This window comes from Lithobates pipiens, unplaced genomic scaffold (genome assembly GCF_037356315.1).
Source record: "Lithobates pipiens isolate NorthernLeopardFrog02 unplaced genomic scaffold, aLitPip1_a1.2 Scaffold_18, whole genome shotgun sequence".
Lineage (NCBI taxonomy): Eukaryota > Metazoa > Chordata > Amphibia > Anura > Ranidae > Lithobates > Lithobates pipiens.
In genome coordinates this window covers 629,679,137-630,161,242 of record NW_027507758.1, presented here as the reverse complement: position 1 = coordinate 630,161,242, position 482,106 = coordinate 629,679,137, and the positions used below count along the sequence as shown (strand labels likewise).

Here is a 482,106-nt window from a genome sequence, read left to right as displayed (position 1 = left end):
ACCTTTGCCTATGGACACATTTGTTGCTTGCCCCCTGACAGTATCAAAGGAACGTCTGCCTCTCCTTGTTGTCCTCCCAGACATTATTGGGAGGAAGGGGGTGGTACTTATAAGCAAATGTAAAGAAGAAGTGGATGCACGTAGATGCACTTTAATCAATGTAAAGTGTTTGGTGCACTTTAATTTGAGTACTCACACTACACAGACACACTCCACAAGTACACTATAATATACTGCAATATAATGCACCAAACGTACAGTGACGCATAGAACTATATAGCGTTAAACTGTCAGTAACGCACACACAAAACTATATGACATTAAACTAGCAGTAACACACACAGAACTATGTGGCGTTAAACTAGCAGTAATGCACACAAAACTATATGGGTTAAACTGGCAGTAATGCACACAGAAGCAAATGGTGTTAAATTGGCAGTAATGCACACAGAACTATATGGTGTTAAACTGTCAGTAACACACAAAAAACAATATGGCGTTAAACTGGCAGTAACGCACACAGACATAAATGGTGGTAAACTGGCACACAGAAGTAAATGGCGGTAAACTGGCAGCAACACAATCAAATAGACGTTGTTCAACCGTCACTACACTGACGCCGTCTTAACTGTACAAAAAGAGGGACTAAAAAGAATTTCCCAAATAATTCTTCAAAGAGGAAATAACTGGTATTAAATGTAAAAAATAATTTTTATTTAGAAAACCTCACATAACACTAGTAATTGATAAATATAATAATACTCCTAATCGCCACCATGTACATCTAAAAAATAGACAATTGCCTAAAAGGACACAGGTGGCCACCACAATCAGACATACAGGCCTCACAGACACAGCACACAGTTAATTTTTCAAAGTTGGATCCTATAAATTAATAAGAAAGAAGACTCGACTCCGCCGGACTTTCCAAATGAACGGACTTGCCCACACACGGATTAAAGTCCATTCATTTTGAACGTGACCTCAGGTACGACGGGACTAGAGAAGGAATTCAATGTCGCTGCCTCCATCGGCGAGATTGACACCTTGCGAGCCCTGTTGCCTGGTATGGGTTTTAAGGGTAACCCCTATGCCGAAAAACAGCGTGGGGGTTCCCCCAGAGTACATACCACACCCTTATCCAAGCATGCAGCCCGGGCAGTCAGGAAAGGGGGTGGGGACTAGTGAGCGCTCCCCCCTCCTGGACCGTACCAGGCGCCCCACTTCCCCAAAGCACCCACCTCCCAATGTTGAGGGCATGCGGCCTGATATGGTTCAGGAGGGGGCAGGGGGCGCTCGCTCCTCCCCACCCCCTTTCCTGACTGGCCGGGCTGCGTGCTCAGATAAGGGTCTGGTATGGAATTTGGGGGGACCCCCACGCCATTTTACCCTTAAAACCCATACCAGGCGACAGGGCTCACAAAGCGTCAATCTCACCGATGGAGGAGGCGACATTGACTTCCTTCTCTAGTCCCATCGTATCTGAAGTCACGTTCAAAATTAACGGACTTTAGTCCGTGCGTGGGCAAGTGCGTTAATTTGGAAAGTCCGGCGAATTGTCAACCAAAAGTCCGGCGGATTGTCCGCCAAAAAGTCAGTTCGTGTGTGGTCGTGTGTGTGCATGTCCGCTCATTTGGAAAGTCCGGCGGACCTCTGCTGCAAAGTCCGGCGGATTGTCCGATCGTGTGTACGCGGCAATAGTCCGTTCATATGGCCTCCAAGTTAGACTTGCAGAGTTAATGATACCCACTTGACAACACAGAGTGCATGAAGTTCATCCAGGGTTAAATTCACATGTATTAAATATTCATTAACCACTTTCCGCCCGCCCTATTACAAATTGACGGCGGCAAAGTGGTTTCATTATCCTAACCGGACGTCATATGACGTGATTAGGATTATGACCCGCTGCGCGCCCCCGGGGGCGCGCATCGCGGCGATCGTTGTTGCGGGGTGTCAGTCTGACACCCGGCAACTACGATCTCGGTAAAGAGTCTCCGACGGAGACTCTTTACCATGTGATCAGCCGTGTCCAATCACGGCTGATGACAGTGTAAATGGGAAGAGCCGGTGATCGGCTTTCCCTCACTCGCGTCTGTCAGACGCGAGTAGAGGAGAGCCGATCGGCTGCTCCTCTGACAGGGGGGGGTCTGTGCTGATCGATTATCAGCACAGCCCCCCCGAGGATGCCCACACTGGACCACCAGGGACACCACTAGACCACCAGGGAAAAGGTAATAAAAATCCATAATCCTCCCTAGACCACCAGGGTGCCAGTCAGCACAATGGGTGCCAATCAGTGCCCATAATGGATGCCAATCAGTGGCCACAATGGGCATCACTGATTGGCATGCATTATTGTTTGGCACTGATTGGCATCCATTACTATAACACCGATGCCGCCTATGAGTGCCCACCTGTGCCGCCTATGAGTGCCCACCTGTGCCGCCTATGAGTACCCACCTGTGCCGCCTGAGTGCCCACCTGTGCCGCCTATGAGTGCCCACCTGTGCCGCCTATCCATGCCCACCTGTGCCGCCTATCCATGCCCACCTGTGCCGCCTATCCATGCCCACCTGTGCCGCCTATCCATGCCCATCCGTGCCGCCCATCCGTGCCAGCTATCAGTGCCAATTTGTGCCACCTATCAGTGTCCGTCCGTGTCGCCCATCCGTGTCGCCCATCCGTGTCGCCCATCAGTGCCGCCTATCAGTGCCACTTCATTGGTGCCACATTGGTGCCCATCAGTGCCACCTTATCAGTGCCCATCAGTGTAGCCCCATCAGTGCCCATCAGTGAAGGAGAAAACTTACTTATTTACAAAGTTTTGAAACTGAAACAAAAAAAAACATTTTTTTTTTCAAAATTTTCGGTATTTTTTTATTTGTAGCGCAAAAAATAAAAACCGTAGAGGTGATCAAATACCACCAAAAGAAAGCTCTATTTGTGGGAAAAAAATGATAAAAATTTCATTTGGGTACAGTGTAGCATGACCGCGCAATTGTCATTCAAAGTGCGACAGCGCTGAAAGCTCAAAATTGGTCTGGGCAGGAAGGTGTTTAAGTGCCCTGTATTGAAGTGGTTAAGAGCGGGACAATTGCCTTTAAGAGATGACAGGCAATGTGTGTAGTCCTAAAGGTGCAATGAAATAAAAACAACATTTTAGCTTGCACATGATTGGATGATAAAATCAGCAGAGCTTCCACTCATTTCAGATCTACCCCTTAGATTTAGAGCGACTGCACTTTCAAGTACACTTGCAGTGAAAAGTGGATTTGCCTTTCATAAATAACCCCCTATTGTGTTACTCCACAGAGGGAACCAGTGTTTATTGAGTGTCCTGTTTTCCTGAATTTAATCCCGGGAGAAATCTTTGCACCTTTAGGACTATACACATTGCCTGTCATCTTTTAAAGGGAATTATCCCGCTCTCAAAGAATATTTAATACATATGAATTTAACCTTGGATGAACGTCATGCACTCTGTGCTGTCAAGTGGGTATCATTAACCCCATGCAAGCCTCCTAACTTAGAGGCCATATGTACGGACTATGTGCATTCTATTATAGTCAGTTTTAACTGTTTCGTGAAACTGCCGCGCTACTATCATCTCCTTTATTAATAGGATCCAACTTTGAGAAATGAACTGGGTGTTGTGTCTGTGAGGCCTGTATGTCTGATTGTGGTGTCCAAAGAAAATATCAAAGTGCTCACCGCTTAAGTATAAGATAAAATTTTTGTGTTCAAACACAAAACTACTCACATAAAGATGATAAAAACACAGCATGTAAAGCCGACAATCGTGTTAGTTCCGTAGGGCAGCAGCAGGTGGTGTCATGCGTAGCTCCTCCCCCGTACGTGTTACATTCAATCAGAAACTTCAACGTCACTGGACTCCTCCCCCCTTATCTTCGTTAGCAGACGGAGGCACTTGGGGAAGGGGGGAGGAGTCCGGTGACGTCACCGGATCTCCGGCGGAACTCCCTGAAGACCCAGGAAGTTGGCAGAGAGGTGAGGACCGGTCAAAAAAATTTTGATCGATCAAAAAAATTTACGATTAATCGAAGAATTAATCTTTAATTTTCACAGCCGTAATTTATACAGTAATCAATGCATTTTTATAGCACTGATCGCTGTATAAATGACAACGGTCCCAAAAATGTGTCAAAATTGTGCGATGTGTCCGCCATAATGTCACAGTCACAAAAATCGCGGATCACCGCCATTACTAGTAAAAAAAATATATAATAAAAATGCTATAAATCTATCCTGTATTTTATAGACGCTATAACTTTTGCGAAAACCAATCACTAAATGCTTATTGCGATTTTTTTTTACCAAAAATATGTAGATGAATACATATCTGCCTAAACTAAGAAAAAAAAGTTTACTTTAAAAAAAAAAAAAGAAAAAAGGGGGAAATTTTTTTATAGAAAAAAAGTACAAAATATCGTTTTTCTTTTCAAAATTGTGGCCATTTTTGTTTATAGTGCAAAAAATAAAAAACGCAGAGGTGATCAAATACCACCAAAAGAAAGCTCTATTTGTGGAAAAAATTTTGTTTGGGTGCAACGTCACACGACCTCGCAATGGTGAAACAAAATCCCCTGGTGGTGGACTTTTAAAGGCACAAAAGTTATAAAGGAAAAATGATCGAATATGAAAAAAAAAAATCATTTATATATATATATATATATATATATATATATATATATGAAAAATACAAAACATGTGTAAAAAGCACATAACAATGTGTTAGAACTGAATTTTACAGTGTTGTCATCAAAAACATAATACAAATAATAAGCAAATATTTCTTGCACCCAACGCGTTTCAGAGTGAATATGTAGTTCTTCTTCAGGGGCATGGTTTGAGCAAGAAAATGTAGTATTATATAATGGAATGACAACTGTTTCCGATTAAAAACATAAGAGTACACAGAAAGCTGCTTGCAAATTGCTTGAGCCAGAGAGTTCAACACAAAGGCGTACCTCAAAAACAAGGAGGTGCCTGGCCCAAAATTGCTGATCCAGCTCCCCCCACACACACACACAGCACCAACCCGAGAGGGAAAATCCAGGGGACCAACTGAGGCCAAAAGAAGGAAGGACCCTGCAAACAGTGCGTGGAAATTGCTTGACTGCACAAGGGTGGTATTTTATATTGTAGAAAGACCACAGGCACCACGACTGAGGAAAAACTTGTGACCGCTCGCTCCAACATCCATCCCAAGACCGTGCAATTGTCAGTTAAAGTGAAGCAGTGCCGAATCGCAAAAAGTGGCCTGGTCATTGAGCAGCCAAATCTCCTGGGGCTAAAGAAGCTCGCAAGTTTTATATATTTTTATATTGCTCGTCAACATCTATTTGTGAAATATTCACTGTTTTAATATGGACTTTTTTTTGCACTTTATTGTATAGACATTTAATTATGCACTTTATATGTTGTTTGATTCAATGATTTTTTTTTATATTTGTTTATATTTCATGATTCAGCGCTGCTCTCTTATATATTGATTTTTGTGCACATGCATATGGGGATGTGATCAGTGCTAGCAGCTGGTGTTTGAATACCTTTCTCTCACACACACTGTGTTTCTAGTTCATATATAGTAAGTTTTGTTTTTTGCAAGACTATCACATATACACATTTTTAAATAGACCTCTAAATGTTTGTGAAAGCTTACACCACAAAATGTACTCAGCCAATGAAAGGTAATGACTCCATTTTTATTGTTCTACTGCTATCAATGGCCAACACGGTACAACACTTCATCCATGTCTTTGGTGATCTCTGATCTCCTTATCAACTGTTTCTTCCATGATGAAGATCAGCCATGGAGTATATCTGAGGTGTATATCAGGGTGTGCTTCTTCCCCACATGAGAGCTGTGATGTCCAGCAACATTCATATAGAAGACATTTCCCGCACTCAAGGCACCAATACACCTCAAGGGTTGTGTGGGATCCCCGATGTACAGGAAGACAGGACTTCACTGAGGAACAATTCCCTCACTCAGGACAGGAATACGGCTTTTTTCAGTGTGAGATCTCTGATGTGCGTAAAGATTGGACCTCTGTGAAAAGCATTTCCCGCACTCAGAACAGGAATACGGCTTCTCCCCTGTGTGAGATCTCTGATGTAAAACAAGGTATGATTTCTGTGCAAAACATGTCCCACACTCTGAACAGGAAAATGGCTTCTCTCCTGTGTGTAATCTCGTATGTGCGTAAAGATTGGACCTTTTTGAAAAACATTTCCCGCACTCTGGACATGAATACGGCTTCTCTCCTGTGTGAGATCTTTTATGCACATCAAGATTGCATTTAAAATCGAAACATTTCCCGCACTCAGGACAGGAATGCGGCTTCTCACCCGTATGAGATTTTTTATGAGCAATAAATCTGCATTTATAACGGAAACACTTCCCGCACTCAGTACAGGAAAAGCTCTTCTCTGTTGGAAGGACGGCACCGTCCCGCACAGTCTGAGGTTCCTCAGGATAAGAGGAATACGATGGTCCATCTACACTGTGTGGTGCCGGATGGACATTTGAGGTAGTCGGGTTTTCTCCTGGACTATACTGTGTGATGTCCTCATCTTCTACTTTACAGTCTGGAGACAAAGTGAGACAATCCTCTGAGGTTTTCCTCATCTCCCGTCCATCTACTAAAATAGAAATACAAAGATTATTACTAGACATGAGCTGATTGGTTCCCCTAAACCAGGACTCCGCCCACATCAGGCAGCTTTGTCTCTGATGCCGCGTACACACGGGCGGACTGTATGGCGTACTTAGTCCGTCGAAACACATTTCAGCGGACAGTCCGCTCGTGTGTGGGCTTCAGCTGACTTTTTCAGCGTGCAGTCTGGCGTACTAAGTATTTCGGATTTTTCGAAATTCTGTCCGTCGTACTTTGGTTTCAGCGGACAATCCGCTCGTCAGTAGGCTAGTTCGACGGACTAAGAATGGCGCATGCCCAGAAAGGATTTACACGGTGGAAGGTTGCATTGCTGTGTATTGGACTTCCTATTTCTAGTCCCGTCGTACGTGCTGTACACGTCATCGCGCAAGCTTTCGACGGACTGTTTGTGCATCCGTGTGTGATCAAGTCCGTTCATTCGAAAGTATGACGGACTGTCCGTCAGATTGTATGACGGACTGTCCGTCGGATTGTATGACGGACTAAGTAGGCCATACAGTCCGCCCGTGTGTACGCGGCTTTAGGATCTTACAATTCCCCCCTCAAGGTAACTAGTAAATGACTCCTCTGATCTCCTACCAGATCATTTCTTTATTCATGGACCTTAGTCAGAGAGTGAGGAAACAACGAGAACTGTCTTTTATAGGAGTGACAGTGATGAGGGGTGTCAGGGATGCTATACACAGACATTCAATACAGGTGATCAGATCGTTGGGCTGCATCAAGGAATCAGGGACAAACGAGTAAATGAAAAAGTATGCTTATTAAAGATAAGGACACATGTGCAAACCATAAACAAGAAGGTGCAAGACAAACCCCCAAAACGCCTATCTAACTAACATATATACAGTGCCTTGCGAAAGTATTCGGCCCCCTTGAACTTTTCAACCTTTTGCCACATTTCAGGCTTCAAACATAAAGATATACAATTTTTATTTTTTGTGAAGAATCACCAACAAGTGGGACACAATTGTGAAGTGGAACGAAATCTATTGGATTTTTGAAACTTTTTTAATTAATAAAAAAATTAAAAGTGGGGCGTGCAAAATTATTCGGCCCCCTTGCGTTAATACTTTGTAGAGCCACCTTTTGCTGCGATTACAGCTGCAAGTCGCTTGGGGTATGTCTCTATCAGTTTTGCACATCGAGAGACTGAAATTCTTTCCCATTCTTCCTTGCAAAACAGCTCGAGCTCAGTGAGGTTGGATGGAGAGTGTTTGTGAACAGCAGTTTTCAGCTCTTTCCACAGATTCTCGATTGGATTCAGGTCTGGACTTTGACTTGGCCATTCTAACACCTGGATACGTTTATTTGTGAACCATTCCTTTGTAGATTTTGCTGTATGTTTGGGATCATTGTCTTGTTGGAAGATAAATCTCCGTCCCAGTTTCAGGTCTTTTGCAGACTCCAACAGGTTTTCATCCAGAATGGTCCTGTATTTGGCTGCATCCATCTTCCCCTCAATTTTAACCATCTTCCCTGTCCCTGCTGAAGAAAAGCAGGCCCAAACCATGATGCTGCCACCACCATGTTTGACAGTGGGGATGGTGTGTTGAGGGTGATGAGCTGTGTTACTTTTACGCCAAACATATCATTTTGCATTGTGGGCAAAAAGTTTGATTTTGGTTTCATCTGACCAGAGCACCTTCTTCCACATGTTTGGTGTGTCTCCCAGGTGGCTTGTGGCAAACATAGACAAGACTATTTATGGATATCTTTGAGAAATGGCTTTCTTCTTGCCACTCTTCCATAAAGGCCAGATTTGTGCAGTGTACGACTGATTGTTGTCCTATGGTCAGACTCTCCCACCTCAGCTGTAGTTCTCTGCAGTTCATCCAGAGTGATCATGGGCCTCTTGGCTGCATCTCTGATCAGTCTTCTCCTTGTCTGAGCTGAAAGTTTAGAGGGATGGCCAGGTCTTGGTAGATTTGCAGTGGTCTGATACTCCTTCCATTTCAAAATGATAGCTTGCACAGTGCTCATTGGGATGTTTAAAGCTTGGGAAATCTTTTGTATCCAAATCTGGCTTTAAACTTCTCCACAACAGTATTACGGACCTGCCTGGTGTGTTCCTTGGTCTTCATGATGCTCTCTGCGCTTTCAACAGAACCCTGAGACTATCACAGAGCAGGTGCATTTATACAGAGACTTGATTACACACAGGTGGATTCTATTTATCACCATCAGTCATTTAGGACAACATTGGATCATTCAGAGATCCTCGTTGAACTTCTGGAGTGAGTTTGCTGCACTGAAAGTAAAGGGGCCGAATAATTTTGCACGCACCACTTTTCAGTTTTTTATTTGCTAAAAAAGTTTAAATTATCCAATAGATTTCGTTCCACTTCACAATTGTGTCCCACTTGTTGGTGATTCTTCACAAAAAATTAAAATGTTATATCTTTATGTTTGAAGCCTGAAATGTGGCAAAAGGTTGAAAAGTTCAAGGGGGCAAATACTTTCGCAAGGCACTATATATATATATATATATACACATACATACATACATACATATACACACACATACACACACACACACACACACACACAGGAACAAATATGAAATAAACAAGGCAGAGACAAAAGAAAAAAGGGGAACAGAAGCCAGGTATAAGGAAGCAGACTGTAAAGGGAGCAGGTGTCAGGGAACAGGTCTCAAGGACAGGAAACACGGAACAGGGTCTAAGCAGGAACAAAGCAGGTTCAGGCAGGGACCAGGCTAGCAGAGGGAATTCTGAAGCATTTGAGCTTTGGTTCAGGGCGGGTTTATATAGACCAGCGGACCCACAACAGGTGTGCTTGAAAGGTGGTTGATAGTCCAGGCAGGGAGACAACTGCTGGTGGCCACCAGAATTACACCCTTTGGTGCTGAGCGTAACAGTGCCACCAGCAGGTGAAACCAGTAATGATGCTGTGCCTGACAAGTGGATTATAGGATGAGTGTCCCCACCCCCTCTATCACTCATTGCCATCTTCCCAACACAAGAAGTCCTGCACTTCCTTATTCGGTCCATGATTTAGTCATGAATAACAGCGGGGCTGAGCCCCACCAGAGGTCAGAGAGTGAGGATGGGGGGAGAAAAACCAAGATGAAGACTGGACTGATCCTGAAGACCCCCATCATTGGGTTATTGACTCCTCCCTCATTATCACTTTCTGTTTAAGGTTCCAAAGTTTGAGGATGTTTTCACATTATTATCAACATGTAAAAGTCTGTGCTCCAATCAGATCATCAGATAGAAAATGTCCAGATGGTAAAAAAATGGATGCACAAAAAGTAAAGTCTATGTAATGTACAACTTCTTATATGGGATCCAAAAGTTAGGGCTATAAAGTGTCAGAATGATGTAATGTACCACAGAGAGTATATAGTGCAGGGGTCAGGAGTTTGTAATGTACAATATAAATTGCGTAAGGGTTAGGACTCATAATATTGATATTCAGCAAATCAGTGGATTAAATGTTAATGTTAATTTAAATGTTTAAAAACTTGAGATAAAAACCCTGTACGAGCTCAACCAAAACCAGCAAGTCAAAATAAAAAATAAATTAAAAAAAGGGGAAGAAAGCCAAAGCTCACTGTACTAAAGCTGAATCAAAGTTTATTAAATATCAAAGCACACATATATGGAACAGCCAATAGCCAATAGCTATAAAACTTTAATCATACAAAAACGTGACAATCATTCAGTGTTTAAAATTCAACGTCCACTATTCATTCCCCTCATCCAGTGACCATAATAGCTGAAGCAAAACTATATAAATGCACATTGGCATGCTCAGTGCTAGGCAATAACAATGCAATAAATGAAACAGCATGTAAATGGATTGGGTCACACAGGACTGCACTCCTCTGATGTAGCCGGCGGGGACCGGTGAAACCAGTTAGCCCTTGTGCACACGATCGGAGATTCCGACAACCAAACCCGTCGGATTTTGTCCGAAACTGTTGCATACACACGGTCGGATGAAGTTGTCGGAAAATCCGATCGTTCAGAACGTGATGACGTTATTTCGTTACGACGGGACTACGTTCAGGCTAGTAGTCAATAGCTTTGATGTAGGAATTTGATCTGAGCATGCGTGGCACTTTGTCCGATCGGAATTCTCTACACATGATCGGAGTATGTCCGATCGGAGCATTTTGTCGGAAAATATTTCCGGCAAGTTGGAAAACTTGGTCCGATGGATATTCCGACGGAAACAGTCCGATGCAGACCACACACAGTCGGAATATCCGACAAAACGATCCGATCGGACACATTTCGTCGGAATCTACGATCGTGTGTACAAGGGCTTAGGCGTCGTCTCTCTGTCCACCTTGCCCATGACTGGAAACTACAAACCCTCTATTTGGCTTGACAGGCCCCGCTGGGAATTGCCACTTTACTGGCAGGAACATCCCCTTACTTGAGGAACATCCCTCCATCCATCATACGAGAAGTACAATTGCACTTTATCTTTGTTTTGCGACTTCATTTCTGAATTGCACTTGGTCCACCACAGACCGGGACTGGCTTCTTGCATGCAAGTTTGTGCCATCAACTTGAGCCATGCAACAGTGACAGGGAGGTTTCAGGACATGGGTCAATCTCAACCCTCAACACTCCCATTTCTTGTTGTAAAGGAAATGTGTAAGTTCTGTATAGAATTGTATTCTATTTTATATGTATTGCACACTGGCCTCACTATGCAAACAGCACTAATAATGTAATAAATTAAAAAAAAATAATATGTATATAATGGGGGAAGAGCATGAAACAGAAGCAAAACAAACGAATATATCCCAAATTACATGACTGTTATTATAGTATTCACCTCCTGTTAATATACTGAGAAGCCTCATTTCACACTTTTATACATTCTACTTAACTATAAATCTATTGTATGACTCTTTTTATTGCATTATATTCAATAAAATATTTGAAAAGGAAACAGAAGCAAAACGACATTTCCAATCATTTGAAGGCTTGGATGTGTGCGGGATATGTCAATGAGAGGACAGGTTAGAAGCACCTATTTATTTGGAGTTTGAAGTAGAAGTATTAATGAGTATTAGAATCGATTTTTATAAGAACTGAAAGATAAATAGATTAGACAAAGAAACAGGAATAATAACCAAAACAATCAAAATCATAAATAGGTGGAGATTCTATCCGATGTGGGATATACAAAAAGAAGTGTCAGGAATGTGAGAGTCATGCGGGGAATTTAGAGAAATGGTTTGTACGATTGGGCCTCATTAATGCCAGGAGCATGTGTGGCACTGAGGTGCTCAATCCAGATAGTCTCCCTCTGGAGAATAAATTTGCCCCATTCTCCCCCCGGGATCTTTAGGGATCAGGGCAATGCAAGATACCAAGGACACGTCAAATTTATGGTAAAGGTCCAGGTGTCTACTCACAGCAGTTAACATTTCTACCATTTGCTGAGTAGTAGACGTGATCCTTGGTTCTTAAAACGGAAATGCCTGGCTGTTTTCCCCCACATAAAAGGCACCACATTTACAGGACATGAGATATACAACCCCCTGTGTGTCGAAATCCACATGAAAATTGGGAGAAAATCTTTCTCCATTAGTAAGCATGAATTGGGTCCCTACAGAGACCCAGGAGCAAAAAGCAATTTTACAACATCTTGTGCTAGCACTCATTTCTTCACCTTTCTCTGCATCTACTTTCAGCCCCATACCTCCTCCTATTTGTGAACAGTGGTCGTGTTTACAACTAATCTCTATCCTTTGATGGGATTTTCTGACAGCTTGGTAGCCGCTCTGTAATTTGTCTGCATCGTTTTTAGCTGTGAGCCTGTGTTTTATAGTTAATTTTACTCAAATTCTCCTGAAGAAGCACAAGGCGTGTAACATGTAGCGCAAGATATTACTTCACTGCAATACAACCGTATTCTTGGATTCACTGTTACTATACAGCAAATGTATTTGTTGTCAGATTCCATGTAGCGATAAGTCAGTTATATTTAGCTATATATTTTCCTCATTGGTTCATACTGGGCGGGACTGCGAGCGGAGCTGAGTCGAATACACAGTACAGTCGGCTCGGTCTTTTTCGGCAGCGCTCGCTCCAGAAACAGCAGGGAGGCAGGACTACGAGCGAAGCCGAGCAGTCGGCTCGGTCTTTTTCGTTGGCGCTCGGTCTTTTCCGGCGGCGCTCGCTCGGTCTGTCTCGGCGGCTGGAAATTTAAACATGGGCAAGGCTGCAAACGGCGCTGGGCAAGCTGCAAATGACACTGGCAAGCTGCAAATGACACTCTGCAAGGCTGCAAATGATGCTGGGCAAGCTGCAAATTGATGCTGGGCAAGCTGCAAATGACACTGATCATTCTGCAATGATGGACAAGGCTGCAGATGCACACTGATAAGGCTGCATTGACGGGCATTTAAATGTACGTTTTTTTTTCCTTAAACTTCCCTCCTAAAACTTTTTTCCTTAAAATGCCCTCCTAAACTTGGGGTGCGTGTTATACACCGGTGCGTGTTATACCCCGATAAATACGGTAGCTTGGGAAAATGTGTTGACTAAATGCAGTATAGCCCTAATGAAACTACTGATTATTCAGTACCAATCTCCGTAGTTTCATCGTTTCATAGTTAGTTAGGTTGAATAAAGACATCAGTCCATTCAGTTCAACCTGAGTGAGTGTCTACAATTGTCCCTATCCCTGTACATTGCACACTCACATTGGTCCCTACCCTCAAGGCGCCCACAATCCAAGGTCCCCATTCATATAGTAGGGCCAATATTGGACAGAAGCCAATTAACCCTACCTGCATTTCTTTGGATTGTAGGAAGAAACCAGCGTACACGGAGGAAACCCATGCAGGCACAGGGAGAACATGTAAACTCCAGGCAGGTAGTGTCGTGGTTGGGATTTGAACCAGCGACCTTCTTACTGCTAGGTGAGAATGCTAACCACTACACCACTGTGCTGCCCTAAAGTAGTCTAGTCTTGATCAAGACATACTAATGCTGCAATTAACAAACGACAATATTAAAAATCATACTCAATATATATAACGGTGGCAGGAAATTAAAGACTATGTAACAAGAATTACCAAAGATAATATTTTTAAGAAACAGAATAAACTATCGAAGGATAGACTAGCCTTTTTGGAGGGCTTTGCCTACCGGAGGTAGAACCCTAGCCAAGGTATAGGCCCTGGAAATAACCATTGAACGTTTCGTACTAAAGCAAATGATCAATTTGTGACCAATGACGATACTAAATCTGACTCTTCTACCTTCTCTTCACAGTCAGTCTCTCGTAAAGGCATCACGGCTGTCCCTGACAGTAACCAAGGAGCATATAAGAGGGATTATGGTGGTGAGTCTTTTACACCCTATTCAAAGAAACGTCCCCCCACTCAGGACACTATTTTGACACATCAGAACCAATCACTTGGTAATCTTCAGATTAATGGTGCTGGGTATCAATCACACACTAAATATCTAAGTGCTGCAGCTCTCCAAGCTGTAAACATTCTTCTAAACACTCATTCACAGATCCACAACCCCTCTCAATTACTTTCAACTCACAATAAGACATTAGCAGAGTGCAGTACACCTGTTTCTTCTCTTGCTACACAGCCTGATAATCTGCAATCATTACCAAAAAAGAATATTTTATGGTGGGACTTTAAATGAAGCATAGCTGCACAGTAGGTATGCAAGGACATGTCCGAAATTCATTGGTTGAGTTACAAAATTCAGAAAGTATAAAATAATAACATCATAAACAATGATATCAATAGGTTATATTTCATATAAGTATATATACAAGCGCATATTGCAACATGATTTACAGTAGTAATCAAGATCTCAATACAATTCATGATTATAAAAAGAGCACAAATAGGTTTCAATTGATTGAAGCATAAAGCATTGTAGATAAAGTAGGGGGGGGGGGAATTTCAGACATATGCTTGCAGATGGTAGCATAAAAGCGCTCTACGCGTTTCGTGGAGTTCATCCACTCATCAGGAGCGATTCCAGGGGTTAAAATTATCTACAAAGAGATAAGTAAACGCATGAGGATCAAACAGGAACAGCACAAAAGGGGCAGAGGAACAGAAGGAGGGGAGAAACTCAGCTCCCCCAAACACTCTTACCTACAATTAAACTGTAACTTGAGGAGACAAAACCATTAACAAGTAAGGACGCTGTGAAAACAAATCTTTTCCGGAGCTGAGGCAGAAATCTCAAAGACCACAAGGCACCATAGATAATCGAGGGTGACAAGCTCAGAGACACTGTCATTCCAGAGTAGCCATGTAGGGGAATTCCGAAAGACCTCTATAGAGGGGTAAATTAAATAAGTATGTAAATGTATCTAAACAGAAATACGTAAATCGGAAATTACAGTGCAGAGAGTGATAAAATCAATGAGTGAAGTGAGTAGAATGAGGGGAGGCATATATCCCAACCCGATAGGTTAAATACACTTAAGCCGCGTACACACGGGCGGACTGTCTGGTCAACTTAGTCCGTCGAAACACATTTCAGCGGACAGTCCGCTCGTGTGTGGGCTTCAGCGGACTTTTTCAGCGTGCAGTCTGGCGGACTAAGTATTTCGGAATTTCCGAAATACTGTCCGTCATACTTTGGTTTCAGCGGTTAATCCGCTCGTCAGTAGGCTAGTTCGACGGACTAAGTATGGCGCATGCTCAGAAAGGATTTACACGGTGGAAGGTTGCATTGCTGTGTATTGGACTTCCTATTTCTAGTCCCGTCGTATGTGCTGTACACGTCATCTCGCAAGCTTTCGACGGACTGTTTGTGCATCCGTGTGTGGTCAAGTCCGTTCATTCGAAAGTAGGACAGACTGTCCGTCGGATTGTCTGACGGACTAAGTTGGCCATACAGTCCGCCCGTGTGTACGTGGCTTAAGAGTGAAAAACGAAAATTAAAATAAAACCAAACAGCCCATAGTTACCAATGGCTAAAGCAAATGAGTGTAAAACAGGATACAAAGAGGTTGTGAGGGAGACAGCTCAAACGGCGTGTATCAACTGGTGGTGCGATATAGCCTCAAAGACCACCTACGTCATGCTGCAAGATCTAAGGAGGAGGCGGCGTCGGCATTCGAACAGCTGAGAGCGTTCGGCGGCCGACAATCACACCTACCCCATGTTTATAGCAGATGGACACTCGCCAAGCCAACCGCCTGGTGCCAACAAATGACATCAAGCGCATGGCGTGCGGGGCGTGGTGTTGATGCGATGAGGGACCTGCCCACGATCCTACGACCACAAGGGTGGAGAGAAGAGGAAGGGACCCTAGGCACATCACAGCTCCGGAAATAGAAATGCACACTAGGCTATATCGCACCACCAGTTGATACACGCCGTTTGAGCTGTCTCCCACACAACCTCTTTGTATCCTGTTTTACACTCATTTGCTTTAGCCATTGGTAACTATGGGCTGTTTGGTTTTATTTTAATTTTAGTTTTTCACTGTCCACACTAGTCTATTTTTTACTCTTAGTGTATTTAACCTATCGGGTTGGGCTATATGCCTCCCCTCATTCTACTCACTTCACTCATTGATTTTATCACTCTCTGCACTGTAATTCCGATTTACGTATTTCTGTTTAGATACATTTACATACTTATTTAATTTACCCCTCTATAGAGGTCTTTCCGAATTCCCCTACATGGCTACTCTGGAATGACAGTGTCTCTGAGCTCGTCACCCTCGATTATCTATGGTGCCTTGTGGTCTTTGAGATTTCTGCCTCAGCTCCGGAAAAGATTTGTTTTCACAGCGTCCTTACTTGTTAATGGTTTTGTCTCCTCAAGTTACAGTTTCATTGTAGGTAAGAGTGTTTGGGGGAGCTGAGTTTCTCCCCTCCCTCTGTTCCTCTGCCCCTTTTGTGCTGTTCCTGTTTGATCCTCATGCGTTTACTTATCTCTTTGTAGATAATTTTAACCCCTGGAATTGCTCCTGATGAGTGGATGAACTCCACGAAACGCGTAGAGCGCTTTTATGCTACCATCTGCAAGCATATGTCTGAAATTTTTCCCCCTCTACTTTATCTACAATGCTTTATGCTTCAATCAATTGAAACCTATTTGTGCTCTTTTTATAATCATGAATTGTATTGAGATCTTGATTACTACTGTAAATCATGTTGCAATATGCGCTTGTATATATACTTATATGAAATATAACCTATTGATATCATTGTTTATGATGTTATTATTTTATACTTTCTGAATTTTGTAACTCAACCAATGAATTTCGGACATGTCCTTGCATACCTACTGTGCAGCTATGCTTCATTTAAAGTCCCACCATAAAATATTCTTTTTTCATATTGAATCAGGGATGGAGGTAGATGAATTGATATATTCAATGCCTCACATAAAGTCCCAACTCTCCCCCTCCCCCTCTTTTTTTGTCTAATGCAATCATTACCACTTAATAAATCTTTGAATATACCACCTGTAGCACAATTACAAATGTTTACCAAACAGAGCACATAGGACTCACATATTACCCAACCAGGCACTCCACAGTCAAATTTTCAGTTGCCTCTTTCCAATTAATGTCAGGTCTAGAGGTTATCAATCTCACTCCCTACCACTTTACAAGTCAGGAGTTGGATGTCTTAAAATTTGGGCTCAGTTTTTGACCTTGAGATCAAGACAGCTGATGAAGGGGGGGGGGGGAACGCTGTCCTAATGACTAAGGCCAACTATGAAAAAATGTGCATCTCTGTGAATCATACTGTGAATTTCAAGTCAGAATATTTATCCATCATTAATTCTGCTTATCAGAAGGACCAGGATTTCTACAATTACTGTAATACAAAGACTCCTAGGGAGGCTACATTCTATGCGCTACCAAAAATACACAAGAATCCATTATTGCCCCCTGGGAGACCGATTGTGTTGGGTATTGGCTCATTAACGGAGAACGCAAGTCGTTTGGTTGATTCGATTCTCATGCCACATGTAATGGGCTTACCATCCTATACCAGAGACATGCTAGACCTTCTTAAACATATTGAGGGGATGGTCGTGCCTCCCGATGCCCTGCTCGTGACTTTGGATGTTGAGGCATTATACTCCAACATCCCCCATGAGCAGGACATCGGGACAGTTCGTACCTTCCGATGACAGCAGGACCATTACAAATGAGATTACTGTGAGTTTATTTTTGATCTTCTTTGCTTTATCTTGACAGGGAACTGGTTTGGATTGAAAGAGTCCCACTCCCTCCAGGTGCAGGGAGTGGCCATGGGCACTTGCTGTGCACCTGCTTACACCAACCTGTACCCGGGGGGGGGGGAGTGGCCTTTTCTCTGATGATTCATTATCATCTTTCACCAACCATGCATTATGTTGGATGCGTTATATCGATGACATTTTCATTATTTGGACGGGCACCCCTGGTTTATTGGTCACCTTCGTTGACACCATGAATCAAAACCAGTTAAATCTAAAATTCACAGTTTGCAGTGACCTTCGACAAATTACCTTTTTGGATCTCACCATTTTCAAGGATAAAGATAATTGTTTAGCCTCAACACTCTTTAGAATACAGACAGCTGGGAATACACCGTTACACGCCGATAGTGCTCACCCGAAAGCCCTCATCAAAAGTATGCCCTATGCTCATTATCTGATGTTACGTCGCAACTGTACCCAATCTTCTTTGTACTCACCTCCAATCAAGAGGCTATAGTAAATCATTACTATGCAGTGCTTTTAACAAAGCACTGCGTCAGTCTCGTAATTCCCTCCTGTATAAGACCAAGACTGTCTCTCTTAAATATACAGTCAAATATATTACTAGATACTCTCAACAACATAGTGAGTTACGTAATATATTATCAAATCACTGGTCACTCCTACAAGAGGACCCTATCCCTGAAGGATAAACTAACATCAAGTCATTACTCCGCCAATCCCAGTTGTAGACATCATCAACATGGTATAACAAGATGTGTTAAATGTGCTTTTTTCTCTAAGATCTCTGTAGAGACCCAATTCGTGCTTACTAATGGAGAAAGATTTTCTCCCAATTTCCATGCGGATTGCGACACACAGGGGGTTGTATATCTCATGTCCTGTAAATGTGGAGCCTTTTATGTGGAGGAAAACAGCCAGGCGTTTCCGCTTTTTAAGAATCAAGGATCACGTCTACTACTTAGCAAATGGTAAAATATGAACTGCTGTGAGTAGACACCTGGACCTTCACCATAAATTTGACGTGTCCTTGGTATCTTTAATGGCCCTGGCTGTGATCCCTAAAGATCCCGGGGGGGACAATGGGACAAATTCGTTCTCTAGACGGAGACTATCTGGATTGAGCACCTCAATGCCACACAAGTTCCTGGAATTAATGAGGCCCAATCGTACAAACCGTTTCTCTAAATTCCCTGCATGACTCTCACCTTCTTGACACTTTTTGTATATCCCACATCGGATAGAATCTCCACCTATTTACGATTTTAATCGTTTTGCTTATTATTCCTGTTTCCTCGTTTAATTCATTTATCTTTCAGTTCATATAATCTTTGGTTCTAATACTCATTAATACTTACTTCTAATTCAAACTCCAAATAAATAGGTGCTTCTGACCTGACCTCTCATTGACATATCCCGCACACATACAAGCCCTCAAAAGATTGGAAATTTAGTTTTGCCTCCGTTTCATGCTCTTCCCCATTATATACATATTCTTTATTCATTTAGAGTATTGTTAAAGTATCTTATGAGTGAATTACATTAGACTGTCACTCATGCATTGGACATTTTAAGCGTTTTATTTTATGTTTATAGTTACCGATTATTACCATCATTATTCTTATTTGTGACCTCTATTGATTGTTATTGGTCTTCCGTTTTTGTCTCTCCCTCCCTCCATTTGGTGGTTGCTCCTCGTTGACCTTCACAGGCATTTTTTGGGTCTATCCCAGCACTATGCGGCTGCTCATCACCATATCCTGCATATACATTTGCAGTGTGCAGCGCACAGAGGACCAGTTGGGAGGCAGTGTCCTCACTCCTGGCCCCCTTTACGTCACTGCCTGCCGGCCACACGCGTCCCGCGCTGTCTTTCATCCACTGCACGGGCGCGTCTATGTGGACTGGGTGCATGCGCAGTTGACGTTCTACGGCCGGTCTGGATGACGTCACCTCGGCTCTCATTCCGATTGGTTGATCACAGATGGGATGTGCATACATAGGCACGCTGGCTCGTGCCTCATTGAGTCACACACACTTGTTGTGTTACTACACATGTGGCTGCACGTTTTTTGAGGGATCTTCCTGGCAAAGGCATTTCATCTCCCTGCATCAAGTCTGGTCCTTTTCCTATCATTTTTCTAACCTGGCTTAAACAATCCCTCTTTTTATTCTTAGACTATCTGGCATTATACTCAGCAGCGTTTACCTTTTTGGGGGGAGTCTGCGATCAATTACCTTGTGTGAATTGGTGCCAATGTTTACTATGAGGGGGAATTGCGCTAGCGCTCATTTCTTCTTCACCTTTCTCTGACACTTCACTGCATCTACTTTCAGCCCCATACCTCCTCCTATTTGTGAACAGTGGTCGTGATTACAACGGGCGAGTCTGCCGTGTTTTTGCTGCGACACATCTAGATATGATTATTTTGCCATCTTTTGACCTTCTTGGCATTGTCTGTCATCGATCTCTATCCTTTGGTGGGATTTTCTGACCCCTCAGCAGCCGCTCTGTAAATTGCCCGCATCGCTTTTAGCTGTGAGCCTGTGTTTTATAGTTCATTGTAAATACTGGGTGTATACCCAATTTATTTACTTTATGCACCAAAGTATATCTATGCGCTATACATTATATTATATATAGAATATTTTTATGCTTATTATCGTGTTATGCACGCCCCCATAGTTGTTTAGTTTGCCTTCGTGGTCTGTGTGGTCGCCTTGTGGGCTATCCACCCCATGGGGGGGATGGGGGAAATGGAAAAGTATATTAATTGTTAAATGTTTGTATTCATTATATGTTGCTTACGCAATTTCTTTCTTTATATTTAAATAGTTACCCAAATCCTTCTGAAGAAGCGTAAGGTACGTAACATGTAGAGCAAGATATGACTTCACTGCAATATAACCGTACTCCTTGGATTCACCGTTACTATACAGCAAGTTTATTTGTTGTCAGATTCCATTTAGCGATAAGTCGGTTATATTTAGCTAAATATTCTTATCATTGGTACATTTTATCAGTGAGATTTTATATATGTTTGGTCATTTTTTCTAAATAAATTTATATTTTTGTAACCTTTGTGTTGTTGTGCCTAAAAAGTCAGAGCTCTCTATCGAATTTCTCCCAATCTCAATGGGACGTGGCACCTTATATCTATGTAGTGTCCACAGTAACAAGCTGTGCAGATACAATAACCTTTTTTCAAACGGGTTTTTATCTCAAGTCTGATTATGGCTTACCGAGAACTCCCACTCTTTTTCCTCTTGTTGCCCCAGTGCATATAGGGGCAATTATATATATATATATATATATATATATATATATATATATACATACATATACACACACACACACACACACACATATATTTACACCATAGATAGCACAAGCAGGGATCTACACCTTGATGGATCCTCTTTTTTTAGTTTTCAAGCTTAAATGTTTACTTAATAGAAGTTGCAGAGGTCCCACACCGCTCCTCCCATCTCCTGAGACTGCACTCAGTGACTTGGGTCTGAGACTATACAGACATATCCCTCCACCCGACACAACCAGCAGATAACAGAGCAAGTAACCCTGGGAGAATTGTTCTGTCGGAGATCATACTAGACCCGGGTATGGGGAAGAAGACTCAAGGTACATTCCCCAGGTAAATAGGTTGAGTAACGCTTATGGTGAAAGCTACATTTTGCTGCCAGCTGAACCGGAGAATGCAGCACAGACAGGGAAGATTATCTGAGAGAAATACAGGAATACAGGATAGGGAACAAATCTCTAGACCAATCAGTGAGCAGTATGGGTGGAGGAATGTACAGTGTTTATGTACAGTACAGTATTTTTTTGTTAATGACCCACCTGTGCTGATCTCTGTAGGAGTGTCCTCCTCTATAAATGTCCCCGTTATTCCATCCTCCTCCATAGACTGCTGATCATCCCTCACATACTTCTCTTCTTCTTCTGATTTCACCTCAAATTCTATATCGATTGGATCTCCACTCTAAATCAACAAAAATGAGAGAGAAAAAAAAAAAAATCATATGTAAAATATGAGCTCACATAAAAAATACACACATCATCTCTACGAGTTCATGTTCTAGATGCTCTGTCCAACCAACCTTGTAACAGTGGGGGGTGGTGGAATCCCGGGAATACAGAGGACGGGGACATCTCTCTGGTGGGTTCCTGGTATTTGGTGGCTCCATCACATCCTTGTGTCCTTCTGAAAACTTCTCCAGCACTCCATACTCCTCATCCTCCTCTTTATATTCTTCTTTAACATCAATATTATCATCCCCGAGGTTTCCACTCTGAATATTCATAAGATATTCATTGTAACAAATATAATAATAATAATAACAATAATAATAATAAATTTTATTTATAATGCACTTTCCATCAAAAGACCTCAAAGTGCTACATAATTACAATAAAAACAAACAAACCGCTTAATTTACAAAACATTTGCTAAAAAGAAAAGTCTTCAACCCCTTTTTAAAATTTTCAGTAGACTGAGAAACCCTCAAACTATCAGGCAAAGCATTCCACAGACGTGGGGCAGCAGCACAAAAGGCCCTATCTCCCATGGTTTTCAACCTAGTTTTTGGAACCTCTAAACAATTCAAATTAGTTGAGCGAAGGAAACGCGGTAGATTTTGCAATCTAAGAAGTTCCTTAAGATAAAGTGGAGCTTGTCCATGTATGCATTGATGGACAAGAAGAGAGACCTTATACTCAATCCTTGTAGAGACCGGCAGCCAATGAAGAGATTTTAAAATTGGAGTGATATGCTCATGCTTCCGCACTCTCATTAGGATCCTCGCTGCAGAGTTTTGAACGTATTGCAACCTCTGCATGCTCTTTCTCGGAATCCCAATGAGAAGTGCGTTGCAATAATCCAGCCTGGAGGAGACAAAGGCATGAATCAACCATTCAGCATCGGAAAAAGAAAGGATAGGACGAAGTTTAGCGATATTACGAAGGTGGTAGAAAGAAGTCTTGCATACTTGATTTATATGAGCTTCAAAAGTGAGTTGGGAATCCATTTTTACACCAAGATTAGTGACAACAGACGAAACTGGAATTTTAGAGCCTGAAAAGGCAATACTTGTTATCAGTGATGATTTAATCTGGTGAGATGTTCCAATCATAATAAACTCTGTTTTGGAGCTATTTAGTTGCAAGAAATGTTGTTCCATCCACTCCTTTATCTCCTCCAGACAGGCGGTAAGGACTGATAGGGGTGACTGCACTGAAGGAGTTTCAGCTGCAGCTTTTACATAAAGCTGTGTATCGTCAGCATAACAATGGAAAGAAATATTATAACGATTTATAATATGGCCCAAGGGAGTAAGATATAGAATAAATAAAATCGGGCCAAGCACTGACCCTTGGGGAACTCCGCAGGTAACCATATGCGGTTTAGATTTAAAATGACCCAATGTAGTTTGTTCAATCCTATCTGTAAGATATGACTCGAACCAACTGAAGGCTAAATTTTTTAGTCCAACATTATAACGAAGACTATCTAAAAGAATGCCATGATCGACAGTGTCGAACGCAGCTGACAAATCCAACATAATAAGTAAAGACGGAGAACCGGCATCAGATGACATAAGAAGATCATTTGTAACCCGAACAAGAGCGGTCTCCGTACTATGAGCAAAACGAAAGCCTGATTGAAATTTTTCAAAAAGGCTGTTATGCTTGAGATGATCCTGAAGATGACTTGCAACTGCTTTCTCAAGTACCTTAGATAAAAAGGGAAGATTAGAAATAGGCCTATAATTAGAAAGGACTTCCGGATCAAAAGTGGATTTTTTAAGCAGTGGTCTAATAACAGCACTTTTTAAAATGGAAGGAACATGGCCAGTTGGAAAAGAGTAATTAACAACAGCAGTAATCAATGGACTTAAAACTGAAACATACGTTTTTACCAGTGGAGTTGGAAAAGGATCCAAGGAACAGGTTGTGGGCTTCATTTGCTTAACAATACCCTGTACCTCTTCCAACGACACCTCTGGTAAATGATCCATTTGTCGGGGCACAAAACAGTTTAAATGGACAGTTTGAGCCAAAGGACCAGACAGAGAGGAACGGATATGATCAATCTTGGATCTAAAAAAATCCATAAATTCATTACACCGCTCTTCCGAAATAGCAGTAGTCGATGGCGAATTTGGCTTAAGCAATTGATTTATAGTTGAAAAGAGCTGCTTAGAATTTCCTGAACTATTTTCTATAACTTTAGAATAGAACTGCGACCTAGCCTCCTTAAGGGCCTGTGCATATAGATGTTGATGCTCCCGGTAAATTTGTTTATGGACAGTGAAGCCAGAGGCTCGAAAACGCAGTTCAAGAACCCGTCCCACTGCCTTCATCTTACGAAGCTCATCTGTATACCACGGGGCTGAGTGAATAAAAGTAACAGCTCTTGTTTTAAGTGGGGCATAAAAGTCCAACAGACTGCTAAGCTGGCTATTATAATAAGCCACTGCATCATCAACAGAGCAAAATTGTGTAGATAGATGCTGAAAATCCATTGCCAGAAGTTCAGGATTTATATTTTTTAAGTTTCTAAAACAAATGTCCCGCTTGGGCTTATAACAACTGGATGATGATATCAAATCCATTGAAATAGCCATATGGTCTGACACACCTAGGTCATACACCTGCAAATTAGTCAAAGGAGCAAAATTTGTAATGACCAGATCCAAGGTATGCCCCCTAGTATGTGTGGGGACATCAACGAGTTGTTTTAAATTAAAACAATCCAGCAGCTGAAGAAATTCCGCTGCGGGATGGCACGAAGGGGTATCAACATGAATATTTAAATCTCCTAAAATAATAACATTTACATTTGATATACAAAAGGTTGTTAAAAGATTTGACAACTCAGCAGTAAATGATGAGCTAATTTTCGGTGGCCTATAAACAAGAATGAACAACACAGGGAAAGGAATTTTACATTTAAAAGCAAGACATTCAAATGACACTAAATCTGGTACTAATTGCAAAGATAGCTCCAAATGGCTGCGGTAGATAACTAACAGACCCCCACCTCGCCCTGTGCTACGGGCTATTTCAAGATAACTATACCCTTTAGGACAGCTCTCGTTTAAAGAAGAAAAAATATTTGGCTGATGCCAAGTCTCTGTAACGAACATAAAATCCAAACATTTATCCAGAATATGATCATGAATAAAACACGATTTGTTTGTAATAGATTGTGCATTTAAAAGTTCAATTTTGCTACTTGAAAACGCAACACATCTTCGCACCGGTCGCAACAGACTAAAATCCACCCCACGTTTCTCCTTCAACTCAGCAAGCGATGTTGCCATAGAAATGTTTAAACCACATAACTGATGATCACCAGCACTCCGCTGACGCATGCGTGAAGTAACAGTTCGTTTTGCTGACCAAAGAGTCGGGATGGTATGATTAGTCTGTGAACAAACAAACTTTCGCCGAGAGCTTCTATGGATATAACGTGGGCGGCGGAGTAGTCCCAGCTGTTTAATCACCGCAATACATGGTGGAGCCAAAAAACTGGTATAATTCATCAGCTGTTTAACTGAAACTCAGACGTAATAATGGTACCAATGGCAGCATTTTAAAAGCACAAAATAAATATCCGTAGCACTAAAGTGCAATGCACGAAATGTCTATGAAGGAATACAAATAAAATACAATCAGGGTTATATTAATCTATACCCTGGATAGCTACCACATAGTGCAGGAGTTCATTTTAGGCCAAATACACTGTAGTCCTTCCAGAATTGCACTGTTCCCAGTTTATGTGAAAAATTGCAAAATACAGTAAGGAAAATGCAGAATTAAAAAAATATAATCCAAGTCCCCGCACCTGCTTACCAGCTTCCAAGTTCAAACAAGAGCAACAAAACTGTGTAGCTTAAGGGAGAGGACCTGCTCAGCCATTCAAACACTCTGCTACTCAGTTTCTCTGCCAGTGATAGTATTCAGCTGTTCCTCGTCACTCCATTTTCCTTCCACATCTCCAGATAGCTGATTTCAGCCGCTCGGCTGTTTGAATACTCGGCCGCTCGGCTCTTTGAATACTTGGCCGCTAAGCTGTTTGGGCACTCGGCCGTTCGGCTGCCCGCCTAATCGATGGCTCTGGAATCGACTGGCCGGCCGCTCAGCTGGCAACAGATGTCATAGGGCTCCTCCTTCCTCGTCCTCCCCTCGTCCCCTCCTCGTCTCCAGCCCGACACAGGACACACAAGTGGAACACACAAGCGCCGGCTGGAACCCGCCCACCAAAGCGGAGAAACAACAGGGAGCGGAGAAGCGGCGAACAAGCAACAGGCCACGCCAGCGTCCTCTCCTTCCCTCTTCACCTCCAGGAGGTAACAGTGTAAATATGCTTGTATATAAATCAGAACTACCAATAATTGTCAATCATCTACCTGATGATGGTGGGGGATGGTGTGATCTTCCTGTGTGGAATCCCGGGAATACAGAGGACGGGGACATCTCTCTGGTGGGTTTCTGTAGCTGGATGACTCCACCATGGTGTCCTGGTACAGATCTTTGTGTTCTTTTAGAAACTCCTCCATCACCCCATCCTCATCATCCTCCTCTTTTATCTCTTCTAAAACGACAACTTTACAATCTCTCAGGGTTCCACTCTGAATATATAATAAAAATTACATCAATGGTAACAATGCAGATAATGTACAGATCCTAATGATATGATCAGTGATTGTTCCTCATCTACCTGATGATGGTGAGGGATGGTGACATCCTGACACCTTATAGGAACCTGACACACACAATGATACAGTCACCATCCAGACACATCCCTTGTCTGTTACTGGATAATGTCCCAGAATTCCCAGAATCCTCCTCACCTCTCCTGTCAGCAGCTCCATCATCTTCTTGGTGACTTCTAGAATCTTCTCCATGTTGTGTCTCTCAGGTTTTAGGGAGTCACATGGAGGCACTGTGATGGTCATATGATCACCTGACTTCATAGGAGGAAATCTCTGTATTGAGGAAGCAATAGGAATATCATGTTAGGATCCCAGAATCCTCCTCACCTCTCTGGTCAGGTCTGTGTTTTATTAATAGAGATAAGAGTGATGTCATGTGACCTCCCAGCATCCTCCTCTCCTCTCCGGTCAGGTCTGTGTTTTATTAATAGAGATACAGTATCTCACAAAAGTGAGTACACCCCTCACATTTCTGTAAATATTTTATTCTCTCTTTTAATGTGACAACACTGAAGAAATGACACTTTGCTACAATGTAAAGTAGTGATTGTACAGCTTGTATAACAGTGTACATTTGCTGTCCCCTCAAAATAACTCAACACACAGCCAATAATGTCTAAACTGCTGGCAACTAAAGTGAGTACACCCTTAAGTGAAAATGTTGAAATTGGGCCCAATTAGTAATTTTTTGACCCCGGTGTCATGTGACTCGTTAGTGTTACAAAGTCTCAGGTGTGAATGGGGAGCTGGAGTGCTAAATTTGGTGTTATCGCTCTCACTCTCTCATACTGGTCACTGGAAGTTCAACATGGCACCTCATGGCAAAGAACTCTCCGAGGATCTGAAAAAAAGAATTGTTGCTCTACATAAAGATGTATAAAAAAGAAGGTAAGGTAAGAGCGCTAAAATAACACAAAGAAAAAACACTAGCAGCTGGCACAGTTCACTGATCATCAAACTTAAAAATATAGTCCAAGGTGCAGCGCTTATACAAGTTCCATCATTGCAGAAACCAATGTGAAGAATACTTTATAATAGTGAGGAGACCTCCACCCTTTCCAAGGAGTGCAGGAAAGATCACACAACACCCATGTGTATCAAATCTGCTTACCAGATCACAACTAGAGAAGAGCATCAAAAAATATCAGCACAGCTTCCACTTTTTCTCAGATAGAAAGATGATCACTAGGATGTGGTCTACTCCAATTGATGTCAATCCTCCTCAATCACCATACATTGATCGAAAAAAGCAGCAAATCAAAACCCTTCAGGCTCCAAAATTCCAGATAGTTTACACATACCATGCAAGGCAAGAGGTGAAGCAACAAAACATACACATAATCTATTCAAAAATATATATTTTTACATTATGTGTATGGATTTGCTATGCACTTATATATTTTTTATTTACAAATGATTTTTAGGATTATAAAAAGGTCATAGGTTAGTACAAATATGTAACCAAAACATAGGTACATCCGCTATATCATGTATGTACTCAATATGAGGTGAATGGTACATCTAAGAAGAAGATAGCAATACAATATAAGAACAATAATGGTTCAATCGATGTACATTTCCTATTAGGTTATATAATTTTAAATATTTTATATAGTGTTTGAGTGTTTTTTTTGAACAAGCGCACTATTACTCAATTAATTAACATGTACTGTGACATACTGAAGCAGAGCATGATCCCCTCTCTTCAGAGACTGGGCCGCAGGGCAGTATTCCAACATGATAACGGCTCCAAATACACCTCCAAGATGACCACTGCCTTGCTAAAGAAGCTGAGGGTAAAGGTGATGGAATGACCAAGCATGTCTCCAGATCTAAACCCTATTGATCATCTGTGGGGCATCCTCAAACAGAAGGAGGAGGAGCGCAAGGTCTCCAACATCCACCAGCTCTGTGATGTCATCATGGAGGAGGGGAAGAGGACTCCAGTGGCAACCTGTGAAACTCTGGTAAACTCCATGCCCAAGAGGGTTAAGGCAGTGCTGGAAAATAATCGGGGGGGGGGGGGGGGGCACAGAAAATATTGACACTTTGGGCCCAATTTGGACATTTTCAATTTGGGGTGTACTCACTTTTGTTGCCAGCGGTTTAGACATTACTGGCTGTTTGTTGAGGTATTTTGAGGGGACAACAAATGTACACTGTTATACAAGCTGCACACTCACTACTTTACATTGTAGCAAAGTGTCATTTCTTCAGTGTTGTCACATGAAAAGATAGAATATTTACAAAAATGTGAGGGGTGTACTCACTTTTATGAGATACTGTAAGAGTGATGTCATGTGACCTCCCAGAATCCTCCTTACCTCTCCGGTCAGCAGGTAGATGATCTCCAGGGTGAGGTTTAGTATCTTCTCAGTCATGTGACTCCGGTCCTCCTCCATCCTCATTGGTGCCATCATTTGATCTATACAGGTCTCCTTGTAGATGAGTAACTTTTGGAAATGAAAGTAAGAATTATTTGGATGGTTTTGGTCACATAATAATAGGATGAGGATGTGAGGGGGGCAATGGGAGGGTTTCTGTACATTTAACCACCTTAATACAGGATAATTTTACCCCCTTCCTTCCTGCCCAGGCCAATTTTCAGCGCTCTTATTTTGAATAACAATTACTCAGTCACGCAACACTGTACCCAAATTAAATGTATTTTATTTTCTTCAGACAGACAGAGCTTTCTTTTGGTGGTATTTAATCCCCGGGTGTTTATTTTTCTGCTATATACTTTAACCACTTAAGCCCCGGACCAATTTGCAGCCAAAAGGACCAGGCCCCTTTTTGCGATTCGGCACTGCGTCGCTTTAACTGACAATTGCACGGTTGTGCGACGTGGCTTCCAAACAAAATTTGCGTCCTTTTTTTTCCCCACAAATAGAGCTTTCTTTTGGTGGTATTTGATCACCTCTGCGGTTTTTATTTTTTGCGCTATAAACAAAAATAGAGTGACAGTTTTGAAAAAAATGAAATATTTTTTACATTTTACTATAATAAATATCCCCAAAAAATATATAAAAAAATGACCAGTTACACTTACCGGTAACGTCTTTTCTAGGAAATCTTCCAGGACGGCACACCTGAGAGATGACTGGTCCACCTGACAGGAAACACAATCAACAACAAATTTAAAAGTCCCCACCCCTCCCTCAGACCCTCAGTTATGGTAAAGAAAATCCCACACCAGTGTCAGAGGGAACATTCTGTGAAGAATTAATACATCACACCAATAAAACAAGGGTAGGGAGTAGGCCTGCCGTCCTGGAAGATTTCCTAGAAAAGACGTTACCGGTAAGTGTAACTGGTCATTTTCTCCAGTCATCTTCCAGGACGGCACACCTGAGAGGATAAGCAAGAAGTTCAGGCCTACCTTTAGGGCGGGACAACCGCTTGTAGGACCTTCCTGCCAAATGCCAAATCCTGAGGGGACAACAGCTCCACTCTGTAGTGCCTCAGAAATGTTCTATGGCTCGTCCATGTTGCTGCTTTGCAGATCTGGTCGATTGAGGCGCCTGCCCTCTCTGCCCAGGAGGTCGCTAGGGATCTGGCTGAATGCGCCTTAAGGCGGGTTGGTACTGGTTTACCTGCCTGTCTATAAGCTATGGATATGGTTTGTCTAACCCATCTAGCTATCGTAGACTTAGATGCTTGAAGACCCTTTTTCTTCCCTGAAAAAGTGACCAATAAATGACTGGATCTCCTAAAGTCTTTCACCCTTTCTAAATAGACTAGGAGACAACGCCTGACATCTAAGAAATGAAATCTTTCCTCTTCCTTATTCTTAGGGTTCTGGCAAAAAGACGGGAGAATAATCTCCTGTGTTCTGTGAAATAATGAAGCCACCTTTGGCAAATAAAGAGGATCCTGAGTGAGGATTACCCTATCCTCTAGGATGCGCAAAAACGGCTCTTTAATCGACAGAGCCTGTATATCACTCACCCTCCTGGCCGTAGTGATAGCCAGGAGGAAGGCCAACTTAAATGACAAGAGTTTAACCGAAATTTGAGCCACCGGCTCAAAAGGCCCCCTTGTTAGGGCATCTAAAACCAGGGACAGATCCCATGGAGGGCAACTAACCGACCTAACTGGAACTACCCTTTCCCTGGCTGACAAAAATCTTTTTATTAGCGGCACCTGTCCTAGCTTCCTATCAAAAAACACGGACAGGGCTGCCACCTGGACCTTTAGGGTGCTAACTGCCAAACCCTGGTCCACCCCCTCCTGAAGGAAGTCTAGGATGGTAGGTATCATCTGGAGAGCCCCCTCCTTAGACTGTAGCCAGTGGGAGAAGACTTTCCAGACCTTTGCATAAATTTTTCTGGTGACGCCTTTCCTACTGAGGAGAAGAGTATCTATCACTTTTTCCGAACAGCCCCTGTCTCGGAGTATTTCCCTCTCAATAGCCATGCTGTCAGAGAGAGACGACCCGGGTCGGGGTGAAGGATTGGACCCTGACTGAGTAGGTCTCGTTGCACCGGCAGACGCAGTGGGGGAGCTATCGCGAGACTCTGAATGGTGGGAAACCAAACTCTCTTGGGCCACCAGGGTGCTATCAGTATCAGGTCTGACTCTGAGTAGGTTAATTTCTGTAGGACTCTGGGAAGGAGAACCAATGGGGGAAAGGCATAAGCCAGCCTGAAATCCCACACTTGTACAAGAGCGTCTATCCCTTCTGCTTCTTGATCCTTGTAAAGGGAGAAAAACCTGAGAACCTTCGTATTCTCCCGGGAAGCGAACAAATCTATTTCTGGTTTGCCAAAATTTCTGCACACCAGGAAGAAGATCTCTTTGTTCAATCCCCATTCCCCTTGAAGGATGGGCTGTCTGCTTAGAAAATCTGCTTGCAGATTGAGTGAGCCCTTTATATGAATCGCTGACAGTGAAAGTACCCTCTTTTCTGCTTTCACAAGGATCTGTTGTGCTAACCGTCTTAGCTTGTCTGACCTTGTCCCCCCTTGGTGGTTTAGGTATGCCACCGTAACCAGGTTGTCCGAGAGGACCTGAACCTCCTTGTCCTGCAGTTCCTCTCGGAAATAGTCTAGGGCTTTGCCTACTGCCAGAAGCTCCCTGAAGTTGGAAGACTCCCTGGCTTGGCTGTGGTTCCAGGACCCCTGGGTATATCGGTCTCCCAGATGAGCCCCCCAACCCCAAGCGCTGGCGTCCGTGGTTAAGACCAAAGGGTTTACCTGAGACCAGGGGCGACCATTCAACAAATTCTGTGGGTCGAGCCACCACCGCAGAGAACGAGATACCTCCTCTGTGATGGCTACTCTGTTCTCTAATGTTTCTCTTTTTCCTCCCCATGAGGCAAGTAGAAAAGCCTGAAGCTCCCGAGAATGGAGTTGTGCCCAAGTTACTGCCGGAATGCAGGCCGTCATGAGACCCAGCAGTCTCATTATACATCTCAGAGAGGCTTCTCCTCTTTCGAGAAGGGTGACAACCGCATTCTGGACCTTCGTTACCTTCTCTGTTGGTAAGAATACCTTCTGTGCCTGCGAGTCTAACAGGTAACCTAGGTATAGTTTGGACTGAGATGGAGTCAGTGAGGACTTCTCCCGACTGACCATCCAGCCCAAAGTCTCCAGAGTTTCTAACACGATGTCTCTGTCTATTACTGCTTGCCTCTGGTCCACACTGTAGATCAGCAAGTCGTCCAGATAGGGTATTAACCCTATCCCCTGCAGGTGTAGGTATGCTACTACTTCGGCTAACACCTTTGTGAATATCCTTGGACTTGCCGCCAGCCCAAAGGGAAGAGCCCTGAACTGCCAGTGTTGTATCCTCTGCTGTATGCAAACTGCGAAGCGTAGGTACTTCTGGTGTTCGGGAGCAATGGGTACGTGTAGATAAGCGTCTTTTAGGTCCAGGGTGACCATAAAGACTCCTCTCTGCAGATGCTTTCTTACTGAGTATATACTCTCCATCCTGAATCTTTTGTGAAGCAGGTAACGGTTGAGTCTTCTCAAATTTATTATCAACCGAAATTTTCCTGAGGGTTTTGGAACCACAAATACGTGTGAGTAAAAACCCTGGGTAAGCTGATTGGTTGGTACTGGAGTAATAACCCTTTGCTCTGCTAGCTCCTTTAGATTTTTCAGTAACCCTTCTGCCTTGGTTGGGTCCCTGGGAGGAAAAGTAACCAGAAATTCCTGTGGGGGATGAGTCTGAAATTCCAGTCTGTACCCCACTTCTAAAAGGTTTAAAATGTACGGACTCTGCGTAATCCTTTCCCACTGTGGAAGGAAATCGCTGAGTCTTGCGCCTACCTTTACGGTGGCGTCATTTGCCTTCTTTCTGAGAGGCTCCGGAGCTGGAGAAAAGAATTGCACTTTTTTCTTTTCCTTTTCCCAAGTTCCATTTCCTCCTTTGTTCAGCTTTCCCCTTATGATGGGTCTTTGAATAGGGGCCTCGAAAAAATTTCTTACCCCTTTCCTTCTTGGGCCTTACAGGAAATTTCTTGCCTTTCTCCGTAGATCGAGACAAAACCTGATCTAGGCCTGAACCAAACAGCAAGGAACCTTCAAAGGGGATGCCGCATAGGCGAGACTTGGAAGTAAAATCCCCATCCCAGGTCTTGACCCATAGAGCTCTCCTGGCAGAGTTCAAAAGTGCTGCTGCTTTAGCTGTGGTCCTAACAGTCTCTACTGCTGCATCTGCCACATATGCTACTGCTCGACTGATTACCTCCAGCGAGTCTACGATCTCTTTAGCCTCCCTACAGCGGGAAACATGATCCATTAATTTGCCAAGCCAGGTATCAGCATTTCTGGCTACACAGGCGGAAGCTAGGGCAGGCGCCATTGCTGCCGCATTCGCCTCCCAGGCTCTTTTGAGTAAAGTTTCCGACTTTCTATCCATCTGATCCTGGATATTTCCGGAATCTTCAAAGGATAAATCGGACCTCTTAGATACCTGCGCTAAGGCTGCATCCAAGCGAGGAGCTTTAAAAATTTTTTCCTCCTCCTCATCTTTAAAGGGACACCTCCTTTTCCAAGCTTTCAGTTTGAGAAGCTTGCGTTCAGGTTCCTTCCATTCTCTGAGGATTATCTCCTTCAGAGACTGGTGGATGGGAAAGGTTCTGGACTGTAACCTTCCTAAACCTCTATATACTCTATCCTGAGCTGAGACTTGAGCAGAGGGAACCTGAATATCTTCTGAGGTGTAAATGGCTTTTAATAAACCTTCCATGTCCTCACTCGAGAACAAAAAACCCCCAAGCTTAGCCTCCCCCTGGCTATCTTGGTCTGAATCTTCCTCTCCAGAACTACAATCTGGGACCTGGCCTTCCTCCACCTCCGATAATAGGGAAACTTGGCCCTGGGAACTTTCCGCATAAGATGTGGAAAAGTTTTCCCGTAACTGAGGAGTCTCTCTCTCTGATGGTACTTCCTCCAAACCCTTCACAAGGGTGGATTGAAAAGATTGAAGGGTAGCCAACATTTCTGCTTGTAAGGCCCTACATTCTTTCACGACCTGAGCGGTCTCCTTGCCTGCGAGTTTGATGATACAACGATCGCAGAAAGGTTTGGAGTGGTCTGGTGCTAACTTAGAGTTACAATAACCACAACGTCTGGACTTTGAAGTAACCTTCCCCTTAGACCTAGCAGCTGACCCCTGGGCAGAGCTTTCGGTCCCTGGGAATAGTCAAAAAATAGACAATTTAGCTACACAAGTCCTAAAAGGGGCACAGGAGCTCTTCCCAGAGAACCCTGCCCCTAAATAAAGTTGGATCACTCACCCCCAGTGGCGACCTCAACGACTGTCTGCTCAGACGGACCTTCCTCTTCCATGGCGATTTGCTGCCCTGCAGGATCGCTGGATCAGGTCTCGAGCGTCCCCTTGTTGTCTCTTTTTTCCAAGTGCCGGAAAAGCGTCTTGCCGTGCGAGGAGACAGGGTGTATCACAGCACCCCCGTTCTATTTGAAAAACGCGCCGATCGCCGCCATCTTAAGGAGGTCCGCCGCCCGGAAATGACGTACGGCCTCTTCCGGTCCTGCGCACTGAGGGTGGAACGCACGCCGGTGCGTCCAGCTGTCCCACTCCGGAACTCGATACCCGGAAGCGACGCCCCTGGACTTCCGGACATGCGCTGTGGCGTTGGAACGCACGCCAACCGCGTTCCGCATAGGGAAAAGGCATCACCTCACCACTCCACCAACGAAAGTGCAGGTAAGCCAAGACAACAGGGGAATAGCCTACTGGGACAACTCCCCTGTCCCACGAGGCTCATACAAGGCTCCCTAAGGAGACCTTGAGTGAGGAATACCCCCCAAGATTTCTCCTGGGGGTATACAAGGGAGCACCACAGACCCTGTCTGTTTAAGTCCCAGGAAAGGAACCTCACGAGAAAAACACGGGGTCCCAGACCCCAAAGAAAAAACTTTAGAAAGAAACTTGGTTTCGCTGCCATCCTGTGGGAAACACAATCAAGAACTGAGGGTCTGAGGGAGGGGTGGGGACTTTTAAATTTGTTGTTGATTGTGTTTCCTGTCAGGTGGACCAGTCATCTCTCAGGTGTGCCGTCCTGGAAGATGACTGGAGAAAACATTTTCTTTCCTCAGTTTAGGCCGATACGTATTCTTCTACATATTTTTGGTTAAAAAAAAAAACGCAATTAGCGATTATTGATTGGTTTGTGCAAAAGTTATAGCGTTTACAAAATAGGGGATAGTTTTATAGCATTTTTATTAATATATTTTTTTTTTTACTAGTAATGGCGGCGATCAGCAATTTTTATTGTGACCGCGACATTATGGCGGACACATCAGACTTTTTCGACACATTTTTGGGACCATTGTCATCTATACAGCAATCACTGCTATTTAAAGAGGAAGTAAACTTTCCCACTCTGATGCTTCTTTTCATTTAGTCCATTATAATAAGTAATTATCAGACTATAGCCACTGTAATCCAGCCCAAATCGCATATTACTTACTGTTTAAAGAAACCTAAAAAAACTTGTTTCCAGGGGATAGGCAGCGCCATCTTAAGTATTGTTTTCTGAGTCCACAGTGGAGTCTATTTCCGCCCTTACATTGACCACTTCCTGTACTGTTAACCAAGCCTCCCTCGTTTCTATGGCAACCCTGCTTCCCTGTCCATAGCTTACTTGTTTATGGTATAGTATTTACTTGTGCCGATGTCTAATGTTTCCCTTTGTCAGACTTATCAGCTTCAGCTAATAAGACTGCAGTAATGGCCAAGTTTAGACTGTATGTGAGGTCACATGGTCACATGGTGTGTAGGAGGAAGCTCTGAGTAATTAGCAGAGTTCAGTGTTGTGCCGTAGGAAGTCCTGATAACAGATAGATAAGACATAGAGAGTGTGCCTTAAATCAGGGGAGATCTGGGCATGCTCAGTGACTTCATTCTACAGAACAACAAGGATTACAACAATACTAAGCAAGTAAGGAGATATCTACAAGCAGTGTTCATTAGGGTTTTTTATGCTGATTTACATGGGACAAAGTTGTGGGGGAGGGTTTACAACCACTTTAAATGCACGGATTCCTGTGTAAATGACACTGGCAGTGAAGGAGTTAACCACTAGGGGGCGGTGTAGGTGTTATGTATGACATTATGTGTTTTTTTTTTTATTGTAGGGGGGCGTGGCCTGGCATGTGACGTCACTGATCGTCCTTCCCTATAAAAGGGAACAGACCATCGGTGACAGCCACACAGGGAAGCACGGGGAGAGGTTTGTTTACACAGACCTCTCCTCGTTCTTCAGCTCTGTGACCCGTTCGCGGGACACCAGCGGCGATCGGGTCCGCTGGTCCCGCGGCCACGGAGTTCAGGACCGGGTCTGTATTCTGATACATTTCTTTGGTAAAAATAACGTACTTATGTGTTCCACACATCAGTGTATATTATTTAGTCTGTAAGAAAGTTATAGAGTCTACAAGCTATGGGATATATCTGAAAACCGATCAATCCTGATGTGTATGATTCTGTCCGCCTACAACTCTAGAAGAAAGCGCTAGCTCTCGAGCAGCACCACCAGAGAAGAAGTCTCCCCTCCATCCAGGTAAGGTACTGGTATGGAGTGCAAATGCTGTTATTGGGGGAACAACCAAAGCAGGAGTGGACAGCTGAGTCTGGGCAGAGATGCACTGGGATGAGAGCTACAGAGCCCTCCGGTGATATGTAGACCAAGTGTGCCCATGGACAGAAGATGACAGCCCCAAGGAAGGCTTTGACTACGGTGGCTGGTCTGGGACTGTTGTACTGGAGGCTGTCCAAGGACCCTGACTTTGGGAATGATCTGGAGTGGCGTTTGGAGGAAATAATGGAATATAGAGAGCGGAGACTGAATGTCTTGGAAATGCTCTGGGCACAGGAAGATTTGGAGTTTCTGGTTGCTCAGGAATGGGAGCTGGAGATCGCCTACAGACAGCTGGCAGACTCCACTCAGCAGCAGGGCCTGGTACTATGCAGACGTGCCAGCCGACAGGCCCGAAATCACGGCGGAAGTATCGGCAACGGGGCAGAGTAACAGTGTGCGTCGCTCACCTCCACCTCCAGCTATGGAAGCAGAGCTCTTATGGCGGATGCATCAAGTTTTAACTCATCTGGATGAACCTGTTTCTGCACAAGATGAGGTTGGATGGAGGAATGTGCCTGTCCGGCAGCATGCCAGAGAATGGGCAGTGGAAACTCCGGAGATTGCCGTCCCCAAATCTGAAGTGCCGACAACAGGGCAGAGCCCTGCCAACCTTTGCCCAGCACCAATAGCATGTTCTGGGTTCCACGGACAGGAGATGGTGAACCTCTATCCCCAGACACCAGTTCCAGAGACTGGTAATTTAACAGACTTGACTGCTGAGGAACAACAACCTAGTAAACCTCCAGCAGAAGATACACAATATTTAGAGGTGGCAGGCAGGGGCAACACTGCAACTGGTATCGAGGTGATCGGGGGACACAATAACTGGTGTCGAGGTGATCGGGGGACACGATAACTGGTGTCGAGGTGATCGGGGGACACGATAAATGGTGTCGAGTCGATCGGGGGGACGCGATAACTGGTGTGGAGGCGATTGGGGGGACACGATAATTGGTGTGGAGGTGATCGGGGGGGACACGATAACTGGTGTGGAGGTGATCGGGGGGGACACGATAACTGGTGTGGAGGTGATCGGGGGACACAATAACTGGTGTGCAGGTGATCGGGGGACACAATAACTGGTGTCGAGGTGATCGGGGGACACGATAACTGGTGTGTTTATAGCCCAGAATAAATAAAACATCTTCTATATCATCATATATCACTAAATTCATACCAAACTTTATTTATAATCATCAATAACTAGTAAAACAACATAAAAATACTATAAAGATGCATAAAACAGATGAATCAAAAGCAAACAGCTCAATATAAATATTCTGTCCAGCGGGAGCAACTGTATTCAGCTGAAAAATCCTTTTTGATTCCCATCTGGACATCTCTTTTGATAAAATTCCCCTCGTGGTACAGATCATAAATCCCCTCATTGTAATATACGGGGATATTCTACATTTCCACACTATATATGTGTGTATCATCATCTGCTGGAGATAAAAGACATCACAGTGACTATGGAGGAAGAGGACGGACATGACGGGGGGTTACTGGGTGTAAATAGAAAATAAGATCTTATTACCTCCTCTGCTGCCATTTTCTAGCAATAGCTCCTCTCTGCTGCCTCAGGAACATCCTTTGTCCTCTCTGTAGCTGACATCACTTCCTGTCTGTCTCCCATAGAGACTTCCTGTCTGGTTAGAGGTGAGATCACCACCTTGTGGAGCTCAGAGGAACTGCAACTCCAAGAAACATCTCATAGAGTGAACACAGCCTTGTGCTGTGTGTGTATGTTAGGGATGGGCTTTATGTTCGAGTCGAACATGAGTTCGACTTGAACATTGGCTGTTCTCCTGTTCGCCGAACAGCAAACAATTTTGGGTGTTCGCGGCAAATTCATAAGTCTATGGGAGAAATCAAAAGTGATCATTTTAAAGGCTTATATGCATGGTATTGTCATAAAAAGGTTTTTGGGGACCCGGGTCCTGCCCCAGGGGACATGTATCAGTGCAAAAAAAAGTTTTAAAAACGTCAGTTTTTGAGGGTAATGTTGAGGGCATGTGACCTGGTACGGTTCAGGAGGGGGGCATTCTCTTGTTCCCCCCTCTTTTCCTGCAGCCTGCCAGGTTGCGTGCTTGGATAAGGGTCTGGTATGGACTTTTGGGGGGACGCCACGCCATTTTTTTTTTTTTATTTTGGTTCGGGGTTCCCCGGTGGGGAAATCCCATGTTGTTTTTATCAATGAACTTTTGTGTGTATTGTCGGACTGAAAATTCATTATAGCCACAAGTAGTTTTAAATTACTTTTTTTCCTTTAGAAATTTCATTTTGTTGTCAGACTGTTCTAAACGCGGGAAACATGCTCCCCTTTACAGGCATGCTATAGACACCCCCCAGGTATGAAGTCTAAAGGAATATTTGACTTTTTTTTCCCTTTAAGCATTATTAAAATCACTGCTCCCGAAAAAAAACTTTTTCTTGCACTGACACATGTCCCCTGGGGTAGGTCCCGGCTCCCCAAACACTTTTTATGACAATACCATGCATATAAGCCTTTAAAATGAACACTTTTGATTATTCATGTTCGTGTCCCATAGACTTTAATGGTGTTCACATTCACATTCACAAAGAGCCCCAGCCGAGAGTAAAGGGTGGAAATGGCTCCTGATCCCCAGATTTGGGCAATTATGTCACCAATATAAATAGAATAAAACCCGCGCTATGTGTAACAACTCAAATACCTACAGAAACAACTTATACCGGACTGCTGCTGTAACAAAGGTAAGTGTTCCCTTTATCAACTAGAAGAGCATTATGTGTCACAGCGCTGCCCTATTGTGTGTGCACATAAATCATCACAAATACACTACAATATGTGGAGACATTCATATATAAAGTGCTAGGGGCTCAAATAATATTCTCTGCGGATCTACTGCTTCCACTTTACAACTACTTCACTGATCTTATGGTTTTTATCAATAAATGAAGTAAACTGAGCCATGTGCAAATTCATATACAACATTGGGGGGTTTGTTTACTAAAGGCAAATCCACTTTGCACTAAAGGGCACTTGGAAGTGCAGTAGATCTGTAGATCCAAGGGGGACATGCAAGGAAAATAAAAAAAACAGCATTTTTGCTTGTACATAATTGGATGATAAAAACAGCAGAGCTTCCCCCGATTATAGATTTTCCCATTAGATTTACAGTGACTGCACTTCCAAGTAGACTTTCAAGTGCACTTGTAGTGCAGAGTGGATTTGCCTTTTCCTGCAGGTCCACTGCTTCCACTTTACAACTACTTCTCTCATAATATGTGCTGCTATATTAAATAAACTTAAAATCTGTGCAAATTCATGTAACCATATAATATTTTATTCTCAATATAGTCTTCTCTGCAAGTCCACTGCTTCCACTTTGCATCTACTTCAACAAACTTTTTGTGGTCAAAAAAATCCACCAACCAATGAAAAGTTGATAAGGTGTAAAGTTCTCGGAGCTCCAATCTGTGGCAGCTGTAGTGTAGCCACGCCTTCTTCCTCCTTTTACACACGTGATGGTGAGGGCGCCCCCTTAGTGGTGCTTCCCCACTCACCAGAGCAATATGACTCCCAGCTTTTCATCTACCAGAGTCACCAATAGTGATGGACGAACTTCTGACGGGACGTTTTGCGAACGCGGACCGCGAACGCGGCCGATAGTTTGCGAACCGGAAAGTTCACGGCGGGCCCTATTGACTTCAATGGGAGGCGAACTTCGCAAACCTACAGGTCAAATTTGCAGCCACAAAATAATTACTAGCTGTGCAAACATAGTCCCACCACATGGCCAATGACATAACACATGTATGAGGTGAATCTGGGATCGACAACTACAAGCATTCTTTTTTTATATGGGAAATTGTTGTGACAATTCAGGACTGTGGAGCGCATGAAGGCAATGGAGGAGAGGGAAGGTCAGGGACCAGGGTAGGCAAAGAAGAGGGTGCAGGAGATGATCACCAGCAGCGTGACATACAGCAATGACACCTGCAACGTGATAGAGTCATCTGACAACAGCCCCGTGATAGAGAGCACTGACATCAGCAGCCTGACATAAAGCGCTCACACCAGCACCATGATATACAGCACTGACAGCAGCACTGTGATAGAGAGCACTGACATCAGCAGCTTCACATAAAGCACTCACACCAGCACCGTGATATACAGCACTGACAGCAGCACCGTGATAGAGAGCACTGACATCAGCACCGTGACATAAAGCACTCACATCAGCACCGTGATATACAGCACTGACAGCAGCACCGTGATAGAGAGCACTGACATCAGCACCGTGATATACAGCACTGACACCTGCACCGTAAGCAGCCCCAGGAGGAAGTCAGCATAGCACAGGGATGGTGGGAGCTCCTCATAATAAGCAGCCCCAGGAGGATGTCAGCATAGCACAGGGATGGTGGGAGCCCCTCATAATAAGCAGCCCCAGGAGGATGTCAGCATAGCACAGGGATGGTGGGAGCCCCTCATAATAAGCAGCCCCAGGAGTAAGTCAGCACAGCACAGGGATGGTGGGAGCCCCTCATAATAAGCAGCCCCAGGAGTAAGTCAGCACAGCACAGGGATGGTGGGAGCCCCTCATAATGAGCATAGCACAGGGATGGTGGGAGCACCTCAAAATATGCACAGCAGAGGTACAGCCCCAGGAGGAAGTCAGCACAGCACAGGGATGGTGGGAGCCCCTCATAATATGCACAGCAGAGGAACAGCCCCAGGAGGATGTCAGCACAGCACAGGGATGGTGGGAGCCCCTCATAATATGCACAGCAGAGGAACAGCCCCAGGAGGATGTCAGCACAGCACAGGGATGGTGGGAGCCCCTCATAATAAGCAGCCCCAGTAGAAATATGACACCGCTCAACCTCTTCAAAGAGGAGGATACGGGCATATAGTACGGTGTGCTTTTTTTGGACAAGGAAGTGAGCCAAATGAAGAAAGAAGGTCTCTGTGCTTGATTAAAAAAATTGTTTATAGACATATACATGGTCTACTGGTCACATGTGTTGAATTCCTCCGAGATCCATGCCTCATTCATTTTTAGAAATGTGAGGTAGTTAACACTGTCGTGAGCTAGGCGAGTACGCTTATCGGTCACGATCCCCCCTGCTGCGCTGAACGTCCTTTCGGACAGGACACTGGATGAGGGGCAAGCCAACAGTTCGATTGCAAATTGGGCAAGCTCTGGCCAGAGGTCAAGCCTGCCCACCCAGTAGTCCCGGGGTTCATCACTCCTCAGAGCGTCCACATCGGCCGTTAACTTGATGTAGTCGGACACCTGACGGTCTAGGCGTTCCCTGATGCTGGATCCCGATGACACCTGTCGATGGGTCGGGTGAAAGAATGACCTCATATCCGAAGTCACCAACACATCTTCAAACCGGCCTCTTCTTGCAGGCGCTGTTGGATTGGTACCCGCAACTCCTTCTCTGGGAGTGGGAATTGCTCCTCTGCCAGCGCACGCAAAAGCAGAATGCAGCATTTCTCGAAGCAAGGCCTGGAAGTGCTGCATTTTGACAGCCCTCTGTGACGGCGGTAGCATTTCCGCCATTTTGTGTTTGTACCGGGGGTCTAAGTACGTTGCCACCCAGTACTGGTCCTTGACCCTTATGCTTTTTATACGGGGGTCCCTATTAAAACACTGGAGCATGAAGGCCCCCATTTGCACTAAAGTGGAAGCGGTGTGGTGGCCTGGCTCCTGCTCATCATCCAGGATAATGTCGTCCTCTTCATTCTCCTCTCCCCATCCACGCACAACAGGGATCCCAGAAAGGTTTAAAGCATGCTCTTCTTGCTCCTCCTCATCCGCCCCGGCACCATCCTCCTCTGACTCCTCTTCAGACTCCTGCTGTTCACTTGTCTCAGATAGAGTAGCCCCCCCTGGGAATTCATCCAGCATTGCGACTTCATCATCTTCCCGCTCCTGCTACTCCACAGCTTGATCAATGACACGACGTAATGCACACTCCATAAAGAAGGCATAAGGTACCATGTCACTGATGGCGCCGTGGCTGCGATTGACCAGTTTGGTGATCTCCTCAAATGGGCGCAGAAGTCTGCATGTGTCGCACATAAACAGGCACTGGCGCGGTGAAAAAAAACCCAGCTCCCCAGAACCGGTTCTGCCGCAGAGTTCATACAGGTAGACGTTAACTGCACATTTCTGCTGGAGCAGCCTATCAAGCATATAGAAGGTTGAGCTCCATCGCGTCGGGCAATCGCAAATAAGACATCTGACCGGCAGATTGTGTCGCCGCTGAATGTCAGCAAGGCGAGCCATGGCCGTGTAAGATCTTCTGAAATGGGCCGAGATTTTCCTTGCCTGCCGCAAGATGTCCTGGACCCCAGGGTATTTGACAAGGAATCGCTGCACGACCAAGTTTAAGACGTGTGCCATGCATGGCACGTGCGTGATTTTGCCTTATTTCAATACGCTAAGCAGATTGGCACCGTTGTCACACACCACTTTACCAACTGTCAAATTGAGCGGTGTTAGCCACTGATCTGCCTATGAACGCAAAGCTGAAAGGAGTGCCGGGCCAGTGTGGCTCTTGGCTTCCAGGTACAACAGACGCAGCACGGCATGGCAACGTCTCACCTGGCATGTCAAATAGGTTTTGGGGAGCTTGGGCGGCGCAGCGGAAGAGACGCTAGCAGCGGAAAAGGAGGAGTCAGCTGAGGAGGAGAGGGAGGAGGATGGAGTAGGAGGAGGAGGAGAAGAAGAGTCAGGCCTGCATGCAATCCGTGGCGGTAAAACCAAATCTACACGGGTGCCACGGGTTACATGCTTGACGGCCGTCAGAAGGTTCACCCAGTGGGCAGTAAAAGTGATATACCTTCCCTGCCCCTGTTTGCTAGACCACGTGTCTGTGGTCAGATGTATCTTGGCACCGACACTGTGTGCCAGAGATACATTCACTTGCCGCTGAACATACTTCCTTCCTGGGACCTTCCATTGTGGTGTTCCAATGGCCACGAATTTGCGAAAGGCCTCCGAGTCCACCAGTTTATATGGCAGTAGTTGGCGGGCTATCAGTTCTGACAAGCCAGCCGTCAACCGTTGGACAAGAGGGTTATCCGGCGTCATCATTTTTTTACGCTCGAACATTAGGCCCACGGAAGCCTGCCTTTTTGCAGAAAACCGTGAGCTTGGCGTGATGGAAGGTGGAGTGGAGGACAATTGTGAGGAGAGAGGAGAAGGGGAATTAGAAGACGAGGCTGGACGGTGAGAGCCTGGAGTGTGGCTTTATGTGTTCCGTTGCTCCCACTGGGCTCGGTGATGGCTGCTCATGTGCCTTCTTAAGGCGGTCGTCCCTAGGTGAGTGTTGGGCTTACCACGACTAATGCATTGACTGCAAAGGTTGCAAATGGCAACACTATTGTCAGCAGTGGACACGTTAAAAAAAGCCCACACTGCGGAGCCATGTGCCTGTTTCCTGGGAGCGCCAGATGTGACCGTACATGGTCGATGACTCGTTCCTGATACATTTGCAGTCTGCTTTGTCCCTCCTGTGCAATGTAAGTTATTCCTGCTTCTCCTCCCTATCTCCCTCTGAACTCCCCTCCTCTTCCTCTCTTGTGGGCACCCACGTGACATCACTAGACACGTCATCATCAACGTCACCTTCCCCACCGCTATAAGTAGAGATCTCGGAGTAGGCAGCAACACCGGGGACCAACCTCCTCCTTGGGCTGATCTGGGTACTGTCGTCAGACTGCTGAGTAGCGGTTGTTGCTGCCTCCTCTTCCTGATCCAATACCAAGAGTGGCTGCGCATCAGAAATGTCTTGATATGGATCGGAAAATAATTCCTGTGACTCAAGCGGAAGGTATGTGGTGGTGGTGGTGTTGTTGGTGGTAGTGTCTTTGGGGGTGCACATAGCAGAGAGTGAAGAAGAGGGTGCAGATCGAGAGGATGATGAGGGTGCAGAAGAGTGAGGCTGAGCAAGCCACTCAACCAAGTCTGGTGCGTCCTTTAAAGTAATTGAACGCACCTTCTGCAACTTCCCACTTTGGCTCAAGCCTGTTGCTCCTGCCCTACCCCTACCACCCCTGCGGAAGGGCCTGCCTCTTCCTCTGCCTGTCATTTTTTAAATGACCCTGTGACAAAACTCTCAGTCCCTATACCGATGAAGGACTGCTGCAGTATAGGGCAGCGGTCAGCAGTAGTGCACCTCAACCCTATGTATTGTGGACCGATACCAGTCCTTATAGAATGGCAGACTGTACCTCACTCAACCCTATGTACCCTATACCTTACCAGTCCTTATAAGGACCTTTGTGGACCAAGTAGGTTGTGTGTGAGTGATTAGCAGACTGTACGTCAGTCCCTATACCGATGAAGGACTGCTGCAGTATAGGGCAGCGTTCAGCAGTAGTGCACCTCAACCCTACGTATTGTGGACCAATACCAGTCCTTATAGAATGGCAGACTGTACCTCACTCAACCCTATGTACTGTAGCACCCTAGACAGACCAAGTTACCGGTCCTTATAAGGACTTTTGTGGACCAAGTAGGTTGTGTGTGAGTGATTAGCAGACTGTACGTCAGTCCCTATAACGATGAAGGACTGCTGCAGTATAGGGCAGCGGTCAGCAGTAGTGCGCCACAACCATATGTATTGTGAACCAATACCAGTCCTTATAGAATAGCAGACTGTACCTCACTCAACCCTATGTACTGTAGTACCCTAGACAGACCAAGTTACCAGTCCTTATAAGGACTTTTGTGGACCAAGTAGGTTGTGTGTGAGTGATTAGCAGACTGTACGTCAGTCCCTATAACGATGAAGGACTGCTGCAGTATAGGGCAGCGGTCAGCAGTAGTGCACCTCAACCCTATGTATTGTGGGCCGATACCAGTCCTTATAGAATAGCAGACTGTACCTCACTCAACCCTATGTACTGTAGTACCCTAGACAGACCAAGTTACCAGTCCTTATAAGGACTTTTGTGGACCAAGTAGGTTGTGTGTGAGTGATTAGCAGACTGTACGTCAGTCCCTATACCGATGAAGGACTGCTGCAGTATAGGGCAGCGGTCAGCAGTAGTGCACCTCAACCCTATGTATTGTGGACCGATACCAGTCCTTATAGAATAGCAGACTGTACCTCACTCAACCCTATGTACTGTAGCACCCTAGACAGACCAAGTTACCAGTCCTTATAAGGAGCTTTGTGGAACAAGTGGGTTGTGAATGATTAGCAGACTGCAGCAGAAGGGCAGCAGTCAAGTATAATATTCTTTCTATATTTGGAAGAAAGAATATTATACGTGTATAAGCCTATTACCATACCACTGATACCAGTCCTGAAAAGAACCTTTGTGGAACTAATAGTAACAGCTACTGATTAAACTGACCCTCACTGCCTGACACACTGCTTCCTGCCTGTCCCTATATAAACTGACAAAACAGAGGCTACTGGAACAATAACTGGAATAGCACTTTTGTGGACCTGATAGTAACAGCTAATGACTAAACTGACTGTCCCTACAGCAGACACACCGTCCTGTCCCTTTCTCTAAACTGACAAAAGACACTCAGGCTGCTGCAACAATCAGTAGCACAGCAAACCTATATACACCTAACACCTATACCAGTCCTGAAAAGAACTTTTGTGTACCAAATAGCTAGCGATTTATCGCTCCCTGCTCCACACAGCAACCTCTCCCTATAGTGACAGAAGAAAGAATGTAAAATGGCCGCCGGATCGGGTGTATTTATAAGTTAGGGGGAATGTCCAAGTGTCCATGTGCTGTAATGTCTCAATTGGCTGTCCTGTACCCCATGATGGATGTGTCATCATAGGTCAAAGTTCTTTTACACAGTAAACGCGGAAGTCCGCCGGGCGAATGGCGCCAATAGTCCGCCGAACGAGCGGACCGCGAACAGCTGAAATTCGCTGCGAAACGACCGCCGGGCGAACCGTTCGGTCATCACTAGTCACCAACACCCTTCACACTCTCCTCACCTCCGATGGCAACCGAATCCTCCTCGCTCACTCCTGCAAGTCTGCTGCGCTTTCTGTCATCTCCCTCCTAGACTCCTCCGACCGCTGTTCCTGCAGGAGCTCCTCCTCTTCACACACACTCAGAGCTCCTCCTCTTCATACACGCTCAGAGCTCCGCCTCTTCATACACACTCAGAGCTCCGGCTCTTCATACACACTCAGAGCTCCTCCTCTTCATACACACTCAGAGCTCCACCTCTTCATACACACGCAGAGCTCTGCCACTTCATACATGCTCAGAGCTCCTCCTCTTCATACACACTAAGAGCTCCTCCTCTTCATTCACACTCAGAGCTCCGCCTCTTCATACACATGCAGAGCTCTGCCACTTCATACATGCTCAGAGCTCCTCCTCTTCATACACACTAAGAGCTCCTCCTCTTCATACACACTCAGAGCTCCGCCTCTTCATACACACTCAGAGCTCCTCCTCTTCATACACACTCAGGGAGGAGAGAAAGGGGACGGATATACAGTACATACACACAGCACAAGGCCGTGTTCACACTATGAGATGTTTCTTGGAGTTGCAGTTCCTCTGAGCTCCACAAGGTGGTGATCTCACCTCTACCCAGACAGGAAGTCTCTATGGAATACAGACAGGAAGTGATGTCAGATATAGAGAGGACGTCCCATTTGGAAGGACGTAGAGAGAAGACACTGTAGGATCTGGCGGCAGAGGAGGTAATATGTAGATTAACCCCTTCAGGAGGATTAGTTGATGATGAATATATCTTCCTTCCAAATCTGGCCATACATGGTTCAGTTTTATCGTTCATCCAGCGGGATGAGAGGAAAAAACTGAAGTGATTCCCCCTTCCGCATATTGGAGGGCGATGGGGAATCCTCCCCGCTGCACTATTGTATTCTGACAATGGGGGGCGCTCCTCGACTCTCAGAATACACAGATCAGTGATGAAGCTATTGGCTGCAGCCACTGATGGAGTGACTTTTATCCGGCAGTGACCACACATGGATGGAAATGTGACCGATCCCTGCTGAACCCGCTGTATTTCCATGTCTCTATGGTCACCATAAATGACTTCCTCCCCCCCCCCTCATCTCCTCCATTTATGTAAGTCATGCTGAGATCTTCTCCCATTGGCTGAGCAATATTCTCATTTGTCTCTTGCTATTCCTCGTCCTGCAGGCACTATATACTCTGAACAGAAATATATATACTATACCGCTTGCCCTATGTACTCTGCAAAAAATTGGGTTTTAAGTGTTGGTGGTGTAAGGGATCTTCCAGGGGTAGGGTGAGTTTGGACACAGTTCACAGCAGACTTGGAATTTATAAAGCAGACCTTGGCGTTTATTCGTGGTATAAACAGTCCAACAAACAAAAACATACGGCAACACCGTGCTTTTTAAGTACAACAGAAATAAAAGAAAACCTAGCCCGGCTGGGCGCTTACTAACAGGTTCTTCTCACCTATCTGACACTTATAAACACAGCGTCTTTCGCCTGGATATCGCAGGGAGGGTTTTAGCTCCAGCAGTGGCTGCGTTCGCAGCTTCCTTCAACACACAGATTGTTCATTCCCTGGTTGAGAGCGATCACCTGCAGGCCCAGCAGAGCCTTTACCTTCCCAGGCTAATTAGGATCAAAGCTCACCTGATCCAAAACCCAGAACTGGATCGGGGGGTGTGGAATGACAGGTCCCTCTACCAAACCTACCTGCCATTCCATATAAACCCAGGCCCGGCAAGATTAAATAACAACTCAGCAGCATATCGCTGCTGAGAAACTGATCCATCCTGGACTTACCATCTCACACTGTGTAGCAACCTAAGTGAGATGTACACCCCCTCGATCACTTCTCCAGTGACATGTCTACAGTGGTACCAGAACACTGTAAGCCCTCACAGTTACTCTTGGTGGGCGCAGGAATGAGCCCTGCTGTGAAATATTAGATCAAGAATTGTACATGAAATTTACACGCCCCTGTTAAACGGGGGCAGAAAAATTGGTCCTTAGGTGGTGGTGGTGGTGCCACAACACTGTAACCCCTCACAGATACTCTTGTTGGGCGCAGGAACAGGACCTGCTCTGAAATATTACATCGAGAATTGTAATTACAATACAGTTCAGCCATCATGCAGTTGCTACTACACTTCTGGCAGCACAGTGGTGTAGTGGTTAGCACTTTCACCTAGCAGCAATAGGGTCGTTGGTTCAAATCCCGACCACGACTCTATCTGCCTGGAGTATGCATGTTCTCCCAGTGCCTGCGTGGGTTTCCTCCGAGTACTCCGGTTTCCTCCCACACTCCAAAGACATGCAGGTAGGTTAATTACCTACTTGTCTAAAAAAAAAAAAAAAAAATTGGCCTTAATATGTGTATGTGTATGTCAATGTTGTATGTGTTTGTAAGCATGTCAGGACCTTACGGGGTAAAGGACCACACAAGCCGCAGATGGACTCTGGTGGCAAGAAAGCGCCCTGAGGCGATTCAGTTCGCATAGGTAGCGCTATACAAGTCACTAACTCACTTCTGCTGGTGTACACAGTACACAATGTAGTGCAGTTCCTACTACTTTTCTGTTGTAAACTTTACACAATACAGTGCAGCCGTAGTGCAGTTGCTACTACACTTCGAGTGGTGTACACAGTATCTTATACAGTGTGGTTTGGTGTTGCAAAACAAAATATACATAATGTCCGGAAGGCCACCAAGGAGAGGTAGACGCTCACAGGCCACTAAAAGAGGGCAAGCAGGCTCTGTGTGTACAGTCAACAGTGCTGGTCATGGGCACGGTGTATCCTCTGCAGGTGGCCGTGGGGCACGCTTGTCCTTTTTTTCTGCTACTAGCCGTGTTATTGAGCCAGAAGATGCAGAAGAGTTGGTGGAGTGGATAACAAAGCTGTCCTCATCCTCTGTTACCCAGGTTCAGAGTAGTTTGCCTTCCTATATAGCTGTCAAAGCAGCCTATTCCACCGGCTCCTTGTCCACAGTCACTCCTTCCGTAGCCCCACCATAATGCACGTAGTCCCCCGAACTATTCAACCTCAGTGTCGGGTACATGCTGCTGGAGGATGCATAGCGATCTGAAGGCTCCGATGTTGGTTCCCAGGTTGAAGAAAGGAGTAACATGAGCCTAGAGAGAGGGTGCCCAAGAAGGACAAGAAACTGGCAGTCATGTTCCCCCAGCATCAGCATACTGCCAAGTTTGCTCCAGTGACGTGGAGGGAGGGGATGATGAGGTCACTGACTCTACTTGGATGCCTGATAGAAGAGAGGAGGAGGAGGCGACACAACTTCAAGGAGGCAGGATGTCCAGAGGGCAGCCACCCTACTGCATCACACTGCAGAACTCCACAGGTGCAGAGCACTGCTGACTCCCTGCTGATTTTTGAAAAGTTCCTTGGTGTGGGCCTTTTTTGACACGTGTGCAGCAGATTGCACCATTGCTGTTTGCAACCAATGTGTGAAGCGGATCAAGTGTCCAGAACAGCAGCTGCTTGGGCACCACATGCTTGACCAGATATATGATGACCTCCCATGCAGACCATAGGCAACAGCACTTGAAAGACCCACATCAAAGAAAAAGGTCGACTCTTCTCCTTGATCATACCTCCAGTTCTCTCAAAAAACTGCACTGAGGAATGAAGGTATAGCAATAGGTGTCCCAAGTACTTGCAGCCAATCTGCTATCAGTACACCACCATCTGATTTTAGCATACAAATTTCCCTACCCCTGTTGCTAAACCGTAAAAAGAAATTCGGTCCCAGCCATCCACATGCTCAGCATCTACATGCTAACTTCGCCAAATTTCAGCTGGTAGACTCTGCCCCCTTTTGTGAATTTGTGGAATGTGCTGCACCTCAGTGGCAGGTTCCAAAACGCCATTTATTTTCATGGAAGGCCATTCCAGCTCTCTACTGGCATGTGGAAGGCAATGTTAAGGCCCCGTTGGACAGGGCGGTCAGCAGTAAGGTGCATATTACTTATCACTCATGGTCTAGCAGGCATGGGCAGGGACGTTACCTTTCCTTCACAGCACACTGGGTAACTCTGCACGGTGCACTGGCAGCTGGGAAGAATGCAGGACAGGGTTCAGTATTGTTGGCGCTTGTTCCTCCACCAGGCCTCCAAACTGCTAGTGGTGATTCTGCCACAGCTCTCTCCTCCACCCCCTCCTCTTCTTCTTCCTCTATGGCCTCTTCTGCAAATTTGTCCTCTAAACCAGTGGTACTCCATAAGCGTTCAAGGCAAAAATATGCCATGCCGTGCTTGAGTTGGTCTGCTTAAGGGACAGGAGCCACACTGGGGCAGAGATTCTGTCAGCTCTGCAGGGGCAGGCTCAGAGGTGGTTGACGCCATGCCAGGTTCAGCAAGGAATGGTTGTATGCGACAATGGCACCAACTTTCTCTCCACGCTCCAACAGGGCACTTGACCCATGTTCCATGTTTGGCACGCGTCCTGAATTTGGTGGTTCAGCAGTTCTTGAGCAAGTACCCAGGCCTTCAGGATCTCCTAAGGCAGGCCAGAAAAGTTTGTGGTCAATTCCACCGGTCATACAATGCCAGTGCTCACCTGACTGACAAAGGGAATGCCATCTGCCCACCAACCACCTCATTTGTGACATGCCTACCAGGTGGAACTCAATGTTGGCAATGCTGCAGCAGCTGCACAAGCAGCAGAGGGCCATTAATGAGTACCTGTGTGCGTATGGCACAAGGACAGGGTCAGGGGAGCTTGGCTTCTTTTCGCCATGTCAGTGGCTACTGATCAAGGACTCATGCACTGTCCTGTCAGGCCACGAGGATGGTGAGCAGAGACGATGCATGCACCAGTGATACTGTCCCTCTGCTCTTCCTGTGGGAGCACATGCTACGTGGAATAATGGACAGGATATTTGAGGCAGAACAGCGGGAGGAAGAGGAGGACTTCCTTACCTCTCAAGGCCCCCTTTATCCAGATAGTATTCCTGTGGGCCCGCCAAACACACGGGAAGAAGAGGATGAGGAGGATTGTGTCAGCATGGATGTGGAGGATTACACTCAGCAGCAGTCTTCAAGGTATGTTTTTCAGTCCCCAGAAACTCAAGAAGTTATACGTGGCTGGAAGGAGGTTGTTATGGATCATGTGATCCTTAGTGACCCAGAGGACTCAGAATCCAATGTCTCTGCAAACTTACGCTGCATGACCTCCCTGTTTCTACAAAGCCTGCAAAAGGACCCAAGGATTCATGGTATCAAGGAGAGGGATTATTACTGGCTGGCAACCCTTCTTGATCCTTGTTACACGGGTAAGGTTGCAGAACTCATCCTGCCTTCGCAGAGGGAGCAAAGAATGAAATATCTTCAGGCAGCCTTGAAGAAAGTTTTGTGCAATGCATTCTCAGACCCTAGGACGGTGATGGCGAACCTTGGCACTCCAGATGTTCTGGAACTAAATTTCCCATGATGCTCAACTACACTGCAGAGTGCTTGAACATCATGGGAAATGTAGTTCCAAAACATCTGGAGTGCCAAGGTTCGCCATCACTGCCCTAGGAGTTTACAATTTCCTTGTGCTGGACAATGTGTTGCTGAGGCTTCATTCAGTCAGAGGAAGAGCGGTAGAGACGGTGGCCATCTGACCAATGCCTTTAGACAATTTTTCAGTCCTCAGTGCCAAGGTCTGATCAGCTCAAGCAACCACAGTCAGTGTCTGCATTACATGGTGCAGGAATATCTAGGGGCAAGAGCAGACTTGGCGACCTTTCCAACAGAGCATCCACTAGGTTACTGGGTCTTGAGGATGGACCACTGGCCAGAACTTGCTCAATATGCAATTAAGCTACTGGCCTGTCCTGTATTCAGCATTCTTTCTAAACACACATTCAATGCTGCTGGAGGGTTTGTAATGGATCACAGAGTGCGCCTGTCCACAGACTCCGTTGATAGGCTCACATTTATAAAAATGAATCAGTCTTGGATCAGCAGCTATCAAGCAACCGATGCTGAGGTAACTGATTTTTCTATGGATGTGGGATCCCTTGAAGACTGCCTATGCTGAGTGAGTATCCTATTCCTCCTATGATGATGCTAGCTTCCAACAATATTTTGGTTTAGGGGGCAACCACCACTGCCTAAGGCCTAATTTTTCTGTCCCTGTTTAACATTACATTTTTTTTTATCTAATATTTTACAGCAGGGCCCGTTCCTGCACCCAACAACAGTATCTTTGAGTGGTTACAGTGTTGTGGCACCACCACCAAAGGCCCAATTTTTCTGCCCCTGACCCAGCAGCAGAAAAAAGGACAAGCATGGCCCACTGGCACCTGGAGAGAATGCACCATGTCCATTAACAGCACTTTAGACACAGAAGCTGCTTTCCTTTTTCCCTATTTTAGTGGCCTTTGAGTGACTGCCTCTTTTTGGTGGTCCTTCCGAACATGTGTATTGGGTTTTGCAGCACCACACTACACTGTACTGTGTACATCACCAGAAAAGTAGTAGCAACTGCAGTATTGCTGCACTGTATTGTGTACTGTGTACACCACCAGAAAAGTAGTAGCAACTGCACTACGGCTGCACTGTATTGTATACTGTGTACACCACCAAAAAAGTAGTAGCAACTGTACTATGGCTGTACTGTATTGTATACTGTGTACACCACCAAAAAAGTAGTAGCAACTGTACTATGGCTGTACTGTATTGTATACTGTGTACACCACCAAAAAAGTAGTAGCAACTGTACTATGGCTGTACTGTATTGTGTACTGTGTACACTACCAGAAAAATAGTAGCAACTGCACTATGTACTGTGTACGCCACCAGAAGTGTAGTAGAAACAGTACCCACGGAATGCACCGTAGATATAGGCTACACTGGATGCAGAGTGTGTGTGTGTGTGTGTATATATATATATATACATACACACTAGATTGACTGTATCTATATATCAAATGCACTGCCACTAATTGAATAACCTGCCTGCTTAATCTAAATCACGCTATCTCTCCATCCACACCAACAACACTACACAGGGCCACAATGGAGGCAGCCTTATATAGTGTGGGGAGTGGACTTAGTCCCCCTGAGCCATGATTGGCCAAAGGCACCCTGCCTTTGGCCAATTATGGCTCTCTTAGCAGAGGGCGCTGAGATTGGCCAAAGCATGCAGGTCAGGTGCATGCTTTGACCAATCATACAGCAATGGACTGCGATCTCACAGTGCATTATGGGGCATTCTGCAGCATTTGAATGTGCCACGAACGCCCCATAATGTTCGGTCTTCGGCGAACGGGTGAACACCTGATGTTCGAATCGAACTTATGTTTGATCCGAACATCGAGCTCATCCCTATTCATAACTAATATCCTCCAGACCCTTTATTAGCTTAGTTGCCCTTCTTTGTACTCACTCCAGTTCTAATATATCCTTCCTGAGGACTGGTGCCCAGAACTGGACAGCATACTCCAGGTTTGGCCGGACCAGAGTCTTGTAGAGCAGGAGAGTTATCGTTTTATCTCTGGAGTTGATCCCCTTTTTAATGCCAATATTTTGTTTGCTTTGTTAGCAATAGCTTGGCATTGCATGCCATTTCTGAGCCTATCGTCGACTACGACCTCCAGGTCTTTTTCCATCCTAGATTCCCCCAGAGTTTCACTCCCTAGTGAGTAGATTGCAAAATATATTCTGGGGATATATATATTTTTTTATTATTTTACTATTTGTATTCAAATCTAGAGTTTTCCTTCTGTGAAGTCTGGAGATCATATGACCATCACATTGCCTCCACCTCCCTCCCTGATAGAATAGAGAAATACAAAGAAGATTCTAGAAGTCACCAGAGAGATGATGGAGGAGAGGTGAGGAGGATTCTGGGAATTCTGGGACATTATCCAGTAACAGACAAGGGATGTGTCTGGATGGTGACTGTATCATTGTGTGTGTCAGGTTCCTATAAGGTGTCAGGATGTCACTGTCTATTTCTCTATGGAGGAGTGGGAGTATTTAGAAGGACACAAGGATCTCTACAAGGACGTCATGATGGACAATCAGCCGCCCCTCACATCACCGGGTAAGAGGAGACTTTATTGTAAAGGAGAGAGCAGTACGGAGGCTCCACCTAGATCCCCCATCATCTGATAAACACATAGAAACAATGTATTCAGTCAGTGTGTGTGTTTCCTACAGATGGATCCAGTAATGGGAACCCACCAGAGAGATGTCCCCATCCTCTGTATTGCCGGGATTCCACACAGGAAGATCACACCATCCCCCACCATCATCAGGTAGATGATTGACAGTTATTGGTAGTTCTGATTTATACACAGCATGTTTGTTACAATGAATGTTTTATGATATCTTTCAGAGTGGAAACCTTGGGGATTACAATATTGTTGTTAAAGAAGAGTATAAAGAGGAGGATGAGGAGTATGGAGTGATGGAGGAGTTTTCAGAAAGACACAAGTATATGAAAGAACCACCTAATAACAGAAACCCAGCAGAGAGATGTCCTTATCCTTTGTATTCCCGGGATTCCACACAGGAAGGTCACACCATCCCCCACCATCATCAGGTAGATGAGGAACAATCACTGATAGTATCATTAGGATCTGTACATTATCTGCATTGTTACCATTGATGTCATTTTTATTATATATTCAGAGTGGAAACCTGAGAGATTCTAAAGTTGAAATTAAAGAAGAGATAAAAGAGGAGGATGATGAGGATGGGGTGATGGAGGAGTCAGAGTATCTAAAAGAACACAAAGATCTGTACCAGGACACCATGGTGAAGTCTTTCAGGTACAGAAACTCACCAGAGGGATGTCCCCGTCCTCTGTATTCCCGGGATTCCACAGAAGAAGGTCACACCATCCCTCACCATTACAAGGTTGGTGGCACGGAGCATCTAAAACACGGACAATGGAGATGTGTGGATTTGTATGTGAGCTTATAATTTACAGATGATATTCTCTCTAATTTTCTTGATGTAGAGTGGAGATCCAATCGATAAAGAATTTGAGGTTAAAGCAGAAGAAGAAGAGAGGTATGTGAGGGATGATCAGCAGTCTATGGAGGAGGATGGAATAACGGGGACATTTATAGAGGAGGACACTCCTACAGAGATGAGCACAGGTGGGTCATTAACACTAAATACATTCATCCACCCATACTGCTCACTGATTGGTCCAGAGTAGGGCGGGGGCTGGGTGATATCAGCCTGTAATCCCCTGGTCACTTTCCTGAGCTGTGTTCTCTATCCTGTATTTCTCTCCGATAATCTTCCTTCTCTGTGCCGTGGACAAAATTTATGTCTCTAGACTGGATTTATGGAGATTCTGGGGTTCAGCTGGCAGCAAAATGTTGATTTTTACCATAGTTGCTACTAGACCTAGGCACCTGGGGTATGTCATGTGGGTCTTCTGCTCCATACCCGGGTATGGCAAGATCTTTGACAGAACAATTCTTCCAGGGTTACTTGCTCTGTTGTCTGCTGGCTGTGCCGGGTGGAGGGATATATCTGTATAGTCTCAGACTCAAGTCACTGAGTGCAGTCTCAGGAGATGGGAGGCCGCGGTGTGGGACCTCTGCAACTTGTCTCATGTAAACATTTAATCTTCCACTGATTACTGAATACCAATATTATGAGTCCAGACCCTTACTCTATATTATTTTTATTGTATATTACATAATCCTTGTATGTTGTGTTCACTAAGATGCAAGTCGAAGAGTATCTTAAAACTATCAATACTCCCCACTGACACCATTAAGAGAGTTCCACATACTTATCGCCCTGACGGTAGAAAACCCCCTATGCAGCTTAAGCTTAAATTGTTTCTCGTCCAATCTCATTGTGTGGCCCCCGTGTCCTCTTGCACACCCTAAGACTAAATAGTTTCCTACCTATGCTGGGACCACCACTGAGATATTTGTAAATCGCTATCATATCTCCTCTCAAGCGTCTCTTCTCCAGCGAGAATACATTTAGTGTGGTTGTAGTCGTTCCTCATAATTGAGGTCCTCCAGTCCCCTTTAAATTTTGTTGCCCTTCTCTAGACCCTTTCTAGTATATCCTTCCTGAGGACTGGAGTCCAGAACTGGAAGGAATACTTCAGATGTGGTCGAACCAGAGTATTATAAAGTGGCAGGGTTATTGTTTTATCTCTGGAGTAAATTCCCGTTTTTATGCATGCCAATATTCTGCCGGCTTTGCGTGCTGCAACCTGACATTGCATGCTATTACTCAGTTTGTCTTCTACTAGGACCCCCAGATCTTTCTCTATCCTGGATCCCCCCCAGAGGTTCACCCCCTAGTGAGTAATTTGCATTTCCCAAGTGTTCTTCCAGGACAGCCCTTGAGAGATGGAGCTCCTCCCATCGACACAGGAAACACATTGCCACAGTTCAAAAGGCGGTCCCTCAGGTCCCTGGCCAGTCATTTGTGTTTCCTCCATCGGAGGAACATGTTGCCAGGAACCTGGAGGCCCCTCTCAGGGGCTGCCTGAGAACCTGTAAGCCATAAGGGACCGGTCCTGTTTTTTGGCCGCAGTTGGGTCCATACCTTTTTTCTTGTGGCTCGGTTACCGTCCAGCTGAATCAGAGCAGACCCGTTACCCTCCTCCTTCCAGTGCCGAGGTGGCCAGGGGCAGAATGACGCTGGTTTCCCCCAGGAGCGGTGAGTGGAACCTTCCATCTCTGCTCCTTGTTGCGGTGGGGTCGGAGACGCTGAGCTTCATTTCCGGCGGAACCGCGTCATCACTGTGTGCCGAGACTTCCGGTTCCGGGTCTCTAGGGTATAAGGAGGAGAGGGAGAGCCAGCGCTGTGCCTGTGCAGTCCTGACCAGCGTCCAGCAATACCGGACTAGCGGCGGGATCCAGAGCGGCAGAGGGGGACCATGGAGGCTATTCCCCAGGACACTCCGGCGGAGACAGGCACCAGCCAATCCCAGGTAGGCTGCTGGGCATGCTATTACTCTGGTGGAGTGGTGGTGTTTGTAGGCTGGGTTCTGTAGTGCCCCACGGTGGTGGTTAACTCACAGTTAAGGATGTATGCAGTTGGGTGATTCTAAGGAGGGACATGGAGCTGACGCAAAAAAATTATTTGTCTTCTTATTTTCAGGCTAAAGAGCTACCAAAGGAAGACAAGGCAGGCCGCAAAAAGTGCCCTAATTGTGGGAATAGGTTTTCCTCTGGCTCTAACAAAGCCCTATGCAAGCAATGCATTGCAAGCTTGCTTAAATCTGAGGCAGATTCCCCCTTAGCAAAATTTTTGGGCTCCTTTAAAGAGGAAATGGCGTCGACCTTTAAATCCCTCTGGGAGTTAATCACTGACGTAGGGTCAGCTGCCTCCACGAGTAAAACAACTGCAATCTCCTCCTCACCATGCTTTACAACACCCAGCTCAGGGGAGCCCCGTATGGTCAGGGAGCCTAGCCCCACGTTGATTAGCCCTGATTCCTCTGACACAGACTCTGATCAGGAAGAGGAGCAAGCAACATCTAAAGCCTCAAAGTATAGATTATCTCTTGAGGAAGTTGATGAGCTAATGGGTGCTATCTATGATACGCTGGAAATTGAGGAGGAAGAAACTCAGTTATCCAGACATGATCAAATGTATGAGGCTCCGGGGAAAAAGAAAGCAAGGGTTTTCTCCTGCCTGTGCAGTGTCCCTTTTACAGGAGACTTAGTCTTCGGGCCTGAATTAGATTCCGCCTTAGAAAGGACGGCGGATAAAAAGAAAACCTTTCCCGCAAAAAAGAAAAATTTCCAAAGAAAAATTTTTCATCCCTTTAAGAGACCCTCTAAATCAGAGAAGAGTTCAACCCCCAAAAAACATTGGTCGGGACATAAAGGGAAAGGGGGCATACTGTTTAGCCGCCCCAATCAGGATCCCAAACCCCAGTGACGTCAGGGTTCCTGTGGGAGGAAGATTAAGCAAATTTCTTCCACAATGGGAAGAGACAACCTCGAACGAGTTTGTCTTAAATATAATAAAAAGGGGTCATGTGCTGGAATTCCACAGCAGCCCTCCCTCAAAGTTTTTGGTGACAAAGCTCCCAAGTCACTCAGAAAAGGCCAGGGCCTTACCTTTACTGATAGGGAAAATGGTGGATCAAGAGGTATTGACACCAGTCCCTATTCAGGAACAAGGAGACGGTTTTTACTCGCACATTTTCGTGGTAAAAAAGCCGTCAGGGAGGTTCAGACTAATTATGAACCTCCGACCACTGAATCGCTCCATCCATTACAAGAGATTTCGGATGGAGTCCATTTATTCCATAAAGAACCTTCTCCAGAAAGAGATATTTATGGCCACCCTGGATCTAAGGGATGCTTATCTGTATATTCCAATAAGGGAGGAATGCCAGAAATTCCTTCGGATGGCAGTGCAGATAGACACAAAAGTTTACCACTTTCAGTGCAGAGCGCTCCCCTTCGGTCTGTCATCCTCCCAGAGGATCTTTACCAAGGTTCTCGGAGAGGCTTTAGTTCCACTGAGGCTTCAATCCGTCTCAATTATTCCCTATCTAGACGACCTGCTCCTAACAGCACACTCGGAGAGTCGTCTTTCTCAGGATCTGGAGTTGACTCAACTCAGTCTGAATCGATTAGGGTGGATTGTCAGTCAGGAGAAATCCAAGACAACCCCAACACAGGAGATCCTGTATGTGGGTTACTGGATCAAGTCTGTAGATCAGAAAATTATACTGCCGGAAGAAAAGATTTTGAATCTGTGGCAGAGAACATCTTTTCTTCAATGCAGCCCCAAATGTATGGTGAGGGAAGTAATGTCGGTCTTAGGTCTTATGACGGCAGCCATTCCAGCCGTACAATGGGCCAGGTTCCACCAAAGAGACCTTCAGGGATTTCTGTTAGAACAATTAAAGGGCAGAGATCTGGAGGAGGAGGTATCGATCCCCTCAAAGATAAAACGCTCCCTCTGGTGGTGGAAGGACAGGGGGAACCTAAACAAAGGGGTTCATTGGGTCCTTCCTATCACTTCAACACTGACAACGGATGCGAACAGCTGGGGCTGGGGAGCCCACCTCGGCTCAAGCTGGGTACAGGACAAGTGGACCCCGGAAGAGAAATGTTTCTCTTCCAATTGGAAGGAGCTAACAGCGATCCTAAGAGCTGTTTTAGCTTTCCACCCCGCAATACAGGGTCACCATCTACAAGTCCGTTCAGACAATATGACGGCTGTAGCATACATAAACAAACAAGGAGGTACCAGAAGTCCTCGTTTGATGTTGGTAGCCAGACGCATTTTTCAGTGGGCAGAAGCCAATCTGGAATCCATTTCTGCAGTTCACCTGAAAGGGGAGCTGAACAGCACGGCGGACTTCTTGAGTCGACAAAAAGTTTCGAACCAAGAGTGGTCCTTACACCCAGAGGCATTCAATCTCATAACAACTCACTGGGGAAAACCAGAAGTAGACCTTTTTGCGAGCAAAGAGAATGCAAAGGTTCCCAATTTTTGCTCGCTAAACCCAGGAGATCAGCCCCTGCCTGTAGATGCCTTGCAAACTCCATGGACTTTCAGTCTGGCGTATGCATTTCCCCCTCTTCATCTCATTCCGAGGGTCCTAGCAAGATTCCTCACGGAAAAAACCTGTTTGATTCTAGTAGCACCATTCTGGCCCAGGAGACCATGGTTCACAACGTTGCTACAATTAACAGACTGTCCGCCTCTAAGGCTTCCCTGCAGACAGGACCTCCTGTCGCAGGGACCTCTTTATCATCCACAGGTGGCCACGCTGAAGCTTTCAGCGTGGTTACTGAGGAGGAAATCTTAAGGAGTAAGGGCCTGACAGATGAGGTAATTGCGACCTTACTACAGAGTCGCAAACCAGTCACGAGGGCTATTTACAGAAAAGTCTGGAAAAAATTAAATAGCTGGCTGAATAGCCGTGACATAAATACGGCTAATATTCTACAGTTTTTACAGGAAGGTGTAAACAAAGGATTAACCCTAAGTACTATTAAGGTTCAGATAGCTGCCTTAAGTGTGTACCTAGATGAACGCTTACAGGAAAATCCTTTTGTCGCTAGATTCTGTAAGGCAGTCGCTAGATGTAAGCCGGTCAGAGTCAGCAAAGTCCCATCCTGGGATTTAGCAGTTGTACTAAAAGCTTTCTTGGGGTCACCCTTTGAGCCTATCTCAGAGGCTTCCCTAAGGCTTATTACATTTAAGACAGTACTCCTGGTGGCAATCACTTCAGCCCGTAGGGTCAGTGAAATCCAAGCCCTTTCCATCAGGGAACCATTTCTACAGATCCTAGAAGACAGAGTCATACTAAAGACAGACCCTGGGTTCTTACCAAAGGTAGCTTCTAGCTTCCATAGGTCCCAAGATATTGTTCTCCCCTCATTTTGTCAAAATGCAGCAAATGAGAAAGAAGAACGTTTTCATTTATTGGATGTGAGGAGGTGTATTCTAGAATATCTTAAAGTAACAAATCCTTTCAGAATCTCTGACTCCCTTTTTGTCCTTTTTTCCGGGCAGCGTAGGGGGCAAAAAGCTTCAAAAGTAACCATAGCTAGATGGATTAGGCTAGCTATAGCAGAGGGGTATAAGGCCTTTGAATAGAGATCCTCCTGAGGGTGTTAAAGCTCACTCAACAAGAGCGTTGTCTGCATCCTGGGCAGAAAGAGCTGGTGCCACCCCGGAGCAGGTATGTAAAGCAGCCACATGGTCAAGCTTTTCCACCTTTACAAGGCATTACCGACTGGACCTAATGTCTAGTCAGGATCAGGCCTTTGGGAGGAAAGTCCTCCAGGCCGTGGTCCCCCCCTAATCTGGTAAGTACTTGGGGATCCTCTCAAGGGCTGTCCTGGAAGAACACTTGGGAAAACTGGAGTTAGTACTTACCGGTAACTCCTTTTCCGGTGGTCTTCCAGGACAGCACGATCCCACCCTTTATTTGATTATAGTGATGTACTAATGTTATTACCTGTTATGGTTTATATGTTTTTCAGTTCCATCCTTCGGTTCTTGGTGAATGACTGACCAGGGACCTGAGGGACCGCCTTTTGAACTGTGGCAATGTGTTTCCTGTGTCGATGGGAGGAGCTCCATCTCTCAAGGGCTGTCCTGGAAGACCACCCGAAAAGGAGTTACCGGTAAGTACTAACTCCAGTTTTTATATTCATAGCCCCCAAGTGCATCACTTTACATTTCTCCACATTAAACCTCGTTTGCCATCTAGTAGCCCAACCCATTATTTCATTCAGGTCTTCTTGTAATGTTTCTATATCGTGATGTGAAGTTATTGCCCTGCATATTTTTTAGATTAAGCTATTTATACCAACCTCTATATCATTTATGAATAAATTGAACAGAATTGGTCCCAGGACAGAGCCTTGGGGTACCCCACTTAATACTCCAGACCACTCTGAGTACATGTTATTTATCACCACTCTTTTGATGCATCCCTGTAACCAGTTTTCCATCCATGAACATAATCTATGGTCCTTGCCTACAGACCACAGTTTGTAGATTAAGCGTTTATGGGGAACTGTATCGGATGCTTTTGCAAAATCAAGATATACCACATCTACATGCTTTCCTTTATCTAGATGGCAGCTCACTTCCTCGTAGAATGTTAGCAGGTTGGTCTGGCAGGAACATCCCTTCATAAACCCATGCTGGTTACTACTAACGATACTATTTCCATCAGCAAATTCTTGGATATAGTCCCTTATCATCCACTCCTATAGTTTACATACTATCGATGTTAGACTGACTGGCCTGTAGTTTGCAGGTATATGTCTCTTCCTTTTTTGACTATTGGTGCCACATTGGCTTTTCTCCAATTAGCTGGCACCATTTCCTGTCAATATGCTGTCTATAAAGGTTAGAAATAAGGGTCTGGATATAACCTGACTGAGTTCTTTGAGGACTCTTGGGTGTAATCCATCTGGTCCTGCTGATTTATTTTAGTTAAGCTTTTATTCATCTTTTCTGGACACTGGTCTGTTAGCCATAATAGTGCCTCCTGTGATGTGTTACCAACTGTATAGTCATGGTTGTTATATCCCTCCTTTTCCTGTGTAAAAACTGAGCAGAAGAAAGCGTTTAGTACAGTTAGTTGCCTTCTACTTGTCATTTGTAAACATCCTCCCTTCATGGTCCTTTATGTGGCCAATATACACTGATGTTGTTTTTTTTTTTTTTACTGTTAATATATTTTAAAAAGTTCTTGATATTTTTTTTACTCTTCTCTGCTATTTGTTTGTCGTTGTCTTTTTGAGTCACCCTGATTGCATTCTTACATTTCTTATTGCATTCCTTGTAGTGTTGGAATTCTGACAATGACCCCACCGCTTTGTATTTTTTTAAAGGCCATTTTTTCTCTTTAATGTAACTTTTTTACATTATGGTTTAGCCACCCAGGTTTAACCTTCGCTATTGTATATTTATTGCCCATTGGAATGCACTGGGTGATAAGTTTTATTTAAAAGCATTCCAATTTTTCTTCAGTGTAAAATGTTTCTAAGCTTTGGTCCCATTTAATATCTTGTAGTATTGAGCGCAGGTTAGAAAAGTTTGCTCGTTTGAAATTTAGTGTTCTTGTACTACCCTCATGCCTCCTTTTCCTATGATTTATGCTGCAGGGGATCATCCTATGATTGCTAGATCCCAAGTGGGACTAAGGTCCATGAATAAAGAAATGAACTGGTAGGAGATCAGAGGACCCATTTACTAGTTACCTTGAGGGGGGAATTGTAAGATCCTCAGAGACAAAGCTGCCTGATGTGGGCGGAGTCCTGGTTTAGGGGAACCAATCAGCTCATGTCTAGTAATAATCTTTTTATTTCTATTTTAGTAGATGGACGGGAGATGAGGAAAACCTCAGAGGATTGTCTCACTTTGTCTCCAGACTGTAAAGTAGAAGATGAGGACATCACACAGTATAGTCCAGGAGAAAACCCGACTACCTCAAATGTCCATCCGGCACCACACAGTGTAGATGGACCATCGTATTCCTCTTATCCTGAGGAACCTCAGACTGTGAGGGACAGTGCCACAAATAAGAGATTTTCCTGTAGTGAGTGCGGGAAGTGTTTCCATTTTAAATCTGAACTTAATGTCCATAAAAGATCTCACACAGGGAAGAAGACCTATGCCTGTCCTGAGTGCGGAAAGTGTTTTTCAGATAAGTCCAATCTTTACAGACATCAGAGATCACATACGGGGGAAAAACTGTATTCCTGTTCTGACTGTGATAAATGTTTTGCACGAAAATCAGCACTTGTCACACATCAGACATCTCACACGGGGGAGAAGCCGTATTCTTGTCCTGAGTGTGGGAAATGTTTTTCACAGATGTCCGGTCTTTACAAACACCAGAGAGCTCATACAGGTGAGAAGCCATATTCCTGTCCTGAGTGTGGAAAATGTTTTTCACAAAAGTCCAGTCTTAAAATACATCAAAGTCTTCACACAGGTGAGAAGCCATATTCCTGTCCTGAGTGCGGGAAATGCTTTTCAGAGAAGTCTAGCCTTTACAGGCATCAGAGATTGCACACAGGGGAGAAACCATATTCCTGTTCTGATTGCGGGAAATGTTTTGTTCACAAATCAGAGCTAGTTGCACATCAGATATCTCACAAGGGGGTGAAGTCGTATTCCTGTCCTGAGTGTGGGAAATGTTTTGCAAGAAAATCAGAACTTGTCACACATCAGATGTATCACGCAGGTGAAAAGCCACACTCCTGTCCCACGTGCGGAAAATGTTTTGTGCAAAAATCAGTACTTGTCACACATCAAAGGTCTCACACGGGGGAGAAGCCTTATTCCTGTCCTGAGTGCGGAAAATGTTTTTCAATGAAGTCCCATCTTTGCAGACATCTGAGATCTCACACGGGGGAGAAGCCATATTTCTGCCCTGAGTGTGGGAAATGTTTTGTAGAAAAATCAGAGCTTGTCACACATCAGAGATCTCACACGGGTGAGAAGCCGTATTCCTGTCCTGAGTGCGGGAAATGTTTTTCGCAGAAGACCAATCTATACACACATCAGAGATCTCACACGGGGGAGAAGCCGTATTCCTGTCCTGAGTGCGGAAAATATTTTTCAGTGAAGTCCAATCTTACCAGACATCTGAGATTGCACATGGGGGGGAAGACACTTTCCTGTCCTGAGTGAGGGAATTGTTCCTCACTGAAGTCCTGTCTTCCTGTACATCAGGGATCCCACACAACCCTCGAGGTGTATTAGAGCCTTGAGTGCGGGAAATGTCTTCTATATGAATGTTGCTGGACATCACAGCTCTCATGTGGGGAAGAAGCACACCCTGATATACACCTCAGATATACTCCATGGCTGATCTTCATCATGTAAGAAACAGTTGATAAGGAGATCAGAGATCACCAAAGACATGGATGAAGTGTTGTACCGTGTTGGCCATTGATAGCAGTAGAAAAATAAAAATGGATTCATTACCTCTCATTGGCTACATTTTGTGATATAGAGATTTAGAGGTCTACTTTAAAAAAAGATAAGTTTAACCAAAACTGAGTTCCTATAATTGTAATTTTTATCTAGTGGTCATAATGTGGTATTGTGTTATTTTTCCTGATTTAATTTTTTTAAGAAAAATACCCTATCGTGGCCACTAGATGGAGCTGCAATCAAGGGAAATGTTGATTTAAAGTGGTTGTAAACCCTTACAAACCACTTTGACCTACAGGTAAGCCTAGATTAAGGCTTACCTGTAGGTCCAAGAAATATCTCCTAAACCTATACGGTTTAGGAGATATTTTCCTGAAGACAGCCACCGCTGTCTACGGCGCATGCGCCGTAGACAGCGCCGCGCAGGCGCACTGAGCGCGGCATTTCCAACAATGGATCTGCCGCGCGTGTCGGCTCCCGTGCGCATGCGCGGGAGTGACGTCATCGCGGCTCCGCCGAATGACAGCGGCGGAGCTGTGAGACGCCACCAGCAAGATGGATGCGGCGGACTACAGGGGACAGCGGCGACTTCGCTGGCTCCTGTGTCAGGTAAGTGACACATAATGGACTACTATGCGATGCATAGTAGTCCATTATGCTTTACCTTTGCAGGGAATGAAAGAGGAAGTAAACTCATCAGGGTTTACTTCCTCTTTAACCACTTTCAGACCGGACCATTTTGCTGGTAAATGACCAGAGGTCTTTTTACACTTTGGCACTGCGCTGCTTTAACTGGTAATTGCGCGGTCATGCAATGTTGTACCCAAACAAAATTTGCGTCCTTTTCTTCCCACAAATAGAGCTTTCTTTTGATGGTATTTGATTGCCTCTGCGATTTTTATTTTTTGCGATATAAACGTAAAAAGACCGCAAATTTTGAAAAAAAATGATATTTTCTACTTTTTGTTATTAGAAAAATCCAATAAACTCAATTTTAGTCATACATTTAGGCCAAAATGTATTCAGCCACATGTCTTTGGTAAAAAAAAAGTCAATAATTGTATATTTATTGGTTTGCGCAAAAGTTGTCACATCTACAAACTAAGGTACGTTTTCTGGAATTTACGCAGCTTTTAGTTTACGACTGCCTATCTCATTTCTTGAGGTGCTAAAATGACAGGGCAGTACAAAACCCCCCCAAATGACCCCATTTTGGAAAGTAGACCCCCTAAGGAAATTGATAAGTGGCATGTTGAGCCCATTGAATATTTTATTTTTTTGCCTCAAGCGATTGAATAATGACAAAAAAAAAATTTTTTTTTTTTTTTTACACAAAGTTGTCACTAAATGATATATTGCTCACACATGCTATGGGCGTATGTGAAATGACACCCCAAAATAAATTCTGCTGCTTCTCCTGAGTACGGGGATACCACATATGTGGGACTTTTTGGGAGCCTAGCCGCGTACAGGGCCCCGAAAACCAAGCACCGCCTTCAGGCTTTCTAAGGGCGTAAATTTTTGATTTCACGCCTCACTACCTATTACAGTTTTGAAGGCCATAAAATGCCAAGATGGCACAAAACCCCCACAAATGACCCCATTTTAGAAAGTAGACACCCCAAGCTATTTGCTGAGAGGCATGTTGAGTCCATGGAATATTTTATATTTTGCCACAAGTTGCGGGAAAATTACAAACTTTTTTTTTTTTTTTTTTTTTTTCACAAAGTTGTCACTAAATGATATATTGCTCATGCATGCCATGGGCATATGTGAAATGACACCCCAAAATAAATTCTGCTGCTTCTCCTGAGTACGGGGATACCACATATGTGGGACTTTTTGGGAGCCTAGCCGCGTACGGGGCCCCGAAAACCAAGCACCGCCTTCAGGCTTTCTAAGGGCGTAATTTTTTGAGTTCACTTCTCACTACCTATTACAGTTTTGAAGGCCATAAAATGCCAAGATGGCACAAAACCCCCACAAATGACCCCATTTTAGAAAGTAGACACCCCAAGCTATTTGCTGAGAGGCATGTTGAGTCCATGGAATATTTTATATTTTGCCACAAGTTGCGGGAAAATTACAAACTTTTTTTTTTTTCACAAAGTTGTCACTAAATGATATATTGCTCACGCATGCCATGGGCATATGTGAAATGACACCCCAAAATAAATTCTGCTGCTTCTCCTGAGTACGGGGATACCACATATGTGGGACTTTTTGGGAGCCTAGCCGCGTACGGGGCCCCAAAAACCAAGCACCGCCTTCAGGCTTTCTAAGGGCGTTACAGTTTTGAAGGCCATAAAATGCCAAGATGGCACAAACCCCCCCCCCCAAATGACCCCATTTTAGAAAGTAGACACCCCTAAATTTAGGGGTACACTAGTGAGACTAGGTAATAAATGGCGGGTGCCCTGAAACTATAAAAAAATAACTAACCAACCAGCGTCACCTGTAACAGTTATATGGTGATCACTGGTGAAAGGGTTAACTAGGGGGCAATCAGGGGGCTTTATGCGGTAGTATATGGGGGTCCCTGGCGCTATAAAAAGCTGCGGCGAACCTAAATACCTACCTGCCTAACTAGCGTCACCTGTGACACTAATACAGCGATCAGAAAAACGATCGCTTATTAGGCTGGGTTCACACTGGAGCGATGCGGGAACGCCACGAATGCGCGGCGGGTTCCCGCATCGCATGCCTCCCGGCGGCAGTTCACACTGCCCTATGCGAACTGCTGGGAGTGTCAGTGAAATGTTAATGACACCCCCAGATCAGTTCGCATATCGCAGTGCGATCTGCAAACTTGGATCGCATGGTGTGAACACCCATGCGATCCGATTCTGCTGCGGACCAAAAAAAGGGTCCCGTGCGAGTTTGCGGCGGGTGCGGCGGGTGCGACACGAATTCAGCCATACTATCTGTATAGCTGAACTCGAATCGCACAGAGATCGGATGTGATTTGCACTGCAGTGCGGTGCGAATCACATCCGTTCTCATAAACCGCTGCAATGTGAACCCAGCCTTAGTGACACTGGCGACGGGGGGTGATCACGGGGTTAAACCTTTATTGGGGGGGTTAGGGGGGTACCTTAGAACTAAAGGGGGCTAACCCTAACTGCCCTAACAGTTATTAGTCACAAATGACACCTGCCGGGTGATCAGGGGGTTAAACCTTTATTAGGTAATAAATGGCGGGTGCCCTGAAACTATAAAAAAATAACTAACCAACCAGCGTCACCTGTAACAGTTATATGGTGATCACTGGTGAAAGGGTTAACTAGGGGGCAATCAGGGGGCTTTATGCGGTAGTATATGGGGGTCCCTAGCGCTATAAAAAGCTGCGGCGAACCTAAATACCTACCTGCCTAACTAGCGTCACCTGTGACACTAATACGGCGATCAGAAAAATGATCGCTTATTAGGCTGGGTTCACACTGGAGCGATGCGGAAACGCCGCGAATCCGCGGCGGGTTCCCGCATCGCATGCCTCCCGGCGGCAGTTCACACTGCCCTATGCGAACTGCTGGGAGTGTCAGTGAAATGTTACTGACACCCCCAGATCAGTTCGCATATCGCAGTGCGATCTGCAAACTCGGATCGCATGGTGTGAACACCCATGCGATCCGATTCTGCTGCGGGCCAAAAAAAGGGTCCCGTGCGAATTTGCGGCGGGTGCGGCGGGTGTGGCGGGTGCGGCGGGTGCGGCGAATGGCTGAACTCGAATCGCACAGAGATCGGATGTGATTTGCACTGCAGTGCGGTGCGAATCACATTCGTTCTCATAAACCGCTGCAATGTGAACCCAGCCTTAGTGACACTGGCGACGGGGGGTGATCACGGGGTTAAACCTTTATTGGGGGGGTTAGGGGGGTACATTAGAACTAAAGGGGGCTAACCCTAACTGCCCTAACAGTTATTACAGTCACAAATGACACCAATGCAAAAAAAAAAAAAAAAAAAAAAAAAATGACATTGGTGTCACTGTGACTGGGGGGGCAGGGGTAATTGGGGGGGTGATCGGGGGGTAAAGGGGGGGTGTGAGTGTGCCTGGCATGTTCTACTGTGTGTGGGATGTGTTGGTGCAACTCACTGATCCGCTCTCCTCCGTGTCGGAACGAAAAATACCGACACGGAGGAGAGAATACATCACTTCCTCTCCTGTGTTTACATTACAGGAGAGGAAGTGATGTCACCGGGGATTTCCATTCGTCGGGAGCGATCGCGAGGGGGTGGCCATGAATGAATGGCCGTCCCCTCGTCCGGGATCGCTCCCGAACGAAAACCGACCGCCGCAGGCACCGGGCGGGGGCCCGATCGGGCCCCCGACCCGCGGGAGGCAAATCACGTACATGTACGTGCTTATGCCTGCCCGTGCCATTCTGCCGACGTACATCGGCGTGAGGCGGTCGGCAAGTGGTTAAACTACTGGCAGAATTTATCACGACTGAGTTCCTTGTTACATTCGTCCTACAATTTTTTATATATTTTTTTGTTTTGTTTTTTTATCAACCCATAAGTTTTCTTTATCAAAAGTGTTTTTTAAGCAATAACTGAGATTTTTTTTATTTTTATTTCGAGCATGTAAAAATTAAAAACATACATAGTAAAAGAAGTAATTATTCAGTAGTAGACAATCACAAAAAAAACTAGATACAAAAGAAGACAAAAAAAGAACTATAAAAAATAATTTTAGTTTACATATCCAAAATGGAATGGGAAAAGTACAAACGTTTTCTAATCCCGTCCCTTCTCCATAATTAATAATAAACGATTCAATGTCCCATCACTACAAAGTCATACAATAATTCAACTATTCTGTAATAGATTAATTACCAATAATCTTAACTACAAAATCATATACATATATGGATACATACATACATACATGCATGCACATACACACCCAAACAAAACTAACAAAAAAATAAAAAAAAATTAATAAACACTCAATAAAAATTCAAACACCTTGAAAAAATAATTTCTTTACACCTCTTCTTAAACTGGTTTACGCTTAGACATTTCTTGAGCTCCACGTTGAAACTGTTCCACAGTTAATCTCCACAAATAGAAATTCAGCAGCTTTTCCTAGTTGTCTCAACATTAAATATTCCCCTTAGATTATAACTTCCGCCCCTTGCAATAAATAGTTTTTGTATTTTTCCTGATAATAAATCGTTTTTTGCTTTAAATATTATTTGTGTAATTACACCACATGCTGGAATTTTAGGAGAGCTGGAAGAACTATTGAACAATATAAAATATGGAGTGATTTATAATTCAGGAGGACATGTCTTACTTTATTTAAATCCGATATGCTTTTGGATACTTTGGATTGCACATGCCTAATATGTGATTTCCAACAGATTTGATCATCTATTATCACCCCGAGAAATTTAATTTCAGAATTTTTTTTTTCAATATTAACCACTTGCTGCCCGCCTATAACAGAAACACGGCGGCAAAGTGGTTTCAAAATCCTGACCGGACGTCACATGACATGATCAGGATTTTGAGCCGCTACGCGCCCCTGGGGGCGTGCATCGCAGCGATCGTTGTTGTGGGGTGTCAGTCTGACACCCCGCAAACAATGATTTTGGTAAAGAGTCTCCGACGGAGACTCTTTACCACGTGATCAGCCGTGTCCAATCATGGCTGATCACAGTGTAAATAGGCAGAGCCGGTGATCGGCTTTTCCCCACTCGCGTCTGTCAGACGTGAGTAGAGGAGAGCCGATCGGCTGCTCCTCTGACAGGGGGGGTCTGTGCTGATTGATTATCAGAGCAGCCCCCCCCCCCGAGGATGCCCACACTGGACCACCAGGGATGCCACCAGACCACCAGGGATGCCCAGCACAAGGTATGCCACCCTAGACCACCAGGGATTACAGTCAGTGCCCACAATGGATGCCAATCAGTGCCCACAATGGGCATCACTGATTAGCATGCATTATTGTACAATAAAATACAATGCCACCTATCAGTGCCAATCTTTGCCGCCTATCAGTGCCCATCCATGCCCATCTGTACCACCTATCCATGCCCATCTGTACCACCTATCCATGCCAATCCGTGCCAGCTATTAGTGCCCATCCGTGTCGCCCATCAATGCCACCTATCAGTGCCAATCTTTGCCGCCTATTCATGCCCATCCATGCCACCTATCCATGCCCATCTGTGCCACCTATCCATGCCCATCTGTACCGCCTATCCATGCCCATCTGTACCGCCTATCCATGCCAATCAGTGCCACATATCAGTGTCCATCAATGCCACCTCATCAGTACCACTTCATTGGTGCCCATCAGTACCGCCTTATCAGTGCCCGTCAGTGTAGCCCCATCAGTAAAGGAGAAAACTTACTTATTTACAAAGTTTTTAAACTGAAACAAAAAAAAACATTTTTTTTTCAACATTTTCAGACTTTTTTTTTATTTGTTGAGCAAAAAATAAAAATCAAATACCACCAAAAGAAAGCTCTATTTGTGGGAAAAATATGATAAAAATTTCATTTGGGTACAGTGTAGTATGACCGCGCAATTGTCATTCAAAGTGCGACAGCGCTGAAAGCTCAAACTTGGTCTGGACAGGAAGGTGTTTAAGTGCCCTGTATTGAGATGGTTAACATCTGAATATCTATGAATATCTATGTGTGTGTGTGTTAATTCTGCAGTTCCCAAAAGGTATTACTCTTGTTCGGATTTAATGATAATTTATTTCTATCAAACCATAATTTCAAATTTCCTCAATTTCTTATTATTTACCTGTATTAGAGACTGTAAATCCATGCCTGAACAAAAAATATTAGTATCATTAGCAAATGTCGTGCCTTGAAAAAGTATTCATACCCCTCAAAGTTTTTTCCACATTTTGTCATGTTACAACCAAAAACATACATTATTATTATTATTATTATTATTATTACAGTATTTTATTTGGATTTCATGTGATAGACCAACACAAAGTGGCACATGATTGTGAAGTGGAAGGAAAATGATGAATGGTTTTCAACAATTTTTACAAATTAATATGTGGAAAGTGTAGCATGCATTTGTATGGCGCCCCCCTGAGTCAGTAGTTTGTAGAACCACCTTTCACTGCAATTACAGCTGCAAGTCTTTTTGGGGATGTCTCTACCAGCTTTGCACATCTAGAGAGGGACATTTCTGCCCATTCTTCTTTGCAAAATAGAAAAAGCTCTGTCAGATTGGATGGAGATTGTCTGTGAACAGCAATTTTCAAGTCTTGCCACAGATTCTCAATTGGATTTAGGTCTAGACATTCTAACACATGAATATGCTTTGATCTAAACCATTCCATTGTAGCTCTGGCTGTATGTTTCGGGTCGCTGTCCTGCTGGAAGGTGAACTTCCAACCCAGTCTCAAGTCTTTTGCAGACTCTAAGCCCTTGTACACACGGTCGGACATTCCGAGGGAAAATGTCCGATCGGACCATGTTGTCGGATAATCCGACCGTGTGTGGGCTCCATCGGACCTTTTCCGTCGGAATATCCGACCAACAAAGTTTTAGAGCTGGGCTATTTTACGACAACGTGATCCGATCGGGCTTTGTCCAATCGTTTGTAGAGAATTCCGATCGGACAAAGTGCCACACATGCTCAGATCAAATTCCTAGACCAAAGCTATTGGGTACTAGCCTGAACGTAGTCCCGTCGTAACGAACAAACGTCATCACGTTCGGAACGATCTGATTTTCCGACAACTTTGTCCGACCGTGTGTATGCAACACCAGTTTCGGACAAAATCCGACGGATTTTGTTGTCGGAATGTCCGACCGTGTGTACAAGGGCTTACAGGTTTTCCTCTAAGATTGCCCTGTATTTGGCTCCATCCATCTTCCTATCAACTCTGACCAGCTTCCCTGTCCCTGCTGAAGAAAAGCATGCCCACCACATGATGCTGCCACCACCATGTTTCACGGTGGGGATGGTGTGTTCAGGGTGATGTGCGGTGTTAGTTTCCCGCCACACACAGCATTTTGCTTTTAGTATAAAAAGTTCAATTTTGGTCCCTTCTGACCAGAGCACCTTCTTCCACATGTTTGCTGTGTTCCCCACTGCAAATAGGACCTCTAATGGCATTCTTACAACAATATCTTTCTTATTGCCACTCTTACATAAAAGGCCAGATTTGTGGAGTGCATACACACGATCAGAAATTCGGCCAGCAAAAGTCAGATGTGAGCTTTTGATCAGAAATTTCAACCATGTGTACGCTCCATCTGACTTTTGCTGGCAGAATTCCAACCAGAAAAAGAATGAGAGCAGGTTCTCTATTTTTTCGGTCGGAAAAAGTTCAGATTGTCTGTACAAGTTCTGACGCGCAAAATTCCTACGCAGGCTCGGAAACAATTCGGCGCATGCTCTGAACCATTGAACTTCATTTTCTCGGCTCGTCGTAGTGTTGTAGGTCACCGCATTCTTGGCGGTCGAAAGTTCAGAGAACTTTTGTGTGACCGTGTGTATGCAAGACAAGCTTGAGCGGAATTCCGTCGGAAAAACCATCCAAGTTTTTTCTGACGAAAAATCCGCTCGTGTGTACGGGACATAATATTTGTCCTGTGGACAGATTCTCCCACCTGAGCTGTGGATCTCTGCAGCTCCTCCAGAGTTACCATGGACCTCTTGGCTTCTTCTCTGATGAATGCTCTCCTTGCCCGGCCGGTCAGTTTAGGTGGATGGCCATGTCTTGGTAGGTTTGCAGTTGTGCCACACTCGTTTCATTTTCCGATGATGGATTGACCAGTGCTCTGTGAGATGTTCAAAGCTTAAGATTTTTTTTATAACCTAACCCTGCTTTAAACTTCTCCACAACTTTATCCCTGACCTGTCTGGTGTATTCCTTGGCCTTCATGATGCCGTCTGTTCACTAAAGTTCTCTAACAAACCCCTGAGGGCTTCACAGAACAGCTGTATTTATACTGAGATTAAATTACACACAGGTGGACTCTATTTACTAATGAGGTAACTGCTAAAGGCAAATTGCACCACTAGATCTTAGTTAGGGGTATCAGAGTAAAGGGGGCTGAATACAAATGCCCCCCGCACTTTTCACATATTTATTTGTATTATTTATCATCTTCCTTCCACTTCACAATTATGTGCGGCTTTGTTAGTCTATCACATAAAATCCCAATAAAATACATTTAAGTTTTTGGTTGTAACATGACAAAAATTTGAAACATTTCCAGGGGTATGAATACTTTTTCAAACCACTGCAGCACCATCTTCAATACTTTTAACACCATGAATAAATCATTGCTATAAAGAATAAACAATTTAGGGCCCAACACTGACCCCTGGGGGATGCCACAAGGAATGTCCAAACATGATAAACAAAAATCACCCAACCGCCAACTCCAACCCAACCATTTATAAGTGAAGTAGACAGTAAAAGACATAAGCCAGGGGTGTCCAAACTTTTTTCAAAGAGGGCCAGATTTGATGAAGTGAACATGTGTGAGGGCCGACCATTTTGCCTGACATTCTTTGAACCATTAAAATTTGGTCTAAGTGTGTTCGTTCGAACACTAATATACGGCCCAACAAGAATTCTCTTGACTTTGTGGCTTTGTGTGTTGAAGAGATGAACTCGGGCGTGTTATTTGGATATACCGTATTTTAGCACGCACCTTCACTTTAAGAGGGAAGTTTCAGGAAAAAAACTTAAAATTTTTAATAAAGTACTGTGAAGCTAAATAAGGGTCCGTGCCCATCTGCGCGCCCACCATTGCCAGGAATGCAGCACCCACCATTGCCAGGAATGCAGCCACCATTAGCCAGGAATGTACCTACCATTGCCAGGAATGCACCCACCATTGCCAGGAATGCAGCCACCATTGCCAGGAATGCAGCCACCATTAGCCAGGATTTCACTCACTATTGCCAGGAATGTAGCCACCATTGCCAGGATTTCACTCACTATTGCCAGGAATGCAGCCACCATTGCCAGGATTTCACTCACTATTGCCAGGAATGCAGCGACCATTGCCAGGATTTTACTCACTATTGCCAGGAATGCAGCCACCATTGCCAGGAATGCAGCCACCATTAGCCAGGATTTCACCCACTATTGCCAGGAATGCAGCCACCATTATCCAGGAATGCAGCCACCATTGCCAGGAATGCAGCCACCATTAGCCAGGAATGCAGCCACCATTGCCAGGATTTCACTCACTATTAGCCAGGCATGCACCCACCATTAGCCAGGAATGTACTCACCATTGCCATCAGTGCAGCCTTGGAGGGGGCACGGCGCTCGTACCGCCTCCCATATCCGAGGCAGCCAGACTGAGACTATACAGGTCCTTCTCAAAAAATTAGCATATTGTGATAAAGTTCATTATTTTCTGTAATGTACTGATAAACATTAGACTTTCATATATTTTAGATTCATTACACACAACTGAAGTAGTTCAAGCCTTTTCTTGTTTTAATATTGATGATTTTGGCATACAGCTCCTGAAAACCCAAAAATCCTATCTCAAAAAATTAGCATATTTCATCCGACCAATAAAAGAAAAGTGTTTTTAATACAAAAAAAGTCAACCTTCAAATAATTATGTTCAGTTATGCACTCAATACTTGGTCGGGAATCCTTTTGCAGAAATGACTGCTTCAATGCGGCGTGGCATGGAGGCAACCAGCCTGTGGCACTGCTGAGGTGTTATGGAGGCCCAGGATGCTTCGATAGCGGCCTTAAGCTCATCCAGAGTGTTGGGTCTTGCGTCTCTCAACTTTCTCTTCCCAATATCCCACAGATTCTCTATGGGGTTCAGGTCAGGAGAGTTGGCAGGCCAATTGAGCACAGTAATACCATGGTCAGTAAACCATTTACCAGTGGTTTTGGCACTGTGAGCAGGTGCCAGGTCGTGCTGAAAAATGAAATCTTCATCTCCATAAAGCTTTTCAGCAGATGGAAGCATGAAGTGATCCAAAATCTCCTGATAGCTAGCTGCATTGACCCTGCCCTTGATAAAACACAGAGGACCAACACCAGCAGCTGACATGGCACCCCAGACCATCACTGACTGTGGGTACTTGACACTGGACCTCAGGAATTTTGGCATTTCCCTCTCCCCAGTCTTCCTCCAGACTCTGGCACCTTGATTTCCGAATGACATGCAAAATTTGCTTTCATCTGAAAAAAGTACTTTGGACCACTGAGCAACAGTCCAGTGCTGCTTCTCTGTAGCCCAGGTCAGGCGCTTCTGCCGCTGTTTCTGGTTCAAAAGTGGCTTGACCTGGGGAATGCGGCACCTATAGCCCATTTCCTGCACACGCCTGTTCACGGTGGCTCTGGATGTTTCTACTCCAGACTCAGTCCACTGCTTCCGCAGGTCCTCCAAGATCTGGAATCGGTCCTTCTCCACAATCTTCTTCAGGGTCCGGTCACCTCTTCTCGTTGTGCAGCGTTTTCTGCCACACTTTTTCCTTCCCACAGACTTCCCACTGAGGTGCCTTGATACAGCACTCTGGGAACAGCCTATTCGTTCAGAAATTTCTTTCTGTGTCTTACCCTCTTGCTTGAGGGTGTCAATGATGGCCTTCTGGACAGCAGTCAGGTCGGCAGTCTTACCCATGATTGCGGTTTTGAGTAATGAACCAGGCTGGGAGTTTTTAAAAGCCTCAGGAATCTTTTGCAGGTGTTTAGAGTTAATTAGTTGATTCAGATGATTAGGTTAATAGCTTGTTTAGAGAACCTTTTCATGATATGCTAATTTTTTGAGATAGGAATTTTGGGTTTTCAGGAGCTGTATGCCAAAATCATCAATATTAAAACAAGAAAAGGCTTGAACTACTTCAGTTGTGTGTAATGAATCTAAAATATATGAAAGTCTAATGTTTATCAGTACATTACAGAAAATAATGAACTTTATCACAATATGCTAATTTTTGGAGAAGGACCTGTATATCTTTTGGGGGCCACAAAAGATATATATGTTTAGATAACCAGGTGGGCTGTTCAACACCGGGCCGCGATTGGCCCACGGGCCGGACTTTGGACATGCCTGACATAAGCTAACCACTTCCTGCTCGGCCTAGAGCAAAATGGCGCCCGGGCGGTGGTTTCATTCCTGACAGTGTGCGTGAGTAGATGAGAGCCGATAAGCGGCATTCCTCACAGGGGGGATCTGCACTGATAATCAGTGCAGTGATTGTCAGTGCAGTACCATCAGTGATGCCTGCCAATGCCTACCAGTGATGCCAATGAGTGCCCTTCGATGATGCCTGTCAGTGCCTCCTATCAGGGCTGCCTATCAGTGTTGCATATCAGTGCCATCTATCATTACCCATCATTGTTACATATTAGTACCTCTTCATCAGTGTCGCCTCATCAGCGCACATCAGTGAAGAAGAATTACTTATTTAAAAAAAAAAATAACAAACAAAGAAAAACATTTTTTTTTCAAAAAAAATTCGGTCTTTTTTTTTTCATTTGTTTAGCAAAAAATAAAAACTCGGTGGTGATTAAATACCACCAAAAGAAAGCTCTATCTGTCTCAAAAAAAATGATAAAATTTAATTTGGGTACAGCATTGCATGGCCGCGCAATTGTCATTCAAAATGTGACAGCGCTGAAAGCTGAAAATTGGCCTGGGCAGGAAGGGGGTGAAAGTGCTGAAGCTGTTAGTCAACCCACCCATTGATTTAAAACAACAAAATACCAAATTTTGCTATGAAATGGCCACAAAGTATCAATGGGGTTAGCACCATCTAGCGGTCCAATGTGGTATTTACAATATTAAACCAATGGACAACATTCAGCCAGCAGGAAGCCTAATGCCATTCATGTTCATCCCCATTCACACAGAAGGGATGTACATACATTGTCACCGGGCAGATTGCTATGTAAATTATTTATAAATAAACCCCTAAATATAAGTTGACGTTTATATCAAGATGGGAAGTATGTAGCAGATAAATGAATAGACCTCCTAGCAATGTTATTACCAGGCTGCAGCTAGGGGGAGCTGTAATGATTAGAGTGTGACTACAGCAGACTGATCCCATCTAGCTCACATTAACCCTTTCACTGCCAGAGCTGGTTTTCCATTATTTTTTCACACATGTTAAAATGCAGATTTTGGGCCTGAAGATTAGATAAAACCCCCAAACCTATATTTTGTGAAAGCAGAGGCCCTGGAGAATAAAATGGTGGTAATTGTTAAGGTGTTCCCCGTACACAAATGTCACCTTCATATCCGGGTTTATTTTCTACTCTCCCCCCCCCCCCCCCATTTTCTATGGTGTGATCTTTTTTACAATATTTTGTTATAATAATGTAACACGTTGTGTATTGTACACAAATTAATAACGACTCCGCCTCCACATTCCCGACAAGTCCTTTTCCTGACCAATTGGATTTCTTCCTTTTACTATTCCCTGATTTTATGACTGCAATCTTGTTAAAAGTAAAATTACAATAAAAAATATATTGGACAAAAAAAAAAAAGAAAGAAAAAAAAATGTGTTTTGGTGCAATGATGACAAACTTCGACATCCAAAAACTTTGCTCATAGGTGACACTTTAACCACTTCAGCCCCGGACCATTTTGCTGGCTTAAGACCAGACCACTTTTTGCGATTCGGCACTGCGTCGTTTTAACTGACAATTGCGCGGTCGTGCGACGTGGCTCCCAAACAAAATTGACGTCCTTTTTTTCCCACAAATAGAGCTTTCTTTTGGTGGTATTTGATCACCTCTGAGGTTTTTATTTTATGCGCTATAAACAAAAATAGAGCGACAATTTTGAAAAAAGTGCATTATTTTTTACTTTTTGTTATAATAAATATCCCCCAAAAATATATATAAAAAAATTTTTTTCCCTCAGTTTAGGCCGATACATATTCTTCTACATATTTTTGGTAAAAAAAAAAATCACAATAAGCGATTATTGATTGGTTTGCGCAAAAGTTATAGCGTTTACAAAATAGGGGATAGTTTTATGGCATTTTTATTAATTTTTTTTTTTTTTTACTAGTAATGGTGGCGATCAGCGATTTTTATTGTGACTGCGACATTATGACGGACACATCGGACATTTTTGACACATTTTTGGGATCATTGTCATTTATACAGCAATCACTGATTCCTGTGTAAATGACACTGGCAGTGAAGGGGTTAACCAGTGGGTGGCAGTGTAGGGGTTAAGTGTTCCTAGGGGTGTGTTACTAACTGTTGGGGGCTGGGCGTTGTTTTAGTGAACACTGATCTCTGCTCCAATCACATGGAGCAGAGATCAGCGTCACTTGTTGCTAGGCTGAACGGGAAGCTGCTGTTTACAACAGCATCTCCCAGTTCAGCTGCCCCGTGAGATGATCGCGGCGATCGAGTCTGCGGGACCCGCGACCGGACTCACGTGGGTCCCGACTGGCGTGCGAGCACGCCGCATTCGGCACACTCGCGATGGCAGGGCGGCATTTAAGATTGGATGTACCTGTACGCTAATATGCCTGCCCGTGCCATTCTGCCGACGTACATCGACGTGCGTCGGTCGGGAAGTGGTTAAGTTCAAATCATTTTTATTAAGTATTTGAGAGCTTACAAAAAGTAGATGAAACATACAAATTTCACATTATACCAAATAGCAAATGAAAAGGGTGTAAGCCCTTGTACACACGGTCGGACATTCCGACTTTAGGGTGGACCTCCGCTTTAACACCTTTTGCTAGGAGGGACACCACTTTGTTCCCTAGGGTGCAAAATTTTGCCTTTGATTTTTTCATATTGAGATCATTATGCTACTGTACTTTAAAAGAGAAGGGAGTTTGTTCCTATCTGAGAGAAAAGAGGAGGATAGGTTAGGTGAGGGGGATTGTTTGTTCAGCTCTTCTTTACATTTAATTGAGGATAAAATCTCTTTGTCGCGTTCTCTGGCTTTTGACAGACACTTGTATTTTTTTAAGGATGCCACTCATATAGGCTTTGTAGGTAGACCACAATATCGGTATGGGGTCTTTTTGTCATGTTGCTGAAGCCTCAGCAACACGTTGTCCAGGACCAAGAATTTGTAACCTCCCAGTCTCTGGGAACGCATGGCACAGACCTTTCTGCAAGGCCTCCCGAAAATGTTTCATCCTCTGCGATGGCAAGATAAGGTCCGCAACCAGTAATGGTCCCTCTCCTTGATCCGACGAATACGAGGATCCTTCTGCAGGCTTTGCAGGATCAGGGAGGCCATGCAGCGTAGATTAGCTGAGGCATTTGGTCCGGAGTCCTCTGGGTCACTAAGGATGACATGATCCGCAGCTACCTCCTCCCAGCCACATACAAGTCCACGGGTTTCTTGGGACTGTAAATCATTCCTTAAAGACTGCTGCTGAGGCTGAGTGACAGGCTCCACCTCCTTGCTGATACAATCCTCCTCCTCCTCCTCTTCCTGTGTGATCGGCGGGCCAGCAGGAACACTGTCTGGATAAAGGGGGCCTTGAGAGGTAAGGAAGTCCTCCTCTTCCTGCCTCTGTTCTGCCTCAAGTGCCCTGTCCATTATTCCACGCAGCTTGTGCTCCAACAGGTAGACAAGAGGGACAGTGTCACTGATGCATGCACTGTCACTGCTCACCATCCTCATGACCTCCGCAGGACAGTGCATGCATCCCTGAACAAGCTCCCCATGACACTGTCCTGGTGCTATAGTCACACAAGTACTCATTGATGGTCCTCTGCTGCGTGTGCAGCTGCTGCAGCATGGCCAGAGTTGAGTTTCACCTTGTGGTCATGTCACAGATTAGGCGGTTCTTGGGCAGGTTAAATTCCTTTTGGAGGTCAGCCAGCCGAGCACTGGCATTATATAACTGGCAAAAATGCATACAGACGTTCCTGGCCTGCCTCAGGACATCCTGTAATACCGGGTACCTGCCCAAGAACCACTGCACCACCAAGTTAAAGGGTCACTAAAGGAATTTTTTTTTTAAATAACAAACATGCTATACTTACCTCCATTGTGCAGCTCGAGTGGCCCGAACCTGGTCTTCTGGGGTCCCTCGGTGGCTGTCTCGGCTCCCTCCCGCAAGGACTCCACAACTTCATGCAAGCTTCCTCACATGATGTGGAGTGCTTGCGGACGCGCTCCCGTGATACAGCTGGTGGTCGTAACTGCTCACTGTATCACTCGGCCCCGCCCCCAGCGCGCCGCATCATTGGATGTGATTGACAGCAGCGTGAGCCAATGGCTGCGCTACTTTCAATCCATCCACTCTAGCCAATCAATGGCCAGGGTGAGCGGTGAAGAGGACGTCGGGGGCGAGCGCGGGACTTTTGAGGGGTCAGGTAAGTAAAATGAGGGGGGGCCGGCACTGTCGAATGTTTTTTCACCTTAATATATAGAATGCCTTAAGGTGAAAAAACTTTTACCTTTACAACCCCTTTAAGGACGTGAGCCAAACAGGGCACATGGGTCAGTTGTCCCTGGCGGAGAACGGAGAGGAGGTTGGTGCCATTGTCGCAAACCACCATTCCTGGCTTAAGCTGGCATGGCGTCAACCACCTCTCAGCCTGCCCCTGCAGAGCTGACAGAATCTCTGACCCAGTGTGGCTTCTGTCCCCCAAACACACCAGCGTAAGCACCACATGGCATTTTTTTGCCTGCGTACTTGCATAGCCCCTTGAATGCCTACGCAGCACTGCTGAAGTGCCCGGAAACCCTCTAGTTAGAGTGGATTGAATGGCTTGGTTTAGACGTGGTGCAGGGCCCACACTGTTCTTCTGCTTCTGTCCCTGGTTGCCCCAGATGACCGGAAAATTCTGCCAGGGAGTTGGGGACTACTTTCTTGAGCAAGATTGACACCTGCTGACTCTCATACTCCTGGTCTCTGGCAAGCTGCCTGAAGCAGTTGCTGCAAAGTAGACATGTGCAGAGTAAAATATTTCGTTTCGGAATTTCGTTTTCGTCTGAAAACTTAATTTATTTAGTTACTCCCGAAATTCGTTTTTATTTATTTCATTTTTCGTTCAAAAATTGCATTCGTCCGAAAATCCACATGAATCACGGTCGAATCTGTCTTTGAAGGCTTATGGTGTCTGTCGAATGTATAAAGAAGATTCGACGGAGCTAGTATATAGCATACTTTAGAACCCTATTAAAGTCTATGGGACTCCAACGTTCAAAATCTAAAGTGCTCATTTTAAAGGCTAATTTGCAAGTTACTGTCCTAAAAAGTGTTTGGGGACCTGGGTCCTGCCCCAGGGGACATGGATCAATGCAAAAAAAAGTTTTAAAAACGGCCGTTTTTTCGGGAGCAGTGATTTTAATAATGATTAAAGTGAAACAATAAAAGTGTAATATTCCTTTAAATTTCGTAGGGGGGGGTTGTCTATAGTATGCCTGTGAAGGGGCGCATGTTTCCCGTGCTTAGAATTGTCCCTGCACAAAGTGTCATTTATGCAGGAAAAAAAGTCCTTTAAAATCACTCGCAGCTATTATGAATTGTCGGCTCCCGTAATACAGAGAACAGTCATTGAAAGTCATTGATAAATAAATAAATAAATAAATAAATAAAAAAAGCGTGGGGGTCCCCCAAATTCAATTACCAGGCCCTTCAGGTCTAGTATGGATATTAAGGGGAACCCTGCCTCAAATTTAAGAAAAAATTTGACGTGGGGTTCCCCCTAAATATCCATAACCAGACCCTTCAGGTCTGGTATGGATATTAAGGGGAACCCCGCGTCAAATTTTAAAAAAAATTGACGTGGGAATCCCCCTAAAAATCCATACCAGACCCTTTATCCGAGCACGCAACCTGGCAGGCCGCAGGAAAAGAGGGGGGGACGAGAGAGCGGCCCCCCCTCCCTCCTGAACCGTACCAGGCCACATGCCCTCAACATTGGGAGGATGCTTTGGGGGTCTGTGACCCCTCAAAGCACCTTGTCCCCATGTTGATGAGGACAAGGGCCTCATCCCCACAACCCTGGCCGGTGGTTGTGGAGGTCTGCGGGCGGGGGGCTTATCAGAATCTGGAAGCCCCCTTTAATAAGGGGACCCCCAGATCCCGGCCCCCCCCTGTTTGAAATGGTAAGGGGGTACAAAAGTACCCCTACCATTTCACAAAGAAAGTGTAAAAAATGTTTAAATAAAACAAACACACTTTTGAAAAATTCCTTTATTAAAAATAAAAAAAAGATTCCAGCGGCGGTAATCCACTCTTGCTATCCATCGACGGACGGTCATATCTCCAGCGATGTCTCATGTCATCCAGCGCAGCGCAGCATCCTTCTTCTGTCTCCGTGGAGGAGACACTACAGACATTCCGGCGGCTGACGTTTGTTATATACGGAGGGCGGGGCCACCCGTCACCTGACCCCGCCCCCCTCTGACGCAAGGGGAAACCCGGGGTTCCCCGTGACGTAGGGGTGACCCCGCCCCCCTCTGATGTAACGGAAACCTGCCTGTGTTACATCAGAGGGGTGCGGGTCACCCCTACGTCACAGGGAACCCCGGGTTTCCCCTTGCGTCAGAGGGGGGCGGGGTCAAGTGACGGGTGGCCCCGCCCTCCGTATATAACAAACGTCAGCCGCCGGAATGCCTGTAGTGTCTCCTCCACGGAGACAGAAGAAGGATGCTGCGCTGCGCTGGATGATATTAGACATCGCTGGAGAGATGACCGTCCGTCGATGGATAGCAAGAGTGGATTACCGCCGCTGGAATCTTTTTTTTATTTTTTTATTTTTAATAAAGGAATTTTTCAAAAGTGTGTTTGTTTTATTTAAACATTTTTTACACTTTCTTTGTGAAATGGTAGGGGTACTTTTGTACCCCCTTACCATTTCAAACAGGGGGGGGGCCGGGATCTGGGGGTCCCCTTATTAAAGGGGGCTTCCAGATTCTGATAAGCCCCCCGCTCGCAGACCTCCACAACCACCGGCCAGGGTTGTGGGGATGAGGCCCTTGTCCTCATCAACATGGGGACAAGGTGCTTTGAGGGGTCACAGACCCCCAAAGCATCCTCCCAATGTTGAGGGCATGTGGCCTGGTACGGTTCAGGAGGGAGGGGGGGCCGCTCTCTCGTCCCCCCCTCTTTTCCTGCGGCCTGCCAGGTTGCGTGCTCGGATAAAGGGTCTGGTATGGATTTTTAGGGGGAACCCCACGTCAATTTTTTTTTTAATTTGACGCGGGGTTCCCCTTAATATCCATACCAGACCTGAAGGGTCTGGTTATGGATATTTAGGGGGAACCCCACGTCAAATTTTTTCTTAAATTTGAGGCAGGGTTCCCCTTAATATCCATACCAGACCTGAAGGGCCTGGTAATTGAATTTGGGGGACCCCCACGCTTTTTTTTATTTATTTATTTATTTTTTTATCAATGACTTTCAATGAGTGTTCTCTGTATTACGGAGCCGACAATTCATTATAGCTGCGAGTGATTTTAAAGGACTTTTTTTCCTGCATAAATGACACTTTGTGCAGGGACAATTCTAAGCACGGGAAACATGCGCCCCTTCACAGGCATACTATAGACAACCCCCCCCCTACGAAATTTAAAGGAATATTACACTTTTATTGTTTCACTTTAATCATTATTAAAATCACTGCTCCCGAAAAAACGGCCGTTTTTAAAACTTTTTTTTGCATTGATCCATGTCCCCTGGGGCAGGACCCGGGTCCCCAAACACTTTTTAGGACAGTATCTTGCAGAATCTTTTCTCTCTGTCAAATCTTTTTTCTCTGTCGAATATTTTCTCTATATAATCTTGGACTAATAGAGGTAAGGTTAGGCACATTCGAACACAGGTTCTATAGACACAGATTGTTGTCAGAGTCATGTCGAATCTCCTATTCTATATCGAACTGTTGTAACAATGAAAACGAAAATAAAGCATTTATTTATGTCGGATCTTTCGTTTTTCGGATTTTGTGCTTTCGTTATCGTTTGTCAAAACGAAAACGAAAATAGCTGAAATTCGGACGAAAATGCATTCGGACGAAAACGAATGCACATGTCTACTGCAAAGTAGCTTTGCAGGCATAGGGTCATCTCCACATGACCAACATTTGCCTTTTCGGGCGCTCGGGAGGAGAAGCTGTGTGCGTTCTCTTAAGTGTACATTTGCATCCTTTGTACTGGGTCTGCCAGGAGTGGAGGAGTCACTTTCTGCCCTGCAATAATCCTGACGATCTAGGGGGCCTCTGGACCTCCTAGAGCGGGAGTGTGAGTGGCCGAGACTGCAATAGACAGGAAGACACGCTTCTCAGGGCAGAACACACTCTTTTTCATGTATCTTCTTACTTACCCAAAGTTGGCCCTTACCTGGTATTGCGGTGGTCTTGGTTATATGGTGTTAGGCTCATGCTAGCGGAAGAACCAAAAGGTGCAAGGGGGACTTGCATGGCAACAGAGAGAAATAAGGGAAGCGAGAGGGAGAGAGAGAAAAAAAATACATATATATATATATATATACCCCCTTTTTTTTGGCAAAGAGAAACAAATTTAAATAAAAGAAATCTGGGCAAACCCCCCATCCTCTAGTAATACATCCCCCCCTTCTATCCCCTTTACTAGGTACTAGGATAGCAAAACTTACCTGTCATTGACTGTTCCTCATAATGAGATGATGCCTGAATAGGAGAGAGAGAGAGAAAGGGGAGAGAGAGGGGCGAGATAGAGCGAGAGAAAGGAGAGAGAGAGAGGGGAGAGAGGAGAAAGGAGAGAGGGGAGAGAGGAGAAAGGAGAGAGGGGAGAGAGGAGAAAGGAGAGAGAGAGGGGGAGATAGGAGAAAGGAGAGAGAGAGGGGGAGAGAGGAGAAAGGAGAGAGAGCGAGAGAGAGAGAGAAAGGAGAGAGCGAGAGAGAGAAGGGAGAGAGAGAGAAAGGGAGAGAGAGAAGGGAGAGAGAGAGAGAGAGAGAGAGAGAGAAAGGGGAGAGAGAGGGGCGAGATAGAGCGAGAAAAAGGAGAGAGAGAGGAGAGAGAGGGGGAGGGAGAGAGGGGGGAGAGAGGAGAAAGGAGAGAGAGAGGAGAAAGGAGAGAGAGAGGGGGGAGAGAGGAGAAAGGAGAGGGGGAGAGAGAGAGAGAGAAAGGAGAGAGAGAGGGGCGAGATAGAGCGAGAGAAAGGAGAGAGAACGGAGAGAGAGAGAGAGAGAAAGGAGAGAGCGAGAGAGAGAGAAAGAGAAAGGAGAGAGAAAGAGAGAGAGAGAGAAAGGAGAGAAGGAGAGAGAGAGAGAGAAAGGAGAGAGAGCGAGAGCGAGACAGATATCATACATTCTTCTGCAGATTTTTTCCCTCAGATTTACCAAAACCACTCAACATGAGGTCAAACCTTAAAGGGGTTGTAAAGGTAAATGTTTTCTATGCATTAAGGTGAAAAAACATCTGACAGTCCCGGCACCCCCAGCCCCCCCGTTTTACTTACCTCACCCTTCAAAAGTCCCGCGCTCGTCCCCCGACGTCCTTTCCACCGTTCAGCCTGGCCGCTGATTGGCTGGAGTGGATGGATGGAAAGCAGCGCAGCCATTGGCTCACGCTGCTGTCAATCACATCCACTGACGCGGAGCGCCGGGGGAGGGGCCGTGTGATACAGCGAGCGGCTATAGCCGCCGGCTGTATCACGGGGGCGCGCCCGCAGATGCTTCTCACCATGCGAGCTCCCTCGCATGAACGTGAGAAGCACTTGCAGGAGGAAGCCGAGACAGCCGCCGAGGGACCCCAGAAGAGCACAGTGTGTATGGGGTCTTTAGAGATACGAGAGCAAGAAAACACGTTTTATAGAAACTGACAGACCTGGAAAGAGTTCCATAGGAAAGAAGACATCATGCAGTCCCAGCTGCTGGATCCAGATCCCACAGCAGGCATGCCACAAGAGGATTGTCGTCTCTGATTAGAGAACACCTTGACCCCAAAAGACCACCATAAGGGGTTCCCCACTTTGTTGGTGCGTTTAGCAGCCTAAGATGTGGGACTGCATGCTGGGAGAGGCTTGAACCCAGACGGACTCAGACATAGTGGGCAGGTAAGAGCTTATCCTGAGTTTAACGGTCTGTAGGCGTTGATCTTTGAGGACAAAAAGGAGAATGGGGGAGGTAGCTCTCAGTCAGACTTTTATAGAGCTAAACAGGTCCTGTGGTGGATATAGGTGCGGAGCTATATCATATGTATGCTGCCATGTTTGGCATCAGGAAATGCAAGTTCACCCAATGTAGAGACGGAAATTCAAAGTGGGTACACCTGTTAAGGATGTCCTTAAATTACTAACCCAAAAAACACGCTCTCTGAATTTGCCCAGAAAAATCCAAAAAAACACCAAAAAAACAAAGACCCTGAGCATGCCCAGACCAACCCAAATGCATTTTACACACCAAAAGCCACAGAAAAAAAAACAAAGTCCCTGAGCATGCCCAAAACAACTCAAATGCAGCTAGCACAAAATAAGCCACTCCCTGTTCACAATTAAGCACTTCATCCAGCCTGCTACAAAATTAGAGATGGAAAAAACACTCCCCGGTCCAGGGGGGGAAACAAAGAGCCTAACTTGGGCAAAAGTTATACAACTAATACCATTGCAGTCTATGGGAACTGACTTGTTCATTTTTCTAGTCCGCACTTGGCTGGCTTATATTCTAGATATTGGCCTTAAAATGGGTGTGGGGGCCACCCTGAGGGACATATATTAATGTCACCAATTTGGATAACACCAAAAACTAAACAAGAAGAAGGGGGAGGGGGGTTACTCTGCCTGTAAAGTGGTGCATCTGTAGCATGTATACAAAATGCTGCTTCAAAGATGTACGGCTTTAGAGAAAGCTTACAAATCTGCAAGATTTTAACCCAAAACAAAAAATAGCATGCCCCCCCAATACATACAAGGCCAGTTGGGTCTGTTAAGGCTCAAAATGAGAACCCCCATGTGAAAAATACCACTCCAAACTTAGAAAATATTGTGCCCCTCCCAAACACCAACAAACCCCTAGCCAAACACAGCAAGTCAGCCCATGAAAGGGGGGTATATGCTTGGGGGTAGGAGGGGCTCAGGCACTCCAAAATTCAACCACCTTCTTCCCATATTCAGGGGGACGAGGTCCCCTTCCACATAACCCTAGGCTGGGGTTGTGGGGGGCTGCAGACAGTGGGCTCTATGGAATGTGAAAAGCCCCTTTAAACTAGTGGGTACAAGGTGCTTTATAGTTGGTATTGGGCTGAGCCCAACATGCCCCAAAGGCAGCCAGCTATGTTGAGTGGATGTGGCCTTGTATGGTTCAGGAGGGGGTTGGGCGATCGCTCTTCTTGCCCCTTTCCTAGCTGGCCCTGTTGTTTGCTCTGAAAAAAGGATGTGGTTTGGATTGGTGAAGGCAGCTCAAAGCCTTTTGGGAATGGAGTGGATTTGTGGAGTTCCCCTTTAAAAGCAAAAGCAAGCCTAAGGAAATCATAAGCATTCGAGGGGGAAGGGTAAATGCCCTTTTAGGAGGAGCTAGAGGAGCGAGAGTCTTTTTACATAATTTTAACAAGGTGCATTTCACATGTTGGCAACGTAACACGCTAATATAACCTGTTTGCAAATCTTAGAAAAATACATAAAGGTGAACCGCGTAAAAAAAAAAAAATGTAAAGTTTAGCGTTGTGCCTGTTCAACCCACGCAATTGCATGTACATTGCTTAAAGCGGGGTTCCACCCTAAAGTGGAACCTCCGCTGATCGGAACCCTCCCCCCCTCCGGTGTCACAATTGGCACCTTTCAGGGGGAAGGGGGGTGGAGATACCTGTCAAAGACAGGTATTTACACCCACTTCCGGGCATAGACTCCCGTGGGAGTCTACGCCATTTCCTGTCCTGCCGCGCTGTCTGCTGGGACACACACGGGTCTCAGAGACAGCGCGGAGAATTCCTATTGCGCTGCGCGACTCGCGCATGCGCAGTAGGGAACCGGGAAGTGAAGCCAATTCGCTTCACTTCCTGATTCCCTCACCTAGAATGGTGGCGGCAGCAGCCGAGAGCCGAGCGATCGATCGGCCTCGGCTGCCGGCATCGCTGGACCCCGAGACAGGTGAGTGTCCATTTATTAAAAGTCAGCAGCTGTAGTATTTATAGCTGCTGGCTTTTCATGTTTTTTTTTTGGTGGAATCCCTCTTTAACATTCACTAAGATTTTGGCTGCGTATTGAACAAACTCATGTGAACGAGCGCAAGAGCCGCTTGCGCATGCGCAGTGCTTTCATTGAGTTCTACACATACTTGCAGGCACAGCAGGCTTTCTCTGAAAAAGTTACGGAGGTGGAGCTCTGACTGTGTATGAAGAGGAGGAGCTCTGAGTGTGTATGAAGAGGCGGAGCTCTGAGTGTGTATGAAGAGGCGGAGCTCTGAGCGTGTATGAAGAGGCGGAGCTCTGGGCGTGTATGAAGAGGCGGAGCTCTGAGCGTGTATGAAGAGGAGGAGCTCTGAGCGTGTATGAAGAGGTGGAGCTCTGAGCGTGTATGAAGAGGAGGAGCTCTGAGCGTGTATGAAGAGGAGGAGCTCTGAGCGTTATGAAGAGGCGGAGCTCTGAGCGTGTATGAAGAGGCGGAGCTCTGAGCGTGTATGAAGAGGCGGAGCTCTGAGTGTGTATGAAGAGGCGGAGCTCTGAGCGTATATGAAGAGGCGGAGCTCTGAGCGTGTATGAAGAGGCGGAGCTCTGAGCGTGTATGGAGAGGAGGAGCTCTGAGCGTGTATGGAGAGGAGGAGCTCTGAGCGTGTATGGAGAGGCGGAGCTCTGAGCGTGTATGAAGAGGCGGAGCTCTGAGCGTGTATGAAGAGGCGGAGCCCTGAGCGTGTATGAAGAGGCGGAGCCCTGAGCGTGTATGAAGAGGCGGAGCTCTGAGCGTGTATGAAGAGGCGGAGCTCTGAGCGTGTATGAAGAGGCGGAGCTCTGAGTGTGTATGAAGAGACGGAGCTCTGAGTGTGTATGAAGAGGGCGGAGCTCTGTGTATGAAGAGGCGGAGCTCCTGCTGGAACAGCAGTCGGAGGAGGAGGAGTCTAGGAGGGAGATGACAGAAAGCACAGCAGACTCTCAGGAGTGAGTGAGGAGGATCCGATTCCTTTGCCATCGGAGGTGAGGAGAGTGTGAAGAATGTTGGTGACTCTGGTAGATGAAAAGCTGGGAGTCATATTGCTCTGGTGAGTGGGGAAGCACCACTAAGGGGGCGCCCTCACCAACACGTGTGTAAGAGGAGGAAGAAGGCGTGGCTACACTACAGCTGGCACTGTTTGGAGCTCCGAGAACTTTACACCTTATCAATTTTTCATTGGTTGGTGGAATTTCTTCTAGCAAAATAAATTCATTGAAGTATATGTAAAGTGGAAGCAGTGGACTTGCATAAAACAATATATTGAGTACAAAATATTGATTATTGAATATGATTACATGAATTTGCACAGATTTAAGTTTATTTAATATAGCAGCAAATATCATTAGAATAATGAAGTAGGTGTAAAGTGAAAGCAGTGGATCTGCAGGGAACAGCTACTTGAGCACAAAACACTTTATGTTATATATGAATTTGCACATGGATCAGTTTACTTAATTTATTGATAAACACCATAAGATCAATGAAGTAGGTGTAAAGTGGAAGCAGTAGATCTGCAGATAATATTATTTGAGCCCCTAGCACTTTATATATGAATGTCTCCACATATTGTAGTGTATTTGTGATGATTTATGTGCACACACAATAGGACAGCGCTGTGACACATAATGCTCTTCTAGTTGATAAAGGGAACACTTACCTTTGTTACAGCAGCAGTCCGGTATAAGTTATTTCTGTAGGTATTTGAGTTGTTACACATAGCGCAGGTTTTATTCTATTTATATTGGGGACATAATTGCCCAATCTGGGGATCAGGAGCCATTTCCACCCTTTACTCTCGGCTGGGGCTCTTTGTATCCATATAACAGATGTTCTACATGACTAAATCTGACATCAATTTTACTGCAAAATCAAAGGGGCCAAAATGTCTCCCCCCCCCGAGCAGTAATATATTTCTATCCCCCTTGGTGGGAGTGGAGATGACCCATCTATAAGGATATACAGTACACACACACAGCACAAGGCTGGGTTCACAAGATGTTTCTCTGAGCTGCAGTTCCTCTGAGCTCCACAAGATGGTGATCTCACCTCTACCCCGAGAGGAAGTTTCTATGGAATACAGACAGGAAGTGATGTCAGATACAGACAGGAAGTGATGTCAGGTACAGACAGGAAGTGATGTCAGATTCTGGCATGAAGTTGCATTTGCGGACGTAGTCGTAAAGAGAAGACACTGCAGGATCTGGCTACAGAGGAGGTAATATGTAGATTAACCCCTTCAGGGAGATCAGTTGATGATGAATATATCTTCCTTCCAAATCTGGCCATACATGGTTCAGTTTTATCGTTCATCCAGCGGGATGAGAGGAAAAAACTGAAGTGATTCCTCCATCCACACATTGGAGGGGGATGGGTGAATCCTCCCCGCTGCACTATTGTATTCTGACAATGGGGGGGCGCTCCTCCACTTTCAGAATACACAGATCAGTGATGAAGCTATTGGCTGCAGCCACTGATGGAGTGACTTTTATCCGGCAGTGACCTCACATGGATGGAAATGTGACCGATCCCTGCTGAACCAGCGGAATTTCCATGTCTCTATGGTCACCATAAATCAGGGCTCAACAAATCCAAGGTTACCATGGTGACTAGAAATGGTGTCCTGGCCCCTGGGCTCTTGTCAGTCCATTCTCACTGTTGGTCTGAATGATGTTTCTGCCTGAAACTCGGACACATTATTCAGACAGGAATGTGGCTCAGACAGGGCCAGGCGGGAGGGTGAGGGGGGAGGAGTAGATGATGGCACCCGACCTGTGAAGTCAGGGGTGGACTGGGCAGGACAGCGGCATGAGAGGACTCATCTCACTGAGCTCCCGCTGCCGATCTTTCTCCTTTCCGCGGCCGCATTACTGTCACCATCGGCTCCTGCTTCCACCCACAGCTGCCTGTGTCCCTGCAGAGCCCTCAAGGAGAGGACCGAATCTTCAACATGGCGCCACCTCGGCACTGCCTCAAAGATCCCCACAAGGTGCTGAGAAACAGGACTACAGGGTCCTTACAGGAGGAACCAGGACAAGCCTGCAAAGCAGCCAGCTAAGAGACCAGCCAGGGAGGGACATGCTGCTTTATGTACACAAGATGTCCTCTCCATCCACTCTGCTCTCACACACTGCTGGGGGAGATGTACAGGACATGTAGGAGGACACAGGGGGAGGGGGGATTGGATTACTGTCCTACACCGTATGTCCTTTGTTCTGTACCCCGTGTCCTGCATCCTGCACCCTGAACCCGATGTTCTTCACTCTTCTGCACCCCCTGTCCTGCAGTGACCTGTACCCCATGTTTTGCATCCTGCACCACATGTCCTGCGTTCTGCACTTCATGTCCTGCGCCCCATGTCCCCCCATCCTATTAACGCTACCCTTCTCCTGTACCCCATGTCCTGCTGTGACCTCCACCCTTCACCCCATGTTCTGCACCCTGCATGCCATGTCCTGTGTTCTGCACCACATGTTCTTCTGTCTGCACCCCGAACCCCATGTCCTTCACCCCATGTCCTGCACACTGCAACCCATGTCCTGCACCCTTTGTTCTGTGGTCTGCACCAAATGTCCTGCACCCTGTGTTCTGCATTCTTCACACTGTACCCTTCCCCTGCACCCCATGTTCCGCTCCCTTCTCCAGTACCCTGTACCCCATGTCCTGTGTTCTGCACCACATGCCATGCATCCATCTCCTGCACACATTGTCCTAAGTTCTGCACCTCACAGATTACTCACAAATTACTTGCCCAGCCCCGGGCGATGACAACCCACACTGCCCTAAAAAAAAAAAAAGCAAATTTATCAAGCCCTGCCTTATGTGACTTCCTTTCCAGCCCCTCATCTCCTTCATTATGTAAGTCATGCTGAGATCATCTCCCATTGGCTGAGCAATATTCTCATTTGTCTCTGAGCTCCTTCTATGTGCTATGACATCACACTGAGCTCACAGCTCCTCCTCCCAAAGTCCCTTCATCCAGAGTCTATATGTCCTATGACATCACACTGACCTCACAGCTCCTCTTCCTAATGTCCATCCATCTGGCTTTTTTTCTGATGATCTTAGGATGTGGGCGGACCTTTGGCATCCTCACTAGCAAAGTGGGACTGTTGGTCCTGCGTTGTATATAATGAACCCATAATGTCTACAACAAGCTGTAAACCTGCTGGGGTCCTGTGTGGGTAAAAAAATTATACCTCAGCCTGAACAGGGGCTTTAATAAAATGGAGACCTGAATGGTGAGGTGAGGAGGATTCTGGGAATATCATTTGATTTTACTATTTGTGTTCAGATCTAGAGTTTTCCTCCTGTGAAGTCTGGAGATCATATGAACATCACATTGCCTCCACCTCCCTCCCTGATAGAATAGAGAAATACAAAGAAGATTCTAGAAGTCACCAGAGAGATGATGGAGGAGAGGTGAGCGGTGCTGGGAATTCTGGGACATTATCCAGTAACAGACAAGGGATGTGTCTGGATGGTGACTGTATCATTGTGTGTGTCAGGTTCCTATAAGGTGTCAGGATGTCACTGTCTATTTCTCCATGGAGGAGTGGGAGTATTTAGAAGGACACAAGGATCTCTACAAGGACGTCATGATGGACAATCAGCCGCCCCTCACATCACCGGGTAAGAGGAGACTTTATTGTAAAGGAGAGAGCAGTACGGAGGCTCCACCTAGATCCCCCATCATCTGATAAACACATAGAAACAATGTATTCAGTCAGTGTGTGTGTTTCCTACAGATGGATCCAGTAATGGGAACCCACCAGAGAGATGTCCCCGTCCTCTGTATTCCCGGGATTCCACACAGGAAGATCACACCATCCCTCACCATCATCAGGTAGATGAGGAACAATCACTGATAGTATCATTAGGATCTGTACATTATCTGCATTGTTACCATTGATGTCATTTTTATTATATATTCAGAGTGGAAACCTGAGAGATTCTAAAGTTGAAGTTAAAGAAGAGATAAAAGAGGAGGATGATGAGGATGGGGTGATGGAGGAGTCAGAGATTCTAAAAGAACACAAAGATCTGTACCAGGACACCATGGTGGAGTCATCCAGCTACAGAAACCCACCAGAGAGATGTCCCCGTCCTCTGTATTCCGGGGATTCCACACAGGAAGATCACACCATCCCTCATCATCATCAGGTAGATGATTGACAATTATTGGTAGTTCTGATTTATACACAGCATGTTTGTTACAATTAATGTTTTATTATATATTCAGAGTGGAAACCTCGAGGATGATAATGTTGTTAAAGAAGAGTATAAAGAGGAGGATGAGGAGTATGGAGTGATGGAGGAGTTTTCAGAAGGACACAAGGATATGATGGAACCACCTAATACCAGGAACCCACCAGAGAGATGTCCCCGTCCTCTGTATTCCCGGGATTCCACACAGGAAGATCACACCATCCCCCACTGTTTCAAGGTTGGTGGGATGGAGCATCTAGAACATGGACTTGTGGAGACAATGTGTGGATTTTTTTTATGCAAGTTTATATCTTACAGATGATATTTTCTCTCATTTTCTTGATTCAGAGTGGAGATCCAATCGATATAGAATTTGAGGTGAAATCAGAAGAAGAAGAGAGGTATGTGAGGGATGATCAGCAGTCTATGGAGGAGGATGGAATAACGGGGACATTTATAGAGGAGGACACTCCTACAGAGATCAGCACAGGTGGGTCATTAACACTAAATACATTCCTCCACCCATACTGCTCACTGATTGGTCCAGAGTAGGGGGCGGGGACTGGGTGATAATCTTCCTTCTCTGTGCTGCAGACACAATTTATGTCTGTAGATTGGATTTATGGAGATTCTGGGGTTCAGCTGGCAGTAAAATATTTATTTTCACCATAGATGTTATTCGATCTGGGCAGTACTGGGACAAGGTCACCCAGAGCCCAGGGCGAACATGCCAAATTGCACCTCCACCCCCCTCAAAGATATAAGAGCATTATGCTTCAGCGAAAATCCCCACCCCAAAAAAAACACTAATCTGTGTGCTCACCCCCCTAAGCCGTACATACCCACCCTGGGTGAATTTCACTCTCCCAGCCTAAATCTTTGCCCCCCCAGCTCAAATCCTCTCTCTCTACATATTCCCCCAGCACAACTCCACAAAAAATCCCCTTCCTCCCCCATCCTCTCTCATCACTCCAAATCCCCCTCTTCCAGCACAAATTCCCCCCAATAATCTCTACTATCACAATCCCCCCGCCCCAAATAAAAAAAATAAATATATATATATATATATCTATATATATATATATATATATATAGTGGTGTGAAAAAGTGTTTGCCCCCTTCCTCATTTCCTGTTCCTTTGCATGTTTGTCACACTTAAGTGTTTCGGAACATCAAACCAATTTAAACAATAGTCAAGGACAACACAAGTAAACACAAAATGCAATTTGTAAATGAAGGTGTTTATTATTAATGGTGAAAAAAAAATCCAAACCATCATGGCCCTGTGTGAAAAAGTGATTGCCCCCTAAACCTAATAACTGGTTGGGCCACCCTTAGCAGCAACAACTGCAACCAAGCGTTTGCGATAACGTGCAATGAGGCTTTTACAGCGTCCTGGAGGAATTTTGGCCCACTCATCTTTGCAGAATTGTCCTAATTCAGTTACATTAGAGGGTTTTCGAGCATGAACGGCCTTTTTAAGGTCATACCACAACATCTCAATAGGATTCAGGTCAGGACTTTGGCTAGGCCACTCCAAAGTCTTCATTTTGTTTTTCTTCAGCCATTCGGTGGTGGACTTGCTGGTGTGTTTAGGATCATTGTCCTGCTGCAGAACCCAAGTTCGTTTCAGCTTGAGTACACGAACAGATGGTCGGACATTCTCCTTCAGGATCTCTTGGTAGACAGCAGAATTCATAGTTCCTTTTATCACGGCAAGTCTTCCAGGTCCTGAAGCAGCAAAACAGCCCCAGACCATCACACTACCACCACCATATTTTACTGTTGGTATAATGTTCTTTTTATGAAATGCAGTGTTCCTTCTACGCCAGATATACTTGGACACACACCTTCCAAAGAGTTCCACTTTTGTCTCATCGGTCCACAGAATGTTGTCCCAAAAGTCTTGGGGATCATCAAGATGTGTTGTGGAGAAATTGAGACGAGCTTTGATGTTCTTTTTGCTCAGCAGTGGTTTTCTCCTTGGAACTCTGCCATGCAGGCCATTTTTGCCCAGTCTTTTCCTGATGGTGGAGGCATGAACGCTGACCTTAACCGAGGCAAGTGAGGCCTGCAGTTCCTTGGACGTTGTTGTGGGGTCTTTTGTGACCTCTTGGATGAGTCGTCGCTGTGCTCTTGGGGTAATTTTGGGCGGCCGGCCACTCCTGGGAAGGTTCACCACTGTTCTATGTCTTCGCCATTTGTGGATAATGGCTCTCACTGTGGTTCGCTGGATTCCCAAAGCTTTGGAAATGGCTTTATAACCCTTTCCAGACTGATAGATCTCAATTACTTTCTTTCTCAATTGTTCCTGAATTTCTTTGGGTCTCGGCATGATGTGTAGCTTTTAAGGATCTTCTGGTGGACCTTACTGTGTCAAGCAGCTCCTATTTAAGTGATGCCTTGATTGTGAACAGGTGTGGCAATAATCAGGCCTGGGTGTGGCTATAGAAATTGAACTCAGGTGTGGACAACCACAGTTATAGTATGTTTTAACAAGGGGGGCAATCACTTTTTCACACAGGGCCATGATGGTTTGGATTTTTTTTCACCTTTAATAATAAACACCTTCATTTACAAATTGCATTTTGTGTTTACTTGTGTTGTCCTTGACTATTGTTTAAATTGGTTTGATGTTCCGAAACACTTAAGTGTGACAAACATGCAAAGGAACAGGAAATGAGGAAGGGGGCAAACACTTTTTCACACCACTGTATATTATAATATAATTTATTTAATTTTTTTATGGTATCTACCATATTTTTCCTGACAGACTCCATGGCAGCAACGTGTGGGTTAAGTCCTGCCTCCACTACCCTATAGGACACTACTCCCATAAATCTTTGCTCCCTGCCCATGGCCGTGTTCTTTTTTTTTTTTTTTTTTGTCCTCCTCCGTAGGACCCATTACGGTCTTTCTACCTGAAGATAGCTCCCACAGGGTTCCATTATTGGTTTGGCCGAATAGCGACTGTAGACGAGATTGTCGCATGACTCCGCTAAGCCCTAGCTACTAGCGGGGTATGGAGTGGGCATTGGATATAAGTGCTGGAGGAAGCCAGGAACCTAGCCATTGGCAGGCAGGCTGCGCATTTGGTTGGAAAGCCCTGCTAAATAGCAGGTGACCTATTTTGCCCTGAGAAGTCCGGTGTGTTTTCCTTACCTTCGGCCTGGAGACGATCGTGTGGGAGCGGTAAGATTGTTCCTCTTTTTCATGGCAGCAGTTTGTGTTTGTTCCTTGCTTGTCACCTTTTTTTCCATTCATTTCTCCTGTGTATATGTTTGTAGTTACAGGCATGGCGGCTGGGTTAGCCTGCGTTCCAGCCGCCGATTACTTCCTGTTTTTTTTTCGTTCGTACGATCGTTCTGCGCATGCGCGAGTGCGGCGCGAGAACGAGGCTTGGTTCGCGCATGAGCGATAGCGGCAAAATGACGCTATTCGCGCATGCGCAGTAGCGCCGCGCACAACGCTGTGATGACGTCACTAAGGCGCCTTATTTAAACATGGGGAATAGCCTGCAGGCTCTGGAAATGCTTGCAGGCTTTTACGCGACTTCCTCTTGTCCAGGACTTTTTCTGTGGAGGTAGGTGGCCTTCTGGGAAGAGGGGGGTGGGCGTGTGTGTGTCTGCTGCTCTCAGCCTTACTTGTATATCTTTGCAGCATTTATGGAAACCCCTAGAGATATGGACTCTCTTCCGCCTGTATGTGGCCAGCCCTCTCATAATAGGTACTGTCTGGGGGGGAGTGGGGGGGGGATCCAGTCTTAGTCAGTCTGTTATCTTTCCTTATCTTTATGTCTCTTCTATCTCTGTCTTGCACTAGCCCATCTAGGTCAGAACAGCAACGCAGCTCAACGCACAGAGGAAGCAATTCTTCAAAGTCTTACCACCGGCATTCATATTCTAAATCGAAACATCACGGATCACCCTCAAGATCTGAGCGCCGTAGCGAGGAACGATCTCGCTCCTCCAGGGCTCATTCCAGCCGTTCAGTTGTCAGTACCTGCTGGGGATGCAGGTCGCAAGTTCCTACTGGTAAATCCCTGTGAGACCTCTGCTTTTCCAAGCCTCTAGTGAGAGAGGGGGTACGGACCAGCAACTAAGATCCCTTGTTGAAAAGGTGGTGAAAGAATCCCTCAAAGGGACCAGGGCCAGTCAGACCCCTGTGCTTCAGTCAGAGTCACCTCAGTGACCAGTGAGGGAGCCGCAAGTTCAAGAGATCTGGGAGTCCTCTCTACAAAGCCACCCTTCAGCTGCTGTATCAGACAGTGAATCTGAAGAAGATAGTCCCTGTGTGGGGTTTGACTTTGCCTTACTCTCCCCCTTGGTGAAGGCTATCGGAGAGGCTTTGAACTGGGAAGAGGAGGTGGCTAATCCTTCCAAACAAAGGAAGTATTTTAAGCAACTTAAAAGGGAGCGTCTCAACTTTCCATTCCTGTCTGAACTTGGTGAGGTCATTACGGATGAATGGAGTAAAGTTGAGAAAAAGAATAGTATGCTTTCAAAAGTCTTAAAGTTATATCCCTTTAAGGAAGATGAGGTCAAGTATCTGGAATCGGCTCTACTAGTGGATGCAGCGGTGATGAGACTAGTAAAGCATGTGACTCTTCCACTGGAAGATACAGTTTCATTCAAGGATGCGTTAGATAGGCGGATTGATTCCGATTTAAAGAGAATTTATCTCACTGCTGGTATGGCATGCAAGCCAGCGTTGGCTTTAGCAGCAATGTCCAAGGCCATGGAAGTATGGACGGACAGTGTGGATGATACCCTCAGGAACATTTCGGATGAAGTCGCAAAAAGCTCTCCTATCCAGGAGTTACGGCTTGCATCGGCTTTTCTGGGGGAGGCTTTGATTGACATCATCCGCTTAGTGTCTCGGGTTATGCTTTCAGCTGTCACCGCCAAACGGGCTCTTTGGCTCCGTCCCTGGCTGGCTGATCCAACGTCTAAACAGATATGGTGCCGTATCCCTTTTGAGGGTTCTTCCCTTTTTGGTAATAAATTGGATAATGCCATAACCCGGGCCACTGGCGGGAAGTCGGGGTTTCTTCCTTGGGATAGACGCCTAAAAAGCCAGAGAAGATTTTTTCTTAAGAAACAATATCAGGAGCAGGCCAGGGAGGCCCGTAGCTATAGACCGGGTCGGGAATATTCCAAGTCAAGGCAGTCTTCCTTTAAGAAATCCGCCAAGAGCAGTGCGACAGGAGAGAGGGAACCAACTAAATCTTTTTGAGATTGGGCCCGCTCAGATAGGCCAGGTGGGGGCTCGTCTTCTACGTTTTCGGCATGTCTGGGCGGCCTCAATCCAGGACTTCTGGACCATCAGAACGGTCTATTCAGGCCATTCTTGGACCTTCAGCAGGTCCCCAGGACTCAGGTATGTTCCCACCTCCCTTCTGGGCCTCAGAAGAAAAAAGGCAGATCCTGTTAGCCTACGTGAAATCTTTATTGGCTCAAGGTGCTGCCTTTCCCGTGCCAGACGATCAACGAGGGTGGGGAATTTATTCTCCTCTCTTTATGGTCCAAAAGAAAAAGGGATCTTGGAGGCCAGTCATAGACCTTACACATCTGAATCGTTTTTTTTTTTTGTTTGTTTCAATGAGTTTTATTAAAGAAGGTAGAGTAACGTACATATTGTTATACATGTCAAACTTTTAACATAAACCAATGTTGTAATCTGCATTATAGATTTCTGAGTACTTTCAGTAGGAATTACATAACATGTAAAAATAATAAGTAACAGAGAACACAAACAGGACTATACAGTTTGTATTGGCCTGGTATTTAACGTAGTAGTGATGTGCTCAGGTCTACCAATGTCCAGGTAAGGCATGGGTACTGTTCAAGATGGGTTTGCAAAGAGACAAGTTGGAGGCCATTTGCACTGTCAATAGTGTTCTAGCTGTATATTTCATCTATTAATGGTGTAGCTTCACGGCAAGCATGAGAGAAGCCATCCAACTGTCAATGTCACCAAGTTAGGCATGCATCTGAACAAAATTAAAACCCTAGACCGCGTTCCCCATGCCTATACCCGGTCTATGGCATACACTGTATAGTCCAGGTTAGCTAGGTTGCAGTATTGGGATCAGTAGAGTAGTACGGTGGAGAAAAGGTGGGGGAGAGCATAATCTAATGCCGAGGTTGTGCTCTATTACGCACATTTTGGAAAGGAGAAAGGGAGAACAGGAGGGGAAGAGAAAGGGAGGAAGGAAGATAGGGGCTGGTGGGGGCAGGAGGGGGAGAGGGGAGGTGCAAGTTGTAGCAATCAGTTAGACTCCGTCTAGTCAGCTGTGGGTTAATCTGGAGTATGAGGGGTCATAGTTAATTGGCTAGGGCCTAAGCAAGGTATGACCAATTTACATAGATTCAAAGGTCTGAGCGGTTCAGTGAGTTTATTATTGGAGGTGGAATCCGGGTCTAAGAATGTGCCTGAAGTGTCACATTAGCCTTTTCGTTTTGAGGGGTGGGCGCAAGGTTTTACGATCGGTCAGAATGTCGAAGGATGTTGGGATAATCGGGAGCGGACTTGAATTGTATCCAGCAAGCCCATCTGTGGCTAAATTTCTGTGGGGTGTCCCTGGAGATGTGAATTAATTCCTCCATGTCTGCTATCCTTTGAATTCTGTGAAACCATTCTTTGGTAGATGGGCAGGATTGGGATTTCCAGTGGAGCGGGATACACTGTTTAGCTGCGTTAACTAGATGAATGAGTAAAGATTTACGATACGAGGCTATGTTGTGCGTGGTATGATGGAGTAGGAACTGGGCCGGAGTAAAAGGTAAGTCGTCTGACGTGATTTTCCGTATCAATCTGTGAACTTCTTTCCAGTATTTTTGAATGGCAGGGCATTCCCACCAAATATGTAGCAGCGTGCCCGGAGCCTGAAGGCATCTCCAGCACGTGTCGGGGGTTAGTGAATTCCATTTGTGTAAAAGGACAGGTGTCCTGTACCAGCGAGTTTGGATTTTGTACCCATTCTCTTGGGTTGAAATGTTTAAAGAACCTTTGTGTATGTTTAGGAAGATAGTTTCCCATTCTTCAGATGTAAGTGTAACTCCTAAAATCCTGTTCCCAAGTAGTACAGGCTTTTGATGCATTAGGTTCCTGGTTTTGGAATAGTAGAGAGTGGGTCTGAGAGATAAGATGGGTCTGAGGAGTTGTGAATGCGCACAGCGATTTAAAGGGTGTCAGTTGTCTTGAGCAATCCCTAATTTTTCCTGTAGCTCTAATAAAATGGGTGATTTGTTGGAAGGTCCATGCTGGTATGGGGGGTTTCTGCTGTTGCATGGCTAGTTGTGTGGCTGTCATCAATTTTCTCTTAGTATAGAAATGTTTCAGCAGGATCTGTTCTTGTGACCAGTTCCCATGAATGAAGTTTTTCTGCATCCCTGGGGGAAAGTCTGGGTTAAAGATAAGTGGTGTGAGCGGTCCGGGGACAGAAGAGATGGAAGAGCGCATGCATGCATTGCGGAAGCACTGCAGTGTTGGTGCGATAAGTGGGTGTGGGTCTGTGATTTTACGGTAATGTGAATGACTTAGCCATGGTAGAGATCTTAGAGGGAAGTAGGTGAATGAGGATTCCAAGTCAACCCAATCTTTAGTCTGTGCGTGGAGATTCCTGTCCACAATTCTGGACAGATGAGTGGCGGTATAGTAATTGTAAAGGTCTGGCAGTCCTATGCCTCCTAACCGTTTGGGGAGAGTGAGTTGGGAATATTTAATTCTAGGCCTACGGGTACCCCAAAGAAATTCTGTGCATATTTTCTTGTATGAGTTAAAGAAAGTCTGGGGAAGGTGTATCGGGACCGTCTGAAGTACATAGAGAATGCGTGGCAGGACATTCATTTTAAGTATGGCCGCTCTGCCGAACCAAGAGAAGGACGACTTGTTCCATTGTTTCAAGTCGTCAGATATTCTCCTGAGGATGTCCGGGTAGTTTTTTATAAATAAATCTTTTAATTTGCTAGTGATCTTTATACCTAGGTACGTAATGTCATCATCTCTCCACTGGAACGGGAAGTTGGTTTTACACTGGGTCACAGATTCCGGTGTGAGGGAGATATTAAGTGCATAAGATTTTGTAAAGTTTATTTTGAGGTTAGAGAGTGAAGAGAACGTATGGAATTCTTTCAAGAGAATCGGTATGGTGGTATGGGGGTTAGAGAGAAACATCAGAATATCGTCCGCAAAGGCGGCGAGTTTGTATTCCTTAGTTCGTGCCTGGACGCCTTTAATGTCAGGGTTTTGCCTAAGATTGTTTAGGAAGGGTTCAAGGGTTAAAATAAACAGAATAGGGGACAATGGGCAGCCCTGTCTGGTCCCGTTTCTTATGGAGAAGGCAGCCGACAGGGTGTTATTAACTCTAATTTTCGCGGATGGGTTGTGGTACAGGGACTGAATAAAGGTGAGTAGATGGGGTCCTAGAACGATGGTGTGTAAAACTGCCTGCATATAGTCCCATGCAACCCTGTCAAATGCCTTCTCCGCGTCAAGGGACAGGAAGAAGCATTTTTGTTTGGTTACCTTAATGAGATGGTGTATATTGAGAGCTTTCAAGGTGTTGTCCCTGGCCTCCCTGCCCGGGACAAAGCCTACTTGATCATGCGATATGATCATAGGGAGGATGGACAAGAGTCTATTAGCAAGAATTTTGGAAAAAATGTTGACATCTACGTTAAGTAGGGAGATCGGTCTATAATTAGCGGTTTGTGTTGGATCCTTATCTCCTTTGGGTATTACTACAACGTGGGCTTCTAACATCTCAGGATTAATATGAGTATTGTCAGTTAAGGAGTTGAAGGCCTTCAGAAATGGTGTACGTAAGATTTCCGTAAAAGTTTTATAATAAGCCGCGGGGAGCCCGTCAGGTCCTGGACTTTTTTCAACTTTAGTCTGTTTAAGGGCGTTATCCCATTCCAGTGGAGAGATGGGACCCTCAAGGTCATTAATGAGATCAGGTTTGTTCAATTTGGGGCAGTACTTTGCTAAGAACTCTTGGATCGATCGTGACGTTTGGGAGTGGGTGGAGGTGCCTAAACCATCCAAATTGTATAGTGTGGTGTAGAAGTTTTCAAACTCCTTCGCAATAGCCTTATTTCCAGTGATGCGTGCCCCGTGGGAGAATGTAAACAGTGGACATTATTTTTATATTTTTTTGGATTGAAGGGCTTGGGCCAATAGATGGCCGCTTTTGTTTCCAAACTCCTAGAACTGTTTCTGAGAGAGTAAGAAATTTCTCTGAACCCTCTTGCCCAATTCCATTTGTATGGTCGTTTGGACTTCTTGGAGTTCTGAAAGGGTTTGAGAAGCTAGGGTCTGCTTATGAGCGGATTCTAGGCCTCTGAGTTTGCTAAAAAGATTTGCGAGATATGTTTTCCTGTCCTTAGCTATTTTGGCCACAATTGAAATCAGCTTCCCCCCGCACAACACATTTGTGAGCCGCCCATTGAGTCATGTATGAAATGTCGGCGGTATCGTTGGTGGTGAAGTAGTCAGTCAGGCATTTTTCGATGTCAGCGGTATGTAGAGGGTCGGTCAGAATATGTGGGTTCATTCTCCAGATATTTGCGTACTCTTGTGTTTCAGGAAATGTTAGTGTGATCGATACTGGGTGATGATCCGATAAAGTCATTGATTCTATATCTGCTGCGGTTAGGCGGGGAAGGTCTGCTTGAGTAATGAAAATATAATTGAGCCTGGAATATCTATTGTGGGGGCAGAGAAGAAGGTGAAATCCTTATCCGTGGGATGTAAAGTGCGCCATGTGTCATGTAGCATGAGTTTTTGTAAGGACAGTTTTATTTGGCGGAGGGCTCTGTATGGTAAATGAGAGGTGCCTGAGGATGTGTCAACAATCGGCTCTAGCGGGGCATTGAAATCACCGCCCAAGAGCAGCATTCCAGACTGGAAAGCTGTGAGTTGAGCAGTTATTTTGCGGAAGAATGTGACTTGTGATGTATTTGGGCTGTATATGTTAGCTAATGTTAGGGGTCTGTCACGCCATGTTCCTTTCAAGAAGATATATCTGCCATGGGTATCTATCAATGTGTCTGTGATCTTTATGGGTACGTGCTTGGATATCAGGATGGATACCCCTTTCGTTTTGGAGTTTGGCGTTGTCGCATGAAAGCCATAGGGGTAGTGTCCATTGGAGAGTTTCGGAGTTGCTTGAGAACTGAAATGGGTCTCCTGCAAGAAAACCACGTCAGCTCTCATACTTTTCAGGCTAGATAGCAAACGAGATCGTTTTTCAGGGAGATTCAATCCCTTCGCATTCAGGGAGATAAGTTTGAATTTGAAGGGCGAAGTCTTGGGTTTCGGGAAGGTCATGGTGGGCATCAATCTCGTGTGACAGGTGAGTAAAGAGTCCCAAATATATATATGCTGAGTGTATCGGTAATGAATGGGAAGGGGGTGGGGGTGTGGAGGGGAAGGGAAGAGAGAAGGAGGTGAGGGAAAGTTTCTAGAGAGGAGAGTTGGGGAGGGAGAGTATGGGTATTAGATGACTACCAAATGAATAACTCATCAGAGAGTCAGAAGTCAAGAAGGGAAAGGGGTATGTGGTCTACTGGGGTCGGTCGGAGAGACCAGTCTCGCCCGACGACTTGGTCCAGTGGGGGTCAGGAAGATCTCCTTCGGATCCCCTGTGTGTGAGGGTGATTGGCGTCTGAGCAAGGATGGAGGCATCCCTATAGTCCTGTGAGGTCTGTAAGGCATAGTGTTAAGACAATCCTTTGGCAGGAATTGTCTAAATTGTAGGGGAGCTAGTACACTGGGGTGTGATCTATTGTTCGTCTGAGAAGAGTGGTGTGTTTCTCCAATGATGAGGTGTAGGGAGGAAAAACTATTTATGTGTATTTTTCACCTTATTTTATTTATTTATTTTTATTTTTTTATTTCTTCTGATTCCGGATTTGTCCAGTTCGAGAGTATTCAGCTAAGCTTTGAGTTACACGGTAAGAATGTATAGTGATCTGCACTCTAATGTTGGTGACCATTTAAGGTATTTGAATGCAGTAAAGCGTAGGCAGGGGCAATTTCCTTATAGCGTACTCGGTCTGCAGAACTGTCATTATGAGTAACGATGTAACAACGAAAAATACAGTAAAAGCATATAACAGCATTAGAATAGAAACTTGGTACAACCTTAAAACCAGAACATATCGAAATAACTCATTTCTTCCATCGTTCCAAGGGTACATGAAATGTACATTGCACTTCGCTATTCTCGGTCTGCCAACAGATAACAGACTATTCATGCCCCGCTCTAAGATCAGCGTGTGAGCGCTAATGTGTAATAAAATTCTATGCGCCTTGGAAGAAGCGTGTCCGACTGATGAAACGGCAGTCAGACAGGATGAGGCATAGCCTTGGAGGGTAGCTATAATTTATGATGTGTAAGGGAGCCAGATCACCGGGCAATACGTAGTCTGCCACCTCTCGGCTTTGTCCCCCACCGATATGCTGATGGTTAGCGGGAGTCCAGTAGGAGCACATTCGAGGGTCGGGGTGAAAGGAACCTAAGTTAGTTTCAAGTCCAAGCATGTACTGAGTTATAGCAACTTAGGGATAGATATAACTGTGGGGAATAATATCAGACATCCAGTTCGTCAATTCACAAGTATACGATCTGCATACTCACATATTCCTCCGACAAGGCTAGATTAGTGAGGTTCGTTACTAAGATCGTTTGACGAGAAACATGCTGTTCTATCTCAGATGTAGGTCAGTGACATGTCAGTAGAATGTGGGACAAAATAGCTACGTCCGTCTAAAATAGCATATTATGGGAGACCTCATTACATGCTCTGAGTTAGTATGGCAACTGCCTTGTTTGGTGAAATCCGTGCGAGGATTTGTCAATGCAGGTTAAAGCATATCCAACCCGGAGGCAAGTAAAGAACGAGTTGGTGTGTGCGTCAGCTTCTTGCCCTGGATGATAGTGTCAATGGATCATATCTGGTAAGTAATGTAATTTAAGTAAGCATCTCTGGGCCCAGGGATGGTTTACTGTAAATCAGTGACTGAGGAGAGGGGGCCTAAAGATTGTTCTCAGTCGGTCAATAAATGGTGATGAAGTAAAAGTCACGTATCGGCAGGTGTTACTTAGGTGCTTTGGAAGTCAGGTAGGTGATCAATGTGCAGTACATTATGCTCTTCTCTGTCGTCTATGGTCCAGAGAGGCAGTAGGGCTCAGGTTCCTCAGGGTTCCAGCTGCCCGTGGAGGAGAAGGTGGATGTTGTTGTCTGCGACGGCGGCTCAGGCTGAAGTTTCCCGCTTCGGCAGTGCCTTCCATGGAATCCGCCCTGCTCATCGGAGGGAGGCGAAAGTCGCTGTACCAATCTGGGACATCTATCAGTGGGATGTGGAGGGTATTGCAGAAATGTTCCAAATCTTCTGGAACTTTAAGATTGACGGTTTGACCGTTAGCAGTAGCTGACAGACAAAAAGGAAACTTCCACCGGTACTGGATTGCTCTAGCTCTCAGAACGTCCAATAGAGGCTTGAGTTCTCTCCTCCTCTGCAAAGTAATAGTAGACAGGTCTTGAAATATCTTTATTTCCGAGCCATGGTGCAATAGTCTCCCTTTGTTCCTCGCTTTCCTCATAATTTCCTCTTTAACTAAGAAATCGGTGAGGCAGCAGATCACATCTCTGGGTGGTTCTAGCTCTCTCCCTCTGGGGCGCAGGGCTCTGTGCATGCGCTCCATGGCGATCGGGGTCTCAGGGGGTCTCTCAAGCAGCCCATTGAAGATTGCTGTAATCTCGCTAGAGAGGTGCTGGAGGTCGACAGATTCCGGGAGGCCTCTTACCCTTAAGTTGCGCCGCCTGCCGTGGTTGTCGAGGTCCTCCATATGTCGATTAATGTCCCTCAGATGTATGGCATGAGACTCTGAGATCTGCTGGACTTGGCATAGGGCCGCATCATGGCGGGTCTGTGTCTCCTCCACCTCCTCTACTCGCAGGGCCATATTGTGAAAATCCGCTCGTAGTTCTGATATAGCCGCCGATAAAGTAGACTTTATGTCTGCTGCCACTGCTCTAAGGTCGGCCAGACTCAGGGCATGATGTGTGTCAGAGGCTGGGGTTTGTGGGCTGTGGTTTCTAGATCGCGGCTTAGATCTGGCCTGTGAGGGCGCCTCATGTGCTGCGGCCTGTGCGTCCTGAGACGCGCCTCTTGGTCTCGCCCTGAAGATGTCTGGTATGTGCTGGCTGAGCGGGGGATCCGAGCCCCGCTGTGACTTGGAGTGTGTCGCAGGTGCGTTCGGCGGTGTGCTCCCCATTATTGCCGGCTGTATGGACGTCTTACGAACGATTGCTAGACCTCGCGGACCGGGAGATCTTAATCAGGCATCCATCTTCTCACGGCGCCAAGCCACGCCCCTCCCAAGCCACGCCCCTCATCTGAATCGTTTTATCAAAAGGAAGAGGTTCAAGATGGAAACGTTGTGAACAATACAACAATCAGTCCAGTCAGGCGATTGGATGATTTCAATAGATCTAAAGGACGCTTATTTTCATGTCCCTGTGGCAGAAGATTTTCAACAGTTTCTGCGATTTTCCGTGGGCAAACTACATCTTCAGTTCGTATGTCTCCCGTTCGGGCTTTCAACATCCCCCCGAGTCTTCTCAAAGGTGTTGTTAGCTGTAGTGGCTCTATTGAGAACCAAAGGAATTCGTCTTCACCACTATTTGGACGATCTTCTGCTGCTAGCCCAGGACAAAGACCGTCTGTTATTACACAAGGGTCAGGTTATCTCCACTCTTCAAGAATTCGGTTGGATCCTGAATCTAGAGAAGAGTCAGTTAATTCCTTCTCAGTCTCTTGTATTCCTAGGAGCACTCTTCAACACATTAAAGGGTACCATCTCATTACCCGAAGAGAAGGTTTTCCGTAATTCGGAAAAAAGAATTCGTCCGGCTCTCTCAGCCTCCCATCTCCAGGCTCTTCAGTGTCTGAGGATTATCGCCACTATGGTGGCCACGATTCCAATGGTGAAGTGGGCCCAATGGAAGATGAGACCTTTCCAAAAAGGGTTTCTTCACCAATGGCTAGGCGACAAAAATCAGCTTATCCGGATCACATCCTCAATGAGAAGCTCTCTGCCCTGGTGGCTTCAGAAGGAGAATCTGTTCAATTGTCATTCCATTCTCTCCATCTCATGGATAGCAATAACTTCGGATGCCAGCAACAGGGGCTGGGGCGCCCACTGTTTTGACGGAAGTAGCGCAAGGCACCTGGGACTTCCCTTCCAGGAGGATGGTGTCGAACATTCTAGAATTAAGGGCAGCTTTCCGGGCGCTCCTAGCTTTTCGTCATCTGATCTTCCGAACCTCGGTTATACTCAGGCTAGACAACACGACAGCAGTGGCATATATAAGGAGACAAGGAGGTACTCGGAGTCTGTCCTTACCTCAGGAGGTAGAGCCAATTATGTCTTGGACTCAGAAGAACCTGGTCAACATTACAGCAACTTATGTTCCAGGAACGCAGAATGTTCAGGCGGACTTCCTGTCTCGAGTCAGTCTGGACAAAGACAAATGGTCCCTTCACGAGGAAGTTTTCAGTTGGATTCTAACGTTGGGGTTCTCCCCAGAGGTCGAGCTGTTTGCCTCCCCTTGCAACAAGAAACTGGCAAGGTATTATTCCATGTTTCGGGATCCTCAGGCTTACGGGGTGGATGCACTAACGGAACGATGGTGGTTCAACAGAGCTTACGCCTTTCCTCCAACTCCTATTATTCTACAGTTCCTGTGGAGACTCAGATCAGAAGCAGTAGAAGTGATAGCTGTAGTAATTTATTGGCCCAACAGGCCATGGTTTCCACTACTAATGCTCCTCAGTGTCAGAGACCCGATTCCCTTACCTCTCAGGCCCGATCTTCTATCCCAGGGCTTGAAGCTACATCCCTGTCTGGCCCATCTATGTCTGAGGGTCTGGTTTTTGAGAGGGGAAGGTTAGAGGCTCTGGGTTGCCCCAAGGAGGTCATTCCTACTCTCATGAGTGCAAGAAGGAAAAGTACCAACCAGGTGTATGAGAGGATTTGGTCTAGATTCACAAGACACATGTCCTCCAGGTCTAGCTCTGACAGTAATCTGACGGTTCAGGATGTTTTGGGTTTCTTACAGTCCGGATTAGACATCTCCTTATCTGTCAGCGCTCTTCGTGTACAAGTCTCGCCAATTTCGGCTTTTTCTGGAGTTTCTTGGGCTAAACATCCCTTGGTTCAGCAATTCTTTAAAGGAGCAATTAGACTTAGACCACAGAGGAAACCTAGATTCCCCAAGTGGGATTTACCGCTGGTTCTTGACTTCTTCTCACAACTGGACAAACCACTTTCAATCAAAGAATTGTCCTTAATGACATCTTTTTTGGTAGCCATATCTTCGGCAAAGAGAGTCTCTGAGATACAGTCTCTAGGGTCAAAGGAACCTTTCCTCACTTTTTTCCCTGACAGAGTGGTCCTAGTGCCAATGCTGGGGTCGAATCCCAAGGTTACTTCAGTCTTCCACGAAAATCAGGATATTACTCTTCCTACCTTTTAATTCTGCTGGGAGTCAGGATCTCCATCCTCTTGACATGGGAATTATTCTGAAACGATACTTGGAGGCGACAGCTTCTTTCCGGCAATCTTATCTTTTTGTTCTTTTCCACTGTAAAAGCAAAGGCCTTAGGGCTTCAGTTAGATCCATCTCCACGTGGGTGGTTCAGGCGATCCAGTGGGCTTATAAAGAGAAGGGCTTGGCTCCTCCTGAGGCGGTTACGGCACATTCCACGAGAAGTCTCTCTACTTCTTGGGCAGCTTCACGTCATGTGGCTCCTGAGGTTATCTGCAAGGCTGCCTCTTGGTCATCCATTCATACATTTATGGCTCACTATTGTGTCGAACCTGCCAGTTTATCTTCTGTTGATTTTGGTTTAAAGGTGCTGTCGGTCGACAGTGTTAAATAAATCTTTGTTCAGCATTTTTGCCCACCCGAGTGTGTTTGGCGAGTTATTTCCCACACGTTGCTGCCATGGAGTCTGTCAGGAAAACTGAAAATTCCTATCAAAATACTTACCGTAATTTTCCTTTCCTGATGGACTCCATGGCAACAGGAGTTCCCTCCCAAAATGGCTGGAGTAGGCTAGTTACCGAACACGGCCATGGGCAGGGAGCAAAGATGTATGGGAGTAGTGTCCTATAGGGTAGTTGCTGCCATGGAGTCCATCACGAAAGGAAAATTACGGTAAGTATTTTGATAGGAATTTTCCATTATTTCATAGCACAATTCCCCCCCAGCACAAATCCTCTTCCCCCTCCCAACACACATGCGCACACATACCCAAATTGTCCTCCTAGAACAATTATTTTTATTTTTTTTTTATCCCTGCCACCCCCCAAATTCACCTTCTCAACACAAAATCCCTCCCTTCCAATCTCCTTATGGTGCCCCTCCACCTCACTTGATACCACAGTGCCCAGGACAGCCACCCCTTCTCCCAGCCCTGCATCCGGGGTATGTGCTTTGGGTCTTCTGTCCCATGCCTGAGTCTAGTAAGACTCAGAGTTACTTGTTCTGTTGTCTGCTGGCTGTGTCAGGTGGAGGGATATGTCTGTATAGTGTCAGACCCAAGTCACTGAGTGCAGTCTCAGGAGATGGGAGGCAGCGGTGTGGGATCTCTGCAACTTGTCTCATGTGAATATTGAATCTTCCACTGATTACTGAATACCAATATTATCAGTCCTGACCCTTACTTTATATTGTACATTACATACTCCTGACTTCTGCTCTCTCCCCTCTACCCACTGCTATACATACACATAATATGTATTCTCTTTTATTACACCCATTTCCTACCAGCTGGACTGTTATGCCGCGTACACACGAGCGGACTTTTCAACATCCAAAGTCCGACGGACTGATTCCGTCAGACTATTCGATCGTGTGTGGGCTGCAACGGAGTTTTGATTCGCCAAAGTCTGACGGACTTTAGAATATGGAACATGCTTCAAATTTTTCCGACGGAACTCCGCCGGACCCGGTCCCTTCTAAAAATCCGCTCGTGTGTATGCTATTCCGACGGACTAAAACCGACGCTAGGGCAGCTATTGGCTATGAACTTCCTTATTCGAGTCCAGTCGTACGTCATCACGTTCGAATCCGTCGGAGTTTAGTGTGATTGTGTGTGGCCAAGTCCGCTCAGTCGAAAAGTCTGTCAGAACTCTGTCGGAACTCCGGCAGAACTCCTTCGGAAGTCTGTCAGACATAAGTCCTCTCGTGTGTACGGGGCTTTAGAAGTTAATTAATATTTTAAGTGATGAAAGTTTCTGAAAATATATGTAAGTTATATATACAGTAATAAGTATGGTTTCTGAAGGTCACAGAACAACAGAGAGTACAGGGAGGAGGGGTTTTGCTGAGTAGGTACTTCTATTTTTGAGTTACTATGTCAGGACAATGGGTGGAGTTATGCTACTTATCTTTAGACTGAACCATATTAGGTATGTATGCAAATATGGTTGTTATTAGGATATGCTGACATAACATCATGAAAGAGTATAAGAATGGAGTTGGATTATTGTGAGTTTAGGATCGGTGGGAAGAGAAAGAACTCTACACTTTCGAGAATGTAGATCAGATGTCCCTTTCCTCCTTCTGAGGGTATCACCATGCCATATGTTACCAGATGCCAATCTTGTCTTTGCTTATCTTCCTGAACAATAAAACATCTATTGTTGAAGATTTGAACGAACAAAGGATTCTTAAATTTCTACTCCTGAAAATACTTTGCAAATGCGGCTTTGGATGAAGACATATATATCTCCGCTACACACCCTTTAGGAGACGGGATACTGATTCCACATATTACACAAAGACTTTGCTATTCATTAAGAAACACCCCTTGTGTGCACATTTCCTATCCCACAATCTAACTAAACTTTCTTTCATGGACATTTTATATCTGATGATGTGATTGGAGCACAGACTTTTACATGGTGATAATAATGTGATAACATCCTCAGACTTTGGAACCTTAAACAGAAAGTGATAATGATGGAGGAGTCAATAACCCAATGATGGGGGTCTTCAGGATCAGTCCAGTCTTCATCTTGGTTGTTCTGCCCCCATCCTCACTCTCTGACCTCTGGTGGGGCTCAGCCCCGCTGTTATTCATGACTAAATCATGGACTAAATAAGGAAGTGCAGGACTTCTTGTGTTGGGAAGATGGCAATGAGTGAAAGAGGGGGAGGGGACACTCGTCCTATAATCCCCTCATCACTGTCACTCCTATAAAAGACAGTTCTCGTTGTTTCCTCACTCTCTGACTAAGGTCCATGAATAAAGAAATGATCTGGTAGGAGATCAGAGGACCCATTTACTAGTTACCTTGAGGGGGGAATTGTAAGATCCTCAGAGACAAAGCTGCCTGATGTGGGCGGAGTCCTGGTTTAGGGGAACCAATCAGCTCATGTCTAGTAATAATCTTTGTATTTCTATTTTAGTAGATGGACGGGAGATGAGGAAAACCTCAGAGGATTGTCTCACTTTGTCTCCAGACTGTAAAGTAGAAGATGAGGACATCACACAGTATAGTCCAGGAGAAAACCCGACTACCTCAAATGTCCATCCGGCACCACACAGTGTAGATGGACCATCATATTCCTCTTATCCTGAGGAACCTCAGACTGTGAGGGACGGGGCCGTCCTTCCAACAGAGAAGAGCTTTTCCTGTACTGAGTGCGGGAAGTGTTTCCGTTTTAAATCTAAACTTAACGTGCATATAAGATCTCACACAGGAGAGAAGCCGTATTCCTGTCCTGAGTGCGGGAAGTGTTTTACACAGAAGTCAAGCCTTTACACACATCAGAGATTGCATACAGGGCAAAAGCTGTATTCTTGTTCTGAGTGCGGAAAATGTTTTTCACAGAAGTCCAATCTTTACTCACATCAGAGATATCACACGGGGGAGAAGCCGTATTCCTGTCCTGAGTGCGGGAAATGTTTTTCAGACAAGTCCAATCTTTACACACATCAGAGATTTCACACAGGTGAGAAGTCGTATTCTTGTCCAGAGTGTGGGAAATGTTTCCATTTTAAATCTGAACTATATGTCCATAAAAGATCTCACACGGGTGAGAAGCCGTATTCTTGTCCAGAGTGTGGGAGATGTTTTTCAGTGAAGTCCAGTCTTCACAGACATCAGCGATCTCACACCGGGGAGAAGCCATATTCTTGTCCTGAGTGCGGGAAATGTTTTTCAGTGAAATCCAGTCTTTCCACACATCAGAGATCTCACACGGGGAAGAAACCGTATTCCTGTTCTGAGTGCGGGAAATGTTTTTCAGACAGGACCATTCTTTACACACATCAAAGATCTCACACTGGTGAGAAACCGTATTCTTGTCCTGAGTGCGGGAAATGTTTTTCAGGCAAGTCTAGTCTTTACACACATCAGAGATCTCATATGGGGGAAAAGCCATATTCCTGTCCTGAGTGTGGGAAATGTTTTTTCCAGAAGTCCAGTCTTTACAGACATCAGAGAGCTCACACAGGAGAGAAGCCGTATTCATGTCCTGAGTGCGGGAGATGTTTTTCACAGAAGTCCCATCTTTACAGACATCAGAGCTCTCACATGGGGGAGAAGCCGTTTTCCTGTCCTGAGTGCGGGAAATGTTTTTCACAGAAGTCCCATCTTTACAAACATCAGAGATCTCACACAGGGGAGAAGCCGTATTCTTGTCCTGAGTGCGGGAAATTTTTTTCAGTGAAGTCCCATCTTTCCAGACATCAGAGATCTCACACGGGGGAGAAGCCGTATTCCTGTCCTGAGTGCGGGAAATCTTTTTCAGACAAGTCCAGTCTTTACAAACATCAGAGATTTCACACGGGGGAAAAGCCACTTTCCTGTCCTGAGTGAGGGAATTGTTCCTCGCTGAAGTCCTGTCTTCCTGTACATCAGGGATCCCACACAACCCTTGAGGTGTATTAGTGCCTTGAGTGCGGGAAATGTCTTCTATATGAATGTTGCTGGACATCACAGCTCTCATGTGGGGAAGAAGCACACCCTGATATACACCTCAGATATACTCCATGGCTGATCTTCATCATGTAAGAAACAGTTGATAAGGAGATCAGAGATCACCAAAGACATGGATGAAGTGTTGTACCGTGTTGGTCATTGATAGCAGTAGAAAAATAAAAATGGAGTCATTACCTTTCATTGGCTGAGTACATTTTGTGGTGTAAACTTTCATAAACACTTTAGATGTATTTAGTTGAATGAGTGTGACCGGCATTCACCCAGCCATGGTGAATATTGGATTTCATGCACTGATTTCCTTGGCTCTATCTAGTGGTAATAATGCAGTATTGCGTTACGAGGGGCATTCAAGTCAAGGGGACTTTTAATGTTACAGGTATAATAAGGGATGGAAGCGTGCCAGTACTACATAGTAGTAAGCAGTAAGTGTGTCCTATTACTGATGGGCGGCGCACATGTTGCAGCGAGTCCAGAGACCGTTAATCGAGATGACAGATAACAGTGTTGGTGCGTGTGTGGAAAAGCGTGTGGTGATGATGTTTCTTGTGAACGAAGGCGTAAAAACCCAAAGATATCTACAAAAGACTTCAAGCACAGTACAGTGATGAGGGGCTCAGCCGCAGGAAGAGATTTGAATGGTGTAAACATTACAAGTGATGATCCCGTCCGTGGTGGTTCCCAGCCCACAGCAGTAATTCCTGTCATCATTCAGCATGTGGAATGTCTGATCCTGGATAATCACATAACCTGTCCTGACATTGTACAAGAGAAGAATCTTTCTGTGGGTACGTCTGATCCTGGTGTAGCAAAGAGCAGACGTTAGGGAGATCTGACATTCTTCAGTGTAGAGTGGTTTACAAGACATGGTGGGTGTAATGCAAGATGGACATATGGGCGCCAGACACTTTTTGAATGCAAAGAGATTTATTGACTCTTAAACAGAACTGTGGGAGAGAGGGTTAGGGCCAGGACACCCTTAGGTAGATGCAAAGATAATTGGCAGATTCCAAGACTTATATAGTTAGACAGCTATACCGGTGAAGACCTCTAGACGGACACCATTTCTGTATAGGTAGGACCGCTGTCTCCTATGGCAACAATCTTGTAGCTGTTACTTGCGGTAAGGGTATTCAATTATCTGCAACACGAACAGTTCTTTTTACCCCACACTCACTCACTGTGGGTCTTCACTTAATGAGCACCTGGTCTCTCACACTAGACTTCAGATCCACTAGCCACTGGATCCCTTGAGCTCTTTCACTGTAGCACTCAGTATCTTCCTCAAACATCAACCCCGCTTCACTGCTGGGTCCCTGGCTTGGCTCTAACAGATACACTTCAAGCTTCACCCCTGTTGACACATTAGGTCCCTGGGTTGGCACTTCACAAGCGTCACCTCTGCTGTCTCTCTGGTTCCCTGACTTGGCACTTGCTGAAATTTTCCCACTTCTTCACCGACCCTGGCTGGCGTCTGCTCTGGTACTGCCCTAAGCTTACTGACAGTGACCTCCGGGAGCAAGGTGGATGGTCCCTTGGGCTCAATTCACATCTATGCATGTTATAATATAAATAAGGTACTAGTGCGCACTACTCCAAATCAACAAACCTAAACTAAACTAACTAACATAAATAATGATCTCCACACTATCTAGTATTCAGCATGGACGTGAAGGATAACACTCAGCAGCATTCTTCAAGGGATGGTTTTCAGTCCCCAGAAACCCAAGGAGTTGTACGTGGTTGGGTGGAGGTTGCTATGGATCATGTGATCCTTCGTAACCCAGAGGACTCAGGATCGAATGCCTCTGTAAACTTTTGCAGAATCAGGGATGCAATGCAGCGTAATGACCCTAGGATTCGTGGTATCAAAGAGAAGGAATCATTACTTGCTGCCAACCCTTCTTGATCCACATTACAAGGGTAAGGTTGCAGAACTCATCCTGCCTTCGCAGAGGGAGCAGAGGATGAAACATCTTCAGGAGGCCTTGAAGAAAGGTTTGTGCAATGCATTTCCAGACCCTGTGAGGTTACAATTTCCTGGTTCTGGACAACGTGTTGCTGAGGCTTCTGTCAGGTCACCTGAAGACAGGTGACAGATGCACACCGTTGGGGTCAGGAGTGCACCTGACTGCTGCGGATGGGAGTCTAGGTGGTTAAGGAAGGCAGGTACGCTGGAACACCAACACAGATCCCATAGGAGCTAGAGCGTAAGATTCCCCAGGGCGTGGAGTCTAAGAGCCAGCAGGTGTTCACTAGAGCCTTTAGTGGTGTGGATGGACTGGGCTGCAACTGGCTCCAGGTCGCGACCCCAAGGGTCTACCAGCTCACGCCCACAGTAGGCTACAGGAGGACAGAGATAGTAAAGAAAAAAAGCCAAAGGTTAGGGCAACTAGCAGACAAGGATAAACATAGAACACGCCAAAGGTCAGGGTCACAAGCAGGCAGGGATAGTCGAGAACAAGCCAAGATCGGTAACTGGAATCAGACAGAGAAGACACTGCAAGATGCACACTGAAGCTAAACACACAAGGGTTGATCAGCAAGGCAGGCTTACAGTGCTTTTTTTTACAGTGAGATTATTTAAGTAGCCAGGTGATAGTGGCTGGACTCTAAAGGTGAACACATGGAGGAGAGGTAGGCTGACAGACAAAGATTACTGCATAATCATGACAGCTTCGTTCAGTCAGAGGAAGAGCAGTGGAGAAGGTGGCTGGCTGACCAATGCCTTTATACAATTTTTCAGTCCTCAGCGCCAAGGTCTGATCGGTTCAAGCAACCATCGCCAGCATCTGCATTACATGGTGCAGGAATATTTAGGGGCAAGAGCAGATTTGGAGACCTTTCCAATAGAGCATCCACTGGGTCTTGAGGATGGACCATTGGCCAGAACTAGCTCAATATGCAATTGGTCTACTGGCCTGTCCTGCATCCAGCGTTCTTTCTGAACGCACATTCAGTGCTGCTGGAGGGTTTGTAATGGATCATAGCGTGGGTCTGTCCACAGGCTCCCCTGATAAAAATGAATCAGTCTTGGATCAGCAGCAGCTATCAAGCACCTGATGCTGATGTAAGTGATTGATTTTTCTATGGATGTGGGATCCCTTGAAAACTGCCTATGTTCAGTGACTATCCTATTCCTCCTCAATCTGGATGATGCTAGCTTCCAACAATATTTTTGGTTTAGGGCACCACCACCACTGCCTAAGACCCAATTTTTCTGTTCTGTTTAACGGGCATGTAATTACAATTTCTGATCTAATATTTCACAGCAGGGCCCGTTCCTGTGCCCAACAAGAGTATCTGTGAGGGGTTACAGTGTTGTGGCACCACCAAAGGCCCAATTTTTCTGCCCCTGTCCCAGCAGCAGAAAAAAAGGAAAAGCGTGCCCCACGGCCACCTACAGAATATGCACCATGTCCATGATCAGCACTGTAGACACAGAGCCTGCTTGCCCTCTTTTAGTGGCCTGTGAGTGTCTGCCTCTCCTTGGTGGCCTTCTGGACATGATGGGGATTTTGTTTTGCAACACCACACTACACTGTATTGTGTACTGTGTACACCACCAGAAAAGTAGTAGCAACTGCACTATGGGGGGTGCAAGGTATTGTGTACACCACCAGAAGTCTAATAGCAACTATGGGTGCACTGTATGTATTGTGTACTGTGTACACCACCAGAAAAGTAATAGCAACTGCAACATGGGTGCACAGTACTGTGTACTGTGTACACCGCCTGAAGTATATTAGAAACAGTACACCAGGAACAGCCTGCAGTGAGATATATACATGTATATATACGAGGCATATATGTGTATATATATATATATATATATATATATATATATATATACATATATATCAAACACACTGCAGCTAACTGAATCGCCTGCCTGCCAGTAGTATATTAGAAACACTACACCAGGAACGGCCTGCCGTGAGATATAGCTAAGCTGTATGCAGTGGATATATATATATATATATATATATATATATATATATATATATATATATATATATATATATATATATATATATATATATTAAATACACTGCTGCTAACTGAATCACCTGCCTGCCAGAAGTATATTAGAAACAGTACACCAGGAGTGGCCCGCAGTGAGGTATAGCTAAACTGGAGTGGAGATATATATATATTAAATATACTGCAGCTAACTGAATCACCTGCCTGCCAGAAGTTAGGAACAGTACACCAGGAATGGCCTGCAATGAGGTATAATCAAGCTGTATGCATTGGATATATATATATATATATGAGACTGTATGTATATATATATATATATATATATATATATATATATATATATATATATATATATATTAAATACACTGCAGCTAACTGAATCACCTGCCTGTCAGAAGTATATTAGAAACAGTACACCAGGAACGGCCTGCAGAGAGATATAGCTAAACTATGCAGTGGATATATATTATATATATATATATATATATATATATATATATATATATATATATATGAGACTATCTGTATATATATATATATATATTAAATACACTGCAGCTAACTGAATCGCCTGCCTGCCAGAAGTATATTAGAAACAGTACACCAGGAACGGCCTGCAGTGAGCTATAGCTAAACTGTATGAAATGGATATATATATATATATATATATATATATATATATATATATATACCCAAGACCATCTGTATATATATATATATATATATATATACACCAGGAATGGCCTGCAGTGAGATATAGCTAAACTGTATGCAGTGGATATATATATATATATATATATATATATATATATATATATATATATATATATATATATATATATGAGACTATCTGTATATATATTAAATACACTGCAGCTAACTGAATCACCTGCCTGCCAGAAGTATATTAGAAACAGTACACCAGGAACCACCTGCAGAGAGATATAGCTAAACTATGCAGTGGATATATATTTATATATATATATATATATATATATATATATATATATATATATGAGACTATCTGTATGTGTATATATATATATATATATATATATATATATATATATATATATATATATATATATATATATTAAATACACTGCAGCTAACTGAATCGCCTGCCTGCCAGAAGTATATTAGAAACAGTACACCAGGAACGGCCTGCAGTGAGCTATAGCTAAACTGTATGAAATGAATATATATTTTATATATATATATATATATATACACAAGACCATCTGTGTATATATATATATATATATATATATATATATATATATATATATATATTAAATACACTACAGCTAACTGATTCACCTGCCTTCCTGAAGTATATTAGAAATAGTACACCAGGAAGGGCCTGCAGTGAGATATAGCTAAACTGTATGCAGTGGATATATATATATATATATATATATATATATATATATATATTTATGAGACTATCTGTATATATATTAAATACACTGCAGCTAACTGAATCACCTGCCTGCCAGAAATATATTAGAAACAGTACACCAGGAACAGCCTGCAGTGAGATATCGCTAAACAACTGTATGCAGTGTATATATATATATATATATATATATATATATATTTATGGTGTGGAGCCCTCTGACCGATACGGATAAGGATGACAAACAAGGTTAACATAAACTCGCTTACTTGAAATGGACCTGAAAGTGTGCCCTGGTCTGACGTACGGTATACCAAAATAAGGGGGCATACCTTAGATAGAAAGTGGGTGATAAATGAAATGAATATGAATGAAGTGAAATGAGTACTCTCATGAGGAGTATGATGCTTGAGAAATGCCCTGAAAAAGGGGATGGGTGGGTGGGTATCGCGCACCGGAACCGACGAGGAAGATAGGCGAACGGGCTGGTTATATACTCCACCGGGCTCCTCCCATAATTTCAGGCCACCATACTGGCCTTTCTATTTATGGTGTGGAGCCCTCTGACCGATACGGATAAGGATGACAAACAAGGTTAACATAAACTCGCTTACTTGAAATGGACCTGAAAGTGTGCCCTGGTCTGACGTACGGTATACCAAAATAAGGGGGCAAAAACATTCAGGTAGGGGTTGCATTTTATTGATCCAAGTTTGTTACTGGGTGAGCTCGACAAAGGCCTGGGTCATCTCCGCTTGCGGATTGGGTATGTAGCGGGCGAAACAGGTGGACCTCCATCTGCCCAACTTCTTGATAATGTGAGTAGGACAGAGGTGAAAGATACCCGGGAGTATCCTGACACGTTCCACCGGGCAGCGTTCAGAGGTTTAGTGAGAAATGGCAGAAGAGGACTAATTCCTGGTTGATCAGCCAAAAGGGTCAACAGGCGCGTAAGAATGGCGACCGGGTACCAGCGGTTGTTGGACTTATAGAAGTGTATGTCCGAACCCGAGCCAAGCTGCTGCGTCTTGGAGACTGCTAAATGTAAGACGAAATGGTCTTCGTATCGGACCAGGTGGTGCTTGCACAGCATGCGTGCTGTGAGGCTACAACAAGTAAACTCGCTTGGCCGTAAGAAGCCGTAGAAGGCCAGGTGTATGGCTGCTTGTAAATGACACTAATGTGGAGACCGAAAAGGTGAAGTGGCCAGGATATCTGACATATTTCTAAACGTCTCCTGTGATAGGCAGCCGTTTTGGTGCCGGCCATCGGCTGGCGCTTCTGGATACCGCGCATAACAGCCCGAACGGCGTGGTAAGAAAATAGGAAGGGTACGGTAGGGTCCTGGAGGGACGTGAAATGTTGTACACCGGTCAGGTATAGCCGGATCGTATTAAAGGATAACGCCAACTGCGAGTGGCAGCAGGAAATGAAGGCTATGACTTGCTTGACACGGGACGTCTCTGTACCGTGATACGTGATGAAGTTGGTTAAAGGCCCTCCAGGCTGATTGATAGGCCTTGAGGGTATTGCGGGAAAGGGAGTGATCAAATGAGTTGGGTAGCCGCTAGGAGGTGAGGGGCTAATCCAGGGTCAGTTGAGACCAGTCCGGGATAGCTGCTGATGTTGGTCCGGCTCCGGGTACCTGAACGAAAACGAGACAAGGTTAAAAGCGGGAGAGGGCGTCCGCTGCCTGATTGAATTTACCGGGGATAAAGGAAGAATGGATGTTGAACTGAAACAACAACAAGAGCTGGACCAGTCGACGTAGGAAGGACATAACCAACAGAGAGGACGCCTTGGCGCAGCCAGGAATTGCCAGTAACTGGGGAGGCCAGGGAGCTGCGAGCCAGAGGTGGCCAAAAAACAGCCGCAAGCCCGTGGAGGCCGCTGCGTCGGTCATTACCTGGGGAGAAAGGGAAGACACGGAGGGAATGAACAGGGAGACGTCATTCCCAGACGATAGGAATTCCTCCCGCATAGCCAGGACTGCTATTGCCGCGGGAACCCGGCTGAGGACTTGCTCTGGATCCTGTGAGAGGGACAGTAAGACCAATAGGCGTGACACAAAGGCGCGACCCCTGAGGGATGATGTGCATAGCGACGCTCGACATGCCGTGAAGGGACTGTAGGTGTCTTTTGGATGACTAACCTGGGGAATATGCGAGGATATTATATGCCCGTAAAGATGGCAGTTGTAATGGGCGAGCATTGGCCGATAGCTATGGGCTGATGCCTCTGAACGCCTCGTAGTGGGGATCTTGCTGTATGGGCCGTAACAACAGATGGCTCTCCGAGCATTGTAAGGATAAGAAATGTTGAACGCTGGCTAGAAATAGCCTGGGCGTGCTACAGGAAGAAGCCAGTCGCGTGTGTCAACATGATCCTGGTGCGGACGGAAGTTGAACTCAACTGTCCCAAGGAAGAGACGGACAGACAGGCAACAGTGAGAGGCTTGTAAGAAAAGCCACAGGAGACGAGTGGCCAATTAAGTGCTGCTGAAAATGACGTGTAGCCAGTTAGCGTGCCACTGAGAACGTGCTTGCAACGAATGATTGCAAGAAGTTATGCTAAGTCGCGAGCCTTGGCATGACTAAAGGTTGTGTTTGAACGTGTGCTTGCGACAATTGCCCGGGAGTTTGTCACAGGAGATGTGTACGTGGTGACTGTGAGCAATTCGTGTTACCGCATGTGCACTGCGAAGACTGCGGGAGTTGTGCTTGCATGTATGTTTGGACGCGTGCTTGCGATGGTTGCAAGATGTTACCCAGGATGCGTGCTTGCCATGATTGCAAGATGTTATGCTAGGACGCGTGCCTGCAACGATTGCAAGGAATTACAGTAGGCTTCATGGGTAGCCAGGCCGGAAAAGACAGAAGTCCATCCGGTCCAACCACAAATCAAAATAATAAGGTATCACACCACCCGACACACCCAATTCTACGCCCGCAGCTGATCCAGAGGAAGGCAAAAAACCCCAACAGAGCATAGCCCAATTTGCTACAGTAGGGGAAAAAATTCCTTCCTGACCCCTCGAGAGGCAATCGGATTTTCCCTGGATCAACTATGCCTATAAGTATAAGTACCCTGTAATACAACGAACATTTAGGAAGGTATCCAGGCTTTCCCCAAAGCAATCTATTGAGCAGCCAGAAGTGCCTGCCAGCAATGACTGCCATAAGTTGTGCCTGGACATCAGTTTGCAATGATTGCAAGAGGTCTATGCTTGAATGCGTGCTTGCCATGATTGCAAGAGGTCTATGCTCGAATGTGTGCTTGCAATGATCGCTAGAGGTCTATGCTCGAATGCGTGCTTGCAATGATCGCTAGAGGTCTATGCTCGAATGCGTGCTTGCAACGATTGAAAGAGGTCTATGCTCGAATGCGTGCTTGCAATGATTGCAAGAGGTTTATGCTCGAATGCGTGCTTGCAACGACTGCAAGAGGTCTATGCTCGAACGCGTGCTTGTAATGAGTGCAAGAGGTCTATGCTCGAATGCGTGCTTGTAACGAGTGCAAGAGGTCTAGGCTCGAATGCGTGCTTGCAACGACTGCAAGAGGTCTACGCTCGAATGCGTGCTTGCAATGAGTGCGAGAGGTCTACAATGATTGCGATTTAGTCTATATCTGGATGCGTGCTTGCAACGATTGCAAGAAGTCTACGCTTGGATGTGTATTTACGACGATTGCACGAAGTCTACGCTTGTATGTGGAGAAAAACAACGAGACACGCCTAAACGAAGCTGTGTTCTTCCCTTTTGAGGCAACTTTATAATGAAATGAGGCCGAGGAGCAAGGCCCCCTGGTAGGCATCCAAACCTTAAAAAATCAAGTGGACCCAAACCGGGGAGCGGCATGTGACAGTGAAATGAGAGAACCTGCCATGACAGAGATCCGGATCGCCATGCCACAACTTGCGACTGAGCACGAAACGGATTCTGGAGCATGTACTGAAATGAGGCCGTTCCTGGGGCACGCCGAGACGAATTTGGTACACCGATGTGACTATTCGTACCGGAACGTGATAGGTGAAATGAAATGAAAACCCATGACAAAGACAAGAATCAGAGGACGAGCCCTTGAACCAAACAGATGAATCCTGTCCTTGGAGCATGTACTGAAATGAGGCCATTCCTGGGGCACGCCGGGATGAATTTGGTACACAGATGTGACTATTCGTACCGGAACGTGATAGGTGAAATGAAATGAAACCCATGACAAAGACAAGAATCAGAGGACGAGCCCTTGAACCAAACAGATGAATCCTGTCCTTGGAGCATGTACTGAAATGAGGCGTAACAGCTGGGCGCACCGGAACGAATCGGTGCATAAATAAATGCAACAGGATTCGAATCGGAGCGTAATAAGTGACCGAAATGATATGCCATGACAGAGATAAGATTCAACGACTGGACTGATGGTTACAACAAAGAATCCGACTCTGGAGCATGTACTGAAATGAGGCGTAGCAGCTGGGCACACCAGAACGAATCGGTGCATAAAAGAATGCGACAGGATTCGAATTGGAGCGTAATAAGTGACAGAAATGATATCCCATGACAGAGACAAGATTCAACGACTGGACTGATGGTAACAATAAAGAATCCGTCTCTGGAGCATGTACTGAAATGAGGCGTAGCAGCTGGGCACACCAGAACGAATCGGTGCATAAAAGAATGCGACAGGATTCGAATTGGAGTGTAATAAGTGACAGAAATGATATCCCATGACAGAGACAGGATTCAACGACTGGACTGTAGGTTACAAAGAATCTGTCTCTGGAGCATGTACCGAAATGAGGCGTAGCAGCTGGGCACACCAGGACGAATCGGTGCATAGAAGAATGCGACAGGATTCGAATTGGAGCGTAATAAGTGACAGAAATGGTATGCCATGACAAAGACAAGAATCAGGGACCGTGCGTGAACCTGCGAGTGATTCAGTCTCTGGAGCATGTACAGAAATTAGGCCAAACCCTGGGGCACTTCAAAGCGAATCGGTGCACCAGAGGTGCGACAGGATTCACGCCGGAGCGCGACTAGTGACAGAAATGATTCGAAACGGAAGAAATGACTGGGACTGAAATGACTTGGAATGAGATGAAATGAAATACATAACATAACTGCATGAATGAAGAGATATATTCGAATTGAAGCAGACCAAGCGAAACGTGCGGACTGCTTGCCTTGTCGTAACAAGCAGTCGGCTGTGAGTCGAACGATTCGACCGATACTAATAGAAATGCTCGGGCAGTCGAACGGTTTCGAATGCCGTACCTGCGAATGAATCGCCTGACGTGGCGTAATCGAACGTGTCGAAAGGTGATAACGACAACATCGAAAGTAGAAAACAGTGACATGCGTACGAGGGCCACAGAAAACATTCGATTTGAAAGCAGCGAGCGGCTCGTGAGCACAGGGAATGTTGACGGTACATCGAAATACATGAATTGAAAAGGGGGTGCCGAAGCCCTACCTGCGACAGCCGGCCCGACGTGCAACGACAAATTTGATGGGTACGACGACACTCCGACGGCAAAACCGACGGACGCTGATGAACGAGAAGACGAGTTGTCAAGACTGAGACGAAAAATGCGGGAACTGACGAACAGGCTCACTGCGTCTGGTCTGGATAGTCGGCCCTTGATATCTGACGTATCAGGTATCGCGCACCGGAACCGACGAGGAAGATAGGCGAACGGGCTGGTTATATACTCCACCGGGCTCCTCCCATAATTTCAGGCCACCATACTGGCCTTTCTATATATATTCATATTCATAAAATACACTGCAGCTAACTGAATCACCTGATTACCTGAAGCATATTAGAAACAGTACACCAGGAACGGACTGCAGTCAGATCTAGCTAAACTGGATACAATGGATATATATATATATATATATATATATATATATATATGTACACAAGACTATCTGTATATACATATATATTAAATACACTGCAGCTAACTGAATAATCTGTCTGCCTGCTCAATCTAAATGAGACTCTTTCTCTGTCCACGCCAACAACGCACTACACGAGGCTGACATGCAGGCGGCCTTATATAGTGTGGGGCGTGGACTTAGTCCCCCTGAGCCATTTTTGGCGAAAGGCACCCTGCCTTTGGCCAATTATGGCTCTCTCAGCTGAGGGCTCTGTGACTGATTGGCCAAAGCATGCAGGTCATGGTGCATGCTCTGGCCAATCATCATACAGCAATGCACTGCGCTCCTGCAGTACATTATGGGCCGTTATGCGCCGCTCGAATTTGGCGCGAACAGCCCATAATGTTTGGTTTTTGATGAACGGGTGAACAGCCAATGTTCAAGTCAAACTCATGTTCGACCCGAACAGAAAGCTCATCCCTACTAGCCAGCATGATTCAAGTGAACACTCCATGTATCTGCCGGTAGCATTCAGTCCAGAATAGTCTCAGCAATACAGCCAACAGGGATGTTCTCCACAGCGCCTAGAGGCGATTCAGTTCGCATTGTGCGCTATACAAGTATTTCATTCATTCATTCATTCATTCCACTAGCAACAGGTGGAGTGGCTTTTCAGCATAGAGTCTTATCTCCACAAAGTACATATTTGTAATCCACATGGTGTCAGTGAAACACAATTCAACATCTTCTACCAGTAATATCTGGGATCAGGTAACTTCAAGGCCTCTCCTTTGGCATTTACTGTAGTGATGAAGTGTTTAATGTCCTTCTTGTTTGGCCTACGGATGATTACCCAATCTAAGTTGATTTTGTGGCCATAGCCCCAGGTGTTCAACACTGAAATATATCTCTCAGCTATCTTGGGTGACAGCTTTAGAAAGTCCACCTGCAAAGGGATTCGGAGGAAACTTCGCACAGCTTCATCTACCTATTGGGTTTCTTTATCCAGGATTTCTTCTTCTAGATGAGCCGGTATATAAGGATATAGATATCCGTATTCTTCAGCCACTCTCTTAATGATAATACTCTGTACCTTGGACAACCTGGGCAGGGTCTTAGGGTCTCCATATCCAGACAGAACCTGCGTGTCTGGAGCACGCCGAACCGGGTACCCTGCAACAGTATCGGGTTTGCAATCAAACTTAGTTGCTTCTATCGGTTTGGTAGGAATGACTTTAGAGACTCAATGCTCCAAGCAATCCTCCTCAAAGGATTTAGTAACACACAGTTGGGACAGTGTTAGTAGACAGTTCAATCTTAACACTTGTATAAGGCCCCAGAGAAACCTCATCCTCATACAAATCACACAACTACTCCTCTTCACTCTGACTCCACTTTCCAGTCCAAGACAAAGTGTCCAAAAATAGTTTGGAAATCCCGTCAGAGGGGATGTCCGAGTTGGAAATGGTGGAGCATTCTTCAGCAGGGAGATAGCTACGTGTGGAGCTGGCTTTAATTGGCACAACCATATTGTTTCCCTTAATGGCCACAGGTATCACCTCCCCCACTGGCACACCACATTCACCATTTATGGGCTTACCCGACTCAAACACCCTGGTCCTTGTTGACTCTGACATCAAGGAGAGCAGGTGGGCCTGAGCCCTGTCTCGAGGGGCGATCGGAGCGCTGGGTCTCCTGGAGCACCTGCCAAGACAGGAGGAGCAGCTTCTCGCACAAGCCAGGTGATGGCAGTTGGGCTCTTAATATCACTCCTAGCTGGGATAGTAACAATCTTGTCCCAGTCTGCTTGCAGTATCTGTGGAGGTTGGGCTGGCAAGACTACCTCGAGCAGGTGTTCCCCGCAACGTCCACAGACAATCCAAGGCATCAGATGCGTGGCCAAACTGGAACACTTCCCGCAGATCAATCCCAAGACCTCACAGCCTCCAGCCGTGTACAGGTCAAGACTACCCTTAGGTGTATACCGCACTCCGATGTCAGTCAGAATGCTTTTTGACTTACTCAGACCAAAGCCACCACCCAGAGCATACATCTTACAATCCGCCATAGTACTTCCAAACTGTGCCATCTTCTCCAACCCATAACCAGGCACACGTGGTAGCACTTCCTTATCCTCCCCTGCAGAGCCGGGGCCACTCCCCCTGCCAACGGATTGGCCAGGACACCCTTTAGTAGATGCAATGTTAATTGGCAGACTCCGAGACTTTTATAGGTAGACAGCCATGCAGGGAAAGGCATCCAGTTAGACTCCACATCTGCATGAGTAGGACCGCTGTCTCCTATGGCAACAAGCTTGTAACAGTTTCTAAAAAAGGTTGCAATGAACTCCTTAACTTCCTCTAAAATATTCTATTGTAGAACTGAGCTCCCAGTCTTTCACTTAGTATCTTCCTCAAGTGTCACCCCTGCGTCCCTGCTGGGTCCCTAGCTTGGCACTCACAGATACTCCTCAGGCGTCACTCCACTGGCCTGCTTGGTCCCTGGCTTGGCACACAATAATGTTCTGCAAGCGTCACCTCCACTGACTGGGTACCTGGCTTGGCACTTGATGAAGTTTTCCAATTCTTCAACGTGGTGAGAACACTGCTCTGGTACTTGCTTCAGCTACTCACAACAGTGGTCCCCGGTAACAAGGTGGATGGTCCCTTAGTGGCGACAGCTTCCCACTACCTCTGACCACGACAGGTTCTCCGGCCAGCAGAACCATTACTTATGTTTGGACTGCAGTCCCAGCCCTATGCTGCTCTCTTGCTTCTGGACAGGCCCTCAGACAGCCTAGCAGCCAGATGTCTCCGGGATAGGCCTTAGGCTTCTGACCTAGCAGCCTGGGGCAGCACAACACACCCAGACAGCCATCCAGGTGGCACAGAAACCCCGATCACCTTACTCCACCCAAATAGGTTCTCCCAGCAGGCCAAGGGATTCAAGAAAACCCCTGCCCATTGGCTGAGACACCCCATCTATTCCTAATCTGTTCTTGCATTGCCATTGTCTTATCTAATGTCACCAGATACCCGGGCACCTAATGACAGAAGAGAGAAGTGCAGCAATTCCAGAATTAGGGTGACGTCAATTGACCTCCTAGCAATTGCCCAGGCAAATACATTTAATAGCAACCCTGCCTAAACACCAGGGTGCTACATGGCTATAGACTTTATTTAGAGCAATCAGAAGAATGATTAGTGGGGTCTTGCCTTGTTAGATCTGCTCATAAATTCTCCAACCAGATTGTTTGTACTTCCCGACAATAAAGAGACCTGAAAATAGTTCTAGAAAGGAGAGTCCAATCACAGAAGGTTCTGGAAGATAAAACCCGGAACCACGGCACCAAGAGAGTCCAACTTCTACTGTATGAAGATCGAATGTGTGAATAAAAAGTTAATCTGAACTTACAATGATTTCCTAATGCAGGAAGAGGATGAGGGGGAGGGGTATTTTTTCTGCCTTCAATCACTTCTTACGCAACTCATTACTTGTTGCATCCAACTTCCTCTTTATATACAGAGATCACAACAAGTCTAAACCTTCCTCAGGCTGGGTGTATGGGGGGTGTAAATTTGGAGCAATAGGGTCGGAGGATTTCTGAAGCCCCGTACACACGATCAAACAATCCGGTGGAAAAGTCCGGCGGACTCAAGTCTGCCCGACAATCTGCCCATGTGTGGGCTCCGGCGGACTTTTTTTACCCAAAAGTCCGGCGGACTAAGAAAGTAGTTTTGCACATCAATCTGTCCGCCGGACTCGCATTTCGGCGGACAATATGGCCGTGTGTGTGCTAGTCCACCGTACTTTTGAAATGAACTGACTTTTCCCGCCCGGAGAAAAGTCCACTCATTTTGAGCGCGTTTTTAGCGTGGCTCCAGGTAGCCGGGACCAGCGAAAAACGGTGTGGGGGTCCCCCCAAGGTCCATATCAGAACCTTATCCGAGCACGCTACCCGACCGGCCAGGAAAGGGGGTGGGGACGAGCGAGCGCCCCCCCCTCCTGAGCCATACTAGGCCGCGTGCCCCAAAGCACCTTGTCCCCATGTTGATGAGGACAAGTGCCTCTTCCCGACAACTCTGCCCGTTGGTTGTCGGGGTCTGCGGGCGGGGGGCTTATCGGAATCCGTGAGCCCCCTTTAATAAGGGGGCCCCCGGATCCCGGCCCCCCACCCTATGTGAATGAGTATGGGGTACAATGTACCCCTACCCATTCACCTGTAAAAAAAAAAAAGTAAAAAGAAAAACACAACACACAAGGGTTAAAATAGTTTATTGCACAGCTCCGGGGGTCTTCCGTCTTCGGGGGTCTTCTCGCCGGACTCCTCCGCCATCTTCTGCTAGCTCTTTTACTAGCGGAGGAGCCCGGCTTTCTTCCTCGCCGCCACCTTCTTCTTCCGACTTCAGGGGTCTTGTCCCCCTCTTCGGTTCTTCTTGCCGGGCCACCGCGCCTTCTTCTAGCTCTTTTACAAGCGGTGGCCCGGTCTTCTGTCGCCGCTGTCTTCTGGCCTTCTGTTCTTCTCTTCTTCTCTTCTTGAGCTGTTGCCTCGTCGCTGTCTCCGGTCACAATGACAGGGACGTGGCGTGCGGCGACTTATATAGGGACATCGCCGGATGATGTCCCCGCCCATTATGATGTCACAGTCCCAGCATCCGGCGATGTCCCTATATAAGTCTTTAGTGATATATAATGTTATAATTTGTTTAATAACGTTTGTTATAATTTAGTTAATGCCTGCACCGTCAAAATCTATTTTTCCCTTCCTAGTTCTTGATTAATTATTTATATATATATATTTTTTCAAACACCCTAGAGAATAAAATGGTGGTTGTTGCAATACTTTGTCAACAGTAAAGTTAGCCCAATCTTGTTTTTATATTGTCAAAGATGATGTTACGCCAAGTAAATTGATGCCCAACATGTCACACTTCAAAATTGTGCCCGCTCATGGAATGGCGACAAACTTTTACCCTTAAAAAAAATCTCCATTGGCGATGTTTAAAAATTTCTACAGATTACCAATTTTAAGTTACAGAGGAGGTCTAGGGCTAGACAGGTCAGTGACCGATTATTAAAAGCCAGCAGCTACAGTATATGTAACTGCTGTCTTTTCATTTTTTTTTTTTTGGGTGGACCTCTGCTTAATGTGAGATTTGGGGTCAAAAAGACCTCAGATCTCACATTTACACTTAAATGAAAAAAATACATAAAATAAATTTCCCCTATAAGACCATTGGGCGGAAGTGATGCAAATTCACCGCTGAGACCACTTTTATTCTAAAGCCGACCGCCTGCCATTGAAAAATATACCTATCTACTGCCATAACCCCAGTATTCTGCATCAAAGTAGCAACGTATTACGACGGCAGGCGGTCGGTAAGTGATTAAAGAAGTAGGTGCAAAATGCAAGCAGTGGTTTTGCAGGGAACAGCATCTTGAGCACAAAGCACTTTATGTTGTATATGAATTTGCACATGGATCAGTTTACTTCATTTATTGATAAACACCATAAGATCAGTGAAGTAGGTGTAAAGTGGAAGCAGTGGATCTGCAGAGAATATTATTTGAGCCCCTAGCACTTTATATATGAATGTCTCCACATATTTTAGTGTATTTGTGATGATTTATGTGCACACACAATAGGACAGCGCTGTGACACATAATGCTCTTCTAGTTGATAAAGGGAACACTTACCTTTGTTACAGCAGCAGTCCGGTATAAGTTATTTCTGTAGGTATTTGAGTTGTTACACATAGCGCAGGTTTTATTCTATTTATATTGGGGACATAATTGGCCAAATCTGGGGATCAGGAGCCATTTACACCCTTTACTCTCGGCTGGGGTTCTTTGTATCCATATAACAGATGTTCTACATGACTAAATCTGACATCAATTTTACTGCAAAATCAAAGGGGCCAAAATGTCCCCCCCCCCCCCACCCCGAGCAGTAATATATTTCTATCCTCCTTGGTGGGAGTGGAGATGACCCATCTATAAGGATATACAGTACATACACACACAGCACAAGGCCGTGTTCACACTATGAGATGGTTCTCTTGGGCTGCAGTTCCTCTGATCTCCACAAGGTGGTGATCTCACTTCTACCCAGACAGGAAGTCTCTATGGAAGACAGGAAGTGATGTCAGGTACACACGGGACGTTCCATAGGAAGTAGAGAGAATACACTGCTGGATCTGGTGGCAGAGGAGGTAATACGTGGATTAACCCCTTCAGGGGGATCAGTTGATGATTAATATATTTTGCTTCCAAAGCTGACCATACATGGTTCAGTTTTATCATTCAGCCAGTGGGCTGAGTGAAAAGTCAGGGTTGGACTGGGCAAGACAGCGGCATGAGAGGACTCATCTCACTCCCGCTGCCGACCTTTCTCCCTTCCGCAGCCGCATTACTGTCACCATTGGCTCCTGCTTCCACCCACAGCTGCCTCTGTCCCTGCAGAGCTCTCCGGCAGAACAGAGAGGAAGGAACAGGACCGAATCTCCAACATGGCGCCACCTCGGCACTGCCACAAAGATCCCCACAAGGTGCTGAGAAACAGGACTACAGAGTCCTTACAGGAGGAACCAGGACAAGACTGCAAAGCAGCCAGCTGAGAGACCAGCCAGGGAGGGACATGCTGCTTTATGTACACAAGATGTCCTCTCCATCCACTCTGCTCTCACACACTGCTGGGGGAGATGTACAGGACATGCAGGAGGACACAGGGGGAGGAGGGATTGGATTACTGTCCTGTATTCTGCACCCCATGTCCTGCACCTTGCACCCGATGTTCTACTGTATGTTCTGCACCCCATGTCCTTCATTCTGCACCCTTCTCCTGCATCCCATGTTCTGTACACTGTTCCTTTCCCCTGCACCCCTTTTCCCGTGTATTGCTCCCCTTGGCCTGCGGTGACCAACACCCTTTTCTGGTACCCTGAACCCCAAGTGCTGCATTCTGCACCCTTTTTCCCTATATTCTGCACACTGTACCTTTCCTCTGGATCCCATGTCCTGCAGTGACCTGCACCCCTCTCTGGTACCCTGCACCCCATGTTCGCCATTAGTTGCACCGAACACCCAATAAGAGAATAGTATGTGACCGGTCTAAACTATGTGGCATGTTCACCAATGCCAGGAGCCTGGAAGACAAGATGGGTGAACTAGAGATACTGTTGTACCAGGAGGATTTGGATTTTTGGAGAATTTCGGAGACCTGGTTCAACAGCTCTCATGATTGGCTGGCAACCATTCAAGGGTATACTTTTTATTGCAAGGCTAGAGAGGGTAGAAAAGGGGGAGGGGTATGCCTATATATCAAGAATAATGTACAAGTGAATGTGAGTGATGACATCACTAAAGGGGCTAGGGAGGTGGAATCCTTATGGGAGTATGGGGGGGCAAATATTACTGGGAGTATGCTATAGACTCCCTAACCTGAGGGAGGAGGGGAGATGGATCAGTCTATCACAAGTTAGATTAGCAGCAAGGATGGGAAGTGTTATCATAATAGGGGATTATAATTATCCAGACATTGACTGGGTGGAGGGGACCATGCATTCATCCAAGGCTCGCCAGTTCCTAAATGTCTTGCAGGACAACTTCATGGTCCAGATGGTAGACACACCAACTAGAAATAAAGAGTTACTGGATATACTGTTTTACCAACAATACAGACCTGATCACAGATGTGGAAATATGGGGCAATTTAGGGAACAGCGACCACAGGTCAATTGGCTTTTGTATAAATCAATCAAATAGGAATTTTTCAAATTTGAATTTCAAAGGAGCCAACTTCCCTAAACTACGAACCTTGTTAGAAGGCATGAATTGGGATAAAATCTTAGGAACAAAGAACATGGAGGATAGATGGGATTGTTTTAAAAGAATATTAAATAAGAGCATTAGCCAATGCATCCCATTGGGTAATAAATTTAAAAGAGCGAACAAAAGTTTTGGATGGCTTAACCCCAAAGTCAAAATGCATATAATAGCAAAGGAGAAGGCCTTAAAAAATACAAGGTTGAGGGATCATCATCAGCATTCAGACTTTATAAAGAATGTAACCAGAAATGTAAGGGTGCAATAAGGATGGCTAAGATAGAAAACGAAAGACACATAGCGGAGGAGAGCAAAAAAATTCCCAAGAAATTCTTTAAGTGTATAAACAGTAAAAAAGGCAGGACAGACCATTTTGGCTCCTTAAAGAATGGGGAAGGACATCTGGTTACAAAGGATGGGAAGATGGCGAAGGTATTGAATGTATTCTTCTCCTCAGTCTTCACAAGGGAATCGGGGGGCTTCAGTAACCAAAACTGCAGTGTTTATCCTCATGACACATCACAGGAAGCACCTCCGTGGTTAACAGAGGACAGAATTTAAAATTAGACTTGGGAAACTTAACATTAATAAATCACTGAGACCAGATGGCTCGCATCCAAGGGTACTTAGGGAACTCAGTCAAGTAATTGCCAGACCATTGTTCCTAATTTTTACTGACAGTCTACTGACTGGAATGGTACCAGCTGATTGGAGAAAAGTCAATGTAGCACCAATGTTTAAAAAGGGCCTAAAATACATCTCTGGGAACTGCAGACCAGTTAGCATAACATCAATAGTATGCAAGCTCTTGGAAGGGATGATAAGGGACTAAATACAAGAGTTTAGTAATGAAAACTGTATTGTTAGCGGTAATCAGTATGGATTCATGAAGAATCGTTCTTGCCAAACCAATCTATTAACCTTCTATGAGGAGGTGAGTTGCCATCTAGATAAAGCATTTCACACAGTTCCCCATAAATGTTTACTGTACAAAATAAGGTCCCTTGGCATGGACCATAGGGTAAGTACATTGAAAACTCGCTACAAGAGCAAGTTCAGAGGGTGGTGATAAATGGGGAGCACTCTGAATGGTCGGGGGGGGGTAGTGGGGTCCTCCAGGGTTCTGTGCTGGGACCCAGACTAATTATTTTGTTCATAAATGACCTGGAGGATGGGGTAAACAGTTCAATCTCTGTATTTGCGGACGATACTGAGCTAAGTAGGGCAATAACTTCTCTGCAGGATGCGGAAACCTTGCAAAAACATCTGAACAAATTAATGGGGTGGGCAACTACGTGGCCAATGAGGTTTAATGTAGAAAAATGTAAAATAATGCATCTGGGTGGCAAAAATCTGAATGCAATCTATACACTGTCGGGGAGAACCTCTGGGGGAATCTAGGATGGAAAAGGACCTGGGGGGTCCTAATAGATGATAGGCTCAGCAATGGCATGCAATGCCAAGCTGCTGCTAACAAAGCAAACAGAATATTGGCATTAAAAAGGGGATCAACTCCAGAGATAAAACGATAATTCTCCCACTCTACAGGACTCTGGTCTGGCCGCACCTGGAGTATGCTGTCCAGTTCTGAACACCAGTCCTCAGGAAGGATGTACTGGAAATGGAGCGAGTACAAAGGTCAACAAAGCTTATAAAGGGTCTGGAGGATGTTAGTTATGATGAAAAGTTGCAAGCACTGAACTTATTCTCTCTGGAGAAGAGACGCTTGAGAGGGGATATGATTTCAATATACAAATACCGTACTGGTGACCCCACAATAGGGATAAAACTTTTTCACAGAAGGGAGTTTAACAAGACTCGTGGCCACTCATTAAAATTAGAACAAAAGAGGTTTAACCTTAAACTATGTAGAGGGTTCTTTACTGTAAGAGCGGCAAGGATGTGGAATTCCCTTCCACAAGCGGTGGTCTCAGCGGGGGGCATTGATAGATTCAAAATCTATTAGATGAGCACCTGAACGATCACAACATACAGGGATATACAATGTAATACTGACATATAATCACACACTTAGTTTGGACTTGTGTCTTTTTTCAACCTCACTTACTATGTAACTATGTCCTGCACCTTGCACCCAATGTTCTATACTCTGCAGTGTTGCCAACCGTCAGTATTTTTACTGGCAGCCAGTAATAAAGGGCCACTTTTCTCCTGCCAGTAAGAGGAAAAGGTTACCAGTAAAAAAATATGACTGTGATGCTTGGCTCGGAACTGGGCATATGGAGCCAGCCAGGACCATCCAAGTGCCTGCTACAATGTGCTCAGGTGGTACCGCCGGGGGGCGAGTCTGGCGGAGATGGTGCCTGAGCATGTCGTGTGATGTCATGGTGCAAGGGAGCCGAGCGGAGCGACCAGGGCCTCATGTGCGGGACGGGAGGAAGGCAAGCCGGGAGCGGGACTGTCAGTGATGGTTGGAGTAGAGAGGACTGAGAGGACCACCTGGCATGGAGAGAGAGTGTCGCTGTGACTCAGGATGGGACGTGTCAGTGATCTGTGCTGCTGCACACTGCTGTGAGTGACACTGTGAGAGTCCATTTCATGGGCGTGTCGCCCATTCAAATTTCCTGCCCCTGAGCCACTTACTTACTATATTGATAATAAAATAAGAGAACTGCTTTTTGCCTTAATATCTACCTTAAATCACATTGCTAATTGTATATTGTACTTATTTGTAGCCTAAATACTGAAATTTGCACTTACAACTGTAATTTTGTAACTTTTGGAAAAGCCAATAAAAACGTGGCTTTGCCAGTAAATTTTGGATGTCGTGTCAGTAAATTTCAATCTAGTAGGTTGGCAACACTGACATTCTGCTCCCTGAACCCCATGTCCTGCATTCTGCACAGTGTACCTTTCCCCTGCACCCCATGACCTGTGTATTGCACCCTTTGCCCTGCGGTGACCTACACCCTTTTCTGTACCCTGTACCCCATGTGCTGTGTTCTGCACCCTCTTCTCTATGTCCTGCATTCTGCACACTGTACCTTTCCCCTGCACCCCATGTCCTGCATCCTGCACCCCTTGCCTGCATCCCATGTCCTGCAGTGACCTGTACACTTCTCTGGTACCCTTCACCCCATGTCCCACATTCTGCACCCCTCAACCCATGTCTTGCATTGTGCACACTATACCCTTCCTCTGCACCCCATTTCCTGTGTTTTACACCGTTCTGCATCCCATGTGTTGTGGTGACCTACACCCTTCTCCTGCACCTTGCACCCCAAGTCCTGTGTTCTGCACCCCACAAATTACTTGCCCTGCCCCGAGTGCTGATAAAACCCACACTTCCCTTTAAAAAAACGGTCTCCTAGCTTCTTTAGCTGGCTCTTAGATTCAAAGCAAATTTGTCAAGCCCTGCCTCATGTGACCTCCTCCCCTCCCCCTCATCTCCTTCATTATGTAAGTCATGCTGAGATCATCTCCCATTGGCTGAGCAATATTCTCATTTGTCTTTGAGCTCCTTCTTGCTATTCCTCGTCCTGCCTGTTGTTTCCTTGGATTGATTTTCTGTGTAGTGACCCCGGCTTCATCTCTTGGATGCGCTCGTCTGTTGTTTGTCCTGACCTTTATCCTGATTCCTGGATCTCCTCCTCATCTCTCCTCCATATCCTCTTACACAGCTTTTCTCCACACCTGCAGTGATCCTGGGGGGTGGAAACTTGGCACCAGCACTCAGCAAAATCCATGCCCACCATTAGGAGCTCTGGAGAAAATTGTCTGCTATTTACACTCCGTTCCTCCGCACGTCACCTGATCACATGAGAGCTTACTTTCACACATTTCTGACAGATTTCTGTATGGTAAAGGTCAAAGTTCACTCTTCAGTTTAGGAGAGGAAGGACACACCCAGGAACAATGATTTGGTTTACACAGGAGACTGATATAGAGGACCCCTTACGGTTCTTCCTCCCAATGTCTCTCCATCTGGCTTTTTTTTTTTCAATGCTCTTAGGATGTGGGCGGACCCTTGACATCCTCACTAGCAAAGTGGGACTGTTGGTCTTTCACGTATGTAATGTCAGAATACCTGCAACAAGTCGTTAACCTGCATAGTGCGGGGGTCCTGTGTGGGTAAATTATACCTCAGTCTGATGTGGGGCTTTAATAAAATGGAGATCTGAATGGTGAGGTGAGGAGGATTCTCGGAATGTCATCTGATTTTATTATTTGTGTTCAGATCTAGAGTTTTCCTCCTGTGACGTCTGGAGATCATATGACCATCACATTGCCTCCACCTCCCTCCCTGATAGAATAGAGAAATACAAAGAAGATTCTAGAAGTCACCAGAGAGATGATGGAGGAGAGGTGAGGAGGATTCTGGGAATTCTGGGACATTATCCAGTAACAGACAAGGGATGTGTCTGGATGGTGACTGTATCATTGTGTGTGTCAGGTTCCTATAAGGTGTCAGGATGTCACTGTCTATTTCTCCATGGAGGAGTGGGAGTATTTAGAAGGACACAAGGATCTCTACAAGGACGTCATGATGGACAATCAGCCGCCCCTCACATCACCGGGTAAGAGGAGACTTTATTGTAAAGGAGAGAGCAGTACGGAGGCTCCACCTAGATCCCCCATCATCTAATAAACACATAGAAACAATGTATTCAGTCAGTGTGTGTGTTTCCTACAGATGGATCCAGTAATGGGAACCCCCCAGAGAGATGTCCCCGTCCTCTGTATTCCCGGGATTCCACACAGAAAGGTCACACCATCCCTCACCATCATCAGGTAGATGAGGAACAATCACTGATAGTATCATTAGGATCTGTACATTATCTGCATTGTTACCTTTGATGTCATTTTTATTATATATTCAGAGTGGAAAGCTGAGAGATTCTAAAGTTGAGGTTAAAGAAGAGATAAAAGAGGAGGATGATGAGGATGGGGTGATGGAGGAGTCAGAGTCTCTAAAAGAACACAAAGATCTGTACCAGGACACCATGGTGGAGTCATCCAGCTACAGAAACCCACCAGAGAGATGTCCCCGTCCTCTGTATTCCCGGGATACCACACAGGAAGGTCACACCATCCCCCACCATCATCAGGTAGATGATTGACAATTATTGGTAGTTCTGATTTATACACAGCATGTTTGTTACAATTAATGTTTTTTTATATATTCAGAGTGGAAACCTGGGGGGTGATCATATTATTGTTAAAGAAGAGTATAAAGAGGAGGATGAGGAGTATGGAGAGATGGAGATTTCAGAAGGACACAAGGATATAATGGAGCCACCTAATACCAGGAACCCACCAGAGAGATGTCCCCGTCCTCTGTATTCCCGGGATTCCACACAGGAAGATCACACCATCCCTCACTGTTACAAGGTTGGTGGGACAGAGCTTATCCCTTTTATGCCTAAGCCTATTTCTGACATTTGTTGCTTACAAGTTAAAATCCGTATTTGTTGCTAGAAAATTACTTAGAACCCCCAAAATATGTTTTATATATATAGTTGTTATCATTAAAGTGCCAAGCGCCCGCTCTAAAAAATGGTATGGTAGTGATGCCTGCAGCTGAAGGCATCATCCCGGGATAACCCATTTTAAGCCATGACCGCAAATTTGCGTACGGTTGGCATGAAGGGGATTTACAAAACACAAACTCATGGAGACAATGTGTGGATTTTTATGTGATGTCACAATAATAAAGCTTATATTTTACAGATGATATTTTCTCTCATTTTCTTGCTTTAGAGTGGAGATCCAATCGATATAGAATTTGAGGTTAAAGCAGAAGAAGACTCGAGTTATGTGAGGGATGATCAGCAGTCTATGGAGGAGGATGGAATAACGGGGACATTTATAGAGGAGGACACTTCTACAGAGATCAGCACAGGTGGGTCATTAACACTAAATACATTCCTCCACTAGGGATGAGCTCGGTGTTCGAGTCAAACGCATGTTCGACTCGAACATCGGCCGTTCATCTGTTCGGCGAAATCAGGACTTTGTGGACGTATGTTCGCACCATAATCGTGTGGCGCAAACGGTCCACAATGCACTACGCCATCGCAGTGCATTGCTGGCTCATGATTGGCCAAGCATGCACTGTGACCCTGCATGCTTGGCCAATCATAGCGCCGGCAGCAAGGAGAGCCATAATTGGCCACAGGCATGTCTCAAGGGTATCTCGTGTGGCCAAAACATCAGCCGCTTGGGCACCACATGCTTGACCAGACATATCAAGAGGGGAGAGCGAACAATGGGGTGGGACTTTAAATGAAGCACAAGGTTACGGTAGATTAGTTTGGTGATCATAATAAGGATTTATTGGTTGCCAAGGTATACAAACAAAGTATGAAATGTACATATACGTTCAAATAATGCATGGGTAAGACAATACATCTTGAATACAAGCTTGTGTATACACATAATGGCAAGACAATCATGTTCCGAAGTACACCAAAAACATGTTTAAGGTAAAACCATAATAAGAGGTAATGCCTGCAAAGCCTCTGGCCTCTTGGATCCTTGTGTGAAATAATAAGGTTAGCTGGCAAAGCTATCTGGGTATCAAGGTATCAAATAGTATGGCAGCTCTATGCATTTCGTGGCTAGAAGGCCACTCGTCAGGAGCCAGCACTTGATGGATCTAAAGATAGAAATATTAATATTGGTATAATTTTTGAAAATGAAATAATCATACATAAGGGCAGGGGTAGGATAAGACACCCCCATACCAAATGCAGGTCAACTTACTCGAGTTTGTGCAGTGATAGTGGGGTGCCAAGCAGCATTAGCCATCTAACAGTGTCTCCCACCGGAAGCTGCGGCAGGCAATCAAAGGGAGGCATCCCAACGGGCCCCACTCAGGGCGGGCATGAGACCAGGGCAACCTATGTGTAAAATAAAAAATGAGGTGACCCAAAAATTCCAACACCAGAAGGTGACTGATTAATGAAAAAGAAAAAGAAAAAACCAGTGCTGAGAACTGAGGAAGTGATAAGGGCTGATGCCTAAGAAAAGGTAGAAGGAGGAGAGTTGAAAGAAGCAGGTTGACGTCAGTGAAGTGAAAATGTGACAGATGCCACAGAAAACAGTAGTGTAGTTACCTGAATATCTAGATGGAATTTTGCGATTAAGTGAAGAGGAAAAAGATCCTGATCTAAGCTAAAGCCAGTGTAGAGTGAAGCCCTGTGTGTCATAGCCCGCCCGGAGGACGCCCATATAGACGCCAAACCAGGACCGCCCACCGACGTCACGCCGCGTAACATGGAAAGGGGAGGGGCCAGGCGGGTCGGGTATCAAGGCCATACCTTCATCTAAAGTCCCTAACTCCAGTCCTCTTTTTGACCAGACATATGTTGACCTGCCATGCAGCTCGTTGGCAAGCGTACCTTAACGACCCACACCAAAGAACAAAGCGGACCTCTCCTTGCTCCTCATCAGCTGGGATCTCCAACCCCACTAGACCTTCAGTCCTCTCTGAAACCTGCACTGAGAGGAATGAATGTGTAGAATTAGGTGTGTCACAGCCAAGTACTTGCGGGCACTCTGCTAGCAGTACACTCACGTCCGATTGTACCAGGCAAATTTCCCTGCCCCAGCTGCTGGGCTGTCAAAAGAAGTTCACTCCCAGCCATCCACATGCCCAGCAGTTGAATGCTAGCTTGGCTAAATTGCTATCACTTCAGCTGCTGCCTTTTCAGTTGGTAGACTCGGCCCCCTTCCGTGAGTTTGTGGAATGTGCGGTTCCTCAGTGGCAGGTCCCCAAACGTCACTTTTTCTCACGGAAGGCGATTCCGGCATGTGGAAGGCAATGTCCATGCCTCGATTGACAGGGCGGTCAGCGGTAAGGTGCATATTACCGCTGACTCATGGTCCAGCGGGCATGGACAGGGACGTTACCTATCTTTCACGGCCCATTGGGTCACTCTTCTGTCAGCTAGGAAGGATGCAGGACAAGGTGCAGTAGTATTGGAGGCTGTTCCGCCACCACACCTCCAAAATGCTACTACTGGTTGAGACACACCCCTCCTCTTCTTCCTCCATGGCCTCTTCCAGTGCTCTGTCCTTGGAACCAGTGGTGCTCCGTAGGCATTCAAGGGGCTATGCAAGTACGCAGGCAAAAAGATGCCATGCCGTGCTTGCGCTGGTTTGTTTGGGGGACAGGAGCCATACTGGGGCAGATATTTTTTCAGCTCTGCAGGGGCAGGCCGAGAGGTGGTTGACGCCACGCCAGCTTAAGCCAGGAATGGTGGTTTGCGACAATGGCACCAACCTCCTCGCCGCCCTCCGACAGGGACAACTGACCCATGTGCCCTGTGTGGCTCATGTCCTTAACCTGGTGGTGCAGCGGTTCTTGGGCAGGTACCCAGGCTTACAGGATATCCTGAGGCAGGCCAGGAAAGTCTGTGTGCATTTCCGCTGATTGTTTAATGCCAGTGCTCAGCTGGCTGAGTTCCAAAAGGAGTTGAACCTGCCCAAGAACCACCTTATATGTGACATGCCCACCAGGTTGAACTCAACGTTGGCCATGCTGCAGCGGCTGCACACACAGCAGAGGGCCATCAATGAGTACCTGTGCGACTATGGCACCAGGACAGGGTCAGGGGAGCTCGTTTTTTTTTCACCATGCCAGTGGGGCATGATCAGGGATGCATGCACTGTCCTGTCACCATTTGAGGAGGCCACGAGGATGGTGAGCAGTGACAGTGCATGCATCAGTGACACTGTAACTCTTGTTGGAGCATACACTGCGTGGAATAATCGACAGGGCACTTGAAGCAGAACAGAGACAGGAAGAGGAGGACTTCCTTGCTTCTCAAGGCCCCCTTTATCCAGACAGTGTTCCTGCTGTCCCACCCATCACACAGGAAGAGGAGGAACCTGGCACTCAGCAGCAGCAGTCTTTTAGGGATGATTTACAGTCCCAAGAAACCCGTGGACTTGTACGTGGCTGGGAGGAGGTGGCTGAGGATCATGTCGTCCTTAGTGACCCAGAGGACTCTGGACCGAATGCCTCGGCTAACCTACGCTGCATGGCCTCCCTGATCCTGCAAAGCCTGCGGAAGGATCCTCATATTCTTCGGATCAAGGAGAGGGACCATTACTGTCTGGCCACTCTCCTTGATCCACGGTACAAGGGTAAGGTTGCGGACCTTATCTTGCTGTCGCAGAGGGAGCAGAGGATGAGATATCTCCGGGAGGCCTTGCAGAAAGGTCTGTGCAACACGTTCCCAGAGAATGGGAGGTTACAAACTTCTGGTCCTGGACAACGTGTTGCTGAGGCTTCGGTCAGTCACAGAAGGAGCAGTGGAGAGGGTGGCTGTCTGACCAATGCATTCAAACTATTTTTTAGTCCGCAGCTCCAAGGTATGATTGGTTACAGCAACCATCGCCAGCGTCTGATTTACATGGTGCAGGAATACCTAGGGGCAGGGTCAGACTTGGACACCTTTCCCACTGAAAATCCTCTGGCTTACTGGGTCTTGAGGATGGATCACTGGCCAGAGCTTGCACAGTATGCAATTGAGCTACTGGCCTGTCCTGCATCCAGCGTTCTTTCATAACGCACCTTCAGTGCTGCTGGAGGCTTTGTAACCGATCACAGGGTGCGCCTGTCCACCGACTCGGTTGATTGACTGACCTTCATAAAGATGAATCAGTCTTGGATCACCACCAGCTACCAAGCACCTGAAGCTGATGTAACCAAATAATCTTTTTTGAAATGTCACATCCCTTCAAGACTGCCTATGCTGAGTGACTGTCCTGTTATGTTGACTGACTATCCTCTTCCTCCTCAATGATCCTGCTGATAGCTTGGAAGAACATTTTTAGTTCTGGGTGACACCACCAGTGGCTAAGGCCCAATTTTTCAGCCCCTGTTTAACAGGAGCATGTAATTACAATTTTTAGTGCAATGCTTTGCAGCAGGGCTCATTCCTGCACTCCAACTAGAGTATCTGTGAGAGGTTGTAGTGTCGTAGCACCAGTGGCTAATAGACATGTGCGATTAGTTTCGTCCGAATCTCAAATTCGTACGAATTTCCCAAAATTCGTACGTTCGGGAGGATCCGAAATACGAATTGCCATGCGTCCGAATTTTGTACGCAATACGAACTTTTGTTTATGAATTTTGGATTTCGGATCAGTTGTCGTCGCAACGACGACTCAGTCATTATGCTTATTATGAGGGGCTCCCACCATCCCTGTGCTATGCTGACTTCCTCCTGGGGCTGTACCTCTGCTGTGCTCATTATGAGAGGCTCCCACCATCCCTGTGCTGTGCAGACTTCCTCCTGGGGCTGTACCTCTGCTGTGCTCATTATGAGGGGCTCCCACCATCCCTGTGTTATGCTGACTTCCTCCTGGGGCTGCTTATTATGAGGGGCTCCCCATCCCTGTGCTGTGCTGACTTCCTCCTGGGGCTGTACCTCTGCTGTGCATATTATGAGGGGCTCCCACCATCCCTGTGCTGTGCTGACTTCCTCCTGGGGCTGTACCTCTGCTGTGCTCATTATGAGGGGCTCCCAACATCCCTGTGCTATGCTGACTTCCTCCTGGGGCTATACCTCTGCTGTGCTCATTATAAGGGGCTCCCACCATCCCTGTGCTATGCTGAATTCCTCCTGGGGCTGCTTATTATGAGGGGCTCCCACCATCCCTGTGCTATGCTGACTTCCTCCTGGGGCTGTACCTCTGCTGTGCTCATTATGAGGGGCTCCCACCATCCCTGTGCTGTGCTGATTTCCTTCTGGGGCTGTACCTCTGCTGTGCTCATTATGAGGGGCTCCCACCATCCCTGTGCTGTGCTGACTTCCTCCTGGGGCTGCTTATTATGAGGGGCTCCCACCATCCCTGTGCTGTGCTGACTTCCTCCTGGGGCTCTACCTCTGCTGTGCATATTATGAGGGGCTCCCACCATCCCTGTGCTGTGCTGACTTCCTCCTGGAGCTGTACCTCTGCTGTGCATATTATGAGGGGCTCCCACCATCTCTGTGCTGTGCTGACTTCCTCCAGGGGCTGTACCTCTGCTGTGCTAATTATGAGGGGCTCCCAACATCCCTGTGCTATGCTGACTTCCTCCTGGGGCTATACCTCTGCTGTGCTCATTATGAGGGGCTCCCACCATCCCTGTGCTATGCTGACTTCCTCCTGGGGCTGCTTATTATGAGGGGCTCCCACCATCCCTGTGCTATGCTGACTTCCTCCTGGGGCTGCGTATTATGAGGGGCTCCCACCATCCCTGTGCTATGCTGACTTCCTCCTGGGGCTGTACCTCTGCTCTGCATATTATGAGGGGCTCCCACCATCCCTGTGCTGTGCTGACTTCCTCCTGGGGCTGTACCTCTGCTGTGCTCATTATGAGGGGCTCCCACCATCCCTGTGCTATGCTGACTTCCTCCTGGGGCTGCTTATTATGAGGGGCTCCCACCATCCCTGTGCTGTGCTGACTTCCTCCTGGGGCTGTACCTCTGCTGTGCTCATTATGAGGGGCTCCCAACATCCCTGTGCTATGCTGACTTCCTCCTGGGGCTATACCTCTGCTGTGCTCATTATGAGGGGCTCCCACCATCCCTGTGCTATGCTGAATTCCTCCTGGGGCTGCTTATTATGAGGGGCTCCCACCATCCCTGTGCTATGCTGACTTCCTCCTGGGGCTGTACCTCTGCTGTGCTCATTATGAGGGGATCCCACCATCCCTGTGCTGTGCTGACTTCCTTCTGGGGCTGTACCTCTGCTGTGCTTATTATGAGGGGCTCCCACCATCCCTGTGCTGTGCTGACTTCCTCCTGGGGCTGTACCTCTGCTGTGCTCATTATGAGGGGCTCCCACCATCCCTGTGCTGTGCTGACTTCCTCCTGGGGCTGTACCTCTGCTGTGCATATTATGAGGGGCTCCCACCATCCCTGTGCTGTGCTGACTTCCTCCTGGGGCTGTACCTCTGCTGTGCTCATTATGAGGGGCTCCCAACATCCCTGTGCTATGCTGACTTCCTCCTGGGGCTATACCTCTGCTGTGCTCATTATGAGGGGCTCCCACCATCCCTGTGCTATGCTGAATTCCTCCTGGGGCTGCTTATTATGAGGGGCTCCCACCATCCCTGTGCTATGCTGACTTCCTCCTGGGGCTGTACCTCTGCTGTGCTCATTATGAGGGGCTCCCACCATCCCTGTGCTGTGCTGATTTCCTTCTGGGGCTGTACCTCTGCTGTGCTCATTATGAGGGGCTCCCACCATCCCTGTGCTGTGCTGACTTCCTCCTGGGGCTGCTTATTATGAGGGGCTCCCACCATCCCTGTGCTGTGCTGACTTCCTCCTGGGGCTCTACCTCTGCTGTGCATATTATGAGGGGCTCCCACCATCCCTGTGCTGACTTCCTCCTGGAGCTGTACCTCTGCTGTGCATATTATGAGGGGCTCCCACCATCTCTGTGCTGTGCTGACTTCCTCCTGGGGCTGTACCTCTGCTGTGCTAATTATGAGGGGCTCCCAACATCCCTGTGCTATGCTGACTTCCTCCTGGGGCTATACCTCTGCTGTGCTCATTATGAGGGGCTCCCACCATCCCTGTGTTATGCTGACTTCCTCCTGGGGCTGCTTATTATGAGGGGCTCCCACCATCCCTGTGCTATGCTGACTTCCTCCTGGGGCTGCTTATTATGAGGGACTCCCACCATCCCTGTGCTATGCTGACTTCCTCCTGGGGCTGTACCTCTGCTCTGCATATTATGAGGGGCTCCCACCATCCCTGTGCTGTGCTGACTTCCTCCTGGGGCTGTACCTCTGCTGTGCTCATTATGAGGGGCTCCCACCATCCCTGTGCTATGCTGACTTCCTACTGGGGCTGCTTATTATGAGGGGCTCCCACCATCCCTGTGCTGTGCTGACTTCCTCCTGGGGCTGTACCTCTGCTGTGCTCATTATGAGGGGCTCCCAACATCCCTGTGCTATGCTGACTTCCTCCTGGGGCTATACCTCTGCTGTGCTCATTATGAGGGGCTCCCACCATCCCTGTGCTATGCTGAATTCCTCCTGGGGCTGCTTAATATGAGGGGCTCCCACCATCCCTGTGCTATGCTGACTTCCTCCTGGGGCTGTACCTCTGTTGTGCTCATTATGAGGGGATCCCACCATCCCTGTGCTGTGCTGACTTCCTTCTGGGGCTGTACCTCTGCTGTGCTTATTATGAGGGGCTCCCACCATCCCTGTGCTGTGCTGACTTCCTCCTGGGGCTGTACCTCTGCTGTGCTCATTATGAGGGGCTCCCACCATCCCTGTGCTGTGCTGATTTCCTTCTGGGGCTGTACCTCTGCTGTGCTCATTATGAGGGGCTCCCACCATCCCTGTGCTGTGCTGACTTCCTCCTGGGGCTGCTTATTATGAGGGGCTCCCACCATCCCTGTGCTGTGCTGACTTCCTCCTGGGGCTCTACCTCTGCTGTGCATATTATGAGGGGCTCCCACCATCCCTGTGCTGTGCTGACTTCCTCCTGGAGCTGTACCTCTGCTGTGCATATTATGAGGGGCTCCCACCATCTCTGTGCTGTGCTGACTTCCTCCTGGGGCTGTACCTCTGCTGTGCTAATTATGAGGGGCTCCCAACATCCCTGTGCTATGCTGACTTCCTCCTGGGGCTATACCTCTGCTGTGCTCATTATGAGGGGCTCCCACCATCCCTGTGCTATGCTGACTTCCTCCTGGGGCTGCTTATTATGAGGGGCTCCCACCATCCCTGTGCTATGCTGACTTCCTCCTGGGGCTGCTTATTATGAGGGGCTCCCACCATCCCTGTGCTATGCTGACTTCCTCCTGGGGCTGTACCTCTGCTCTGCATAGTATGAGGGGCTCCCACCATCCCTGTGCTGTGCTGACTTCCTCCTGGGGCTGTACCTCTGCTGTGCTCATTATGAGGGGCTCCCACCATCCCTTTGCTGTGCTGACTTCCTTCTGGGGCTGTACCTCTGCTGTGCTCATTATGAGGGGCTCCCACCATCCCTGTGCTGTGCTGTCTTCCTCCTGGGGCTGTACCTCTGCTGTGCTCATTATGAGGGGCTCCCACCATCACTTTGCTGTGCTGACTTCCTTCTGGGGCTGTACCTCTGCTGTGCTCATTATGAGGGGCTCCCACCATCCCTGTGCTGTGCTGTCTTCCTCCTGGGGCTGTACCTCTGCTGTGCTCATTTTGAGGGGCTCCCACCATCCCTGTGCTATGCTGAATTCCTCCTGGGGCTGCTTATTATGAGGGGCTCCCACCATCCCTGTGCTATGCTGACTTCCTCCTGGGGCTGTACCTCTGCTGTGCTCATTATGAGGGGCTCCCACCATCCCTGTGCTGTGCTGATTTCCTTCTGGGGCTGTACCTCTGCTGTGCTCATTATGAGGGGCTCCCACCATCCCTGTGCTGTGCTGACTTCCTCCTGGGGCTGCTTATGAGGGGCTCCCACCATCCCTGTGCTGTGCTGACTTCCTCCTGGGGCTCTACCTCTGCTGTGCATATTATGAGGGGCTCCCACCATCCCTGTGCTGTGCTGACTTCCTCCTGGAGCTGTACCTCTGCTGTGCATATTATGAGGGGCTCCCACCATCTCTGTGCTGTGCTGACTTCCTCCTGGGGCTGTACCTCTGCTGTGCTAATTATGAGGGGCTCCCAACATCCCTGTGCTATGCTGACTTCCTCCTGGAGCTATACCTCTGCTGTGCTCATTATGAGGGGCTCCCACCATCCCTGTGCTATGCTGACTTCCTCCTGGAGCTGCTTATTATGAGGGGCTCCCACCATCCCTGTGCTATGCTGACTTCCTCCTGGGGCTGTACCTCTGCTCTGCATATTATGAGGGGGCTCCCACCATCCCTGTGCTGTGCTGACTTCCTCCTGGGGCTGTACCTCTGCTGTGCTCATTATGAGGGGCTCACACCATCCCTGTGTTATGCTGACTTCCTCCTGGGGCTGCTTATTATGAGGGGCTCCCACCACCCCTGTGCTGTGCTGACTTCCTCCTGGGGCTGTACCTCTGCTGTGCATATTATGAGGGGCTCCCACCATCCCTGTGCTGTGCTGACTTCCTCCTGGGGCTGCTTATTATGAGGGGCTCCCACCATCCCTGTGCTGTGCTGACTTCCTCCTGGGGCTGTACCCACCATCCCTGTGCTATGCTGACTTCCTCCTGGGGCTGTACCTCTGCTGTGCTCATTATGAGGGGCTCCCACCATCCCTTTGCTGTGCTGACTTCCTTCTGGGGCTGTACCTCTGCTGTGCTCATTATGAGGGGCTCCCACCATCCCTGTGCTGTGCTGTCTTCCTCCTGGGGCTGTACCTCTGCTGTGCTCATTATGAGGGGCTCCCACCATGCCTGTGCTGTGCTGACTTCCTCCTTGGGCTGCTTATTATGAGGGGCTCCCACCATCCCTGTGCTATGCTGACTTCCTCCTGGGGCTGTACCTCTGCTGTGCTCATTATGAGGGGCTCCCACCATCCCTGTGCTATGCTGACTTCCTCCTGGGGCTGCTTATTATGAGGGGCTCCCACCATCCCTGTGCTATGCTGACATCCTCCTGGGGCTGCTCATTATGAGGGGCTCCCACCATCCCTGTGCTGTGCTGTCTTCCTCCTGGGGCTGTACCTCTGCTGTGCTCATTATGAGGGGCTCCCACCATGCCTGTGCTGTGCTGACTTCCTCCTTGGGCTGCTTATTATGAGGGGCTCCCACCATCCCTGTGCTATGCTGACTTCCTCCTGGGGCTGTACCTCTGCTGTGATCATTATGAGGGGCTCCCACCATCCCTGTGCTATGCTGACTTCCTCCTGGGGCTGCTTATTATGAGGGGCTCCCACCATCCCTGTGCTATGCTGACTTCCTCCTGGGGCTGCTTATTATGAGGGGCTCCCACCATCCCTGTGCTATGCTGACTTCCTCCTGGGGCTGTACCTCTGCTCTGCATATTATGAGGGGCTCCCACCATCCCTGTGCTGTGCTGACTTCCTCCTGGGGCTGTACCTCTGCTGTGCTCATTATCAGGGGCTCCCACTATCCCTGTGCTATGCTGACTTCCTCCTGGGGCTGCTTATTATGAGGGGCTCCTACCATCCCTGTGCTGTGCTGACTTCCTCCTGGGGCTGTACCTCTGCTGTGCTCATTATGAGGGGCTCCCAACATCCCTGTGCTATGCTGACTTCCTCCTGGGGCTATACCTCTGCTTTGCTCATTATGAGGGGCTCCCACCATCCCTGTGCTATGCTGAATTCCTCCTGGGGCTGCTTATTATGAGGGGCTCCCACCATCCCTGTGCTATGCTGACTTCCTCCTGGGGCTGTACCTCTGCTGTGCTCATTATGAGGGGATCCCACCATCCCTGTGCTGTGCTGACTTCCTTCTGGGGCTGTACCTCTGCTGTGCTTATTATGAGGGGCTCCCACCATCCCTGTGCTGTGCTGACTTCCTCCTGGGGCTGCTTATTATGAGGGGCTCCCACCATCCCTGTGCTGTGCTGACTTCCTCCTGGGGCTGTACCTCTGCTGTGCTCATTATGTGGGGCTCCCACCATCCCTGTGCTGTGCTGACTTCCTCCTGGGGCTGTACCTCTGCTGTGCTCATTATGAGGGGCTCCCAACATCCCTGTGCTGTGCTGACTTCCTCCTGGGGCTGTACCTCTGCTGTGCTCATTATGAGGGGCTCCCACCATCCCTGTGCTGTGCTGACTTCCTCCTGGGGCTGTACCTCTGCTGTGCTCATTATGAGGGGCTCCCACCATCCCTGTGCTATGCGGACCTCCTCCTGGGGCTATACCTCTGCTGTGCATATTATGAGGGGCTCCCACTATCCCTGTGCTATGCTGACTTCCTCCTGGGGCTGCTTATTATGAGGGGCTCCTACCATCCTTGTGCTGTGCTGACTTCCTCCTGGGGCTGTACCTCTGCTGTGCTCATTATGAGGGGCTCCCAACATCCCTGTGCTATGCTGACTTCCTCCTGGGGCTATACCTCTGCTGTGCTCATTATGAGGGGCTCCCACCATCCCTGTGCTATGCTGAATTCCTCCTGGGGCTGCTTATTATGAGGGGCTCCCACCATCCCTGTGCTATGCTGACTTCCTCCTGGGGCTGTACCTCTGCTGTGCTCATTATGAGGGGATCCCACCATCCCTGTGCTGTGCTGACTTCCTTCTGGGGCTGTACCTCTGCTGTGCTTATTATGAGGGGCTCCCACCATCCCTGTGCTATGCTGACTTCCTCCTGGGGCTGCTTATTATGAGGGGCTCCCACCATCCCTGTGCTGTGCTGACTTCCTCCTGGGGCTGTACCTCTGCTGTGCTCATTATGAGGGGCTCCCACCATCCCTGTGCTGTGCTGACTTCCTCCTGGGGCTGTACCTCTGCTGTGCTCATTATGAGGGGCTCCCAACATCCCTGTGCTGTGCTGACTTCCTCCTGCGGCTGTACCTCTGCTGTGCTCATTATGAGGGGCTCCCACCATCCCTGTGCTGTGCTGACTTCCTCCTGGGGCTGTACCTCTGCTGTGCTCATTATGAGGGGCTCCCACCATCCCTGTGCTATGCGGACCTCCTCCTGGGGCTATACCTCTGCTGTGCATATTATGAGGGGCTCCCACCATCCCTGTGCTGTGCTGACTTCCTCCTGGGGCTGTACCTCTGCTGTGCTAATTATGAGGGGCTCCCAACATCCCTGTGCTATGCTGACTTACTCCTGGGGCTATACCTCTGCTGTGCTCATTATGAGGGGCTCCCACCATCCCTGTGCTATGCTGACTTCCTCCTGGGGCTGCTTATTATGAGGGGCTCCCACCATCCCTGTGCTATGCTGACTTCCTCCTGGGGCTGTACCTCTGCTGTGCTCATTATGAGGGGCTCCCACCATCCCTTTGCTGTGCTGACTTCCTTCTGGGGCTGTACCTCTGCTGTGCTCATTATGAGGGGCTCCCACCATCCCTGTGCTGTGCTGTCTTCCTCCTGGGGCTGTACCTCTGCTGTGCTCATTATGAGGGGCTCCCACCATCCCTGTGCTGTGCTGACTTCCTCCTGGGGCTGCTTATTATGAGGGGCTCCCACCATCCCTGTGCTATGCTGACTTCCTCCTGGGGCTGCTTATTATGAGGGGCTCCCACCATCCCTGTGCTATGCTGACTTCCTCCTGGGGCTGTACCTCTGCTCTGCATATTATGAGGGGCTCCCACCATCCCTGTGCTGTGCTGACTTCCTCCTGGGGCTGTACCTCTGCTGTGCTCATTATCAGGGGCTCCCACTATCCCTGTGCTATGCTGACTTCCTCCTGGGGCTGCTTATTATGAGGGGCTCCTACCATCCCTGTGCTGTGCTGACTTCCTCCTGGGGCTGTACCTCTGCTGTGCTCATTATGAGGGGCTCCCAACATCCCTGTGCTATGCTGACTTCCTCCTGGGGCTATACCTCTGCTGTGCTCATTATGAGGGGCTCCCACCATCCCTGTGCTATGCTGAATTCCTCCTGGGGCTGCTTATTATGAGGGGCTCCCACCATCCCTGTGCTATGCTGACTTCCTCCTGGGGCTGTACCTCTGCTGTGCTCATGAGGGGATCCCACCATCCCTGTGCTGTGCTGACTTCCTTCTGGGGCTGTACCTCTGCTGTGCTTATTATGAGGGGCTCCCACCATCCCTGTGCTGTGCTGACTTCCTCCTGGGGCTGCTTATTATGAGGGGCTCCCACCATCCCTGTGCTGTGCTGACTTCCTCCTGGGGCTGTACCTCTGCTGTGCTCATTATGTGGGGCTCCCACCATCCCTGTGCTGACTTCCTCCTGGGGCTGTACCTCTGCTGTGCTCATTATGAGGGGCTCCCAACATCCCTGTGCTGTGCTGACTTCCTCCTGGGGCTGTACCTCTGCTGTGCTCATTATGAGGGGCTCCCACCATCCCCGTGCTGTGCTGACTTCCTCCTGGGGCTGTACCTCTGCTGTGCTCATTATGAGGGGCTCCCACCATCCCCGTGCTATGCGGACCTCCTCCTGGGGCTATACCTCTGCTGTGCATATTATGAGGGGCTCCCACTATCCCTGTGCTATGCTGATTTCCTCCTGGGGCTGCTTATTATGAGGGGCTCCTACCATCCTTGTGCTGTGCTGACTTCCTCCTGGGGCTGTACCTCTGCTGTGCTCATTATGAGGGGCTCCCAACATCCCTGTGCTATGCTGACTTCCTCCTGGGGCTATACCTCTGCTGTGCTCATTATGAGGGGCTCCCACCATCCCTGTGCTATGCTGAATTCCTCCTGGGGCTGCTTATTATGAGGGGCTCCCACCATCCCTGTGCTATGCTGACTTCCTCCTGGGGCTGTACCTCTGCTGTGCTCATTATGAGGGGATCCCACCATCCCTGTGCTGTGCTGACTTCCTTCTGGGGCTGTACCTCTGCTGTGCTTATTATGAGGGGCTCCCACCATCCCTGTGCTGTGCTGACTTCCTCCTGGGGCTGCTTATTATGAGGGGCTCCCACCATCCCTGTGCTGTGCTGACTTCCTCCTGGGGCTGTACCTCTGCTGTGCTCATTATGAGGGGCTCCCACCATCCCTGTGCTGTGCTGACTTCCTCCTGGGGCTGTACCTCTGCTGTGCTCATTATGAGGGGCTCCCAACATCCCTGTGCTGTGCTGACTTCCTCCTGCGGCTGTACCTCTGCTGTGCTCATTATGAGGGGCTCCCACCATCCCTGTGCTGTTCTGACTTCCTCCTGGGGCTGTACCTCTGCTGTGCTCATTATGAGGGGCTCCCACCATCCCTGTGCTATGCGGACCTCCTCCTGGGGCTATACCTCTGCTGTGCATATTATGAGGGGCTCCCACCATCCCTGTGCTGTGCTGACTTCCTCCTGGGGCTGTACCTCTGCTGTGCTAATTATGAGGGGCTCCCAACATCCCTGTGCTATGCTGACTTACTCCTGGGGCTATACCTCTGCTGTGCTCATTATGAGGGGCTCCCACCATCCCTGTGCTATGCTGACTTCCTCCTGGGGCTGCTTATTATGAGGGGCTCCCACCATCCCTGTGCTATGCTGACTTCCTCCTGGGGCTGTACCTCTGCTGTGCTCATTATGAGGGGCTCCCACCATCCCTTTGCTGTGCTGACTTCCTTCTGGGGCTGTACCTCTGCTGTGCTCATTATGAGGGGCTCCCACCATCCCTGTGCTGTGCTGTCTTCCTCCTGGGGCTGTACCTCTGCTGTGCTCATTATGAGGGGCTCCCACAATCCCTGTGCTGTGCTGACTTCCTCCTTGGGCTGCTTATTATGAGGGGCTCCCACCATCCCTGTGCTATGCTGACTTCCTCCTGGGGCTGTACCTCTGCTGTGCTCATTATGAGGGGCTCCCACCATCCCTGTGCTATGCTGACTTCCTCCTGGGGCTGCTTATTATGAGGGGCTCCCACCATCCCTGTGCTATGCTGACATCCTCCTGGGGCTGCTTATTATGAGGGGCTCCCACCATCCCTGTGCTATGCTGACTTCCTCCTGGGGCTGTACCTCTGCTGTGCTCATTATGAGGGGTTCCCACCATCCCTGTGCTATGCTGACTTCCTCCTGGGGCTGCTTATGAGGGGCTCCCACCATCCCTGTGCTATGCTGACTTCCTCCTGGGGCTGCTTATTATGAGGGGCTCCCACCATCCCTGTGCTATGCTGACTTCCTCCTGGGGCTGTACCTCTGCTCTGCATATTATGAGGGGCTCCCACCATCCCTGTGCTGTGCTGACTTCCTCCTGGGGATGTACCTCTGCTGTGCTCATTATGAGGGGCTCCCACTATCCCTGTGCTATGCTGACTTCCTCCTGGGGCTGCTTATTATGAGGGGCTCCTACCATCCCTGTGCTGTGCTGACTTCCTCCTGGGGCTGTACCTCTGCTGTGCTCATTATGAGGGGCTCCCAACATCCCTGTGCTATGCTGACTTCCTCCTGGGGCTGCTTATTATGAGGGGCTCCCACCACCCCTGTGCTGTGCTGGCTTCCTCCTGGGGCTGTACCTCTGCTGTGCATATTATGAGGTGCTCCCACCATCCCTGTGCTGTGCTGACTTCCTCCTGGGGCTGCTTATTATGAGGGGCTCCCACCATCCCTGTCCTGTGCTGACTTCCTCCTGGGGCTGTACCCACCATCCCTGTGCTATGCTGACTTCCTCCTGGGGCTGTACCTCTGCTGTGCTCATTATGAGGGGCTCCCACCATCCCTGTGCTATGCTGACTTCCTCCTGGGGCTGCTTATTATGAGGGGCTCCCACCATCCCTGTGCTATGCTGACTTCCTCCTGGGGCTGCTTATTATGAGGGGCTCCCACCATCCTTGTGCTATGCCGACTTCCTCCTGGGGCTTTACCTCTGCTCTGCATATTATGAGGGGCTCCCACCATCTCTGTGCTGTGCTGACTTCCTCCTGGGGCTGTACCTCTGCTGTGCATTGTATGAGGGGCTCCCACCATCCCTGTGTTATGCTGACTTCCTCCTGGGGCTGCTTATTATGAGGGGCTCCCACCATCCCTGTGCTATGCTGACTTCCTCCTGGGGCTGCTTATTATGAGGGGCTCCCACCATCCCTGTGCTATGCTGACTTCCTCCTGAGGCTGTACCTCTGCTCTGCATATTATGAGGGGCTCCCACCATCCCTGTGCTATGCTGACTTCCTCCTGGGGCTGTACCTCTGCTGTGCTCATTATGAGGGGCTCCCACTATCCCTGTGCTATGCTGACTTCCTCCTGGGGCTGCTTATTATGAGGGGCTCCTACCATCCCTGTGCTGTGCTGACTTCCTCCTGGGGCTGTACCTCTGCTGTGCTCATTATGAGGGGCTCCCACCATCCCTGTGCTATGCTGAATTCCTCCTGGGGCTGCTTATTATGAGGGGCTCCCACCATCCCTGTGCTATGATGACTTCCTCCTGGGGCTGTACCTCTGCTGTGCTCATTATGAGGGGATCCCACCATCCCTGTGCTGTGCTGACTTGCTTCTGGGGCTGTACCTCTGCTGTGCTTATTATGAGGGGCTCCCACCATCCCTGTGCTGTGCTGACTTCCTCCTGGGGCTGCTTATTATGAGGGGCTCCCTCCATCCCTGTGCTGTGCTGACTTCCTCCTGGGGCTGTACCTCTGCTGTGCTCATTATGAGGGGCTCCCACCATCCCTGTGCTGTGCTGACTTCCTCCTGGGGCTGTACCTCTGCTGTGCTCATTATGAGGGGCTCCCAACATCCCTGTGCTGTGCTGACTTCCTCCTGGGGCTGTACCTCTGCTGTGCTCATTATGAGGGGCTCCCACCATCCCTGTGCTATGCGGACCTCCTCCTGGGGCTATACCTCTGCTGTGCATATTATGAGGGGCTCCCACCATCCCTGTGCTGTGCTGACTTCCTCCTGGGGCTGTACCTCTGCTGTGCTAATTATGAGGGGCTCCCAACATCCCTGTGCTATGCTGACTTCCTCCTGGGGCTGCTTATGAGGGGCTCCCACCATCCCTGTGCTATGCTGACTTCCTCCTGGGGCTGTACCTCTGCTCTGCATATTATGAGGGGCTCCCACCATCCCTGTGCTGTGCTGACTTCCTCCTGCGGCTGTACCTCTGCTGTGCTCATTATGAGGGGCTCCCACCATCCCTGTGCTGTGCTGACTTCCTCCTGGGGCTGTACCTCTGCTGTGCTCATTATGAGGGGCTCCCACCATCCCTGTGCTATGCGGACCTCCTCCTGGGGCTATACCTCTGCTGTGCATATTATGAGGGGCTCCCACCATCCCTGTGCTGTGCTGACTTCCTCCTGGGGCTGTACCTCTGCTGTGCTAATTATGAGGGGCTCCCAACATCCCTGTGCTATGCTGACTTACTCCTGGGGCTATACCTCTGCTGTGCTCATTATGAGGGGCTCCCACCATCCCTGTGCTATGCTGACTTCCTCCTGGGGCTGCTTATTATGAGGGGCTCCCACCATCCCTTTGCTATGCTGACTTCCTCCTGGGGCTGTACCTCTGCTGTGCTCATTATGAGGGGCTCCCACCATCCCTTTGCTGTGCTGACTTCCTTCTGGGGCTGTACCTCTGCTGTGCTCATTATGAGGGGCTCCCACCATCCCTGTGCTGTGCTGTCTTCCTCCTGGGGCTGTACCTCTGCTGTGCTCATTATGAGGGGCTCCCACCATCCCTGTGCTGTGTTGACTTCCTCCTTGGGCTGCTTATTATGAGGGGCTCCCACCATCCCTGTGCTATGCTGACTTCCTCCTGGGGCTGTACCTCTGCTGTGCTCATTATGAGGGGCTCCCACCATCCCTGTGCTATGCTGACTTCCTCCTGGGGCTGCTTATTATGAGGGGCTCTCACCATCCCTGTGCTATGCTGACATCCTCCTGGGGCTGCTCATTATGAGGGGCTCCCACCATCCCTGTGCTATGCTGACTTCCTCCTGGGGCTGTACCTCTGCTGTGCTCATTATGAGGGGCTCCCACCATCCCTGTGCTATGCTGACTTCCTCCTGGGGCTGCTTATGAGGGGCTCCCACCATCCCTGTGCTATGCTGACTTCCTCCTGGGGCTGCTTATTATGAGGGGCTCCCACCATCCCTGTGCTATGCTGACTTCCTCCTGGGGCTGTACCTCTGCTCTGCATATTATGAGGGGGCTCCTACCATCCCTGTGCTGTGCTGACTTCCTCCTGGGGCTTTACCTCTGCTGTGCTCATTATGAGGGGCTCCCACCATCCCTGTGCTATGCTGACTTCCTCCTGGGGCTGCTTATTATGAGGGGCTCCCACCATCCCTGTGCTATGCTGACTTCCTCCTGGGGCTGCTTATTATGAGGGGCTCCCACCATCCCTGTGCTATGCTGACTTCCTCCTGGGGCTGTACCTCTGCTCTGCATATTATGAGGGGCTCCCACCATCCCTGTGCTGTGCTGACTTCCTCCTGGGGCTGTACCTCTGCTGTGCTCATTATGAGGGGCTCCCACTATCCCTGTGCTATGCTGACTTCCTCCTGGGGCTGCTTATTATGAGGGGCTCCTACCATCCCTGTGCTGTGCTGACTTCCTCCTGGGGCTGTACCTCTGCTGTGCTCATTATGAGGGGCTCCCAACATCCCTGTGCTATGCTGACTTCCTCCTGGGGCTATACCTCTGCTGTGCTCATTATGAGGGGCTCCCACCATCCCTGTGCTATGCTGAATTCCTCCTGGGGCTGCTTATTATGACGGGCTCCCACCATCCCTGTGCTATGCTGACTTCCTCCTGGGGCTGTACCTCTGCTGTGCTCATTATGAGTGGATCCCACCATCCCTGTGCTGTGCTGACTTCCTTCTGGGGCTGTACCTCTGCTGTGCTTATTATGAGGGGCTCCCACCATCCCTGTGCTGTGCTGACTTCCTCCTGGGGCTGCTTATTATGAGGGGCTCCCACCATCCCTGTGCTGTGCTGACTTCCTCCTGGGGCTGTACCTCTGCTGTGCTCATTATGAGGGGCTCCCACCATCCCTGTGCTGTGCTGACTTCCTCCTGGGGCTGTACCTCTGCTGTGCTCATTATGAGGGGCTCCCAACATCCCTGTGCTGTGCTGACTTCCTCCTGGGGCTGTACCTCTGCTGTGCTCATTATGAGGGGCTCCCACCATCCCTGTGCTGTGCTGACTTCCTCCTGGGGCTGTACCTCTGCTGTGCTCATTATGAGGGGCTCCCACTATCCCTGTGCTATGCGGACCTCCTCCTGGGGCTTTACCTCTGCTGTGCATATTATGAGGGGCTCCCACTATCCCTGTGCTATGCTGACTTCCTCCTGGGGCTGCTTATTATGAGGGGCTCCTACCATCCTTGTGCTGTGCTGACTTCCTCCTGGGGCTGTACCTCTGCTGTGCTCATTATGAGGGGCTCCCAACATCCCTGTGCTATGCTGACTTCCTCCTGGGGCTATACCTCTGCTGTGCTCATTATGAGGGGCTCCCACCATCCCTGTGCTATGCTGAATTCCTCCTGGGGCTGCTTATTATGAGGGGCTCCCACCATCCCTGTGCTATGCTGACTTCCTCCTGGGGCTGTACCTCTGCTGTGCTCATTATGAGGGGATCCCACCATCCCTGTGCTGTGCTGACTTCCTTCTGGGGCTGTACCTCTGCTGTGCTTATTATGAGGGGCTCCCACCATCCCTGTGCTGTGCTGACTTCCTCCTGGGGCTGCTTATTATGAGGGGCTCCCACCATCCCTGTGCTGTGCTGACTTCCTCCTGGGGCTGTACCTCTGCTGTGCTCATTATGAGGGGCTCCCACTATCCCTGTGCTATGCGGACCTCCTCCTGGGGCTTTACCTCTGCTGTGCATATTATGAGGGGCTCCCACTATCCCTGTGCTATGCTGACTTCCTCCTGGGGCTGCTTATTATGAGGGGCTCCTACCATCCTTGTGCTGTGCTGACTTCCTCCTGGGGCTGTACCTCTGCTGTGCTCATTATGAGGGGCTCCCAACATCCCTGTGCTATGCTGACTTCCTCCTGGGGCTATACCTCTGCTGTGCTCATTATGAGGGGCTCCCACCATCCCTGTGCTATGCTGAATTCCTCCTGGGGCTGCTTATTATGAGGGGCTCCCACCATCCCTGTGCTATGCTGACTTCCTCCTGGGGCTGTACCTCTGCTGTGCTCATTATGAGGGGATCCCACCATCCCTGTGCTGTGCTGACTTCCTTCTGGGGCTGTACCTCTGCTGTGCTTATTATGAGGGGCTCCCACCATCCCTGTGCTGTGCTGACTTCCTCCTGGGGCTGCTTATTATGAGGGGCTCCCACCATCCCTGTGCTGTGCTGACTTCCTCCTGGGGCTGTACCTCTGCTGTGCTCATTATGAGGGGCTCCCACCATCCCTGTGCTGTGCTGACTTCCTCCTGGGGCTGTACCTCTGCTGTGCTCATTATGAGGGGCTCCCAACATCCCTGTGCTGTGCTGACTTCCTCCTGCGGCTGTACCTCTGCTGTGCTCATTATGAGGGGCTCCCACCATCCCTGTGCTGTGCTGACTTCCTGCTGGGGCTGTACCTCTGCTGTGCTCATTATGAGGGGCTCCCACCATCCCTGTGCTATGCGGACCTCCTCCTGGGGCTATACCTCTGCTGTGCATATTATGAGGGGCTCCCACCATCCCTGTGCTGTGCTGACTTCCTCCTGGGGCTGTACCTCTGCTGTGCTAATTATGAGGGGCTCCCAACATCCCTGTGCTATGCTGACTTCCTCCTGGGGCTATACCTCTGCTGTGCTCATTATGAGGGGCTCCCACCATCCCTGTGCTATGCTGACTTCCTCCTGGGGCTGCTTATTATGAGGGGCTCCCACCATCCCTGTGCTTTGCTGACTTCCTTCTGGGGCTGTACCTCTGCTGTGCTCATTATGAGGGGCTCCCACCATCCCTTTGCTGTGCTGACTTCCTTCTGGGGCTGTACCTCTGCTGTGCTCATTATGAGGGGCTCCCACCATCCCTGTGCTGTGCTGTCTTCCTCCTGGGGCTGTACCTCTGCTGTGCTCATTATGAGGGGCTCCCACCATCCCTGTGCTGTGCTGACTTCCTCCTTGGGCTGCTTATTATGAGGGGCTCCCACCATCCCTGTGCTATGCTGACTTCCTCCTGGGGCTGTACCTCTGCTGTGCTCATTATGAGGGGCTCCCACCATCCCTGTGCTATGCTGACTTCCTCCTGGGGCTGCTTATTATGAGGGGCTCCCACCATCCCTGTGCTATGCTGACTTCCTCCTGGGGCTGCTTATTATGAGGGGCTCCCACCATCCCTGTGCTATGCTGACTTCCTCCTGGGGCTGTACCTCTGCTGTGCTCATTATGAGGGGCTCCCACCATCCCTGTGCTATGCTGACTTCCTCCTGGGGCTGCTTATTATGAGGGGCTCCCACCATCCCTGTGCTATGCTGACTTCCTCCTGGGGCTGCTTATTATGAGGGGCTCCCACCATCCCTGTGCTATGCTGACTTCCTCCTGGGGCTGTACCTCTGCTCTGCATATTATGAGGGGGCTCCTACCATCCCTGTGCTGTGCTGACTTCCTCCTGGGGCTGTACCTCTGCTGTGCTCATTATGAGGGGCTCCCACCATCCCTGTGCTATGCTGACTTCCTCCTGGGGCTGCTTATTATGAGGGGCTCCCACCATGCCTGTGCTATGCTGACTTCCTCCTGGGGCTGCTTATTATGAGGGGCTCCCACCATCCCTGTGCTATGCTGACTTCCTCCTGGGGCTGTACCTCTGCTCTGCATATTATGAGGGGCTCCCACCATCCCTGTGCTGTGCTGACTTCCTCCTGGGGCTGTACCTCTGCTCATTATGAGGGGCTCCCACCATCCCTGTGCTATGCTGACTTCCTTCTGGGGCTGTACCTCTGCTGTGCTCATTATGAGGGGCTCCCATCATCCCTTTGCTGTGCTGACTTCCTTCTGGGGCTGTACCTCTGCTGTGCTCATTATGAGGGGCTCCCACCATCCCTGTGCTGTGCTGTCTTCCTCCTGGGGCTGTACCTCTGCTGTGCTCATTATGAGGGGCTCCCACCATCCCTGTGCTGTGCTGACTTCCTCCTTGGGCTACTTATTATGAGGGGCTCCCACCATCCCTGTGCTATGCTGACTTCCTGCTTGGGCTGTACCTCTGCTGTGCTCATTATGAGGGGCTCCCACCATCCCTGTGCTATGCTGACTTCCTCCTGGGGCTGCTTATTATGAGGGGCTCCCACCATCCCTGTGCTATGCTGACTTCCTCCTGGGGCTGCTTATTATGAGGGGCTCCCACCATCCCTGTGCTATGCTGACTTCCTCCTGGGGCTGTACCTCTGCTGTGCTCATTATGAGGGGCTCCCACCATCCCTGTGCTATGCTGACTTCCTCCTGGGGCTGCTTATTATGAGGGGCTCCCACCATCCCTGTGCTATGCTGACTTCCTCCTGGGGCTGCTTATTATGAGGGGCTCCCACCATCCCTGTGCTATGCTGACTTCCTCCTGGGGCTGTACCTCTGCTCTGCATATTATGAGGGGGCTCCTACCATCCCTGTGCTGTGCTGACTTCCTCCTGGGGCTGTACCTCTGCTGTGCTCATTATGAGGGGCTCCCACCATCCCTGTGCTATGCTGACTTCCTCCTGGGGCTGCTTATTATGAGGGGCTCCCACCATCCCTGTGCTATGCTGACTTCCTCCTGGGGCTGCTTATTATGAGGGGCTCCCACCATCCCTGTGCTATGCTGACTTCCTCCTGGGGCTGTACCTCTGCTCTGCATATTATGAGGGGCTCCCACCATCCCTGTGCTGTGCTGACTTCCTCCTGGGGCTGTACCTCTGCTCTGCTCATTATGAGGGGCTCCCACCATCCCTGTGCTATGCTGACTTCCTCCTGGGGCTGTACCTCTGCTGTGCTCATTATGAGGGGCTCCCACCATCCCTGTGCTATGCTGACTTTCTCCTGGGGCTGCTTATTATGAGGGGCTCCCACCATCCCTGTGCTATGCTGACTTCCTCCTGGGGCTGCTTATTATGAGGGGCTCCCACCATCCCTGTGCTATGCTGACTTCCTCCTGGGGCTGTACCTCTGCTCTGCATATTATGAGGGGGCTCCCACCATCCCTGTGCTGTGCTGACTTCCTCCTGGGGCTGTACCTCTGCTGTGCTCATTATGAGGGGCTTACACCATCCCTGTGTTATGCTGACTTCCTCCTGGGGCTGTACCTCTGCTGTGCATATTATGAGGGGCTCCCACCATCCTTGTGCTGTGCTGACTTCCTCCTGGGGCTGCTTATTATGAGGGGCTCCCACCATCCCTGTGCTGTGCTGACTTCCTCCTGGGGCTGTACCCACCATCCCTGTGCTATGCTGACTTCCTCCTGGGGCTGTACCTCTGCTGTGCTCATTATGAGGGGCTCCCACCATCCCTGTGCTATGCTGACTTCCTCCTGGGGCTGCTTATTATGAGGGGCTCCCACCATCCCTGTGCTATGCTGACTTCCTCCTGGGGCTGCTTATTATGAGGGGCTCCCACCATCCTTGTGCTATGCCGACTTCCTCCTGGGGCTGTACCTCTGCTCTGCATATTATGAGGGGCTCCCACCATCCCTGTGCTCTGCTGACTTCCTCCTGGGGCTGTACCTCTGCTGTGCATTGTATGAGGGGCTCCCACCATCCCTGTGTTATGCTGACTTCCTCTTGGGGCTGCTTATTATGAGGGGCTCCCACCATCCCTGTGCTATGCTGACTTCCTCCTGGGGCTGCTTATTATGAGGGGCTCCCACCATCCCTGTGCTATGCTGACTTCCTCCTGGGGCTGTACCTCTGTTCTGCATATTATGAGGGGCTCCCACCATCCCTGTGCTGTGCTGACTTCCTCCTGGGGCTGTACCTCTGCTGTGCTCATTATGAGGGGCTCCCACTATCCCTGTGCTATGCTGACTTCCTCCTGGGGCTGCTTATTATGAGGGGCTCCTACCATCCCTGTGCTGTGCTGACTTCCTCCTGGGGCTGTACCTCTGCTGTGCTCATTATGAGGGGCTCCCAACATCCCTGTGCTATGCTGACTTCCTCCTGGGGATATACCTCTGCTGTGCTCATTATGAGGGGCTCCCACCATCCCTGTGCTATGCTGAATTCCTCCTGGGGCTGCTTATTATGAGGGGCTCCCACCATCCCTGTGCTATGCTGACTTCCTCCTGGGGCTATACCTCTGCTGTGCTCATTATGAGGGGCACCCACCATCCCTGTGCTATGCTGAATTCCTCCTGGGGCTGCTTATTATGAGGGGCTCCCACCATCCCTGTGCTATGCTGACTTCCTCCTGGGGCTGTACCTCTTCTGTGCTCATTATGAGGGGATCCCACCATCCCTGTGCTGTGCTGACTTCCTTCTGGGGCTGTACCTCTGCTGTGCTTATTATGAGGGGCTCCCACCATCCCTGTGCTGTGCTGACTTCCTCCTGGGGCTGCTTATTATGAGGGGCTCCCACCATCCCTGTGCTGTGCTGACTTCCTCCTGGGGCTGTACCTTTGCTGTGCTCATTATGAGGGGCTCCCACCATCCCTGTGCTGTGCTGACTTCCTCCTGGGGCTGTACCTCTGCTGTGCTCATTATGAGGGGCTCCCAACATCCCTGTGCTGTGCTGACTTCCTCCTGGGGCTGTACCTCTGCTGTGCTCATTATGAGGGGCTCCCACCATCCCTGTGCTGTGCTGACTTCCTCCTGGGGCTGTACCTCTGCTGTGCTCATTATGAGGGGCTCCCACCATCCCTGTGCTATGCGGACCTCCTCCTGGGGCTATACCTCTGCTGTGCATATTATGAGGGGCTCCCACTATCCCTGTGCTATGCTGACTTCCTCCTGGGGCTGATTATTATGAGGGGCTCCTACCATCCTTGTGCTGTGCTGACTTCCTCCTGGGGCTGTACCTCTGCTGGGCTCATTATGAGGGGCTCCCAACATCCCTGTGCTATACTGACTTCCTCCTGGGGCTATACCTCTGCTGTGCTCATTATGAGGGGCTCCCACCATCCCTGTGCTATGCTGAATTCCTCCTGGGGCTGCTTATTATGAGGGGCTCCCACCATCCCTTTGCTATGCTGACTTCCTCCTGGGGCTGTACCTCTGCTGTGCTCATTATGAGGGGATCCCACCAATCCTGTGCTGTGCTGACTTCCTTCTGGGGCTGTACCTCTGCTGTGCTTATTATGAGGGGCTCCCACCATCCTTGTGCTGTGCTGACTTCCTCCTGGGGCTGCTTATTATGAGGGGCTCCCACCATCCCTGTGCTGTGCTGACTTCCTCCTGGGGCTGTACCTCTGCTGTGCTCATTATGAGGGGCTCCCAACATCCCTGTGCTGTGCTGACTTCCTCCTGCGGCTGTACCTCTGCTGTGCTCATTATGAGGGGCTCCCACCATCCCTGTGCTATGCGGACCTCCTCCTGGGGCTATACCTCTGCTGTGCATATTATGAGGGGCTCCCACTATCCCTGTGCTATGCTGACTTCCTCCTGGGGCTGTACCTCTGTGTGCTCATTATGAGGGGCTCCCACCATCCCTGTGCTATGCGGACCTCCTCCTGGGGCTATACCTCTGCTGTGCATATTATGAGGGGCTCCCACCATCCCTGTGCTATCCTGAATTCCTCCTGGGGCTGCTTATTATGAGGGGCTCCCACCATCCCTGTGCTATGCTGACTTCCTCCTGGGGCTGTACCTCTGCTGTGCTCATTATGAGGGGATCCCACCATCCCTGTGCTGTGCTGACTTCCTTCTGGGGCTGTACCTCTGCTGTGCTTATTATGAGGGGCTCCCACCATCCCTGTGCTGTGCTGACTTCCTCCTGGGGCTTCTTATTATGAGGGGCTCCCACCATCCCTGTGCTGTGCTGACTTCCTCCTGGGGCTGTACCTCTGCTGTGCTCATTATGAGGGGCTCCCACCATCCCTGTGCTGTGCTGACTTCCTCCTGGGGCTGTACCTCTGCTGTGCTCATTATGAGGGGCTCCCAACATCCCTGTGCTGTGCTGACTTCCTCCTGCCGCTGTACCTCTGCTGTGCTCATTATGAGGGGCTCCCACCATCCCTGTGCTGTGCTGACTTCCTCCTGGGGCTGTACCTCTGCTGTGCTCATTATGAGGGGCTCCCACCATCCCTGTGCTGTGCTGACTTCCTCCTGGGGCTGTACCTCTGCTGTGCTCATTATGAGGGGCTCCCACCATCCCTGTGCTATGCGGACCTCCTCCTGGGGCTATACCTCTGCTGTGCATATTATGAGGGGCTCCCACCATCCCTGTGCTGTGCTGACTTCCTCCTGAGGCTGTACCTCTGCTGTGCTAATTATGAGGGGCTCCCAACATCCCTGTGCTATGCTGACTTACTCCTGGGGCTATACCTCTGCTGTGCTCATTATGAGGGGCTCCCACCATCCCTGTGCTATGCTGACTTCCTCCTGGGGCTGCTTATTATGAGGGGCTCCCACCATCCCTGTGCTATGCTGACTTCCTCCTGGGGCTGTACCTCTGCTGTGCTCATTATGAGGGGCTCCCACCATCCCTTTGCTGTGCTGACTTCCTTCTGGGGCTGTACCTTTGCTGTGCTCATTATGAGGGGCTCCCACCATCCCTGTGCTGTGCTGTCTTCCTCCTGGGGCTGTACCTCTGCTGTGCTCATTATGAGGGGCTCCCACCATCCCTGTGCTGTGCTGACTTCCTCCTTGGGCTGCTTATTATGAGGGGCTCCCACCATCCCTGTGCTATGCTGACTTCCTCCTGGGGCTGTACCTCTGCTGTGCTCATTATGAGGGGCTCCCACCATCCCTGTGCTATGCTGACTTCCTCCTGGGGCTGCTTATTATGAGGGGCTCCCACCATCCCTGTGCTATGCTGACATCCTCCTGGGGCTGCTTATTATGAGGGGCTCCCACCATCCCTGTGCTATGCTGACTTCCTCCTGGGGCTGTACCTCTGCTGTGCTCATTATGAGGGGCTCCCACCATCCCTGTGCTATGCTGACTTCCTCCTGGGGCTGCTTATGAGGGGCTCCCACCATCCCTGTTCTATGCTGACTTCCTCCTGGGGCTGCTTATTATGAGGGGCTCCCACCATCCCTGTGCTATGCTGACTTCCTCCTGGGGCTGCTTATTATGAGGGGCTCCTACCATCCCTGTGCTGTGCTGACTTCCTCCTGGGGCTGTACCTCTGCTGTGCTCATTATGAGGGGCTCCCAACATCTCTGTGCTATGCTGACTTCCTCCTGGGGCTATACCTCTGCTGTGCTCATTATGAGGGGCTCCCACCATCCCTGTGCTATGCTGAATTCCTCCTGGGGCTGCTTATTATGAGGGGCTCCCACCATCCCTGTGCTATGCTGACTTCCTCCTGGGGCTGTACCTCTGCTGTGCTCATTATGAGGGGATCCCACCATCCCTGTGCTGTGCTGACTTCCTTCTGGGGCTGTACCTCTGCTGTGCTTATTATGAGGGGCTCCCACCATCCCTGTGCTGTGCTGACTTCCTCCTGGGGCTGCTTATTATGGGGGGCTCTCACCATCCCTGTGCTGTGCTGACTTCGTCCTGGGGCTGTACCTCTGCTGTGCTCATTATGAGGGGCTCCCACCATCCCTGTGCTGTGCTGACTTCCTCCTGGGGCTGTACTTCTGCTGTGCTCATTATGAGGGGCTCCCAACATCCCTGTGCTGTGCTGACTTCCTCCTGGGGCTGTACCTCTGCTGTGCTCATTATGAGGGGCTCCCACCATCCCTGTGCTGTGCTGACTTCCTCCTGGGGCTGTACCTCTGCTGTGCTCATTATGAGGGGCTCCCACCATCCCTGTGCTATGCGGACCTCCTCCTGGGGCTATACCTCTGCTGTGCATATTATGAGGGGCTCCCACCATCCCTGTGCTGTGCTGACTTCCTCCTGGGGCTGTACCTCTGCTGTGCTAATTATGAGGGGCTCCCAACATCCCTGTGCTATGCTGACTTCCTCCTGGGGATATACCTCTGCTGTGCTCATTATGAGGGGCTCCCACCATCCCTGTGCTATGCTGACTTCCTCCTGGGGCTGCTTTTTATGAGGGGCTCCCACCATCCCTGTGCTATGCTGACTTCCTCCTGGGGCTGTACCTCTGCTGTGCTCATTATGAGGGGCTCCCACCATCCCTTTGCTGTGCTGACTTCCTTCTGGGGCTGTACCTCTGCTGTGCTCATTATGAGGGGCTCCCACCATCCCTGTGCTGTGCTGACTTCCTCCTGGGGCTGTACCTCTGCTGTGCTCATTATGAGGGGCTCCCACCATCCCTGTGCTATGCTGACTTCCTCCTGGGGCTGCTTATTATGAGGGGCTCCCACCATCCCTGTGCTATGCTGACTTCCTCCTGGGGCTGCTTATTATGAGGGGCTCACACCATCCCTGTGCTATGCTGACTTCCTCCTGGGGCTGTACCTCTGCTGTGCTCATTATGAGGGGCTCCCACCATCCCTGTGCTATGCTGACTTCCTCCTGGGGCTGCTTATTATGAGGGGCTCCCACCATCCCTGTGTTATGCTGACTTCCTCCTGGGGCTGCTTATTATGAGGGGCTCCCACCATCCCTGTGCTATGCTGACTTCCTCCTGGGGCTGTACCTCTGCTCTGCATATTATGGGGGGGCTCCTACCATCCCTGTGCTGTGCTGACTTCCTCCTGGGGCTGTACCTCTGCTGTGCTCATTATGAGGGGCTCCCACCATCCCTGTGCTATGCTGACTTCCTCCTGGGGCTGCTTATTATGAGGGGCTCCCACCACCCCTGTGCTATGCTGACTTCCTCCTGGGGCTGCTTATTATGAGGGACTCCCACCATCCCTGTGCTATGCTGACTTCCTCCTGGGGCTGTACCTCTGCTCTGCATAATATGAGGGGCTCCCACCATCCCTGTGCTCTGCTGACTTCCTCCTGGGGCTGTACCTCTGCTGTGCTCATTATGAGGGGCTCCCACCATCCCTGTGCTATGCTGACTTCCTCCTGGGGCTGTACCTCTGCTGTGCTCATTATGAGGGGCTCCCACCATCCCTGTGCTATGCTGACTTCCTCCTGGGGCTGCTTATTATGAGGGGCTCCCACCATCCCTGTGCTATGCTGACTTCCTCCTGGGGCTGCTTATTATGAGGGGCTCCCACCATCCCTGTGCTATGCTGACTTCCTCCTGGGGCTGTACCTCTGCTGTGCTCATTATGAGGGGCTCCCACCATCCCTGTGCTATGCTGACTTCCTCCTGGGGCTGCTTATTATGAGGGGCTCCCACCATCCCTGTGCTATGCTGACTTCCTCCTGGGGCTGTACCTCTGCTCTGCATATTATGAGGTGGGCTCCTACCATCCCTGTGCTGTGCTGACTTCCTCCTGGGGCTGTACCTCTGCTGTGCTCATTATGAGGGGCTCACACCATCCCTGTGTTATGCTGACTTCCTCCTGGGGCTGCTTATTATGAGGGGCTCCCACCATCCCTGTGCTGTGCTACTTCCTCCTGGGGCTGTACCTCTGCTGTGCTCATTATAAGAGGCTCCCACCATCCCTGTGCTATGCTGACTTCCTCCTGGGGCTGCTTATTATGAGGGGCTCCCACCATCCCTGTGCTATGCTGACTTCCTCCTGGGGCTGTACCTCTGCTGTGCTCATTATGAGGGGCTCCCACCATCCCTGTGCTGTGCTGACTTCCTCCTGGGGCTGTACCTCTGCTGTGCTCATTATGAGGGGCTCCCACCATCCCTGTGCTATGCGGACCTCCTCCTGGGGCTGTACCTCTGCTGTGCATATTATGAGGGGCTCCCACCATCCCTGTGCTGTGCTGACTTCCTCCTGGGGCTGTACCTCTGCTGTGCTAATTATGAGGGGCTCCCAACATCCCTGTGCTATGCTGACTTCCTCCTGGGGCTATACCTCTGCTGTGCTCATTATGAGGGGCTCCCACCATCCCTGTGCTATGCTGACTTCCTCCTGGGGCTGCTTATTATGAGGGGCTCCCACCATCCCTGTGCTATGCTGACTTCCTCCTGGGGCTGTACCTCTGCTGTGCTCATTATGAGGGGCTCCCACCATCCCTTTGCTGTGCTGACTTCCTCCTGGGGCTGTACCTCTGCTGTGCTCATTATGAGGGGCTCCCACCATCCCTTTGCTGTGCTGACTTCCTTCTGGGGCTGTACCTCTGCTGTGCTCATTATGAGGGGCTCCCACCATCCCTGTGCTGTGCTGTCTTCCTCCTGGGGCTGTACCTCTGCTGTGCTCATTATGAGGGGCTCCCACCATCCCATGAGCACAGCAGAGGTACAGCCCCAGGAGGAAGTAGCACAGCACAGGGATGGTGGGAGCCTCTCATAATGAGCACATGGCTGCCATGCACAGCTGCTCCGGTTTTGATCCCCCGCACTGTACGGGGTCACCGGGGATGTGCGGGGTCACTGGAAATTGTTTGGTGTTACCAAGCATGTGCTCTCCGCACATCCCCGGTGACCCCAAACAGTGTGGGGGATCTATCGAAACTGGAGCAGGCGAAAACTGGACCAGCGGTGCATGGCAGACAATCCGCTTCTCTCTTTCTCATCTAATGAAAATTTGTATTTCGGATAGGAAATTCTTCAACGGAATTTCGTATTTTGGATAAAAACCAAACTTCCATCAGCATCGACTGTCATATTGAGGTATATTTTTGCCTTTAAATTCATCGTAACAAACATGTAATTACAATTCTTGATATAATATTTCACAGCAGGGCCCGTTCCTGCACCCACCAAGAGTAACTGTGAGGACTTACAGTGTTGTGGCACCACCACCACAACCACCAAAGGCCCAATTTTTCTACCACTGTTCAACAATGGCATGTAATTACAATTCTTAATATAATCATTCACAGCAGGGCACTCAAGCGCCCACCAAGAGTCACTTTGAGGGCTTACAGTGTTGTGGCCACACCAACACCTTAGGCCCACATTTCTGCAGAGCATATAGGGCAGGCCCCTATTTTCAAACATCCAACTTACAAACGTCTCTTATTTGCAAATGAAAGGAGACAACAGGAAACGAGATGAAAAAAGACGGACGCCCCAAAAATTTATACAGGGGTGATAACCCTTCCCTATGTTTTCCAAAAAGCTTAAAAAGAGTTTTTTTGACTGGAGCTACATTTTAAAATGTACCAGTTCAAAATTAGAAACAGATTCTATTTAACACAACAAACCAACACAGTCCCTGTCTTGTTTGTACCGCCTGTATACTGCTGTTCTGAGTATATAGGGCCTGGGGGCCCCACGTCTTTCCTTTTTTTTTATTTGGGTATGGGGTTCCCCTTAATATCCGTACAAGATCCAAAGGGGCTGGTAATGGGCAGGGGGGCCACCCATGCCATTTTTTTCTCAATGATTTTCATCCGTATTGCCGGAACCAGACATTACATTAAAACCGCAAGCAGTTTTAAATGACTTTTTTCCGTTAAATGTCATTTTGTGCAGGGACTGTTCTAAACACCGGAAAAACATGACACTTCATAGGCATACTATAGACACTTAAGGACCAGGCCTCTTTTTTCAGATTTGGTGTTTACATGCTTAACCACTTTCAGACCGGACCATTTTGCTGGTAAATGACCAGAGGTCTTTTTACAATTTGGCACTGCGCTGCTTTAACTGGTAATTGCGCGGTCATGCAATGTTGTACCCAAACAAAATTTGCGTCCTTTTCTTCCCACAAATAGAGCTTTCTTTTGATGGTATTTGATTGCCTCTGCGATTTTAATTTTTTGCGATATAAATGGAAAAAGACCGCAAGTTTTGAAAAAAAATGATATTTTCTACTTTTTGTTATTAGAAAAATCCAATAAACTCAATTTTAGTCATACATTTAGGCCAAAATGTATTCAGCCACATGTCTTTGGTAAAAAAAAAGTCAATAACTGTATATTTATTGGTTTGTGCAAAAGTTGTCACATCTACAAACTAAGGTACGTTTTCTGGAATTTACGCAGCTTTTAGTTTACGACTGCCTATCTCATTTCTTGAGGTGCTAAAATGGCAGGGCAGTACAAAACCCCCCCAAATGACCCCATTTTGGAAAGTAGACCCCCCTAAGGAAATTGATAAGTGGCATGTTGAGCCCATTGAATATTTTATTTTTTTGCCTCAAGCGATTGAATAATGACAAAAAAAATTATTATTTTTTTTTTTTACACAAAGTTGTCACTAAATGATATATTGCTCACACATGCTATGGGCATATGTGAAATGACACCCCAAAATAAATTCTGCTGCTTCTCCTGAGTACGGGGATACCACACGTGTGGGATTTTTTTGGGAGCCTAGCCGCGTATGGGGCCCCGAAAGCCAAGAACCGCCTTCAGGTTTTCTAAGGGCGTAAATATTTGACTTCACTCCTCACTACCTATTACAGTTTTGAAGGCCATAAAATGCCAAGATGGCACAAAACCCCCACAAATGACCCCATTTTAGAAAGTAGACACCCCAAGCTATTTGCTGAGAGGCATGTTGAGTCCATGGAATATTTTATATTTTGCCACAAGTTGCGGGAAAATTACAAACTTTAATTTTTTTTTATTTTTTTTTCACAAAGTTGTCACTAAATGATATATTGCTCACACATGCCATGGGCATATGTGAAATGACACCCCAAAATAAATTCTGCTGCTTCTCCTGAGTACGGGGATACCACATGTGTGGGATTTTTTGGGAGCCTAGCCGCGTACGGGGCCCCGAAACCAAGAACCGCCTTCAGGTTTTCTAAGGGCGTAAATATTTGACTTCACTCCTCACTACCTATTACAGTTTTGAAGGCCATAAAATGCCAAGATGGCACAAACCCCCCCCAAATGACCCCATTTTGGAAAGTAGACACCCCTAAATTTAGGGGTACACTAGTGAGACTAGGTAATAAATGGCGGGTGCCCTGAAACTATAAAAAAATAACTAACCAACCAGCGTCACCTGTAACAGTTATATGGTGATCACTGGTGAAAGGGTTAACTAGGGGGCAATCAGGGGGCTTTATGCGGTAGTATATGGGGGTCCCTGGCGCTATAAAAAGCTGCGGCGAACCTAAATACCTACCTGCCTAACTAGCGTCACCTGTGACACTAATACAGCGATCAGAAAAATGATCGCTTATTAGGCTGGGTTCACACTGGAGCGATGCGGGAACGCCACGAATCCGCGGCGGGTTCCCGCATCGCATGCCTCCCGGCGGCAGTTCACACTGCCCTATGCGAACTGCTGGGAGTGTCAGTGAAATGTTAATGACACCCCCAGATCAGTTCGCATATCGCAGTGCGATCTGCAAACTCGGATCGCATGGTGTGAACACCCATGCGATCTGATTCTGCTGCGGACCAAAAAAAGGGTCCCGTGCGAGTTTGCGGCGGGTGCGACACGAATTCAGCCATACTATCTGTATGGCTGAACTCGAATCGCACAGAGATCGGATGTGATTTGCACTGCAGTGCGGTGCGAATCACATCCGTTCTCAAACCGCTGCAATGTGAACCCAGCCTTAGTGACACTGGCGACGGGGGGTGATCACGGGGTTAAACCTTTATTGGGGGGTTAGGGGGGTACCTTAGAACTAAAGGGGGCTAACCCTAACTGCCCTAACAGTTATTACAGTCACAAATGACACCCGCCGGGTGATCAGGGGGTTAAACCTTTATTAGGTAATAAATGGCGGGTGCCCTGAAACTATAAAAAAATAACTAACCAACCAGCGTCACCTGTAACAGTTATATGGTGATCACTGGTGAAAGGGTTAACTAGGGGGCAATCAGGGGTAGTAGTATATGGGGGTCCCTGGCGCTATAAAAAGTTGCGGCGAACCTAAATACCTACCTGCCTAACTAGCGTCACCTGTGACACTAATACAGCGATCAGAAAAATGATCGCTTATTAGGCTGGGTTCACACTGGAGCGATGCGGGAACGCCACGAATCCGCGGCGGGTTCCCGCATCGCATGCCTCCCGGCGGCAGTTCACACTGCCCTATGCGAACTGCTGGGAGTGTCAGTGAAATGTTAATGACACCCCCAGATCAGTTCGCATATCGCAGTGCGATCTGCAAACTCGGATCGCATGGTGTGAACACCCATGCGATCCGATTCTGCTGCGGACCAAAAAAAGGGTCCCGTGCGAATTTGCGGCGGGTGCGGCACGAATTCAGCCATACTATCTGTATGGCTGAACTCGAATCGCACAAAGATCGGATGTGATTTGCACTGCAGTGCGGTGCGAATCACATCCGTTCTCATAAACCGCTGCAATGTGAACCCAGCCTTAGTGACACTGGCGACGGGGGGTGATCACGGGGTTAAACCTTTATTGGGGGGGTTAGGGGGGCACATTAGAACTAAAGGGGGCTAACCCTAACTGCCCTAACAGTTATTACAGTCACAAATGACACCAATGCAAAAAAAAAATAAAAAATGCAATTGGTGTCACTGTGACTGGGGGGGCAGGGGTAATTGGGGGGGTGATCGGGGGGTAAAGGGGGGGGTGTGAGTGTGCCTGGCATGTTCTACTGTATGTGTGGTGTGTTGGTGCAACTCACCGATGCTCTCTCCTCAGTGCCGGAACGAAAAATACCGACACGGAGGAGAGAATACATCACTTCCTCTCCTGTGTTTACATTACAGGAGAGGAAGTGATGTCACGAAGGATTTCCATTCGTCGGGAGCGATCGCGAGGGGGTGGCCATGAATGAATGGCCGTCCCCTCGTCCGGGATCGCTCCCGAACGAATGCCGACCGCCGCAGGCACCGGGGGGGGGGCCCGATCGGGCCCCCCACCCGCGGGAAGGCAGGGACTTCTGCCGACGTATATCGTCGTGCGGCGGTCGGCAAGTGGTTAAAACTGTTTTTTTTGCTCGAAAATTACTTAGAACCCCCAAACATTACATTTTGTTTTTTTTTCTAACACCCTAGAGAATAAAATGGCGGTCATTGTAATACTTTTTTTCACACCGTATAAGCGCAGCGGTCTTGCAAGCGCATTTTTTTTGGAAAAAAATCACTTTTTTGCATAAAAAAATAAGACAACAGTAAAATTAGCCAAATTGTTTTCTTTTTATTATTTTATTATATTATATTATATTATTTATTTTTTATTTTTTTATATTGTGAAAGATAATCTTACGCTGAGTAAACTGATACCCAACATGTCATGCTTCAAAATTGCGCCTGCTCGTGGAATAGCGTCAAACGTTTACCCTCAAAAATCGACATTTAAAAAATTCTACAGGTTGCATGTTTTGTATTACAGAGTAGGTCTAGGGCTAGAATTATTGCTCTCGCTCTACCGATCGCGGCGATACCTCACATGTGTGGTTTGACCGCCATTTTCATATGCTCGTCGGGACGGGGTGTTTTTAAAAAAACATTTTTTTTGTTTTTTTTAAATTTATTTTACTTGATTATATTTATTTTTACACTTTATCCCTTGTAATAGAAAGAAGCATGACAGGTCCTCTTAAATATGAAATCTGGGGTCAAAAAGTCCTCAGATTATATTTGGACTTAAATGCAATAAAATAAATGTAATTTAAAAAAAAAAAATGACATTGAAAAAATTTACCTTTTAAGAGGTATGGACGGAAGTGATGTTTTGACGTTTCTTCCGCCCTCCTATGGTATAGAGACGAGTGGGGTCCATCTTAGCCTCAGTCGTCTCTATACCCAGGCACAGACAGGACCCGATCGCCTCTGCCGCTACCAGCGGCTCCGATAAGCGGCGGAGGGCACGGGAGAGCGGCGGGAGCAGGGTGGCACCTCTCCTGCCGCCGATAACGGTGATCTCGCGGTGAACCCGCTGCGGAGACCACCGTTACTGTACACAGAACCGCCTCCTGTAAAGAGGGATATCTCTGTTCTGGCAGCAGCTGCTGCCGTTACCGAGATATCCCTCTTCAAATTAACGACTTATATCTACATGAGGCGGTCCTTAAGTCGATAGACATCCCCAGGCACGATATTTAAAGGAATATTTCCTTTTTTTTTTTTCCACTTTAATCATCACTAAAATCAGTGCTCCTGAAAAAACAGGCATTTAAAAAAAAAATGTTTGCATTGACCCATGTCCCGTGGGGCAGGAGCCAGGTCCCCAAACCCTTTTTAGGACAATATCTTGCATATTAGCCATTAAAATTAGCACTTTTTATTTCGAACGTTCGAGTCCCATAGACTTCAATGGGGTTCTAAAGTTCGTATGAATTTCCGGTCCGTTCGAAAGTTCTGGTGCGAACTGAACCGGGGGTTGTTTGGCTCATCCCTATCCTCCACCCATACTGCTCACTGATTGGTCCAGAGTAGGGCAAGGACTGGGTGATATCAGCCTGTAATCACCTGGTCACTCTCCTGAGCTGTGTTCCCCGTCCTGTATTCCTGTTTTTCTCTTGGATAATCTTCCTTCTCTGTGCTGCCGACACAATTTATGTAACTAGACTGGATTTATGGAGATTCTGGGGTTCAACTGGCAGCAAAATCTTAATTCTCGCCATTGCTCAGCCTAGGTAGCTGGGGTATGCACCATTGGATCTCATTCCCCATGCCCGGGTCTATTAAGATCTCTGACAGAGGAAATCTCTGACATGCTCTGTTGTCTGCTGGCTGTGCCGGGTGGAGGGATATGTCTGTATAGTCTCAGACGCAAGTCACTGAGTGCAGTCTCAGGAGATGGGAGGCAGCGGTGTGGGACCTCTGCAACTTGTCTCATGTAAACATTTAAGCTTCCACTGATTACTGAATACCAATAGTATGAGTTCTGAACCTTACATTATATGCTCTATGTTGTACATTACATCATTCTGATACTGTATAGTCCCATATTTTGTATCCTATATAATACGTACATTACTTAGTCCTTACTTCTTGCACTCATTTCCTACCAGTCCGACATTTGATATCTGAAGATTTTATTGGAGAACAGACTTTTACATGTTGTTGGTAATGGGATAACATCCTTAAAATTTGGAACCTTAAACAGAAAGTGATAATGTGGGAGGAGTCAATAACCAGATGATGGGGGTCTTCAGGATCAGTCCAGTCTTCATCTTGGTTGTTCTCCCCCCATCCTCACTCTCTGACCTCTGGTGGGGCTCAGCCCCGCTGTTATTCATGACTAAATCATGGACTAAATAAGGAAGTGCAGGACTTCTTGTGTTGGGAAGATGGCAATGAGTGATCGTCCTATAATCCCCTCATCACTGTCACTCCTATAAAAGACAGTTCTCGTTGTTTCCTCACTCTCTGACTAAGGTCCATGAATAAAGAAATGATCTGGTAGGAGATCAGAGGACCCATTTACTAGTTACCTTGAGGGGGAATTGTAAGATCCTCAGAGACAAAGCTGCCTGATGTGGGCGGAGTCCTGGTTTAGGGGAACCATTTAGCTCATGTCTAGTAATAATCTTTGTATTTCTATTTTAGTAGATGGACGGGAGATGAGGAAAACCTCAGAGGATTGTCTCACTTTGTCTCCAGACTGTAAAGTAGAAGATGAGGACATCACACAGTATAGTCCAGGAGAAAACCCGACTACCTCAAATGTCCATCCGGCACCACACAGTGTAGATGGACCATCGTATTCCTCTTATCCTGAGGAACCTCAGACTGTGAGGGACGGTGCCATCCTTCCAACAGATTGGAGGTTTTCCTGTACTGAGTGCGGGAAGTGTTTCCGTTATAAATGCAATCTTAATGAACACATAAGATCTCACACAGGGGAGAAGCCGTATTCCTGTCCTGAGTGCGGGAAATGTTTTTCACATAAGTCCAGTCTTTTCACACATCAGAGATCTCACACGGGGGAGAAGCCATATTCCTGTCCCAAGTGCAAGAAATGTTTTTCACAGAAGTCCAGTCTTTTCACACATCAGAGATCTCACACAGGAGAGAAGCCGTATTCCTGTCCTGAGTGCGGGAAATGTTTTTCACAGAAGTCCAGTCTTTTCACACATCAGAGAATGCATACGGGGCAAAAGCCATATTCCTGTCCCGAGTGCGAGAAATGTTTTTCACAGAAGTCCAGTCTTTTCACACATCAGAGATCTCACACAGGGGAGAAGCCGTATCCCTGTTCTGAGTGTGGGAAATGTTTTTTACAGAAGTCCAATCTTTTCACACATCAGAAATTTCACACAGAGGATAAGCCTTATTCTTGTCCTGAATGCGGTAAATGTTTTTCAGACAATTCCAGTCTTTACAGACATCAGAGATCTCACACAGGGGAGAAGCCGCATTTTTGTCCTGAGTGCGGGAATTGTTTTTCACAGAAGTCTGAACTTTACAGACATCAGAGATCTCACACGGGAGAGAAGCCACTTTCCTGTCCTGAGTGCGGGAAATGTTTTTCAGACCATTCCAATCTTTCCAGACATCGGAGATCCCACACGGGGGAGAAGCCGTATTCCTGTCCTGAGTGTGGGAAATGTTTTTCACAGAAGTCCGATCTTTACAGACATCAGAGATCTCACACTGGGGAGAAGCCACTTTCCTGTCCTGAGTGCAGAAAATGTTTTTCAGACTATTCCAATCTTTCCAGACATCGGAGATCTCACACAGGGAGAAGCCACTTTCCTGTCCTGAGTGAGGGTATTGTTCCTCACTGAAGTCCTGCCTTCCTGTACATCAGGGATCCCACACAACCCTCGAGGTGTATTAGTGCCTTGAGTGCGGGAAATGTCTTCTATATGAATGTTGCTGGACATCACAGCTCTCATGTGGGGAAGAAGCACACCCTGATATACACCTCAGATATACTCCATGGCTGATCTTCATCATGTAAGAAACACTTGATAAGGAGATCAGAGATCACCAAAGACATGGATGAAGTGTTGTATGGTGTTGGCTTTTCATTGGCTGAGTACATTTTGGGGTGTAGAGAGGTAAGTAGAGCCTTGAAATGAAGGACATCACCTTCAGAATATCTTGTCTGTGTGACTTTTACTGATAATGATATAGCGGGTTACAGAGCTAGAAGCTGTGAGATCAGATTTATCTTTATCAATAAATGTTACACAGACAAGTAAGAAATTGTGAAGTTGATGTCCTTCATTTCAAGGCTCTACTTACCAGTGGTGATCCCGAAGTGCGTCTCTCTGTTTTCATTCCATCCTTCTCCCATCACCCAACGGGGGGGGGGGGGGGAGAACTCGGAGATAAACTAGGTGAGAACTTTTCTCCTTTGCTCCTGTGTGGGTTTGGGTGGCTTGGCGGAGTGCGGGACGAGAGGGAACACCGCTTTATATTTCTACATATCTCGTCTGGGTAGAGGTTATTGCTTGGAAAATATTTATACTGTTTGATTTTGTGTGAATCATTTCTGTTTTCACTTTGAAGGGAGATATTATGTGTGGCTTGAAAAACCTTTGAAAGATTTTGGGGCCTGAAGATTAGATAAAACCCCCAAACATATATTTTCTGAAAGCAGAGGCCCTGGAGAATATAATGGTGGTAATTGTTAAGGTGTTCCCCGTACACAAATATCACCTTCATATCCGGGTTTATTTTCTACTTTCCCCCTATTTTCTATGGTGTGATCTTTTCTACAATACTTTGTTATAATAATGTAACACGTTGTGTATTGTACACAAATTAATAATGACTCCGCCTCCACATTCCAGACAAGTTATTTTCCTGACCAATTGGATTTTTACCTTTTACTATTCCCTGATTTTGTGACTGCAATCTTGTTAAACGTAAAGTTACAATCAAAAATTTATTGAACGAAAATAGGTTGTGTGTGTCGGTGCAATGATGAAAATCTTTGGTACCCAAAACTGCTTATAGGCGACGCTTTAGAAGGCTTTACAAGTTCATCAGTTTAGAGTTCACCATAAATAAGGGCCAGAGTGCAGTGGCCAGGAGTATGTCATATACAGCCCTGTGTATAGAGTGTAGTGGTCAGGAACATGTCATATACAGCCCTGTGTATAGAGTGTAGTGGTCAGGAACATGTCATATACAGTCCTGTGTATAGAGTGCGGTGGTCAGGATTATGTCATGTACAGTCCTGTGTATAGAGTGCGGTGGTCAGGAACATGTCATATACAGCTCTGTGTATAGAATGCGGTGGTCAGGAACATGTCATATACAGCCCTGTGTATAGAGTGCGATGGTCAGGAACATGTCATATACAGCTCTGTGTATAGAGTGCGGTCGTCAGGTAAAGTAGAGTATTAGAACCATGCCAGTCATATAGTCTCTAGATATAGAGTAATAATAATAAGGATAAGGACGCTAGGGCTGCAATTAACAATTACTTTCCTAATCGATTAGTTGGCCAATTATCATTTTGATTAATCGGATAATAACCTTAAAGTGTGGTATATAATTTAGTTAATATGAAAAGTTTAAAAAAATGCAATTTATTCTTAAATATCTATAGGAAGTGTACAAATATAAATAACCAACTATATGGTTAGCGAGCAAAATCTCAAATCCACTCTGAGAACAGACAGAAGAGATATACTGTATATACTATGAGTGCTGGTTCACACAGGGGCGAACTGTCATGCGACATAGCCGCCTGACAACTCACGCTCCATGCAGTGCAATTGAACCTTTCTAATAGAAGTGACCCAAGTCGCTCTGACTTAGAAAAAGGTCCCTGGACTACTTTGGGGCGACTTCGGAGCGGCTTGCTTTGACTTCTATACAGAAGTTGTTTTGCAAGCCGTGCTGAAGTCGTGCTGTACAGGGTGGCTTCAGAGTGGGACGACTTTGAAGTTTGAATCTTGTAAATATCATCAGACTCAGATTAAATTTTTTATTTAAAAAAAAACAAAATTAAAGACTGTTTTGCCGATTTTCAGACAGAACTGTAACATATTATATACTGGCCATACAAAAACAATGTCTTTCTTCAAAAAAAAAGTCATTTTAAGAACATTGGTAGTGATGGCCGAACGGTTCACCCGGCGGTCGTTTCGCGGCGAATTTCGGCTGTTCGCGATTCGCCTGATCGGCTGACTATTGCCGCCGTTCGCCCGGCAGACTTCCGTGTTTTTACTGTGTAAAAGAACTTTGACCTATGATGACACATCCATCATGGGGTACAGGACAGCCAATTGAGACATTACAGCACATGGACACTTGGACATTCCCCCTAACTTATAAATACACCCGATCCGGCGGCCATTTTACATTCTTTCTTCTGTCACTATAGGGAGAGGTTGATGTGTGGAGCAGGGAGAAATTGCAGTGACCCAAATCGCTAGCTATTTGGTACACAAAAGTTATTTTCAGGACTGGTATAGGTGTTAGGTGTATATAGGTTTGCTGTGCTACTGATTGTTGCAGCAGCCTGAGTGTCTTTTGTCAGTTTAGAGAAAGGGACAGGACGGTGTGTGCTGCAGGGACAGTCAGTTTAGTCATTAGCTGTTACTATCAGGTCCACAAAAGTGCTATTCCAGTTATTGTTCCAGTAGCCTCTGTTTTGTCAGTTTATATAGGGACAGGCAGGAAGCAGTGTGTGAGGCAGTGAGGGTCAGTTTAATCAGTAGCTGTTACTATTAGTTCCACAAAGGTTCTTTTCAGGACTGGTATGGTAATTGGCTTGTACACGTATAATATTCTTTCTTCCAAATATAGAAAGAATATTATACTTGACTGCTGCCATTCTGCTGCAGTTTGCTAATCATTCAAACCTACTTGTTCCACAAAGGTCCTTTATAAGGACTGGTAATAACCTGGTGTAGGGTGCTATAGTACATAGGGTTGAGTGAGGTACAGTCTGCTATTCTATAAGGACTGGTATAGGTCCACAATACATAGGGTTGAGGTGCACTACTGCTGACCGCTGCCCTATACTGCAGCAGTCCTTCATCGGTATAGGGACTGACGTACAGTCTGCTAATCACTCACAACCTACTTGTTCCACAAAGGTCCTTATAAGGACTGGTAACTTGGTCTGTCTAGGGTTCTACAGTACATAGGGTTGAGTGAGGTACAGTCTGCCATTCTATAAGGACTGGTATAGGTCCACAATACATAGGGTTGAGGTGCACTACTGCTGACTGCTGCCCTATACTGCAGCAGTCCTTCATTGGTATAGGGACTGACGTACAGTCTGCTAATCACTCACAACCTACTTGTTAACTTGGTCTGTCTAGGGTTCTATACTGCAGCAGTCCTTCATCGGTATAGGGACTGACGTACAGTCTGCTAATCACTCACAGCCTACTTGTTCCACAAAGGTCCTTATAAGGACTGGTAAGGTATAGGATACTACAGTACATAGGGTTGAGTGAGGTACAGTCTGCCATTCTATAAGGACTGGTATAGGTCCACAATACATAGGGTTGAGGTGCACTACTGCTGACCGCTGCCCTATACTGCAGCAGTCCTTCATCGGTATAGGGACTGACGTACAGTCTGCTAATCACTCACAACCTACTTGTTAACTTGGTCTGTCTAGGGTTCTATACTGTAGCAGTCCTTCATCGGTATAGGGACTGACGTACAGTCTGCTAATCACTCACAGCCTACTTGTTCCACAAAGGTCCTTATAAGGACTGGTAAGGTATAGGATACTACAGTACATAGGGTTGAGTGAGGTACAGTCTGCCATTCTATAAGGACTGGTATAGGTCCACAATACATAGGGTTGAGGTGCACTACTGCTGACCGCTGCCTTATACTGCAGCAGTCCTTCATCGGTATAGGGACTGACGTACAGTCTGCTAATCACTCACAACCTACTTGTTAACTTGGTCTGTCTAGGGTTCTATACTGTAGCAGTCCTTCATCGGTATAGGGACTGACGTACAGTCTGCTAATCACTCACAACCTACTTATTCCACAAAGGTCCTCATAAGGACTGGTAACTTGGTCTGTCAAGGGTTCTACAGTACATAGGGTTGAGTGAGGTACAGTCTGCCATTCTATAAGGACTGGTATAGGTCCACAATACATAGGGTTGAGGTGCACTACTGCTGACCGCTGCCCTATACTGCAGCAGTCCTTCATCGGTATAGGGACTGAGAGTTTTGTCACAGGGTCATTTAAAAAATGACAGGCAGAGGAAGAGGCAGGCTCTTCCGCAGGGGTGGTAAGGGTAGGGCAGGAGCAACAGGCTTGAGCCAAAGTGGGAAGTTGCAGAAGGTGCGTTCAATTATTTTAAAGGATGCACCAGACTTGGTTGAGTGGCTCGCTCAACCTTACTCTTCTGCACCCTCCTCATCCTCTCGATCTGCACCCTCTTCTTCACTCTCTGCTATGTGCACCCCCAAAGACACTACCACCAACAACACCACCACCACCACCACATACCTTTTGCTTGAGTCACAGGAATTATTTTCCAATCCATATCAAGAAGACATTTCTGATGTGCACCCACTCTTGGTATTGGATCAGGAAGAGGAGGTAGCAACAACCGCTACTCAGCAGTCTGACGACAGTACCCAGATCAGCCCAAGGAGGAGGTTGGTCCCCGGTGTTGCTGCCTACTCCAAGATCTCTACTTATAGCGGTGGGGAAGGTGACGTTGATGATGACGTGTCTAGTGATGTCACGTGGGTGCCCACAAGAGAGGAAGAGGAGGGGAGTTCAGAGGGAGATATGGACCAGCAGATAGGGAGGGGAAGCAGGAATAACTTACATTGCACAGGAGGGACAAAGCAGACTGCAAATGTATCAGGAGCGAGTCATCGACCATGTACGGTCACATCTGGCGCTCCCAGGACACCGGCACATGGCTCCGCAGTGTGGGTTTTTTTAACGTGTCCGCTGCTGACAATAGCGTTGCCATCTGCAATCTTTGCAGTCAACGCATTAGTCGCGGTAAGCCCAACACTCACCTAGGGGCGACCGCCTTAAGAAGGCACATGAGCAGCCATCACTGAGCCCAGTGGGAGCAACGGAACACACAAAGCCACACTCCAGGCTCTCACCGTCCAGCCTCGTCTTCTACTTCTCCTTCTCCTCTCTTCTCACAATTGTCCTCCACTCCACCTTCCATCACGCCAAGCTCACGTTTTTTCTGCAAAAAGGCAGGCTTCCGTGGGCCTAATGTTCGAGCGTAAAAAAATGATGACGCCGGATAACCCTCTTGCCCAACGGTTGACGGCTGGCTTGTCAGAACTCATAGCTCGCCAACTACTGCCATATAAACTGGTGGACTCGGAGGCCTTTTGCAAATTTGTGGCCATTGGAACACCACAATGGAAGGTCCCAGGAAGGAAGTATTTCTCAGAGAAGGGCATCCCAGAGCTATATGGCCATGTTCAGCGGCTAGTGAATGTATCTCTGGCACACAGTGTCAGTGCCAAGATGCAACTGACCACAGACACGTGGTCTAGCAAACACGGGCAGGGAAGGTATATCACTTTTACTGCCCACTGGGTGAACCCTCTGACGGCCGTCAAGCATGTAACCCGTGGCACCCGTGTAGATTTGGTTTTACCGCCACGGATTGCATGCAGGCCTGGCCCTTCTTCTCCTCCTCCTCCTACTCCATCCTCCTCCCTCTCCTCCTCTGCTGACTCCTCCTTTTCTGCTGCTAGTGTCTCTTCCGCTGCGCCGCCCAAGCTCCCCAGAACCTATTCGACATGCCAGGTGAGACGTTGCCATGCCGTGCTGCGTCTGTTGTGCCTGGAAGCCAAGAGCCACACTGGCCCGGCACTCCTTTCAGCTTTGCGTTCACAGGCAGATCAGTGGCTAACACCGCTCAATTTGACAGTTGGTAAAGTGGTGTGTGACAACGGTGCCAATCTGCTTAGCGCATTGAAACAGGGCAAAATCACGCATGTGCCATGCATGGCACACGTCATAAACTTGATCGTGCAGCGATTCGTTGTCAAATACCCTGGGGTCCAGGACATCTTGCGGCAGGCAAGGAAAATCTCGGCCCATTTCAGAAGATCTTACACGGCCATGGCTCACCTTGCTGACATTCAGCGGCGACACAATCTGCCGGTCAGACGTCTTATTTGTGATTGTCCGACGCGATGGAACTCAACCTTCTATATGCTTGATAGGCTTCTCCAGCAGAAACGTGCAGTTAACGTCTACCTGTATGAACTCTACGGCAGAACAGGTTCTGGGGAGCTGGGTTTTTTTTCACCGCGCCAGTGGCTGCTCATGCGCGACGCATGCAGACTTCTGCGCCCATTTGAGGAGATCACCAAACTGGTCAGTCGCAGCCATGGCGCCATCAGTGACATGGTACCTTATGCCTTCTTTATGGAGCGTGCATTGCGTCATGTCATTGATCAAGCTGTGGAAGAGCAGGAGCGGGAAGATGAGGAAGTCGCAATGCTGGATGAATTCCCAGGGGGGGCTACTCTATCTGAGACAAGTGAACAACAGGAGTCTGAAGAGGAGTCAGAGGAGGATGGTGCCGGGGCGGATGAGGAGGAGCAAGAAGAGCATGCTTTAAACCTTTCTGGGACCCCTGTTGTTGTGCGTGGATGGGGAGAGGAGAATGAAGAGGACGACATTATCCTGGATGATGAGTAGGAGCCAAGCCACCACAAGTTAAGTGCAAATGGGGGCCTTCATGCTCCAGTGTTTTAATAGGGACCCCCTTATAAAAAGCATAAGGGTCAAGGACCAGTACTGGGTGGCAACGTACTTCGACCCCCGGTACAAACACAAAATGGTGGAAATGTTACTGCCGTCACAGAGGGCTGGCAGAATGGAGCACTTCCAGGCCTTGCTTAGAGAAATTCCCACTCCCGGAGAAGGAGTTGCGGGTAGCAATCCAACAGCGCCTGCAAGAAGAGGCCGGTTTGAAGATGTGTTGGTGACTTCGGATATGAGGTCATTCTTTCAGCCGACCCATCGACAGGTGTCATCCGGATCCAGCATCAGGGAACGCCTAGACCGTCAGGTGTCCAACTACATGGGGTTAACGGCCGATGTGGACGCTCTGAGGAGTGATGAACCCCTGGACTACTGGGTGGGCAGGCTTGACCTCTGGCCAGAGCTTGCCCAATTTGCAATCGAACGGTTGGCTTGCCCCTCATCCAGTGTCCTGTCCGAAAGGACGTTCAGCGCAGCAAGGGGGATCGTGACCGATAAGCGTACTAGCCTAGCTCACGACAGTGTTAACTACCTCACATTTCTAAAAATGAATGAGGCATGGATCTCGGAGGAATTCAATACATGTGACCAATAGACCATGTATATGTCTATAAACAATTTTTTTAATCGAGCACACAGACCTTCTTTCTTCATTTGGCTCACTTCCTTGTCCAAAAAAAGCACACCATACTATATGCCAGTACCCGCCTCTTTGAAGAGGTTGAGCGGTGTCATATTTCTACTGGGGCTGCTTATTATGAGGGGCTGCCACCATCCCTGTGCTGTGCTGACATCCTCCTGGGGCTGTACCTCTGCTGTGCATATTATGAGGGGCTCCCACCATCCCTGTGCTATGCTCATTATGAGGGGCTCCCACCATCCCTGTGCTGTGCTGACTTCCTCCTGGGGCTGCTTATTATGAGGGGTTCCCACCATCCCTGTGCTATGCTGACATCCTCCTGGGGCTGCTTATTATGAGAGGCTCCCAACATTCCTGTGCTGTGCTGACATCCTCCTGGGGCTGCTTATTATGAGGGGCTCACACCATCCCTGTGCTATGCTTATTATGAGGGGCTCCCACCATCCCTGTGCTATGCTCATTATGAGGGGCTCCCACCATCCCTGTGCTATGCTCATTATGAGGGGCTCCCACCATCCCTGTGCTATGCTGACTTCCTCCTGGGGCTGCTTACGGTGCAGGTGTCAGTGATGTATATCACGGTGCTGATGTCAGTGCTCTCTATCACGGTGCTGCTGTCAGTGCTGTATATCACGGTGTTGGTGTTAGTGCTTTATGTCACGCTGCTGATGTCAGTGCTCTCTATCACGGTGCTGTTGTCAGATGACTCTATCACGGTGCAGGTGTCATTGCTGTATGTCACGCTGCTGATGTCAGTGCTCTCTATCACGGTGCTGGTGTCAGATGACTCTATCACGGTGCAGGTGTCATTGCTGTATGTCACGCTGCTGGTGATCATCTCCTGCACCCTCTTCTTTGCCTACCCTGGTCCCTGACCTTCCCTCTCCTCCATTGCCTTCATGCGCTCCACAGTCCTGAATTGTCACAACAATTTCCCATATAAAAAAAGAATGCTTGTAGTTGTCGATCCCAGATTCACCTCATACATGTGTTATGTCATTGGCCATGTGGTGGGACTATGTTTGCACAGCTATTAATTATTTTGTGGCTGCAAATTTGACCTGTAGGTTTGCGAAGTTCGCCTCCCATTGAAGTCAATGGGGCCCGCCACGAACGTCCCATCGGAAGTTCGTCCATCACTAAACATTGGTTTGATTTTCTAATTGTTAGTGGGGACTTAAGAACCACTCACTTCCTGCCCAGGACTACATGTCCCATGGGGTATTGCTTCTCACACATTCACATTCACTGAGCTGGATGTGTGCTGCACTGTATTACCTGATATGTAAACAAATAATGCATTCTGTATGCAGGCCAACTAATCGGCTGGCTGATTAATCGATTGTGAAAATAGTTGACAGCCCTGTCTATTACCTATTTAAGAACTGTCAAATGGCAGAGCAGGCAGTCGACAGTTAGCATTGGTTGCAGGCAGAGTTTTTTTTTATCTTCCTTTTTTTGGGGTCTGGCAGTGCACAGCCGCATTGTAATTTACGATGGATCTACATGGGGTGGGGGGATATTGTTTATTTTTTAATAAAGGAATTGTCAAAAATTGTGTTTTTATTTCTTTTTTACGCTTTTTTTTGGTAAATGGGTAGTGGTATAATGTACCCCTACTCATTCACATGGGGGCAGGATCTGGAGGCCCCCTTGTCCACAGACCCCCACAACCACCGCTCTGGGTTGTTAGGAAGAGGCCCTTGTCCACATCAACATGCCCCTGCTCCAAAGCACCAAAAGGAGGGTTGTTTGCTTGTCGCAGCCCTCTCCTGGCCTGCCAGGCTGCACTCTCAGATAAGGGTCTGGTATGGATTTTGGGCCCCTCGCCACTATTTTTATAATTCTGGTGTGAGATTCCCCTGAATCCATACCAGACCTAAGGTGGACCCCACTGCAGACCCAAATGGCATAGTATGGATTGTGGGGACCCCCATGCTTTTTTTTTTTTTTTTTACATTTTCCTATTGTTGGCAATGCCTTGCAGTCGGGAAAATCAAATTAAATGTCTTTTTTTTTTCTTTATAAATGTCAGTTTTGCTGCAGCAGGTTCTATACGTGGTACAGATGCACCAATTTACAGGCAGACTAAGGGGACCCTCAGACACTATATTTAAATTATTTTTTTCATTATTATGGTTTCACTTTAAATATCATTAAAATCGCTCCATTAAAAACAATATTTAAAAAATATATATTTTTGCATTGATACATTTTCCCCAGGTCTGTACCCCAGGGCAATGAATGAAAAATAGTTCTGGACAGCCACACTCCAAAAAAGCCTTTTATTTTAAAAAAAACACACGAAATCCAAAATGCATGTCACAGCAGTACAAGGCAGCTAGCTACCTTGTTCTGCTGTGACATGCATTTTGTGTTTTTTTTTTTTTTTTTTTTTAATAAAAGGCTTTTTTGGAGTGTGGCTGTCCAGAACTATTTTTCATTCATTGCTATATGCATTGCAGGCATCTGTGGCTTCTTTAGCTGGGCCGAGAGTCTTGTTACTAAACGATCCTCTCGGAGTGTTGGTACTGCCTTTCCTACCTTGATTTCTGTACCCCAGGGCAGTACCCTTTTTATGGCCAACAACTTGCAGGTAAGCCTTCAAAATCGGGACTTTTGATTTTTCATGTTCGGGTCCAATAGGCTTCAATAGAGTTTGTGGCTCGGGCCTGAACTTTTTCCCTGTTTAGAAGTTCTGGTGCAAACAGTAGTTGCACCAGTAGTCTAGTTGCCAACATTTCATAAAAATTTCAAGGGACATCTTTTTCACTGTGTCCAGCAAACCATCATAGGTGGGGGATGACATTTAATTAGGGGCGGGGCAGTCATATACAATGGGCGTGATTCTACAAGAAGCATATTGATAACCAATTGTACAATAACATTTTATAATACTGTATATACACAAAGATTTATCATAATAAGGACAGACACACAGACAAGAAGGTCTCGCTCATTAGTAAAATATTTTATGCATTTGGTTATCTAGTTACAGCTTTTAGGGCCCATGTTGAATGTGTAATGCATTGTAAACAACACATATAAAAAAGAGGATCTGTCCTTAAGTGGTTAAAAAATCATTTTAGGCCAGAAGATTATGTAAATCCCCCAAAAACATGATATATTCTCTGAAAGCAGACTGTCATGGTTATGCAGTAATGTTTGTCAGCTTTCCTCTCCATGTGTTCAGATTAAGAAGCCAGCCACTCTCACCTGGCTGCTTAAGTAATCGCTCCTCAAAGCATGGCTCCACCCCAGCCCCTATCAGGGAACTCTATATTAACCTGTGCACTGCAAGCCAGCCATGTTGATCAATATTGTGTGTCCTACATCTGATCCTGTTTACCGACCTTGGCTTGTTCTTGACTGTCCTCGTCTGCTTCATATCCTGACCTTTGGCGTGTTCTTTGACTATCCCTATCTGCTTGTTGCCCTGACCTTTTGGCTTATCTTCTGACTATCCTTTGTTGTCACAGTCTGCTGCTTCCTCTCTACCTTCCTGAACTCTACTGTGAGCGTGAGCTGGGAGACCCTGGGGCCGTGACCATTTCGTACCAATTTTTTTATGAATTAACCCTAAATGTCAGGAGACGTTTATATAAAGATGGCAAGTATGTAGCAGATAAATTAATAGATCTCCTAGAAATGTTATTACCAGGCTGCAGCTAGGGGGAGCTCTAATGTTTAGAGTGTGGCCACAGCAGAGTGATCCCATCTAGCTCACATTAACCCTTTCACTGCCAGAGATGTTTTTGCACCATTTTTGCACACATATTAAAATGCAGATTTTGGGCCTGAAAATGAGATAAAACCCCCAAACATATATTTTCTGAAAGCAGGGGCCCTGGAGAATAAAATGGTGGTAATTGTTAAGGTGTTCCTCGTACACAAATGTCACCTTCATATCCGGGTTTATTTTCTACTTTCTCCCATTTTCTATGGTGTGATCTTTTATAAAATACTTTGCTATACATAAAATAGTGGAAAAATTAGTGTAATAACCACAACAACACTTCTCCCTTCACATTGGTGCCATGATGAAAATATACAAACAGTAAAAAAAGAGAAAAGATGTGCAATCACATTCCAAACATTCCTCAAACAAAATCCATTAATAAGTGTGAAGCAGAAATCGCTCCACTCCCTTATATATACACTACTTAGTGCTTGTGTTACCCCTCTGGGCACCATTCAAAGAAACTATATGCCCCCCACTTTCATGGATGGGAACACACATTATACACAATTTTAAGGTAAAATATGAAAGATGAGGTTGTGATGAGTAAATAGATACCAAACATGTCACGTAATAAAATCGTGTGCCTGTGACTTGGCAAAATACTATAGTACCTAAAAATCTCCATAGGAGGTGCTTACCTGCTCATCAGTTTAGAGATAAGTGTGATCTCTGGTGGTAGAATTATTCCTCTCACTCCGACATTCATGGTGATCCCTCACATGTGTGGTGCAATCACGCTTTACATACACATATACGCAGTATGGGTGTGTTTACAGGTATGTGCGGGGCAATGGGGGTTACTTTTCATTTTTTTAATATACATTTTATCATAATTTTTATTTTTTTAACTTGTTTTTGTTATTTTTATTTATCTGCCATTGTATGTTTGAAATGTTTTGAGACGTTTGACAAGCCTTTATCACTGCTTTAGGAGGTTCTGTGGTAGTGCTCACTGGTTCTAACCTGTGATGGGTGAGTAGTGCTACCTACATATTGCAGTTTACATGTGCATTCGATAGGGTGAACTACATTTGTAGTGCTACAATTAATGTAGCTTTGAAAGTCAAACTTCTTGCCTGTAGTACACGATACTACACTCTTATTTTTCTTACCATGCCTGGCACAAAAACGGCAAGTGTTTAATCCACATATACATATATATATATATATATATATATATGAGCCCTGGACACGTAACCATGATGTCCTATTTCGAGCGGTGGATGAAAAGAGGCTAGGGGACACAATTCAAACTATGAATTAAGCCTGGGAGCATCGGCTAGGGAATCTACATCCTGTAGACAGGACGGGGGTCAAACCAGCATCAGCAAGTGGGACTGGTAAATATTTGGAGACAATCATTTTCATGGAATTGAATTCCTGTGAAAATGTTTTGATGAAAGTCACAGGATTTTGGGTACAATGAGAGATATCATTCTTCAGTATCGCTCCAGCACCGGGTTTCAATCTATCCTTTTTCTTCCTATACTTATCCCCCCTGTTGTTTAACAGTTGTGATCTTTCTTTCTTAGAGACTATCGCAAAAAAGCTCTATTAATGAGCCACTCTTGATATCCCCTTTCCCTAAATCTGATAGAGATAATCTCACATTCCCTAGAAAAGGATACTACAGAGCAGTTGCGTCCAGCTCTAATGAATTCTCCCACAGGCATTGATTTGATGGTGTGTTGTGGATGACAGCTGATAGCCAGTAACAAAGAATTTCCTGCACCTTCTTTCCAAAAAGTGTATTATGTTCTGGTGAGTTTCAAAGCTAAATTCTAGGTTGAGATAATTTTCATTGGCATACATAATGAAAGATGCCCTGCTCACTGGCTGTCTTGCCCCACACTAGAATCAAATCATCTATGTGCCTGCCATACCATTTGATCGCCCCTACATGGGGATTATAGTGGGAAAAAATAAATTGCTCCTCCCAGCATGTTAGAATATTGATTATTAACAAATATTAACAAATTAATGAATGGATTAGATCTTACAGAATAATTGAGTTAAATGAATGTATATTTATATCTCTTCTATGTATGGAAAAAGTGACATTATATAAGACTTTTATATTTGTGAAAGTATATACATTGTTATAAACTTCATAAGCAGTTCTATGTAGAGTCAACATGTGTTAGTAATTAGGAGTGAGCTGAGATCTCACCTCCCCCACCACAGATGAGAAGGAAGGTTTTACATTATTTAAGATGTAAAGGTTCATGTTTTATTTAAGATCACAATTTCTTTTTTATTACAATATTTCTTGATTAGGATATTAATAAGAACATTGCGTTTTAAATAAACATAATATACAAACTGATATATGTCGATTTAGAAGTTAAAGGAAACTTATATTGTATAAGTTAAATGGTCTTACATATAGCTCCTCTTGTCCCACACCTCAGGAATTTCAACTCCCACCCTTGTGTGAGTTGGCAGGAAAGCTATGTCTCAGGACGGCCCGCAATTTTCTGTAGGACTACAAGTCAATTAAAAACTTTTAAGCCAGTCTTTATAGGAGAAGGTGGGGGCTGAATTTAGGAGTAAAAAGCTAGTAATGGAGCGTTTTGGGACACACTCACACCACTGGGACAGCTGCAGACACTTTCCTCGAGACATTGAATACAGCTTCACATCTACATATACACACACATTCAATCTTCATCTTAAGAATATAATACATTATTAATGACATTCTATACTTTGATATTGTTCTTGTAATATTTTGCTATTTTTATTAATACGTTTTTTAGTTTTTACACAAGAACTGAACGGACTTTCTTGGAACTTCTCTCACCAATATAAATTATCGAATATCGATATTATTATCATAAATAAGAGAATCTTACGCAGCATCCCATGTATAAGTTCGCCAATGACGGTGAAAACTTGGCACCCATAGATGCCCCTCTACACTGTAAATAGTATGTATGATTGAACATAAAATAATTATGCTCCAAAAGAAAAGCGAAGGACATCATGATAAATTCCTGTAAATTCTTATCGTACATGCTATATATATTGAGATTAAATTTTAAAGCATGTAATGCCCTGTCATGCGGAATACACAAATAGAGGGACTTGACATCCACAGTGACCCAGCAAAAAGACTCCTGCCAGGTCAGATTGTTAATAGGAGTTAATACTGTAGAGGTATCTTTGATGTAGCCGGGTAATCTAGCAACCAAAGGCTGCAGATACTGATCAATCCACTGTCCCAGAGTCTCAAACAAAGAACCAATGCCCGCTACAGTAGGTCACCCCTGCAATGGTTTCGTGTTTTCATGAAGTTTGGACATACAGTGAAACACTGGGACTAGTGGATTATCAACAAAAATAAATTGTGCAGTCTTGTGTGTAAGGACTCCCATTTCTATACCGCTGTCTAGAAGGCTTGATAATTGAGTCTTAAAGAGATCAGTGGGATTGGCATGTAAAATTCGATAAGTGGTAATATCTTACAATTGTCTTAAAGCCTCCCTATTATCATCCCCCAAATCTAAGACCACGGTGTATTAGACCTCCAATGTCTCTTCTACCCTCCAATGCACAGATGGCGCTCAGTTAGATGCTTCCTTGGTGGCATCATCGGGGGAATGACGACTCAGAAACGGGAAACATTCAGAGCTGAGGACTGCTGGCTTCATTCAGTGCAGAGGAGATCAGGGGATGGACGTTAACCATTCTCCTCCCTCTTGGCCTCCTGAAACTGCTGGGTGTGGTTTTAGGGTTCCTGGACAAGAGGGAAAGCCCAGGAACCACACTGGGGGGGTCATGGTGGGAGGACTGGGCTGCTTGCCGTGTAAATGGGATCAGGCAGCTATACAGACCCTCAGATCACTCTTACTGTGCAGTTGAAGAAAACAACACTGCTACTGCTGCCATCAGCTTGCGATTAACCCTTCACTCTCTGGGTGTACTATGTACCTCCAAAGAGTTGAACTGGTTAAATAACATGTCTGGGGGGTCCTAATCCTGGGGGTATACTAATCTTGCCTTTGAAGGGACATCTATGTGATGTACAGAAAGTGATGCAGCTGTGCTGACATTTACAAAGGAGAAATGGCCAAAACAGAACACAGACCCCCTGAGGTTCTTCTATGTATTCGGGGGACCTTTGAAGGGTCTGTGTGCTATTAAAAAAAAAAAAAAAAGAAGCCAACAATGAAATGTAATTTTCTGGCAATTAAACCGATTCATTTTTTCTTTGTAAATGTCACTTTTTCTGTAGGCCATCCTACAGCAAGAATGAGAAATGGTATAGAGCCCCCCAAATACATAGCAGACCCTCTTTGTGTAAGATGGAATTTAAGGGGGGACCTCACACAGAAAATACATACCAGATCCAAAATCCAAGCATGTAGCCTGGCTACCCAGGAAAGGGGGAGGGACGAGTGTGCAGCTCCCTCCTCTTGAACCATACCAGGCCAGGTGCCATCAACATGAGTGTGCCTACCCTGGTGGTTCTCCTAATAGTAAAAGCACCTTGTCCCCATGTTGAAAAGGACAAGGGCCTCATCCTCACAATTCACAATGAATGTGTTTGGGGTGCATGGTAGAAATAAAAAAAAGAAATAAAAGCAATAAAAACATTACATTTCCTTTAAAAAAAAAATCCCCCAAAAAAGCCTCTCGTCAATCCATCATCAGTCCCGATGCCAACTGCCCACTAACTCTCCAATAACCCCCAATGACCCGGCACACCAAAGCGATCTCTGACGGTAACACTCGCTGACTGATAGCGTCCTTAGCTGTCATCAGGTATATAAAGTAAAGGGCGGGGATAGTGGTGACATCATTTCCCAGATATGGCCATATTCAGACAAAGATGTCATGAGCTAGGCCCCACCCATTTGCCTACATGGCCATGTAAGTGAATGGGCAGGGTGAAGTTGGTGGTTGCTAAGGATGCAGCTGTTGCAGGCAGCCGTTGCTTCCCTAGAAACCAGTGACAGCCAGAAGCCGCCACATTCATCTGCACCAAATGCTGTAAATGTTGGATGTTCAGAAGAATGTGGGAGGAGCCAGTGTTCATCCAATCCTCGGTTCAGACACGGAGCTCCTCCTTAATGCAGATTATTATCAGTGTGTGGAAGTGATTGTATCTGGCAGACAGGGATCTGTATGTGTATCACTGCCCGGCACATCCATGAGATAGAAAAAAAAGCCTCACCCTTGGTGTCGGTGAGATAAAAGCCAATCTTTGGCTTCAGTGAGATACAATAAGCCCCGTCATTGGTTTCAGTGAGATAAAATAATATTGATGTCAGTAGGAAAATAAAACCCATTGTTGGTGTCAGTGAGATAAAATAAGCCCCATTTCTGGAATCAGTGAGATAAAATAAAGTGTAACCTCAGTTCAGCATTGGTGGTCAGTGGTGGTACTTACCTGATCACACACTCCCGCCGCCTCTCTGCTGATGTTGGAGTTCTACTATCACTGTCAGAAAGGAGATCACGGCTCCCCACAGTCTTCTATAATTGCAGTGCCTGGTGATGGGACCCAGAGAATGTTCCAGAAGTCATCACCTCACTGACACTCTGAGTCCTGGAACCTGTGAGATGAGGACATGATATCACTGTACCCACAATCCCGGGACTATCCTTTTTCGTCATCCCAGATTGCTTGGCAACAATGGCAAGGCCGTGTTGCCACTATGAGATGTTTCTCATTGTTGCAGTTCCTCCACAAGGTGGTGATCTCACTTCTACACAAGACAGGAAGTCTCTATGGAATACAGATAGGAAGTGATGTGAAGCACATGCTAGGGGGCGCATGTTAGGGTTCTTCCAAAAAAGTGGGGTACTTTAACTGCTTCCTGGCCGCCCACTGCACATATACTGTGGCAGGGCAGCCGAGCTGCACAAAACAATGTACTGGTATCTACCTGTACGGCAACCCACTCCCGCTGTGATTGGACACAGCGGGAGCCAATCAGTGGGTCCGGTCGATGCCATGTCCAATGGGAATAGGGCTGCCACCTCATCCCGTTAAACCAGAACACCTTTGAATTACACAGATTCTGAGGTTAATAAATGAAGATAGGGCACCAAGTGAGTTTAATTACCACCTTAATCAGCCACAGCACCTGTGTAATTAATGTGTGTTCAGGTTTAAAGGGATGAGGTGGCAAACCGGTGATCGCTCATAGAGAGGCAGAATTGCGGTCTGCCTATGTAAACAAGGCAGATAGCTGTTCTATGAGAGGGAAAGAGAGAGATCTTGTATGGATGCCAGCGGTGACATGTCTTCAGACATCCGTTCCGATAAATTCAGATGGACGGTGGTCCTATTTTCCATCCGCCTAGTGGATGGGATCAGATGAAAATGCACAGGCGGATCCATTTTCATCCGATCCCCCCATAGAGGAGAGCGGAGACCTGACAGGTCCGTCTCTCCACAGTGAGCAGAGACAGACCTGTTGTCAGAGAACTCACAGTGCTTATGCCCGTCTCCGTGCAGCAGTGGCTAATTCCCATTCTGCTAATGTCAATGGCCATGCGCAGTGTCCCCGACAGAGGCGAACGAGTTCCGGAACGAACGTGCGCACACCAATGCAAACATGTGTGCGTGCACACCAATGCGACCGTGTGTGCGCACTCGTGCACGCACACTCACGTCCACCAATCCTGGCGCATGGCGCCCTGTATAAATGGAGTCTCTGCCTGATACCAGTGCTGGATCGTCTTCAGCTTGTTCCCGAGTTCCTGATTGCTGTTTGACTTGTTACCTTGCTCCTGATAAACCTGGCTTCCTTGACCATTCTCCTGGATCACCCCTGCCTGTTATCTACCTTTACTGATTATACAGACCTCGGCTTGGATTCTCTACTACAGCTCTGCTTCCTTATTCTGTACCTCACTGCCAGCCCATTGTCAACCTCTGCCTGTCCTTGACTATGAACTTGCCTTCCGTTTATGTACCTTGTTGCCGCCAACCAGTTGCCAACCTTTGCCTGTTCCTGATGTTGCAGTGTTCCTGAATCCATACTTACCTGCCTGGCTTCTGCTGAACAAGTTCTGGTGATCAGTCTTCACGCCTTCCTCCGAGAGGATCCTGTATCTCCAAGCTCCAGCCTTCAACCTGCAGGCACCTGCACCCTTTCGTTGCCCCAGCACTCCCTGTCCTCACTACCAGGGGTGTTGGGACCGGAACCATACAAGAGGCCACCCTCAGAACTTTCAGACTCTGCTGTAAGGTACGTGATACCTGTCAACCACCGGCTCAGCGGGGATCAGCGGATCGATCGCCCATTGAGGAGAGGGGAGATCTGACATGTCCATCTCTCCACAGTGATCGGAGATAGACCTGTCCTCCATGGGCTCAGCAGGGATTAACGGATCCAGCCCTCATAGAGGAGAGGGGAGATCTGACAGGTCCATCACTCCACAGTGACCGGAGACAGACCTGTCATCCACCGACTCAGCAGGGATCAACGTATCAATCCCTACTGAGCAAACGGAGTCCGTGAAAACGTGTGAAAGGGGCCTAACAAGAACACATTCAGTCTTTCTTCCTTTCTTTGTTTTTGTGGTGCCCTGTAGCCCTTATAAGAACATGTTTTCTTTTTCCTTCTTGTTTTTATACTCCTTAGTCGAGTAATAGATGTCCTTTTTTTGGCTCTGACAATTACTGCATTAAGGTATTTGTACTTTTATACTTGAATAGATCTATAGCTTTTAACACATTTTAAGGATTCTTTGTGTTTTGTTTGTTGTCTGGCTTTTAGCCCTGATGAAGGGGGAGTGCTGAGCTCCCGAAATGCATTGGCTGTTACAAAATATATATTTTTTTTAAAACTCTGCACAAGCACTTTGTGCTGCACCATTCCAGGTAAAACGGACCTACATAAGGCCCAGCGCTCCAACATCACAAAAACCAAATATGCATTTTAATAATGAACGATGCCCAACGAAAAAAAAAAACACACATGCTGATGCCAATATGGTCTGTTCCCAGTCCCTACTCATCATGAATGACATCACAGTGACTATGGAGGAAGAGGACGGACATGATGGGGGGTTACTGGGTGTAAATAGAAAATAAGATCTTATTACCTCCAGGTATGCCAATCAGTGCCATCAGTAATGCCTTTCAGTACCTTCTCATCAGTGCTGCATATTAGTGCTTCCTTATCAGTGGCCATCAGTGAAGGAGAAAAACTTACTTAATTACAAAATTTTATTACAGAAACAAAGAACAAATTCTGTCTTTTTTTATTTGTAGCACAAAAAATAAAACCCCAAAAGTAATCAAATAACAATAAAAGAAATCTCTATTTGTGGGGGAAAAAGATCAAAATGTCTTAGGTACAGTGTTACATGACCACACAATTGTCATTCAAAGAGTGAGAGTGCTGAAAGCTAAAAATTGTCCTGGGAAAGAAGGGGGTGAAAGTGTCCAGCATTGAAGGGGTTAAACATGTGGGCAAAAAAAAAAAAAACATGCAAAAACGTTTCTGGCCATGAAAGGGTTAAAGGAATCATTCACCTTCGGGAAGATGTTACATGTTCCTGCAGTGGCTCAGCGATCCGAGTTCTCTGTGTGACAGCAGTGCGGGGAGAAGATCCCCGTATTGGCTGTCACTTTCATTCAGAGTTCTGTCCTTTGCCGATGTCGGCTTGTAGTTTTAAATGAACTTCCACACCACTGCTGAGCTCTCTGGTAGATGAGGAACAAGGAGATTGTCATAAGGGACAAGGAGATTGGGACCCCCATTTAGTCCCTCAGACAAGTCGTTTTTTAAAATTATTTCCACACCCCTGGAACTGTTTCTTACATGATGAATATCAGCTATGGAGTATACCTGAGGTGTATATCAGGGTGTGCTTCTTCCTCACATGAGAGCTGTGATGTCCAGCAACATTCATATAGAAGATATTCCCCATACTCAAGGTACTAATACACCTCGAGGGTTGTGTGGGATCCCTGATGTACAGGAAGACAGGACTTCAGTGAGGAACAATTCCCTCACTCAGGACAGGAAAGTGGCTTCTCCCCCCTGTGAGAGCTCTGATGTCTGGAAAGACTGGACTTCCGTGAAAAACATTTCCCGCACTCAGGACAGGAATATGGCTTCTGTCCCGTGTGAGATCTCTGATGTGTATAAAGATGGGACTTCTGTGAAAAACATTTCCCACACTCAGGACAGGAATACGGCTTCTGCCCCGTGTGAGATCTCTGGTGTGTGTCAAGATTGGACTTCACTGAAAAACATTTCCCACACTCAGGACAGGAATATGGCTTCTGCCCCGTGTGAGATCTCTGGTGTGTGTCAAGATTGGACTTCACTGAAAAACATTTCCCGCACTCAGGACAGGAATACGGCTTCTCTCCCGTGTGAGATCTCTGATGTGTGGAAAGACTGGCCTTCTCTGAAAAACATTTCCCACACTCAGGACAGGAATATGGCTTCTGCCCTGTGTGAGATCTCTGATGTGTGTAAAGATGGGACTTCTGTGAAAAACACTTCCTGCACTCAGGACAGGAATACGGCTTTTCCCCCGTGTGAGATCTCTGATGTATGGAAAGACTGGACTTCTCTGAAAAACATTTCCCACACTCAGGACAGGAATACGGCTTCTGCCCCATGTGAGATCTCTGATGTGTGTAAAGATTGGACTTCTGTGAAAAACATTTCCCACACTCAGTACAGGAATACGGCTTCTCCCCAATGTGAAATCTCTGATGTATGGAAAGACTATACTTCTCTGAAAAACATTTCCCACACTCAGGACAGGAATACGGCTTCTCACCCGTGTGAGATCTCTGATGTTTGTAAAGAATCGACTTCAATGAAAAACATTTCCCGCACTCGAGACAGGAATGTGGCTTCTGCCCTGTGTGAGATCTCTGATGTGTGTAAAGACTGGTTTTCTGTGAAAAACATTTATCGCACTCAGAACAGGAATACGGCTTCTCCCCTGTGTGAGATCTCTGATGTGTAGAAAGACTGGATTTCTCTGAAAAACATTTCCCGCACTCAGAACAAGAATAGAGCTTCTCCCCCGTGTGAGATTTCTGATGTGAGTAAAGATTGGACTTCTGTGAAAAACATTTCCCGCACTCAGGACAGGAATACGGCTTCTCCCCCGTATGAGATCTCTGATGTGTGTAAAGATTGGACATCTGTGAAAAACATTTCCCACACTCAGAACAGGAATACGGCTTCTCTCCTGTGTGAGATCTTTTATGAATATTAAGATTGGATCTAGAATCAAAACACTTCCCGCACTCAGTACAGGAAAACCTCTTCTCTGTTGGAAGGATGGCACCGTCCCGCCCAGTCTGAGGTTCCTCAGGATAAGAGGAATACGATGGTCCATCTACACTGTGTGGTGCTGGATGGACATTTGAGGTAGTCGGGTTTTCTCCTGGACTATACTGTGTGATGTCCTCATCTTCTACTTTACAGTCTGGAGACAAAGTGAGACAATCCTCTGAGGTTTTCCTCATCTCCCGTCCATCTACTAAAATAGAAATAAAAAGATTATTATTAGACATGAGCTGATTGGTTCCCCTAAACCAGGACTCCGCCCACATCAGGCAGCTTTGTCTCTGAGGATCTTACAATTCCCCCCTCAAGGTAACTAGTAAATGGGTCCTCTGATCTCCTACCAGATCATTTCTTTATTCATGGACCTTAGTCAGAGAGTGAGGAAACAACGAGAACTGTCTTTTATAGGAGTGACAGTGATGAGGGGATTATAGGACGAGTGTCCCCTCCCCCTCTATCACTCATTGCCATCTTCCCAACACAAGAAGTCCTGCACTTCCTTATTTAGTCCATGATTTAGTCATGAATAACAGCGGGGCTGAGCCCCACCAGAGGTCAGAGAGTGAGGATGGGAGGAGAACCACCAAGATGAAGACTGGACTGATCGTGAAGACCCCCCATCATTGGGTTATTGACTCCTCCCTCATTATCACTTTCTGTTTAAGGTTTCAAAGTTTGAGGATGTTATCACATTATTATCAACATGTAAAAGTCTGTGCTCCAATCACATCATCAGATATAAAATGTCCAGCTGGTAGAGAATGGGTGCAAAAGAAATAAGTCCTATGTAATGTTCAACTTATCATATAGGATACAACAGTTAGGATTTTTTAGTTTTAGAATGATGTAATGTACAATATAAACTATACAGTGTAAGGGTCAGGACTCATAATATTGGTATTCAGTAATCAGTGGAAGCTTAAATGCTTACATGAGACAAGTTGTAGAGGTCCCACACCGCTGCCTCCCATCTCCTGAGACTGCACTCAGTGACTTGGGTCTGAGACTATACAGACATATCCCTCCACCCGGCACAGCCAGCAGACAACAGAACAAGTAATCCTGGGAGAATTTTTCTGTCAGACATCATGCTATACCCGGGTATGGGGCAGAAGACCCAAAGCACATACCCCAAGTGCCTAGGTTGAGTAATGCCTATGGTGAAAATTAACATTTTGCTGCCAGCGGAACCGCAGAATCTCCAAAAATCCATTCTAGATACATAAATTGTGTCTGCAGCACAGAGAAGGAAGATTATCGGAGAGAAATACAGGAATACAGGACGGGGAACACAGCTCAGGAATGTGACCAGGGAATTACAGGCTGATATCACCCAGCCCCGCCCCACTCTGGACCAATCAGTGAGCAGTATGGGTGGAGGAATGTATTTAGTATTAATGACCCACCTGTGCTGATCTCTGTAGGAGTGTCCTCCTCTATAAATGTCCCCGTTATTCCATCCTCTCTCATAGATGTCTCTTCTTCTTCTGCTTTAACCTCAAATTCTATATCGATTGGATCTCCACTCTAAATCAAGAAAATTAGAATGAATATTATCTGTAAAATATAAGCTTTATTATTGTGACATCACATAAAAATCCACACATTGTCTCCATGAGTCTGTGTTTTATAAGCTGCGCCCCACCAACCTTGTAACAGTGAGGGATGGTGTGATCCTCCTGTGTGGAATCCCGGGAATACAGAGGACGGGGACATCTCTCTGGTGGGTTCCAGGTATTTGGTGGCTCCATCATATCCTTGTGTCCTTCTGAAAACTTCTCCATCTCTCCATACACCTCATCCTCCTCTTTATACTCTTCTTTAACACCAATATTATCATCCCTGAGGTTTCCACTCTGAAAGATGTAATAAAACTTTCATTGTAACAAACATGCTGTGTATAGAGGTGTGTCCAAGCCGCAAACCAAGATGGCCTCTTGGCTCTAGAACTCCCTGGCCCAACCGGGTCTCTATCGCAGCTCAAATTTCACTTTCAGCCCCAAACAGGGACACAAACATCAGGGAACAACCAGGCTATGTCCCGCAGAGGAAATCAGACACTGGGGCCGTGCCGCCTAACAGATTTCTTCATGCAGATGACCAGCAAGCATGCACAAGATGGCACCCGGGAGAACAGCTGCTCTCCTCTTCCTCCTCACACAGAGCTTTTACCTCCTACAGCCTCAGACGATCTCTCTGACATAGAGGACTTCTCACAGTAGCAAGACAACCCCACAGCTTTTGATAGAGGTAAGAGAGCTGTAGAATCACCTTCACACTCGCCACAGAAACTTCCCTCAGCTGAGAAGCATCACTGGGCAGACATCCCTGAGTCAGCAGCAGACACTCCAGCACAGCACACAGCACTCCTAGCTGCCTTCCCTGTATTAGACGCCCCTGCCTCTGAAAACACCATTAAGGCTATGTTAATATCCGTCCAGGCTGGTCTGCATTCTGAGCTACGGTCCTCAGTGTCCCACCTTACTCACAGAATAGATGGCATTGAAGACTGCACAGATCACCTAGAATCACAGTTAGGAGTGATCATAAAAGCACATGATGAAATGGTGGATGCTCATGAGGAACAGATGGAAATGATCCGTAAACTACAATTGAAAGTTGCAGATTTAGAGGATTGCTCCCGCCGCAATAATTTAAAGATAAGCGGAATCCCTGAAGCTGTTAAACCACAAGAGCTAATACCTTATTTGCAGCAGCTTTTCCTAAAGCTTATCCCAGATCTCACACCTAGGGATTTACTAATGGATAGAGCACACAGGATCCATTTTTATCATATCAAAGAATGGCTGTTGAGAGTGGCCAGATCCTCGTGTGCACTCTCCCCTCCATATGTGGGGATAGCCCTGTACCAGGACCTGTCTGCAAAACCTCAAAGTTGAGAAAAGACTATACCCCCACCACTGCGATTTTGAGAGACCACAATATAGTTTATGGCTGGGGCTTCCCCGCCAAATTGCTGGTCACATATCAGACCCAACAAATACTCATCACATTCCCTAAAAATGGCTACAAGATGCTCCATAACTGGGGCCTAATACAATCATCTATAAGTCGCCCAAATAACAACGCAATCCATAAACCATAACAGATATGCTGCATAGAAATTGCAAAACCTACTTGATGCTCTCATGACCACAAAGTCTACCTACTCTCCCCTCAGACAAGATGTCTAGTTCCTCATTACCCTCTTTATTAGAGGCCCAGCTTGTGGACAAAAATGTTATAACTTGTTCATATGTTTGATCTTTTTCTGGTTATCACATGCCCTGGCACGAAGTGTGCTACACATACAGCCTACATTCACTGCAATTGTTTCTATTATTCTTTGTGTCAATTATGACTGTTTGTTTAATCATGACCTATCGCTTATGATAATATTAACCTGAGTCCAGGTACCGTTCCTTACTCTCCCATGTACCTACAACTCGTAGTACTTCTACCTCTTCATTTTGCATCCTTCTAACGATACTATCACTAATCAATTGTCAGGAACCATGAAACCGACTGAGACAGAAGTACAATCAAATCACACTTGTTTATTAATAAAAATAAAAAGGTAAATAGAAAAAAGCGTAGTCAAGCATAGCCAGAGTCCAGTAGCCAGATCGGGTAGTCAGCCAGTCCAAAGTTCATAAACCAGATCGGGTAATCAGCCAGTCCAGAAGTCAGGGATCCAAGGAGAGCAACTGCAAGCAGGATAAGAAGCCAGGAGGGATGTCAGCAAGCCAGTCTTGAAACAAACAGCAGGAGATGGTTCCTTGTGATGTGACCAACGCGAAGGCAAAGGAAAGAGTGAGCTGGAAGGCTTTAAATAGGCAGGTCAGACGAGCATCATCGGGAACAGCTGGTAACTGTGGAAAGAGAAGAGAGCTGGCAATTAGCCGACAGCTGAGCGGCCAGCCCAGAGGAGGAAGGGCTAAGCCAGCCCTGACATCAATATGTCCATCCGTATTACCACTATCAATGCAAATGTCCTTGATAGTCCCTACAAAAGGTTTAGAATGTGGCAAGAAGCCATCACTCAAAAAACAGACATACTTTGCGTTCAATAAACGCACGTTATGCAAGACAAAGCTCCCTCATGTCAACACCACCTCTATCCCCCATACTTACTTTGTACATGCTACCAAAAAAAAAAAAAAATCAGCAGCTCATCTTAACCTTAGGCCGCGTACACACGGGCGGACTGTCTGGCCAACTAAGTCCGTCAGACAATCCGACAGACAGTCCGTCCTTCTTTTGAATGAACGGACTTGACCACACACGATGAACAGACAGTCCGCTAAAAGCTTGCGCGATGACGTGTACAGCACGTACGACGGGACTAGAAATACGACATCCAATACACTGCAATGCAACCTTCGGCCATGTAAATCCTTTCTGAGCATGCGCCATACTTAGTCCGTCCAACTTGCCTACTCACGAGCGGACTGTCCGCTGAAATCAAAGTTGGACGGACAATATTACGGAAATTCCGAAAGACTTAGTCCGCCAGACTGTCCGCTGAAAAAGTCCGCTGAAGCCCACACACGAGCGGACTGTCCGCTGAAACGTGTTTCAGCGGACCAAGTCCGTCAGACAGTCCGCCCGTGTGTACGCGGCCTCAGGGTTATATCGCCCCCTTTAGGAGAGGACTAGGCAGAAAGTGTTAAAAACAGCAATGCTTTCTCAGTACCGCCCAGGGGGCGGTCCTACTGGCTATAACCCCTCACACTGCATCCAGCAGCTCAGTTCGTCAAAAGCAGTACATACGGGCGCTGTGTCCGCCAATGAACTTCAGAGAAAAGGATTTTACATTGAGTACAAAAATCCTATTTTCTCTAGCGTTCACTGACGGCACAGCATCTCATCTTGACCTTAGGGACGTCCCCAAGCAGTGTCAAAGAAACGAGGGGTGGGAACAGCAAACAATAACTCCACCCATAACAACCAAAGCTCCTCAACAGAGGAGTTGCAACCTTAAACAGCCGCCTGCAAAATCTTGCAGCCGAAGCAAGCATCCAAAGATGCGCTCACATCAAGCTTGTAAAATTTATTGAAAGTGTGAACAGACAACAAGGTCGCCAACTTACGCACCTGGGAAACGGACACTTGATGTCAGAAAGCCCAAGAGGCACCAAATGCCTTATTAGAATGTGCCATGACAGGAAAGGGGGGTCCCCTTATGGCATAAGCCTGAACTACAATCTGTCTGATCCACCGAGAGATGGTGGCCGTTGAGACTACCAGTCCCTTCTTCGGACCAGCCACCGATACAAAGAGCGAGTCCGACCTCCGAAAAGGAGCCATAGCAGACAGATACACCGGCAGAGCCTGGACCATGTCCAAGGAATGCAAAGCAACCTCTTTGGGGTGTGACGGCTGATGATTTAGTTGCTTTCAAAAGATGACATAAAATGGGTTTCTTATATGATTTGACCGGTATTTAGGAATAATGTAACAAGAAGAAAGTCGGATCTTCAGGGATCTCTTGATTGCTAAATTTTTGAACAAGTCTCCGAACCTCTCTTCAGAAGCCCCCTAATCTGGGACAAGACCAGAAGATATGCAGTAACGTCTCACCTTCCTCCCCACAGCGCCAGCAACTACCTGATATATCTGGATAGCATCTATGTAGGAAAGCCAGGGTGCCATACCACTGAGACAAAAATCTTAAAATTTGTTTCCTGCCTTTTTGTACAGATTGAAGATTAAAATTATATTATATACTATATTAATATGCTGCTCCTCCGAGAATACTCCATCTAAATCTATCTCCCGCCTCCTAAAAATGGCAGTTGAAAGTCCTCTGAGGGTGCGGCCAACAATGCATACATCCTTGAAAGAGTTTGAGGAAGTAGGCCATTTCCATTACAATAGTCCTCAAACGGTGTTATATTACGTTCATAACTACTTAAGTGAGCTAAAGTATTAAGAAAATGTCTCAGCTGCACCGCTTGCCAGAAAATCTAGTTGGTATGGCACTGTTCCTGATATTATTGACTGCAGCGTTGGCCAAAATCTCAGTGCCACAAATGAGATGCCTGAAAAAACCCTGATCTATCAATACCTCAAAAGTTCCCTTCCTTAGACCAGGCTCAAACTGTGGGTTCCCCAAAATGGGGAACAATGGGGAGTCTATTGATAATAATTTGCCTTTAGCAATAAGCCAGAAACACACCCGTAAGGTAGGTCCTATCAATGGGTGTATCTTAATAATATATGGGAGATCACTGAAGCACCAAGGAGCTCGTTGTAGTAGGGCACTACTCTGCGCCTGCTCTAGACCTGGCCATATTTTCAAGTCCCTCATGTCGGCTCCAATCAATCAGGCGGCTTAAAAGGGCCACCTGATAGTATGTGTATAGGTCAGGTACCGCCAATTCATCATATTGTTTACGTAGGAACAGGAAAGATATTTTGATCCTTAGATGCTTGTGTGTCCATATAAACTTAGTAAGGAGTGAATGTATCTGTTTAAAATAATATTTGGGTATAGCTATAGTTAATGCCTTCCTGCTCCTATTTCTTGGAGCAGATTAGAAAGAGATATTATTGGGTTAGTTAGTGAGAAAAGAATATCTTCTGCATAAGCCGAGATCTTATACTGCATTCCTCCAACAGGCAACCCCGCAACATCTTGGTTTGATCGAATTCTACAGAGTAAAGGTTCCAAAGTGTCCGGGCTGGGATCAGCCCTTCTTTCTGTAAGTTGGACGCTCAGCTGTCAGCTAATTGCCAGCTCCCATGTCTTCACAGTGGCTCACCTGTTAATATCCTGCTCGTCAGTTCTGCCTACTTAAGCCATCCAACACAGATAATCTCTGCCTTTGCCTTGGTCACATCTCTAGGAGCCGCTCTCCTGTGTTCCTGTTAAAGACTTGCTTGGCTGATATTCCTTCTGGCTCCAAATCCTGCTTGCTGTTCTACTATGCTCATCTCTGGCTCCCTGACATTTTGGCTTGTCTGACTATACAATCCGGTTCCGTGTTTACTCTGTTTACCTTTTTTCATTATTATTAAACAAGTGTGATTTAACTGTACTCCTGTCTCAGTCTGATTTCATGGTTTCTGACAGTAGGCGAAGGCTATGAATTCAGAACATGCAGTCAATCCACTTGTTGGTAATATTTTTTCCAGATTGGATGAGCAGGATCGCTACACGGCTCACCTGGAATCTCCCACTGCGCTGCTCCGGTACAATCTGTGTTGCGGGCCTTCCCTGCTGCTGCTCCAGTTCTGCTCCGCTTCCTCAGCAATTTGGGGGAGATCCAGTCCAATGCAGAGGGTTTCTCAACCACTGAGATGCTGGCCCGGGCGTTACCCATGGACAGAAGCAAAGTAGGTTTTGTGATATCTTTGCTTTCTGAGAGAGCCTTGGCCTGGGCAAACCCTCTATGGGAGATGAAAAAACTGTTGTCTTGAGTCACCCTGAGTTTGTGACTTCTTTAAAAAGGGTATCTGACGTTCCCGCATGCTCCCCTTCTGCTGCCAAGTGCCTCATGTCCATCAGAGTACGAGAACTGTTGCTGAATACACCATTGAATTCCTTACTCTGGCAGCAGAGGCTGCTTTTTCTCATGGTCCCTCAGATACCATCAAGGATGAGATAGCAGCCCGAGATATACCCACTGAGCTGGAGAAGTTGATCATGTTTGCCATCCTCATGGACTACAGACTCTGAAAAAGACTTCCTTTTAAGGAGCGCTTGCGGAAGCCTCCTGTACATTTGTCTCCGAACTTTGCAGTCCCACCCTTGCCTCCCTCACCTCTCATGCCTCCTTCACCTCTCATGCCTCCTGGTACCGAGTTGGTCTGTGAAAATGAAACCATGCACTTGGGCTTCACGCGTCTCTCTGCGGATGAGAGAACCCTTAGGAGGAAGAGATTGGGCCTTTATTGTGGCCAGGCTGGTCACTTTTTGAAGTCTTGTCCTACCCATCCTGGGAACGCCCGAACCTTGAGGTCCTGTCCTGATCTTAGGTGGAGTTGTTTCATCCCCAATTATCCAGAAGGATAAGCCCCTGGTTCCGGTTACTCTTTCTTGGGCTGAGTCGTCCTTCAAGATACATGCTCTAATCGACTCTGGGGCTGCAGGCCTGTTCATTGATGCTGCCTTTGTATCGAAGTGCTCAATTCCGCTGCAGCTGCATGACACTCCACTTGCCATTGAGGCTCTTGACAGGAGACCTTTACAGCCTGCTAATGTGACTCATGAGACTGTTCTGTTGTCCATGGCCGTAGGGGCTCTTCACCATGAGATAATCCAATTCCAAGTTATTTCCTCACCTAAGTTTCCGCTGGTTATTAGTTATCCTTGGTTACAGAGGCACAACCCCTCTTTTTATTGGCTCTGTGCTGAGGTTCTCTCCTGGTCACCACAATGCAGTAAGACATGCTTCCAGATGGTAGCCAAAGTCCTGTGCATCTCTTCACTCTCCTCCCTGCTGGACAAGTATCACGATTTTAGCGATGTCTTTGACAAAGGTCAAGCTGGTAGTTTGCCTCCACACTGGTCTTATGATTGCGCAATTGACCTTAAACCTGGTGCCATACCCCGTCATGGCTGGGTTTACCCTTTGTTGGTCTTGGAGGATAAGGCCACGGAGGAGTACGTTGCAGATGCACTTTCTTGAGGTTTCATCCGCAAATCCTCGTCTCCTGCTGGTGCTGGTTTCTTCTTTGTGAAGAAGAAGAGTGGTGATCTGAGACCTTGTTTTGATTACAGGGGTCTCAATCGTTTCATGATAAAGAATGCCTATCTGATTCCGTTGATTACAGAGTTATTTGACCGCCTCAAGGGAGCAACGGTTTTCACAAAGTTTGATTTGAGAGGGGCATACAATCTCGTGAGGATTAAGGAGGGGCAACGAGTGGTAAACTGCGTTTAATACCAGAACAGGCCATTATGAGTACCTCTTAATGCCTTTTGGCCTTTGGAATGCCCGGCGGTTTTCCAGGAATTTATTAATGATGTCCTCCGAGATTTGATGCAGTTATGTGTGGTGGTTTATCTCGATGATATCCTCATATTTTCCAAGTCCCTGGAGAGCCACCACATAGATGTCTGTTGTCTGCTTCAGAAACTAAGAGAGAACAATCTCTATTGTAAATTGGAGAAGTGTGAATTCCATTGTGAACAGGTTATATTCCTGGGTTATGTAATTTCCACTGCTGGTTTTCTGAATGCACCCAGAGAAACTTTCAGCAGTCCTACAGTGGGTTTACATCCTTTGCAGTGTTTTCTTGGCTCTGCCAACTATTATTGGAAGTTTATTCATAACTTCTCGTCTCTGGTCAAGCCACTGACTGATATGACCAGAAGGGATGGTAACCCACAGAATTGGTCTCCAGAGTCCATTAAGGCCTTTGAGAGTCTCAAGGCTGCCTTTGTCCTGTGTTGGCACATCCTACATTATCTTTTATCCTTGAGGTTGATGCTTCTGAAACTGGAGTTGGTGCCCTTCTGCCTGTCAGGTCACCTTGAGGCGAGGTGACAGGTGCACACCGTAGGGATCCGGAGTGCACCGCAAGGTTGTGGACCCTACGGCTGACTGCTGCAGACGGGGGACAGACCCCACTGGGGTTAGAGCGTAAGATTCCCTGGGGCGCGGAGTCTAAGAGCCAGCAGGTGTTCACCAGAGCCTCGAGTGGTGAGGATGGACTTGGCTGCAACTGGCTCCAGGTCGCGACCCCCAGGGTCCCCCAGCTCACACCCACAGTAGGCAACAGGAGGATAGGGATGGTGAGGGACAAAGCCAAGGTCGGGGCCACAAGCAGACAAGAATAGTCAGGTACACGCCAAAAGGTCAGGATCACAAGCAAACAGGGATAGTCAGACACGCCAAAGTTGGTAACGGAAACAGTAGCAGAGCACACGGCAGGAAACAGGAAGCTAACACACAAAGAATACACAATGGTTGATCAGCACTGAGGCCTGCAGTGCACAGGTTAATATAGGGCTCCCTGATAGGCCTGGGGTGGAGTCATGCTTAGATGAGAGGTTATGAAAACCACCAGGTGGAAGTGGCTGGCTTCTTAGTCTGAAGACATGAGGGAAGGTAAGCAAACACAGGAAGATCACTGCATAACCATGACAGTACCCTCCCTCTTACGAGACCTCCCCCTTCCCTGCCTGGGTCCAGGCTTAAAGGGAAACTCCAGATGGAACCTCCTTAACAGACAGGGAGCAAAGACCTCAGATGCAGTGATTCAAGACCTCTCCTCAGGACCCAACCCTTTCCAAAGTACGAGGTATTGAAGAATGCCTTTACGGAGCCGGGAATCCAAAACTTGACTAACCTCGTATTTTAGATTATTCTCAGAGACCGAAACAGAGATAGGGAGAGGACGAGGGGACATGAGGACTAAAGGCTTTTTAGGAATGGGTAGAGGCATGAGAAGATCAGGAGTCTGAGCAGGGTCCCCCAGACCCTTAAAGATGAGTTGGGCATTCATAACCGGACCACCAGACTGGGCAGAGGTCAGTGGATCCCTGAGGTCAGGTTGGTTAGAAAGTGACATGTCACAAGAGTCAAGCTGGGTAGCTGAAACAGGAACAGAATGCAGAGAACTCTGAGAAAAAGATTGAAAACCCCTCCTGGCTGGATGAGGTATTCTATTCAAAGGATGGATTGAGCCTCTTAAATGGGTTTGAACGGACATAGTAGCAGTAGGGTGAGGCTGGATCACAGAAGGTCCTGAACAAGAAGCAGGAAGCTCATTGGGCATGGGCTGGACTGGCATAACTGGTGCAGAGGCCGACTGAATAGTATAGTCAGATGTAGCGACCATCTCAATCGCATCACAAGGCATAGCGACTCTGGAACTTGCAGACAAGTTAGCCTGGCTGTGCGTCCAAGGGAGATTAGGGACAGGCAAAAGGTAAATGGTTATGCGAACTGGAGTGAATGATCGACTCAGGTTCATAGGTGGGCTCCTCATCCAGAGCACCACATGACCCAGAGAGTGCACCAGTCCGACTATTGCAGGACGTATCGCAGGGATCGCTATATACAGCAGGAAAAACAGAAGATACTGGGATGGTGGAAACAGGAAGTCTCTCCTTTGGGGTACCCTTGAGTAGGCAGGAAGAGGAACAGGAGGAACCCCAAGCCAGGATCTGTCCAGCAGACCAGTCAACGTGTGGAGAATGGAGCCGAAACCAAGGAAGACCTAATATGATAGGAGATGAAGCCTTAGGTAAGACAAGGAAGGATATCCACTCCTGGTGGAGTGTCCCTACTGACATCTTAACAGGAATAGTCTGGAAGCGGACAGGGTCCTCTGGGAGAACCGTGCCATCAATCGCCAAGACCACCAATGGTGTTGTAAGGGGCAAAAGGGTAAGTCTCATGGAGGATGCAGTTTCCCAATCCATGAAATTGGCAGCGACTCCGGAATCCAGATGTGCTGAGACCAAACAAGAGGAAGCACCGACATGAAGCAACACAGAAAGGAGAAGACGAGAAGGTGAAGGTGATATTTCAGGGTCTAATACTCCACCTTCCAGATGCATTAGCCCTGAGCGTTTTTCCAGACGAAGAGAACAAGTGTCACGGAAATGACCTTTGGCCCCACAATAGAGGCATAGGCCCAGAGTTCTGCGCCTAGCGCGTTCTTCGGGAGATAACTTAGTCCAGCCCAACTGCACAGGTTCCTCGGTTGGCAGAGGGTGCTCCTCGGATCGAGGAGAAGGGACTGGGGACTCAGGCTGCCTAAAGAACGGGGAGTGCTGGCGTCTTTTTTCCAGGGCCCTCTCCTGAAAGCGAATATCGATCTGGTTACACAAGGTGATAACACTGTCCAGATCAGCAGGAAGGGATCTTCCTGCTAATTCATCCTTCACTCTATCAGAGGGGCCATGTAAAAAGGTTGCAACTAGGGCCTCATTATTCCAGCTCAATTCAGCTGTGAGGATACGGAACTGAAGAGCATACTGTCCCACAGAGGCGGACTCTTGACGGAGACGTAAAAGAGCGCTAGCCGCTGAGGAGACACGACCCGGTTCCTCGAAGATATTCTGAAAAAGTTTCAAGAAATCAGACAGGCTAGAAACCACTGGATCATTCAGTTCCCACAGAGGGGCGGCCCAGGCTAACGCCTCGCCGGACAGGAGGGATATGATATATGCGACTTTTGCCCGATCGGACAGGAAGTTTTGGGGCAGAAGTTCAAAATGAATTGTGCACTGGCTAAGGAACCCCCTGCAAGCCTTGGAGTCCCCAGAGAAATGGACCGGAGCTGGTAGTTGTAATGAATGTGTGGCTGCGACTGATGCGATAGGTGCAGCGGCAGATAGCGGTTGAGGTTGTTGAACCGGGGGTCCTAATGAGGCCTGAACCTGTTCAAAACGGGATGCCAAATCCTGAAGGAATTGCATCACCTGGGTCTGATGCGATTCTTGGGTCTCAAGTCGCCGAACTAAGCTCTGCAATGGATCATCTGCTGGAAGCGGAACGTCAGCAGGGTCCATGGCTGATCAAACTGTCAGGTCACCTTGAGGCGAGGTGACAGGTGCACACCGTAGGGATCCGGAGTGCACCGCAAGGTTGTGGACCCTACAGCTGACTGCTGCAGACGGGGGACAGACCCCACTGGGGTTAGAGCGTAAGATTCCCTGGGGCGCGGAGTCTAAGAGCCAGCAGGTGTTCACCAGAGCCTCGAGTGGTGAGGATGGACTTGGCTGCAACTGGCTCCAGGTCGCGACCCCCAGGGTCCCCCAGCTCACACCCACAGTAGGCAACAGGAGGATAGGGATGGTGAGGGACAAAGCCAAGGTCGGGGGCCACAAGCAGACAAGAATAGTCGGGTACACGCCAAAAGGTCAGGATCACAGGCAAACAGGGATAGTCAGACACGCCAAAGTTGGTAACGGAAACAGTAGCAGAGCACACGGCAGGAACCAGGAAGCTAACACACAAAGAATACACAATGGTTGATCAGCACTGAGGCCTGCAGTGCACAGGTTAATATAGGGCTCCCTGATAGGCCTGGGGTGGAGCCATGCTTAGAGGAGAGGTTATGAAAACCACCAGGTGGAAGTGGCTGGCTTCTTAAGCCCCGTACACACGAGCAGACTTTTCAACATCCAAAGTCTGACGGAATGATTCCGGCAGACTATTCGATCGTGTGTGGGCTGCAACGGACTTTTGATTCGCAAAAGTCTGACAGACTTTAGAAATGGAACATGCTTCAAATTTTTCCGACAGAACTCTGCCAGACCCAGAAATCCGCTCGTGTGTGTGCTAGTCTGACGGACTAAAACCGACGCTAGGGCAGCTATTGGCTACTGGCTATGAACTTCCTTATTCTAGTCCAGTCATACGTCATCACGTTCGAATCCGTCGGACTTTGGTGTGATTGTGTGTAGCCAAGTCCGTTCATTCGGAAAGTCCGTAAGAACTCTGTCAGAACTCCGTCAGAACTCCGTCGAAAGTCTGCCGGACTTAAGTCCTGTCGTGTGTACGCGGCATTAGTCTGAAGACATGAGGGAAGGTAAGCAAACACAGGAAGATCACTGCATAACCATGACACTGTCCCAACATCCTACCTCTGAGAGCGCTATGCGTCCTTGTGGCTACTTTTCCTAGAAATTGTCACCTGCGGAGTGCAATTATGAGATTGGTGACAGAGAGCTGTTAGTGATCATTTTAGCCCTGAAAGAATGGTGACATCTCCTAAAAAGTACCACTGTGCCGGTTCTCATTCTTACTGACCATAAGAATCTCACATTCTTGTCTGAGGCTAAACGCCTCTCTCCCAGAAGGGCGTGATGGGCTATTTTCTTGTCTAGTTTCTCATTCTTACCCGGTACTAAGAATGTAAGGGCTGACGCTTTGTCACAACAATTTTCCTCCACTTCCAAGATGGAGTCGGTTCTGGTTCCAGTGATTCCTCTTCATCGTATTCTGGCTATGGTTTGCACCAGTCTCACTTCTCCTTTGGGTGACAAATTACTTGCCGCTCAGGTCCATGCTCCTCCTGAGAAACCTTGTGACTGCTGCTTTGTCCCAGAGAGTCTCCGTACTACCGTGCTCCAGACTTACCATTCTTAAAAGGCTGCTGCCCACCCTGGGAAGAATCAACACTTTTGGGACATTTCCCAACAATTCTGGTGGACTAGTCTACATGCTGATGTAACCGCCTTCATAGCTGCCTGTCCCGTGTGTGCTCAGAGTAAGACTCCACGACACCTTCCAGTGGGCCTCCTACAACCCATACCCACTGGAGAGAGGCCCTGGACCCACCTGTCTATGAATTTCATTGTGGAGTTACCCAACTCCCAGGGCAACACAGTTACCCTTATGGTGGCTGACCGATTCTCGAAAATGTCCTATTGTATTCCACTTAAGAAGTTGCCCACTTCTAAGGAACTGGCTTCCATTTTTCCTCGGGAGATCTTTTGATTACATGGGCTACCCAAGGTGATTGTCTCGGATAGGGGTAGTCAGTTTGTGTCTTGGTTCTGGCGAGCCTTTTGTGCAAAGTTGGGAAATCAGCTTGCTTTCTCTTCTGCATATGATCGGCAGTCTAATGGGGCCGCAAAACGAGCCAATCAGTCCTTGGAGCAATTTCTGACCATACTCAGACCCCGGCCCCCCTCCAAATAAAACCAAAAAAAAAAAAATCTTAAGCACAGTAAACGCAACCCTTAAAGTCTGGAGTTCAATTCATCATCAAAATAACGGTCTCTCGGAAAAAGCAATGCAATCTCTTCCTCTGGCTGCGCTGAAAATAATATTCTTCGATGTGTCCCTAGCCTCCTGGATAACAGCGGGCATTACCACACTTGCAAACATTCTACATGAAAGGAAGCTACACCCCTTTCAACACCTACATGAAGATTACAACATTCCCAATAAGGACTTCTTCAAGTACCGACCCCTTTCACACTGGGGCGTTTTTCAGGCGTTTTTCAAGTGCTTTAGCGTTAAAAAAAGCGCATGTAAAGCGCTTGAAATAAGCCTCATCTGCAGTTCCAATGTGAAATGTCAGCGCCCGAAAAACGCTCGTAAAGCGCCGCTTAAACTAGCAGCGCTTTACCAGCGTTTTTTGAGCGTTAATGGGGCGCTTTTAACCCCTGCTAGTGGCCAAATAAAGGGTTAAAAGCGCCCACAAAACGCTGCTGCCAATAGCGTTTTTCAGGCGTTTTTCGAGCGTTTTACAAGCGCTTCCCATTGATTTCAATGGGAAGGGGCGTTTTAGGAGCGTTGTATTCACCGCTCCAAAAGCGCTGCAAAGAAGCTGCTTGCAGGACTTTTTTTGACGCTCTGCCAGCGCAGCGCCTTGGTGTGAAAGCACTCAGGCTTTTACATTGGGATTGCAGTTGCAGCTTCTTTCAGGCGCTTTTTTTAACTCTAAAGCGCCTGAAAAACGCCCCAGTGTGAAAGGGGTCTTGGTGTGAAAGCACTCGGGCTTTTACATTGGGATTGCAGTTGCAGCTTCTTTCAGGCGCTTTTTTTAACGCTAAAGCGCATGAAAAACGCCTAAAAAACGCCCCAGTGTGAAAGGGGTCTAAGAGTGTGACATGCTCTGTCCTCTATCACAAGATCAGAGCAAACCATCATGACCGACCTTATACAAATCTACAATATCCCTGCATCACTCCTAAAGGGATCCTCTGTTTTCTACAAAATGCTGGACTCTACACAAACCCCAGAGAAGACTCCATCGATGAAAAAATGGGAAGATGCCCTGAACTTTTCTGAAGACCTAACATCTTGGCACCTCGCAACACACCTCACCTATCCCGTTCACCTGCTTGTTGGAGAAATTGCGGAGGCACAGGGTCCACGTTATATGTCTGGTGGTCCTGCCCCCTGCTCCTTCCCTTCGGGCAATCTGTTCAAACACTCATCACCAACATTACCGGCAATTCTACAAAAATCACACCCCAACTGGCATTGCTAGGCCTGGGAATGTCATTGGCATATCATCCTTACCCACATCCTAATTGCAGATTTCCATAACAGGGAACTGGAATATCATATCGCCACTTTCTTCTCAAGTAGTCCCCCAACTCCTTAATCAACATCTACAGATGGAATTTATGTTCGCCAAAGCAAACCTGACCCTGACTAAATTCCAGAGCAAATGGGCTCCACGACTTTAATATTGACACTACCGCCTTACTTCGTTGATTACACAGTACTACTCTCTGTTGAACCTGACGATGCCTACCTATTTGGTGAACACAACCCTCTCTCTCTGCCCAATTGCTTAAGTATAAAGTTGTCCAATACCTCGCCATAACACCCCCCCAACCCCCTCCATGTACCTGGATCTGAAATCTGGACTCCATAACATATTGTCATAAGAATTCTGCTTTGATATACTTGTACTCACTAAAGTTTTCTTGATTGTCATATTGTAGATTATATCACCTATGCCTTACGATGCAGTCATAAGTAAAAGTTTGTAAAAGACTATGACTCCTCCATCACCCCATCCTCATCATCCTTCTCTTTTATCTCTTCTTTAACCTCAACTTTAGACTCTCTCAGGTTTCCACTCTGAATATAGAATAGTTACTTAGTTAGTCAGGTTGAAAAAAGACACAAGTCCATCTAGTTCAACCATAAAAAAAATAAAAATAATAACAATATCATACAATCCCATATACCCAATTCTATATCCACAGTTGATCCAGAGGAAGGCAAAAAACCCCAGCAGAGCATGATCCAATTTGCTAAAGGCAGGGGAAAAAATTCCTTTCTGATCCCCCGAGAGGCAATTGGATTTTCCCCCGGATCAACTTTACCTATAAATGTTAGTACCCAGTTATATTCTGTACATGTAGCGGCGGCTCCTGAAGAGCTATGCGTTTTTCTAAGTTAAGGTTATACCTAAACTGCAGTTTGGTTTGGGTACAATTGTCTAAATTTGGACTTCAGCATCTGTCTGACTGGACTATGAGATGTTCTGCCTGACCACAGGGGCACTGTCTCTTCTGTCAGGCGTGGAACTATGGTCTGGTCAGGTGCTTAAGTTACGCTCTCTCGGAGCCCACCCAGTGGGAGTGGTGCTCTTGCTGTGCTTTCTGGGAGAGGGTATTTAAGATGCGGACGTCACGTGGTTCGGGGGTTTCCGGTCCAGAAAGATATACTGACTTCATGGTCCTGGTCCTCCTGACCAGCCCCCAGGAAGGCTATGGCCTGGGGTGCGGATCCACCCGATTTTGAGGTCTTGGGGCTGGCTAGCCCGAGGCATGGAAACTAAAGGAGGATTCTGAGGTGTTTGGGTGCCGTCTCCGGTTTGGGAGAGACCCAGTGACTTCACGCTATCCAGGGGAGGACTCTTCAGAAGAAGACCACGTACGGGTTGGTTTCTTAGTAAGAGCCTGGAGGAGCAGAAGTACCCAAGAGAATCCGGTCTTGTGGATATCGCCAAGCTGGCTGAAAGATCCAGGTATCATACGAGTGTTCTTCAAGTTTAGTTTTCCTACGTGTTCTACAACAACGTCTGTGGCAGAGACTTGTTCCTGAGGTAAGCACCATGTTGGCTGCTAGGCCTTGTGAGAGAAGGACTGTCCAACCTGAGTGATCATCCAGTTGTGAATGGCTATTCTCTGCATGCAGTCAAAGTAAGCAAGTTCTTCAATATTGACTTTGACACTAAGAGTACCTGAACTTTCCTTTCCAACCCTCTGATCCCAATTTAAGAGACTGCTCGTTGTCTAAGTTTTTTGCAAATAAAATCCATTCAAGTGGACCTGTTTTCAGTCTCTCAAGTTACTGGGCCAATTACCACGGGACACCTCTAGATGTGAAGTGAAGTGAAAAAGAAGGTAACGGTAAGCCCAAAATCTAACCAGCAGCTCCTTCGGGGGTTAGTGCTACATACACTTAGGAAGTAATCCAGGCCTTTCTTAAAGCAATCTACTGATCTGGCCAGAACCACCTCTGCAGGGAGTCTATTCCACATTTTCACAGCTCTTACTATGAAGAAACCTTTCCGTATTTGGAGATGAAATCTTTTCCTCTAGACGTACAAAGTGCCCCCTTGTCCTCTTTGTTGACTGTAAAGTGAATAACTCAACACCAAGTTCACTATATGGACCCCTTATATATTTGTACATGTTGATCATATCCCCCCTTAATCTCCTCTGATCAAGAGTGAATAAAGTCAGTTCCTCTAATCTTTCCTCATAGCTGAGCTCCTCCATGCCTCTTATCAGTTTGGTTGCCCTTCTCTGCACTTTCTCCAGTTCCCAGATATCCTTTTTGAGAACTGGTGCCCAAAACGGAACTGCATATTCCAGATGAGGTCTAATACAAATATAATACAAATCATAACAATTGTAACAATGCAGATAATGTACAGATCCTATCAGTGACTGTTCCTCACCTACCTGATGATGGTGAGGGATGGTGTGACCTTCCTGTGTGGAATCCCGGGAATACAGAGGACGGGGACATCTCTCTGGTGGGTTCCCATTACTGGATCCATCTGTAGGAAACACACACACTGACTGAATACATTGTTTCTATGTGTTTATCAGATGATGGGGGATCTAGGTGGAGCCTCCGTACTGCTCTCTCCTTTACAATAAAGTCTCCTCTTACCCGGTGATGTGAGGGGCGGCTGATTGTCCATCATGACGTCCTTGTAGAGATCCTTGTGTCCTTCTAAATACTCCCACTCCTCCATGGAGAAATAGACAGTGACATCCTGACACCTTATAGGAACCTGACACACAGATTTAGAAGGAAGATATATTAATCATCAACTGATCCCCCTGAAGGGGTTAATCTACATATTACCTCCTCTGCCGCCAGATCCAGATAATGTCTCCTCTCTACGTCCTATAAAAAGGAACGCCCTCTCTTTACCTGACATCACTTCCTGTCTGTATTCCATAGAGACTTTTTACTGGGTAGAGGTGGGATCACCACCTTGTGGAACTCAGAGGAACTGCAGCTCATGAAATGTCTCGAAGTTTGAACACAGCTGTTTCAAGTATGGAAATGAAGATACTGAAAGCTGTTTGAAGAGCCATGTTAAATTCTATAACAGGAACAGCAAACACAGAACAGGAAGTACAAGCAATGCAATATTTCCATAGAATATATTACAATAGACTCCCTGTATTTGTATAAGAACTCCAAATCACCTCCCTTTTTTTTTTTTTTTTTACATTCAATCCAAAAATGTGTAAACAACCTAAAAACAGATTGTGAACAGTCTTAAACATAACATACGGTGTTACGTGTAGATACACTACAGATGAGTCTATTTGGCGGTCTTGAAACTCGAACGCTGCACAAGGCCACAGTGATTTTGCCTGGGAAATGCTGTTCAGCTCCAGAAGGTGTTGAAGAGCTGCTCTCTTTCCCGGCTGTGTGTTTGGTACAGAAGAACTTACTGGTATATGTGGCTTCATTATACCATCCTCGTGGTATTATTCAGATATGACCGTAGTATTGTCTATGCCTTGCTTACGTGGTCCAGTAGGACAAGGGGCATTGTAGGAGGATCATGTGTAGGAGGATCATAGGCTTGTGCTGTGAGTTGTTCTGCCACTTGCAGGTCCACTAGATTGCGGCGGTAGACATTGCCTTCCACATCCACAGAATATGAATGACGAGCAACTCCCTGAACAGAGGTGCCCAGTCTCCAGTGACCAGTTCTGTCACCAGGCAGCAGCTTCATACGGATTGACTCTCCAATGGTAAGTCTTTGACAGACACATCAAATGTCAGTTTGTAGATCTGTTTCCTATGTCAGAGTTTCTCCAGTACACCTGTAACCACATAAGGTTCAAGCCATTTGTTTGCCACAAGTAATGAAGTCTTCAGACTCCTTGACAACAAGCGCTGTGCAGGACTACTGTCCATACCTTCGGTTGGGGTGTTCCTCCAATGTAGAATGACTTTCCACGGGTCATTTTACCATCATATTGGAACTTCTTACAAAGATTCTTTACTATATTTACAGCTGATTCTGTTTTGCCATTAGCGTGTGGGTGCCGCAGGGCTGAGATGTCCAAACCCCCAATCTGTAGACAACCGTCTGAATTGCTCACATGCAAATTGAGGTTCATTATCCCAGATTACTCTGTCCGGCAGGCCATAACATGCAAACTGTACTTCACAACGCTTGATTTTAGTTTCAGCAGACGGGTCAGGAAGGTGCTGAATCTCCCAAAAATCTGAATAGTGATCCACAATCAGTAGACAATTTTGCCCGGCATAATTCAGTAAATCCATGCTTACAATTTGCCAAGGCCGGGTTGGCAGCACATGTGACATTATGGGTTCTTTCTGTTGTGCCTGGGCATATTCATTGCATGATGAGCAATGGCTAGCAAAGCCTCTAATCTCATTTTGCATCTTGTGTTTACCTATAGCATGCTTCTCCACCAATGTGACTGGCATGAATGTGTATCACCGATCTTAGAGATTTAGGAATGATGACTCTTGGCCAGTTGTAAAGTATGCCATCTGTAGCACCCTGGTATTTAGACAGGGTGGCTACCAAATTTAGTTTGCTAGGTAGTAAATGTCCTGGCTAATTGTTAGAAGATCCACTTATTCCTCCCCAACTATGGAATTGCTGCACCTCTCTTCTGTGACTGCGTGGCACTGTTGCTGGTCACATTAGATTGACAAGGACATAGCAAGGTCAGACTAGGAATGAATGGGGTGTCTCAGCTAATTGGCAGGAGTTTTTTTTAGTCCCTTGACCTGCTTTATTTGGGTGGAGTCAGGTGATCTCTGTTCTGTGCCACCCAGACAGCTGTCTGGGTGGACATGTGTTGAGCCGCCCCGGGTTGCTAGGCCAGAAGCCTGAGGCCTATCCCAGGGACACCTGGCTGCTAGGCTGCCTGAGGTCTATCCAGGAGCAGGAGAAACAGCGTAGGGTTGGGACTGCAGGATTGGAGTCCAACTGAGGTCCAGCTGGTCAAAGGTAAAGGGGAAGCTGTCGCCTCTAAGGCACCATCCCCCTTATTACCAGAGACTAGGGATGAGCTTTCTGTTCGGGTCCAACATGAGTTTGACTCGAACATTGGCTATTTGCCTGTTTGTCACAAAACCAAACATTATGGGCTGTTCACACCAAATTCGAGTGGCGCGTAAAGGCCCATAATGCACTGCGGGAGTGCAGTGCATTGCTGTATGATGATTGGCCAGAGCATGCATCATGACCTGCATGCTTTGGCCAATCACAGCGCCCTCAGCTAAGAGAGACATAATTGGGCAATGGAGGGGGGCCTTTCACCAATCATGGCTCAGGGGGACTAAGTCCACGCCCCACACTATATAAGGCTGCCTACACTTCAACCTCGTGTAGTGTGTTGTTGGTGTGGACGGAGAGAGAGAGTCTCATTTAGATTGAGCAGGCAGGCAGATTATTCAGTTAGCTGCAGTGTATTTAATATATATATATATATATATATATATATATATATATATATATATATATATATATATATATATATTTATACACACACACACACACAACTCGATTGTCCCCATACACACGTCTGTATTCTCTGCTGTGATGATCGGATTGTCCCCATACACATGTCTGTATTCTCTGCTGTGATGATCGGATTGTCCCCATACACACGTCTGTATTCTCTGCTGTGATGATCGGATTGTCCCCATACACACGTCTGTATTCTCTGCTGTGATGATCGGATTGTCCCCATACACACGCCTGTATTCTCTGCTGTGATGATCAGATTGTCCCCATACACACGTCTGTATTCTCTGCTGTGATGATCAGATTGTCCCCATACACACGTCTGTATTCTCTGCTGTGATGATCAGAATGTCCCCATACACAGGTCTGTATTCTCTGCTGTGATGATCGGATTGTCCCCATACACACGTCTGTATTCTCTGCTGTGATGATCGGATTGTCCCCATACACACGTCTGTATTCTCTGCTGTGATGATCGGATTGTCCCCATACACACGCCTGTATTCTCTGCTGTGATGATCAGATTGTCCCCATACACACGTCTGTATTCTCTGCTGTGATGATCAGATTGTCCCCATACACACGTCTGTATTCTCTGCTGTGATGATCAGAATGTCCCCATACACAGGTCTGTATTCTCTGCTGTGATGATCGGATTGTCCCCATACACACGTCTGTATTCTCTGCTGTGATGATCGGATTGTCCCCATACACACGTCTGTATTCTCTGCTGTGATGATCGGATTGTCCCCATACACACGTCTGTATTCTCTGCTGTGATGATCAGATTGTCCCCATACACACGTCTGTATTCTCTGCTGTGATGATCGGATTGTCCCCATACACACGTCTGTATTCTCTGCTGTGATGATCGGATTGTCCCCATACACACGTCTGTATTCTCTGCTGTGATGATCGGATTGTCCCCATACACACGTCTGTATTCTCTGCTGTGATGATCGGATTGTCCCCATACACACGTCTGTATTCTCTGCTGTGATGATCGGATTGTCCCCATACACACGTCTGTATTCTCTGCTGTGATGATCAGATTGTCCCCATACACACGTCTGTATTCTCTGCCCATGACTCTTCTCAGAGTTGCTGTCTGCAGTGCTGCGGGTTTCTCATACAACCCTGTAACCAGGGAATAATTCTCAAACTCAGCTCTGAATGTTTCCCAGTTGGTGCTCCAATCCCCCCCCCCCCCCCCGATTGTCACCCCCTCCGGGGGGGAGGAATATCATTTATAGCAGCCATATAGTTGTTAAGTCTCAAAATTCTCAAATATCAGAAAATGCACATAACTCACAAAACAGAGCTTTATCACAAAGCTGCTACATTCCAAACAAGAGGCTCCGTCCCGATTCCAGTCACTTCTGACACCATGTTTTATGTATAGAAATGAAGATACTGCAAGCTGTTTGAGGAGTCGTGTTGTATTGTATAACAGGAAACACAGAACAGGAAGCAGGAAGTACAAGAAATGTGTGTATGAAGAGGCGGAGCTCTGAGCGTGTATGAAGAGGCGGAGCTCTGAGCGTGTATGAAGAGGCGGAGCTCTGAGTGTGTATGAAGAGGCGGAGCTCTGAGTGTGTATGAAGAGGCGGAGCTCTGAGTGTGTATGAAGAGGCAGAGCCCTGAGCGTGTATGGAGAGGCGGAGCTCTGAGTGTGTATGAAGAGGCGGAGCTCTGAGTGTGTATGAAGAGGCGGAGCTCTGAGTGTGTATAAAGATGCGGAGCCCTGAGTGTGTATGAAGAGGCAGAGCCTTGAGCATGTATGAAGAGGCAGAGCTCTGAGTGTGTATGAAGAGGCGGAGCCCTGAGCATGTATGAAGAGGCAGAGCCTTGAGTGTGTATGAAGAGGCGGAGCTCTGAGCGTGTATGAAGAGGCGGAGCTCTGAGTGTGTATGAAGAGGCGGAGCTCTGAGTGTGTATGAAGAGGCAGAGCCCTGAGCGTGTATGAAGAGGCGTTGCCCTGAGTGTGTATGAAGAGGCAGAGCCCTGAGTGTGTATGAAGAGGCAGAGCCCTGAGCGTGTGTATGAAGAGGCAGAGCTCTAAGTGTGTATGAAGAGGCAGAGCCTTGAGTGTGTATGAAGAGGCGGAGCTCTGAGCGTGTATGAAGAGGCAGAGCCCTGAGCGTGTATGAAGAGGCGGAGCTCTGAGTGTGTATGAAGAGGCGGAGCCCTGAGCATGTATGAAGAGGCAGAGCCTTGAGTGTGTATGAAGAGGCGGAGCTCTGAGCGTGTATGAAGAGGCGGAGCTCTGAGTGTGTATGAAGAGGCGGAGCTCTGAGTGTGTATGAAGAGGCAGAGCCCTGAGCGTGTATGAAGAGGCGTTGCCCTGAGTGTGTATGAAGAGGCAGAGCCCTGAGTGTGTATGAAGAGGCAGAGCCCTGAGTGTGTATGAAGAGGCAGAGCCTTGAGTGTGTATGAAGAGGCAGAGCTCTAAGTGTGTATGAAGAGGCAGAGCCTTGAGTGTGTATGAAGAGGCGGAGCTCTGAGTGTGTATGAAGAGGCAGAGCCCTGAGCGTGTATGAAGAGGCGTTGCCCTGAGTGTGTATGAAGAGGCAGAGCTCTGAGTGTGTATGAAGAGGCAGAGCCTTGAGTGTGTATGAAGAAGCGGAGCTCTGAGTGTGTATGAAGAAGCGGAGCTCTGAGCGTGTATGAAGAGGTGGAGCTCTGTGTATGAAGAGGCAGAGCTCTGAGCGTGTATGAAGAGGCGGAGCTCCTGCAGGAACAGCGGTCGGAGGAGTCTAGGAGGGAGATGACAGAAAGCGCAGCAGACTTGCAGGAGTGAGCGAGGAGGATCCGGTTCCTTTGCCATCGGAGGTGAGGAGAGTGTGAAGGATGTTGGTGACTCTGGTAGATGAAAAGCTGGGAGTCATATTGCTCTGGTGAGTGGGGAAGCACCACTAAGGGGGCGCCCTCACCATCACGTGTGTAAGAGGTGGAAGAAGGCGTGGCTACACTACAGCTGCCACAGTTTGGAGCACCGAGAACTTTTACACCTTATCAACTTTTCACTGATTGGTGGAATTTTGACCAAAAAAAGTTTGTTGAAGTAGGTGTAAAGCAGTGGACTTGCAGAGAACAATATATTGAGTACAAAATATTGTATGATTACATGAATTTGCACAGGAATTTACTTTATTTAATATAGCAGCAAATATTAGGAGATGAAAGAAGTAGGTGCAAAGTGGAAGCAGTGGACTTGCAGAGAACACTATATTGAGTACAAAATATTATATGATTACCTGAATCTGCACAGGATTTCAGTTTATTTAATATAGCAGCAAATATGATAAGATTAAAGAAGTAGGTGTAAAGTGGAAGCAGTGGATCTGCAGGGAACAGCATCTTGAGCACAAATCACTTTATGCTGTATATGAATTTGCACATGGATCAGTTTATTTCATTTACTGATAAACATCATAAGATCAGTGAAGTAGGTGTAAAGTGGAAGAAGTAGATCTGCAGAGAATATTATTTGAGCCCCTAGCACTTTATATATGAATGCATCCACATATTGTAGTGTATTTGTGATGATTTATGTGCACACACAATAGGACAGCGCTAGGGTTGCCACCTGTACGGGTTTCACCCGGACAGTCCGGTTTTTGAATGATGTGTACGGGTTTTCATCTGCTCCAGACCCGTACACATCATTCAGACCGGACTGCCCGAGAGTGAGGATACTGCTCTGTGGGTGATGTGTCTCCCCTCCCCCGCCTTCTCACTAATGCCGAGTACAGGGGGATCTGAAGAAATTCAGTCAGCCCACACTGCCTGCTGCTGATTGCATGCAGGAGGGAGCCGGTGGAAGGTCCCAGACAAGGGGTGGCAGCTGAAGAATTCGAAAGCAGGAACGAGGATACCCCATGTCTACTGCCAGTTTCCTTTCTATGGCAGCAACACACCCTTTCTCCAGGGCACAGGCTCCTCTCAGGCTGGATCGGCTTTAACAGAGGTCCTCTACAGGTGGGCGGAGCAACCGACCCTACACGGACTGCTTCCTTCTGCCCAGCAGACATCAGACTCACCCTGGGACAGACTGAAGAGAACAGAGGACTGCATATTCTCCTCCCGTGAGTCCCAACCTGTTTTGCCCTCCAAACTGTGATTCTGTGCTGTAATCCTGTTCTGCATCTTGCAGTGCAGCTTTACTGAACGAAAAAGTAAAGATCTTGGCCATGTCAGGAATATATTAGGACTTTTCAGGCTCCCCATAGATGCATTCCACACACACACTATATCTTATTAAAAATTATTCTTTTTGATAATGTGGAATACTTCTGTGTAGAACCTGAAAAGTCCCAGTTTATTCCAGACATTGTCACAAGCATAAACAGCAAGAGATGTACAGAATACAGCCCATCTCCAGGAAAGGGGGAAATTACCACTTTTACTTCTATGTTTCCATGTTCCTGCTGCACTGCTCTCCTCCTCCTCCCAAAGCCTCGGCATCACTGCACACCATACAGGAACATTAACCCTGTATGGTACAATGAGGATGATGGAGTGTCTGTCAGCCTGTCACAACTTTCACGGAAGCTGCAGGGGACCAATCACAGAGATTGAGGGAATCAGAAAACGTCAATTTGTTCCAATTTACTATGTTTATTGTGCTTCGGAGAAAGGAACTGGAAAATCCACCCTCTGTGCCTTTCTCTGTTTCAAAAGTGAGCTATCAGGGGTCTGTTTAGTCTCCTGATATTTCACCAAAGCAGCTCCCCCCCCAACAAGACTGTTAAAAAAGGTAAAAATAAATACATTCGTAAAAAATAAAATAAAACTGACCCCGTCCTCTGCTCTACGGACCCCGTCCTCTGCTCTACTGACCCCGTCCTCTGCTCTACTGACCCCGTCCTCTTCCCTACTGACCCCGCCCTCTTCCCTACTGACCCCGTCCTCTGCTCTACTGACCCCGTCCTCTGCCCTACTGACACCGTTCACTGCCCTACTGACCCCGTCCTCTGCTCTACTGACCCCGTCCTCTGCCCTACTGACCCCGTCCTCTGCCCTACTGACCCCGTCCTCTGCCCTACTGACCCCGTCCTCTGCCCTACTGACCCCGTCCTCTGCCCTACTGACCCCGTCCTCTGCCCTACTGACCTGTCCTCTGCTCTACTGACCCCGTCCTCTGCTCTACTGACACCGTCCACTGCTCTACTGGCACCGTCCTCTGCTCTACTGACCCCGTCCTCTGCCCTACTGACCCCGTCCTCTGCCCTACTGACCCCGTCCTCTGCTCTACTGACCCCGTCCTCTGCTCTACTGACCCCGTCCTCTGCTCTACTGACACTGTCCACTGCTCTACTGACCCCGTCCTCTGCTCTACTGACCCCGTCCTCTGCTCTACTGACCCCGTCCTCTGCTGTACTGACCACGTCCTCTGCCCTACTGACACTGTCCACTGCTCTACTGACCCCGTCCTCTGCTCTACTGACCCCGTCCTCTGCTCTACTGACCCCGTCCACTGCTCTACTGACCCCGTCCTCTGCTCTACTGACCCCGTCCTCTTCCCTACTGACCCCGTCCTCTTCCCTACTGACCCCGTCCTCTGCTCTACTGACCCCGTCCTCTGCCCTACTGACACCGTTCACTGCCCTACTGACCCCGTCCTCTGCTCTACTGACCCCGTCCTCTGCCCTACTGACCCCGTCCTCTGCCCTACTGACCCCGTCCTCTGCCCTACTGACCCCGTCCTCTGCCCTACTGACCTGTCCTCTGCTCTACTGACCCCGTCCTCTGCTCTACTGACACCGTCCACTGCTCTACTGGCACCGTCCTCTGCTCTACTGACCCCGTCCTCTGCCCTACTGACCCCGTCCTCTGCCCTACTGACCCCGTCCTCTGCTCTACTGACCCCGTCCTCTGCTCTACTGACCCCGTCCTCTGCTCTACTGACCCCGTCCTCTGCTGTACTGACCACGTCCTCTGCCCTACTGACACTGTCCACTGCTCTACTGACCCCGTCCTCTGCTCTACTGACCCCGTCCTCTGCTCTACTGACCCCGTCCACTGCTCTACTGACCCCGTCCTCTGCTCTACTGACCCCGTCCTCTGCTCTACTGACCCCGTCCTCTGCTCTACTGACCCCGTCCTCTTCCCTACTGACCCCGTCCTCTGCTCTACTGACCCCGTCCTCTGCCCTACTGACACCGTTCACTGCCCTACTGACCCCGTCCTCTGCTCTACTGACCCCGTCCTCTGCTCTACTGACCCCGTCCTCTGCCCTACTGACCCCGTCCTCTGCCCTACTGACCCCGTCCTCTGCCCTACTGACCCCGTCCTCTGCCCTACTGACCCCGTCCTCTGCCCTACTGACCTGTCCTCTGCTCTACTGACCCCGTCCTCTGCTCTACTGACCCCGTCCACTGCTCTACTGGCACCGTCCTCTGCTCTACTGACCCCGTCCTCTGCCCTACTGACCCCGTCCTCTGCCCTACTGACCCCGTCCTCTGCCCTACTGACCCCGTCCTCTGCTCTACTGACCCCGTCCTCTGCTCTACTGACCCCGTCCTCTGCTCTACTGACCCCGTCCTCTGCTGTACTGACCACGTCCTCTGCCCTACTGACACTGTCCACTGCTCTACTGACCCCGTCCTCTGCTCTACTGACCCCGTCCTCTGCTCTACTGACCCCGTCCACTGCTCTACTGACACCGTCCTCTGCTCTACTGACACCGTCCTCTGCTCTACTGACACCGTTCACTGTCTTACTGACACCGTCCTCTGCTCTACTGACACTGTCCTCTGCTCTGACACTGTCCACTGCCCTGCTGACACAGTCCACTGCCCTACTGACACAGTCCACTGCCTTACTGACACCATTCACTGCCTTACTGACACCATTCACTGCCTTACTGACACCGTCCACTGCTCTACTGACACCGTCCACTGCTCTACTGACACCGTCCACTGCTCTACTGACACCGTCCTCTGCTCTACTGACACCGTCCTCTGCTCTACTGACACCGTCCTCTGCCTTACTGACACCGTCCTCTGCCTTACTGACACCGTCCTCTGCCTTACTGACACCGTCCTCTGCCTTACTGACACCGTCCTCTGCTCTATTGACCCCGTCCTCTGCTCTACTGACGCCGTCCTCTGCTCTGACACCGTCCTCTGCTCTGACACTGTCCACTGCCCTACTGACACTGTCCACTGCCTTACTGACACTGTCCACTGCCTTACTGACACAGTCCACTGCCCTACTGACACAGTCCACTGCCCTACTGACACAGTCCACTGCCCTACTGACACAGTCCACTGCCCTACTGACACAGTCCACTGCCCTACTGACACCGTTCACTGCCTTACTGACACCGTTCACTGCCTTACTGACACCGTCCACTGCCTTACTGACACCGTCCAATCCTATAGTGTATACTCCACTAAAAAAAATGGTGCTGCTAAAGTGTTCGGGTTTGGCTTGAAGAAAAGGTGGCAACCCTAGACAGCGCTGTGACACATAATGCTCTTCTAGTTGATAAAGGGAACACTTACCTTTGTTACAGCAGCAGTCCGGTATAAGTTATATCTGTAGGTATTTGAGTTGTTACACATAGCGCGGGTTTTATTCTATTTATATTGGGGACATAATTGCCCAAATCTGGGGATCAGGAGCCATTTCCACCTTTACTCTCGGCTGGGGCTCTTTGGATCCATATAACAGATGTTCTACATGACTAAATCTGACATCAATTTTACTGCAAAATTAAAGGGGCCAAAATGTCCCCCCCCCCCGAGCAGTAATATATTTCTATCCCCCTTGGTGGGAGTGGAGATGACCCATCTATAAGGATATACAGTACATACACACAGCACAAGGCCAGGTTCACACTGCAGTTCCTCTGAGCTCCACAGGGTGGTGATCTCACCTCTACCCAGACAGGAAGTCTCTATGGAAAGCAGGAAGTGATGTCAGCTACAGACAGGAAGTTCTATTTGGTAGAGGAACCTTTGCTGGATCTGGCGGCAGAGGAGGTAATATGTAGATTAACCCCTTCAGGGGGATTAGTTGATGATGAATATATCTTTCTTCCAAATCTGGCCATACATGGTTCAGTTTTATCGTTCATCCAGCGGGATGAGAGGAAAAAACTGAAGTGATTCCCCCATCCACACATTGGAGGGGGATGGGGGAATCCTCCCCGCTGCACTATTGTATTCTGACAATGGGGGGCGCTCCTCCGCTCTCAGAATACACAGATCAGTGATGAAGCTATTGGCTGCAGCCTCTGATGGAGTGACTTTTATCTGGCAGTGACCACACATGGATGAAAATGTGACCGATCCCTGCTGAACCAGCTGAATTTCCATGTCTCTATGGTCACCATAAGTGACTTCCTCCCCTCCCCCTCATCTCCTTCATTATGTAAGTCATGCTGAGATCATCTCCCATTGGCTGAGCAATATTCTCATTTGTCTCTGAGCTCCTTCTTGCTATTCCTCGTCCTGCCTGTTGTTTCCTTGGATTGATTTTCTGTGTAGTGACCCCGGCTTCATCTCTTGGATGCGCTCGTCTGTTGCTTGTCCTGACCTTTATCCTGATTCCTGGATCTCCTCCTCATCTCTCCTCCATATCCTCTTAGCCCTTGTACACACGGTCGGACATTCCAACAACCAAATCCGTCGGATTTTGTCCGAAACTGTTGCATACACACGGTCGGACAAAGTTGTTGGAAAATCCAAACGTTCAGAACGTGATGACATTATTTAATTACGATGGGACTACGTTCAGGCTAGTAGCCAATAGCTTTGATGTAGGAATTTGATCTGAGCATGCGTGGCACTTTGTCCGATCGGAATTCTCTACACATGATCGGACAAGGTCCAATCAGATCATGTTATCGGAAAATTTTACAGACAAGTTGGAAAACTTGGTCCGTCAGATACTCCGACGGAAACAGTCCGATGAAGACAGTCGGATTATCCGACAAAACGGTCCGATCGGACACATTCGGTCAGAATCTCTGACCGTGTGTACAAGGGCTAACACAGCTTTTCTCCACACCTGCAGTGATCCTGGGGGGTGGAAACTTGGCACCAGCACTCAGGAAAATCCATCCCCACCAATAGGAGCTCTGGAGAAAATTGTCTGCTATTTACACTCCGTTCCTCCGCACGTCACCTGATCACATGAGAGCTTACTTTCACACATTCCTGACAGATTTCTGTATGGTAAAGGTCAAAGTTCACTTCAGTTTAGGAGAGGAAGGACACACCCAGGAACAATGATTTGGTTTGCATGAGAGCCTCATATAGAGGACCCCTCAAATCTCCCCATCCAAATGTCCCTCCATCCAGAGTCTATATGTCCTATGACATCACACTGACCTCACAGCTCCTCTTCCTAATGTCCCTCCATCTGGCTTTTTTCCTGATGCTCTTAGGATGTGGGCGGACTCTTGGCATCCTCACTAGCAAAGTGGGACTGTAGGTCCTGCATTGTATGTAATGACATCAGAATACCTGCTACAAGCTTTTAACCTGCATAGTGTGGGGGTCCTGTGTGGGTAAATTATACCTCAGTCTGAAGTGGGGCTTTAATAAAATGGAGACCTGAATGGTGAGGTGAGGAGGATTCTGGGAATATCGTTTGATTTTACTATTTGTGTTCAGATCTAGAGTTTTCCTCCTGTGAAGTCTGGAGATCATATGACATCACATTGCCTCCACCTCCCTCCCTGATAGAATAGAGAAATACAAAGAAGATTCTAGAAGTCACCAGAGAGATGATGGAGGAGAGGTGAGGAGGATTCTGGGAATTCTGGGACATTATCCAGTAACAGACAAGGGATGTGTCTGGATGGTGACTGTATCATTGTGTGTGTCAGGTTCCTATAAGGTGTCAGGATGTCACTGTCTATTTCTCCATGGAGGAGTGGGAGTATTTAGAAGGACACAAGGATCTCTACAAGGACGTCATGATGGACAATCAGCCGCCCCTCACATCACCGGGTAAGAGGAGACTTTATTGTAAAGGAGAGAGCAGTACGGAGGCTCCACCTAGATCCCCCATCATATGATAAACACATAGAAACAATGTATTCAGTCAGTGTGTGTGTTTCCCACAGATGGATCCAGTAATGGGAACCCACCAGAGAGATGTCCCCGTCCTCTGTATTCCCGGGATTCCACACAGGAAGATCACACCATCCCCCACCATCATCAGGTAGATGAGTGACAATTATTGGTAGTTCTGATTTATACACAGCATGATTGTTACAATTAATGTTTTATGATATCTTCCAGAGTGGAATCCTCAGGGATTATAATATTGTTGTTAAAGAAGAGGATACCGAGGAGGATGAGGAGTATGGAGTGATGGAGGAGTTTTCAGAAGGACACAAGGATATGATGGAGCCACCAAATACCAGGAACCCACCAGAGAGATGTCCCCGTCCTCTGTATTCCCGGGATTCCACACAGGAAGATCACACCATTCCTCACTGTTACAAGGTTTGTGGAACAGAGCATCTAGGACATGGACAATGGAGATGATGTTTGGATTTTGTATGTGAACTTCTATCTTACAGATGATATTTTCTCTCATTTTCTTGATTTAGAGTGGAGATCCAATCGATATAGAATTTGAGGTGAAATCAGAAGAAGAAGAGAGGTATGTGAGGGATGATCAGCAGTCTATGGAGGAGGATGGAATAACGAGGACATTTATAGAGGAGGACACTCCTACAGAGATCAGCACAGGTGGGTTATTAACACTAAATACATTCATCCACCCATACTGCTCACTGATTGGTCCAGAGTAGGGCAAGGACTGGGTGATATCAGCCTGTAATCCCCTGGTCACTTTCCTGAGCTGTGTTCCCCTTCCTGTATTCCTGGATTTCTCTCCGATAATCTTCCTTCTCTGTGCTGCAGACACAAATCATGGACCTAGACTGGATTTATGGAGATTCTGGGGTTCAGCTGGCAGCAAAATGTTTGTTTATTTTAACCATAGATGTTACTAGACCTAGGCACCTGTCTAGTTAGATCTCTGACAGAGCAATTCTGTGGTTACTTGCTCTGTTGTCTGCTGGCTGTGCCGGGTGGAGGGATATGTCTATATAGTCTACCAATATAGTGTCAATGTCGATAATTATTTCCCATATCCCTGTATGCTGTGTTCACTAAGATGTAAGTCCATGAGTCTTTTAAAACTCTCAATACTCCCCGCTCACACCACCAATTGTGGAAGAGAGTTTCACATCCTTATCACCCTGACAGTGAAAACCCCCTACAGCGCTTAACCTCTAGCCGACCAGCCGCCATCAATATACTGCAGCAGGTTGGCTCTTTCCCGCAAATAGCTATAGCTCTATGTCGGCCCTTTATGCCCCGTACACATGTTCCGATTATCGTAAGACAAATCGTTCACATTTTGTTGCATACAACTAAGATCGAATACAACAGTGCAAAATGTGTGTAAGATTTTTGTTGTACGATTCTGGAAAAATCTTCCCTTGTCCGTAGCTACGTATTTTAAATGATGTCAAATACATGTGACCCGTGTGTCCTTCTGGTTTATTTTTTGTGTTTCCGATCATGCGTGATGTTTGTTGAATGACTTTTATTGGACGCATACTGTACTGACTACACGATTGTCGTTCGATGGGCTGTCATCAGACTGAAGTTTTCCTGTTTGTCCCTTCGGATTTGGTTGGACGGACTGTCGTGATCGGCTGTCGAAAGCTGCGTACTAACGATCAGATTATCGAACGATCTGTCCGAAAGCGACTTTTGTGGTCCGATAATCGGAATGTGTGTACGGGGCATTAAGCGGCTATAGCAGGCATGGGCACCCACTGCACGGCGGGGGACCAGATTTGCATGATCAGCGGGCATGAGAGCCTGAATGGGGATGTGTGTGTGTGTGTGTAAACACACACATCTCCATTCTGTCAGGAGAGACAGAAACTAGTTAGGAACAGCAATCTGGCTCCTCCTCTAGTCAGTCACACCCCCCTCCCACAGTTAGAAACACACATGAGGAAATACATTTAACCCCTTGATCGCCCCCTAGTGTTAACCCCTTCCCTACCAGTGACATTTTACACAGTAATCTGCGTTTTTATAGCTCTGATCGTTGTATAAATGTCAATGGTCCCAAGGTGTCGAAAGTGTCTGATTTGTCTGCCGCAATGTCGCAGTCCCACTCAAAATCTGAGATTTATTCCCTATTTTGTAGATGCTGTAACTTTTTTGCGCAAACCAATCAATATTCTCTTATTGCGATTTTATTTTATTTTTTTACCAAAAATATGTAGAAGAATATATATCGGCCTGAACTGATGAAGAAATGTATTTTTTTTTTACATTTTTTGGGGGATATTTATTATAGCAAAAAGTTAAAACAATTGTTTTTTTTGTTTTGTTTTTTCAAAATTGTCTCTCTCTCTCCTTTTTTTGTTTATAGCGCAAAAAATAAAAACGGCAGAGGTGATCAAATACCACCAAAAGAAAGCTCTATTTGTGGGGGAAAAAAAGGACATACATTTTTGTTTGGGTGTAGCATCGCACGACAGCGCAATTGTTGGTTAAAGCGACGCAGTGCCGTATTGCAAAAAAATGGCCTGGTCATTAAGGGGGAAAATCCTTCTGGCGGCTGAGATGAAATAGGTTCCTCCTTACACTGAGATCACCACTGAGATATTTGTAAATCGCTATCGTATCTCCTCTCAAGCGTCTTTTCTCCAGGGAGAATACATTTAGTGCTTGTAGTCGTTTCTCATAATTGAGGTCCTCCAGTCCCCTAATTCATTTTGTTGCCCTTCTCTGGACTCTTTCTAGTTACAGCACATTCCTTCTGAGGTGACCAGAACTGTACAGAATATTCCAGATGTGGTCGAACCCAAGTTTTATAAAGTGGCAGGATTATAGTTTTATCTCTGGAATTTATGCATGCTAATATTCTGCCGGCTTTGCTTGCTGCAACCTGACATTGCATGCTATTACTCAGTCTGTCTTCTACTAGGACCCCCAGATCTTTCTCCATCCTGGACCCCCCCAGAGGTTCTCTCGCTAGTGAGTCATTTGCATTTATGTTTTTAGCCCCCAAGTGCATCACTTTACATTTTTGCACATTAAACTTAATTTGCCATCTAGTTGCCCACCCCATTCAGGTCTTCTTGTAAAGTGTCTATAGCCTGATGTAAATTTATTGCCCTGCATATTTTTGAGATCAAGATATTTATATTGACCTCTATATCGTTTATGAATAAATTGAACAGGATTGGTCCCAGGACAGAGCCTTAGGGTGCCCCACTAACCACTCCAGACCATTCTGAGTAGGGGTGCAACGGATCAAAAAACTCACAGATAGGATCGTTCCTCGAATCAGAGTGACGGATCGGATCATTTTTCGGATCAGCAAATAATAATTGAATTTGCAAAAACCTGTGAAAATTCCACCACCATATAGTCCCCACTGTAATATCCACAATCTCCCCCACTGTAATATTCATCTCCCCCACTGTAATATCCACATCATCTCCCCCACTGTAATATTGGCTGAGTATGGCGGGTTATGGCAGAGTATTGGCGAGGTTTGGCTGGGTACTGCAGAGTATAGGCAGGGTATTGGCAGAGTATAGGCAGGGTATTGGCAGGGTACTGCAGAGTATGGAGGGATGGCTGTGACTGCAATTGTCACAAAGCAGCGCTGTGGGCAATACAGATGCAGCCCACAGCGCTGCTTCCATCCGATCTCTCCCCTCCACTGTACAGATCTGTACACAGAGGGGAGAGAGGAACCGGCGGCGTCATGATGACACCGGTTTGTTTACAAGTGATCGCTCTGTCATTTGACGGAGTGATCACATTGGGTGTAGAAAGATGGCCGCCGCTTCAGAGCTAGGCCAAAGCCGCGGCCTTTCCTAAGGCCGAGACCACGGATCGCGGTGTGTGCCGGTCCGAGCGGGGTGACCTGTTCGGATCACGGAACACTGATGATCCGTTGCACCCCTAATTCTGAGTACATGTTATTTATCACCACCCTTTGGACACGCCCCCATAACCTGTTTTCTATCCATGAACAAACTCTATGGTCCTTGCCTACAGACCACAGTTTGTAGATTGAACGTCTATGGGGAACTGTGTGGAATGCTTGTGCAATATCCAGATACACCACGTCCACAGGCATTCCTTTATCTAGATCAGCGATTCTCAACCAGGGTTCCTCCAGAGGTTGCTGGGGGTTCCTTCAGCATTGGGCAATTTCTGCCTCTTAGATAAGTTCCCACTCACACCATTGATCTTTTTAGCTATCTGTAAGGAGGGAATTCTTCCCAATGACCACAAGTGTAAAGACCATTCTCCCCACTGACCATCACACTAATGTATCATGAGTTGTAGATTTCTAATTTTTAGCAGGGATTGTGTGGATGTGTTGAAAAGGTTTAAGAAAGGCTGATCTAGATGGCAGCTCACTTCCTCGTCGAATGCTAACAGATTGGTTTGGCAGGAATAACCCTTCGTAAACCCATGCTGATTACTACTAATGATACCCTTTTCATCACTAAATTATTGGATATAGTCCCTTGTCATCCTCTCCATTAGTTTACATACTATTGATGTTAGACTGACTGGCCTGTAGTTTCCAGGTATATATATATATATATATATAATATATATATATATATATATATATATATATATATATAATCTCTGCCCTTTTTTGAATAGTGGTAACATGTGGGCTTTTCTCCAATCAGCTGGTACCATTCATGTCAGTATGCTGTCTATAAAGTTTAGGAACAATGGTTTGGCTATAACCTGGCTGAGTTTGTTGAGGACTCTCAGGTATAAGCCATCCGGTCCTAGTGATTAATTTGTGTTTTAAGCTTTTCTGGATCCCGACTTCTATAAGACACACGAGTGCCTCCTGTGACGTGTTGCTAACAATACAATCATGGTTGTTATACCCATCCTTTTCCTGAGTAAAAACTGAGGAGAAGGAAGCATTTAGTACAGTTGCTTTCTCTTTGTCATTTGTAACCATCCTCCCTTCATCATCCTTTATGTGGCCAATATGCGCTGATGGCAATTTTTATAATTTTTTATTTTTTACTGTTAATATATTAACCACTTCTGGACTGCCGCACGCCGATATACGTCAGCTGTTTAAATAGTTAGTAAGGTTGAATAAAGACACCAGTCCATCCAGTTCAACCTGAGTGAGTGTCTACAATTGTCCCTATCCCTGTACATTTTTTTTTTTTTTTTCTTTTTTTATTACATTTTTTTTTTTTTCTAAATCGAATTTTATTGAGTTTTACATTTAACAGTAAAACAGGATCCAATTCCAAGAAATTCAAATATATTATGTCATAACAAACAGCTAATAACAGTGGCACACATATGTATATTCTTTAGAAAACAGGCATTGTAAAAATATACAACAAAATATAGTTATAATCGTGCTACCAAAGAAAAAAATAAATACAAATATAGCAACCAGCATCCAACAACGTACCAATTGTAAAAAATATACTAAACAAAAAAATGCAGCGCTAAAAAGGAAAACACCCCGTGAAGCAAAGTGTTATTACCACATAATAAATGGATGGCATGAAGAAAACATGCCAAATAGTAAACAAATGTGAACAATAGGAATAAACAAATGTGAAAAAATGTATATCTTATATACCGTGACAAAAATAATTTTTAGCAATCAATAAATATAAAATAGTAGGTAGTGAAAAGGAGCCTGGAGTCAAACCCAAGCAACAACTATAGCAATAGTCTTTAAGATACTAGATAGCCCCTTCACCACGGAAAGTGACAAGGGCCCACGGAAAGCGACAAGAGCCCACCACAATGGCCGCCCAAAGCATCCGGACCACAAGAAAAACACCAGCCTAATGCCACCGCGAGCCCCCCCGCACAAGCAGGACAACACACCGAACGCAAGCAGAAAAGGCAACAGGCACGCCCACCAGAAGGCGCGGACCCACACACCCAGCCGGCGAGCCGCCCAGACACCAAACCGCAACAGCCAGCAATCCTCCAGTCCAATGGGCGATGCAAACCCCAGCCGCGCCCAGACGCCACCAGATCCCAAGATATCCAATCCGGGATGTTTTTTGGATCCGAGAAAGTGGAAAATGTATTCACACCCCAATGGGTGCATGAAAAATGTAAACCAAAAAAGGTTGTCACCAGTAATTTTCTGCATTGGTTTTACCACCAGTCTTTGAACAACAGCTGATGTTAATTATATGTGATGTTAGAGCAGTGAATATTTGCGTGTGATCTCACAGCAGGCTATGCCCCAGTTGAAGCAAGTTTATTGTGAAACATGTCGGGTACATAGCTTACATAGCGAGATCGTCCACGCTTTTTTATTGATACTTTGTGCTTTTGTACCCTTCTTCAATGATGGTTCCTGAGATCTGATGACGTCCGAGCACAGCCGAGGCCCACATCACCCACCCGACTGGAGGACCGCCGGCCACCGCAACTCGATGTCCGAACGACCCACCACCCAGGCGCGCGGGTCCACACCCCCCGGCAAGCGCACCCACCACCTTCTCCGCCTGCACTCAGCGCGCTGCCGCGCCCACACGAAGAAACTCGCAGCGGCATCAAGCCGGTGCCCCTCCCACGGTCCACGCAACCACCGCGACGAGCCCCCGCCACCCCCCATGCGCCCCCGTCACCCTCCACAGCGAACAGACCATCCAGCATCCTTTTTTTTTTTTTTATATTAATCTTTATTAAATTTTCACAATATACAAACCACATCTTAAAATAACATTACCAAAATTTCAATACATATTCCTTCCTTTCAGAGGCCTGAGTTTTAAAGTTCTAGGAGGGGGGGGAGATGAAAAAACATCCATACATCACATCTACTTAACAAAATTAAAACAATATCTAGTCAATACCCCTGTACATTGCACACTCACATTGGTCCCTACCCTCAAGAAGCCCAAAATCCAAGGTCCCCATTCATATACTAGGGCCAATTTTTGGACCGAAGCCAATTAACCTACCTGCATGTCTTTGGAGTGTGGAAGGAAACTGGAGTACGCGGAGGAAACCCACGCAGGCACAGGGAGAACATACAAACTCCAGGCAGATAGTGTCGGGGTTGGGATTCGAACCAGCGACCCTTTTTACTGCTAGGCGAGAGTGCTAACCACTACACCACTGTGTTTGAAGAGGGATATCTTTGTTATGGTAGCAGCTAGCTGCCACAACCCTGGTATCCTCTTCTTCAGTGAGCGGCCCGCTTTCAGATAATAGTGGTCTCTGTGGCGGATTCGCTGCAAGATCACTTTTATTGGCGGCGGGAGAGGGCCCCCCCCCCTCCTGCCGCTCTCCGGTGCCCTCCGCCGATTACCAGAGCCGTTGGCAGTGGTGGAGGTAATTGGGTCCTCTTCCGTGTGTGGTATGGAGACAAGTGAGGGGAAGATGGCCTCCACCCGTCTCCATACCATTGCAGGATGGAAGCGATGTTAAAATTTCACTTCCGCCCATAGCTCTTAAAGGGCCTTTTTTATTTTATTTATTTTTTTCAAATGACAATTTTTTTTATTTTTTATTGCATTTTGGTGTAAATAGTCAAGCTGATGGTAGCTGTTACAGATCAACACCAGTTTGTGTATATAGGGTGTGTACAGTTAAGCAAATAATATGTTAACACCATGTTTTGCCCAAACTTGTGGGTCCATGATGGACTGGAAGTGCGGGAGATTAGGATTACCCCATAGTGGTTGAAAGGGTGACCAGGAATTCTGCCTAAGAAACCTCTTTCTAGCAACCACCCATACTCTGAGAGTCGTCCTGGTCAGATGTGGTAGGTCAGTGTAGACCCCAGGACCCCAGTACAACAGGTTCCCCAAATCATTGAGAGAGCCCAGTATTGCCACATCCAGGCACACAGCTGTGTTGGCCCTTGAAACCACCAGTGGACCAAGACCAATATGGCCACCCAATAGTATACCTGGAAACTAGGCAATGGTAAACCCCCACACCGCACAGGGAGACACAGAGTGGATCTTGCCAGGGTTGAGCCCCCAGATAAAGGTCCCAATGCATCTGTCTAGATCCTAGAAGAAAGCCTGATATCCATACCGTGAAATTTCTGAATAGGTTATTGAACTTAGGAGGATTACCATCTTAATAAGGTTAATGCGCCCCAGCAAGTTCAGTGGTAAAGTCCCCCAGGAAACGAACCTAGCCCTCAGTTGCACCAGCATGGGCTGTATATTGAGGTCATAAAATGTATTTGGGTCACGCTGTATGTGGACACCTAGCTATTTAAAGCTATCAACCCATTGTAAAGTAATATGGGCCGTGGTAGCTTGCGCCAAGAGGTCTAAAGGAAAGAGTACAGATTTGGTCCAGTTAATTCGGACTCCCGAGAAACATCCAAATTCATCAAAGAGGACCAGGGCTGCCGCAAGGAGGAGTCTGCATCATGCAAATATAGCAGGGTGTCATCCGTGTATAGTGACACCTTTTCTTTCAGGGGGCCGACCCGCATCACCTCCACCTAGCTTTGGAGCCAGTGGCTCCAAAGCTAGGGCAAAAAGGGAAGGGGATAAGGGGCACCCCTGGCGTGTGACACGCTGCAGCAAAAAGCTCTCTGAGATCCTGCCATTGGTATGTATACAAGCTGTGGGGTGATTGGTAGAGTCATTTTAGCCAGTGCAAGAATTGGATGCTAAAACCGTATCTGCTTAGTATCTCCCAGAGGTAGCCTCACTCCACCGAGTCAAATGCCTTTTTGGCGTCCAAAGAGGCAATGACTAGTTCCATCATTATCATGGGCAATGGACATGTTTAGAAAGAGGCATCTTAAATTAATATCAGTGCCCTTACCTGGCATGAACCCTGTCTGGTCCACATGGATGAGCTCATCCAGGACCTGTGACACACGATTAGAAAGGACTTTGGCAAATAACTTTGCATCAACATTAACTAATGAAATTGGACGGTACGATGCACAATCCTCAGGATCCTTACCAGGTTTGGCCACCAACCCTATTACTGCCTCTGACATAGACTCTGGTAGGGAACCTACGTAGGAGAACTGGGCAAACAATTTGGTGAGCCTAGGGGCAAGGAGTTCCTGGTAGGTAGAATAAAATTCAACTGGGATTCCATCCGCTCCTGGAGTTTTACCAGGTAGCAGCTGGGCCATGGCAGTCTGGACCTCCTCCAATGTTATCTCCCAATCCAATTGGGCACTAGTTTCCTGAGAAAGGGTAGGGAGATCCACTCCATCAAGATAGTTCCCGAGGTCTGCTGCCTAGTAGTCTACCCTAGTGGAATATAAGGCACTATAGTATTGCATTAATCCATTTTTAATTTCATCAGGACTCCTAAGGGGAACCCCCCTTTCATCCCGGATTCTCCCTATATGTGTACTTGAAAATTGCCCTCGGGACAACCATGCCAACATTTTGCCGTTTTTGTCCCCATATTCAAAAACCCGTTGGGCTGTACTGAGCATTGATTTCTTAGTCATATCTATTCTATGTAGTTCCACCGCCCTGAGAGCATATCACCATGACCCATAGTAGAGGGAAGTTTGAGCAGTAATATAACTAGCCTCCTTTTCTCTTAGTTCTTTTTCTAGTTCCTCCAGTGATTGCACAGACTGTTTCTGGCTGTAAGCAATGTGGGAGATGTATTCCTCTCTCTGCCACACTTTAAAAGCGCCCCACACCACCAGAGATTCAGCTGTATCTGCATTTTCCAACCAATAGCTACATAATGCCTCCAGCATGTCCTGAACTTTCGGGGCTGCTAACCAGTGCCCAGAGAGTCTCCATAATTTCAGTCCAACGGGAGGCCCCAGTAACATAGTTATCATGAGGGGGGGGATGATCTTAAATGCCCCTGGAAAGAATATTTACCCTCAACACCCACTGCAGCAACGCCCTGGAGATAAACCTCTTTTAACTCAAAGGTGGTAGCCCACTGTAAGAGATCTGGTGGCCTTCTAACTGTCGGGTGGAGCCTATCTAATGTCGGACATGGAGCCAAGTTGAAATCCCCCAGCAAGAGACATTCTGCATGCCATATTGTATAGTAAGTTGCATTATATCATACAAGAGGGAAATATCAGCAGGTGGCGGTAGGTACAGTCCCTCCAAAACATATTCTGTGGTGGCAATATTGGCATGCACAATTATGTATCTTCCTGACATGTTGGAGTTTTAAGGGGAGGGATCTGTGGACCAGTAGGCTCACTCCCCTGGAATAGCTAGAGTAGGTAGCATGATAATGACTTCTCACCCAGGCTTTTTAAGACCAAGGATTAGGGGGCCCACAAAATTTGTGGAGTGTATTTTTTTCACATGTGAATACGAGGGAGGGCTTAACTGCTGAGTTCAATCCTCAGACATTCCTGGAGAGTACTCAAAAACTAGCCATAGAGCAGGGATATGCAATTAGCGGACCTCCAGCTGTTGCAGAACTACAAGTCCCATGAGGCATAGCAAGACTGACAGCCACAAGCATGACACCCAGAGGCAGAGGCATGATGGGACTTGTAGTTTTGCAACAGCTGGAGGTCCGCTAATTGCAGATCCCTGCCATAGAGGGTGAGCATACGCCCCAGAGAGTAGTACCGCAGCCACTTATCACAGGGATCTTAGCATCTATCTGGGCGGAAGACCATATATTCCAGTGTAGGCAGAACCATAGCGGTGACAGATATCTGAGATATCTATGGTAACCATACCGATAATACTTTTGTAATAGTGGAATAAAGAACCGTGAAAAATAAAACCAAAACCAAACAAAAAAATATCAGCAATGGCTGGCCACCCCTCCCCCCACACCCCGCATGTCCCCCAAACTGGAATCATGCATATTTCCCATCAACCCAGTCTCTTCAAGATAACTAAATCCAGAAGGTGTGTGCCAATAAAGAGGGGACAGTCAGTCACCTCTCCTCAGCAGACTCACAGAGGGGGGGGGACCACTATCCCGGTTGAAAGGGACCACGCAGCAACATTCCCAGCAGGAGATGCTAGAGTTCTAGTAGTAGGAAAAAAATAAAAACAAAACCAGTCAAACATGGTACTTAAGTGCAGTTCACCTGGGTTAACCAGGGGCAAAAAAACTTCAAAAGTCTATTGCATAGAGGCCTGGAACATTTCGGGAGAGCTGCCGGGGTGAGGCATGTCTCCTGAGGCAAACATGGGGTCAGTCACTTACCGCAGCAGAAATAGAACGTCAGTGTAACATAGCATATATCCCTGGAAAACTGTGGAACATCGATCCAACAGTTCCCCAGGAACAGTGCCAACTCCCCAGGGCTAACATGGGACTCTGAGCCAGCATGTAACTCGACAGCTCCCAACAGGTGAATGGAATTCGCCCTCATATAATCAGGGAGAAAGTGAAACTTTCTCATCTCACAGAAGGCAGTGACTCCAGCCAGGAGGCAGCATCCTGAGGATTGGTGAAAAAATGGACCGCTTCTGCGTCGACCACCCGTAGCTTTGCTGGGAAGAGGATGCTGTATTTTATGCCTTTCACCCTCAGGTCATTTGAATCAGTCAAGGCAGCCATGAGTTGCTTCTGCATTTCAATGGTGTAATCCGGGAACAGGAGCAGCTTGTTATTTTGATAGAAGATCTCCTTCACTGCCCATGCAGCTCTCAGAAGCTCAGCAGCCACAGGATCAGCGTACGAGGGGGGGAGGGGGGACTGGCTGGGACCCGCTGCGGTGGTGCGCCCTATCCACTGTAAAATATGGAGAGAGCTGGGCCTCAGGTAGCAGGGAGCGCAGCAGATCTTCCACAAAGGTAGGCAAATTCGGCCCCTCAGCCAGCCCCCACGATGCGCAGGTTGTTTCACCAGCTCCTGTTCTCTGCGTCCTCAGTGCGGTATTCAGGAACCTTCACTTGCAAGGTGCAGATCGCTGTAGCGTGCTCCTCTGCCACATCTTCCACTCGGCCGACCTATTGTTCAGTGACTGCAAGTCGGGCACGGATCTTATCAAGATCCTGTCGGATCAATCTGTTATACATCTGTACGGTTTGCAGTTTCCCCATTAGTGCCATCTGGCAGGCCATTATCGCCGCCATGACCTTGGATATACCAGGGAGCGAAGGAGAAGAGTCCTCCACAGGTGTTGTCTGGGTGGCCATGTTGGATCTCCTTCCCGGGCTTCCTACCCCTTACAGTGTAGGGCTGTCTGGCTCGGGTATACCCTGGGGAAATCGGAGTCTCTTACCGCCTTTCGATTTAAAGATGATTTGGAGGGCATAGAGGGACAATCCACCCTGCTCAGGGTTAAATAGTCCAGGCAGGAGAATAGTTACAGATGATACCCTAGCAGAGCTCCGGGAAGCACGCCTGCTCACGCTGCCATCTTTGACATGCCCCCCAAACGGTATAATTTTTTAAACGTCACCTATAAAGATTAAGGGTAAAAGTTTGTTGCCATTCCATGAGCAGGGCGCAAATTTGAAGCGTGACATGTTGGGTATCAATTTACTCGGCGTAACATTATCTTTCACAATATAAAAAAAAATTGGGCTAACTTTACTGTTGTCTTATCTTTTTAATTAAAAAAAGTGTATTTTTTCCAAAATAAGTGCGCTTGTTATGCCCCGTACACACGGTCAGAAATTCAGACGGAAAAAGTCTGATCGGATTATGTTGTCAGAGAATCCGATCATGTGCGTCAGAATTTCTGATGGAAAAAGTTTGAGAGCTGGATCTAAAATTTTCCAACAACAAAATACGATCAGACTTTTTCCGATCCTGTGTAGAGAATTCCGACGCACATAGTGCCTCGCATGCTCAGAAAAAATTTGGAGACGAAAGCTATTGGCTACTGGCTTCTACGTAGTCCCCTCGTACATTTTCTAGGTCACCTCGTTCCCAACAATCAGATTTTCTGACAACTTTGTGCGCCTATGTGTATGCAAGACAAGTTTCGGCCAAAATCTGTTGGAAAAAATCCAACGGAATTTTGTTGTCGGAATGTCCGACCGTGTGTATGGGGTATAAGACTGCTGCACAAATAGGGTGTGACAGAAAGTAATGACTGCCATTTTATTCTATAGGGTATTAGAAAAAATTTATAATGTTTGGGGGTTCTAAGTAATTTTCTAGGGAAAAAAAAAGTTTCCTGACAGACTCCATGGCAGCAACGTGTGGGTTAAGTCCCGCCTCCACTACCCTATAGGACACTACTCCCATAAATCTTTGCTCCCTGCCCATGGCCATGTTCTTTTTTTGTCCTCCTCCGTAGGACCAGACGTATGGTCTTTCTACCTGAAGATTGCTCCCACACGGTTCCGTCGTTGGTTTGGCCGAAAGCGACTGTGGATGAAGTTGTCGCATATCTCCGTTAAGCCCTAGCTACTAGCGGGGTATGGAGTGGGCAGTTGGATATAAGCGCTGGAGGAAAGCCAGGAGCCTAGCCACTGGCGGGCAGGCTGCGCATTTGGTCGGATAGCCCAGCTAAATAGCAGGTGACCTATTGTGCCCTAAGAAGTCCGGTATGTATTGTGCTTACCTTCGGCCTGGAGACGTTCGTGTGGGAGCGGTAAGATTGTTCCTCTTTTTTTCATGGCAGCAGTTTGTGTTTGTTCTTTGCCTTCTTCCCTTCTTTCTGTTCGTTTTTTCCTGTGTATAGGTATATGGGTTTAGACATTGCGGTCGTATTAGCCTGCGTTCCAGCCGTCGCTCACTTCCTGGTTTTCGTTAATACGTTCGTTCTGCGCATGCGCGAGTACGACTCAGGATCGAGGCTTGGTTCGCGCATGCGCGATAGCGGCAAAGTGACGCTATTCGCGCATGCGCGGTAGCGGCGCACGGGACGCGGTGATGACGTCATTAAGGCGCCTTATTTAAACATGGGATAGAGCCTGCAAGCCTTGGGAATGCTTGCAGGTTATTTCGTGACTTCCCCTTGTCCAGGTTCTCTGCTGTGGAGGTAGGTGGCTTTCTGGGGAGATGGGGGTGGGCATGTGTGTGTGTTTATAGCATCCTCAGCCTTACTTATATGTCTTTGCAGCAGTTATGGAGACCCTTAGAGATACGGATTCACCTCCGCCTGTATGTGGCCAGCCCTCTCATAATAGGTACTGTCTGGGGGGGAAGTAAGGGGGGGGGGAGGGGTCCGGTATTAGTCAGTCTGTTATCTTTCCTTATCTGTTTGTCTCCTCTATCTCTGTCTTAGCCCATCTAGATCAGAACAGCAACGCAGCTCAACGCACAGAGGAAGCGATTCTTCTAAATCTTACCACCGGCACTCATATTCCAAGTCTAAGCATCACGGCTCACCCCCTAGATCTGGGCGCCGTAGCGAGGATCGATCTCGCTCCTCCAGGGCTCATTCCAGCCACTCAGTTATCAACTCTTGCTGGGGATGCAGATCACAAGTTCCCATTGGAAAATCCCTGTGTGACCTCTGCTTTTCCAAAGCCTCTAGTGAGAGAGGGGGTACGGACCAGCAACTAAGATCCCTTGTGGAAAAAGTGGTGAAGGAGTCCCTCAAGGGGATCGGGGCCAATCAGACCCCTGTGCCTCAATCAGAGTCACCTCAGTCTCCAGTCAGGGAGTCGCATGCTCAAGAGCTCTGGGAATCCTCTTTAACCAGCCATCATTCAGCTGCTGCTTCAGACAGTGAATCTGAGGAAGATAGTCCCTGTGTGGATTTTGATTTTGCTTTACTTTCCCCCTTGGTGAAGGCCATCAGAGAGGCTTTGAACTGGGAAGATGAGGTGGCTAATCCTTCCAAGCAAAGGAAGTATTTTAAGCAACTTAAAAGGGAGCGTCTTAACTTCCCATTTCTGTCTGAACTTGGTGAGGTCATCACGGATGAATGGAGTAAAGTGGAGAAAAAGAATAGTATGCTCTCAAAAGTCCTAAGGTTATATCCCTTTAAGGAGGATGAGGTCAAGCATCTGGAATCGGCTCCTCTTGTGGATGCAGCGGTGATGAGACTAGTAAAACATGTGACCCTTCCTTTGGAGGATACAGTTTCATTTAAGGATGCTTTAGATAGACGGATTGATTCCGATTTAAAGAGAGTCTACCTCACTGCCGGTATGGCATGCAAGCCAGCATTGGCTTTAGCGGCAATGTCCAAAGCTATGGAAGTCTGGACGGACGGTGTGGATGATACCCTCAGAAACATTTTGGAGGAAGTCGCTTAAAGTTCTCCTATTCAGGAGTTACGGCTTGCTTCGGCTTTTCTGGGGGAGGCTTCGATTGACATCATCCGCCTAGTGTCCCGGGTTATGCTTTCGGCTGTAACCGCAAAGCGGGCCCTATGGCTCCGTCCCTGGCTGGCTGATCCAGCTTCAAAACAGGTGTGGTGCCGTATCCCTTTCGAAAGTTCTTCCCTTTTTGGGAATAAATTGGATAGCGCCATATCCCGGGCCACTGGTGGTAAATCGGGGTTTCTCCCTCAGGACAGACGTCTAAAAAGCCAGAAGAGATTTTTTCCTAAAAAACAGTATCAGGAGCAAGCCAGGGAGGCCCGTAGCTATAGACCGGGTCGGGAATATTCTAGATCATGGAAATCAAGGCAGTCATCCTTCAAGAAATCTGCCAAGAGCAGTGCGACAGGAGAGAGGGAACCAACCAAATCTTTTTGAGATTGGGCCCGCTCAGATAGGCCAGGTGGGGGCTCGTCTTCTACATTTTCGGCATGTCTGGGCGGCCTCAATCAAGGACTTCTGGACCGTCCGAACGGTCTCTTCAGGCCATTCTTGGACCTTCAGCAGGTCCCCAAGACTAAAGTTTGTTCCCACCTCCCTTCCAGCCTCAGAAGAAAAAAGGCAGATCTTGTTGGCCTACGTGAAATCTTTATTGGCTCAAGGCGCTGCCGTACCCGTGCCAGACGATCAACGAGGGAGAGGAATTTATTCTCCTCTTTTTATGGTCCAAAAGAAAAACGGTTCTTGGAGACCAGTCATAGACCTTACACATCTGAATCATTTTATCAGAAAGGAAAGGTTCAAGATGGAAACCTTGTCGACAATACAACAGTCAGTCCAGTCAGGCGACTGGATGATTTCAATAGATCTAAAGGACGCGTACTTTCATGTCCCTGTGGCAGAAGATTTTCAGCAGTTTCTGCGATTTTTCAGTAGGAAAACTACATCTCCAGTTCGTTTGTCTCCCGTTCGGACTCTCAACATCCCCCCGAGTGTTTTCAAAAGTGTTGTTGGCCGTAGTGGCTCTATTGAGAACCAAGGGAATTCGTCTTCACCACTATTTAGACGATCTTCTGCTGCTAGCCCAGGACAGAGACCGTCTGTTAGTGCACAAGGAGCAGGTTATCTCCACTCTTCAAGAATTCGGTTGGATCCTGAATCTAGAAAAGAGTCAGTTAATTCCTTCCCAGTCTCTGGTATTCCTAGGCGCACTCTTCAACACAGTGAGGGGTACCATCTCATTACCCGAGGAGAAAGTAGTGGTAATTCGGGACAGAATCCGTCCGGCCCTCTCAGCCTCCCATCTTCCGGCTCTTCAGTGCTTGAGAATTATTGGCACCATGGTGGCAACGATTCCGATGGTGAAGTGGGCCCAATGGAAGATGAGACCGTTTCAAAAAGGTTTTCTTCACCAATGGCTAGGCGACAAGACTCAACCTATCCGGATCACATCTTCAATGAGAATCTCTCTGCCCTGGTGGCTTCAGAAGGTGAACCTATTCAATTGTCATTCCATTCTCCCCATCTCGTGGATAACAATAACTTCGGATGCCAGCAACAGGGGCTGGGGCGCCCACTGTTTGTCGGAAGTAGCACAAGGCACCTGGGACTTCCCTTCCAGGGGGACGGTGTCGAATATTCTAGAATTGAGGGCAGCCTTTCAGGCACTCCTGGCCTTTCGTCATCTGGTCACAGGAACCTCGGTCCTACTCAGACTAGACAACACAACAGCAGTGGCATATATAAGGAGACAAGGAGGTGCTCGGAGTCTCTCCCTTCTTCGGGAGGTAGAGCCAATCATGTCTTGGGCTCAGAAGAACCTGGTCAACATTACAGCAACTTATGTTCCAGGAACACAGAATGTCCAGGCGGACTTTCTGTCTCGAGTCAGTCTGGACAACAACGAATGGTCCCTTCACGTAGAAGTTTTCAGGTGGATTCTAACATTGTGGTTCGTCCCAGAGGTCGACCTATTTGCCTCCCCTTGCAACAAGAAACTGGCAAGATACTATTCCAGGTTTCGGGATCCTCAGGCCTACGGAGTGGATGCTCTGACGGACCGATGGTGGTTCAACAAAGCCTACGCTTTTCCTCCAACTCCTATTATTCTACAGTTCCTGCGGAGACTCAAATCAGAAGCAGTAGAGGTGATAGCTGTAATACCTTATTGGCCCAACAGGCCATGGTTTCCGCTTCTAATGCTCCTCAGTGTCAGGGATCCGATTCCCTTACCTCTCAGATCCGATCTTCTGTCCCAGGGCTCGAAGCTCCATCCCTGCCCGGCCCATCTATGTCTGAGGGTCTGGTTTTTGAGAGGGGAAGGTTAGAGGCTCTGGGTTGTCCAAAGGAGGCCATCCCTACTCTCATGAGTGCTAGAAGGAAAAGTACCAACCAGGTGTATGAGAGGATTTGGTCTAGATTCACAAATCACTTATCTTCCAGGTCTTGCTCCAATGGTAATTTGACGGTTCAGGATGTTCTGAGTTTCTTACAGTCCGGACTAGACATTCCCCTATCTGTCAGCGCTCTTCGTGTGCAAGTCTCGGCAATTTCAGCCTTTTCCAGAGTATCTTGGGCTAAACATCCTTTGGTTCAGCAATTTTTTAAAGGAGCAATTAGACTTAGACCACAGAGGAAACCCAGATTCCCCAAGTGGGATTTACCCTTAGTTCTCGACTTCTTCTCTCAACTGGACAGATCACTTTCAGTCAAAGAATTGTCCCTAATGACATCTTTTTTGGTGGCCATATCCTCAGCGAAGAGAGTCTCTGAGATTCAGTCTTTAGGATCAAAGGAACCTTTCCTCACATTCTTCCCTGACAGAGTGGTCCTAGTGCCAATGCTGGGTTCAAACCCAAAGGTTACCTCGGTCTTCCACGAAAATCAGGACATTACTCTTCCTACCTTTAATTCTGCTGGGAGTCAGGATCTTCATCCTCTCGACATGGGAATTATTCTGAAACGGTACCTGGAGGCGACAGCTTCTTTCCGGCAAACGGATTACCTTTTTGTTCTTTTTCATGGCAAAAACAAAGGCCTTAGGGCTTCGGTCAGATCCATCTCCACGTGGGTGGTTCAGGCGATCCAGTGGGCTTATAAAGAGAAGGGCTTGGCTCCTCCTGAGGCGGTTACGGCACATTCCACGAGAAGTCTCTCTACTTCTTGGGCAGCTTCACGTCATGTGGCTCCTGAGGTTATCTGCGGGGCTGCCTCTTGGTCGTCCATTCATACATTTATGGCTCACTATTGTGTCGAACCTGCCAGTTTATCTTCTGTTGATTTTGGTTTAAAGGTGCTGTCAGTGGACAGTGTTAAATAAATCTTGGTTCAGCATTTTTGCCCACCCGAGTGTGTTTGGCGAGTTATTTCCCACACGTTGCTGCCATGGAGTCTGTCAGGAAAACGGAAAATTCCTATCAAAATACTTACCGTAATTTTCCTTTCCTGATGGACTCCATGGCAGCAGGAGTTCCCTCCCAAAATGGCTGGAGTAGGCTAGTTATCGAACATGGCCATGGGCAGGGAGCAAAGATTTATGGGAGTAGTGTCCTATAGGGTAGTGGAGGCGGGACTTAACCCACACGTTGCTGCCATGGAGTCCATCAGGAAAGGAAAATTACGGTAAGTATTTTGATAGGAATTTTCCGTTTTTTAACTTGTAGACAACAATTTTCATAAAGAGGCTCGGTCCTTAAGTGGTTAATAAAAATTCTTGGGATTTTTTTTACTTTCCTCCGTAGTGTGTCTCTCGTAGTCTTTTTTTTAGCCACCCTGATTGCGTTTTTACATTTCTTATTGCATTCCTTGTAGTGTTGGAATTCCGGTAATGACCCTTCCGCTTTATATTTTTTAAAAGCCATTTTTTTTTCTTTAACAACTTTTTACATTATGGTTTAGCCACCCAGTATTAGCCTTTACTGTCCTATATTTATTGCCCATTGGAATACACAGGGTGATACCTTTTTTATTTAAAATGTTTCTAAAGCATTCTAATTTTTCCTCCATGGTCGATGTTTCTAGGATTTGGTCCCAATTGATGTCTTGTAGGATGGAGTGCAGTTTAGAAAAGTTTGCTTGTTTGAAATTTTGTGTTCTTGTACTACCCTTGTGCCTCCTTTTTCCTATGATTTATGCTGAATGTAATTATTCTGTGATCAGTAGACTAAGGTCCATGAATAAAGAAATGATCTGGTAGGAGATCAGAGGACCCATTTACTAGTTACCTTGAGGGGGGAATTGTAAGATCCTCAGAGACAAAGCTGCCTGATGTGGGCGGAGTCCTGGTTTAGGGGAACCAATCAGCTCATGTCTAGTAATAATCTTTTTATTTCTATTTTAGTAGATGGACGGGAGATGAGGAAAACCTCAGAAGATTGTCTCACTTTGTCTCCAGACTGTAAAGTAGAAGATGAGGACATCACACAGTATAGTCCAGGAGAAAACCCGACTACCTCAAATGTCCATCCGGCACCACACAGTGTAGATGGACCATCGTATTCCTCTTATCCTGAGGAATCTCAGACTGTGAGGGATGGTGCCGTCCTTCCAACAGAGAAGAGGTTTACCTGTCCTGAGTGTGGGAAGTGTTTCCCTTCCAAATACAATTTTAATGTGCATAGAAGATCTCACACAGGAGAGAAGCCGTATTCCTGTCCTGAGTGCGGGAAATGTTTTACACGAAATTCCAGTCTTTACATACATCAGAGATCTCATACAGGGGAGAAGCCATATTCCTGTACTGAGTGTGGGAAATGTTTTTCACAGAGGTCTGATCTTTACAGACATCAGAGAATGCACACGGGGGAGAAGCCACTTTCCTGTTCTGAGTGTGGGAAATGTTTTTTGAATAAATCCATTTTTAACACACATCAGAGATCTCACATGGGACAGAAGACATATTCCTGTACTGAGTGCGGGAAATGTTTTTCACGTAATTCCAGTCTTTACAGACATCAGAGATCTCACACAGGGGAGAAGCCATATTCCTGTCCTGAGTGCAGGAAATGTTTTTCAGAGAAGTCCCAGCTTTACAGACATCAGAGATCTCACACGGGGGAAAAGCTGCATTCCTGTTCTGAGTGCCGGAATTGTTTTGTAACAAAAGCAGATCTTGTCAAGCATCAGAGATTGCACACAGGAGAGAAGCCATATTCCTGTACTGAGTGCGGAAAATGTTTTTCACAGACGTCCAGTCTTTATGCACATCAGAGATATCACACGGGGGAGAAGCCGCATTCCTGTCCTGAATGCGGGAAATTTTTTTCTCAGAAGTCTAATCTTTACACACATCAGAGATCTCACACAGGGGAGAAGCCGTATTCCTGTCCTGAGTGCGGGAAATGTTTTTCAGTGAAGTCCAATCTTAACACACATCTGAGGTTGCACAAAGGGGAGAAGCCGTATTCCTGTCCTGAGTGAGGGAATTGTTCCTCAATGAAGTCCTGTCTTCCTGTACATCGGGGATCCCACACAACCCTCGAGGTGTATTAGTGCCTTGAGTGCGGGAAATGTCTTGTATATGAATGTTGCTGGACATCGCAGCTCTCATGTGGGGAAGAAGCACACCCTGATATACACCTCAGATATACTCCATGGCTGATCTTCATCATGGAAGAAACAGTTGATCAGGAGATCAGAGATCACCAAAGACATGGATGAAGTGTTGTACCGTGTTGGTCATTGATAGGAGTAGAAAAATAAAAATGGAGTCATTACCTTTCATTGGCTGAGTATATTTTTTGGTGTAGAGATTTCACAAACGCTTAAAGGTCTTTTGTCCAAATTTCTTCTTTTTTTTTTTTTTTTTTTTTAATGTGAGAAACTATCATCCAGCCTTAACAAATGTTGGTTGAATTTTACTTCATACAGTGATATTCTATGATCTTTGGCTCCATCTAGTGACCATAAGGCAATTGCACTATTCTTCCAGATTTCAGTATTTCAGGAAATGTGCATCATTATGGTCACTAGATGGAGCTCACAATCCTAGGAATTCTCTGTGTTAACTCAAATAACAAATTGTTAATAAATTGACTCCTTAACCGCTTCCCGACCAGCGCACGCCGATGTACATCGGCAGAAGGGCACGGCTGGGCAAATGGGCGTACCTGTACATCCCTTTAAATTTGCCGCCATGCTATCACGTGCGCCCCGGCACCTCCGTGAGTCGGGTCGTGGGTCCCGCGGACTCAATCGCCGCGAGGATACCGGCGATCGCCTCACGGAGAGGAAGAATGGGGAGATGCTAATGTAAACGAGCATCCCCCCCCCGTACTGCCTAGTGACAGCGTCACTGATCTCTGCTCCCTGTCATTGGGAGCCGAGATCAGTGACATGTCACACGTAGCCACGCCCCCCTCACAGTTAGAAATACTCCCCAGGGCACACTTAACCCCTACACTGCTACCTAGTGGTTAACGCCTTCACTGCCAGTGCCATTTACACAGGAATCAGTGCATTTGTATAGCACTGATTGCTGTTTAAATGACAATGGTCCCAAAAATGTGTCAAAATTGTCCGGTGTGTCCACCATAATGTCGCAGTTATGATCTCTGATCGCTGCCATTAATAGTAAAAAAAAATTATTAATAAAACTATCCCTTATTTTGAAAACGCTATAACTTTTGCGCAAACCAATCAATAAACGCTTATTGCAATTTTTTTACCAAAAATATGTAGAAGCATAAGTATCGGCCTAAACTAAGGAAAAAAAATGTTTTTTTATACATTTTTGGGGGATATTTATTATAGCAAAATTTTAAAAATAATGTGTTTTTTTTTTTTCAAAATTGTCACTCTTTTTTTTGTTTTATAGTGCAAAAAATAAAAACCGCAGGGGTGATCAAATACCACCAAAAGAAAGCTCTATTTGTGGGAAAAAAAGGACGTAAATTTTCTTTGGGAGCCACGTCGCATGACCGCTCAATTGTCAGTTAAAGCGACGCAGTGCCAAATCGCAAAAAGGGCTCTGGTCTTTGGCCAGCAAAATGGTCCGGAGCTTAAGTGGTTAATTTACTTTATCAGGCATGGTTCCTACAAATAACTGAGAGATCGTACTCATACAATGTCTTTATCAGGCATGGTTCCTACAAATAACTGAGAGATCGTACTCGTACAATGTCTTTATCAGGCATGGTTCCTACAAATAACTGATAGATCGTACTCATACAATGTCTTTATCAGGCATGGTTCCTACAAATAACTGAGAGATCGTACTCATACAATGTCTTTTCAGGCATGGTTCCTACAAATAACTGAGAGATCGTACTCATACAATGTCTTTATCAGGCATGGTTCCTACAAATAACTGAGAAATCGTACTCATACAATGTCTTTATCAGGCATGGTTCCTTCAAATAACTGAGAGATCGTACTCATACAATGTCTTTTCAGGCATGGTTCCTACAAATAACTGAGAGATCGTACTCATACAATGTCTTTTCAGGCATGGTTCCTACAAATAACTGAGAGATCGTACTCATACAATGTCTTTATCAGGCATGGTTCCTACAAATAACTGAGAAATCGTACTCATACAATGTCTTTATCAGGCATGGTTCCTTCAAATAACTGAGGGATCGTACTCATACAATGTCTTTATCAGGCATGGTTCCTACAAATAACTGAGAGATCGTACTCATACAATGTCTTTATCAGGCATGGTTCCTACAAATAACTGAGAGATCGTACTCATACAATGTCTTTATCAGGCATGGTTCCTACAAATAACAGAGAGATCGTACTCATACAATGTCTTTATCAGGCATGGTTCCTACAAATAACTTTGAGATCGTACTCATACAATGTCTTTTCAGGCATGGTTCCTACAAATAACTGAGAGATCGTACTCATACAATGTCTTTATCAGGCATGGTTCCTACAAATAACTGAGAGATCGTACTCGTACAATGTCTTTATCAGGCATGGTTCCTACAAATAACTGAGAGATCGTACTCATACAATGTCTTTTCAGGCATGGTTCCTACAAATAACTGAGAGATCGTATTTATACAATGTCTTTTCAGGCATGGTTCCTACAAATAACTGAGAGATCGTACTCATACAATGTCTTTATCAGGCATGGTTCCTTCAAATAACTGAGGGATCGTACTCATACAATGTCTTTATCAGGCATGGTTCCTACAAATAACTGAGAGATCGTACTCATACAATGTCTTTATCAGGCATGGTTCCTACAAATAACTTTGAGATCGTACTCATACAATGTCTTTTCAGGCATGGTTCCTACAAATAACAGAGATTGTACTCATACAATGTCTTTATCAGGCATGGTTCCTTCAAATAACTGAGAGATCGTACTCCTACAATGTCTTTATAAGGCATGGTTCCTACAAATAACAGAGATTGTACTCATACGATGTCTTTATCAGGCATGGTTCCTACAAATAACTGAGAGATCGTACTCATACAATGTCTTTATCAGGCATGATTCCTACAAATAACAGAGATTGTACTCATACAATGTCTTTATCGGGCATGGTTCCTACAAATAACAGAGATTGTATTCATACAATGACTTAGTCAGGCATGGTTTCCACGAATAACTGAGAGAACGTATTCCTACAATTATTAACTGCTTACGGACTGCCACCCACAATGTACAGTGACGTACCTGTACATCGCTGGACTCTTCAGGGGTTCAGAGCCAGTGCAAGCGCATCCCAGTGAACCCCCCCCTCCCCCCCTGTGATTAGACACAGAAGGATTTTTGTCAGCATGCATGTCCGCTGATCAACGATGTCAAATCACAACCCAGAGCTCTGTCGTCAACACAGGGCCCTGCAAAGAGGGAATGATCTCTTTGTTTTTTCTCCCTGCAAAGCATGGAAAAGGAACAGATTGATTTGTAGTAACAATCAGCACACATTAAAGTATAGCTGAACACTTTTTTCGTTTTATATAGAGGGGATAGGGATTAGCCCCCCTTTTTTTATTGCAGTTTTTTTCAATGGACACTATTCTGTTCTCCTACTCCTGGACCTCTCTGCTGCCTTTGATACGGTTGACCACCCCCTCGCTGGTTCTCTTGCTACTTATCCAACCGCACCTTTAGCGTTTCTTACAACTCTACTTCCCATCAACATGGGGACACCCATATTGAGGGTATGTGGCCTGGTACGGTTTCCTGCGGCCTGCCAGGTTGCGTAAGGGTCTGGTGTGGATTTTTGGGGGAACCCCACACCATTTTTTTTTTTAATTGGCGCGGAGTTCCCCTTAAAATCCATACCAGAGAAGAAGGGTCTGGTATGGATTTTTGGGGGGAACCACATGCCATTTTTAAAAGAAAATTGGCGCGGAGTTCCTCTTAATATCCATACCAGACCTGAAGGTCCTGGTAATGGAATTTTGGGGGACCCCCACACATTTTTTTTCAATGACTTTCAAATATATTGTCGGGGCTGACAATTCATTAATAGCCGGCACTAGCGTTAGTACTTTTAAATGACTTTTTTTTCCTTTAGAAATGTCATTTTGCTCTCGGACTGTTGTAAACACGGGAAGCATGCACCACTTTACAGGCATACTACAGACACCCCCCAGGTATGAAATTTAAAGGAATATTTTACTTTTATTGTTTCACTTTAAGCATTATTAAAATCACTGCTCCCGAAAAAAAAGTCAGTTTTTAAACCTTTTTTTTGCATTGATACATGTCCCCTGGGGCAGGACCCGGGTCCCTAAACACTTTTTATGACAACACCATGCATATAAGCCTTTAAAATTAGCACTTTTGATTTTTCATGTTCGTGTCCCATAGACTTTAACGGTGTTCGCATGTTCTGGATGCGAACCGAACAGGAGGGTGTTTGGCCCATCCCTACTGTTCACTGATTGGTCCAGAGTAGGGCAGGGACTGGGTGATATAAGCCTGTAATCCTCTGGTCACTTTCCTGAGCTGTGTTCCCCGTCCTGTATTCCTGTATAATGATGATATAATGTATCCTGATAATAATATAATATCCCCAAACTTTAGAACCTTAAACAGAAAGTGAAAATGAGGGAGGAGTCCATAACCCAATGATGGTGGCCTTCAGGATCAGTCCAGTCTTCATCTTGGTTGTTCTCCCCCCATCCTCACTCTCTGACCTCTGGTGGGGCTCAGCCCCGCTGTTATTCATGACTAAATCATGGACTAAATAAGGAAGTGCAGGACTTCTTGTGTTGGGAAGATGACAATGAGTGATAGAGGGGGAGGGGACACTCGTCCTATAATCCCTTCATCACTGTCACTCCTATAAAAGACAGTTCTCGTTGTTTCCTCACTCTCTGACTAAGGTCCATGAATAAAGATCAGAAGAGCCATTTACTAGTTACCTTGAGGGTGGAATTGTAAGATCCTCAGAGACAAAGCTGCCTGATGTGGGCGGAGTCCTGGTATAGGGGAAACAATCTGCTCATGTCTAGTAATAATCTTTGTATTTCTATTTTAGTAGATGGACGGGAGATGAGGAAAACCTCAGAGGATTGTCTCACTTTGTCTCCAGACTGTAAAGTAGAAGATGAGGACATCACACAGTATAGTCCAGGAGAAAACCCGACTACCTCAAATGTCCATCCGGCACCACACAGTGTAGATGGACCATCGTATTCCTCTTATCCTGAGGAACCTCAGACTGTGAGGGACAGGGCCGTCCTTCCAACAGAGAAGAGCTTTTCCTGTACTGAGTGCGGGAAATGTTTCCCTTCTAAATACCATCTTATTGTGTATATAAGATCACACACGGGGGGAAGCCATATTCCTGTCCAAAGTGTGGGAAATGTTTTTCACAGAAGTCCAATCTTCTCGCACTCAGGACAAGAATATGGCTTCTCCTCCGTGTGAGATCTCTCATGTCTGTAGAGATCGGACTTCACTGAAAAACATTTCCCACACTCAAAACAGGAATACGGCTTCTCCCCTGTGTGAAATCTCTGATGTTTGTAAAGATTGGACTTCACTGAAAAATATTTCCCACACTCAGGGAAGGAATACGGCTTCTGCCCTGTGTGAAATCTCTGATATGTGTAAAGACTGGACTTATATAGTTTTACTGATAAGATGCTTTTGCTAAAATTTAAGTATGCTTATGCTAAAAAAATCAGGATATGAATGTTGGATATGTAGCAAATTACATCCTAGTACTGCCTGAGTTCCCCTTTTGGCTGTACCTTTAAATATGTCCTCCTTTCTCAACGAAACTCCTCCTGTATTCTTGACTAACATATCCACTCTTTACATAAACAACATTGTTACCTTTCCAATAGCAGGTAGAAGTCATTCCCCTGATTGGTGTTCTAATTTAGGGAATGAGACACAGACTAACCCCTCTTTCTGCAGCAGGTCAATATTTAATATTATTATTATTATACACGATTTATATAGCGCCAACAGTTTACGCAACGCTTTACAATGTATGGGGGGGACAACACAATTACAGTACAATACAAAAGGTACAGGAGGGCTCGGCTCGTAGAGCTTACATTCTAAAGGGAGGGGGTGGTGGTACAAAAGGTAATAGCTGCAGAGAATGAATCCAGAGGCTCTGCCCCTGCCTGCTCACTGTTTCAAGTATCTGAGCCAGGGCTAAACCATACTTTACATAACTTTTCTTCATTCTCTGATAATGTAGGTGAAATATTGCACTAATTTATCATCACGACACAGGACAAGTACACTCATGAGATTGTCGCTAAGAGACCTTTTGCACGAGGAACAAAGTATCTATGTATGTTGTGGGAAAGTGTGTTATCCCTGGGTGCCCCTCCATGTTAAGGGATGGTGTTACCTTGCGTCCTTGGTACCTGTCATGGGACTGGTCGGGATGATAAAAGGGGACATCCCCTAGAGGCCAGCTCCAGCAGGAAGCTAGACATTGCTAAAACATGGAGCCCATTTGCCAATGCAGGATTTGGGCTTGGAGGTGTATTTTCATTGTTAAAAGACATTGTCCTTGTTATGATATTTATCCTTGCTCTGATTGTTTACCTCTGCTTTAAGTGTTGCACTTGCATAATTGCACGCCTTCAATCTCCTGATGATAAGGTTCTATCCTACATGACATACGTGAAGAGTCATCAGGCAATCAATGCCACAACCCCAAAGAAGATAGAATCTAGAGATCATCTTATATGATCTAAGAGGGGATTGAAGGGATATTTAGCTTAACCGCTTTCATTCTTTAAGAAATTCGGTTTCCATTTTGTGTCTCTCTAACATCCACTTCACGAATAGATATGCTCAAGTTTTGCTAATTTAGTTTAGTTTCTCGTGTTACTGTTATCTTCTTTTTCTTGTTTTGTTTCTTGGAAAGCACATGATTTTGAGGAATCACTAGTTTCACTTTTGTTGTAGGCTGTACTTGTATATGATTGGATAATCTGTATGACATGTTCAAAGGGCGGTACTTTCTGAAAGCCCCCTTTAAATATTCACACCAAAGAATAAAGATTAGATTTGCTCGGAGAGACTTTGTTGTTTTGTGTCATTGTCTCAATGGGCTAATCTCACAAGCCTGTGGGGGATTGATCGTCACATCTTACCAGAGATAATTGAAGGGTTAACGACCGATAGAAAATCTACATGCCTTTCACCTCTGACGCAGGTTTCCGTTACATCAGATCACCCATACATCACTGGGGAAGCCTGGCTTTCCCCTTGCGTCAGAGGGGGGCAGGGTCAGGTGACGGGTGGCCCCGCCCTCCTCAGTTAAGAAGTGTCAGGCTGCTGGGATTCCCGCAGTGTCTCCGGTGGAGACAGGATGGATGCGCTGCGCTGGAGGGAGAGATCACCCATCGGTGGATCAGATCACTCATTGCTGGACCCCGGATAGATGATCATCCATCGCTGGAGAGAGTGGATTACCACCGCTGGAATCTTTTTTTATTTTTAATAAAGGACTTTTCCCAACGGTGTGTGTGTTTAACTTTTTTACACTTTCTTTGTAAAATGGTAGGGGTACTTTTGTACCCCCTTACCATTTCAAATGGGGGGGGCGGGATCTGGGGGTCCCCTTGTTAAAGGGGGCTTCCAGATTCTGATAAGTCCCCTGCCCGCAGACCCCCACAACCACCGGCCCTTGCCCTCATCAACATGGGGACAGGGTGCTTAGGGGGGACCCCAAAGCATTCTCCCAATGTTAAGGGCATGTGGCCTGGTACGGTTCAGGAGGGGGGGCGATCTCTCGTCCCCCTCCCTCTTTAGGGAAATTCGTACGAATTTGAGATTTGTACGAAACGAATCGCACAGGTCTAATATATATATATATATATATACATATGAATAAACATAAACAAATAGTTACAATATATGTGACTCGTGGCAGAGATTAGAGTACTTACAGATCAAATGAAGATTATTCCTAGCATGGATACCAGCCGATGGTCCCTCAGATTTCATGTATTGCTGAATAGTGCAATAAACACCATTAGAGAAATACGAGGACCAGTGTGTATATAGAAACTGTCCTCACACGCCAATCAGTGTGCACAGCTTTGACAGACTCCTCTCCCAGAACAAAACAGCAGCATGTCAGTTCATACGGGAAAAGCCGCAAAAAGAGGGGCTAGGATTGAATGTCTGCCAAAGAAAAAGAAATAATACATATGCTAAGCCTCAGAGGATCTCCCTTGGAGTAAACAAATGTAACCAAGTGCAATTAAGGAAAGGAGATACAAAGTATCTCAAAGGTAAACAGTCATGTCTCAAGCTCTGCATATGAGTAGAGAAGACTCCACACTAGATAGTAGAGCTGCACGATTAATCGTTAAAAAAAACGCAATCTCTTTTCACCTCCCTTACGATCTCTTCGGCTGAGAGTAGGCGAGTCTTTCATATAAACATGTGGAGAGATTATCTGCTCACTCAGCTGTCAAAAGAAAGCATCCTGGGTAGTCTGCCAAGTGTAGAACTTGAAACATTGTAACTAACGCTTACTTCTTAGATCAAAGGGAAAGAACTTCTTGTGTAAACAAATAATCTGGGCAGTCTGCCAAGCTTTCAACCAGGTGTAAATGCAGGAAGTTTAACCACTTAAAGTCTAAATCTTTTTCTGACACTGCTTTTTCTTTCTTAAGTTAAAATCAATTTTTTGCTAGAAAATTACTTGGAACCCCCAAACATTATATATATATATATATATATATATATATATATATATATGGAAAGGCCAGTATGGTGGCCTGTAATTATGGGTGGAGCCCGGTGGAGTATATAACCAGCCCGTTCGCCTGGCTCCCTTGTCGGTTCCGGTGCGCGATATCTGATACGTCAGAAATCAAGGGCCGACTATCCACGTGACTTTACAGTGAGCCGGGTTCGTGAGTTCCTACGTTTTCGTCCGCCTCGTGTCGACAAAGCCTTGTCGTTCGTCAGCGTCCGTCTGGTTGCCGTCTGAGTCACTATACTCTAATCGAAATTTTCCGTTGTCGTACAACACGTCTGGGCCGGCTGTCGCAGGTAGGGCTTCGGCACCCTTTTCGTTTCATGTGTTATTAAGTCACGTAAACTAGATTCCTGAACTCACGAACCACTCACTCTAAATTACACGAACGTCTTAACTGCGACACTTGTATTCGATACCTCATGTCACTACCCCTTCCTTCGAAGAAGTCGTTGTCACCTTTTCGGTACATGTCGTTCGTGCCAACAGGCACTTCGTTTCGTAGCACGTCATTGCTAAACCGAACGACTCATTTCATTGTGTTCGAACCGATCGAACCGTTTCGAAATCGCAGCTGTCTGCTTGTCACGCTGAATTGAGCAGTCCGGGCAATGTCAATCTCAGGTTGTTCAAACCAAAAAAAAAAAAAATCATTTCATACCGTTTGTACTATGTCCGTCATGTCATTTCTTTTCATGTCAATCATTTCAGTCATTTCAATCATGTCAGTCGGTTATGTCGGATCATTTCATTTCTGCCATTTCTAACCATGTTATCATTTCTGTCACTTATTACGCTCCAATCCGAATCCCATCGCATTCCTTATGCATCGATTCGTTCTGGTGCGCCCAGCTGCACGCCTCATTTCAGTACCCCCCCCTTGCCTGAGCTCCACGTGGCAGGGTCCCCCCCCCTGCCTGAGCTCCACGCGGCGGGGTCCCCTCCCCCGCCTGAGCTCCACGTGGCGGGGTTCACCCCCCGCCTGAGCTCCACGTGGCGGGGTCCCCCCCCCCCTGCCTGAGCTCCACGTGACGGGGTCACCCCCCGCCTGAGCTCCACGTGGCACGCCCCCCCCCCTGCCTGAGCTCCACGTGGCGGGCTCCGCCTGAGCTCCACGCGGCAGGCCCCCCCCCCTGCCTGAGCTCCACGTGGCGGGGTTCACCCCCCGCCTGAGCTCCACGTGGCAGGCCCCCCCCCCCCTGCCTGAGCTCCACGTGGCGGGCTCCACCTCCGCCTGAGCTCCACGTGGCAGGCCCCCCCCCCCCCTGCCTGAGCTCCACGTGGCGGGCTCCACCTCCGCCTGAGCTCCACGTGGCAGGCCCCCCCCCCCTGCCTGAGCTCCACGTGGCGGGGTTCACCCCCCGCCTGAGCTCCACGTGGCAGGCCCCCCCCCCCCTGCCTGAGCTCCACGTGGCGAGGTCCACCTCCGCTTGAGCCCCACGTTCTATGTGCAATTTGCATTGGAAACAAAAAAAATGGGGAAAGGGAAGGAAAAGGAAATTTTTCATCTGCGACGCAACCAAGTCACGTCTCTGTCGCCATATGCACGTTATTCTAAATTCGGTTGTCTGCTCGTTTCATTTATGTAGCTCGTTTCAGTTATGTCTTTCATCACATTTTCCAGTCTTACCTCCACGATTTAGCTAGACATCTCTCTGCAGGTATAGGAGTCTCATACAAACTTACCTTCATCTCCTCAGATCAGTCGAGTTTTCAGTAGGTCCAACCTGCACCGGGTCGGACGGTGCCTCCTTAGGTAAGAGAATCTTCTGGGAGGGAGACGCTCACAAGCGGTAGTATCCTTCTCTTTAAAAAAAAAAAAAAAAATGTGTTTGCTCAGGAGTCTCCTACGAGTCTTGTAATCCATGTCACCCTCTTAGGTTCCGTATAGGAGAAAAACCCAGACCCAAGGATTAATAGACTCACCAAGCCTGGATTTTGCCACCATGTCCCAGGCTGGCAGCGAGGACTACACGGCTCCGTTGTCTCCGTCTCTCGTCTCAGAGAGCGGCAGCCAAAGGTCCTTCAGAACATGGACCATTCCCAGGCTGACAGCCGAGTTGAGGCGTAGGGGTGTACCCTTCCCAGCTACAGCCAGAAAGGCCGAGCTTTTCGGGCTCCTCTTTCCTCCCCCAGCCGCGGTTGAGGATAGTGCCCAGCAGGCCTCCCTGGGCTCTATCGCTGCTTCCATCACGCAGCTTCACACGCTGGTGTCATCCCTGACGACCTCAATGTCAGAGGTTCAGAGTCGGGTGGCCCTCCTCGAGACCCGCCCAGTCGTTTCTCCTCCTATACCAGCTTCACAAGCAGTGGAGAACACCAGCGCAGGTACCCCCGGGTGTACACCAGTAGTGTACCCTTCTCATTTAATATCAGCCAACATCAGGAAGGACATCCTAGAGGGCAAGGACGTCAATCTGGCTTCACTCCTGATATCCATTCATGAGCTGGCAGAAAACAAAGCTTACACTTGGGGGGACGTGTCGGTGGTCCTCAAAGCCAAAGACCCCAGGCTGGACAGGAAGCTTTCGGTCACCGAGTTCACCTTGGCCTTCGGCATGCTGAGGGATGTCATCTGCTCGGCCTCCCCCGGCAGGAGGGAGGAACTGGATCGTTACCTCCACGTGGTAGTTGACCTGGGGTATAAATACGGCGGTTTTTCATTTTATGACTATCACCGCTCCTTCTCCGCTAAGGCGGCCGCCAGGCTCTCCCAATTTCAGATACCTACGGATTGGAGTGTCTTGGACACCGAGTTGTTCTGCCGACACTTCGCAGGGCTGCGGTCTCCCCTTTGTGCCATTTGCCAGTCGGCTACTCACACCGCAACTTGGTGTGCCAGCTCAGTGGCAACCCCGCCCGTAGACGGTCCATCGACCTCAGGTACTGCCCAGGCCCTACCGGCGCCGGTACGCCTGCCGCAGACGGATAAACTGGGGCGCCCGGTCAAGACCTTGGGAGGCGCAGCCATCTGTAACAACTTCAACAGCGGGTCGTGTAATTTCAGCCAGTGCAGGCTGCTTCATGTATGCTCACGATGTCATAGAGCTCATCCCAGGCTCATGTGCGAGGTCAAGCAGGCTAGAAAATCTTGACTAAGCCGGGTCAACGTGTCGTGGCTCAGTGTCTACCTCGCCAATCATCCCACCCCCCTCACTTGCCACCTACCTAGTTCAGGGCTTTACTCAGGGCTTTCATACAGGACTTATCTCTCTCCCTCACCTTACACACGAGTGCCAGAACCTGCGGTCAGCAGCCACGGACGTACAAGCCATCGACCAGCTATTACGGGCAGAGCTAGACCGGGATTTCATCATAGGCCCTTTCACGAAGCCCCCATTTAACACCTGGCGAGTCAGCCCTATTGGGCTTGTCAAGGGCAAATTCTCCAATAAACTTAGGTTGGTCTACGATTTGTCAGCGCCTTATTCTTCCTCTGTCCCCAGTCTTAATTCCCTTATCCCCTCTGAGGAGTTCTCCCTTAAATACGCATCCGTAGATACGGCCATCCAGGCCATTCTCAAGTCAGGCACAGGAACATGGCTCTCCAAGGCCGACATCTCGGACGCCTTCAAGCTCCTTCCTATCCATCCATCTCTCTGGTGCTGGCATGGCATCAAATGGAGGGAGCTCTACTATTTTGCCACTAAGCTAACCTTCGGGTCCAAGAGTAGCCCCTGGCTCTTCGACTCGTTTGCGCAGGCTCTCGCATGGATCCTGCTGCACGTAGCCCAGTGCCAGGGAGTCATACACTATTTGGATGACTTCCTGCTGGTCGAGTCACCTGGCTCCCTTCCAGGGGATCTGGATAAACTAAGGGTGGTCTTCAATAACCTTAACGTCCCTATTGCTGAGCACAAGGTGGAGGGCCCTGCGCAGGCAATCACCTTCCTCGGGGTCAGCTTAAACACCAGCACTATGCAGGCCAGCCTCCCCCCGGATAAACTAAGCCGCATCAGGTCGGTCATGAGGGACTTCACCCGCACCAGAACTTGCACCAAGAGGCAGCTACAGTCCCTTCTCGGTATGCTTAATTTTGCTATGCGCATCATCCCTCAAGGTCGCGCATTCGTATCGCGCCTGTTAGTCCTTCTGTCCCATTCACAAGACCCGGAGCACGTCCTCAGCCTGGACCCCGCAGCTATAGCAGATCTTGCCATGTGGGAGGAATTCCTGACGTCCTGGAATGGCGTGTCCCTGTTCATTCCCTCCGTGTCCTCCTCGTCACCGCAGGTCGTGACCGACGCAGCGGCCTCCATGGGTTTTGCGGCAATTTTTGGCCACCTCTGGCTCGCAGCCCCTTGGCCTCCTCAGATACTGGCAATTCCGGGCTTCACCGAGACGTCCTCCCTATTCGAGTTGTACCCCATCGTAGCCGCTGCCCACACGTGGGGCCGCAGTTGGTCCGGTCAAACAGTGACCTTTTCAACGGACAATCTCGCCACTGCGGAAATCATTAACAAAGGCAGGTCTAAGTCTCTGGAGATTATGTCCTTCCTGCGGCGACTGGTCCAGCTCTCGTTATTGTTTCAATTTAATGTTCATTGTGCCTTTATCCCCGGTAAATGTAATCGGGCAGCGGACGCCCTCTCCCGCTTTAACTTAGTTTCCTTTTTTGATCAGGTGCCCGGAGCCGGACCAACGTCAGCAGCTATCCCGGACTGGTCTCAACTGACCCTGGATTAACCCCTCACCTAGTAGCCGCAACTCAACTCATCAATCACTCCCTCGCAGACAATACCCGCAAGGCCTACCAAACAGCCTGGAGGGCCTTTAACCGTTTCTTAACATCTCACTCCACAGAGACCTCCCGGGTCAAGCAAGTCCTGGCCTTCATTGCCCATTGCCACTCGGACTTGGCGTTATCCTTTAACACGATCCGGCTATACCTGGCCGGGGTACAACATTTTACGTCCCTCCAGGACCCTGCTGAACCCTCCTTGTTCACTTTTCACGCCATTCGGGCCGTCATGCGCGGCATCCAGAAACGCCAGCCTACGGCCTCCCCCAAACGCCTGCCTATCACAGGAGACGTTTTCAGAAACATGTCTGATATTCTGGCCACTGCACCTTTCGGACTCCACACTAGTATCATTATACAAGCAGCCATACACCTGGCCTTCTACGGCTTCTTACGGCCAGGCGAGTTTACCTCCAGTAGCCCCTCAGCTCGCACGCTATGCAAGCACCACCTGGTCAGGCACGGAGACCATTTCATCCTACATATAGCAGTATCCAAGACGCAGCAGCTTGGCCCAGGTACAGACATACATTTTTATAAAACTAACAACCGCTGGTGCCCGGTCGCCATTCTCACCCGCTTGTTGACCCTTCTGGCCGATCAACCAGGAACTGGCCCGCTTCTGCCATTCCACGGTAAGCCACTGAACGCAGCCCAGTTCATGGAGCATGTCAGGATACTCCTGGGCATCCTTCACCTCAATCCGGCTCACTACTCCGGACATTCATTTTCGGATCGGAGCGGCTTCAACTGCCTCCCGCCAAGGGGTCCCGGTCCACGTTATCAAAAAGTTGGGTAGATGGAAGTCCACCTGTTTCGCCCGTTACATACCCAATCCGCAAGTAGAGATGGCCCAGGCCTTTGTCAAGCTCACCCAGTAACAAACTCGAATCAATAAAGGCATTCCCTACCTGTATGTTTTTGCCCCCTTATTTTGGTATACCCTACGTTAGGCCAGGGCACACTTTCAGGTCCGGTTCAAGTAAGCGAGTTTGTGTTAACCTTGTTTGTCATCCTTATCCGTATCGGTCAGAGGGCTCTGGGCCATAAATGGAAAGGCCAGTATGGTGGCCTGTAATTATGGGTGGAGCCCGGTGGAGTATATAACCAGCCCGTTCGCCTGGCTCCCTTGTCGGTTCCGGTGCGCGATACCCACCCACCCATCCCCTGTCAGGGCATTTCTCAAGCATTATACTCCTCGGGCGAGTACTCATTTCACTCCATTTCATTTAATTACTCATTTCTCTATCAAGGGTATGCCCCCTTATTTTGGTATACCCTACGTTAGGCCAGGGCACACTTTCAGGTCCGGTTCAAGTAAGCGAGTTTGTGTTAACCTTGTTTGTCATCCTTATCCGTATCGGTCAGAGGGCTCTGGGCCATAAATATATATATATATATATATATATATATATATATATATATATATAAAATCAGAGACCCTAGGGAATAAAATGGCAATTGCTGCGATATTTTATGTCACACTGTATTTGCCCAGCAGTCTTTCAAATGCAGTTTTTGGGGAAAAAATACACTTCAATAAATAAAAGAAAATGAAACAGTAAAGTTAGCACAATTTTTTTTTTTTTTGTTTTAATGTGAAAGATGATACGCCACAAGAATCGTGATCTATCTTCTAAGCAAAAAAATCGTGATTCTCATTTTAGCCACAATCGTGCAGCTCTACTAGATAGCATGTCAGTGACAATCACAACATAAAAAGTGAAGATTTGGAGAAATCTGAACTTCTCCATCAGGGGCATATCCAGGCTACTTATACAAAAGCTCAAGTCTTCAAAAGTGACCAATCCTATACAACCCTTTGTTCAGCCACCATTTAAAAGCTTTGATGCCCATGCCTGGAGGAAATTGAGGGTTATGAAACAGATGAACTAATGGGTGACTATCAGAGACCAACTCTGGGTGACCTCTAAGTCCACCCCATAGGGTTACTGAATGAGAGAGAGTTGGAGCTAAGATAGATGGACAAGGAGGACACCACATTAGGTAGTCCAGAGTGAATTGGGGTACCACCTGTCATTCCATATGCATTAAATTGGATTTAGTAATTCGGTAATATATGATTGAGATGTAGGCTAGTTGAGCGGCATGATAGTGCCATAATAGGTTTGGCAGACCAAGACCACCTTTATCACGAGTGTGAAATAGGACTCTCTTAGCCACTTGATGCCCTTTCGAACCCCAGATGAAGTCAATGATTTTCCCTTGAAAATGCTGTAGATGGTCTTTAATGATAGGGAAGGGAAGAGAGCAGAAGATGAACAGTACACAGGGAACAAAATCATCTTATTGGAATGAACCCAACCTCACCAGGACAGGTGGAGTTGTGCACATTGTTTTACATCTGCTTCTAATGCCGCGTACACACGACCAGACTTAGGTCCGACAGACTTTTGACGGAGTTCTGACAGAGTTCTGACGGACTTTCTGAATGAACGGACTTGGCCACACACAAACACACCAAAGTCCGACGGATTCGAACGTGATGACGTATGACTGGACTAGAATAAGGAAGTTCATAGCCAGTAGCCAATAGCTGCCCTAGCGTCGGTTTTAGTCCGTCAGACTAGCATACACACAAGCGGATTTCTCGGTAGGAACTGGGTCCGGCAGAGTTCTGTCGGAAAAATTTGAAACATGTTCCATTTCTAAAGTCTGTCAGACTTTTGAAAATCAAAAGTCCGCTGCAGCCCACACACGATCGAATAGTCTGCCGGAATTGTTCCGTCGGACCTTTGATGTTGAAAAGTCCGCTCATGTGTAGGCGGCATAATTTCTTGTATATTGGGGGAGGTTGGTTGCATACAGTTGGTCTATTCTGGTGGCTAGATTCACCCCCCCGGTAAGGAATGACGGAATCACTCCAAGTGAAGTCAAAATTATCTTTCAAGTGTGCGGCTAGTGTGTGCGGGTCCGTGATATGTAATGCCTGCGATGTGGACATGTTGGTGTACAGGCCAGAGAGTGCTTCGTGCTCCAAACTGTACCAGCTGTAGTTTAGCCATGAACTTCCACCTCTTACACACGTGACAGTTAAGGCGTCCCTTAGTGGTGATTTTTATTGATTTGTAGATTTTTGTTTTTGCAAAAATCTGTTTTATGAAGTAGATGCAAAGTGGAAGCAGTGGACTTGCAGAGGACAATATATTGAGCACAAAATATTCTATGTTTACATGAACAAGATTTTACTTTATTTAATATAGCACCAAATATCATAAGGTTAAAAAAGTTGGTGTAAAGTGGAAGCAGTGGATCTGCAGAGAATATTATTTTATATATGAATGTCTCCACATATTTTAGTGTATTTTTGATGATTTATATGCACACACAATAGGACAGCGCTGTGACACATAATGCTCTTCTAGTTGATAAAGGGAATACTTACCTTTGTTACAGCAGCAGTCTGGTATAAGTTTTATTTTTGTAGGTATTTGAGTTGGAATCATCACAAGTACTGATCACTCACTGTGTGTGTTCATTCAGAAAAGGAAGGGGCTGGTAAATTACATATTTAATGGTCCCTTCCCCCACTCTCCATACTGAAACATCCCCCTGTGTGTTTACAGCCACTGGCAGGAGGGGGGATGACAGTGCACCCGGGGGGCTGGCAAGCAGGAAGAATCAAATAGTGGACAGGAGCGTGTGATCTGTGTGGTGGGGGAAGGGGGTGCAATTACAAGAAATGCTCTCCCTGCAGTCACTGAAAGCCAGGCAGGAGGGAGAGGAGAAGCAGCTTTCAGCAGCTGCAAGGAGAGATGCACAGGAGATCATTTCTTCTTCTAATTGCCCCCCTTCCCCCACCACACCGATCACATACTCCTGTCCACCATCATTGCTCCTGATGCCTCTCTTCACACGGCTCTCCTATCGCTGCCTCTCACATGAAGTGCAGAGCGGGGATGTCAGTTTCCTTCAGTTTATGTGCAGACATGTTGCATCATCCCACACAGCACCGCACCGCATATCGCACGTGGGTTTTGGTGTGAACCAGACATAGAAATCAATTGTTTTCTATGTGTCTTGCACAGATCTGCATTTCCCTAGAGCAGAAAAACGCAGATCTCTGCAGATGGTGTGAATAATGACCCCAAACTCTAAACTGGTGACCTGTGAAGACTTCTAAAGTGTCACTGATGAGAAATGTTTGATATCACAGATCTTAGTCATTACACCGACACACACTCTTTATTTTTCTTCATTCAATACAATTTTTTATACTTTTAACAAGACTGCAGTCATAAAAATCAGGGAACAGTAAAGGAAGAAATCCAATTAATCAGTAAAATAACTTGTCTGGAATGTGGAGGTCGAGTCATTATTAATTTGTGTGCAATACAATACACAATGTGTCACGTAAGAAGGCTGGCCGCAGGCTAGCCTGTATTTGTAGGAGGAGTCTGAGGGCTATTTATGCCTCCTCCTCTGTCTAATTCTGTGTCGGCACGTATTCTTGGTTACATCTGATGCACGTCATTTCCGGGTGGCCGCGTCCCTTTCGGTTTTCCCTCACAGAGAAGTGGTTGGCTGGAAGAGTCGTAGAGGTTCTTCTCCAGCTGCTATAACCAGCCGCCCACCTCCACTTCTTTCAGGCTTATGCTGGGCTCCATTCAGGAAGGGGCCACCACTCGCATGCTCAACTCTCCCAGGCTCACGCTGGCATCATCGGAAAGAGGGCTGCCCGCTCACTGCCCCAGTACTCACGCCGGGCATCATGAGGGGGGACGTTCACTCCTTCTGCTCACACCTCCCGCTTGCTGGGCAAATTGGGGGGTGCTCACTCCTTCCGCTCCCCCTCCCACACTACAAGGAAGCATCCACCCGCCCCACTTACTCCTCCTGGTGCTCGCGCCAGACCTTGGGGTCACAGATCTATGGGAAGTGGATTGCAGTCCAACATATGAGGGGCTGATTGGTGGGGTAGCTCCACTTCCATGGTCATTTCATGATTCATGCCTTACATAATTTTCTGTGTCAGCGGTTCTGTCCGTTGCGTGTTCTGTCATAGCGGCTCGGTCATTAGCATGTTTCTGCCTTAGCTTGTTTTGTCATTAACGTGTTTCTGTCATTAGCGTGTTCCATCAGTAACGGGTTTCGTCATTAGCGTGTCTCTGTCATTATCATGTTCTGTCATAGTGGTTACATCATTTGCATGTTTCTGTCATAGCAGTTCTGTCACAACAGCTCGGTCATCTGTGTGTTCTGTCATAGCGTTTCTGTTAGCAGCATGTTCTGTCATAGCGGGTCTGTTATTAGCATATTCTGTGGTAAAAGCTCAGTCATCAGTGTGTTCTGTCATAGCGGTTCTGTTAGCAGCATGTTCTGTCGGTCATCAGTCTGTTCTGTCATTGCGGTTCTGCAAGCAGCATATTCTGTCATAGCGTGTTCTGTCATTAGCCTGTTTGTCAAGCATGTTGGTGTCATGCAGGTACAGAATACACTGGCGGCCGTTTCATCTTCATTTGTTTCCATTTCTCATTATACTTTCGCTCAGATTCTTTGCATACCTGGTTTTAGTAAGCTAGGGCTCACATCTCAGGATCTGTCACATCTACAGATTCATACGGGCTGAAGTTTCAGTTTAATGATTGTTAACCACAATCTTCTTGCCCGTATGCCTTACGTCATATGATGCACTTTTATTTCTTTACACCTGTACAACTACCCACCACGGTCTGTGGGTACACTAGTCCGAGTATTCAGGTTCAGCTCCCTGTCTTTGTGCTACAGATTACCCAGGCTCACTTACTTCATACACTTACTTCTACACTCATTCATGTGCTGTGGGCTCCTCACACTTGGGTAGGCATAGAGGGGTGGTGTTGGTTTTTTCTGTCATAACTTGCTCCGTCTTAGCGTGTTCAGTCTCGGCATGTTCCAGTCTCAGCGGGTGCTGTCATAGTGGGTTCAGTCGTAGTATGTTCCAGTCATTATGATTATGTCATAGCATTTTCTGTCATAACATGTCGGTGCTGTGCAGTCACAGCATACACCAACAGCCTTTCCATCTTTGTTTTGTTTCCTTGTCTCATCATACTTTTCGTTCAGGTTTCTTGTATAGCTGGGTTTAGTTAGCCAGGGCTAACATCTCAGGATCTGTCATGTCTACAGATCCATACGGACTGAGGTTTAATTTTTAAATTATTGTTCACCACAATCTTCTCGCCTATATACCACACATCATACAATGCACGTTCATTTCTTACACCTGTACGACTACCCACCATGGTCTGTGGGTATATTGGCCCTGAGTGTATCGTTTTTAATCACCTGTCTCTGCACTGCAGGTTACTCAGTCTCACTTACTACATACACTATGGTGGGAGCCGTCATCAGGTTCATTCACACGCTGTGGTCTGGTCATTACTGCTCACATCCTTATGCTCAGGTAGGTACAAAGGGGTGGTGTTCTCATGTCTGGTTGTCTGTTGTCACTTTCTTTGTGTTTTCCTTGGGTTGGGCATGCCACACGTTTTGGGGGTACATATTCACATTCATCCCTTCTTCTCCACGTGGGGGTACTGAACATGGTAGCCTTCCATCATCAAGGAGTTGGTCCATACTTAAGAGCAGCAGAGCTTCTGCACAGGGGTTTCCTTTTCCGGCTTCAGGCGGTGCACTTCGGATTGTTTCCAATTGCATCCCAGCTACTCTCATACACCAGCATGGTACATGTTCTGGGCATTATTCTTTAAGCACAGATTCATGGGGGCTAAACATGCTCTCCCCGGCCTCTTAGCCCCTGTACACACGGTCGGAGATTTCCACAACCAAATCCGTTGGATTTTGCCTGTCGGATTTTGTCCGTCGGATCTTGTCCGAAACTGTTGCATACACACGGTCGGACAAAGTTGGCGAAAAATCCGATCTTTCAGAACGTGATGACATAATTTCGTTACGATGGGACTACGTTCAGGCTAGTAGCCAATAGCTTTGATGTAGGAATTTGATCTGAGCATGCGTGGCACTTGGTCCGATGAAAATGCTCTACACATGATCGGATTAGGTCCGTCCGGCCCAGTTGGTCGGGAAATATTTCCAACATGTTGGAAAATTGGGTCGGACGGAGATTCGGACGGAATCAGTCCGATGCATACCACACATAGTCGGATTATCCGATAAGACGCAATCTGACAGATTATCCGACCGTGTGTACAAGGGCTTACAATTACAGGACAGGATGGAGGTGATCGAAACTCGCTCAGTCAGAGGCGGGTGTCAGTGCACCCCCAGCCTCTGCATGCAAGATCAGCATCTCCTTAGTGCACTGGTCTTGTCAATCCTTCTGGTTCAATATGTCTGAGCCAAGCAATGTTTCTTGTCAGGGGCTGTGTTGGAATCTCTCGGCCCCGGGCTTCAGACAGCCCCTGCCGGACTAATTTTTCAGGCCCACACGCGGGCCTCTTCACTATCACGTCAGAGTCTTTCGTATGTAGTATCTTGGTGTCAGTAGACAGTCATGCTTTCATTGTTAATAAAGGTACTGGGGGCAGTAATTTCCATGAGGCCCTTGGTCTGGATCTTCACCTTTGTTCTGAAGAGGGTGGGTTGTCCCACCAGGGTGTCCAGTGGCAAGTTTTTAACATTGTTTGTTACATTTTGGCTGTCTCTTTCCTGCGGAAATATTTTTATCTGCGTACTCGTCCATAGAGTTTGACGATTCAGCACTTTCTTCAGTTGGGGGGGGGGGGGGGGGTGGTTTGGCTATCCAAGCTGATTACACTAATGCTTTGTAGATTTCATTAGACCTGCCTGCTACTAGGGTAAGATTAGTAGCACTAGAGTTGTTTTCACCGCTGCGTTACCCTTGGGTCAAAAGAAGTCCTTGCTTTTACACTAACTTCCCTTTTTTCGGCCCACAAAATGGTAGATCCGGGGCCAAATATCGATTATATTTGGGTTCCACTCTTGGTGCTAATCTTTTGATTGCGAGGTTGCCTGGTGAGTTGGTCAGGTACGTCAGACCATTCATCTTGGTCCGATCCCCAGCCTGTTCCTAGGGGGGCTCACAGTCACATGGGTATGCTGAATCAGTCCATGAAATTTATTCCTCAGGATGGAGTCTGGCCCTCCTTCCCCTGTTTCAGGACTCCAACTCGTTTGTCAGGTTACAAGCAGAAGCACGACCCGATTTAATTGATGTGGGACCAGTTTTCTATGTTTCTGGTATGTTTTTCTCCATGTTATGAATGCATATTATCACAGCGTGTTGGCCTTATCCATCAACACCAGCAAATATTTCTATCAGGTATCCAGCACTTTAGACCCCTGCAAACTCCTGTCAGTTCGTCCATTTTTGCAGCTCACCCGCTCAAACTTCCCCATACCAAGTATAGACAGACAGGCCAGGGGTTCATGGGTATTCACAAAGCTACTTGCCTGACGTCTGGTTTTCAAGTGTGGTCAACCTTTGCAATTATTTTGCAGGGCTTCTCTGGGTCAGCCCTTGCTACCTTTTCCCCTATGTATCCTCTTGCTACAAACAGTTCATTCCCATGCCTGTGTTTCTCAGAAAATTCTAAGAAAGTTCCAAACAGGGGGGTCCCTTCTCATCATAAATTCATAGGATGATGATACTGGCTCCATACATTGAGGCTATCCAGGCGTGTGCTACTCTACTAGACGCATTGTTACCTATCCATCATCAAGCTTTCTTATCACACCAACTTTCGTGCCTTTTTTGCCCTCTTTCAGGCATACTGACCAGCTAGGCCAAGGCACACCTCAGGCCTTGGTAGTTAAGGTATCGCATTTGAAGTATCGCAAGTGAAGACTCTGACTACAAATTATTACAACAAAGTATTGTAGAAAAAAAAATCACACCATAGAAAATGGGGGAAAATAGAAAATAAACCCTGATATGAAGGTGACATTTGTGTACGGGGAACACCTTAACAATTACCACCATTTTATTCTCCAGGGCTTCTGTTTTCAGAAAATATATGTTTGGGGGGGGGGGGGTTTTATCTAATCTTCAGGCCCAAAATCTGCATTTTAACATGTGTGAAAAAATAATGGAAAACCAGCTCTGGCAGTGAAAGGGTTAATGTGAGCTAGATGGGATCACTCTGCTGTGGTCACACTCTAAACATTAGAGCACCCTCTAGCTGCAGCCTGGTAATAACATTGCTAGGAGGTCTATTCATTTATCTGCTACATACTTCACATCTTTATATAAACGTCTCCTGACATTTAGGCATCTATTCATAAATAATTTACATAATAATTCACCCAATGAAAATACACATACATTCCTTCTGTGTGAATGAGGGGAAAATGGAGTTTAATTGGCTATTTGCTGTTTGAATAATTTCCATTGATTTAAAATAGAAAATACTACATTTGCCACTAGCTGGAGATAATTGCTATTATACTTAGTGCCATCTAAAGTCCAAACATAGATAGTATTTTTCATTTTAATTCAATAGTTAGTCTAATAGTGTTGGCTTATTTAAGTTCTAACCTTCAGTGTGTACTGTACTGATAAGTGTATGAGTATGATCTCAGGTATTAGTATGAAGACATGTCTGACGAAGGAGACTAATAGGTCTATTTTTTGAAAAAAATATTAGATTAATGTGACAATCATTCATCCAGCTGTTACAAATTTCTGTCTGTGATTTAACACAGTGATTTCCTATAATCATCAGCTCCATCTAGTGGCCATATCAATTAGAGCAATACTGCATTAGATGGAGTCAAGGAAATCAATGTATGAAATAAAATACAGCCAATATTCATCATGGCTGGACAAATGCCGGTCATAACCATTCAACATTTTTTTTAATAGACCTCTAAGTGTTTGTGAAATCTTACACCACAAAATGTACTCAGCCAATGAGAGGTAATGACTCAGTTTTTATTTTTCTACTGCTATGAATGGCCAACACGGTACAACACTTCATCCATGTCTGTGGTGATCTCTGATCTCCTTATTAACTGTTTCTTACATGATGAAGATCAGCCATGGAGTATATCTGAGGTGTATATCAGTGTGTGCTTCTTCCCCACATGAGAGCTGTGATGTCCAGCAACATTCATATAGAAGACATTTCCCACACTCAAGGCACTAATACACCTCAAGGGTTGTGTGGGATCCCTGATGTACAGGAAGACAGGACTTCAGTGAGGAACAATTCCCTCACTCAGGACAGGAATACGGCTTCTCCCCGTGTGAGATCTCAGATGTCTGTAAAGTTGGGACTTCTGTGAAAAACATTTCCCGCACTCAGAACAGGAATATGGCTTCTGCCCTGTGTGAGATCTCCGATGTATGCTAACACTGTAATTGGCTGAAAAACACTTCCCACACTCAGGACAGGAATATGGCTTCTCCCCCGTGTGAGATCTCTGATGTGTGGAGAGATCGAATTTCCTTGAAAAACATTTCCCGCACTCAGTACAGGAATATGGCTTCTCCCCCTTATGTGATCTCTGATGTGTGTAAAGATTGGACTTCTGTGAAAAACTTTTCCCGCACTCAGGACAGGAATATGGCTTCATCCCTGAGTGAGATCTCTCATGGCTGTAAAGATAGGACTTCTGTGAAAAACATTTCCCGCATTTAGGACAGGAATACGGCTTCTCCCCCGTGTGAGATCTCTGGTGTTTGTTAAGATCGGACTTCACTGAAAAACATTTCCCACACTCAGGACAGGAATACGGCTTCTGCCCTGTGTGAGATCTCCGATGTGTGGAAAGACTGGATGTCCGTGAAAAACATTTCCCGCACTCAGGACAGGAAAACTGCTTCTTCCCCGTGTGAGATCTCTGATGTGTGGAAAGACTGGACTTCCGTGAAAAACATTTCCCGCACTCAGAACAGGAATACGGCTTCTCTCCTGTGTGAGATCTTATATGCATGTGAAGACTGGATTTAAAACGGAAACCCTTCCCGCACTCAGTACAGGAAAACCTCTTATCTGTTGGAAGGACGGCACCGTCCCTCACAGTCTGAGGTTGCTCAGGATAAGAGGAATACGATGGTCCATCTACACTGTGTGGTGCCGGATGGACATTTGAGGTAGTCGGGTTTTCTCCTGGACTATACTGTGTGATGTCCTCATCTTCTACTTCGCAGTCTGGAGACAAAGTGAGACAATCCTCTGAGGTTTTCCTCATCTCCCGTCCATCTACTAAAATAGAGATAAAAAGATTATTACTAGACATGAGCTGATTGGTTCCCCTAAACCAGGACTCCGCCCACATCAGGCAGCTTTGTCTCTGAGGATCTTACAATTCCCCCCTCAAGGTAACTAGTAAATGGGTCCTCTGTAGGGCGGCCGCTAATGATTATTTGGCCGATTATTGTTTTGAATAAATTGATTAATTGGATAAAAACTTCAAAAAAAGTTGGTGTATAATTTAGTTAATATTCTTGAATATCTATATACAGCGGTAAATATAAATATCCAGATATATAGTTGGATATTTAATCCACTCTGAGAATAACAGACGGATAGATGTATTATTAGAGTGAGAATCTGCTACATATCAGAATCAGAGATCAACATTATTAAAATATAAAAAAGACATAAAACGCTGTATTGCAGATGATCAGACAGGAGTGTAATATAATATGATGGATGACAGACTCCCTTGTCATAGACAGGTAGGTGGGTACAAGTTCCCTGCACCTGATTTCACTTATGCTGGCCATACACAAACTCATTTTTATTTCATAAAAACATTCATCCAATTTTCTAACCATTAGTCGGGTCAAATCGGTGTTCATTTTCCACCACAGTGAAGGGAAAATACGAAGGAGCAGAACAGAAAACTTTCCTCCATCGAACAAATTTTCACATTGTGTATGTGGTTTTTGCTCAGAAGTTACATTCATTTTGTAATTGAATGTTAAAAGAAAGTGGAATTTTCTAATCACACTTGTCCATTCATCGAATGTACAAATAATTTTCATGCAAATATTTGTACATCAAAAATCAATTCGTGTATGGCCAGCAATAGGACATTTATTAGCAGCAGCATGATTTTGTTTAATCATCTGTTATGATGGGGTTAAAAAATCCTTTATAGTACAAATCAGCAGATACTCACTATTATAAGGGATTCATTTATACTGTGAAATAGTGAAAGTAATATAGCTTATATTATATATACTGTATAATAAAAAATATACCCAGAAGTAGGATATATGGGGATTTTAGCTGGGAGTCACACATGAAGATACATGGAGGTTAGAGGGGGGAGGGGGGACTTTTATATTAAAGTAATACTGAAAGCTGAGACTTTTATTCATGTTATAATAATTTTATATATAATGCACAATACTGATAAACTTTTACTTTATGTAATAGTAATGCCTTCTATCACCTCCAGTCTATCAGCCTCCCCCTTCTCTGAGGTCAGACAGTCATCTTCCCTGCACAGAGCCCTTAAAGTCATTGTAAATGTTGGATTTCTGTTTTAAACAAACTTGTCATACTTACCTCTAGGAATACACAGAAATTTTGGTGGCCGAAAAAAAAAAATGCCGAAAATTGTTCAGCACATTGCCGAGAGGAAAATATTGTCGATAATCGAGCAGAAAATGGTGCCACCCATTGCGGGGGTGTCATCCTGGCATTCCCCAGTCCTCCCCTCCCTCCTCCTCACCTACCTCTTCTCCTCCCTCCCACAGAGCGGTGATCTCTGTATGTCAAGGAGCAGAATTGCCCAGGTTGCAGAAACAATGTCCCGCCTCCTGTGATAGCTCAATAATCCAATGGTTTGATATTGACTCTGTGATGTGATCACAGGAGGCGTGGCATTGTTACTGCGACCCAGGCAATTCAAATACAGCTCCGTGACACACAGAGATCGCAGCTTTAATCCGGGCACTGGCAAGCTGCATCTGATGGGCAGAGACTGCAGACATGATACAAGAAATGGTCAGAGACTGCAGACATGATACAAGAGATGGTTAGAGACTGCAGACAAGATACAAGACATGGTTAGAGACTGAGGACATGATAAAAGAGATGGTTAGAGACTGGTTACATGATACATGAGATGGATAGAGACTGAGGACATGATAAAAGAGATGGTTAGAGACTGGTTACATGATACATGAGATGGATAGAGACTGAGGACATGATACAAGAGATGGTTATATATAAATGGTGGTTGTATATAAAAATATAAATATTTTTTTAAAAACTGTAATTTTCGTTATCAGTTTTCTGCCTAGTGCATCCTTAATTTTCCATTTCGGCACCAAAATTTCCATTCGGCGCACCCCTACTTATCTTCTCCGTGTAATGATTTTCCCCTGATTTTCCTCTTCTGGACCCCCCAGGACTTTTGGCTCCTCCTGCCTTCAGAGTTCTCCTATAGGAAGCTGCAAAGTATAGTATAGAGTTCTCCTATAGGAAGTCACAAAGTATAGTATAGCGTTCCCCTATAGGAAGGTACAAAGCATAGTATAGCGTTCCCCTATAGGGAGGTACAAAGTATAGTATAGAGTTCTCCTATAGGAAGGTACAAAAAAGTTCTGCCCTTAGAATCACTTGCTTCCTTCTCTTCCCCAGGACTACATGTCCCATGAGGCATTGCTCCTCACACATTTAAGTTCTCAGGCATTTACTGACATATATGGATGGTGTACTGAGCTGTATTTTCTGTATGCAGGCCAATTAATCGACTGACCAACTAATTGATTATTAAAATAGTTGACAACTATTTTCATAATCAATTAGTTGTTTCAGCCTTACATCTCTGAATCTCCTCCCAGTTAATTTCTTTATTCATGGACCTTAATCAGAGTGAGGAAACAACGAGAATGGTCTTTCATAGGAGTGAGAGTGATGAGGGGATTATAAGACGAGTGTCCCCTCTATCACTCATTGCCATTTTACCAACACAAGAAGTCCTGCACTTCCTTATTTAGTCCATGATTTAGTCATGAATAACAGCGGGGCTGAGCCACACCGGAGGTCAGAGTGAGGATGGGGGAGAACAACCAATATGAAGACTGGACTGATCCTGAAGCCCACAATCATTGGGTTATTGACTCCTCCCTCATTATCCCATTCTTTTTAAGATTCCAATGTTTGAGGATGTTATCACATTATTATCAATGTAAAGGTCCGTGCTTCAATCATATCATCAGATATAAAATGTCCAGTTGGTAGGAAATGGATGTAAAAGAAATCAGGACTATTTAATGTACAACTTATTATATAGGATACAATGGTTAAGATTTTATAGTATCAGAATAATGTATTGTACAACATAGAGTATATAGTGCAGGGGTCAGGAGTATGTAATGTACAGTATTGAGTATATAGTGCTGATATCACCCAGTCCCCGCCCTATTCTGGACCAATCAGTGAGCAGTATGGGTGGAGGAATGTTTTTAATGTTAATGACCCACCTGTGCTGGTCTCTGTAGGAGTGTCCTCTATAAATGTCCCCGTTTTTCCATCCTCCTCCATAGACTGCTGATCATCCCTCACATACCTCTCTTCTTCTTCTGCTTTAACCTCAAATTCTATATCAATTGGATCTCCACTCTAAATCAAGAAAATGAAAGAGAATATCATCTGTAATATATAAGATTTAATATTGTGACATCACATAAAAAATATACACATTGGTGTTGAAATTTTCCTTCTATGTTCCCCTCAGATCTACAGCGACTGCCCACTGGATTTGCCTTTAGTAAATAAACCCCGTCTCCTCGAGTTCATGTTCTAGATGATCCATCCTACCAACCTTGTAACAGTGAGAGATGGTGTGATCTTCCTGTGTAGAATCCCGGGAATACAGAGGATGGGGACATCTCTCTGGTGGGTTTCTGTAACTGGACGACTCCACCATAGTGTCCTGGTTCAGATCTTTGTGTTCTTTTAGAAACTCTGACTCCTCCATCACCCCATCCTCATCATCCTCCTCTTTTATCTCTTCTTTGACCTTAACTTTAGAATCTCTCAGGTTTCCACTCTGAATATATAATAAAAATGACATCAATGGTAACAATGCAGATAATGTACAGATCCTAATGATACTATCAGTGATTGTTCCTCATCTACCTGATGATGGTGAGGGATGGTGTGATCTTCCTGTGTGGAATCCCGGGAATACAGAGGACGGGGACATCTCTCTGGTGGGTTCCCATTACTGGATCCATCTGTAGGAAACACACACACTGACTGAATACATTGTTTCTATGTGTTTATCAGATGATGGGGGATCTAGGTGGAGCCTCCGTACTGCTCTCTCCTTTACAATAAAGTCTCCTCTTACCCGGTGATGTGAGGGGCGGCTGATTGTGCATCATGACGTCCTTGTAGAGATCCTTGTGTCCTTCTAAATACTCCCACTCCTCCATGGAGAAATAGACAGTGACATCCTGACACCTTATAGGAACCTGACACACACAATGATACAGTCACCATCCAGACACATCCCTTGTCTGTTAGACTTCACAGGAGGAAAAGTCTATATCTGAATACAAATAGTAAAATCAAATGATTCCCAGAATCCTCCTCAGCTCTCCATTCAGGTCTCCATTTTATTAAAGCCCCACTTCAGGCTGAGGTACACACACAATGATACAGTCACCATCCAGATACATCCCTTGTCTGTTACTGGATAATGTCCCAGAATTCCCAGCACCGCTCACCTCTCCTGTCAACAGCTCTATCATCTTCTTGCTGACTTCTAGAATCTTCTGCATGTTGTGTCTCTCGGGTTTTAGGGAGTCACATGGAGGCACTGTGATGGTCACATGATCACCTGACTTCAGAAGAGGAAATCTCTGTATTGAAGAACAATAGGAACATGTTATCCTAAAATCCTCCCACCTCTCCGGTCAGGTCTGTGTTTTATTAATAGAGATAAGAATGATGTCATGTGACCTCCCAGAATTCTCCTTACCTCTCCGGTCAGCAGGTAGATGATCTCCAGGGTGAGGTTTAGTATCTTCACAGTCAAGGGACTCCAGTCCTCCTCCATACTCATTGGTGGCGTCATCTATGAAGGTTTCCCTGTAGACAGATAACATTGATAACAGAGAATTATAAGGATTGATTGTACAATAATAGGATGAGGATTTCAGGAGGTAATATGAAGGTCAGTATATATTAACTAGTTGGCTCTCCTGTGCGAATCGCCGTTCCTGCGTGCTGTGGGAGCTTCCCAGTGGGTCGGGCGCATTTGATATCTGCCGGCAACCCACGATTGCCTTGTACAGAGGCAGAATGTAAAGAAGGCATTACCCGTTCTGCCTAGTGACATGTCAGAGATCTATTGTTCCTAGTGATCGGGAACACTGATCTTGGTCATGCCACTGGTAGCCCATCCCCCCCGACAGTTAGAAAACGCTGAGTGAACACATTAAACCCATTGATCGCACCCTAGTGTTAACCCCTTCCCTGCCAGTGTAATTTTTACATTGATCAGTAAATTTTTATAGCACTGATCAATATAATAATGTCACTGCTCCCTAAAAAGTGTAATTTGAGGTCAGACTTGTTCCCCGGAATGTCGCAGTCCCGTTAAAATAAATAAATAAATAACAGATCGTCGCCATTAGTAGTAAAAACAATAAAAAATAAATAACTAGAAGTCCTTAAATCTATCCCCTATTTTGTAGACATGATAACTTTTGCGCAATATATGCCTGTTGCAATTTTTTTTTACCAAAAATCTGTAGAAGAGTACATATCGGCCTAAACTGAGGAATAATAGGATTTTTGTACTCACCGTAAAATCCTTTTCTCTGTAATTCACCAACCGACACAGCTCCTCTCTGTAACTAAATGGGTTTGTTAACCTGCCATTAGGAGAACTAGGCAAAAAATTGTAACACAATACCCAGAACTTTAGTCCCGCCCCGGGGGACGGACCCTGTGCTAACAACCCTTCCTGCTCCCAGGCAGAACCCAGTACATCAACAAGCAGTATAACGTAGAGAAAAGGAGGGGTGGGTGCTGTGTCGGTTTGTGAATTACAGAGAAAAGGATTTTACGGTGAGTACAAAAATCCTATTTTCTCTTATATTCACCGACCGACACAGCTCCTTTCTGTAACTAAATGGGACGTCCCCAAGCAGTGCCAAACGAGGGGTGGGAAAAAACAGCATTAAAACGTTATCCACCATGGCAAGTGGGAACTAGTGAAACTAAACCCACAAAAAAACAGCAGTTTACGGAAAAACACACCGCCATAACCGGGTATTCTCAACAGGAGAAATCCCCAACACTGCAACCTTTTTTGCGGAAGTAATGCAACAGTGCATTAACAAACAGTACTGCGTTTTATCAAAAAAACAGGAAAAAAAAATAAAATAAAAATAAATCGCAATTGCAACTACACGGCCGCCTGCAAAACATTGCGGCCCAAACAGGCATCAGCCGATGCACTGACATCTACCTTGTAGAACTTGGTAAACGTATGGACAGACGACCAGGTCGCCGCCTTACACACCTGAGCGACAGACGCCTTGAGATTGAGACGGGAGGCCAATAGATCCACATCTGGTGTGCCCCATTTCAGGCACAGCAGCCTGAATATCTCCGGATGCAACGCCCATTCTCCTGGGTCCAGCATCTGACGACTCAGATAGTCCGCCTGCCAATTTTCCATTCCCGGAATGTAAATGGCTGACAGAGCCAAAACGTGTCGCTCTGCCCACCGAAGTATGTGAGCGACCTCCCAAGCAGCGGCTGAGCTTCCCCTAGGTGATTTATGTACACCACAGCCGTGGTGTTGTCTGACTGTATCCTGGTCGGACATCCTTGAAGACATGTCGACCCCATCACTCCACCCCAGCCTGAGAGACTGGCGTCCATAGTGATCACCGTCCATTTCAGAGGAAGGAACCATTTTCCGGACTGAATCACTGGGGACCAAAACCACCAGATCAGAGAGTCCCTGACTGGCTGGCTCACCTGGACCTCTCGATCCAGGGACAACGGAGATTTGTCCCATTTCGTCAAAATCTCCTTCTGCAGGACTCTGGTGTGGAACTGGGCATAAGGTACTGCTTCGAAGGAGGCTACCATGAGCCCCAGTACTCGCATGCAAAAGCGGAGCGACGACCACTTGCGGTTCATCAGTAGTTTGACCGCAGATCTGAGAGTCTGCAATTTGGGGAGAAAGACCCTCGCTTCCCTGGAGTCCAATAGTAAACCCAGGTACTCCAGACTCTGGGTCGGCACAACCACCGACTTCTTTAGGTTCAACAGCCAGCCAAATTCTCGCAGAGTCTGCATGGTGATCGCCACATCCTCCTCTAATTCTGAGGCGGAAGATGCTCTCAGGAGGAGATTGTCTAGGTAACCCACGATCACGATCCCGCGTTGTCACAGCAACGCCAATACTGGAGCCAGTACTTTGGTAAAGACTCGGGGGGGCTGATGCCAGGCCAAAGGGAAGAGCCACAAACTGGTAATGGGCTTCCCTGACCACCAAACGCAGAAATTTTTGATGCCGAAGGCATATGGGTATGTGCAAGTACGCATCCTGGATGTCCAAAGACGCCAGGGAGCCCCCTTGATGGAGTGCAGCGACTACTGAGCGAACTGATTCCATTCTGAACCTCTGCACTTTTACAAAGTGATTGAGGGCTTTTAAGTCCAAGATTGGATGTACCCCTTCCTTCTTGGGAACCATAAACAGATTCGAGTAGAACCCCTGGAAGTGTTCTGATTCCAGAACTGGTACCCACCCCCTGATTCAGCAAGTCCCTTACTGCCCCTAGCATGGCCTCCCGGCGAACCGGGGATGTGGATATGCTGGAGGAGAAGAATCTGTTTGGCGGCCAAGAGAGAAACTCTATCTTGTAGCCTGTGGAAATCAGGTCGCAGACCCATTGGACGGAGGTCCACCGGGCTGCAAACTCCCGAAGGCGACTCCCCACCCGACACGCAGGTGGGGGCAAACCTTCATGCAGTAGCACTTTTGTTCGCAGGCTTGTTAGGCTTGCGGTTCCAGGGACGCTTTTGACCATCCGTGGATGTCCTGTCGGGCTGGGAGCGTTTTGTCGAAGCACCGGGCGGACGAAAAAGCCTCTTGTGAGCGGAAAAAGAGGGCCCTTGCCTACGGCGTGGCTCCTTACCCTTCCTGGCCTGTGAGAGTAGTGTACTCTTACCACCCGTGGCATTTTTAATGTCATCCAACGAAGCTCCAAAGAGCCGGTCGCCAAGGAAGGGAAGATCCGTCAGGGTTTTTTTGGATGCCTGGTCAGCAGACCAGCATTTTAGCCAAATCAGGCGCCTCAGCACCACTGCTGACACTGAAGCCCTGGATAACAAAGGGAGAGTATCCAGTGCCACGTCACAAACGTACTTAAGGCCTTGCACTAGTTGGTCTGCTAGTTCCACGCAGGCAGGGGAGACATTTTGCTCTCCCAATTCGCGGTGCAAAAGTTTTGCCCACTCAGTCAGTGTCTGTGACACCAGTGCGGATGCCAGTACAGGTTGCACGGCTGAGCCCACAACCGTAAACAAGGAAAGAGCCACTGCCTCGGCCTTCCTGTCCGTGGGATCCTTGAAAGTAGAAGTCCCCTCTACCGGGATCGTGATTACTTTATTTAACCTGGATACTGGGGGGTCCACGACCGGAGGAGCCGACCATTTCTTGAGAAGGCTTTCCTCAAAGGGGTAACACACCGCCATGTTTTTTGGGACCGAAAAGGTCCTTTGCGGCCGACCCCATTCCCTGTAGATGAACTTGTCAAAATAAGCCAAATACGGGAGCCCCTTTTAGAGAACGTACTGGCTTGTGGGACCCAAAAGGGACTGATACATCAGCAGAGGGATGCGCTGGCTCCTGTATCTTCAGGGTATCATGCACAGCTGTGATAAGTGCTCCAACAAGCATTTGTGACGCCCGGACCCGGACAGGGAATCATCCTCACTGTCCGAATGGTCCTGGTCAGCCTCGTCTGATAGGTCAGAGCAGGGGTCACCAGCCGCAGCAGGGCCCGAGTCTGCATCAGAGCTCTCCCCAGAGGATGAGGGGGTAGGGGCCTTTTACGCGCACCTTTCCTTCCACGCACCGCCTCTATTTTAGCAACAAAAGAGTTAAGGACCGCCGTCAGGGTGTCCATGGGCACAGCGCTATCCACAGGTGACCCGGTTGCAATAGCCTGGATTTCAGGGGAAGAAACACCAGTTTCTGAAGCCATGCTGACCCTACCCTGTCTGCCACCTGCAAGGGGACTTAGGACATTGAAGTTCCCACCCTCCTGCTGCCGCCGCGTGGGGGGGAGGAGGGGTATCTAGCACCAGACTCACCACCCTGGGGCGTTCTGTGAATGTCACTAGCCGTGCCTGTAGTCCCTAGGAGGTTACCCAGTTGCAAAGTGAAGAACTGTGTCGGCAGCAGCTGTATAGAATAGCGGTGAAGCGATCTGCAGTACTTGCACCAGCGTTCAGGGAAGAGCCATCCAGCATCCTGTATACACAGTGGACACAGAAAACAGCATGTGAGAGCACATGTAAAGCTGTCACAAGAGAACTGCGGTGAAAAGAGCACTCGAGCTTCAAAAAAATGGCCGCCAATGCAACTAATAGGAAAATCCTTTAGAAAATGGCTGCTGAGGCTCACAAGGGGAACCTGCTTTTCCCACAGTCATAATGGCCACCGGACAGCGCCATGCGGTGACAGGAAAAAACACAGAACAGGGCTGCTTGCATTCAGCAAGAACACCTCCACAGACACCTTTTTGGGACCCCCCCAGACCGGGACCAGGACCAATGCTAGCCGCACAGAGCCCCCTACAGGTGAGAGACCCAGTGAACCCCACACACACACTGCCCGCAGCACATGCAGCTACCCCCCCCCCCCCCCCGAGGGGGAAGGAGGGGAGATAGGGACGTGGGAGAGATAAAAACTCAGCATGTAAAGCCAACAATCGTGTTAGTTCCGTAGGGCAGCAGCGGGTGACGTCAAGTGTAGCTCCTCCCCGTACACGTTGCGTTCAATTAGAAGTTTAACGCCACCGGAATCCTCCCACCCTTCCCTTCGTTAGCACTTGGGGAAGGGGGGAGTAGCTCCGTTGGAGATCCGGTGACGTCCCGGACATCAACGTCAACCGGATCTCCAATGGAACTCCCTGAAGTGGAGAGGAGAGGCGAGTACTGATCAAAAGAATTTTGATTGATCAAAAAAAATTAATCGATTAATCAAGGAATTCATCTTTAATTTCCAGAGCCCTAATTTTTTGGGATGTGTATTATAGCAACAAGTAAAACAAAAATGTTTTTGTTTTTACAAAAATGTCGCTCTTTTTTGTTTATAGCGCAAAAAATAAATAAAAATGCAGAGGTGATCAAATACCACCAGAAGAAAGCTCCCTTTGTGGGGAAAAAGGGATGACAATTTTATTGGGGTACAACGTTGCAAGAACGCGGAATTGTCAGTTAAAGCAACGCAGTGGCGAATCGCAAAAAATGGCCTGGTCATTAAGGGAGGTAAATCCTTCCGGGGCTGAAGTGGTTAAAGTGCTATGGTCCCCAGTGGGAAAATATTTAATCTGGACAGTTTAGTGTTCACTATGATTCTTGGGGTCCGGGAGTCACATAAAATTTGGCCTTCTGGATCACAAATTCCATTCACTATGTTGGGTGTGAGATGAGGAGGAGATCCAGGAATCAGGATAAAGGTCAGGACAAGCAACAGATGAGCGCATCCAAGAGATGAAGCCGGGGTCACTACACAGAAAATCAATCCAAGGAAACAACAGGCAGGACGAGGAATAGCAAGAAGGAGCTCAGAGACAAATGAGAATATTGCTCAGCCAATGGGAGATGATCTCAGCATGACTTAAAGTGGTTCTAAAGGCTCCAGGTTTCTTATCTTCATGTATTCTATGATGATACACACATATATAGTGTGGAAACAAGAATACAATAGTGCAGCCACGTAGGGTTGTCACCTCTTCCCATTAAAACCAAACACATATGAATTACACAGGTTCTGAGGATAATTAAATGCAGATAAGGCACTAAGTGAGTTCAGCCACAGAACCTGTGTAATCAATATGTCTTCAGTTTTTATGGGATATGGTGGCAACCCTTGTGCTGATCCCCTGAAGGGGTTAATCTAGGTTTCCACACTATATATGTGTGTATCCTCATCTGCTGGAGATAAAAGTCATCACAGTGACTATGGAGAAAGAGGACGGACATGACAGGGGTGTGATGAACGAAGAGTGCAGAGAGAGAGCACACAGAGTCAAATCACCAGAAACCCGACAAGCGGGTGTTTATTGGGGGACTCTGGGTACAGGCAGGAGGAGAATTAGTCCAGGCAGACAGAGCTAAGTCCAGAACAGGGCAGAGATCCAAGCAGGCAGGGCTAAGTCCAAAACAGGGCAGAGATCCAGGCAGGCAGGGCTAAGTCCAAAACAGGGCAGAGATCCAGGCAGGCAGGGCTAAGTCCAAAACAGGGCAGAGATCCAGGCAGGCAGGGCTAAGTCCAAAACAGGGCAGAGATCCAGGCAGGCAGGGCTAAGTCCAAAACAGGGCAGAGATCCAGGCAGGCAGGGCTAAGTCCAGAACAGGGCAGAGATCCACGCAGGCAGGGCTAAGTCCAGAACAGGGCAGAGATCCAGGCAGGCAGGGCTAAGTCCAGAACAGGGCAGAGATCCAGGCAGGCAGGGCTAAGTCCAGAACAGGGCAGAGATCCAGGCAGGCAGGGCTAAGTCCAGAACAGGACAGAGATCCAGGCAGGCAAGGCTAATTCCAGAACAGGACAGAGATCCAGGCAGGCAGGGCTAAGTCCATAACAGGACAGAGATCCAGGCAGGCAGGGCTAAGTCCAGAACAGGACAAAGATCCAGGCAGACGGGGCTAAGTCCAGAACAGGACAAAGATCCAGGCAGACGGGGCTAAGTCCAGAACAGGGCAGAGATCCAGGCCGACAGGGGTAGGGGCTGGTAGCTGAAGCAGGGCAGGCAGGGTGAAGTCCATGGGCCCTTGGAGGGGGGTTGGGAGGGTCTGACCACAGCTCAGCAGCACAGACAATACAGAACTATATGTCCAGGGTGCAGAGAGCAGCACCCAGTCCATACTGACCCATCAGACTCAGCAGTTCTGAGCACCTTCCAGTGAGGTCTGCAGCCATCAGCCCCTCTCTGTGTCCATCATGGAAGGCGACTCTCACCAGACTGACCCCCTTCTTTGTTATCTGCATTTTGAATTCAGCCAAAGACCTCTCCTCAGTTTCAGGTGGTGCCGAGGTGTCTGCCTCTATCCTGACACAATATACAATAATTTATGTTCTTCTTACTGAGGGAGCCTCATGTCCTCCCCCTGTGGGGTCCCCGGAACTCGCATTTTTTGACCTTCACTAAAAGGGGGTTACTGGGTGTAAATAGAAAATAAGATCTTTTTACCTCCTCTTCCAGCAATGTCGTTTCTCTACTTCCTCCCGACTCACCTCTCACCTGCAACTTCCTGTCTGTACCTGACATCACTTCCTGTCTTCCATAGAGACTTCCTGTCTGGGCAGAAGGGAGATCACCACCTTGTGGAGCTCAGAGGAAATGCAGCCCTGAGAAACATCTCACAGTGTGAACACGGCCTTCTGCTGTGTGTGTCTGTACTGTATATCCTTATAGGTGGGTCATATTGTTATATGGATACAAAGAGCCCTAGCTGAGAGTAAAGGGTGGAAATGGCTCCTGATCCCCAGATTTGAGCAATTATGTCACCAATATAAATAGAATAAAACCCGCGCTATGTGTAACAACTCAAATACCTACAGAAATAACTTATACCGGACTGCTGCTGTAACAAAGGTAAGTATTCCCTTTATCACCTAGAAGAGAATTATGTGTCACAGCGCTGTCCTATTGTGTGTGCACATAAATCATCACAAATACACTAAAATATGTGGAGACATTCATATATAAAGTGCTAGGGGCTCAAATAATATTCTCTGCAGATCTACTGCTTTCACTTTACACTAGACATGTGCATTTCGTTTCGTTCCGAATCGAAATTCGGACGAATTTTCATTATTCGGATGCAACCGAATTACAATGCTAACGAATTCAAACGAAATTCGAATCAAATTCGAAAAATGACATTTGGCGACCTGAATTTGGGGCCACGCATCTCGGGCAGGGGCGGATCCAGGGGGGGGCAACGGGTCAATTGCCCCCTCTGAGAATACCGCCAGCTGATGACACCCGCGGCCGGTTCTGCGGGTACCAGCGCGGCCGGTTACGCGCCGGTTCCGCGGGTACCAGCGCGCCCGGTTTCGCGGGTACCAGTGCGCCCGGTTCCACGGGTGCCAGCGCGCCCGGTTCCGGTGAGTGGACGGGTGAGGGGGGGGCAGCTGGGCGGCTTAGGAGGGCTGCTGGCCAATCAGGAAGCCAGCAGGCAGGGGAGCAGGAAGATGACATCATCTCTCACTGCCCTGCATCCCTCCAGTTCCGCCCTCACTGTGCGGGAAGCTGTGTGCAGCAGAGAGATTACATCATCTCTCTGCTGCCTATCTTCACTCTGGACTCAACAAAAGAACACCTTAGCAGAAAAGTGACACAGTAGGTGACAATCCGCAATGTGTGGCAGGCTACGTGGCAATCCGCAATGTGTGGCAGACTACATGGCAAGTGGCAATCCGCAATGTGTGGCAGACTACGTGGCAAGTGGCAATCTGCAATGTGTGGCAGACTACGTGGCAAGTGGCAATCCGCAATGTGTGGCAGGCGACATGGCAAGTGACAATCTGCAATGTGTGGCAGGCTACGTGGCATTCCGCATCTGGTGGCAGGCGATGTGGCAAGTGACAATCCGCAATGTGTGGCAGACTACATGGCAAGTGGCAATCTGCAATGTGTGGCAGACTACGTGGCAAACGACAATCAGCAATGTGTGGCAGGTGACGTGGCAAGTGACAATCCGCAATGTGTGGCAGGCTACGTGGCAATCCGCATCTGGTGGCAGGTGACGTGGCAAGTGACAATCCGCAATGTGTGGCAGGCAACGTGGCAAGTGACAATCCGCAATGTGTGGCAGGTGGCGTGGCGATCCACAATGTGTGGCAGGCTACGTGGCAATCCGCATCTGGTTGCAGGCGACGTGGCAAGTGACAATCCGCAATGTGTGGCAGGTGACGTGGCAAGTGACAATCCGCAATGTGGCAAGTGACAATCCGCAATGTGTGGCAGGTGACGTGGCAATCCGCAATGTGTGGCAGGCAACGTGGCAAGTGACAATCCGCAATGTGTGGCAGGTGACGTGGCAAGTGGCAATCCGCAATGTGTGGCAGGTGACGTGGCAAGTAACAATCCGCATTTGGTGACAAGTGACGTGGCAAGTGACAATCCGCATTTGGTGGCAGGCGACATGGCAAATGACACCCTCAGGGCTCCCACTGATTCTGCATTATGGTGAGTTGAACCATTTAATTTTATATTACAATGTATTAATAGAAACAATGCGCTTCATCCTGACACCATAACAACCATGGTGCCGTAATGGTTGAAGCGCCAATACCAGCCATTTCCCATATAAATTGCCCCCAAAAAAACATATTTTATAGCAGTGCCCCTCCCGAGACTGGACTCTGGATCTGCCCCTGATCTCGGGGCCACTTATAGCTAGAAACACCAAATTTGGTATACTAACATAGTAGAACTAGCACTACAACATAGAAATTTGGGGTTTCCAGGTCCAAGTGATCCTGAGTTATGGGGCCCCAAAGTCGGGTCGCAAAATGTCATTCTCTGCTGCAGAAAAGTGCTTGACATTTTGCGACCCGACTTTGGGGCCCCATAACTCGGGGTCACTTGGAGCTAGAAAATTTGGATATGTTGCAGTGCTAGTTCTATAAGTGGCCCCGAGATACGTGGCACAAAATTCAGGTCGCAAAATGTCATTCTCTTCTGCAGAAAAGTTCTTGACATATTGTCCATATCTCAGGGTCATTTGGTGCTAGGAACCCCACAACTTGTGGCAGGTGACGTGACAAGTGGGCAAACCACAACTTGGTCATGTGGCACTCGTGGCCGGTCATGTGGCACTCGTAGCAGGTGTCATGGCACGTGGACAATGCACAACTTGTGGCAGGTGATGTGGCAAGTGGACAATACACAACTTGTGGCAGGTGACGTGGCAAGTGGACGATGACATACAGCATATGCACAACTTGGTCACCTGACACTCGTGGCTGGTCACATGGCACTCGTGTCAGGTCACGTGGCACTCACGTCAGGTCTCGTGGCCGGTCACGTGGCACTCATGTCAGGTCACGTGGCACTCGTGGCTGACCATGTGGCACCTGTGGCAGGTTCCGTGGCAAGTGGACAATACACAACTTGTGGCAGGTGACGTGGCAAGTGGACAAATACAATACACAGCTTGTGGCAAGTGGACAAGGACATACAGCATATGCATTTGCCTTGCGATCGACATCCGTGACTTCTTCAATCAGGCATGCTGACAACTTCATTGATGTGATAAATATAAATGAAATAAGATGTGTGTGTTTTTTTGCACTGGTACACTGCAAGTATGAGAAGTTGATGTTACAGATGTATATAAGTAAGTAACTAACCATCTTCCAAAATTTCTAATTCAAATAAAAAAGATTAGAAAAAAATATAATTTAATAGAATAAAATAGAAAGAATATACAACCATCTTCAGAAATTCAAATTTCAAATAGAATAAATTTGAATTTCGAATAGTATGAATTCAAATTTTTTAATTAATTAATTTTAAATTTGGATAGAAAAGATTATAATAAAATAGAAAGTAGACTAGAGAAATGATAGAACAGAATAGAATAGGAGGAGCATGCGTGAGGCTCTCTAGGATGGCTGCATAGCCCGAGAGCTCCGTGCCGTTCTGGCCGTTAACTGTCAGCCACAGCCGACAGAGTACCCCGAATGGACCGGTAACAACACCCACTGGTCTGGGACTTAAAGGGGAACATTTTAATATATAATAATAGACATTATTTCAGTAAGGAGAAATTCTTTCAGTCAGCGGGGAAACAGTGAGGAGAAACTTTTTTTTCAGTCAGCTGGGAGCCACCACACAGCCACCTCAGTTACCTCAGGATGGATACCGCGCTATCTTCTCATTCTGCACAGGGGGAAGAAGAGGATTCAATTGCTGACCAGAACACAGAACCAGCACCATTAAAGGAGCAGAGACCAGAACCAGGAACAGTGAGTAATAAGCTCCTGTTCTAAATTAACCAGTCTCCCACAGTCATACACAGAAAGAGCCCTGAGTGACTTACACAGGACACCTATGAGAGACTCACTATTACCACCCCCGACACAGGCTCTATAATGTCACAATTTTCTCCTCACACTGCAATAGATTTACCAGCCCTGATGTCTGCTTTTTCTGCTATGCTCTCCACAGGCTTAGCCCAGACAGCAACCCAAATTACCTCATCCATACAAGCTGATCTACAACAGTTGGGAGTAAGGATTGAGGTAATTGAAAAAAAGTCAGACCAGGCAATTGGCAGAATTAAACAGAACACCACCAGAATTCAGGACCTCCAGGATCAATTGGAATCAGCACTATATAAAATTGACGACCTCGAGAATAGATCCAGAAGGTCTAACTTTAGAATCCGAGGTCTCCCAGAAACAGTTACAGACGTCCCCGCAGCAGACAGGTCCCTACTTAAAGAGGAAGTAAACCCTGATGGGTCTACTTCCTCTTTGATTCCCTGCAAAGGTAAAGCATAATGGACTACTATGCATCACATAGTAGCTCATTATGTGTCACTTACCTGACACAGGAGCCAGCGAAGTCACCGCTGATCCCTGTAGTCCTCCGCATCCATCTTGCTGGTGGCGTCTCGCAGCTCCGACCAATGACAGCGGCGAAGCCGCGTTGACGTCACTCCCGCGCATACGCACGGGAGTCGCGTCTCGCAGCTCCGCCGCTGCCATTCGGCGAAGCCGCGATGACGTCACTCCCGCGCATGCGCACGGGAGTCGACAAATTAGGCAAATCCATTCTTGGACTTGCCGCATTTAGTGCGCCTGCGCGCCGCTGTCTACGGCGCATGCGCCGTAGACAGCGGTGCCCATTTTTGGGCAAATATCTCCTAAACCATATAGGTTTAGGAGATATTGCTTGGACCTACAGGTAAGCCTTAATCTAGGCTTACCTGTAGGTCAAAGTGGTTTGAAGGGGTTTACTTCCTCTTTAAAGATCTGTTACCTGATATTTCGGAACACAGGATGGAACTAGACAGAGCTCACAGGGCCCTACAACCGCCTCGCAAAGATGGTCTGCCCAGAGATATCATTGTGAAGCCCCATTTTTATGCGGTAAAGGAGGGAGTCATGAAAGCTTCCAGGGCAGCAGAACAAATTCTATTGCAGGGCCAACCAATTCAGATTTTTGCTGACCTGTCACCTTACACAATCCAGAAACGGCGGGCCCTAAAACCTCTGCTCCAGGCTCTTATTCAAAGAAATATCAGGTACAAATGGGCATTTCCTCTACGCCTAACCTTCTATTTCCAGAATAAATACTATGGCTTCTCTACGTTTGATGAAGGAGAACATCTGCTGACTCGCCTGGGTATCATCACACAGGAGTTCACACAACCTGCGGATGCCAGAAGCACCTCGCCTACGAAACGCCCCTCACCATCCAGTCCAACGCTCCCAATCTGGCAAAAACAACAGTCCAAACGATCAAAAGATTCCCGGTCTCCAAGATGAAAACTCTCCTCCTGCTTCAATTTATTTTGTATAATGACACCACCGATTGGATCCTAGTACTCACTTTTGTGACTCCCCAAGTCTGCAACGCATACCCCACTGCGGGTAGTCTAACCTGACTTAATAGCTTTATCCCCCTTAATACTTTCTATCCTGTAGAGGAGCTGGACATGTTCCCATTGATATTTTTTATCTTTTTTTGGTATTTTTTTTTCTCCCCCCCCCCCCCCTTTTTTTTTTTATTATTATTTTTTTTTATTATTATTTATTTATTTTCCCCTTTAGGGATAAATATGACATGTTTATTATTTTCACTTTCTCTATACGCTTTTGAAAATGCATTGGAACATTCCTTTCTCAATTTTGAAGTCCAGACTCACAGGAAACTTGAACCCACACAGTAACTGAGATATTTTAAAAATTCATTCCCCTCCCCCAAATCCCCCCCCCCTTTTTTTTTTTGTTTTGCTCTCCTCTCATAGAGTTCCTCAGGAAAACACTGAGGGACTTATGCAGATATTCCCTGCTTGGACATCAGGGAGGTGAGAGCTTACAAGATGGGGGTTTCTATGTTCCAGAGACCCCCCTTTGTAACCACGGATTCCTTGGGGAAAGAATATCTCCCTTTATATTATTTATTTTTATTTAATTATTTATTTATTTATTTTTTCTCAAATATAAGGTTTACCTATGGGGCTCTGTGTTGCCCTAGGCCGCGTACACACGGGCGGACTGTTCGCCCAACCTTGTCCGCTGAACAGTGTTTGGGCGGACAGTCCGCTCGTGTGTGGGCTTTCAGCGGACAGTTTCAGCGGACAGTTGGACGAACAAGGTTTTTCGGAAATTCCGAAAAACTGTCCGCTGAAACCTTGTTTCAGCGAACAGTCCGCCCGTGTGTAGGCTTGTTCGACAAACTAAGTTCCGCGCATGCTCAGAAAGGATTTACACGCCGAAAGTTATAATGCAGTGTATAGGACGTCGTATTTTTCGTCCCGTCGTACGTGCCGTTCACGTCATCGCGCACGGTTTCAGCGGACTGTTCGTTCGTCGTGTGTGGCCATGTCCGTCCATGCTAATTTTGAGCGGACTGTTTGCCGAAACTGTTGGACGGACAAAGTTGGGCGAACAGTCCGCCCGTGTGTACGCGGCCCTACACTTAATACGCATTTTATGGCTGATTGGCCGGAACGGTTACAATGCGCCTCTCATAGTCACTGTAAGGGTGAGATTCTCCTTGCAGTGACTACTGGTTATAACTGGGAAGAGGAAATTTTTTTCTCTCCCAGACACGAGGGGAGGGGGGGCAAGATTGGTTCACTACCTATTAATTGTTATGTAATGACCATTTTTTTAATGTTGTTTCTCCTTTCTTTTCTTTTTTCCTCTACTCTATTCTCTGAATACTGTCCTTCTTGAGCGGATGGAGGTACCCGAATTTCATAGAGGCGAGGGTCCACACGTCAGGGATCCACTACAGTGTAATAAATTGCCAGGACACCCTCCTGGCTGGGGTAAGATGTTTTCCACCATAGCGCTTTTCCACCCCTCTGATCCGTGATTGACCCACCACTACAAAACTCGTCCCTTTCTATAATTTCCCATAATGTACAAGGGTTGAACTCCCCGGTTAAACTGAGAAAATTATTTCAAGAGTACCACTCCATGAGGGCGGATATTATCCTCCTTCAGGAAACACACTTTCCCGCGTCATATACTCCCACCTTCCTTCATCACCGGTTCCCACAATTTTACCTGGCTAACGCCGAAAATAAGACTAAAGGGGTAGCTATATGTTTCTCGCGTAACCTTGGCTTTACCTTGACAAAGATAATTAGAGACCCGGAAGGGAGATTTCTCCTACTTGAAGGGACTATTAATGGAAGAACATATACCTTTGTATCATATTATGCACCCAATAAAGGCCAGGGAATGTTTTTCAATAATATGTTATCCAAGCTTGAACCACACTTACAAGGGACTATCATCATGGGGGGAGACACCAATTTACCTTTTGATCTAGTTATGGATAAATCCAGAGGGAGCTCAGCTTCTACTAAACGCCCACCAAAACAGAGCTTGAAAGTCGCTCAATTATTGAATAACCATCAATTGATTGACATATGGAGTGAACTGAACCCCCATATAAAAGATTTCACCCATTTTTCAGCTCCACACCAGACCTATGCCAGGATAGACCACATCTTTGTAAAGGCCTCTTCAATCCCCTTAACAACCTCTTCTAAGATCAAAGACACCCCACTTTCGGACCACTCCATGATGTCTCTATCCATGCAATATGCAGGGGATCCCGAAAGACCTTTTAAGTGGAGTCTTAACGAATCCATCCTGAACAATCCCGCTCACTGCTCCATACTCGAAAAATCGCTACTTGACTATTTTATGGATAACGATACTGACAATATCTCACTGTCCACACTCTGGGCAGCACACAAATCTGTTATGAGGGGCACACTTATCCAATTATCATCTCGATTAAAAAGAGAACGTAAAGCGGAAATAGTTCGACTGAATAGGGAATTTAAAGAGTTGAGCAAAGCACATAAACGCAACCCTACACCTAGCTCTTTACAAACCCTTGAGGCAGTTAAAATTCAACTTAATCTGATCCTCACCACAGATGCAGAGAAATTTCTCCGCTGGTCAGGGGCAAAATTTTATTACCAGTTCAACAAAATTGGTTCCAGACTAGCAGCAAAACTAAGCCCCAGGCCCCGAGCCCTGGTTCTTCCTAAAATTAAGACTACCACGGGGGACCTGACGCAAAACCCGAACCGTATTATGGATACTTTCCAAGCATATTACTCCAAACTCTATCGGAACCATAAATCACCATTAGCTAACAAACAAAATTCCTTTCTTCACAATCTAATACTCCCCAAATTATCAGATGAGCATAGGGACATCATGGATGGTCCGTTCACCACGGATGAAGTTCTAGGGGTAATAAAATCTTTGAGACTTGGTTCGGCAACGGGCCCAGATGGCTTCTCCAGCGGCTATTATAAAAAATTTGGGACCACATAGGCCCCCTACCTCACGCGTTTTGTTAACTCTCTGAAGGGAGGTAACCCGATAGATGGAGACTTGAATAAAGCCTTTATCTCAGTCATCCCTAAACCCGGGAAAGATGGATATGATGTGGGCAATTACCGCCCCATCTCTCTCATCAATAATGATATCAAGATCATGACTAAAATCTTAGCGAATAGAATGTCGGAGTTTATAGCAAAATATATACATAAGGATCAAGCAGGTTTTATTCCAGGGAGACAAGGTCCGGACCAGGTCAGAAGGGCCATAAATATCATCTCACTACTGTACTCCAATTGAGATGGAGGGTCCCCACAAGAAGGTTTCCTGGCATCTATAGACCTTCAGAAAGCTTTCGACACGGTATCTTGGTCTTATCTATTTGATGTTTTAGGTAAATGGGGTTTTGGTCCCAACTTTTTAGGCATTGTACAATCTCTTTATTCCTCCCCGAGCGCACAAATACGCCTCATGGGACACTACTCTAAAGGATTTAGTATACATAGGAGGTACAAGACAGGGTTGCCCACTGTCTCCGCTCTTATTCGCGATTGCTATTGAATCACTGGCTATAGCCATAAGATCAAATCCAAATATTAAAGGAGTTCTATGCGGATCCCAGGAACATAAGTGTGCTCTGTTTGCAGATGACATGCTCCTCTTTGTTACATCCCCATTAATATCCACACCTAATTTATTAAGTACGCTCAAGAACTTTGGTGCCCTCTCAGGTCTCAAGGTTAATCTATCTAAATCTATGGCTCTCAACATTTCAGTCCCAGAACACCGGCTAGACCAACTCAAACAACATTTTCCCTTCACTTGGGCCACGGATTCTATACCTTACTTGGGAATCACACTTCCAAGTAGGGTAGACAAACTCTTTACTGCAAACTACCCCCAAATTTTCAAAAAACTGGTGGAGGACCTAGGGGCTTGGTCTAAGTGTGGTCTATCCTGGCTGGGTAGGGTCAATGCGATTAAAATGACTCTGATGCCTCGTATTTTATACCTTTTCCGTTCACTGCCCATCCCTATACCCAAACATTTCCTGAACAAATTCCAATCACGCATTATCCATTTTGTCTGGGGAAAGAAGGGACACCGTTTATCAAGGGAGGTCCTTTTTCATCCCAAAACGCAAGGAGGATTAGGTCTTCCAAATCTATGGTGGTATTACCAGGCAGCTCAATTAGCACAAATTTCCTCTATATACTCTAAGGCCACGTACACACGGGCGGACTGTCTGCCCAACTTAGTCCGCCGAAACACATTTCAGCGGACAGTCCGCTCGTGTGTGGGCTTCAGCGGACTTTTTCAGCGGACAGTCTGGCGGAACTAAGTCTTTCGGAATGTTGGAAAGACTGTCCACTGGACTCGCATTTGGGCGGACAATCCACGGACAATCCGCCCGTGTGTGTGCCAGTCCGCCCAACTTTTGAAATGAGCGGACTTTTCCCGCCCGGAGAAAAGTCCGCTCATTTCGAGCGGGTATCCAGGTAGGCGGGGCCCGCGACGAAGACGTTGCTGGCCCCGCCGCCTGGTATGGACTTAAAGGGGAACCCCCAACGCCGAAAAAAAACGGCGTGGGGGTCCCCCCTAAGTCCACAACAGACCCTTGTCCGAGCACGCTACCCGGCCGGCCAGGAAAGGGGGGCGAGCGAGCGCCCCCCCTCCTGAGCCGTACCAGGCCGCGTGCCCTCAACATGGGGGGTGCCTTGGGGAAGGGGGGGCTGCGCGGCCCCCCCACCCCAAAGCACCTTGTCCCCATGTTGATGAGGACAAGGGCCTCTTCCCGACAACCCTGGCCGTTGGTTGTCGGGGTCTGCGGGCGGGGGGCTTATCAGAATCCGGGAGCCCCCTTTAATAAGGGGGCCCGCGGATACCGGCCCCCCACCCTATGTGAATGAGTATGGGGTACAATGTACCCCTACCCATTCACCTGTAAAATAAAAGTACCAAAAAAAACACAACACACGAGATAAAATATTTTATTGCACAGCTCCGGGGGTCTTCCGTCTTCGGGGGTCTTCTCGCCGGACTCCTCCGCTATCTTCTTGTAGCTCTTTTGCTAGCGGAGGAGTCCGGCTTTCTTCCTCCCCGCCGCCGGCCTCTTCTCCCGACTTCGGGGATCTTGTCCCCCTCTTCGGTTCTTCTGCCGGGCCACCGCGCCTTCTTATAGCTCTTTTACAGGCGGTGGTCTTCTGTCGCCGCTGTCGCCGCCTTCCGTTCTTCTTCTTCTTCTTCTTCTCCAGGAGATGTTGCCTCGACGATCTCTCCGGCCGGAATGCCAGAGCCGCGCTGCGCGGCCACTTATATAGTGACAATGGGGCGGTGTCACATGGTATATGTTTCATGGGTTGGTGTCACATGGTGACCCCGCCCCTTATGATGTCATAGTCCCCATGTGACATCAACCCATGTGACCAACCCATGTGACATATACCATGTGACACCGCCCCATTGTCACTATATAAGTGGCTGCACAGCGTGGCTCTGGCATTCCGGCCGGAGAGATCGTCAAGGCAACATCTCCTGGAGAAGAAGAAGAAGAAGAAGAAGAAGAAGAAGAAGAACGGAAGGCGGCGACAGCGGCGACAGAAGACCGGGCCACCGCCTGTGAAAGAGCTATAAGAAGGCGCGGTGGCCCGGCAGAAGAACCGAAGAGGGGGACAAGACCCCCGAAGTCGGGAGAAGAGGCCGGCGGCGGGGAGGAAGAAAGCCGGACTCCTCCGCTAGCAAAAGAGCTACAAGAAGATAGCGGAGGAGTCCGGCGAGAAGACCCCCGAAGACGGAAGACCCCCGGAGCTGTGCAATAAAATATTTTAACCCTGTGTTGTGTTTTTTTTTGGTACTTTTATTTTACAGGTGAATGGGTAGGGGTACATTGTACCCCATACTCATTCACATAGGGTGGGGGGTCGGTATCCGGGGGCCCCCTTATTAAAGGGGGCTCCCGGATTCCGATAAGCCCCCCGCCCGCAGACCCCGACAACCAACGGCCAGGGTTGTCGGGAAGAGGCCCTTGTCCTCATCAACATGGGGACAAGGTGCTTTGGGGTGGGGGGCCGCGCGGCCCCCCCTTCCCCAAGGCACCCCCCATGTTGAGGGCACGCGGCCTGGTACGGCTTAGGAGGGGGGGGGGCGCTCGCTCGCCCCCCTTTCCTGGCCGGCCAGGTAGCGTGCTCGGACAAGGGTCTGTTGTGAACTTGGGGGGCACCCCCCACGCCGATTTTTTTCGGCGTTGGGGTTCCCCTTTAAGTCCATTCCAGGCGGCGGGGCCAGCGACGTCTCCTTCGCGGGCCCCGCCTACCTGGAGACGCGCTCGAAATGAGCGGACTTTCCTCCGCGTGTGTGGGCGAGTCCGTTCATTTCAAAAGTAGAGCGGATTGTATGGCGGACTTAGTCCGCCGTATTAGTCCGCTCAAAAAGTGCCGTGTGTGGGCAAGTCCGTTCATTCAAAAGTTTGGACGGACTGTCTGTCGGATTGTCTGACGAACTTAGTTGGGTAGACAATCCGCCCGTGTGTACGCGGCCTTAGAGACCAAAACCAGACTGGATATCCATGGAGAGTCAGGGGGTACCACTCCACACAATAGATTTTCTGATATGGTGCCCCCGGAAACAGAGACCCCCAATAATGGCCCCGACACTTTCTCACTCGATGGTACTTTGCGACACACTCCATAAACAGAATTCGTTGGTTTCTTCCCGGAGACCATTGGCCCATATCTTTCATAATCAAGACTTTGTTCCAGGATTGAACACAACAGCTTTCCAGTGGTGGTTAAATAAGGGCATGTTTAGAATAGGACATTTCTTAACAGCATCAGGCCCTCTCACGCTGAATGAATGTATTAACAAATTGGAAATGCCTAATTCTGAGAATTCTAGATTTAACCAAATTAAGACATTTTTAAACACTTTATGGACAAATAAATCCATTCCCCCAAAACCAACAGCTTATGAACAGTGGTGTGGCACACTCACGGATCAGAGGGGTGGTATCTCGCTGATCTACGCCTTATTGGCAAGTAAACACAGCTTGCCTCCATATGCTCAGGCATGGGAGACTGATTTGGGTTTGTCTTGGGAGCTGAATAAATGGAACAATCTCTTCCAGAAATCTTATAAGGGAATACTCAACATAAACCTAATAGAGGCAAATATTAAAGTTTTCACACGTTGGTATTATGTCCCCTCCAGGCTTGCTAAGATTTTTCCTGATACCTCACCTCTATGCACCATATTTGGTGGACTTGCCCACGTATAAGAGGCTTCTGGAACAGATTTTTCCACATGGCACGGAAAGTTACAGGCATTGGAATTCCACAAACTCCTACTATTGGACTACTGAACCTCGAAATAGAAGGTGCTCCCAAACACACCAGCACTAAGATAGAGAGAGCACTGACACCAGCACAGAGATAGAGAGCACTGAAACCAGCACCGAGATAGAAAGCACTGACACCAGCAGTAAGATAGAGAGCACTGACACCACACCAGCACCGTGATAGAGAGCACTGACACCAGCACCTTGATAGAGAGCATTGAGACCACACTAGCACCGAGATAGAGAGCACTGAGACCACCCCAGCACCGAGATAGAGAGCACTGAGACCACACCAGCACTGAGATAGAGAGAGCACTGACACCAGCACAGAGATAGAGAGCACTGAAACCAGCACCGTGATAGAGAGCACTGACACCACACCAGCACCGAGATAGAGAGCACTGACACCAGCAGTGAGATAGAGAGCACTGACACCACACCAGCACCGTGATAGAGAGCACCGAGACTACACCAGCACCGTGATAGAGAGAACGGACACCAGCACCGAGATAGAGAGCACTGACAGCAGCACTGATACCAGCAACTCGCTGCGGGACCCAAAAATATGACACCGCTCAACCTCTTCAAACAGGAGGGTACGGCATATATAGTACGGTGTGCTTTTTTTGTACAAGGAAATGAGCCAAAGATAGAAAAAAGGTCTGTGTGCGTGATTAAATAAATCGTTTATAGAGTTATGCATATACATGGTCTACTGGTCACATGTGTTGAATTCCTCCGAGATCCATGCCTCATTCATTTTTATAAATGTGAGGTAGTCAACAGTGTCGTGAGCTAGGCGAGTGCGCTTATCGGTCATGATCCCCCCTGCTGCGCTGAACGTCCTTTCGGACAGGACACTGGACGAGGGGCAAGCCAACAGTTCCATTGCAAATTGGGAAAGCTCTGGCCAGAGGTCAAGCGTGGCCACCCAGTAGTCCAGGGGTTCATCACTCCTCAGAGCGTCCACATCGGCCGTTAACTCGATGTAGTCGGACACCTGTCGGTCTAGGCGTTCCCTGATGCTGGATCCGGATGAGACCTGTCGATGGGTCGGCTGAAAGAATGATCTCATATCAGAAGTCACCAACATATCTTAAAACCGCCCTCTTCTTGCAGGCGCTGTTGGATTGGTACCCGCAACTCCTTCTCTGGGAGTGGGAATTCCTCCTCTGCCAGCGAACGCAAAAGCAGAATGCAGCATTTCTCGAAGCAAGGCCTGGAAGTGCTCCATTCTGACAGCCCTCTGTGATGGTGGTAACATTTCCGCCATTTTTTGTTTGTACCGGGGGTCTAAGTACGTTGCCACGCAGTACTAGTCCTTGACCTTTATGCTTTTTATACGGGGGTCCCTGTTAAAACACTGGAGCATGAAGGCCCCCATTTGCACTAAACTGGAAGCGGTGTGGTGGCCTGGCTCCTGCTCATCATCGAGGATAATGTCGTCCTCCTCGTTCTCCTCTCCTCATCCACACACAATAACAGGGATCCCAGAAAGGTTTAAAGCATGTTCTTCTTGCTCCTCCTCATCTGCCCCAGCACCATCCTCCTCTGACTCCTCTTCAGACTCCTGTTGTTGATTGTCTCAGATAGAGTAGCCCCCCCTGGGAATTCATCCAGCAATGCGACTTCCTCATCTTCCTGCTCCTCCACGGCTTGATCAATGACACAACGCAATGCACGCTCCATAACGAAGGCATAAGGTACCATGTCACTGATGGCGCCATGGCTGCGACTGACCAGTTTGGTGATCTCATCAAATGGCCGCAGAAGTCTGCATGCGTCGCGCATGAGCAGCCACTGGCGCAGTGAAAAAAACTAAGCTCCCCAGAACCTGTTCTGCCGCAGAGTTCGTACAGGTAGTCGTTAACTGCACGTTTCTGCTGGAGCAGGCTATCAAGCATATAGAAGGTTGAGTTCCATCGCATCGGGCAATCAAAAGTAAGACATCTGACCGGCAGATTGTGCCGCTGCTGAATGTCAGCAAGGCGAGCCATGGCCGTGTAAGATCTTCTGAAATGGGCCGAGATTTTCCTTGCCTGCTGCAAGATGTCCTGGACCCCAGGGTATTTGACAACAAATCGCTGCAAGACCAAGTGTGCCATGCATGGCACGTGTGTAATTTTGCCCTGTTTCAATGCGCTAAGCAGATTGGCACTGTTGTCACACACCACTTTACCAACTGTCAAATTAAGCGGTGTTTGCCACTGATCTGCCTGTGAACGCAAAGCTGAAAGGAGTGCAGGGCCAGTGTGGCTCTTGGCTTCCAGGCACAACAGACACAGCACAGCATGGCAACGTCTCCCCTGGCAAGTTGAATAGGTTCTGGGGATCTTGGGCGGTGCAGCAGAAGAGACGCTAGCAGCAGAAAAGGAGGAGTCAGCCGAAGAGGAGAGGGAGGAGGATGGAGTAGGAGGAGAAGAAGAGGCAGTCCTGCATGCAATCCGTGGCGGTAAAACCAAATCATCACGGGTGCCACGGGTTACATGCTTGACGGTCGTCAGAAGGTTCACCCAGTGGGCAGTAAAAGTTATATACCTTCCCTGCCCGTGTTTGCTAGACCACGTGTCTGTGGTCAGATGTATCTTGGCACCGACACTGTGTGCCAGAGATACATTCACTTGCCGCTGAACATGGCCATATAGCTCTGGGATGCCCTTCTGCGAGAAATACTTCCTTCCTGGGACCTTCCATTGTGATGTTCCAATGGGCACAAATTTTCAAAAGGCCTCTGAGTCCACCAGTTTATATGGCAGTAGTTGGCGGGCTATCAGTTCTGACAAGCCAGCTGTCAATCGTTGGGCAAGAGGGTTATCCGGCGTCATAATTTTTTTACGTTCGGACATTTGGCCCACGGAAGCCTGCCTTTTTTCAGAAAAACGTGAGGACGGCATGATGGAAGGTGGAGTGGAGGACAATTGTGAGGAGAGAGGAGAAGGAGAAGTAGAAGACGAGGCTGGACGGTGGGAGCCTGGAGTGTGGCTTTGTGTGTTCCGTTGCTCCCACTGGGCTCGGTGATGGCAACTCATGTGCCTTCTTAAGGCGGTCGTCCCTAGGTGAGTGTTGGGCTTACCGCGACTTATGCGTTGACTGCAAAGATTGCAGATGGCAACACTATTGTCAGCAGCGGACACGTTAAAAAAAGCCCACACTGCGGAGCCATGTGCCGGCATCCTGGGAGCGACAGATATGACCATACATGGTTGATGCCTCGCTCCTGATACATTAGCAGTCTGCTCTTGTCCCTCCTGTGCAATCTAAGTTCTGCCTGCTTCTCCTCCCTATCTGCTGGTCCATATCTCCCTCTGAACTCCCCTCCTCTTCCTCTCTTGTGGGCACCCATGTGACATCACTAGACACGTCATCATCGACGGCACCTTCCCCACCGCTATAATTAGAGATCTCGGATTAGGCAGCAACACCGGGGACCAACCTCCTCCTTGGGCTGATCTGGGTACTGTCGTCAGACTGCTGAGTGGCGGTTGTTGCTACCTCCTCTTCCTGATTAAATGCCAAGAATGGCTGCGCATAGGAAATGTCTTGTGATGGATCGGAAAATAATTTGTGTGACTCAATCGGAAGGTATATGGTGGTGGTGTTGGTGGTAGTGTCTTTGGGGGTGCACACAGCAGAGAGTGAAGAAGAGGGTGCAGATCAAGAGGATGAGGAGAGTGCAGAAGAGTTATGCCGCGTACACACGGTCAAACAATCGGGTGGAAAAGTCCGGCAAACTCAAGTCTGCCGGACAATCCCCCGTGTGTAGCCTCCGGCATACTTTTTTGACCCGAAAGTACGGCGGACTTAGAAAGTAGTTTTGCACTCCAATCTTCCTGCCGGACTCGCATTTCGCAGACAATCCGGCCGTGTGTGTGCCAGTCCGCCGTACTTTTGAAATGAAGGGACTTTTCCCGCCCGGAGAAAAGTCCGCTCATTCGAGCGGGTCTCCAGGTAGGCGGGGCCCGCGAAGGAGACGTCGCTGGCCCCGCCACCTGGTATGGACTTAAAGGGGAACCCCAACGGCGAAAAAAAATCGACGTGGGGGTCCCCCCAGGTCCACATCAGACCCTTGTCCGAGCACGCTACCCGGCCGGCCAGGAAAGGGGGGCGAGCGAGTGTGCCCTCAACATGGGGGGTGCCCCCCCACCCCAAAGCACCTTGTCCCCATGTTGATGAGGACAAGGGCCTCTTCTCGACAACCCTGGCCGTTGGTTGTCGGGGTCTGCGGGCGGGGGGCTTATCGGAATCCGGGAGCCCCCTTTAATAAGGGGGCCCCCGGATACCGGCCCCCCACCCTATGTGAATGAGTATGGGGTACAATGTACCCCTACCCATTCACCTGTAAAGTAAAGTACAAAAAAAAACACAACACACAAGATAAAATAGTTTATTGCACAGCTCCGGGGGTCTTCCGTCTTTGGGGGTCTTCTCGCCGGACTCCTCCGCTATCGTCTTCTAGCTCTTTTGCTAGCGGAGGAGCCCGGCTTTCTTCCCCGCCGCGGCCTCTTCTTCCGACTTTGGGGGTCTTGTCCCCCTCTTCGGTTCTTCTGCCGGCCACCGCGCCTTCTTCTAGCTCTTTTACAGGCGGTGGCCCAGTCTTCTGTCGCCAAGGCACCCCCCATGTTGAGGGCACGCGGCCTGGTACGGCTCAGGATGGGGGGGGGGGGGGGCGCTCGCTTGCCCCCTTTCCTGGCCGGCCGGGTAGCGTGCTCGGACAAGGGTCTGATGTGGACCTGGTGGACCCCCACGCCGATTTTTTCCGGCGTTGGGGTTCCCCTTTAAGTCCATACCAGGTGGCAGGGCAAGTGACGTCTCCTTCGCGGGCCCCGCCTACCTGGAGACGCGCTCGAAATAAGCGGACTGTGCAAGTATTTTATACGTGTATTACACCCCTATATACTGCACACCAAATAGTACACCTATACCAGTCCTTAAAAAGACCTTTGTGGACCTAATAATAGCTAGCTAGTAGCTAGTGAATTGCAGACTGTCCCTGCTCCAAAAACCAAACTGTCCCTCCCTACACTGACAAACGACAGCTGCAGAATCGGTCAGCAGCAAAGGAGATTATAACCCTCATATTGTCTATATGTATATATCAAGAGAAGTTTCACTATTTAAACGCTATGGATGTTATTACCACATAGAGATAGAAAACTTTGATTCATATATAATGGCATTGACCTCATTCTATAGGTATACCTGATATGGTCACGTACATACCTTTTATGATAGGTTACGTTTTAGTTAAGTGGCGTTTTGGTAAAACACCCTCATCTAATTCTGAACCATTATTATTTACAGAAATAGTTTATTGCTCAGGGAACCCCTAGAAACCTTTGGAGGAACCCTGTCTGAGAAAGGCTGGACTAGGCAGTAATATATTTCTATCCCCCTTGGTGGGAGTGGAGATGACCCCATCTATAAGGATATACAGTACATACACACACAGCACAAGGCCGTGTTCACACTACGAGACGTTTCTCAGGGCTGCAGTTCCTCTGATCTCCACAAGGTGGTGATCTCACTTCTACTGAGACAGGAAGTCTCTATGGAAGATGGGAAGTGATGTCAGGTAAAGACAGGAAGTTCCGGGTAAGGGGTCAGGCAGGAAGAAGTAGAGAGGAGACATTGCTGGAAGTGGCAGCAGAGGAGGTAATAAGATCTTATTTTCTATTTACACCCAGTAACCCCCGTCATGTCCCTCCTCTTCCTCCATAGTGACTGTGATGTCTTTTATATCCAGCAGATGATGATACACACATATATAGGAAGAACATTTCCCCACTAGTGGGGCCGGAACATTCTCCTCATTTTGGAGACGTGTCATCTTTCCCACCAATCATCTTCTCACCTCATTAGTCTATACTAACGGGTTATATGACTTTTATTAATGATGGGGAAGGGGGGTTATTTAGGGGGGATTGGAATATGTATGTCTTTATTTTATAAGATTTATATAGGAAGAAAGAGGGAAAAATATAATTTGTAGGAAATATCCTTAAAACTAATGTCTCCATAATGATCCCAGTCTCAGATACTCACCCTAAAATGTGATCAGTAAATTCTCCGGAGTACACGGTGATCACAGGAATATGATGTGTCCTGGAAAAGCCTAAAGACAACGTTCATCTTTTATTTAGGAGATGTGTGACGCACCCGGAAGAAATGACTCTGTGTGTACAGAGACCTCAGAGAGCGCCCCTCACATGTCCCTCCAATCCAAGTCAGAGAATCCTATGACATCACACTGGCCTCATAGCTCCTCCTCTCAATGTCCCTCCATCCAGAGTCAGAGAATCCTATGACATCACAATGACCTCACAGCTCCTCCCCCAATGTCCCTCCAACCAGAGTCAGCAAACCCTATGACATCTCACTGACCTCACAACTCCTCCTCCCAATGTCCCTCTCATAAGCAAAAGCAAGATTGTTGGTCCCAGAATTCCTTGCAATAAGCTTTTAACCTACAGAATGGGGGGCCCTGTCTGGGTAAGTTATATCCCAATGGGGTTATGATAAAAATGGAGACCCGATTGTTGAGGAGGATTCTGGGAATATCATTTGATTTTACTATTTCTGTTCAAATCTAGGAGTTTTCCTTCTGTAAAGTCTGGAGATCATATGACCATCACGTCGCCTCCTCCTCCCTCCCTAATAGAATAGAGAAATACAAAGAAGATTCTAGAAGTCACCAGAGAGATGATGGAGGAGAGGTGAGGAGGATTCTGGGAATTCTGGGACATTATCCAGTAACAGACAAGGGATGTGTCTGGATGGTGATTGTATCATTGTGTGTGTCAGGTTCCTATAAGGTGTCAGGATGTCACTGTCTATTTCTCCATGGAGGAGTGGGAGTATTTAGAAGGACACAAGGATCTCTACAAGGACGTCATGATGGACAATCAGCCGCCCCTCACATCACCGGGTAAGAGGAGACTTTATTGTAAAGGAGAGAGCAGTACGGAGGCTCCACCTAGATCCCCCATCATCTGATAAACACATAGAAACAATGTATTCAGTCAGTGTGTGTGTTTCCTACAGATGGATCCAGTAATGGGAACCCACCAGAGAGATGTCCCCGTCCTCTGTATTCCCGGGATTCCACACAGGAAGGTCACACCATCCCCCACCATCATCAGGTAGATGAGGAACAATCACTGATAGTATCATTAGGATCTGTACATTATCTGCATTGTTACCATTGATGTCATTTTTATTCTATATTCAGAGTGGAAACCTGAGAGATTCTAAAATTGAGGTTAAAGAAGAGATAAAAGAGGAGGATGATGAGGATGGGGTGATGGAGGAGTCGGAGTCTCTAAAAGAACACAAAGATCTGTACCAGGACACCATGGCGGAGTCATCCAGCTACAGAAACCCACCAGAGAGATGTCCCCGTCCTCTGTATTCCCGGGATTCACCACAGGAAGGTCACACCATCCCCCACCATCATCAGGTAGATGATTGACAATTATTGGTAGTTCTGATTTATACACAGCATGTTTGTTACAATGAATGTTTTATTATATATTCAGAGTGGAAACATCGGGGATGATAATATTGATGTTAAAGAAGAGTATAAAGAGGAGGATGAGGAGTATGGAGGGATGGAGGTGTTTTCAGAAGGACGCAAGGATATGATGGAGCCACCTAATACCAGGAACCCACCAGAGAGTTGTTCCCGTCCTCTGTATTCCCGGGATTCCACACAGGAAGATCACACCATCCCTCACTGTTATAAGGTTGGTGGGAAGGATCATCTAGAACATGAACTTGAGGAGACAGGGGGGTTTATTTAATAAAGGCAAATCCACTGTGCACTTGGTGGTGCAGTCGCTATAGATCTGAGGGGAACATAGAAGGAAAATAAAAAACAGCATGTTTGCTTGCATATGATTGGATGATAGAAATCAGCAGAGCTTCCCCTCAGATCTACAGTGACTGCACTTCCATGTGCACTTGTAGTGCATAGGGGATTTGCCTTTAGTAAATCAGCAGCAATATGTAGATTTTATATGTGATATCACAATAATAAATCTTATATCTTACAGATGATATTCTCTCTCATTTTCTTGATTTAGAGTGGAGATCCAATCGATATAGAATTTGAGGTTAAATCAGAAGAAGAAGAGAGGTATGTGAGGGATGATCAGCAGTCTATGGAGGAGGATGGAATAACGAGGATATTTATAGAGGAGGACACTCCTACAGAGATCAGCACAGGTGGGTCATTAACACTAAATACATTCCTCCACCCATACTGCTCACTGATTGGTCCAGAGTAGGGCGGGGACTGGATGATATCAGCCTGTAATCCCCTGGTCACTTTCCTGAGCTGTGTTCCCCGTCCTTTATTCCTGTATTTCTCTCCGATAATCTTCCTTCTCTGTGCTGCCGACACAATTTATGTATCTAGACTGGATTTATGGAGATTCTGGGGTTCAGCTGGCAGCAAAATGTTCATTTTCACCATAGGCGTTCGTAGACCTAGGCACCTGGGGTGTGTCCTTTGGGTCTTCTGCCCCATACCCGGGTATGGCAAGATTACTGACAGAACAATCCCCCCAGGATTACTTGCTCTGTTGTCTGCTGGCTGTGCCGGGTGGAGGGATATGTCTGTATAGTCTCAGACCCAAGTCACTGAGTGCAGTCTCAGGAGATGGGAGGCAGCGGTGTGGGACCTCTGCAACTTGTCTCATGTAAACATTTCATCTTCCACTGATTACTGAATACCAATATTATGAGTCCTGACCCTTACACTGTATCATTTATATTGTACATTACATACTCCTGACCCTGGCAGTATATACTCTATGTTGTACATTACATACTCCTGACCCCATGCACTATATACTCTATATTGTAATTACATTATTCTGATACTATAAAATCCTAACTGTTGTATCCTACATAATACTTTGTACATTGCATAGTCCTGAAATTAACTGGTAGGAGATTCAAAGATGTAAGGCTGAAAGTCATGGAGTCTACAAGCCATGGGGCAAATCGTAAAAAAATTGATCACACCTGATGTCCTGACAGCCTTCCTGTGTTATTTCTTGAGGCCCTGAAATGTCAGGACAGTACAAATATCCCCCAAATGACCCCCTTTTCCAAAGTAGACAGTCCAGGATATTTTCTAAGAGGCATGGTGAGTATTTTGAAGTTGTAATTTTTTTCCCCACAATTCTTAGGAAAATTAAGAAATTTATAAAAAAAAAAAAAAATAACAAAATTGTCATAATAACAGGTTATTTCTCACTCGCAGCATATACATACTTCCAATTACACCCCAAAATACATTCTGCTACTCCTCCTGAGTATGGTGATGCCACATGTGTGAGACTTTTTCACAACCTGACCACATAGAGGGGCCCAACATGCAGGGAGCACCATCAGGCTTTATAGGAGCATAAATGACACATCTAATTTAATTCCTACCTTCCTCACACTTTTGAAGGTCCAGAAGCACCAGGGCAGTGGAATTACTCACAAAAAGACCACATTTTGGAAAGGGAACACCTCAACCTATATTCTAGGAGGCAGATAGGTACTCAATAGTCTAATGGGTTGGAAATAGGTACTTGGGCACTCTGATGGGCTTCAGGAGGGAGGGAGTGTTCCTGCTGGCATCGTTTACCTTGCGCCGGTAGGGTAGTGGTTAAAATCCATACCAGACCCAAAGGGTCCCACCACACCATTTTTATCCTCAATTTTTTTAATTTACATTCCTTTTTTTTTTACAATTTTTTTTTAAATTTAGCTCTCAACGGGAGGCCTTAACAACCTATTGACTGTGCACTCAGTGGGCGAAAATCCTATTACGTGCACAGAAAGTTTGGATGTTAGGTGAATACCTGAATGGGCGATGTTAAGGTCAAACTTATGCTTGGCCCAAACTTTCCGCCCATCCCTAGTGGTGCCTGAACACTGTAAACCCTCACAGTTACTCTTGTTGCGTGCAAGAACGGGCCCTGCTGTAAAAAAATTTAAGAAAAATTTTAATTACATGCACTTGTCAAACAGGTGCATAAAAATTGAATCTTGGGTGTTGGTGGTGCCTGAATACTGTAACCCCTTAAGCCTCGTACACACAATCGGATTGTCCGACGGGAATTCTGTGATGACAGGCTGTTGTTTGTATGCTCCATCGGACAATTGTTGTCGGATTTTCCACAGACAAATATAGGATAGCAGGCTTTAAAATTGTCCGCCAACAAATGTGTGTTGTCGGATTATCCGAGTGTGTGTACACAACTCCTTCGGACAAAACTGCAAAGTGCAAACACGCATGCTCGGAAGCAATGCTCACCATAACACAACATTATCAGGAGTTGATCAAAGGGTGGAGCTAAAGAGCTGAAAAACCACGTAGTTTCGTGTTTGTTGGCCGACAATTCATTGCTGTTTGTATGCAAGACAAGTTCACGGCCAACACCCTTAGGACAAAAGTCCTATGCTTTGTCTGCAGAAAGTCCCATCGTGTGTACGAGGCTTTACAGTTACTTTTGTTGGGTGCAGGCACCGGCCCTGCTGTAAAAATTTGAAAACAAATTGAAATTATATGCACCTGTCAAACAGGTGCATAAAAATTGGGCCTTGGGTGTTGGTGGTGCCCTAAACCAAAAATATTGTTGGGAGCTAGCATAATCAAGATTCAGGAATAGGATAGGCAGTCTTCAAGGGATCCCAGATCCCTAGCAATTTCAATCAGTTACTTTAGCATCAGGGGCGTCATAGCTGCTCTTGATCCAGGACTGATTCGTTTTGATAAATGTCAGCCTGTCAACAGAGTCTGTGGACAGGCGCACTCTTATCCATCACAAACCCTCCAGCAGCACTGAATGTCTGTCAGAAAGCACACTGGATGCTGTTCACTCTGACAGAGTTTGAGCTATTTTGCAAAGAAGAATGGGTAAAAATGTCCCTCTCTAGATGTCCAAATCTGGTAGAGACATCCCTAAAAAGATTTGCAGCTGTAATTGCAGTGAAAGGTGGTTCTACAAAGTACTGACATGCTGAATACAAATGTACCCCACACTTTTCACATATTTATTTATAAAACCTTTTGAAAACCATTTATCATTTTCCTTCCACTTCACAATTATGTGCCACTTTGTGTTGGTCTATCACATAAAATACATTTACGTTTTTGGTTGTAACATGACAAAATGTGCAAAATTTCAAGGGGTATAAATGCTTTTTCAAGGCTCTTACATTACATCACTCTGATACTATATAGTATCATCTGTTGTATCTCATACAATATGTTGTACATTACATAGTCCTGACTTCTGCTCTCTCCCCTCTACCCACTGCTATATATACACATAATATAGATTCTCTTTTGTTACACCCATTTCCTACCAGCTGGACATTTTATATCTGATGATTTGATTGGAGCACAGACTTTTACATGTTGATAATAATGTGATAACATCCTCAGACTTTGGAATCTTAAACAGAAAGTGATAATGAGGGAGGAGTCAATAACCCAAGGATGGTGGTCTTCAGGATCAGTCCAGTCTTCATCTTGGTTGTTCTCCCCCCATCCTCACTCTCTGACCTCTGGTGGGGCTCAGCCCCGCTGTTATTCATGACTAAATCATGGACTAAATAAGGAAGTGCAGGACTTCTTGTGTTGGGAAGATGGCAATGAGTGATAGAGGGGGAGGGGACACTCGTCCTATAATCCCCTCATCACTGTCACTCCTATAAAAGACAGTTCTCGTTGTTTCCTCACTCTCTGACTAAGGTCCATGAATAAAGAAATGATCTGGTAGGAGATCAGAGGACCCATTTACTAGTTACCTTGAGGGGGGAATTGTAAGACCCTCAGAGACAAAGCTGCCTGATGTGGACAGAGTCCTGGTTTAGGGGAACCAATCAGCTCATGTCTAGTAATAATCTTTGTATTTCTATTTTAGTAGATGGACGGGAGATGAGGAAAACCTCAGAGGATTGTCTCACTTTGTCTCCAGACTGTAAAGTAGAAGATGAGGACATCACACAGTATAGTCCAGGAAAAAACCCGACTACCTCAAATGTCCATCCGGCACCACACAGTGTAGATGGACCATCGTATTCCTCTTATCCTGAGGAACCTCAGACTGTGCGGGACGGTGCCGTCCTTCCAACACATAAGAGCTTTTCCTGTACTGAGTGTGGGAAGTGTTTCAGTTATAAATACCATCTTAATGTGCATATAAGATCTCACACAGGGGAAAAGCCATATTCTTGTCCTGAGTGCGGAAAGTGTTTCTCACAGACATCCCATCTTTACACACATCAAAGATCTCACACGGGGGAGAAGCCATATTCCTGTCCCGAGTGCGGGAAGTGTTTCCATTTTAATTCCCAATATAATGTGCATAAAAGATCTCACACAGGTGAGAAGCCGTATTTCTGTCCTGAGTGCGGGAAATGTTATTCAGTCAAGTCCAATCTTAACAAACATCAGAGATCTCACACTGGGCAGAAGCCGTATTCCTGTCCTGAGTGCAGGAAATGTTTTTCAGAGAAGTCTCATCTTGACACACATCTAAGATGTCACACAGGTGAGAAGCCGTATTCCTGTCCTGAGTGCGGGAGATGTTTTTCAGTCAAATCCAATCTTAACAAACATCAGAGATCTCACACGGTGGAGAAGCCGTATTCCTGTTCTGATTGAGGGAATTGTTCCTCACTGAAGTCCTGTCTTCCTGTACATCAGGGATCCCACACAACCCTCGAGGTGTATTAGTGCCTTGAGTGCGGGAAATGTCTTCTATATGAATGTTGCTGGACATCACAGCTCTCATGTGGGGAAGAAGCACACCCCGATATACACCTCAGATATACTCCATGGCTGATCTTCATCATGTAAGAAACAGTTGATAAGGAGATCAGAGATCACCAAAGACATGGATGAAGTGTTGTACCGTGTTGGCCATTGATAACAGGAGAAAAATAAAAATGGAATCATTACCTTTCATTGGCTGAGTACATTTTGTGGTGTAAGATTTCACAAACACTCAGAGGTATGTTTTAAAAAAAAAATGTTGATCTAATGTGTTAAAGTAAATGTTACTACATATTTATAATAATAAAAAAAATGATATATAAAAGCATTGTATAGATTATAAGTGTATGCTTATCTTCTATTAGGAAGGCCTAAAACTTTTCCCTTAGAATAATGTAAGAACTTTGAGAAACCACATCTGTAAGTTTGCAAAAATAATGTCACAAACGAGTTCTATATCGACCTAACCTCCTATATACACACCATAAACCCCCTTCTATATACACAGTATACCCCCTCCTATATACGTCAAGGATGTCCAAACTTTTTTCGGAGGGCCAGATTTGATGACGTGAACATGTGTGAGGGCCGTCCATTTTGCCTGACATTCTTTGAACCATTAAAATTCAGTCTAAGTGTGTTCCTCCGAGCACTAATACACTGCCCAACAGTAATTCTCTTGCCTTTGTGGCTGTGTGCGGTGAAGAGATGAACTTAGGTGTGTTATTTGGAGATATATATATATATATATTGTGGCCCCCATTGAATCCCTGAGCACCACTCAGGACTAAGGATGAGCTTGGGCGTATTATTTGGATATACCATATTTATCTGCGTATAACACGCACCTTCACTTTAAGAGGGAAGTTACAGGAAAAAACTTAAATTTTAAATAAAGAACTGTGAAGCAAAATAGGGATTAGTGCCCATCAATGCAGCCTAATCAGTACCCATCTGCAGCCTCACCATTGCTCATCTTCAAACTCACAATTGCTATGAATGCTGCCTCACCATTGCCCATCTTCAAACTCACAATTGCTATGAATGCAGTCTCACAATTGCCATGAATGCAGTCTCACCATTGCCATGAATGCAGCCTCACCATTGCCATGAATGCAGCCTCACCATTGCATGAAAGCTGCCTCACCATTGCATGAAAGCTGCCTCACCATTGACATGAATACGGCCTCACCATTGCATGAATGCGGCCTCACCATTGCATGAAAGCAGCCTCACCATTGCCATGAATGCGGCCTCACCATTGCATGAAAGCGGCCTCACCATTGCATGAAAGTGGCCTCACCATTGCATGAATGCGGCCTCACCATTGCCATGAATGAGCCTCACCATTGCATGAATGCGGCCTCACCATTGCATGAAAGCAGCCTCACCATTGCATGAATGCAGCCTCACCATTGCATGAAAGCAGCCTCACCATTGACTTGAAAGCAACCTCACCATTGCCATGAAGTTGGCCTCACCATTGCCATGAATGCGGCCTCACCATTGCATGAAAGCAGCCTCACCATTGACATGAATGCAGCCTCACCATTGCATTGTTTTATATATAAAATCATGAATACCTAAACTCATAAATTACTGATAAAACAGTTCAAATCGAAGTCCACGTTCAAACCCCTCGGCCAAAGTACCTTTGTTTCGTAAATCCAGAAGGATACCCTTTTGCTGAGTTGTCTGATATAAAGACCCCCCTCCAGTGTCTATGCACCTGTTCTATACCCCAAAATTGCAGCAAACTGGGATCCTTATTGTATACTAATTTAAAATGTTTCGGGACACTATGGGTGGTTATACCTTTTTTAATATTGTCAATATGCTCTCCCACTCTAATCTGTAAGGTCCTTGATGTACGGCCAATGTACTGCAACCCACATCCACATTGCAGCATATAAATAACACCTGTGGATGCCCAGGTTATGAAATCACAAATTTTGTACCTTTTGCCTGTACTGGGAGAACACAATTCCTTTCTCTTTTTATTATTCTTCTTTGCATGGCTACAAGCCCTACACCTGCCACACACAAAGAAACCGGTAAAATGCCAAAACGATACAAATGGGCTTTTTTGGGGGATCTATCACTCCTGGTGCTAATAGATCCTTCAAGGCAGGTGCTTTTCTGTAAATAAACCCTGGAAGGGCTGGTAATTTGGGTCCTGGCAGCCTATCTTCCTTAGGATACCCCAATGTTTTTTTATTATTTTTTCCACCTGTCTGAATTGCACATTAAAATCGAGATCAAACTCACGACACAAGGGTTCATTTCTTATATGATATTAGTTAGTCCCTATCAATTTTTAGTACCTTCATTTTATCTTCCTCAACTTTCTGCGATGCCACAGTGAATTATGGGCCGTGAGGGTTTAGTACACGCCCCACACTATATAAGGCCACCTTCATGGCAGCCATGTGTAGTGTGTTGCGGCGGCGGAGAGAGATAGACAGAGTGATTTAATTTCATTTGAGTTAGAGTAGGCAGGAGGCTAGTCAGTTAGCTGCAGTCAGTGTATTGTGTATATATATGCATCCTAGATGTTGTGTGTGTGTGTGTGTGTGTGTGTGTGTGTGTATATATATATATATATATATATATATATATATATACACTGCGTTCAGTTTAGCTAGATTTGTTCCTGTGTACTGTGTCCTTTGCACAGTGTTCACTTAAAGCAACCCCAATTGCTGGTGTTCTGCTGATCCTATCCGCAGGCAGCTCTAGCAATTACAGTTGGTGTATTGTGTCATCTGCACAGTGTGCACCTAAAGCTACCCCAATTGCTGGTGTTCTGCTTATCCTATCCGCAGGCAGCTCTAGCAATTACAGTTGGTGTATTGTGCCATCTGCACAGTGTGCACCTAAAGCTACCCCAATTGCTGGTGTTCTGCTGATCCAATCTGCAGGCAGCTGTAGCAATTACAGTTAGTGTATTGTGCCATCTGCAGAGTGTGCACCTGAAGCTACCGCAGTTGCTGGTGTTCTGCTGATCCTATACCACAGGCAGGCAGCTGTAGTAATTAAAATTGGTGTACTGTGTACTCTGCACAGTATGCACTTAAAGCTACCCCAATTGCTGGTGTTCTTCTGATCCTATACCACAGACAGGCAGCTGCAGTAATTACAGTTGGTGTATTGTGTCATCTGCACAGTGTGCACCTAAAGCTACCCCAATTGCTGGTGTTCTTCTGATCCTATACCACAGGCAGGTAGCTGCAGTAATTACAGTTGGTGTACTGTGTACTCTGCACAGTGTGCTCTTAAAGCTACCCCAATTGCTGGTGTTCTTCTGATCCTATACAACAGGCTGGCAGCTGTAGTAATTACAGTTGGTGTATTGTGTACTCTGCTCAGTGTGCACCTAAAGCTACCCCAATTGCTGGTCTTCTCATACTAATAATACTATAGGCAGGCAGTTGATTCTGCTAGCTACAGTATAATCAGTATATACGTCCCAGCTTTGTGCAGCTACATCTCCCTGCAGGCCATTAGTATGTCTGGAAGGCCAACAAGGAGAGGCAGACAGTCACAAGCCAATAAAAGAGGGCAAGCAGGCTCTGTGTCTAGAGGCAACAGTGCTGGTCATGAGCACGGTGCATCCTCATCAGCACGTGGCCATGGGACACGCTTGTCCTTATTTTCAGCAGCTGGCCATGTTGAACCGCAACATGCCGAAGACTTGGTAGAGTGGATGACCAAGCCCTCCTCATCCTCTCTCACCCAGGCTCAGGGTACTTTGTCTGGCAAAGCAGCTGCCCACGCAGCCTCTTCCCTCGGCTCAATGGCATCAGTCACTCCTTCCCTAGCCCCACCATGTCCTCCTGAGGAGTCCCCCCAACTGTTTGAGCACAGTGTTGGGTACATGCTCCAGGAGGATGCCCAGCATTTTGAAGGCTCTGATGATGATGATACCCAGCTAGAGGAAGGCATTAAAGTGAGTCCAGAAAGAGGGGATGCCCAAGAAGGACAGCAATCTGGCAGTCATGTTCCCCCAGCTGTAGCATACTGCCAGGTTTCCTCCATTGATGAGGAGGGAGGGGATGGTGAGGTCACTGACTCCACATGGGTGCCTGATAGGAGAGAGGAGGAGGCACATCTCCAACGAGGCAGGATGCCCTCCAGGGGCCAGCTTAAGGGCAGCACACTGCAGAGCTCCGCATGTGCAGGGTGCTGCCTCTGTGCGTTATTCCAAAAGTTCTTTGGTGTGGGCCTTTTTTGAGAAGAGTGCATCAGATCGCACCGCTGCTATTTGCAACATATGTATCAAGTGTATTTCGTGTGGCCAAAACATCAGCTGCTTGGGCACCACATGCTTGGCGACCTACCATGCAGTTCGTTGGCAAGTGTACCTAAAAGACCCACACCAAAGAACAAAGCAGACCTCTCCTTGCTCCTCATCAGCTGAAATTTTCAACCCCACTTTACCTTCAGTCCTCTCTGAAATCTGCACTGAGAGGAATGAAGGTGTAGAATTAGGTGTGTCACAGCCAAGTACTTGCGGGCAATCTGCTATCGGTACACCGACATCCGATTGTAGCAGGCAAATTTCCCTGCCCCAGCTTCTGCACCACCGAAAGAAGTTCACTCCCAGCCACCCACATACCCAGTGGTTGAATGCTAGCTTGGCTAAATTGCTAGCACTTCAACTGCTGCCTTTTCAGTTGGTAGACTCTGCCCCCTTCCGTGAGTTTGTGGAATGTGTGGTTCCCCAGTGGCAGGTTCCCAAATGCAACTTTTTCACATGGAAGGCGATTCCGGCTCTCTACCGGCATGTGGAAGGCATTGTCTTGGCCTTGCTGGACAGGGCGGTCAGCGGTAAGGTGCATATTACTGCTGACTCCTGGTCCAGCAGGCATGGACAGGGGTGCTACCTATCTTTCATGGCACATTGGGTGACTCTGCCGGCAGCTGGGAAGGATGCAGGACAAGGTGCAGTAGTGTTGGAGGTTGTTCCACCACCACACCTCCAAAATGCTACTAGTGGTGATTCTGACACACCTCTCTCCTCCACCCCCTCCTCTTATTCTTCCTCCATGGCCTCTTCCTGTGCTTTGTCCTCAGAACAGCAGTACTCAGTAGGCGTTCAAGGGGCTACGCAACTACGCAGGCAAAAGGATGCTATGCGGTGCTTGCGCTTGTGATTGGGGGACAGAAGCCACACTGGGGCAGATATTCTGTCAGCTCTGCAGGGGTAGGCTGAGAGGTGGTTGACGCCAAGCCAGCTTAAGCCAGGAATGGTGGTTTGCGACAATGGCAGCAACCTCCACTCTGTCCCCTGACAGGGACAACTGACCCATGTGCCCTGTTTGGCTCACATCCTTAACTTGGTGGTGCAGTGGTTCTTGGGCAGGTACCCAGGCTTACAAGATGTCCTGAGGCAGGCCAGTAAAGTCTGTGTGCATTTACGCCGGTCATATAATGCCAGCGCTCGGCTGGCTGACCTCCAAAAGGAATTTAACCTGCCCAAGAACCGCCTAATCTGTAACATGACCACTAGGTGGAACTCAACGTTGGCCATACTGCAGTGGCTGCACATGTAGCAGAGGGCCATCAATGAGTACCTGTGTGGCACCAGGACAGGGTTAGGGGAGCTTGGTTTTTCCCCACGCCAGTGGACCATGATCAGGGATGCATGCCCTATCCTGTCACCATTTGAAGAGGCCACGAGGATGGTGAGCAGTGACAGTGCATGCATCAGTAACACTGTCCCTCTTGTCCACCTGTTGGAGCACACACTGCGGGGAATAATGGACAGGGCACTTGAGGCAGAACAGAGGCAGGAAGAGGAGGACTTCCTTACATCTCAAGGCCCCCTTTATCCAGACAGTGTTCCTGCTGGCCTGCCAATCACACAGGAAGAGGAGGAGGAAGAGGAGGATTGTGTCAGCATGAAGATGGAGCCTGGCACTCAGCATCAGCAGCAGTCTTTAAGGGATCATTTACAGGCCCAAGAAACACATAGACTTGTATGTGGCTAGGAGGAGGTGGCTGCGGATCATGTCGCCCTTAGTGACCCAGAGGACTCTGGACCGCATGCCTCAGCTAACCTACGTTGCAGGGCCTCCCTGATCCTGCAAAGCCTGCTGAAGGATCCTCATATTCGTCGGATCAAGGAGAGGGACCATTACTGGCTGGCAACCCTCCTTGATCCACATTACAAGGGTAAGGTTGCAGACCTTATCTTGTCGTTGCAGAGGGAGCAAAGGATGAAACATCTTCGGGAGGCCTTGCAGAAAGGTCTGTGCAACGTGTTCCCAGAGCCTGGGAGGTTACAAACTCCTGGTCCTGGGCAACGTGTTGCTGAGGCTTCGGTCAGTCACAGAAGGAGCGGTGGAGAAGGTGGCTGTCTGACCGATACGTTCAGACAATGTTTTAGTCCACAGCCCCAAGGTATGATCAGTTTCAGCAACCATCGCCAGTGTCTGATTTACATGGTGCAGGAATACCTAGGGGCAAGACCAGACTTGGACACCTTTCCCACTGAAAATCCTCTGGGTTACTGGGTCTTGAACATGGATCACTCGCCAGAGCTTGCACAGTATGCAGTTGAGCCACTGGCCTGTCCTGCATCCAGCCTTCTTTGGGAACGCACATTCAGTGATGCTGGAGGCTTTGTAACCGATCACCGGGTGCGCCTGTCCACCGACTTGGTTGATCGACTGACCTTCATAAAAATTAGTCAGTCTTGGATCACCACCAGCCACCAAGCACCTGATGCTGATGTAACCAAAATTTGTTTTTTAAATGTCAGATCCCTTCAAGACTGCCTATGCTGATGCTGAGTGACTATCCTGTTATGCTGAGTGACTATCCTCTTCCTCCTCAATGATCATTCTGATAGCTTGTAAGAACATTTTTGGTTCTGGGCGCTGCCACCAGTGGCTAAGGCACAATTTTTCAGCCCCTGTTTAACAGGGGCGTGTAATTACAATTTTTGATGCAATACTTTGCATCAGGGCTCATTCCTGTGCTCCAACTATAGTTTCTGTGAGGTGTTGCAGTGTTGTGGCACCAGTGCCTAAGGCCCAATTTTTCTGCCCCTGTTCAATAGTTGCATGTAATTACAATTCTTGATCCAATATTTCACAGCAGGGCCCATTCCTGTGCCCACCAAGAGTAACTGTGAGGGCTTACAGTGTTGTGGCAACACCACCACCCCCAAAGGCCCAATTTTTCTACCACTATTCAACAATGGCATGTAATTATAATTCTTGATATAATAGTCCACATCAGGGCGTTCCAGCGCCCACTAAGCCCTTGTACACACGATCGGAGATTCCGACGGAATGTGTCCGATCGGAGCGTTTTGTCGGATATTCCAACTGTGTGTGGTATGCATCAAACTGTTTCCGTCTGAATATCCGTCGGACCAAATTTTCCAACTTGCCAGAAATATTTTCCAACAAAATGCTCCGATCGGACATACTCCGATCATGTGAAGAGAATTCCGATCGGACAAAGTGCCACGCATGCTCAGATCAAATTCCTACATCAAAGCTATTGGCTACTAGCCTGAACGTAGTCACATCGTAACAAAATTACGTCATCACGTTCTGAAAGATCGGATTTTCCGACAACTTTGTCCGACCGTGTGTATGCAACAGTTTCGGACAAGATCCGTCTGACAAGATCCGTCTGACAAAATCCGACGGATTTGGTTGTCGGAATCTCCGACTGTGTGTACAAGGGCTAAGAGTAACTTTGAGTGCTTACAGTTTTGTGGCAACACTAACACCTTAGGCCCAAATTTCTGCAGAGCATATAGGGCAGGCCCCTACTTTCAAACATCCAACTTACAAACGTCTCCTACTTGCAAACGGAAGGAGACAACAGGAAGTGAGATGAAATCTACCCCTAGGAAGGGAAATTCTCTCCTGTAAGAGTTGATATGGGAAAAAACGTGTCTCCTCTCCACTGATGCTTTATCACCAATCCTTGTTTCACTAAAACCCACAAATTTTCAAAAAACATTTGTCATTGGGACAGAAAGTCAGGTGAAATTTTCTGAAGAGGTGCACAGACAGCAAAAAAAAAATGTTACAGGGATGATAATTTTTTGGCTGGAGCTACACTTTAAAAATGTACCAGTTCAAAATTACAAACAGATTCTACTTAACAACAAACCTACACAGTCCCTGTCTTGTTTGCACCTCCTGTATACTGCTGTTCAGAGTATATAGGGCCTGGGGGCCCCACGAATTTCCTTTTTTTTATTTGGGTGTGGGGTTCCCTTTAATATCCATACAAGACCCAAAGGGCCTGGTAATAGACTGGGGGGTACCCATGCCATTTGTCTCCCTGATTTTGATCCATATTGCTGGGACCAGACATTACATTAAAGCCGCAAGCAGTTTTAAATGCCTTTTATACCTTTAAAAATGTCATTTTGTGCAGGGACTGTTCTAAGCACAGGAAACACACAGCACTTTACAGGCATACTATAGACACCCACCAGGCACAATAGTTAAAGGAATATTTCACTTTTTTTTCACTTTAAGCAGCATTAACATCACTGCTCCTGAAAAAATGACAGTTTTTAAAACTTTTTTTGCATTGATACATGTCCCGTGGGGCAGGACCCGGGTCCCCAAATCCTTTTTAGGACAATAACTTGCATATTAGCCTTTAAAAGTAGCACTTTTGATTTCGAACGTTCGAGTCCCATAGACTTTAACGGGGTTCTAATGTTCGCACAGATTTTCGGTCCGTTTGCAGGTTCTGGTGCGAACCGAACCGGGGGGTGTTCGGTTCATTCCTATTGAGGACTATTGGCACTCCTGCGTCAGATGTATCCAAAGGAAAACTTTGCCTCACCAGGCTGCCCCAATGGGCCATCTTTAGAGTCATGGAGCTGGTGTGCTTTGACATTCTGTGCTTGGAGCCTGATCTGAGCAGGCAGGGAAATATCCTGATAGTGACTGAGCATTTGACTTGGTATGTCCAGGCGTTTTCCATGTGGGACCAGCAGGCATCCACGGTGGCCAAGATCTTCGTGGAGAAATTCTTTGTGCACTATGGTCTGTCCCAGTGCATCCACTCTGATCAAGGGAGAGATTTTGAGAGTAGTCTCATCAAGAGACTTTTAGACCTGTTGGGCATCAGGAAGTCTAAAACCACCCTGTATCATCCTTAAGGAGATCCTCAACCAGAGAGATTCGACTGAACCCTCCTGGATATACTCGGAACTCTAAATTCAGAACAAAACAGCACTGATCAAGCATATAGTGGCTATTGTGCATGCTTATAACAGCACCACCAATGATGCCACAGGTTACTCTCCCTATAGTTTGATGTTCAGACAGTAGGTTCAACTACCAGTAGACTTGGCCTTCGGCACATCCCTCGACCATACCTTAACAACTTCCCAAAGAGGGTATGGAGATCACCTGCAGAGCCGTCTGAAGACCGCCTATGATAAGGCTTAAGCTGCCTCATATGCCTGAGGACAGAGAAATAAAATAACCTCAGGGTATGAGTGCAGGACCTACAGCCGGATGAAAAGGTACTGCTGAGAAACCTGGGTGTCCCTGGAAAGCAAAACTTGGCTGACTGCTGGAAGTCGCAGCCCTATGTTGTTTCCAAGCATCTGCCAGGACTCTCAGTATATCAAATCTGGCCAGAGGGAAGCACAGGCCTGCTGAAGACTCGGCATTGCAATCATCTGTTGCCTCTGTCAGAAGCAGTTCATGTGCCTCCACAGCCAGATTTACAAGCCGTTGTAAACGGCATTTCTCCTTTCTGCCTAGCAACTAGTGACGCTGATCTCTGCTCCATGTGATTGGAGCAGAGATCAGTGTTCACTAAATTAAAGCCCAACCCCCCCACAGTTAGTAACACACCCCTAGGAACACTTAACCCCTACACTGCCACCCACTGGTTAACTCTTTCACTGCCAGTGTCATTTACACAGGAATCACTGCAGGAATCACTGCATTTATATAGCAGTGATTACTGTATAAATGACAATGGTCCCAAAAATGTGTCAAAAATGTCCGATGTGTCCACCGCAATGTCCCAGTCACAATAAAAATCGATGATCGCCGCCATTACTAGTAAAAAAAAAAATAATAAAAAATTATTAATAAAAATGCCATAAAACTATCCCTATTTTGTAAACGCTATAACTTTTGCGCAAAGCAATCAATAATCGCTTATTGCGATTTTTTTAACCAAAAATATGTAGAAGAATACGTATCGGCCTAAACTGAGGGAAAAAAATGTTTTTTTATATATTTTTGGGGGATATTTATTATAACAAAAAGTAAAAAATAATGCGTTTTTTTCAAAATTGTCGCTCTATTTTTGTTTATAGCGCAAAAAATGAAAACCGCAGAGGTGATCAAATACCACCAAAAGAAAGCTCTATTTGTGGGGAAAAACAGGACGTCAATTTTGTTTGGGAGCCACGTCGCACGACTGCGCAATTGTCAGTTAAAGTGACGCAGTGCTGAATCGCAAAAAGTGGTCTGGTCTTTGACCAGCAAAATGGTCCGGTCTGTAAGTGGTTAATCTCTTTCTCTTATTAGTCTCTAATTATGGAGAGCTAACGTTAAAACCACTTGATCTTACTGGATCTAACAAATAGCTTCCAAAATAGCTAACTGTTTGGTAAATTTTTTGATAAGGGGGGCTGATGACGGGTTAGCCCCCCCAGCAAATAACTGTTAATATTGCTTCTTCTGTGTGAGATCTAACGCAAACAACAGTTGATCTAACCTGATCTAACAAAGATCTAACAAACTGCATAAGATTTTTTCAAAAAATTTGGTATGGGGGGGCTAACCCAGCAGAGATCTGTGTTCACTCTATTAGACGTTGCTTGAGCTGCAGTTCCTCTGAGCTCCACAAGGTGGTGATCTCACTGCTACCAAGACAGGAAGTCTCTATGGAATACAGACAGGAAGTGATGTCAGAGACAGACAGAAAGCTTCATTTGTAAGGACGTAGACAGAAGACACTGCAGGAGCTGGCGGCAGAGGAGACATTGCTGAATCTGAGGAGGTAATACATAGATTAACCCCTTTAGGGGGATTAGTTGATGTTAATATATCTTGCTTCCAAAGCTGGCCATACATGGTTCAGTTTTATTGTTCAGCCAGACTGAGTGAAAAAATCTGAACCGATTCACCCTTCCGCATATTGGAGGAGGATGGGGGAATCCTCCCCACTGCACTATTGTATTCTGACAATGGGGGGCGCTCCTCAACTCTCAGAATACACAGATCAGGGATGAAGCTATTGGCTGTAGCCGCTGATGGAGTGACTTTTATCCGGTGTTCTGGTAGATAGTGTCCTGCCATCATATAGTGTCCGCCCCGTACTGCGCATGCACAGTACAGGGCAGAAGAAGCTTCGGAAAATCTCCGAAGCTGAACGGCGCCTGCGCCATGAGTGGAGGTGGCAGCCCCACCATCCAAGCGGACATAGGGTTCGGAAAATTAGAGGGCCCCGCGCGGGCGAGCTTTGCTCAGCTCTCTTTTATTCCTAATCTATGTCCACTTGGATGGTGGGGCTAGAGCCTGGACTCGCCGCGCAGGCGCCGTTCATCCTCGGCTATTTTCGTAATTTGTGTTGCTGTGTACTGCGCATACGCAGTACACAGCGGACACTATCTGATGGGGGACCTTATATGATGGGACACCGGCAGTGACCACACATGGATGGAAATGTGACCGATCCCTGCTGAACCAGCTGAATTTCCATGTCTCTATGGTCACCATAAGTGATTTCCTCCCCCCCCCCCTCATCTCCTCCATTATGTAAGTCATGCTGAGATCATCTCCCATTGGCTGAGCAATATTCTCATTTGTCTCTGAGCTCCTTCTTGCTATTCCTCGTCCTGCCTGTTGTTTCCTTGGATTGATTTTCTGTGTAGTGACCCCGGCTTTATCAGCAAAGAGGTACTCACCGAGGCCAAGATGCAGAGAGCAGTGGCTGTTGCGACTCAGCGCACACCACCCCTGGAGGTGATACAGGGAATGGGTTGCACCAAGAGGCACAAGCCTCCAGCGGGATACCTGACTTGAGTGAAGGTCTGGAGGAAGGATTGTGCAGGATGGACCGGACCAGAAGGCAAGCAGCCAGCAGGTCTGTAAAACAAGTAAAGAAAGTGCAGAAACAGGCAGAGGGTCAAACACCAGTAATCAGTCCTGGAGCCAGCAAGGCTGAGTGCAGAGGATAATCCAGAGGCAGCCCAAGGGTCAAACACAGGTGATCAGTCCTGGAGCCAGCAAGGCTAAGTGCAGCAGACAGAAAATAATCCAGAGGCAGGCCGAGGGTCAAACACAAGTATCAGTCCAGTGCTCAGCAAGACTAAGAGTAGGAAGTCCGTTTAAACAAGCCAGGGGTCAGGTCAGGAGAGAATCAGCATAGTCTTCAGGCAATCCGGGTCAAAACAGGAAGTGGCAAACAGGAACAGGAAGCAGGGAAACACAGGTGAGCTGAGACAAACCAGCAATTTGTCTGTGTGCTAAGGATCCTTTTATAGGCTGGTCAGGGAATTCACGTTATGCGTGTGCTTGAGCGCAGTCGCGCACGCCTCTCAGTAGGGCTGCGAATGTGCGTGCGCCGGAGCGCCGATCCATGGCAAATTTGTGTGCGTCTATGCGCAGGTAGATGGTGAGTTTGATTCAAATTACTTCCCTGATAGGCTTCATCTCTTGGATGCGCTCGTCTGTTGCTTGTCCTGACCTTTATCCTGATTCCTGGATCTCCTCCTCATCTCTCCTCCATATCCTCTTTTCTCACAGCTTTTCTCCACACCTGCAGTGATCCTGGGGGGTGGAAACTTGGCACCAGCACTCAGCACTCAGCAAAATCCATCCTCACCATTAGGAGCTCTGGAGAACATTGTCTGCTATTTACACTCCGTTCCTCCGCACGTCACCTGATCACATGAGAGCTTACTTTCACACATTCCTGACAGATTTCTGTATGGTAAAGGTCAAAGTTCACTCTTCAGTTTAGGAGAGGAGGGACGCACCCAGGAACAATGATTTGGTTTGTATGGGAGCTTCATATAGAGGAGCTCTCAAATCCCCCCCATCCAAATGTCCCTCCATCCAGAGTCTATATGTCCTATGACATCACACTGACCTCACAGCTCCTCCTCCCAATGTTCCTCTATCTGGCTTTTTTTCTGATGCTCTTAGGATGTGGGCGGACCCTTGGCATCTTCACTAGCAATGTGGGACTGTTGGTCCTGCATTGTATGTAATGACATCAGAATGCCTGCTACAAGCTTTTAACCTGCATAGTGTGGGGTAAATTATATCTCAGTCTGAAGTGGGGCTTAAATAGAATGGAAACCTGAATGGAGAGGTGAGGAGGATTCTGGGAATATCATTTGATTTTTCTATTTGTGTTCAGATCTAGAGTTTTCCTCCTGTGAATTCTGGTGATCATATGACCATCACATTGCCTCCACTTCCCTCCCTGATAGAATAGAGAAATACAAAGAAGATTCTAGAAGTCACCAGAGAGATGATGGAGGAGAGGTGAGGAGGATTCTGGGAATTCTGGGACATTATCCAGTAACAGACAAGGGATGTGTCTGGATGGTGACTGTATCATTGTGTGTGTCAGGTTCCTATAAGGTGTCAGGATGTCACTGTCTATTTCTCCATGGAGGAGTGGGAGTATTTAGAAGGACACAAAGGATCTCTACAAGGACGTCATGATGGACAATCAGCCGCCCCTCACATCACCGGGTAAGAGGAGACTTTATTGTAAAGGAGAGAGCAGTACGGAGGCTCCACCTAGATCCCCCATCATCTGATAAACACATAGAAACAATGTATTCAGTCAGTGTGTGTGTTTCCTACAGATGGATCCAGTAATGGGAACCCACCAGAGAGATGTCCCCGTCCTCTGTATTCCCGGGATTCCACACAGGAAGATCACACCATCCCCCACCATCATCAGGTAGATGAGGAACAATTACTGATAGTATCATTAGGATCTGTACATTATCTGCATTGTTACCATTGATGTCATTTTTATTATATATTCAGAGTGAAAACCTGAGAGATTCTAAAGTTGAAGTTAAGGAAGAGATAAAAGAGGAGGATGATGAGGATGGGGTGATGGAGGAGTCAGAGTCTCTAAAGGAACACAAAGATCTGTACCAGGACACCATGGTGGAGTCATCCAGCTACAGAAACCCACCAGACAGATGTCCCCGTCCTCTGTATTCCCGGGATTCCACACAGGAAGATCACACCATCCCCCACCATCATCAGGTAGATGATTGACAATTATTGGTAGTTCTGATTTATACACAACATGTTTGTTACAATGAATGTTTTATTATATATTCAGAGTGGAAACCTCGGGGGTGATAATGTTGTTAAAGAAGAGTATAAAGAGGAGGATGAGGAGTATGGAGTGATGGAGGAGTTTTCAGAAGGACACAAGGATATGGTGGAGCCACCAAATACCAGGAACCCACCAGAGAGATGTCCCCGTCCTCTGTATTCCCGGGATTCCACACAGGAAGGTCACACCATCCCCCACTGTTACAAGGTTGGTGGGACAGATCATCTAGAACATGGACTCCTAGAGATGATGTGTGGATTTTTTATGTGATGTCACAATAATAAATCCTATTATTTACGGATGATATTCACTTTAATTTTCTTGGTTTAGAGTGGAGATCCAATTGATATAGAATTTGAGGTGAAATCAGAAGAAGAAGAAGAGAGGTATGTGAGGGATGATCAGCAGTCTATGGAGGAGGATGGAATAACGGGGACATTTATAGAGGAGGACACTCCTACAGAGATCAGCACAGGTGGGTCATTAACACTAAATACATTCCTCCACCCATACTGCTCACTGATTGGTCCAGAGTAGAACAAGGACTGGATGATAACAGCCTGTAAATCCCCTGGTCACTTTCCTGAGCTGTGTTCCCCGTCCTGTATTCCTGGATTTCTCTCCGATAATCTTCCTTCTCTGTGCTGCCGACACAATTTATGTATCTAGACTGGATTTATGGAGATTCTGGGGTTCAGCTGGCAGCAAAAGTTTGATTTTCACAATAGATATTGCTCTATCTAGGCACCTTGGGCATGCGCTTTGGGTCTTCTACTTCATGCCTAGGTCTAGCATGATCTCTAAGGCCGCGTACACACGGGCGGATTGTCTGCCCAACTAAGTTCGGCAGACAATCCGACAGACAGTCCGTTCAAAATTTGCATGAACAGACTTGACCACACACGATGAGCAGACAGTCTGCTGAAAACTTGCGTGATGACGTGTACAGCACGTACGACGGGACTAGAAAAACGACGTCCTATACACTGCAATGCAACCTTCGGCCGTGTAAACCCTTTCTGAGCATGCGCCATACTTAGTCCGTCCAACTTGCCTACACACGAGCGGACTGTCCGCTGAAACCAAGTTTGGACGGACAAAATCAAGTTTGAACGGACTGTCTTACGGAAATTCCGTAAGACTTTGTTCGTCAGACTGTCCGCTGAAAAAGTCCGCTGAAGCCCACACCTGAGCGGATTGTCCGCTGAAACACTGTTCAGCGGACTAAGTTGGACAGACAATCCGCCCGTGTGTACGCGGCCTAATAGAAAAATCCTTCCAGAATTACTTTCTCTGTTGTTTTCTGGCTGTACTAAGCTGAGGGATATGTATGTATAGTCTCATTTAGGCTTCCACTGATTACCAATATTATGAGTCCTGACCCTTACACTGTATAATTTATATTGTATGTTACATACCCCTGACCCCTGCACTATATACTCTGTTGTACATTACATCATTCTGATACTATATATTCCTATCTATTGTATCTTATACAATATGTTGTACATTACATAGTCCTGACTTCTCTCTCCCCTCCCCCCACTGCTATATATACACATAATATGTATTCTCTTTTGTTTCACCCATTACGTACCAGCTTTATATTTTATATCTGATTGGAGCACAGACTTTTACATGTTGATGATAATGTTATAACATCCTCAAACTTTGGAATCTTTTTTTTTTTTTTTTTTTTTTTAATTAATGTTTATTGAAGAAAAGAAGCATGTACAATAACATAGTAGACAATATGTAAACCAGCGTAGGGGACAGTTATATCACATTGTCAGCAGCCATGGTTCAAAACAAAATACCGCCCACGAAGGCCTAGCTAATAGAGGCAGTATACGAACTGGAACCATCATCAGGATTGCAAAGGCGCATGATCAGGTGATCGGTACGAATCACTGCCGCTGGAACCAGTCAACCTCTGCGGTAATAAGAATACACCCTTCTCTTCCATTATTAAAGAGAGAACACAATTGACAGAGATAGGGAAAGAAAAGGAAGAAAAGGGTAGGAAATAAAGGACATAGAGAAGTGAGGGGGATGTGAAGGTGGGGGAAGGCAGGTCCACCTCTGATATCAGCTCCAAAATTACATTAAAAGCCTTAAGAGTTATGATTACATCACAGTGGTTGAGACATTATATCAAACTTTGGAATCTTAAACAGAAAGTGATAATGAGGGAATTGTAAGGTCCTCAGAGACAAAGCTGCCTGATGTGGGCGGAGTCCTGGTTTAGGGGAACCAATCAGCTCATGTCTAGTAATAATCTTTGTATTTCTATTTTAGTAGATGGACGGGAGATGAGGAAAACCTCAGAGGATTGTCTCACTTTGTCTCCAGACTGTAAAGTAGAAGATGAGGACATCACACAGTATAGTCCAGGAGAAAACCCGACTACCTCAAATGTCCATCCGGCACCACACAGTGTAGATGGACCATCGTATTCCTCTTATCCTGAGGAACCTCAGACTGTGAGGGACGGTGCCGTCCTTCCAACAGAGAAGAGATTTTCCTGTACTGAGTGCAGGAAGAGTTTCCAATTTAAATCCTATCTTAATAGACATAAAAGATCTCACACGGGGGAGAAACCACATTCCTGTCCTGAGTGCGGGAAATGTTTTTCACTGAAGTCCGATCTTAACACACATCAGAGATCTCACACGGGGGAGAAACCGTATTCCTGTCCTGAGTGTGGGAAATGTTTTACACAGAAGTCCTATCTTTCCACACATCAGAGATCTCACACGGGGGAGAAGCCGCATTCCTGTCCTGAGTGCGGGAAATGTTTTACACAGAAGTCTACTCTTTCCACACATCAGAGATCTCACACGGGGGAGAAGCCGCATTCCTGTCCTGAGTGCGGGAAATGTTTTACACAGAAGTCCAGTCTTTCCACACATCAGAGAACTCACACAGGGGAAAAGCCGTATTCCTGTCCTGAGTGCGGGAAATGTTTTTCAATGAAGTCCGATCTTAACACACATCAGAGATCTCATACGGGGGAAAAGCCATATTCCTGTCCTGAGTGTGGGAAATGTTTTTCACAGAAGGCCCATCTTTACAGACATCAGAAATCTCACACGGGGGAGAAGCCGTATTCCTGTCCTGAGTGTGGGAAATGTTTCTCACGGAAGTCCAGTCTTTTCACACATCAGGGATCCCACACAAACCTCGAGGTGTATTAGTGCCTTGAGTGCGGGAAATGTTTTCTATATGAATGTTGCTGGACATCACAGCTCTCATGTGGGGAAGAAGCACACCCTGATATACACCTCAGATATACTCCATGGCTGATCTTCATCATCTAAGAAACAGTTGATAAGGAGATCAGAGATCACCAAAGACATGGATGAAGTGTTGTACCGTGTTGGCCATTGATAGCAGTAGAAAAATAAAAATGGAGCCATTACCTTTCATTGGCTGAGTACATTTTGTGGTGTAGAGATTTAAAGGTCTGTATTTGAAAAAATTGTTAAAAGAATGTGACAAGGACTCGCACAGCCATGATTAATTTTTGTGTTTTTTTTTATTTCATACACTGATTTCCAATGATCATTAGCTCCATCTAGTGGCAATCATGCAGAACTGCAGATTCAATATCGCCTTATAACCAATCATAAAAATGTCATTTGGGTACAGTGTTGTATGACTGAGTAATTTTAGAGCGCTGAAAGTTGGCCTGGGCCAGGAGGGGGGGGGGAGTGTTCGGTATTGAAGGGGTTGATACATTCAGGCTCAAACTTATACAGCACTAAAATAAAATCAATGCGTCTCTCATAGTGCAAGTCAATCTCAAAAATCAACAAAAATTAATTATTCCACAAAAAAGGAATATACAGTGTTTATATATACAGTGTATGTGTATATATATATATATATATATATATATATATATATATATATATATATAATCAAATAAGTAAAGTCCAAAAAAGCATATGACTAAATATATGTTGTGCTGTGAAAAAGTTGTCTATAAATGTCTAAAGTTCATAGAAAGTCTAAATCCAAATGGCGTCAGTGTTAAAATGGTCTTCATCCACCTATGTAGAAGTGAGAAGAAATCTCTATTACCCAGCATACATGTGACATATGTAGCGCCCTCCTAGACAGGCGCTGGGTTAGGTAAATGTCGTTCTTGTCTCACTGTAATCTTTGTAACTGCAGGTGATTAGTTAGGTCTGCTTTGTGTTTCTTTGGCTTCAGGAATGACTGTCTCCCCCATTCTGTCTGGAAATATTCAGGAACATAGTGGGCTGTAAAAGTCAAATTAACAGCTGAATATTTCTGTTTGGTAATATGGTAACCCCAGATGATAGCTGAGAGTGTGTATAAATAGTATGAGTAATATGGTAACCCCAGATGATAGCTGGGAGTGTGTATAAATAGTATGAGACCTGGAACAAAAAGTCAGTGTCTTGTGGAACAAGTAGATGAAAAAAGTTGCTAGGAGGGAATCCCCACTATATTACCACCACCGTGCCAAATAAGTGGCAGTAACTACCTCATTTGATCAGAGGTAAGTGCCTACTCCACACCCCAGGTGAAGTGTGTGCTTACCAGATCGATGCGGCTGACAAAGCAGCCATCGCAGTGTTTAATAAAGATCCTTCAGTGATAGTCCGTTCCTATTCACTATCCGAAATCTGAAATAACAAAACTACATTTCTAATGAAATTCAAACAGTTTTCGAATTCGGATAGTTTTTGAATTTCGAATAGTTTTCGAATTTGAATAATTACAGTTATATTGCGGCAGGTTGGCTCCCTTGGGCGAGCAGTCGTAGCTGTATGACGGCTCGCTTTCAGACCACTAGGGGGTGCACAAGCACCGCCAGAGCTGATGCTCGTGCCCGGTGGCAATGACCGCTGGGCACCCATGATCGCTCCACACAGAGACAGAACGAAGATCTGTCAATGTAAACAGACAGATCTCTGTGCTGTCAGGGGAGAGGAGACTGATCTGTTGTTCATACTAAGTATGAACTATGATCTCTCTCCTCGCCCAGGCAGTCCCACCCCCCCATTTAGAATCACTCCCTAGGACACACAGTTAACCACTTGATCGCCCCCTAGTGTTTATCCCCTTCCCTGCCAGTGTAATTTATACAGTCATTGGTGCATTTTTATAGCTCTGATCGCTGTATAAATGTCAATGGTTCCAAAAAAAGTGTCCGATCTGTCCGCCAAAATGTCGCAGTCCCACAGAGAGACAGAACGAAGATCTGTCAATGTAAACAGACAGATCTCTGTGCTGTCGGGAGAGGAGACTGATCTGTTGTTCATACTAAGTATGAACTATGATCTCTCTCCTCGCCCAGGCAGTCCCATCCCCCACAGTTAGAATCACTCCCTAGGACACACAGTTAACCTTTTGATCGCCCCCTAGTGTTTATCCCCTTTCCTGCTAGTGTCATTTATACAGTCATCGGTGCATTTTTATAGCACTAATTGCTGTATAAATGTCAATGGTCCCAAAAAAAGTGTCCGATCTGTCCACCATAATGTCGCAGTCCCTATAAAAATCACATTGCCGGGGGGCGAATCCGGATGTAACAGAGAGTGGACGTGTTTTAGAGGAGCTCCGGGTATCCTGGCTTAATCCTTTCCCATCCATCCATCGATCTGCATATCCACGACCAGCTACCTTGTCAGAGTGCTCTCCTGCCCTCCGCTGAGCTCTGTGCACATCTGGCAGAGCAATTCCATGGTGGTGGGAGGAGAGGACCGGCGCTGCTTATTCCCGGGTCGCCACTATCTTGGACACCTAGTGCGGCCTAACAAAGCCTGCCAGCCACCGCTGTTTCCTGAGCGGTTGTGCTCGGAGGTGCGCCGCGGCCGGCCGGACTGTGCGGCGGGAGGATCCGCCCACCCTGGATGTACTGCCCCATCCTCCTACTTGCCCCTCCGCCTGCTTGGTGTGCTCTGGTGGCCGGCAGGGTCGCGGAGAGCGCTCGTGGCGGCCGCGGCCTAGTGGAGCCTGCCGGCCGCCGCTCTTTCCTGTGCAGGTACCCGGAGACTGTGGATCCTGCGGCCCCCACCGCCCTCATCCTACTTCCACCTCCATGAAGCGGTGTGCTACCCGGTGGGTACTGTCTGTGTGGGCCAGGGGGGGTGCTCGGTGGGTCTGCGGCCTCTCAGACTAGGCCCCCCTCCTCTGGGCCTCACCGCACTCCCTGCCCACCAATCATAATACTCTTCCCCCTGGGTGTCTGAGGTGTGAGACGGAGGGCGGTTGTGGCCTGCTGGGACTGGGCTCTCCCAGGCTCTTCACCTGCTACCCCCTGGGCCACCCCTTGCTGCTGCCTGGATAGCGCTCTGGGCACATACTGCTCCCCTGCTAGGGCCCCCTCCGGAGCCTCACCAGATGTCCCCCACTTCTAAAAAGGGGAAGAGGGACTCCAGGACCGCTGGGGTCGGGTCATTGCCCCAGCAGCCGCAGCTCTCTCCACCGCAGGCGGACCCCATGCTGATTGGAAGACTCCGGTCCCTGTTGGCGGACTTGGAGATGGGTCCTGGGGAGGTCCCGGCTGCAGGAGAGTCAGCCCTGCCTTCACAAGACAGTACGACCACAATCCTCGCGATCGAGCAGAGCAAGACCTCACTGCTTGTCCGCATCGATCGCCTTGCTGAGGAGTGTAATCTTATCAGGAACGACCTCCACAAGATAAGAGGAAGAATGACTGAAACAGAGCAGAATATCCGCCTGTCACGTACCTGGTTGGAGAGCCCAAACGTGCAGGGAGCGGCGCCTCGTAAGCCTCCGGCTCGAGAGCCCCTGGAGGTGGAGACAGGGATTCAGGAGTCCGGAGGACACAAGTGCCAGGCCGGATAGCAGATGGCAGGCACAGCCGGAACAGGTAGCTGACTGGAACGGTAGGTGCAACTAGCACTGGAAGCCGGACAGGAACTGCAGGAACAGCTGGCACAGGTAGTCAAGCAGGAACCACAGGGGTAGTTGGTGCTGGAACTCAGGAGGACAGGCAGGCGTGGTCAGAGGCGAGCCGGGTCGGCAACTATCGGACAGCAGAGGTACAGAGCAGAAGGCAGAAGCGTGGTCAATCAGGCAAAGGGTCGGAGGCAGGCAGCAAACAGACAAGGTCGAGGAACAGGCCGGGTACAGTATCAGGAACACACAGGAACTGGTAGCAGAAGTCACAGGAACGCTGTAGACAGGACAGCACCGTGGAGCAGAAGCTGATCCCTTAAATAGCCTGTTGGGCGCCAGGAACGGTCGCACGGTACGTTTGCGTACCCCCGCGGGTGACCGTGCTCCCGTTCGTGACCCCGCGTACGCCCGATCGGATTATCGCGCACCCGCGTGCGCTCGCTCGTATCAATGCGCACCCGCGTGCGCCTGTTAGGGACTACATGCACTCGCGTGCGTTCGTGTGCGCCAACCCGCGTCCGAGGGCACCGACGATCCTCTTGTACAGGAAACCTGCGGGTAAGTCTCCTATGTACGATCGGGATGGTGTAACGATCGTGACATTGCCCCCCCCAAGGGGCAACCTCCGGATGCCCAATCGTGTCATCTTATCCGGATGAGACCTCTTGAAAGCAAGGATCAGTCTCTTTGCATGCAGGTTGGACTCTGGTTCCCATGAATTCTCCTCAGGGCCATAACCCTTCCACTTAACCAGGAACTGAGTTTGATTCCGTCTTCTCCTGCAGTCCAGGATGGACTCGACCTCAAATTCTAATTCCCCATCAATCATCACAGGTTCTGGGGGGTTGGCACTCCGATCGGCAAAGGGGTCTGGAACCGCAGGTTTGAGTAACGAGGCGTGAAAGACCGGATGGATCCGAAACGACTCCAGGAGTTTCAGCTCAAAGGCCACGTCATTTAGCTTCCTTACAATAGGAAATGGACCCACGAACTTCGGGCCCAGTTTCCTGGATGGGCAAGCTAACTTCAGATTCAGCGTAGACAACCAGACCTGGTCCCCGACCTGGAGGTCGAGCTCCCCTCTTCTCTTCCTGTCAAAGACCTCTTTATAGTGTTCCTGAGTCTTGGCCAGAGTTTCCTGAAGGATCTTATTGTTGCTCTTGAAAAAATTAAGGTCTTCCTGTACCGCCGGCACTGAACATTCAGGGAGATTACCGGGTAGAGAAAGCGGATGGAAGCCAAAGTTTGCAAAGAACGGGGACTGTTTGGTAGCCGAATGGATGGAATTGTTGTATGCAAACTCTGCTAATGGCAAGAGCGATGCCCAGTCGTCCTGGGAGAAGGAAGAGAAACACCGCAGATATTGCTCTAGTGTTTGGTTGGTTCTCTCGGTCTGGCCGTTGGTTTGCGGGTGATAGGCCGAAGAAAAGCGAAGCTCAATTCGCAGGGCCCCACAGAGGGCTTTCCAAAACCTGGACGTAAACTGTACCCCCCTATCAGAGGTGATGTCAGCAGGGATACCGTGGAGCCTTACCACTTCTTTAATAAAGATCCTAGCCAACTCCGTGGCCGACGGGGTCCCCTTCATAGGTAAAAAGTGGGCCATCTTGGTAAACCTATCTACCACCACCAAGATTGTGGAGAAGTCTTCAGAGGGAGGTAGTTCCACGATGAAGTCCATGGATATCATCTTCCAAGGTCTATCCGGGATGGGCAACGGTCTCAGCAAGCCCCAAACCTTTGATTTGCTACCCTTATTCCTGATACATGTGGTGCATGCCTCCACATATTCCCTGCAGTGCTTTTTCATTTGTGGCCACCAAAACGTGCGTTGGAGCAAGTCCGTGGTTTTGAACACCCCAAAGTGGCCGGCCAGTGGGTGGTCATGGCAGGAGCTGAGAACTGCGGTACGTATTTCTTGGGGAACGTAGATTCTGTCCTGATGCCAGAGAAGACCATCTCTGGGGGTTAAAGAGATGTCAGGTGGGAGAGCGGGATCGCTGGAGGCCTGCTTAATTCGGGAAAGTAGACTCTCCTGAAGCAGAAGAAAGTTTCCTGGGGGGAGAATGGTATCAGGAGTAGGGAGCTCCACTGATTCGTTGTACATCCGAGAGAGAGCATCGGGTTTCACATTCTTTGATCCGGGCCTGTACGTGATGTGGAACACAAATCTAGAAAAGAAGAGTGCCCACCGAGCCTCTCTTGGTTTCAGTCGCTTGGCCGATTTAAGATACTCTAGATTTTTGTGATCAGTATAGACCAGGATTGGGTGGGAAGCGCCTTCGAGGAGGTAGCGCCATTCCTCCAATGCTGCTTTGATTGCCAGCAGTTCTCGGTCGCCGACGTCATAGTTCCGCTCTGCTTCCGAAAGTTTGCGGGAGAAGAAGGCCACCGGGTGCAAAAGTGACTTAGGTCCCTGTCTCTGGGAGAGCACTGCCCCAACGGCCACTTCCGAAGCATCCACCTCCAGGATATAAGGCAGCGCAGCATCGGGGTGTCTTAGGATTGAGGCAGAGACGAACAGGTCTTTTAGGGTTTTGAAGGCTTCTTGTGCCTTAGGTGTCCATTGAAATTTTTGACCCTGTTTGGTCAGTTCGGTGATGGGGGAGATGATGGAGGAAAATCCTCTGATGAATTTTCTGTAAAAATTAGCGAACCCTACAAACCGTTGGACCCCTTTTCTGTCAGAGGGAGCGGGCCAGTCTAAGATAGCTGAGATCTTCTGGGGATCCATCTCTATTCCCTTTACTGAAATGACTAGTCCAAGGAACTGAATACTTAGCTGTTCAAAAACACACTTTTCTGGTTTGGCGTACAGACCATGGAGGCGGAGTCGAGCCAGGACCTTCTTCACATGTTCCCGACGTTCGGCTAAAGAGGAAGAAAAGATTAAAATATCATCGAGGTATACAATCACAAACAGGTCTAGGTAATCTCTGAAGACATCATTTACAAAATGTTGGAACGTAGCAGGGGCATTACAGAGTCCAAAGGGCATAACTAGATATTCGTAGTGAAGCGAGTACCAAAGGCGGTCTTCCATTCATCGCCTTCACGAATGCGTACGAGGTTGTAAGCACCCCGTAGGTCTAGTTTGGAGAATACCTCGGCCGACTCCAGTCTCTGAAACAGTTCGGGCACTAACGTTAGAGGGTATCGGTTTTTAATTGTGACTTTGTTGAGTGCTCGGTAGTCCACACATGGCCGTAAGGAGTGGTCCTTCTTCTGGACGAAGAAAATCCCTGCACCTGCCGGGGAAGTGGATGGCCTGATAAAACCCTTCTTTAAGTTATCGTCCAGGTAGGTTTTCAGGGTTCCCAGCTCGGTCTCGGATAAGGGGAAGATCCTTCCGAAGGGGATCTCTGCCCCCGGGAGCAATTCGATAGGGCAATCATAAGGTCTGTGGGGATGTAAAGTCTCAGCGCCCTTTTTACTAAACACATCCACAAATTGGTGATAAGCCTCGGGCACAGCCTGTCGGAATTCGGTGTCTGTTTCCAAGCAGAGCAGTGAAGAAGGGTCCGTATTGACGACTGGGAGGCAGTGCTGACGGCAATAGGCAGACGGAAACTCTACTCCTCCAGTGAACCAATTTATCAGAGGGTTGTGAGCCTTCAACCAGGGCATGCCAAGGATAACGGGAAAAAGTGGAGACTTGATAATGTCCAGACACAGGAGCTCCTGGTGGGCTCCGGCGATGATGGCATGAAGAGGGAACGTCTCCTGGGTCACAGGTCCGGACTTTAGAGTGGAACCATCGGCCAAGTAGATTGAAAGTCCCTTTACCCTAGGCCGAAGGGGAATGTTGTTCTTTAAGGCAAAGGACAAGTCCATAAAGCCGCTGCAGGCCCCAGAATCAATAATCGCGTTGACGCTGATAGTCTTTCCTGAGCACTGTAAAAGAAGAGGCACAGCCAGATGAGAGATGGTACTGGTACTTGGCAGGGTAGAAGGAGAGGCAGGGGGTATAAGAAGGCACTTACGCGACTTGGCAGGGCAAGTGCGAACATAATGTCCCGATTCTCCGCAGTAGAGGCAAAGGTTACCAGCTCTTCGGCGTTGGCGCTCTTCAGGCGTCAGAGATGGGCGAAGTAGACCCAATTGCATAGGTTCTGACGAGTCCGGAGAAGACGGGGCAGGAACAGAAGGGACCGGGGGGTTAGGACTAGGAACCCGTGGCAACATCCAGACTGGGCGAGAAGTAGAAGAGGAACGCTCTAGACGACGTTCTCTTAGGCGCTTATCGATCTGGACTGAGAGATCGATGAGCGCTTCAAGGGTTTCAGGGATTCCCACGCGAGCCAGTTCATCTTTTAATGATTCTGAAAGTCCCATGCGGAACTGGTAGCGGAGGGCTGAGTTATTCCACTCCGTGTCGGCACTCCAGCGTCTAAACTCAGACACATAATCCTCCACTGGCCTGCGACCTTGTTGGAGCACGTGCAGGGCTGCTTCTGCGGTAGCAGCAAGCTGGGGGTCCTCATACAGCCGAGACATTGCTTGGAAGAAGGCGTTTAAAGAGTCCAGAGAAGGGTCTTTACGTTCTAGGAGACGGTGTGCCCAGGCTTGAGGCTCATCGGTTAATAGAGAGATGACGAACCCCACTTTTGTTGCCTCGAGGGAAAAGGTCCGGGGTTGAAGAGCGAAGAAGAGCTCACAGGAGTTCCAAAAGGCCCTGAACTTGTTTCGGTTGCCGGAAAAACGGTCTGGCGTAGGGACCCTTGGTTCAGGCGGCATCATTACCACGGAAGGCGGAACTGAAGGTCCAGGGACAGCTGGGACTGCGGCAGATAGGGCCTGGACCTGTTCTTCCAGACGGCCGTAGCCTTCTTGCAATTCTTCACGGCCTGGGTGAGGCCGGCTAGGTGGCGGCAAAGCTCATCCATTGGGGAGGCTCCCTGCGAGGGCTCGGTCATGGCTGTCCAGTACTGTCACGTACCTGGTTGGAGAGCCCAAACGTGCAGGGAGCGGCGCCTCGTAAGCCTCCGGCTCGAGAGCCCCTGGAGGTGGAGACAGGGATTCAGGAGTCCGGAGGACACAAGTGCCAGGCCGGATAGCAGATGGCAGGCACAGCCGGAACAGGTAGCTGACTGGAACGGTAGGTGCAACTAGCGCTGGAAGCCGGACAGGAACTGCAGGAACAGCTGGCACAGGTAGTCAAGCAGGAACCAAAGGGGTAGTTGGTGCTGGAACTCAGGAGGACAGGCAGGCGTGGTCAGAGGCGAGCCGGGTCGGCAACTATCGGACAGCAGAGGTACAGAGCAGAAGGCAGAAGCGTGGTCAATCAGGCAAAGGGTCGGAGGCAGGCAGCAAACAGACAAGGTCGAGGAACAGGCCGGGTACAGTATCAGGAACACACAGGAACTGGTAGCAGAAGTCACAGGAACGCTGTAGACAGGACAGCACCGTGGAGCAGAAGCTGATCCCTTAAATAGCCTGTTGGGCGCCAGGAACGGTCGCACGGTACGTTTGCGTACCCCCGCGGGTGACCGTGCTCCCGTTCGTGACCCCGCGTACGCCCAATTGGATTATCGCGCACCCGCGTGCGCTCGCTCGTATCAATGCGCACCCGCGTGCGCCTGTTAGGGACTACATGCACTCGCGTGCGTTCGTGTGCGCCAACCCGCGTCCGAGGGCACCGACGATCCTCTTGTACAGGAAACCTGCGGGTAAGTCTCCTATGTACGATCGGGATGGTGGAACGATCGTGACACCGCCACCGAAGACCTTACTGCCACTCACGCCTCCTCCATTGCTGAGCTGCAGCACACAGTACAGTCTCTTGTCACAAAGTCTGATGACGTGGAGAACCGGCTCAGGTGCAACAATGTCAGAGTCTTGGGACTACCTGAGAAAGAGGAGGGGGATCACCCGGAGGAGTTCTTCAAGAACCTCCTGGGCCTTACAGATCCCTCCTACCTATGTGGTTGAACGAGCCCATCGGGTGCCCACTGGCCGCGCCATTCCAGGAAACATCCCCAGGCCTTTCTTGGTCTGCTTCCTTAATTACCGAGACAGAGATAGGATTCTCTCCGAAGCCCGCAAACATCCCAATCTCAAATGTGGTAACGCCTCTGTGCTTCTTTTCCCTGACTTTTCGGCCGATTTGCAGCGAAAGAGGAAAACCTTTAACGATGTTCGCAGGCGACTCAGAGATAGGAACATAAAATATGGCATACTTTACCCTAGCCGCCTGTGAGTTCAACACAATGGCACAGTCCGATTTTTCGACAACCCAGCAGATGCCGACGACTGGCTGACTACATTGCATTGAATACCCTTTTTCCCATACGGATATCAGATGTTTGAACCTCCTACATCGTTACCTATTGTTTCACACTGCAAACTCCTGTCAATACCGGAGTCACCTCAATAGTACCTTGACAAGTGATTTACTTTGAACCCCCACGGTCGGGTCGGTTCATAAGCACAGGAGACCTGGTGTTCCCCATCCAGTGAGAGGAACGATCACCAGACCCCCTCTTGTCGGGAGGGGGCTCACCCCCCCCCCCACAATTTCACCTGTTTCTTAGGTCACCACGAGTTGGGGGCCACTCCGATGAACTGAACTTAGCTCGGAGTGTTGTTGCCAACTTGCACCAGCTGACCCCCCCGGAGAACTTCCACAAGTTCCCACGCGCAGTATTGAACTGCTGCCGCAAAAAAATTAAAGAGTTGTATTGTTAATTTCTGGGGTATAGGCCCAATCTGGTAGCTCCTACGTTCCCAGGGATGTCGTCGGATAAGGGCAGGGTTGACACTATGCTGTCAACAAGGGTAATTTTGTTTTTGCTTAATGTATGTGTTTTTTTGTTTGTATGGTTATTACTTGTTCGTGACTCTTCCTATCGGGGGCTCTCTGGATCTACGCGGCTCTTGGCGCCTACTACTAATGCCAAATCACGTCTCCTCGTTACTGTAATGGAATCACCTGATGGCCACACGTGACATGTCCACTTTTAATATCTTATCCTGGAATGTCCGGGGGCTCAATTCCAAATTTAAGAGAGCAGTATTGTTAAAATATCTTAAATTACATTCCCCCACATGATTCTGCTCCAGGAGACACACCTTGTGGGCAGCAAGCTACTGGCTCTGAGGAAGCCGTGGATCCAGAGAGCCTTCCATGCCTCATACTCCACCTATGCCAGAGGAGTCTCGGTGCTGGTCAGTAAATCCTTTCCATGCGTTGTGGAACAGATTCACACCGACTCCCAGGGCAAATACGTGATAGTGGTTTTCACTGTTTGGGGCACGAGATATATTGTGGTAAATGTATACATTCCCCCTCCCTTCTCCACATCCACCCTATATACTATCCTACAAGGGGTTACCCCGTACTGCCCCGCCAGGTTGTTACTTATGGGTGATTTCAATGCCATTCTAGCTCCAGGTTTGGACAGGCCGGTCCCCTCTAAACAATACTCCTCGGACCTGTCCTCCTGGGCGCAGGCAATGGGGGTGGCCGAGGTCTGGAGGTGGAAACACCCCTCAACCAGGGCCTACTCCTGCTTTTCCGCCACCTACAAAACATCCTCCCGCATTGACCTGGCTTTTGCCAATCCGATCCTGATGTCATACCTACCTAGTGGGTTGTCAGACCACTGTCCTCTCCTTCTTACCATCCGCTCCCCTGCCTCCCGATCCTCCGCCCTCTGGCACCTGGGAACCCATTGGCTCTCCCATACTGACTTGACTGACACTATCCCGCCTCGTCTTACCGAATACTGGGAACTCAATTCAGGATCCTCCTCCCCACAGATCACCTGGGATGCCTTCAAGGCTTTCACTAGAGGTCAGTATATATCCTCAATAGCTGGAATCCATAGAGAACAAGCCACCACCACAACTGAGCTACAGAACGCGGTAAATACCCAGACTGAGGCCTATGCGGCTGACCCCACTGACTCTAGCTTTGACACCCTTAACCCAACAAGACGGGAACTACACCTCCATCTAGCAGAACTTACCAGACTGGATCTCTATCGTAACAAGCAAAGGTTTTTTGAACAGGGGGACCGGAACGGTCGTCTCCTGGCAATGTTAGCACAGCATGACCTACCCCTGACGGTGGTACCCAACATAACGTCTCCTTCGGGCGACTCGGTCTCTTCCCTTCCTGACATATTAGACGTATTTCGGCAATACTATAGCTCGCTCTACCCCTCAGTATTGCCCTCAGACTTCAGGCCACAGGACCTGGCACCTTGGCTGGACCCCCTGGCACTCGGCTGGCTCTCAGACGCCGAGAGGGAAACCTTGGTGAGACCCATTACCCCGGAGGAGGTTTTGAAGGTAATCAGATCTTTTCCTGCTGGAAAATCCCCAGGCCCGGACGGACTCCCCATAGAGTTCTATAAAACTCACGGGGACCTACTTGCCCCCAAACTGGCCCAGCTCTACTCTCTGTCTGACAGAAGATGCTCTTCCCAACTCCATGAGTCATGCACACATAATACTGATTCACAAAGCCCCTAAGGACCCTACATCATGCGCCTCCTATAGGCCTATAGCCCTACTTAACACGGATTTCAAAATTCTTACCAAACTGCTCACTATGAGACTGCAGCCCCTATTGCCATCTGTAATAGAGACTGACCAAATTGGTTTTATGGCTAACAGAGCCACGGATGTCAATCTACGACGTTTATTTACCAACATTCATGCTCAACACCTCAACGAGGGTTCCCGGGTGGTGGCCTCCCTGGACATAGAGAAGGCCTTTGACACCGTGGAGTGGCCCTTTCTGTGGGAGGTTCTCCGCAGAATGGGATTGCCCTTGCTTTTTATCGGGTGGTTACAGACACTCTACCGGCACCCCACGTCAGCCATTAAGTTGGGGGGGAGCCTGTCACGGCCCTTCCCTCTTTCCAGAGGCACGTGGCAGGGCTGCCCTCTCTCTCGGGCCCTTTTCGCCATTGCCATGGAACCCCTAGTGGAGGCCCTACGCACCTCCCCACACATTAGGGGCCTGCGCGTTGGCTGGCTGGAGGAGAGGGTTGCCCTGTATGCAGACAACATCCTGCTCTTCCTCAACGATGCAGACTCCTCACTCACAGGGGCACTGCAGATTCTAAACTCATTCTCCACTGTTACGGGCCTTAGAGTTAATTGGTCAAAGTCTCTTCTGTTTCCTATAGATCCTGCAGCGCGCACCACCGCCCCCCCAATATACCTTTACAGTGGGTAGATAGCTTCAAATACCTTGGGGTGGTGGTCTCAAGGCAGGCTTCGGACTTCTTGCCCCTGAATCTGTCCCCAGTAGTCCACGAGACGCGACTGCGACTGAGGGCGTGGGAGTCACTACCCTTATCACTGCTAGGCCGGATAAATCTGCTAAAAATGAAAATCCTGCCCAAATTTACCTACTTGTTTCGCCAATCTCCGCATTGGATTCCTAAATCCTTTTTCACTCAGCTACATAGTCTCTTCGTCTCCTTTGTCTGGGGGACCATGTCCCCCAGATACAGTACGCCCAACCTCCCAGAGGGGGCTGGCGTGCCCTGACCTACATAAATATTTCCTGGCCACCCAACTAGTCACAGCGGCCTGGTGGCTCACTCCAGATACGACAAACCCTGCCACCTTGGTCGAGGCGGCCGTGGTGAAGTCGTTGGAGGCGCTACAATTTTTACTTTTTCGTGGCCCAAAAGCCCCGTACCCGTTGACCCCCTCCATGCGCACTACACTTCGTGCTTGGAGGGTGGGACTTCAACTTGAGAAGTGTCCTAAAAATGCACTTTCCTTGGCTGCCCCCTTGTGGTTAAACCCCACCCTAGAGCATTTTTACAAATTGCCTGAACCCCACGCTTGGACTAAATTCAACATTAAAAGGGTGGTCCAGGTGATCTCCAATCAATCTCTGGCCCCATTTCCCAAAATGATCTCTGATTTCAACACCCCACAGGGTTATTTTTTTAGATACCTTCAACTTTCCCACGCCTTCAGTCGCCAATTCTCCAACCCCCCCATCCAGATCATCCAATCCACCCTGGAGGACCTCCTCAGGTCCGGATGTGCACAAAAGCCCACCTCTCGACTCTACTCTCATTTGGTGCTGACCTCCCTCCCCACTCCCCACTCTGGAAAAACTCAGGAACAAATGGCTACATGACATTCCTGACTTCCATAATGATGATTGGGATGACGTATGGGATTTCCCTTTTAGATCCCTGGTCTCCCTGAGAGACCGACTAATACAATTCAAAATGGTCCACCGTGCATATTTCACCCCACATAGGCTGCACAAAATGAACCCCGCTTCCCCCCCCCCAGCTGCTGGCGATGTGGAGCGATACCAGGTGACTTCACCCACATTTTTTGGACCTGCCCACCCATTGTCGACTACTGGAAGGAGATACTAAAGGTCATCTCACAGGTCGCCACCATATCGCTCCAACCCTCCATGGCAATATGTATACTGGGCCTGATAGAGGAACTAATTCCCACTGTAGCTAGCCGCACTCTGGTCGGACTGCTCCTCTTTTATGCCTGCAAAGCCATAGCCCTTAGCTAAGCCCACTCCTCCTCCTCTCTCTTTGTGGAAACAACTAGTTAACAATAGCCTGCCCCTGTACAAAGATTGTTACACTAATAGGGGCTGCCCCCACAAATATGGTAAGGTTTGGTCCAAATGGCTGGCAGATCTCTCCACAGCCTCTGACTCACACCCTTCTTAACCGGATATTTTCATCCAAAGTATAGGAATAGGGGCGGATCCAGAGTCCAGTCTCGGGAGGGGCACTGCTATAAAATATGTTTTTTTGGGGGCAATTTATATGGGAAATGGCTGGTATTGGCGCTTCAATCATTACGGCACCATGGTTGTTATGGTGTCAGGATGAAGCGCATTATTTCTATTAAAACATTGTAATATAAAATTAAATGGTTCAACTCACCATAATGCAGAATCAGTGGGAGCCCTGAGGGTGTCATTTGCCATGTCGCCTGCCACCAAATGCGGATTGTCACTTGCCACGTCACTTGTCACCAAATGCGGATTGTTACTTGCCACGTCACCTGCCACACATTGCGGATTGCCATTTGCCACGTCACCTGCCACACATTGCGGATTGTCATTTGCCACGTTGCCTGCCACACATTGCGGATTGCCAAGTCACCTGCCACACATTGCGGATTGTCACTTGCCACGTTGCCTGCCACACATTGCGGATTGTCACTTGCCACGTCACCTGCCACACATTGCGGATTGTCACTTGCCACGTCGCCTGCAACCAGATGCGGATTGCCACGTAGCCTGCCACACATTGCGGATCGCCACGTCACCTGCCACACATTGCGGATTGTCACTTGCCACGTTGCCTGCCACACATTGCGGATTGTCACTTGCCACGTCACCTGCCACCAGATGCGGATTGCCACGTAGCCTGCCACACATTGCGGATTGTCACTTTCCACGTCACCTGCCACACATTGCTGATTGTCACTTGCCACGTAGTCTGCCACACATTGCAGATTGCCACTTGCCATGTAGTCTGCCACACATTGCGGATTGTCACTTGCCACGTCGCCTGCCACCAGATGCGGATTGCACGTAGCCTGCCACACATTGCAGATTGTCACTTGCCACGTCGCCTGCCACACATTGCGGATTGCCACTTGCCAGGTAGTCTGCCACACATTGCGGATTGCCACTTGCCATGTAGTCTGCCACACATTGCGGATTGCCACGTAGCCTGCCACACATTGCGGATTGTCACCTACTGTGTCACTTTTCTGCTAAGGTGTTCTTTTGTTGAGTCCAGAGTGAAGATAGGCAGCAGAGAGATGATGTAATCTCTCTGCTGCACACAGCTTCCTGCACAGTGAGGGCGGAACTGGAGGGATGCAGGGCAGTGAGAGATGATGTCATCTCCCTGCTCCCCTGCCTGCTGGCTTCCTGATTGGCCAGCAGCCCTCCTAAGCCGCCCAGCTGCCCCCCCCCTCACCCGTCCACTCATCGGAACCGGGCGCGCTGGCACCCGTGGAACCGGCCGTGGAACCGGGCGCGCTGGTACCCGTGGAACCGGGCGCGCTGGTACCCGCGGAACCAGCCGCGTAACCGGCCGCGCTGGTACCCGCGGAACCGGCCGCGGGTGTCATCAGCTGGCAGTATTCTCGGAGGGGGCAATTGACCCGTTGCCCCCCCTGGATCCGCCCCTGATTGTGACTGTAATTGTATTTTGGTGATGGATGTTCTGGACCCACTGGCGTCATCCTACCCACGAATGCCACCTGCTGGAACCATTGTGAGGTCTCTGGCCCACTGCACGCAATTGTTTGCCTCATCTCATGTCTCTGTAGATACCAAAGCCCACTCTGGTCATGACCAATGTATGTTGTTTGTTCTTTGTTAAATGTTTCAAAACTCAATAAACAGATTTTCAAAAAAAAAAAAATCACATTGCCAATGCTAGTAAAAAAAAAATAATAATAAAAATGCCATAAATCTAGCCCCTATTTTATAGACGCTATAACTTTTGCATAAACCAATCAATATACGCTTTTACCAAAAATATGTCGAAGAATACATGTCGGCCTAAACCGAGGAAAAAATTATTTAAAAAAAAAAAAATTAGGGGTTATTTATTATAGCAAAAATGTAAAAATTTAGTCTTTTTCACAATTGTCTTTCTTTTTTTGTTTATAGCTCAATAAATAAAAACCGCAGAGGGGATCAAATACCACCAAAAGAAAGCTCTATTTGTGGGAAAAAAAGGACATCAATTTTGTTTGGGTGCAACGTCGAACGACCGCGCAATTGTCAGTTAAAGCAATGCAGTGCCAAATCGCAAAAAATGGTCTGGTCATTAAGGGGGCAAATCTTCCGTGGCTGAAGTGGTTAAATAGAATAGAATATGATAGAAAAGAATAGAACAGAAAAGAATAGAACAGAAAAGAATAGAAAATAATATAACAGAAAAGAATAGAACAGAAAACTATAGAATAGAAAAGAATATTTCAGAAAGGAATAGAAAATAATATAACCATCTTACAAAATTCTAATTTCGATAGAAAAAATTTCATTTAGAATACAATTCGATTAAAATGAAATTCAAATTATAATCGTTTCGATATCAAATAAACAAAACAAATTCTGAAAACGAATTAAGCAAATTTAAAATTTACACACTTTTATGTGAATACAGAATGGAAACAAAAAACAAATGTTTTGGTTCTGCACATGTCTACTCATAGTTCATTAACCACTTAAAGTTGTGTTCCGGCCAAAATTATACTTTTTAAATAAAAATCCCCTTATAATACACAAGCCTAATGTATTCTAGTAAAGTTGGTCTGTAAACGAAGGTCCGTTCTGCTAGGTTATTTTGTAACTTTATAAACTTGCAGTAGACCATGGCCATCTTAGGTGTGGGCATCTGAAGCCAGACGGTATTTCTTCCAGGATCTCAGCCTTCCAGATCTCGCACATGCTCAGTGCTGCACAAGCAGTGTAATAGGTTTCAGGTCAGGTTTCCATAACAATGGCAGTGTCAGAGGAAGTTGCCGCCCCTTAGCTATGCAAATCTCTCCTCTCCTCCCCTCCCCCTCCAGAAACCAGTAAATATATCCAGCATGTACAACAAGATAATGCCTGGCATATAGCATTTCTCACAAATCACCCCAAGCACATCGCACCTCATCGCCCCATCAAAACTGCCCCATCATATTGCCCCTATCAAAACTGCCCCATCAAATTTCCCCCATCAAAATTTCCCCATTATATTGCCACCATCAAAACGGCCCCATCAAAATTGCCCCATCAAAACTGCCCCATCATATTGCAACCGTCAAAACTGCCCTATCAAAGTGGCCCCCAGCAAAACTGCCCCCATCAAAACGGCCTCATCAAAACTTCCCCATCATATTGCCTCCATAAAAATTGCCCCATCATATTGCCACCATCAAAACGGCCCCCATCATATTGCCACCATCAAAACTTTTCCCATCATATTGCCCCAACAAAACGTCCCTATCAAAATTGCCCCATCATATTGCCACCGTCAAAACTGCCCCATCAAAGTGGAGTGACAGGCAGCACATGTGGGAGCTCTGACCAATCATTAACTGGCATTGGCAGGGGACGTGCCTCCTATATATATTGAGGTCACATGCTGCTGGGGGAGGAGTAGTGGACTGGAAGATGTGAGGAATGGAGTGCTAGAGAGCTGCAGGATCACACCCCCACCTGGGGGGGTGTGGGATCACAGGAGGAGGAGAACTGTGAGGGAACATTGCCTCTACACTGGCAATGTCTCTGTCACCACACGGTCGGTGGCAGGGAACTCCTGGAACAGAGAGGGCAGAAGAAGTTGTCGGAAACGCATGGTCTGGGAAAGTTCCCCATCAAGGACTCAGGGCTGGAAGGTTGGAAGGTCGGTGAGTGTTACCACAGTGGATGGCTGGAGGTGCCGGGGATTCTGCGAGGGAACTCTGCTTCTACACGGGCATTAGCAGAGTCTTCATCATGCACACAGTGGAGGGTGAAGAGTCCTTGACCAGAGAAGAGACTGTGGGGAAGTGTGTGTCAAATCAGTGTGGCCAGGGAACACGTGGTTTGCAAGTTGGACTGGCTGGGAGCAGTAGTCCATTTCCTAGACCATAGACTTTAACCTACTAGGCCTCCGGGGAGAGGTTCTACAGGCCTCAGGCCTAGTAGCAGCGAGTCACCAGAGCCAGTAGAGGGGCTTATTCAGAGTTAGTTCTTCATACCCATTAGAAGAGGATGTGTTATACCCTCATGTAACTACAAGTTATGCAGGAGGAAACCAAGAGTGCAAGGAGAAGCAAGTTTGGACAGGTGGTGAAGAGAACTAAGACCATTACTTTTACACGGTCAAAAGTGATGTTTCTGTCCCTCACATGGTGATGCATGGAGAACTCTTAGGACCACTAGTCTGCATGGAGATGCAGGGAGCAATAGTCTGCATAGGAGATGCAGAGGGAGTAACAGTCTGCATGGAGCTGCAGGAGAAGATTTCTACTTAGTCAAGTGTTCACATTCTATCTTCAGGCTCTAAACAGATCAAAGTATATTGAAACCTATAAATATAAGGGCAATAATTTATCCAACGGGCATCCCATATCCCAATCCCTATTCAAGTTGTACCCCCAATAAAACAACATAAACAAAGCTCACAAATGACTGTTCATTGTCTCTGGAAAGGATGTATGAAGTCTGGCAGTGGGGTGATTTGCCGGATCGTTTGTCAGTAGTGCTCACACCATTGCTACAGAAGTCCTCCTCTACCTCCCTCTGTTCTGCCTCCAAGTGCCCTCTCCATGATTCCACGCAGCATGTGCTCCAACAGGAAGACAAGAGGGACAGTATCACTGATGCATGCATTGTCGCTGCTCACCATCCTCGTGGCCTCCTCAAATGGTGACAGGACAGTGCATGCATCCTTGATCAGTAGCCACTGGTGTGGCGAAAAAAAAGCCAAGCTCCCCTGACCCTGTCCTGGTGCCATACTCACACAGGTACTCATTGATGGCCCTCTGCTGCATTTACAGCCACTGCAGCATTGCCAACGTTGAGTTCCACCTGGTGGGCATGTCACAAATGAGGCGGCTGGTGGGCAGGTTGCATTCCCTTTGAATGTCAGCCAGCCGAGCACTGGCATTGTATGACCAGCGAAAATGACCACAGACTTTCCTGGCCTGCCTCAGGAGACCTGGTAAGCCTGGGTACCTGCTCAAGAACCTCTGCACCACCAAATTCAGGACATGTGCCAAACATGGGATATGGGTCAAGTGTCCCTGTTGGAGGGCGGAGAGGAGGTTGGTGCTATTGTTGCATACAGCCATTCCTGGCTGAAGCTGGCGTAGTGTCAACCACCTCTGAGCCTGCCCCTGCAGAGCTGACAGAATCTCTGCCCCAGTGTGGCTCCTGTCAGACCAACTCAAGCACTGCATGACATCTTTTTGCCTGAGTGCTTGCTTGTTTTGTTTTTTTAGGGATGGATGGAAGGTGTTATACCTGAAGGGTTCCACATGTACTGCCACTTTAAGGCTGGCTCCACCCAGGAGTGATGCCAAGGGTCAAGGGGTATGGTAGCCATCTTGGACACATGTAAGAGCCTAATAAGATGTACTGTCCTGAGATGCATGTTGCAGTGTACAGTGAGTACTGGAAATAAACTTCCATTGTTCCAGACCAGAGTCTTGTGTCTCTCACAACACAGAGGATATAACAGTGGCGACGAGGATGGGATTTACAAAGTGTCTATCAGTCTGAGAGAGAGACAAAGACATTGTGGATTGTTACCTGGATAAAAGCAATCACAGATCCCAGCAGGAAAATGTCATTGATCGGGACATTAAGTGAATTTGATGGAGAACAGACATCCTGGAGTTCCTGGGTGGAGAGACTGGAACAGTATTTCAGTGCAAATGCCATCCCAGGTGAAAGGCAAGTAGCAGTATTTCTGACAGTGGTCGGTGCTCAGACATATGACACTCTCAGGGATCTCCTTTTTCCTGTAAAACCAGCAACTAAGACATTGGCAGAGCTGCTGACACTGTTAGAGGGTCACTTCCAGCCTAAACCACTAGAGATTGCAGAAAGATTTCGTTTTTATCAGAGGCAGCAGCAGCCAGGTGAAGAAATTAAAGCTTATGTGCTCGCCCTTCGCAGACTAGCCTCTACCTGTTCTTTTGGGGAGTACCTACCTACTGCACTGAGAGATAAGTTTGTCATGGGACTGAATTGTGACTCTAGCCAAAAGAGACTGTTAACAGAGAAAGACCTTACCCTTGCAAAGGCTATTGATATAGCTTCAATGATGGAAATGGCTGTGAAAGATACAGAGCAATTGAACCCCCAGGGCAGAAGAGAAGAGGTGAAACAAGAAGTTTTCAGAACAGCAGTCAAGCCCACAGTTGCAAACTGGAAATACAGACCTCCACCAAGCCGGGGGTCAGCTTGCTACCATTGTGGGAATACAGACCATGATCACAAAGTCTGCAGGTTTAAGGATCAGACCTGTCATAATTGTGGTAAAACAGGACATCTGAAATGAGTTTGCCGGAGCAAGAAGGTGCGAGATAAACAACCTCTGAACCCCAAGACAAAGACCTATATGGTGGGAAGATATACATCACCATCTGAGTCAGAGGATGAGGAAGTGCTCCACAGTTTAGACATACATCATATGCATTCAGCACCCTCTGCAATGACTGTAGAGGTAACCATTGAGGGAAAGAAACTAAAGATGGATGTAGACACAGGAGCAGCAGTTTCAGTTATCACTCAGAAACAATGGAGACAACTTCAGACCCGAACAACTGTCCGCCCAATGCCAATCAAACTGCAGACATACTCAAAGCAGATACTCCACCCACTGGGTTATGCAAAAGTGCAGGTATTGTACAAGGGTCAGACAAAGAGACTGCCATTATATATACTAGAGAATGGGGGACCCCCTCTCTTTGGGAGAGACTGGATTGCTCACTTTGGTATGCCAGACATCACCATAAATCCCTGTAACACTGTGACAATTCCATTAGGAGATAATGAGGGATGGGTGGTGTCCCTGAAGCAGCGGTTCCCAAAGATCTTTGATGACCAGTTGGGGAAAATAAAGCATGACTGTGTGAGACTCAAGCTGAAACCCAACGCCCAGCCTAAATTCTTCAAAGCTCGCACAGTACCTTTCGCACTCCGAGCAGGAGTGGAAGCAGAACTAAGTCGGCTGGAGGAACAAGGTGTCATCTCAAAGGTAGAGCACAGCGAGTGGGCATCACCTGTTGTACCAGTGAAGAAAGCGAATGGGGACTTGCGCATTTGTGGCGATTTCCGCATGGCACTGAACTCCCAACTGGAAATAGACCAGTACCCTCTACCCAGAGTAGATGACATTTTTGCCTCTCTTGCAGGGGGTCAAAAGTTCACCAAGCTTGATCTCAAACAAGCATATTTACAGTTTGAGGTCCATCCTTCTTCCCGCAAGTTTCTGACCATCAACACCCACAAGGGACTGTATGAGTACAATCGGATGGTGTTTGGTGTAGCCTCTGCCCCAGCCATTTGGCAACGGAAGATGGATGAGATTTTGGCGGACATTCCTTTCACTCAGTGCCTGTTAGATGACATGCTCATCACGGGACGGACGGACCAGGAACACAAGCAAAACGTGGAGCTTGTGTTGGAAAGACTCCAAGAGCAGGGTCTGAAAGTGAACTTAGCAAAATGCCAATTCATGGTGCCAAAATTGGAGTTTTGTGGCCACCTTGTGGATGCAGATGGTATACACACCACAGAAGCCAAGGTTGATGCCTTAGTCAAAGCTCCTGCCCCAACCAATGTCCAGCAGCTGCGATCATACCTTGGCTTGCTGAACTATTACCACAAATTTCTGCCAGATCTGGCACACACCTTGTTTCCGTTGAACAAGCTTTTGGAGAAACACTCCAGATGGGACTGGTCGGCTGCATGCCAACGCGCTTTTGAAGTCTCTAAGTGGAAGCTGTTGGCGTCACGCATGCTTGTTCACTATGACCTCCAGAAGCCTCTGACCTTGGCTTGTGATGCCTCACCCTATGGTCTGGGGGCTGTACTGTCTCACATCTTACCTGATGGGTCAGAAAAACCAGTGGCATTTGCCTCCAGGTCTTTGACAAAAGCAGAAAGCAATTACTCACACATTGACAAAGAGGCTCTTGCGCTGATATGGGCAATTAAGAAGTTTCATCTTTACCTGTATGGTAGGGAATTCACCATACTGACAGACCATAAACCACTCCTTCAGATCTTTAGCCCTGACAAAGGCATCTCTCAGACTACTGCGGCCCGCCTCCAACGCTATGCCCTGTTCTTGGGAGCGTACAGTTATAAAATCCAGTATCGCGGTCATGATGCCAATGCTAATGCGGACGCAATGTCCCGACTGATAGGGAGGTCAATGGACTCCTCTCCACCGGTCAAGAGTTGTCGTTACACCAGCCTGTCCTTCTTGTCTTCTGGGGAGATAGCAGCCCATACAGCCAAGGATACCTTTCTGAAAACAATACTCTCCTGGGTACGGTCCGGTTGGCCTGCAACCGTCACACAGGATTATGAACCTTATTTCCGTAGGCGTATGGAATTAACTGTGGTTGGTAACTGTGTTTTATGGGGAGACCGAGTGATCATTCCACAGACCCTCCGGAGACACATTCTGGACTTGCTACATACTGGTCATCCCGGGGGCACACGTATGAAACAAAAGGCCCGAGGCTATGTGTGGTGGCCAAACTTAGACTCGGATATCACAACATATGTGAATGCTTGTGCTGGATGTGCACAAACTGCAAGAGACCCTCCTCGAGGGTGCGTCCAGCCCTGGACTTGGCCCACGGTTCCTTGGTTTCGATTACACTTGGACTTTGCAGGTCCGATCAGAGGACACACCTTCTTGATCATAGTGGACGCCCATTCAAAGTGGCCTGAGGTAATTCCTGTTACTCAGCCAACAACTAAGACAACAGTTTCCATACTGTTACATCTCGCTGCTACATTTGGATACCCCAGAGAAATCGTCACAGACAATGGTGCACAATTCACCAGTCAGGAGTTTCAGCGTTTCTTGACTGCCCACAACATCAAGCACAAGTTGACCGCACCTTACCACCCAGCTACAAATGGTCAAGCAGAGCGGTTTGTGCAGACTTTTAAACGCTATTTCAAAGCTACAGTGGCTACAAGTAAACAGCAGTCCCTGTCACCCCAGCAGCTGGACTCCTTCCTTTCTGCTTACAGAAACACACCACATGCAACCACCGGGAAAACTCCAGCAGAACTCCTTCTGGGTCGGCAGCCATGGACTGTTTTGGACATGCTCCGCCCACAAACAGTCCAGGAACATGTACTGCAGTCCCAAGACAAGATGGTCAAACACCATGAGATCCCCCGATTCACAGCCCAACAAAAGGTATGGGCCCGATCTTATGGGGCTTCCAACACCCGTTGGCTTCCTGCTGTCATTGCAGAGACTTTGGGACCCAAGATGTATAGGGTCTGCCTGGAAGATGGTTCTATTTGCAGAAGGCATGCGGACCAACTGCGCCCTCGTTTTCAACTGCATGAATCCCTGACGCCGGCTGAACCACCAGTGTTGCAAGGAACTGCTCCCAGCGGATCAGGATGCATTGGAACTGATGATTGGGGGGACTCTCATCTTTTGAACTCAGCTCCAACAGAGCCCTCCAGCCCTGGTCCGGAGGTTGGTTCACCCACTGAGCTGGGGGATCCCTTCTTGGCACCGGCAGTGCCCATTCCAGTCGACCCTGTTTCCTCCGATCCCGAGTCGATGGGTGCCCGCCCTCATCGACACTGTCTCCCTCCTGACCGGTTTCAGCTTCAAGACCGGTTACGAGACTTTCGACGGGGCCGCCGAAAGTGATCCAATGACATTGTATCCCCGCAACTGTCCCTGGAATCTTGCTCTCACATCTGGATGCAGGAAAAGTCCTGTGCATCTCCTGTGTTTGGAGGACTGTTATTGGACAGTTATTAGTTAATGTTTTGTGCCTTTTCTCGTTTTTTTTGTTTGTTTTTTTGTTTTGTTTTTTTAGGGATGGATGGAAGGTGTTATACCTGAAGGGTTCCACATGTACTGCCACTTTAAGGCTGGCTCCACCCAGGAGTGATGCCAAGGGTCAAGGGGTATGGTAGCCATCTTGGACACATGTAAGAGCCTAATAAGATGTACTGTCCTGAGATGCATGTTGCAGTGTACAGTGAGTACTGGAAATAAACTTCCATTGTTCCAGACCAGAGTCTTGTGTCTCTCACAACACAGAGGATATAACAGCCCTTGACCGCTTACGCAGCACCGCTGGTTCAGAGGAGAAATCAGAAGAAGAGGGGGTAGAGGCGAGAGCTGTGGCAGAATCACCACTAGCATTTTGGAGGTATGGTGGCGGAACAAACTCCAACAATACTGCACCCTGTCCTGCATCCTTCCCAGCTGCCAGCAGAGTTACCCAGTGCGCCGTGAAGGAAAGGTAACGACCCTGCCCATGCCTGCTGGACCATAAGTCAGCGGTGATATGCACCTTACTGCTGACCACCCTGTCCAACGAGGCCAAAACATTGCCTTCCACATGCCGGTAGAGAGCCGGAATGGCCTTCTGTGAAAAGAAATGGCGTTTTGGAACCTGCCACTGAGGTACAGCACATTCCACAAATTCACTAAAGGGGGCTGAGTCTACCAACTGAAAAGGCAGCAGTTGCAGTGCTAGCAATTTGGCCAAGCTAGCATTCAGACGCTGAGCATGTGGATGGTTGGGACCGAATTCCTTTTTTCGGTTTAGCAACTGGGGCAGGGAAATTTGCCTGCTAAAATAAGATGGAAGTGTATTGATAGCAGACTGGCTGCAAGTACTTGGGACACCTATTGCTATACCTTCATTCCTCTCAGTGCAGGTTTTTGAGAGGACTGGAGGTTTAGTGGGGCTGGAGATCCCAGATGAGGAGCAAGGAGAAGTCTGTTTTTTCTTTGATGTGGGTCTTTCAAGTGCTGTTGCCAACGGACTGCATGGGAGGTCGTCATATGTCTGGTCAAGCATGTGGTACCAAAGCGGCTGACATAGGTTTCAAACAGCAATGGTGTGATCTGCTGCACACGTCTCAAAAAAGGCCCACACCAAGGAACTTTTCAAAATCAGTGGGGAGTCAGGAGCACCCTGCACCTGCGGAGCTCTGCGGTGTGATGCAGTGGCTGCCCTTAAGCTGCCCCCTAGAGGACATCCTGCCTCGTTGGAGACGTGCCTCCTCTTCTCTTCTATCAGGCACCCAAGTAGAGTCAGTGACCTCATCATCCACTCCCTCCTCATCACTGGTGAAAACATGGCACTATGCTGCGGCTGGGGGAACATGACTGCCAGTTTCTTGTCCTTCTTGGGCACCCTCTGTCTCTAGGCTCACGTTACTCCCTTCCTCAACCTGGGAGCCAACATCAGAGCCTTCTAATCACTGAGCATCCTCCATCAGCATGTACCCAACATTGTGGTCAAATAGTTCAGGGGACCCCTCCGTGCATGATGGTGGGGATAGGGAAGGAGTGACTGTGGACAAGGAGCCGCTGGAATAGGCCGCTTTGGCAGCTGCATTGGAAGGCAAACTACTCTGAGCCTGGGTGACAGAGGATGAGGGCTTTATTATCCACTCCACCAACTCTTCTGCATGTTGTGGCTCAATAACATGGCCAGCAGCAGAAAAAAAGGACAAGCGTGCCCCACGGCCACCTGCAGAGGATGTAGCATGTCCGCACCCAGCACTGTTGACTGTAGACACAGAGCCTGCTTGCCCTCTTTTAGTGGCCTGTGTGTGTCTGCCTCTCCTTGGTGGCCTTCCGGACATGATGTATATTTTGTTTGGCAACACCGCCCTGTATTGTGTGCTGTGCACACCACCAGAAAAGTAGTAGAAACAGTACACCAGGGAATGCACTGTAGATATACACTACACTAGCAGGCAGCCTTATATAGTGTGGGGCATGGACTTAGTCCCCCGGAGCCATGATTGGCCAAAGGCACCCTGCCTTTTGACCAATTATAGCTCTCTTAGCAGAGGGTGCTGGGATTGGGATAATCATCATATAGCAATGCACTGTGATCTCGCAGTGCATTATGGGGCATTCTGCGGATGCTCTAATTTCCCGGAAATGCCCCATAATGTTCTAAATTCGGCGAACACCTGATGTTCGAGTCAAACTCATGTTCGACCTGAACATCAAGCTCATACCTATTCAAGATGCCCAGCATTTGCAGAGCACTGGGCATATTTGTAATCCAGTGAAGAATGTCCAGTATTAGCAGTGCAGTGGTTGTCACGGATAACGGCACATGTGAAAAATGCCACTGAATTGCAGGATAGATATAAGTGTCTACCCCTGCGCTAATTGGGGCAGCTGGGTGAGCAGGTAGCAATACTCGTCACAGCTCCTGCTGGTTGCTATGGGCAACGACACTTACTATTATGGTACTGTATAGCAGGCAGAGCAAACAAGTCCTTCCCAAGGTTCAATTTCCTCAATACTGATAGAACAAAGCAATTCCCCAGCTCGCTTACATGGTTGCTAGGGGAAACGGCTGGCAGGTCACATGAACAGGTGGTCCCGGAATGAGCCCCCAAATGTAGCAGTACCAAAGTAAGGGCTGCTAAATTATGTGGTCCACCTGTTACCTCTGCCCAGCCCAGCATTTACTCCTCAATCACTACTGAGACAGTGAACAGTCCTGTGCGTTGTTCTTGTTATTTTATTGAGGGGATATTTAACTTGGACGGGTAAGGGAATTATGGGATGTCCAAAACAATTTAGTAGAGCAATTGGTAGACCACATGGTTGATCAATTTGTAGATCACTCTCTTACTCCAGTCTCCTCCGGAACACTTCCTTGAAGACTGTTACTCTCCCTCTCTCTTGCACACTTCTCTTCCCAGGACTTGCTAGCACATGGTTAGGCTCAACACCAAACTCAGTCAGGCCTCAGCACTGACCATTTGCAGGCAGAGACGAGGGCCCCTTTAACTGCTTGCCGACCAGCTGCCATCATTATACTGCGGTAGGTCGGCACGTTCCCACGAATAGTCTTAGCTGTACGTTGGGGTTAGCAGGTGCGTTCCCACTTGACTACAGGGGTGCCAATGCGTGTTGCTGGCGGATGCAATGACCGCCGGCCAGGTGTGATCACAGGCACGAGACCCAGAACAGGGACGTCCCTGTTCTGTGAGGAGAAACAGATTGTGTGTTCCTACTAGCTAGGAACAATGATCTGCCATCTCCTCTAGTCAGTCCCCTCCCCCTACAGTTAGAACACACAAGGGAACACAGTTAAAGGGGTTGTAAATCTTTGTGCATCCTATGCATTAAGGTGAAAAAACTTCTGGTAGTGACCGGCCCCCCAGCCCCTCATTTTACTTACCCGAGCTCCATAATTTCCCTCGGCGGAGACGCCCTGTCCCTCTCTGCAGTGTCCCGGCTCTTGATTGGATAGATTGATGGCAGCGCAGCCATTGGCTCCTGCTGCTGTCAATTAAATCCAATGAAGCGTGTGACGATGAGGCGGGGCCAAGTGCAGCATTCGTGTCTATGGACGCTGATCACTTTAACCCCTTGATCACCCCCTAGTGTTAACCCCTTCCCTGCCAGTGACATTTACACAGTAATCAGTGCATTTTTATAGCTCTGATTGCAGCATATTTGTCAATGGTCCCAAAAATGTGTCAAAAGTTTCCGATCTGTCCACCATAATGTCGCAGTCCTGATAAAAAAAAATAAAAAAAATCGATGATCACCGCAATTACTAGTAAAAAAAAATAATAATAATACAAATGCCATAAATCTTTCCCCTATTTTGTAGACGCTATAATTTTGCGCAAACCAATCAATAAACGCTTATTGTGAATTTTATTACCAAAAATATGTAGAAGAATACATATCGGCCCAAACTAAGAAAAAAAATTTGCTTTTTTTAAAAAAAAATTGGGGATATTTATTATAACAAATAAGTACAAAATATTGTTTTTTTTTCAAAATTGTCGCTCTTTTTTGTTTATAGAGTAAAAAATAAAAAGCGCAGAGATGATCAAATACCACCAAAAGAAAGCTCTATTTGTGGGAAAAAAAGGACATCAAGTTTGTTTGGGTACAGAGTTGCACAACCGCGCAATTGTCAGTTAAAGTGACGCAGTGGCCTGGTCATTGAGCAGCCAAATCTTCCGGGGCTGAAGTGGTGAAGTGGTTAATGTAGCAGAAATAACGACAAAGTCCTTGGTGCTAGCTGTCCTATTGTGGACTACTGCTCCCAGCTAGTCCTCTTCAGGCCCTGCCAGCTCTCCTGGCTGCAGCTGCCCAAACTCCACTGCCATGACCCCATAGAACTTCCAGCTGGCTCTGCACCCATCCCAGACTGCTCACTCCCAGGCCTCTCAGGCATGCCTCCCCAGACCTCCCGACTGTGCCTGCCACTCACCAACCCTCCTGGCTGCAACTGGTGGGTCCCTCCTGGAGACTTGCCCGGCAACACTTGCTCCCGTTGTCCTCTTTAGTTCCCCTGCTAGTGCCTCCTGTCCAGATCCTTGTCACTTATTGGAAAGGCCTCTGTCCTGCACCCGAACTCCCAGGCCCAACGTCAACCCCCAGACTGGGGATTGCCCTCAAAGACCCCGACAATCTAGTGCTCCATCTCCAGTTCTTCCACCCAAACAAATTCCTCCCCAGCTGGGCTGACCCTGGGTATTTCAAGGAAGCCTGCCCCCTGCCAATCTTAGTTGGGGATTGGTCAGGGCTCCCCGAGGCACCCCAGACAGCTCCTCCTCCCTTCCAGACTCCTCCAGAAGAAAGAGGGAGGTGACAGTGAGGTGATGCTGCCTGTGAGTCACCAGCTCTGCTGTAGGCCACTCTCAGCCCACACAGATCAAAACAAACAAGCCTAGCCTCCAGCTAGGCCTGCATAAATTTACCTGCTGTTTCCAAAAACCTACTTCTAGCACCTACCTAAAGTGGAAGGTGCTACATATACGTATGTTAATGTGTATTCTACCTTCTGAGCTTGAAGCTGGCAATTCTGACCTGCATTAAGACATCTGAGTCATCCAGGTGGCTAATGAAGGATCCTCTGTGATGGGATTAACCATAAGTCAGCTGTAGCTTATTAGCTAAACCATTGTGTGTTGTTTTGGCTAAATATTTGGGTCGTTGTTAATGTGGTGAGTGACCTCCTTCTCAAGTGTATAAAAGCCTGTATTCTTGTTCAAATAAACAGTTCTTATTCTGGTTTACTCCAAGACTGGTGCTGTCTAGTTCTCGGGGTCACTATAGCCAGATCCACTGGTCTTGTGTTCCAGAGTTTGGAAAGAAGCTTCTTGGCGGAGATACCCAGTCAGGGTGTCGTGAGTGCGTCACAGGTTCTATCTCACCTCTAAGTTAAGACTTGTTTTTTGTTTTTTTTAGAGTCTCTTATGCTTCATTCCCTTACTTAATTTAATGCCCATAATTATTGGCCAGTCTTCTCTACTTGTGCCTATACACTCTTGCCTCTAAACTACTTTATCTATCAGATGTGTACTACATATACCTATGAATACTCTGAAAGAGAGTAGACACTAGACAGTGACAAAATAACATATAGCCACCAATCAATACAATTTGATTAAGGGGAGTAAATTAGGTACCCTTTGTTCCAAAAATGTCTTACCGATCAAGGAAGTCTGATAACTCAAATGTAAGCAAAATGCTGATTATCAGAAATTCCAGAATTTTCTCAAGCTCCTTGTTTTGGATTCTCAGGGTCACCTGTAAATCACCTCCTAGACAAAGCTCGCCATCTGATATGGAATTTTATTGATAGGCAACTCCTATCCTCATATTGATTAGTGGTTCCAAATTAATAATAACTACTGTGGTAGAGAACAAACACAAAAGAGACACTTCGCATCTTTCCAAATAACTGTTGCTTTTTATCATGACGCAATTGAAGGTTTTTATACACATGATTACCTAGGTATCACATTATTAGTACAATTGTACTTGTATGTTTACAAGAGGCAGGCTAATTCTAATCAGGACTTGAAAGAATGCAAACATGTAATGAAAACATTATTAGTGCCGTGTGCAATACAAAATAGAATACAATTATATACAGAACTTACACATTTCCTCTACAGTACAAACATGCCCCCAAATGACCTATTTTTGAAAAGTAAACACCCTAAAGAACTTCATAAAAGGCATGGTCAGTATTTTGCAGATCACATTTTTGCCATAAGGTTTTGAAAAAAAAAGTCCTTTTTTTCTTCTTTATTTTCCAAAAACTTGTTGCAAGAAAGCTCTACAAAATACTCACCATACCTCTTATCAAATACCTTGGAGTGTTTTCATTACAAAAAGGGGTAATTTGGGGGTGTTTATCCTGGCATTTCAGGGCCTCCGAAACTGTGAGGCCGCGTACACACGGGCGGACTGTTCGCCCAACTTTGTCCGCTGAACAGTGTTTGGGCGGACAGTCCGCTCGTGTGTGGGCTTTCAGCGGACAGTTTCAGCGGACAGTTTGACGAACAAGGTTTTTCGGAATTTCCGAAAAACTGTCCGCTGAAACCTTGTTTCAGCGAACAGTCCGCTCGTGTGTAGGCTTGTTCGTCAAACTAAGTTCCGCGCATGCTCAGAAAGGATTTACACGCCAAAAGTTATAATGCAGTGTATAGGACGTCGTATTTTTCGTCCCGACGTACGGCACGTTCACGTCATCGCGCACGGTTTCAGCAAACTGTTCGTCCGTCGTGTGTGGCCATGTCCGTCCATGCTAATTTTGAGCGGACTGTTTGCCGAAACTGTTTGACGGACAAAGTTGGGCGAACAGTCCCCGCGTGTGTACGCGGCCTGATAGGTAGTCAAGAACTGAAATAAGGAAATGATTTGATTTTGGGCTGCTGTACGCGTCTAGACTGTCAAAAAGTTTCCCACGTGTTGAATCTCCATAGTTTGAAATTTTCCAAAAATTTATGGCAAAAAATAAAATCTTCCATGCACTCAACATGCCTCTCTGCATGAATGAACAAAGTATATGGTGAAGCAAAGGAGCTACCGCCCACTGACCACCCCATGCTTGTAATGCTTGAGCATATAAAAAAAACTGATTGCTCCATTCACAATGACCAATGTGGATGAAGAAATAACTGCAAGAAAAAAGTGAAAAAATGATATGCTGAAGAATAGGAGCGATCGGCCCACTAACCACCCTAGGTTCCTCATGCTTGAGCGTACACATTTTTTTTAAACTGTGGATGACAAATCTCCTCCTGCAGCACTTCAGGCATGGATGAATGTATTCTGAGAGAAATACCCTGCTGTTGTCATAATAAGAAGATCAGTGCTGCAGTAGATTGACGTTCCTGCAAAGCAAACAATGGTTAACAATAAAACACAATAATTATATGAGATTAACTCAATAAAACAACTTTTTTTTAACTGAAATCTATACCAAAAAAGTGAAAAAAATATATGCTGAAGCAAAGCAGCAATCCATTTACTGACTACACAGGCCCCTAATGCTTGGGCATACACATTTTTTTAAACTGTGGATGAGAAATCTCCTCCTGCAGCACTACAAGGACAGATGTATGTATTCTGAGGCCGCGTACACACGGGCGGACTGTTCGCCCAACTTTGTCCGCTGAACAGTGTTTGGGCGGACAGTCCGCTCGTGTGTGGGCTTTCAGCGGACAGTTTCAGCGGACAGTTTGACGAACAAGGTTTTTCGGAATTTCCGAAAAACTGTCCGCTGATACCTTGTTTCAGCGAACAGTCCGCTCGTGTGTAGGCTTGTTCGTCAAACTAAGTTCCGCGCATGCTCAGAAAGGATTTACACGCCGAAAGTTATAATGCAGTGTATAGGACGTCGTATTTTTCGTCCCGTCGTACGTGCCGTTCACGTCATCGCGCACGGTTTCAGCAAACTGTTCGTCCGTCGTGTGTGGCCATGTCCGTCCATGCTAATTTTGAGCGGACTGTTTGCCGAAACTGTTTGACGGACAAAGTTGGGCGAACAGTCCCCGCGTGTGTACGCGGCCTGAGAGTAACACCTTGCTGCTGTCAGAATAAACAGATCAGTGCTGTAGCGGATTGGTGTTCCTGCAAAGTAAACTACAATGCTTAAAGCGTAAATTCCCCTCTGCGTGATCTATGCACATTGCAATGAATATAACAACCTTTGTTGCGGATTCCTACCTTTTGTTATTCTGAAGAAATCCCTGTGTGTTTGTCTGTGCCTCTGTTCTAAGTGAGTCTAATGGGAGTGGTTTCATAATTAACTGTCAGGTCTGCAGCTGCAGGGCACTAATGAGTAAAGCTGCTGGGCCTGCATCCCTTTAGATGTGTTCCTATTGAAAGTATCTCTCCAAAAAATAGAAAATTTTGTTGCAGGGGATGCCTGAAATCTAACTTGTATCTTAGGGCAGACTTCTGGGAAAATTGGTGAGCTAATCACACAAGCAGGAAATTATGTTTCTGGGGAGTGGTCAGTACACACTTTGTGTACAGAACAACTCCAGGTAGCCATATTTCAATGTATTCTCAGAAAATGACAGCGGCTGCAGATTGAAAAAGAAAGGTGATTTTAATAACATTCAATATGATTAGTGTCGCAATTATATTCGCTATATTATGTTTTATTTATTTGCTATTTCTTTTCCCACAAAAGTGGAGTTAACCTTTAACCACTTCAGCCATACCCATACGTTGGTACTTTGACGCCAAATACCATTGTTATGGCAGTAGCTAGCTGCCATGACCCTGGTATTTTCAGGAACAGCATGCGTTTCTCTTTTAAAGTGGTTCTTCACCCTAAAGGGGAAGTTCCGCTAATCTGATCCCTCCCCCCACCGGTGCCACAATCGGCACCTTTCAGGGGGGAGGGGGGTGCAGTTACCTGGATAATCCAGGCATCTGCACCCACTTCCGGGCAGACTGCCGCAGACGCCCAGCCCCCCGTTGTGTTCTGGGAAACACACAGTTCCCAGGACACAGCGGGGACCAGAAGAGACGCGCAGCACGACTCGCGCATGCGCAGTAGGGAACCGGGCAGTGAGGCCGCAACGCTTCACTTCCCGATTCCCTGACAGAGGATGGCGGCGGGGGCCGCCGACATCGCTGGACCCTGGGACAGGTAAGTGTGATTTTATTAAAAGTCAGCAGCTGCAATATTAGTAGCTGCTGGCTTTTAATATTTTTTTTTTAGGTGCAGAATCACTTTATTAAAAGTGGTGCCTGCGGTGGATTCGCTGCAAGATCACTTTTATCGGTGGCGGGAGAGGGGCACCCCCCTACCCTCCAAGGTGGCCAGTGAAATGTATGATGGACTCATCTACATATATGGTTTGTTGGGGCGTATACACATCTGAAAATTTCTGGGAGAGGTAGTTTATGAGTGGCAGAATTTTGTAAAGTTGATCATATTCAGGGTCACCCCGAGGACGACAAAATGTGTGATCACTAAAATGCATAAAACACATTATCGTCTCATTTCTATGCCTGGCCATTGCAACAGAGAACACAGGCATATGATAAATTGGGTCTCTAGACCAATATGATCGCGGCTCATTATTTTTTAGTAATGCTCATGTTGGGTGTTAGGCCAAAAAAAAGTTTTACATTTATAAACCTTGATAGGTCTCCATGCAAATTGTCTGGCAAGAGTTGAATTCAGACTGGTGGCGCTGTACTGTTGTGTGTATAAATTCCTTCAGCCCACAATCAATCAATACAGATCTTCAGTCAAAAACAGCAAAAAAAAATCTAGGCAAGTTGTTAAATTTGCTGTTTCCACCTGAATGCCAGGTTGGGGGGGAGTACGGGCACTGCAGAATCTGTGGGCTGCCAATCAGCATTTGCAAGCACATCTGGAGGAACACTATGGGCTCTATGGGTCTGTGGTTGAATTATTGGTGTCTGCAGGATGATACTTGTGCTAGCCACCTCACCAGCTTGGACTCCATTTGTGGGACTCGCCAGGTTAACACAAAATACTTCTGTCCTGATATGTAAAAGGCAAGGATGTACTAGGCCGTTGGTGCCTGACAGCTCACCAAAAGGTAGTGGGGCACAAGTACCGGCATCCTGCTACATATAAGACAAATCAAGTGTTCCTAGCACTTTAGCTCCCAGGGGTCGGGTAGACCAGACCTTAGCAGGGACCTCTCCTCCATCCTCTGAGCTCCCTGTCAGGGTGCCGCTGCTATCTACAGGTTCGTATTCGGAGCCTGATTCTGTCAGTGAGGACTCCTCCTTCGCTCTCAGCTGTCATACTCAGAATCCTGTAGGCCCCTTCCCTAGTGTACCTTTGTTGGGACATTTCACAGGTACCTAGTGCGACTAACAGGAAAAAGAACTCCTGGTTGTCAGGGACTGCTTGAACTACTACAAATGTAGCAAAGTCTCCAGTGCCAGAGATAGCTGACATCCTTCTGTATATGGTTGGTTGTGAGGCATAGTGGGTGCAAGGTAGAAGTAATTGGGCACCAGACACTTCTTGAATGCAAATGAGAGGTTTATTTCTCTTAAAAACTTCTTGAAGGAAAGAGGGTTAGGGCCAGGACACCCTTGAGTAGTTGCAAGATTAATTAGCAGACTCCGAGACTCCAATAGGTCAGCCATGCAGGGAGAGACATCCAGCAAGACGCCATATTTGCACATGCAGGAATGCTGTCTCCTATGGCAACAGTCTTTAACAGTTCCTAACACAAAGCATAACAGTTCTTTCACCTTCACTACAACTTCTTCTTGTAGTTCTTAAGCCCACTGCACTCCCGGTCTCTCACTATATCCTCTGATTCACTGACTCTGAATCCCTTGAGCTTCTCCAATCTTCACGGTGGTATCTTCCTCAAGCGTCACCCCTTCCTCTCTGCTAGCTTGGCACTCCAGATACTTCTCAAGCTTCACCCCACTGGCTTTTGCACGGTCCCTGGCTTGACACACAAGGCTGAAGTTTCCTGATTCTCCACCATGCCCGTTCGGTGAGAATACTGCTCTGGCACTTGCTTCAGTTACTCACTGAGGTCCCTGGTAATAAGGTAGTTGGTCCCTTAGTGGTGACAGCTTTCCCTCTACCTCCGACCATGACAAGTTCTCCAGCCAACAGAACCGTCACTTTTGGTTGGACTGCATGCCGCAGCCCCAATCCTGCTCTGCTGTCTTACTTCTGAATAGGCCCTCAGACAGCCTAGCAGCCAGATGTGCCCAGGATAGGCCCAATCTCCAGTCTAGCAGCCCGGGGCAATGCGACACACGTCCAACCAGACAGCTGTCCAGGAGGCACAGAACACTGATCACCTGACTCCACCCCCATATTTAAGTTCTCCCAGCAGGCCAAGGGATTCAAGAAAACCCCTGCCCATTGGCTGAGATACCCCATATATCCATAACCTGACCTTGGGTTGTCCTTCTCATATCTAGTACCTCCAAGTGCCTGGCCACCTAGTGGTATAAGGGAAAAGTGCAACCAGCCCAAACTTAGGGAGAAATCAATAGATCTCTAACAATCAACCAGTATAACTACTCCTGGAAAGTCAGTTTGTGAGGAGCTCCCTGCCTAAACTCCAGGGTGCTACACAAATAAAACTTACCTGCTAGTCCTAGAAGAGATCAGGCCTGATTCTGCCAACACTGCGGTTATGTGTGCAATGTATCAGAGGTGCCGGTGATCTGCTGATACTGCACTTGTTGGGGTGCAGAAGGGCTGATCCTGCTAACGCTGCGTTATTAGGGACACTATACTAAGGAGGGATGCTAATATAGTTCTGTTCATGATCAGGATATTGATCCATACAGACACTATACTAAGGGGGGACACTGATATAATTCTGTTCATGATCAGGATATTGATCCATACAGACACCATACTAGCAATGTTGGTGATCAGGATCCTATAGCGTGAGTGCGATAGTGTGCGGGCTATCTAATGCTAGCTGACCCTGGTGCTATCTGATGTAACAAGTGACCCTAATACAGTGATTGGTGAACAATACTGTACACTGGCGCTGTATTAATGGCACTGGTTGGGTGACAGGGGTGATCAAAGGGTGAATGAGGGCAATCAATGGGGCTAAATGTGCCGATCTAAGGTGTGTGGGTGTAAAGTGTGGTGATTATACTCAGTGTGGTGTTCTCTTCTCTTCCTGAACCGAAAAGGACGCGGGAAGAGAAGAAATCACAAGATAGCTCTCCGTGTTTACAAAATAATACAAAGGAGTGATTTGTCATTGGCTGCAGGTGATCGGCAGGGTACGAATTCACTCAGGACAGAAATACGGCTTCTCTCCTCTGTGAGTTCTTTTATGCACATTAAGATGACATTTAAAATGGAAACACTTCCCGCACTCAGTACAGGAAAAGCTCTTCTCTGTTGGAAGGACGGCACCGTCCCTCACAGTCTGAGGTTCCTCAGGATAAGAGGAATACGATGGTCCATCTACACTGTGTGGTGCCGGATGGACATTTGAGGTAGTCGGGTTTTCTCCTGGACTATACTGTGTGATGTCCTCATCTTCTACTTTACAGTCTGGAGACAAAGTGAGACAATCCTCTGAGGTTTTCCTCATCTCCCGTCCATCTACTAAAATAGAAATACAAAGATTATTACTAGACATGAGCTGATTGGTTCCCCTAAACCAGGACTCCGCCCACATCAGGCAGCTTTGTCTCTGAGGATCTTACAATTCCCCCCTCAAGGTGTGGAGGAATGTAATGTACATAATGATAATCATAAAATTGTCCATTTTCTTATATGTATACATTTTTCTAGGCCACTCCTTACTTATTACATAGTAAAACAGCTTTGTTTTGGAACCAAGAAAGATGGCGCCTAGCTCCTACTACCCCCACAATGAAAGTATGAGGAAGTGAAGACAGAACAAGCTTCAACCAAGCCTCCAGCATCAAGTTTCTGCATTTCTCTTGTATTTCAGCCAATAAGATGTATCTATTAGATTGATCACATATACATAAGCAATGATGTATAATCTATTATTCTTTTCGTATAAAACATTAGCACCGCCCTGCAATAAACAGAGATGTGGAAGTAATGGAGCTGAACAGGTGTCTGAGTGGTTACTCCTGGTGTTCCCGCATTTCTTCACTTTAGAATTAGAAACAGCAGCAGAAATCTAACCTTGAACTCGATTGAAGTTATTAACCATTACTATTGGTGCCCAACATGGGGCTCCAGGGTTCGATCAAAGGGAGACCGCAATCCAGAGACCGAGTGGCTGGCCAAGACAGACCAAGGGGGCCTGTGCAACCCTAACAGTACATTAAGCATATTTATTCTTACCACTGTATGACTTGTTTCTGTCTGGTCTGGCTGGTTGGTCTTGTTGGCTTCCTGAGATTGTTCAGAGGCAGGCAACCTATGTTCCTCGCCTGGGGCTGTTTTAATGAACCTGCCATTAAATCTCTGCTGCCTGTGTATTATTTGTTCAGTGTCTGTCATCTTGAAGGATTGCAACTCAGCAGTCGCAATTGTGTGTGTCCTTACTCAGATGAGCTGTGGGCCTCTGGGAAGACGGAACCATGCAATAAACGTCTACGGACAGGTAACTCGAGGTTGACACTGTGGGAGACCTCTGAGGGTTTGGCTCAGCTGCTGAAGCTTCACAGTGCAAAGGATTGCAGGGGTTATTTCATGTCCTAAATGTGTATGTGGATTAATGTTTGGCATCCATGAGGGTGGTTGGAACTAATGTGAGGAGATAGGGAGCCCCCACCCTTTCAATTCCTTGATAAGAAAGCAGTGGAAGAGGGATATTAACCCTCAAGCCGTCAGGCCAGACTGCGGTAAAAAATAACCAAGCCAGAGAAGGAAATGCTAGCATGTGATATTGTGAAGAGGAGAGAAGGTGACCAAAAAGTTAAAAAGTTGTCCAAAGTAACGAAAGTTTGTGGTTGAAAGACCGCATTGCCAGACTTCAACCGGAGGAGTGACACACGTTGATAAGGGAACTGAGAGGAATTCTGTGTAATAAAGGCAGAATTGCTAGAGCATTGCACAAAGAAGGTTGAATAGAGGAAATTAAGAAAGCTGGCGTTTGTATTATGTATGTGTACCACAAAATTGATGTGTCTGAACCGCCCCCCTATGACAGAACCTGGACCAAAGGAGGGGAGGGGCAACCCTGCCTTCCGTCTAACGCTCACTCCCTTCTCACCACTCCAGCCCAATGCACTTCCGCCCGGCAGCCATCCTAGTGCACCCAGGCCTTCCCTTCCTGCCCAGCCCAGTGCATTTCCTGCCTGCGCCCATCTTGGTACACCTGGAAGGCTCAAACATGGCCTATACCCAGTTCCCCCTGTTTTAAACCAGGATGGTTCCTACCAGAAACCTGTCTTCCCCAATACGAAAACGCCACATTCACATGCCGAATATATTAATGATGAAGAAGCGTCCGAGTGGGAAGACCAACAACCAGCAGCAAGGCCACCCGCTGATTTAACCCCCCAATCCGGCTCCAGACTCACAGTTCCGAGAGGATCTCAAACATATGCTGTCAACCGTAAGGAACATCGACCCTTCTCAGCCCCCACCCCAAAACCAGTCTCGGTTACCAGAAGGGGCACCGGTGATGTATGTTGCTTTTACCCCATCACAAGCAGCGGCCTTAGTGACAAGTCTGCCTGACCCAGAGAAACAGCCAATGCCCTTCTACCGCAGGATAGTGCAGATACAAGAAACTTACTCAGCTGCCTGGAGAGACTTGATCAGCCTGTGCCAAATTAAAGCAGGACATGTCTTTTGGCCGGTCATGCAGGCGGTCTTCAATGATGCCTGCCTGACAAGTGCCACTTCCTACACCTCAGGCGTGGAGTTCTGTGACCAACTCCGCAACTGGGAAAAGGAGAAATTTGCGGATCAGACCACCACAATCCAAGATATTGCCCAAGGTAAAGGGCAGTCTGTGGATAAGTATCATGCTAGACTCATACAGGCCTCTAATGATATGGGCTTCTCCCACTATAGAAAGGCCCACACACACACATGGGCTCAGAGAGGATATCAGAAAAAGCCTGATGGTGGCCCGCCCTGAATACCGCTCAATGAAAATGTCAGATTTACTGTTGGTGGCCAGAGGTATAGAAAACCAAAAAGGGAAAAAAACGACGCCCCTCACGTAATCCCATGACGAAGATCCCATCTACACTCGTCCACCACCACTGCCCAATATGAGGGAAAGGATCACATGCTATAATTGCGGGAGACGGGGACACTTCAGAAGAGAATGCAGAGCCCATAGATAGCCCAGACAAGACAGGGACTCCACATGAAGAGCAACACAGACATCAACCGCAACCACCATGCCCCAACTCTCGCTAGGAAGTGGGCAAGCCTGTGTCACCCCTTATGGCAGTGTCCTCGAAAGGGACTGGGGGAACCCTAGCAAAGGTCACGTTAACTATACAAAGAAAACCTACCACCTTTCTCATTGACACGGGTGCAGCCAGAAGCGTGTTGAGGGCTGAGGACCTGCCTAATCTTTCTTTTCCACTATTGAGGTTTCCTGCGTGGGAGTGGATTCCAGTCCACTTACTGAGCCACTCCAAGTGGGGATATTTACTGATTTGCTTGCCAGATTTGGGTGTCCTCCACATGTCCCTTGAATCTGCTAAGAGCAGATGTGCTGTCCAGAATACAGGCTTCAATCATTTTCATGCCTGAAGGGGGGGTGAAGTTACATACTCCCCTATCCTTAGAAGACTCATCTGCTTTGTGTTCTCTGTCTCTCATGATGACACTTTGTGAAGCAATAACTCCAAGTTCAATACCGCAGGAAGTACTTGACAAAATCCCTTTTTGCCTATGGCCCACAGGACTGGAAGACATCGGTCACTTAAAAGTGCCACCAGTTTCAGTCAAGTTCAACGACAGAACATCATTGCCCTGGAAACCACAATACCCTCTAAAGTTATCCCAATTTGCAGCTATTTCGAAGCATGTCAAGGCCCCCCGTGTCAAATGGAGCCCTGATACATCTCCATGCAACACAACTCTGTTCTCTGGGAAGAAGAGAACCCCTAAAAGAGAACCAGCTACTTGCAGGGGGTGCCACTGACCACAAAGTACTTCACAGTGGTGGACCTTGCAAGTGCTTTCTTCAGTGTCCACCCTCACCCCTCCTGCTGGTACCTTTGCATTCACCCATGAAAAAACAGCAACATACCTAGACAGTTATGCCACAAGGGGCATAGAACTCTCCAAGCCAATTTGCAAAAGCTATGGCTATTATCCTTCACACATGACAAGAGGATCACCTGGAAGTGATTTTCTTCCAATATGTTGAACCCCTTCTCCTCTGTGCAGATGATTACCCCCTGTTGAAGTCACCTCAGAAAACCTGTTGTGCTTTCTTGCCAACCAGGGTTGCAAAGCCTCAGAACCCAATTTGCAGTGGTGCTCAACATCTGTCATTTTCCTTGGACACTGTTTGTCCCATGGGACAAGACACCTCACTGAAGAAAGGGTGAAAGTAATCTCTGACATCCCACTGCCACAAGGCCAGAAGCCCCTTCATGCCTTCCTTGGACTAATTCCTAGTGCAGAGTGTGGATTCCAGTAGCCTCCCTACTGATGCTCTGCAATCAGACCCTATAAGAGAACTGTTAGAATGCTCCCGGCGCGCACATGTGCACATGCGCGTGCTCACGCGCAATAGCGGAATCCCATGCTCATGCGCATCACATGCATGCACGCACAGGAGCGCGCCCCTAGCATTAATTGATGCCAGGTGGCCTATTTAATCACTTACAGACCGGACCATTTTGCTGGTCAAAGACCAGACCACTTTTTGCGATTCGGCGCTGCGTCGATTTAACTGACAATTGCGTGGTCGTGTGACGTGGCTCCCAAACAAAATTGACGTCCTTTTTTTTCCCACAAATAGAGCTTTCTTTTGGTGGTATTTGATCACCCCTGCGGTCTTTATTTTTTGCGCTATAAACAAAAATAGAGCGACAATTTTGAAAAAAACGCATTATTTTTTACTTTTTGTTATAATAAATATAAATAAATATCCCCCAAAAATATACAAAAAAACATTTTTTTCCCTCAGTTTAGGCCGATACGTATTCTTCTACATATTTTTGGTAAAAAAAAAATCGCAATAAGCGATTATTGATTGCTTTGCGCAAAAGTTATAGCGTTTACAAAATAGGGATAGTTTTATAGCATTTTTATTAATAATTTTTTATTATTTTTTTTTTTACTAGTGATGGCGGCGATCAGCGATTTTTATTGTGACTGCGACATTGTGGGGGTCCCATCGGACATTTTTGACACATTTTTGGGACCATTGTCATTTATACAGTAATCACTGCTATATAAATGCAGTGATTCCTGTGTAAATGACACTGGCAGTGAAGGGGTTAACCAGTGAGTGGCAGTGTAGGGGTTAAGTGTGTCCTAGGGGCATGTTGCTAACTGCGGAGGCCGTGTTACTAACTGTGGGGGGGTTGGGCTTTCATTTAGTGAACACTGATCTCTGCTCCAATCACATGGAGCAGAGATCAGCGTCACTAGTTGCTAGGCAGAATGGAGAAATTCTGTTTACACGACATCTCCTCCATTCAGCCGTCCCGTGAGACGATCGTGGGTATGCCCGCGGCGATCAAGTCCGCGGGTCCCGCGACCGGACTCACGGGGGTCCCGGCGACATGCTCCCAATGGCATGGCGGCATTAAAGATTGGACGTACCTGTACACCAACATGCCTGCCCGTGCCATTCTGTCGACGTACATCGTCGTGCGCTGGTCGGGAACCGGTTAAAGGATGCTCTGACTTCTGAAAGGTGCTGACTGGTCTTCAGCTGTGTTCTGATATTCTGAACCCTGTTAAACCTGGCTTGATTCACGTTGCTGAACTTGGCTTCCCTCGACCATGCTTTGGACTCTGATTACTGGTTCCTGATCCCGGCTTCCCTTCTGACGTTGCTTCTGCTTACATCTTGGTACCTCGCTGCCCGCCTGTTGCTGAACCTGGCTATTCTGGTGACCTTGCTCCTGTCTTCTGCTTGGCTCTATGCTGTCTCTGAGTGCCCGTGCTGGCTGACCATCTTCTTAGCTTCCCTGAGTGAAGCTCTTCACCAGATGCCTTGCCTGCACCTCCAAGCCTGCAACTCTATTTACAAGTTCCGCACGCAATACCTACAGGCACTCGTGTTTCTCCTGACCTTAGCTACCATCTGTTCCACCTCCAGTGGGGCTGGGGCTGGAGATACAAGAGAAGCTGACCTTGTAATTTCAGACTCCTACCAGGTACGTGACAGACCCCTTCCAGATGTCTCCCGAAGCAATATCCAACTTTGAGGCCCTCAAGCACACCATATCCTCCGTCCCGACACTAGGGCCCCCAGACTACAACAAAACGTTCAAGCTCTTTGTATCTGAACGTCTGGGACATGCTGCAGGTGTACTCACCCAATCACACGGCAACCGCCTACGCCCCATAGGATATTATTTCTGTTGGCTGGATGCGGTAGCAAGAGGAGGCCCATCCTGTCTGCGAGCTGTCTTTGCTGCACAAGCCTCGCTTGACAAAACTTTGGACTTGAACCTCGGACACTGCCTCGCTCTGCTTGCTCCCCATGACATTGCTGCTATATTCAACCAGATCCAGCTGAAACATCTGTCCACTGCCAGACACTTGAGACTCCTATGTTCCCTCCTTACTCTATTAAGTTGTCAAACACTGAACCCTTCTACCCTTCTTCCACTTCCCGAGGGGGGAATAGGAGGAGTCAAGTCCTGACTTGCCACCCCATGACTGCTTCAAACTGTGTGGCTGTAAACCATGCATCTCCCCACCATGAGTAAAATACCCCAGCAGAATCCAGACAGTGAAACACAGCTCAGCCATCAAGGACTTGATGGATGCCTTGCTTCTCCCAACCCAAGTGGCTATTCTGAAAGTAAAAGTACACGACAAACTGAACTCAAAGGAAGTTTGAGGCAATCATCTAGCTGATTCAGTTGCCAAACAGGCAGCCAGTGGTCCACGGGAAGTGGAAAGCAGAGTGGTAGAAGAAGACCACCCTGTGTTTGCCCTACAGACTCCCCCAGTGGACAGGGTTTATCTGAAAGAACTACAGGAAGCAGCAATTTCGGATGAGAAGAAAAGCTGGAAATGGAGAGGAGCAACCCTCATGGATGGACTATTCGAGTGCAACAATAAGCCTTGTCTACCCAGGGAGTATGTACCCAGCCGTGGTGCAATGGGCACAGGGAGCTGCCCACTTGTCAAAGACTCTTATGAACTCCCTTATCAACAAGTACTATGTAGCACCAGGAATTACTCCACTGACCAATAACTTCTGTAGATCATGCACTATCTGCACCAAATGTAACCCAGGATGCACTGAAAAGGCACAGAAAAAGCATAGAAAAAGCACAGAAAAATCACCTGGCAAAAGCCCTATACCCCTTCCAGATACAAGTTGATCACATCCAAATGGCAAGAAGTGGCAGATTTGAATACGCCCTAGTGGAGGTGGACATGACTGCCAGGACCACGGCTAAGAAACTACTGAGTGAGATAGTATGTAGATTTGGGGTCCCAGAGGTGATAGAGAGTGATCAGGCCCAGCCTTCATAGCAACCCTTACAAAAGAGATTTGGGCAGCACTGAGGATTCAGTTGGCCCTACACACCCCATATCACCCTCAAAGTAGCGGGAAGGTAGAAAGGATGAAATGGACACTAAAAAAAACAGGATGTTAAAGATGGCCCAAAAGACTAACATGAGTTGGCCAGACAGTTTGCCCATTGCCCTGTTCAGTGTCAGACACACTCCCCAGGGGAAACATACCCTATCCCCTTATAAAATTTTGTTTGGTTCAGTCCCTAGACTTGGTTGTTACTCTCCATAAGAGTTAGGCCGCGTACACACGCGCGGACTGTTCGCCCAACTTTGTCCGTCCAAGGCCGCGTACACACGCGCGGACTGTTTGCCCAACCTTGTTCGTCAAACAGTTTCGGCAAACAGTCCGCTCAAAATTTGCATGAGCGGACTTGCCCACACACGAGCGGACTGTTTGACGAACAAGGTTGGGCAAACAGTTCGCTCAACTTTTGAAATGGAGGGACTCGCCCACGTAAGGAGGAGGCAAATCCGCCCATTTCGAGCGCGTGTACAGGTAGGCGGGGCCCGCGAAGGAGACGTCGCGGGCTCCGCCGCCTGGAATGGGCTTAAAGGGGAACCCCAACGCCGAAAAAAATCGGCTTGGGGGTTCCCCCAAAGTCCACACCAGACCCTTGTCCGAGCACGCTACCCGGCCGGCCAGGAAAGGGGGGCGAGCCGCGCGGCCCCCCCACCCCAAAGCACCTTGTCCCCATGTTGATGAGGACAAGGGCCTCTTCCCGACAACCCTGGCCGTTGGTTGTCGGGGTCTGCGGGCGGGGGGCTTATCGGAATCCGGGAGCCCCCTTTAAGAAGGGGGCCCCCGGATACCGGCCCCCCACCCTATGTGAATGAGTATGGGGTACAATGTACCCCTACCCATTCACCTGTGAAATAAAGTACAAAAAAAAACACAACACAGGGAAAAAATATTTTATTGCACAGCTCCGGGGGTCTTCCGTCTTCGGGGGTCTTCTCGCCGGACTCCTCCGCTATCTGTGTGTAGCTCTTTTACTAGCGGAGGAGTCCGGCTTTCTTCCTCCCCGCCGCCGGCCTCTTCTCCCGACTTCGGGGGTCTTGTCCCCCTCTTCGGTTCTTCTGCCGGGCCACCGCGCCTTCTTGTAGCTCTTTTACAGGCGGTGGCCCGGTCTTCTGTCGCCGCTGTCGTCTCCGCCGCCGCCGCCTTCCGTTCTTGTTCTTCTTCTTGTTCTTCTTCTTCTTCTCCTGGAGATATTGACTCGACGAGCTCTCCGGCCGGAATGCCAGAGCCGCGCTGTGCGGTCACTTATATAGTGACAATGGGGCGGTGTCACATGGTATATGTCACATGGGTTGGTCACATGGTGACCCCGCCCCCTTACGATGTCATAGTCCCCATGTGACATCAACCCATGTGACCAACCCATGTGACATATACCATGTGACACCGCCCCATTGTCACTATATAAGTGACCGCACAGCGCGGCTCTGGCATTCCGGCCGGAGAGATCGTCGAGTCAACATCTCCAGGAGAAGAAGAAGAAGAACAAGAAGAAGAACAAGAACGGAAGGCGGCGGCGGCGGCGGCGGCGGCGGCGGCGACGGCGGCGACAGAAGACCGGGCCACCGCCTGTAAAAGAGCTACAAGAAGGCGCGGTGGCCCGGCAGAAGAACCGAAGAGGGGGACAAGACCCCCGAAGTCGGGAGAAGAGGCCGGCGGCGGGGAGGAAGAAAGCCGGACTCCTCCGCTAGTAAAAGAGCTACACACAGATAGCGGAGGAGTCCGGCGAGAAGACCCCCGAAGACGGAAGACCCCCGGAGCTGTGCAATAAAATATTTTTTCTCGTGTGTTGTGTTTTTTTTTGTACTTTATTTCACAGGTGAATGGGTAGGGGTACATTGTACCCCATACTCATTCACATAGGGTGGGGGGCCGGTATCCGGGGGCCCCCTTCTTAAAGGGGGCTCCCGGATTCCGATAAGCCCCCCGCCCGCAGACCCCGACAACCAACGGCCAGGGTTGTCGGGAAGAGGCCCTTGTCCTCATCAACATGGGGACAAGGTGCTTTGGGGTGGGGGGGCCGCGCGGCCCCCCCTTCCCCAAGGCACCCCCCCATGTTGAGGGCACGCGGCCTGGTACGGCTCAGGAGGGGGGGCGCGCTCGCTCGCCCCCCTTTCCTGGCCGGCCGGGTAGCGTGCTCGGACAAGGGTCTGGTGTGGACTTTGGGGGAACCCCCACGCCGATTTTTTTCGGCATTGGGGTTCCCCTTTAAGCCCATTCCAGGCGGCGGAGCCCGCGACGTCTCCTTCGCGGGCCCCGCCTACCTGTACACGCGCTCGAAATGGGCGGACTTTCCGAGCGGGAACAGTCCGCTCATTTCGAAAGTACAGCGGACAAGCCCACACACGGGCGGACTGTTCGCTCAAACACAGTTTCAGCGGACAGTTTTTCGGAATTTCCGAAAGACTTTGTCCGTCCAACTGTCCGCTGAAACTGTCCGCTGAAAGCCCACACACGAGCGGACTGTCCGCCCAAACACTGTTCAGCGGACAAGGTTGGGCGAACAGTCCGCCCGTGTGTACGCGGCCCAACAGTTTCAGCAAACAGTCCGCTCAAAATTAGCATGGACGGACATGCCCACACACGACGAACGAACAGTTTGCTGAAACCGTGCGCGATGACGTGAACAGCACGTACGACGGGACGAAAAATACGACGTCCTATACACTGCATTATAGCTTTCGGCGTGAAAATCCTTTCTGAGCATGCGCGCAACTTTGTTTGACGAACAAGCCTACACACGAGCGGGCTGTTCGCTGAAACAAGGTTTCAGCGGACAGTTTTTCGGAATTTCCGAAAAACCTTGTCCATCCAACTGTCCGCTGAAACTGTCCGCTGAAAGCCCACACACGAGCGGACTGTCCGCCCAAACACTGTTCAGCGGACAAAGTTGGGCGAACAGTCCGCCCGTGTGTACGCGGCCTTACAGTTGCAATCTGATGTGTTGACTAATTATGTAACCGCATTATCACGAGAATTAACCCAAATGCATGTCCAGGTGTTTTCTTCCATTGCAGATCCTGAATTAGATACAGGAACACACCAACTACTGCCTGGAGATTGGGTCCTGGTAAAGAAGTTTGTGAGGAAGCACTCCCTTGATCCAAGATATGATGGTCCATTTCAAATTTTGCTGACCACAGCCACCTCAGTCAAATTGTCCGGAAAGAACATCTGAATACACGCTTCCCACTGCAAGAAATCTCCAACCCCTGAGGACAAGATCCCGCCCACTTCCTGACGACCATGCTGCATATCCTTTTTCTGTTTGGTCTGGGGGGGGGGGGGGGGGTGCAGGAGGTGGCCATCACAAAAAATGATAACATGATTACATTTTGGTATAACTCTTCAAGCACACCACATGTGGCCACCTTTACCTTTGATCACTGTGACATAGTACCTTGTCTGTTTGACCCTTCATGACAATACCATTGGTACAGTGACATCTCTGACGGTAAGGACATATATGTGTGTATCACAGACTGTTACTGGGAACAGGGTTGTGGTTCCTGGGGGGTAGTGGGTTGGAACACAGGGTCAGACTGGGGGTACCGACCACAGAGTGCATTAGACAAGAGAGATGAAAATGGAAAGTCACTGATAAGCAGAATGACTTTGCGGAAAGCAGGTATAAAACCAGGTCCAGTCCCTCGGTGATGTGTATTGGGTCTGTGGGGATTTGAAAATCAAGACCAGATTAGAGGGAATCTGGACCGGTGAATGTGCCCTTGGAAAGGCCATTATGCCCCTCCATAGCCTAACAGAAGATACTACTGATACATACACTGACCCAGCACCTAGTCGCAGGAGGAAGTGGGCAGCTCTCTCCGGAAGCTTTGACACTCATGTGTACATAGATGCCATAGAGGTGCCTGATGAATTCAAAGCCAGGGACCAGGTAAAAGATGGTTTTGAGTCTTTGATCCCCATAACTGTCAACAAGAATGTAGATTGGATTAACTACATATACTATAACCAACAGAGATTCGTAAATTATACCAGAGATGCCCTCCTGGCAATTGCTGACCAGTTAGCACCCACTTCCTACATGAAATTCCAGAACCAGGTGGCTTTAGGCATGGTGTTAGCTTAGAAAGGAGGTGTCTGTAAAATGATAGAAAAAACGGGGACCTGTTGCACCTACATTCCTGATAATACCGGCCCGAATGATAAGGTTACTTTAGCTATAAAGAAATTAGAAGATCTGTCATAGGAGTTGAAGAAGAACTCAGGTATTACAGACCCATGGGATCAATATTTTAGCTGGATGAGTGGGTGGCAGTAGGTGCTCGCCCAGATAGGGGTAACGGTATTAATAATCCTGGTTCTTTTAGCCCTGATTGTATGCTGTATTCTACCTTTCATAAAGAAGTTAATGAGCAAGGCTGTAGACAACAGCCCACCTACATTTCTCCAACAAGAAGAGGAGGACCCTCTTATGATGGAGGATGACAAACCCTTCACTCCTCTACAGTCACTCCCTGTCCAAAATCTCACAATCCTATACAGTTATAGGGATAGATAGCACTTGATTGCCCTTCTCCAGCTGTATCGAGGGGGGTAATGAACTAGTTTCTGCCCAACTCTATATACAGCCTAAAAGAGTTGCCGAGGAGAATGGGCCAGGTGAGGAGGACCTTTAGATGAGGCACAGAAGAAAATAGCAATTTTAGGGGGGCTGTGGAGGAATGTAATGTCCATAATGATAAATCATAAAAATGCCTATTTTTTATGTGTATACATGTTTCTATGCAACTCTTTACTTATAAACAGCTCAGCTCTGCTTTGTAACAAAAAGATGGCGTCTACTCCTTACAGCCCTGGCATTGGAGGTATGAGGAAGTGAGGAGAAGAACCAACAACCAAGCCTCAGCATCAAGTTTCCTCTTGTATTTCAGCCAATAAGATGTACCCTTTAGACTGACCACATTTACATAGTAATGACATATGCTCTATTGTTTTTGGTGTATAAAACATTGAGCACCGCCCTGCAATAAACAGAGATGTGGAAGTAATCGAGCTGAACAGGTGTCAGAGTGATCACTTCCGGCATGCACGCATATCTTGACTTTATAATTAGAACCAGCAGCAGATATCTAATTTTAACCCGAGGTTTTGATCCATCACAACATGAGCAGATTGGTTCGCCTAAATCAGGACTCCGCCCACATCAGGCAGCTTTGTCTCTGAGGATCTTACAATTCCACCCTCAAGGTAAGTAGTAAATGGGTCCTCTGATCTCCTACCAGATCATTTCTTTATTCATGGACCTTAGTCAGAGAGTGAGGAAACAAGAACTGTATTTTATAGGAGTGACAGTGATGAGGGGATTATAGGACGAGTGTCCCCTCCCCCTCTATCACTCATTGCCATCTTCCCAACACAAGAAGTCCTGCACTTCCTTATTTAGTCCATGATTTAGTCATGAATAACAGCGGGGCTGAGCCCCACCAGAGGTCAGAGAGTGAGGATGGGGGAGAACAACCAAGATGAAGAGTGGACTGATCCTGAAGACCACCATCATTGGGTTATTGGCTCCTCTCTCATTATCACTTTTAAGATGTTTAAGATTCCAAAGTTTGAGGATGTTATCACATTATTATCAACATGTAAAAGTCTGCACTCCAATCAAATCATCAGATATAAAATGTCCAGCTGGTATGAAATTGGTGCAAAAGAAGTCAGGACTATGTAATGTATAAAATTATCATATAGGATACAACAGTTAGGATTTTATAGTATCAGAATAATCGAATGTACAACATGGAGTATATACTACAAGGGGTCAGGAGTATGCAATGTACAAAATACATTATATAGTGCAGGGGTCAGGAGTATGTAATGTACAACATACATAGTAACATAGTAGGTGAGGTTGAAAAAAGACACAAGTCCATCAAGTCCAACCTATGTGTGTGATTATATGTCAGTATTTGTCAGAAACCATGAAACAGACTGAGACAGAAGTACAATCAAATCACACTTGTTTATTGATAAAAATAAAAAGGTAAATAGAAAAAAGCATAGTCAAGCATAGACAGAGTCCTGTAGCCAGATCGGGTAGTCAGCCAGTCCAAAGTTCATTAACCAGATCGGGTAATCAGCCGGGCCGGAAGTCAGGGATCCAAGGAGAGCAACCACAAGCACGATAAAAAGCCAGATGGGATGTCAGCAAGCCAGTCTTGAAACAAACAGCAGGAGATGGTTCCCTGTGATGTGACCAACGTGAAGGCAAATTAAAAAGTGAGCAGGAAGGCTTTAAATAGGCAGGTCAGACGAGCATAATCGGGAACAGCTGGTAACTGTGGAAAGAGAAGAGAGCTGGCAATTAGCCGACAGCTGAGCAGCCAGCCCAAAGGAGGAAGGGCTAAGCCAGCCCTGACACCTCCTTGTTCAGCCTGTCAGAAGCTACATACAGAGCGGCCAGTATAAATACAAGCTGGCACACTCTGATTGCAGCAGACTGAGAGGATGAGATCACAGAGCCTCTCCTCACTTCTTATCAGAGGCACTGAGCTCAATGGACAGCTTGGAGCCTTGGACCAATAGTAAAGTACCATTGGTCTCAGCTGTCCAATAAAAATGCTGCAGTGGAGGCACGCCTCTCACCGCAGTGTCGTAGAAGGGGGCGTGTCTAAAAGATGAATGCTCCCTTCCAGCCCCGCCCTCTTACCTAGAAGGGAATAACACGTGTTTATGTGTATAAGATTTACCCACAATCCCCCATGTTTTTCTCACACAGTTAAAAGGGAGAATGAGAATCTTCTGCTGATGAAAAGGTACGAGCGAAATCATATATTTATATGTTATAAAATAATCGTGTATTATTTATCTATTTACCGAGAAATTACTGGTTATAACTTCAAACTTCAGTCATTTGTCTGTTAATCCACCTGACTGAGTACAGATTTTAAAAATATAGTATATTACCTTAAAAAGAATATATAATAATTATTTGTATATTACATATGGTAATTAACCCCTTCCCACCCTGCCCAATCCTGACACTTCTCTCCTACATGTAATATTCATAATTTTTTTGCTTAAAAATGACTCAGAACCCCCAAACATCATATATATATGTAGGAAGGCCAGTATGGTGGCCTGAATTTATGGGAGGAGCCCGGGGGGTATTTAACCAGCCCGCTCGTCTGTGGTCTTTGTCGGTTTCCTGTGCGCGGTACAACGTCACTAGGCAGACTCTTCGAAACTCATTAGCGTCCGTTCTCGTTTCCGTTCACAATTCACGTACAACGTGTCTGGTTCGGCTGTCGCAGGTAGGGTTTTTCGGTTGACCTGTCATTTCACACATTGTTAAATGTCTCTTCACTAAACCTCGATATCAAACTTACGAATCGTTCGTAAAACCCTACACACAGCCGCAACGTCTGTCTATTACTCACAACGTTATCATACCAAACATTTCTTCGTTTTTGTGTACCTCACACCGACGCAAAGACATAGCTTTGTTTAGGCGTGTCTCACTTTTTTATGCTCCACAGACTAATTGATGTTACTCATGGATTTGATGGACACCGGTCAGTGCCATATACAGGGCGAACCATTTCAACCATTTCAAACCATTTCAAACCATTTCAGATCATTTCAAATCATTTCACTCTCACCTACCACACTCCGATTCGAATCCAGTCGCATCCACAATGCACTGATTCGTCCCGGTGCGCCCCAGTTGTTTTTTCGGGCCTCATTTCAGTACATGCTCCAGAGTCCCATTTGTTGAATCACCAACTCATGCCTCTGTCATGGGAAATCATTTCACTGTCACGTATCACGTTCCGATACGAATCCAGTCGCATCTACGATGCACCAATTTGATCCGGCGTGCCCCAGGTATTTTTCGGCCTCATTTCAGTACATGCTCCAGAGTCCCGTTCATAGTCAGTCGCAGGTTGCGGCGCACCGATTCGTGCCTCTGACATGGGAAATCATTTCACTGTCACGTATCACGTTCCAATACAAATCCAGTGGCATCTAAGATGCACCAATTCGTTCCGGCGTGCCCCAGGTATTTTTTGGCCTCATTTCAGTACATGCTCCAGAGTCCCGTTCGTGGTCAGTCGCAATAGCGGCGCGACCGATTCGTGCCTCTGTCATGGCAAACTTTTTCACTCATTTCACTGTCACTTACCGCGCTCTGATTCGAATCCAGTCGCATCCGTGATGCACCGATTAGTTCCGGTGTGCCCCAGTTGTTTACGGCCTAATTTCAGTACATGCTCCAGAGTCAGGATTCATTGTCGGTCGCAGGTTTCGGTTCTCTGATTCATGTCTCTGTCATGGGAAATCATTTCACTGTCACGTATATCACGCTCCGATACGAATCCAGTCGCATCATGCACTAATTCCTCTCGGCGCGCCCCAGGTATTTCAGCCACATTTCAGTACTGCAGAGAGCATGCACAATTAACAGTCAGTCGCAACAGCGGCATGATCGATTCGTGCCTCTGTCATGGCAATCGAAATAATTTCACTGCCATGTACCGCGCTCATATTCGAAATCCAGTTGCATCTGTTATGCACCGATTCGTTACGGTGTGCCCCAGTGCTTTTGGCCTCATTTCAGTGCATGCTCCAGAGTCTGGTTCGTCGTCAGTCGCAGTCGCGGCACGACCGACTTATGCCTCTGCCATGACATATATTTCATTAATTTGACTATCATATACCATGCCCCGATTTGAATCGTCGCATCCGAGATGCACTGATTCGTTCCAGAGTGCCCCAGTTGTTTTTGTCCCAAATTGGCTCGGTCTCATTTCATTACATGCTCCACAGTTCGACTCGTCACTTGTCGTCTGACATGTCGGTTATCGCAGTCAGCCTATGTCACGGCAAACATTTCACTTATTCATTTCACACACTCACTTGAGTCAAATCCACTCATACCAACAATGCATTGATTCGCACCCGTAATTTCAGCATTACAGGTATCGTTCGCATGTTGCCTGTCATTCCTCCAAGTCCGACAGTCACTACAGATCGAATCCTTCGTGCTTTGAAGTTCAGTCAAGGGTTTCGTTTCGTTCATTAAAAACCTTCGCCTCACTGCTACTCCCCCTGATAGTCGCACAATCCAATGCATGTTGGTTTTGTTTCATACACTTTACGACCGGTTCGTGTCAGGATTCGTTACATACAGTTACAGAGATTCGTGTCAGTTTCATTTCGTACACACCCGATTCAATTCCAGTCGCCTCAGCGGCACATCGATTCGTACCGGGTTCATTTCGTACTCTCCATGGTCTGATTTATATCAGATTAATTTCATACACTCTACAACTGGTTCTTGTCAGATTAATTTCATGCAATCGATTCATATAGTATTCGTTTCATACTTACGACCGATTCATATCGGATTCATTCCATACACACCCAAGAACAACTTCTTGCCAATCGCTGCTAGCACGCACCCAAGCATACACTCCCTGCAATCATTGCAAACACATATCCAGGCACGAACCTCTTGCAATCGCTGCAAGCACACATCCAAGCATAGACTTCTTGCAATTGTTGCAAGCACGCATCCAAGCATAGACTTCTTGCAATCGTTGCAAGCACGCATCCAAGCATAGACTTCTTGCAATCGTTGCAAGCACGCATCCAAGCATAGACTTCTTGCAATCGTTGCAAGCACGCATTCACGCATAGACTTCTTGCAATCGTCGCAAGCAGATGTCCAGGCACAAACTTATTTCAATTATTGCTAGCAGGCAGTTCTGGCTAGCTCAGTAGATTGCTTTAGGAAAAAGGCCTGTATACTTTCCTAAATGTACATAATATAACGGGGTACTTATATTTATAGGTAAAGTTGATCCAGTGAAAAATCCGATTGCCTCTCAAGGGATCAGGAAGCAATTTTTTCCCCTGCTGTAGCAAGTTGGAGCATGCTCTGCTGGGGTTTTTTGCCTTCCTCTGGATCAGTTGTGGGTGTAGAATTTGGGTATGCTGGGTTGTGCAATATTTTGTTTATATAATTTGTGGTTGGACTGTATGGACTTCTGTCTTTTTCGACCTGCCTAACCACGCATCCTCCCATAACTCCTTGCAATCGTTGCAAGCACGCATCCTGGCATAACTCCTTGCAATCGTTGCAGGCACTCATCCTGGCATAACTCCTTGCAATCGTTGCAGGCACTCATCCTGGCATAACATCTTGCAATCGTTGCAAGCACGCATCCAAACACACATTCAAGCACAACTCCTGCAGTCTTCGTAAGCACATGCAGTAATACGAACTTCTCACAGTCACTACGAAGACATCTCCAGTGACAAAATCTCATGCAATCGTCGCAAGCACACATTTAAGCACAACTTTTGCAATCATGGCAAGGCACGCAACTTAGCATAACTTCTTGCAATCGTTCTTTTTGCAAGCACATTCTCAGTGGCACACAAACTGGCTACACATCATTTTCAGCGGCACTTAATTGGCCACTTGTCTCCAGTGGCTTTTCATACAAGCCACTTACCGTTTCCTGTCTGTCATCTCTCCCTTAGGACAGTTGAGTTCAGCTTCCGTCCTGCACCAGGTATCGTGTTGCCACACGCAACTGGCTTCTTCTTGTAACACTATCAGGCTATACCTAGCCAGCGTCCAGCATTTCTTATCCTTACAGGACCCGGAGACCCATCTGTCTTTACGGCCCATACAGTAAGATCCCCTCTACGAGGCATCCAGAGGCATCAGCCCATAGCCAATGGCAAACGCTCGCCCGTCACAACTGCCATCTTTAAGGACATATAAAATCCTCGCACATTCCCCAGTCTAGTCATCCAAGCGGCCATCTACCTGGCCCTTTACGGTTTTCTACGGCCTAGCCAATTTATCATTAGTAGCACTGGCAGCCAGGTACTATACAGACACCACCTGACTTTTAAAGACCATTACGTCCTTCAGCTTATGGTCTCCAACTCCTAGACTTGACACATACACTGGGGTGTACCAAGAAGCGGCTCCAGTCTCTCTTGAGAATGCTCAATTCTGCAATACGGGTCATTTCCCAGGGTCGATCTTTATGTCACGCTTCCTGATCTTGCTCTCACGGACACAGGACCCCTCTCAGATCCTTAATTTAGATGCCGCGGCAATAGCAGACCTATCAATGTTGGAAGGTTCCGTTCTGGATGGATTGCTATAGCGACGTTCGTTTATACCATCTACAATGCCCCTGTCACCCCTGGTAGTGACAGATGCCGCAGCCTCCACAGGCTTCGCTGCAATTTTTGGCCACCATTGGTTTACAGGACCATGGCTTCAGGGATACTCCTAAACCCTGCGTTTACCTGGACTTCCTCCCTCTTCAAGCTATACCCAGTCATGACAGCCTCTCGACTCTGGGGTCATATCAGGACAGGACAGGCCGTGGCTTTCACCACCGACAACTGGGCCGAGGTCGATCTTGTTGTTGAAGCCAGATCTGGATCGCTTTCAGTTATGTCCTTCCTGCGCAGGCTGCTGCGGTTATCTTGGCAGCACCAGTTTAATGTCCACTGTATGTTCATTCCAGGCTGCCATCTTCTGGGACAGGTCTACTATCTTTACTAGTTCACCATTTGGCCTTCTCCCCAGCCTGCTCATACAAACAGCCATTTACTTAGCCTACTATGGGTTCTGATGGCCTAGCAAGTTCATTCAGCAATCCCGCATGCCAAGTTCTGCGTAGTCATCACTTGGCTCACTACCAACACCATTTCATCCTCCACCTTGCAGTGTCTAAAACCCAGCAATCTGGCTCCAGGATAGATGTCCATTTCTATAGAACAAACAATGCCTGGTGTCCAGTAACCATACTCGACTACCTACTGTCACTCCTACCGGAATGCTCAAACTCTAGTCCCCTGTTGCCTTTTCCATGCTAACCCTCGAGTGCCTGCCAGTTTTCCAAACACATGGGGTTCTTCTACGCAGCCTACACCTCGGCCCCAGTCCGTACCGTGGTCACTCTTTGGTATTGGAGCAGCCTTGGCAGCATCTTGGCATGGGTCCCAGGTCCCGTCATTAAGAGACTAAGCAGTTGGAACTATGCCCACCATCCCCAATCCTTGGGTGGAAATGGCACAAGCATTCACCAAACTTGCTCAATAAATTAAGCTAAGACTGATAAAACTACACCCCTACCTGAATGTTTTTGCCCCCTTATTTTGGTATACCGACCATCAGACCAGGGCACACTTCAGGTCTATTTCATGTTGTAAGTCTTATGGTAAGTCTATTTGTTCATATCCGTATCGGCCATAGGGCTTCGACCATAAGTAGGAAGGCCAGTATGGTGCCCTGAATTTATGGGAGGACCCCGGGGGGTATTTAACCAGCCCGCTCGCCTGTGGTCTTTGTCGGTTTCCTGTGCGCGGTACCCACCCTCCCATCCCCTTTTCAGGGCATTTGTCAAATAAATTTTTCTTCACAAATATTCATTTCTAATCTAGGGTATGCCCCCTTATTTTAGTATACCGACCATCAGACCAGGACACACTTCAGGTCTATTTCATGTTGTAAGTTTTATGCTAAGTCTATTTGTTCATATCCGTATCAGCCATAGGGCTTCGACCATAAATATGTTTTATCAGACACCCTAGGGAATAAAATGGTGGTGATTGCAACGTTTTATGTTACAAATTTGCGCAGCAATTTTTCAAACAAATTTTTTTGGGATAGAAACTGTTTCATGAATAAAAAGACAAAAACAAAAGAACAATAAAGTTTGCAGGATTTTTTGTATAATGTGAAAGATGATGTTACGCTGAGTCAATAGATACCTAACTTGTCACGTTTTAAAATTGCGCACACTTGCGGAATGGCGGCAAACTTCAGTACTTAAAAATCTTCATAGGCGGCGCTTTAAAAATGCTTACAGGTTACATATTTAGAGTTACAGAGGAGGTCTAGTGCTAGAATTATTGCTCTCGTTCTAATGATCGCTGCGTATGTAACCTGTGTGTATCTGGCTCTGATACTATCCAGTCCCTCACCAGCCACTCACCTCACCGCACGTCCCTGATACACACACAGCATAAGGCTGTGTTCACACTACGAGATGTTTCTCTGGGCTGCAGTTCCTCTGATCTCCACAAGGTGGTGATCTCACCTCTACCCAGGAAGTCTCTATGGAAGACAGGAAGTGATGTCAGATACACATAGGCAGTCTCTATGGAAGACAGGAAGTGATGTTGGCACACAGGAAGTGATGTCAGATACAGACAAGACGATCCATGAGGTACCAAGTACAAAGGAGACGTTTCTGGAAGAGGCAGCAGAGGAGGTAATAAGATCTTATTTTCTATTTACACCCAGTAACCCCTCCGTCATGTCCGTCCTCTTCCTCCATAGTCACTGTGATGTCTTTTATCTCCAGCAGATGATGATACACACATATATAGTGTGGAAATGTAGATTAACCCCTTCAGGGGGATCAGTTGATGATGAATATATCTTCCCTCCAAATCTGGCCATACATGGTTCAGTTTTATCGTTCATCCAGCGAGATGAGAGGAAAAAACGGAAGTGATTCCCCCATCCACACATTGGAGGGGGATGGGGGAATCCTCCCCGCTGCACTATTGTATTCTGACAATGGGGGGCGCTCCTCCGCTCTCAGAATACACAGATCAGTGATGAAGCTATTGGCTGCAGCCGCTGATGGAGTGACTTTTATCCGGCAGTGACCACACATGGATGGAAATGTGACCGATCCCTGCTGAACCAGCTGAATTTCCATGTCTCTATGGTCACCATAAGTGACTTCCTCCCCTCCCCCTCATCTCCTTCATTATGTAAGTCATGCAGAGATCATCTCCCATTGGCTGAGCAATATTCTCATTTGTCTCTGAGCTCCTTCTTGCTATTCCTCGTCCTGCCTGTTGTTTCCTTGGATTGATTTTCTGTGTAGTGACCCCGGCTTCATCTCTTGGATGCGCTCGTCTGTTGCTTGTCCTGACCTTTATCCTGATTCCTGGATCTCCTCCTCATCTCTCCTCCATATCCTCTTACACAGCTTTTCTCCTCACCTGCAGTGATCCTGGGGGGTGGAAACTTGGCACCAGCACTCAGCAAAATCCATCCCCACCATTAGGAGCTCTGGAGAAAATCGTCTGCTATTTACACTCCATTCCTCCGCACGTCACCTGATCACATGATAGCTTACTTTCACACATTCCTGACAGATTTCTGTATGGTAAAGGTCAAAGTTCACTCTTCAGTTTAGGAGAGGAAGGACACACCCAGGAACTAGAGCTGCCACGGCGAGTCGACGTAATCGATTACGTCGAGTACAAAAATAAGTTGACGTGCGTGCGGGGCGTCGATGCGTCACAGTGCTTTGTATCTCCCGCTCTCCTCCGTGCTGCTGCCCCCCTCTCTTCTCCCCCTCTGTGCTGCCGCCCCCTCTCTCTTCTCCCCCTCTGTGCTGCCGCCCCCCTCTCTTCTCCCCCTCCGTGCTGCCGCCCCCCCTCTCTTCTCCCCCTCCGTGCTGCCGCCCCCCCCTCTCTTCTCCCCCTCCGTGCTGCCGCCCCCCCCCTCTCTTCTCCCCCTCCGTGCTGCCGCCCCCCTCTCTCTTCTCCCCCTCCGTGCTGCCGCCCCCTCTCTCTTCTCCCGCTCCGTGCTGCCGCCCCCCCTCTCTCTTCTCCCCCTCCGTGCTGCCGCCCCCTCTCTCTTCTCCCCCTCCGTGCTGCCGCCCCCCTCTCTCTTCTCCCCCTCCGTGCTGCCGCCCCCCTCTCTCTTCTCCCCCTCCGTGCTGCCGCCCCCCTCTCTCTTCTCCCCCTCCGTGCTGCCGCCCCCCTCGGTATCTCAGCATGGAGAGCGGAGGTAGGAGCCGGCTCCTTCGTTTTCAGAATGGAGAGAGTCAGCGTCCATTCACATAACTGAAACATTGTAACCGCCTGTGATTACGATGTCTCAGTTAATGAATGGCCAGAAGCCGCTGTCTTCTCTCCATTCATTATCAGTGCAGCTGAGGCTGCAGAGAAAGGGACTGGGGAATCTCTGTCCCCAGTCCCTTTCCCTGTCTCAAATGGGAGATGTCAGAGGTCTGTTAAGACCCCTGATATCTCACCATAGCCCCCCCCCAACAGGACTGATAAAAAAAAATTGCAATAAATAATAAAACATTTAAATAAAAAAGAATAATAACAAAACAAAACACACTGACACTGTCCCCACACACCCTCCCCCTTAAAAAAAAGAAAACATTGTAAAAAAAATAAATTATAAAAATTCATGAACTTCTGAACAGAAAATATAAAGCTAAGATAAAAGAATATATATATATATGTACTAGTTATATTCCTTTATCTTACTTTTTTTATGTACTTATCATTTTTTGTAAGGTTTTTGTAAGGTGATTAATTAGCTAATCAAAAAAAAAACCCACTAGATTAATTAAAAAAAATAAAATAAAATATTTGTGTATTCGATGACTAATCGAAAAAATAATCGATAGATTAGTCGACAGACAAACTAATCGTTAGTTGCAGCTCTACCAGGAACAATGATTTGGTTTGCACAGGAGCCTCATGTAGAGGATCCCTCAAATCACCCCATCCAAATGTCCCTCCATCCAGAGTCTATATGTCCTATGACATCATACTGACCTCACAGCTCCTACTCCCAACGTCCCTCCATCAGGCTTTCTTTTTTTTTTCTAATGCTCTTAGGAGGTGGGCGGACTCAGACTGAAGTGGGGCTTTAATAAAATGGAGACCTGAATGGTGAGGTGAGGTGGATTCTGGGAATATCATTTAATTTTAGTATTTGTGTTCATATCCTACAGGTTTTCCTCCCGTGAAGTCTGGAGATCATATGATCATCACATTGCCTCCACCTCCCTCCCTGATAGAAATACAAAGAAGATTCTAGAAGTCACCAGAGAGATGATGGAGGAGAGGTGAGGAGGATTCTGGGAATTCTGGGACATTATCCAGTAACAGACAAGGGATGTGTCTGGATGGTGACTGTATCATTGTGTGTGTCAGGTTCCTATAAGGTGTCAGGATGTCACTGTCTATTTCTCCATGGAGGAGTGGGAGTATTTAGAAGGACACAAGGATCTCTACAAGGACGTCATGATGGACAATCAGCCGTCCCTCACATCACCGGGTAAGAGGAGACTTTATTGTAAAGGAGAGAGCAGTACGGAGGCTCCACCTAGATCCCCCATCATCTGATAAACACATAGAAACAATGTATTCAGTCAGTGTGTGTGTTTCCTACAGATGGATCCAGTAATGGGAACCCACCAGAGAGATGTCACCGTCCTCTGTATTCCCGGGATTCCACACAGGAAGATCACACCATCCCTCACCATCATCAGGTAGATGAAGAGCAATCCCTTGTGATCATTTTTAAACAATCATGTTTGTTACAGTGTGCATTTTATTATATGTCCAGAGTGAAAAACTCGGGGATGATAATATTGATGTTAAAGAAGAGTATAAAGAGGCGGATGAGGAGTATGGAGTGATGGAGGAGTTTTCAGAAGGACACAAGGATATGATGGAACCACCAAATACCAGGAATCCACCAGAGAGATGTCCCCGTCCTCTGTATTCCCGGGATTCCACACAGGAAGGTCACACCATCCCCCACCATCATCAGGTAGATGATTGACAATTATTGGTAGTTCTGATTTATACACAGCATGTTTGTTACAATTAATGTTTTATTATATATTCAGAGTAGAAACCTCGGGGATGATAATATTGATGTTAAAGAAGAGTATAAAGAGGAGGATGAGGAGTATGGAGTGATGAAGGAATTTTCAGAAGGACACAAGGATATGATGGAGCCACCTAATACCAGGAACCCACCAGAGAGATGTCCCAGTCCTCTGTATTCCTGGGATTCCACACAGGAAGATCACACCATCCCCCACCATCATCAGGTAGATGTTTAACAATTATTGGTAGTTATAATTTATACACAGCATAATTTTAGCAATTCAAGTTGAGCAAACGGTTTGGTCTGAACATTGCCTGTTTGCCCGTTTTGGTGAACACCAGAATTAGCAGAGCATTTGGTGGGTGTTCGCTCTGCAATGCACTACACGCTACACAGTGCATCCTAAGCCCTGATTGGGTAATGCCTTGCCCAATAAAGGTGCAGTGAATAGCTGGTTATTAAGGAGCGGGGTCGGGAAGCTGGCTGTTGCATTCTTCACAACGGATGAGTCATCAGCTGTCAATTGGCTTCCCCCGACAGCTGGATTGAAAAATAAACAGTGTTGGCAATAAAAAAGTGAAAAACAAAAATGTGGAAGCCCCCCTCTGATCCATACCAGACCCTTATCCGGGCATGCAGCCTGATAGGCCAGGAACAGGGGTGGACGAGTGAGTGCCCCCTCTCCTGAACCATACCAGGCCACATGCCCTCAAAATGGGGGGGTGCTTTGGTGCAGGGGGGCCCTCACATCCCAAAGCACCTTGTCCCCCATGTTGATGGGGACAACTGCCTCTTCTCGACAACCCTGGGCGGTGGTTGTGAGGATCTGTGTGCGGGGGCTTATTGAAATCTGGAAGACCTATTAACAAGATGGCCCCCAGATCCTGGCCCCCCCATGTGAATGAGTATGGGGTGCATAGTACCCCTACCCATTCACCAAAAATGTGTCAAAAAGTAATAAAAATATAGAGACATTTTTTGACAATACCTTTATTTAAAAAATAAAAATAAACTCTCCCCTGGATCTTGATCCATTTTCAATCACTATGCCCGCTGCACCACGACTCAAAAAAAAGACGCTCCACAGTCAAAATGCCTGGCTTGCCATTTGACGGTTCTTATATATGTAGAAGGCGGATCCACTGAGCGACGTCAACTTGTGGCACTGCCCCTCTTGTGACATCCCCGACTCCTACATGCTGGGCACCCTCCTATGTTCAGGGTATGTGGCCTGGTATGGTTCAGGAGGGGTGGTGGCGCTTGATAGTCCCTCCCCATTCCTGACCTACCAAGCTGCATGCTCCTATAAGGGTCTGGTATAGAATTTGGGGGGACCCCACGCCTTTTTTTTTTTTTTTAAAGGGCCTGGTATGGATTGGGGGGACCCCCATGCTGTTTTTTTAATTGCCTGGAAATTATATTATATTGCCGGAAATTTAATTCTTCTTTTAAATGTCAGTTTTGCTGCAGCAGGTTCTATACATGGTACAGATGCACCACTTTACAGGCAGACTAAGGGTACCCACCTCCCCCAATCACAGTGGCCCTTTAGTACGTGATTGCTCTGTCGAATGATGGAGCGATCACTTTGTCAACAAACTGGGATCATTCCCGGTTCATCTCACGCAGCTGCTGTGTTTCTTTGTCCTCTCCTCACATGCTGTATCAGTGTGAGGAGAGAGAAACACTGCAGCAGCATGAGTTGCCATGATCCCGAGTGCCCCTACAGTGCCACTACTACGTTTGGGTGTTTGCTTTCCAAAACGGGGTCATTTCGTGCGCGTTTCCATTGTACTGGAGCTCTAGGACCTTTAACAGTGTGATAGGTAGTCAGGAAATTAGATGTGTAATTTTATGTCCCTAGAACACCTGATGGTGCTCCCTGCATGTTGGTCCTCTGTATGTGGCCAGGCTGTGTAAAAGTCTCACACATGTGGTATCCTCATACTCAGGAGGAGTTGCAGAATGTACACAACAAAAAACATGTTATGTGTAAGAAATATCTTATACATGGACAACTTTGTGTAAAAAATAATGTTATTTTCATTTTCTTTCTACATTTTCCAAAAACTTGTGGTAAAAAATGACATGCTCAAAAAAAAACATTGTGCCTTATAGAATATATGTTGGGGTGCTTACTTTGCAAAGTGGGGTAATTTTTGTTGGGCCTTTTTCATTGTTCTGGGTGCTTTGGGGCCTTCAAATGTGTGATAGTTAGTCAGGAAATTAGATGTCATTTATGCTCCAAGAATGCCTGATGGCGCTCCTTGTTTGTTGGGCCTCTGTATGTGACTAGGCTGTGTAAAAGCGTCACACGTGGTATTGCTATACTCGGGGGGGGGGGGGGGGGAGTAGTGGAATGTGTTTTGGGGTATAGCTACAAGTATGCATATGCTGTGTGAGAGAAATAACCTGTTAATATGACAATTTTGGAAACAAAATGTCACTTTGCAAATAATTGTGGGAAAAAAAATGACAACATCTAAAAACTCACCATGCCTCTTACTAAATACCTTGGAATGTCTACTTTCCAAAAAAAAGGGACATTTGGGGGTTTTTGTACTTTCCTGGCTTGTTAGTGTCTCAAGAAATGAGATAAGCCATCAGTAGATCCGGTGTGATCAATTTTCAGTGATTGGCACCAAGGCTTGTAGACTCTATAACCTTGACACAGACTAAATAATATACATAACAAAAATGAAGAACAATTATTTTTTCTTTATTTTTAAAGCAAAAAATAAATAAAAACCCACGGTGAAAAAAGGACACAAATTTCATATGGGTACAGTGCTGCATGACTGAGTAATTGTCATTCAAAACGTGAGAGCGCTGAAAGCTGGAAATTGGTCTGGTTAGGAAGTATATATAATTGCCCAATAGGAAAGTGGTTAAGCATCATTAAAATCACTGCTCTTGGAAAGAAAATCTTTTTAATAAGACAAAAAGAATTGATACATGTCCCCCAGGGCAGTACCTGGCCCCCGTACCCTTTTCATGGCCAATTACTTGTATATAAACCTTCAAAATGGGGACTTATGATTTTTCAAGTTCGGGTCCCATAGACTTTATTAGGGTTCATCGTTTCGGTCAGAACTTTTTCTCTGTTTGGGAGTTCTGGTGCAAACCAAATGGGGGGGTGTTCGGTCCATCTCTAGTTACAATGAATGTTTTATTATATATTCAGAGTGGAAACCTCGGGGATTATAATGTTGTTGTTAAAGAAGAGTATAAAGAGGAGGATGAGGAGTATGGAGTGATGGAGGAGTTATCAGAAGGACACAAGGATATGATGGAGCCACCTGATACCAGGAACCCACCAGAGAGATGTCCTCGTCCTCTGTATTCCCGGGATTCCACACAGGAAGATCAAACCATCCCTCACTGTTTCAAGGTTGGTGGGACAGAGCATCTAGAACATGGACTTGTGATGACAATGTGTGGATTTTTATGTGATGTCCCAATATGAAAGCTTATATTTTACAGATGATATTCTCTCTCATTTTCTTGATTTAGAGTGGAGATCCAATCGATATAGAATTTGAGGTGAAATCAGAAGAAGAAGAGAGGTATGTGAGGGATGATCAGCAGTCTATGGAGGAGGATGGAATAACGGGGACATTTATAGAGGAGGACACTCCTACAGAGATCAGCACAGGTGGGTCATTAACACTAAATACATTCCTCCACCCATACTGCTCACTGATTGGTCCAGAGTAGGGCAAGGACTGGGTGATATCAGCCTGTAATCCCCTGGTCACTTTCCTGAGCTGTGTTCCCCGTCCTGTATTCCTGGATTTCTCTTGGATAATCTTCCTTCTCTGTGCTGCAGACACAATTTATGTATCTAGACTGGATTTATGGAGATTCTGGAGTTTAGCGGACATCAAAATGTTAATTTTCACCATAGATGTTACTAGACCTAGGCACCTGGGGTATGTGCTTTGGGTCTTCTGCCCCATACCCGGTTATGGCAAGATTTCTGACAGAACAATCCCCCCAGGATTACTTGTTCTGTTGTCTGCTGGTTGTGCCGGGTGGAGGGATATGTCTGTATAGTCTCAGACCCAAGTCACTGAGTGCAGTCTCAGGAGATGGGAGGCAGCGGTGTGGGACCTCTGCAACTTGTCTCATGTAAACATTTAATCTTCCACTGATTACTGAATACCAATATTATGAGTCCTGACCCTTACACTATATAATTTATATTGTACATTACATACTCCTGACCCCTGCACTATATACTCTGCGTTGTACATTACATACTCCTGACTAGACATGTGCACACTGAAATATTTTGTTTTGGAATTTAGTTTTGATCCGAAAAAATACATTTATTTAGTTTATAAATTAATAAAAATGCGGCGCTACCAAATGTGATAAATCCAATCAGTGAATGGTAATCTCAAAAAAATATAAATCAAATAATTACCACTAAGTGTAACAAAAATAAAAAATGTAAAGTAAATCAATATCAATACTTCAAAAAAATTCACGTGTATACAATACAAGTGCAACAATTGGTGAATAAATGTCCGTGAAGAGATAATCAGACACCTAAAATAATCCGCATAAACCATTCAAATAAAAACAAACGTGTAAAATACATATAAGAATTAATGTATAAAAATAGTAAAGTGAAATATACGTGAAAAATAATTAATCAAACAATTAATATAAACACGTGATAGTCCATAATTAACGTGCATTGATGACTGATGCCATTGCAAAATATAAAGTTCATGCAAAAAGATGTGCAAAGATGATTCCCACATGTGACAAATCACTGCAAACTTCAGTGCATTTAATGGGTGCACCACCTATTTCCCCCAGCCTCTCACCTCCAATATCTCATAAACAGGCACTGTATATAGGGATAACTGCTGGCTTCTATTTCTTTCACACTGCTCCACCGCTGGTTGTTTTTTCACTGTGGTGTTAAATATTAAATGCCCTCCCAATAGCTCCAGGATATCCAGGTCATAGAGAGTGAGAAAACACAGAGGGCTCTCATGTGTAGTACCTTCACTATTTATTATAATCAACAGTAACAATCCACACTTACATTTAAAAAAACAGCAGAGTGTGCAGCAGACGCGGACTTCCAGTTTCGGCCGTAAACCGGAAGTAATGGATCCGACACCGAATTCCTTCCCTGACGCGTTGCGTTACAAGACGTAACTTTTTCAAAGGAGTTTTTCCCTATATACATTTATTTAGTTACTCCTGAAATTTGTTTTTATTTATTTTGTTTCGTTAAAAAATGCATTCGTCAAATCTAAAATAATTAAGGTTGAATCTGTCATTGAAGGACGGAGCAGCTAAACTTCACGACGCGGCAATCGTACATTTCCTGGTCGAATGTTCCACCTACAAGCTATATTAGAATTCTAATGTTGTATGACACTAGTAATAATTATATTTATCAATTATTCTTACTGGTCAACCAACATTAGAATTCTTCTATAACCTATGGGCGGAGCACTCGACCATAAATGTCCACTAGCGGCGACAGCTTCGTGAATCTTCTTCATGCCGAATCTTTTTTTCTCTATGTCGAATAATCTTGGACTAGTAGAGTTAGGTTAGACACATTCGACCTTTTTTGCTATTGTCTCTATAATGTTGAATCTTTTCTCTCTATATAAAATCTTTTCTCTCTTTGTCGAATCTTTTCTCTCTATGTATAATAATCTTGGACTAATAGAGCTAAGGTTAAGCACATTCGACCACAAGTTCGATGGACACAGTTTGCTATTGTCACCGTCATGTCGAATCCCCTATCTATATTGAACTGTTGTCACAACGAAAATAAAAATAAAGCATTTGTTTATGTCGAATCTTTCGGTTTTTGGTTTGTGCGCGTTCCGATAACAAAAATACCCAAAATTCGGACGAAAATGCATTCTGACAAAAACGAATGCACATGTCTACTCCTGACCCCTGCACTATATACTTTGTGTTGTACATTACATACTCCTGACCCTTACACTGTATAATTTACATTGTACAATACATACTCCTGACCCCTGCAGTATATACACTATAGTCCTATCTGTTGTATCTTATACAATATGTTATAAATTACATAGTCCTAACTTCTGCTCTCTCCCCTCTACCGAGTGCTAAATATACACATAATATGTAGTCTCTTTTGTTACACCCATTTTCTACCAGCTGGACATTTTATATCGGATGATGTGATTGGAGCACAGACTTTTACATGTTGATAATAATGTGATAACATCCTTAAACTTTGGAACCTTAAACAGAAAGTGATAATGAGGGAGGAGTCAATAACCCAATGATGGGGGTCTTCAGGATCAGTCCAGTCTTCATCTTGGTTGTTCTCCCCCCATCCTCACTCTCTGACCTCTGGTGGGGCTCAGCCCCGCTGTTATTCATGACTAAATCATGGACTAAATAAGGAAGTGCAGGACTTCTTGTGTTGGGAAGATGGCAATGAGTGATAGAGGGGGAGGGGACACTCGTCCTATAATCCCCTCATCACTGTCACTCCTATAAAAGACAGTTCTCATTGTTTCCTCACTCTCTGACTAAGGTCCGTGAATAAAGAAATGATCTGGTAGGAGATCAGAGGACCCATTTACTAGTTACCTTGAGGGGGGAATTGTAAGATCCTCAGAGACAAAGCTGCCTGATGTGGGCGGAGTCCTGGTTTAGGGGAACCAATCAGCTCATGTCTAGTAATAATCTTTGTATTTCTATTTTAGTAGATGGACGGGAGATGAGGAAAACCTCAGAGGATTGTCTCACTTTGTCTCCAGACTGTAAAGTAGAAGATGAGGACATCACACAGTATAGTCCAGGAGAAAACCCGACTACCTCAAATGTCCATCCGGCACCACACAGTGTAGATGGACCATCGTATTCCTCTTATCCTGAGGAACCTCAGACAGTGAGCGACGGTGCCGTCCTTCCAAAAGAGAAGAGATTTTCATGTACTGAGTGCGGGAAGTGTTTCCCTTCTAAATCCCATCTTAATGTACATAAAAGAACTCACACAGGAGAGAAGCCATATTCCTGTTCTGTGTGCGGGAAATGTTTTTCAGTGAAGTATACGCTGGAGACACATCAGCGATCTCACACAGGAGAGAAGCCGTATTCCTGTGATGAGTGCAGAAAATCTTTTTCACAGAAGTCCAGTCTTCGCAAACATCAGAAATCTCACACGGGGGAGAAGCTGTATCCCTGTTCTGAGTGCGGGAAATATTTTTCAATGAAGTCCAGTCTTGACACACATCAGAGATCTCACACGGGGCAGAAGCCATATTCCTGTCCTGAGTGCGGGAAATGTTTTTCACAGAAATCCAATCTTTACACACATCAGCGATCTCACATGGGGGATGAGCTTGGGAAATGTTTTTTACAGAAATCCCATCTTTATACCCATCAGAGAACTCACATGGAGGAAAAGCCATATTCCTGTCCTGAGTGCGGAAAATGTTTTTCACTGAAGTCCAATCTTTACACCCATCAGAGATCTCACACGGGGGAAAAGCCGTATTGCTGTCCTGAGTGCGGGAAATGTTTTTCACTGAAGTCCCATCTTTACACCCATCAGAGATCTCACACGGGGGAAAAGCCGTATTCCTGTCCTGACTGTGGGAAATGTTTTTCACGGAATTCCAATCTTTACACCCATCAGAGATCTCACATGGGAGACAAGCCGTATTCCTGTCCTGAGTGCGGGAAATGTTTTTCAGTGAAGTCCAATCTTTCCAGACATAAGAGGTGTCACACGGGGGAGAAACCGTATTCCTGTTCTGAGTGTGGGAAATGTTTCTCAGCGAAGTCCAATCTTTACGCACATCAGAGCTCTCACACGGGGGAGAAGCCGTATTCCTGTTCTGAGTGCGGCAAATGTTTTTCAGTGAAGCCCTATCTTTACAGACATCAGAGACATCACAAGAGGAAGAAGTCACTTTCCTGTCCTGAGTGAGGGAATTGTTCCTCACTCAAGTCCTGTGTTCCTGTACAAAAGAGATCCCGCACAAGCCTCGAGGTGTATTAGTGCATTGAATGCGGGAAATGTCTTCTATATGAATGTTGCTGGACATCACAGCTCTAATGTGGGGAAGAAGCACACCCGATATACGTGATAAACAATAGTGCACTATAAATTACCCTTCTATTAAGGCACAGACAGATTCTTGAATTACAACAAATCTAATACTAATAATAATGACAGGGAATAATATCCCACTACGTGCTAAGTGCTAATTAAAACATATATGATCCGTGCTCTATGATAATTGTCTTTCATTTGCTGATAATGCGGACTAATAGACCCCAATAGGCACAAGGTTAGCCACAAATATATACAAAGTTAGCCACAAATGCTGAATCGTTAGCTTGTTCAGAGGAAAAAGATAATCAAACAAATGAAAACCAACAATAGATCCCCGTTATGTCTTGCAAGGAACCACTCCTGTCAGGCTTTGAGATCACCGGTAATGTTCAGCTGATTAATCTTGATGCTCCTCTCAGCTTCCCCATTTAAGCAAATACTTCCAGCAGGTTGCAGCCCTTCCCACACTGCAGGCTGTGTTCCCTCCTTCCTCTCCTCCAGCTGTCGGTAATCTCCTGCTATTTTTTGCCGGCATTGACTATCGTTTTTTTATGAGTCGTGACACCTTTGTGATGTTCCCTAAGGTAGGTAGGAAAGAAGCAATAGTGCCACCTGTCCAGGGGTCCAGCGCTGTCCTCAACGGGGCCAGTTCTTCTCTGGTCTTCAGGTTCCCAGCACTGGCATGCTGTGGGAAGCTGGTTCTGTCTTTTGTAGCTTCACAGCCGGCTCCCCACTGCGCAAGCCACACTGTCTGGTTCTGTATCCTTCTGGGACTAGAGTTGTTGCCTGTGGAACAATGGTTTCAGCCTTTGATTCTAATGGTACAATAAATAAATACTTTTAATGTTGAAATGAAATGTATCTTTCTCTGAAATGTTCCTTGCAACAATGTTGCTGCTCTTATTTTTATTTTTTTTATTTTCTCATCTATTTTGTTTTTAAGAATGTTAGAATGTGGAATGTTTTGATGTTTTGGGAAAAATAGGATTTTTGTACTCACCGTAAAATCCTTTTCTCTGTAATTCACCGACCGACATAGCTCCTCTCTGTAACAAAATGGGTTGTTAACCCTATCACTGGAGATTACTAGGCAAAGTTGTATTACAACACTTCAGAACTTTTAGTTCTACCCAGGGGGCGGTCCCTAGGCTACAATCTCCACAGACTGCCCTAGCAGCATCAGTACGTCAACAAGCAGTATAACGTAAAGAGAAAAAAGGGGTGGGGTGGGTGCTGTGTCGGTCGGTGAATTACAGAGAAAAGGAATTTATGGTGAGTACAAAAATCCTATTTTCTCTTATTCACTGATCGACACAGCTCCTCTCTGTAACAAAATGTGACGTCCCCAAGCAGTGCCAAGCGAGGGGTGGCAAAAAACAGCATAAAAACTTCATCCACCATGGCAGGTGGGAACTAGTGAAACTAAACCCACAAAAAAACAGCAGTGTGTGGAAAACCACCACAAAACAGGGTATCCTCAACAGGAGTGATCCCCAAGATCGCAGCCAACTGCAGAAGTAATGCAACAGTGCATTAACATAACTGTACTGCATTTAAAAAAAACAGGAAACAATATCGCTTGCATATTCAATTACACGGCCGCCTGCGAAACTTTGCGGCCAAAACAGGCATCAGCCGATGCACTGAGGTCTACTTTGTAAAACTTGGTAAACGTATGGACAGACGACCAGGATGCTGCCTTACACACCTGAGCGACCAACGCTTGGTGTCAGAAGGCCCAAGACATTCTGATTGCCCTTGTGGAGTGGGCTGTGACCGGAAAGAGGGGCACCTGCCCCTTCAAGGCGTAGGATTGTACTACAACCTGTCTGATCCACCTGGAAATGGTGGCTGACGAGACCGCCATGCCTCTCTTGGGACCAGCTACCGAAACAAACAGTGAGTCTGACTTCCGAAAGAGGGCCGTGGCAGACAATTACACCTTCAGAGCCCTATCCATGTCCAAAGCGTGAAGGGCCACCTCTTTTGGGTGCTTCGGCTTAGGACACAGCGATGGTAATACAATTACTTCATTTATATGAAAAGCCGAGACCACCTTCGGTAGAAAGGACGGTTGCGGACGCAACACCACCTTATCCTTGTGGATAACCAGATAGGGCGACTTGCAGCACAAGGCCGCCAATCTTGGAATCTTGGCACCTTCTGATTGAGACGGGAGGCCAGTAGATTCAAATCTGGTGTACCCCACTTCAGGCACAGCAGCTTGAATGTCTCCGGATGCAATGCCCATTCTCCTGGGTCCAGCATCTGTCGACTCAGAAAGTCCGCCTGCCAGTTCTCCACCACCGGGATGTAAATGGCCGGCAGGGCCGGTACATGTCGCTCTGCCCACCAAAGTATGTGTGCGAGCTCCCGAGCAGCGGCTGAGCTTCTTGTTCCCCCTTGGTGATTTACGTACGCCACAGCCGTGGCGTTGTCCGACTGTATCCTGATCGGACGCCCTTGAAGACTCACCGACCATGTGTGGAGACACAGCCTGATCGCTCTCAATTTGAGCAGATTGATCGGCAACTTTGATTCTTTCGTCAACCAGAGGCCCTGAGCCGACTGAACCCCCATCACTCCACCCCAACCGGATATACTGGCGTCCATAGTGATCACCGTCCATTTCAGAGGAAGGAATGATTTTACGGACTGAATCACCGGGGACCTCAACCACCAGATCAGAGAGTCCCTGGCTGGCTCACCTGGATCTGTCGATCTAGGGACAACTGAGATTTGTCCCATTTTAACAAGATTTCCTTCTACAGCACTCTGGTGTGGAACTGGGCATAGGGTACTGCCTCGAAGGAGGCTACCATGAGTCCCAGTACTCGCATGCAAAACCGGAGCGACGACTACTTGCGGTTGATCGGTAGTTTGACCACAGATCTGAGAGTCTGCAATTTGTCAGAAGGGAGAAACTCTCTTCCCTGGAGTCCAACAGCAAACCTAGGTACTCCAGACGCTGGGTCGGTACAATCACCGATTTCTTTAGATTCAACAGCCACCCAAATTCTTGCAGGGTTTGCATGGTGATCGCCACATCCTCCTCTAATTCTGAGGCGGAAGAAGCTCTCAGGAGGAGATCGTCTAGGTAGCCCACGATCTCGACCCCACATTATCTCAGCAACCCCAATACTGGAGCCAGAACTTTGGTAAAGACTCGGGGGCTGATGCCAGACCAAAGGGAAGAGCTACAAATTGGTAATGGGCTTCCCCGACTGCAAAACGCAGACATTTTTGATGCCTAAGGCATATGGGTATGTGCAGGTATGCATCCTGGATGTCTAAGGACACCAGGGAGTCCCCTTGATGGAGCACAGCGAATACTGAGTGAACTGATTCCATTCTGAACCTCTGCACTTTAAAAAATGATTGAGGGCTTTCAAGTCCAAGATCGGACGTACCCCTTCCTTCTTGGGAACCACACAAGATTTGAGTAGAATCCCTGGAAGCATTCTGATTCCGGAACTGGTACAACCACCCCGCGATTCAGCAAATCCCTTACCGCCCCCAACAGGGCCTCCCGGCGAACCGGGGATACGGGTATGCTGGAGGGGAAGAATCTGTTTGGTGGCCAAGAGCGAAACTCTATCTTGTAGCCTGTGGAAATCAGATCGCAGACCCATTGGTCGGATAACCGGGAGGACCACCGGGCTGCAAACTCCCGAAGGCGACCCCCCCCCACCCGAGACATGGGTGGGGGAAACCTTCATGCGGTAGCACTTTTATTCGCAGGATTGTTAGGCTTGCGGTTCCAGGGACGTTTTTGACCGTCCGTGGGCGTCCTGTTGGAATGGGGGCGTTTCGTTGAAGCTCCGGGCGGACGAAAAGGCCGCTTGTTAGCGGAAAAAGAGGGCCTTTGCCTACAGCATGGCTCCTTAGCTCTCCTGGCCTGTGGGAATAGTGTACTCTTACCACCAGTGGCATTTTTAATAATGTCATCCAACGAGGCTCCAAAGAGCCGGTCGCCAAGGAAAGGAAAGTCTGTCAGGGCTTTTTTGGATGCCTGGTCAGCAGACCAGCATTTTAGCCAAATCAGGCGCCTCAGCACCACAGCTGACACTGAAGGCCTGGATAACAGAGGGAAAGTATCCAGGGCCATGTCACAGACGTACTTAAGGCCTTGCACTAGTTTATCTGCTAGTTCCATGCAGACAGGGGAGGCCTGTTGCTCTCCCAATTCGCAGTGCAAAAGTTTTGCTCACTCAGTCAGTGTTTGCTACACAAGTGTGGATGCCAGTACAGATCACACGGAAGACCCGACAACCTTAAACAAGGAATGAGCCACCGCCTCGGCCTTCCTGTCCGTGGGATCCTTGAATGCAGGAGTCCCCTAAACTGGGATCATGGTTACTTTTATTTAACCTGGATACTGGGGGGTCCACGACCGAAGGAGCCGACCATTTCTTGAGAAGGCTTTCCTCAAAAGGGTAACGCACCGCCATGTATTTGGGGACTGAAAAGGTCTGTTGTGGGCGACCCCATTCTTTGTAAATGAACTTGTCAAAATAAGTCCGATACAGAAATACCTTAGGTGAACGTGCTGGCTTGCGGGACACAAAAGGGACTGGTACATTAGCAGATGGATCCGCTGGCTCCTGAATCTTCAGGGTATTATGCACAGCTGTGATAAGTGCTCCAACAAGTGCTTTGTTGCGCACGGACCCGGACGGGGACTCATCCTCACTGTCCAAACGGTCCTGGTCAGCGTCATCTGACAAGACAGAGCAGGGGTCACTGGCCTCAGCAGGACCCGAGTCTGCGTCAGAGCTCTCCCCAGAGGATGGGGGGGCAGGGGCCACTTTTTAGCACCTTTCTTCCCATGTACTGCCTCTATCTTGGCAACGAACGAATTGAGGACCGCCGTCAGGGTGTCCATAGGGACCGAACAGTCCGCAGGTGACCCGGTTGCAATTGCCTGGATTTCGGGGAAAGAAACACCAGTTTCTGAAGCCATGCTGACCCTACCCTGTCTGTCACCCGAAGGGGACTTAGGACAGTGACAGTCCCACCCTCCTTGCTGCCGCTGACTGAGGGGTTCTAACCCGCCGGACTCACCGCCCTGAGGAGTTCTGTGCTGTTTTACAGCAGTGCCTGTAGATCCCTAGTGCTCCTAGATGCAGAGGGACCAAAGCTGTGTCGGTGGCAGTACGAACGGTGAACAATCACTGAGCGATCTGAAACACGTGTCCAGATTACACAGCCTCCCAGCGCTTTGTGATGACCAGACAGGAAGCTGAGGGCACAGGAGCACAAAAAACGTGGTCTGGCTTCAAGAAAATGGCCGCCAGTGTTCTGAATAGGGAATCATCGAGACAATGGCCGCCAGTGTTCTGAATAGGGAATCGCCAAGAAAATGGCCGCTTGAAGCCCAGAAGTATGATGTTCCTTTGCCCACACTGAAAATGGCCGCCAGCCAGCGCCATGAGAGGCAGAAAGAAAAACATGTGGCAGACACAGCTGCACCAACACAGGGGCAAACCTCAGAGGCACCCTCTGCGATTAAAGCACACAGGACGCAGGCACCCCAGCACAGCCAGAACCCAGGTGAGAGCCCAGGGCGCACACACACCTCTCAGTACATGTACAGACCCCCCGTGAGGAAAGGAGGGGAGTTAGGGACAGGGGAGAGAAGAGAGGGGGCCCCCAAATCGACCTCCCAGGGAATGCCCAGCTGCTCAAACCTGCCGAGACAGGGAGAGCTGTACTTGCCAGTCCTGAAGAGCTGGGAGACATTCCATTGTAGCCATCTACTGATCAGTACAGGGAAGGTTACTGGCCCGGCATATTGTGACGCAGACATCAGTAACCCCGTCATATTTATTCCCCGGAGCATAAAAGCTCACTGACCACCTCTGGAGCTGAGGTATGTCATGGCCTGCCAAGCAGTAGCTGCGACCTGCACACGCTCGATGGCCGGACTGGGGAGACTACAAGGATAAGTGAGCCAGCCTGTCACCCAGCCGGCTGTTGATAGAAGATCACAGGATCATTCATCTTGCGCAAAAAGCCAAGCTTCTGCATAAAAAAACACGGACCTATGGGCCCGCAGGGTTCCTAGGTGTATCTCCTTCACTAGGCAAAATAAAACTGAGGCTGCTAGGGCAGTCTGTGGGGATTGTAGGCTAAGGGACCGCCCCCCTGGGCAGAACTAAAAACTCTGAAGTGTTGTATTACAACTTTGCCTAGTAATCTCCAGTGATAGGGCTAACAGCATTTTGTTACAGAGGGGAGCTGTGTCGGTCGGTGAATATAAGAGAAATATATTTTTCTCTGTCACTTTCACTTGTTACTCTCCATCTCACAACAATCTTTACCCAAACTCACACAGGTGTCTTTACAAAGCACAAACAATAACATTGATTTCTTCCTGTGTGAGTTTCTCACCACAATCTAAAGATATGCTGGCTTTTTATTTGTCTCCTGTCAAAATAGTCTCTAATGTAAAAAAGTTAATTTTGGACTTTATATTGGAAGCTCATTGCAGCCAGGGACTGATGTTAAAGTTTGTTAGCACTAATCATGCCCAGGGACTTGGACATTTAAAATTGTAGGGTTTACACAGCACAGGTACATATGCTTAGAACACGGTTGCTTTGTTTATGTGCATGCAAATGGATTTTGATCTTTGGCCTGTAGTTTGAGATTTGATGCACATAGCCAAGGGCTAACACAGTTGCAAATAGTATTATGTGTTCCTGCTCATCAGGTGCAATCACTTTAGACATACATGAAGAGACAGATTGAAAGATAATGGTGGGCGTGTACTTCTATTGGGTGTGTATCAGTGTGCAAACAATACATATAATACTTACATAAAGGACTGCAGTAGGAGGGGTTTGTTTGGCCTGAGAAGGCCAGGTTTTTTGCAGTGATTTGTGGGGGAGAAGAAATTATATTGTGCCTATTGACAAACACCCAACTAGGGCTGTTTGCTGAAATTCTTGTGCATTTTTTCATTCAAAAGTGGGTTTATGTGGCCATGCTGTCAATGTTGTGTGTGTATTGTTCCTGTCTGACTGTGCAAACATAGTTTGGAAGCTTCTGCTGACCTTCTACTCTTTGATCTCATTGCTTAATCGTGTACACAGAAATGCAGCTTCCAGCAGAACATGGTCACCAATGTATGTGTGTGGATTGTGGGGTGGTGGTGGGTGTTATGTTTTGAATAAGTGTCTTTTTTAATATTCTGTTGGAATGATTTGTAAGAAGAATGACTGTTAAGTATATTCCTATAATCTTGCAGATAAAAATGTGATGTGTTCCCCGTTATACACTGAAAGTAAAGCTGTGTCCACTCTAAGGTTTAGACACATTTTAGATTGTAAGCTCCTATGAGCAGGACCCTTACAACCCAAATGCTAACTGTTTTGCTAAATGTAGCACCATATGTCCTGTACAAATTTTTTTGAAGCTAGTAAATGAATATACATAATTTTGTTTCTGCTGGCAAAATAAAGATACATTATTGAGCTTTGTTGTGTGTTATTTTTTTTTCTCTCTCTCTCTTTTCTTTCTTTTTAGGTGTTTGTGGGTGGTGGTGGTGGTTTTAGGAAAGTGCAATATCTTTTATATCTTATTTCTATATGTATTTGTGCACCAAAAAAAAATAGTCACTTCGCCCTGGTTCACATTGATGCTACTTTGAAATCGGGGTACGTCACTTGAAGTAGCCCAATTTCAAAGGAGCAAGGTCAGCGCAATTTAAGGTGCTATTTGATAGACATCTGTGTGGCTTCACATACAGATGTTTTATTGAAGTCGCACCTGAAATCGGCAAAAGTAGTACAGGAACTACTTTTGCAAACCGGTGTCTCATCGATTGGAACAGTGGCATTGCCGCCAATAGGCTGCAACTTGTCATGTGATTTGAGAGATCAAATCGCATGATAAATCGCTCCAATGTAAACCTAGGCTTGAGCACACCTGCAAGTAAGTGATAAAGGTGGAATCTTTATATATAACAGCTGTGGAGAGTTGCAGATAGTGAATTCAGTTGGTGGATAGGCAGTGTTGTATGTGTCAGCTCTGGTTCACATTGGTGCCATTTGACTAGGGATGAGCTCAGGCGTGTTCGCATGGTTCACGTGCAGACTCCGCCAGGAAGTCAACGCATCGCTGCGCTAATCACAGGCAATGAGACATTGCCCGATATCTGCAGCCGTGTATCGGGGCAATGTCTCACTGCCTGTGATTAGCGCAGCGCCAACTTCCTGGCGGGCTCTGCACGTGGACCATGCGAACACGCCTGAGCTCATCCTTACATTTGAAAAAAAAAAGTTTAAAACTCTTTTTCGGGAGCTGATTTGGAAAAGGGGCCAGGCGAGGATCCGGCTCCAGATGTTACAGTTACCAACGGAAAGAGGGGAACTGGCGGTACCCCACCCTAGGAACTATTATCTGGCGGCGCAGTTGCAGCATCTGGTGGGTTGTGATCATGAGGGGGGGGTAATTCAAGTGGTAGAATAATGCTGACAGGAGCTTTACATGAAACGCTGGTGGAAGTGCTGGAGGCAGATTCCTTTCAGTATAAGAACCCCATAACAAATATGATGAGCAAGGTATGGAAAACAGTAAAAACATTGATGGGATGTACAGGACCGTCAGAGTATACACCCCTGTGGGATAATAAGAATTTACAGGAAGTATTATTAATTGGGAAGATTAATATATGGGAGAGACAGGGTATAACTAGGTTGATTCAATTATACGACGGTAGAATTCTGAAAACATTCTCAGATTTAAAAAAGGAATATAGTATACCGCAACAGACATTTTATAGATGCTTACAGCTCCGGCATGCCCTGGTAGCCCAGTTTGGTCTACATATACCTGAGTGGGATAAAACCCCCCTGTCCCAGAAGATACTTAAAATAGACAAGTCCAGGGGATTCATATCTACTATATATGACCAGATATGTAACGGCTCTGATACGGACCCTGACTCTTCTAATCAGAAGAGGAGATGGGAAGAGGATATAGGGGAAATCTCAGAGGAACAGTGGAGGAGAATAATGGAGCTGGGGCCAATGATATCGGCCTCCCCGTCACAAAAAGTATCACACTTGATGTTGGTATATAGGGCCTATTACACCCCCAAGAGGTTGTTTTTGTTTGGAAGGAGAGCAGATGCCAACTGCCCTAGATGCCAAGGGTGCGGGGACCTTATACATATGGTATGGAGATGCCAAAAGTTGTTCCTCTACTGGGGGGGAGTTTTTAAAACCATAAATAAGATCTTTGGGGACGAAGCTGGACTTAGATCCTAGACTCTGTGTATTAGGATACAGGAGGACCCCGGGGTAACGGAAGACTACCACGCTGGCAGTTATACGCTGCTTATTTCAAGCCCGTCTGAGAAAGCACCTCTATTGAGTGGATGGATCCAAGTTATCAGTGAATTATTGTGGAAAGAGAAGACAGTCTATATACAAAGGGGAAACCTTGGAGGGTTTGAGGAAATATGGAGACCCTGGCTGAATAAAATGGGGTATCCACTTGATTAAAAAGTGTGGGAAAGGAAGAAGGGAAAGGAGAGAGAGAAGGAAAGGAAAAAGGGAAAGAAGAAAGGAACAGAGGAGGAGAAGGGCAGGAGTAACGACAAAATAAAATAGGTAGACCAAAAATTGTAGTGTGAATCACTTAAAGTCACAATAGGAAGCGATAACAATTATTTGGTAATAGAACATTAACTCAAAGAGGAATAAGGGTTCTGGGGGGGGGGGGGGGGGGGCGGGATAGAAGAGGATGAAATATATATGCAAGCAATGAAGTACGGGATAAAGTAAACTAGAATGTACTGAAGATAACATGATAGTAATTTTCTGTTACATGATTTTATGCTGGTTTGTGTTATGATGTTTTGTATGAAGGAAGAAAAGTCAAATAAAGAAGATTAAAACTAAATAAATAAATGGGAGCTCCTTTCTATTAAAATATATATGACTTGTTTCACAGTTGGGTGACTTTTCCCAGCAAATTTGGACCTCTGAATTGCATGACAAGTTGTACCCCATGATTCTCAATGATAACCATTCATATCTGTGCTACTTTAAGTCGCACCAACTTCATTGTAGTCCCTGTACTACTTTGGTGTGACTTTCATGTGACTTGAGGCACAGAGGGCACAATATTAGACAGGCATTCCCAGAAGTTGGGGCCAAGTTGCAGCGGCAAAGTGGCAGCAGTGTAAATGAGATTCAAGAACAACACCTTTGAATTTTGCTCTATTGTCCCTCGTGCATCCTGAAAGTGGGGCAAATTCGTCCCTGCACTACCTTGGTCTGACTTTGAGGTCCATACACCACAAGATTACACAGACGTTGCTTCAAGTCATGACAAAGCTGTGCAATTTTAAGGTCGCACAAGTGCAAATGGGGCCTTATTCAATGGTGTTATCAATTCATCTCATTAGGTTACTTTCACACTTGGGCGACTTTTCATGCAGCTTTGGACCTCAGAGTCGCATGAAAAGTTGTCCCCCATGATTTCCATTCATATCTATGCAACTTCACCCATATTCACATAGCTCTGAATTGACATGTCAAATTGCAGGTCAAATCGGCATCTATTGACGGCAATGGAACTGTCCGAATTGGTGCAACGCCACAGCGATTCTCAAAAGTAGTTCCTGCATTACTTTGGGCGACTTCAGGGGGTGATTTCTTACCTCCCAACTTTTTGAGATGGGTATAAGGGACACCTATTAGCAAAGTATGTAGGCATAGGACTCACCTCCTAAAACACCTTCTTAAAGGAGAATTATTCCAAAAAATTATAATATTAGTTAAACCTCCAAGTGATTTTTTTTTACCAATAATATTCCTTTAGATTGGCTTTGGAAATTTAGAAATTAGATGAAAGGTTTAGCACTGGGAAACCCTTTTTGAAAGATAAAAAGTGCATTTTATATAAAACTATACAGATCGGAACAAAATGAGGGACAAATGGGGAGGAAAGAGGGACAGAGGGACTTAGGTCCCAACTGTCCCTGATTTGGAACAATGTGATTTCACTAGACATCTGTGCAGGAAAGTGCACTGATGTCTCTGAAATCGCTCACAAAGTCGGGCTGAGGCCCCTTTCACACTTGTGTGACTTTGGACATCAGAGTCACATGACACGTCATACCCCATGATTTTCAATATGTACCATTCATATCTGTGCGACTTCAAGTCACACCGACTTCAAAGTAGTGCCTGTACTACTTTGGTGTGACTTTGATGCGAGGCATCACACAGGCATTCCCTGGAATCGCTGCAAAATTGCGTGCCTTTCCCTGCGACTCCTGCGTCCATAGACCTCAAGATTACACATACATCGCTTAAAGTTGCATCAAAATCTCGCAACTTTCAGGTCGCACAAGTGTTAAAGGGGCCTAAGTCACTGTGCTGTGTACTATTGTACCTAGAATATAAAGTAGTCCCACCAGTAGTAAATGTATGTTCTCAATATAATTATGCTTAAATGGCTGAAAATCACACAGATGGTGTCACCTACTGAAAGCTTGCATTAGACTCAGCAGCATATGCTGAAAAGAGGCGAACGCCTATTAGCCAATGTCACATCAGCATGAACATGGTTGTTACTATACAACTGGACAAGCAAGCGCCCCTTCTGAACCGTACCAGGCCACATGCCCCAAAGCACCTTGTCCCCATGTTGATGAGGACAAGGGCGTCTCCCCAACAACCCAGGTCAGTGTTTGTCGGTTGTCGGGCAGGGGGTTGATCAGAATCTGGAAGCCCCCTTTAACAAGGGGGCTCCCAGATCCTGCCCACCCCTATGTGAATAGGTATGGGGTACATTGTACCCCTACCCGTTCACAAAAAAAAGCAGTGAAATGTAAAAAAAATCAATAGTCAGTTTTTGATAAGTCCTTTATTGTACTGTAAAATAGCTCTGAGCTGTCTTCTCCAGACGCTGTCTCTCCCTCCTTCATTTTCTCCCCGAGCTGTATTCTCCTGCCGCCGCTGTCTTCTCCATCTGCTGTGTTCTTCCGCACCGCCGGTTACCAGCTAATAAAAAAAAAAAGCCGCTCTTCTCCTGTGGCGGTCTTCCTCTGCTGTTTTGTCACCTGCGGTCTTCCTCTGCTGTGTGGTGTCTCTTACATAGCCATGGACTCTCCGGGTGACATTATCGGATGGTCACAGAAGACCGCCACAGAAGAAGAGCGGCTTTTCTTTTAAAGCACATGAGCGGGAGAAGACGGTGGCTGCAGGATAGACAGCTCAGGGAGAAGAAGCATCAAACACTAGTAAATGTATTTTCTAGGTATGATTGTGCTACGCCCTATAGGCTAGTGGCCAGCACTTCTACCTTGAAAAACTCAGGCTTTAAAGGACTCATGGGTTCAAATCCCACAGAGAGATACTAAAAGATTGAATTGATGAAAAAAAGGCAAATGACAATTAGCCAAAGCAGCATATGCTGAAAATAGGTGAATGCCAATTAGCCAATGCACTTTAATTTGTCTGATTCTATTATATTAACTCTTCAAATGCATGCAATGGCATGTAAGTACTCAATGATATTATGGTGTAAAATTCCAAACACCACACACTAGCTAACAGGCAGTTTACATTTCTTTGTTTGTTTATTTTAATTTGCTTGTGCACTGAAAAAATAAACACAGCTGGTGGATGGTAGGTTGGCTGGGATGTGAACTTGTACCATGAGTGCTGTGGAGACATCTGAGCAGACCACTAAGCCATTGTGCTAAGTACAAGACCTGCATAACAGTATACTATGATTAAAGAATGAACACAAATAATTACCGCTTTATAATCCCCTAAATTAAATAATAAAAAAAATGAAAAAAAACAACATACAACAAATAGGTAACCTAAATGTTTAATACATTTAACTTTACAGAATGGCAGACATTACTCTGTAATAATCATTCATAACTGCATTCGTTAGCAAAAGTAGGAAAAAAACTAGAAATACTAATTGCAATACACATCAATAGAAGCACACGAGGTAGAGCACATCTCACATAAAAATGTTTCTTTCACATATATGGATCATGGTGGTGTTCTCTAAAAAACAGGCATCTGCAGGAGTTAGTGGGTGTTGTGTGCCTCCAGCACAGCACAGTATACACCTGTATCTACCCTTTATTGCTGGTGTTCTATAATAAAGGCATCTGCAGGAGTTAGTTGGTGTTGTGTGCCTCCAGCACTGTATACACCTGTATCTACCCTTTTTTGCTGGTGTTCTCTAATACAGACATCTGCAGCCTTTACAGTGGGTGTTGTGTGCCTCCAGCACAATATACACTACCCAATTGCTGGTTTTCCCATCTCCCTGCAGGCCATTACTATGTCTGGAAGGCCAACAAGGAGAGGCAGACAGTCATGAGCCAATAAAAGCGGGCAAGCAGGCACTGTGTCTAGAGACAACAGTGCTAGTCGTGGACGCGGTACATCATCATCAGCGCGTGGCCATGGGACACGCTTGTCCTTATTTTCGGCAGCTGAATATGTTGAGACGCATCATGCCGAAGACTTGGTAGAGTGAATGTCCAAGCCCTCTTCATCCTCCTCATCCTAGCTCACCCACGCTCAGGGTACTAGCAAAGCAGCTGCCAACGCGTCCTCTTCCCTCGTCTCAATGTCATCAGTCACTCCTTCCCTAGACCCACCATGTCCTCCTGAGGAGTCCCCCGAACTCTTTGAGCACAGTGTTGGGTACATGCTCTAGGAGGATGCCCAGCATTTTGAAGGCTCTGATGATGATACCCAGCTAGAGGAAGGCAGTAGCCTGAGCGCAGAGAGAGGGGATGCTCAAGAAGGACAGCAATCTGGCAGTCATGTTCCACCAGCTGCAGCATACTGCCAGGTTTGCTCCAGTGATGAAGAGGGAGGGGATGATGAGATCACTGACTCCACGTGGCTGCCTGATAGGAGAGAGGAGGAGGAGGAGGAGGCACATCTCTAACGAGGCAGGATGCCCTCCGGGTGCCAGCTTAGGGGCAGCACAACGACTGAATCACACTGCAGAGCTCCGCCTGTGCAGGGCACTGCCTCTGCGTGTTATTCCAAAAGTTCTTTCGTGTGGGCCTTTTTTGAGACCAGTGCATCAGATCGCACCGCTGCTATTTGCAACATATGTCTCAAGCGTATCTTGCGTGACCAAAACATCAGCCGCTTGGGCACCACATGCTTGACCAGACATATGTTGACCTGTCATGCAGCTCGTTGACAAGCGTACCTTAAAGACCCACACCAAAGAACAAAGAGGACCTCTCCTAGCTCCTCATCAGCTGGGATCTCCAACCCCACTAGACCTTCAGTCCTCTCTGAAACCTGCACTGAGAGGAATGAAGGTGTAGAATTAGGTGTGTCACAGCCAAGTACTTGTGGTCACTCTGCTAGCAGTACACCGACATCCAATTGTAGCAGGCAAATTTCCCTGCCCAGCTGCTGGACCGTCGAAAGAAGTTCACTCCCAGCCATCCACATGCCCAGCGGTTGAATGCTAGCTTGGCTAAATTGCTAGCACTTCAACTGCTGCCTTTTCAGTTGGTAGACTCGGCCCCCTTTCGTGAGTTTGTGCAATGTGCGGTTCCTCAGTGGCAGGTCCCCAAACGCCACTTTTTCTCACGGAAAGCGATTCCGGCTCTCTACCGGCATGTGGAAGGCAATGTCCATGCCTCGCTGGACAGGGCAGTCAGCGGTAAGGCGCATATTACCGCTGACTCATGGACGTTACCTATCTTTCACAGCCCATTGGGTCACTCTTCTGGCAGCTGGGAAGGATGCAGGACAAGGTACAGTAGTGTTGGAGGTTGTTCCACCACCACGCCTCCAAAATGCTACTACTGGTTGTGACACACCTCTCTCCTCCACCCCATCCTCTTCTTACTCCTCCATGGCCTCTTCCAGTGCTCTGTCCTCGGAACCAGCGGTGCTCCGTAGGCGTTCAAGGGGCTACACAAGTACGCAGGCAAAAAGATGCCATGCCGTGTTTGCGCTGGTTTGTTTGGGGAACAGGAGCCACACTGGGGCAGATATTTTGTCAGCTCTGCAGGGGCAGACCGAGAGGTAGTTGACGCCATGCCAGCTTAAGCCAGGAATGGTGGTTTGCGACAATGGCACCAACCTCCTCTTAGCCCTCCGACGGGGACAACTGACCCATGTGCCCTGTGTGGCTCACATCCTTAACCTGGTGGTGCAGCGGTTCTTGGGCAGGTACCCAGGCCTACAGGATGTCCTGAGGCAGGCCAGGAAAGTCTGTGTGCATTTCCGCCGATCATTTAATGCCAGTGCAGCGGCTGCACACACAGCAGAGGGCCATCAATGAGTACCTGTGCGACTACGGGACCAGGACAGGGTCAGGGGAGCTCGGTTTTTTTCACCACGCCAGTGGGGCATGATCAGGGATACATGCACTGTCCTGTCACCATTTTAGGAGGCCACAAGGATGGTGAGCAGTGACAGTGCATGCATCAGTGACACTGTACCTCTTGTCCACCTGTTGGAGCATACGCTGCATGGAATAATGGACAGGGCACTTGAGGCAGAACAGAGGCAGGAAGAAAAGTGCCCATCAATGCCTCCTATCAGTGCTCATTAGTAAATCCTATCAGTGCCTCCTATCAGTGCCCACCATCGGTGGCCCCTATCAGTGCTCATCAGTAAATCCTATCAGTGTCCCCTATCGGTGCATTCTATCAGTGTCCCCTATCGGTGCCTTCTATCAGTGTCCCCTATCAGTGCCTTCTATGAGTGTCCCCTATCGGTGCCTTCTATCAGTGTCCCCTATTGGTGTCTTCTATCAGTGTCCCCTATCTGTGTCTTCTATCAGTGTCCTCTATTAGTGTCTTCTATAGGGGCCTTCTATTGGTGTCTCCTATCAGTGTCCTCTATCTGTGTATTCTATCAGTGTCCCTGTCTTCTGTGAGCTCCTGGCCTTCCTCTGCCTATCTCGACATATTTTCGAATATAACCATCTGTTTTACCGGCATGCTAGCTGTGAAAAGGTACAGGACCAGATCATCAGCTAGAGCGACCCGCTCCCACACATCCCAGGGGGAGATTCACCATTTCTTCCAGAGCGTGTATCGCACCTCTCCAGGAGTTATTGTGGCGTCACCTCGTGGCTCAGGCCTAGGACCTCAACTAATATCGGACCCACCTCCGTCTCCTGACTCTTCCTCAGTCTCGGATTCTCTACCAGAGACTCCTGCACTCTTCTCTCTGGTCATGTCAGGGGTTACAATTTCCCCGCTCCCCTGGGAGATGAGACATCTTGATGGGGATATCCGGGCTCTTTTATATTGAAAATATTAGTCAAAATGGCACTTGGCAGGTTGCACTGCAGGTGTTCTGGCTTCTTACTAGAGGAGAGTTCTCCACGCACAGAGGACGGTGACACGGCGGCCGAAAGGAGAGTGACGGTAAAGTTCTGGATACCCACGCATCTCGGATCAGAGAGACCCCGCAGAAGGTTATATCTGAATGATTATGACCTCGCTACTATAGGAGGTCCATCAGATCTGGTTAAGGGTCTAATTTTTTCATTTGGTGCTCTAAGGATAGGCTCATCTTTTCTATCTATCGTCCCTTCGGTGGTGGTGGAATCAATCTACAACCTGCATCTTCAGCATCTTTTCTTCTGTTTTTCTTTTTTTTCTTTTTCATGAATCGGACTTAATGCTCACTACATTTGAATTTTTCACATATGGTTTGATATATATATAAAATTTCTAAGGACTCGTTTTGCACTTTTGTGAACCGTATGGGGACTTTCTACTCGTAATCTTCATTCATAGGGATGGATACGTCCAGTCCTTTATAATTCATTCACTTCATTCATTCACCTATTCATTTAGTATTTATATGTATTGTACATTGCGTATTTAATTGTATTGCACATTTCATTTATTCACTCACGCAGCATCACTATAGGTGTTGCGTTTATGGATATTTGTCTGTCAATCTAAGATTGGCACATTTACTAGCGCAACTATTTCTCCACTTACACCTTCTGCAGCCCTGCCTACTAAACAGGACATTGAGGCCCTGATTCTTTGGGTGGAGAAGACGCTCCACCAGTCCTCATTATCCTTCATTAAACGCCACGTGGTGGCCCTGGAGAGCTCCCATGGTGGACCTTCAACTTCACTTGGAGGACCTGGAAGACAGAAGCCGCAGGAATAATCTGCGGCTACAAAGTCTCCCGGAGGCAACGGGCACCGAAGATCTGACAGCCACGGTGAGTGCCATCTTCCAAAGGGTCTTAAACTCCCCACAGGCAGGTGTGGTACTCGACAAGGTTCATAGAGCACTAGGCCCTAGATCTACTGATCCCAATAGACCCAGAGATGTGGTGTGTCGATTGCATCGGTACCCTCAGAAGGAACTGATCATCCGCAAAGCATGGGAGAGGGGAAGTGTGGACTTTGACCCATCAGGATTCTTCCGGATTTCTCGAGGGTGACTCTTCAGCGCAGGGCCCATCTGCATCCAGTCCTAGACCTGGCAGGAGAGCAGGGCACCACATACAGATGGGGCTACCCATTGGCGGTCACCTTTCGAAAAGCCTCTGCCTCCTTTACCCTGTGTACGCCTGCAGACTATTGTATGAATCTGGTAAAAAATGTGGCAGAATGCTAGCTAGATCCCTTAGGGATCAGAAACTGGCAACCTATATACCACACTTAAGTCAGCCTACTGGGCCCAAAATCACAATGCCCCGCGACATTGCTCGGGAATTTTAGGGATTTTCTGAATCCCTATACAATCTTAAAAGCGTGTCTCCATCGTAGGGATGCATAGATTCCTACATGTGTTCCTCCCTCATGTCCCACTTATCAAATGTGGCTAGTGAAGCATTAGAAGATCCCATTACATGTGTGGAACTTCAAGGGGCCATAGGGACAACTAAACCGGGGAAGGCACGGGGTCCGGATGGTTTTACCATTCAACACTATAAAACACTGTTAGCCTCTCTCGGCCCATTCATGGTCAAACTGTTCAACAATGTGGGATCCACCACATCCTTTGCTGTAGATACTCTGCAAGTTCACATATCAGTGATCCCAAAGGAAGGCAAAGATTCAGCCTCATGTGGGAGTTATAGGCCGATCTCACTGCTCAACCTGCATCTCAAATTATTCACAAAAATCTCTGCAAATAGGATTCAGCAACATCTGCCACATCTGATCCACTTAGAGCAAGTAGGTTTCGTCCCAACCCGAGAAACTAGGGATAATACCACCAAGGTCCCAAACTTGCTACACATAGCCAACAAATCCCACGCACAATGCGTGTTTCTAGGTACAGACACTGAAAAGGCCTTTGACAGGGTAAATTGGAGGTACATGCTTTCAGTTCTCTGGTATGCAGGTTTTGGTACCAATATGCTCTGGTGGATTTCTACAGTCTACTCATGCCCCACAGTTCAGGTCTGAGCCAACGTGGTCCTGTTGGATCCTTTCAAAATTATGAATGGGACACAATGGGGCTGTCCGCTGTCGCCCCTCCTCTTCGTCTGTCACTGGATCTTTGGATCTTTTTTATGTACTGTACATCTCAATCTGGATGTTTTAAATTGACACCTCTTGATTGCACAGGAATTTTTATATAATCCAGAGGGATCAACATTACACAGGGGCTCTAACACCCAACACCATACAGGGGTTCTAATACACAAATTGAGTTCCAATCACATATAATTTTTTTTTTTACATTTTTTCTTGTATGTGGTCGCATAAGGTTTATATAGTCTGCTATTGATTAAGATATAACATTTCTGGTGGGGGGGGGGTACCACCCATACTTTGGCTTAACTGAGTTTTTGGACCTTGGAATTGTTCCGGGCCCTGGAATTTGAGGGAGCGCCATATCTACCTTACTTTCTCCAATATTTTATTCCAACCAGTCTGGTTGGAAACATTTGGTAGAGGCAGCTCCCCTTCATCTGTATATATATACATTTATTATCCATAGCGCAATCCTATCCCCTCTTTTTCAATCTGGATGTTACTGGCATAAATGTTGGAGACATACAACAGAAGATCTACACCGATGACATGTTATTTTCCCTTACTAATCCCCTGATCTCACTCCCGAACCTCCTTAAGGAATATGAGAGGTATGGAGCCCTCTCCAATCTTAAAATCAATTTGACTAAATCCGAAGCGATCGGAATTAATCTCCTGCAGCCCCTTATCTCATAACTCCAGGTGAACTTTTTTTTTTTTATTATTCTTTATTTTAAAGATGTGACACAGATACAAACAATAAGACAACTTCACATTGCATATAGACACTGCATATAGGCTATGGTAAGCGTATCCAGCAAATCAACTATACAAAATAAAAGCACGTAAGTGAATGAGGCCATGCAGTCTGGCCCATATCACTAGTTGAAGTCTAATATAGGGTGTATAGAAGCTTCTGTGCCCATCACTTTTTGTGTTTTAATTGAAAAAGGAGAGATGGAAACGAGAGAGAAAGATAAGAAAGAAAGAGAGAAAAAAAAAAACGAAAAAGGGGGGGGGGAGGGCAGACAGGGTGGGGGTCACCCCCGGGGAGTCAAGATCGATAGTACTGGACAGGCGGTGGGGATCCTAGGTAGTGGATCCTAGCGTGTATTGGTGGAACTCGTCAGAGAAGCGAAAGAGATCCCAGTAGAACCATCTGGACTTATGTCCTCTGACTTATCCCGCAAGGCAGAGGTCATATCTTCCATTTGCTCCATATCCTTCACTCTCGCGAACCATTGGGCCACCGTTGGCGTAGACTGTTGTTTCCATAGGGGTGGGAAGCTTGCCCGTGCAGCATTAAGGAGATGTTTGAGAAGGGATTTATGATAACGTTTCCTTGATTGGGGGTAAGGTTGAGGAGGACCGCAGCTGGGTTATCATGTAGGGAGACGTCTGTGAGTTTCTGTACGAGCTTGAGCACTGGCTGCCAGAAAGTTTGGAGCACAGGGCAATCCCAGAAAATATGTAAGAGGGTGCCTGAGTGTAGGCCACACCGCCAACAACGGTCAGTTTGCAGAGGGAATATCTTAGCCAGCACGGAAGGGGTTCTATACCAACGCGTCACTACTTTACTTCAATCTTAATTTTATTCAGGAGAAAGGTTGAGGAAGAGAAGTTAAACATTACAAACAATAACAAGATATACCAACAATATGCATCGTATGTGTCATAACAAAAACATGTCCATGGTACAAATAAAAGGACTGAGAGCATGCATAGAAAGCCTATCAAGAAACCTTAAATGATAACAATCCTTGTTTGGGGAAAAAGGGGGCAAAGAAAAGGAAAAAACATGCATGCATATATATATATACATACACACACACATATGTATATATATATATATATATATATATATATATATATATATATATATATACATACACACATACATCCATATAGACTAAAATGGATAAAGCATATAAGCTAAAGAACCCTTCGTCACCCGCTCCGCCAGGGGGAGCAAGGCTGACCCCCGTGCAGAGCAACAGATGAAATTATATAGAAAAATATTACGTGGGGTTCTTACATCGATTCAGGAACAACAGATAAGCCAAAGCCATGGTTCACTGGCTACATGGATTTCTAGGGATGTATGGAAATATACAGAAAGGAAAAAGGAGCAAGGGCATATAAGAGAGGGCATAGAGATAGGGGACAAGGATCACTCCATCATGGTCCCAGGGCGACGCCATCCAGGCCATGTTCAGCCCAGGAGATAAACTCAGAGGAGTACCGAAACATGGACCATGATGTCCAGGTGAGAGTAAACTGTTCATTTTTACCACATTCCTCTGCCAACAGATGTTCCAGGTCCCTTATGCGGTCCACCTCCGTCGCCCAGTCCCCCAGGGAAGGCATGACCGTTGATCTCCAATGACGGGGAATCGCGTCACTACTTTAAACGTAGTCTCTTGGTATTTGCTGCATAGAGAAGATTTCTGTGCGAAAAAGAGAATACGATCTTTTTGGGGTTCTGTGAAGGTGACTTGCAAGTCCCTCTCCCATTTTGCTAAGAATGGGGGGTCTTCAGTGGCGTGAAGGTCTAGTAAGGATTTGTAGGAGGTGGACAAGGACCTCCGAATCGGTCCCTCATCCAAACATAATTCCTCAAAAGGGTGGAGCTTTCTGCCAAAATGGGTTGGTTTAGGCAGAGAACCGAGAAAGTGAGATAGTTGATTAATCTTCCAGCAATCTAATGAAGAAGGGGCCAGACCACGGAGCAAATTCTCCATAGTGAGCCAACCAGAAGAACCCAATAGCGAAGAGGCTCTCATGAGTCCCTGCGGGGCCCGTGAGAGAGAAAAATGGGTCAGTGAGGCCAGGTATAAAGTCCGGGTGCCTGACAAGTGGCGTCATTGGGGATGGAAAATTTCTTAGTGAAGATAAACGGAAGAACCTTTTCAGTTCCATAAGAGTTGGTCCAATCAGTGGGAGAGTAGTCAAGTGGGTGGCAGAAGTTTTCCCTACCCAAGGTAGACCTGTGAGTGGTGCTCGAGCCGCCTCCCATTCCAGCGACACCCAGAGTTTTGAGTCGCTGTGCCGACACCAGTCCACCACCCTGGTCATGTGTGCTGCCATGTAGTATAGAGCAGGATCCGGAAATCCGAGTCCGCCCTTGGTCTTTGGTCGTAGTAGCAATGCTCTGCCAAGACGTGGGCGTTTACCGCGCCAGATGAAGCTGATAAATATTGAGCGCACAGCGTGAAAAAACATCTGAGGTATCTTGTTGGCCAGAGCCTGCAATAAGTACAGAAGTCTGGGCATTGTATTCATTTTCAGTACATTACAACGGCCGAACCAGGAAAGGGCCAGCGAGTCCCACTTTTTAAGGTCAGCAGTAGACAAGAGGGGCTTGTAGTTGATGGTAAAAACATCATGCAAATTTGCAGGAATTTTTGTACCCAGGTATTTAATTGAGTGAGTAGCCCATTTGAACGGGAAGAAGGGGCGTAGATTGGCGATGGTAGAGTCTGATATGGAAATATTCAGGGCTTCTGATTTTCGTATATTAACTTTAAAGTTAGAGAGGGTGCCGTAGCGCCTCAGCTCCTGCAACAGGGAGGGTAGGAAGGTAAGGGGCTCAGAGATGTAGAATAAAAGGTCATCAGCATATGCAGCAACTTTGTGTTGAGATTTGCCTGATTGAATGCCTCTAATGGACTGATTGCCTCAGATATGGTGTAAAAAAGGTTCCAGGGAAAGGACGAATAGCATTGGGGACAGGGGGCAGCCCTGTCTGGTGCCATTCGATATAGGAAAAGGGCAGGAATCATATTCATTTACCCTGACTGTTGCTGTGGAATTATCATAGATGGCCGATATCCATGACAGGATGGGATCTGGCATTCCTATGAATTTAAGTGTCTCCTGGAGAAAAGACCAGTCCACCCTGTCAAAGGCCTTCTTAGCATCTGTGGATAGGAGCAGCAGGGGCACATGGGATTGTTTTGCTTTTTCTATAATATTTAGTGTCCGAATGGTGTTATCTCTAGCCTCTCTAGTCTGGATAATACCGACTTGATCTGTTACAATGAGGCGCGGTAATAAGGCATTCATCCTAGAGGCAAGGATTTTAGTGAATAGTTTCACATCACAGTTCAGAAGTGAAATGGGCCTATAACTGGTGCATAGTAGTGGGTCCTTGTCTGGTTTAGGGATCACAGATATAGAGGCGCGCAGCATGTCTGTAGGGAGGCTGTGTCCTTCGTTCATAGCATTGAAGGCCGCAAGAAAGGAAGGTGCCAGAAAGTCCTGGTACATTTTGTAGTAAAGGAGGGTGAATCCGTCAGGTCCGGGAGCCTTACCGGACTGAGTGTCTGCTATGACGGATGTGAATTCCTCCATAGTAATGGGCTTAGACAGTTCTTCTCGCTCCTCTATTGTCAGCGTAGGGAGATCGGTTTCTTGAAGGTAATTGCGGATATCTGGGGCGTTTTGGGGCCTTGACCGGGAGGTGGACAGTGGGTCCAAATTATATAAATTGGAGTAAAAGGCACGGAAAGTCTCCGCTCGTTCTGGGCAAGAATGAATTTTGGAGCCCGATGACGTAAGAAGAGCGGGAACGTACGTCTGAGAACGCTTGGCTCGTAAAGCATTGGCCAGTAGACGGCCACATTTGTCACCATATTCATAGAATGAACGACGGGCTTTCAATAGTACATGTTTCGCTTCGTACATGGAATGATCTCAAATAGCCTCCCGGAGCCGGGCCAGTTCCGCCTCCGTGGCATTATCTGGTTGAGTCTTGTGTTGACGTTCCAATGTGTGAAGTTGTGCCAGGAGGTCAGACAGGGTTTTAGCGCGGCGTTGTTTGGCCGCGTGACCGTGTTTGATTAGAATGCCTCTGATAAAGCACTTGTGCGCTGACCACACTGAGGCTGGATTAGTCACAGAGTCAACGTTGATAGAGAAGTAAGACTTAAGTTCTCTAAGGATGTCTGCGGCAATTTCGGGATCTTTCAGGAGCGCCTCATTAAGGCGCCACGTAGAGGTCCTGGGAGACGCTTGCGAGATAGCTAATTCCAGCAAGATTGGGGCATGACCAGGGGAATTGCTGAGTGTTTTAGGAGAAAAAGGTCAATTCTGGAGTAAGACCCATGGACGGCAAAGTAAAAGGATATCGACTAGCTGATGTGAGTGTAAAAGATCTTTGAGGAGAAGTCGAGTTCCCCGTGGAAGGGAAGACAAGTTCGAGGAGGAGTCTTTGTGAGGGTCCAAAGTCAAGTTAAAGTCACCTCCTAGGACAAGGGTTCCCTCAAGGAAGGAGTCGAGGGTGGACAAAAAAGCCTCAAGGGTGGGAAGTGGGTTGGAGTTCGGGAGGTATATGTTCATAAGAGTGAAGGTCCGGGAAAACATTTTCCCATTTAGCAGCAGGAATCTACCCTCTTGGTCGTGGTACTCGTCAATATATTGCCAGTGGAGGGACTTAGAGATGAGTATGCTTGCCCCTTTAGACTTAGAGGATGAGGATGGACTATGATAAGCCGTCGGGAAGCGTTTATTTGTTAGTTTGGGGATCTTGTCTGCCCTAAATTGAGTCTCTTGGAGAAATGCAATGTGCACCCTCTGCCTCCATAGCTCGGCAAGACAACTGGTACGCTTCTCTGGGGAGTTCAATCTCTTAATGTTCCATGAGAGGAACTTGACAGTCATGTTGAATATAAAGGGGTGGGTCCTGCGCAAATCGTGCCACTCAAATAAAATACACAAATTCAAAATAATATAAATATGTGCATACATACAATGCCGTGAAAAAAAATATAGTCCAAAAAACAGCACGCATAAAAATATATAAAAAATATATAAAAAAATGGAAAAAAGGTTTAATGATAGAACAATAATAAAATGTCCGCTACTCAAGGCTCCCAGAACTCTCACCTTTAAACGAAGTGAATAAGCAAATCAAACAAACTCCAGGATTCTCTTATTTCATTCATAAATAATAAATAATAGCCATCAGGAAATCCAAAGGAGGGATGCAATGATACAATTCCGCCACTAGAGGGCCAGTCCCAGCTTCTAGAACAGGTGAAATGGATCTTCACTTCTATTTCACAGTGTATGGCTCAAAATAAGAGAGAGGAGGGGGAGAGAGAGAAACAGGAGACTTCCATAGTGTAGTAGTTTAAAAAACGGCAGGTAGATTTATTAAAAAGCAGTAAAGACTCTCACATTTTAATTGCAAAAACAAGCACAATCAGGAAGAGGGTATAATGACAACTTCCTCCCGCCTTACTCTACTTCCGGTTCGTCCTCTGGCCAATCCCTACGCGTTACGTCATGTGACTTCTTCATGGGGATCCCCATGAAGAAGTCACATGACATGGGGATCCCCATGAAGAAGTCACATGACGTAACGCGTAGGGATTGGCCAGAGGACGAACCGGAAGTAGAGTAAGGCGGGAGGAAGTTGTCATTATACCCTCTTCCTGATTGTGCTTGTTTTTGCAATTAAAATGTGAGAGTCTTTACTGCTTTTTAATAAATCTACCTGCCGTTTTTTAAACTACTACACTATGGAAGTCTCCTGTTTCTCTCTCTCCCCCTCCTCTCTCTTATTTTGAGCCATACACTGTGAAATAGAAGTGAAGATCCATTTCACCTGTTCTGGAAGCTGGGACTGGCCCTCTAGTGGCGGAATTGTATCATTGCATCCCTCCTTTGGATTTCCTGATGGCTATTATTTATTATTTATGAATGAAATAAGAGAATCCTGGAGTTTGTTTGATTTGCTTATTCACTTCGTTTAAAGGTGAGAGTTCTGGGAGCCTTGAGTAGCGGACATTTTATTATTGTTCTATCATTAAACCTTTTTTCCATTTTTTTATATATTTTTTATATATTTTTATGCGTGCTGTTTTTTGGACTATATTTTTTTTCACGGCATTGTATGTATGCACATATTTATATTATTTTGAATTTGTGTATTTTATTTGAGTGGCACGATTTGCGCAGGACCCACCCCTTTATATTCATTATTTGATAGTTTGTGCTCACTATTTTGTCCTGCTGCATTTTTTAGTTAGCATTTGCACTTTATATCACTCAGGCTCTTTTTCACAGCATCTGTGTTTCATTATATCTGATTTTGGATTTTGTTCCACTTTAGTCACTTATTACCACTTAGCGGCGCGAAGGCTGACCACTTTTATTTTTTTGTTTTGACAGTCATGTTGCCACACTTTATGTCCACTCGTCCTGACTCCCGGGGTGTGAGAGAGAGAGGAGGGAAAAAATAAATAAAGAAAAAAGGGTGAAGAAGAGAAGTAAGGAAGAGTAAAGGTTAAAAAGGTAGAGAGAAACTACTGCCACCAGGGCAGAGTGTTCCTAGTGCGGGGAGCGGTAAGGCACAGCTAAGTTCTGGGCCCCGGCCGCCGGAGCCCCCACAGCCATCATAATCGTACACATTAAGGCACTAAAGTAACCCGGGAAGAGAAGAAAAAAAAGGGAAGAATAATATCGAAATGGTGAAGACGGATCCACAAGCCAAGATCACAAAGTCGTTGCAGCAGCAACAAACTGGGAACCCCCATGGGCATGCTTGGGATTAGCACTCATCCAATGCACCAGTCCCGAGCACCACAGCACCCAAATAGGGATGCCGCATGGTGCCGGGCCCCCCCCCCCCCCGGGGTGGGACAACCCGGTTCCACTTGAAAAACTGAACATCCCAAAGCCCCTTTCAATTTCAACTGTAAGGTAAGGCATTGGTTAAAAGATCATGTACATGTATACACAAATACCCACATATATATATCTGCTCCCAGACCTACCCACTTGTATGAACATTATAAACATTATAACAACAACTTTAAGTGATTGTAGCCGACAGTATACTGGTAGGTCGTGGTTATAAGAGCAAGCTACCGCTATTCCCTCGTTGGTGAAATACTCCGAGCCCGGGGGGAGAACATCATCAAAATGCCATGGATATGGGGATATACGGCATCTGAGCCCAACCCCAGAAAGGGCCAATGCCCTTAGGTATAGCCTGGTAACCGTTGCTCCAACAGGACGTTCGGAGTATACCAATGTGAAGGTGTTATTCTAAAAATGAGGATGGTAGGAATAACACTGAGTCTGGAGGAAAAAAAAACACCACAAAAAAAAAAAAAAAACAACACTCATGTGGAACATTTGTAGCATAAGGGAGGCCTTTGGTCCTGGGTAAACAAATGTAAACTGGTTGCTTAGCCAGAGGTCCCTCAGATTTTAGGCCCATTAAACATTGTTCCTGGCATATCACCCGTGGATAGCAATAAAGGCAATTTGACTCTACGTTCCATATAAAAAAAAATTAAAAATAAAAAAAAAAACAAGAAAATAGAAACGCTGAGATGGTGTGCTAGCAGATTGTATGTAAGGGATCAGCCAGCCCCCTCTTCATTCGGCGGTTGTGGGCGAGGATTACCCTCACCCTTGCGCGTGAGTATCTCCCATGACCACGGTTGCTATAACGAGCCCTTTGTGGTCTACCCGTGGGGGCTTGACGTTGTGAATCCTTGGCGACAGCTGTCGTCAACCAGTTGGGTACTGAGATTGGATCCATGTCGGCAAAGGCGAACAGGTCTGGAAGCTCCGAAGGGTGACGCAAAGGGAAGGTATCTGGGCCTTTGCGGACTATGAGGTGTAATGGGTGTCCCCACTTGTATGTGAGGCCTTTCTCTCCAAGGCCATCTAGGAGAGGCTTGAGCGATCGTCGCATTAGGAGGGTCTTCCTGGAAACATCCGGCAGGAGGTGGACAGCTGCGCCTTCAAATTCCAAAACTCCCACCCGCCAGGCCCGCTGTAAAATATCCTCCTTAAGGGTGAATGAATTTAAACAGCAGAGGACATCTCTGGGTCTGTCAGATGGGTTTGATCGTGGGCCCAGGGTTCTGTGGACTCTGTCAATAATGATCTTAAAGATATTAACTACTGTTTGGCGTAATTCTGAGTGTGGGACAGTTTTGGGTACTCCCCTTAAGCCAATGTTCTGCCTGCGGCTGCGATTCTCCAGGTCATCCTGAAGTAAGTGCAGCTGTATAATTTGATCAGTGAGTTCAAAGTGGGAAGTTTGCAGGGTCTGTACAGATTGGGACACTATGCCCTGTTCCTGTACTATTACAGTGACCTGGGAGTCCAGCACAGACACTTCCTGCCTGATAGTGTGTATCTCACTCTTCATGGCTGTCTCCATTCTCTGAACAAGGGACTCCATATCAGATCTTGTGGGTAGCTGCTGCAAAAAAGCCCACAGCCTCTGTTCAGAGGAGGCACTGAGAGTACAGCGCTATGACGAGCAGAGAAAATTAAGTTCAATGCTTCAGAGCATGCGTCAAATTGTTTCCAAGCACATGTCGGAATTGGTACACACGATGGAAATTTCCGATCTGGACTTTTTCTGACAGAAAAATTGAGAACCTGCTCTCAATTTTTTGCTGACGGGAATTCCGCCAGCAAAAGTCCAATGGGGCATCCATGCGGTCGGAATTTCCGACCAAAAGCTCACATCAGACTTTTGCTAGTGGAATTTCCAATCGTGTGTATGGGGCATTACACTCTACCATCTTTTTCTCATTCCTCTGTTAAGTACCTCCATGGCTCTATGGTACTCTACTTTTGATAAATAGTTTGGAAAATGCTCTGGGCTGGTTCTGTGGGCTCACCCTGCCTTGCAATTTACCCCTTGGCTATGGTCTGCCCTAGTCTTGTTCAGTTTTGAGATGATGTCTTCTCTATGACTAACCAGGGATATAAATAACGTCTTGGACATTTCGTAGGCATAATGTCTTCTTCTGTTTCTAGTATCTCAAGATTCAGGTTGTGCTGTACTGTATGCCAATGTGTCTATGCAATGTTGTGTGTCCTTGAACCATGTCCTTTGCTTAAATAAAAGATTTGAAGAACATTGTAGACTGTGTGTTGTGCACATTCAGGTGTGCCACCTGTTGCTGTAGCTCTGCTAAGAGCATCACTAATGTACATTTCAGGTCCAGGTTTATAGACAACATTCAGGAAATAGTTTTGTAATGTTAGCAACATGCTCTCGGGTGCTACCGCTGCCATTCATGATAAGGGAAAATAGCAGTAAAGCATGCACAAAGTGCGCTGCACTTTTTAACTGGCCCGACAGTGGAGGAAGGAGGAGGGGGGCCGAACTTCTAAGGAATATCAATGCAAGGAGGTCTCCTGGAAGTGGGGATGGGTACCTGTCAAAAACAGGTACCCACTCCCCCCAAAAGGTGCCAAATGTGGCACCGTAGGTGGGGAGGAAGTAAACAAGCAGAGCTTCTCTTTTTGGGTGGAGGTCCACTTGTACCTGTGACCAAACGTTTGATTTCCTGCACTGCATTATCATGCTTAGGAAGCCAATGCCAAACCACATCCTTGTCCAGAAGCTTTCTCAATGGTCCACAGACTTCTGAGAGACGTGGTAGGAAATTTGCTAAAAAGGCAATGTAGCGATGGTGGACTATAACCGTAATACTGTAAGTTTTCCTCATCATTCTATACCTACTGTATACAGTAGGTATAGAATAATGAGGAAAACTTACAGTTGTATCCCACCTAAGAGACAGCAGCAGCTGCCATCCATACCCACCTGGGGAACAGCAGCAGCCGCCATCCATACCCACCTGTCAGACAGAAGCATCCGCCACCCATACCCACCAGCTAGTGATACCTGCAGGAATTCTGAGGAAGAAGTGAAGATTGAGGTCAGTTGAGCTGCATTAGTGTGAAATGCCGCCTTAGGTCCCTTTCACTTGATCAGTCTGTTTGGGTCCAGCTGTCCGTTTTTGTCCAGACCCAATTGGACCCTCCATTCACTTCTATAGAGCGTCAGATGTAAATGGACTTGTGTCCTTTTACACCCGCCTATCTCCAATCCGATCCACTTAAAAAAACAGAAGGGGATCTGTCCCTTTCTGTCTGAGTGGAAAGGACTGGAGGGAGCATAGAGTAAAGCGGGCTGTGTCCGTGTCTGCTCTGCATATGTAGAGTGGAAACAGACCTGTCATCCATCCGCTACACTCATTGTGGCCCGCAACTGGTTACCAAGTCGCTAAAGTGGCCCTTGCTCTTCAAAGGGTTGGGTCCCCCTGGGTTAAAGTGTCACCTATGGGCTGGTTTTGAGTACCAAAGTTATTCTTCATTTCAATGGCACACCAAATGTTGGGTATCTATTCACTCAGCGCAACCTCATCTTTATATTTCACCATAAAATTGGGAAAGCTTTGTATTTGTGTGTTTTAAACTTCCATTTAGTGTACAGTATATTTTTACCGATTGACATCATCAGTAATGTGATATAAAAATTTTGAAACCGCCACCATTTTTTCTCTCCAGGGCCTCTGCTTTCAGAAAATATATATTCAGGGGTTTTATCTAATCTTCAGGCCCAAAATCTGCATTTTACCATGTGTGCAAAAATAGTGGAAAACCAGCTCTGGCAGTGAAAGGGTTAATGTGAGCTAGATGGGATCACTCCGCTGTGGTCACACTCTAAACATTAGAGCTCCCCCTAGCTGCAGCCTGGTAATAACATTGCTAGGAGGTCTATTCATTTATCTGCTACATACATCCCATCTTTATATAAACGTCTCCTGACATATAGGGAAGTGGCGTCACTAGGGGGGTGTGGGACGCACCAGGACAGTGCCGCGGCACTGCTAACACCGCACCCCTACACTGATCTGCTCTCACCAGCTGTGTCCCTCAACGGAGCGCACCAAAGCTGCCTCCCCCTCCTCTCTGTTTACATCTACACAGGAGGAGGGAGTCTGAGGGACACACCGTTGTGCATGTGCCGTGCTGTCTGAGGTCTGTACACTGTATTGTAATGTAGATGGACATGTACAGGGGGGCGCTATGGGAGAAGGGTCTACTAGCAGTTACTGAGGGGGTCTTCACTGAGGGGGGTCTGCACTGGGGGAGTCTGCCCTCAGAGGGGGTCTGCACTGAGGGAGGGTCTATACTGAGGGAGGGGGTCTGTACTGAGGGGGAGGTCTATACTGCGGAGGGGGGGTCTATATTGAGGGAGGGGTCTGTACTTAGTGGGAGGTCTATACTGAGAGAGAGGGGTCTGTACTTAGTGGGTAATCTATACTGAGGGAGGGGGGCTGTAGTTAGTGGGGGTCTATACTAAGAGAGGGGGTCTGTACTTAGTTGGGGAGTCTATACTGAGGGAGGGGGTCTATACTGACAGAGGGGGGTCTGTATTTAGTGGGGGGTCTATACTGAGGGAGGGGGTCTGTAGTTAGTGGGGGTCTATACTAAGAGAGGGGGTCTGTACTTAGTTGGGAAGTCTATACTGAGGGAGGGGGTCTGTACTTAGGGGGGTGGTCTATACTGAGAGAGAGGGGGTCTGTATTTAGTGGGGGATCTATACTGAGGGAGGGGGTCTGTAGTTAGTGGGGGTCTGTACTTAGTTGGGGAGTCTATACTGAGGGAGGGGTTCTGTACTTAGTGGGGGGGTCTATACTGAGAGAGGGGGTCTGTACTTAGTAGGGTATCTATACTGAGGGAGGGATCTGTAGTTAGTGGGGGGGTCTATACTGAGAGAGGGTGCCTATAAAAATGCTGTAATACAGCTGGGATAATATCCCCAGGTCTAAGCGACCTCTGAAGAGTGACCCAAGTGTTGAACTGATATTGAAAAAGGGAGGATGGATAAAGTCAAAGCACAAAGTGGAAGCTATGAGATGATATGATTGGTTCTCCCGATCTGCATTGGGAAAAGGTGGACAAGTAGATGATTGTATTGATCTGGAAGGTAGGTGTAAAGAAATCGGGGAGCGTTGCTGGGTAACAGTGGTCGGGAGGAGATGTATAAGTGGAATAGCAATGAATATGGGGGTCCAATAAAGTGATGTGGGGCTCACTAAAACCAGAAGAACATGGTCCTCCTAGGCCTCCCTCTCACTGTACCAATCAGAGTCCCTATGAGGACTCGCTCTCAAATGAAAGAGCAATGTGAAGAGGTAATCCTTTCCAGAAAGTAATAGTCCTTTCCAAAGAATGGTAAATGTATTTATACTGTATTTATCGGCTTGTCATCAAGTCCACAGCTGCAGGGTCCCCCATATACGGGTCAAAGGCATGTAGTGCAGAGATGGGCCGTGCTGGCCTGACCGCTTTCGTCTGCATCAGAGGCTGGTTCCCAATGCGCTCCATTGCACTTTTATCCTTCAGAGTCTACTTACCTCCAAGTGCATGATTCCAATCTCAGATATTACAATCAAACCATGCCTGACCAATGAAAATTAAGGGCTCTACTAGCCAGAATTTACCTCAATGATTTTCTATGACCATCAGCTCCATCTAGCGACCATAATGGAATATTTTTCCTGAAATACCTCAATAAAAATAGCACAATAGCACATTATGGCCACTAAATGGAGCCAAGGAAATCAGTGTATGAAATAAAATACATCCAATATTCATCACAGCTGGGTGAATTCTGGTCACATTCATTCAACTATTTTTTTTTTTAATAGACCTCTAAGTGTTTGTGAAATCTTACACCACAAAATATACTCAGCCAATGAGAGGTAATGACTCCATTTTTATTTTTCTCCTGCTATCAATGACCAACACGGTACAACACTTCATCCATGTCTTTGGTGATCTCTGATCTCCTTAAGAACTGTTTCTTACATGATGAAGATCAGCCATGGAGTATATCTGAGGTGTATATCAGGGTGTGCTTCTTCCCCACATGAGAGCTGTGATGTCCAGCAACATTCATATAGAAGACATTTCCCGCACTCAAGGCACTAATACACCTCGAGGGTTGTGTGGGGTCCCTGATGTACAGGAAGACAGGACTTCAGTGAGGAACAATTCCCTCACTCAGGACCGGAATACGGCTTCTCCCCCGTGTGAGATCTCTGATGTCTGGAAAGACTGGATTTCTGTGTAAAGCATTTCCCGCACTCAGGACAGGAATACGGCTTCTCCCCTGTGTGAGATCTCTGGTGTTTGTAAAGACTGGACTTCTGTGTAAAACATTTCCCACACTCAGGACAGGAATACGGCTTCTCCCCTGTGTGAGATCTCTGATGTGTGTTCAGACTGGACTTCACTGAAAAACGTTTCCCACACTCAGGACAGTAATAAGGCTTCTCCCCTGTGTGAGATCTCTGATGTGTGTAAAGATCGGACTTCATTGAAAAACATTTCCCGCACTCAGGACAAGAATATGGCTTCACCCCCGTGTGAGATCTCTGATGGGTGTAAAGATTGACCACCTGTGAAAAACATTTCCCGCACTCAGGACAGGAATAAGGTTTCTCCCCCGTGTGAGATCTCTGATGTCTGTAAAGATGGGACTTCACTGAAAAACATTTTGCGCACTCAGGACAGGAAAATGGCTTCTCCCCCGTGTGAGATCTCTGATGTGTGTAAAGATCAGACTTCACTGAAAAACATTTCCTGCACTCAGGACAGGAATAAGGCTTCTCTCCTGTGTGAGATCTCTGATGTGCAGAAAGATCGGACTTCACTGAAAAACATTTCCCGCACTCAGGACAGGAAAACGGCTTCTCCCCCGTGTGAGATCTCTGATGTGTGTCTAGACTGGACTTCTGTGAAAAACATTTCCCACACTCAGGACAGGAATACGGTTTCTCCCCCGTGTGAGATCTCTGATGCGTGGAAAGATGGGACTTCACTGAAAAACATTTACCGCACTCAGGACAGGAATACGGCTTCTCCCCCGTGTGAGATCTCTGATGTCTGTAAAGATCGGACTTCGCTGAAAAACATTTACCGCACTCAGGACAGGAAAACGGCTTCTCTCCTGTGTGAGATCTTATATGCACATTAAGTTTGGATTTAGAAGGATAACACTTCCCGCACTCAGTACATGAAAACCTCTTCTCTTTTGGAAGGACGGCCCCGTCCCTCACAGTCTGAGGTTCCTCAGGATAAGAGGAATACGATGGTCCATCTACACTGTGTGGTGCCGGATGGACATTTGAGGTAGTCGGGTTTTCTCCTGGACTATACTGTGTGATGTCCTCATCTTCTACTTTACAGTCTGGAGACAAAGTGAGACAATCCTCTGAGGTTTTCCTCATCTCCCGTCCATCTACTAAAATAGAAACAAAAAGATTATTACTAGACATGAGCAGATTGGTTCCCCTAAACCAGGACTCCGCCCATATAGGGCAGTACAACTGGCCCTGTTGTATCAGGCCCGGGCCCGTTCAGCTCCACAATTTAATTTCTGCTTAAATAAATAAAAGACTTTTGCTAAACTACACCCCCGATTCTACTTGGTTATTAGGGTGAAATTTCCATCTGGTCAGCAGGGGGCCCAGGAGAAGAGAGAAGGAAACTTTTTCCCATTTTCGGGTGCAGGCAGATAAGTCCTTGTTGCATATTGAGCTGTACATATAGTTTTGCTGCTTATGCCGGCAGAGTGATCCTTTTGTGCAGCGCTCCCTCTGTAAGTGCAGTGGACTGAGGGAGAGTTTGACATGAGACAGGCAGACAGCTGAAAGGGAGCAGTGTGTGTAATGTGTGGGCGAGGGCACTACATGAGAAGACAGCGGAAAGGGAGCATGTGTAATGTGTGGGCGAGGGCACTACACGGGCAAACAGCTGAAAGGGAGCAGTGTGTGTGTGTGTAATGTGTGGGCGAGGGCGCTACACGGGCAGACGAAAGGGAGCAGTGTAATCGGTATCGGCGAGTACTTGATAAGAAGTACTGGTAATCGGTATTGGTGAGTACTTGATAATAAGGCCCCTTTCACACTGGGGCGGTTTTCAGGCGTTACAGCGCTAAAAATAGCGCCTGTGTAGCGCCTGAAAAAACCGGCCCCTTTCACTCCAGTGTGAAAGCCGGAGGGCTTTCACACTGGAGCGATGCGCTGGCAGGACGGTGAAAAAAGTCCTGCTAGCCGCATCTTTGGAGCGGTGAAGGAGCGGTGTATTCACCGCTCCTAAACCGCTCCTACCCATTGAAATCAATGGGACAGCGCGGCAATACCGCCAGCAAAGCGCCGCTGCAGCGGTGCTTGCGGGCGGTTTTAACCCTCTTTCGGCCGCTAGCGGGGGTTAAATCCACCCCGCTAGCGCCCACAGACCGCCGCTAAAACGACGATAAAGCGCCACTAAAAATAGTGGCGCTTTACCGCCGACGGCCGCACCACCCCAGTGTGAAAGGGGCCTTAGTATCGGTTAGGGATGAGCCGAACACCCTCCGGTTCGGTTCACACCAAAACTTTCGAACAGACCGAAAATTTGTGCGAACTTTAGAACTCCATTGAAGTCTATGGGACTCGAACGTTCAAACTAAAAAGTGCTAATTTTAATGGCTAATATGCAAGATATTGTCCTAAAAAGGGTTTGGGGACCCGGCTCATGCCCCAGGGGACATGGGTCAATGCCCAAATTTTTTTTTAAAACGGCCGTTTTTTCGGGAGCACTGATTTTAATGACGATTACAGTGAAATATTCCTTTAAATATTGTGCGTGGGGGGTGTCTGTAGTATGCCTGTGAAGTGCCACGTGTTTCCCGTGTTTAGAACAGTCCCTGCACAAAATTACATTTAACTGAAAAAAAAGTAATTTAAAACTGCTTGCGGTTTTAATGTCATGTCTGGTTCCGGCAATACGGATGAAAATCATTGAGAAAAAAATGGCATGGGTAGCCCCCCACCCATTACCAGCCCCTTTGGGTTCTGTACGGATATTAAGGGGAATCCCGCACCCAAATTAAAAAAAGAAAGGCGTGGGGCCCCCAGGCCCTATATACTCAGAACAGCAGTATACAGTTGGTTCAAACAAGACAGGGACTGTGTAGGTTTGTTGTTAAGTAGAATCTGTTTGTAATTTTGAACTGGTACATTTTTAAAGTGTAGCTCCAGTCAAAAAATCTATTTTTAAGCTTTTTGGAAAACATAGGGAAGGGTTATCACCCCTGTATAATTTTTTTTGTGGTCCGTCTTTTTTCATCTCACCTCCTGTTGTCTCCTTCCGTTTGCAAGTAGGAGACGTTTGTAAGTTGGATGTTTGAAAGTAGGGGCCTGCCCTATATGCTCTGCAGAAATGTGGGCCTAAGGTGTTGGTGTTGCCACAACACTGTAAGCCCTCAAAGTGACTCTTGGTGGGCGCTGGAGCGCCCTGGCGTGAACAATTATATCAAGAATTGAAATTACATGGCATTGTTGAACAGTGGTAGAAAAATTGGGCCTTTGGTGGTGGTGGTGCTGGTGCCACAACACTATAAGTCCTCACAGTTACTCTCGGTGGGCGCAGGAACGGGCCCTGCTGTGAAATATTATACAAGAATTGTAATTACATGCCCCTGTTAAACAGGGGCTGAAAAATTGGGCCTTAGGCACTGCTTCCTGGTGCCACGACACTGCAACTTCTCCCAGATACTCTAGTTGGAGTGCAGGAATGAGCCCTGCTGCAAAGCATTGCATCAAAAATTGTAATTATATGCCCCTGTTAACCACTTAACAACTGGGCCATAGCCGAATGACGGCTACAGGCGGTTGTTTAACTCTGGGAGGCCGTCATATGACGTCCTCCCAGAATTCCGCTCTCGCGCACCCCCTAGGGCGCGCACTCGAGAGCATCCGTGACCGCCGGGTCCACAGGACCCAGCGCATCACGGATCACAGTAAACGGCCGCTCATCGCGGCTGTTTACCACGTGATCGCTCCGTCAAATGACGGAGTGATCACTTGTAAACAAACCGGCGTCATGTTATGACGCCGGTTCCTCCCTCCCCCTCTCTGTACCGATCGGTACAGCGGAGGGGGAAGAGATCGGTGCCAGCAGCGCTGTGGGCTGCATCTGCAGTGCCCACATCGCTGCTCACCGAAATTTAACCCCTCAATTCCCTGCCATTACTCTGCAATACTCTGCAATACCCTGCAACACTCTGCAATGCTCTGCAACACCCGCCAATACCCTGCAACACTCTGCAATGCTCTGCAACACCCGCCAATACCCTGCAACACTCTGCAATGCTCTGCAACACCCGCCAATACCCTGCAACACTCTGCAATGCTCTGCAACACCCGCCAATACCCTGCAACGCTCTGCAACGCAATACTCTGCAACGCCATACTCTGAGATACCCAGCCATACTCGGAGATACCCAGCCATACCCGGAGATACCCAGCCATACTCGGAGATACCCAGCCATACTCGGAGATACCCAGCCATACCCGGAGATACCCAACCATACTCGGAGATACCCAGCCATACCCGGAGATACCCAGCCATACCCGGAGATACCCAGCCATACTCGGAGATACCCAGCCATACTCGGAGATACCCAGCCATACCCGGAGATACCCAACCATACCCGGAGATACCCAACCATACTCGGAGATACCCAGCCATACCCGGAGATACCCAGCCATACCCGGAGATACCCAGCCATACTCGGAGATACCCAGCCATACTCGGAGATACCCAGCCATAGTCGGTGATACCCTGCAATACCCAGCCATAGACACCCCCCCTCCCGCCGCCCTCCGGTGCTTCTACCGACTCGCCAATACCCCATATCTTACTGGAAAGAGGACCTGCCATGCCATATTCCTATTACAAGGGATGTTTAGATTCCTTGTAATAGGAATAAAAGTGATCAAAAAATTTATTTTTGGGGAAAAAAATGTCAAACTAAAATAAATAAAGTAAAATGAACAATAATTTTTTTTTTTTTTTTTAAAGCGCCCCTGTCCCCATGTGCTCGCAGAAGTGAACGCATACGTAAGTCCCGCCATATGAAAATGGTGTTCAAACCACACATGTGAGGTATCACTGCGAACGTTAGAGCGAGAGCAATAATTCTAGCCCTAGACCTCCTCTGTAACTCAAAACATATAACCAGTAAAAAAAAATTAAATCGTCGCCTATGGGGATTTTTAAGTAGCGACGTTTGGCGCCATTCCACGAGCATGTGCAATTTTGAAGAGTGACATGTTAGGTATCTATTTACTCAGCGTAACTTCATCTTTCACATTATGCAAAAATTGGGCTAACTTTACTGTGTTCTTTTTTTTTAAGCACAATAATGCGCAAATACCGTGCAAGATAAAAAGTTGCAACGACCACCATTGTATTCTCCAGGGTGTTTGCTAAAAAAACATATATAATGTTTTGGGATTCTATGTAATTTTCTAGCAAATAAATGATGATTTTTACATGTAGGAGAGAAATGTCAGAATTGACCTGGGTGCTCCAGAACGCCTGATGGCACTCCCTGCATGTTGGGCCTCTGTATGTGGCCACGCTGTGTAAAAGTCTCACATATGTGGTATCGCCGTACTCGGGAGTAATAGCAGAATGTGTTTTGGGGTGTAATTTGTGGTATGCATATGCTGTGTGTGAGAAATAAACTGATAATATGACAATTTTGAAAAAGTTAAAAAAATCTTGATTTTGCAAAGAATTGTGGGAAAAAATGACAACTTCAAAAAACTCATCATGCCTCTTACTAAATACCTTGGAATGGCTTATTTCCAAAAAGGGGTCATTTGGGGGGTATTTGTACTTTTCTGGCATGTTAGGGTCTCAAGAATTGAAATAAGTTGTCAGTACTTCAGGTATGATCAATTTTCAGATATTGGCACCATAGCTTGTGGACTCTATAACTTTCACAAAGATCAAATAATATCCACCAATTTGTACTTATTTTTACCAAAGATATGTAGTAGTATAAATTTTGGCCAAAATTTATGAAGAAAAAAATTACTAATCTGCTAAATTTTATAACAGAAACAAAGAAAAATTCATTTTTTTTTTACAGAATTTTCTGTATTTTTTCTTTTACAGCACAAAAAATAAAAAACTGAGTGGTGATTAAATACTACCAAAAGAAAGCTCCATTTGTGTGAAAAAAAGGACAAAATTTTCATATAGGTCCAGTGTTGCATGACTGAGTAATTGTCATTCAAAATGTGAGAGCACAGAAAGCTGAAAATTGGTCTGGTTATTAAGGGTGTTTAAGTGCCCAGTGGTCAAGTGGTTAAACAGGGGCTGAAAATTGGGCCTTAGGCACTGGTGCTGGTGCCACGACACTGCAACCTCTCCCAGATACTCTAGTTGGCATGCAGGAATGAGCCCTGCTGCAAAGCATTGCATCAAAAATTGTAATTACATGCCCCTGTTAAACGGGCTGAAATATTGGGCTGGTGGCCTCACCCAGAACCAAAAATGTTCTTCCAAGCTATCAGCAGGATCATTGAGGAGGAAGAGGATAGTCAGTCAACATAACAGGACAGTCACTCAGCATCAGCATAGGCAGTCTTGAAGGGATGTGACATTTCAAAAAAAAATATTCGGTTACATCAGCTTCAGGTGATTGGTAGCTGGTGGTGATCCAAGACTGATTCATCTTTATGAAGGTCAGTCGATCAACTGAGTCGGTGGACAGGCGCACCCTGTGATCGGTTACAGAGCCTCCAGCAGCACTGAAGGTGCGTTCCGAAAGAACGCTGGATGCAGAGCAGGCCAGTAGCTCAATTGCATACTGTGCAAGCTCTGGCCAGTGATCCATCCTCAAGACCCAGTATGCCAGAGGATTTTCAGTGGGAAAGGTGTCCAAGTCTGACCTTGCCCCTAGGTATTAGTGCACCATGTAAATCAGATGCTGGTGATGGTTGCTGGAACCGATCATACCTTGGGGCTGCGGACCTCCCAGTCTCTGGGAACGCATTGCATAGACCTTTCTGCAAGGCCTCACGGAGATGTCTCATCCTCTGCTCCCTCTGCAACGGCAAGATAAGGTCCACAACCATACCCTTGTACCGTGGATCAAGGAGAGTGGCCAGCCAGTAATGGTCCCTCTCCTTGATCCAAAGAATATGAGGATCCTTCCGCAGGCTTTGCAGGATCAGGGAGGCCATGCAGCGTAGGTTAGCTGAGGCATTGGGCCCGGAGTCCTCTGGGTCACTAAGGACAACATGATGCTCAGCCACCTCCTCCCAGCCACATACAAGCCCACGGGTTTCTTGGGACTGTAAATCATCCCTAAAAGACTGCTGCTGATGCTGAGTGCCAGGCTCCACTTCCATGCTGACACAAGCCTCCTCCTCCTCTTCCTGTGTGATGGGTGGAACAGCAGGAACACTGTCTGGATAAAGGGGGCCTTGATTGGCAAGGAAGTCCTCCTCTTCCTGCTTCTGTTCTGCCTCAAGTGCCCTGTCCATTATTCCATGCAGCGTGTGCTCCAACAGTTGGACAAGAGGTACAGTGTCACTGCTCACCATCCTTGTGGCCTCCTCAAATGGTGATAGGACAGTGCATGCATCCCTGATCATGCCCCACAGGCGTGGTGAAAAAAAACCGAGCTCCCCTGACCCTGGCACAGGTACTCATTGATGGCCCTCTGCTGCGTGTGCAGCCGCTGCAGCATGGCCAATGTTGAGTTCCACCTGGTGGGCATGTCACATATAAGGCAGTTCTTGGGCAGGTTCAACTCTTTTTGGAGCTTAGCCAGCCAAGCACTGGCATTAAATGATTGGCAGAAATGCACACAGACTTTCCTGGCCTGTAAGCCTGGGTACCTGCCCAAGAACCGCTGCACCACCAGGTTAAGGACATGAGCCACACAGGGCACATGGGTCAATTGTCCCTGTCGGAGGGCGGAGAGGAGGTTGGTGCCATTGTCTCAAACCACTATTCCTGGCTTAAGCTGGCGTTGGGTCAACCACCTCTTGGCCTGCCCCTGCAGAGTTGACAAAATATCTGCCCCAGTGTGGCTCCTGTCCCCCAAACAAACCAGCGCAAGCACGGCATGGCATCTTTTTGCCTGCTTACTTGTGTAGCCCTTTGAACGCCTACGGAGCACCGCTGGTTTCAAGGACAAAGCACTGGAAGAGGCCATGGAGGAAGAAGAAGAGGAGGGGGTGGAGGAGAGAGGTGTGCCACAACCAGTAGTAGCATTTTGGAGGAGTGGTGGCGGAACAACCTCCTACACTACTGCACCTTGTCCTGCATCCTTCCCAGCTGCCAGAAGAGTGACCCAATGGGCCGTGAAGGATAGGTAATGTCCCTGTCCATGCCTGCTGGACCATGAGTCAGCGGTAATATGCACCTTACTGCTGACCACCCTGTCCAGTGAGGCATGGACATTGCCTTCCACATGCCAGTAGAGAGCCAGAATCGCCTTCCGTGAGAAAAAGTGGCATTTGGGGACCTGCCACTGAGGAACCGCACATTGCACAAACCCACGGAAGGGGGCCAAGTCTACCAATTGAAAAGGCAGCAGTTGAAGTGCTAGCAATTTAGCCAAGCTAGCATTCAACCACTGGGCATGTGGATGGCTGGGAGTGAACTTCTTTTGACGGTCCAGCAGCTGGGGCAGGGAAATTTGTCTGCTACAATCGGACGTCTGTGTACTGCTAGCAGAGTGCCCGCAAGTACTTAGCTGTGACACACCTAATTCTACACCTTCATTCCTCTCAGTGCAGGTTTCAGAGAGGACTGAAGCTCTAGTGGGGTTGGAGATCCCAGGTGATGAGGAGCAAGGAGAGGTCCGCTTTGTTCTTTGGTGTGGGTCTTTAAGGTACGCTTGCCAATGAACTGCGTGGCAGGTCGACATATGTCTGGTCAAGCATGTGGTGCCCAAGCGGCTGATGTTTTGGCCACACGAGATACACTTGAAACATGAATGAATGAATGAATGAAATACGCACAATGTGAACTGAATCGCCTCTAGGCGCTGTATGTTGCATATGTTGCAAATAGCAGCGGTGTGATCTGATGCACTCATCTCAAAAAAGGCCCACACTAAAGAACTTTTGGAATAACGCGCAGAGGCAGCACCCTGCACAGGCAGAGCTCTGCAGTGTGATTCTGTCAGTGTGCTGCCCCTAAGCTGGCCCCCGGAGGGCATCCCACCTCGTTGGAGATGTGCCTCCTCCTCCTCCTCTCTCCTATCAGGCACCCATGTGGAGTCAGTGACCTCATTATCCCCTCCCTCTTCATCACTGATGCAAACCTGGCAGTATGCTGCAGCTGGTGGAACATGACTGCTAGATTGCTGTCCTTGAGCATCCCCTCTCTCTGCGCTCACGCTACTGCCTTCCTCTAGCTGGGTATCATCATCAGAGCCTTCAAAACGCTGGGCATCCTCCTGGAGATTATACCAAACACTGTGCTCAAACAGTTCGGGGGACTCCTCAGGAGGACACGGTGGGTCTAGGGAAGAAGTGACTGATGATATTGAGACGAGGGAAGAGGACGCATTGGCAGCTGCTTTGCTAGTACCCGGAGCCTGAGTGAGAGAGGATGAGGAGGATGAGGAGGGCTTGGTCATCCACTCTACCAAGTCTTCGGCATGATGTGGCTCAACACGTTCAGCTGCCGAAAATAAGGACAAGCGTGTCCCATGGCCATGTGCTGATGACGATGCACCGCGTCCACGACCAGCACTGTTGTCTCTAGACACAGAGCCTGCTTGCCCTCTTTTATTGGCTTGTGACTGTCTGCCTCTCCTTGTTGGCCTTCCAGACATAGTAATGTTCTAAAGGGAGATGGGAAAACCTGTAATTGGGTAGCTTTAGGTGCACACTGAGCAGATGACACAGTACACCGACTGTAACTACTGCAGCTGCCTGCCTGTGTTACAGAAACAGAACAACACCAGCAATAAGGGGTAGCTTCAGGTGTATACTGTGCAGGAGGCACACAACACCCACTGTAAATGCTGCAGATGCCTGTATTACAGAACACCAGCAAAATGGGGTATCTTCAGGTGTATACTGTGCTGGAGACACACAACACCCAATTTAACTGCTGCAGATGCCTGTATTACAGAACACCAGTAATAAAGGGTAGCTTCAGGTGTATATTGTGCTGGAGGCACACAACACCCAATTTAACTGCTGCAGATGCCTGTATTACATAACACCAGTAATAAAGGGTATCTTCAGGTGTATACTGTGCTGGAGGCACACAACACCCACTTTAACTCCTGCAGATGCCTGTATTAGAGAACACCAGCAATAAAGGGTAGCTACAGTTGTATTCTGTGCTGGAGGCACACAACACCCACTTTAACTGCTGCAGATTCACAAGAAAATAACACACTGTCCCTGCCTATCCTGCTCTCTCCCTGCACGCCGGAACACACTAAACAAGGCTGCCACGGTATTGATGAGTACTTGATAAGAAGTATCGGTAATCGGTATCAGTGAGTACTTGATAAGAAGTATCGTAATCGGTGAGTATTTGATAGGAAGTATTGGTAATCAGTATCAGTGAGTACTTTATAAGAAGTATTGGTAATCGGTGAGTACTTGATATGAAGTATTGGTAATCGGTGAATACTTGAAAAGAAATAGATATCGGTGAGTACTTGATAAGAAGTATCGGTGAGTACTTGATAAGAAGTAGTGGTAATCGGTATCGGTGAGTACTTGATAAGAAGTATCGTAATTGGTAAGTACTTGATAGGAAGTATTGGTAATCGGTATCGGTGAGTACTTGATAAGAAGTATCGTATCGGTGAGTACTTGATAAGAAGTAACGTAATTGGTGAGTACTTGATAAGAAGTATTGGTAATCGTTATCGGTGAGTATTTGATAAGAAATATCGTAATCGGCGAGTACTTGATAAGAAGTATTGGTAATCGGTAAGTACTTGATAAGAAGTATCGTAATCGGTGAATACTTGATAAGAAGTATTGGTAATCGGTGAATACTTGATAAGAAGTATTGGTAATCGGTGAATACTTGATAAGAAGTATTGGTAATCGGTGAATACTTGAAAAAAAAATAGATATCGGTGAGTACTTGATAAGAAGTATCGGTATCGGTGAGTACTTGATAAGAAGCAGGGCCGTCTTTAATATTGATTGGACCCTGGGCAAAAGTCTTCTTGGGGGGCCCCCCCATGAAATTTTGCTCTCCACCTGCTCTGAGACATACAATAAATAGAAGCTAGACTTAAAATCTGTTTACTGTATCAGATCAGGCAGCAATTGTGATTTTTTTGCCAGTGGTTACAGCATATCATTACTGCTTAATGACTGGTTGCTAGAGGTTACATCACACATTACGCCTCACTGATTAGTTGCTAGAGGTTACAGCAAATAATTTCTGCTTATTAGTTGGTTGCTAGAGATTGCTGTAAAGTAATACTGCTCACTGATTGGTTGCTAGAGGTTACAGCACATCATCTCCTCACTGCAGGGGAGCATGATACACATATGAATGCCACCTTTATTTACATATGAATGCTGCTGGCTGCATCTATTTACTTAGTAATGCCACCACAATTTACATATGAATGCCGGTTATTTACATGTAAACACAGGATCCGCAGGTGAGTCATTTGTACACAACAATAGGGCAGAGGTGGGCAGCATTAGTACCATCATTTCACACTGAGATATCGGGACACAAAACAGGACTAAAACTTCAAGGGACAAAGGAATTTACACTGGGATAGTTGGCAAGTATGAGGCAGCTGCTTTGGGCCCCACAACAATGACAGGGCCCAGGGCAGCTGCCCCTTTTGCCCTGCCTTAAAGACGGCCCAGATAAGAAGTATTGGTAATCGGTATCGGTGAGTACTTGATAAGAAGTATCGGTAATCGATATCAGTGAGTACTTGATAAGTAGTATCGGTAATCGGTATCAGTGAGTACTTGATAAAGAAGTATCGGTATTATACTCAGTCTTAAAAAAGTGTTATCGGGACAACCCTAAGTACAGCCAGAACCGAGTCATCACCCAACAGCCATGTGACACTGTGCTCGAGCCATACACCACCCGCTGTTCTCTGATGATCAGAATGATGAGATGTTACTTGTGTTTGGTGGGGCAGTGAAATCACACAGCTGAGCCGAGTTTTTACTGCCCCCAACCACTCTGCTTTAAGAACCTTTCACCCAAACTTTCCAGTTAGGCCCAGCTGTCAGTTTCTCATGTGGATCTGATTGAAGGTCTATGAGAGGAGAAGAAAGGGATGGTCAGACCTAAACATGACAGATCTGAGGTTATCATGATGGACATCTGACTACCCATAGAGCCATCATAAGTGTGCCCCGTGGTGTGCGCGCCCCGTGGTGTGTGTGCCCCCCATGGTGTGTGCACCCCGTGGTGTGTGCACCCCGTGGTGTGTGAGTCCCGTGGTGTGCACGCCCCGTGGTGTGTGTGCCCCGTGGTGACCACGCCCTTTTTTGTGATATGGAACTGCCTCGCTTTAACTGACAATTGCGAGGTCATGCGACGTTGTACACAAATAAAATGTACTGTAGGTCCTTTTTTTCCCCACAAATAGAGCTTTCTTTTGGTGGGATTTGATCACCTCTGCGGTTTTCATTTTTTGCGCTTTAAACAAAGAGCGACAATTTTTAAGATTTTTTTTTTACTTTCTGCTATTATACATTGCGGCGGACAGATTGGACACCTTTTTGGGACCATTGACAGCGATCAGAGCTAAAAAATAGCCACTGATTACTGTATAAATGTCACTGGCAGGGAAGGGGTTAACCCTAAGGGGCGATCAAGGGGTTAAGTGTGTTCCCTCGGTGTGTTCTAACTATAGGGGGGGTGGGCTACCAGGGACATGAGAGAGATCAGTGTTTCCGATCACTGGGGACAGAAGGTCTCTTTTATGTCATCTGTCAGAACGGGGATCCACCTTGTTTACAAAGGCAGTGCCCCGTTCTGTGTCTGTAATAGGCGATTGCAAGCCGCTGGCAAACATTGGGTCCACCCAGCCCTGGGCACGCCCCCACAGCCTGCACCTGCTGCCTTAGAGCTGCTACAGTGATTTGCAAATGAGAGCCAACCTGACGACCGCAAGCGGTTAAAGTCAGCTGCAGCATTCTCATGAGCAGGGATGGGCTGAGCCATGTTCAGATCCAAGTCTAATCACATTTATAACAGGCTGCATGAGGAGAAAAATCATTTGAAGACAAAGCTGCATTTTTTTCTAAGGCAGGTGGACGGAGTCATTGGGCCCAGTCGGGTGTACGGGGCCCCATGATTTCCAACAACGGCCCTGAATCCGCCCACATCAGGCAGCTTTGTCTCTGAGGATCTTACAATTCCCCCCTCAAGGTAACTAGTAAATGGGTCCTCTGATCTCCTACCAGATCATTTCTTTATTCATGGACCTTAGTCAGAGAGTGAGGAAACAACGAGAACTGTCTTTTATAGGAGTGACAGTGATGAGGGGATTATAGGACGAGTGTCCCCTCCCCCTCTATCACTCATTGCCATCTTCCCAACACAAGAAGTCCTGCACTTCCTTATTTAGTCCATGATTTAGTCATGAATAACAGCGGGGCTGAGCCCCACCAGAGGTCAGAGAGTGAGGATGGGGGGAGAACAACCAAGATGAAGACTGGACTGATCCTGAAGACCTCCATCATTGGGTTATTGACTCCTCCCTCATTATCACTTTCTATTTAAGGTTCTAAAGTTTGAGGATGTTATCACATTATTATCAACATGTAAAAGTCTGTGCTCCAATCAAATCATCAGATATAAAATGTCCAGCTGGTAGGAAATGGGTGCAAAAGGACTAGGGGCTATGTAATGTACAACTTATTATATAGGATACAACAGATAGGATTTTATAGTATCAGAAAGATTTACTGTACAACATAGAGTGTATAGTGCAGGGGTCAGGAGTATGTAATATACAATATAAATTATATAGTATAAGGGTCAGGACTCATAATAGTGGAAGATTCATTTTTTACATGAGACAAGTTGCAGAGGTCCCACACCGCTGCCTCCCATCTCCTGAGACTGCACTCAGTGACTCCCTCCACCCGGCACAGCCAGAAAACAATAGAACAAGTAATCCTGGGAGAATTGTTCTGTGAGACATCTTGCCATAACCGGGTATGGGGCAGAAGACCCAAAGCACATCCCCGAGGTGCCTAGATCTAGTAACACCTATGGTGAAAATTAACATTTTACTTTCAGCTGATCCCCAGAATCTCCATAAATCCAGTCTAGATACATAAATTGTGTCTGCAGCACAGAGAAGGAAGATTATCTGAGAGAAATACAGGAATACAGGACGGGGAACACAGCTCAGGAAAGTGACCAGGGGATTACAGGCTGATATCACCCAGTCCCCGCCCTACTCTGGACCAATCAGTGAGCAGTATGGGTGGAGGAATGTATTTAGTGTTTCTGACCCACCTGTGCTGATCTCTGTAGGAGTGTACTCCTCTATAAATGTCCCCGTTATTCCATCCTCCTCCATAGACTGCTGATCATCCCTCACATACCTCTCTTCTTCTTCTGCTTTCACCTCAAATTCTATATCGATTGGATCTCCACTCTAAATCAAGAAAATGAGAGAGAATATCATCTGTAAGATAGAAGATTTATTATTGTGATATCACATAGAAAATCCACACATTGTCACACAAGTCCATGTTCTAGATGCTCTGTCCCACCAACCTTGTAACAGTGGGGGATGGTGTGATCTTCCTGTGTGGAATCCCGGGAATACAGAGGACGGGGACATCTCTCGGGTGGGTTCCTGGTATTAGGTGGCTCCATCATATCCTTGTGTCCTTCTGAAAGCTCCTCCATCACTCCATACTCCTCATCCTCCTCTTTATACTCTTCTTTAACATCAATATTATCATCCCTGATGTTTCCACTCTGAATATATAATAAAACATTCATTGTAACAATCATGCTGTGTATAAATCAGAACTACCAATAATTGTCAATCATCTACCTGATGATGGTGGGGGATGGTGTGATCTTCCTGTGTGGAATCCCGGGAATACAGAGGACGGGGACATCTCTCTGGTGGGTTTCTGTAGCTGGATGACTCCACCATGGTGTCCTGGTACAGATCTTTGTGTTCTTTTAGAAACTCCTCCATCACCCCATCCTCATCATCCTCCTCTTTTATCTCTTCTTTAACGTCAATTTTAGAATCTCTCAGTTTTCCACTCTGAATATATAATAAAAATGACATCAAAGGTAACAACAGAGATAATGTACAGATCCTAATGATACTATCAGTGATTGTTCCTCATCTACCTGATGATGGTGAGGGATGGTGTGATCTTCCTGTGTGGAATCCCGGGAATACAGAGGACGGGGAGATCTCTCTGGTGGGTTCCCATTACTGGATCCATCTGTAGGAAACACACACACTGACTGAATACATTGTTTCTATGTGTTTATCAGATGATGGGGGATCTAGGTGGAGCCTCCGTACTGCTCTCTCCTTTACAATAAAGTCTCCTCTTACCCGGTGATGTGAGGGGCGGCTGATTGTCCATCATAACGTCCTTGTAGAGATCCTTGTGTCCTTCTAAATACTCCCACTCCTCCATGGAGAAATAGACAGTGACATCCTGACACCTTATAGGAACCTGACACACACAATGATACAGTCACCATCCACACACATCCCTTGTCTGTTACTGGATAATGTCCCAGAATTCCCAGAATCCTCCTCACCTCTCCTCCATCATCTCTCTGGTGACTTCTAGAATCTTCTTTGTATTTCTCTATTCTATCAGGGAGGGAGGTGGAGGCAATGTGATGGTCATATGATCTCCAGACTTCACAGGAGGAAAACTCTAGATCTGAACACAAAGAGAAAAATCAAATGATATTCCCAGAATCCTCCTCACCTCTCCATTCAAGTCTCCATTTTATTAAAGCCTCACTTCAGGTTCAATTTACCCAGAAAAGACCCCAACACTTTGCAGGTTAAAAGCTTGTTACAGACATTATGGGTTCATTACATACAACACAGGATCAACAGTCCCACTATGCTAGTGAGGATGCCAAGGGTCCGCCCACATCCTAAAAAGCCAGATGGAGGGACATTTGGAGAAGGAGCTGTGAGGTCAGTGTGATGTCATCGGACATATAGACTCTGGATGGATGGACATTGGGAGGTGGAGCTGTGAGGTCAGTGTGATGTCATAGGACATATAGACTCTGGATGGAGGGACATTGGGAGGAGGAGCTGTGAGGTCAGTGTGATGTCATAGGACATATAGACTCTGGATGGAGGGACATTTGGAGGGGGTGATTTGAGGGGTCCTCTATATGAGGCTCCCATGCAAACCAAATCATTGTTCCTGGGTGTGTCCTTCCTCTCCTAAACTGAAGAGTGAACTTTGACCTTTACCATATAGAAATCTGTCAGGAATGTGTGAAAGTAAGCTCTCATGTGATCAGGTGAGGTGCGGAGGAACGGAGTGTAAATAGCAGACAATTTTCTCCAGAGCTCCTAATGGTGGGGATGGATTTTGCTGAGTGCTGGTGCCAAGTTTCCACCCCCCCAGGATCACTGCAGGTGTGGAGAAAAGCTGTGTAAGAGGATATGGAGGAGAGATGAGGAGGAGATCCAGGAAACAGGATAAAGGTCAGGACAAGCAACAGACGAGATCATCCAAGAGATGAAGCCGGGGTCACTACACAGAAAATCAATCCAAGGAAACAACAGGCAGGACGAGGAATAGCAAGAAGGAGCTCAGAGACAAATGAGAATATTGCTCAGCCAATGGGAGATGATCTCAGCATGACTTACATAACCACTTCAGCCCCGGAAGAATTTACCCCCTTCCTGACCAGACCACTTTTTGCGATTCGGCACTGCGTCGCTTTAACTGACAATTGTGCGGTCGTGCAATGTTGTACCCAAACAAAATTTAGGTCCTTTTTTTCCCCACAAATAGAGCTTTCTTTTGGTGGTGACTAACAAAAATCTACTATGACTGACAAAAATAAAAATCAATCGTGATACATATACATAATTAGTGCATATACATTCTAAACAGTTACGCTCAAACAAATAAATAATTAGAAGAATTCATTGAAGTAAAAATAAATTGAATATAAACATAAATAAATGTGAACAGTTCATAAACTGGTAAAGTGCTTGAAAGTAGAAATGTGCAAAAATAAAAAATTAAAAAACATAAACATATGTGCCCAATAAAGTGTTCTCAAATAAACGGAAAATAAGTGCAGCAGTCCATTAAATTGAAGATATTCCTCCAGTTAAACTCAGTGTAGAGTATAGGCTTCCTTCACCACCACTGTGCTAGTTAACAATCTGAATGTGCGCTTACCAAACCATAAAGGAATCTGGGCATATATGATTAAGATTCCCAAGGGACCATCAAATCAGGACAGCATCACACCCTTCAGACGACCTCCAATGGTAGGATCACTGTTTCCATGTGTTCATCTCTAGAGATGGACACTCTAACAGTTTTTATTTTTTGCGCTATAAACAAAAAAAGAGTGCCAATTTTGAAAAAAAAACGCATTATTTTTTACTTTTTGCTATAATAAATATCCCCCAAAAATAGATAAAAAACATTTTTTTCCTCAGTTTAGGCCTATACATATTCTTCTACATATCTTTGGTAAAAAAAATTGCAATAAGCGATTATTGATTGTTTTGCGCAAAAGTTATAGCGTTTACAAAATAGGGGATTGTTTTATGGAATTTTTATTCATTTTATTTTTTTTAATGGCGGCGATCAGTGATTTTTATCATGACTGTGACATTATGGCGGACACTTTGGACATTTTTGACACTTTTGGGACCATTGTCATTTATATAGCAATCAGTGCTATACAAATGCAGTGATTCCTGTGTAAATGACACTGGCAGTGAATGGGTTAACCACTGAGTGGCAGTGTAGGGGTTAAGTGTGTCCTAGGGGCATGTTTCTAACTGCGGAGGCCGTGGCTATGTTTTACAGATAACTGATCTCTGCTCCAATCATATGGAGCAGAGATCAGTGTCACTTGTTGCTAGGCAGAACGGGGAGATGCTGTTTACATCGGCATCTCCCCATTCTTCCTCTCCGTGAGGCGATCATGGGTATCCCCGCGGCGATTGAGTCCGCGGGATCCGGGACCGGACTCATGGAGCTTCCCACTGGTGCGCCCCCCACCGCCTCTTAAAGGGCAATGGACAGGTACGTGATTTTGCCTATACGTGCCCTTCTGCCGATGTATATCGGCGTGAGGCGGTCAGAAAGCAGATGATGAAGGAGATGAGGGGGAGGGGAGGAAGTCATTTAAGGCGGGGCTTAATAAATCTGCTTTTAATTTAGGAACCAGCTAAAAAAGTTGGGAGACAGGTTGTTGTTTTTTAGGACAGTGTGGGTTGTCAGTGCCTGGAGCAGGGCAAGTAATTTGTGAGTAATCTGTGAGGTGCAGAACATAGGACACGGGGTGCAGGAGATGGATGCATGCAATAGGGTGCAGGACACAGCACATGGGGTACAGGATACCAGAGAAGGGTGTGCAGGTCACCGCAGGACATGGGATGCAGGAGAAGGGAGCAGAACACAGGACATGGGAACAGGTTACAGAATGCAGGATACGGGGTGTAGGGTACAGAATGCAGGTAATGGGATACAGGGTACCGGAGAAGGGAGCAAGACATGGGCTGCAGAATATGGGGTTTGGGGTGCAAAACATGGGGTACAGAAAGCAGGACATGTGGTGCAGGGTGCAGAACACAGGACATGTGGTGCAGAGTGTAGAACACAGGACATGTGGTGCAGAGTGTAGAACACAGGACGTGGGGTGCAGAGTGTAGAACACAGAACATGGGACGCAGAACACAGGACATGGGGCACAGGACATGTGGTGCAGAACACAGGACATGGGGTGCAGAAAGCAGGACATAGTAAATAAATAAATGTAACGCTATGTGTAAAAATATATATCTAAAGTGCAAATTTCTAAAATAAATAAATCTTACATATAAATGAATAGTCTATAAAATAAAAAAAATGAAGAAATGAAACATGAAAAACTCTCCTTGTGATCAGTGTATCCACACAATTCCACCACAGTGACTGTTCGTCCTCAAAAGTAGTGCACACCACCACCAGTAAAAATGCACGCTCACCTCCCAGATGAGTCAAAACTCATATGCGGATCTCCCCACAAGCTGTTTTCTCTCACTTCCTCATCTGGTGTATTTTTACTGGTGGTGGTGTGCACTACTTTTGAGGATGAACAATCACCGTTGTGGAATTGTGTGGGTACACTGATCACAAGGAGAGTTTTTCATGTTTAATTTCTTCATTTTTTTAATTTTATGGACTTTTCATTTATGTAGGATTTATTTATTTTAGCGATTTGCACTTTATATTCATATATATTTTTACACATAGCGCAACATTTATTTATTTACTATCTATTTTGAAATTAGTGTGGTGTACCACACTAATGTTTAGCAGCTGTGCACATTTATTATTAGGTTATCTTATTTAAACATCACAATATTTTTTACTTGTGCCGCTGATTGTTTCATTTTATAGAACGCAGGACATGATGTGCTGGGTGCAGAATGCAAGACATGTGGTGCAGGTCACTACAGGACATGGGGTGCAGAACACAGGACATGGGGTGTAGGACAGTAATGTAATCCCCCCTCCCCCTGTATCCTCCTGCATGTCCTGTACATCTCCCCCAGCAGTGTGTGAGAGCAGAGTGGATGGAGAAGACATCTTGTGTACATAAAGCAGCATGTCCCTCCCTGGCTGGTCTCTTAGCTGGCTGTTTTGCAGGCTTGTCCTGGTTCCTCCTGTAAGGACCCTGTAGTCCTGTTTCTCAGCACCTTGTGGGGATCTTTGTGGCAGTGCCGAGGTGGCAAAATTTTGGAGATTCGGTCCTCTCCTTCCTCTCTGTTCTGCCAGAGGGCTCTGCAGGGACACAGGCAGCTGTGGGTGGAAGCAGGAGCCGATGGTGACAGTAATGCAGCAGCGGAAAGGAGAAAGATCCGCAGCGGGAGCTCAGTGAGATGGGTCCTCTCATGCCGCTGTTCTGCCCAGTCCACCCCTCACTTCACAGGTTGGGTGCCATCATCTCCCACCTCCTCCTCCCCTCACCCTCCAGCCTGGCCCTGCTCCAAGCCACATTCCTGTCTGAATAATGTGTCCGAGTTTCAGGCAGAAACATTATTCAGACCAACAGTGAGAATGGGCTGACAAGAGCCCAGGGGCGAGGACACCATTTCTAGTCACCATGGTGACCTGGGATTTGTTGAGCCCTGACTTATGGTGACCACAGAGACATGGAAATTCAGCTGGTTCAGCAGGGATCGGTCACATTTCTATCCATGTGTGGTCACTGCTGGATAAAAGTCACTCGATCAGCAGCTGCAGCCAATAGATGATCTGTGTATTCTGAGAGTGGAGGAACGCCCCCCATTGTCAGAATACAATAGTGCAGTGGGGAGGATCCCCCATCCCCCTCCAATGTGTGGATTGAGGAATCAGTTCAGATTTGTTTGCTCAGCCCGCTGGCTGAACGATTAAACTGAACCATGTATGGCCAGCTTTGGAAGCAAGAAATATTCATTAGTGATGGGCTCGGGTGTGTTGGAAACCCCACATTCCAGATCCCGCCATGAAGCCGACACTGCACAGCGCTAATCACAGGCTGTGACGGAACCTATCCCCCACACTCCACTTGAGTGCTTCCGTCAATAAACCGCTTCCTAAGTCTAGGAACACATGAGTCCAATGGATCTGGCTATGGGGACCCCCAAGAACCAGACAACACCAGTCTTGGAGTACATCAGGAATAGCCTTTTATTTGAGATCTCACGCAAATATATACAGCAGGATGACTAAAACCTAACCTAATTAGGATGAGCTAATTATCTAATCATTGACCCAGACTAGTTGACTGAGAGATAAGAGTTTTCAGGGTAAGACTTTACATCTTCTAGCTCACTGACTGACTATTCAATACACATTACCATAAACATCCACACAGGGTTAATTAGCACAAACAACAATGTGTGGAATACTCTTACAAGCCAGACTAGACTCATTTACACAACAGACAGGTGGCTGGAGTTGCTGATATTAGCATCTAACAGTTTGTGTCCCAACAGTATGATTCAGTCACTATTGCTAACATGGCATACACATATCCAGAGTCTGTGTGTCTTGGGGGGGACATGGACCTGAATCCAAGTAACACCACCTCAGGGGTCCCCAGGCATACAGCTCACAAAGAGCACCGCTCCCCCAAATGCCAGGGCCCATAATCGGTGGGGAAGAGGCTGGCATTCAGTCCCCTCCAAAAGCCTCTGTCCCGGGTGAGTCTGTCACACAGGCAGTGAGACATTTCCTGCTCTGCAACTGCACAGATTGGGAAATGTTTCACTGCCTGTGATTAGCGCTGTGCAGTGTCGGCTTCCTGGCGGGATCCGGAATATGGTGTTTCCAACACACCCGAGCCCATCACTATTCATCATCAAATGATCCCCCTGAAGGGGTTAATCTAGGTTTCCACACTATATATGTGTGTATCATCATCTGCTGGAGATAAAAGACATCACAGTGACTATGGAGGAAGAGGACGGACATGACGGGGGGTTACTGGGTGTAAATAGAAAATAAGATCTTATTACCTCATCTGCTGCGTCTTCCAGTAATGTCTTCTCTCTACGTCCTCCTGACTCACCTCTCACCCGGAGCTTCCTGTCTGTACCTGACATCACTTCCTGTCTGTCCCTGACATCGCTTCCTGTCCTCAATGAAGACTTCCTGTCTTCTGAGAGTGGAGCTCCACATTTGACAGGAAAGTGGCCTCCACTCCACTCTTTTTTTTTTGTTTGTTTAAAGTGGTTGTAAACACTTACAGACCACTTTGACCTACAGGTAAACCTAGATTAAGGCTTACCTGTAGGTCCAAGAAATATCTCCTAAACCTACACGGTTTAGGAGATATTTGCAAGAAGACAGGCACCGCTGTCTACGGCGCATGCGCTGTAGACAGCGGCGCGCAGGCACACTGAGCATGCCGCTTCTAACGGTGATATACCGCAAGTGGCGGCTACTGTGCGCATGCGCGGGAGTGACATCATTGCGGCTCTGGCCAATCACAGTGCAAGAAGAAGGAGGACCGCATCGGGGGCTTCATTCTCAGGTAAGTTATTAATAATGAGCTAGTATGCTATGCATACTAGCTCATTATGCTTTTGCCTTGCAGGGTTTATTTTTATTTTTTTTGAATGGGTTAACTTCCTCTTAGAAACAATGTTTCCGGTCACATCTGCATTTCCTGATGATATCTGGCTGCAGACTGGAGCTCCACTCTCCACAGGAGTCATGGGATCTCCACAGATTTATTTTTTTTTTTTAAATCAACTTTAACCCTTTTGCTGGCAGAATCTTTTTTTTAATCTTTTTTCATTTTCTGCACACGTTCAAAAAAATCATTGTAGGCCTGAAGATTACATAAAAACCCCAAAACATGATATATTTTCGGAAAGCAGACACCCTAGAGCAGTGATGGCGAACCTTGGCACCCCAGATGTTTTGAAACTACACTTCCCATGATGCTCATGCACTCTGCAGTGTAGTTGAGCATCATGGGAAATGCAGTTCCAAAACATCTGGGGTGCCAAGGTTCGCCATCACTGCCCTAGAGAATAAAATAGTGGTAAGTTCCAATTTTTAATGTCATACGATATTACCACAAATACACTAAAGTTAACTCTAGGGCAAAGAAATGCAAGGAATTACCCAATTTTGGTAAAATATAAAAGATGAGGTCGCACCAAGTAAATAGATACTCAACATGTCACACCTTAAATTTGTGTGTGCCCCTGAATGGCAACAAATTTCTGTACCCTATATTTTCTATAGGGGATGGTTCAAAAGCCCCCTATAGGTCATCAGTTTAGTATTATGGTGGAGGTCTGGTGATAGAATTATCGTTCTCATTCCGGCGTGTGCGGCGATATGTAACATATGTATCGCAATAAATGTTGTCAAGTGTAGGCACCCCTGACACTTGTGTTTACAATCATATGTGTGTATATGTGGAGGTAGGGGACTCAACAATTTTTTTGGGGGGGGGGGGGGGGGATTTTATGTGCTTTGGTGTAAGTTAAATTTTTTGTTAAACCACTTCACCTCGAGAAGATTTACCCTCTTCATGACCAGGCCATTTTTTGCGATGCAGAATAATATAATATAATAAATAATAATGCTGGAGATTTTGGAGGAATCATATACAGGAAGAGGCCAAGAGTTTGTTGATGAGACCCCCCTTGGCATTGGAAGGAGAGACTATCAATAGGAATTTTAAACCAAAATCAAGCTTCTGGAATAAGGGCAACTTCATACCCACTTTTTATGAGGTTGTGATGGAAGAGTTTAGGAAGATGTGTGGTGACAAAGGTTACAAATATAAAAAGGGACATGAAGTGGGTATGGAGGGCCCTCTGAGCAGCCTGAGAAAGAATTCAGAAATTGTAATAAGAAAAGCAGATAAAGGTGGAGACTTTGTCATACAAGATAGGGATCAATATCTGGAAGAAGCATTTAGGCTGATTGGTGATACAAACACCTACGAAAGACTCCTATGGGACCCAATAATTTGTGTTCATAGAAGTATTATTCATTATCCATTATTGTATTTGTATTTATTAATTTCAGTATTGCTGCATACATGCATGTATAGGCTTGTATTTGCATCTTTATATATGTACATGTCTATATATGTTTTAATGGTTTTTAGTATTGGTTAACCACTTAAGGACCGCCGTATTGCCAATGTACATCATTACAATGGCACAGGCAGGCACAAGCACGTACATGTACGTGCCTGCCTTCCAGCGGGTGGGGGGTCCGATCGGACCCCCCACCGCTAGATATGGCGGTCCGGTTCGCTGCAGGAGCGATCCGTGATGAGGGGATGGCCGTTGGTTTCTGGCCATCCCCTCTCGATCGCTCCTGGCCAATGAGAAGCTTCCTCCCACTGTGTATTGTATACACAGGAAGGAGGAAGTGATGTCATTCTCCTCGGGGCGGTTTTTTTGACTACGAGGAGAAGACAGAAAGTAAGTGTGCACCAACACTACACTGACATGTAGGTACACACAGGCACACAACCCCCCCCCCCGATCGCCCCCGCCCCCCCACCAGTCACAGTGTCACTGATTGCAGTGATCATTTATTTACTGATCACTGCATTCAGTGTCAGTTGTAAAAGTAAAAACTGTCAGGGCAGTTAGTGTTAGGTCCAGGGTAGCCCCCTATCACCCCCCAATAAAGGTTTAACCCCCTGATTGCCCCTAGAGTTAACCCTTTCACCCCCTTTTGCCAGTGTCACTAAGCGATCATTTTTCTGATCGCTGCATTAGTGTCGCTAGGTAGCTAGTTATTTTTTTAGGTTCACCGCCATGTTTTTATAGCACTAGGTACCCCGATATACTACCCAATAATGGTTTTAACCCCCTGATTGCCCCTAGTTAACCCTTTCACCCCCTTTTGCCAGTGTCACTAAGCGATCATTTTTCTGATCGCTGCATTAGTGTCGCTAGGTAGCTAGTTTTTTTTTTAGGTTCGCCGCCAGGTTTTTATAGCGCTAGGTACCCCCATATACTACCCAATAATGGTTTTAACCCCCTGATTGCCCCTAATTAACCCTTTCACCCCCTTTTGCCAGTGTCACTAAGCGATCGTTTTTCCGATCGCTGCATTAGTGTCACTAGTGCCGCTAGGTAGCTAGTTATTTTTTTAAGTTCACCGCCAGGTTTTTATAGCGCTAGGTACCCCCATATACTACCCAATAATGGTTTTAATCCCCTGATTGCCCCTAGTTAACCCTTTCACCAGCGATCACAGTATAAGTGTCACTGGTGACGCTGGTTAGCCAGTTAGTTATTTAGGTTCCCCGTCAGGTTTTTATATAGCGCCAGGGACCCCCATATACTACCTAATAAAAATTTGAACCCCCTGATTGCCCCTAGTTAACCTTTTCACCAGTGATCACCGTATAAGTGTTACGGGTGACTCTGGTTCGTTTGCTTTTTATAGCATCAGGGCACCCACCATTTATTACCCAATAAAGGTTTAACCCCCTGATCACCCGGCGGGTGATATCAATTAGGTTTTAGGGTCAGGGTCTGCAACCCCACACCATAATCCCCTCTCCAACAAACAACCCCCACCATAACTCCCCCTCCAAACCATAACCCCCCTCCACCAAACAACCCCACACCATAACTCCCCCTCCACCAAACAACCCCACACCATAATCCCCTCTCCAACAAACAACCCCACACCATAATCCCCTCTCCACCAAACAACCTCACACCATAATCCCCTCTCCAACAAACAACGCCACACCATAATCCCCTCTCCAACAAACAACCCCGCACCATAATCCCCTCTCCAACAAACAACCCCGCACCATAATCCCCTCTCCAACAAACAACCTCACACCATAATCCCCTCTCCAACAAAAAACAACCCCACACCATAATCCCCCTCTCAAACAAACAACCCCACACCATAATCCCCTCTCCAACAAACAACCTCACACCATAATCCCCTCTCCAACAAACAACCCCACACCATAATCCCCTCTCCAACAAACAACCTCACACCATAATCCCCTCTCCAACAAACAACCCCACACCATAATCCCCTCTCCAACAAACAACCTCACACCATAATCCCCTCTCCAACAAACAACCTCACACCATAATCCCCTCTCCAACAAATTATGGTACGGGAGCGCTAGGTTAGTGCCAGTACCGCTAACACCCACGCGCAAAGCATAAACCTCCCGTAGTGGTATAGAATCTGAACAGATCAATATCTGATCTGATCAGATCTATACTAGCATCCCCAGCAGTTTAGGGTTCCAAAAAAACGCATTGTTAGCAGGATCAGCCCAGATACCTGCTAGCACCTGCGTTTTACCCCTCTGCCCAGCCCACCCAAGTGCAGTATCGATCGATCACTGTCACTTACAAAACACTAAACACATAACTACAGCGATCGCAGAGTCAGGCCTGATCCCTGCGATCGCTAACAGTTTTTTTTTGGTAGCATTTTATATTTAAATCCAGAAGGCAGTGCTTGGTTTTCGGGGTCCCGTACGTGGCTAGGCGCCCAAAAAGTCCCCCACATGTGGTATCCCCGTACTCGGGAGAAGCAGCAGAATTTATTTTGGGGTGTAATTTGACTTATGCCCATGGCATGTGTGAGCATTATATCATTTAGTGACAACTTTGTGCAAAAAAAAAATTTTTTTTTAAATTCCTGCAACTTGTGGCAAAATATAAAATATTTCATGGAGTCAACATGCCTCTCAGTAAATAGCTTGGGGTGTCTACTTTCCAAAATGGGGTCATTTGGGGGGGTTTGTGCTATTTTGGCATTTTATGGCCTTCGAAACTGTGATAGGTAGTGAGGAGTGAAATAAAAAATGTGCACCCTTAGAAATCCTGAAGGCAGTGATTTGTTTTTGGGATGCTGTACGCAGCTAGACTCCCAAAAAGTCCCACATATGTGGTATCCCCATACTCAGGAGAAGCAGCAGAATATATTTTGGGGTGCAATTCCACATATAACTATGGAATGTGTGAGCAATATATCATTTAGTGACAACTTTTTGTAAACATTTTTTTTTTTTGTCATTATTCAATCACTTGGGACAAAAAAAAAAATATTCAATGGGCTCAACATGCCTCTCCACAACTTCCTTGGGGTGTCTACTTTCCAAAATGGGGTCATTTGGGGGGGTTTGTACTTCCCTGCCATTTTAGCACCTCAAGAAATGAGATGGGCAGTCATAAATTAAAAGCTGTGTAAATTCCAGAAAATGTACTCTAGTTTGTAGACGCTATAACTTTTGCGCAAACCAATAAATATACGCTTATTGACATTTTTTTTTACTAAAGACATGTGGCTGAATAAATTTTGCCCTAAATGTATGACTAAAATTGAGTTTATTCGATTTTTCTTATAACAAAAAGTAGAAAATATCATTTTTTCTCCAAATTTTCGGTCTTTTTCCATTTATATCGCAAAAAATAAAAATCGCAGAGGCAATCAAATACCATCAAAAGAAAGCTCTATTTGTGGGAAGAAAAGGACGCAAATTTCGTTTGGGTACAACATTGCATGACCGCGCAATTACCAGTTAAAGCAGTGCAGTGCGAAATTGTAAAAAGACCTCTGGTCCTTAGGCTGTTAATTGGTCCGGGGCTGAAGTGGTTAAACACACGCTTATATCTATATACAGGTGTGTGGAGGGTTTTGTACAGGTGTGGATATATGTTTTAATGCCGGGAATGCTTTTATGGAATTGTTATGGGATTCCTTTGAACATTTCCATTGCCTTTTAAGAAAACATTTTAAATTATTCTGTAACAACACCCCGAGTATGAAAAGGGTTAAAGCCGTTTAGGACATTCCATTTCAGAACCCAAAGGCAGCTACCGAACACTTCAATCAGCCAAACAAGAAACCATATGAATAATTCTCCCCCAGGTACGAGACAAGGCTCTGTATTGAGGTTCAAACAGGAATTAATTTTTATTATGAGATCTCACACAAATATATACAGCAGGATGAAAGTACAACCTCTGACCAAAAACCTAATTAACATGAGCTAATCCTTTAGACAGCTTAGGTGACTCAGAGACATGACCTTTAGGACAGACTTCACGTCTCCTAGCTCACCAAATATATAATACACATTATCATACATCTCAATACAGAACTCCTTCATACAATTGCAGGGTTAATTAGCCCAGACAACAATGGCTGAAAGAGAAGCCACACTAGACTCATTTAAATTATAGCAGACACAGGTAGAGACAGGTGGCTGGAATTGACATCAGCATTTCCTAACAGTATTTGTCCCAGCATTATGAATCAGCCACTATTTCTAATATGGCAGATACACGGTTCTTTATTTTCTTGGTCACCCTGCGCCCAAAAGTGACTCCCGTCATATGGCTCCATCCTTGTGGGACCCTCTGGCAGACCCGGATTGATCCTTCTCGGGTCAACTCAACAAATTTTGCCTACCGGATGGGTAGCTGATGGTTAAGTTGCATGGCTGCAGGGCTAAGCTCCACTGCAGCAACCTGCCATTGTCTCCTGAGACCTGGTTAAGCCAGACCAATGGGTTGTGTTTAATGACTAATGAAAATTCCTGTCCGTACAAATAAGGGTTCAACTTTTTAAGGGCCCAGACCAGGGGCAAGCACTCCTCCACTGCCGCATAGCTCACTTCCGGGGGTAATAGCTTTCTGCTCAGGTATGTGTCAGGGTGTTCTCTTCTGTCCTCCCCAATTTGGCTCAGCACAGCCCCCAGTCCAAACATGGAAGCATCTGTGTGGACAAGGAATTGTTTGTTAGGTACTGGGGCAACCAAAACTGGGGCATTTACAAGTGCTTGCTTGAGGACTAGAAACGCGGCTTCACAAGCTGGAGACCACAGGACCTGCCTAGGTAAATTATTTTTCATCAGGTCAGTCAGAGGCTTGGCGATAGCACTATAATCAGGGATAACACATTTGTAGTACCTTGCAGTCCCCAAGAAGGCTATTACCTGGGTCTTAGTATGGGGTGTGGACCAGTTAGCTACTGCCTCTACCTTGGCTGGCTCTGGTCTCTGGTTCCTCCCAAGACACACTGTAGATCACAACATCATCCAGGTATGCACATGCAAAATCCTGAAAGCCATTGAGGAGCCTATCCATCATACGTAGCATCCTCGGGCAGGGGAATCTGCCAATAGCCCTTACACAGGTCTATTGTAGTTAAATAATGTCCCCTGGCTATATGATCTAGCAGTTCGTCTACCCTGGGCATCAGGTAGGCATCAGTGGTGGTCTTCTCATTGAGTCGCCTGTAGTCCATGCAGAACTGGGTAGTTCCGTCTTTCTTAGGCACCAGGACTACAGGTGATGCCCAAGGGCTATCAGAGGGCTCAATGACTTCTACCTGAATCATCTCTTGTATCTCCTTCTGCATTCCTTCTCAGACTGCTTCAGGGATACAGTAGGGGGCTGTCGAAGGGGTTCTTGTCCAGGGGTCTCTATCTTATGCACAGCCAGGGTCGTGTAGCCCGGTTTTTGGGAGAAAGTCGCCTGTTTCTCCCACAGAAGCTGATTAGCCTGTTCCTTCTTTGTGGGGCTTAACCGGTCTCATAGCTGTACGAGGCTAATGAGGTCAGTCTGGGGGTCTCTCTCTAGTAAGTCAGGGAGGAATAAACTTTCTGAGTCGTCCGCAGCAGGGGCACATACTGCAGCAACATCCTCCTGCCGTTCCTTATACTCCTTCAACATGTTCACATGAAAGGTTCACTCGATTCTTTCATATGCACAGCTGGCAATAACATAGGTAGTATCACATACCTGGGCTACTGCTTTATATGGACCCTGCCAAGATGCCTGCATCTTGTCGGTCTTCACAGGCTTGAGTACTAAGACCTTCTGCTCAACCCGACGGATACGCCGACGGGCCCCCCCCCCCCGATTGTACCATCTCTTCTGTCTCCCATGGGCCACCTGGAGATTCTCCCTTACCATCAGAGACAGTTGCTCCATGTGGTTCCTGAGTTCCAGAACATAGGGCACTATGGGGGACCCCTCCCGCTCTGTCTCTCCCTCCCAGTGTCCTCTAATGAGATTGAGGGATCTGCAGACCCTTCTCCTATAGAGTAACTAGAAGGGAGAGAACCCAGTAGATTCCTGGGGTACCTCTCTGTATGCAAAAAACAGGTGAGGCAGGAATTTCTCCCAGTCTCTGTAAGCATCCAAAAAGGTCCTCAACATTTGCTTGAGGGTCCCGTTAAAGACCTCACAGACACCATTAGTCTGGGGGTAGTAAGGTGAGCTCAGCAAGGGCTTAATACACCTTCCATAACTGCTGGGTGAGCACAGCAGTAAACTGGGGTCCCTGGTCAAAGAGAATCTCCTTAGGGAACCCCACTCTAATAAATATCTTAACCAGGGCATCAGCTACTGTCTCTGCTTCAATGTTGGACTTAGCTACTGCCTCTGGGTAATGAGTGGCATAGTCCACCACGGTGAGAATATACTTCTTCCCAGATGGACTAGGCCTGGCCAAGGGACCCACAATGTCAACGGCTATGCGGTAAAAAGGCTCCCAATAATAGGCATGGACATAAGTCTGGCCTTAGGGTGCTCCCCCCGCTTACCTACCTGTTGACATGTGTCACACGTTTAGCAGTACTGTTGCACATCCTGGTTAAAATTGGGCCAGAGGAAATTCTGTGTAATTCTATGGGCTGTGCGACGGGACCCTAGATGTACTGCTAGTGGTACATCATGCCCGATTTGCAGAATCTCCAGCTGATATTTCTTAGGTACCACCAGCTGTCGTTTCTGCAAAGGGGCTTTACTTCTCGGGGATGGCTTAGGGATCCTATACAGTCTATCCCCCACCCATTCATAAAGCTCCCCATCTATTCCCCTTTTCTGAGTGTCTGCCTTCGCCATATACTTGTGTAAGGCCAGGTCCTCCCGGGTTTCCCTCCAGAATGCCTCTGGGGTATCCCAGCCTAGGGGAGCCTGATCTAAGGTACATGTCGGGGAAAATAGTCTTACCTGGGTCTCAGCAGCAAGCGGGCCGGTTCCAACAGCACGGGTCTGGGCATGGGTAGTCCCTGGGTTGGCTTCAGCGGGGCTCATTGGGGCTTAAGCAGAAAAGAGGGAGGCCAAATCATTCCCCAGTAGTGCATCCGCTGGCAAATCCTTCACCCCCCACATTCACGTGTCCCGAATAGGGACGAGCCGAACACCACCCGAAAAATTATTTCGAACTTTAGAACCCCATTGAAGTCTATGGAACTCGAACGGTCGAAATAAAAAGTGCTAATTTTAATGGCTAATATGCAAGATATTGTCCTAAAAAGGGGTTGGGGACCCGGCTCCTGCCCCAGGGGACATGGATCAATGCCAATTTTATTTTTAAAAATGGACGTTTTTTTCGCGAGCACTGATTTTAATGACGATTAAAGTGGAAAAAAAGTGAAATATTCCTTTAAATATTGCGCCTGGGGGGTGTCTATAGTATGCCTGTGAAGTGGCACGTTTCCAGTGTTTAGAACAGTCCCTGCACAAAATGACATTTAATGGAAAAAAAGTAATTTAAAACTTCTTGCGGTTTTAATGTAATGTCTGGTTCCAGCAATACGGATGAAAATCATTGAGAAAAAAATGGCATGGGTAGCCCCCCTGCCCATTACCAGCCCCTTTGGGTCTTGTACATATGTTAAGGGGAACCCTGTACCCAAATTAAAAAAAGGAAAGGCGTGGGCCCCCAGGCCCTATATACTCAGAACAGCAGTATACAGGCGGTGCAAACAAAACAGGGACTGTGTAAGTTTGTTGTGTTAAGTAGAATCTGTTTGTAATTTTGAACTGGTGCATTTTTAAAGTGTAGCTCCAGTCAAAAAATCAATTTTTAAGCTTTTTGGAAGGGTTATCGCCCCTGTATAATTTTTTGGGCGGTCTGTCTTTTTTCATCTCGCTTCCTGTTGTCTCCTTCCATTTGCAAGTAGGAGACATTTGTAAGTTGGATGTTTGAAAGTAGGGGCCTGCCCTATATGCTCTGCAGAAATGTGGGCCTAAGGTGTTGGTGTTGCCACAACACTGTAAGCCCTCAAAGTGACTCTTGGTGGGTGCTGGAGCGCCCTGCTGTGAACGATTATATCAAGAATTGTAATTACATGCCATTGTTGAACAGTGGTAGAAAAATTAGGTCTTTGGTGGTTGTGGTGGTGCTACAATACTATAAGTCCTCACAGTTACTCCGGTGGGTGCAGGAACAGGCCCTGCTGTGAAATATTATATCAATAATTGTAATTACATGTCCCTGTTAAACAGGGGCTGAAAAATTGGGCCTTAGGCACTGGTGCCACGACACTGCAACCTCTCCCAGATACTCTAGTTGGAGTGCAGGAATGAGCCCTGCTGCAAAGCATTGCATCAAAAACTGTAATTACATGCCCCTGTTAAACAGGGGCTGAAAAACTGGGCCTTAGGCACTGGTGCTGGTGCCACGACACTGCAACCTCTCCCAGATACTCTAGTTGGAGTGCAGGAATGAGCCCTGCTGCAAAGCATTGCATCAAAAATTGTAATTACATGCCCCTGTTAAACAGGGGCTGCAAAAATTGGGCCTTAGGCACTGGTGCCACGACACTGCAACCTCTCCCAGATACTCTAGTTGGAGTGCAGGAATGAGTCCTGCTGCAAAACATTGCATCAAAAATCATTGCATCACCCAGAACCAAAAATGTTCTTCCAAGCTATTAGCAGGATCATTGAGGAGGAAGAGGATAGTCAGTCAACATAACAGTACAGTCACTCAGCATCAGCATAGGCAGTCATGAAGAGATGTGACATTTCAAAAAAACTTCGGTTACATCAGCTTCAGGTGCTTGGTAGCTGGTGGTGATCCAAGACTGATTCATCTTTATGAAGGTCAGTCGATCAACCGAGTCGGTGGACAGGCGCACCCTGTTGACCGGTTACAAAGCCTCCAGCAGCACTGAAGGTGCGTTCCGAAAGAACGCTGGATGCAGGACAGGCCAGTAGCTCAATTAAATACTGTGCAAGCTCTGGCCAGTGATCCATCCTCAAGACCCAGTAAGCCAGAGGATTTTCGGTGGGAAAGGTATCCAAGTCTGACCTTGCCCCTAGGTATTCCTGCACCATGTAAATCAGATGCTGGCGATGGTTGCTGGAACCGATCATACCTTGGGGCTGCGGACTAAGAAATTGTCTGAACGCATCGGTCAGACAGCCACCTTCTCCACCGCTCCTTCTGTGACTGACCGAAGCCTCAGCAACACGTTGTTCAGGACCAGGAGTTTGTAACCTCCCAGTCTCTGGGAACGCATTACACAGACCTTTCTGCAAGGCCTCCCGGAGATGTCTCATCCTCTGCGACGGCAAGATAAGGTCCGCAACCTTACCCTTGTACCGTGGATCAAGGAGAGTGTCCAGCCAGTAATGGTCCCTCTCCTTGATCCGAAGAATACGAGGATCCTTCCGCAGGCTTTGCAGGATCAGGGAGGCCATGCAGCGTAGGTTAGCTGAGGCATTGGGTCCGGAGTCCTCTGGGTCACTAAGGACAACATGATCTGCAGCCACCTCCTCCCAGCCACGCACAAGTCCATGGGTTTCTTGGGACTGTAAATCATCCCTAAAAGACTGCTGCTGCTGAGTGCCAGGCTTCACCTCCATGCTGACACAAGCCTCCTCCTCCTCCGTGATGGGTGGAACAGCAGAAACACTGCCTGGATAAAGGGGTCCTCCTTTTCCTGCCTCTAGTGCCCTGTCCATTATTCCACGCAGTGTATGCTCCAACAGGTGGACAAGAGGTACAGTGTCACTGCTCACCATCCTCGTGGCCTCCTCAAATAGTGACAGGACAGTGCATGCATCCCCGATCATGCCCAACTGGCGTGGTGAAAAAAAAACTAGCTCCCCTGACCCTGGTGCCATAGTCGCACAGGTACTCATTGATGGCCCTCTGCTGCATGTGCAGCCGCTGCAGCATGGCCAACGTTGAGTTCCACCTGGTGGGCATGTCACATATAAGGCGGTTCTTGGGCAGGTTCAACTCCTTTTGGAGCTCAGCCAGCCGAGCACTGCCATTATAGGATCGGCGGAAATGCACACTGACTTTCCTGGCCTGCCTCAGGACATCCTGTAAGCCCAGATACCTGCCCAAGAACCGCTGCACCACCAGGTTAAGGACGTGAGCCATACAGGGCTCACGGTCAGTTGTCCCTGTCGGTGGGCGGTGCCATTGTCGCAAACCACCATTCCAGGCTTAAGCTGGCGTGGTTTCAACCACCTCTCGTCCATGCTCCTGCAGAGCTGACAAAATATCTGCCCCAGTGTGGCTCCTGTCCACCCAACAAACCAGCGCCAGCACGGTATGGCATCTTTTTGCCTGCGTACCCCCTTGAACGCCTATGGAGCACCGCTGGTTCCGAGGACAAAGCACTGGAAGAGGCCATAGAGGAAGAAGAGGAGGAGGTGGAGGAGAGAGGTGTGTCACAACCAGTAGTAGCATTTTGGAGGCGTGGTGGCGGAACAACCTCCAACACTACTGCACCTTGTCCTGAATTCTTCCCAGCTGCCAGAAAGTGACCCAATGGGCCATGAAAGATAGGTAACGTCCCTGTCCATGCCTGCTGGACCATGAGTCAGCGTTAATATGCACCTTACCGCTGACCGCCCTGTCCAGCGAGGGAGGGACATTGCCTTCCACATGCCGGTAGAGAGCCGGAATCACCTTCCGTGAGAAAAAGTGGCGTTTGGGAACCTGCCACTGAGGAACCGCACATTGCACAAACTCACGGAGGGGGCCGAATTTACCAAATGAAAAGGCAGCATTTGAAGTGCTAGCAATTTAGCCAAGCTAGCATTCAACCGCTGGGCATGTGGATGGCTGGGAGTGAACTTCTTTCGACGGTCCAGCAGCTGGGAAAGGGAAATTTGACTGCTACAATCGGACATCGGTGTACTGCTAGCAGAATGCCCGCAAGTACTTGGCTGTGACACACCTAATTCTACACCTTCATTCCTCTTAGTGCAGGTTTTGAAGGTCTTGTGGGGTTGGAGATCCCAGCTGATGAGGACCAAGGAGAGGTCCGCTTTGTTCTTTGGTGTGGGTCTTTAAGGTACGCTTGCCAACGAGCTGCATGGCAGGTCAACATATGTCTGGTCAAGCATGTGGTGCCCAAGCAGCTGATGATTTGGCCACGCGAGATACGCTTGAGACATATGTTGCAAATAGCAGCGGTGCGATCTGATGCACTCGTCTCAAAAAAGGCCCACACCAAAGAACTTTTGGAATAATGTGCAGAGGCAGCGCCCTGCACAGGCGGAGCTCTGCGGTGTGATTCAGTCGTTGTGATGCCCTTAACCTGGCCCCCAGAGGGCATCCTGCCTCGTTGGAGATGTGCCTCCTCCTCCTCTCAGGCACCCATGTGGAGTCAGTGACCTCATCATCCCTCCCTCTTCTTTACTGGAGAAAACCTGGCAGTATGCTGCAGCTGATGGAACATGACTGCCAGATTGCTGTCCTTCTTGAGCATCCCCTCTCTCTGCGCTCACGCTACTGCCTTCCTATAGCTGGGTATCATCATCAGAGCCTTCAAAATGCAGGGCATCCTCCTGGTGCATGTACACAACACAGTGCTCAATCAGTTCGGGGGAATCCTCAGGAGGACATGGTGGGTCGAGGGAAGGAGTGACTGATGACATTGAGAGGAGGGAAGAGGACGCGTTGGCAGCTGCTTTGCTTGTACCCCGAGCCTGGGTGAGAGAAGATGATAGAAAATAAGGACAAGCGTGTCCCATGGCCACGTGCTGATGACGATGCACTGCATCCACCACCAGCACTGTTGTCTCTAGACACAGAGTCTGCTTGCCCTCTTTTATTGACTCGTGACTGTCTGCCTCTCCTTGTTGGCCTTCCAGACATTGTAATGGCCTGCAGGGAGATGGGAAAACCAGCAATTGGGTAGCTTTAGGTGCACACTGAGCAGATGACACAGTACACTGAGTGTAATTACTGCAGCTGCCTGCCTGTGTTACAGAAACAGAAGACCAGCAATAAGGGGTAGTTTCAGGTGTATACTGTGCAGGAGGCACACAACACCCACTTTAACTGTTGCAGATGCCTGTATTACAGAAATAGAATACTAGCAATAAGGGGCATCTTCAGGTGTATACTCTGCTGGAGGCACACAACACCTACTCTAACTTCTGCAGATGCCTGCATTACAGAAACAGAACACCAGTAATAAAAGGTAGCTTCAGGTGTATACTGTGCAGGAGGCACACAACACCCACTTTAACTGCTGCAGATGCCTGTATTACAGAAATAGAACACCAGTAATAAAGGGTATCTTCAGGTGTATACTGTGCTGGAGGCAAACACACACTTTAACTGCTGCAGATACCTATTACAGAACACCAGTAATAAAGGGTATCTTCAGGTGTATACTGTGCTGGAGGCACACAACGCCCACTTTAATTTCTGCAGATGCCTGTATTACAGAAAGAGAACACCAGTAATAAATGGTTGATTCAGGTATATACTGTGCTGGAGGCACACAACACCCACTTTAACTGCTGCAGATGCCTGTATTAAAGAAACAGAACACCAGAAAATAAGGGGTATCTTCAGGTGTATACTGTGCTGGAGGCACACAACACCCACTTTAACAGCGCTAGGTTTTCAAGCCACAAAGAGTGTCCCTGCCTATCCTGCTCTTTCCCCAACTGCCACAACACACTACACAAGGTCGTGTGGGGCATGTACCGCATGATTGGCCAAGCATGAAGGGTCACAGTGCATGCTTGGCCAATCATGGGCCAGCAATGCACTGCGATGGCGCAGTGCATTGTGGGCCGTGAGGGCCACACGAATATGGCACGAACAGGCAACAGAGTTCTGGCTTTGCCGAACGGGCGAACAGCCGGTGTTGGAGTCGAACATGCACTCAACACGAACACTGAGCTCATCTCTAGTCCCGAACCAACCCTCCAATCCAGGTGAACACGGGCAATGGGTAGCAGGAAAATGGTGCCTCCTGCTACCTTTTATAGCTACAGTTTTTCTGGTGTGTTGGCTCTCTGGGATGAGGTTCTTCTGTAGTAGGGCACCAGTATCACGTAGGACATTGGCTACCTTTCCATTAACCTGGACAGTCTGTCTGTGTTGCTGCCTGTTGTCCTAGTTAGCTGCTTGTACTGGATCAGCCTCGTGCAGGACACCCCAAAATTCTTCCTCCTCAATGCAGTGAGCCGCAGGCATGGATGTGTGGCTTTCTGCTGGCTTTCTCCATGACTGGGACTACTGGCTGGATTCAACGGGCAGTCTGGCTTTTTGTGCCATAGCTGTTTACACCCGAAACACCTGATGGGTTGTGAGTAGTCCTGGGAGTTGAACCTGGGCTGCTGAGAATAATTGGCCACTGGAGGTGGTACTGTAGGGCGGTTCGACTGTGGTTGGTAGGCGCCAGCTAGATGGAGTGCCGCTGATCAATAATCCACTCAAGCTGTTGTCTTGACCACAGGGTTATCCAGTTTGTGGGAGTTTGTGTATTCGTCCACCAGGTGAGCTGCTTCAAAGAAGTGCTCCAGCAGGAACATCTGCAGCACCTCTTCCCCAGATATTGCTTGGCATCCAGCGACCCAGTGGGGTGCCGTGCAGTGTAGGCGGCATGCCCACTCTGTATATGAATCTCCAGTCTGCTTGCTCATCTCTCGGAACCACCTCTGGTATGTCTCCGGTGTGACAGCATACCTGGCCAAAAGTGCTTCTTTTAGAAGCCCATACAACATAGTTCATAATCTCCTCCTCTGGGATGGTCCTGAATGCTTCACTGGCCCGGCCAGATAACTTCCCAGACCAAATGGTAACCCATTTCTCTGTGGGCACCCGGTGTAGGGCTTATTGCCGTTCAAAATCGACAAGGTACCCATCAATCTCCACTTCTGTTTTGATTACATTTTTAAAAGCAGCAAAATGTACCCTTCTCCTTTCAGTTGGTGCTGCTGTGACTCCTGCTGCTGCAGCACCTCTTTTCTGTAGCCAATTTGCCACCACAGCCGGTATAACTTGGTCTATGATCTCTGCTGTATGTATCCGTATCAAAACTTGCCTCTTTGGGTGTCCTGTCTATTACCCTGGGCCTTTTGGTTATGTTGGGTATTTTGGCTCTATGCATTTCAACTAGTTCTGCAATAATGTCCCTCTTATTACGGTTGTTGGCCGGTTAGCCCCGGTTCTCCAGTAAGTCCTTGAGGGTAGAGCTCTTTAGCCATTCATACTGTGCTTCCATTGGCCTGTGTCCTCTTGTAGCTGTCCATCTGGGCTGTGGGAATCATCCTGCTGCTTGCCACAAATTGTACCGTCACCCCAAGTATGAAAGGGGTTAAATCGGTTTAGGACATTAAATTTCCGAACACTCCAATCAGCCAAACAAGAAACCCCTACGAATAATTCTTCCCCCCCAAGTATGGGATGAGGCTCTGTACAGAGGGTCAAACAGGAATCAGACTCTTTATTGAAACAAATGCAGGCTCTTTTTATACACTTGAGAATACTGCAGGCGCCACATGAACAATGACCCGGATCCACCCACAACATCACACAATGGTTACATAACGAGCCCCCAATACACATTATTCTGAGCATTAATACCTCCCCTAGCAGACAACAGATGAGTTCATTAACACACTAAATAATAGGTGAAGGGAAAACTGCCTCAGACAAGATTAACACAATTTACTTATCCAGACAAAAGCAACATCGTTAAGCAATAGATGGTCGGTCTCTTACATTGAACTTCTTGGAATGCCCATATTAGGAGTTATACTTCCTGGACAGAGATCTCACAGTGTACAGGGGATAAAATCTTCATATTTCTTGAGAGATATTGTTATTGAATATTATTGTCCCATTTGAAGTAATCCAATCATATTCTCAGGGTTCATTCTTTTCTTGGTCAACCTGCGCACAAAAGTGACTCCCGTCATACTTGGGTCATTATTAATGTGGTGAGTGACCTCCTTCTCAAGTGTGTAAAAGCCTGTATTCTAGTTCAAATAAACAGTTCTTATTCTGGTTTACTCCACGACTGGTGCTGTCTAGGTCTTGGGGTAACTATAGCAGATCCACTGGTCTCATGTTCCAGAGCTTGGGAAGCAGCTTCTTGGCGGAGTTACCCAGTCAGGGTGTCCGGAGTCTGTCACTGGTTCTATCTCACCTCTAAGTTAAGACTTTTTTTTTAGGGTCTCTTACCCTTCATTCCCTTACTTAATTTAATGCCCATAATTACTGGCCAATCTTCTCTCTTCTCTACTATAGCAGATCCACTGGTCTCATGTTCCAGAGCTTGGGAAGCAGCTTCTTGGCGGAGTTACCCAGTCAGGGTGTCCCGAGTCTGTCACTGGTTCTATCTCACCTCTAAGTTAAGACTTTTTTTTTTAGGGTCTCTTACCCTTCATTCCCTTACTTAATTTAATGCCCATAATTACTGGCCAATCTTCTCTCTTCTCTACTTCTGCCTATACCCTCTTGCCTCTAAACTACTTTATCTAGCAGATATGTACTACATATACCTGCGAACACTCCGATAGAGAGTAGATCGTGACAAAATAACATATAGCCACCAATCAAAACAGTTTGATTAAGGGGAGTAAAATAGGTACCCTTTGTCCCAAAAATGTCTAACCAATCAAGGAAGTCTGATAACTCAAATATAAGAAAAAGGCTGATTATCAGAAACTCCTGGATCGCCTAAATCTCCTTGTTTTGGATTCTCAGTGTCACCTGTAGATGTCCCCGTAGGGGTCCTCCTCGTAGTTGCTATACCAGCGATTCCATGGGGGATACTCACATTGCACTTTAAAAAAAAAATGATCACCAGTAAGAGATCTAGAGCTGACCTTTTGGGGACAACGAAGATTAGGAAAAGCAAGACTAATGACCCAGTACGATTCATTACCCCCTTTGGGATCCAATGGCCTAAGGTACGTGCCATTTTGACCAATCATTGGCACATCCTTACTAGATCTGACACCCTGAAAACCATAGTGGGAGAGAGACCTTATTTGACAGCCAAACGGGCTAGAAACCATAAAGATGATCTAGTTGAGTCTGAGTATAAACATCCCATCAGTAGAAACTGGCTCACGGAAATGCCAAGGATAAAGGGCATGTTCCCCTGTGGACATTGTGATACATGTAAATTTGTTGACAGAACTGCTACTTTCTATGATTCAGGATCTACTAATGAATATGAAATAAAAACTTTCATTAATTGTAGCACTACAAGGGTGCTCTACATTTTTAAGTGCCCCTTTTCGTAAACTTTATGTTGGAAAAACTAAACACCAACTGAGGATACGATTTGCGGAGCACTTAAATAGTATCCGCCTGGAAGAGGAAACTCCTATAGCACAACACTTCATCGATGCTCATCATGCTAACCCCCAGGGATTAACTGTAAAGGGCTTTTTTGCCCTTAACATATCCCAACGTAGGGGGGATTTCAATGCCATTTTTATTGAGACATGAAATGAGTTGGATCTTCAGGCTCCAAACTCTGCAGCCACTGGGCCTTAATGCAGAGCAGAGCCTGAAGATCTTTCTGGAAGCATAAGTATGAGAATCTGTACTCTAGGGCTGCAACAACTAATCGATTAATCGACAACGAATCGATTATAAAATTAATCGATTACTATTTTCATAATCGATTAATCGGGCAGTCACATAATGGGTTAAAAAAACTGAAATGAGCCCTTTATAATGCAAAAAGAGCAAATAATCGCTACTGTAAATATTACCTTCACTGTTCTACAGTAAAAAAAATGAACCCCTTATAGTAGTGATTATCTGCTTTTCTACTATAAAGGGCTAATTTTAGTTTTTTTTAACCCTATTATGTTACTAAACGTGTTAGACCTGGTTCACATCTATGTGTTTATTGGTGCTTTTTGCAGAAATGCACTACAGTTGATTTACATGGTTTCCTATGGGACACGTTCACATCTGAAAGGGTCAGGGACTTTTAACGCAAAACGGTGCTTTATTGGTTCAACATACTTCAATGGAGAATCTGCAAAAAAGCATGTAATTTTTTGCAGCAATTTGTGTTTTTTAATCTGCCCCAAATAATGCAAAAATGCAAATTGCAGTAAAATCACGTGCGCGAAAAAATCAAAACGCACAGCAAAAAGCACTGCAGAAACAGATCAAAAGCAAACTGCATAGGTGTGTACCGAGCCTTATGCTGGCCACACGGATGAATTTTCGGATGAGAATATTCAGACAAAAAATCTTTGTACATTCGCTGAATGAAAGAATTTTGTTTGAAATTTTCACTTGTTTTTAAAATGAATGTAATATCTGAACGAAAACCACATACACTGTCTGAAAATGCCTTTGACTAAGAAGTTTTCTATTATTTCTAAATTTCCCCGTCACTGTGATTGAAAATGAACATCAATTTGACCCACTTTTTGTTTTAAGGTTATTAACCGATTAACCGAAACAATAATCGGCCAACTAATCGATTATGAAAATAATCGTTAGTTGCAGCCCTACTGTACTCTTTATAGTCCCACAGTTATGAAAGGACTCAGGAAGAGAAGAAATCACAAGATAGCTCCCCGTGTTTACAAAATAAAACACAGGAGTGATTTCTCATTGGCTGCAGGTGATCAGCAGGGTACGGGGCAAAATCATTAGCTGGAATCTGCTGACAAACTTGTCCTGCAGCCAATGACAGTGGAGGTTTCTGGGTGTGCGCATGCATGGGTGCGCCCATGGATGCATGGGTGCGCCCATCAATTGTATTTTTATAACACTTCATCCATGTCTTTGGTGATCTCTGATCTCCTTATCAACTGTTTCTTACATGATGAAGATCAGCCATGGAGTATATCTGAGGTGTATATCAGGGTGTGCTTCTTCCCCACATGAGAGCTGTGATGTCCAGCAACATTCATATAGAAGCCATTTCCCGCACTCAAGGCACTAATACACCTCGAGGGTTTTGTGGGATCCCTGATGTACAGGAAGACAGGACTTCAGTGAGAAACAATTCCCTCACTTAGGACAGAAAAGTGACTTCTCCCCCCGTGTGAGATCTCTGATGTTTACAAAGACTGGACGTCTGTGAAAAACATTTACCACACTCAGGGCAGGAATACGGCTTCTCCCCGGTGTGAGATCTCTGATGTGTGTAAAGATGGGACTTCTGTGAAAAACATTTCTCACACTCAGGACAGGAATGCGGCTTCTCCCCTGTGTGAGATCTCTGATGTGTGTAAAGATGGGACTTCTGTGAAAAACATTTCCCGCACTCAGGACAGGAATGCGGCTTCTCCCCTGTGTGAGATCTCTGATGTGTGTAAAGACTGGACTTGTCTGAAAAACATTTCCCACAGTCAGGGCAGGAATACGGCTTCTCCCCCGTGTGAGATCTCTGATGTGTGGAAAGATTCGACTTCACTGAAAAACATTTCCCGCACTCAGGACAGGAATACGGCTTCTCCCTCGTGTGAGAACTCTGATGTCTGGAAACACTGGCCTTTTGTGAAAAACATTTCCCACACTCGGGACAGGAATATGGCTTCTCACCCGTGTGAGATCTCTGATGTGTGTTAAGATTCGACTTCACTGAAAAACATTTCCCGCACTCAGGACAGGAATATGGCTTCTCCCCTGTGTGAGAACGCAGATGTTTGTAAAGACTGGACTTATCTGAAAAACATTTTCCGCACTCAGGGCAGGAATACGGCTTCTCCCCCGTGTGAGATCTCTGATGCAAGTAAAGCTTGGACTTCACTGAAAAACATTTCCCGCACTCAGGGCAGGAATACGGCTTCTTCCCCGTGTGAGATCTCTGATGTGAGTAAAGCTTGGACTTCACTGAAAAACATTTCCCGCACTCAGGACAGGAATACGGCTTCTTCCCCATGTGAGATCTCTGATGTATGTAAAGATTGGACTTATGTGAAAAATATTTCCTGCACTCAGGACAGGAATTCGGCTTCTCTCCTGTGTGAGATCTTATATGAACATTAAGATTGTATTTAGAAGGGAAACACTTCCCGCACTCAGGACAGGAAAACCTCTTCTCTGTTGGAAGGACGGCACCGTCCCGCACAGTCTGAGGTTCCTCAGGATAAGAGGAATACGATGGTCCATCTACACTGTGTGGTGCCGGATGGACATTTGAGGTAGTCGGGTTTTCTCCTGGACTATACTGTGTGATGTCCTCATCTTCTACTTTACAGTCTGGAGACAAAGTGAGACAATCCTCTGAGGTTTTCCTCATCTCCCGTCCATCTACTAAAATAGAAATACAAAGATTATTACTAGACATAAGCTGATTGGTTCCTGCTGTGCTCCAATCAGACCATCAGATATAAAATGTCCAGCTGGTATGAAATGGGTGTAACAAAAGAGAATGCATATTATGTGTATATATAGCAGTGGGTAGAGGGGAGAGAGCAGAAGTCAGGACTATGTAATGTACAACATATTGTATAAGATACAACAGATAGGACTATATAGTATCAGAATAATGTAATGTACACCATAGAGTATATAGTGCAGGGGTCAGGAGTATGTAATGTACAATATAAATGATACAGTGTAAGGGTCAGGACTCATAATATTGGTATTCAGTAATCAGTGGAAGATTAAATGTTTACATGAGACAAGTTGCAGAAGTCCCACACCGCTGCCTCCCATCTCCTGAGACTGCACTCAGTGACTTGGGTCTGAGACTATACAGACATATCCCTCCACCCGGCACAGACAGCAGACAACAGAGCATGTAACCCCAGGAGAATTGTTCTGTCAGACATATTGCTAGACCCAGGCATGAGGTAGAAGACCCAAAGCACATACCCCAGATGCCTAGGTAGAGCAGCTATGGTGAAAATCATCATTTTGCTGCCAGCTGATCTCCAGAATCTCCATAAATCCAGTCTAGATACATAAATTGTGTCTGCAGCACAGAGAAGGAAGATTATCGGAGAGAAATCCAGGAATACAGGACGGGGAACACAGCTCAGGAAAGTGACCAGGGAATTACAGGCTGGTATCACCCAGTCCCCGCCCTACTCTGGACCAATCAGTGAGCAGTATGGGTGGAGGAATGTATTTAGTGTTAATGACACACCTGTGCTGATCTCTGTAGGAGTGTCCTCCTCTATAAATGTCCTCGTTATTCCATCCTCCTCCATAGACTGCTGATCCTCCCTCACATACCTCTCTTCTTCTTCTGCTTTAACCTCAAATTCTATATCGATTGGATCTCCACTCTAAACCAAGAAAATGAGAAAGAATATCATCTGTAAGATATAAGATTTATTATTGTGACATCACATAGAAAATTCACACATCATCTCTAGGAGTCCATGTTCTAGAGGCTCCATCCCACCAACCTTGTAACAGTGAGGGATGGTGTGATCTTCCTGTGTGGAATCCCGGGAATACAGAGGACGGGGACATCTCTCTGGTGGGTTCCTGGTATTAGGTGGCTCCATCATATCCTTGTGTCCTTCTGATAACTCCTCCATCACTCCATACTCCTCATCCTCCTCTTTATATTCTTCTTTAACATCAATATTATAATCCCCGAGGTTTCCACTCTGAATATATAATAAAACATTCATTGCAACAATCATGCTGTGTATAGATCAGAACTACCAATAATTGTCAATCATCTACCTGATGATGGTGGGGGATGGTGTGATCTTCCTGTGTGGAATCCCGGGAATACAGAGGACGGGAACATCTCTCTGGTGGGTTTCTGTAGCTGGATGTCTCCACCATGGTGTCCTGGTACAGATCTTTGTGTTCTTTTACAGACTCTGAATCCTCCATCACCCCATCCTCATCATCCTCCTCTTTTATCTCTTCTTTAATCTCAACTTTAGAATCTCTCAGGTTTCTACTCTGAATATATAATAAAAATGACATCAATGGTAACAATGCAGATAATGTACAGATCCTAATGATACTATCAGTGATTGTTCCTCATCTACCTGATGATGGTGGGGGATGGTGTGATCTTCCTGTGTAGAATCCCGGGAATACAGAGGACGGGGACATCTCTCTGGTGGGTTCCCATTACTGGATCCATCTGTAGGAAACACACACACTGACTGAATACATTGTTTTTATGTGTTTATCAGATGATGGGGGATCTAGGTGGAGCCTCCGTACTGCTCTCTCCTTTACAATAAAGTCTCCTCTTACCCGGTGATGTGAGGGGCGGCTGATTGTCCATCATGACATCCTTGTAGAGATCCTTGTGTCCTTCTAAATACTCCCACTCCTCCATGGAGAAATAGACAGTGACATCCTGACACCTTATAGGAACCTGACACACACAATGATACAGTCACCATCCAGACACATCCCTTGTCTGTTACTGGATAATGTCCCAGAATTCCCAGCACCGCTCACCTCTCCTCCATTATCTCTCTGGTGACTTCTAGAATCTTCTTTGTATTTCTCTATTCTATCAGGGAGGGAGGTGGAGGCAATGTGATGGTCATATGATCTCCAGACTTCACAGGAGGAAAACTCTAAATCTGATCACAAATAGTAAAATTAAATGATATTCCCAGAATCTTCCTCACCTCATCATTCAGGTCTCTATTTTATTAAAGCCCCACTTCAGACTGAGATATGATTTACACACACAGGGCCCCCACGCTATGCAGGTTAAAAGCTTGTAGCAGGCATTCTGATGTCATAACATACAATGCAGGACCAACAGTCCCACTTTGCTAGTGAGGATGCCAAGGGTCCGCCCACATCCTAAGAGCATCAGAAAAAAAAGGAGATGGAGGGACATTGGGAGGAGGAGCTGCGAGGTCAGTGTGATGTCATAGGACATATAGACTCTGGATGGAGTGACATTTGGATGGGGAGATTTGAGGGGTCCTCTATATGAGGCTCCTGTGCAAACTAAGTCATTGTTCCTGGGTGTGTCCTTCCTTTCCTAAACTGAAGAATGAACTTTGACCTTTACCATACAAATCTGTCAGGAATGTGTGAAAGTAAGCTCTCATGTGATCAGGTGACGTGTGGAGGAACGGAGTGTAAATAGCAGACAATTTTCTCCAGAGCTCCTAATGGTGGGGATGGATTTTGCTGAGTGCTGGTGCCAAGTTTCCACCCCCCCCCAGGATCACTGCAGGTGTGGAGAAAAGCTGTGTAAGAGGATTTGGAGGAGAGATGAGGAGGAGATCCAGGAATCAGGATAAAGGTCAGGACAAGCAACAGACGAGCGCATCCAAGAGATGAAGCCGGGGTCACTACACAGAAATTCAATCTAAGGAAACAACAGGCAGGACAAGGAATAGCAAGAAGGAGCTCAGAGACAAATGAGAATATTGCTCAGCCAATGGGAGATGATCTCAACATGATTTACATAATGAAGCAAATGAGGGGGAGGGGGGGAAGTCACTTAAGGTGGGGCTTGACAATATAGGAGTCAGCTGAAAAAGCTAGGAGACATTTTTTTTTAGCGCAGTGTGGGTTGTCAGCACCTGGGGCTGGGCAAGTAATGTGTGAGTAATCTGTGAGGTGAAGAACATAGTACATGGCATACAGGGTGCATGAGATGGATGCATGACATGTGGTGCAGGCTGCAGAACACAGGACATGGGGTGATGGATATTGGAGATGACTGTAGGTCACTGCAGGGGTACAGTGTGCAGAATGCAGGACAGGGGGTGCAGGGTACCGGAGAAGGGTATAGGTCACTGCAGGACATGGGGTGCAGGTTGCACAATGCAAGACATGGGGAGCTGAGTGCAGAACGCAGGACATGGGGTACAGGGTACAAGAGAAAGGTGCAGGACATTGGCGCAGGACATGGGGTGCAGAAAGCAGGACATGGGGTGCAGAACGCAAGACATGGGGAGCCGGGTGCACAACACAGGACATGGGGTACAGGGTACAAGAGAAGGGTGCAGGACATGGAGTGCAGGGGAAGGGTACAGTGTGCATAATGTGGAGTGCAGGACATGTGGTACAGAACACAGGACAAAGGGTGCAGGACATGGGATTCGGGGTGCAAAACATAGGGTGCAGAACACAGGGTGTAGCAGGACACAGAGTGCAGAATGCATAACATTGGGTGCAGGGGAAGGGTGCAGAACCCAGCACATGGAGTGCAGGATACAGGACATGGGGTGCAGAATTCTGGACATTAATACAATGCCCCCTCCCCCTGTGTCCTCCTGCATGTCCTGTACATCTCCCCCAGCAGTGTGTGAGAGCAGAGTGGATGGGGAGGACATCTTGTGTACATAAAGCAGCATGTCCCTCCTTGGCTGGTTTCTTAGCTGGCTGCTTTGCAGGTTTGTCCTGGTTCCTCCTGTAAGGACTCTGTAGTCCTGTTTCTCAGCACCTTGTGGGGATCTTTGTGGCACGAGGTGGTGCCATGTTGGAGATTCGGTCCCGCTCCTTTTTCTCTGTTCTGCCGGAGGGCTCTGCAGGGACACAGGCAGCTGTGGGTGGAAGCAGGAGCCGATGGTGACAGTAATGCAGCCGCGGAAAGGAGAAAGATTGGCAGCGGGAGCTCAGTGAGATGAGTCCTCTCATGCCGCTGTCCTGCCCAGTCCACCCCTGATTTCACAGGTTGGGTGATGCCACCTCCTCCTCCCCTCACCCTCCCACCTGGCCTCGCTCTGAGCCACATTCCTGTCTGAATAATGTGTCCGAGTTTCAGGCAGAAACATTATTCAGACCAACATTGAGAATGGACTGACAAGAGCCCAGGGGCCAGGACACCATTTCTAGTCACCATGGTAACCTGGGATTTGTTGAGCCCTGACTTATGGTGACCATAGAGACATGGAAATTCAGCTGGTTCAGCAGGGATCGGTCACATTTCCATCCATGTGTGGTCACTGCCGGATAAAAGTCACTCCATCAGCGGCTGCAGCCAATAGCTTCATCACTGATCTGTGTATTCTGAGAGTGGAGGAGCGCCCCCCATTGTCAGAATACAATAGTGCAGCGGGGAGGATTCCCCCACCCCCCTCTAATATGCGTATGGGGGAATCACTTCACTTTTTTCCTCTCATCCTGCTGGATGAATGATAAAACTGAACATGTAAAGCCAGCTTTGGAGAGAAGATATATTAATCATCAACTGATAGCCCCCTGAAGGAGTTAATCTACATATTACCTCCTCTACTGCCAGATCCAGCAACGTTTCCTCTCTACGTCCTTCCAAATGGAATGTCCTGTATACATGACATCACTTCCTGTCTTCCATAGAGACTTCCTGTCTGGGTAGAAGTGAGATCACCATCTTGTGGAGATCAGAGGAACTGCAAAAACGTCTCGTAGTGTGAATACGGCCTTGTGCTTTGTGTGTATGTACTGTATATCCTTATAGATAGGTCATCTCCACTCCCACCAAGGGGGATAGAAATATATTACTGCTCGGGGGGGGGGGGGGGGACATTTTGGCCCCTTTGATTTTGCAGTAAAATTGATGTCAGATTTAGTCATGTAGAACATCTGTTATATGGATACAAAGAGCCCCAGCCGAGAGAAAAGGGTGGAAATGGCTCCTGATCCCCAGATTTGGTCAATTATGTCACCAATATAAATAGAATATAATATACAAAATACTCAAGCGCTGATATAAATAAACCTAGTATCTGAAGAAATAGCTGCACCAATGATAATGATCCCTCACTAAGCAAAGTAAATAAATATAAATATTAGTGCACTAAAAAACTAGGATGATCAAACAATAATTTAAACATAATATTGTGTCTTCACTTTACATGAATTTACGGGATATACCCTTTTCTTATATCCATGAAAAAGTGCTCTCGTGCATAATTTTGTGCAAAATATACAAATAAAATAAATATTATCGAGCATCAGGTTCACACTCCTCCTCACAACCTTCCCGTGCAACCGAAAGGCTTCACGTCACTTTGGCTCCTCCTCCCGATGGGTTGCGTCACAGGTCACGTGACGTTTTCTTGTCGGGACACTGTTTTTGACACTGTTTATACACAAGTGCACTTTATATATTTGAGATATCTTTGTTATATTTAGGCACATGATCACTTTATTATTGATGGTATGAAGTCCATATAATATAGAATAGGTGCATTTTTTGCACTGTGGTTGCATCTAAATACGTGATAACCTTATTATTGATTGGATGAAGCCCACACACCATACAATATGTGATTTTTAAAAAAATTTAAATTTTCAGTTTACGTGTTTTTTTTATTAGATTTTTGTTGAAAGTGTATCTAAGGAATTTTTTGGCACTTTAAATCTATATTTATTTTATTTGTATATTTTGCACAAAATTATGCACGAGAGCACTTTTTCATGGATTTAAGAAAAGGGTATATCCCATAAATTCATGTAAAGTGGAGACACAATATTGTGTTTAAATTATTGTTTAATCATCCTAGTCTTTTAGCGCACTAATATTTATATTTAATTAATAGAAATAGAATAAAACCCGCGCTATGTGTAACAACTCAAATACCTACATAAATAACCTATACCGGACTGCTGCTGTAACAAAGGTAAGTGTTCCCTTTATCAACTAGAAGAGCATTATGTGTCACAGCGCTGTCCTATTGTGTGTGCACATAAATCATCACAAATACACTACAATATGTGGAGACATTCATATATAAAAAGTGCTAGGGGCTCAAATAATATTCTCTGTAGATCTACTGCTTCCACTTTACACCTACTTCACTGATCTTATGGTGTTTATCAAAAAATTAAGAAAACTGATCCATGTGCAAATTCATATACAACATAAAGTGCTCTGTACTCAAGATGCTGTTTCCTGCAGATCCACTGCTTCCACTTTGCACCTACTTCAATGAACTTATTTTGCTAAAGAAAAATCCACCAATCAATGAAAAGTTGATAAGGTGTAAAGTGCTCGGTGCTCCAAACTGTGCCAACTGTAGTGTACTTCATATTCCCATCGCACACGTTCCCGGATGCGCTCTCAGATTTGGGTGCTGTAGCAACAACCAGCTGGATAATGGTTCAAGTCACGGTGAAGATATTTGCCGGTACACCATGGAACGACACAAATAACATCCAAACAGGTGATTTATTGCACGATGACAACACAAGGATAGTGCAACGTTTCGGAGCCGCGCAGGGCCCCTTCATCAGGCATGTGATATGTGCGGGGAGACAGTGAAAACTATTTAAAAAGCCATCAACCAATCAGAAAAAGGAAAAAAGAGCAAAAACGTAGAAGAAACCAAGCTCCTCCCACCCAACCGAATTATATGACGTCACAAATCCCACCAAAACAGTTAAATATTTAAAATGCATGAGCACAAAAATCACATATAACCGAATAAGGGTTAATGTAATGACATGCTGTAAGTGCCATGAAGTACCTTTTCAGTAGTGTTACTGTGGGGACAGACCAGCTGTGGAGTAACATCAGGATACACTGTGGTCAGTGGGAGAAGAGGTTGTGAGGCAGATCGCGGCACAATGGACATGAACTGCACTTGCGCAATGCAGCGGCGGTTACTATAGCAGCCCAGGATGCTACAGTGCCATGTCGAGTCAGAGGTTACAGCAGCTACCGCCGATCGTACACACGCATTGTGTCGTGACA

At 46.8% G+C, this 482,106-nt stretch overlaps 8 protein-coding genes across 10 annotated transcripts; 3 read left to right on the top strand and 5 right to left on the bottom strand.

The window, feature by feature from the left end:
* Nucleotides 1–5,708: 5,708 nt before the first annotated feature.
* LOC143989683 (uncharacterized) lies at nucleotides 5,709–38,366 on the bottom strand. The gene is made up of 7 exons (XM_077489951.1): nucleotides 38,307–38,366; nucleotides 28,977–29,105; nucleotides 26,791–26,925; nucleotides 26,347–26,568; nucleotides 22,033–22,224; nucleotides 21,773–21,914; nucleotides 5,709–6,669 (listed from the first exon to the last, which is right to left on the bottom strand). The coding sequence occupies exons 1-7, from the start codon at nucleotides 38,319–38,321 to the stop codon at nucleotides 5,993–5,995; spliced, it is 1,512 nt and encodes a 503-aa protein (XP_077346077.1). The 5' UTR covers nucleotides 38,322–38,366; the 3' UTR covers nucleotides 5,709–5,992.
* Nucleotides 38,367–47,397: 9,031 nt separating this feature from the next.
* On the top strand, nucleotides 47,398–407,129 carry LOC143989933 (uncharacterized). The gene is made up of 13 exons (XM_077490205.1): nucleotides 47,398–47,470; nucleotides 54,473–54,806; nucleotides 54,923–55,020; nucleotides 55,101–55,307; nucleotides 94,115–94,342; nucleotides 94,422–94,625; nucleotides 94,736–94,877; nucleotides 230,662–230,759; nucleotides 230,840–231,046; nucleotides 231,154–231,295; nucleotides 250,076–251,114; nucleotides 330,478–330,918; nucleotides 398,513–407,129. The coding sequence occupies exons 2-13, from the start codon at nucleotides 54,722–54,724 to the stop codon at nucleotides 399,519–399,521; spliced, it is 3,900 nt and encodes a 1,299-aa protein (XP_077346331.1). The 5' UTR covers nucleotides 47,398–47,470; nucleotides 54,473–54,721; the 3' UTR covers nucleotides 399,522–407,129.
* Nucleotides 111,810–179,772, top strand: LOC143989913 (uncharacterized). Its single transcript, XM_077490186.1, has 2 exons — nucleotides 111,810–114,285; nucleotides 176,600–179,772. The coding sequence occupies exons 1-2, from the start codon at nucleotides 112,809–112,811 to the stop codon at nucleotides 177,565–177,567; spliced, it is 2,445 nt and encodes an 814-aa protein (XP_077346312.1). The 5' UTR covers nucleotides 111,810–112,808; the 3' UTR covers nucleotides 177,568–179,772.
* LOC143989582 (uncharacterized) lies at nucleotides 197,072–217,989 on the bottom strand. Of its 3 annotated transcripts, XM_077489781.1 has the most exons (6): nucleotides 217,913–217,989; nucleotides 217,715–217,838; nucleotides 217,501–217,598; nucleotides 200,798–201,004; nucleotides 200,555–200,675; nucleotides 197,072–199,341 (listed from the first exon to the last, which is right to left on the bottom strand). In XM_077489781.1, the coding sequence occupies exons 2-6, from the start codon at nucleotides 217,797–217,799 to the stop codon at nucleotides 197,843–197,845; spliced, it is 2,010 nt and encodes a 669-aa protein (XP_077345907.1). In that variant the 5' UTR covers nucleotides 217,800–217,838; nucleotides 217,913–217,989; the 3' UTR covers nucleotides 197,072–197,842. The 3 variants fall into 3 exon arrangements, with proteins under 3 accessions (XP_077345907.1, XP_077345906.1, XP_077345908.1); XM_077489780.1 differs by having other exon boundaries at nucleotides 217,715–217,962; XM_077489782.1 differs by lacking the exons at nucleotides 217,715–217,838; nucleotides 217,913–217,989 and having other exon boundaries at nucleotides 217,497–217,599.
* LOC143989619 (uncharacterized) lies at nucleotides 274,493–288,067 on the bottom strand. Its single transcript, XM_077489839.1, has 8 exons — nucleotides 288,002–288,067; nucleotides 280,534–280,643; nucleotides 280,280–280,414; nucleotides 279,901–280,024; nucleotides 279,687–279,784; nucleotides 279,370–279,597; nucleotides 279,029–279,167; nucleotides 274,493–275,789 (listed from the first exon to the last, which is right to left on the bottom strand). The coding sequence occupies exons 2-8, from the start codon at nucleotides 280,627–280,629 to the stop codon at nucleotides 274,777–274,779; spliced, it is 1,833 nt and encodes a 610-aa protein (XP_077345965.1). The 5' UTR covers nucleotides 280,630–280,643; nucleotides 288,002–288,067; the 3' UTR covers nucleotides 274,493–274,776.
* On the top strand, nucleotides 306,266–313,673 carry LOC143989980 (uncharacterized). The gene is made up of 4 exons (XM_077490224.1): nucleotides 306,266–306,352; nucleotides 307,291–307,413; nucleotides 307,502–307,625; nucleotides 312,628–313,673. The coding sequence occupies exons 1-4, from the start codon at nucleotides 306,266–306,268 to the stop codon at nucleotides 313,368–313,370; spliced, it is 1,077 nt and encodes a 358-aa protein (XP_077346350.1). The 3' UTR covers nucleotides 313,371–313,673.
* Nucleotides 407,130–431,681: 24,552 nt separating the features above from the next.
* LOC143989586 (uncharacterized) lies at nucleotides 431,682–453,611 on the bottom strand. Its single transcript, XM_077489785.1, has 8 exons — nucleotides 453,521–453,611; nucleotides 447,568–447,695; nucleotides 447,356–447,479; nucleotides 447,142–447,239; nucleotides 446,831–447,052; nucleotides 446,545–446,751; nucleotides 446,281–446,422; nucleotides 431,682–433,231 (listed from the first exon to the last, which is right to left on the bottom strand). The coding sequence occupies exons 3-8, from the start codon at nucleotides 447,438–447,440 to the stop codon at nucleotides 431,985–431,987; spliced, it is 2,001 nt and encodes a 666-aa protein (XP_077345911.1). The 5' UTR covers nucleotides 447,441–447,479; nucleotides 447,568–447,695; nucleotides 453,521–453,611; the 3' UTR covers nucleotides 431,682–431,984.
* A 16,348-nt stretch (nucleotides 453,612–469,959) lies between these two features.
* LOC143989584 (uncharacterized) lies at nucleotides 469,960–479,726 on the bottom strand. Its single transcript, XM_077489784.1, has 8 exons — nucleotides 479,656–479,726; nucleotides 476,916–477,043; nucleotides 476,706–476,829; nucleotides 476,492–476,589; nucleotides 476,175–476,402; nucleotides 475,889–476,095; nucleotides 475,624–475,765; nucleotides 469,960–474,785 (listed from the first exon to the last, which is right to left on the bottom strand). Exons 3-8 carry the CDS (start codon nucleotides 476,788–476,790, stop codon nucleotides 473,542–473,544), a joined length of 2,004 nt encoding a protein of 667 aa, XP_077345910.1. The 5' UTR covers nucleotides 476,791–476,829; nucleotides 476,916–477,043; nucleotides 479,656–479,726; the 3' UTR covers nucleotides 469,960–473,541.
* Nucleotides 479,727–482,106: the final 2,380 nt, after the last annotated feature.

Excerpts from the sequence above, each read along its gene's own strand:
- LOC143989683 (XM_077489951.1), bottom strand. Across the intron at positions 22,225-26,346 it reads CCATCCCCCACCATCATCAG|AGTGGAAACCTCGGGGATGA; the intron begins GTAGATGATTGA and ends ATGAATATTCAG. Across the intron at positions 6,670-21,772 it reads TCCTACAGAGATCAGCACAG|TAGATGGACGGGAGATGAGG; the intron begins GTGGGTCATTAA and ends TTTCTATTTTAG.
- LOC143989933 (XM_077490205.1), top strand. The coding sequence starts at position 54,722 with ATGGAGGAGTGGGAGTATTTAGAAGGACACAAGGATCTCTACAAGGAC. Across the intron at positions 94,343-94,421 it reads CCATCCCTCATCATCATCAG|AGTGGAAACCTCGAGGATGA; the intron begins GTAGATGATTGA and ends TTATATATTCAG. Across the intron at positions 94,626-94,735 it reads CCATCCCCCACTGTTTCAAG|AGTGGAGATCCAATCGATAT; the intron begins GTTGGTGGGATG and ends TTCTTGATTCAG.
- LOC143989913 (XM_077490186.1), top strand. The coding sequence starts at position 112,809 with ATGTGGGCGGAGTCCTGGTTTAGGGGAACCAATCAGCTCATGTCTAGT. Across the intron at positions 114,286-176,599 it reads GGGGGAAAAGCCACTTTCCT|ATTGGAGGTTTTCCTGTACT; the intron begins GTCCTGAGTGAG and ends TCCTTCCAACAG.
- LOC143989582 (XM_077489781.1), bottom strand. The coding sequence starts at position 217,799 with ATGGAGGAGTGGGAGTATTTAGAAGGACACAAGGATCTCTACAAGGAC. Across the intron at positions 217,599-217,714 it reads GCCGCCCCTCACATCACCGG|ATGGATCCAGTAATGGGAAC; the intron begins GTAAGAGGAGAC and ends TGTTTCCTACAG. Across the intron at positions 200,676-200,797 it reads CCATCCCTCACTGTTACAAG|AGTGGAGATCCAATCGATAT; the intron begins GTTGGTGGGGCG and ends TTCTTGATTTAG.
- LOC143989619 (XM_077489839.1), bottom strand. The coding sequence starts at position 280,629 with ATGACGCCACCAATGAGTATGGAGGAGGACTGGAGTCCCTTGACTGTG. Across the intron at positions 280,025-280,279 it reads TAGAGCTGTTGACAGGAGAG|GTTCCTATAAGGTGTCAGGA; the intron begins GTGAGCGGTGCT and ends TGTGTGTGTCAG. Across the intron at positions 279,598-279,686 it reads CCATCCCTCACCATCATCAG|AGTGGAAACCTGAGAGATTC; the intron begins GTAGATGAGGAA and ends TTATATATTCAG.
- LOC143989980 (XM_077490224.1), top strand. The coding sequence starts at position 306,266 with ATGTCAGGTAAAGACAGGAAGTTCCGGGTAAGGGGTCAGGCAGGAAGA. Across the intron at positions 307,414-307,501 it reads AGAGAGATGATGGAGGAGAG|GTTCCTATAAGGTGTCAGGA; the intron begins GTGAGGAGGATT and ends TGTGTGTGTCAG. Across the intron at positions 307,626-312,627 it reads GCCGCCCCTCACATCACCGG|TAGATGGACGGGAGATGAGG; the intron begins GTAAGAGGAGAC and ends TTTCTATTTTAG.
- LOC143989586 (XM_077489785.1), bottom strand. The coding sequence starts at position 447,440 with ATGGAGGAGTGGGAGTATTTAGAAGGACACAAGGATCTCTACAAGGAC. Across the intron at positions 447,240-447,355 it reads GCCGCCCCTCACATCACCGG|ATGGATCCAGTAATGGGAAC; the intron begins GTAAGAGGAGAC and ends TGTTTCCTACAG. Across the intron at positions 447,053-447,141 it reads CCATCCCTCACCATCATCAG|AGTGGAAAACTGAGAGATTC; the intron begins GTAGATGAGGAA and ends TTATATATTCAG.
- LOC143989584 (XM_077489784.1), bottom strand. The coding sequence starts at position 476,790 with ATGGAGGAGTGGGAGTATTTAGAAGGACACAAGGATCTCTACAAGGAT. Across the intron at positions 476,403-476,491 it reads CCATCCCCCACCATCATCAG|AGTAGAAACCTGAGAGATTC; the intron begins GTAGATGAGGAA and ends TTATATATTCAG. Across the intron at positions 475,766-475,888 it reads CCATCCCTCACTGTTACAAG|AGTGGAGATCCAATCGATAT; the intron begins GTTGGTGGGATG and ends TTCTTGGTTTAG.